This window comes from Hyperolius riggenbachi, chromosome 1 (genome assembly GCF_040937935.1).
Source record: "Hyperolius riggenbachi isolate aHypRig1 chromosome 1, aHypRig1.pri, whole genome shotgun sequence".
NCBI classification, from domain to species: domain Eukaryota; kingdom Metazoa; phylum Chordata; class Amphibia; order Anura; family Hyperoliidae; genus Hyperolius; species Hyperolius riggenbachi.
The window spans coordinates 338,657,087-339,192,086 of NC_090646.1; the positions used below are offsets into that span (position 1 = coordinate 338,657,087).

The window sequence follows — 535,000 nt, forward strand, 5'->3', positions numbered from 1 at the left end:
ACAGCAGCTCAGATTAGAGACCAGGTCAATGCCACACAGAGTTCTAGCAGCAGACACATCTCTAGAACACCTGTTAAGAAGAGACTGTGTGAATCAGGCCTTCATGGTAGAATATCTGCTAGGAAACCACTGCTAAGGACAGGCAACAAGCAGAAGAGACTTGTTTGGGCTAAAGAACACAAGGAATGGACATTAGACCAGTGGAAATCTGTGCTTTGGTCTGAGGAGTCCAAATTTGAGATTTTTGGTTCCAACCACCGTGTCTTTGTGCAACACAGAAAAGGTGAACGGATGCTCTCTACATTCCTGGTTCCCACCGTAAAGCATGGAGGAGGAGGTGTGGGGGTGCTTTGCTGGTGACAGGTGACACTGTTGGGGATTAATTCAAAATTGAAGGCATACTGAACCAGCATGGCTACCATAGCATCTTGCAGCGCATGCTATTCCATCCGGTTTCCGTTTAGTTGGACCATCATTTATTTTTCAACAGGACAATGACCCCAAACACACCTCCAGGCTTTGTAAGGGCTATTTGACCAGGAAGGAGAGTGATGGGGTGCTGCACCAGATGACCTGGCCTCCACTGTCACCAGACCTGAACCCAATCGAGATGGTTTGGGGTGAGCTGGACCGCAGAGTGAAGGCAAAAGGGCCAACAAGTGCCAAGCATCTTTGGGAACTAATTCAAGACTGTTGGAAGACCATTTCAGTTGACTGCCTCTTGAAGCTCATCAAGAGATTGCCAAGAGTGTGCAAAGCAGTAATCAAAGCAAAAGGTGGCTACTTTGAAGAACCTAGAATATGACATATTTTCAGTTGTTTCACACTTTTTGTTTATGTACTATACTTCCACATGTGTTAATTCATAGTTTGGATTCCTTCAGTGTGAATCTACAGTGTTCATAGTCATGAAAATAAAGAAAACTCTTTGAATGGGAAGGTGTGTCCAAAGTTTTGGTCTGTACTGTATATATGTGTATGTATGTGATATGTCTATTTCACTGTAAAACTGTTACTCAAGCAATAATTAAATGTTTGTATTCCTTTTTCACCAGCAGAGGATGGAGACCATATTGGAGTTACAGAGAGATAACCCTTTTATCAGCTTAGATGTATCCTTCTCTCCTGTACAGATCAGCAGAGTTTGTCTACTGTGAAAGTGCAGAATGCTTCTGTCTACAATACAGTGTAGTGAAGCATAGCAAACAGAAAGCAGCAGATGTGTTCAGAATCAATGTGGCCATGTTCTTTTACACCGTTGTCACAATGTAACAGCTTATACATCACCTAAAATCTAAGCATGACGTTTGTAAAGTGTAATCAATACGCACCCTCTAATCGGGTAACCTCCTGTCTATTCAATTCTGTAAGTGAACAAAGCACAGTAGAACGTTTTTATAAAGATCTGTAACCTCATGACCCCAGGAAGGTTGATGACACTGGAAGATCTTTTACTACAGATGCTGGGTGAATGGTGCGCAGAGGGAGAGCTAGAGCACATGGAGTCTGTGCTTAAGCAAAACCTGCTTAAGGCCACCCCCTGGGAGGCTTTTTCATCATACTTTTAAAAGAGATACAAAAACATTAGTTACTATATCTTATGTGTGACATGCTTACAAAGGTGCTGCCTTTCCTTTGTAGATTTGCTAAGCATATTTTTACAGTGAGTCCCTTGCAGCTGAAGATGCATCAACCCATATATATTTTGTTAACAGGTGTTAATACATTTGTTTTGTTCTAAATTGCATTTCATTAATTTTTTTCACCAAAAGAACAGTTTAAACTGTTTTTGGGTTTTGTCTTTGCCTTGTGAAAGCAAAAACCAGTATATACCACTGAATACATCCTACATGAATGATACAGAAATGTCACCACCCTTTTACCGATAGCTCCATTTTATCTAAACCTGTAGCGGACATTAACAGCCTTAAGCCTAAATTATCCTTGCTGCAACCAGAATGTAGGTCAGACATTTTGATCATGTTTCCTGCAACCTCATGGATCAAACCCAGTAGATACATTTACAGGTCTAGCAGGATGCGCTATCCAATACTTTGAGAAACGGCTGTTTCAGTTCAGCCTTGTAGGAATTTTACGTTAGTACACATACATCAAGCATGTATTCTGGTTTTTGCAATATCTTCACCTACATCACTTTCCCAGTTTAGTATATATTTAGAATTGTCATTAAAAGTAGATGTAATCATATATAAACCATGGAAATTAGGCCATTAGGCATCGCACTGACTGCGCAACTTCTCAGAAATGGTTCATTGTCCCAAATCAATTTGACATTGTAACACTTTGCTTAAAGGTATATAAACAAATCAATGTTTTAAACTATCTCATTCTCTTGCAAATATACCAGACAGGAGGTATATATCCAGCATATTTAACAAATACAGCATTCTCTTCTGTAGTAAACTAGGTCCCATATACAATTAACCTTTTCTACTGTTTTTTCTCCTAAGGAAATACCTAAAATAGTTCTTATAGTATTTTTGGTACTTTTTTAATTGCAGAGTGATGAAAAGTTAATTTTTCATTTTACTTTTTATTTTTAAAAATTCTTTATTTATACCAAATTTTTTGAAGAATCGAAACAGAAAAATAAAGAAGTAATAGCATACATCCATAATACAGAAAAGCATTGGTACAACAGAGAAACATTCTCCGTGGCCAACCAGCGCCCCTGAGAATCCATTACAACTCTTTGGAATAAAGTACCATATAACATAATTGTAGGCCAGAGGGGCCTACAACAGCTTTACATAGAACATTAAGAAACAAAGTCCTATATCAAAAGCAAAGTGCAAAGGGAATCCTAGGGCCCAAAGGGAACATACATCTAGGAATTCATGGAAGGTCAATCGTAACTTCGTCTTAGTAGACTCGTAGGTTACACCTCTGAGAAAACAGTCTAAGATAACCTACATCAAAAAGAAGAAAATAGTCCAAATAAAATGCATCCGGGATGCACAAAGCGGAGGAAGAGTAAAAAAGTAGGGAAGAGAGAAAAAAAGGAAAGAAAGATACAGAGGAGAGAACACAATGAGGAGGAAGAGTGTAGCTACACTCAGGTGCCCAACGACAAATAAAGTCAATGCCTAAGGGGGGGAGAGGGTTATAGGTTGGGAGTGATGTGGTTCCCGTGGATTACTTTTTTATTTAGCGCCAAGTCTTAATTGGATGTGGGAGAGGCATACCTAGGTGATTCTTTAAACTCGAACCAACCAAACCAAGTCTTCCAATATTGTTCCCGTTTATCATGCAGGCTAGCGGTTAAATCCTCCCTGTATGGACGGTGAATCTGATTGTTTCCATTTCTGAACTATTAGAATTTTTGCAGCATTAATTAAATGCCTGGTGAGTGTTTTTTTATATCTCCTTATCGACCAGTGGTTATGGTGCGAAAGGAAAAAGGCAGGAGAGTCTGGAGGAAGATAATCCGTTAACATGCATAATCTCTCTCACATTTGCCCAGAACTGCGTAAGTTTGCTGCAAGACCAAAAGATATGCAGAAGTGTGCCTGTTTCCAATCCACATCTCCAGCATAATGAGGAGGACGATGGGTACATTTTGTGAAGTCTAGAGGGGGTGAGGTACCACCTAGTGAAGATTTTGTATCCTGGCTCCTAGAGGATATAGAAGACTTATGGGAGAAGACAAGTATCCTGTGCCATTGCTTATCAGAGAAGGGTCAGGTTTAGGTCCCTTTCCCACTTAGCTTTATAAGTTAGACATGGTTCTTCATTGTCATTCAATAAAGAGTACGCCAGAGAAAGAGTGCCTCTTATCAAACCCTCGCCCATGCATGTTTTTTCAAAAGTGGACAGGGGTATAGAGAAATTCACCTTCGATCCTTGGGATAAAAGAAAATGTTTAAATTGAAGCAGGCTCCAAGTATCGAGATTAGGTGTATTGAGGGAGACCTGAAATTCCCCGCCTGAAATTAGATGCATAGCCCGTAGGGGGGAAGCAGTCATCCATGCCTGATAGCTATTCCTGCCTAGGCCCAGTGAGAAGTTGGGGTTACCCAGTATGGGTAGTAGGGGGGATGGCCAGGGGGAAATAGATAGTTTTTCCCTCATTTTGGAGAATGCCCTTAGTGTTTGAGTTATCAATGTCGTGGCCAGTGAAGGGGTAGCTGGAGAGCGTGTGGACTAAACTAAAAGAGTCAATTTACTACCCATTAACTCCTCCTCAATACCTACCCATCGTTTGTGTGATGCATGTGTATGCCAATCTATGATCCTAATAAGGGTCGCTGCCAGATGATACAATCTGGGGTTAGGAACCGCCGTACCTCCCAGATCTTTAGGGGCAGTCTGGATGGAATATTTCAGCCTGGGCTTACGACCATTCCAAATAATTCGAGAGAAAGCCTGGGTAACTTGTTTAAAGTAAGAGGAAGGGATAAAAATGGGCATTGTCTGGAAAAGATAGAGAAGTCGTGGCATGATTGTCATCTTAATAATGCAGCTTCTACCGAACCATGAGAACTGAGGTTTATCCCAGTTTTGTAAATCTTGTTTGATACGATCTAAGGCTGAGGGTAAATTGTGAGAGAACATATCTCGGGGGTTCGGAGTAATTTGAATGCCAAGGTATTTCAGGGATTTGCTAGGCCACTTAAAGGGGAAATTGCTCTGTAAAGAAGATTTAAGAGTTCCACGGAGGAGGACTCCGAGGGCCTCACTCTTGTCATAATTGATTGACATGTTGGAGAGTTCTCCATATGTTTTAAACTCCGCAAGGAGATTGGGTAATGATATATGCAGGTTGGTTAGATAAAACAAAAGATCATCCGCATATGTGGCTACTTTAGTTTTCATTTTACTTTTAAAATATGTACTATGAGAAAACTCTATAGAAAAAAGTTAAACTATCCATGGCTACAATAACTATCCATGGCTACAATTACTAGGTTATGCCTAATGATGTTGATCCAGGCATTTTATCTGATTGCCATCTGGAGTCGGGAAGGAATTTTTCCCTTTTGGGGCTAATTGGACCATGCCTTGTGGGGGTTTTTTCGCCTTCCTCTGGATCAACGGGGATATGTGAGGGAGCAGGCTGGTGTTGTACTTTATACTGGTTGAACTCGATGGACGTATGTCTTTTTTTAACCAAAATAACTATGTAACTATGTAACTATGCATATGGGCCTAGGTGGGAAGACGCTGCTGTCACTCAAGGGAACATTCTGCTGATCTGTTTTTTAATATGGATGACATCTGGGCCAGGTGCCTTGTCTATCTTAATATTATTTGATCGTGCCTGCCCATCTTCCTGTTGAATGAGGTAGATTGGGAACAACCCAGGACCAGATCATGAGCTAAAGGCATCACCTTGGTAAAGACAGAAGCAAAGCAAGCATTTAAAATGTCCGCTTTTACTCAGTCCTCCACAATCAAGTTTCATTTCTTGTAAAAGTCCTATATTCCCTACCTTCTTTCTTGTAGAATTTATATATTTGTAAAACTTTTTTAGGATTTGACTTCTCACTAGCCACTTTTTCTTTCGCTTCCAGTTTCACAAGTCTGATTACTTTTTTGCAGTTTTTGTTGCATTCCCATAATTCTTTAGTGTAGATGCAGTCCCCTCATCCTTTAAAACACTACAGGCATTCCTTTTACACTTAATCATGTCTAAAACAGTACAGTACCTTCTTTTAAGAACTGGCCTTTTAATTGCCATAAAAACAGTTGTGTGTGTGTGTTTTTTTTGGGGGGGGAGCTCTTTTTATCGATAATATATTCCTCCTCTGTCCTTTTAAGGACACACAAAAAACTGTGAGATTCAATATCACAGAAATGTATTGATCTACTCTATAGGGTAGATCAATACATTTCTGTGATATTGAATCCCACAGTTTTTTGTTTGTCCTTAAAAGGGAAGAGGTGGAATATATTATAGATAAAGACTCCCTATCCCCCTCCCCACAGCATGCAACTGTTTTGCCAGCTGATGGCAATCGCAATTAAAGGGCCAGTGCTCCTAAGGTATGTGATAACTCCAAACTATAACAGCAGAATAGTTTTGAATACAGGAGTAGCATCTTTATTACTTAATACACTTAGAGCAGTTGCTTTTGAAATGTTATTTTTATGGTGACAATCCCGCTTTAAAGTAAACAAGATTCTGTCATCGCAAAAGCCATGTCTGTCTAAAACTCAGTACACAGTGTCAATATTGGTCATCCTAAACAATTGATCTGGATCTGCTTGGAAGAACAAAGAGAAATCGAGAGCCCAATATGGTGTAGTATTGTTAAGTTGGTTGTGGTTTAAAGCAAAATATTTAGAAATACTCACAAACATGGGTTACCCATAGGCAACCACTTCAAGTGCAGGTGGGGAGTATTAGAACCTGACCCCACTCGGGTTATTAAGATGTCGCTCTCTGTAGATAGGAAACGGGGTAGCACCCCTCCACCGAGGGTGGAATCAAGATTTCAGCAAGGCTTGGTGTACAGAGGCGCCAGAGTAGAATAAAAATGTTTAAAAACCGTCTAAAAGAGGGGGATGTTCAGGTGGACTTACCTCCCTCAAAAATATAGAACTCAATTGAGTCACAATATATCAATACAAAAAACGTTTTATTTAACTCCACTTAGTGCAACGCGTTTCGCAGGTGTGGTCCTGCTTCATCAGGCAAACAGGAGTATAACTCAATGGGTCTAGATGCAGAAGTGAGCATCTCTCAAGAGAGGTGCTCACTTCTGCATCTAGACCCATTGAGTTATACTCCTGTTTGCCTGATGAAGCAGGACCACACCTGCGAAACGCGTTGCACTAAGTGGAGTTAAATAAAACATTTTTTGTATTGATATATTGTGACTCAATTGAGTTCTATATTTTTGAGGGAGGTAAGTCCACCTGAACATCCCCCTCTTTTAGATGGTTTTTAAACATTTTTATTCGACTCTGGCGCCTCTGTACACCAAGTCTTGCTGAAAAATTGATCTGGATCGTTTCAAACGGACTTTCCCCATACAAGCACTCTGGTTGTATATGTGCGAGAATTTGTATTCTGCTCTTTTAAGATGGGAGGTGGGAACAATTAGGAGTGAAATGCTGGTGCCCATGGTGAAAAATAATAGGAATTGTGGAATAGTTTTTAAGCATGCTCAGTTGCTGCCCTGCCAGCACCTGTACATACTTTGCAGATATGTTGAAAACGATCAGGAACAATTGTATTAGGTGACCTAAATTGCAGACATTTAAGGTGGCTATACATCTAGCAACTTAGCCAATCATCCATCCAATTTGATTATTAGCGAATCGGATGTAAATAAGTGCCACCAAGTGCATGTCTGATTGACAATGCGCCCAATTTCAGGCCGAGCATGTGGACTGGACATGCTGCAAGATATTGGGCCGTCATGGTTGATCGGTTGCGCAGTGGTAACAGCGAGTGATATTGGGAAGAGCGAGTAATGCGATGAAACCCCGGCGCTGTTCCCATAATGTATAAATGTGTGTGCATTGATACATTACCTGTCCTGTGTTGTGGTGGCTTTCCGTCTTCTGAATCTGCCCCTCTTCCATTAACCCTATACAAGCTGCCAGTGCATACCACATGGCCCATGTGTGACATCACACATGCGCCACGCCAGCGGAATTCAAAAGAGCAACAGATTCAAAAACCGAATGGGCACTGCGACACAGGGCAGGTAATGTATAAGTGCACACATGCACATTTGTACACTGCGGGAACAGCAGCAGACTCGGCCGATTCACAAGAGATTTGGTGCTGAAATCAATCGTGAATCAGCCTGCGGCACATGGGCAGCTGACCGATCTCACTCTGATCAGATTCAATCAGAGAGAGATTTGTCTCTTGGTTAAATCTGCTCATCATCGCCTTTAGTAATGAATAATTACGTTTTTTTTATGGACTTACATTTATCAGTGAAATCAGCATTTAAATTTACAATAATGAACCATTTTCATATATTTCTCAGAATAAAAAGTTCCAAGAAAAACTATTAGTAAATTCTAATCCTAATGACTAAATAAAAAAAGGGGAGAAAAAACTATAAATCTTTTCACCAGTAAACTGCATTTACTTCACATCTGTGTATATTTAGTGTGCATTCTATTTTTGCATAGGTGAAGAACTAAACTAAAACCGCAGTGAATAAAGTAATTGTTTTTCTTTTTGGTGCTTATTTTTTAGTCTTGGTACTTTACACTTTTTTCCCGGTGATATCAGCTATCCATATCCAGACTTTCTGCTTAAAATTATTCCTTTATTACCCCCTGTTTAAGTCTCCTTTTCCTACCTAGGGCATAATCTTTGAACTGCACAGACAGGTGTTGATCTTAACAAAGTTTAAAGAAAGAATTAGAGTTTTAAATACCCTGAAATCATTAATCCTGTTTGACCATAACTTGGAAAAAAACGATATTGATTTGCTGTGCTTTTAAAAGCTGGGATAAAGCTGAGCATTACAGAGGAGAAGGTTCAGCGAAGAGCTTCTTTTGGATAAAAAGGACACTCTACTGTTTGAAGCAAAGTAATATACTGCAGATAGGTAAGTTTATTACAAGTGTTAAATTTACCAAACCATCTTTGCAGATATAATCTATTTATGTATGCAACAAAAAATGAGCTTGACTGTACAGAATACAAATGAAAGTAATGTAAAAGAGGCTTATTCTCAGCACGTCCCTGGGTAAGGGTCAACAAGCAGATCAAAACTCGTCAAACAGAACATGACATTTTTGTATTAATGATTAAGAAAGCGAATGTGCTTGAAATATAGGAACTGCCAGATTGAGATGTAATCTGCAAAGTGTTGAGAAAAATGTCAGATTAATCATAAAAGTAGTCTTTATTACCTTTTAAGTTTACAAGCTGTCTGGTAATTTTGTTGATCATTTGGCTTCAGCAGTCATACAGTACAAGCATCAAGATCTCTGACTCCACTGGCTGCATGTTTGCTGTAACTGTATCAGTGACTCAGAGGAGCAGTACAACACGCAGGCACATAGCAATGACACTTTCAGTTAACATAGCAATATACCTCGTAACTAAAGGTTTTTATATTAATGATCACATTAATTATCTCAACATCATAATTATACATAGTAAATATTCTTGAAAAATTGGTTTGGTGGTTGAAGAATTTATTGAACAGTTTTGGGTGTAAAGCATTTTTATAGAAAATATTCATATTATTTTATGTGTATTTCGGCTGCATCAAATGGCTGAATAAATATTCGGTGATTTTATTTTGATTGCATGCATTTTTCCAAACATATTTCAGATGATATTTCCAAGTGCAATTTTAGATTTTTGCTCATTCTTCTACCTAAACATGCCTGTGAAATGAAATAGGTATTTACTGTATTTAGATTTTGCTACAGATATGAAAGCCCTACCCCTGGGGGTGGCAAGGAAGGGGTGGGGGGGGGGAGGTCTAAAAATAAGAAGGATGCATTAAATACAAAGTTATTTGTACTTAAACTAATGCAGCAATACACATCTAAACCTACTCTGAGTTTGAGTTACCGGTAAGTTGTCAGACGTGTTTGCGTCAGACATCCAATCAGTTTCACAAAAAAATCTCTACAAGTGACCAAATGTGTGACCTAAACAAAGAGCAGCTTTGCCAAACACATTGCAGATCTCATTTCTTATACACATACATCAAAGAATCACTTTCTAGCAAAAGGTGTTCCTACCTCACAGATTGACTTTCACTTAAAAATAATGTTTTCGTAGTCCTAGTTAAAATTTATATAAATATATTCTGTGTAGCAGACAGTCATAAAATAGGTCATGTAGATACTGTTGCCCACGCAGGAATAACATTGCATACACTTACACCACACGTATAAACTAGAGCTGAACTGATCAATGCTAATCTATCTTTCTAGGACAAGGAGACCAGGCTTTATGAGAGGAAGATGTGGCTTTGTGGGAAGTGTTCACTAGAGCTGTTCAGAACATCAGAACATTTTTTTTCATGCAATTGTTATTCTGCAAAATACCCAGACAGCTCATGGTGACCCAGAACCACCTGGAAGGTGTAAAGGGCTTAAAGAGACCAATTAGCATTGTTATTCTGACATGGATTAATGTGGCTCTATGGGGTAGGACTTGAATACTTTCATATATGAAACCCACAGTGGTGTAAAAAATGTACTTAACCACTTAATGACAAGCTGACTTATAAAAACATCCTGCTAGAGCCTCTTAATGGCTCCAGGACGTTTTTATAAGTCAGACAGTGCTGCTGCCGCTGTGCGTGTGCATGTGCGTGCCCTTACATGTGCACATGCGTGCTCCCGTGCATGTGTGCGCCCCCATGCGTGCACGTGCGCGCTCCAGCATGTGCATTCCCGTGCACGTGAAAATAGTGCAAAAAAAAAAACACCATAGAAAAAATACACCTTTATTTCCAAATACTATTTTATCACCATACTTTGTACTAGGGACATAATTAAAATCTTATGATAACCAGAACAAATAGGCAGATAAAATGTGTGGGTTTTATGCACAGTAGCAGTGTCTATATTAAAACTATAGGGGATGAAATTGGAGAAATCGTGTAATTTTTTTTTATTTTTCCTTGTTTTTCCCTTTAAAATGCATAGAAAATAAAGTAATTACTGAAAACGAATATCAACCCCAAAAAGCCCAATTGGTGGTGAAAAAAACAAGATTTAAATCATTTCATTGTGATTAGTAGTGATTAAGCTATTGGCAAATGAAAGGGATGGGCACTGAAAGATGAAAATCGCTTTTGTCCGTTAGGGTAAAAACCCCTTTGGGGTGAAGTGGTTAAAGGATAACCGAGATAAAGTACATTGTTAGACCGTTCACCTCTGTCCCCCTCCGTTCTCTCGTAAGAGCAATCAGAAGCTGCTAGTGGGTCGGCAGCGGTGTGCAAGCGCTGGGCCCGGCGGCGCACATCATTGATCGTGCTCCCATGGGTGGATCAATGACGTGTGCCGCTGAGCCTAGTGCTTGCATACTGCTGCTGAGCTGGAAACAACTTCTGATTGCTGTTACAAGAGAACGGAGGGGGGCGGAGGCAAACGGGGGGAGCCTGTGGGCATGAGGACTGCTCCCCATACATGCCTGCTCCCCCTGTTCTAACATTGTTCTTCACCTCGGTTATCCTTTAATTTCCCTTCCTAATTTGCACTATTATTGCATATTTTCACACTAAATAGTACCTGATCTTTAAATATATAATGGTTTTTAGTTTTTCAAGGATTTAAGTTTTTAAAAACCATATGACCCATATAAAAACAAAGTATCAGCATCATTAAACTTAATAGCTGATTGCACTACTATAAGCAACAATGTTTGCAACAAAACAGCTCATTTAATTTTATATCACTGTTTCTCACTTAAGCTAGGTACACACTTTCAATTATGATTGGCCAATCACTGACCAATTTTACCACCTCCATGTAATATGAGGGTTAACCTACACAATCTACTTATAGTATTCAATATCTGTTTACCCTCATACTACATCCAGGTGATACAATTGGTCAGTTATTGGCCAATCATAATTAAAAGTGGGTACCAGGCTTTAGTGTTTAGACATAGTAGTCTACTCTTCTGTGCTCTAATTTTAGATTTCAGACCCATTAGTATGTATTCTAGCATAACCTGCCATCTCCGTTAGGTTGCAATTAGAATTTTGAATAAGCCAGTCTGAAGGCTGGATTCACAGTGATCCTTTCTTTATCATGCATGCGCTGTGTACAAAAATATCTGCAGATCTCACACACACCTTGGTTAACAAACAATTGTCTGCAGATCTACTTCACTGGAATGGATTTGAGAGAACGAGAGACAAATGTCTTTTGTATCTATTTTTTTAGGTCTTTTGCAAACTTTTTTTATGCCTGGTACATACCATACAATTTCTCACCAGACGGATGGTCCAATAGATAATTTCCAACACGTCCTAATTTCTGATTGTTTTTGTATAGAAGTAAACAGAAAATTGATCGGAAATCAGATCCGGCCTGTCGGAAATTATCTATTGGACCAATTATCTGGTGAGAAATTGCATGTTGTGTACCGAGAATAACAAAGATTATCCGCGGTTCAGCCTTTGATCTTTTGCTCTCCAAACCACCAAACTCTCCAAACTGCTTCAGACGCCTGTAGGCATTTCTGTGTTCCTGCATCCATACACCACGAACGTCTAAAGGCGTTTTATTACAAAACTACTTATGCCTGCCGCAGACCTCTTTATGCATTTTTGTTTCCCCATATTTGTGTGACATGGATGTCTAAAGGCATTCACTAAAAATAATTTTGTGTTCATGCAGAATTATGTAAATATTACTCCAAATCTATACAGCTTGAAAATGGACCACAAGTTTTAACTACAAGATTTGGATTAGCCCATTTGCTTTTTCATAATAACATAGCTCTGTATCATAATAATTAACATAATTCTAAATCATCTCAAATTTGTTTGCACTTCATTGATTATACCTACTGACTAACATGAATGTAGGTACATGTAGATTTGTACAAAACATTTAATAAACACAATTCAAGCATTGTTTGCAGTGGCATGTAGCTTTTAAACATAAAACTGTCAGTCTAAGGGTTAAAGTTCATGCTGTCTTCAAATAATCTTTTTCTTGCATAAAGATTGCCACGTTTCTTTTAGATCATCCACTTGAATCCTGGGACAAGCAACTATGTTCTGCAGCAGCTGTGATCATTATGGAAGTTCTAGACTCCATCTGCTTTATAATTTTCATCAGGAGTTACATGAGATGCCACTCTCGGCATGTGACATCGCCAGACACTCAATTAACTCTCTTGCAGGTAAAAATCCCAAAAAACTAAAATGCAGGGATAAGAAAATAAATGTCTAAATACTAAACTGTAATTCTATAAACTTTGAAGTGACTGGTAAGGTAACCCCCCCCCCCCCCCCCCCCAAAAAAAGAAAAAAGAAAAAAATGAAGTTGTTACCTCTCCCTATTCTTTCCAGAATGGAAAATAAAAGTTTTGTCCATAGTTTATCTTAGAAGTTAGCCTGTTACACACCAAGACATTTCATATAAGTATTTCTGGAGCTACAGGCTGCTAAAATTACAATGACGATGAAAGTGAGAAGAAATCTCGATTTTTTGTATTAGTGAATGAAGCCACCTCACATTAATGAATCAGCTGGGGGCTTCAATTTGGAAGCAGTGGAGTCAAATATGACCTTTATAGAAAATGCTGAAATGAGCATAGTTCTTCAGCAATTTGATCTTTTGGACTGGCATGTAGTTCTCATTAGAGATGAGCAAGATTGCTCTTGCAAAAAGCAACATCCTGCAAATTGTGGGAGGTGACAGCGTAACTCACCTGGCTAACACCTGCATTCTGGTACATTCCATCGGCGTACACTTCGGCATTCAGAGATGGAAGTTCTGGCTCTGAATGCAAAGTGTATGCCCATGGAATGCAACAGAATGCAGAAGGTAGCCAGATTAACCCCGCATATCCCACTAAGACACTCTACAGAATGCTCTCGCTTTTTGTGAGAGCATTCTCGCTCATCCCTAGTTCTCACTAAAGATAGTCTTTAGTTATGTATTTGTGCATATTATATTGAGTTTAAATTGCCTAGGTTTGTGTGTGGTGTACTTAAAGGACAACTGAAGTGAGGGCTGCTGTATTTATTTCCTTTTAAACAATACCAGTTGCCTGGCAGCCCTGCTGATCTATTTGGCTGCAGTAGTGTTTGAATCACACACGTGAAACAAGTACTCAGCTAGTCTTGTCAGATCTAAATATAATGTCAGAAACACCTGATCTGTATATACTTATTCAGGGTTGAAGTATTAAGAGGCAAAGGATCGAGAGGAAAACCAAGCAACTGGTATTGCTTAAAAGCTGACCTTAAGGTCAGTTTTACATCTATTTTTTTCCATTGCGGTGGGGATGCGATGCCCCTGCGGCATCCCACCGCAACGCAAAAATGACAACCATATGACCAAGTGGCAGAGAGCACCAACAGGGTCATATGCATAGCTCTGCCCCTGCTCAGTGACTGCTGGGCAGGAAGTACATCACTGGGATTCCCTGAGATTCCCATCGGCCCATGTATGTGCGCCGTGCTTTGTTGTTTACACTACGCGTGTCGCCAGTAGACTACCATTACTCCAAGCACCGTGCAGTAAACGCAGTGCTTGCGTTAACGCGCTGTTGCCCTTGTGTCAGATCAGACAATTCCGGTGCACTGCAAGAGACCCACAGTAAGTGTGAAAGTCTTCAAGTGTAAAAGCCTTGCAGCAAAATAGGGTGACACAACGCAGGTTTAGCCTGCAAAAGTAAAAGGGGCCTTAACCCTCCTGGCGGTAACCCCAAGCTACGTTCGGGCTAGCCGCTGCAGAGGATCACATGGCCCCGCGAGGATTTTTTAAAATAAAATTTGCAGTATATGCTTAAGCTAGCACTTGGCTAGCTAACTATGTCCCCTAAGTTTCGCCTCTCTACACTGATCCCACCCCCAACCGCGATGGCGCAGCCTCCCAATCAGCTCCAGGCTTCGCTATGGGGAGGATCTGGACTGCACATGATGTCGATGACGTCATGTCCGATCATCGCCACAGCGACGAGTGAAGCTGAATGGTGAAGCTGCGGCTCTCGCGGGATTGCGGAGGGGTAAATATTGCCGGCGGCGATCGGGGGGTTTAGTTAGGTGCAACGGGGCTTGGGGGACATAGCAAGCAAAATGCTAACTAAAGCATAAAAAAACACATTTTGTTAAATAAAATCGTACTGCGGACGCAGCCTCTGAAGCTGAGTACCGCCAGGTAGGTTAAGCATCTAGAAAAAGTATTTTTTAATGTATTTTCCACAGTGATGCTGCTACTGATTACTCAGAAGCATACCTTTCACTTGCGATAAGAGAATGAAAAACAAAATCAAAATAGTGCTTGGAAAGTAAGAATAGAATGTCACACGCTGTGTATTTATATCAGTAATTGTTAAGTATCGAATCAGCACATGAAATAGAACAAACCATGCTGTCTAGGTTTTGAGAAATCCCTTATGCAGCAACTATTTCATCATAACTTCTTCTTTTAACTTAATAGATTTTTTGGAAACGTCAAGATTTAGATTACATTGTCATGTACGTCGTTCAAGGACTTGCTTTTCTGCCAAACAACTCAAAGCTCTTGAGAAAGCCTTTGAAAAAACACCATATCCAGATTTGGTTACTAGAGAACAACTGGCTGTCTTTGTGAATCTGCCGGAATCGAGGATTCAGGTATGGTTCACTATTTTCTGTGCACACCTCTTAATAAAAATCATGGCACTAATCCCAGTGAAGGTGGATAACGTTTGTGTAAAAGTTAGTTTTCCATTGAAAGTGGACCTCTTTGAAGAAAACAAAAAGCCCAGATGGACATTGAATGAGGTCTAATATACACGTTATAAAATGGTGATCTGGATTTGAAAAGTGCAGGACAAAAAAGTGAAAATCTTTTTATCTTTTCAGATTACTGTTTTTTCAAGGCTCATGACCTTGTATAGATACTTGATCATAGAGCTTGTTTATATTTTGATACATACTAATTGATTAAAGTACTTTTCAGGATTTTTTTCACCACCTACTTGCAACACCCAGATACTTCTTTAGCTACTAGTTGCTATTTTTAAACATAGTTCAGTCTGCTTCTCAAATCTTGCAAATATGAGTAAGCAACAGAATTTCTCCCTCAGAGCCTACTGTTAACTACAAATCATGTGTCCCTCCTGCATTCTTTGATGATCCCCCCCCCCCCATAGTCCAGTCTCCTGGCTTCCCCCTCTGTGGTGACCCCCAAGGTCATTTACCAATCATCACACTCGACTCCCCTATAACCGGATTGTCCATCGTTCTCTCCTCTCATAAGAAATGTTTACATCCTTATTTGTGTCCCCCTATATCAAATGTAGCCACCCCAGCGCAACAATGGCTACATACTCATTCCTTTCCTTTAAGGATTAATTACTGAGTCTTTCTTCTGTTTTTCTTGTTGGAATGTTTACAAAATTAATTATGTAAGTTTACCATTCTCTGTGTATAATATATCATGATATAGATTTATCATTTACTAACCTACTTAGTAAAAATTGTTTTATGTCTATTAGGTGTGGTTTAAAAATCGTCGTGCCAAGTTTCGCAAACATCTAAAGCCTAAAGGGGAAGGAGAATGCATGCCAGCAGAAGTGAATAACTCAAAGAAAGAGAAGTACCAGAGAGGGATGAAGTGCTCCATTTCAGAAGCAAGTAACTATAGAAATCAGTATGAAGCTTGCCCTCTGCCCTCATGCCAAAGACATGCTTGGCAGATGCAGAAGAACATTCAAAGATTAAAATTCAAATCAGAACCACCGATTCCTTTAACTGTTGCGTTGTGTCCGAATTCATGGCATGGGCTGTGCTTGGCAAATGTTCACAGCATTATGAATATTCCCTTGCATGAAGCAAATGTGTAAATTTTATCACACTTAATGTGTGGAACAGCTATCCAGTTCACTAAATTAGTAGGTACAATTTTTGATATACCAGTTTGAGATTTCTACAAAGTTGATTTTTAAGTATCTGGTATTCTAGCATTAAAGTGGATCAATGGGCAAAATGTAAAATACATGTGGATAGTAGACCGCATACCTGTCTGGCAGTTGTTGTTCTGGTCTGTCTGTCTGTCAAGGGGCGCCTGGTGCATCCCTGAGCATTTACTGTTACTTATACCCCTGGTTATTGCCTGATGAGGCAGGTCAAAACTGCAAAACGCGCTGCAACACTTTGGGGAGTATGTCAATAAATTTATGTCTTTTTGAAATCGACCGTTTTTGTGTCTGCTTTTAGGAGGTAAGTCCACCACTGCCTTCCAAGCATTTTTAACATTTTTGGTCTATTTTATTCTTTTGGCGCCTCTGTTTACAAAATCTGTGGAAAAGAGGCCTAGCACTGTGAGTTTGGTTACAGAGCAAAATGATGATGTCATCTGTTAGCTGCTGACCTACACTGCCCAGTCAGTGGTAAGGAAAAGGTTTCATTGCAGGTGCTACAAATGAGTGCTATTATATTCTGATATAACGCAGGTAACTAGCAAACATTTGCCACGTAATTACAGACACTAAACAAAACAGTATAGGTTTTCTAGATCACTTATTTTCTCTAACCTGTCTAACATTATTAAACATATATTCTTTCCACAGACCACATGAAAAGCTCTTAGTAACCACTAATGATAACATATTGTTGATTTATAGAAAATATTTAGTGTACATAATTACAATTAAAGTGATCCCGAGGTGGTCTCAAAAAATAATAAAAAAAAAGTAGGCTACCTGATCCGTGGGGCTGATCGGATCAGGTAGCCACAAACACCGCCGCTCCCCGGCGCTCCTGTGGGCCGCACTGGCCCACTTTCATGATGTATAGATCACGACGCTGCAAGGAGAGACTGTGTGTCTCGCAGGGAGGCAGGGGAGCGGCTGGGGGTGCAGCAAGGGAGAGAGAGCTGCCTAATGGCAGCTCTGGAAACCCTGCAGGAAAGCTCATGGCAGGCGCGTTGAACTGGGAATCCCTCTCCCTGTGTTTACCTCTGAGATATCGACAAATATTGTTGCTAATCTCGGGGAGGGGCTATAGTGCGGCGGTGTGGGGACACAGAGGCATGTCATGAGGCAGAGAACATGCCTCTCTGTCCCATCTGCCCACCTCGGGTTCGCTTTAAGGTGCAAACATACCTTTGACCAAAGTCGCCTGTCGGGCATTGGGACCTATGTGTAGCTGACAACGCACTCTGTTGCTATGCACGGAGGAGGATGGATAAAGGAGTGGAAGATGGGGGAGCAGCGTCTTCAAAGGTATTGTTAGTCAGGGGGTGAGTTGATCCATCAGGCGGATCGCTTGCGGGTCGCTGATTGGGGGCCACTGTACACACGATTGATTATAGGCTGAGGCATTACTTATCGGCCGCCTCAGCCAACTTTAATCAAGCGTGTATACAAGGCTTTAGACATCTTTGCATACTGTTAAAACCTCATAAGTTAGTACACCATAATATGCAGAAATAAAGATAGTAGTTCACAAATAACTGGAAAAGTCAAATCACTAATTATCCTTCTTAATGATATACTATATAAACCCTTTAAACATTTTTTTTTTGCATTAAAGTTTTATTAGATAGAGGCACAGAAAATTACAAACACCACCTCAAAGGAGGTGGAAATAGAGGTAATCAAAATTATCCATTATTTTCAAACAGTATTATGTTAAAGAGAACCCGAGGTGTGTTTAAAGAATATTATCTGCATACAGAGGCTGGATCTGCCTATACAGCCCAGCCTCTGTTGCTATCCCAAACCCCACTAAGGTCCCCCTGCACTCTGCAATCCCTCATAAATCACAGCCGTGCTGTTAGGCTGTGTTTACATCTGTAGTGTCAGTCTCAGCTGCTCCCCCGCCTCTTGCATAGCTCCGGTCCCTGCCCCGTCCCTTCCCTCCAATCAGCAGGGAGGGAAGGGATGCAGGCGGGGACTGGAGTTCTGCAGGAGGCGGGGAGAGCAGCAGACTGACACTATAGAGATAAACAAAGCCAGCTCTGACAAGCTGTTTGTCAGCAGCGTGGCTGTGATTTATGAGGGATTGCAGAGTGCAGGGGGACCTTAGGGGGATTTGGGATAGCAACAGAGGCTTGGCTGTATAGGCAGATCCAGCCACTGTATGCAGATAATATTCTTCAAACCCACCTCGGGTTCTCTTTAAGCAGTCAAATGAACAGACGGAAGGAAATTTTCCACAGAACATTTGTTACATATTGTCTTAGTAGTACAATGATTGTCCCCTAACGATTAAAGGTTGTTAGGTAGATGCTTCATAGATCACTCCTTTCGACATCTGCAGGATAGATGGTGTGACCTAAATCTCCAGCAATGATTTGAAATTGGTGGGAATATTCTGTGTAAAATCAAGGAGGTTTAATACCCTCGAGGTTAACATTTTGAAAATTTGATTTTGGGTGGACATTTAAGAGTGCTTTTATGCCTAAGAGCTTGTTCACGCTGGCTTACACCAGTGTGTGTCAGTCAAATGCTTCTCTGCTTTCGCTGGTTTTCACCCCTGCAGGTGTACACAGAGACGTGGCTGAAAGCGAACTTGGAAGCAGCCTGTTGCGCAGAATTCGATGTCCAATCACTTGAACGGGCAACACTTTAACGATGAGCACCGCAGCTGGTGTCGAACGACAAGCAGGTGCATGTGTGAATCGGCCCTAAGTGGGAAGATTGTGTCCCATTGATCATTTGAGAATTTGCAGTTGAGTGCCACTTCAGATTTTCATTGAAAGGGGAGTTTCGATGGGAGTTTATGCTCAAACTCTGAACAAGGTTGGTTCAGCTTAGATTTGGCTACACAATTGAAAATAGGACCAATAATGAATTTTCCCAGAGTTGATGTAAACATTCAACTCTGAGAGAGATTTAATTTTCCCTTGAGTGAGAGTGAGAAAATCATGAATTCTGGGTACTGTGTCTAGAGAACAGTCTTTAAAAAACAAAGGGTCTGAACTGGGGGAAAGGCTGGATTAAATAGCAAGGGTGTAAACAGCCGCTGATTGGTTGACAACTTTTAGTCTTTACTTAAAGGATACCCGAAGTGACATGTGACATGAGATAGACATGGGTATGTACAGTGCCTAGCGCACAAATAACTGTTGTGTTGCTTTTTTTCTTTCTCTGCCTGAATGAGTTAAATATCAGGTATGTAAGTGGCTGACTCAGTCCTGACTCAGACAGGAAGTGACTCTACAGTGTGACCCTCACTGATAAGAAATTCCAACTATAAAACACTTTCCTAGCATAAAATGTCTTCTGTGAGCAGGAAAGAGATAAAAAGGGTCAATAGTTCATAGATTTTGGCTCTGGCATACTTCAATGAATGTGTCATTGAGCAAAAACAATAAAACAATAAAACAGTTAAAACGTAAAACGTAGATTTAAACATAAAATAAAACTGGAATATCTTAAAAAGTCATTTTCAGGAGAAGGAAGATAGATATAATCGTTTATTTCATTAGTTTATTTTCGCCTCGGGTGTCCTTTAAGCGCAAGAACGTTGTACGTGAGGATTTGATCAAGGAGTGATCAATGTATGCAGTGTAATTTTGCAGTGGAGAAACCCAGGGGAGTCCACCCAAGTGAGTTGCAGTAAAGGACGGTTGCAGTAAAACTCAATGTTTCTGGGATGGATTGGTGCATCATTCAAAAACTCTACCTAATTTTGCAGCCCAGTGGTAGTGTTTTAGGTCTGGAAGGCCCAAGCCACCCATCAGTGTTGGTAGAATCAGTACTTTGTAACTGAGGCATGGGTTTTTCTGTCCCCCAAATAAATCAGTTAATATGAATTTGTATATTCTGCAGAAATCCTGGCGGTAGTAGAAAGGGGATGGTTGAAATCCGGGTAGAATGTTCATTTTTTTTTAGAGGCTAGGCACCCACATTAACTTCTTTATAAGTGAGTAACCAAGCAGCTCAGGGTGACCCAAACTACTAGGAATGTATAGGGGGATAAAAGGAACCAAAAAGCCCTCCTACTAAAAAAGCAAAGCTTGGTGTAATTGCCTTCTTAACACCAAGCTTTATAAGTGAATTATGTCAAATGAGTCGTATTAATGTTTTCGGGGTGTTGGAGGAGACTGGAGTGAGAGGAAAAATGCAATTTCGTGCTGATAGTGTCCCAGCCAAAGTTTGTATTTACCTTTTACACACACCAAATAACTCACTGCACAATTAGGATTTGTGATACTAATTACTGAAAACTGTTGGTTTAAAAAAAATTGTAATCCGTTTGTTTATGTTCTTTTCTAGGGGTACCAACAAATGTGTCTAGACCATTTTATCTTTATAAAAAAGAAAGAATTCTTTGTTTATTTTCCAACTTGTTTTGCTTTACTGGATGAGGATGGGGCAGTGGCTGGATAGTGTAATGGTTAAGGGCTCTGCCTCTGACACAGGAGACCTGGGTTCAAATCTCGGCTCTGCCTGTTCAGTAAGCCAGCACCTATTTCAGTAAGGAGTTTCTTGGGCAAGTCTCCTTAACACTGCTACTGCCTACTGAGTGCGCTCTAGTGGCTGCCTCGCAAGCGCTTTGAGTCTGACAGGAGAAAGGCGCTATAAAAATACTGCCATTATTATATTATTATTATTATATAACAGATGCATGCTGGTGTACTTGGGACAGTTGCTTCTATTATAATCGCATTTCAGAAAGCATAAAGTACTTTTTCAATGAGTTGCAAGGGAAGTAAATCATTTGTCTATGTTTGAAGATGGGCCATATTTCTCACAAATAATAAGGTGCCTTGAATTGTATAAGATAGTACATTTCATTCTGCAGCATTACTCATTTTTCATGCAACTCCTGAACTTTCTCTTGGTGGGTTTTCTTCTGTAACTTTCTTTGACTGGCAACAATTTTTCCGTATCCTTCACTATGTGAGAAGGCATAGCTGGACCGTCTTCTGAAATCATTCCTACTGATAGCATAGCATAACTCCACATTATTTGCTTTTGGTGTTGCCTGGAATAGAGAGATTGTTATACAAGATCTATAAAATACATCAACATGGATATTGTTAATAACACAAATAGAGGTCCTGATGCTATCGAGAGAAAAATAGATGCTTTAACTTTCAATACTTAATCAGGATCTAGAGAAGTCCAATAGACCGAGCTGTCGGTGGGGATGGTACTACTAGCCAACAGGGGTGTAACGATCGGTGAAGCGCAGAGAGGATCTGATTACCGGTGATCTGCAGTATCACTGGGAATACAGATATATACCAGATTATAAGTGATCTGCAGTCTCACCGATAATCCGATATATTAGCTAACCTCTGTTCACCTGAGTAGAGTGTAGTGTTTGGTGTAACAGTAACACTTTGAGGACTAGGCCTCAGTGCAGCAAGGAGTACTGCACAGATTCCTTCTGCAGACCTGAGCTCTCCAAGATGGGAGGAGTCAGACTGACAGTAGGAAGGATGTCTGGAAGTGACCCTCAGGAGGAAAGGTCGCTAACAGAGCGAGGAACCGCCTCTAACGGTAAGGTCGGTTCTCGAGGTCGGACAAGCCAGGTCGTACACACACGGACAGATAAAGTACAAGAACAGGAGGCAAAGGCGGAGTCTAAGTACAGGCAGGGTTCAGTAACGGGGTATCAGAAATATCGAGGTACAGAATCAGGAGGCTGAGGCGGAGTCTAGAAACGAGCCGGGGTTCGGCAACAGGGTATCAGAAATATCAAGGTACAAGATCAGAGTTCAGAAGGGTAGTCAAGGCAGGCAAAAGTCATAACAAATAATCACAATCAAACTAGTACTTTAAGCTATCAACAAAATCTAGCTAAGTGTAGGATTACAGCTCCAGCTGGTCCCGGCACACTTGCGGATCTGACTACGGATCTGGGTGCTTCCACATATGTGATCGCACGCCAGACAAAGAGCAAGTGAACAACCAGCAGTATATATACTCTAGGACCTTTCCAGGACCTCCCTAATTGCTGGTCCAATGAGAGCAGTGGAATTTGTCAGCTGACCCAGCTGGTCAGCCGACACCCTTCTAACTGCTATTTAAACTCTGCCTCTGTGCTCGCGCGCGTGTAAGTCTGAATCTTGGTGGACTATCAGTCCCAGCCACACCAGTACTGTCTTGCAATGTATCCAGTGAACTGAGTGCGGGAGCCGCCTCCGATGCGGATTCCGCCGCTCTGCCTAAGCGGCATGCTGCGTTTTTTCCGCGTTGTGACGCCATGCTGGACGCGGAAACAGCCGCCTCACCTTGAGAGACAGCGGCTTTTCCGCGTTTCATCACAAGGGGGCTTCTTCTCTGACACCCCCCCCCCCTCCTCCCATCTGTATGAGATTAACCATTTTCCCCAGGGAGTGCTACAGATTCAAGTTCCTGGTGCTGTTTTAGGGCTGGTTCAGACGGACGTTTGGAGGCGTTGCGTTTGCTGGCGTCGCGTTCAGCAGCGTTCGTGTGCGTTTGGATGCGGTCGCGTTTTTTCTTCCCCTAGGGGGACATTAGCCGTCGCGGTTAACCTCCCCTGGAAGCTACATGTAGCTTCCAGGGGCTCCTTGAACGCCAGGGAAAATCGGGACCCAAACGCCGCGTTTGTGTAAACGCGCTTGAAAGCTTGGTACAAACGCTCCCATTCACTTGAATGGGAGCGTTTAACACCAAGCCCTGAACGCTGGCTGTAAACGCTCTGCAAACGTCCGTCTGAACCAGCCCTTAAGCTGAAGGGGGGAGAGGATCAGCCCACTGTAGGTAAATAATGCCGATCACACACACACACACACACACACACACACACACACACACACACACACACACACACACACACACACACACACACACACGTTTCATCTGTAGGTGCTTTGGTCCTTTTATAGTTATGGTAATATTGGTAGCTTATAGAGTAAAAGATCATGCATCCCAAAACTATGGATTTTTGGGATCATGATCCCCCCCCCCCCCCCGGCTGCATGTGAGGTAGTGTAATGTGGGCAAATAGCTTCAGGATGATTCTAAAGCTATTTGCTATGCTTGTATGTCTGAAGGGGGAGAAGGATTGTGGACTGCCTACCTGCCGGGATAGGGAGGGGGGATTCGTTATACTGTGAAGGGGAAAATGCTGTTGTAATGTATTCACTAGGCTTGATGGGGGGGGGGGGTAGAATACTGTGACAGTCTATATATGCTGGGGGGCGGGGGTAGATCTCGTGGCCGCAGCTGTTTTAAAAAGTAGCTCGTGAGCCGAAAAAGTGTAGGCACCCCTGATCTACAGGCTACCTAGAGATTAGGTTATACTGTGCTGGAGATTATTTCAGAACACAGGTGATCCTGCAAATCTGCCTTGTGTTTACTAAAATGTATACATACTATTTTATTAGACTAGAGAACACAAACCTTGCCTAGGTTATATTGGACAATGATTGCTGAAACATGTACAGGATCTTCTCAAAAAATTAGCATATTGTGATAAACTTCATTATTTTTTGTAATGTACTGATAAACATTAGACTTTCATATATTTTAGATTCAAATACACACAACTGAAGTAGTTCAAGCCTTTTATTGTTTTAATATTGATGATTTTGGCATACAGCTCATGAAAACCCAAAATTCCTATCTCAAAAAATTAGCATATTTCATCCGACCAATAAAAGAAAAGTTAAAACAAAAAAAGTCAACCTTCAAATAATTATGTTCAGTTATGCACTCAATACTTGGTCGGGAATCCTTTTGCAGAAATGACTGCTTCAATGCGGCGTGGCATGGAGGCAATCAGCCTGTGGCACTGCTCAGGTATTATGGAGGCCCAGGATGCTTCGATAGCGGCCTTAAGCTCATCCAGAGTGTTGGGTCTTGCGTCTCTCAACTTTCTCTTCACAATATCCCACAGATTCTCTATGGGGTTCAGGTCAGGAGAGTTGGCAGGCTTATTGAGCACAGTAATACCATTGTCAGTAAACCATTTACCAGTGATTTTGGCACTGTGAGCAGGTGCCAGGTCGTGTTGAAAAATGAAATCTTCATCTCCATAAAGCTTTTCAGCAGATGGAAGCATGAAGTGCTGATAGCTAGCGGCATTGACCCTGCCCTTGATAAAACACAGTGGACCAACACCACAGCTGACATGGCATCTCAGACCATCACTTACTGTGGGTACTTGACACTGGACTTCAGGCATTTTGGCATTTCCCTCTCCTCAGTCTTCCTCCAGAGTTTGGCACCTTGATTTCCGAATGACATGTAAAAGTTGCTTTCATCCGAAAAAAGTACTTTGGACCACTGAGCAACAGTCCAGTGCTGCTTCTCTGTAGCCCAGGTCAGGTGCTTCTGCCGCTGTTTCTGGTTCAAAAGTGGGTTCATGCTTCCATCTGCTGAAAAGCTTTATGGAGATGAAGATTTCATTTTTCAGCACGACCTGGCACCTGCTCACAGTGCCACAACCACTGGTAAATGGTTTACTGACCATGGTATTACTGTGCTCAATCGGCCTGCCAACTTTCCTGACCTAAACCCCATAGAGAATCTGTGGGATATTGTGAAGAGAAAGTTGAGAGACGCAAGACCCAACACTCTGGATGAGCTTAAGGCCGCTATTGAAGCATCCTGGGCCTCCATAACACCTGAGCAGTGCCACAGGCTGATTGACTCCATGCCACACCGCATTGAAGCAGTCATTTCTGCAAAAGAATTCCCGACCAAGTATTGAGTGCATAACTGAACATAATTATTTAAAGGTTGACTTTTTTTTGTTTTAAAAACACTTTTCTTGTATTGGTCGGATGAAATATGCTAATTTTTTGAGATAGGAATTTTGGGTTTTCATGCGCTGTATGCCAAAATCATCAATATTAAAACAATAAAAGGCTTGAACTACTTCAGTTGTGTGTATTTGAATCTAAAATATATGAAAGTCTAATGTTTATCAGTACATTACAAAAAATAATGAAGTTTATCACAATATGCTAATTTTTGGAGAAGATCCTGTACTGTATCAATCAAAGTTCTCACTGTGTGTGCATGCAATCAGGTCTATCTCTCAGGAGATCATTTTTATTGTATCTAAAAATAACTTTTCAGTTTACATTAACACAACAAAAATATGCAAAAAGTTAATAGCAAAAAAATGTTTGGATTATTTTCTTGCTTGCTGAGGGCATGAACAATAGTATGATAAGCTGTGAAAACACCTCCGTTGCGTTTCATGTGAAAGAAGGAACACAACGGATTGGGACAGCAGCGCTGCATGTAATGCTTGCATTGCACCAGGTACAGTGATGCATACAGTCAATGAAAAGTATTCTTTACTTCTACTGTTAACACGGTTGTTCATTGGTAGTGCATTGCATGCAGTTTGCTACCATACTGCAACACTCTGTGAATGCACTGTGAATGTTGCATAGGTAGTGCATTGCAGTGCGGTATGCCGTGTTACAAAGTATCCATTGCACTGCACTGGAACGCACCACTGTGAACATGGCCTATGAGAAATCTCAGGTAAAAATGATTGAATACGGGCCTATCTGTCTAACTGAAAAATGGCTAAGGTGAATATCTTCAGCCTAAGTCTTCCTCTTATGCTCAAAACCTAAACAAAAGACATCTGAACATGATCATTTGGCCTCAGTTAGATTCAAGATTTCTCAGCTTAGACCAGTATACAGTAGTTAAAATTATTTCGTTAGGCCACTGATCAAAACAAATACAAAAATAATCACTTTTTCCTCAGATCTACACTATGTGCCTTGTCACTTATGAAAAAAAAAAAATTGGTCGAACTTACCGGTTGGTGGAGCTGTCTTGATACTAGTCTATAACATAGGCGACAGAATAGGGAAGGAATGATGCTCACAAATGCACCCAACAGCAAAATCATCCATATGTATATTTTGCTGAAGGTATTCACCAATGCACCTAAAATAAATCACAGATTAAATATACACCATATATAGTGAGAGGAAGCAGAACTGCTACAAAGAGAAAGTCCAACATCTGCAAAAGTCTATTTTTTTAGGTTGAGATTATATGAGGAAACCTTAGAACTCCTTGAGTTCATTGAGGATACCTCACCTCACTTCCTGGCTTTTGCAGGCATGATCAGTTAGGTATCCCCAACCCAGCTTATCACCAAGAGGGATTTCTTAAGATGGTCAGGAGTGATATGAAACTGGCACAGTGCTTTGTGGTAAAAATGGATGATTACATTTAGCTTAAAAGCCATGTCTGCTAATGAAAGTATGACTGTGATTGTTGCATGTATTGAAGCATATCTTGTTATATATGACAGTTTAAGTTATAAGGTTACTTTCACACTATATACAAGAGGATTGCAATTGCAACAGTGGTGAAAAGTTGCATTATGCGTTATTAGTGCAATTAGACACATACAGTGAATCCTGCAGTGCACTAAACTTATGCAGTGCCACTGTAATCGTGCACATTATTCTGACTAAACCCGCCACACCACACTGCTGATATAAAGTTTCGTTATTTTGAAGCCTCCTACACACCTTAGATGGTTCTGAGCAAAGGCAGACGTTCAGAACCCCCCTGCCAAGAATCTGTATTCAGTGCCTCAGTGTGAATTTCAGGTTCAAGATCATGAAATGTTTGCTTGCAGACTGATATAAATAAAATAGAGACCCTTTCTATGGAGGGAACCTCAATGTTGCCTGCAATCCACTTTAGAAGCTTATGTCCTCTATTTTTACAATTAAATATTATTATGTAACCTACCATACTTGTTTTATTGCTACTAGAGTTCCAGCTCGCTGCAAGTCTTTTGAGTGCAGAGGGTTGATGATCATTTGAATATAAATTGACCACCCTCCTCAGCAACTGCTTTCCCAAAGCAGGATGAACATTACTACCCTTTGTGCAAACACGTTGTATCCAGTGCAGGAGATTTGGGGGCAGCAGGCACCACCAAAGACCGTAATAGGAATAACAGCTATGGCGGCGCAAGGTGAGTAACTTCAGCGCCGTCAGAAGACGGAGCAGATGTTAGCTTTAAAACACTGTAATTCGGCCGCCAGCAATACCTGGAAGCCGAATTACATAATTCCCTACCATCCACATGGACCTGGAGGGGGAATAGTAATTAACAACGCCTGGACTTGTGCTGGAGCAGGGTAAGCCGCATATCGGCTGTATATATATATATATATATATATATATATATATATATATACCGGTATATACTGTATATATATTTGACAGGACTGTAGTGATGAAAAATTGCATGAGAGGCTTTAAAACCTTTAGCACTGATTCGTGTTTTTATATATAATTGGGGTGTGACAAATGGTAAGTATAGCTCTAACTGGGAAAACCCATGAAAATGGAGTCAGTGCCTTTGTTGTTATTGAGATGATCAGGAAAATGTTTAACTTTGACATCCCATTCCATAATTTTATATAATGGGTCCAATGAATGGAGTTGGACCAACAAAAGATTGGGGCAAGGACTTGTAATGCACTGGTCATTGTTCTTGATGATCATTATGTGACGAGCATCACTTCCTCTTATACTGTCAATTAAATGCCCAGGAGTAAATGTTATGTTTATACAGTGACATGCAGTAGGCAAGTGAAGGTAGGTAGAAGCCTACTGAGTAATCAGCAGCTACTGTGTTTCTTAGAAAACATGAGGATTAATACTTGGGTGAACTTGGAAGTTGCTCTATCCTTTAATGTATTTTCAATCCATTGCGCGCTTCCACACCTGTAGAGATAATCTAATATAGTGTAAACCTGCTTAGCTGACACTGTTAAACTTCACATCACACATCAACCGTGTTGGTGACAAACTATTGTCCACTCGTGATTCCCGTTAGGTCCGTCCACGGCGTCCCGCTACGACCGACACCCAGCCAGTACTTCTCAAGACTTCTGCGTTGTGCGTCAGGCGTACTGGCTCCGCCCTACCCGTTTCATTGTTACGACTCATCAGGAGCCCGTCGTGTCGAGGGTGTCGGTCGTAGCGGGACGCCGTGGACGGACCTAACACCAAAACAGATTGGATCCTACAGCAAGGCCGCTGTGATACGCCAATTCATTCTTCTGGAGTTTGTAAGTGCATGGAGGGCGCGAGGAGCGCAGTGTGGTTTTAGGTGTAACAGATGTGTTGCGCTATGAATTTTCACTATGTTTTATTGAGGAATAAAGGCCTGTTTTATCGTACTATGGATGTGGATTATTGATGTACCTGGAGATCCACATATTGAGCGAGAATTCCACCTGGTTATTGGTGGCTGCAATCTGGTGAGCCGCTCTTGTACTAGAGGTGGTGGGAATCACGAGTGGACACTTGTTTGTCACCAACACAGTTGATGTGTGATGTGAAGTTTAACAATGTCAGCTAAGCAGGTTTACACTATATTAGATTATCTCTACAGGTGTGGAAGCGCGCAGTGGATTGAAAATACATTTAAGCACTTTAAGAGGACTTAACACAGCACACTCCATTTTATGAGTTGGACTTAAGTAAAATTGTATAGTGACTTTGTCATAGTGACTTTTATTTCAGGTAACAGGGGGCGCAGCATTGTTTTGATTTTATTAAGCTCTATCCTTTAAGTTGAACTCCAGCCACATCTTTTTTTTGTTTTAGAGATGGGGATGTGATAAAAAGTGTCACATTTTTTTCCATCGTCTGAAGTCCAGATGGAACGAAGTCACCTGACTTCGAGTCTCCGGAAGAAGGAGAACAGATAATGAGGTAAGAACGCTACTTTAAATTAGGGACAGAGACCAACCAGTGTACTTACTGGAAATATAAAAAATGTTGCTGGATTTCACTTAAATTAGCTCTTACAAAACAAAAGAAGTTACCAAGTGACTCGTGAAATGATAAAATAATTGTGCTTATATCTTTATATTGTAACACATTTACAAAGGACATTTATAAAATACAGTTTTACCCATGAAGTTGAAGTTTTGCATGCTGGTAAAATATGCAGATGGCAGAGTGGTTAGATATGATATCACAAAAAAGGAGACTATGGATACTCCAATAGAGAGGAAAGCAAGTACGTTCCAGGAGGAAAATGCCAACACAGCCTGTGGAGAAAAGTCAAAATTTTACAGTGAGATGGAATTATGACCAATATTATTAAGTACCGTACTTTCGTAAAATGTTATCATGAGAGAATTACAGCAGAGGCTGCCGTAGCTGACTTCCTACCAAAAATGTTAGGTGCTTGACTGCAATGTTGATCCTCTGGCCTTTTTAAATCACTGATCTAGGACAATAAGGCCATGTTCACCATGGTGCATTGAGGTGTAACGGCTGCTTTGTAACATGGTTTACTGTACTGTAAAAACAAGAAAAAAGACATGCCACAGAGAGATCCGCAGCAGCTCCTGCATATAACTCACACAGGCTCAGGATTACCGCTCTGAGCTGCAGATTTCCGTCCCAAGCCTGACTCGAGATTACCGCTAAGGAGGTTAAGGGCCGGTTCACACAGACGCTTGGCAGACATTTACCCACAGCGTCCGGGACTGGTTGTTAAACTCTCCCATTCAAGTGAATCGGAGCATTTGTATCAGGCAAAGTGTGTCGTTTCCCGGCATCTGTATGAACGAGGTGTTCCGATTCCCGATTTTCCCCATCGTTCCTGGTGACTCTGGATGCTACATGCGGTGTCCAGGGTCGATTACCGATGTGTCTTTGTAGATCACGATGGGAAGCCGCCGAAAGCTTGCGAAAACCCCTGAACGGTATGCTGCTCGAAGCTGGGCAGAAGCAGCATTAGTAAACCACCCTAAATCTGGAAACACTTATTTTACCTGAGTTCAAGCAAAGCCTGAGTTCAGCATTAGAGGGAAGGTTCAGGCACGACCTAAAAAAATAAAAATACAAATCCTCTTACCTGGGGCTTCCTCCAGCCCGTGGCAGCCAGGACGTGCCCTCGCCGTGGCCCCGCAGGCTCCCGGTCTTCTTCGGTGGCCGACCCGACCTGGCCATGAATTTGTAAGTCGAATCATCCGAATCATCAAAATGAGTGATTCGGTTCACAAAGGGGGTGGAGCCAGGAGCGGCAGGCCCCCCTCTCAGCGGCCAGGGGGGTCCTGGAAGCAGAGCAGAGATGGATCGCTCAGTTGGAGGGGAGCCAGCCTTGCACAGGAACAGGTAGAAGAGAGAGGGGACATGGGTACCACTGCCAGGTATGTGTAGAGCACATGTGCTGGCTGGAATGTGCTGCTCATTTTAGGCTGTCTGTTCCTAGTTGTGCACAGTGAACAAATGGGAAACTTTTGGCTCAGAAGCACAGCTCGGTAACTTTCTAGACAGCGTGCTGGGCTAGAATGACAGGCGGGGCACTGTGATTGCAGTGCAATATGATCCTCCTGCACTCTGCTCTAAACAGCTGCACTTAACTTCTGGGAATGCTTTGGGGAATGCTTTATTTCACTGTGAGACGTTTGCATTCAAAGTATACAGATGAACATATAGGTGAAATATATGTAAAGCATATGATTGCAGCATGTGGGTATTGTGTGCAAACAAACATTTCTGCTCTCTGCTCGTCCCTCCTCCCTTCTCTGTCCACTCCCTGCCCGTCTCTGTCCACCATCTCCCCTTCTCTGTGTGTCAACCCCCCTCCCCTTCTCTGCCCACTGCAGGGAAAGTCCTGTCCTGCTAGTCATTTCACCCCCGAATGCTTCCCTAGTAAAATGATCCGAGATTCGGATCAAAGATTCGGATCTTTTCAATGATCCGATTCGAATCATCCGAATCATTGAAAAGATCCGAACTTCACATCTCTACGGCTGCCAGGTCGGGTTTCTTCTGCGCTCCAACGTGCGCCTCACGGGGGCGCGCTGACGTCATCGGACGTCCTCCGGGCTGTGCTGCGCAGGCGCAGTAGTTCTGCGCCTGTGCAGTACAGCCCGGGGACGTCCGATGACGTCCGCGGCCCCCGTGAGGTGCATTTTGGAGTGCAGAAGAAGCCCGACCTGGCAACCGGCCTAACCAGGTCGGGTCGGGCACCGAAGAAGACCGGGAGCCTACGAGGCTACGGCGAAGGCACGTCCTGGCTGCCACGGGCTGGAGGAAGACCCAGGTAAGAGGATTTTTATTTTTTTTTAGGTCGTGCCTGAACCTTCCCTTTAAATGACCCTTTTGGGTACATGTTGGCTCAGATTCTTGTTATGATAAATGTTTACTTTATAGATTGGTTAAACCCAGCAATAGATCTGAGAGCAGTCAACAACTGAACTGGTACACCTATAAAAATAAATGCTTGGTTGGTTGCCTAGCATATTCTCAAAGTAGAGGAAAAGAAAAGCCAGATATTGCTGAAGCTGCTTATCTTAGGATATTGTATCAGTGACAGAAATAAATGTTCCAAATAATGCGCTTATTACAGGTGTGTTATGGAGATGCTAATGACGATAAAACATTAGTACAAATGCCAGGAGTACTGGAGTGTTGTTTTTTCTCTAATAAATATGCCCTTTAGCATCACTTTCTAAATCAGGCTTGCATTTGTGTATGGGAAAGCACCCAATCAGGCTTTTGTCCTGAAATGTGTTTCACCAGTCCTAAAAAATGTGGGTTTGGGGAAAGCATGAAAAAAAAAGACTGCTGACAAAATAATTTGGTGAAAAAAAATTCCATTATCCTTATTTGTAAACAAACAGATCACAGTGCACACTTACACACTTGTGTTAAAGAACACTTCACAATGGCATTGGCGTTAAGATATGTTATGATTGGAAGATTGCCTTCATTTTCAGTGCGGCCTCCCTGATCTTATTTGGATATTTGCCTTGTGAAACTAATGACCTGAGCCCGCAGCATCTCTGCATCTGTAATAAACATCTCCCCATAACATTCTATGATGCAAACACACTGAAGTGAGTAGGAGGTTGATAAGACCTGGAAATTGCACAGACTATAGCTGAGTACACACATCAAATAAAAATCTTTGCAAACTATGGAATTAATGTGCCACCAAGGTTTGCCAGTGAAGTTTGAAAGACTAAAGATAGTTATAAAGATGCTGTACACATGCAAAAGATCAGTTCATGCAAAAGACAGAAAAATTCTTTTGTAGTCTATTTCCTTTATTCTTTTGCATGCATTCTTGTGCGCACAACAGTTAAGAAAGATCTGGAGATCTCATATACACCTTGTTTAACGAACAATCATCTGCATATCAGACCCACTGGGATGAATCTGAAATAAATGAGAGATAAATATCTTTCATCTGTATCTTTTGAGGTCTTTTGTAAACTTTTTTTTTTTTTTTTTTTTACAAAGATTATCTTTGATCTTTCATTTTCCAAAGATTTTCATCTCATGTGTGTAACTAGCTTATGCTACGTAAACACCAAAAAATTTTTCCAATATGTCCGATCTGAATTTCAATCGATTTTCCAATTAATTTCCGTACACTTCTGTGGAAATCTATGTTGGACATGTTGGAAAAAATCGATCTGGCAAGTCAATCTTCCAGAAAATTGTATGCTGTGAAGACAAACTGACAGATGTGAGCAAGATAGTGTTTTTGAAATTCATTCTCCTTCTGCTCTTTCCAATTTCCAGCCATACAGAATTGTCCATTAAAATGCAACTCAAGCCAAAACATTTTATGTTAGTTTGTTATCAAAGAGGATTAGATCCAGTGGGATTTATTTTATTGTTGCCTGTGCCCCTTTAGAGATATTTCTGTTGATGAATTGTGGACACCAGACAGATTGGGAGCTGTATTTCAACAGGTTTTGTGTTGACCATGAAAGAAGAGTTGGGGGAAAATCTCCAGGGTGGTATCTGTTGTGGTGTGTACTGCAGTACTGGCCACATACGCAGAAAACTGGTGGGCAATATCTGTTTGCTTTAAAGTTTGTGGACCTTTTTGACGTTTCAGCATAAATATTACCTACAAAAATTATATGTTTATCATTCAAGTGCAAAATCATGACATAAAAAGCGCAATTAACCACTTAACGACCGCCTAACGCCGATAGGCGGCGGCTGGCCGTAAGTGGAATTACATGGAAACTTTCCATGTCAGTTCACGGAGGATGTCTCCGTGAACAGTCTGCGAGCTGCCGATCGCGGCTTGCAGGCTAAATGTAAACACGCGGGGAAGAAATCCCCGCTGTTTACATCATATGGCGCTGCTGCGCTGTAAAGGAGATCGGCGATCCCTGGCCTCTGATTGGCTGGGGATCGCCGCATTCTGATAGGCTGAAGCCTGTCAGAGGGGACGCACGACGGATCGCCGTCCTGCGCCGCCCAGGGGACGGAGGGGAGGGAAACAGAGGGAGGGCGGAAAACGCTGCGGAGGGGGGCTTTGAGGAGCCCCCCGCAACATGCAGGCAGCCGGCGGCGATTAGACCCCCCCCTGCAGGACATCCCCCTAGTGGGGAAAAAAGGGGGGAAGTCTGATCACCCTGGCTCAAACACGATCTGTGCTGTGGGCTGAATAGCCCACGCAGCACAGATCAAAAGAAAAGAGCCCGGTCCTTAAGTGGTTAAACTAATTATCAGGCCCGGATTTAAATCACAGGAGCCTATAGGCACAGATGTCATGGCACCCTAGACTTCACCCTCCATGCCATGGCGTCGCTAGGGAGGGTGCGGAGGTGCGATCCGCACCCCACTTGACACTGAGAAGAGTGACAGGCTTGCTAATGCCAGCCTGTCTATAATGACAGGTATATCGCATTTTAGTAATCGGCCGGGGTTCCAACGTTTTGTCCTACATTGTCGAAATGTCCTACGCTAATGACAGAATGATGGAGAACTCCATCGAGGTGACCTACAAATCAAAATAACCTACCATGGAAATAGGGAGCTTGTTTATGAGTTTCACTGTATGTTATTGCTATTAAGGTAATAATGGAAATAAGTATGAAAATGTAGCAGAAATAGATGATTCATCTATGCTCAGGGCGGCTGCACGGCCCCTAGAAAGGGGCCTGCTCATTGGGACACACTTGCCGCTGCACTCCCTCCAGCCACAGGCTATTACTCCGCACACCCGTAGGGTAAACCGATGAGGGGAAATTAGAAAACCTAAATGCACATGTGCAGAGTGGGCGTGGAAAGTACTGAGCACGCGCAGAAGAGAAAGTAGGCAAAATCGACGCGTAGGTCAAAACGTTGGAGCGCCGACTCCTTGCCACAATTTACATTTGCGCATTGCTGTGGGTACAGGCAGAAGAAACATTTCCCCTTCTCTCCAGCCCTCCAATCAGTAAAGGCTTTTACCATGCTGGTGCCTCTTTCCAGCCAATGAAACAGAGAGGCAGCCAGCTGAGAGCCCGCCCACACAATCCCCGGGAGACCAGAAGAAGCTGTAGTAGAGAGCAGCGTGTGTGTGACAGGCGATCCTCCTCAGATTCTGCTGTGTACCTTCTCCTGCAGCCAGGTTCACATAAGCGTTCCTGTCTAGGCATAATGTCCTTTGTTCTGATCTTATCTGTATTATTGTTATCTCAAGTAGTTCCACTCTCTGCACTTTCTTGCTGCTGTTTGCCTCCTCCCCCTGCCCTTTTTATTTACAGGTGCTTAGCACAGGCACATTCTTTTTCTCTATGGGACAGCTTATTTTCATTTCAACAGCAATTAATTCTAGTTGGATATACTGTATTGTATATTAGTTCATAGTACATGAATTATTTTTTTATTTCATGTATTGTTTGTCAGATTACTGCAAGCTTCAATATATTAACTTTTAAGGTGGCCATACATCAGACGACTTGGTGGCCGATTGACCATCCGATTCGATTATTATAATCGAAATCGGATGAAAATTGTTGCTGCCAAATGCATGCCTGGCTGACAATGCAACCAATTTCGGTCCGAAATTAGTTGCATTAGTCAATCGGACATTCTTAAAGTGTATGTATGTAATGTGTAAATGTGTGTTTATACATTACCTGTCCTGTGTTGCGGTGTCCGTCCGTCTTCCGCCTCTCTTCAATCAGCCACATACATGCTGACATGATGTCACACGCAACATGTATGTGGATAATTGAAGAGAGGCGGAAGATGGATGGGCACCAGGACACAGAACAGGTAATGTATAAACGCACATTACAGCACATATAACACGCACGCACGCACGCACGCACACACACACACACACACACACACACACACACACACACACACACACACACACACACACGATTTCATGCTGATATTGATCGGGTATCGGCCTGCAGTGTATGGGCCAGCTGACAGATCTCTTTCCGATCAGATTTGAGCAGAGAGAAATTTGTCTCTTGGTGGAATCTGCCCATCATCGCTAGATTTATGGCTACCTTTAAGGTGCCCATAAATTTAGTTATGTATGGGCAGATCGATCAAGAGACAGATCTCCCTCTGATCGAATCTGATCAGAGGGAGAGAGATCTTTTGGCCGCCCGTACACCGCAGGCTGATTCCCAATCAATTTTAGCATGAGAATCAGGAATCGGCTGCCTCCATCGCTGCCCCCTTAATGTAAATGTGCCGCTCGGCCCGTGCATTTATAGAGTCCACTGTTGCCTGCCTCAGTGCCCATCCATCTTCTGCATTGCCACCATATATGGCTACTGGCATATAGCACTATGGGCGCGTGTGTGATGTCATGTGCTATACCCCGGGAACAAGTGAGACATGAAAGCAGAAGATGAACAGACACCACAATGGGTAACAGTGGACAGGTAAAGTATAACTGCATGGGGGCACATTTGCATTGGGGGGACAGCGGCAGGGGTTCTGTCTCGCTTGTCACGATATCCGATGCCATTACTGCCATGGACCAAATTTACCACGGAAGCCCAATATTTCCCAGGCATGTCCGATTGATAAATTCGACCAATTTCGGGCTGAAATTGGTTGAATCGTCAATCGGGCATGCTTGTAGTGGCACAATTTGCATCAGATTTGATAATTAGTGAATTGGATGGTTGATGGGCCACTGAGTCGTCTGATGTACAGTGGCTTGCAAAAGTATTCAGTCCCCTTGAAGTTTTCCACATTTTGTCACATTACTGCCACAAACATGAATCAATTTTATTGGAATTCCACATGAAAGACCAATACAAAGTGGTGCACACGTGAGAAGTGGAACGAAAATCATACATGATTCCAAACATTTTTTTTACAAATAAATAACTGCAAAGTGGGGTGTGCATAATTATTCAGCCCCCTGAGTCAATACTTTGTAGAACCACCTTTTGCTGCAATTACAGCTGCTAGTCTTTTAGGGTATGTCTCTACCAGCTTTGCACATCTAGAGACTGAAATCCTTGCCCATTCTTTTTTGCAAAACAGCTCCAGCTCAGTCAGATTAGATGGACAGCGTTTGTGAACAGCAGTTTTCAGATCTTGCCACAGATTCTCGATTGGATTTAGATCTGGCCTTTGGCTGGGACATTCTAACACATGGATATGTTTTGTTTTAAACCATTCCATTGTTGCCCTGGCTTTATGTATATGGTCGTTGTCCTGCTTGAAGGTGAACCTCCACCCCAGTCTCAAGTCTTTTGCAGACTCCAAGAGGTTTTCTTCCAAGATTGCCCTGTATTTGGCTCTATCCATCTTCCTATCAACTCTGACCAGCTTCCCTGTCCCTGCTGAAGAGAAGCACCCCCAGAGCATGATGCTGCCACCACCATATTTGACAGTGGGGATGGTGTGTTCAAAGTGATGTGCAGTGTTAGTTTTCCGCCACACATAGCGTTTTGCATTTTGGCCAAAAAGTTCCATTTTGGTCTCATCTGACCAGAGAGCCTTCTTCCACATGGTTGCTGTGTCCCCCACATGGCTTGTGGCAAACTGCAAACGGGACTTCTTATGCTTTACTGTTAACAATGGCTTTCTTCTTACCACTCTTCCATAAAGGCCAACTTTGTGCAGTGCACGACTAATTCCCCCACCTGAGCTGTAGATCTCTGCAGCTCGTCCAGAGTCACCATGAGCCTCTTGATTGCATTTCTGATCAGCGCTCTTCTTGTTCGGCCTGTAAGTTTAGGTGGACGGCCTTGTCTTGGTAGGTTTACGGTTGTGCCATACTCTCATTTCTGAATGATCGTTTGAACAGTGCTCCGTGGGATGTTCAAGGCTTTGGAAATCTTTTTGTAGCCTAAGCCTGCTTTAAATTTCCCAATAACTTTGTCCCTGACCCGTCTGGTGTGTTCTTTGGACTTCATGGTGTTGTTGCTCCCAATATTCTCTTAGACCATCTCTGAGGCCGTCACAGAGCAGCTGTATTTGTATTGACATTACATTACACACAGGTGCACTCTATTTAGTCATTAGCACTCATCAGACAATGTCTATGGGCAACTGACTGCACTCAGACCAAAAGGGGCTGAATAATTACGCACACCCCACTTTGTAGTTATGTATTTGTAAAAATGTTTGGAATCATGTATGATTTTCGTTTCACTTCTCAAGTGTACACCACTTTGTATTGGTCTTTCATGTGGAATTCCAATAAAATTGATGCATGTTTGTGGCAGTAATGTGCCAAAATGTGGAAAACTTCAAGGGGGCCGAATACTTTTGCAAGCCACTGTATGACCACCTTTGCTTTTCCCTAGTATTGACTTTATTTAGTATTAATATAGTGCTGACATCTTCCACAGTGCTGTACAGAGAATACTGTCTTGTCACCTTACTGTCCTTCAGAGGGCACACAATATAATCCCTACCACAGTCTATGTATCGTGTAGTGTATGTATCGTACTCTTTTAACCACCCTGGCGTTCTGATTAAATCGCCAGGGTGGCTGCGGGAGGGTTTTTTTTAAATAAAAAAAAAACTATTTCATGCAGCCAACTGAAAGTTGGCTGCATGAAAGCCCACTAGAGGGCGCTCCGGAGGCGATCTTCCGATCGCCTCCGGCGCCCAGAATAAACAAGGAAGGCCGCAATGAGCGGCCTTCCTTGTTTTGCTTATATCGTCGCCATAGCGACGAGCGGAGTGACGTCATCGACGTCAGCCGACGTCCTGACGTCAGCCGCCTCCGATCCAGCCCTTAGCGCTGGCCGGAACTTTTTGTTCCGGCTACGCTGGGCTCAGGCGGCTGGGGGGACCCTCTTTCACCGCTGCTCGCGGCGGAGCGCCGCAGAGCGGCGACGATCAGGCAGCACACGCGGCTGGCAAAGTGCCGGCTGCGTGTGCTGCTTTTTATTTGACAAAAATCGGCCCAGCAGGGCCTGAGCGGCAGCCTCTGGCGGTGTTGGACGAGCTGAGCTCGTCCAGACCGCTCAGCAGGTTAATTTAGGGAAGCCAATTAACTTATCTGTATGTTTTTGGGATGTGGGAGAAACTCTGAGTTACTTGAGGAAACCCACACAGACACAGGGAGAACATACGAACTCTGTGCAGAAAGTACACTGACTGTGATGCGAACCGAGGACCCGTCGCTGCAAGGTGAGAGCTCTAACCACTACAACACCGCTAGGAAAACTGATATATTCCACTGGCCACTTTATTAAGTATGTTTTGCTAATACTGAGTTTGACCCCTTTTTGCCTTCAGAACTGCCTTAATTCTTAATGGCATTCCTTTAGGATCATGGCAATTTCCTAAGGTCACTTTGCTTGCTGTGTTTTAGGAGGAAATGCAGGCCCACTGCCTCTGAGTTACACTGCTACCTTGGCCACAGCCTTTTTCGTTGTGGTGTACTCACTCCTTTTACCCAAACTTCCGCCACAACACAGCATTCCCCCTCAACACACACACACCACACAAAAATTGCTTGGGGGGCGGGGTCTGTGAAAAGTCTGCACCGGGTGTCAAATACCCTAGCTGCGCCACTGCCTACAAACCACCACAAACTGCACCGCAAGTGTGCTGGCTGTCACAGCTGTCACTTCTACCTTAGTTCTCTTGCCCATTATAGGTAACTACAGGTGCCCATAACTAAAGGGAGATCTTGTCTGTGGAATGCTGACACCTAGGTGAGCAACCGCTTATATACACTCACCTAAAGGATTATTAGGAACACCTGTTCAATTTCTCATTAATGCAGTTATCTAATCAACCAATCACATGGCAGTTGCTTCAATGCATTTAGGGGTGTGGTCCTGGTCAAGACAATCTTCTAAACCCCAAACTGAATGTAAGAATGGGAAAGAAAGGTGATTTAAGCAATTTTGAGCATGGCATGATTGTTGATGGATTTCCCAGGTCATTTTGAGACATTTGGTTTCAAGACTACGCCTCACGGTTTAGGGCCCCTAAAATTCCAGGGCAGTTTAGGAACCCCACAAGTGACCCCATTTTAAAAAGACAACACCACAAGGTATTCTGTTAGGAGTATGGTGAGTTCATAGAAGATTTTTTTTTTTGTCACAAGTTAGCGGAAATTGACACTTTGTGAAAAAAAAAAAACAATAAAAATTAATTTCCGCTAACTTGTGGCAAAAAAAAAAATCTTCTATGAACTCACCGTACTCCTAACAGAATACCTTGGGGTGTCTTCTTTCTAAAATGGGGTCATTTGTGGGGTTCCTATACTGCCCTGGCATTTTAGGTGCCCTAAACCGTGAGGAGTAGCCTTTTAACCTTCCTGGCGGTAAGCCCGAGCTGAGCTCGGGCTATGCCGCGCAGGAAGATATCTCAGCCCCTGGTGGAGCGATTTGCTCCATTTAAAATGCTGTACGCGCAGCTAGCACTTTGCTAGCCACGCGTACAGCTTGATCGCCGCCGCTCTGCGGCGATCGCCCGTACGCAGCGGCGCAAGAGGGCCCCCCCCCCCCGCCAGAGCCCTGCGCTGCCCGGACCAATGAGTTCCGGGCAGCGCTATGGGCTGGATCGGAGGTGTCTGACGTCAGGACGTCGGCTGACGTCCATGACGTCATTCCGATCGTCGCCATGGCGACAGGAGAAGCCAAACAGGGGAGCGCGTTATATACGCGTTCCCCTGTTTGCTATTGATGCCGGCGACGATCGCACTAGAGGGACACATGCGCCCTCTAGTGGTGTTTCATGTAGCTACCACTCTGGTAGCTTTACATGAAACACAAAAAAAAAAAATTAAAAAAAAAGGATTTTTGTCATTTTGTCAAAAAAAATTAACCGCCAGGAGGGTTAACCAAACAGGTCGAAAAAAAACAATAAAAATCAATTTCCGCTAACTTTTGACAAAAAATAAAATCTTCTATGAACTCATCATACACCTAACGGAATACCTTGGGGGGTCTTTTTTCTAAAATGGGGTCACTTGTGGGGTTCCTATACTGTCCTGGCATTTTAGGGGCCCAAAACTGTGAGGAGTAGTCTGGAAACCAAATGCCTCAAAATGACTGTTCAGGGGTATAAGCATCTGCAAATTTTGATGACAAGTGGTTTATGAGGGGGCAAATTTTGTGGAACCGGTCATAAGCAGGGTGGCCTCTTAGATGACAGGTTGTATTGGCAGGAAGCGCAGGATGTTCTCAAATCATGACCTGGACATGGCAGCAGAGAACATGGGCATGTAATGTATCGGGTGCGTAGACCAATAGGACCGCAATACATTCGTTTTGACTAGACCCATGTTAAGGAGAAGGCCCCAAAATGTTACGTTCGGAAACTTGGAGTGGTTTCCACCGAAAAGGCTGGGCATGGTAGCTGCTAGGATTGGCGGTTGCGTATTGTGTGGCATAATGGTTGGTCTCAGCCACAATTAAGTCATAGAGACCAGCAGTGATCAGAAAAAAAATTCTGTCACTGCGGTGGGGCAGGTGAGGGTTTGGCTGGGTGATCAGAAGCCCGCAGGGGGCAGATTAGGGCCTGATCTGATGGATAGCAGTGCTAGACGGGTGACAGGAGGTGATTGATGGGTGTCTCAGGGGGTGATTAGAGGGGAGAATAGATGCAATCAATGCACTAGGGAGGTGATCGGAAGGGGATCTGAGGGTTTGGCCGAGTGATCAGGAGCCCACACGGGGCAAATTAGGGCCTGATCTGATGGGTAGGTGTGCTAGGGGGTGACAGGAGGTGATTGATGGGTGTCTCAAGGTGTGATTAGAGGGGGGAATAGATGCAAGCAATGCACTGGCAAAGTGATCAGGGCTGGGGTCTGAGGGCGTTCTGGGGGTGTGGGTGGGTGATTGGGTGCCCAAGGGGCAGATTAGGGTCTGATCTGATGGGTAGCAGTGACGGGGTGATTGATGGGTGATCAGTGGGTGATTAGATGGCAGAACAGATGTAAACAATGCACTTTGGAGGTGATCTGATCACCCACACCATCAGATCACCCGCAAATTCACCGTTTGCGGGCGATCTGATGGTGTGGGTGATCAGATGCCCGTAAGAGGCAGGTTAGGGTCTGATCTGATGGGTGGCAGTGACAGGGGGTGATTGACAGGTGATTACAGGGGAGAATAGATGTATACAGTACACAGGGGGGGAGGTCTGGGGGGTCTGAGGGCGTTCTGAGGGTGTGGGCGGGTGATTGGATGCCCTAGGGGCAGATAGGGGTCTGATCTGATGGGTAGCAGTGACAGGGGGTGATTGATGGGTGATCAGATGGCAGAACAGATGTAAACAATGCACTTTGGAGGTGATCTTAGGGTGGGTCTGTGGGCGATCCGATGGTGTGGGTGGGTGATCAGATGCCCGTAAGAGGCAGGTTAGGGTCTGATCTGATGGGTGGCAGTGACAGGGGGTGATTGACAGGTGATTACAGGGGAGGATAGATGTGTACAGTACACAGGGGGGGGGGGGGGTCTGGGGAGGATCTGAGAGTGTGGAGGGGTGATCAGAAACCCCCAGGGGGCAGTTTAGGACCTAATCTAAAAAATAGTGTTGACAGATAGTGACAGGGAGTAATTGATGGGTGATTAGGGGGGTGATTGGGTGCAAACAGAGGTCTGAGGGGTGGGCAGGGGGGGGTCTAAGGGGTGCTGTGCGATCAGATGGAAGGGGGGCAGGATCAGTGTGCTTGAGTGCAGACAAGGAGGGCTGCAGCCTGTCCTGGTGGTCCCTCGATCACTGGGACCACCAGGGCAGGAGGCAGCCTGTATAATACGCTTTGTATACATTACAAAGCATGTTATACGCTTGCTGTGCGCCGATCGAGGAGTTAATAACCTGCCAGCGCTTCCGAACGGCCGGCGGGTTACTGCACCAGGTGGGCGGAGCCTGTTGCTGGCGGCAGACGCGATCGCCACATAACCATGCCCCCCACCGCCGCCGATGGGCGTATTGCGTCGTTTAGGCCCAGCCTTTGCCGCCGCCTATTGCTTAAGGCGGTCGGCAAGTGATTAAGGCAGTTCTAAAGGCAAAAGGGGGTCAAACACTGTATTAGTATGGTGTTCCTAATAATCCTTTAGGTGAGTGTACACTCTGCTCAGGACTCTGCATAGGGGAGGAGGGAGAAATGTACTGGGGAGGGGATGGAGCCACCTTTCCATCATCAGGCACTTGTAGGCACGTGCCTTATGATAAATCCGGCACTGCTAATTAGCAAAAACATTGTGTTTGTTCATTTTTTATACTGCAAATTATTTAACGTCTTTTGTGTGTGCCCAAAGTATTTCAAGAGATTATGCAAAAATAGGTATTTTTGCCTTCTATAATTGCTGCATTCCACAATAAACACATTGGACCATATGCAATAAACTTTTTTTTGTTTAGGTGATATTTGCACACCTTGCCAATAAAATACCTTTTAAATCACCCGCAAGCAAGAAATATAGTAATCTAATAATAATTTAATAAAATATATAAATCATTTTGACAGTACTTTTCACCTACTTTTTGGTACTTTTCTCTTTAACCACTACCCGCCTGCCCACCATTTTAAAACATCCTGTTGATCCCTCTTAACGGACCACAGGATGTTTTAAAACATACTCCTCACTGCCACTACCGTCCTCAAGCGAACACCCTCCAGCCACACTTACCCATCAGAACCTGCAGAGACGCGATTGGGAGGAAGACTTCACTGAACCAATCAAAGTGCCTGTAAGCAAAGATCACGGCTTCAACGAGAAGCCTATGAGTTTTGCAGCAACACTGTCTCTGTCTCACAGAGACAGTGATTATGGTAAAAAAAAAAAAATTACATTCAAAAGTAAGAAAAATACATTTTACACAATATTTTACAAATTTTATACACTTTAAATTAAATAAAAATAAATTAATACCATCTTATCCCCTCCCCAACCCCCCCCCCCCCCAATAGTTACCAAAATAAAACACTTGTAAAAAAAATGGCAGCATTTCAAAAAAAAACATCAATAGTTACTTTAGAGACTAGACTTTTTTTTTTACAGCAGCTCTCTACAGCTGGTTTGTGGACAGCTAACACAAAGGAGCTCAGTGATGATCTGCGGCTGCGTATTGTGGCTGCTCACAAGTCAGGAAAGGGCTACAAGGCCATTTCTAAATGTTTTCAAGTTCCAGTGGCTACAGTGCAAAGTATAATTAAAAAATACAAGATGCTCCGCACTGTGGAAAATCTTGGAAGTCGTGGTCGGAAGCCAAAAGTGACACCTGTGCTGGCTAGGAGGATAGTGAGAGCAGTGAAAAAGAATCCAAGCATCACCACCAAGGCCATCCTGGTGAATCTGGGCTCCGCTGGTGGCAATGTCTCAAGGCAGACAATCCAAGGGACACTGCACGCTGCTGGGTTTCACGGGTGCAGACCAAGGAGGACGCCACTTATCCAGATAAAGCACACAAAAGCTCGCTTGGCCTTTGCAAATGCTCATCTGGACAAAGAAGAAGGCCCCTGGTCTTCTGTGTTATGGTCAAATGAAACAAAAATTGAATTGTTTGGTCACAATGATGTTTCCTTCAATTGTTGTAAAAAAAAAAAAAAAGGTGAAGCCTTCAACCCAAAGAACACCATCCCCACTGTCAAACATAGTAGTGGGAATTTAATGCTTTGGGTGTGTTTTTCAGCCAATGGACCAGGGAACACAGTAAATGGCACCATAAAAAAGAGCAATACATGAGGATTCTCAACGACAACATCAGGCAGTCTGCAGAGAAACTTGGCCTTGGGCACCAGTGGAGATTTCAACATGACAATGACCCAAAACACACATCAAAAGTGGTGAACAAATAGTTAGCAGACAACAACATTAACGTTTTGGAGTGGCCCAGCCATAGTCCTGACTTGAATCCAATTGAGAATCTGTGGAGGGAGCTAAAGATCAGGGTGATAGCAAGAAGACCTTCCAACCTGAAAAATTTGGAGCTCATTGCTAAAGATGAATGGACAAAAATACCTGTGGAGACATGCAAAAAGCGGGTCTGCAATTATAGGAAGTGTTTGATTTCTGTAATAGCCAATAAAGGCTTTTCTATTGATTATTGAGAAGGGTATGATTAATTTTGGACTGGACACTTTTTGTTCAAATGTAAATAAAAACTGAGAATTTTTTTTCCCCACAATAATTCCTCTTGTGCATCGTCTTATCTTTTGGGAGACAAATATGTCATTTTCAGTCAAAAAATTACTTGCTGGTTTACTAAAAGTAACTTTTGCCAGGGCTATGAATAATTATGGACAGCCCTGTATAATGGTATATTCATCGCACAAACATACTGTATGTAACAATAATAAAACTGCCCAAAAATTGTTCTTTGAGTTTTTTCATTTGTAAGGGCAACAATTAAAGTTGGAGTAGAGGTCCTTGCTTAGGGGGCCTCAACCTCCAACTTTACGTTGTGTTACTGGCTCAGGAAACAAACAATTAAACCCAAAAAGGGACACAGACCACAATAATAAGGAAACAGCAATTCCATCTTTTCAAGTCTTTAGAGCCCACTAAAGTATTAATAGCTGCAGGCTCAGCCAATATAGGCAATAATATACATACATGAATACTTTCTCTTATGAGAAAATTTGTCATCAAAAAGCAATCTTTGTTAATACAGATATTACTTAATTTCCTTCTGGATTCCTTCTGGATGAAAATGTATTTCTTACCTCTGCCAAAACTGCGAAAAAATAGATGCCAGACATGGTGTAGACCAAAATCTGATACTCAAATATGTTATCGGGTCCAGTAGAATCATAGAAAGCAAAATATGGAATAAAGAACATAACCATAGACGTATAGATGCCATAAACAATGTTGACAAAGATCCTAAAACCAACATTGTTATCCTTCTGGCAAATACTGTATAGCTGAGGATTTTGAAGAATTGTTTTGCTATCCATATCCTATATATAAAAAAAGAAAAAAAAACCATCATGAGCTACTAGACACTATTTGCTAAACAAATCTTTAATAACAGCTTGGTAAAATCAAACAAAAACCTCCCAGCATTGTATAGGCTTTTTTCTTAAATAAGAGTTTATTTTTTGCCCATGTGTTGAAATATTTATAGCGGCACATGCATACATTGTACTAATAACAGCGAGGTTCACTGCTTTTGATGTATGCAGATTGATGAATATGCAAAGATGTGAGTTTGTTGACTCTTTTGAAAGCCCAAGTTCAGGCTGCCTTTATATTAATACATTTATTTGGAAATGCATTAAAAATAGGCATTTCTTTTTCGGGGTTTTTTTTAACCTACCCCAGTTTTTTCCCCTTAAAAACCAGAGCAATTTTCACATCACGGTCCTCACATTAATTTGCCAATAACTTTATCGCTATTTATCACACTGAAATGATCTATATATTGGACGTGGGGTTTAACCACAAATGAGGCTTTCTTCTGGTGGTACTTTTCGCTTAGAATTATTTCATTTTTTTATGATTTTTTAAGAAGAAAAACAAATTTAAAAAGTAATTATTTCTTAGATTTCAGCTATTTTACTTTAAAAATAAAAAGTTCTACTGTATATAAAACCCACACATTTTATCAGCCCATTTGTCCCAGTTATTACAACATTTTAATATTGCTCCTAGTACAATGTATGGCAATAATATTTTATTTAGAAATAAAGGTTTACTTTTTCCATTCAGTGTTTTTATACTATATTAATACTTGCAAATAAGGATTTTCGAAAATAACACTAACATACACTCATGAAATACTTATTAACTACTTCCCGACCGCGTCACGCCGATGGCCCCAGGACCGCCTAATGCTGATTCCCGTAAAGTGCTGGGGCTTCAGTTTGCAAGAGATCGCGCGCAGGCTGCGCGCGCATCTCCTGCATGGTAGGTGGAGCGGAGCCTTCAGTCTCCCAGATTGCCACTCGGAGACTGTTACACGGCGAAACCACCATCTAATTAGGGTGTACAGTGCTGCGATCTACAGCAGTGATGTGCTGGGGACGACCGTGTGACACGGCTGTCCCCTCCTGAGGCACAGAGGTGGATTGGCTGGCGGGAGGAGGGAGGGGGGCGTACAATAGTTTAAAAAAAAACACATTTTGTTTTAAAAAAAATAGATCAATAAACATAAACAAACAAACATCTGGGGGGCGATCAGACCCCACCAACAGAGAGCTCTGTTGGTGGGGAGAAAAAGGGGGGGGGGGAAATCACTTGTGTGCTGTGTTGTGTGGTCCTGCAGCTTAACCTTAAAGCTGCAGTGGCCAATTTAATGAAAAATGGCCCGGTCTTTGGGGGGGGGGGGGGGGGGTTTAACACTGCGGTCCTCAAGTGGTTAAAGAAGTCCCTAAATCAACTATTTATGTATTATTATTTTTTTATTATTTAATAAAAAAAAATTGGTAACTATGCGGTAGGGGTGAAAGGGGTTAATAACTAATACATTTTTTAGAAATATATTATAGTGTATGTGATTGTAATTTAACTTTTTTGACCACTAGATGTCCCCACACTTTTTTCCTGTGTATAGTACACTGTATGTGTTGTTTATGTGTTTTGTATTTCCACTTTATGAATGAACATCGGCATCTCGCTGATGTTGGCTTTTTTTTTACTACAGGCACGTTGATCAGCTTTGGGAACACATGTTCTTATTCACTGACTGGAACAATGGCACAAGAACACGTGTGCACGTGCGATCAAAGTTGCTGAGGAGAACAATCAGAAGCACATATATATACTCCAATGATCCACAAGTGAAGTTTACAGGGCGTAGACATGTGTAGCAGAAATCCAGAAGTGGTTAAATGTTAAATTTTGCTATCTAAAACAACAAAAATTCTGGCTAACCAATTACGGATTCCAATCTCCTCCAGGCTTTGAAGAGGTTGGACCCACATCTCCTTGGGTTAAAGGTGCGTACACACGCACTATTGTAACACGCACTTTCTGCCGATAGTAGGATGTATGTACAGTCTGTCAGCAGACTGATAACACTGTTTTTGACAGATCCGCTCAGCGTCGTTTATTTCAATAGTGCGTGTGTACGCTTAAGGGGAAAGACTGCAACCAGAGAATTGCCAATTTTAAAGATGGCTGAAATTGATTGGGAATTTTCCTGTAGTGTATGGGCAGTCAAAATATCTTTCTCTGATCAGATTCTAGTGATCAGTTTGGCTGGAGATTTGTAACTCAAGTGAACAGAAATGTAAAAGAACAGAAGGTCCGCAGCTTGTCCAAAGATATGTAGACTTTATTAAGGACGTATCCCGCAATACAAAGCCGTGCTGTAATATGTACGAACAGAGGCGCCAAGCAGAGTAAAACAATGTTCTAAAAATGATAAAAAGAGGGAAGTCGAGGTGGACTTACCTCCCTCTGGTAGTGGACATATACTCTCAATGCAGAGTAAAAAATATACAATTTATTCTCAGCTCCATAAAATTGCAACTGTTAGGTTTGCAGGATGGGAGCTGTTGACCACCCCACTGTGTTACGGACCACCCAAGCACAGAGTCTAAGTGGCCACGGGTCTTCACCCACGACCCCTTGAGGGGGAAGCAGGACCACAACCCTTTGAGAGGGAAGTGAAACTTTGCTGCCTAGTGCCCACCAGGTTGCGCTCAGGACAGTCCCGCAGTGGTTTGGAGAACAGGGGATGACTCGATGTGGAGAGCCAGGCAACTGAGTATCGAGGTTGAAGTACAAGCCAAGGTCAGGGCAGGCGGAGATCAGGAAGGTCGGAGACATGCCGGAGGTCAGGGCAGGCTGCAGACAGACGTAATCGATAATACAAGCCAGGGGTCAAAACCGTCAGCAATCAGGAGTAGTCGGGGTCACAAGCCAAAGGTCAATATCAGGAATACAACAGAAGATAATAGTAGGTTCACTGGTACAAGCTGCAAGAACTAACAGCACTGCGCATGCGCGCATCGCGTAGTGCAGAGAGCGCGTGCACGCAACTTTGCGCGCAACCTTATGCGCGCAACCTTATGCGCGCACTGCGCAACGCCGTGCGCGCCATGACAGGAAGCAGGGACTACAAATAGTAGCGTGCTCGCGCGCGCGTGCATAAGGGCACGCCCGCGGAGACGCCGGAGGGAACCAGGATGGTAAGCATGACATTGCCCCCCCCAGAGGCAACCTCCGGGTGCCTTCTGGACGAGGTCTCTCAGGAAACTTGGTATGAAACTGCTTAATTAATCTTGGTGCATGTATGTTTATAGAAGGTTCCCAGGAATTCTCCTCAACACCAAAACCCTTCTGTCAGGAACCGGCCCACGGCACGCCTGCGTATACGGTTCCCGACTGCGGGTTTGACCAGATTAAGCGGGGAACAGCCTTATTTAAGCTACAAACAAGGCTGGAACCCCTCAAACACTTCCCACTGCCACCACTAGCGTTGCTAGACACGTCCCCTCAGCTGTCGAGGGCTAAACACGCAATCTGCGTATTCGTATTTGGGTCAGCTTTGCGCTTAGGCCGAATACGAGAATGCCACGCACCCACACACACAGTACAGTTGTACAGTAACACAGCACAATCAGACAATGATTTGTAATGCAAGTTACACTGTCGTGCAGCAAAACCACTAACATTCGTTCCGAACGATACTGTTAGACTTCCCACTCGGCTGTCGAGCGCAAAAGTGCCCCATACACACAATGCAATTACAATTTCATATGGTAGTGTTGCTCAAACATACAATTAGGCACGGACTTATACACAGCTACACTGCAGTCTCTTCTAGGCTATGAGTGTTAGTTTAGTACGGCAGAAGTCAAGCTTATTAAATAACGATTTAATATTCCATAAAAACGTAGAACAATGCAGAAAATAATATATACAGAAGATGTACAAAAAACAAAGTAAAAAAGTTACAAGATAAAAGTTACAAAAATAAGAGGATACAAAGATACACACAAAGCGATTTTGCTTACCAAAATAAACGGGGATCCAGATAGAAGAATCTTGGACTTTTGTGGACGGACACAGTTCTGGCTTTGACCAGGAGCCCCTTAGCTTGGGCCGGGAGTCCAGCTGCCGCTACCGTCAGAAGAGAACTGATTTGAGGTATCTGTCCCCTGGTTTTTATAATGAAATATTCGCCTCGAGGCTGTAAGCCTGTGTGGACGGGTGGGGGGGGGGGGGGGGGACTAGATTTAATTACATTCTCAGTCATAATTGGATTTCCAGAGATCCAACATCCACTATAGTACACACACCCAACAAAAGACTTCCTTAGTCCAATTTCCCCAGGTTACAATGTCTATACATCTAAAGATTGCCTGTAAACAGACACAGACAATCACATCCGAGATTGTCTGCTATTGTTCTCCCTCAGGTGACTGCTAGTGGCCTAATGAGCCCCTTCCTTGCCTATTGAAGTTGACTGGTCTATTCAATAAGACACTGGCAGTTCCTTTGATCTCTGCCCTGAATGACTGTTTTAATCTACATACAGACATATCCAGGTGACACCTTTCAAAAGCCAGACTGGCTGGCCTACCTACACCTCTGACAAAATATATAGCTGAAGGCGATAGAAAATGAAAGAAATATGTTCCTGTTATCCTTACATCATCAGCACCCCAATATATCACCACACCTCCCCTCTTTAGAATGGCGCTGGCAGATGATTCTAACGAATCATCCTGCCAAAGCCTACATTGACGGCCTGGCTGGGTGGGGTTTCCTGACTGGAAAGCTAGGTCAGGTTGCTGCAATGTGTTGTTGCCCTTGGCAACCTGACGTAACCAACCAGGGGAATGCGGGTCAGTGGCGACCGTGAATTCGCAACCATAGAGACCGTGCTGCAGCTGGGGAAGGGTGCCAACCGTCGCTACACGCACTTTCTCTATAGTGGCAGGAGCTATCTCTCGGTCCCTTTGGGAAATGATTATCTGCCGGTCTGCCTCCTCCACTTCGGACAGCTCCGAGGGAATAACTTCCCAGAACCCTCTCAGCCCGCCCCTCCCAGCTGGTGACCTGCTGGCTAGCCCCCTGAGCTCTTCCAGGCTGCTGTCAAATCGCACAGCCCCAGAGAGCTCAGTGCTGCCTGTCACACATTCCAGGAAGGCTGCAGCCACCCTATTTCGCACCAAAGCACACTGATTTCTCCCCCCCCTGCCCCAGATCGCCCACAGCACCCCTCAGACCCCCCCTGCCCACCCCCCAGACCCCTGTTTGCACCCAATCACCCCCCTAATCACCCATCAATCACTCCCTGTCACTATCTGTCAACGCTATTTTTTTTACCCCCCCCCCCCCTGCCCCCTGCCCCCTCCTGATCACCCCCCCACCCCTCAGATTCTTCCCAGACCCCCCCCCCCCTGTGTACTGTATGCATCTATCCCCCCTGATCACCTGTCAATCACCTGTCAATCACCTGTCAATCACCCATCAATCACCCCCTGTCACTGCCACCCATCAATCAGCCCCTAACCTGCCCCTTGCGGGCAATCTGATCACCCACCCACACCAATAGATCGCCCGCAGATCTGACATCAGATCACCTCCCAAGCGCAGTGTTTACATCTATTCTCTCCTCTAAACACCCACTAATTACCCATCAATCACCCCCTATCACCACCTGTCACTGTTACCCATCAGATCAGACCCTAATCTGCCCCTAGCAGGCACCCAATCACCCGCCTACACGCTCAGATTGCCCTCAGACCCCCCCCCTTATCAATTCGCCAGGACATTATTTACATCTGTCCTTCCCTGTAATAACCCACTGATCACCTGTCAATCACCTGTCAATCACCCATCAATCACCCCCTGTCACTGCCACCCATCAATCACCCCCTGTCACTGCCACCCATCAATCAGCCCCTAACCTGCCCCTTGCGGGCAATCTGATCACCCACCCACACCAATAGATCGCCTCTAAACACCCACTAATTACCCATCAATCACCCATCAATCACCCCCTATCACCACCTGTCACTGTTACCCATCAGATCAGACCCTAATCTGCCCCTTGCGGGCACCCAATCACCCGCCTACACGCTCAGATTTCCCTCAGACACCCCCCCCCCCCCCTTATCAATTCGCCAGTGCAATATTTACATCTGTGCTTCCCTGTAATAACCCACTGATCACCTGTCAATCACCCATCAATCACCCCCTGTCACTGCCACCCATCAATCAGCCCCTATCCTGCCCCTTGCGGGCAATCTGATCACCCACCCACACCAATAGATCACCCGCAGATCCGACATCAGATCACCACCCAAGCGCAGTGTTTACATCTATTCTCTCCTCTAAACACCCACTAATTACCCATCAATCACCCATCAATCACCCCCTATCACCACCTGTCACTGTTACCCATCAGATCAGACCCTAATCTGCCCCTTGCGGGCACCCAATCACCCGCCTACACGCTCAGATTGCCCTCAGACACCCCCCCCCCCCCCTTATCAATTTGCCAGTGCAATATTTACATCTGTGCTTCCCTGTAATAACCCACTGATCACCTGTCAATCACCCATCAATCACCCCCTGTCACTGCCACCCATCAATCAGCCCCTATCCTGCCCCTTGCGGGCAATCTGATCACCCACCCACACCAATAGATCGCCCGCAGATCCGACATCAGATCACCACCCAAGCGCAGTGTTTACATCTATTCTCTCCTCTAAACACCCACTAATTACCCATCAATCACCCATCAATTAGTGGTGCTCAGCAGAGCTCGAATATTCGAGTAGCTCGAATATTCGAGCTCTTTTTCAGCTATTCGAGCTCGGTATTCGAGCTCCGAATAGCTGGAGCTATTCGAATGGGCTATCCGAGTACACTCGAATAGCCCATTCACTATTCGAGCTATTCGAGCAACCCGGCGCTATTCGAGCTCGGTACCGAGCTCGAATAGCGTCATAGCCCAGATTGATGTCCTTAGAGCCAATCAGAGGGCTCCCAGGCCCTCTGACGGCAGCCAATCACAGAGGGGGACCCTGGCCAGCCCCTACCCTATAAATAGCGGCCGCCATGTTCCGTTTCTCCGTGCTTGCCTGAGACTTGTACAGAGAGAGAGTTGCTCCTTTGTGCTTTGGCTTAGCAAGAGCTCTATTGTGGTCATTTACCTAGCGTTTTTGCTCACATACACCTCCTATACACACCTATATTGTTGTTAGTTATTTAGACATTGTATTTTAGTTAGTAGCTTGTGTGTTACATTAGAGACAGGCAGCTGCTGCAAGCTTACAGGTTTAGGCCTCAGGGGGGCCTTGCCTCTGTGGGCAGCTGTCCTCTGTTTATTTCTCTCATCTATACCAGTATTTCTGCTGTCCTTTACTAATAGTATTGTAGTTATACTGTACTAGGAGTAGGACACTCACTGACTGTCACTGTTTATAGGCTACTAGCTAGCTCCTGCGTGTGTGCACTCACTCACTGTCTGTGTGTACACACACTCTATTTCCTTCTGATTACTGATAGATTATTGTTAGTTAGTTGTACTTACTTACTACTTACTCTTACTGTACCCGTAGGGACACTCACTGTCACTGTTCATATAGGCTACTAGCTCCTGCGTGTGCGCACTGCACTCACTGTCTGAGTGTACACACACAACACACACTCTATTTCCTTCTGATCGCTGATTGATTATCGTAATTAGTTAGTTGTACTTACTGTTACTACTTACTCTTACTGTACTAGGAGTCTAGGACACTCAGTCACTGTCCATAGGCTACTAGCTCCTGCGTGCGTGCACTCACTGTCTGAGTGTACACACACCCACACTCCATTTCCTTCTGATCGCTGATTGATTATCGTAATTAGTTAGTTGTACTTACTGTTACTACTTACTCTTACTGTACTAGGAGTCTAGGACACTCAGTCACTGTCCATAGGCTACTAGCTCCTGCGTGCGTGCACTCACTGTCTGAGTGTACACACACCACCCACACTCTATTTCCTTCTGATTGCTGATTGATTATTGTAATTAGTTAGTTCTACTTACTGTTACTACTTACTCTTACTGTACTAGGAGTCTAGGACACTCAGTCACTGTGTTCATAGGCTACTAGCTCCTGCGTGCGTGCACTCACTGTCTGAGTGTACACACACCCACACTCCATTTCCTTCTGATCGCTGATTGATTATTGTAATTAGTTAGTTCTACTTACTGTTACTACTTACTCTTACTGTACTAGGAGTCTAGGACACTCAGTCACTGTGTTCATAGGCTACTAGCTCCTGCGTGCGTGCACTCACTGTCTGAGTGTACACACACCCACACTCCATTTCCTTCTGATCGCTGATTGATTATTGTAATTAGTTAGTTCTACTTACTGTTACTACTTACTCTTACTGTACTAGGAGTCTAGGACACTCAGTCACTGTGTTCATAGGCTACTAGCTCCTGCGTGCGTGCACTCACTGTCTGAGTGTACACACACCCACACTCCATTTCCTTCTGATCGCTGATTGATTATTGTAATTAGTTAGTTCTACTTACTGTTACTACTTACTCTTACTGTACTAGGAGTCTAGGACACTCAGTCACTGTGTTCATAGGCTACTAGCTCCTGCGTGCGTGCACTCACTGTCTGAGTGTACACACACCCACACTCCATTTCCTTCTGATCGCTGATTGATTATTGTAATTAGTTAGTTCTACTTACTGTTACTACTTACTCTTACTGTACTAGGAGTCTAGGACACTCAGTCACTGTGTTCATAGGCTACTAGCTCCTGCGTGCGTGCACTCACTGTCTGAGTGTACACACACCCACACTCCATTTCCTTCTGATCGCTGATTGATTATCGTAATTAGTTAGTTGTACTTACTGTTACTACTTACTCTTACTGTACTAGGAGTCTAGGACACTCAGTCACTGTCCATAGGCTACTAGCTCCTGCGTGCGTGCACTCACTGTCTGAGTGTACACACACCACCCACACTCTATTTCCTTCTGATCGCTGATTGATTATTGTAATTAGTTAGTTCTACTTACTGTTACTACTTACTCTTACTGTACTAGGAGTCTAGGACACTCAGTCACTGTGTTCATAGGCTACTAGCTCCTGCGTGCGTGCACTCACTGTCTGAGTGTACACACACCCACACTCCATTTCCTTCTGATCGCTGATTGATTATTGTAATTAGTTAGTTCTACTTACTGTTACTACTTACTCTTACTGTACTAGGAGTCTAGGACACTCAGTCACTGTGTTCATAGGCTACTAGCTCCTGCGTGCGTGCACTCACTGTCTGAGTGTACACACACCCACACTCCATTTCCTTCTGATCGCTGATTGATTATTGTAATTAGTTAGTTCTACTTACTGTTACTACTTACTCTTACTGTACTAGGAGTCTAGGACACTCAGTCACTGTGTTCATAGGCTACTAGCTCCTGCGTGCGTGCACTCACTGTCTGAGTGTACACACACAACACACACTCTATTTCCTTCTGATCGCTGATTGATTATCGTAATTAGTTAGTTGTACTTACTGTTACTACTTACTCTTACTGTACTAGGAGTCTAGGACACTCAGTCACTGTGTTCATAGGCTACTAGCTCCTGCGTGCGTGCACTCACTGTCTGAGTGTACACACACCCACACTCCATTTACTTCTGATCGCTGATTGATTATTGTAATTAGTTAGTTCTACTTACTGTTACTACTTACTCTTACTGTACTAGGAGTCTAGGACACTCAGTCACTGTGTTCATAGGCTACTAGCTCCTGCGTGCGTGCACTCACTGTCTGAGTGTACACACACCCACACTCCATTTCCTTCTGATCGCTGATTGATTATTGTAATTAGTTAGTTCTACTTACTGTTACTACTTACTCTTACTGTACTAGGAGTCTAGGACACTCAGTCACTGTGTTCATAGGCTACTAGCTCCTGCGTGCGTGCACTCACTGTCTGAGTGTACACACACAACACACACTCTATTTCCTTCTGATCGCTGATTGATTATCGTAATTAGTTAGTTGTACTTACTGTTACTACCTACTCTTACTGTACTAGGAGTCTAGGACACTCAGTCACTGTCCATAGGCTACTAGCTCCTGCGTGCGTGCACTCACTGTCTGAGTGTACACACACCACCCACACTCTATTTCCTTCTGATCGCTGATTGATTATTGTAATTAGTTAGTTCTACTTACTGTTACTACTTACTCTTACTGTACTAGGAGTCTAGGACACTCAGTCACTGTGTTCATAGGCTACTAGCTCCTGCGTGCGTGCACTCACTGTCTGAGTGTACACACACCCACACTCCATTTCCTTCTGATCGCTGATTGATTATTGTAATTAGTTAGTTCTACTTACTGTTACTACTTACTCTTACTGTACTAGGAGTCTAGGACACTCAGTCACTGTGTTCATAGGCTACTAGCTCCTGCGTGCGTGCACTCACTGTCTGAGTGTACACACACTAAATTTACTTGTGATTACTACTGATTATTGTAACTGCTAGTTGTACTTCCTGACTGTTACTACTTACTTACTGTACTAGGGGACACTCACTCAGTCACCTCACCAACCAACCCACTCCATTAAAGTACCCCACTTTTCACCCGCCCTTTTAAAAAACTTTTGTCTATACGCCCAAAACATTGAAGATGTCTGGATGTGGCAGCCAGCGCGGTTTGGGCAAGGGGAAGGGCAGCAAGGGAATCAGGAGGAGAGGGAGCAGCATTGTGGCAAGCCGCGGCCGCGGGCGCGCCACCATGCACAGTTCCGCAGCAGCAGCAGCAGCGTCAGTGGCTAACATTCCTCCCATAGCCACTGGCCGTGGACGCCTTGGGCGCCGCCCAGCAGGAGCATCTGCAACTCACGCTGCAGAGACACAGCAGCAGCAGCGTGTAGCACCTGCTCCCATTTTCCTCCAGCCGGGTCGGAAACGTCCCATTGAGGAAAAGGATGCAGACACTGTGGTGCAACTCATGACGGAGGATGAGCAGCCCGCCATCAGCTCTGCATCCGAGGCCTCCACCCTCACCACCACCACCACCACCACCACCACCACCACCCCTGTTCGCAGCAGCCGCCCAGCAGGGCCTGGGGAGGAGGCCAGTTCACCATCAGTCGCCGACCTGTCACTCAGCAGTCTTTTTACCCCAGGCACCATCAGGGTATTGTCTGCTGTTGTTGGCGATTTTGAGGAGGAGATGCTGATGGGCACTTTGGGGGAGGAGGGATTGGACAGCAAGACTGTGGCGACAGTCAAGCGTCCCATCCATGCATCAGGAGAGGAGTTTGGGGGGTCATCATCCCAGCAGGACATGTTTCAGGAGGGGCATGATGATGATGACCCGGTGACAGACAGAGACTGGGTGCCACCACCTCCAGGGGATGTCGTCCTCAGCAGCTCTGAGGAGGAGGAGGAGGATGCGCTTGTGGGCCTTGCAAGGAGGCGCATCATTGCAAGCATTGGCAGCGTCCCACAGCCTGCTGGTGTCTCAGGCTCAGCAGCAGCAGCAGCAGCATCAGCCAGTACCACCACCAGCCGCACCCAAGCCCCCCCCCCAACCACCACAGGGAGACAGGCAGCAGCGCTTCCATGCCGTAGGGGGATGTTTCTGTCACCAATCTGGCGGTTTTTCACCATGCCCACTGTGTACAGCAAGTACGCCACTTGCAACCACTGTCAGCGGAAGTTGAGCAGAGGTGCAGACCCCTTAAAGTTCAGCACCAGCTCGCTCATCAACCACCTTGCGGCTAAACATTTCCACCAGCATGAGGAGTTCCAGAGGCTGAAGGCATCTGGTGCTGGCAGTGGCACCACACCCATCACTGCACAGCCTTCAGCAGCAGCAGCAGCAACAGCAGCCACCCGCCCTCCTGCTCCTCCAGCAGCACCAGCAGGAGTGCGGAAACGCACTGCTCCTCCCCCCTCTGCAACTCCTGCCGCCGACACTGAGGCCTGTTCTGGCAGCCAGTCCTCAGTGGCCTCCTCTGCTGTGTCTGCTGATTCCCGTGTCAGCAAAAGGCCACGCCAGAGCCTTTTGAGCGAGTCCTTCCAGGGGGTGGTTAGGGCTCTGCCTCCCAGCAGCCGTCGCGTGCGGCAGCTGAACGGCTTGCTGGCACGGGCCATGTGCTCCCAACTCCTGCCGTACACGCTCGTGCAGGAGGGGAGCGACATTCGTGCGCTGCTTGCTTGCGCAGCCCCAGACTGGCAGCTCCCCAGCAGACACTTCTTTGCCCGCAAGGCCATTCCTGCACTGCACCGCTTTGTGATGGCCAATGTGGAGCGAGGGCTGGAGCACGCGGTTGGTGAAAGGGTCCACGTCACCATGGACTCCTGGAGCAGCCGCTTCGGGACAGGCCGCTACCTGTCCTTCACTGTCCACTGGGTCAGCTTGGTGGAAGGGGGTGAGGATGGGAGAGCAGCAGCGGGCACAGCAGCAGCAGCAACACAGTGGGTGGTGCCACCCCGCAGGGTCAGGGGAACTGCAGCAGGTTCCTCCGATCCTCTGCCATCCTCCGGCACACCTGGCCAAACCCCCCGCCTCAGCAGCAGCGTGAAGGCCCGCCACTGCCAAGCGCTGCTGCACTTGGTCAGCCTTGGGAAGACCAAGCTGACGGCAACCCATGTGTTGGCCAAACTCCAGGAGCAGGAGAGGATTTGGCTGACCCCCAGAGGCCTCAGAGTCGGAGAGGTGGTGGCCGACAATGGGGCCAATCTGGTTGCCGCAATAGACAGGGGAAACCTGACCCACATCCCCTGTCTTGCCCACGTGCTGAACCTGGTGGTGCAGAAGTTCCTGCGCACCTACCAGGGGATGGGCGAACTGCTGGAAACGGCAAGGAATGTTGTGCGTCACTTCCGGCGCTCGGCTGCAGCCTGTGCGAGCCTGGAAGACGTGCAAAAGGAGCTGGATCTGCCACGCCATCGGCTGATCCTTGACGTTCCGACTCGCTGGAACTCCACCCTGGCGATGTTGGAGCGTCTGGTTGAACAGAGGCACGCTGTCAAACAGTACCTTGCCCTGGCCACTGTTTCCGCAGCTCAGAGAAGGGACAAGACCAGCAACATCCCGTCCATCGTCCCCGATGATGACTGGAGGCACATGCAGCAGGTGTGCTTTGTGCTGGCTCCCTTCCTGCAGGCCACAAACATGGTGAGCAGGGACCATGCTATGGTCTGCGAGTGGGTGCCCCTGGTTTCTCTGCTGAACAGGGCCCTCGATGCTTTGCTGGAACAGGGAGCGGCAGCCTTGGACCAGCAGGAGCGGCAACCAGCTGCGCAGTCCACCTCTGAGGGGGAGGAGGAGGAGGACTTGGTGGAGGTCCCTGACCTGGCTGCTGATGAGGGGGATCAGCACAGCGCAGCTGAGTTGGTGCGGGGGTGGAGAGAGGATGAGGCGGCAGAGGAGGAGGATGAGGACAGCACTGACGTCGATGTGCCAGCAGACGTGGCCCGCCTCTTCCCAATGGCAGCGCACATGCTGACGTGCCTGCGCAGGGACCCCAGGGTGATCCAGATGAAGCAGAGGGAGGACATCTGGATCAGCATGATGTTGGACCCACGCCTCAAGGGGAAGTTGAGCCAGTTCCTGCCGCCTGCAGGAGGAGACCCAGCGCAACAAATAAGGAGCTTGCAGCAGGCCCTTGTTGAGCGCTTGGAGGAAGCCTTCCCCCAGCCTTCCACCCCCACTGTCCAGCAGCCAGCACAGAGGCAGCAGCAGGTGCCTGCATCCAGCAGCAGCAAGCGCCCCACAGACCTGCTGTCTCTCAGCCACGAGCTCTACAGGACTGTAGAGGCTCCGGCAGCAGTGACTAGAGAGGAGATGCATGCAGCAGCATCCTCCTCCGGTCACAGCCAGCGCCTGACCCGCATGGTGGCTGACTACATGGGGTCGTACAGCGGGCTTGACAGCGATGCCCCTGTTGATCCCATGGAGTATTGGGTCAAGCGCATGGAGATCTGGAGCGAGCTGGCGCAGTACGCCCTGGAAGTGCTGTCCTGCCCCCCTTCCAGCGTGCTGTCCGAGCGCTGCTTCAGTGCAGCTGGTGGCGTGGTCACCGAGAAACGCTCACGTCTGTCTCACAAGTCTGTGGACAGACTGACGTTTCTCAAGATGAACCAGGCGTGGGTGGAAGGCGAGTTCCTGGCCCCTGTTGTCGGCGAGAGGGGGACATGAACTGGCTGCCGGAACCATCGTTAATGTGCCTTACCACCCTTTACCACCTCCTGGCTCCTGCTCACTAAGCCAGCCTGGTTCACTTTGACTATTACGTCGCCTGCAGCCACACATTTTACACCTACAGTGGGCTGCTGTGTACTGCCCTTCTGCTGTCTGTCTGTGTTTCCCACTGCCAGGGTACACAGAATTACCTTCTTCTGCTGCCACTCTGCCACCAGCTATTACGTCAAACAATAGCTATATTGGTTGCAAAACCAAAACCAAACAAACCATTAAAAAAAAAAAAGGTTTAATTTTTCTGAGGTGCCCGGGTTGAAAACTGTGTTGTTCCAGTTGTGTATTGGACACAATGTGGGCTGCACGACCGCTGTCTGGGACCTCCTGTTGTGTTTATTTACAGCCCTGGTATCACCGCTAGGTACCAGGGCTATTATGTCACGCTGCCTACCTGCTGCCACACTCACACTGCTCCTCCATACCTCCTCCTGCTGCTGCTGCTGCTGTCTGTCTGTGTTTCCCACTGCCAGGGTACACAGATGATTTACCTTCTGCTGCCACTCTGCCACCAGCTATTACGTCAAACAATAGCTGCTCGCCTACTCCTCCATTCCTCCTCCTGCTGCTGCTGTCTGTCTGTGTTTCCCACTGCCAGGGTACACAGAATTACCTTCTTCTGCTGCCACTCTGCCACCAGCTATTACGTCAAACAATAGCTATATTGGTTGCAAAACCAAAACCAAACAAACCATTAAAAAAAAAAAAAAGGTTTAATTTTTCTGAGGTGCCCGGGTTGAAAACTGTGTTGTCCCAGTTGTGTATTGGACACAATGTGGGCTGCACGACCGCTGTCTGGGACCTCCTGTTGTGTTTATTTACAGCCCTGGTATCACCGCTAGGTACCAGGGCTATTATGTCACGGCGAGCTGCCTGCCTCATTGACTGCCTGCTGCCACACACTCATCCTCCTCCTCCTGCTGCTGAATTTACCTCCTGCTGTCTTTGTGTTTCCACTGCCAGGGAGCACATACAATGGCGCTTCCAACATGCGTGCGCCCACCAGCTATTTGTTACGCTCAAAAATAGCTGCATTTCTTTAAAAAAAAAAATTAAAAAGAGAAATACGTGAAGAAGAAGAAGACGATATTGAAAAAGAAGGAGAAGGAGAAGATGAAGATGAAGAAGAAGATGAAGAAGAAGATGAAGAAGATGATGAAGAAGAAGATGAAAAAGAAGAAGAAGATGAAGAAGATGAAGAAGATGAAGAAGAAGAAGATGAAGAAGAAGAAGAAGAAGAAGAAGATGAAGAAGATGAAGAAGAAGAAGAAGAAGATGAAGAAGAAGAAGAAGAAGATGAAGAAGAAGAAGAAGATGAAGAAGAAGAAGAAGAAGATGAAGAAGAAGAAGATGAAGAAGATGAAGATGAAGAAGAAGAAGAAGATGAAGATGAAGAAGAAGAAGAAGATGAAGAAGATGAAGAAGAAGATGATAAAGAAGAAGAAGATGATGATGAAGAAGAAGAAGAAGAAGAAGAAGATGATGATGAAGAAGAAGAAGATGATGAAGAAGAAGAAGAAGAAGAAGAAGACAATATAGAAGAAGAAGAAGAAGATATAGAAGAAGAAGATCTAGAAGAAGAAGAAGAAGAAAGATAAAGAAGAAGAAGAACAAGTATATACAGTAACACTACTGAACAAAATTAAGGACACAACTTCTCTTTCCACATTTTTTTTTAAAGGAACATCCCCACATAATCACTTGCTGTTGTTACTTGGAAAAAAAGATGTTTCTTGCATCATTCACCCTCAAAACAAGTGTTGCAAGCTATTTAAGGCCAATTCGAATAGTCAGCTCGAATAGTGAGCTCGAATACCGACTCGAATAGTGAGCTCGAAGTCCGAGGTCGAATCGAATAGTAAAAATTATTCGACTCGAATATTCGACTGACCTCGAATAATTTACTATTCGAATTCGACCAAACTCGAATTTTAAAAAGGGGTATTTGAGCACCACTACCATCAATCACTCCCTATCACCACCTGTCACTGTTACCCATCAGATCAGACCCTAATCTGCCCCTTGCGGGCACCCAATCACCCGCCTACATGCTCAGATTGCCCTCAGACAACCCCCCCTTATCAATTCGCCAGTGCAATATTAACATCTGTGCTTCCCTGTAATAACCCACTGATCACCTGTCAATCACCTGTCAATCACCCATCAATCACCCCCTGTCACTGCCACCCATCAATCACCCCGTCACTGCCACCCATCAATCAGCCCCTAACCTGCCCCTTGCGGGCAATCTGATCACCCACCCACACCAATAGATCGCCCGCAGATCCGACATCAGATCACCACCCAAGCGCAGTGTTTACATCTATTGTCTCCTCTAAACACCCACTAATTACCCATCAATCACCCCCTATCACCACCTGTCACTGTTACCCATCAGATCAGACCCTAATCTGCCCCTCGCGGGCACCCAATCACCCGCCTACACGCTCAGATTGCCCTCAGACCCCCCCTTATCAATTCGCCAGGGCATTATTTACATCTGTCCTTCCCTGTAATAACCCACTGATCACCCATCAATCACCCCCTGTCACTGCCACCCATCAATCACCCCCTGTCACTGCCACCCATCAATCAGCCCCTAACCTGCCCCTTGCGGGCAATCTGATCACCCACCCACACCAATAGATCGCCCGCAGATCCGACATCAGATCAACCTCCCAAGTGCAGTGTTTACATCTGTTCTCTCCTCCAAACACCCACTAATTACCCATCAATCACCCCCTGTCACTGCTACCCATCAGATTAGACCCCTATCTGCCCCTAGGGCACTCAATCACCCGCCCATACCCTCAGAACGCCCTCAGACCTCAGCCCTGATCACCTCGCCAGTGCATTGCTTGCATCTATTCCCCCCTCTAATCACACCTTGCGACACCCATCAATCACCTCCTGTCACACCCTAGCACACCTACCCATCAGATCAGGCCCTAATTTGCCCCGTGTGGGCTCCTGATCACTCAGCCAAACCCTCAGATCCCCCTCAGACCCCCTTCCGATCACCTCCCCAGTGCATTGATTGCATCTATTTTCCCCTCTAACCACCCCCTGAGACACCCATCAATCACCTCCTGTCACCCCCTAGCACTCCTATCCATCAGATCAGGCCCAATACAACCTGTCATCTAAAAGGCCACCATGCTTATGACCGGTTCCACAAAATTTGCCCCCTCATAGACCACCTGTCATCAAAATTTTCAGATGCTTATACCCCTGAACAGTCATTTTGAGACATTTGGTTTCCAGACTACTCACGGTTTTGGGCCCGTAAAATTCCAGGGCGGTATAGGAACCCCACAAACTGACCCCATTTTAGAAAAAAGATACCCCAATGTATTCTGTTAGGTGTATAACGAGTTCATAGAAGATTTTATTTTTGTCAAAAGTTAGCGGAAATTGATTTTTGTTTTTTTTCACAAAGTGTCATTTTTCACTAACTTGTGACAAAAAATAAAATCTTCTATGAACTTGCCATACACCTAACGGAATACCTTGGGGTGTCTTCTTTCTAAAATGGGGTCACTTGTGGGGTTCCTATACTGCCCTGGCATTTTAGGGGTCCTAAACCGTGAGGAGTAGTCTAGAAAACAAATGCTTCAAAATGACCTGTGATTAGGACGTTGGGCCCCTTAGCGCACCTAGGCTGCAAAAAAGTGTCACACATGTGGTATCACCGTACTCAGGAGAAGTAGTATAATGTGTTTTGGGGTGTATTTTTACACATACCCATGCTGGGTGGGAGAAATCTCTGTAAATGGACAATTGTGTGTAAAAAAAATCAAACAATTGTCATTTACAGAGATATTTCTCCCACCCAGCATGGGTATGTGTAAAAATACACCCCAAAACACATTATACTACTTCTCCTGAGTACGGTGGTACCACACATGTGGCACTTTTTTACACCCTAAGTACGCTAAGGGGCCCAAAGTCCAATGAGTACCTTTAGGATTTCACAGGTCATTTTGCGACATTTGGTTTCAAGACTACTCCTCACGGTTTAGGGCCCCTAAAATGCCAGGGCAGTATAGGAACCCCACACAAGCACAAGCCTGTAAAATGGGAGCTTAATAAATGTTAACCACTTGAGGACCTAGGGCTTTGTACCCCTTAAGAACCGGCCACTTTTTTTCCATTCAGACCACTGCAGCTTTCACTGTTTATTGCTCGCTCATACAACCTACCACCTAAATGAATTTTGGCTCCTTTTCTTGTCACTAATAAAGCTTTCTTTTGGTGCTATTTGATTGCTCCTGCGATTTTTACTTTTTATTATATTCAGCAAAAAAAAAGACATGAATTTTGGCAAAAAAATGATTTTTTTAACTTTCTGTGCTGACATTTTTCAAATAAAGTAAAATTTCTGTATACATGCAGCGCGAAAAATGTGGACAAACATGTTTTGGATAAAAAAAAAAAAACATTCAGTGTATATTTATTGGTTTGGGTAAAAGTTATAGCGTTTACAAACTATGGTGCAAAAAGTGAATTTTCCCATTTTCAAGCATCTATGACTTTTCTGACCCCCTGTCATGTTTCATGAGGGGCTAGAATTCCAGGATAGTATAAATACCCCCCAAATGACCCCATTTTGGAAAGAAGACATCCCAAAGTATTCACTGAGAGGCATAGTGAGTTCATAGAAGATATTATTTTTTGTCACAAGTAAGCGGAAAATGACACTTTGTGACAAAAAAAAAAAAAAAAGTTTCCATTTCTTCTAACTTGCGACAAAAAAAAAAATGAAATCTGCCACGGACTCATCATGCCCCTCTCTGAATACATTGAAGGGTCTATTTTCCAAAATGGGGTCATTTGTGGGGTGTGTTTACTGTCCTGACATTTTGGGGGGTGCTAAATTGTAAGCACCCTTGTAAAGCCTAAAGGTGCTCATTAGACTTTGGACCCCTTAGCGCAGTTAGGCTGCAAAAAAGTGCCACACATGTGGTATTGCCCTACTGAGGAGAAGTAGTATAATGTGTTTTGGGGTGTGTTTTTACACATACCCATGCTGGGTGGGAGAAATATTTCTGTAAATGACAATTTTTTAATTTTTTTTACACACAATTGTCCATTTACAGAGTTATTTCTCCCACCCAGCATGGGTATGTGTAAAAATACACCCCAAAACGCATTATACTACTTCTCCCGAGTACGGCAATACCACATCTGTGGCACTTTTTTGCACCCTAACTGTGCTAAGGGGCCCAAAGTCCAATGAGTACCTTTAGGATTTCACAGGTCATTTTGCGGAATTTGATTTCCAGACTACTCCTCACGGTTTAGGGCCCCTAAAATGCCAGGGCAGTATAGGAACCCCACAAATGACCCCATTTTAGAAAGAAGACACCCCAAGGTATTCCGTTAGGAGTATGGTGAGTTCATAGAAGATTTTATTTTTTGTCAAAAGTTAGCGGAAAATTGATTTTTATTGTTTTTTTCACAAAGTGTAATTTTCCACTAACTTGTGACAAAAAATAAAATCTTCTATGAACTCACCATACACCTAACGGAATACCTTGGGGTGTCTTCTTTCTAAAATGGGGTCATTTGTGGGGTTCCTATACTGCCCTGGCATTTTAGGGGCCCTAAACCGTGAGGAGTAGTCTGGAAATCAAATTCCGCAAAATGACCTGTGAAATCCTAAAGGTACTCATTGGACTTTGGGCCCTTAAGCGCAGTTAGGGTGAAAAAAAGTGCCACACATGTGGTATTGCCGTACTCGGGAGAAGTAGTACAATGTGTTTTGGGGTGTATTTTTACACATACCCATGCTGGGTGGGAGAAATAACTGTAAATGGACAATTGTGTGTAAAAAAATCAAAAGATTGTCATTTACAGAGGTATTTCTCCCACCCAGCATGGGTATGTGTAAAAATACACCCCAAAACACATTATACTACTTCTCCCGAGTACGGCGGTACCACATGTGTGGCACTTTTTTGCACCCTAACTGCGCTAAGGGGCCCAGAGTCCAATGAGTACCTTTAGGCTTTACAGGGGTGCTCACAATTTAGCACCCCGCCCACTTGCCAGGACAGTTAACAAACCCCACAAATGACCCCATTTTGGAAAGAATACACAACAAGGTATTCCATGAGGGTAATGGTGAGGTCATTGAAAATTTTATTTTTTGTCACAAGTAAACGGAAAATGACACTTTGTTAAAAAAAAAATAAAAAAAAAATTCTGCTAACTTGTGACAAAAACTAAAATCTTTTATGAACTCACCGTGCACCTCACATAATACTTTAGGGTGTCCTCTTTCCAAAATGGGGTCATTTGTGGAGCCTGTCCTGGCATTTTAGGGTCTCTGCAATCATTACATGTATGGCCAGTATTAGGAGTTTCTGCTATACTCCTTATATTGGGTATACAAGTAATGCACTCTGGGCTGAAAGGAAAAATGAACGGCAAACATACCTTGCTCCACATCAATGGCAGATCTTCCTCCACATCAATGGCAGTGATAACCTCAGGAGAGAGACACCCCGTGCCACCCTGCACTCAGGGTGAGCCACCAACTTATGTGACTGGGCCTCAGAACTTTAGTATACAGCATTATGCCTGTAGGATACAGCAATATGCCTGCCAATAGAGATGACTCTGTGTGGCATTAAAGCATCATCATAGGCCCAAATCACATATAAACCGGGGGTGTCCACACTCAAGGGAAATTCAAACATGCCGTCTTATATCGCCAACCCAGGACAGATCAGCAATATCAAGCATGGAAACCGATCCTTCTTCCGACTTTTATGCTTACCCGTTTGGTTTTCAAGCTTACCTCCCCTCTCCCTGCGACAATGTGCAAAAGACCACTGAGTGTGTGCCTACTCCTGTGTCTGGAGTTCCCTAGGTTCTAATAGTGTACCTGATCGTGGTACCTCTCAAAACACGGCCCTACGCATAGGCCAGGTTGGTCAGGACAGCGGGGACAATAAAAATTGGTGTCATTCCTTCTTCCAGTCCTACTGCAGACACGACAACGTTTTCTTCGGATGCGTTGACCTGGGGCACACGGAATCTGATAGGCGTAATGCCTACCATGCAGTCGGCTAGTTGCATCTGGGGGGGGGGGGGGGGGCCTGGCACCTCCTGGATACAGGATGTCCAGAATGATCTGTTCCTGAAATTGGAGGAAAGACCCAGTTCTCCCAGCCTTACTGTAGAGAACAAAGCTGTTGTAAACTGCCAATTGAATCAGATAAAAAGACACTTTCTTATACCAGCGTCTTGTTTTCCGGGTAATTAAATAGGGCGCTAACCTCTGGTCATTGAAGTCCACCCCTCCCATGTTGACATTATATTCGTGGACGACAAGGGGCTTTACAATGACCTTAGTTGCCCGTTGAATTTGGACTGTCGTGTCTGTGTGAATGGTGGACAGAAAGTAAACGTCCCTCTTGTCCCTCCATTTCACCGCGAGCAGGTCTTCAGTACGCAAGGCGGCCCTCTGCCCCCGTTCAAGTCTGGTGGTAATGAGCCATTGGGGGAAGCCCTGGCGACTAGGCCGCGCAGTGCCACAGCATCGGATTCCTTCTAACTTTAAGTGCTGAAAGAGGGCCACACTTGTGTAATAATTGTCCACAAAAAGATGGTACCCCTTCCGGAACAAGGGTGACACCAAGTCCCACACAACCTTTCCACTGCTCCCCGGGTAGTCAGGGCATCCGACCGGCTCCAATTTTGAGTCTTTTCCCTCATAGACCCTAAAACGACATGTATAGCCTGTGGCCCTTTCACAGAGCTTATACAGTTTCACCCCATACCGGGCGCGCTTGCTTGGGATGTACTGTTTGATGCCAAGGTGCCCGGTAAAGCGTAAGAGGGACTCGTCTACGCAGATGTTCTGTTCAGGGATATAAGCAACTGCAAATGTTGAGGACAGGTAGTCTATGAGGGGCCGAATTTTGTGGAGCCGGTCATAAGCAGGGTCTCCCCTTTCATGACAGGTTTCGTCGTCGTTGAAGTGCAGGAAGCGCAGGATGGACTCAAATCGTGTCCTGGACATGGCAGCAGGGTACAAGGGAACATGATGTACTGGGTTCGTAGACCAATACGCCCGCAATACATTCTGTTTCATTAGTCCCAAGTGAAGGATAAGGGCCAAAAAGATTTTAATGTCGGAAACTTGGACTGGTTTCCACCCGAAAGGCTGGGCATACATGCTCTCCGGGTGCTCGGTGATGAATTGTGTGGCTTTACGGTTGGTCTCAACCACAATTAAGTCCAAGAGAACCTGGGTGATGAACAGCTGCAAAAAGTCTAGGGCCGTTCCTAGATGAGCTGTCGCCACCTGGACTCCAGACTGGGCAGTGAAAGGGGGCACTACGGGTGCGGCGGAATCAGGGGATTGCCAATCTGGTTGTGCCAGCACCTCTGGGAGTCTATGGGTACTACGGGCCCGTCTTCTTCTTGGTGGCTGCGACGGGGGTACTACTGCACTTGCCACCGTACCAGTTTCAACTTCCATGCTGACGCTCACCACTTCGCCAGGGTCTACAGAAGTACTGGTACCAAGTCCAGGAGATGCTGCGCTGCTGGTGCCTGCCTCACCAAGAAAACTATCAACAGCGCTAGCACCACCCTGCTGCCCTTGAGGCGGATCCTGCGCCACCTGCGGTCTAACGACTTGGGGTCTGGTACGCCTGGCTCTAGCCGGGACCATAGCCTCGTCATCACTTTCGGTCAGGGAACCACTGCTTTCTACAGGTTGAAATTCGGACCCGGAAGATTCGACGGATGATTCTTCCCAAAAGAACTCATCCGACTGGTCCATGTACCTGTATACCTCGTCATCGGAAAGCCCCCTTCTTGCCATTGTGGATTGCTAAATTTATGGGGTTTTCCTCCGAGACTACCCAGTAAAAAAGAGCACCTACCTAGCAAAAAGGGAGTATTTGAGAGGTATTGGGGTTGGTGGGAAGTGGGGTCTCAGAGGCAATCAAACAATCACGGGACAATCAAATACAATTACAGCACAATCGACTCCAATCACAGCACAAGCAAATCTGATGCACTCGGAAGGTGGTGGTTGGGTGTGGTGGGGGGGGAGGGTAGGGTTGGTGTGGTGGGGGGGGAGGGTAGGGTTGGTGTGGTGGGGGGGGGAGGGTTGGGTGTGGTGGGGGGGAGAGTAGGGTTGGGTGTGGTGGGGGGGAGGGGAGGGTTGGGTGTGGTGGGGGGAGGGGAGGGTTGGGTGTGGTGGGGGGAGGGTGGGGTTGGGTGTGGTGGGGGGAGGGTGGGGTTGGGTGTGGTGGGGGGGGAGGGTGGGGTTGGGTGTGGCGGGAAGTGAGGTCTCAGAGGCAATCAAACAATCACGGGACAATCGAAGCCGATCACGGGACAATCAAATACAATCGCAGCACAATCGAATACAAGCGCAGCACAATCAAATCTGATGCACTCGGAAGGTGATGGGGGGTGGGGGTGGTGGTGGGGTGGGGGTTGGTGGGAAGTGGGGTCTCAGAGGCAATCAAACAATCACGGGACAATCGAAGCCGATCACGGGACAATCAAATACAATCGCAGCACAATCGAATACAAGCGCAGCACAATCAAATCTGATGCACTCGGAAGGTGATGGGGGTGGGGGTGGTGGTGGGGTGGGGGTTGTTGGGAAGTGGGGTCTCAGAGGCAATCAAACAATCACGGGACAATCGAAGCAGATCACGGGACAATCAAATACAATCGCAGCACAATCGAATACAAGCGCAGCACAATCGAATACAAGCGCAGCACAGTCAAATACAATGCACTTGGACGGTGATTAGGGGGGGGGGTCTGAGGGCGATTTGAGGGGGTGGGGGGTTGATCAGGAGCCCGCACGGGGCAGACTGAGTCCTGATCTGATGAGAGGCAGACACAGGGGGTTACTGATCGCAGATCAGTTAGTGATCGCTGGGGAGGACAGATGTAAACAAAGAGCAGGGGATGTAATCAGGAGGGGGTTATGAGGGCAATCGATGGCCTGGGCAGGTGATCGGTTACCCCCGCGGGGCAGTTAGGGTCTGCTCTGATGGGTGGGGGTGCTGAGGGGTGATGGACAGGTGATAGACAGGTGATCAGAGGGGGATCAGGGGGTAAGGTAGCTGTATACAGATGTGTACAGTATACAGGGGGGTAGTCTGGGATGGGGTCTGGGGGTGATCTAAAGGTAGGGGGGGGGATCAGGGGTGACTAGGAGGCAGTTAGGGACCTAAACTAAGGGGCAGCGTCGCTAGTTAGTGGCAGGTGGGGCGGGTGGGGGTTTTGCAGGGGTGCAAGGGTGCTAGGCAGGGGTCTGCTGGGGTGATCAGGGGGGGTATGAGGCCTGGGGTGGGTAATCAGGGAGGCTGAGGGCAAAAACAACAGTGTGCTGAGTTACTTACGAAGTGGTTCCTCCTCGCTAGTGGTCTCTGCAACAATGAGACCACGAGGCGAGGAGGAAGCACGTATAAGGCACTTTGTTTACCTAACAAAGTGCCTTATACATCCTGATTGGTTGCTTTTACGGATTCCTCCGCTCGCCGGCTCTGCTAAGTGGCCGGCGAGCAGAGGCAAAATGCCGGGCTTCCGACTCCCGGCGGAGGATCGCGTCACTGATGACGCGATCGCTCCGCCCATGCCCCTACAAGGACCGCCGCCATTTGTCAATACGGCGGTCCTTGCGGGGTCCACTTCCCGGCCGCCAATTGTATATACGGCGGTCGGGAAGTGGTTAATGTGATGTCCTCCTGGCTTATGCAGGCTGTGCTTTCAGGGATCCCAGACGCATGGCTTAGAAGAAACAATCTAGGCACCAAGTTTACAAGCCCTGTCTCTTTCCCCACCCCACCTGCCTGCACTGTGTAAAATTTTCCTACCGAAATAAGTTTGTGGATAATGACTGGAAGTTGGTATCTGCGTTTGGTGTGCGGGGGACGAGGTACCTGCGTTTGGTGTGCAAGGGACATGGCAACTGCATTTGATGTGCGGGGGACATGGTACCTGCGTTTGGTGTGCGGGGGACATGGTACCTGCGTTTGGTGTGCGGGGGACATGATACCTGCGTTTGGTGTGCGGGGGACGTGGTACCTGCGTTTGATGTGCGGGGGACGTGGTAACTGCGTTTTGTGTGCGGGGGACGTGGTAACTGCGTTTGGTGTGCGGGGGACGTGGTACCTGCGTTTGGTGTGCGAGGGACGTGGTACCTGCGTTTGGTGTGCGAGGGACGTGGTACCTGCGTTTGGTGTGCGGGGGACATGGTACTTGCGTTTGGTGTGCGGGGGACATGGTATCTGCGTTTTATCAGTTGTGTGTGTGTGTGTGTGTGTGTGTGTGAAGGGGGGGCAGGGGGCGCCACAGGTTTTCTCGCCTGGAGTGACAAAATGGCTAGGGGCGCCCCTGCCTGAGCCGTTATTGCAGCGGAGGGAACACCCTTCAAAGGCACAAAGTGGGCCATTTTGGTAAAACGATCCACCACTACCAAGATGGTAGTAAATCCTTCAGATGGAGGTAATTCGACTATGAAGTCCATGGCTATCTTGTCCCAAGGTCGTTCTGGAATGGGTAATGGGTTAAGTAGACCCCAGGGCTTGGATCTGGAACTCTTTGATCTCGCACAAGTCCCACAGGAGTATACAAACTGTTTACAGTCCTTGGACATGGTTGGCCACCAGAAACTCCTCCTGAGAAGTTCCAAAGTTCTTGTAACACCAAAGTGTCCTGCTAGTTTGTGATTGTGACAGCTGGCAAGCACAGTCTGACGGAGCTTGGAAGGAATAAAGACTCTATCTTCGTGAAGGAAAAGGCCATCTTGGAAAACCAGGTCAGAAGGAACCTCCTGTGCAGGTAAAGTAGAGGTGATCTGCTTGATCCGAGTCAACAACCCAGTCTGGAGAAGAAGGAAGTGATTGGCTGAGAGCATGGTATCGGATGCAAGATTGGCTGCAGAATCGTCGTGGAACATGCATCCGCTTTGGCATTCTTGGAATCAGGTCGGAAAGTTAAATGGAAACGAAATCTGGAGAAGAACAAAGCCCAGCGGGCTTGTTGAGGCTTCAATCTCTTGGCTGAACGTAAATACTCCAAGTTCCTGTGGTCTGTAAATATAAGGATTGGATGCAAAGCTCCTTCTAACAGATAGCGCCATTCTTCTAAAGCTGCTTTGATTGCTAAAAGTTCTCTGTCAGCAACATTGTAATTCTTCTCAGAAGGACTGAGTTTCCTAGAAAAGAAGGCTATTGGGTGAAGGACGGCTTTAGGACCAAATCGTTGGGAGAGAATGGCCCCTACTGCATCCTCTGAGGCGTCTACCTCCAAGACGAAAGCTCGGGAAGGATCTGCATGCTTGAGGATAGGAGCAGAGGTGAATAACGACTTTAATTTTTCAAAGGCAGACTGGGCTTCAGAAGTCCATCTAAACGGAAGATTGACTTTAGTCAGGAGTGTAATGGGGGCAACAGTCTTAGAGAAGTTCTTGATAAATCTCCTGTAGAAGTTGGCGAATCCTATGAAACGTTGAACTGCTCTGCGGTCCGAAGGTACTGGCCAGTCCAGGATAGCAGACACCTTCTTGGAATCCATTTCTATACCTTCAGAAGAAATTCGAAGACCCAGGAACTGGATATTGTCTAGCTCAAACTCGCACTTCTCGGGCTTAGCATAAAGTATATGTGTGCGTAGACGGGAGAGGACTCTTTTGACATGGAACCGGTGTTCTTCTGCAGCCCATAGAGCGCGTCCTAGTGGCTGCAGCTCTGGCGCTTTGAGTCCGCCAGGAGAAAAGTGCGATATAAATGTTCTGTGTTTGTTGTTTGTTCTTCTAATGAAGATGAAAAAATGAGGATATCATCAAGGTAAACAACGAGGAAATCATCAATAAAGTCTCTTAACACATCATTGATGAAACGTTGAAAGGTTGCTGGAGCGTTACAAAGGCCAAAGGGCATGACTAGGTACTCGAAATGTCGGTAACGGGATCTGAAGGCAGTCTTCCATTCATCTCCTTCCTTGATTCGTACCAGATTATAGGCTCCCCTTAAATCAAGCTTGGTGAAGACTTTGGCAGACCGTAACATTTGGAACAGTTCAGACATCAAGGGTAGTGGGTAGCAATCCTTGATGGTAATTTCATTGAGAGCTCGGTAATCAATACACGGTCTAAGAGAGCCGTCTTTCTTCTCCACGAAGAAGATACCTGCACCCGCTGGGGAGGTGGAAGGTCTGATAAAACCTTTCTTGAGATTTTCCTCGATGTATTCTTTGAGTACCTGTGACTCTGGTTCAGAAAGAGGATAGACTCTGCCGTAAGGAATGGCAGCTCCAGGCTAAAGGTTCACCGGACAGTCATAAATACGATGCGGGGGATAAGAATCAGCCCCTTTCTTGTCAAACAAGAAATAATCATGATAGACTGCGGGGATCAAGGAGGCCTTCTCGGAGTTAGTGCAGAGTAAATCACCGATGCTTGGAAAGCAGAAACGGGAGCAGTAGGAGGAGTTAAAGAAAACCTCCCCGGAGGCCCAATCAATCAGTGGATTATGACTCTTGAGCTACGGCATTCCCAGAATAGCAGGAAACAGCGGGGAAGGAATCAAATCGTGTAACGATCGGTGAAGCACAGAGAGGATCTGATTACCAGTGATCTGCAGAATCACTGGGAATACAGATGTATACCAGATTATACGTGATCTGCAGTATCACTGATAATCCGATATACTAGCTAACCTCTGTTCACCTGAGTAGAGTGTAGTGTTTGGTGTAACAGTAACACTTTGAGGACTAGGCCTCAGTGCAGCAAGGAGTACTGCACAGATTCCTTCCGCAGACCTGAGCTCTCCAAGACGGGAGGAGTCAGACTGACAGTAGGAAGGACAGACTGAAAGTAACCTTCAGGAGGAAGGATCACTAACAGAGCCAGGAACCGCCTCTAACAGTAAGGTCGGTTCTCGAGGTCAGACAAGCCAGGTCGTACACACACGGACAGATAAAGTACAAGATCAGAAGGCAAAGGCGGAGTCAAAGTACAGGCAGGGTTCAGCAACGGGGTTTGAGAAATATCGGGGTACAAAATCAGGAGGCAGAAGCAGAGTCAAGGAACGAGCCGGGGTTTGGCAACAGAGTATCAGAAATATCGAGGTGCAAGATCAGAGTTCAGGAGGATAGTCAAGGCAGGCAAAAGTCATAACAGATAATCACAATCAAACTAGTACTTTAGCTATCAACAGAATCTAGCTAAGTGTAGGATTACAGCTCCAGCTGGTCCCGGCACACTTGCGGATCTGACTACGGATCTGGGTGCTCCCACATATGTGATCGCACGCCAGACAAAGAGCAAGTGAACAACCAGCAGTATATATACTCTAGGACCTTTCCAGGACCTCCCTAATTGCTGGTCCAATGAGAGCATTGGAATTTGTCAGCTGACCCAGCTGGTCAGCAGACTCCCTTCTAACTGCTATTTAAACTCTGCCTCTGTGCTCGCGCGCGTGTAAGTCTGAATCTTGGTGGACTATCAGTCCCAGCCACACCAGTACTGTCATGCAATGTATCTAGTGCGGGGGCCGCCTCTGATGCGGATTCCGCCGTTACCAATGCGGATTCCGCCGTTACCAATGCGGATTCCGCCGCACTGCCCATGCGGCATTTTTTCCGCGTTGTGACGCCATGCTGGACGCGGAAACGGCCGCCTCACCTCGAGAGACAGCGGCCTTTCCGCATTTCCTTATAGAACCCCCCCCGAGCAGTGGACTCCGGACAACTCCCACCAGGTTTCTCGGGGTGTAAGGCATGAAACTCCCTCACCAACTCATCCGCATGCATACGATTCCCAGGTACCCATTGCCTCTCCTCGATGCCATACCCTTTCCAATGTACGAGGTACTGTACCGAGTTTTGTACCTTGCGAGCATCTAATATTTTTTCCACTTCATATTCGGGTTGGGTATCTACCAACACGGGAGGAGGAGGAGTAGGACCCACCTGGACTGCAGGTTTAAGAAGGGACACGTGGAAGGACTTCACCCCCCGCATGCTGGTGGGAAGGTCAATGGTATAAGTAACATTGTTAATCTTTTTGGTCACGGAAAATGGGCCCACAAACCTGGGACCCAGTTTGGCAGATGGCTGCTTCAGGGTCAAGTGACGTGTGGACACCCAGACTAGATCCCCTGGCTGAAACTTCCATTCCACGGACCGTCTTTTATCTGCTTGACCCTTCTGACTCTGGAACGCCTTCTGCAAATTCCCCTTAACAATTCCCCAATTGTCCCTGAGTGACCTCTGCCAATCCTCCAGTGCAGGAAATGGGGACGAGACAACTGGAAAAGGGGAGAATTTGGGTGACCTCCCTGTTACAATCTGGAATGGGGAAAACCCAGCCGAGGAATTCTTTAAATTATTTTGGGCGAATTCCGCGAAGGGCAAAAATTTCACCCAGTCACTTTGTGCCTCCGCAACGTAACATCTCAGGAATTGCTCCAGAGATTGGTTAATGCGTTCTGTCTGCCCATTCGTCTGTGGGTGGTAGCCTGACGAGAACGACAATTTCATGCCCATTTGGTGACAAAATGCCCTCCAGAATCCAGACACAAACTGGACTCCCCTATCAGACACAATGTCTTCCGGAATGCCATGCAGCCGGAAGACGTGAATGATAAACAATTCGGCCAATTCTTGAGCCGAGGGGAGTCCTTTCAGGGGCACAAAATGGGCCATCTTGCTAAACCGGTCGACTACCACCCAAATAACAGACATGCCTTCAGACCTGGGCAATTCCCACACAAAATCCATGGACAGGTGGGTCCATGGCTCACTCGGGGTGGGCAAAGGCTGCAACCTTCCTACAGGTGCCAGCCGGGAGGGTTTACTCCTGGCACATACCGCACACTCCTTAACAAAAAAGAAACCGGCCCCAGCAGGTGACCGAGAGGGCCGAATAAACCCCTTGGCCAAGTTGTCCCGAATGTATTCCTGCATAGCCAACTTCTCGGGACCGGACAAGTTATACAGGTGACCCCTAGGGGGCATACAACCAGTACGGAGATCAATGAGGCAATCGAACGGGCGATGAGGAGGTAATTGATCAGCAGACTTGGGACAAAAAACATCAGAAAAATCGGAATATACCTCGGGAACACCCTCCACGTAAACCTTGGTCTGACCCAATGTCACCTTCCCCAGACACTGCTGATGACAATGATCGGACCATCTGGTTACCTGGCCCGTAGCCCAGTCGATTTGTGGAGAGTGGGCTTGTAACCAAGGCATGCCTAGGATAATCGTGGAGGTTGACATATGTAAAACGAAAAACTGTAGTTGTTCCCCATGCAGTACCCCTATCGTGACCTTCACCTGCGGAGTCTGTGACAGGGGACGATCCCGTTGCAGAGGGGAATCGTCTACTGCCGTGACCTGAATGGGGGGACTTACTGGAGTGAGAGGAATACCCAACTCCTGAGCAAATTCAAGGTTCATAAAATTGGCCGCTGAGCCGGAATCAATAAAAGCCTCAGTGGCTACAGACTTATTATCCCATGTAATAGTACAGGGGAGAAGTAACTTCTTCTCTTTTTGGGGTGAGAATGATGTGCCTAGGGTGTCACCCCCCACTACTCCTAGGCAGACCCGTTTCCCGACTTGTTAGGGCAGTTTCGCACCATATGCCCTGCTTCTGCACAATACAGGCACAGTTGTTCTGTTATTCTCCGCCTACGTTCCACCTGGGTCAGTTTAGATCGACCAATTTGCATTGGTTCGGGTGGAGGTAAGGCCGTAGAGGGTGACACAGGCGGAGATGCCGTTACTGAGGGTGTAGCAGAAGGTGCCACATACGAAGTCACCCTGACCCGGTGACTGCCCCTAGTCTGCCTCTGATGACGTAGTCGACGATCGACTCGGATGGCCGATGATATGGCTTCATCGACTGTCTTGGGCTCGGGTAAGGTTAACATCAAGTCAGAGACCTCCTCCGACAACCCAGACAGAAAATAATCCATCAAAGCAAAATTGTCAAATCTGGTGGTAACAGACCACCTACGAAATTCTGCCGCGTAATCCTCGACTGACCCTCTGCCTTGCCGCAAAAGTGTGAGCTTCCGCTCAGAAGTTGCCGCAAGGTCAGGGTCGTCGTATATCACGGCCATAGCCTTAAAAAATTCCTCTACTGAGGTCAGAGCTGTATCTGTGGGAGACAGGTTGTATGCCCAGGATTGGGAATCCCCAGTTAACAGTGTTTTAATAAAAATGACCCGTTGGGTCTCAGTCCCTGAGGATCGGGGTCTCAACTCAAAGTATGACAACACTCTACTCCTGAAATTCCGGAAGTAAGACTTGTGGCCGGAAAATTTATCAGGTACGGGCATACGTATGTCATCACTAGGAGGGGATCGCACTGAATCAACTGACGTCTGGAGGGTTCGCACGGAGCCTGAAAGGGCGTCAATCAAGGCTTTGTGCTGGCCCAGTGCTTGATGGAGGCTATCCACCGAAGTGGCAAGCACACCCAGACGATCAGTGTTTGCGTCCATTTTGTATTTTGGTCTGGCGTTCTGTAACGATCGGTGAAGCACAGAGAGGATCTGATTACCAGTGATCTGCAGAATCACTGGGAATACAGATGTATACCAGATTATACGTGATCTGCAGTATCACTGATAATCCGATATACTAGCTAACCTCTGTTCACCTGAGTAGAGTGTAGTGTTTGGTGTAACAGTAACACTTTGAGGACTAGGCCTCAGTGCAGCAAGGAGTACTGCACAGATTCCTTCCGCAGACCTGAGCTCTCCAAGACGGGAGGAGTCAGACTGACAGTAGGAAGGACAGACTGAAAGTAACCTTCAGGAGGAAGGATCACTAACAGAGCGAGGAACCGCCTCTAACAGTAAGGTCGGTTCTCGAGGTCAGACAAGCCAGGTCGTACACACACGGACAGATAAAGTACAAGATCAGAAGGCAAAGGCGGAGTCAAAGTACAGGCAGGGTTCAGCAACGGGGTTTGAGAAATATCGGGGTACAAAATCAGGAGGCAGAAGCAGAGTCAAGGAACGAGCCGGGGTTTGGCAACAGAGTATCAGAAATATCGAGGTGCAAGATCAGAGTTCAGGAGGATAGTCAAGGCAGGCAAAAGTCATAACAGATAATCACAATCAAACTAGTACTTTAGCTATCAACAGAATCTAGCTAAGTGTAGGATTACAGCTCCAGCTGGTCCCGGCACACTTGCGGATCTGACTACGGATCTGGGTGCTCCCACATATGTGATCGCACGCCAGACAAAGAGCAAGTGAACAACCAGCAGTATATATACTCTAGGACCTTTCCAGGACCTCCCTAATTGCTGGTCCAATGAGAGCATTGGAATTTGTCAGCTGACCCAGCTGGTCAGCAGACTCCCTTCTAACTGCTATTTAAACTCTGCCTCTGTGCTCGCGCGCGTGTAAGTCTGAATCTTGGTGGACTATCAGTCCCAGCCACACCAGTACTGTCATGCAATGTATCTAGTGCGGGGGCCGCCTCTGATGCGGATTCCGCCGTTACCAATGTGGATTCCACCGCACTGCCTATGCGGCATGCGGCGTTTTTTCCGCGTTGTGACGCCATGCTGGACGCGGAAACGGCCGCCTCACCTCGAGAGACAGCGGCCTTTCCGCGTTTCCTTATAGTACCCCCCCTCCCGAGGAGTGGACTCCGGACAACTCCCACCAGGTTACTCGGGGTGTAAGGCATGAAACTCCCTCACCAACTCATCCGCATGCATACGATTCCCAGGTACCCATTGCCTCTCCTCGATGCCATACCCTTTCCAATGTACGAGGTACTGTACCGAGTTTTGTACCTTGCGAGCATCTAATATTTTTTCCACTTCATATTCGGGTTGGGTATCTACCAACACGGGAGGAGGAGGAGTAGGACCCACCTGGACTGCAGGTTTAAGAAGGGACACGTGGAAGGACTTCACCCCCCGCATGCTGGTGGGAAGGTCATTGGTATACGTAACATTGTTAATCTTTTTAGTCACGGAAAATGGGCCCACAAACCTGGGACCCAGTTTGGCAGATGGCTGCTTCAGGGTCAAGTGACGTGTGGACACCCAGACTAGATCCCCTGGCTGAAACTTCTATTCCACGGACCGTCTTTTATCTGCTTGACCCTTCTGACTCTGGAACGCCTTCTGCAAATTCCCCTTAACAATTCCCCAATTGTCCCTGAGTGACCTCTGCCAATCCTCCAGTGCAGGAAATGGGGACGAGACAACTGGAAAAGGGGAGAATTTGGGTGACCTCCCTGTTACAATCTGGAATGGGGAAAACCCAGCCGAGGAATTCTTTAAATTATTTTGGGCGAATTCCGCGAAGGGCAAAAATTTCACCCAGTCACTTTGTGCCTCCGCAACGTAACATCTCAGGAATTGCTCCAGAGATTGGTTAATGCGTTCTGTCTGCCCATTCGTCTGTGGGTGGTAGCCTGACGAGAACGACAATTTCATGCCCATTTGGTGACAAAATGCCCTCCAGAATCCAGACACAAACTGGACTCCCCTATCAGACACAATGTCTTCCGGAATGCCATGCAGCCAGAAGACGTGAATGATAAACAATTCGGCCAATTCTTGAGCCGAGGGGAGTCCTTTCAGGGGCACAAAATGGGCCATCTTGCTAAACCGGTCGACTACCACCCAAATAACAGACATGCCTTCAGACCTGGGCAATTCCCACACAAAATCCATGGACAGGTGGGTCCATGGCTCACTCGGGGTGGGCAAAGGCTGCAACCTTCCTACAGGTGCCAGCCGGGAGGGTTTACTCCTGGCACATACCGCACACTCCTTAACAAAAAAGAAACCGGCCCCAGCAGGTGACCGAGAGGGCCGAATAAACCCCTTGGCCAAGTTGTCCCGAATGTATTCCTGCATAGCCAACTTCTCGGGACCGGACAAGTTATACAGGTGACCCCTAGGGGGCATACAACCAGTACGGAGATCAATGGGGCAATCGAACGGGCGATGAGGAGGTAATTGATCAGCAGACTTGGGACAAAAAACATCAGAAAAATCGGAATATACCTCGGGAACACCCTCCACGTAAACCTTGGTCTGACCCAATGTCACCTTCCCCAGACACTGCTGATGACAATGATCGGACCATCTGGTTACCTGGCCCGTAGCCCAGTCGATTTGTGGAGAGTGGGCTTGTAACCAAGGCATGCCTAGGATAATCGTGGAGGTTGACATATGTAAAATGAAGAGATTCCGCCGTTACCAATGCGGATTCCGCCGCACTGCCTATGCGGCATGCAGCGTTTTTTTCCGCCTTGTGACGCCATGCTGGACGCGGAAACGGCCGCCTCACCTCGAGAGACAGCGGCCTTTCCGCGTTTCCTTATAAATCGAAGCAGAGGTATTCCTGGTGATCATTCTTGATAGTAATCAGCAGAAGGAATGTCTCTAAAGTAACTGGACCAGAATGAATAGATGATCCGTCGGCAAGCTGGACAAGTAAAGGTTTATTCATTTGGCGGATGTGTAGCTGGAGTTCTTGAGCAAGATGAAGGTCAAGGAAACCAGAGCAGGCTCCAGAATCTACTATGGCCTTGAGATTAACGTTCTTTCCTCTGGGACCCTGTAGAAGGAGAGAGAGAGGAATGTGAGCCGAGGAAGCTAAGGGACTGTGGAGTTCCATTGAATGAGAGGAGTCAGGCTTACTTAAAGGGCGGACTGGACAATCCTGAAGAAAGTGTCCTTTAGCTCCACAGTACAAGCAGAGGTTGGCAGCTCGGCGACGTTGTCTCTCCTCGGGAGTCAACGGAGAACAGGCAAGACCCAATTGCATGGGCTCAGGCTCATCTAAGGTCAAGGTTTTTAGAGGCTGCAGAGGAAGAGGAGGATGGTAATGGAGCTGGAGGAAACCAAGAGGTACGAGACATTCCGGCTCTCTCTTGACGTCTCTCCCTTGACGTCTCTCCCTCAGGCGTCGGTCGATCTGAATGGAGAGCTGGATAAGTTCTTTGAGGGTGGCTGGAATCCCCACACGGGCAAGTTCGTCCTTTACAGCTTCTGATAGACCCAAACGAAACTGGGACTTGAGTACTGAGTCGTTCCAGTCCAGATCACCAGACCAACGACGAAAGTCAAGGACATACTCCTCTACGGACCTTCGACCCTGACGAAGGGCACGTAAGGCGGCATCAGCTGAGGCTTCTTTACTGGGATCATCATATAATTCAGCCATCTCTTCAAAGAGTGACGTGGAAGTCTGCAAACACACATGACCTTGTTCCATTAATCGAAGGGCCCAGACCTGCGGTTCTCCTTGAAGAAGAGAGATGATAGCACCAACTCGAATGCCTTCATCAGCGCATGTTCGGGATAGCAAAGAGAAGTGTAGATAGCAAGCACTCCTAAAAAGTCTAAACTTGCTTCGGTCACCAGAGAAGCATTCCGGAAGAGGCAACTTAGGTTCAGGAGCAGGCGGCTCAGGATTTGCAGGTAGCTGAGCGGGAATGACGGCAGGAGCTGGAGCTGTAGCTGGAGCTGAGGCAGAATCAGCAGCTGTTCCCGAAGCCGGTAGATTAGCAAATTGGCCACGAATCTCAGCACAGTCTCTCTGGACCATTTGCACAGACTGGGTCAGTTGCTGCACCAAATCACAAAGGGCATCGAACGGAGTTCGCTCTCCAGAGCCGTCCATAATGGCTGTTAGTTACTGTTAGGTTTGCGGGATGGGAGCTGTTGACCGCCCCACTGTGTTAGGGACCACCCAAGCACAGAGTCTAAGTGACCACTGGTCTTCACCCACGACCCCTTGAGGGGGAAGCAGGACCACAACCCTTTGAGAGGGAAGTGGAACTTCGCTGCCTAGTGCCCACCAGGTTGCGCTCAGGATAGTCCCGCAGTGGTTTGGAGAACAGGGGATGACTCGATGTGGAGAGCCAGGCAACTGAGTATCGAGGTTGAAGTACAAGCCAAGATCAGGGCAGGTGGAGATCAGGAAGGTCGGAGACAGGCCGGAGGTCAGGGCAGGCTGCAGACAGACGTAATCGATAATACAAGCCAGGGATCGAGACGGGCAGCAATCAGGAGTAGTCAGGGTCACAAGCCAAAGGTCAATATCAGGAATACAACAGAAGATAATAGCAGGTTCACTGGTACAAGCTGCAAGAACTAACAGCACTGCTCTAAGGGGCAGAGCTGTTTAAATAGAGGCTTGGGCGCCAAAATTAACGCCTGCGCATGCGCACAGCACATAGCGCAGAGAGCGTGTGCGCGCAAGTTTGCGCAACCTTATGCGCGCACTGCGCGGACCTTAGGGTCCGAAACATGTCGGCTTTGTATTGCTTGTAAAAACAAAACAGAGGACACCAAGAGCCCAATAGTGCAATATTGTCTGGTAAGCTCAATATATGATGTAATGTCAAAGGTTCTTATACTCACAAAGGTGGGTTACCATCAGGTAACCAGTTGACAGGCAGGTGGGGAGTATTAGTACCTGACCCCACTCAGGTATAAAAGTCGCTCTCTGTAGATAGGAAAATGGGGAAAGAACCCCTCCACCAGGTTGGGACTTAATCGTGCTGTAATATGTACGAACAGAGGCGCCAAGCAGAGTAAAACACAGCTCCATAAAATTGCAACGCGTTGCGCGGTCAACATTCCCGATTCATCAGGCAGTACAGGAGCATATAAAAGCATATAAAAAGCGCCTCAGAGGCGCTCACACGCTTTATGGACGTGAACCAGTTTTATATGCTCCTGTACTGCCTGATGAAGCGGGACTGTTGACCGCGAAACGCGTTGCTGTCATGCTTACCATCCTGGTTCCCTCCGGCATCTCCGCAGGCGTGCCCTTACGCGCGCACGTGCGAGCATGCTGGGATTTGTAGTCCCTGCTTCCTGTCATGGCGCAGACGGCGGTGCACGCGCAAATCGCGCAGTGCGCGCATAAGGTTGCGCAAACTAAGTAAGGACCTTAGGGTCCGAAACATGTCGGCTTTGTATTGCGGGATACGTCCTTAATAAAGTCTACATATATTTGGACAAGCTGCGGACCTTCTGTTCTTTTACATTTCGTGTGGATTAGAGTTTCCATGGTCCAGCACTGTCCTGTGCCAGGGGTCTGAGCGGTATCACTATTCCTCATTCTATTCAAGTGAACAGAGCTGCAGAACTCCAATTTAAGGGATTTACAATACTGGCAATTGAGCAGTGAGCAAAATATGATCACACTTTTACAAACATGGTGTAATCAAATGTTTAAAACTGCAGAACAAAAGATGCAGCTGTAGTTCAAACCACCACTATTTATAAACAAACTAGTGGTTTAGGTCACCCTGAGCTGCTTGGTTACTCTGTTGTCTTTAGAGACAGTATCTGATTTGCTAATGCTTCTTTATAAGAAATATTCTTGCAGCAGGTGCATGTACTACTGTTATTACACATGTACACTTTCATCAACCCTAGCATGATCCATTTTTTTATGTGTTTTTTTATATATATAAATCCCATTTAGATTAGCAGGGTTTTTTATGTTTTCTAGTGATCAACAGGGCCCAGGAAAAATGTAGCAACTCAGGCAGGCATGATACCTATGATCTTAATTTGTGCTCCTAAGTTAGAAACGTAAACATTGTTACTACTGTAACCACGCATGCTTGGCTGCTTTCTTTCTAGGAAAAAAGTCATTACCAAATTGCCCAAGATATACATTTGGCATTGACCTAACCAGACTCCAAATGCTACAGTCATTGTACCACGTACCTTGTCCACCATTCCCAAGTAAAGTGCTGGGTAGAAAGTATACAATAAGTTGTTGAAAATCAGGAACCAGATGTCACTCACAGACTGTTGAAGAAAATGAAACATTTACTGAGTGAATAAAACATAATTTCCTAAATTTGATAAGTTATCACTATGTGAAGTTGGCCCTCCTACAATCAGCACAAATAAACGTTCTAGCATGTTTGGTTAGTGCTACGTTTGTGCCCGTTTGTGCCGCAAAAATCAACATTTGTGCTGCTTTTGTTTTAAAGATAATAGCAATTATCTTTTTCCAAACGATGACATCACCCAGCCCCCCTACAAAGGTGCACGGACACAAAAGTGGTGTCGTTGGTTAGTGCTGGGTTTGTGCTCTTTTGTGCTGCAAAAATCACTGTTCTATCTGTTATCGTTTTTGAGATATTAAAGGTCTTTTATAAAGGTCAAAAGTTCACCCAGCCCCCCTACAACAGCATACAGACACGAAAGTGGTGTCATTGGTTAGTGCTGGGTTTGTGCTCATTTGTGCTGCAAAGATCACCGTTCTATCTGTTATCGTTTTTGAGATATTAAAGTTTTTTTTTATAAAGGTCAAAAGTTCACCCAGCCCCCTACAACAGCGTACAGACACGAAAGTGGTGTCGTTGGTTAGTGCTGGGTTTGTGCTCATTTGTGGTGCAAAGATCACCGTTCTATCTGTTATCGTTTTTGAGATATTAAAGTTTTTTTTATAAAGGTCAAAAGTTCACCCAGCCCCCTACAACAGCGTACAGACACGAAAGTGGTGTCGTTGGTTAGTGCTGGGTTTGTGCTCATTTGTGCTGCAAAAATCACCGTTCTATCTGTTATCGTTTTTGAGATATTAAAGTTTTTTTTATAAAGGTCAAAAGTTCACCCAGCCCCCTACAACAGCGTACAGACACGAAAGTGGTGTCGTTGGTTAGTGCTGGGTTTGTGCTCATTTGTGCTGCAAAAATCACCGTTCTATCTGTTATTGGTTTTGAGATATTAAAGGTTTTTTATAAAGGTCAAAAGTTCATCTAGCTTCATTCACTTCACTATTGAGATGTTTCTGGTTTATTTAATGTACAGATAGTCCCCGGTTAACGAACAAGATAGGGACTGTAGGTTCATTCTTCTATGTCCCCACCTCTGTTTGACATACAGTGAAAAATTGCGCCGGCTAAATAATGGCGCCATTTTACCGTGCGATATTTAGTGTACGATATTATAAAACGTTATTTATCGTTTTAGCTCTTGACCTCCTTGCCGGTTATCCCGAGCTCAGCTCGGGGTAACCCGCCGTGGAGGATTCCTCAGGCCCTGCTGGGCCGATTTACATCATTCTTTTTTATACACGCAGCTAGCACTTTGCTAGCTGCGTGTCACTTATGATCGCCGCCACTCCGCGCCTATTCGCCGCTACCCGCCGCATCAGAGGGTGCCCCTCCCCCGACACCCGTGCGCTGCCTGGCCAATCAGTGCCAGGCAGCGCCGAGGGGTGGATCGGGACTCCCTCTGACGTCACGTCATTGCGCCCGTCGCCATGGCGACGGGGGAAGCCCTCATGGAAATCCCGTTCAGAACAGGATTTCCGGATGGGCATACGTGCCGGCGGCAATTGGCGCGTACGGGGTGACGCTGCAGGGAGGGGGGAAGCATGTAGCTAGCGCTAGGCTAGCTACATGCTAAAAAGAAAAAAAATGCAAAAAAAACATCTTCCCTGCCATGCGCAGCACATTTTTAGAACGGCAGGGAGGTTAAACGTTATTTATCGTTTTAGCTCTTAAACGTTATGTTATAAAACATTACTTTTTTTTTTTAGTTGTTAACCTTTATTTTTCCAATACTTCATACATGCATACATACATACATACAAGCATACGTACATACATACATACATACATACATACATACATGCATGTATACATACATACATACATGCATACATACATACATACATGCATACATACATGCATACATACATACATACATACATGCATACGTACATACATACATACATTATTATTATTATTATTTAGTATTTATATAGCGCCTACATATTACGCAGCGCTGTACATTGTGTGTATATATATATATATATTGCCATATGTCTATTAGAGTTGGGCCGAACAGTTCGCCTGGCGAACCTCTCTGGGCCTCTTACTACTTCCGGGTCGCAATGACCCGGAGTAGTACGCCTGCGCTGCCCGGCGGAGCGCGTCCTAGATCGCGCTCCTGTTGCCGGGCGCTCTCTGCGCATGAGCGTGACGTCACTCATGACGTCACGCACATGCGCAGAGAGTGCCCGGCAACGGGAGCGCGATCTAGGACGCGCTCCGCCGGGCAGCGCAGGCGTACTACTCCGGGTCATTGCGACCCGGAAGTAGTAAGAGGCCCATGAATTTAGAGATGTTCGCCGGCGAACGGTTCGGGAACCGTTCGCCACATCTCTAATGTCTATATTATGTAGAGTAAGTACTGTACACAGGGCCGGATTTAGAGCTCAGGAGCCTATAGGCACAAAAGTTCTGGCGCCCTAAACTCCGCCCCTCAGCACAAGCCACACCCCTTTTCTTGAAATAAACCAATGCAAGGTAATCCATGGCCCTGTACAAATCACAAGGATTTTTTATTATTATTATTATTAGTATCAATCATACCCTATTATTATTATTCTGTATTTATACAGCACTGACCGCTGGTGTTCCTTAGTTAACTTAATTTTAATCATTTTTCTATTGATTAAAAAAAAAAGCTTCCTATCAATAGAATCTACCTATTGCTTGATTCTACTTCTTATTATCTGCCTGTGACATGACTATGTACTCTGTAAAGTGCTGCAGTAGATGTCAGTGCTATATAAATTATTATTGTTATTAATAATAACAATAATAATAGTAATAATAATAGTAATAATAATAATAATGTGTGACATTAGACTATTTTTATGATAGGGATTAGATTGTGAGCTCTTATGAGGACAGTCAGTGGCATGACTATGTACTATGTAATGTGCTGCAGAAGATGTCAGTGTTATATAAATACATAATAATAATAATAATAATAATAATAATAACACGGTGGCGTAGTGGTTAGCTCTCTCGCCTTGCAGCGCTGGGTCCCTGGTTCGAATCCCAGCCAGGGCACTATCTGCAAAGAGTTTGTATGTTCTCTCCGTGTCTGCGTGGGTTTCCTCCGGGCACTCCGGTTTCCTCCCACATTCGAAAAACATACAGATAAGTTAATTGGCTCCCTCTAAAATTGGCCCTAGACTACAGAACTTACACTACATAATATGGACATATGGCAATGGTAGGGATTAGATTGTGAGCTCCTTTGAGGGACAGTTAGTGACAAGATATATATATACACTGTACAGCGCTGCGTAATATTTTGGCGCTATATAAATACTAAATAATAATAATAATAATAATGGTAGGATTAGATTGTGAGCTCCTCTGAGGACAGTCAGTGACATGACTATGTACTCTGTACAGTGCTGCAGAAGATGTCAGTGCTATATAAATACATAATAATGATAACATGGTAGGACATTAGACTATAACTATACCAGGAATTAGATTGTGAGCTCCTCTGAAGACTGTCCTGTGCAACTATGGTGACCCTTTGAGAGGTAGGGGTTAAACAGTAGGCAAGAGGGCAGTGAGAGCAGGGAAGACAGAATTGTGGGCAGAGAGAGAAGCTTGGCACAAAAAGAGAGAGCTGGGCAGAAAGAAAACAGAGAGTGAGCAGAGAGAGAATAGGCAGACAGAGTAAAGAGTGGACAGAAGGTCAAAGATGAGGGTGTTCTGAGAGAGGGGGGGGGGCAGGAGAGAGGGAGGGGGGAGAGGGAGAGAGAGAAGGGGGGAAGAGAGGGAGAAGAGAGAGGGAAGAGAGGGAGAGGCAGGACAGAGTGAGGGGGAGAGAGGGAGACAGGGGAGGGGGGGGAGGGTCAGTGGAGAGGGGGGGGGGGAGGAAGAAAGAGGGGGGGAGAGAGGAAGAAAGAGGGGAGAGGGAGAAAGAGACAGAAGAGGGAGGGAGGGAGGGGAAAGAGAGAGAAGAGATATAGATGTGCAGAGAAAGCTAGAAAAAGGGCATGGAGAGGAGCAGGAGACTGTTTAATTTTCTAATACACTATTATGCTGTTGCAGTTGAGCTACTGAGTATACTGTACTGAAAGTGCAGTGCATACCTGGCCTATTCCAAATGTCCATATGCATATTATTACTCTGCCACATTGCCCTCCCACTGACCACACAGTGCTAAGAAAGGCTGCACTCCTGCACTGTGTCTCCCTTCTCACCAGTGAATCCTGTGATGACATCTCAGCCTGCACACGGAGGGAGAGGGGGGGGGGGGAGGATCGTTCTTCAAGGCAGCCTGTCTCCACATTCCTCTACAGCAGACGCTGCCTGCTACGTCCATCTGTGAAATCAGCTGTCTGGTTTCCTCCTCGAGCAGCATCTGCCTGGCCACTTTCAGCAAATGTTTTACAGAGGGGAGAGTCAAGAGAACAGCAACACGGAAGTCTCCAGCTTGGCCCACAATCCGAATCAATGAAGGGCTGGAGCAGTCAGGTGGACACAAAGTAATGTGCCGTGCCACTCCCCCCGCCTGCCCTGCACGTAGATACAGCGGCTACTTGGGACACCAGCTGGACGGAAGTACACTGTAGCAGGAGGGAAGGGGAGAGAGCAGGAGACATGATCGGCATGATAACATGCGGGTGAGTGATACCATGTGCAGCGCTTTGGCTCTGATACCAGGCGGGGCGCTTTGGCTCTCTTGACTGCACACAGCGGGGTAACTTCGGGGAGGGGAGGAAGCCGCCTCTGTAATATAAGGCGCCTGTAGGCACGTGCCTACAGTGCCTTATGGTAAATCCGGCCGTGACTGTACATATACATACATACAAGCATACGTACATACATACATGCATACATACATACATGAATACATACATGTATGTATGCATGTATTTATCTATGTATGTATGTATTTATGTATGTATGCATGCATGTATGCAGTATATGTATTTATGTATGTATGCTTGTATGTATGTATGTATGTATGTATTCATGTATGTGTGCTTGTATTCATGTATGTATGTATGCATGTATGTATGTATGCATATATGTATGTGTGCATGTATGTAGTAATGGAAAAATAAAGTTTAACAACTAAAACGTTAATTAATGTTTTATAAAATAACGTTTAAGAGCTAAGACGATAAATAACGGAAATAAATCCATTCAAAACGATAATTAACTGTTTTATGGGCATCTTAAAACGATAATTAACGTTTTGGAATTCGGCGCCATTCTTTTACAGTTCTTATTGTTAAATCAATAAATATCGTTTTATAATGGAATTCCAGCGGTGCCGTTCTGTGCCTTTGGTTTTACACCCTGTGCCTCTGTCTGTACCCCTAATGCCTCTGCTTGTATCCCTCTTTGCCTCAGTTTGTACCGCTGTGCTTCTGTTTGTACCCCTCCCTGTGCCTCTTTTTGTACTCCCTGTGCCTCTATTTGTACCCCCTGTGCCTCCATTTGTACACCCCTGTGCCTCTTTTTGTAACCCTCACCCAAGTTTGTACCCCCTGTACCTCTGTTTGTACCCCTTGTGCCTCTGTACCTCAGTGTGTACCCGCTATGCCTCTTTTTGTACCCCCTGTGTCTCTGTTTGTACCTCCTGTGCCCCCCCTGTGCCTCTGTACTTCTGTTTGTACCTGCTATGCCTATTTTTGTACCCCCTGTGCCTTTGTTTGTACCTCCTGTGTCTCTATACCCCCTCTGTGCCTCCGTTTGTACCCGCTGTGCCTCCAGGTGCCTCTGTCCCTGCCCTCTGCCTCTATTTGTACCCCTCCCCCCACCCTGTGGTGGACTCAGTTTCTCAAGTGGACTCAAACTTCCTCCATGCAGAAATGACGTCATCGCAATGGGATTGGGTCATTCATAAGTCGTGGACTATCTGTCCATTTTTTAAAGCTCTCAAATTAAATAGAGCGCTGCAATAACTTTAAAGTTCCCCTTGCTTCAGATCAATGAAAGTTTGTTGCACGGACGCCCCGGCCACAATCTATAAAGCTCAAATTCAAACACAAGTCCATAGGCAGAAAACCAACATTAGCCCTACTACTCAATAATTACTCATCTCAAATCAGGACAGCTTGGGCTTTGGCACAGAGGGTCAACTTCTCTTTATCACTCCATCTCAGAATTGTGTTCCATGCTGTGCTCCATATTTCTCACTTTTGGCTATGAACCCAGAAGTCTCTGATGTATTGAGCACGGTGTGGAACATTTAGGTGAGAAGCAGAGACACAGCAAAGTTAAATGCCCATACACATGGGCTACAATTGTAGCTGTTGCCAGCGCACAGGGGACGTGCTGACGACAGCTAGACGACAGCTCCGCAGCAGCGACAGCTGTCTACACGTCTCTGCTACAGGGCATAGACGTGGCGGAAGCTATCGCCGAAGGGAGCATCCCCCGGCCGGATGCTCCCTTCACTTCACAGTGTTGCCTGTCACTAGTCCGCATACACAAGCTGAGACACGTGCAGGACTAGCGACAGTTGCCGAGAGACAAGTTGCAGTAAAGGTTGGAAATTTTATTTTGCTAAATTATACAGAGTGTAACAAAATAATTCAATTTAACCAGATTTAAGGCACAAACAAGCCAACTGTTGACTGTGAACAGGTAAAACAACATTAGCTACTTCTGGTCAATGTAGTGCATGACGAATAGCAAGTATGGACAAGATATAAATGTGGATACATGGTATCTTCTAGTTGTGGCTATCCACTCCCTAGTATTATTCCAACATAAATGGAAGCTAAAGCTAGAGGTATGTGGAGGCTGCCATATTTACTTCATTTTAAGCAATACCAGTTGCCTGGCTGTCCTGCTGATCCTCCGCCTCTAATACTTTAAGCCATAGCCCCTGGGGGTACAAATAGAGACACAGGGAGTACAAAAAGAGGCACAGTGGGTACAAACAGAGGCACAGGGGGGCACCGGATGTATAAACAAAGACAAGGGGTACAAAAAGAGGCATAGCGGTACACACTGAGGTACAGAGGCACAAGGAGTACAAACTGAGGTACAGGGGGTACAAATAGAGGCACATGGAGTACAAAAAGAGGCAAGTGGGTACAAACAGAAGCACAGGGGTACAAATAGAGGCACAGAGGGGTACAAGCAGAGGCACTGGGGGTACAGACAGAGGCACAGGGTGTAAAACCAAAGGCACAGAGTAGGTACAGAGGCACAGGGGTACAAACAGAGACAGAGAGGGGTTACAGAGCACAGGAGGGGAGGGGGGGGGGGGTACAAGCAGAGGCACACAGAGGGGGTACAAACAGAGGTGGGGACATAGAAGAATGAACCTACAGTCCCTATCTTGTTCGTTAACCGTGGATTAGGGTGCAGGAAAAAAGGGTGCAAGCAGCAAGTGGACAAATTGGACAAAGAGGCGCAGGGGTGTAAAAACGGAGGCATGGGGGCTACAACTAGAGACACGGGGAGTACAAAAAGAGGCATAGCGGGTACAAACAGAGGTACAGTGGCACAGGGGGACACCAGAGGTACAAACAGAGACAGGAGGTACAAAAAGAGGCATAGCGGGTACACACTGAGGTACAGAGGCACAAGGGGTACAAACTGAGGTACAGGGGGTACTAATAAAGGCACAGGGAGTACAAAAATAGGCAAGTGGGTACAAACAGAAGCACAGGGGTACAAAGAGAGGCACAGAGGGGTACAGGCAGAGGCACAGGGTGTAAAACCAAAGGCACAGAGTAGGTACAGAGGCACAGGGGTACAAACAGAGACAGAGAGGGGTTACAGAGCACAGGAGGGGGGGGGGGGGTACAAGCAGAGGCACACAGAGGGGGTACAAACAGAGGTGGGGACATAGAAGAATGAATCTACAGTCCCTATCTTATTCTTTAACCGGGGATTATATGTACATTAAATAAACCAGAAACATCTCAATAGTGAAGTGAATGAAGCTAGATGAACTTTTGACCTTTATAAAAAAACCTTTAATATCTCAAAACCGATAACAGATAGAACAGTGATTTTTGCAGCACAAATGAGCACAAACCCAGCACTAACCAACGACACCACTTTCGTGTCTGTATGCTGTTGTAGGGGGCTGGGTGAACTTTTGACCTTTATAAAAAAAACCTTTAATATCTCAAAAACGATAACAGATAGAATGGTGATTTTCGCAGCACAAATGAGCACAAACCCAGCACTAACCAATGACACCACTTTCGTATCTGTATGCTGTTGTAGGGGGGCTGGGTGAACTTTTGACCTTTATAAAAAAAACTTTAATATCTCAAAAACGATAACAGATAGAACGGTGATTTTCGCAGCACAAATGAGCACAAACCCAGCACTAACCAACGACACCACTTTTGTGTCCGTGCACCTTTGTAGGGGGGCTGGGTGATGTCATCGTTTGGAAAAAGATAATTGCTATTATCTTTAAAACAAAAGCAGCACAAATGTTTATTTTTGCGGCACAAACGGGCACAAACGTAGCACTAACCAAACATGCTAGAACGTTTATTTGTGCTGATTGTAGGGGGGCCAACTTCACATAGCCGTTTAGTAAGGCCTTGTTTCCATATGTACGCTGCTGTCCGCTTTTGAGCAACATGTATCAATCTGTAACATTGATGTGCTGATAAAAAGTGGAAACAAGCCCTTAAGAAAATATAGTATTTATACATATGCACGAGAACATAATTTTTTTTTTTAAATGTTGTGACATGCCACAGTTTTAAAGAAAAGGTGTAGTGGTTAGCGCTCTTGCCTAGCAGCGCTGGGTCCCTGGTTCGATTCTCAGCCAGGTCAACATCTGCAAGGAGTTTGTATTTTTCCCCGTGTCTGTGTGGGTTTCCTCCGGGTACTCTGGTTTCCTCCCATATCCCAAAAACATACAGATAAGTTAATTGGCTTCTCCCTAAATTGGCCCTAGACTATGATACAATCACTACACGATAGATACATACATAGACATATGACTATGGTAGGGACTAGATTGTGAGCCCCTCTGAGGGTCAGTTAGTGACAATACAATATACTCTGTACAGTGCTACGTAATAAGTCAGCACTATATAATGCTTAAATAAAAAAAATAGCCCATGGCCCATGTCGCACATGGGGAGGCACTGTAAATAAAAAGGCTGCACATAGAAGAAGGGTAGAATACAGAGAAAGGGGGTGTGAACTACATAGATGCAAGGCTTCTGTATATTCGGGTTGCACATGGAAAATGAGTAGCACATGTTGTGGGAGGGGTGGGGTTCCTGCACATAGGTGGTTGCACATGGAAAAGATAAGTTGCTGTATAGACAGGATAGGTGTGTTATGCAACACAGAATAGCTGGTTGAGGGAGGAAAAAACTTGAAATCTGTCCCCATTTGACATTTTAAATCTCTAATCTGCAGTAGTAGTAGTAGTAGTATGTGTGGGTCATGTGTGTGGGTCTACCGGATGGGTGAAGTACTATGATTTTTAATCAATGTGCAATACTGCTATATCCTTTTTACACAACTAAAGTGCAATAAACCGCATGATTTGCTGAAGCGATAGTGCCCACATTTTCTGTTGTAACACAGTGTGCTACCTAATAAAGAGGCCCTTATATTGGTGGTATATCCACTAACATTGGTAGTTAGTGTGACGCTAAAATAAAAGCTCACATTTACTTTAGTGTTCAGAGTGCCTTTTAATGGTCTCACTTACTGCCAACACAGCCTCGCTTTACATTAGTAGTATGCACACTGTTAGGCAGTAGGGATGAGCGAAATTGCTGAAATCGGTTTGCACAAAATTTTTGAGAGTTTTACAATGTGGGCTTGTATTGCTCAGGGGCGATAACCCCACTCTGAAGCAGACTTGAAATTCCCGGGGAATACCTGCTTGCATCAGGGACAAGGGAGTTAACAGCTCTTAGAGAGAAAGGATGTGTGTGTGTGTGTGTGTGTGGGGGGGGGGGGGGGGGGGATAAGGGAGATGTTATCCTATGCTGTTTAAAAACACAACTTACCACGAAAACTTTAAAATCATTTTTCTTAATAGTTACCACGTCTTTTTAAAAGATTTTAGTTAAGTTGCCACAATTACCCATGAAAGTCAATACCATAGACTTTAATGCAAATGGCGCATTTAGGCAGCAGACTCATAAAAATTTTGCTTTGAGTCCACAGATTTCACCTGCTTATCCTTATTAGGCAATATTCCCCCTTTCAACATTCTATTTGTATTACATAGTTATTTGGGTTGAAAAAAGACATATGTCCATCGAGTTGAACCAGAGAACAAAGTACAACACCAGCCTTCTCCCTCACATATCCCTGTTGATCCAGAGGAAGGCAAAAAACCCTTACAATGCATGGTCCAATTAGCCCCAAAAGGGAAAAAATTCCTTCCCGACTCCAGATGGCAATCAGATAAAATCCATGGATCAATTGCCATCTGGAGTCGGGAAGGAATTGGCAGGCAACATACCGTCACTGAATTCATTATAGCTCAGCTTATATAGCTGGTTATTGAACTACCTTATCGTAGTGAGTATGCCTCAACCAATAAAGCCCCATCTATAATAGTGTTCTATATGCTCCCTAATAAAGCCCCTATTTACATCAGTAGTGAATATATTCCACCAACCGATTAGTGTGCAGCCTAATAAAGGCTCCCCTTATATTGGCTGGATGGTGTAATGGTTAAGGGCTCTGCCTCTGACACAGGAGACCAGGGTTCGAATCTCGGCTCTGCCTGTTCAGTAAGCCCAGCACTTATTCAGTAGGAGACCTTTGGCAAGTCTCCCCAACACTGCTACTGCCTATAGAGCGCGCCCTAGTGGCTGCTGCTGCTCTGGCGCTTTGAGTCCGCCAGGAGAAAAGCGCGATATAAATGTTATTTGTCTTGTCTTGTCTATTGGTGGTCAATATGCACCCACCAGGAACCACATATACTTGTAGCCAGTACACCCTGTAGACTCCCCTCCCTTACATTAGTGATCATTGAGTCCCCACCACTAAAGTTCCACATTACACTGATGATCAGTAGGCCCCTCAATAAATTCCCCTATTTCACTGGAGGTAATCGCCCCTGAAAATAAATTTACCCCTCCCCTCTACAATGATAGCCAAATGTCCCAAGCATTTTTTTTCTCTTTCCCACATGAAAAAGTCTATGTTCTTTGGCAATTGCAAAGGTAGAAAATGTAAAAAGATTACCTGGAAGTATTAGGCTGACAGTTAATATGCTTATATAGAAGTATAAGATTTGGTAGTGCATACCAGAAGTGAGAAGCCATTAAAAAAAGCAAACCAAATGTTGTGAAAGAGATAGGCAAATGTCTTGTAGTTGTAATATTGTAGGAACTTTGAAAATCGGATGTGGGATAAACGGCCATGGAAAAATAGCAGGTTTTGGAGGTAAGCGAATTGAGCCACTGCAAAATCACTGGCAAGAACAGCTTGGAGACCTTCCTTCCCAACCACACCTACGCCAATGTGAGCAGCTGTAAAATAAATCAAAAAGGAAAACATTAGTTGTAGTGGTTAGCTTTATGAAATGATACATTTTTGGGGCTCCTTGTTTGGTTATTTTACTATAATGACTGGAGTACTGATTTTTGGCATTTTTCCAGATTTTTACTTTCAAAGAACAACAAAGCAAGAAGTGTGAGAAAATGCCTAGAACCTCTCTAACATTTTTACATTGCAGAGGTCTATTTCTTCTTCAAGGACCAGCTATGAAGTACTGAGGTAACTGTCTACCTCTAATTTAGAAACAAATCCCACTGTCTTCCCCATTTCTCCCTCTAAGTACCTGAGGTACAGATATGCAAAAATAAATGTATTTATTGTAATAGATTATTGGTGATACTGCAGATCACCAATAATCAGAAAAATCTGTTCTTGCTGACACCAATCGTTACATTTATGTTCAACAAACTGATTGTGGTAAACCTTGTATTTAACCTTTACATTATTGTGTAGTATCTTTTTACATGCTAATATAAGGGAAAAGTCATAATTTAAAAAAGGGGGGAGGTGTAGAGGGAGTGTGTCCTTAGGTAAAATAACCTTGCTATAAAAGCTGTATTTCCCTCTCATCTCAGAAAGTTTGGAGGTTTGGGTATCTGAGGCAGAGTAGCTGCATCCTGCATGCAAGAGCATATAGAGGACACCCCTTGCACAAGGACCACCTGCCACAAGCAATACTATTATTATTGTTGGATGATGACTGCAATAGGCCACTGCAGAAAATGCCAAGTACTACAGATGACAGCCCCCAATGAGAGATGAAGATACAGTTAGCCATGGGTTTCCATGACAATCTTGCAAAAAAAAAAAAAGCCTCACTCATAATTAGTAGTTTGGTTAAAGAAAGAGTTCTGTCCAGAAAGTTGAACTATGAAGTTGTGTATTGCTTAATTTTTACCTCTCCCTGATGCCTTTTCATCAGCGACCTACACAGATTAGTACTTAGATGTACCCCAGGGGTCCAGTTGGGTGTGAAGGCGGGTGGACGACGTCCACCTGCTTTTTTCCGAGGGTGGACGATGTCCACCCTAGCATGTGTGGAGGGAGAGAGCGCAGAGAAGAGATCATGGGCACAGTGGGGAAAGGGGGATGTCTCCCCCCCTCCCTCACCTTGGGGCTCCCCCTTCCTCACTCCCCCCCCCCGAACTAAAATTTGCGAGCGGCTGGCAGCGGACGGGACTTACCTCCATCTCGTTCCAAGCGCCAGGTAAGCAGTGATGTCTGGTTCATTTGAGCCGGTTCTTTCCTGTGAGTTGAGTGATCCAACTCATCACACTGAAGCAAATCAGTTCAGTGGATGAGACAAGAACTACAGCTGAACACAGTGTGCAGCTGCAGTTCCTGTCTCATCCACTGAACTGATTTGGTTCAGTTTGATGAGCTGGATCACTCAACTCACAGGAAAGAACCAGCTCAAATGAATCGGACATCACTACTTACCCGGCGCTTGAAACAAGGAAGAGGTAAGTCCCGCCCGCTGCCAGCCATCTGCAAATTTTAGTTCTGGAGGGGGAGAGGGAGGAAGGGGGAGCACCAAGGTGAGGGAAGGGGGGGGGACGTTCCTTCCCTGCCACTTTGCCCACCGTTCCCTCTTCTCTGCGCTGCCTCCCCTCCTTGTGGGGACATCTGGCTACCTATTCTGGGGGCACCTATAGACCTGGCTATACTGGGGACACCTATAGACCTGGCTACATATACTGGGGACACCAATACCCCTAGATACATATACTGGGGACACCTATACACCTAGCTACATATACTGGGGACACCTATACACCTGGCCACCTTTTCTGGGGACATCTATACACCTGGCTACCTATTCTGGGGACATTATATACCTTGCTACCTATTCTAGGGACAACTATAGTCATGGCTATTTATAGTGGGGACACCTATAGACCTGGCTACCTATGCTGGGGGTACCTATTTTGGGGGAACTGCTGTCAGATTATCTGTATTTTTGAGGAACCGCTGTTAACAGATTGTGTATTTTGGGGAACAGCTGCCAGATTATGTGTATGTTAAGGGAACGGAAGCTGCCAGATTACGCGTATTTTGGGGAACTGCTGCCAGATTGTGTATGTTTGGGGGACCACAGCTGCCAGATTAAATGTATTTGGGTGTTACGTGTATTTTGGGTGATCCGCTGCCAGGTTTCGCATATTTTAGGGAACTGCTTCCAGATTTTGTGTATGTTGGGGGAACTGCTGCTGCCTATTTTGGGGGAACCACTGCCATATTACCTGTATTTTGGAGAAACTTCTGCCAGATTACGTGTCTTTTTGGTGAAATGCTGTCAGATTACATCTATTTTGGGGGGATACACAATGGCAGAGTTCAAACTTCCCTGGCAGACCTTTTACACCACTGCTAAGGTCATGTATATTTGGCCCCACCCATGACCACGCCCATTTTTTGCCGCAGGTTTTTTTTGGGTGAGTCCATTCACCTCTTTTCCCAGGACTAGACCCCTGATGTACCCTAAGCCTTTTTCCTGTCTGCATCTCTTTCATCAAATGTATCGTTCAAGTAGGTCATTAAAGTATATCAAAGCTTTCATTCCTACTGCAATATCAAAACTCCACATCAAGCCACATAAAGGTACTATATAAGTGCTAATGAAAATTAATTTAATTCAATTTGTCAAGGGCTGTGTCTAGTGGTGTGGGTGTCAAAATGTGTCTTCACAATATGTGTTACAACATTAACTCGGTTTTACTGCTTACTCTTTAGCATGTTGACATCATTCCCACCATCTCCTATGGCAAGAGTGGTAACATTCTTGTTAGTTTTCACCAGCTGCACAATGCTAGCTTTCTGTTTGGGTGTCATCCTGCAGCAAATGACTGACTGGTACTGACAAGCCAAATCCACCAGAGCTCTTGATCTTGGGCTTGTAGTCTCATCTCTTGCCTTTCTTCTTAAAGCCAAAAATATTTTTTTCCATGTGGACATTACTTCGCCGTGATTTTCTACCCAAGACATGAATCCACTCTAGAAGTATTCAGAGGCTGATGAGTTTCAGTAATAATAAACTAATCTGCAATATATTGCAAATATTTCATTGTGATTTGTAACATATGTCACGTGTTGAGTATTATAAACATTTTTGTTTCATTGTGGTGAGACAATTCAGAAAAGGTGAGAATAAGTGCCATACATTGTCAAAGGTACTTGATCTCTGCTACGGCAAGCCTAGTCATTGGGTACAATTCACAAAGGCGTGTTCAGTATAAAATCCCTTTTCCAGAAAGTACCGCATGTGGTAACTTTCACTTTTTTTCTCAATTCACAATTGCTGCATGTGGTAATTTCCCGACAGCCTGAGTGCAGTAATGTGCTGGTCTTCCTCGCTGCCTGAATTACTCTGAGGTGTGCCTGATGGGCTGTGTCTTAAGCGCAGGCTGGTGGGGGCATGCCGTGTCTGTGTGTAAGGGGGACTGGTGAGTCTCCTCCTGTGCTGTCACCTAGTCCAGTCTCCTGAGAGCGCTGCAATTCCCTTTTGTTTATTTAGGTCAATCCCACAGTGCAGCCTTCTTTGAAGTCCACTCTCTCCTGACAGCCACAGGATTTAATGTTTGTTTATTTAGTTAAGCCCGCTGGCCAATATATCGGAGCTGAAAGACAGGGAGGCTCCTCCTGATGGCTGTCTGCTGCTGTCAGTAACACTACTACACCATATGGAGATACAGTAGATAGCTAACGACAGCTTACAGCTGGAGGTAAACACCCCGTACACTTTTGTAACATTTACCGTAGGCTTTAATCTTTTTGAATTGACATTTACTGACATTTCTTGAGGTATTTACCGCACAAGTCGGTAATTTACCTCACTGCTTGGTAATTTTCCTTTTCAGTGCGATAATAGGTTTAGTGAATTAAACTTTGACAACCTGTTTGGTAAAATCAGCTGTTTTGTCCAGTACCAAATGCGGTAATGCTTAGTGAATTGTAGCCATTGTGTCCGTGCATCTCAACTCTAAAGAAATGTGTTGTAGCTGCTTCAGTGTACAGACATTTGACAGAAAAAACTGCAGCGAGCACAATATAATATCTTTATTTTTTTATCCCTTAGACTGTAAGCCTATTTGGCAGGGCCCTCATCTCCGTATGCCAATATACAGTCTCAGTGATTTGTCTGCTATACTTATTTATTCATTGTATATATAAAGCGCCAGCATATTACGCAGCGCTGGACATTAGTTAAAGTTACAGACAATATTTAGGGGTGACATACAGCAATACGACAATACAGGAATACATGCAAAACCAGATCATGCAGTACAATATGATTACAGGGTAATGCTTAGTCAGTCACTGGATGGAGCATGGAGATTGGGCAAGTTGAGTTCACTCAGATCCATAGGATGGGTGTACAGTAATGGAGGTGCATAAACAGGTAGGAGACATAAGGAGGAGGACCATGCCCGAAGGCTTACAATCTAGAGGGAGAGGTAGGGACACGAAAGGTAGGGGACCAGACTTCAGCTGCGGGTTTAGAGCACCGGGTGGGGGGGTAGGGAGGTAGGCCAGAGTGAAAAGGTGAGTTTTGAGGGCCTTCTTGAAGCTGTTGAAGGAGGGGGAGCCCTAACGGTGGAGGTAGGGAGTTCCATAGTGTTGAAGCAGCTCTAGAGAAGTCCTGGAGACATGCATGAGATTGGGTGATGCGGGGGGCAGTCAGGCGAAGTTTATTGGAGGAGCGGAGTGAGCGGCTAGGTGTGTACCTCTGAGTAAGATTGGAAATGTAGTTTGGGCAGATTTGTAGGCCAGACACAGTATCTTGAATCTGATTCTGGACTGGATAAGAAGCCAGTAGAGGGATTCACAGAGGGGGGGCCATCATGGTGGAGCGATGGGAGGAGAGGAAAATTCTGGCTGCCACATTCATGACAGACTGCAGTGGGGCTATTCGGGTCATAGGGAGACCAGACAGAAGGCCATTGCAGTAGTCAAGGTGGGAAATTATGAGGGCATGGATGAGGAGTTTGGTGGTGACAGAGGTCAGGAAAGAGCAGATCTTGCAGATGTTACAGAGGTGGAAGTTGCAGGACTTTGTGAGGTTTTGGATGTGGGGGGTGAAGGAGAGTACAGAGTCCAGGGTGACACCCAGACAGTGGGATTTATTTATTTATTGTATTTATAAAGCGCCAACATATTATGCAGCACTGGATTGAGAACTCGGGCAAATAGTAGTGTCGTTACTAGTGACATTCACATCTGGGAGGGTCAGGGATAGTGGGGGGATCATACATTCTGTTATGTCCAGGTTTAGTTTCAGGAACCTAGCGGACATCCAGGAGGAGATGGCTGATAGGCAGGAGGAGACCTTGTCTATAGTAGTGGTGGATAGGTCAGGGGTTTGGAGGTAGATCTGGGTGTCATCTGCATACAGATGATAGTTAAAGCCCATGGAGGAGATAACCTTGCCAATGGAGGATGCGTATAGGGAGAACAGTAGGGGGCCAAGGACCGAGCCTTGGGGGACTCCCACTGAGAGTTGGTTGGGGGTGGATGAGGACTCATTGAAGGAGGTTGTGAAGGAGCGGTTGGAGTGGTAGGATTAGAGCCAGGCCAGGGTGAGGTCATGAATGCCCATGGACTGGAGGGACAGGTGAAGGGGATGGTCCACTTTGTCAAAAGCTGCTGAAAGGTCAAGGAGGAGGAGAATGGAGTATTTGCCTTCAGCTTTAGCTAAGACAAGGTCATTGACCAGTTTGGTAAGAGCTGTTTCGGTTGAGTGGGCACGCTGAAATCCACATTGCAGTAGGTCTAACGGGGAATTGGTATTGAGGTACTGGGTCAGGTGATTGTAAACCAGACACTCAAGGAGTTTTGAGGCAAAGGGGAAGAGGGAGATAGGGCGGTAGTTGGAGGGTAATGAGGGGTCGAGGGAGGGTTTCTTGACCAGGGGTAGTACAGTGGCCTGCTTGAAGTCTGAAGGGAAGGTGTCTGTGGATAGGGAGAGGTTAAACAGGGTAGTGAGGACTGGGGTCAAACCCAGGAAGTGAGGGGGGAGTAAGTCAGAAGGGACAGGGTCAAGAGAGTATGGGAAGTCTTCAGAAGGTGGTTGACTTCCTCAACGGTAGTAGGAGTGAAGGAGGTGAGGGGAGGATAGGGTGGAGGAGGAGCTAGATGGGAGGGGATGGGGGGGTGAGGATTGAAGGCTGGATATTTCCTGACGAATGGAGACAATCTTGTTGGTGAAGTGAGTGGCAGAAAGGGAGTAAACGGAGGGTAGGGGGTGGGTTTAAGCAGGGAGTTGAAAGTGGCAAAGAGACGCCGGGGTTGGAAGCTTGTGCTCCGATGAGCTTGGTGAAGTATTCCTGCTTTGCATCAGCAAAGGCAGTGTGGAAATGCGGCAGGTTAGCCTTGTACTGTAGGAAATCCTGGTTAAGTCGAGTTTTCCTCCATTTCTGTTCAGTGGAACGTGTTACCCTCTGAGCGTTGCGAGTATGGGTGGTGTGCGAGGGCTGGGGGTTAGGGGGGCAGTTGCGGCAGAATATTGGGGGAGCAGCTTCCTCTAGGGCCAATGAGAGGGCATGATGATACTGAGCTGCAGCAAGATTAGGACAGGCTTGGGTGGGGAGAGAGGAGGAGAGGGCATGGAAGGGGTCAGCTAGGACACTAGAGTTGAGCTGACGTAGTTCTCGCTGCCATCGACCAGGTAGGTGGGCATGTTGGCACATGGGCCCAGTACTGGAAATACACTGGTTCAAACCCCCCCCATGGGAATCACTGCCCCCCCCGCTCAGTAACATACAGTTAACTGTTTACAGGCTCCAGCTGCGTACAGTAAACAGGATAGTGTCTGTAAGAAACTCTACGTGTTAGCTATGTACTGTAGGTGTTAAGTAAACCAAGGTTCTTATCTATCTGCCATAATTACCCCACAATCCTTGCAAGATCCCTTGTAATTAATGTATCTGGATGAAACTTATATTTGCAAAAAAAAAAAAAATCTCTCTTCCTCCTTCTGATTGTATGTACTAACAATGTCACTCAATAGGAATAGAGTCTGAAAATCTTAGCTACAATCTTACCGTTTTCTTTTAAATTAGCCAATAAACTAAAGCTTGTATTTTTCAGACGGAATGTTTTGAATCAGGATATAAATCCTGATTCAAAAATTCCTGTCTGTAAAATACAAGCTCTAGTGTGTGTAATTCCCTTATCTTAGTAGCTAAGCATTGCTGGAGACTAGAGCTTGTATTTTACAGACAGGAATTTTTGAATCAGGATTTATATCCTGATTCAAAACATTCTGTCTGAAAAATACAAGCTTTAGTTTATTGGCTAATTTAAAAGAAAAACGGTAAGATTGTAGCTTTTATCGACAAGTTTAAAATTATCACCTAGGAGAAAACTCAGGTGAAAATATGAATTGCATATGGGCCACAGTGTTTCTTTGCCTCCTGCCTCTTTGCTCTCCTCTTGCTTGTAGAGATGTGAGACACAGGCTGGGTGCTGGAATGATTTATCTGTGATATGTCCACACAGGAGCAGCTTGCTAGCATGTAAGGATTAAAGCACGTCAGCAAATTAGCCATGTACATCTGTAGGTAACCTATCTGCAATAATAGCAGCATTATTTGGACAATCTGTTTCTGCACAAAAGCTTCTGCGTTCTGTTTGTGATGTTTACATTTGGTTCCTATCATTGCTGAAGTAGTTAGCCTTCATTTTATCAACTGCAGTAAGAAAAAAATATCTAAAGCTCATCAAACAAATATACATTTTGATCACACAAATGGGCCCCCACCAGCCAGAAATCGTGCCCCCTTTGAGCCCCCCCCCCCAGGAAAAAAAAAATGTAGCTGGAGCCACCACTGACTGGGCATTTGGACCCTGCAAAAATCTTTCTGATTTTCTATTAAAGAGGCACTGTAACAACATATCGTAGAATGCAGGCCCGGATTTCTGCAAAGGCCACAGAGGCCACGGCCTAGGGCGATAAAATCAGATAAGATCAGAAGGGCGGCATGACTTGGAGAGAGAAGAGGTCATATGTCAAAGTAAATCATCTCCTCTGTTCCCACAGCGCAGCCAGCCAGCGCCCTGCTCTGCACTAATAGAGGAATTCCAGAGTTCCCCAATCCCTGCACCTCTCACTTCCTAATGTGTTATAACAATCAGGATCAATCATAACTGTCACCTGATGATCCAATTATTTATATGGATTAACATACAGTACAAGTGGATGTGAGAAATACCAGGGATTTACATTACAAAGCAGATAAAACTAAGTTCCGCTGAGTTCTAATGCAGGCATTCACAAACATTTCTGCTAGTTTCTTCGCCTTCTCTTTTAGAGCTGTGACACTGTCTGACCCCGGCAGTTGTAAATTACACTTTCTTATCTAGCCGTAATTTATTGCTTTTTTTTCTTCCTAGCCAGTGATCGCCTCTCTGCTTAAGTTAACTCTTTCCTGACTCATTTTCTGTCCTTCATCTCGACCATCTATGAGAACTGCTGGCAGCCTGGAATAAAAATGCTGTATGCTTCCCTTTCATTGCTAAATTGTCACTGTCACCTGAGATGTTACTACCTCAATGCTAGTGTGTATGAATTGGCATCCTTCTGCTTTCCTGTAGCATTAGAGCATTGGTACCATCTTAGCCATCAGCAAAAGCTGAGGAGTTTTGAATCAGGATGATACCATTTATTGACGTTAAAAGAAAAAGAGTAATCTTTCTGCTAATAAGCCTTCTTCAGACTTTGTTCCTGTATACTGTCTATATGTTTAAAGCACACCACCATATGTACATTCAGCATTCAAAAGAGATGCATAGATTTTTCAGCAAATATAAATAAATGTCATTCAGATGCTTTAAAGTGGAGCTGAACTCTTGCACAGGACAGAAGGAAACCATGCAGAGACATGCACCATGTATGTATTTAGAGAGCCTTTCGAATTCTTCCACATCTGTGTCTAATCACAAATTTGATATCTTCCCTGTGTCACCTGACTGCCACAGCATATAAGCTTATTTTAAAGCACAAGATGTTAAAATATTTGTTTCCATGAAAGTAGGAATTAGAAACACTGTCTATTTATTGCAGGATTTGTATCAGCTGTAACTAAGAAATGTTTTTTCTTTAAAGGTTATGTTGTTGAGTATCTTTTAGAGCAGAGAGGAAGTTCTGAGTTCAGGTCCACACTAATTACAACCAAACATCCAAAGTGGGTCTTGACAGGATGTTTGCTACTTACCTGTTCTCTGTTTTGTTTGGGCTTTTCTCCATTGCACTGCCCTGCCACCTGTCTGTGGCTGTGACTGCAGCCAGTCGCACAGAGAACAAAGAAGCAGCGCATGCTCTGGCCACTCGCGCTCCCTGCCACCTGTTTGTGGCTCTGACTGCAGCCAGTCGCACAGAGGACAAAGAAGCAGCGCATGCTCTGGCCACTCGCGCTCCCTGTCACCTGTCTGTGGCTGTGACTGCAGCCAGTCGCACAGAGGACAAAGAAGCAGCGCATGCTCTGGCCACTCATGCTCCCTGTCACCTGTCTGTGGCTCTGACTGCAGCCAGTCGCACAGAGGACAAAGAAGCAGCGCATGCTCTGGCCACTCACGCTCCCTGTCACCTGTCTGTGGCTGTGACTGCAGCCAGTCTCACAGAGGACAAAGAAGCAGCGCATGCTCTGGCCACTCACGCTCCCTGTCACCTGTCTGTGGCTCTGACTGCAGCCAGTCTCACAGAGGACAAAGAAGCAGCGCATGCTCTGGCCACTCACGCTCCCTGTCACCTGTCTGTGGCTCTGACTGCAGCCAGTCGCACAGAGGACAAAGAAGCAGCGCATGCTTTGGCCACTTGCGCTCACTGTAATTTGTCGCTCCTGCCCAGATGTGCACAGCAACCGAGGCTGGTACAGTGTTATGCATTCTTGACGAGTACCAATCATACATCAGCGTAATTTCTCAAGTATGCATTCCCAGAACACTATCGGCTGCTGTGCACATTCGGGCAGGAGCGCAAATTTCCATCGTGAGAGGACAGAGCATCCACTGATTCTTTGCTCAAGGAGGGGCACAGCAGCACAACTGAAATGAGCCCATTTCAGTTGTGATCGCTACTTTCAGTTGTGATCAGTGATCGCTAGTCAGATAGTTGGACAGAATGTTTTTTGGTGGTGGTGGTGGTGGCGGGGGGGGGGGGGGGGGGGGGGCGCTTGGTGACAGCAGGCCTAGGGCACTGGTAAGTACAAATCCGGCCCTGGTAGAATGTAATACATTATCCAGGATACCCAATTTTATGTTAATTATCCTGTATTCAGCATCAGAAAAACTTCCTGTTTCTACTGTATATATTGGTATGTAACACCATCCTTCCAGTAATGTTTAGCCTAGGCTATGATGTCACCTTCTGCCTCATACTGGAACACCAGGTGTTGTTTCTGCTGACTTCAAAACTAATAGCAAACAAACAAACAAACATTCCGCAGTGATGCTCCTTGCCAGAAGTAAAAATGTTTCTATCTGTGATAAATTTAAGAATGTCAATCAGGGTAAAGAAAGATTTTTTTTTACAATGGGCAAACATTGACTAAATAATTTATAAATCAGTATATTAAAAAATAAGCAATATTAATCAAGTTGCATTCTGTAAAGTTCTTTTTAAGTTTAGTTCAAACTGTAATATGCAATTGCTAAGCACTTAGCGATTGCAATCTTGCAATGTGATTTTCAGATTTTTTAAGGAATGTGCATTTCTGCACACTCATTTAAGCTGAATCATTCAGGAAAAAGCTACATGTAGTAAGATTTTGATTTTCTAAAAATAGAACACTGCTTTGGCAACACCGTCATGGGGGGTAGAGATGGCCCGAATGGAACTTATTCGCGCGAACATCGGTGGTTTGCGTTCGCAATCGGATGCAAACTTTATGCGAGTTTGACTCGCCCCCTATACCACATCATTGGGCTAAACTTTGACCCTCTACATCACAGTCAGCAGACACATGGTAGCCAATCAGGTTACACTCCCTCCTGGAGCCCCCCCCCCCCTGTATAAAAGGCTGCTGCGTGGGCAATGATCTCACTCTGTGTGTTGCGTAGTTAGTGAGAGAAGGGAGAGAGTTGCTGCAGAGATTAGGGAAAGCTTAGTTAGGCTGTTGTTAGGCCTTGCTGATACTTATTGCTAAAAATCACCCCGAAACAGCTCTTTTGAGAGCTAATGTTCTTCTTCTGATCTGTTTTTTTTTTTTGTTTTGTGTGGCCCACTGACACTTGCATATACAGCCCTGTCATTCGCAGCTGGCCCTTGCTAATTTGCTATACTGTGCCAGGCCCAGCACATTCAGTGCCTACCTTTTCACTGCACCTGTGTGTGTGACAGCTGCACATTTGTAATACCAGTACGACCGTGCATACCTGTTCATGTTCACTGCACCTGCGTGACAGCACGCAGTGTTATATACCAGTCACTCCATAACTGTTCACTGCACCTGTGTGTGTGACAGCTGCACATTTGTAATACCAGTCCGACCGTGCATACATGTTCATGTTCACTGCACCTGCGTGACAGCACGCAGTGTTCTATACCAGTCACTGCATAACTGTTCAATGCACCTGTGTGTGTGACAGCTGCACATTGTATTGATAGCAGTCACTGCATACCTGTTCACTGCACCTGCGTGACAGCACGCAGTTTTATATACCAGTCACTGCATACCTGTTCACGGTACCTGTGTGTGTGACAGCTGCACATCTGTAATACCAATCACTGCATACCTGTTCAGTGCACCTACCTACATAACTGCACGCAGTGTTATATACCAGTCACTGCATACCTGTTCACGGTACCTGTGTGTGTGACAGCTGCACATTTGTAATACTAGTCATTGCATAATTGTTCACAGTACCTGTGTGACCGCACGCTGTTTAATATACCAGTCCGTGTTACCTGTTAACTGCACCTGTGTGACCGATGCACATTGTATTGTAATACCAGTCACTGCACCTGTGTGACTGCACATTGTATTAGTCAAGTAAGTGCATACCTTTCACTTTATCCCCCCCAATATGGACAAAACTGGCAGAGCCAGAGGCAAGCCACTCGGCAGGTCTGTTTGAGGTCGTGCTGACGTGATTTTGTGTGGCCCTGGACCAAAGTACAGTGCTCAGAAGAAGTCAACCCCCAAGATTGTCAGGACGTAGTTGACTATTTAACACAGAACACCTTATCTTCCGCAGCCACCAGCGCTACTACAAGCACCACATCCGCTACATTTGACACTTCGCATGAGTTATTTGGTGGGGAATTAACTGATTCACAGCCATTATTGTTACAACAAGATAAAGACGCTAAGCAAGTTACACCACCTCATATGTCTCAGTTAGGCGTCACTCTGGACGTAAGGTGTGAGGAGGATGATGAAGTACCTGCTGTTGGTGCATTTTATGAGGTGTCTGATACAAGCAAAGCTGTGGAGGATGATTATGATGATGACGACGATGATGATACTGGCATAGATGTCACATGGGATCCTAATAGACATGATGACCAGGGGGACAGTTCAGAGGGGGAGTCAAAGAGGAGTAGGAGGAGACGAGTTGCTGAAAGAAGCAGGGGGAGCTCATCATCAGAAACAGCTTGTGGCAGTGTCAGGCGGCATGTATCGCCACCTATGGACAGCCAGCCAACATTCCCTTCAACGTCAGCTGCTGACGCCACCCTAGTGCCATCACCCCAGGGCTCAGCGGTGTGGAAATGTTTTTGAGCCGTGGAAAGGCCAAGACCCGCGTAGGGACAACTGCGTTACGAAGGCACATGATGAAAAAGCACAAACTGCAATGATAAGACCACCTCAGGAAAAGCAGCACACAAAAGCAAAGCCACCCTTCTTCTCCTCTTCCTCCTCCTTCAGGTGCATTATCTTCAGCCACTTTCTCCCTTGCACCTTTACAGCCACCTTCCTCTACTCCGCCTCTCACCTTGAGCAGTTCCCACTCCTCTGCCCACAGCAGCAGCCTGGTGTTCTTTGAGTAGCAGCAGCAAGGAAATCTTTGAGCGGAAGAAGCCAATGTCTGCCTGTCACCCCCTTGCCCGGTGTCTGACAGCTGGCTTGGCAGAACTGTTAGCTCGCCAGCTGTTACCATACCAGCTGGTGGACTCTGAGGCCTTCCAAAAATGTGTGGCGATTGTGACACCGCAGTGGAAGATACCAGGCCACAATTATTTCTGAAAAAAGGTGATACTCAAACTGTACCATGAAGTTGAAAGGCAAGTGGTGTCATCTCTGGCACATAGCATTATGTCAAGGGTCCATCTGACCACGGATGCCTGGTCTGCAAAGCACGGTCAGGGCATGTACATTACTTACACAGCCCATTGGGTCAACCTGGTGACTGCTGGCAAGCAGGGAGTACGTGGCTGTGCAGCGGACCTAGTTGTGACACCTCCACGGCTTGCAGGCAGGTCTGCTGCCACTTCCTCTCCTTCTCCTCCTCCTGCTTCATCCTCCTCGCTGTCGTCCTCCTCCACCTCCTTGGCTGAGTGGCAGTGCTACTCTACTGGTGCTGCCATCTCCTCTACAGCTACACAGCCCCAGCTCCCCAGGGCCTATGCTGCATGCCAGGTACGACGGTGTCACACCATCTTAGCCATGTCTTGCCTCAAAGCCGATAGTTACACTGGAGCAGCTCTCCTGGCTGCTCTGAACAAATAGGTGGATCAGCGGCTGACTCCGCACCAACTGGAGATCGGCAACGTGGTGTGTGACAATGGCAGCAATGTCATTTCGGCTTTGAATTTGGGAAAGTTGACACATGTACCCTGCATGGCACGTGCTGAATATAATAATTCAGAGATTTGTGTGTAAGTACCCAGGCTTACAGGACATCCTGAAGCAGTCCAGGAAGGTGTGTGGGCATTTCAGGCGGTTCTATATGGCCAAGGCACGCTTGGCCGATATTCAGCGGAGAAACAACTTGCCGGTGAGGCATTTGATTTGCGATAGCCTGACTCGCTGGAATTCAATGCTCCTGATGTTTAACCACCTGCTACAACAGGAGAAAGCCGCCAACCAGTATCTGTACAACTACAGTAAAGGGACATGCTCTGGGGAGATGGGGTTGTTCTGGCCGAAGTACTGGACACTCATGCAAAATGCCTGCAGGCTCATGCGGCCGTTTGAGGAGGTGACAAACATGGTGAGCCGCAGTGAAGGCGTCATCAGCGACTTGATCCCATATGCTTTCTTCCTGGAGCGTGCCGTGCGTGGAGTGGTGGATCAAGCTGTGGAGGAGCAGGAACAGGAACAGGAGGAAGAGTTGTGGGATCGATTATCAGCAGAACCAGATGTTTCCTCAACACCTGCGGCAGCACAGAGGAGAGGGGAGGAGGAGGAAGAGTCGTGTGGGGAAGAGGAGTCAGATGAGGAAGGTGGTTTTTTTTTTAGGAGAAGGAGGCGGAAGAACAACTGCAGCAGGCGTCGCAGGGGGCTTGTGCTGCTCAACTTTCCCGTGGTATTCTTCGTGGCTGTAGGGAGGGAGGAGAAAAACTTACCTGACATCATTGAGGAAGAGCAAGAGGAGATAGATAGTACGTCTGCATCCAAATTTGTGCAGATGGCGGCTTTCATGCTGTCCAGCCTGTTGAGGGACCCCCGTATAAAAAAACTGAAGGGGAATGACCTGTACTGGGTGGCAACACTACTAGACCCTTGGTATAAGCACAAAGTGGCGGAGATGATACCAACTCACCAGAAGGCAGAAAGGATGCAGCACTTGCACCACAAGCTGGCAAGTATGCTTTACAGTGCGTTTAAAGGTGATGTCACAGCACAACGGAATAAAGGTGCCACTGCCAGTAATCCTTCTCCCATGTCCACGCAGGCAAGGACAGGACACTCTAGCGATCTCATGGTGATGTCGGACATGCGGACATTCTTTAGTCCAATGCCTCACCTTAGCCCTTCCAGATCCACCCTCCACCAACACCTCGACCGGCAGGTAGCCGACTACCTGGCCTTAAGTGTGGATGTAGACACTCTGAGCAGCGATGAACCCCTGGACTACTGGGCGCGCAGGCTTGACCTGTGGCCAAAGCTGTCACAATTTGCCATCCAACTTCGGTCTTGCCATGCCTCAAGCGTCCTGTCAGAAAAGACCTTTAGCGCAGCTGGAGGCATTGTCACTGAGAAGAGAAGTCGCCTAGGTCAAAAAAGTGTTCAGTAACTCACCTTTATCGAAATGAATGAGGCATGGATCCCAGAGGGCTACTGCCTGCCCAAAGACTAAGTCAGTCCCCGCACACAGCATCTCTGTCTGCATGCCGTGTGACTGCCTGCCCCAAGACTAAGTCGATCCCCAGTCCCCACACAGCATCTCTGTCTGCAGGCCGCTTGACTGCCTTTTCCACCACCACCAACAGAGTCCAGGACTCCAGGTGGATTAACAGTTTTATCTGGTGCGTGTACATACCTGTCTAAACAAAACAAAAGGCATGTACATGTGTCAATTCCCCTTCATAATTGTTACCTTGCCGTGGTGAAGGGGCTTGCATATCACAATGAAGCAATGACCGCCAGCTATATGTAAGTGTTGGGGGGCACACCCAAGATAATAAGGTTGTTGCTTCATTGTTGTCAGACCAAATTCGATCAGCTGGACAGTCACTGTTGTTCTATCATTGAGCTATCTCAGCCCGGCGACCATATGGGCTTGAAAACTGATATTGCCTGCACTCTAGCCATGGTGCGCACCAGTCCAGCATGGCCATCACTACACAAACAGCTGTCTGCGGTGCGTTACACAGTGAGTTTGCTCTGTCAGTGTGAAGCAGTACACTAATTACACTATCTGATTGATGTATACACACGCAAGATGTTTTAAAGCATTTTATGCCACCAATTTAGCATGCAATGTGATTTCTGCCCTTAAAACGCTGCTGTGCATCAAATCCTGATTTTTTTCCTGGGACTTTTGGCGTGTATACCACTCCACCATGCCCCCCTCCAGGTGTTAGACCCCTTGAAACATTTTTTCCATCACTTTTCTGGCCAGAATGAATGTTTGAAGTTTTGAAAGTTCGCCTGCCCATTGGAGTCTATTGCGGTTCGCAAAGTTTGCGCAATCGCAAACTTTTTCAGAAGTTTGCGTACGAGGTTCACAAACCTAAATTCGGAAGTTCGAGCCATCTCTAATTGGGGGACATTGCACTAGCGGTTTGCCGATCTCTGGCGTTTGGCAAGTGCAACGCAATTGCCCTCAATGTGGACCAGCCCTTACTGTGTATCCCGAAAAACTAGGAGTAAGAGAACTCTATGATATGGTAGAAGGCAGCTCTGTTCTAGTTGTTCAAAATAACTAATATTTCCATTTTAAAATGGTATGTAGCAATATAATGACAAAAATACAGTGGCTCTTTGTCAGAGTAAACCGTATTATAATACATGTAAACATGTATACAAAACAATGAGGGGCTGCACAGTACAGCAAAATGCCAATGTTTTAGGATGACAATCCTTTTATCAAAGGGATCTTTCTGATTATTTGACATTTCCAAATAAATATGGCAGAAATAACATGAAGGAGGAAAAATTGTCAGAAAATATTTTTTGTGTCTTTATGTCTTCTACAAAAATCACTGATAAAGTAGTAGAAAAGTGCTACTTATGGTGAATAAGAACAAGTAGGTGAGGGGGTAACTGAAAAGAACTGACAAGTCAATTACAGAATATACATCTGTCTTCTGATAACATTACATTAAGAAACAATCTTACCAGAAAGTCCCCAGTGATGACTAATGCTTTCTTGTCACATGATGCGCCTCTCATCTGCAAGTTTCTTGCTTTAATAGTTTCCTCATTATGTGTGTCCTTTTCAATCAAATTCCTAAGTTTAGACAAGGGGTTAGATCGAGAGAAACATACACTGCAGAGCCTACTATGGGAAAAGAGTACTTTTATCCCCTATCTTAGAAGATTAATTTTCCATCACATGCTTTCATGCCGTATTGCCAAGATACTGGACCCTGTCCAGGGTCTGTCATCCAAAACGACAAGATCAGGAAACACTACTGTCCCTACAGCTGATTAAAAAGCAGAGGCTTTAGGATTCAAAAATAAAGAAAATGCATTATTTTATGTAATCACATAAGCTAAGCTCAGGTGTCATGTAGTGATCACAGACATCCATTTTTTTTTCATTCCTCACTATATCTCACTATTCACACACTATAAAGCTTTTTAAACGATCTCATCATTTGCACAATGGAAAACTGAACATGATTGTTGCACTTTCTAGATCCAAGATAATGCATCTAAATAAATTTGAACACTCTACCCCCAAAGAGTTCATATTCACTTTGGAACATAATTTTACCAACCCACAATCTGCTGTCACCATGCCCCCCATGTGTGGCACCCAGAGGTACTCTGCGTGCTCCAGGTTCCTAACAATATTTCAGGTCACCAGCAGTTGTAGGGCAACTTCCACTCCTGAGCAGAGGTCACAGGTAGTCCCTTGTCTGTCTGTAGTCACATGTGGTTGTAGTGTGCCAGTGATGAATGAGCAATATGAGGCTGGATACAATGTACATGGGATTGTAGCCAAAGCCACAACACAGTGTGGGGGACAATGGATTGCTGTGGCATACTCTTGAGGCAGGAGGAAGCAAACTTTGGCACACTATGTATTGCAAGGCTCCTACACATTTGTGCAACTTTCCCTTCCTGGGCCACTTGCTCCAATTGAAGCTAAATAATCCCAATCTTTTTCTACTTAGAAGCACAGCTGGATCTTTTTTGAAGCTTGATTTTTAAAGGTACATTTTATTGATTTAGACAATTGGAAAAATTAAAGTGCCCCACAAGACAGGCGTAATCATATAACATACAACAAAATATCCTCCCCTAGTCAACATACAATTCAGTTAGTACATATCAAATTCTCAGCTAAACATCCATAGATCCAACAGCTGTCTTAACCTGTCTTGGCTGAATTGGCATTGACACCCCCACCCCACTCAATCTTTTTTCAACCTCCAGTTTTTGTTCATTTACATACTCAAAGATGTGTGTTAGTGAGTTGTCTTGACAAAGCCCAAGTTTTGTTGAACCAGCACTATCCCTAAATAACATGTTACTCGCCATAAATACCACTGCTGTCTGATCCTACAGAATTCATTCCTCCAACTCCCTAATTTATTATCAAGACCATGCAAAATAGCGCAGAATTATTTTATGCTAGGATGCCTACTGTCACATTGTACTGGATGGTAACAATGTATAAACAAATGTGTATCTTATCATCCAGTTACAGTTTTTTGTTGGAGTTAGTATATACAATTTGTATATTAAAGTGGTTTTCTTTACCTTAATTCATTCTCTTCCACAATCTGCATATCACTAGAAATAATGTTGCAGGAATATGCAATATTCACTGCTGTCTCTGTAAAATAAAAACATACACTTGAATTTAATTTTACTAACTGCTGCATGTCTTGTGCATCAAAACTCTCTCAGACACTCCAGGTATGTTTTCTGTAAAATACTGAAAATGTCCTAGTGCTTTGACTGGATTATGTCAAGAGTGATTATGTGAAAGCAGGTCCCAGTTAGGGTCTAGATTATCACCAATTCCATTTATCTTAGCATGCCAGTGCCAAAAATGTAACTCTAATAATCTCTTCAAATGATCATATTAAATCATACCTTGTTTATCCCCAGTCAGCATCCAGATCTTCATGTTTCCATCCTTTAATAGTTGGATTGTCTCTGGGACTCCCTTCTGTAATTTATCTTCAATGGCAGTGGCTCCAAGTAGCTAAAAGAGATATGTGGAATTTTAGATGTAAGCAGAGAAGAAACAATTCATTCCTTTTGGTAGCCATGGCAAAAAATTTTTTATTGAACAGGGTTTCTTTAGGCGCTCCAAGCTCTGCACCTTGGCTACCCAGACACAGCTTTATTTGATCAGAGGAAGTAGACTTTGCACCACGAAACGCGTTATCGTAGTGTCTAATTATTAAAATTTCTTTCCTATATTGGTGTTGCCTTTTCTTCTTAGAGGTAAGCCATTTTATAATTATTACAACCATGGTTATTTTGTGGGCGCCTTCTCCCTCCCAGTGATATTGTTTACAGCCCCCTAGCTATTAGAGGTTGCTGTCAATTGTTTATTTTGTGTACCCAAATAATCATTTTTTCTGGAGAGCGACCCATACATTTGAAGACAAAGAGCCCCAGTGGGGGCGGGATTTCCTCACTTGTTCTTATACCATGGTTGCTCGTCTTGCAACCCACATTTGTGAGTACCTCATCTCTTTATATTTATCCAGAACTTGACATTAATATACCCTACACCATAAGGGGCTCTTTGTCTCTCTCTGTGTTTACCTGTATCCCTAGGAAGTCTTGGGACTCCTCAGGACTACACACCTCCTCACATTGAACAGGGTAAGCTTCTTTCTTGAAGTCTACTCTTCCAGTCCATCTGGCCTTTTAAGGCCTATTATCACCCAGTAAGGTTGAGACTCTGATCTCTCTGATCATTTTACTGCATATGTTATTGTTTATTCAATATTGACAAGAAGCACAAAGCAACTTTTCAGCACTTTGCAATAGTAAAAGTACCAAAAAGTAGGGGATAAAATAATAAAAAAATACATTTTTAGTATTTTTTTTTTTTGCTTTCTGGTGTATTTAAAGGCATTTTGCTGAAAACTCAGGAGAAACAGTTAGTTGAATAAGGGCCATGGTCTTTTCCCTGAGATGCGCAGTTGATCCTGCAAAATTTTGTAATGGTTTTATGTTAAAACTCAAATAAAAATTTAGAAACAAAAAATCCTTTCTAAGTGTCATAGTTCCTGTGTTTGTGCATATTGCATAATGCATACTGTATGGAGTATATAATTTGCAGTGCATAAAGGTCCCATCCAACCATCACCCATATGAGGTGGTCATGCAGGAACTGGGAGGGGCACTTGACAGTTTTTCGCAGTGAACAGAGAGCTAACCCCTCCCATCTCCTTTGTGTTGCTGAGAAATTAAGTCTTTGTCACCAGCACAGTAACTACAGCCCCAAACAATGGCATTACACAGTAAGTTCCTGTCTAATTCCTCCCAGCTCAATGTGTAATAAAGCAATTATCCTGCTACAAGCTCCCAAGTGTATGTACAAAAAGTTTAATAACACTAGTAAGAAATTATTTCTTCTTGCCTGCAAGACAGAGGTAAATGTGTTTCAGAGATGGAGGATGACAACAAAGAGCAAGTGGCTGCCAGAAAGAAAAGGTAATCCAACCAGGTAAATATTACAGCATTTTATATAGAAAAAAATAGGTCCAAAAAATAGATTATAATTTACATGCAACCAAATTATTTTTAGTATTTTGATTTTAACCTCTGGGGAATGAGAGACGGCACTACCTTCTGTTTCACTTGTTTTTATTGGAAGTTTTATAGTGACAGGAAAGCAAATATACACCATAACATTGCTTACAGGTAAGTACAAACAGAACAGCATAAAAAGGGATTGCACTTATTACTAAGGAGGAGATTCTTGCTGAAAAAAAACACACACATACAATGTAGTGTAATACCACACCATCTAATATTTTCAAACAATAAGGAGGAACTGCAAGGAAACTTGTGAATTATCTGATTATCTTCCATCGGGCTATAGCTAATCCCTAATGAAAATTTAAAACACTGAAAATTTAACAGAAGAAACTCTAGTAAAGTAACAGAAAGGGAGTCTGCCATCCTACATTAACCTCGCGCGGCCGGATGGGGACTGCCTTTGTCAACAAATTTAGTACTCTTAGACAAAGGGCCTGTCCTCCAGCGAGGTCAGGCCTGCATATTAGTTATGGAGAGCCCAAGTCACTTCTAACTGAGTACCAAATGCAGTGAAGAGTCTCTTCAGTGGGGTGGAAAGCATGGTAATTATAATTTAATAATCTTCAACAATTTAAGAATAGTATTTCTGCTGTGTTTGTAAATCACCGCTACATCCGCATTGGGTGGAGATAGAGTAAAGAAAAGAAGAAGTCAGATGTGGAAAGAAGAAAAGTAGATAGATAAAGACACAGGAGAGAAGATTAGAGATGAAGAACGAAGGAATCCAGAGACGAGGGTCGTTCAAACTCGACCCCTTCATATATCACAAATGCGTTCATGAAGAGCAGCCTAAGAGAGCTCATTGGTTACATGTCAGTGTAATTCGTTCAGGACTTAACAGGTAATTGATAAGAGGAGCCCAGATTTTATGGATTTTCTTCATACTGTCGTACATACGGGCTCTCAGCTTCTCAAAAAACAGTATATTGCCAAGTCTGTTTTTGATAGCCTCAAAACACAGAGACCGGGTGTTCCATGCTGCTGCTATTTTAATTTTAGTTACAGTAAAGATATAATTGAGGAGGGCATTTTGCGCAACAGTTAGGTGTGGGTAAGGACAGCCCAGTAAGGCATGAAGCGGGTTTCGTGGGACCGGAGCATTAATCAAAGATGATGCCCAGGTACATACTCTGATCCATAGCTTACGTACTTTTTTACAGTTCCACCATATGTGAGCAAAAGATCCTGCCATTTCACATCCTCTAAAACAGTCACCCGAGCACCTCTTATTATACTTGGCCACTCTCTGAGGGACTAGATACCATCTAAGTAAAAGTTTAAAATTTACCTCAACCAAGTCCGCGTTTATTGATATCTTAGGGATGTTATCCCAGATATCGCACATATCAGTGTAATCAATCTGAAGGCCTAAGTCTTTCTCCCATTTGAGTATATATAAGGGTTTATTTTGTGAGTGAGTGAGCGGTAGTTCCCTATATATAAATGAGATAATCCCTGGGGAGCGGGGGTTAGTGTCACAAATATTTTTGAAGAAAGTTCTGCTCGTTGGGGAATCCACGTTTGTAAGGTGCTGTTTTAGAAAATGGGATATTTGCATATATCTAAATGATTCAGAGGGAGTAATTGCGAATTTCTCACGTAAATAATCAAAAGATTTGATACCAGTATCGGTGACAAGATCATGGATTCTGTGGAGTTTAGCAGAGACCCACCATTGGTATGGACCAGAGGACTTCAAAGCTGCCGGGAATGAAGGGTTACCCAGGAAGGAAAGGAGTGGCCTATGGGCTGACATTAAGCGACCAGAATATTTACAGCTATCCCATACATGAGAATGTTTTATAATAGGGTTATCAATCTTTGCACGATGCACTGGTGTGAGCCAAAGGAGATTCTTAATGCTAATAAGTGAGAGAAGCTGGATTTCTATATCCACCCAGGAAGGTCTATCATTTTCCACATGCCAGTTGGTCAAAATGGCCAATTGGGCTGCTTTGTAGTAGTGGGAAATGTTAGGAGTTCCCATCCCCCCATCTGCCCTTAGACGATATAAATAAAAAAATTTAAACCTAGGTTTCTGAGTTCCCCAAATAAAACCATTAATTTTCCGCTGAATGGATTCAATAAATGAAGAAGGCAGGGAAATAGGTAATAATCTAAATGCGTAGAGCAACTTGGGAAGAAAAGTCATTTTTATAGCCACTATTCTGCCTAACCAAGAGATCGAATACCTCTTCCAGCACTCCAGCAGGTCCTTTACAAGCGGAGGGAAATTATGGTGAAAGAGTGATTTATAGGAATTGGTGAGGTGAATGCCGAGATAAGGCAGTTTGTAGGGATCCCAATCAAATTCAAACGTATCTTGCAATGCTTGCATCAGTTGAGATGGGAGAGAAATATTTAAGGCTTTTGATTTTGCCGGATTGACACGAAGTCCTGAGATTGTACCAAACTGTTTTAATATCTTAGTTAGAGCTAGGATTGATTTGGTGGGTTGTGAAATACAGACTATTAGGTCATCAGCGAATAAGCCCACTTTACGCATTCTCTTCCCTAGTGGAATGCCATGTATCTCCGCACAATTTCAAATCTGAATAGCAAGTGGTTCGATTGATAACGTAAATAACAGAGGCGAAAGTGGCCAGCCTTGGCGAGTTCCCCTTGATATGGAGAAAGGGGAAGATTTAAAGCCGTTATAGACTACCGTGCTAGAGGATGCGAGTAAAGGGATTTGATCCACTTAATAAGATTAGCTCCGAAGCCCCATGCCTGGAGTGTAGACACAAGATAAAACCATGAGACCGAGTCAAACGCCTTAGGTATGTCCAGCGATAAGAGCATAGCTGGGAGATGGGAGGTTTGGGCTTGGTGAATTAAGTGTACAAGGTGTCGTACGCCGTCACTAGCTTGTCTGTATGGCATAAAGCCTACCTGGTCATTGTTAATAAATAAGGTCAGGGCTGTTTCTTGGGCAGTGCGGGCAGGGCGGTCGCCCTGGGCGCAGACTGGCAAGTAGAAGAAGGGGGGCGCAGGTCGAAGGAAATAACCGCTAGAGAGCTGGTGCAGTCAAATGGAAGGAGAAAGAAGATCACCAGCGCAATCATCTTCCTTGACTCCTCCTGGGCTGCCTGCGTCAGACATCGAGTCATCATCACGTCACCACCACGTGATGACACCTGGTGTCCTGTAGCGGTACTGCAGGCTGTCAGTGTGCGGCGCCCATGGAGGAGTCGGCTTTCCAGGCTCTCTCCGCCTGTGTGTTTTTCTGGTCCCTGCTTCCTCCTGGTTGAGCGGCTGGTCACTAGTAAGTAGACAGATCTACTTGTGACCTGTGACTGTGTGACTGTCCCTGAAGAGTAAGAGTTCACAGGGGTGGGGGGAAGAGGGCGCAACTTTTACAACCTCGCCCTGGGTGCGATTTAGCCTAGAAACTGCACTGAATAAGGTAATTGCAGAGTTAAGACGAGTGGCTAGGATTTTTGCCAGGAGTTTGATATCGATGTTTAACAATGAGATAGGACGAAAGTTGGACCATTTTGTGTGATCAGAGTTAGGTTTAGGGATCATAGAGATAGTAGCTGTAATTGATTCTGAATGAAATTGAGCTTCTTTGAGTATACTATTGAAAGCCTTAAGCAATCTAGGAGCCAATATATCGCTGCATTTTTTGTAATAACAGGCTTTGAAGCCATTTGGCCCGGGCTGCTTATTCGGTTTGAGCGACCCAATAGCTTGTTGTACTTCACCTAGTGTAATCTCTTTATCCATGAGGTCTTTTAATCCCGCAGGGAGTGCTGGAAGAGGTATATCTGATAGGTAGGTAGGGCACTACCTTCAAGGATGCATATACAAACAACCTAAATGAAGAGGGAACCATTGCCGTTCTAAAAATATGTAAAGTTTATTCATGCAAAAAAGTTTCCCTGGAAGTAAACCACACAAGCCCAAGAAGTCTGGTCATCCCAGTGATGGTTCTCCTGCGTCTGGTGCTAATGGGTCCTCTAGTGAGGGTCAATCATCCTCTAGAGATGCCTCCCCTCGCCCAACACAAACGAAAAAACGACGAGGGGGTAGGAGGGTCCGACGGAAATACCAACAACAACAGAGGCGCGCAGCAATTTTCCAAAAGAGTGTTGAGACAACGCAAGAATTAGTGGTTAACATCTCTTCATACTCCCTTACTGATATTGAGACACGAGCCCTTAGTCATGGACTATCCTACTGTCCTACAAGATTACCTGATTTTTTTCAACTTGAACAGGAGTGTTTTCAATTTTTTAGATCTCTTAAATTGAAAGTATTTTTTTCTAATAATCCAATGCTGAATAGATTCTCCCCAAACGATGATGACTCTTTACATCTTCGAGATTTTGGTCTTAGGAACAAGAGTTCATTCATGCCACCGAGTAATCCTGTTGTGGAACTGTTTTCCAAGAATGTTATGGATGATCTTAAGAAAGTGGAGCAAGATTTTAAGCAAAAACGTACTCAGGTCAACTTCAATATGAGTAAACAAGAAAGAGAGGCATTGATAGCCTTACAACAAAATGATGCCATCACCATCTGCGCAGCCAACAAAGGCGGTGCAGTGGTTGTACTTGATACATCATATTATCAAGAGGAAATATTGAATCAATTGGCCCAACAAGAGGTCTATCTGAAACTTGGTGGTGATCCTTTAGCTAATATTATTCGAAGAATTGATCATCTTCTTGATAAAGCTATCCAACAGGATATTATTGATAGTGACCTGAGAAGATTTCTTAGAAAAGAGTATCCAGCTACTCCTACTTTCTATATTCTTCCTAAGATTCACAAGAATCCACGCCGGCCACCGGGGCGACCCATTGTGGCCGGCGTGGATTCTGTGTTTGTCCCATTAGCAGTTTTTTTTTTGATAAACTCCTTCAGCCTTTAGTAATTGGGCTGGATTCACATTTGAGGGATACTTCTATGTTCCTTAGCAAACTGAGTTCATTAGATGTTGGGGATGAGGATGTTCTTCTTGTTACGTTGGATGTTGAGAGCCTCTACACCTCCATCGCACATGATGGGGGTGTAGAGGCTGTCGATTGGTTTTTGTTAACACATTCTGATTTACAGACTCCACATAGGAAGTTTGCGGTTGAATTATTACGCATTATTCTTGAAGAGAATTATTTCTTTTTGGTGGGAATTTTTATAGACGGCTGAGAGGAACGGCAATGGGCTCCAACGTGGCCCCATCCTACGCCAATCTTTTTATGGGCCTCTATGAAGAGGCGTTTGTGTACCAAAGCATGTATTTCCGCCGACATGTTTTATGTTGGTGGTGATACATTGACGATGTATTTTGCGTGTGGAGGGGGCCACGTTTGGAGCTCGATTAATTTATATGTGAGTTGAGTAGCAAGTGTCCATCTATTAGACTGACTGCCCACTCAGATTTGGAATGTGTTCCATTTTTAGATACTATGGTGATCCGTCAAGGAAACCATTTTATCACAGACCTTTATGTTAAATCAACTGACCGCAATTCCCTCTTAGAATTTTCTAGTTTCCACCCCGAGGACAATTTGCGAGAGTTTCAAAGATAGTTTCTGATCCGATTATGCGTGACCAACGACTCCAGGAGACGGTTTCTAAATTTAAACAACGAGGTTACCCTGACCATACTTTCAAGGAACGGGACAGTAGACCTAGACGCCAGCAGGGCCTTAGACTCCCCTTTGTTTCCACCTATAAATCCTGCAGCGCTCAGCTGGGGTTCATTATACGGAAACACTGGGGCCTCTTACGCCAGTCCTTCCCACAAGTTCATGAGTTTAGATATCCTCCACTCCTGTCCTTTAAAAGACCTCCCACGATTAGAGATAAAGTGTGACGAGACAAATATGGGACGATACCTGCAGCGACTGACTTGGCGAGCAAATTCGGCACTTATCCATGCTTAACTTGCCATGCTTGTAGCCACATTGTGAAAGGTGATAGTTTTAACCACTTGCCGACCGCACGCTTATACCGTGCGTCGGCAAAGTGGCAGCTGCAGGACCAGCGACGCAGTACTGCGTCGCCAGCTGCAGGCTGATTAATCAGGAAGCAGCCGCTCGCGCGAACGGCTGCTTCCTGTCAAATCACGGCGGGGGGCTCCGTGAATAGCCTGCGGGCCGCCGATGGCGGCTCGCAGGCTAAATGTAAACACAAGCGGAAATAATCCGCTTTGTTTACATTTGTACGGCGCTGCTGCGCAGCAGCGCCGTAAGGCAGATCGGCGATCCCCGGCCAATCAGCGGCCGGGGATCGCCGCCATGTGACAGGGGACGTCCTGTCACTGGCTGCACAGGACGGATAGCGTCCTGTGCAGCCTCGATCACCGGGGGGGGGGGGGGGAGCAGGTAGGAGAGGGAGGGGGGAATTTTGCCATGGAGGGGGGCTTTGAGGTGCCCCCCCCGCCAGCCACACGCAGGCAGAAGAGATCAGACCCCCCCTGCACATCATCCCCATAGGGGGGAAAAAAGGGGGGCAATCTGATCTCTCTGCCTGCACCCTGATCTGTGCTGGGGGCTGTAGAGCCCACCCAGCACAGATCACTAAAAACAGCGCTGGTCCTTAAGGGGGGGGTAAAGGGTGGGTCATCAAGTGGTTAATCACCCATCTTTGGGAACGGAGTTTAAAAACCGTGGACGCTATTCTTGCGATTCAACATATGTAGTATATCTCATAAAATGCCCTTGTGGCTTAGCTTATGTCGGTATGACGACACAACCTTTACGTGTGCGTCTTTCATCACACAAGTGTGCGATACGTGGCCAGAATCGGGAACAAGCAGTGTCGTCCCATTTTGTCGAGTTCCGACATTCAGTGTCACAACTTAGGATTCAAGTTATAGACAGCGTACCTAGGATGTTACGTGGTGGAGATAGATTAAAAGCATTGTTAAAATGTGAAGCAGGATGGATTAGACGTTTAGGAACTGTAGGTCGAGGAGGTTTAAATAGGGAGTACAATTTATCCTTTTGTGTTTGAGATGAGGTGGGTCTGGGTGGCAATCGGGGCCAGTGTATTTTAGGCTGAGGTTTTTTCTGGAATTTTTTTTGATAATTTATGGGATGCATCTAGTATTTATATGCTGAGATGACATTTTTCTTAAGGTTATTCCTGTACTTTTCTGTATCTTTATGTGATTCATTGCACTTGATGTGTATGTATGAGGAGTGACCAATCTGAGCTTTTCAATATTGCTATTTTTATATGCTTTTTGCGTATATTTTTACGTGTTTTTTCGCGTATTGCATTCAATGTTATGCACTGTCTATTTTAAATTCTTTTGCGTATTTTTATTCGCCACTCCCACAATTTTTACGCGTTCTGTTTGTCGGCATTTATGTAGATGTTCTTACGCGTTATTTTCATGTTTTTATGCGTCTGAATACAATTTATGCGTACATTTTTACGCGTTTACGCGTTCTTCTTGTCGGTATTCATACGGATGTTTTTACGCATTGTTTTCATGTATTTACGCATCTGAATATAATCTATGCGTACATTTTTATGCGTCACGTGACTTTTTATGCGTACACCGCAGTTCCCCATTAGGTCCGTTTTTTTCCTTTTGGGTGTGGTGTAGCAGCCGTTTTTTCTGTGGGAGTGTTGTTTGACAGTGATGTCACTTGTGGGATGTACTTCCTGTGTACTGAAGTTCCCCACCAGGTCCTCTGCTTTTTGATCTGCTCTGATTGGTCACTTCTCAAGTCCTATTTGTGGATTGGTTAACATTTGAATGTGTAGCCATATAAAAGGAGGTATGTGAACACTGTTTGTCATTATGAGCTTGCAACTTGAAGAAGAAGCATGTCGCTTCGAAACAGCGGGCTGTAGTTGCCTTCAGCTCTATCTTTGATATGTGATTTTATTGCACAAATAAAAGAGCTATCTTTTTCACTTTAGCGGTGCTGCTGATTTAGTAATTATTGCGTTATTGCGTTGCAATTATTGCATACAAAACAAAATTGCCTGTGTGGCCAAAACTGATTGCAATTTACTAAAATCGTAAAAGGAGTCATGATTAAGACTCTTTATTGGAGTAAGCATGTAGCAACCTCAATGTTGATAATAATATACACAGGGATAAACACAAGGCTATACAAGGAGGATATACACCCAAGTATTGACATTTTTACACTTACTGCGGTCCTGTGCGGTGCGGCGGAAGTTTCTGATCTGACTCAAGGGCAACAGTGCATTACCGCAAGCACAGCTGCTGCTGTCCTCTGCAAATGTTAACCTGTCTAGCCACCATGAGCATCCAGCTGCTCCTTCTTAAGCATATACACATCCAACATGACTGCCGCTTACAGCATTGGCACGCATGAGATGTCACACATGCACCATGTTCTATGCACAGCAGTAACATGGGATGGGAATGTGGACGAAGCAGCAGTTGAGATTTTAATTCATGAGCAGGGCAGGGGGGGGGGAGGCACATTAACATTTTGGGGGACAGTAGCATAGGCTGCAAGGCAGCATATGGGCCAATTCCCAAGGGATCTCATGCTGAAATCAGTAGGAAATTGGCCTGTGGCATATGGGCAGCCAACAGATCTCTCTCTGATCAGATTCAGTCAGAGAGAGATCTGTTTCTTGGTTGATCTTCCCATACATCGCTAGAGATGTATGGGCACCTTTATAAAGGAACTTCTGTTCGGTTATGTGACTACACAAAAAAATGCATTGTTTTGCAAGCTAAAACCTCTGCTTTTAATTAGATGTAGCTATAGTGTTTTTCTTGTTTAAATGAGTGTTTGTGTGTGATTGTGAGGGTTCACTTGAATTTGCTATTTGAGTGGCCACATCCCCTTCAGCACCTCCATCTTATTTAAGTGTCCTCATTATAGAAATGATTCCATATCTTTTACCACAAACACACTGTCAGCTGCCTCGGTTTAATTTTCTTCCACCTACTCCTGCCGCCACCTTTCAGTATCAGTTCTCCATTGATGCAACTTGTATGTACACTTCTGGGTTGCTTTGCCGATGCAGTCCACCCAACTCACGCAGCCAGCTAGCATTGTGGTCTCCATGGTGATAGCTGACCAGAAGCCATACACTGCTACTGCTCTCCCTGACCCACACTCTGTCTGAGGTCCTCTATCCTTGGACCTAATGTCACTGTGCTACTTCTAGATACCTTTATGGGTGGCATTTATTCAGTAGCGTAGCTAAGGAGCTGTAGGCCTCGATGCTAGTTTTACATTGGGCCCCCCCCCACTCTATACATAACAATTGATAGGGCGCACCAAAACCTGCCAATGGCAACTACAGTGTCAGAGGTGCAAGAAGAGGATGGGGGAACAGTTTTTTAATGATTACCAGTATTCAAAGTATCTGCAGAAGTGATTATTATGAGCACAGGACTAATAGAGAGCTAATACTGTGGATAAGGGAGGGACCCTTGGGGCCCCTCTGGCCCAACGACCCCGATGCGGTCGCTACCTCTGCAACCTCTATTGCTACACCCCCGCATTTATTCCAGATGTCATCCAGTTCATGATGCCAGCTAGCAATGTGGTTTCCTACTGTTTTAATGACAGACACTGCTACTAGTGGGCTGAGTTGACATGTAGCATCACCGTTTCTCAGCCTCAGGTCCAGCTTGCATGGCCTAATGTTTCCACTGCTTTCTGCTTTAACTGTGATTTTTATAGAAAACAACAAGGTGTTTTAGAACCTTTTTCCTTCTTATTGCCACTATTCTCCTACGCATACCTACCAAATTTTGTGGTTTTAACATGTATAGGGGCTTTGCTGTTAATGTTTAAATTTGTTAGAGTACATTGATTTTAATGGAATTTGCAAAATAGATTTGCCCGAAATTTCAGAGGCATTCTCGCTCACCCCTATGAGTCACCCTATAACTATGCAACTATGTAACCCTGCATCACCAGTGAGAGCATTTGATTAAAATAAGGAGTTACATTTTAAGTGTCTGTGCAGGCAGAGTAGTTAAGTCCTGGTTGAACATGCTGGTGTTTGGGAAGTGGGGGGAAGCTTCTTGACAGGAGAGCAGAGAAACCGTTAAGTGTTTGACTAGTGTGCAGACAGAGAAGAAGCTAATTGCAGGGTGATTCACTCTTACCTGTAGATTACATTCCAAGTCTTCATAGACTTGAGCAAGGTGGTGCTCACGATTTTCAAGTGTTACAGATGCTTCATGATGCTTTAATTCCCATATTATGTAATCATGCTCTTCTACTTCTTTATGTGCCACACAGAGTGTTCTCAGTGTCTCCTCTGAAAAACTCTGTGGAAACACAAAGGCTGTAAATAGCATCAAATACATCACGTATATAACATATGGCAAAAAAATAGTTTGTAATGTTTAATTAATGTTTAATTTTCGACTTGATGTGAATTCTGCATAGCTTCTATTCAAATGCATAACCTCACACTAGTATAGTATATTGATTTGTTAAGCTTTTTAAGACAAGATCTCATTGGAGAGAAAGGAAGCTTCCTTCTGTCTCTTATACAGTTCTGTTTTATCTCTGGCACTACAATTTCACTCTACTAAGTGAAAGACAAAAATGATTTAATAATAAGTGTTCAGAGTCTTTACATGCTTCCAGCACGTAAGGGTGTTCTCCACAAAACTATCCCTTAAGAATGATCTATATTATGTTATTCATAATCCAAAAGTAATGAGTGCATTTGTAATATACTGAGGCAGGAAACCTAATCACCACACCCATCACCTCATGGGCTGAAGGAGGGGTGGCTGGTTTCACATTTGTAGCCAACAGAGCCATGCCTGCAGAAACAATGCAGTGAATGCTGAAACAGAATTACAGGCCTTATTTCAGTTGGGAAATTGGGGCTCCTCTACTCACTGCTCACTTTGCAATATGTAGCAATGCTATCCCAATGCTTTGCTTAAATGGAGAAAACTGGATGATGTGACTATATGACATTTGTAGACTGTTATACTTACATCCAGGGCATCCATAAGGAACTCTGTGTCACTGTTCTGATGCAGGTGTTGTAGAATGACAATGTCTGCTCCTTTGGTATAAAGTTTTATCTTTCCATTTTCATCTCTTACTGAAGGAAAAAAAATGTTTACATGCATTTTACTAGCCAGTGGAGTCAGAAAACCTCATTTCCATACTTGTTCTTGGTCATTGACTTTATAGATACCAAAGACAGAAGATCAGCAAAACAGTCAAGCATGGCACATCTTTCATACAAGGAAACAACATGGCAGCCTGCACATACTGTGATGTCTGATACAGGTGGCCTGCCTACTCTGCTGTCAATTTCCAAGAATGTATGCACATCTGCTCTCCACCACTGGCACCAGGGCAATAACTTACATTTGCAGTAATAAATAAGGCCCTAGACACTTTTAAGACTCCAAAATGGCCTATCAAAACCCCTTAGATCAGCTCAATGTAAATGCCAATGATTTCTTTCCAAAGCCTTGTAAGCTATGTTTTACCCCACCTATTTGTGCATTCCAGAAATGGTAAGAAGATCATTCCAATTTAGGGCTAGTTTATACCAAGAGCATTTCTAAGCACTTTCAAAAGCTCTTGACTAATGTCTGACTATGGGCTATTTCACACCAGAATTATGTGATTTTTTTCCGAAATGCAAACGTGGGTCCAGCAGCATTTTTGAGGAAATTACATCTGAATGTAAAGTATAGGAAAACTGTAAAATTGCTGAGTGAATTTCAAAGCATTTTTTTTGACAAAAGCTGTTCACTTCCAGGTCAAAGTGTACTTCCTGTTTTGCCACAAGAACTACAAAATCTCTAAAAGCAAATACTCCAAAATCACTAGACATAAATAGAAAATTGCTGTCCACGTGCCATGAATCTGTTACAAAAATCGATAAGCGTTTGGGATTATGCTTATTGATTTTTGGTGTGAACTAGACCTTAAGCAGTAAATGAAAGCACATGCTGTCTAGGTAAATGTAGATTAGAGGAGGAGCAGTGGCGGCGCCTAAAACACCCTCCAGCGTGAACTGACTTTCGGCATCTAATAGACGCCGTTTCAGTTCACCGGCAGCAGCAGCCCGCAGCTCCGGCAGCGGCAAGGCTACGGTAAAATGGCATCCGAAGCCCTGCTCTGGAGACTTCGAGTCCGCACTGCAGAGCTTCGGGCGCCATTTTCCCGTAGCCCTGCTCTAATTGCGGGAGTTTCAGTTGTTGGCTAGCAGAGGATCGTGGGAACTGCGCGCCACATGGAGGCCAGGACAGGAGTTCCTCAGCAGGTGAGTAAATGTTTTTTTTTTTTTTATTAGCAGGTGTATTTTCTGATCAAGTCTGCCATATGATTGAATTTTTTTCTGGTCAAGTCTACCACATGATTGAAGTGTTTTCTGGTCAAGTCTGCCACATGATTGTGTTTTCTGGTCAAGTCTGCCACTGCCACATGATTGCATGTATTTCTGGTCAAATCTGCCATATGATTGCATGTATTTTCTGGTCAAATCTGCCACATGATTGAACTATTTTCTGGTCAAATCTGCCACATGATTTAATGTGTTTTCTGGTCAAATCTGCCACATGATTTAACATGTTTTCTGGTCAAATCGGCCACATGGTTGAACGTATTTTCTGGTAAGGTAACAGGTAACAATGGTAACACCGGGGGTTCCCGGGGTTCCCAGTTTATGGGCCTCGTATGTGAGTTATTGTTTTTATATCTACTGCCTTTTAAAGAAATTTTATCTAAATAAACGTGTTACGCTTAGATATTGCCATTTTTGTTTTCCAATGTAAATTCCTGAAACTTTACCTCCATACGGATGTCCACTGGATCTTCATGACGTCTGATGTTCCCTGGACATTATCTGTGACCTGAGCCATTTTACAACCTTATAATGTGGGTAGTTGGGAGCTGGTAAGCCTTTTCTTGTTTTGATGTTTGGCGGATACCTACCTCTGAGCATTTGATTTATTGTGGTGAAGAATTTATCATTCCCTACATACAATGACTTTCTAAACATGCGCTGACCTTTGAGGTAAATCTGCCGACATGATTGAATGTATTTTATGGGCAAATCTGCTCACATTACGTGTATTTTCTTGAGAAAACCTGCACAATTATGTGAATTTTCTGGGGAAAGGGTCACCAAACTTGGGCCCACTGTCTTTGCGTTGCACTTTTAAAGGGAACCTGAGGTGAGAATAATATTGAGGCTGCCATATTTATCTGCTTTTAAGCAATACCAGTTGCCTGGCTGCTGTGCTGGGACTCTGACTCTAATTCTTTCAACCATAGACCCTGAACAAGCATGCAGCAGGTCAGGGGTTTCTGACAATATTGTCAGAACTGACAAGATTAGCTACATGCTTATTTCTGGTGTAATTTAGTTCACTAGCCAAATAGATCAGCAGGGCTGCCAGGCAACTAGTAGTAACTAGTATTGTTTAACCACTTTTTCCACTGCTATATTCTATATATGTCATCTGTGGCACCCTCCAAGCTACCATGACGTAGATATACTGACTATGCTTGCAGCCCCGCTGTGCACGATCGGGTGCGCTTCAGAGCGCAACCCCGGCACTGTCAGCTACCTTACTAATTGGTGAAAGGGAACATTTTCTCTTGTAGCCAATTAGTCCACCCCCCTCCCATGAATGATCGCTGCAGTAGTCAACTGCAGCAATCCTTCATCTGTCACCCTCCGTGCAGAAATTATAAAAAAAATCCTCCAGCAAGCCCGAGCCTCCGTTCCCCGCTCTGCATTCAGCCACGTATTGCCGACAACCCGGGTCTTGGCTTGATGACGTCATCAAGCCAGGACCCAGGTAACCGGCATTATGCGGCTGACTGCAGAGCGGGGTTCGGAGGCTCGGACTTCAGGATAGTCGCAGGAACGAGGTAAGGTGAGTGAGGCTGCTTGCTGGAGGATTTTTTTAATGATTTGTGCAAGGAGGGGGCTGTCTGATGGGGAGGGACATCTGGCTATCAATTATGGGGGGAAGGATATGTAAAAGGGGGGTTCATATTTACTGGGGGACATCTGATTAACTAAGGGGAGGGGGATTGAATAATTTGGCACATCTGGGCACCTGGGGGGGCCATAACCAAATACTAAGGGCACATTTGGCTATAATGGGGGGGGCAGTGCTAATCCTGGGGGTACATCTGGCTATAATGGGGTAATTCTGATCCCGGGGACACATCTGGCTATAAAGAGGGGCACTATTCCTAGGGGTACATCTGTCAATCTATTCTGGGGGTGGCAAACACAGGGGACACATCTGGCTATGCTGGGGGGGCTGATATTGGGGACACATCTGGCTATACTTGGCGGGGTGATACTGGGGACACATCTGGATATCTATACTGGGGCGACTTTAACTGGTGGCACAGTTTTTATGTCAGTAGCACTTTTTATTTTTAAACAGGAATTGGTCAAAATTGAGAAATAATGCATATTTTCCCATTTTTCTACTTTTTTCCATTAAAATGCATAGAGAATAACATTTTACTTGGGAACAAGGGACCCCCTAATGAAAGCTTAGTTTGTCTTGAAAAAAACGATACATAGATCATTTAAGTGGCACGAGTACAGATGAAGTTATTGCTGATTAAAAAGGGACACAGCTAAAGCGTCAAAACTGCTCTGGTCCATTAGGAGAACACAAGGTCTGGATGCGAAGTGGTTAAAAGGAAATAAATATAACAGCCTCCATATCACTCTCACATCGGGTTCACTTTAAATTACATTTAGTTCCGCCCTCATCTGGTCCGGGTCATCAGCTACCCCAGAAGTTGGTCCAGCACCTGCTTAGCACCCCCCCCCCCCAAAAAAAAATCCTGGAGCCGCCACTGAGGAGGAGATTGGTTTCTTGCCCTCGTCTTCAGCAGCAATGTAAACTTTAGTTACCATGCATAAAATGCCTTGGGATATATCTGCATCAATTTTCAGACAACAAGTGCGGTCTCTTAATAAAGTTATAACAGAATGATAAGCAATTCGATTTTAGGTTAGTCATATTGACAGTTATAAAGTAACATTTCTGTGACTGGAGACAAATTGAAAGTGAGATTCCACTCTTGCTAAATATTTGCACTGCATAAATGCTGACAATAGAATGTTAAAAATTACCCTTCCATTTCAATCTGCAGCCAGCTATGTATATTTTAAACTACCAATAGCTGTAAACTCTGCGTTGCACTTGTTTTCAATACAGAGAGTCCAAGTGATTTCCTCTTCCGAAGGAATGTATGTGCACATGTGTGTATTAGATAGCAAATTATGGACATGGGTGGGGATTTCTGGAGGGCATAGGTACTAATCATGTAACAGATGGTAGGGCATGTTGATATGGAGGTTGTCATTTATGTGATCCTTTATTTGAGAAGAAAAACAACTTTAAAAAGAAAGGCATGTTACGTTGCTTGCAGACTACACAAAAAGGATGGTAAATGTCTGAATGTGGCGTGGAGGGTATGCAACACTGTGTTTGTATGGTGCCGATCAGCTGGAAGCTCATAGGCTTGGCGTGACTGTAATATTGCTGTGTGTTAAGTTTAGAGGATGTGAACAGTCTGCGGTATCAATTTGGTAAATGTTGGGAAGAGATAGAGTTTTGTCATTGTATGTGGGGTAAGGTGAATGTCGAGGACAGTGTATTGTATGTCAGGAAAGTAGTGGAGAGAGGCAGTGTGTAATCTGCCCTCCATGCAACTCATCTGTATTTTACTCCTTTTAGTGAGGACTACACAGCATATCCCTCAAACATAATACAGCACCATGTCCCCCAAACAATATATTTAGGCCCCTCGTTCTTACAGACAACAAAAAAAGGTTACCGGGGTACCCCACTTCACAACATATTTTTGCACTATGCCCCCATAGAGAACATAATAAGATGGGATGCCCCTCAAAAAGTGTTGAGAGGAGGGAGGTAGGTATGGAGACTGGAGACTAAGGTTTGTGCTAGGCGATAAGGAAGCAGAGGGGGAGGTTAGAGTCAGGTGTGGAGGTAGTACTGATATTATAGCTTCAGCAATATATTAACCCAGTTTTACTGGTGGCTATAGTAAACATACGCATTGACTGTGTCAAAATATCACGAACAAACTATAACTAGCTTCTCATGAATCCAAGCAAAAGTAAGAAAACTTTAATGAATATGAAGTCTTTGTTATTTTATTTTTCATAATTTTTAGAAACCTTTGTTTTCACTAGTTGCTATATTTCATCAGTGTAATACTGAATTCACTCACCTAAAATGGACATCCTTTTGCGATCACTGGTGAAGTCCATCAGTGCCAGAATTCTGTATGTTTTTTCTAAACCCAACTCACTTATTGTAATGGTTTCCTGAGTGCGCGCAATAAAAACATAACCAAAATTTCTTGCAGCAGTAACTAAGGCTTCTTCATCTGGTGATGCAGCCTTGTAGATTAAACCTTCTGCAGAGATAAAGAAACAATGAACAAATGAACATGATAATGTAATAGTTAATAATCGTATTCTACTTCCAGGTGACACGCTAAAGGAGTAAATTTTGCAATCACTTTGCAAATGCTTCTACTTGATTTCTGTTACATTTAATTTCCATGCCAAAGGACTAATAAAAAAAAGTGCAAGAGATCTGTGGGCAGTATTAAAGTGCCCATACTTTGTCAGACAATCAGCAGATCCGACTATCAGATAGATCCGTCCCTGATCAAAGATGGAGCTATTGCTGCCAGTGTAGTACACAAAGATTATCAACAGATTTCAGTGTGAAATCTGCTCTGGTGCAGACCTCCAACATTGCTCTCATTCTGCAGAACTGCTGATTGTGAATGAATACTTTAGTCCAAAAACATAGCATGTAATGTTCATTCTGCAGCCACGTATGACGTACCTTCCTCACTGTTGTCCAGCATCACTGTATGACAAAGTGCTATGGCTGTAAAGAATTCCCGCAACAAAGGGTCCTGATCCTGACGAATCTCTTCCACCAGGGATGAATCGTAAAAGTGAAAAGTTTGGTCTGCATACTTGTTCCATGAAAAGGACACTTGCTGCAAAGGAAGAATCCAGACTTGCATGTCTCAATCAATTCAAATCTTAAAAGAAAACTCAACTGTGTGCAAAAAAAAAAAAAACTACAGTGCATGTTTATAGAACAAATGAAGTCATAGTGAACTGTCATTTTTCAAAACATGTAAATATAAGATATAAGTATATCTGTATATATATATACAGTACAGTGGGATGCGAACGTTTGGGCAATCTTGTTAATCGTCATGATTTTCCTGTATAAATCGTTGGTTATTACAATAAAAAATGTCAGTTAAATATATCATAAAGGAGACACACACAGGGATATTTGAGAAGTGAAATTAAGTTTATTGGATTTACAGAAAGTTCTCAATAATTGTTTAAATAAAATTAGGCAGGTCCATAAATTTGGGCACTGTTGTCATTTTATTGATTCCAAAACCTTTAGAAATAATTATTTGAACTCAAATTGGCTTGGTAAGCTCAGTGACCCCTGACCTACATACACAGATGAATCCAATTATGAGAAAGAGTATTTAAGGGGGTAAATTGTAAGTTTCCCTCCTCTTTTAATTTTCTCTGAAGAGTAGCAACATGGGGGTCTCAACAACTCTCAAATGACCTAAAGACTAAGATTGTTCACCATCATGGTTTAGGGGAAGGATACAGAAAGCTGAGATTTCAGCTGTCGGTTTCCACAGTTAAGAACATATTGAGGAAATGGAAGACCACAGGCTCAGTTCAAGTTAAGGCTCGAAGTGGCAGACCAAGAAAAATCTTGGATAAACAGAAGCGACGAATGGTGAGAACAGTCAGAGTCAACCCACAGACCCGCACCAAAGACCTACAACATCATCTTGCTGCAGATGGAGTCACTGTGCATTGTTCAACTATGTGGCACACTTTACAGAAGAAGATGCTGTATGCGAGAGTGATGCAGAGGAAGCCTTTTCTCCGTCCACAGCACAGAGGTAGTTGAGGGACGCATGGAACCCTAAACATTGCTCATTTCCACTAAGGCACTCATGCAGAGGAACAAGTACAACATTCTGGAATGGCCATCTATCTCAGTCCCAAAACCTGAATATAATTGAAAATCTGTGGTGTGAGGTAAATAGAGCTGTCCATGCTCGGAAGCCAATCAAAGCTGAATGTACTAGAGATGTTTTGTAAAGAGTAATGGTCCAAAATATCTTCAACCAGAATCCAGACCTTAATTGGAACCTACAGGAAGCGTTTTTAGGCTGTAATTTCTGCAAAAGGAGAATCTACTAAATATTGATTTCATGTCTTTTTGTGGTGCCCAAATTTATGCACCTGCACTTTCTGTAAATACAAATAACTTAATTTCACTTCTCAAATATCACCGTGTGTGTCATGCTAAATTAAGGTTCCCAGAAAAAGGAAAAAATTGGTGCGCTCCACACTACATATAAACCTATTGTCCCCACCTGTAGGTATGCCGCATAGGTAAGAATATCTCATTAGTATTCAAATATCATAAAAGTAGTAAAAACACCTTGCGCTGCCTTACAGTCCACTATATTATCCACAAAGTTCCACCTTAAACCAGGATTCCTTTAGTTTCTTCAGCTCTTTAAAAGCAATGCACCTCAAATAAAATATAAACATAAAATGTTCATCGCATAGATTGCAATACAGCGGGAATCTTCCACCATCCAATTTCCCCGTGTGGTATATTAGAATTCACTGTCTTATTCGTGCTCCACCACCTCTAGGGACCCCTCTCACCTTTTGCTATTGCTGCCCCGACCCACAGACAGCTTACAAAGCTTTATATCATCCAATCCGATCTTATAGATTCCCTGATTCCTCCAATCTTATGGTGATCTCACATATAAAAAAGAAAACTTATCATAGCGTACACTGCTTCAAAAGCCTTAAGGGGGGACACCACTACCAGTTAATCACCGTGTCTAGAAACAACGGGGACCACCACATCCATAACTGTGTACCCAGCACCGTCAGGGGCCGTGCTCACCTTGTTGCTCTGCTGCCCAAACCACAGACAGCTAAAATTGCTTATGTGCACAGCTCTTTACTCTATGGATAGTTCCCCTCCTGGCATATGGTTCCCTCACCATCAGCCAACAAACAGTCCACTGCAACTGGATAAGCTCATATAGTGTAAAACCATTTATTAAAAAGAGTAAAAAGAAGTAGCGCTACTCACAAACATAAGTTAAAGCGAGCATGTAATAAAAATCTGAGGATGTCTGAGTCTCCTCCGAGCACTGCAAACACCTCCTGTCCGTTAGGCCACGTCCTACGCGTTTCGTCCAATGAATCATCAGGGGCTATGGACAGGATTGGTGTTCAGTACTATATATATCCCTCCCCTCATCAATATTGATGTTATTATCATTCCCCCTATGCCTAATCTTTCCCTTGTCTCTAATCCAATACATACATATATGTTTCCACAGCGCCCGAAGGCTGCGCGCCCAAGCCTTGTTCGCATAAACATTCACATAATGAAACTCACGCAAATTGGCCCGTTTGGAAGCTTATGGCCGCTTCTTCCTTGTGTTCCAGCAGTATTTGGGGCCTGTGCGCATGCACGAGTGCTTAATTCTCATCTTGCGAGAACATTACGTCATGGCCACCGCTCCTAAGCACTAGAGATGGGAAGTCCGGATCTTTTCAATGATTCGGATGATTCGTATCGGATCATTGAAAAGATCCGGATCTTTGATCCGAATCTCGAATCATTTTACTAGGGAAGCATTCGGGGGTGAAATGACTAGCAGGACAGGACTTTCCCTGCAGTGGACAGAGAAGGGGAGGGAGGTGGATAGACAGAGAAGGGGAGAAGATGGACAGAGAAGGGCAGGGAGTGGACAGAGACGGGAGGAGGTGGACGAAGAGGGGTGAGCAGAGAGCAGAATTTTTTTTTGCACACATTACCCACATGTTGCAATCATATGCTTTAAATATATTTCACCTATATGTCCATCTGTATACTCTGAATGCAAACGTCTCACAGTGAAAGAAAGCATTCCCCAATGTGTCCTTTTCTCACCTCCAACACTCATAAATTTAGGGAGAAGTTAAGTGCAGCTGTTTAGAGCCGAGTGCAGGGGGATCATATTGCACTGCAATCACAGTGCCTGCCCTGTCATTCTAGCTCAGCATGCTGTCTGCAAAGTTACTGAGCTGTGCTTCTGAGCCAAAAGTTTCCCATTTGTTCACTTTGCACAACTACGGAACAGACAGCCTAAAATGAGCAGCACATTACAGCTCTACATAGCTCTATTGCTCTACACATATCTGGCAGTGGCACCCATGTCCCCTCTCTCATCTACCTGTCCCTGTGCAAGGCTGGCTCCCCTCCAACTGAGCGATCCATCTCTGCTCTGCTTCCAGGACCCCGCTGCCCGCTGAGAGGGGGGCGTGTCGCTCCTGGCCCCGCCCCTTTTGCGATCCGAATCACTCATTTTGATGATTCGGATGATTCGACTCACAAAAGAGATTCGGATCAAAGATCCGAATCGTTCATGATCTGGACAACACTATTAAGGCCTCCCCGTTCCTTATTTCTCTTATACGCATGCGCTAAAAACAATTTGTTTTACACCTTACGGAACCTGCCCACTCCTCATCAACTTGACAACGCGAACAGCGCTGTCACGTTCACCCATCCTTGCAACATAACCTCTCGATTATACTTAGGTCCGTGCAGCTCTTCCTGAGACGTTCACATACCAGTACCCTCTACAGCCATGTTCTTCACACCCTGTGTAACCCCAAAGCCCACCCTCACCAGTAATGCACATATCTTCTAACATATATATCAATCTCATTCTATGGCCCTATAGCATATTACATAATTTATCTTTACATAAAAACCTTACTGTAAACATCCTTATACACCCCAATGAGTGCATCAATCACACCCACCCGATAACTATCTTGTGCACACTCATTAACCATAATATATTTTTATCCATATCCACAATGTTTTACTGTGCTAATCTATACCTAGTGCTCACACAGTTTTTGATCTACCTTTATCACTATGCCACTTAGTGTATAAACCCTACTAACCAATAACAATATAACAACTGTGCACATCTCTTCACGTACTCCTATATATACATTCCCATTTACCAATTAGTATCATAGGGCCTCTTATATATATTATCTTGAACCTATTATGACTCTATGCCAAACCCCTTCGTGCTTCTATATTATATCTATAATCGCATAACCCCTAAATATACAGTGATCATATACACACTAAGTAACAACTTATTTGTCCTAATTAGCTCACATCACTACACATCCCCAACAGAGGAACAGAGCACCCCCCCCCCCCCCCCCATAACACACAAAAACATTAGTGAACCAAATCTTACACAACCATGAACGTAACCCCATACCACCACCACCCCCAACACACAAAAAATGTATATATCAAATCATGAACAACCAAAAAAGAAAGAAAAAACGATACCCTTTACTATACGTCACAGAACCATTCAACATATCCACCCTACCCACAGGAGGGCCCCTCCTACTAGCAGGGGACCCTCAGACCGAATCGTTGGATATAAAACAATTTATATCTATTTCTACATTCAGCCCCATTGGCTGTAATGTTTTCATCTTATATATCCATTGTGTTTCTAATTTCAAAACCTCACGTGTCTTATGGCACCCTCGCCATTTGTTAGATAATTTCTGCAATCCAGTAAATTGTGATGTAAGCTGAAATGTTTAGACAGATTATGACCCTCTATCCCCTTTTCTAACGTGTTCTGACATTCTCTCCTTTAGTTTCCTTGTAGTCCGCCCTACGTACTGGTACCCGCACGGGCACCAGGCCAGGTACACTACATGTGTAGAGTTGCAGATTATGCATTCTCAAATCTTAAAGTTCTCCCCAGTCACATGTGAACTTACCATTGTTCTTTTCTTTGATTGCGTTTTACTCAGGGGCGTAGCAATAGGGGATGCAGAGGTAGCGACCGCATCGGGGCCCTTGGGCCAGAGGGGCCCCAAAGGGCCCTCCCACAACTGCAGTATTAGCTCTATATTGGTCCTATGCTCATAATAATCACTTCTATAGATATTTTGAATAGTGGTAATCATTAACAAACTGTTCCCCATCCCCTTCTTGCACCTCTGACACTGTAGTTGACATTGGCAGGTTTTGGTGCACCGTATCAATTGTTATGTAGAGTGCTTGGGGGGACCCATTGTAAAACTTGCATCGGGGCCCACAGCTCCTTAGCTACGCCACTGGTTTTACTGCATGCATTATGTTTTACATGGAAAAAACCCACCTGTCCCAACAAATTTCCACTCCTTTTTTGGGGGTCGTCCACATAAGTGGGGACTACCAAGTTTTACAGATTGTTCGCCTTCTTATATATGAATTTGGGCTGAGGGGGTAAGTGGTGGGCCAAAATATGATCACCAAGAAGGAGGTTCCAGTGCCGTTGATACTTCTCTCTACCAGTTTGTGTTGAACATTGAAATCCAGCAAAATGGAAAAACCATGATCATCCACACCCCGCTCCCCCCTCTGGCCATCCATCAAAACCATGGATCTCTCCATTTGCCGGACCTTATCCAGTTCTCCAAGGAGCATGTCCCTCTGATAGCCCTTTTCTTCAAACCTATCCACCAACATATTACTTTGCTCCATAAAATCTTCTTCCCTGGTACAGTTTCTTTTCATACGGATAAATTTACCCTTTGGTATGTTCTGAAGCCAGGTCTTATGGTGACAGCTATTGATGGGTATATAACCATTACGGTTGTTGTTTTTTTTTAAATGGGTCGTGGTGCTTATACCCTCATTCTCCCTCATAAGGGTCAGGTCCAGGAAATCCATCACATACCTATCCCATTTGGTTTCCAACTTTATACCCACATTATTCTCATTCAATATGCGGACATATTCAGACACTTGACCCTCTGTTCCCTCCCACACCCATAGCAGGTCGTCAATATTACGCCACCAATGTTTGATATTTATACTTTCTGGCTTCTCCAATATATTCTTTTCCCACTTCCCTATGAAAATATTAGCATAACTGGGGGCATACTTAGCCCGCATCGCACATCCCACCTTCTTCCTGAAGAAATTTCCACCATACCAAAGATAATTATGGCTTTATGAAAAATCCAGTAACTGAAAAACGAACTCGCTCTGTTGACCTCGAAGTACATTCTGATCGTATAAGGCTTCTTCCACCGCCATTAGCCCCTCTCCGTGGGGGATAATTGTATACAATGAAGCAACATAAACTGTTACTAAAATGCTCCCCTCCCCCACTTTAACCCCTTCCAATTTCTGCAGCATCTGCTTGGTGTCCCTTATCAAATGTGGTAATGTGCTAACTACTGGCTGGAGGAAATAGTCCACATACTCACCAATACTTTGATTGAGCGCCCCTATCCCACTTACTATGGGGCGGCCCAGGGGCTGCTCGAGATTTTTGTGTACTTTAGGATTTTGGTACCGCACCAGGATTCTAGGGGCATCCGGTAGCAGATATTTGAATTCTGCATCAGTAATAATGCCCATATCCAACCCATACCTAAGAATCTGACATAGCTCTTTTCTATATTCCTGTGTAGGATTGCCCCTTAGTTTCTCATACGTAATTCTATCTCCAGCCAGTCTGTCCATTTCGTCTACATATTGCTGTTTACTCATGACCACGACACTACCCCCCTTGTCGGCTGGTCTCACTATTATATCTTCCCTCTTCCTCAACCCTTCCCCCACTTTACTATCTTGGTCCCTCCCTCCTACAGTGATACCCTCCACATCCTTCATCACCAGATTGCGAAAGATATGTACCGTATTACCTCTGGATCATAGGATTGAACTTGTATTTATTTTTTTGTGCTGTGTGCTTAAATCCCCCACTCTGTGCACCATCCCTATTCCCCATCTGTGGCTTACTTAGAAAGTTTTTTTTGATATTCAAATTCCTAGTATATTTGTTCAAACTAATATATGTATCAAATTTGTTTAGGCTTTTTGGGGGTGCATACTTAACCACTTGAGGACTCAGCCTTTACCCCCCCTTAAGGACCAGCGCTGTTTTTTCCATTCAGACCACTGCAGCTTTAACGGTTTATTGCTCGGTCATACAACCTACCACCTAAATGAATTTTGGCTCCTTTTCTTCTCACTAATACAGCTTTCTTTTGATGCTATTTGATTGCTGCTGCGAGTTTTACTTTTTATTATATTCATCAAAAAAGACATGAATTTTGGCAAAAAAATGATTTTTTTAACTTTCTGTGCTGACATTTTTCAAATAAAGTAAAATTTCTGTATACATGCTTCGCGAAAAATGTGGACAAACATGTTTTTGATGAAAAAAAACCCATTCAGTGTATATTTATTGGTTTGGGTAAAAGTTATAGCGTTTACAAACTATGGTGCAAAAAGTGAATTTTCCCATTTTTAAGCATCTCTGACTTTCCTGACTACCTGTCATGTTTCATGAGGTGCTAAAATTCCAGGATAGTATAAATACCCCACAAATAACCCCATTTTGGAAAGAAGACATCCCAAAGTATTCACTGAGAGGCATAGTGAGTTCATAGAAGATTTTATTTTTTGTCACAAGTTAGCGGAAAATGACAGTTTGTCACAAAAAACAAAACAAAAAAAAAGGTTTCCATTTCTGCTAACTTGTAACAAAAAAAAATGAAATCTGCCATGGACTCAACATGCCCCTCAATGAATACCTTGAAGTGTCTATTTTTCAAAATGGGGTCATTTATGGGGTGTGTTTACTGTCCTGGCATTTTGGGGGGTGCGGAATTGTAAGCACCCCTGTAAAGCCTAAAAGTAGTCATTGCACTGTGGGCCTCTTAGCGCAGTTTGGCTGCAAAAAAGTGTCACACATATGGTATCGCCATACTCGGGAGAAGTAGTACAATGTGTTTTGGGGTGTATTTTTACACATACCCATGCTGGGTGGGAGAAATATCTCTGCAAATGACAATTTTTTGATTTTTTTTACACACAATTGTCCATTTACAGAGTTATTTCTCCCACTCAGCATGGGTATGTATAAAAATACACCCTAAAACACATTGTACTACTTCTCCTGAGTACGGCGATACCACATGTGTGGCACTTTTTTGCACCCTAACTGCGCTAAGGGGCCCAAAGTCCAATGAGTACCTTTAGGATTTCACAGGTCATTTTGAGAAATTTGGTTTCAAGACTACTCCTCACGGTTTAGGGCCCCTAAAATGCCAGGGCAGTATAGGAACCCCACAAATGACCCCATTTTACAAAGAAGACACCCCAAGGTACTCAATTAGGAGTATGGTGAGTTCATAGAAGATTTTACTTTTTGTCACAAGTTAGCGGAAAATGATTGTTATTGGGTTTTTTTAGCAAGTGTCATTTTCCGCTAACTTGTGACAAAAAATAAAATCTTCTATGAACTCACCATACTCCTAACGGAATACCTTGGGATGTCCTCTTTGTAAAATGGGGTCATTTGTGGGGTTCCTATACTGCTCTGGCATTTTAGGCGCCCTAAACCGTGAGGAGTAGTCTTGAAACCAAATGTTTCAAAATGACCTGTGAAATGCTAAAGGTACTCATTGGACTCTGGGCCCCTTAGCGCAGTTAGGGTGCAAAAAAGTGCCACACATGTGGTATCGCCGTACTCGGGAGAAGTAGTACAATGTGTTTTGGGGTGTATTTTTACACATACCCATATTGGGTGGGAGAAATATCTCTGTAAATGACAATTTTTTGATTTCTTTACACACAATTGTCAATTTACAGAGATATTTCTCCCACCCAATATGGGTATGTGTAAAAATACACCCCAAAACACATAATACTACTTCTCCTGAGTACGGCGGTACCACATGTGTGGCACTTTTTTGCATCCTAACTGCGCTAAGGGGCCCAGAGTCCAATGAGTACCGTTAGCATTTCACAGGTCATTTTGAGAAATTTGGTTTCAAGACTACTCCTCACGGTTTAGGGCCCCTAAAATGCCAGGACAGTATAGGAACCCCACAAATGACCCCATTTTACAAAGAGGACATCCTAAGGTATTCCGTTAGGAGTATGGTGAGTTCATAGAAGATTTTTTTTTTTGTCACAAGTTAGTGGAAAATGACACTTGGTAAAAAAAACCCAATAAAAATCATTTTCCGCTAACTTGTGACAAAAAGCTAAATCTTCTATGAACTCACCATACTCCTAATTGAGTACCTTGGGGTGTCTTCTTTCTAAAATGGGGTCATTTGTGGGGTTCCTATACTGCTCTGGCATTTTAGGGGCCCTAAACCGTGAGGAGTAGTCTTGAAACCAAATGTTTCAAAATGACCTGTGAAATGCTAAAGGTACTCATTGGACTCTTGGCCCCTTAGCGCAGTTAGGGTGCAAAAAAGGGCCACACATGTGGTATCGCCGTACTCGGGAGAAGTAGTACAATGTGTTTTGGGGTGTATTTTTACACATACCCATATTGGGTGGGAGAAATATCTCTGTAAATGACAATTTTTTGATTTCTTTACACACAATTGTCCATTTACAGAGATATTTCTCCCACCCAATATGGGTATGTGTAAAAATACACCCCAAAACACATTGTACTACTTCTCCCGAGTACAGCGATACCACATATGTGGCACTTTTTTGCACCCTAACTGCGCTAATGGGCCCAGAGTCCAATGAGTACCGTTACCATTTCACAGGTCATTTTGAGAAATTTGGTTTCAAGACTACTCCTCACGGTTTAGGGCCCCTAAAATGCCAGAGCAGTATAGGAACCCCACAAATGACCCCATTTTACAAAGAGGACATCCCAAGGTATTCCGTTAGGAGTATGGTGAGTTCATAGAAGATTTTATTTTTTGTCACAAGTTAGCGGAAAATGACACTTGCTAAAAAAACCCAATAACAATCATTTTCCACTAACTTGTGACAAAAAGTAAAATCTTCTATGAACTCACCATACTCCTAATTGAGTACCTTGGGGTGTCTTCTTTCTAAAATGGGGTCATTTGTGGGGTTCCTATACTGCTCTGGCATTTTAGGGGCCCTAAACCGTGAGGAGTAGTCTTGAAACCAAATTTCTCAAAATGACCTGTGAAATGCTAACGGTACTCATTGGACTCTGGGCCCCTTAGCGCAGTTAGGGTGCAAAAAAGTGCCACACATGTGGTATTGCCGTACTCGGGAGAAGTAGTACAATGTGTTTTGGGGTGTATTTTTACACATACCCATATTGGGTGGGAGAAATATCTCTGTAAATGGACAAATGTGTGTAAAAAAAATCAAAAAATTGTCATTTACAGAGTGATTTCTTCTACCCATCATGGGTATGTGTAAAAATACACCCTAAAACACATTGGTCTACTTCTCCCGGGTACGGCGATAGCACGTGTGGCACTTTTTTGCAGCCTAACTGCGCTAAGGGGCCCAACGTGCAATGACTACCTTTGGGCTTTACAGGGGTGCTCACAATTTAGCCCCCCCCCCCCCACATGACAGGACAGTTAACAAACCCCACAAATGACCCCATTTTAAAAATAAGACACCACAAAGTATTCCATGAGGGGCATGGTGAGTTTATAAAAAAAATTCTTTTTTGTCACAAGTTAGCAGAAAAGGATACTTTGTGAAAAAAAACAAAAAACAACAATTTATGCTAACTTGTGACAAAAAACAAAATCTTCTATGAACTCACCATGCACCTCACGGAATACTTTGGGGTGTCCTCTTTCCAAAATGGGGTCATTTGTGGGGTCTGTCCTGGCATTTTAGGGCCTCTGCAATCATTACATGTATGGCCAGTATTTCTGCTATACTCCTTATATTGGGCATACAGGTAGTGCATTCTGGGCTGAAAGGAAAAATGAACGGCAAACATCCCTTCATTCGCATCGATCAATGTGGATGAACAAATATCTGCCAAAAAATGTGAAACAAAAAGAAAAGAAAGAGGGACATAGGAGCTGCCACCCCAAAAATCCAAACCCACCAGCTCGTAGGCCCAGGCAATCCTGATTTATTCATCCACATTGATCGATGTGAATGGAGAAATCATTGCTTGAGTTCTTTTTTGATACAAAGTGCTTGCCAAAGCATATGAACCCCAACACCACACCTTGGCCCATATGCCTCGGCAAACGTATCTTTTTTACTGTGGAGGAGAAATCTCGTCCTACAGCGCTGCATGCACTGATTTTGTGTAACCTGACAGAAGCGCAATGCTTCTGTCAGGATGCACCATCAGTGCTGCAGCTGATTGGTCGGTCGGTCGGTCTGGATAGAAAAAAGAGAGAAGAAAAACGAAAAAAACAAAACAAAAAGGAGGGGAAGGCGTCCGCCTGGACATAGGAGCTGCCACCCCAAAAATCCAAACCCACCAGCTCGTATGCCCAGGCAATCCTGATTTATTCATCCACATTGATCGATGTGAATGGAGAAATCATTGCTTGAGTTCTTTTTTGATACAAAGTGCTTGCCAAAGCATTTGAATCCCCAACACCACACCTTGGCCCATATGCCTCGGCAAACGTATCTTTTTTACTGTGGAGGAGAAATCTCGTCCTACAGCGCTGCATGCACCGATTTTGTGTAACCTGACAGAAGCGCAATGCTTCTGTCAGGATGCACCATCAGTGCTGCAGCTGATTGGTCGGTCGGTCGGTCGGTCTGGATAGAAAAAAGAGAGAAGAAAAACGAAAAAAACAAAACAAAAAGGAGGGGAAGGCGTCCGCCTGGACATAGGAGCTGCCACCCCAAAAATCCAAACCCACCAGCTCGTATGCCCAGGCAATCCTGATTTATTCATCCACATTGATCGATGTGAATGGAGAAATCATTGCTTGAGTTCTTTTTTGATACAAAGTGCTTGCCAAAGCATATGAATCCCCAACACCACACCTTGGCCCATATGCCTCGGCAAACGTATCTTTTTTACTGTGGAGGAGAAATCTCGTCCTACAGCGCTGCATGCACCGATTTTGTGTAACCTGACAGAAGCGCAATGCTTCTGTCAGGATGCATCATCAGTGCTGCAGCTGATTGGTCGGTTGGAAAAAAAGAGAGAAGAAGAAAAAAAAAAAAAAAAAAAAAAAAAAAAAGCAAGCAAGCAGCAAAGCACTTCAATAACATTAACTTTTTAAACTTTATTAAATATGTTCAAACCAAACAATAACATTGGTAACCAAATATTAACTTTTTTGCTTACCTGTTTTTTTTTTGTTTTTGTTTTTTTTTACCTGCGAGCTGAGGATAAACTTCTCCTCCCCCATGGGTCAATGTGCAAAGTGCAAATCGCACAGATATGTGGCGAAGTACATTATGCATTCTGTCCCAAGTGAAAGGAGAGGTTTCTGGCAGGCCAGTGTATTTGGATCTCTCAAAACCTGATGTTTGGGTTCACACTGCATACTGGCCTATCCGGTCGGTCGAGCCCGCCGCACCGTCTCGCCCAAAATAGATCTTCAGGGAATACCACAAGAGTAGCATTCGGCCTAGTAATTAACTGCGTCGCCGTAGACTAACATGACTTCCGGGCCGACCCAAATTGCCGCAGAAGCCACGCAGTAACGTAGGCATGCACTAGCGTTAAGTCAAGCACTTCCGGCGTAGGGGGGGACCGCAAAGTGTGACTTTTGCTAGGCAATTTGCCCTAACGCATCGCGCCAGTGTGAAATAGCACTGAGAGACCCTTGTGTGCCTACTGCTGTGTCTGTAGTTCCCTAGGTTCTAAAAGTGTGCCTTCTCGTGGTACCTCTCATAACACTCCCCTAGGCATAGGCCAGGCTGGTCAGGACAGCGGGGACAGTAAACGGGGGTGTCACGCCTTATTCCAGCCTTGCTGCAGACACGACATCTTTTTCTGGGGTTGCGTTGAGTTGGGGTACTGGGAATCGGGTAGGCGTAATGCCTTCCATGCAGCCGGCTAGTTGCATTTGGGGGTTGGGCTCTGTCACCTTCTGGATAGAGGAGTGCCGAAACAATGTCTTCCTGGAATTGAAGGAAAGATCCAGTTCTCCCAGCCTTACTGTAGAGAACAAAGCTGTTGTACGTCGCCAATTGAATTAAATACACAGACACTTTCTTATACCAGCGTCTGGTTTTCCGGGAAATTAAATAGGGCCCTAACATCTGGTCATTGAAGTCCACCCCTCCCATGTTGGCATTATAGCTGTGGACGGCGAGGGGCTTTTCAATGACCTCTGTTGCCCGTGTAATTTGTACTGTCGTGTCTGTGTGAATGGTAGACAGAAGGTAAACGTCCCTCTTGTCCTTCCATTTCACCGAGAGCAAGTCATCGGTACACAAGGCGGCCCTCTCCCCCCGTTGAAGTCTGGTGTTAACGAGCTGTTGGGGGAAGCCCCGGCGACTAGGCCGCACGGTGCCACAGCATCGGATTCCTTCTAACTTTAAGTGCTGAAAGAGGGCCACACTTGTGTAAAAGTTGTCCACATAAAGATGGTACCCCTTCTGGAACAAGGGTGACACCAAGTCCCACACAATCTTTCCACTGCTCCCCAGGTAGTCAGGACATCCGACCGGCTCCAATTTTGAGTCTTTTCCCTCATAGACCCTAAAACGAGATGTATAGCCTGTGGCCCTATCACAGAGCTTATACAGTTTCACCCCATACCGGGCGCGCTTGCTTGGGATGTACTGTTTGATGCCAAGGCGCCCGGTAAAATGTACGAGGGACTCATCTACACAGATGTTCTGTTCAGGGGTATAAGCATCTGCAAATGTGGATGACAGGTGGTCTATGAGGGGCCGAATTTTGTGGAGCCGGTCATAAGCTGGGTGGTCTCTTTCATGACAGGTGTCGTTGTCATTGAAATGCAGGAAGCGCAGGATGATCTCAAATCGCGTCCTGGACATGGCAGCAGAGAACACGGGCATGTTATGTATTTGGCGTGTAGACCAATAAGAGCGCCATACATTTTTTTTAGTAATACCCATGTTGAGGAGAAGGCCCAAAAAAATTTTAAGTTCGGAAACTTGGAGTGGTTTCCACCGAAAAGGCTGGGCGTGGCAGCTTTTCGGATGGGCGGTTATAAATTGTGTGGCATATAGGTTGGTCTCAGCCACAATTAAGTCAAGGAGATCCTGGGTGAGGAACAGTTCAAAAAAGTCTAGGGCCGATCCTAGTTCAACTGTCTCCACCTGGACTCCAGACTGGGCGGTGAAAGGGGGCAGTATGGGTGCGGCGGGATCAGGGGAATGCCAATCAGGGTTTGCCAGCACCTCTGGAAAACCAATGGGAGTACGGGCCCGTCTACTTGGTGGCTGCGGATCGGATCTTAATTCACGTACCACCGAACCAGTTTCTACTTCCAGGATGGTGTCCGCCACTTCATCAGGGTCTTCTGCGGAAGTACTGGTGTTGATAGGCCCAGGAGATGCGCTGCTGGTGCATGCCTCACCAAGAAAAATCAGATCAGCGCCACTCTGCTGCCCTTGAGACTGATCTTCCGCCACCTGCAGTCCAGTGACATGGGGTGTGGTACGCCTGGCTCTAGCCGGGACCTCAACCTCGTCATCGGAACTATCGGTCTGAGAGCCACTGCTGTCTACAGGATCGTACTCTGAACCCGAAGATTCGTCGAATAAGTCGACCCAATCATCCTCATCCGACTGGTCCATGTACCTGTAGATGTCTTCATTGGAAAACCTCTTTTTTGCCATGGTGGCCTGCTAAATTTAGGAGGTATTCCTCTGAGACTACCCAGGAAAAGAGCACCTACCTAGCGAAAGGGAGTACTTGAGAGGTAGAAAGCTGTGGTCACTGAGTTTAGATAAAAAAAATCAAAACTGATGTTTACAGTGCCACAGCTTGTGTACAGTGTTTTTTGCAGTGATCAGAAAAAAGAAATTTCTGTCACTGCGGTGGGGCGGGCTGAACGCAGTGCAGGCGAACGATCAGGTCTGATCGGGCAAACACTGCGTTTTTTTGTGGATCCTAGAGACCCTAATATAGATCTGACTGTGATCACTAATAATCACTTACAGATACTATATAGTACCAATGCTGATTAGCGACAGTGATGACGCTAATTAGTGACTGTGGTGCAGTGGGCTGAGCACTAACTGACACTAACAACCCTTTTGCTTAGCTAACTGGCCTAACTGTTTGTTACCACTAGTGATACTAAAAAAGTTTTTAGATCACTAGGATAGTGATAGTGATGGTGATGGTGAGGGGGGGTTGGGGATCAGAGAGCAATCACAAATAATCAAAAACAATCACGAGACAATTACAACACAATTACAGCAATCGGCGCAATCAAAGCCAATCACGGACCAATTGAATCCAATAACGTGACAATCAAAAACCAATTACGTGACAATTGAAGCCAATCACACGACAATCGATGCTAATCACAGGGCAAAACAGCCAATCAGTGGGCAATTGGCACAATCAAAACCAATTACGGGCAATTGAAGCCAATCACGCGACAATCGAAGCCCAATTACGTGACAATCGAAGCCAATCACACGACAATCGATGCCAATCACAGTGCAATTGAGACAATTGTAGCCAAACAAAGCACAATCAAGCCTTACAGACAGGAGATAAGATACACAATGGCAGGGGGGAGAATATACGCAATCAATGAACTAGGACGGTGTGGGGAGGATCGGAAGGGGTGGGGGGTGATCAGATACCCCTAAGGGGTAGTTGGGGGTCTAATCTGATGGATAGGAGTGACAGGTGGTGATAGATGGGTTATTGACGGGTGATAAGTGGGTGTTTACAGGGAAAAACAGATGTAAACAATGGACTGCTGATGTGATCAGGGGGGGTGTCTCGGAGGGATCTGAAAGGGTGGGTGGGTGATCAGAAGCCCCTAATGGGCAGTTGGGGGTCTGATCTGATGGGGGGCAGTGGCAGGTGGTGACAAGGGATGATTGACAGGTGACGGATAGGTGATTGACAGCTGATCAGCGGGCAATTACAGGGAAGATAGATGCAGTATACGGGGGGGGGGAGATCTGAAGGGGTGGGGGGTGATCAGATACCCCTAAGGGGCAGTTGGGGGTCTGATCTAATGGGGGGCAGTGACAGGTGGTGACAAGCAGGGGCGTAGCAATAGGGGGTGCAGAGGTAGCGACCGCATCGGGGCCCTTGGGCCAGAGGGGCCCCGAAAGGGCCCTCCCTTAACTGCAGTATTAGCTCTCTATTGCTCCTGTACTCATAATAATCACTTCTATAGATACTTTGAATAGTGGTAATCATTAACAAACTATTCCCCATCCCCTTCTTGCACCTCTGACACTGTAGTTGCCATTGGTAGGTTTTGGTGCGCCATATTAACTGTTATGTATAAAGGGCTTTGGGGGGGCCCCATTGTAAAACTTGCATCGGGGCCCACAGCTCCTTAGCTACGCCACTGGTGACAAGGGATGATTGACAGGTGACTGATAGGTGATTGGCAGCTGATCACTGGGGAGATAGACAGATGCAGGGGAGATAGATAGGTTCAGTATACAGGGGGGGGGGGGGGGGGGGTCGGGGGGAGATCTGGAGGTGTGGGGGGTGATCAGATACCCCTAAGGGGTAGTTGGGGGTCTGCTCTGATGGATAGGAGTGACAGGTGGTGACAGGGATTGATTGATGGGTGATATGGGGGTTGGTTAGGTCTGATCTGCGTGCTGCAGGGGGGTACAGGGGGGTGTCTGATGGGTGCTGCGGGTGATCGGGGGGTCTGTGGGGCTCCTAATGTGTGCGTGTGTGTGTGCTTACTGTGCCTGCTCTCCTCGCTGGTGGTCGATCGCTAAGTGTGACCACCAGCGGGAGGCAGGCAGTATAATACAGTTTGTTGCGTAAACAAACTGTATTATACCTGTTCTATTGGCCGATTTGAATTTTTACAGCCCGCCGGCGCTGCTGATTGGCCGGCGGGCTGAAGTCACATGGGGGCCGAAGAGTGTGACGTAGCGATCGCGCGGCTGTAGCCGCGCGATCGCTCGTTAATTAGGCTGCAGCCGGTGACGCAGTACTGCGTCGCTGGTCCTGCAGCTGCCACTTTGCCGACGCACGGTATAAGCGTGCGGTCGGCAAGTGGTTAAGGCCTTTGTCCAACACTCGTAATTCCGTTTCTGACAACGGAGCTCCGCTGATATTGAACACACCTTGTCCAACTATTCTTTTCTTTTTTCCCCCACCCCTTCCCCTGCATCCTCTTCTATACCTCTTTTCCTTCCCATACCTCCTCCCTCCCGCCACCCCAAGTCTCCACCCCCCCCCTCCATCCCCTGTCTAAAAAATGCTGTGCATTGGTACTTACCTCATATTGGTTATAGTTTGGAACCTCCCGGATTGGTTCATACCTATTATAGACACTCAACTCCTCTAGCACCCCCCATTCCCCTCCACCCCCCCCCCCCCCCCCGGTGGGGGACCATTATATCCCCTGGGCTCTCTGTTTGTTGGACCCCTCTGCAGGTGTTCCTGAAAGTGCCTCTTGTGTCTCTTATATGATATATTTAACTGACATGTTTTATCAAAACAACCAATAATTTATACAGGAAAATCATGACAATTAACAAAGTTGCCCAAACTTTCTCATCCCACTGTATATAATGATACTGCAGTCACTATTGTGCCTTCCACTTGTGCCTATGCTTACTCTGCAGAGCATTGGGGTGCACTGCACAGGAAGGACATTCAGCTTTAAAGGGCACCTGACGTGAGAGGGATATGGAGGCTGCCATATTTATTTCCTTTTAAACTATACCAGTCGCCTGGCGTCCTGATATTTCAGGCATCAGTAGTGTCTGAATCACACACTTATAACAAGCATGAGGTTAATCCAGTCAAACATCTGATTTGCATGCTTGTTCAGGTGTCTATGGCTAGAAGTATTAGAGGCAGAGGTTCCGCAGGAAGGCCAGGTAATGTGCATTGTTTAAAAGGAAATAAATATGGCAGCCTCCATATCCCTCTCACTTCATGTGTCCTTTAAAAAGAATGTAGATTTATTTTATTATTTTCTTGATTCATTTATAATGTTCAGTTATAAAAATATAAGTATGAAGCATTTTTGTAAACGGGGTAAAACCAACATATGACATGTTTCAATCAGTTATTCGCAGCATCATGCTTCCAAGTGGAACTTCAGACTAAAAGAAAAGCATATGAAGACAATATATTGGCTAATATAATTAACCTCCATTGTGATGCCTCATTATCATCATCTGATGCCCCAGAAACACAGGTGACAGCTTTTAGGAACAGTTGGTGATCAAATTCCATTCAAATATTGCCTTTGCATACTTGTCCTTCCTATCACCACTAAACTATGCCATATAATAGGGCAACAGTTCTGTCAGTCATTACCATTACCCTTGCCTACTGAGAGTAGTGACTACCACAAAATCAGGGAATTGACAGACATTGAATAGGCATCTCAGTACCATCTTCAGACATGCCACTGGATTGTCCAAGCTTCAGATATCAGAAGGGGAGCACTGCTACGGAGAGAATTCAATGCTTATTTTCTAGAACAATCTAGCATGTGTACAAGGCTTTACAGTAAGAAAAAACAACAGCACAGGATAGCCCCGTGTATGAATAGGACTGTACAGACATTTCCTCCTTCCACCCAGAAGGAGGAAGTGTTTGTAGTCACGTGATGCAGTTTGGAACGCAGCGTGGGAGGCGCCGTGGGACGGATAAAAGAAGACGCATGCTGGGTACGTTTAATCCCCCCTTTACACACCCGCTCAGCTGCAGTAATTAGGAGGATAAAATCCAACCCATTCAAATTTCATCCGTTTTTATTCCATCGTTCATCCCTGGCTACCTATTCTGCAGCTATAGCTCATTACCTATACTGAGGGCACCATACCACCGGGCAATTCTATTATGCAGTACTTATAGCTTGCTACCTATACTGAGGGCACCACCTGTACCCTATCTCATGTGTTGGGCCGCACGGTGGTGTGGTGGTTAGCACTCACGCCTTGCAGTGCTGGATCCTCGGTTTGAATCCCAGCCAGATCAACATCTGCCAAAAGTTTGTATGTTCTGCGAGGGTTTCCTCCGGACACTCCGGTTTCCTCCCACATCCCAAAAAACATACTGATAAGTCAATTGGCTTACCCCTAAATTGGCCCTAGACTACGATACATACACTACACTACATGATATAGACATATGACTATGGTAGGGACTAGATTGTGAGCCCCTCTGAGGGACAGTTAATGACGAGATAATACTCTGCACAGCGCTGCATAATATGCTATATAAATACTTAAAATAAATAAACTGGGGACTACCTGTATTTTGCTAGTATTTGGCTCCACCCACATCATGTTTTGGCCACACCCATTTTTGCTGCCATGCTGCTTTCTTTTGTGGTGTGGCTACCCATTTTTCATGGAGGGGGGGTCTCAAGTTATGGACTGCTTGGGGCCACCAAAACCTTAGCTGCACCCCTGGCATGCCAGGAGTTATGAGTCAGGAGCGTCAGAAGAACCTGTCAGGCAGTAGTCAGTACCATGTAACAGGAAGCTGAGTAATAAGTGGGTTATCACTGAGTCTCGGCTGTAACAAAATAATTTTTTTGAATGGTGGCAGTAAAGTGAGATTTAAAGGTCTAGTAGAAGTGCAAGTAACATTTACATCACTGCAACTAAGATTAAGTTGCAATTACTGAAATCATTAAAGGGAACCAGAAGTGAGAGGAATATGGAGGATACTATTCTCTACTAAACAGTGCCAGTTGCCTGACTTCTGTGCTGATGTTCTGCCTCTAATACTTGAAATCACTGGCCCAGGATGAGCATGCAGATCAGATGCTTTGACTCTAATCTGGCTCCACTGGCTGCATGCTTTCTGCAGGCGAGTGATTCAAGACAACTAACGCCAAAATCCCAGCATTGTTTATAAGGGAATGAAGATGGCAGCCTCTGTATTGCTCTCACTTCAAGTTCTCTTTCATAAAAGCTCGCCAAACCAGAAAAAAAATCACATTTTCAAGTTACTTTATATTTAATACAATTATCTGTTATTTTATACAGTACCTTATGTTTTGTTTCTTTTCCTGATGTTGCACCTAAAATAAAATTCAAAGCTGGAAGGTTAGGATATGCTGCATACTATGGATGTAAAGACTCAGTTAGTAGAAAAAGTATGTGGTATGTGGTAGCTGTCAGTGTTAAAAATTTATTTTTCTAATGTGGGACAGTAAAATATAGTTTATGAAATATATTCCATGGCCAAAGATTGATGCAAAAGGGCCACATTTTTGCACATTTAAACGTGGGTACACACACATTCAATCTTGGCCAATTTTACCACCTCCGTGTAGCATAAGGGCCAACACATTTTGAATACTTAGAGCACATGTGAAGGTAAGCAATCATACTATATGAAGGTGGTAAATTTAGCTATGTTTGATTGGATGTGTGTACAAAACTTACGTTTTTCTTATTTTAAGGGATGTAGTGTAGAAGACAAAGAATTCCTATTTTCTAAAACCATAAATTACACTGTCTTTTAGCCAGTAGCCAGGTATCAACATGCAATTCACATCATCCTGTTTGGCAATAGTTGTAAACTTTGGATAAGCAATAGGTCTTTAAAGACAACCTGAAGCAAAAATAAACTTATAATTTAGTAAAGAAATAGAACATTGGTAGCAAAGAAAGGAGTGTCAAACTGTTTTCCAGTACAGGAAGAGTTAAGAAACTTTAGTTGTTCTCTATGCAAAAGAGCTGCTCTGAGCTCTTCAATCCAACTCCAACTTGGGTTGAAGACGGTCCTGTTTTCTGAAGCACTTAACCTTGAAACAGTGAGAGACAGGTTGAGACTTGTCTCTCACTGCAGGGGCATTCTAAGTGTCATTAGCCCTGCTCTGTTCTATAGTAAAAAAAAACAGAGTGTGGTTTGTAAACTGCAAATATGACGATGCAATGTTATAAAAGAAAGAAAAAAAGCTATATAACTAAAAATAAAAAAATATTTGCTGCTAATGTTCTATTCCATATCTGTACTACACATATATTTTTTTTAAATTTAGGTTTGGTTTAAGTGACTTGAAATTGACATAGGAGACTCAGGGCACATTTACTAAGCAAAACTGGCTGTGCACCTGCATCGCACACGGCTTGCAACAAATGTATGGGAATTCACTAAGCTCAATCCTGGCCAATAGTATTGGTGCTGTGCTGACATGCTCTGTAGCAGATGAAGCTGCTGCTCTGATTTTATTTACGGTGAGCGGGGATTCTTATCACAAAAATGTGTTTAAAACATTACCATAAATATAATTGTTTTTTTTTTACATAAAAAATAATTAATAAAACTGATAGTGCTCTCCTCCCCAAGACCCATTAACCACTTGCCAACGGCTACACGCCGGTAGGCGTGGCCGCTGCGGCAGCCCCAGGACCGCCTAACGTCGATTGGTGGAAAGTCCTGGGGCTTGCATTTGCAGGAGATCGCGCGCAGGATGCGCACGCATCTCCTGCTTGGTGGGCGGAGCGGAGCTCCGCCTTCAGTCTCCGAGCGGCGATCGCCGCTCTGGAGACTGTAACGGCGAAACCGCCGCTTAATTGTATTGTACAGCGCTGCGATCTGCAGCAGCGCTGTACTGGGGACAGCCGTGTGACATGGCTGTCCCCCTGGAGGACGAGAGAGCGATCGGCTCTCATAGGCTGAAGCCTATGACAGCCGATCGCCGTAATTGGCCGGCTGTGGGGAGGGAGGGAGCGAGGGAGGGAAGGGATTTAAAGGAAGAGGGTTTTTTTAAAAAAAATTGGCAACACAAATATTTATTAAAAAAAAAATAAACATGGGGGGAGCGATCAGACCCCACCAACAGAGAGCTCTGTTGGTGGGGAGAAAAGGGGGGGGGGAGGAATCACTCGTGTGCTATGTTGTGCGGCCCTGCAGCTTGGCCTTAAAGCTGCCGTGGCCTTTTAAACTAAAAATTGCCTGGTCACTAGGGGGGTTTAGCCCTGCAGTCCTCAAGAGGTTAAAACTTGCCACCTAGACAGGCTGGTATAATGTGGATGTGAATGGATTGCAGCCCCCACCAATGTGGGGCTTTGCCCGCTGAGCAATACTAATTTACAAGGTCCATAACACTGAGGAGCACCCAGCAAAAGGTGGTGGTAGAGAGACGACCTTCCCCCTCCATTTGCAGCTTTACCTTATCCAATATTAAGGGGCTTATCCCCAACTCGTACAATGGGAAGTGAGGATATCTATGACCATAAGTGACCTTTTCCACATTACATCATACTTCCTTTCATCCTGCTCATAGCATCAAGTAACCAACAGTTGTGTATAATTAATTAAAGAATAGTGGACTTGACATGATTTTGGGAGCACCTTCCACCAGGCCACACACTAGACAACTGCTTAGCTTATCTATGATTAAAAATGGTCATGTGTGCATGTATAAAAATAAAGTAAGTTGTACTACTAATCAGAAACACTGTCCTCTAAAGAGTGGTGTTGATTTGCAAAGTTTAGAGACCAGTGGAGAGAACCCAAAGAGTACGGGTGATACAGCAAATGTGAACAGGATTCTTTTTTTAAAAGTACCTGGTTTTAAGAGAGAAAAGTTTATAGTTCTTGTCTGGATCATATGAAAAAATAGTGGGGCTTGCCAAATGTTAACTGTTCCCCAACCTTAGTAAATCAATACCAGTGTAACACTAGATTTAGGGCCATATGTAATTAACTTTTTTTCCTGAGTTTTCTCCTTGGTCATATTTTCACAACTTGTCATATAATGCCTTTTAGGCCACCAGCAAGCAAGAAAATTCCCAAAATAAATTTGATAGCACTTTTTCACCAACTTTTTCAATTGTAAAATACAGAAAATGTGAATTACATATGGCCCTTAATGGCCCAGTTTTACTTAAGTATTTTTTTTGGTCTTTTTTTTCAGTACAAGTTTACTTACTGTCATTCATAAATCAGGATTGAGAATCAATGCTACAGTTAATCATTCTCCCCATGAGTGGATTAAGCCTACAATTACTGTATTTTAGATTTTTTTTATTTTATTTGAGCATATCTGAAATTGTAGGACAATATTCAGCAAGGCAGAGCTGTGAATTCAAATATTTTGTAGAGACAGGACTGCCATAATAGTCTTCTGTTTACAACTTTAAAGCTGATTTTTCCCATAGCAACTAATTTTAAAATATTGTAAATTACAGGAAAAAGGATGGCCATGCAAAAAAGCAGAACACATGGATAAACCATATATGCATCAAATGCTAAACAATGTTTTATGCATGCACCATGCCAACAAAATTCTATATATAAATGCACAAGGAAAACAATTGGCTCTTGGGTGCATGCAAAAAACTTTAAACTTTATTATTACTACTTATTATGTCAAAAAGGGATTCAAAAATACATATATATTGCAACAGAGCCGCCATGGCTTGTTAACATACAAGGAGCGTTCTTACATATGGCGCTTTACATCTGAAGAGGCTGATAGATGGATCAGCGAAACATGTCATGTACTGAGCGCCGTGTGGATTATCTGACATGACACTTACTCCTTCTCTCCAACCACCCTGGTGATGACTGGGTCTGGTAACTATAATATGATCCGTGATGTGGCTATATGAACTGGCATTACTTTGATGGTGGCATGAGACTTTGAAGCCATTTTATAGTAGAAGGCACTACTTGGGACTGCGAGTGAGTCCCCTTTGCATATTTTTCATGTCTCTGCATAAGAAACTGTGTTTTGTATGATATCTGCTCCGCTTGCAAAGAAACTGTGCTTCTTACTACGCCTGCTCTGCTTGCTGCAATCTGCGACTGGGATTGAACTGTATATGGAGCGGAGATCTCAAGTGCTATGAGAGAGAGATATATGGAGTAAAATCTATGCCTTGCTAATCAACTGTTGGAGCTTCAACAACGTCTGTGCATGTCCATGCTTGCTCTTTTCATCTTCTGCTTATTAACAATCATCAGATGATTTCTAATGCCTGTCAGGATCAATAGAAGTGCACTTTAATACCAGTACTTGGTCTCAGGGGGAGGACTGCAGCCTCCATAGGGTGTTTGGGAGTCTTCTTAGGGGGGTCTCATAGTCAGATAGTCCTTTTAATGGGTGTACATTCTACATTTGGTGTTTGTTGTATTTGTGCAATATATACGTATTTTTTAATCCCTTTTTGATATAATAAGTAGTAATAATAAAGTTTAAAGTTTTTTTGCATGCACCCAAGAACCAATTGTTTTTCTTGTGCATTTAGATATAATTTTAAAATATGTCTATAATAACAAATGTGGTATTTTACCAACTTATTATATATATATTTTTTACCAAACAGGTTTTAGTGAATTGAACCCATTGGATTGTGTCCAGGTCATTTATTGAAGTCAACATTAAACAATCAATGCTTAAACATCTGCAGAGTTTTCAACTAGCTTTCTTTTTGGATCTCCAGCCCAACAGTTGATATCACATTTTCACTATTTAAACCACACACTGCAATCAAGGATTAACCATGAAGCCTGTTTAATTGCATCCCTTACCGTGAGATGAACATATGGATTGGGTCGGCATTATGTGCCAAAAATCCGTTTGCATCACATGACATTTTTGTGACTTACCAAAAACCTTCTTTCCAATGCAGCACTTTTTGAAAGTCATAATGTTTTGAGTGAGGGTGCCAGTTTTATCTGTGAATATGTAATCTATCTGCCCCAAGAGGTCAGAAAGGCTGCGGGCTCTTGCCTGGGCCGGGGTGTCTGATTCTGAGTGATACATTTCCAGGTCTTGGCTTATGAAGTTGTTGTGGGTTGCATGAGTTATTTCCAACCTGTAAGATTATATCACTCATCAGAATTGTAATAGACAGTAAAATTAGAGAAATTCACATCTTGTTGATTAAAAGACTTCTTAGAGGTAATTAGGTCTTTGAAGTGTATACACTGTATTGGGTGCTTTAGCTAATTGTTTCTTTGTTTAGATGAGTAAATATGGTTTCATCTAAATCCATCACGCAACATTCTGAAATCGTAGTGGGAAATATCATATAAATTCAGGAGTTTCATTGTTTCATTGAGGTTTTTTTGTTTTTTTTTTACTTTGTCTTCATTTAACAAATGTTGGGTGGTTGTTGCTTCTAAGGTGTCAGATGGTTGTGTTGCACTACTCTCCAAACTCTGCTACCCGTACAGCCACAGAAAGCCAAGATTTGTACTGACAGACAAAATAGCCAGAAACAGCGATGTGCAAATTGGAATCCACTTTGGAGGTACTGTAACAGTTCTGGATAAAAAAAAAAATGAAAATAGGAATTCCAGCTGGTATTTTGGGTTGGTAATGGGAATTAGATTTATAGATTCCCTCTATTTTAAGAAAACAAATCTGCTAAAAGAAATTTGCAAACAATCTGTTTATACTTGGGTACTTGAACACATTTATATACCTCAAAGCTAGCTTCTTGGCCTGCCAACGGTGCAATTACAAAATTGTCCCTGAAAGCACAATGCATTTCTCATGGTCACCACAAGATAAAATTATATAAAGGGAAACCGAGAAATTAGAGTTTACAAGGATCTCAGTGCCCTTTTCAATGCCCTTTTCCATTACATGGAATCAAGCTATTTATTCTTTCAGGTTCATTATTTGTTTTCAAAAGTAAGGCAAGAAATGTTCACAAGTGACAAATAGAGATGGCCCGAACCTCCGATTTTCGGTTTGCAAACTTCCGCAAAAGTTTGGTTCGCGTAAACTTTCGCAACAGACTTCAATGGGGCGGCGAACTTTGAAAACTCGAAACACTCATGCTGGCCAGATCAAAGTGATGAAAAAGATGTTTCAAGGGGTCTAGCACCTGGAGGGGGGTATGGCGGAGTGAGATAAATGCCAAAAGTCCCGGGGAAATATCTGGATTTGACTCAAAGCAGCGTTTTAAGGGCAGAAATCACATTGAATGCTAAATTGCAGGCCTAAAGTGCTTTAAAACATCTTGCATGTGTATATATCAATCAGGGAGGGTAATTAGAGTACTGCTTCACACTGACACACCAAACTCACTGTGTAACGCACTGCAAACAGCTGTTTGTGTTGTGACGGCCGTGCTGGACTGGTGCGCACCATGGCAAGATTGCTCTTCCTCAGTGATATCAGGTAATGTCTGACTGCCTTATCAACTTTCGATGGTTCTTTCTCTACCATTGATAGAGCTTACATCTATTTTTTTTTTAAATTACATTTTCTGCTGGCTGTTCAGTACCTGCAACGAGAATCTGTTATGGAGGGCAAGTCTACTATTGTGAGTGACCATGGGTAACGGCCGGGGAATCAGGGTTCGATTCCGGTCCAGAGTGGGAGCCTGAGAACTTGCTATCACCACCACACATCCAAGTAAGGACCCATTTGCTGTATAAGTAATGTACCTGCCCTGACCGTGCTTTGCAGACCAGGCATCTGTGGTCAGATGGACCCTTGACCCAGCGCTGTGTGCCAGAGATGACACCACTTGCCTTTAATGAGAATCTGTTATGGAGGGCAATTCAGCCATTCATTCAACTGTGTGAAACTTTTGATGGTACTTTCTCAGTAGCATGGTGACCACGGGTAATGGCCGGGGAATCCTGGTTTGATTCCGGTCCGGAGTGGGAGCCTAAGAAATGGCTACCACCACCACACATCCAAGGAAGGCAGCAGGTACGCTGTGGGCAAAGGAGCAGGAACGGCTACCACATATCCAAGGAAGGCAGCAGGCATGGCATGCACGTCCCAAGGTAAAAAATAACAATATAGGAGGACTTTCGAGGTCCTGCTGTATATGATACTGATTGACTTTACTACCTGTAATGAGAATCTGTTATGGAGGGCAAGTCTGCCATCCATTCAAGTGAAAGGTATGACTGCCAGGTATAATACAATGTGCAGTCACAGATGCAGTGAGGAGGACTTTCGAGGTCCTGCTGTATATGATACTGATTGACTTTACTACCTGTAATGAGAATCTGTTATGGAGGGCAAGTCTGCCATCCATTCAAGTGAAAGGTATGACTGCCAGGTATAATACAATGTGCAGTCATAGATGCAGTGAAAGGTATGCAGTGACTACAAACAGCTGTTTGTGTAGTGACGGGCATGCTGGACTGGTGCGCACCATGACGAGAGTGCAGGTGATGGCGCTTTCCAGTTCATATGGTCGCCGGGCTAAGGTAGCTGAATGACAGAACAGTGACTGTCCAGCTGATCAAATTTGGTCTGTGCCCCCCCCCCCACCCCGAGACACTCATATAGCCGGCAGTCATTGCTTCATTGTGATACACAAGCCCCTTCACCGTGGCAAGGTAATGATCACGAAGGCCTAAAAAATTCAGGAATCCACCTGGAGTCCTGGACCCTGTTGGTGGTGGTGGAGAAGGCAGTGAAACGGCCTGCAGGGATGCTGTGTGAGGAGCGACTTAGTCTTGGGGCAGGCAGTCACACAGCGTGCAGGCAGAGATGCTGTGTGTGGGGACTGACTTAGTCTTCAGGCAGGCCTGAGCTTGCTTTGCAGACCAGGCATCCATGGTCAGGTGGACCTTTGACCCAACGCTGTGTGCCAGAGATGTCACACTGACAGAGCAAACTCACTGTGTAATGCACCGCACACAGCAGTTTGTGTAGTGACGGCCGTGCGGGACTGGTGCGCACCATGGCGGTTTTCAAGCCCATATGGTCGCCGGGCTGAGGTAGCTCAATGACAGAACAGTGACTGTCCAGCTGATCGAATTTGGTCTGTCCACAATGAAGCAACGACCTTATTATCTTGCGTGTTCCCCCCCCCCCCCCCCCCCCCGAGACACTCATATAGCCGTCTGCCTTTGCTTCATTGTGATACGCCAGCCCCTTCACCACGGCAAGGTAGCGATCATGAGGGGGAATTGACACATGTACATGCAGCCAAAAAATTAGGCAGGCATGTACACGCACCAGAAAAATTATTACAGCGGCCGCTACTAGCAGTGGCCTTAAAAATTCAGGAATCCACCTAGAGTCCTGGTGGACCCTGTTGGTGGTGGCGGAGAAGGCAATCAAGCGGCCTACAGGCAGAGATGCTGTGTGGGGCCCGACTTAGTCTTGGGGCAGGCAGTCACACGGCGTGCAGGCAGAGATGCTGTGTGTGGGGACTGACTTAGTCCTCAGGCAGGCCTGAGCGTACTTTGCAGACCAGGCATCCGTGGTAAGAAGGACCCTTGACACAACGCTGTGTGCCAGAGATGTCACCACTTGTCTTTCAACATCACGGTAGAGTTTAGGTATCGCCTTTTTTGAGGAAAAAATTGTGGCCTAGTATCTTCCACTGCGGTGTGTGGCTTTGCTTTTGTGTGCTGATTTTCCTTAGGTGGTCATCCCATTGCAGTTTGTGCTTTTTAATCATGTGCCTTCGTAAGGTAGTTGTCCCTACGCGGGTCTTGGTCTTTCCACGGCTCAATTTTCCACGGTGGCAGAGAGTACAGATGGCATTGCTCTCATCTGAGGCAGACACCATGATGATGATGCACTATGGGGGCGAACTGAACTTCCGGAAAAGTTTGCGGTTCTCTGTGATCGCGAACCCCGGAAGTTCGCCGGGAACCGTTCGCCGGCGAACCGTTCGAGCCATCTCTAGTGACAAATGAGTGAATATCTCAGTTTTTGCCAGTGTGATGAAAAACAAAATGTGCCTTTTCTGTGCATGACAATGGCCTCAATTCACTAAGATCATACTGGAGATAATAAGGCAAGAGAAAACTTACCTCCACATAAGAGAGAGTTATCTTATCTCTTCATTCCTTAAGTCACCTCCTCTGTAGTTAAGTTACCTCCTTTGTAGTTAAGTTACCTCCCCTGTAGTTATTTTCACATGCAGTTAATTAACAGCCTGTCTTTAACTTTAGAATTCTGGAGTTATTTTAAGGATTGAAGAGTTAACTTAAAGACAGAAGAGTTAACTTTAGGTTTGCCTGAGGTAAAATGTTTCCTGAATACTACATGCCTCGTCACCATGGTGATAACTATAGAAACGTTATTAAAGGGGAACTGAAGAGAAAGGTATATGGAGGCTGTCATGTTTATTTCCTTTTAGACAATACCAGTTGCCTGGTAGCCCTGCTGATCCTCTGCCTCTAATACTATTAGCCATAGCCCCTGAACAAGCATGCAGCAGATCAGGTGTTTCAGCGGTTCAGACTTATAAGTCTGATCTGACAAGACTAGCTGCATGCTTGTTTCTCGTTTTAATCAGATACTACTGCAGAGAAATAGACCAGTGGGGCTGCCAGGCAACTGGTATTGATTAAAAGGAAATAAACATGACAGCCTCCATATACCTCTCTCTTCAGTTCCCCTTTAAAGACAGGAGATAAGCTTAGTGAATTGAGGCCAATGTCTGCGGTTGAGGCATATTAACCCTTAAGCAGCAACATATAGTAAAACTACAGTATATGTGCGCTGCAGGTCGGAATATTTTTATGCAGCTAGGGAAGGATGTACCAGGTGTAGGACCGTGTTCATCACCACTTCTCCATTCTCCTCATGGTATTTGGGGGTTTTTAAACCTCACTATCATCACAGCAAACGGCAATTAATTTAGCTGCATGCTCTTTGCAAGTGTGTCACTGAAAGTACCAAAACCACAGATCAGCATGACAGCTTGGCAATTACCATTTTTTGGACGGAGGTAAGAAATCATAGCCTTCATAACCTCTCGGTTCTGTTTAAAGATTTAAATTTCATCCGTTTATTTTAAATTCAGTTCTTATAGACAACTTATTGCAGCGTTATTTACTTTACTACCACCCTTCATCTTTTTATAGCAAAGGGGTAATGCAAGTGCTCAGCCAGCTCAGGTGATTACTGCTTCTAGATGGTTCTATTGTGTTATTACTCTTTTTTTTTTTACTTTATCAAATAAGATTTTATGGGCACATACAAAGTATTGTAACAAATTTTAATCAGAAAGGTTACAGATCACGTATTATAATATAGGTCAGAATAAAATGTGTTATAACTCTTACTAGCTATGAAATTATATTTCCTGGCAGTCAATTTGTTATACTTTTCAACTTACTAATAGTAAGTTGAAAAGTATAACAAATTTACTAACTACAACCTGTAAACAGTTATATGATGGATAAAATATAGTACAACTGATTATAGTACTCACGAGATGTACAGAAAGAAAGGGACAAGGGTGCTCAGAACAGCAAAGTATCCCCAAAACATGACAAAGCCAATGGCTGAAGAGGACAGCTGAGGAATTGCCGGGATGTAGATGTGCTTGTTCATATAACGACTGTGCCACAATCCAGCTCCAATACCCATCACAAGTGTCACAATAAGTAGTAGCACTGCTATCTGCAAACCACATACAACTTGTTAATATAAACTTTTTTTTTTTAGTCAGCATTATTAATCATAAAATAACTTACAAATAAGATACTCTTTCCAATTGTGACATCCAGCTTTGTCCTCTTCATTTGCACGCTACCAGAGTTTTTCATTATTTTTGTGTCCACTCCTATTTAAAGGATGAAATAAAATAAAAAATGGATTATAAAGGTAGCATTGTGGCTAACATAATACTATAATAATGATTCATAGCTCTATTCAATACCAAGAGATGAATAAAACCAAGGATAATAAGAAAGGTAATGGGGTTTTATCTGAACAGTGTCTCTATTTATTTCTTTAATCAACAAATCTTCAGAGTTTGCAGACAAGATATATGGATACAATTTCAAGGTTCCTATTCACATAAAAAATGCCTGACATGTTTCACGGCCAAAAGCCGCTTCATTAGAGGCACACCGTATACAAACATCAATTGTAGGCCAACCGAATTGTATATGACCGTATTCTGTATTCTCTAAATAGTGAGTGTTCAGCGTGAGCAATGCATGCATGGATAAAAATTGGATTGGATTTACTTTCTGTAAATCCAATAAACTTCATTTCACTTCTCAAATTTCACTGTGTGCGTCTCCTATATGATATAATTAACTGACTTTTTTATCGTAACAACCAACGATTTATACAGGAAAATAATGACAATTAACAAGGTTGCCCAAACTTTCGCATCCCACTGTATGTCTTCTCCCTATTCTACATTTTTTTTTACAGTCTCTGTCACACTCTGAGAGATTAATCCACTACAATTCCGGAATCCGGAGCAGTGCAGGAAATTACCGCCTTGTGCGTTGATTATCTCAACACATGTCACTACATGTCAATTCATAAAGATTAGAGTACCGGTAGGTGGTATTGGGACAGAGAATACCGTCTGCTTTGAAGAGGTGATAAGGTTGCGGATAACAGCAAAGTTAATGGAGACAGGCCTCCCAGGCAGCAGCAGTGAGAGCTGTACAAAAAAGGCTTTCCGGAATACCCAGGCTGTGTTTTTTAACCTCTTGGGTACCTGTTTTCAGATAAATTTCACATCAGAAATCCTGCATGTGTAACATTTATTGAAGTTCTTCTAAGCTGTGGCAATTAAATAGATTGTTTAGAAAGACTATTAGACAGATTCAGAGAAGATGCAGGGCAAGGAAAGGCAGTTTAAAAAAAATGCACATCTAAAGGGAAGTTGGGGCTGCCTCCTTCATAGTAACTCTGTCTCTGCACAGACCAAATGTATCAACTCAGGCAGCACCGCCAGTTTAGTTCGGGAATTCCCCGACTTATCTCAAGTGTAAACATTTTTATGAATTAGCACACAAAAGTCTAAAATACTGATGCTGTAATTTCCCTCCAGGATTTATTTTACCGCTAAAATTTTATGAATACAGCCCATAGAGGGGAAGAGAGAGATTACAGATTGTATTGTATCACAGCCAGCTCCATTAAATTGTCATTATAAATGAACAACGCTGCTATGGACAACATATACTTTTTCAGTTTGATTTGTTCCACTTTTCACAACTTGTTTCTTCTGCTGTTGGAGATAATTTCTCTCTCAGGAGGGTTATTTAGGCTGCATAATAAAGTGCAGAGTTTTCTGGATAGACTTATATTTGGGTAATTAAAAATTTCCAGCTTAAGAGGGTCAAATATTGGCGTCGACTTGTATTTGAGGATATACGGTAGCCAAAACAATGTGTTTCTCTTCCAGCTGTATGGCGACAGCTCAGAAGAAGCCTCTGATTACTCCTCCAAGTCTCACCTCTTCTGGTTGTAGCAATAACTGGATGATATATAGTTCCAGGGCCCAGCACATAAACATGAACTGTTGGGACACTTTTAGACTGCATTCACTATAGCACTTGAGAGAAGAGAGGTCCAGATTACAGAAGAAAATATCTTGGGACCGTTGTGACTCTAACCGAAGAGGAGAGCATTATTTTTTTTCTTACAAAACATCAGAGGTGTAGCAATAGGGGGTGCAGAGGTTGCGACCGCATCGGGGCCCTTGGGCCAAAGTGGCCCCGAGAGGCCCTCCCTCCACCACAGTATTAGCTCTCTATTGGTTCTATGCTCATAATAATCACTTCTATAGATGCTTTGAATAGTGGTAATCATTAATAAACTACTCCCGACTCCCTTCTTGCACCTCTGACACTGTAGTTGCCATAGCCAGGTTTTGTGCACCGTATCAATTGTCATGTATAGAGTGCTTGGGGGGCCCTAATGTAAAATTTACATTGGGGCCCACAGATCTGTAGCTACACCACTGCAAAACATTTTAAGGTTACGAGAGTGACTTTAAAAACAAACAAACCAACAACACATTTTTGGGAGAATTTGAGAGTGGACAGAGATGATAGATTTGGTTTTACAAACCTGCATAAATGACAAGCCCATAACAGCATGCAGTGTTGCGGATCCTGCAGTCTCTTAGCAGGATGTTCTCACTATTTAGGGGGTACTTTCTGCCTTTCCAGTCCAGTACACCAACAAAGCTGTGTATGCGGGCATTTGGAGCTTCACATGTCACCAAACCTGTGGTTATTTAAATAAAGAAGGGTGAATATAAACAGACCTTTATCATTACTGAAATTTTCAAAATTTAGTTCATAATGCTGAACACTACAATTTGTGGGTAACAAGTCACGTTACAATCATTGTAACTTTACTAATATGATTATGCAAAAATGCTGAATTGTGAATAAAACATATGTAAATATTCTGTAAATAAACACGATGCCTGCAAAAACACAAAATGTTAAAAGACTCCAAGAACACCTATGTCTCTGTAACCATACACTCGCAACTAAATAGTAGAAATAGTGTTGGGACTAATTTGGAGAGATGGCCCGAATTGTTCGCCGGCGAATGGGAACCGGCGATCGCGGAGAACTTTTGCGGAAGTTCGATTCGCCCCATAGTGCATCATTAGGGTCAACTTTGACCCTCTACATCACAGTCAGCAGGCACATTGTAGCCAATCAGGCTACACTCCCTCCTGGAGCCCCCCCCCCCCCCCCCGCCTTATAAAAGGCAGGCAGCGTCAGGCATTGGACTCACTCGTGTGCCTGCAGTAATTAGAGAAGGGAGAGGTTGCTGCAGAGAGATTAGGGAAAGCTTAGTTAGGCTCTTGTAGGCTTGTTAGCTTGCTCCTTGCTGATTCTTATTGCTAAAAAAGCACCCCTCAACAGCTCTTTTGAGAGCTAATGTTGTTCTTGTGATCTATTTTTTTTTTTTTTGTGTGGCCCACTTGCATTATATACAGCCCTGTCAGTCAGTCGCAGCTGGCCTTTGGCACCTTAATTCCTACTGTGCCACTGCCAGGCCCAGCACATTCAGTGACTACCTGTGTGTGTGACAGGCAGCTGCACATTTGTAATCCCAATCACTGCACCTGTTCACTGTTCAGTGCACCTACCTACCTATACCTACGTGAGCGCACGCATTGTTAATACCACCAGTCATTGCACCTGTCATTGTAGTCTGTGTGTGTGTGTGACAGGCAGCTGCACATTTGTAATCCCAATCATTGCACCTGTTCACTGTTCAGTGCACCTACCTACCTATACCTACGTGAGCGCACACATTGTTAATACCACCAGTCATTGCACCTGTTCAGGGTACCTGCCTGTGTGTGTGTGACAGGCAGCTGCACATTTGTAATACCAGTCACTGCAACCTGTTCACTGCACCTGTGTAACTGCACATTGTTGTACCAGCAGCCACTGCATACCTGTTCACTGCACCTGTGTAATCGTACATTGTATTAGTCAAGTCAGTGCATACCTTTTACTTCATCCCCCCCCCCAATATGGACAAAACAAAAGGCAGAGCCAGAGGCAGGCCACCTGGCAGGTCTGTTCGAGGTCGCACTGTATTGATTTAATGCGGCACTCGACCAAAGTATAGTGTTCAGAAGAAGGCACGTGCCATTAACCCCCAATATTGTCAGGACTTAGTTGACTATTTTTTTTTAAATCAGCCTTTATTAAAGCTAAACAGCAAATGTGTAAAACGACATTTTTATACAGAATAACAAGGGTGTACAGCAGCAGCGGTTAATTGTAAATACAGGTAAGAGTAGTCAAGGTAACCTGGCATAAGACATACGAAATGAATCATAATCACATTAACTTCAGATCTTACATAGAGAGCTTTAAGATGCGAGGGGAAATCGTGAAGAATACCCTTAAGATCAGAGGGCTACCCATCAGCCACTCAGCTAACTACCCTAAATAATCTATCAATTATGAGTGCACGGTCAGGGAGACCAGGGGAGTCTAGCCAGGGAGCCCAGATTTTTTCAAATTTATTTGGTGCTCCTCTGTGCTGATAAACCAGCTTTTCAAGCTTAAAGTATGAGTTCAGTTGCGCTATCCATAATGATACGGATGGAGGGGCTGGGTTGATCCAGGCAGAGAGAATGAGTTTCCTGGCCTGAAACAACATTCTATGTAACATAATTTGGGCTGATTCAGGGATACTGACCCCAGCAAATAACCCTAATATACAGAACTGGAAGGTTCTTGGTACATGAATATTAAGGAGAGAGTCAATTATATCTAATATAGCCTTCCAGTATCGATGAAGCTTGGGGCAGTGCCATAACATGTGGATAAGATCCCCATGATCCCTGCTTTAGTTGACTATTTAACACAGAAAACCTCATCTTTCTCTGCTTCCACGCGAAAGCGTGACATATCTTCCTCCTGCTCTGATTCTGGCACCCCACTTAACACTCAGTCGTCCGCCACCACCAGTGCCATCATTCCAGGGCTCAGTGGTGTGGAAATTTTTTTGTGTGTCTGCCTCAGATGAGAGCAATGCCATCTGTACTCTCTGCCACCGAAAATTGAGCCATGGAAAGACCAAGTTCCGCGTAGGGACAACTAACTTACGAAGGCACATGATTACAAAGCACAAACTGCAATGGGATGACCACCTGAGGAAAAGCAGTACACAAATGCAAAGCCTTACACCACAGTGGAAGATACTAGGCCGCAATTTTTTCTCAAAAAAGGCGATGCCTAAACTGTACCGTGATGTTGAAAGGCAAGTGGTGACATCTCTGGCACACAGCGTTGGGTCAAGGGTCCATCTGACCATGGGTGCCTGGTCTGCAAAGTACGCTCAGGCCTGCCTGAAGACTAAGTCAGTCCCCACACACAGCATCTCTGCCTGCATGCCGTGTGACTGCTTGCCCCAAGACTAAGTCGGTCCCCACACAGCATCTCTGCCTGCAGGCTGCTTGACTGCCTTCTCCGCCACCACCAATAGGGTCCACCAGGACTCCAGGTGGATTCCTGAATTTTTAAGGCCGCTGCTAACAGCGCCTGCTATAATAATTTTTCTGGTGCGTGTACATGCCTGCCTAATTTTTTGGGCTGCACTGCAGCTGCAACAACAAAACAAAAGGCATGTACATGTGTCAATTCCCCTTTATGATCGTTACCTTGCCGCAGTGAAGGGGCTTGCGTATCACAATGAAGCAATGACCGACGGTTATATGAGTGTTTCGGGGGGGGGGGGAGGGCACACCCAAGATAATAAGGTCGTTGCTTCATTGTGGAAAGACCAAATTCGATCAGCTGGACAGTCACTGATCTGTCATTGAGCTACCTCAGCCCGGCGACCATATGGGCTTGAAAACCGCCATGGCCTGCAATCTGGCCATGGTGCGCACCAGTCCAGCACGGCCGTCACTACACAAACTGCTGTCTGCGGTGCGTTACACAGTGAGTTTGGTCTGTCAGTGTGAAGCAGTACACTAATTACACTAACTGATTGATGTATCCTCATGCAGGATGTTTTAACGCACTTTAGATCTCCAATTTAGCATGCAATGTGATTTCTGCCCTTAAAACGCTGCTTTGCGTCAAATCCAGATTTTTCCCCGGGACTTTTGGCGTCTATCTCACTCATCCATGCAAAAACTCAGATGTTAGACCCCTTGACACATCTTTTCCATCACTTTTGTGGCCAGCATAAATGTTTCCAGTCTTCAAAGTTTGCCTCCCCATTGACGTCTATTGCGGTTCACGGAAGTTCGCAAGTTCGCAAACGTTTGCGGAGGTTTGCAAACGCGGTTCGCGAACCTAAAATCGGAGGGTCGGGCCATCTCTACTAATTTGGTGGTGTAAACAATGTCTTACTGAATTGACTTGGCACAAAATAGCATTTTTTTGTAACATAAGATTCTCCATTTTAACTTTTTTTTTTTTAATCACTGTATTTGCGTATTATTTTTGAGTGCATAGGGTTACCTACATTCCCTTTCCTAATATTTCCTAACCACTATCCTTGAGATGGTACCTAACCATATTCCTCTTTATGATGCCTTATCTCGAAATGATAGAACTAACCTCTCTCTGTAATATACTACTAACCCTCCTTAACACCTAACCCCGATCTTCATAGTCCAACTCCTTTACTTATTATACCCCTACCTCCTTATTAACACCCACGCTAATGATCTCATGGTTCCTTTTCATCTTCTTTACATCTTCAGTGCCAGAGTGCCATCACTTAATCCACCATCAGGCTATTGATAACTTCACTGCGCCACCACACTACCGAGTGCTTGCACCCAAACCATTTGTGCTTCTTCTTTGGCTTGTTTATAAACCACATAGCAGAGCCTACAAACAGTTCTCTTGGCCAGAAATCGGGTTATAATTTTAATATTTGATTACAAAGGCAATTACCTTAGATTTGTTTGCCATTAAAGGAATCACTGCCATACTGTAATAGCCATTTTATTATATTTATAGATATTACTGTAACATATTATATTACACTCTGGCAATGTAACTAGACTGGTTTAGCAGACTCCCAGATATAGGATTTTCTAGAACCCTCTAGCCCTGTATGCCTAGAACAGTGTATTACAAAGAATCAGACAAAATGAATGTTGTGAATCTTAAGGGGAAAAAAATATGTGCAGATTTAGAAAATCTTGGGGTCCCTTACTGTCTCAATAGTACTGAAATACATTACATTTCAAAGGCAACCAGGTACTGAGCAAAGAATGTTGAGAAATAGATGTCTGTATAGTATGACAACAGTCAACAGTGCTGTACAGATATATTGCTAGACAACAGCACAGTAATGCATATGTACAGTGTTGGGTCCCGGAGCTGTCTCCCTAGTGATCATCACCGAACACTACGGACAGCAGCCATTACAGGTGTCCACTAATCTAAGGGCTAAGTATAGGTGACACAAGGGGTTCATTAATTAAGTAGAAGTCAATATTTTTCTTTGGGGTTGGGGAGAGAAACACCTTATTATTTAAGGGACACACTGTCACTTTAAGACATTTTTTTTTCTTGTTTTCAGGAATGAGTGCTGCTATCAGTGTTGCTCTCCACGGCCTCAAGATCACGGGTTGTTTTTCCTGATCATGAGGTCGGATTCCGAATTTGTGATCGCCTCTTGATCACGGATTCAGTTTCCGAATGCACTTGTGATCATGGTCCAAATCCGGCTAGTGATCACGTACTTATCTGTGATCACGGCCGTGATTATAACCTGAAAATCCGCAGACTTTACCGGTTAATAGCAAAGTCCCCTTACATGCTATAATCACCAAATTTGCAGGATATGTGGGAACAAGAGGAATATTTTTTTTTTCAAAAAGACCTTGTATACGAAACAAAAACAAAGCATTCCGCATTCCTTATAGTTTTTGAGAAAATCAATTTTAAAGTTTCAAAGGAAAATAGTATACATTTAAATGCGGTAAATGACAGTTAATGTATTTACCGCATTTACATGTATACTATTTTCCTTTGAAACGTTAAAATCGATTTTTTCAAAAACGATAAGGTCTTTTATATTTTTTTTCCTCTTGTTCCCACTGTTCTACTTAACATATCCTGCAAATTTAGTGTTTATTCATGTAAGGAGGCTTTGCTATTAACCACTAAAGTCGGCGGGTTTTGGCGGTGTTTACTCACAAATAATTTTTTAATTTGAAACTTTAAATTTGATTTTCTCAAAAACTATAAGGTCTGTTTGAAAAAAAAATTGTCAAGTAATCCATGCAATTTTGGTGATTGTAGCATGTAAGGGGGCTTTGCTATTAACATTAAAGTCAAATCTTGACCACACCTTGATTCTACATGTAATCACGGCTAAAATCCGAGTTGAATTCGGAGCTCCGATTCAAATCCAGATCACGATCACAGCGTATCCAGATTTTGATTCTGCTGTGGCCAGATTTACTCAAATTTGTGATTGGGGGGTATCCGAGCATCACTGGCTGCTATTAGCAATACTCATTCACTGTTAAATGAAGGCACGTGCACGCCATGGACCAATGGGAGCACGCACCCGCAGGACCGCTCAGCGCCATTTTAATTGCAGGATGTGAATTTCACATCCTAGAATGCACAGGAGGGCCAATTAGGACGTGAAATTCACATCCTGAAATCTAAAGAGGTTAATGTACTCCAAGTGTGCATTGTGGTGGCCAGGACAACACTTCTTCTATCACTGCTGCTATGAGCTTCACTTCCAGAAGATGGAGCTCTGCATTTAGATGGGGAAAAGCCTAAAGCAGACGAGGAGAGGGATGTGGGTGCTCTATACTGCTATTTGTGTTTGAGCAGGACTGTTACTTCCCATTTTTTATTGATTTGATCCGCTTAATCCTATCTTAACAACTATAGTATACGCATCCAACGTTTCTGCAGCAGGTGCGTGCGCACGTGCATGCACCCACCTCTCGTTACCGCTGGCCTTTACACAGCGGCCATTGGAGAAGGAGAACTGATGTTCCCCGTTCCAATCACAGTGCCTGGTATGAATGGGCATGGCCCCGATCAGGAGCCACATCCATTTATATACGGTGACCATACGTCCCGCTTTACCCGGGACGCGTCCCGCCTTCGGGGGGCGCTGTCCCAGGCTGCATGAGGTCCCGGGAAACGTCCCGCTTTTAGCAGCGGGACGTCCCGGCCTCGGGACTCTGGCCACTGTACAATGAACTAGCCGCAGCGTCTACTAGACGCTGCGCTAGTTCATTCCCCGCAGCCCCGCTCCAGCCTGCAATGTTCTCCGGCAGGCACAGGCAGAGCAGGGCTACGGGAAGATGGTGTCCGGAGGCGGAGCCCTGTATTGGAGACTATTTGTCTCCAGTACAGGGCTCCGCCTCCGGACGCCATCTTGCCGTAGCCCTGCTCTGCCTGTGAGAGGCTGAGCGGGAGATTGAAGATCGTCCAGGCCAGGGGGAGCTGCACCTGAGGCACCAGAGGCCGGCTGCGTGAGGGGACGTCTTCTGCCAGGTGAGTAAATGCCTTTTCTTGCAGGTGAAGTGTTTGGCCGCATTGCGTGTATTTTGTACTGACATGTTTGCCCGCAGTGCGTTCTTGTACTGACATGTTTGGCCGCATTGCGTGTATTTTGTACTGACATGTTTGCCCGCAGTGCGTTTATCTTGTACTGACATGTTTGCCCGCAGTGCGTTTATCTTGTACTGACATGTTTGCCCGCAGTGCGTTTATCTTGTACTGACATGTTTGCCCGCAGTGCGTTTATCTTGTACTGACATGTTTGCCCGCAGTGCGTTTATCTTGTACTGACATGTTTGCCCCCAGTGCGTTTATCTTGTACTGACATGTTTGCCCGCAGTGCGTTTATCTTGTACTGACATGTTTGCCCGCAGTGCGTTTATCTTGTACTGACATGTTTGCCCGCAGTGCGTTTATCTTGTACTGACATGTTTGCCCGCAGTGCGTTTATCTTGTACTGACATGTTTGCCCGCAGTGCGTTTATCTTGTACTGACATGTTTGCCCGCAGTGCATTTATTTTGTACTGACATGTTTGCCCGCAGTGCGTTTATTTTGTACTGACATATTTGCCCGCAGTGCGTTTATTTTGTACTGACATGTTTGCCCCCATTGCGTTTATTTTGTACTGACATGTTTGCCCGCAGTGCGTTTATCTTGTACTGACATGTTTGCCCGCAGTGCATTTATTTTGTACTGACATGTTTGCCCGCAGTGCGTTTATTTTGTACTGACATATTTGCCCGCCAGGGGCGTAGGGCCTGTGGTCGCAACGGTCGCCTCGGCGACCGGGCCCGGCTCCTGAAGGGGCGGGGGAGGGGCCCGGGGGCCCATGTCCGTTTGGACTCGTCTCGGAGATCCGTGCGTGCGTTATTGGGAGGGGGGAGCTGCAGCCGTGGGGAGGGCAGCCCGACCTCTCCCTCCCTTCCTCTCCCCGGGCCCCCCCCTCAGATGCAGAGTGAGCGGCGCACGGAAGCGCTGTAGGCAGAACTCACCTGCCTGCGTTCCAAGCGCCGCTGGTCTCCTCCCGCTCTGCATAGATGCTGTTACACACTGCTTCCGGCTAAACAGGAAGCAGTGTGTAACAACATCTAAACAGAGCGGGAGGAGATCAGCGGCGCAGGGACAGAGGTGAGTTCCGCCTACAGCGCTTCCGTGCGCCGCGCACTCTGCATCTGAGGGGGAGAGGAAGGGGAGGGAGAGGGCAGCTAGCGACCTACCTACCTAACCTTTCCTGGGGGGGCAGCTACCTACCTAACCTATCCTGGGGGGCCAGCTACCTACCTAACCTATCCTGGGGGGCCAGCTACCTACCTAACCTATCCTGGGGGGCCAGCTACCTACCTAACCTATCCTGGGGGGCCAGCTACCTACCTAACCTATCCTGGGGGGCCAGCTACCTACCTAACCTATCCTGGGGGGCAGCTACCTACCTAACCTATCCTGGGGGGCAGCTACCTAACCTATCCTGGGGGGGCAGCTACCTACTTAACCTATCCTGGGGGGCCAGCTACCTACCTAACCTTTCCTGGGGGGGGGGGGCAGCTACCTACCTAACCTATCCTGGGGGGCCAGCTACCTACCTAACCTATCCTGGGGGGCCAGCTACCTACCTAACCTATCCTGGGGGGCCAGCTACCTACCTAACCTATCCTGGGGGCCAGCTACCTACCTAACCTATGCTGGGGGGGCCAGCTACCTACCTAACCTATCCTGGGGGGCAGCTACCTACCTAACCTATCCTGGGGGGGCATCTACCTAACCTATCCTGGGGGGGCAGCTACCTACTTAACCTATCCTGGGGGGCCAGCTACCTACCTAACCTATCCTGGGGGGCCAGCTACCTACCTAACCTATCCTGGGGGGCCAGCTACCTACCTAACCTATCCTGGGGGGCCAGCTACCTACCTAACCTATCCTGGGGGGCCAGCTACCTACCTAACCTATCCTGGGGGGCCAGCTACCTACCTAACCTATCCTGGGGGGCAGCTACCTACTCTAACCTATCCTGGGGGGCCAGCTACCTACCTAACCTATCCTGGGGCCGGGGGGCCAGCTACCTACCTAACCTATCCTGGGGGGCCAGCTACCTACCTAACCTATCCTCGGGGGCAGCTACCTACTCTAACCTATCCTGGGGGGCAGCTACCTACTCTAACCTATCCTGGGGGAAAGCTACCTAATCTATCCTGGGGGGCAGCTACCTAACCTATCCTGGGGGGCACCTACCTCATCTAACCTATACTGGGGGGCAGCTACCTAATCTAACCTATACTGGGGGGCACCTACCTATCTAACCTGGGGGCACTTAATTGTCTAACCTGTATTCGGGGCACCTAGCTAGCCTATACAGGTGGCAACTATACTGGCTACCTATATTGGAGGCACCTACCTAACTAACCTATACTGGGGGCACCTACCTATCTAACCTATGCTGGGGGCAACTATTCTGGCTACCTATATTAGAGGCACCCACCTAGCTAACCTGTACTGGCGGCGCCTGCCTATCTAACCTATACTGGGGGCAACTATACTGGCTACCTATGCTGGAGGCACCTACCTGGCTAACCTATACCGGGGGCAACTATACTGGCGTACCTATGCCTGGCTACCTATCAGGGGCGTCTGTGTCATTAGGCAACTATAAATTTTTGCCTATAGCGCTGTGGGAGGAAGTGGGCGCTCTCTCGCCGCTGTGTGCATGTGTTTTTTTTTTTTTTTTTGCTTTCAGGTCGGCGCCGGCTGTGACAGGAAGCTCAGCCTGTGCCCGGCGCCGCCTACTGGCCTGCCCCCTTCCTCTCCTCCTTTCAGAGCGAGCAGCACGCACATTATTTTATATGTGCGGTGCCGCCGCCTACTGGTCCGCCCCCTCCCTCTCTGTGCAGAGCAAGCGGCCGCCGCACGCTAGTTTTACACGTCGGCGCCGCCCCTAACTCCGCCCCCCGCCTGTCACACGCATGAAGGCTTGAAGGCACCGTGTGACCAGTGCTACCACCGGCTGGCAGCTGGCTACAGTACTGTGCAGTGCGCACAAACAAATCTGCAGAGGCGACAGAGACGACATCTCACAGTGAGTGCCCTCTGCTGCTTTTGATAATTTTTTTATATGCCCCCCTGGCTGGCCCTGATTCCCCAACCCCCCCCCCCCCGCCCGCCCATATCACTTGGCAAGCAGTAGCTGGGATGGATATTAAATAATATATATATATATAGGCATATACGATTCTTTCCTGATGAACGCTGGCCAGTGCCACATACGATTCTTTCCTGGGGAATGCTGGCCACATAAGATTATTTCCTGGTGAACGCTGGCCACATACGATTATTTCCTGGTGAACGCTGGCCACATACGATTCTTTCCTGGTGAACGCTGGCCACATTACGATCATTTCTTGGTGAACGCTGGCCACATACGATTATTTCCTGGTGAATGCTGGCCACAAACGATTATTTCCTGGTGAACGCTGGCCACATTACGATTATTTCCTGGTGAACGCTGGCCACATACGATTATTTCCTGCTGAACGCTGGCCACATACGATTATTTCCTTGTGAACGCTAGCCACATTATGATTATTTCTTGGTGAACGCTGGCCACATTACGATTATTTTCTGGTGAACGCTGGCCACAAACGATTATTTCCTGGGGAACGCTGGCCACATACGATTATTTCCTGGTGAACGCTGGCCACATACGATTATTTCCTGGTGAACGCTGGCCACATTACGATTATTTCCTGGTGAACGCTGGCCACATTACGATTTCCTGGTGAACGCTGGCCACATTACGATTATTTTCTGGTGAACGCTGGCCACGTTACGATTATTTCCTGGTGAATGCTGGCCACATTACGATTATTTCCTGGTGAACGCTGGCCACATTACGATTATTTCCTGGTGAACGCTGGCCACATTACGATTTCCTGGTGAACGTTGGCCACATTACGATTATTTTCTGGTGAACGCTGGCCACGTTACGATTATTTCCTGGTGAATGCTGGCCACATTACGATTATTTCCTGGTGAACGCTGGCCACATTACGATTATTTCCTGGTGAACGCTGGCCACATTACGATTTCCTGGTGAACGCTGGCCACATTATGATTATTTCTTGGTGAACGCTGGCCACATTACGATTATTTTCTGGTGAACGCTGGCCACATACGATTATTTCCTGGGTAACGCTGGCCACATATGATTATTTCCTGGTGAAGGCTGGCCACATACGATTATTTCCTGGTGAACGCTGGCCACATTACGATTATTTCCTGGTGAACGCTGGCCACGTTATGATTTCCTGGTGAACGCTGGCCAGATTACGATTATTTCCTGGTGAATGCTGGCCACATTACGATTACTTCCTGGTGAACACTGGCCACATTACGATTATTTTCTGGTGAACGCTGCCCACATTACGATTATTTCCTGGTGAATGCTGGCCACATTACGATTATTTCCTGGTGAATTATTGCTGCGTTATGGTTATTTTCTGGTGAAAGATTGGCGCATTATGATTATTTTAAGTGAATCATTGGCGCATTACTTTTACCTTATGGTGAAACATTGCTGCGCTACGATTAGTTTCATCAGGGGGCGTGGGGGAGCCACAGGTTTTCTCGCCTGGAGTGACAAAATGGCTAGAGACGCCCCTGCTACCTATACTGGGGGGACCTATAGCTGGCTATAGGGATTCGGATATGTGTGTGCGTCGGGTGTTGCCGGGGGAGGGGGGGGCTGTTGTTGCCGTGGGGGGGGGGGCCCCACATCCAGATTCCGCATCGGGGCCCAGAGGTTTGTAGCTACGCCACTGTTGCCCGCAGTGCGTTTATTTTGTACTGACATGTTTGCCCCCATTGCGTTTATTTTATGCTGACATGTTTGCCCGCAATGCGATTATTTTGTGCTGAAATGTTGCCCATTGCGTTTATTATTTAATGGTCATAGTTGGCTGTGTTTCCTGCTTTGCGGTTATGGCATACTATTAAATAGCATCACACAGTTTCTGCACACCTATGATGTGAATCCACGTTTGACCACATCACGGCGTAAACACTGCTTTCTTATGCCTCGCTGTTGCATTATTCTGTTAGCTCCGCCCATAGAATGTCATGACCACGCCCATTTTTGCGCGCGCTGCAGACACCAAATTTTTCGGCGCGGCGCAGCCCCCCTCCCCCCCCCCAATTCACCCCGTCCCAGGTTGAGCCTACAAAAATCTGGTCACTCTAATTTATAATAGCAGAGTCATGCAGCGGAAAAAAAAAAATCACACTTCCTGGATAGTGATATTAGATAGCCTGGATGACTCTGAATAGTGATATTAGTGCCATCTAGTGGGGAAATAGTAAGAATACACTGAGGGCAATTTTTTATTAAAAATTGTTATAATGAATCCCTTCTAAACTCCTAAAATTGTAGATTGGATCCAAAGTGACATTAAGGTTTTTAAATAGGTGAAGGCTGTACTTATACACAGCAATATTATGTTCTTTCTATCTATCTATCCATCTATCTATCTATCTATCTATCTATCTATCTATCTATCTGTCTGTCTGTCTGTCTGTCTGTCTGTCTGTCTGTCTGTCTGTCTGTCTGTCTATCTATCTAGTCTTTGCATGTGCTTTCATTGACAGGCATTGAACAATACTAATATGTGTATTGCAATTTTGCCAATTAAATACGCAATTGAGCAGCATTTACTGGTTTTGGTGTGGTTTTCTACATATTGTGATTTTTTTTTTTTGCTTACCAGTGCTGGTACCTGCGTTTTACACATCTTTATAAATCAACCAAGTTTTCTTTGGTTGTTGTGTTGTTTTTTCTACAGGGTGATTATATGCTGTTTTATACTGTTTTACTGTACAGACATTACTTTTTAAACCTTTTCATTAAATGAGTAGATTTTACACATTGTACAGTGAAGAGTGAAGATTTAGTTACAGTGGTTGATTTTAAAATCTATATAGCAAGAGGGCTTGATGGTGAGCGAGAGAAATAGGGAGGGGGCTTGTACGAGTGTCAGATGGTGCTGGTCTCCCCTCTTACTTGCATACACACCTGTAGTTGTTTGGCTATAGAAAATGTCACTTGGTGATATTCTTATTTAACCACTTCAGTACCAGCAGTCTCTGCCCCCTTAAGACCAGAGACCGCTGGTACCAGAAACTGCCAGATACCTACGAATTACTGCACATACCCGCCGCTACCGGCATCCATGCTGAACATGAGCCGGTCAGGAGCCGCTTTCATGGGCTCCTAACCATGTGATCAATGTAAGCCAATGGGAGTTGCTTACATTGATGACAGGGTCAGGAGCCAATGAAATCAGCTTCTGACCGTCTCACAGAGCTCTGCCAATGTAGGGATGGCAGGGCGAGTGAGCTGCGGTGGGGAGACAGCGACGAGAGCGGTGAGAACGTGTGGCGGCAGTGATGTAAAAACAACGCCCTAGCAGGTATATCAGCATCAAAACAGGGCGTAGATTTAAATCACCGCTGTCTGGAAGAAGTTAAGTAATCTGCACTATATTTTTTAGTTTGTAGGTGTTGTTTATGGGGAAGGTATGCAACCAAAATTGGATTGAAAGACTTGACACCTGTGAACCTTGAGAGCTACTGCAAAGGAATTTGTATGCAAAAAAAAATGTAGCTAGTTTAGACAGTTTAATTAATAAGGACAAAAACAATGTGTTTTGTGGTCTGATGCCACTTCCTCAGGTAAATATGCCTTGTTCAAAACTGTATCTAAGACAAGGCTTAATTATCTGAGGAAGTGGTTTCAGGCCACAAAACATGTTGTTTTTGTCCTTATTAATAAAATGTTGTCATTGAAGGTAAGCTTATAGTTACTTTCCTTTTAAGCAGTTTCAGTTTTTTTATACTTTTATTGGCCACCGCCACTAGCTACATGTGTTTCCACCCAGGAATTTTAGATTTTATAGTTTTTTAAAATCCAGATAAATGTATTTTGCTTTTGGAGAAGTGAACACACCTGTACCTGTAAGGCCGAGCGGGGAAGGTACTTCCTCACATGGGATTATACTGGTTGCATGTTGGGCAACCAGAAGAGTGTGAGTGTACTCACACTAACTTGATACCATAATACTACACCAGGGTTCCTGTCTTCCTTGTGTTATACTTTTTTGTTTCTGCATATCACGCATGCAAAATGCTAATGCAAATGCTACTTTTCATGGGAACAATGCCAAAAGCCTAAGAGTCAAAGAAATGAGAATGAAATTAAAATTAAAAATACCACACCTTCCAACTAGCTACTGACTTTAATATTTAGATATATGCAATTTGGAGAATGATATGTTGTGACTGTGCTAGGGTTGGGTATGGTTATGCATGATCACAGGACATTATCATAATTTGTTTTTAATTATAATCCCCTGTGAGCATGCATAACCACACCCACCCCTAGCACAGTTACAGCATATAATTATGCAGATTGTATATATCCAAATATCGCAGTCAGTAGCTTGTTGGGAGGTGAGGTAACCTTAATTTTTAATTTAAAATACTTAAATTGTACAGCTCATCACTGTACAGCTTGTCAGTAATGTGTCTGACTGATGCCTTTGGAGATGAGTTAGAAAACCTTACACTTAGTAGCTGTTAAATGCTCTTAAAGTGACACTGAAGTGAACAAAAATATGATATAATGAATTGGCTGTGTAGTAGAGATAATTAATACAATATTAGTAGCAAAGAAAATAGTCTCCTATTTTTATTTTCAGTTATATCTATCATTTCCTAATATTTGCAATTTGCACACTACACTCAGCATTATAAATGATTTCACAAAGCAGGCTAATGAACTTTTGAACTTTCCTCTGCAGAACTTTCCTTTGCACAAAATACAGTGACAGATATTTGAGATAATAAGCTTCAGAAGACTTTGAAAGTCGGAGAGATCAGTGAAGCTCTTTTGCATAGATAACAACTGAAGTTTCTAAACTCTGGAAACAATATTATTAACACTATATCTCTACTGCTAATGTTTTCTTAACTCCTCCTGTACTGGAAACAATATTGTGATAAAACGCGGAAAAGCCGCCGCGTGTACTGGCGACAAGGCGGTTGATTCCGCGTCCAGCGCGGCGGTTTGCACGCAGCAGCGTGCGTCTGGTGTGGCTGGGCCTGTTAGTTCACACAGGCTGAGGAATACGCGTGCGCGCGCTAAGAGGCAGAACCTTAATGACAAACAAGGAGGGATCAGCTGACCAGGTTGGTCAGCTGACCTCAAAGCAAGTGGCTATTGGTTGATCGCTGATGGGTGGCGCCGGAGAGCGCCGCGCTATATATAGTCACTGCTGGTCAGTCTCAAGTTGTCTGCCGTTGCGAACACTACGTGGAAGCACTCAGACCTTAGTCAGATCCTACAGTGTGTTAGAACCAGGAGGACCTGGGAATTCACACTGAGCCAGATTACTTCTGTGTATTATTCTGTTATACTTCAGACTAGTTCCAGGGTGTTAAGACCACGGACCTCACACCCAAGATTAGGGACTTTGTGTTATCATTCTGTTATACTTCAGACTAGTTCCAGGGTGTCGAGACCACGGACCTCACACCCAAGATTAGGAACTTTGTGTTATCATTCTGTTATACTCCAGACTAGTTCCAGGGTGTCGAGACCACGGACCTCACACCCAAGTCTAGGAATACTCTGTACCATCATATTATACTCCAGACTAGTTCCAGGGTGTAGAGACCACGGACCTCACACCCAAGACTAGGCATTGTTGATATCTGTTATGACCTATTGCATTCCTGACTATCCCTCTGCTTTCTGATTCGGTACCTACGCATATCTGATTATCTGTTGCCAAACCATGCCTGCCTTTGGATACCGAATCAGCCTTCTGTCTATGTACCTTGTCTGTCTGTGTGTTTCCGACCTGGCTTGCCCGACCTAGAGAGCTATCTCTCTCCTTAGAGATAGTCTCCAGACCTGCTAGTGACATCCACCTTTCAGGTGTCACTCACTCACAGGTTCTTCCTACCTTCAGCCTGGGACTCCACCCCTTTGGAGGCCTCAGGCTGTTGGACGCTTTTTGTACTTCCCAAAAGGCGGTATCGCCCATACTGCCAGAGACCACCTGCTCCTCGGGTGGTCTTACTCAAAGTCATTACTGTTGCACCAAACACTCACATTATAAAGGTGTCCAGAGCTTAGTTATACTTAGATTATCGGTGATTCTGCAGATCATCAATAATCAGGTATAATCTGTATTCTTGGTGATACTGCAGATCACCAATAATCAGATTCTCTCTGTGTGCTGACACCGATCGTTACAAATATTATTAACAATATATCTCTGCTGCTAATGTTTTATTTTTTAGCTGTGCTACACATACAAATCATTATAAGATATTTTCACTTCAGATTCCCTTTAAAAACTCAAGCAATAAAGAAAAAAAAAGATCATAGAAAATCCCAGTTATAAGGTACTTGGCAAAGTGTGGTATGAAAGAGTTATTGTAAAGCAATGAAAAAGTCAAAAAAACTCTCTTTAAAAAATATTTTGTTATACTTACCACTAGCAGACCCAAGCCCGTTTAAAAACGGGTTCTAAGGTCTGTGTTTCTCGACGCCGCCCGCCGCATATTACTGCGCACCTGCCGCACACGTTGCGCGCACCAGCCGTGCACACACCCAGCCGCTCGCTCTCGCCCACCTGGCTCCCTGGCCCCGTCTTCCTGTCTCTGTGAGGCTGGGTCTGTGCTGCGCACATACGCAGTAGCAAAAAGCACGGACCCAGCTACGCAGAGACAGCACACGCAGGGACACAGGGGTTTTATTATAGAGGATTAACTTTGTCTTCCAAATATTTGTAAATATGAAGTAGTCATACACACATTAAAGAGAAGCTGTCGCAAAAATCTTAAAATTTAAAACACAAACAAATAAGAAGTACATTTTTCCCAGAGTGAAATGAGCCATAAATTACTTTTCTCCTATGTTGCTGTCACTTACAGTGAGTAGTAGAAATCTGACTTTGCCAACAGATTTTGGACTAGCCCATCTTCTCATAGGGGGGTTCTCAGGGTATTCTTTATTTTTAAAAGCACTAAGTGAATGGCAGTTGCTCCGTCCAACTGCCAAAAAGGTGTGCAGCAAGCAGGGAGGCTGGCCAGCATCTTTGTATTAATCATTTTCAGGGAATGTCTTTATAAAGAATAAAGGCCATGCTGAGAATCCCCCATGAAGAGATGGACTAGTCCAAAACCTGTCGGTAATGTCAGATTTCTACTACCTGTAAGTGACTGTAACATAGGAGAAAATTAATTTATGGCTCATTTTACTTTGGGAAAAATATACTTCTTATTTGTATGTGTTTTAAATTTTAAAGAGAACCTGTAACAAAAAAAAGTTCCCCTGGGGAGTACTCACCTCCGCTGTAGCTGCAGGCAGTCCAGTGCTAGTTACCCAGAAGTGTCCCGGAATCCTCCCTCGACAAGGCTGACAAGCACTAATTTATTTATCTGCCCAGTGCATGGGCACTGTTGCAGCTCTCCGCATGGAGATCAATAGGATCCGGAGACTTCCCCCACCCGAGGTGAGTACCCCCCAGGGGAGGTTTTTTCGTTACAGGTTTTCTTTAAGATTTTCGCGACAGTTCCTCTTTAAAGAGGAACTCCAGTGAAAATAATGTAATGAAAAAAGTGCTTCATTTTTACAATAATTATGTATAAATGATTTAGTCAGCGTTTGCCCATTGTAAAAGCTTTCCTCTCCCTGATTTACATTCTGACATTTATCACATGGTGACATTTTTACTGTTGGCAGGTGATGTAGCTGCTGCATGCTTTTTTGGCAATTGGAAACAGCTGTAAACAGCTATTTCCCACAATGCAGCAAGGTTCACAGACAGGAAACTGCCAAGAGTACGTACTTTTCTTGTTTCTTGTGGGAGGGGTTTCACCACAATATCAGCCATACAGAGCCTCCTGATGATCTGTTTGTGAAAAGGAATAGATGTCTCATGTAAATGGGGGTATCAGCTACTGATTGGGATAAAGTTCAATTCCTGGTCAGAGTTTCTCTTTAAGCTTCATTTACTAAGTTAAAGGATAGAAAATTGTGGCTCTACATCTTAGTATGGCTTGGTAAGGAAAGCATCATAGTCCTCCACCTCTACACAGTCAATAACGCTGTATCCAGACATGCAGGGTTCAGTGGCCACTAAGGAAGAGCCAGTGAGCATGTGTCTCATTTCCCATGAACTATGACTAACCCACATAGCAATCAACAATGCAGACAGGTTGTGTGTGTGTGTGTGTGTGTGTGTATATATATATAAAGGAAGGGGGGGGGGCAGAAAATCCTTATTTCCTTTACAAAGCACCCTTGGCCCAGTATTCCAATATTAAGGGACTGTAGTCTACTACAAAACGGGGGCTTATTAAATGAGCTTATGTTACTATCTGGTGAGTGAACACTTGATAACAGGGTGACCAAATAGCTTCTTCTACCCAAGTGAAGCAATGTTGGTGGGGGTGTGCACCCATTCACAAAGATGCTGGTGTGCCCAAGCCTATGTACCAGTGACCAAACAGCAAACAGTCCAATGAGACTGGTACAACCTGAATGAAAAAGCTATTTATTCAACTGTGATTAAAATGACATGAAGTCAGTTAAACGTGACCTACCCAAGAGAAGAGACAACAAACTATACCCTCCCAAAAAATATTGTGAAAATATTTTTATTTTACAAAACGTACATACATGGTTTTCATTTTTTTTTAATACAGCATTGTAATGCACACCTGTTTAGCAACTTCTTAATCTTCTTTTTATTTTGTACTTCTGTAGTATACTTGCTTGATTAATCTTTTCCTTCCTTGGTGCAAATCAACCAGGAACCAAGTAGTTAGCATATTTAAATCCTGCCAAAATGACCTATTGGATGAGACCAGTACTCCAATTGTAATCCTCCTTCCAACATTTAAATCTGGCAATGTGGATTCCAATTGGTATGGACTAATGGCAAAATGTAACGATTGCGGAAGCGTTTCCGTGGTCAGCGCACAAGATGCGCGCTGACACGGCAGAAATCCTCCACAAGCATATAAATTAAGGTAGAACCCAGGTTAGGTGCTATGCACCTATAGAGGGCAATTCCCACCAGCAGATGGAGCTGTGGAGTGTAGACGATTACAGCCTCCGCACGGCCACAGATGCCAGATGGGAATTGTACAGATACTAAGAGAGAGAGCACAGACTAAATGTGTGTCCACCAAACTAGTCGCCACCCAGAGACTGTGAACACACATTAACAGAAACAAAGCGGGAACGCAATCACAGGAGAGAGACGATAGCCAGAAGTGACACAAGACCGAATCAAGACAGAGCTCAAAAGGAGCAAAGGCACAGCAAACCACAATGAGAGATAAGGAAAACAACAAACGCTAGCTCATTCGCAACAGCGAACGCGTTTACGGCGGGGTCTCCGCACGTTAAGCACAACAGAGACAAGCAGGCCACCCTAACTAACCAATGACACACAAACGCGAAAATAGAGAACGCGAGCGCTTGCTTAACGGTTACCTCACCGAGCCTACAGCAAGCGTTCGTATCAGACAAGACAGACAGACGAACGGAAAACAGGAATAGGACAGATAAGATCCACCGCTCTTCCGCCAGAGCGAGTGCGATCCGGGTTCAGGGACAGGACAGGAAAGATCCACTGCTCTTTCCGCCAGAACGAGTGCGAACCAAGTACTGAAACAGAGCTACCAGGATCCACTGCTCTTTCCGCCAGAGCGAGTGTGAACCAAGTACAGAATAGGTTTAGCAGGATCCACTGCAAGAGAGATAGGTGAGGTAGCTAGTAGCAACCGCTGCTCCAGCTTACACTCCAGGAACACAGATCAGAAGGATCCACAGCCCCTACCGCTAGAGGCTTGTGTGATCCAAACAAGACAGACAGATGAGGTAGCTAGTAGCAACCACTGCTCCAGCTTACACTCAAAGAATACAGATCAGAAGGATCCACAGCCGCTACTGCTAGAGGCTAGTGCGATCCAAACAGATGAACGGAAGGGGCTACCAGTAGCAACCACTGCTCTGGTTAGCACCCCCAGAAAGGCAGAACGATTTCCTGTTGACCACCGCTGGCGACAGGACAATCGCAGAACAGATAAAGCAATCTAACTGCACTAGAGGAGCTGCCTAGTGCAGTCCCAAGAATTACTCTAAGATAAACTTTAGCAAACAAACAGGGCTGATACTCTAGGAGAGTTCATCAGTAACAAACCATGAAGGATGACCAGCAAAGGATTCTGGGAGAACCTGGCTTTTATACTGCCAGCCTTCAAAGGAGACAGCTAGGCGATTTGCATAACAAATGTATGCAAATCCCTCAGCAGCAGAGCAGGTCTGCAACTTGCAAAGAAAAGACAGTTCTCTCTTCCAGAGACCTGCAGCCCACAGACTAGAGGAATGGTCAAACAGCTGTCTGCCTGTGCAGCCAGCTGAACGGATCATTACAGAAAACTCATATAGAAATTTGGCCATCATTTTGGGCATAAAATTCTACATTCATGACCTGTAAATGTTAAAGAGAAACTGTAGTGACATGCAGTAGAATGCAGTAAATTATTCAGGACATGTTTACTGTAATTTTCCTAGTTTTAGCATCAGAAACACCTAATATACATACACATATATATATATATATATATATATATATATATATATATACATACATACATACATACATACACCATATATATATTATACACCATATATACTCGCATATAAGCCGACCCGCGTATAAGCCGTGGTACCCCCTTTTCCCTCAGAAATCAGGGAAAAGTGATTGACTCACATATAAGCCCCCCTCCCCAGTATAGCCCCCTCCACAGTAGCCAGATGTGCCCCCAGTACAAGTCAGCCCCCCTCTCTATAGCCAGATGTGCCCCAAGGATGATACAGCTGTGTCTCAAGACACCACTAGATGGTGTCATACATATGAGACAGCGAATGCCACACAGGAAGAATAGGAAGAATCCCCAATCATTGCCCCACTGACACGTTGCTTGCGCACTCCACTCCTCAAGCCAGGGGACACAGGTAGTCTTGAGCAGCACACTCTGCACTCCTTGTTGCAGGGAATGGGGGCACGGACCCAGCAGGGAGCCAGATGGCAAGAGCAGGATCACTAGTACACGATCCTTATGCTCCTCTGCCAGTAACAAAACCTACTCCACCATCCTTTCTGCTCAACTGACTCGCATATAAGCCGAGGGGGTAACTTTTCAGAAATATATATATTTACTGCTGTATATTGAATGCAGCCCTGCCCTCCCGGTCATGTTTAGCCTTGACTGATTAGCTTGTGTAATTCCCTCCCCCCCAGGATAATGACACGATGCTGCAGTTCCACTAAGAAGTGTAATAAACTGGCACCCCAGGATTTGATTATAACTCAGACTCCAAACTGTACCACATAAAACACAGGTGACTAGCATTAACACATGGCAGCATTTCCTGAACAGGCTTATAATCTTCCTGTGTGACTTTACTTGCTGCCCAGGTGTTTATTTGTAAAGCATTCTTGGACTGTTGCTTTATGACCATCTTTAAAGCCACTTTCTAGTTATCAACTGATGAACTGACTACTCACCATCAAATTCTGACAATTTTTGTTCATTCTGCAGAGCACAGTGTGTAACAGTCAAGGCTTGCCGGAACTTTAGGTTAGTCTCTCTGTAACAAGTCAAATATTGTAGTGAGAATGTGTGACTAACACACAAAATATTTCTTTTCATTACTTTGGTGTTGGTAGACACCTTGGACACAGTGCTTGGTTCTACAACTGTCCTAAATCTAGCACCTGCCTTAACAGAACATGCGTTTTAAACTGACTAACATTACTCATGAACAGCAGTGTACTATATACCTTTTTTAGCTATAGCTTGCCAGTAGGTGGCAAACATTGTCAATTTTAACATAGGTATGGCAAACAATAGTGAGAAATTAAAAAAAAAAGGTTAGTGAAATATTGGCTATATGGTTGCAGTTGCATAAATACAGTAACAGTGAGATTTTGTTTTTTTAATTATAATCTGGACAGCCTTAAATTTATATTTTAACCTTCTGCCGCCCGCGTCATGCCAGCAGGCGTGGCCGCGGCGGCAGCCCCAGGACCGCCTAACGCCAATTGGCGTAAAGTCCTGGGGCTCTGTTTTGCATGAGATCGCGCGCATGGTGCGCACGCATCTCATGCTCGGAGGGCGGCTGTCCCCATGGGGGACAAGAGAGCGATCGGCTCTCATAGGCAGAAGCCTATGACAGCCGATCGCCATAATTGGCTGGCTTTGGGGAGGGAGGGAGGTTTAAAAATTTAAAGAAACAGGGGTTTTTAAAGAAAAGCAGCAAACAATAATATTTATTTTAAAAAAAATAAACATGGGGGAGCGATCAGACCCCACCAACAGAGAGCTCTGTTGGTGGGGAGAAAAGGGGGGGGGAATCACTTCTGTGCTGAGTTGTGCGGCCCTGCAGCTTGGCCTTAAAGCTGCAGTGGCCAATTTTGCTAAAAATGGCCTGGTCACTAGGGGGGTTTAGCCCTGCAGTCCTCAAGTGGTTAAAAAGGTTCTTCCTGTGAATGCATGCAGTACTGATATAAATGCAAATACACTAATCTTATAAATTAGGAGAATGTACATTTTTTTGCCAGATAATAGATTACATTTAAAAAAAAACTGTGCAAATTTTCAAGATAGTGTATATTCTTCTTTACTGTAACTGTCTCAGGAGTACATTAATAAATTAGGCCCTATGACATCTTACCTTGAAAAAAAAGTTTGGAAGATAGAAAGCTAAAAGGGAGTTACAGATCAAAACTCAGATTTGGAGGAACATGAAGTTTGTCACCCCTGAACTGAGAGGGGGTTTGATTGATATACTGTACGTGTCATTTTGTCAATGGTGCTGGGACATGTGCCACAGCACCATCCTTTCAGTTCAGTGTCCCCCGTGTCCCCCACTCTAGTCAGCCAAAATATTCGACTGACTAGAAAGTTGAATATAATCGGGGAGGAAATGGCTGGTTATCCTCCCTTGTACTGCCGTACTTGTAACCCCTCTATTTTAGACCTGTCAAAAAAAAAAACCAGCGCACAACTTACCTACTCCTGGTTCCCTTTGCTGTCTTTTTTGTCCTGTCACCTCTCCCTTTCCGCCGCCAGTCCTCTCGTATTTGCTGGCATCTTCACTGCTATGGTGCTGACCCTGAAGTTCTTTTGGGTTACTTCTAGGTCATTGTCATAGCGGTGAAGATGCCGGCAGGTACTAGAGGACATGGAGGTGGAAAGGGAGAGGTGACAGGGAAAAAAAGGCAGGAAAGGGAACCCAGACTAGGTGAGTTGTGGGGTGTTTATTTTTTCAACAGGTCTAAAATTTTCAATACAGGAATACTTTAAAGACAAACCATAAATTTGTTTTGAGAAAGATTGTGATGCTTTACGGTATGTACTTATTTAAGACAGAGACACACAGCCATACAACATACCCATCAATGCCTGCAGTTTCTACATAACACAGACTGTTTGGCTCTGTACTGTACAAAAGTATCATGTCTGCCTGTTGATGAAAGAGAATCCATTATTGACTACAAATATACTGCACAGAAAACCTTAACAATGCATTGCCAGTTACATTAGAGATTGTCGTCACACTGCAGACCCAATAGTCACTGATTTTCCAACACTCCAGCAAGACTTACATAAATCATCATCTCTAATTTCAGCTTCATCCTTTGATTGCTATAGCAGTATTACGCTAGATAAGATTTCTTTAAACCCCACTAGTGTAGACCCTGAGCAATATGCAAGCTCAGAGTAGATCTCTTTCCAGATCAGAGGCCTGCTGTAGAATGGATAGAAATTTTAACTTAAAGGAATACTTAAGGCTAAAAAAATTATTTTAACCTACCTTGGGCTTCCTATCTCCCGTCATCCCCCATAGCACGCAAGCGGCCAACCAGGAGGGGCGAGCTGTGCAGACATTGCCGGGGCAACGGAATGACGTATGGGAAGCTGGCAGCAACCGGCGAGGTGAACACTTCATGACACTCACTGTTAGTGTCACAAAGCCCTGTGCTGTTGGGACGTCCGTGGCGGCGTAATGGACAGCTAAATTCACATAATGGGAAGGTGCCAGGACTCTGGAGATGCTCTGGTGTGGAGCGGAGCCTGGCTGGGAGGGAGGGGGGATTTCTTTGCTCTGTGATGCACCCCGGGAGATGAGTAACAAAGGGGCGCCTATAGCACTTGCCCTATGTGCACTCCTTCAGATATGCGTTTTATATAATTTTATAAATAGGTTTGATAAACTGGGCTTATTTCTTCTGGAGAAGACATCTTAGATGAGATCTAATTAATATGTATAAATACATCAGAGGGCAATGGCAATATGAGAGTTTGTCGGATGAGCTTTTTGTTTCTAGGCTTGTGCAAAGGGACTAGGGGACAAGATCTGCATGTGGAGGAAACTTTTTTTTGCTAATTAGGATGGTCTTCTTTACAGTAAGAGTTAAAATGTGGAATATCTTACCACAGGATAGAGGCCTACATCGGGTCAGGTACCTGCTGGTTACCTGAATTGCGGGTTGGGTTCGGGTTCACGTTTTGATTCTAATCGGGTTGCAGGTCGGGTTGTGGGTAGCAGGCTGCGGGTGTGGGTCAGGTCGCAGATAGTGAAAGCAAGCAAGCCAGCAAGCATGAGATAATTTAGTTAAAATGTTGTCAAAAGTAAAAAAATAAAATAAAAAAAGATCTTAAACACTTCTTTGGCTTATAAAAAATCTTTTGGCTTATATAAAAATAGGTTTTACTAACTTTACAGCCTTCCAGTGAGACTAACAATATATATTTTATAATAAAATAGAAACAGCGAGTCGGGGGTCTGGAGGCCTGCGGGTTGTGTGCGGGTACCAGATTCACCAGAAAGCGGATTTAGGGTCGAGTGGGCGTAGTGGGGCTGTGGGTGAAGGTCTGAAAAATAAGACTTGTGCGAGGCCTCTACTACAGGATGTAGTTATGGCAAATCCTACATCTGCATTTAACCACTTCCCGACCGCCTAACGCACAGGGGCGGCCGGGAAGTGGAGCCCGCAAGGACCAGCTCACCCACAGAGGCGGCGGTCCTTGTAAGGGCATGGGCGGAGCGATCGCGTCATCCGTGACGCGATCCTCCGCCGGCGCCTGTCACCGCTCACCCGCCGCAACATCCCGCCGGCCATACGGAAGCGCCGGCGGGATGTTAACCCTGTCATCAAAATTTGCAGATGCTTATACCCCTGAACAGTCATTTTGAGACATTTGGTTTCCAGACTACTCACGGTTTTGGGCCCGTAAAATGCCAGGGCGGTATAGGAACCCCACAAACTGACCCCATTTTAGAAAAAAGACACCCCAATGAATTCTGTTAGGTGTATGACGAGTTCATAGAAGATTTTATTTTTTGTCAAAAGTTAGCGGAAATTGATTTTTTTTTCCACAAAGTGTCATTTTTCACTAACTTGTGACAAAAAATAAAATCTTCTATGAACTTGCCATACACCTAACGGAATACCTTGGGGTGTCTTATTTCTAAAATGGGGTCACTTGTGGGGTTACTATACTGCCCTGGCATTTTAGGGGCCCTAAACCGTGAGGAGTAGTCTAGAAAACAAATGCCTCAAAATGACCTGTGATTAGGACGTTGGGCCCCTTAGCGCACCTAGGCTGTACTCAGGAGAAGTAGTATAATGTGTTTTGGGGTATATTTTTACACATACCCATGCTGAGTGGGAGAAATCTCTCTGTAAATGGACAATTGTGTGTAAAAAAAAATCAAACAATTGTCATTTACAGAGATATTTCTCCCACCCAGCATGGGTATGTGTAAAAATACAACTTAAAACACATTATACTACTTCTCCTGAGTACGGCGGTACCACATATGTGGCACTTTTTTACACCCTAAGTACGCTAAGGGGCCCAAAGTCCAATGAGTACCTTTAGGATTTCACAGGTTATTTTGCGACATTTGGTTTCAAGACTACTCCTCACGGTTTAGGGCCTCTAAAATGCCAGGGCAGTATAGGAACCCCACAAATGACCCCATTCTAGAAAGAAGACACCCTAACGTATTCCGTTAGGAGTATGGTGAGTTCATAGAAGATTTTATTTTTTGTCACAAGTTAGCGGAAAATGACACTTTGTGAAAAAAAACTATTAAAATCAATTTCCGCTAACTTGTGACAAAAAAATAAAAACTTCTATGAACTCACCATACTCCTAACGGAATACCTTGGGGTGTCTTCTTTCTAAAATGGGGTCATTAGTGGGGTTCCTATACTGCCCTGGCATTTTAGGGGCCCTAAACCGTGAGGAGTAGTCTTGAAACAAAAATCACCTGTGAAATCCTAAAGGTACTCATTGGACTTTGAGCCCCTTAGCGCAGTTAGGCTGCAAAAAAGTGCCAATCATGTGGTATCGCTGTACTCGTGAGAAGTAGTATAATGTGTTTTGGGGTGCATTTTTACACATACCCATGCTGGGTGGGAGAAATACCTCTGTAAATGACAATCTTTTGATTTTTTTACACACAATTGTCCATTTACAGAGTTATTTCTCCCACCCAGCATGGGTATGTGTAAAAATACACCCCAAAACACATTGTACTACTTCTCCTGAGTACGGCGATACCACATGTGTGGCACTTTTCTGCACCCTAAGTACGTTAAGGGGCCCAAAGTCCAATAAGTACCTTTAGGATTTCACAGGTCATTTTGAGGAATTTTGTTTGAAGACTACTCCTCACGGTTTAGGGCCCCTAAAATGCCAGGACAGTATAGGAACCCCACAAATGACTCCATTTTACAAAGAAGACACCCCAAGGTATTCTGTTAGTAGTACGGTGAGTTCATAGAAGATTTTATTTTTTGTCACAAGTTAGCGGAAATTGATTTTTATTGTTTTTTTTCACAAAGTGTCACTTTCCGCTAACTTGTGACAAAAAATAAAATCTTCTATGAACTCACCGTACTACTAACGGAATACCTTGGGGTGTCTTCTTTCTAAAATAGGGTCATTTGTGGGGTTCCTATACTGTCCTGGCATTTTAGGGGCCCTAAACCGTGAGGAGTAGTCTTGAAACGAAATTTCTCAAAATGACCTGTGAAATCCTAAAGGTACTCATTGGACTTTGGGCACCTTAGCGCAGTTAGGGTGCAAAAAAGTGCCACACGTGGTATCGCCGTACTCAGGAGAAGTAGTATAATGTGTTTTGGGGTGTATTTTTACACATACCCATGCTGAGTGGGAGAAAGATCTCTGTAAATGGACATTGTGTGTAAAAAAAATTAAAAAATTGTCATTTACAGAGATATTTCTCTCACCCAGCATCGGTATGTGTAAAAATACACCCCAAAACACATTATACTACTTCTCCTGAGTACGGCAATACCACATGTGTGGCATTTTTTTGCAGCCTAACTGCGCTAAGGGGCCCAAAGTCCAATGAGCACCTTTAGGCTTTACAGGGGTGCTTACAAATTAGCACCCCCCAAAATGCGAGGACAGTAAACACACCCCACAAATGACCCCATTTTGGAAAGTAGACACTTCAAGGTATTCAGAGAGGGGCATGGTGAGTCCGTGGCAGATTTCATTTTTTTTTGTCGCAAGTTAGAAGAAATGGAAACTTTTTTTTTTTGTCACAAAGTGTCATTTTCCGCTAACTTGTGACAAAAATTAATATCTTCTATGAACTCACTATGCCTCTCAGTGAATACTTTGGGATGTCTTCTTTCCAAAATGGGGTCATTTGGGGGGTATTTATACTATCCTGGAATTCTAGCCCCTCATGAAACATGTCAGGTGGTCAGAAAAGTCATAGATGCTGGAAAATGGGAAAATTCACTTTTTGCACCATAGTTTGTAAACGCTATAACTTTTACCCAAACCAATAAATATACACTGAATGGGTTTTTTTTTAATCAAAAACATGTTTGTCCACATTTTTCGCGCTGCATGTATACAGAAATTTTACTTTATTTGAAAAATGTCAGCACAGAAAGTTAAAAAAATCATTTTTTTGCCAAAATTCATGTCTTTTTTGATGAATATAATAAAAAGTAAAAATCGCAGGAGCAATCAAATAGCACCAAAAGAAAGCTTTATTAGTGACAAGAAAAGGAGCCAAAATTCATTTAGGTGGTAGGTTGTATGAGCGAGCAATAAACCGTGAAAGCTGCAGTGGTCAAGTGGTTAAAGGGGGCTTGGATGATTTCCTTGCGTTGATGGACATACATGGCTGTAATTACTGGCAGAGTTGATCTAGGGATTTTATCTGATTACATTTGGGAGTTTTGAAGGGTTTTTCCTTTCCCCTTTGGGGCTTGTAATGTTTTTTTTGTTGTTGTTGTTTTTTTTGCCTCCTTCTGAATAATCTAGGATATGTGAGAATGCAGACTAGAGTTGTACCATATTTTCTGGTTCAACTGAATGGATAGGTTTGTTTTTTTTTTCAAACTAACTATGCAACTATTTTTTAGTGAAAAGTCTGAATACACAATAGCTGGTAGAAACTCAAATAAGGTATCACTTAAGCATAGTGAGTGTTTATGCAATCATTCCTTTATGTCCCTGAAAGCCACTGCTTTATAACTCACATAACTATAGCTATCAATTTCAGTAATCCAACTTGCAGACGGAAGTTTCAGGCAGTTTTGACTTAATCATTGCAAAATATGTCTCAAGTGTAGCCATGAGTGGAACTGCCAAATACCACTTTACCTGAAATACAACTTTACTGGCATATTTTTACAAACATATGGAAATCTCTGTAGAATATATTGTAATTGATAGGGAAGACAAAATTGATACATTTGAAAGGTTTTTGCATGCAGCTAATCTTGTCATATCTAACAATAATGTCAGATCAGAAACACCTGGTCTGCTGCATGCTTGTTCAGGGCCTATGGCTAAAAGCATTAGAGGCAAAGGATCAACCAGATATCCAGGCAAATAGTATTGTTTAAAAATAAATAAATATGGCAGCCTCCATAACCCTCTCATTACAGTTGTTCTTCAAAGTTACTTCAGGACTCGGAGTGGTGGGCCTCACTGGTAGTATGTACTGTGGAGAATATAATTGATAATGATAAATTAATGTCGTTTGAGGATATGAGACAAAAATTCAACATAGCCGGAACAAATTTTTACCTCTATCTTCAGGTGAGGCACTCCCTCCTTTTAGCATAGACAGATTCAGTTTGGCATAGCCAGATGACCCATATCAAGATATCCTTTGCTAGAAGTTATCAGGACACAGAGTCCCTCTGGGCTTATTTTGACCCTTTACTCATACATTTTGAATTACAGAAATGGTACTAATGCCTCCTTTGGGTTTGATAAGTGGATACATTTAACCCCGGAACTGACAGAGGAAGACTGGGATGAGGTGTGGAAATTGCCTCATCAGATTTTGGTAGCTGCTAATGACCGCCTTATACATATATTTTTTTACATAAGGTGTATATTACACCAAAAAGACTAATTAAGAGGAGTAGACTCAGACAGATTCTTGTCCCATGTGTCATTTATATGTGGAGTACTAGCACAGGATTTGGCAATGTCCCTCACTTAGTAAATACTGGAAGAATGTGTATGAAAATGGATAATAGAGGCGCCAAAACAGGATAAAATAGGTTAAAAAACGTTTAAAAAAAGAGGGAGGGGGGGTGGGTGGAGCCACTTCCCTCCGTTTAAATGACCAGGCTAGATCCAGCCGTAATTCATGCAGGAAATATTTATTCACAGAAATCGTCTCCAAATACAGTGCAACGCGTTTCACAGGCAAAACTCCCGCTTCATCAGGCAATTGAAATAGGAGAACACTAGGGGAGAAAATGAAAGGAAAAAACAATGCTAGGAGGTGCTCACAAGACTTCAACAACAAATCACCACATTTCAGCATTTATCAATAGTAAACCATGTCTGAAACTATGATGGACAAATTGTCTCAATATCTATCCAGGTGGTCCCACTATTAAGTTGTTAGTCACCAGTGACCTCTTTGACTATTAGCTTGTTTCGTTGTATAGTGCCTATCAAACAATCTGGGGGGTAGTATTAGCATAGATCCATACAGCAAATGGCTAATGACAGTTATGCACGGCGGCATATGTAAAACAGTAGTGTAAAACCAAAGCACTTACCAAATGTGGGTCAGTATAGAGCCAGAGCGCCTTTGTAGGACTGGAAAAGATAGGGCCGCATGATATGCCGCAACAAACGCGACGCGGCTATCACATCATGCGGCCCTATCTTTTACACATGCTAGACCCACTCATAACGTAAGATGCTACCCAGACGCCATATCCGCTTCCGGGTCCCTTACCCCCCGGGCGGGATTTTCAGCCGCCAGCCATTGCATTTAAGTATCCTGAGGAGAGCGTTCCAGTCCTACAGAGGCGCTCTGGCTCTATACTGACCCACATTTGGTAAGTGCTTTGGTTTTACACTACTGTTTTACATATGCCGCCGTGCATAACTGTCATTAGCCATTTGCTGTATGGATCTATGCTAATACTACCCCCCAGATTGTTTGATAGGCACTATACAACGAAACAAGCTAATAGTCAAAGAGGTCACTGGTGACTAACAACTTAATAGTGGGACCACCTGGATAGATATTGAGACAATTTGTCCATCATAGTTTCAGACATGGTTTACTATTGATAAATGTTGAAATGTGGTGATTTGTTGTTGAAGTCTTGTGAGCACCTCCTAGCATTGTTTTTTCCTTTCATTTTCTCCCCTAGTGTTCTCCTATTTCAATTGCCTGATGAAGCGGGAGTTTTGCCCGTGAAACGCGTTGCACTGTATTTGGAGACGATTTCTGTGAATAAATATTTCCTGCATGAATTACGGCTGGATCTAGCCTGGTCATTTCAACGGAGGGAAGTGGCTCCACCCACCCCCCCTCCCTCTTTTTTTAAACGGTTTTTAACCTATTTTATCCTGTTTTGGCGCCTCTATTATCCATTTTCATACACATCTTGTCCACCTTTGGTGGAGGGGAGTTTCCCCATTTTTTCCTTTCTATAGAGAGCGACTTTTTAAACCTGAGTGGGGTCAGGCAATAATTCTCCCCACCGGCTATTGCAGTGGTCGCCTGCGTGGTGACCCACACTTGTGAGTATTATTTCATTTGAATATATTTTCCACATTGGTCGAACATACTACACCAGATTTGGCTCTCGGTTGTTTTTCCTTTATTTTTCAAGCACTGGAAGGATGTGTTCACTCATATCTCAGATGCTATTAATATTAATATTTAATTGGATCCATCCCCTCAAGTTGCTCTACTGGGAATTCTCTATGAGGAGTCCTGGTCCAAACAGCACAGAGCTCTTATAAGGAAGGCTTGCTTCTTCTCCAATAATGTCATAGTACATTACTAGATGTCTCCAGAGTTCTGAGGGTAGATAGAAACTAATGAATGTTAATCTGAAATGGGGAAAAAAATCACCTATAAGAATAGGGGCTGTCAAAAAAAGTTCCACAGAACTTGGGACTGTTGATTGGATAGCCCAATCACAGTTCTTAACTCTTAAAGAGAGTCTGAAGCGAGAATAAATCTCCCTTCAGACCTCATAGATAGCAGGGACATGTGTGCCCCTGCTAAAACGCCGCTATCCCGCGGCTTAACGGGGGTCCCTGATCCCCCAAATCTCCTCCGTACAGCCGGGGAGCGCTTCCTGGTTGGGGCAGGGCTAACCGCCGCAGCCCTGCCCCACGCGCGTCTGTCAGCGCGTATCTCCGCCTCTCCCCCGCCCCTCTCAGTCTTCCTTCGCTGAGAGGGGCGGGGGAGAGGCAGCGATGCGCGGCTGATAGACACGACTGGAGGCAGGGCTGCAGCCGTTAGCCCTGCCTCCAGGAGCTACCAAATCTGAGACCAAGTGTTGCAGTGGGGGGTTTGGGGGTGAAGGGACCCCCGTTTAGCGGCGCGATAGCGGCGGTTTAGCAGGGGCACACATGCCCCTGCTAACTATGAGCTCTGAAGCGAGATTTATTCTCGCTTCAGAGTCTCTTTAAAAGTTGCAATAACACTATTGGAATCTGAATTCAAGCAAAAGGTAATGTTTCCTGGATAACTATATATTTAACGATGAGACTTGCTATATGACTTAGAAACTTATAACAAGGTCGACCAACAAAAGACATTTCTCTTGAAATGGAAGGAAAAAACTAATCAAACTAATCCAAATAATTACCAGAAAAAAAAAACGAAATACACAGATGTTATATAGAAAAGCACTGCAGGAACAAAATAAATCAAAACTGCAACACAGTCCTGTCTGTTCAAGAAAAATCAGCATGTTGGCTTAGTGGATAGCACTCTCGCATTGCAGCACTGGATTCCTGGTTTGAATTGCACCCAGGGTACAAGAAATTTGTATGTTCTCCCCATGTCTGCATGGGTTTCCTGATGAGTTGCCTAGCAATGAAATGCATTGGGCAGAACCTGGCCAGTGACGTGTATTGAAGCTAACTGCATGCCGGATGTGGCATGTTCAAGCTTGCTAGTTGTGTGCCCGAAAGAAGGTGAGTTTCTGCTAGCTCTCCCCGTACAATGCACCTGCTTTCCCCACCGATGCGCCGCCCTCCCGCCGCTGATGCCCCGCCCCCTAAAACCGGTAAAATGGGATTGTGCATAGTATGAATACCATGCACAATCAAACCGCAGTATACCGTCATACCGGTATACCGCGGCAACCCTACTCTTAGATACATAAAAGAACATTTGAAAGCATTCCCAAGCATTCTGTGTGTGAAAATATTTTTTTCCATTACAAAGAGCACTGTATAGGCTTGCTTATCTCTGGCTAATTAGCAAATATACTCATTGCCGACAAGAATCTCTATCTGCCTGTGTCTTCACTCTGCCCTCACCTTTTCTGCTGAAGTGACTCAGCTGTTGAAAGGGTGATGTATCTATTCAGCAGAGGGAAGGAGGAGGGAGCAGAATCAAGACACAGCAGGTAGAGTATCCCTGTCCGGCAATGATTACATTTGCCAATTACCCAGAGATAAACAATTCTGTATTGCTCTCTAAAGTAAAAGTAAATATTTTTACACCTAGGGCAGCTTGGCAGCATAGTGGTTAGCACTCTTGCCTTTGCAGCACTGGTTCCGTATCTCAGCCAGGACACTATCTGCATGTAGTTTGTATGTTCTCCGTGTCTGTGTGGGTTTCCTCCAGGCACTCCGGTTTCCTTCCACATCCCCCAAAAACATACAGATAAGTTAATTGGCTTCCCCCTAAATTGGCCCTAGACTATGATACATGCACTAAAGGATACATACATAGACATATGACTATGGTTGGGACTAGATTGTGATCCCCTCTGGGGGACAGTTAGTGACAATATACTCTGTACAGCACTACATAATATGTCGGCACTATATAAATACTTGAATAAATAAAAAAATAAATAATGCTTTCATATGTTCTGTTTTGACTCTAAGAGTAGTTTCTGAAATTTTAGTTTTGGTAGTATAATCCCAGCAAACCCAGGGCCTCAGGAAAAAAGCTAGATAATTACCTTAGTGGCTTCCCACATCCTCTTCAAGACTACCAACAATGCCCGGGACCCTCTAAAATGCTCCCCTTTATGCACAAGCACAGTTGTACTGGTCCTGCGCATTAGTACGTAACTGCTTGTGGACGATCGGCTACAGCTTACTGCGCAGGCACAGCTGTAGTTGTACGCAGCAGGGAGCCTAGCCTCAAGAACAAATCCGACAAGCTCTCGTCAGATTTGTTTAGAGAGTCCATGCAATGCAAAGGTTGGATGAGGTGGACACAGGAAGCCTCTGAACTATCCAAAGTCTTCCTTCTAACTTGGTAAGAATCTATTTTTTTGTGTGCCATCTCAGGTTCACTTTAAAGGGTACCTGAACTGACATATGACAGCATAACCAAGTGTATGTTCACATACATGCATAGAACTAGGTTATGATACTTTTCCCTCTCTCTGTAAGGGTTAAAAATTCAGGTGTGCAAATGACTTTGGCCTCAATTCACTAAGCTTATCTCCTGTCTTTAATAACATTTCCAGAGTTATCATCATGGTAATAAGGCATGTAGTATTCAGGAAACATTTTACCTCAGGCAAACCGAAAGTTAACTCTTCTGTCTCTAAGTTAAGGTGAGATCTCAAAAGTTAACTCTTCAAGCTGTTAACAGATAAAGGTGGCCACTAACAGTCCAATTTCTATCTAAAAATTATTCGAGCGATCATAAATTCTGATCGGAAGAAATATCGTTCTACGCCATCAAAAAAACAATCTTAACTTCCTATCTATCACAACCAACAAGAAAATCCAAATTTTGGTTTGACAAAAATCCAATTGGACGACTATTTTTATAATTGTTCATAATCGATTGTGCCCATCAACGGAGATCAAAATTTTTAAACGCTCAAATGATTTTTCGCTAGAAATTGGACCGTTAGTGGCCACCTTAACTATCTCACTGTGAAAACTTATCTCTACACCTTAATAAGGCAAGATCGATGTGTGGTGGTAAGTTTTCTCTTGCCTTATTATCTTCAGCATGATCTTTGTGAATTGAGGCCAATGGCCTCAATTCACTAAGATCATGCTGGAGATAATATGGCAAAAGAAAACTTACCTCCACACAGTGAGAGTGTTATCTTATCTCTTCATTCCTTAAGTTACCTCCTCTGTAGTTAAGTTACCTCCTCTGTAGTTATTTTCGCATGCAGTTAATTAACAGCCTGTTAACAGCTTGAAGAGTTAACTTTAGAGATCTCATCTTAACTTAAAGAAAACCTGTACTGAAAATTAAAAGACAAAATTAGCATACACAAGTCATACTTACCTTCCATGTAGTCTACTCCTCAGTGTCTTTATCCTGTCCCGCATCCTATTTGTTCACTGAGATCAAGGGAATTTTCTGTCCTCCATTTTGAAAATGGCCATTACCCATAACAGCTTTCTGGTCAGCACACAGTTAAACTGTAACATCGCCCACTTGAGCCATAGGGAAACATGGACATTACCTGGTACATCAGTTTTCCTCTCAGCTATAACTGACAGCAACTGATATTTTACTGACAGCAACTGATATATTTCAGATCTGACAAAATATTGTCAGAACTGGAAGGGATTATTGTCAGAAGAAAATGGTGAGCTTCTGAGAGGAACTGATGGCAAGGTAACTATGCAATGTTCATTTGAAGTTATCTCATGTGTTTATTTTAAATATTTTTACTCAGTATAGGTTCTCTTTAAAGACAGAAGAGTTAACCGTAGATTTGCCTGAGGTAAAATGTTTCCTGAATACTACATGCCTTATCACCATGGTGATAACTCTAGAAACTTTATTAAAGACAGGAGATAAGCTTAGTGAATTAAGGCCATGGTCTCTCCATTCAGACTATAGGATAACTAATTGCAAGCCATACAACATTTGCCTTGCATAGAACAACTTTAGAGTGCAGGGAACAGATTAGAATGGGTCAGTATTTTATATATTGTGGTTCTGGAACATTAAAAGACCATGTCATTTAGCTGAGACAATAAAAACATTAAACCTATTTTTCAGGACAAAGGTTCTGATTCCTAAGATTACATTTCTTTTATAGTGTAAGGATTTAAATAATACAATCTTTTTTTTAAATCCCTTTTTTTTAAAAATGTAATTTCTTTTAACCACTTGCCGACCGCACGCTTATACCGTGCGTCGGCAAAGTGGCAGCTGCAGGACCAGCGACGCAGAACTGCGTCGCCGGCTGCAGCCTAATTAACGAGCGATCGCGCGGCTACAGCCGCGCGATCGCTACGTCACACTCTTCGGCCCCCATGTGACTTCAGCCCGCCGGCCAATCAGCAGCGCCGGCGGGCTGTAAACATTCAAATTGCCCAATAGAACACGTATAATACAGTTTGTTTACGTAACAAACTGTATTATACTGCCTGCCTCCCGCTGGTGGTCACAGTTAGCGATCGACCACCAGCGAGGAGAGCAGGCACAGTAAGGAAACACACACGCACACATTAGGAGCCCCACAGACCCCCCGATCACCCGCAGCACCCATCAGACACCCCCCAGTACCCCCCTGCAGCACGCAGATCAGACCTAACGAACCCTCATATCACCCATCAATCAATCCCTGTCACCACCTGTCACTCCTATTGATCAGATCAGACCCCTAACTACCCCTTAGGGTTATCTGATCACCCCCCACCCCTTAAGATCTCCCCCCCGACCCCCCCCCCGTATACTGAACCTATCTAGCTCCCCTGCATCTGTCTATCTCCCCAGTGATCAGCTGCCAATCACCTATCAGTCACCTGTCAATCATCCCTTGTCACCACCTGTCACTGCCCCCCATTAGATCAGACCCCCAACTGCCCCTTAGGGGCTTCTGATCACCCACCCACCCTTTCAGATCCCCCTGAGACCCCCCCTGATCACATCAGCAATCCATCATTTACATCTGTTTTTCCCTGTAAACACACACTTATTACCTGTCAATAACCCATCTATCACCCCCTGTCACTCCTATCCATTAGATCAGACCCCCAACTACCCCTTAGGGGTATCTGATCACCCCCACCCCTTCAGATCTCCCCCCCCCCAGTATACTGCATCTATCTATCTTCCCTGTAATTGCCCGCTGATCAGCTGTCAGTCACCTATCCGTCACCTGTCAATCATCCCTTGTCACCACCTGCCACTGCCCCCCATCAGATCAGACCCCCAACTGCCCATTAGGGGCTTCTGATCACCCACCCACCCTTTCAGATCCCTCCGAGACACCCCCCCTGATCACATCAGCAGTCCATTGTTTACATCTGTTTTTCCCTGTAAACACCCACTTATCACCCGTCAATAACCCATCTATCACCCCCTGTCACCACCTGTCACTCCTATCCATCAGATTAGACCCCCAACTACCCCTTAGGGGTATCTGATCACCCCCCACCCCTTCCGATCCTCCCCACACCGTCCTAGTTCATTGATTGCGTATATTCTCCCCCCTGCCATTGTATATCTTATCTCCTGTCTGTAAGGCTTGATTGTGCTTTGTTTGGCTACAATTGTCTCAATTGCACTGTGATTGGCATCGATTGTCGTGTGATTGGCTTCGATTGTCACGTAATTGGGCTTCGATTGTCGCGTGATTGGCTTCAATTGCCCGTAATTGGTTTTGATTGTGCCAATTGCCCACTGATTGGCTGTTTTGCCCTGTGATTAGCATCGATTGTCGTGTGATTGGCTTCAATTGTCACGTAATTGGTTTTTGATTGTCGCGTTATTGGATTCAATTGGTCCGTGATTGGCTTTGATTGCGCCGATTGCTGTAATTGTGTTGTAATTGTCTCGTGATTGTTTTTGATTATTTGTGATTGCTCTCTGATCCCCAACCCCCCCCCCCCCCCCCCCCCCCCATCACTATCACTATCCTAGTGATCTAAAAACTTTTTTAGTATCACTAGTGGTAACAAACAGTTAGGCCAGTTAGCTAAGCAAAAGGGTTGTTAGTGTCAGTTAGTGCTCAGCCCACTGCACCACAGTCATTAATTAGCGTCATCACTGTCGCTAATCAGCATTGGTACTATATAGTATCTGTAAGTGATTATTAGTGATCACAGTCAGATGTATATTAGGGTCACTAGGATCCACAAAAAAAACGCAGTGTTTGCCTGATCAGACCTGATCGTTCGCCTGCACTGCGTTCAGCCTGCCCCACCGCAGTGACAAAATTTTTTTTTTCTGATCACTGCAAAAAACACTGTGGCACTGTAAACATCAGTTTTGATTTTTTTTTTAATCTAAACTCAGTGACCACAGCTTTCTACCTCTCAAGTACTCCCTTTCACTAGGTAGGTGCTCTTTTCCTGGGTAGTCTCAGAGGAATACCTCCTAAATTTAGCAGGCCACCATGGCAAAAAAGAGGTTTTTCAATGAAGACATCTACAGGTACATGGACCAGTCGGATGAGGATGATTGGGTCGACTTATTCGACGAATCTTCGGGTTCAGAGTACGATCCTGTAGACAGCAGTGGCTCTCTGACCGATAGTTCCGATGACGAGGTTGAGGTCCCGGCTAGAGCCAGACGTACACACCCCATGTCACTGGACTGCAGGTGGCGGAAGATCAGTCTCAAGGGCGGCAGAGTGGCGCTGATCTGATTTTTCTTGGTGAGGCATGCACCAGCAGCGCAGCATCTCCTGGACCTATCAACACCAGTACTTCCGCAGAAGACCCTGATGAAGTGGCGGACACCATCCTGGAAGTAGAAACTGGTTCGGTGGTACGTGAATTAAGATCCGATCCGCAGCCACCAAGTAGACGGGCCCGTACTCCCATTGGTTTTCCAGAGGTGCTGGCAAACCCTGATTGGCATTCCCCTGATCCCGCCGCACCCATACTGCCCCCTTTCACCGCCCAGTCTGAAGTCCAGGTGGAGACAGTTGAACTAGGATCGGCCCTAGACTTTTTTGAACTGTTCCTCACCCAGGATCTCCTTGACTTAATTGTGGCTGAGACCAACCTATATGCCACACAATTTATAACCGCCCATCCGAAAAGCTGCCACGCCCAGCCTTTTCGGTGGAAACCACTCCAAGTTTCCGAACTTAAAATTTTTTTGGGCCTTCTCCTCAACATGGGTATTACTAAAAAAAATGTATTGCGCTCTTATTGGTCTACACGCCAAATACATAACATGCCCGTGTTCTCTGCTGCCATGTTCAGGACGCGATTTGAGATCATCATGCGCTTCCTGCATTTCAATGACAACGACACCTGTCATGAAAGAGACCACCCAGCTTATGACCGGCTCCACAAAATTCGGCCCCTCATAGACCACCTGTCATCCACATTTGCAGATGCTTATACCCCTGAACAGAACATCTGTGTAGATGAGTCCCTCGTACATTTTACCGGGCGCCTTGGCATCAAACAGTACATCCCAAGCAAGCGCGCCCGGTATGGGGTGAAACTGTATAAGCTCTGTGATAGGGCCACAGGCTATACATCTCGTTTTAGGGTCTATGAGGGAAAAGACTCAAAATTGGAGCCGGTCGGATGTCCTGACTACCTGGGGAGCAGTGGAAAGATTGTGTGGGACTTGGTGTCACCCTTGTTCCAGAAGGGGTACCATCTTTATGTGGACAACTTTTACACAAGTGTGGCCCTCTTTCAGCACTTAAAGTTAGAAGGAATCCGATGCTGTGGCACCGTGCGGCCTAGTCGCCGGGGCTTCCCCCAATGGCTCGTTAACACCAGACTTCAACGGGGGGAGAGGGCCGCCTTGTGTACCAATGACTTGCTCTCGGTGAAATGGAAGGACAAGAGGGACGTTTACCTTCTGTCTACCATTCACACAGACACGACAGTACAAATTACACGGGCAACAGAGGTCATTGAAAAGCCCCTCGCCGTCCACAGCTATAATGCCAACATGGGAGGGGTGGACTTCAATGACCAGATGTTAGGGCCCTATTTAATTTCCCGGAAAACCAGACGCTGGTATAAGAAAGTGTCTGTGTATTTAATTCAATTGGCGATGTACAACAGCTTTGTTCTCTACAGTAAGGCTGGGAGAACTGGATCTTTCCTTCTATTCCAGGAAGACATTGTTTCGGCACTCCTCTATCCAGAAGGTGCCAGAGCCCAACCCCCAAATGCAACTAGCCGGCTGCATGGAAGGCATTACGCCTACCCGATTCCCAGTACCCCAACTCAACGCAACCCCAGAAAAAGATGTCGTGTCTGCAGCAAGGCTGGAATAAGGCGTGACACCCCCATTTACTGTCCCCGCTGTCCTGACCAGCCTGGCCTATGCCTAGGGGAGTGTTATGAGAGGTACCACGAGAAGGCACACTTTTAGAACCTAGGGAACTACAGACACAGCAGTAGGCACACAAGGGTCTCTCAGTGCTATTTCACACTGGCGCGATGCGTTAGGGCAAATTGCCTAGCAAAAGTCACACTTTGCGGTCCCCCCCTACGCCGGAAGTGCTTGACTTAACGCTAGTGCATGCCGACGTTACTGCGTGGCTTCTGCGGCAATTTGGGTCGGCCCGGAAGTCATGTTAGTCTAAGGTGACGCAGTTAATTACTAGGCCGAATGCTACTCTTGTGGTATTCCCTGAAGATCTATTTTGGGCGAGACGGTGCGGCGGGCTCGACCGACCGGATAGGCCAGTATGCAGTGTGAACCCAAACATCAGGTTTTGAGAGATCCAAATACACTGGCCTGCCAGAAACCTCTCCTTTCACTTGGGACAGAATGCATAATGTACTTCGCCACATATCTGTGCGATTTGCACTTTGCACATTGACCCATGGGGGAGGAGAAGTTTATCCTCAGCTCGCAGGTAAAAAAAACAAACAAAAAAAAAACAGGTAAGCAAAAAAGTTAATATTTGGTTACCAATGTTATTGTTTAGTTTGAACATATTTAATAAAGTTTAAAAAGTTAATGTTATTGAAGTGCTTTGCTGCTTGCTTGCTTTTTTTTTTTTTTTTTTTTTTCTTCTTCTCTCTTTTTTTCCAACCGACCAATCAGCTGCAGCACTGATGATGCATCCTGACAGAAGCATTGCGCTTCTGTCAGGTTACACAAAATCGGTGCATGCAGCGCTGTAGGACGAGATTTCTCCTCCACAGTAAAAAAGATACGTTTGCCGAGGCATATGGGCCAAGGTGTGGTGTTGGGGTTCATATGCTTTGGCAAGCACTTTGTATCAAAAAAGAACTCAAGCAATGATTTCTCCATTCACATCGATCAATGTGGATGAATAAATCAGGATTGCCTGGGCATACGAGCTGGTGGGTTTGGATTTTTGGGGTGGCAGCTCCTATGTCCAGGCGGACACCTTCCCCTCCTTTTTGTTTTGTTTTTTCGTTTTTCTTCTCTCTTTTTTCTATCCAGACCGACCGACCGATCAATCAGCTGCAGCACTGATGGTGCATCCTGACAGAAGCATTGCGCTTCTGTCAGGTTACACAAAATCAGTGCATGCAGCGCTGTAGGACGAGATTTCTCCTCCACAGTAAAAAAGATACGTTTGCCGAGGCATATAGGCCAAGGTGTGGTGTTGGGGTTCATATGCTTTGGCAAGCACTTTGTGTCAAAAAAGAACTCAAGCAATGATTTCTCCATTCACATCGATCAATGTGGATGAATAAATCAGGATTGCCTGGGCATACGAGCTGGTGGGTTTGGATTTTTGGGGTGGCAGCTCCTATGTCCAGGCGGACACCTTCCCCTCCTTTTTGTTTTGTTTTTTCGTTTTTCTTCTCTCTTTTTTCTATCCAGACCGACCGACCGACCAATCAATCAATCAGCTGCAGCACTGATGGTGCATCCTGACAGAACATTGCGCGTCTGTCAGGTTACACAAAATCGGTGCATGCAGCGCTGTAGGACGAGATTTCTCCTCCACAGTAAAAAAGATACGTTTGCCGAGGCATATGGGCCGAGGAGCGGTGTTGGGGTTCATATGCTTTGGCAAGCACTTTGTATCAAAAAAGAACTCAAGCAATGATTTCTCCATTCACATCGATCGATGTGGATGAATAAATCAGGTTTGCCTGGGCATACAAGCTGGTGGGTTTGGATTTTTGGGGTGGCAGCTCCTATGTCCCTCTTTCTTTTCTTTTTGTTTCACATTTTTTGGCAGATATTTGTTCATCCACATTGATCGATGTGAATGAAGGGATATTTGCCGTTCATTTTTCCTTTCAGCCCAGAATGCACTACCTGTATGCCCAATATAAGGAGTATAGCAGAAATACTGGCCATACATGTAATGATTGCAGAGGCCCTAAAATGCCAGGACAGACCCCACAAATGACCCCATTTTGGAAAGAGGACACCCCAAAGTATTCCGTGAGGTGCATGGTGAGTTCATAGAAGATTTTGTTTTTTGTCACAAGTTAGCATAAATTGTTGTTTTTGTTTTTTTTCACAAAGTATCCTTTTCTGCTAACTTGTGACAAATTTTTTTTTTTTTTTTAAAAACTCACCATGCCCCTCATGGAATACTTTGTGGTGTCTTATTTTTAAAATGGGGTCATTTGTGGGGTTTGTTAACTGTCCTGTCATGTGGGGGGGGGGGGGCTAAATTGCGAGCACCCCTGTAAAGCCCAAAGGTAGTCTTTGCACGTTGGGCCCCTTAGCGCAGTTAGGCTGCAAAAAAAGTGCCACACGTGCTATCGCCGTACCCGGGAGAAGTAGACCAATGTGTTTTAGGGTGTATTTTTACACATACCCATGATGGGTAGAAGAAATCACTCTGTAAATGGCAATTTTTTGATTTTTTTTACACACAATTGTCCATTTACAGTGATATTTCTCCCACCCAATATGGGTATGTGTAAAAATACACCCCAAAACACATTGTACTACTTCTCCCGAGTACGGCAATACCACATGTGTGGCACTTTTTTGCACCCTAACTGCGCTAAGGGGCCCAGAGTCCAATGAGTACCGTTACCATTTCACAGGTCATTTTGAGAAATTTGGTTTCAAGACTACTCCTCACGGTTTAGGGCCCCTAAAATGCCAGAGCAGTATAGGAACCCCACAAATGACCCCATTTTAGAAAGAAGACACCCCAAGGTATTCCGTTAGGAGTATGGTGAGTTCATAGAAGATTTTACTTTTTGTCACAAGTTAGCGGAAAATGATTTTTATTGGTTTTTTTTACCAAGTGTCATTTTCCGCTAACTTGTGACAAAAAATAAAATCTTCTATGAACTCACCATACTCCTAACAGAATACCTTGGGATGTCCTCTTTGTAAAATGGGGTCATTTGTGGGGTTCCTATACTGCTCTGGCATTTTAGGGGCCCTAAACCGTGAGGAGTAGTCTTGAAACCAAATTTCTCAAAATGACCTGTGAAATGGTAACGGTACTCATTGGACTCTGGGCCCGTTAGCGCAGTTAGGGTGCAAAAAAGTACCACACATGTGGTATCGCCGTACTCAGGAGAAGTAGTACAATGTGTTTTGGGGTGTATTTTTACACATACCCATATTGGGTGGGAGAAATATCTCTGTAAATGACAATTTTTTTATTTCTTTACACACAATTGTCCATTTACAGAGATATTTCTCCCACCCAATATGGGTATGTGTAAAAATACACCCCAAAACACATTGTACTACTTCTCCTGAGTACGGCGATACCACATGTGTGGCACTTTTTTGCACCCTAACTGCGCTAAGGGGCCCAGAGTCCACTGAGTACCTTTATGATTTCACAGGTCATTTTGAGAAATTTGGTTTCAAGACTACTCCTCACGGTTTAGGGCCCCTAAAATGCCAGAGCAGTATAGGAACCCCACAAATGACCCCATTTTACAAAGAGGACACCCCAAGGTACTCAATTAGGAGTATGGTGAGTTCATAGAAGATTTTATTTTTTGTCACAAGTATTGTGAGATATTTCTCCCACCCAGCATGGGTATGTGTAAAAATACACCCCAAAACACATTGTACTACTTCTCCCGAGTATGGCGATACCATATGTGTGACACTTTTTTGCAGCCAAACTGCGCTAAGGGGCCCACAGTGCAATGACTACCTTTAGGCTTTACAGGGGTGCTTACAATTCCGCACCCCCCAAAATGCCAGGACAGTAAACACACCCCATAAATGACCCCATTTTGAAAAATAGACACTTCAAGGTATTCATTGAGGGGCATGTTGAGTCCATGGCAGATTTCATTTTTTTTTGTTACAAGTTAGCAGAAATGGAAAACTTTTTTTTTTTGTGACAAACTGTCATTTTCCGCTAACTTGTGACAAAAAATAAAATCTTCTATGAACTCACCATTCCTCTTAGTGAGTACTTTGGGATGTCTTCTTTCCAAAATGGGGTTATTTGTGGGGTATTTATACTATCCTGGAATTTTAGCACCTCATGAAACATGACAGGTAGTCAGGAATGTCAGAGATGCTTCAAAATGGGAAAATTCACTTTTGGCACCATAGTTTGTAAACGCTATAACTTTTACCCAAACCAATCAATATACACTGAATGTTTTTTTTTTAATCAAAAACATGTTTGTCCACATTTTTCGCGCTGCATGTATACAGAAATGTTACTTTATTTGAAAAATGTCTGCACAGAAAGTTAAAAAAAATCATTTTTTTGCCAAAATTCATGTCTTTTTTGATGAATATAATAAAAACTAAAACTCGCAGCAGCAATCAAATAGCATCAAAAGAAAGCTGTATTAGTGAGAAGAAAAGGAGCCAAAATTCATTTAGGTGGTAGGTTGTATGACCGAGCAATAAACCGTTAAAGCTGCAGTGGTCTGAATGGAAAAAACAGCGCTGGTCCTTAAGGGGGGGTAAAGGCTGAGTCCTCAAGTGGTTAAAATGCTATATTCCAAAATTACAACATTTGCACTTGAGCATTATATTAGTTATTTCTTGAAACCTTAATCATTAATAACAATAAAAAAGGCATATACTAGTGTCCACTGACATGGAAATCACTGACACACACCATCGCCTCCTGAGCTATACAAACCCACACATTTAAATAGCTAGAAAGTTACATAATTAGCAAAGTTGCTAAAAGACATGCTTCTATCAAGTGCAATCATCTGATTCGCACTGCATCTCAATCCAGAGGAAAGAGAAGCTACCAAGGCAGAAACTATCTCCCTGACTGAAGCCTGGTGTACACCGAGCGGTTTTTGAATCGTTCCGCCAACCGCTTCCACCTGTGAAAACGTTCGGCTAATGTATTTCAATGGGATGGTGCACCAGCGGTTTGAGCTTTTTAGCAAACCGCAAAATGGGTCCTGCAGCACTTTTGCGGTTTGCAGATGCGTTTCTGCCTCAATGTAAAGTATAGGAAAAGCTCAAACTGCTCTGAAAAACGCTAGATCAGAGCAGTTTTCCAGGGTTTTGTTACATTAGCTATTCAGTAACAGCTTCACTGTAACAATATTTGTAATCTGCTACACAAAAACGCTCCAAAAAACGCTAGGCATGTTTAGAAAACCTCTCTAAACATGCCTAAAATCGCTCTGAAATCTGCTTCAAAAAACCTCTAGCGTTTTGCAGATCTGCTAGCGGTTTTGGTGTGCACTGGGCCTGAATCAAGGAAACACTTTCCCTGACTGAGAAAATGTATCTGTGGATGCAGAACTATAAGATTGGGGAAAATCAGCAATAATATTTTACGTATTTAGATAAAAATACATTTTATGTACAAATTAAGGAAAATTAATAACAAATTAAAATGTCAAGGAAAATGTTTAAAACAGATCACCATATACTGTAAATACAGTGGCACAGCAACTTCACCTGTCACTGAAAAATAACTCAACCTACTGATTTTTTGAAGAGTTTATTTTTTTTTATCAGAAAAGTATTAAATATTACAAAGCAGTTAGATGTTTGTAGATATCCACCTGCTGGTTTGACTGATGAGCTTTGTAAATATGATTTCATTGCAGGGAACAGGCTTTGCTTTTGGGGTATGTGAGAGTTGTTTACTAGAACATTTTAGAAAATGAAATTGTTAGTGCTGAACATGATTACAGACACAAAAAAATTACGTTAAGTTAGGGCGAGAAAAAAATTATTTCTTGTGGGCATTGTCATCTGGGGCAACAGACATTGTAACCCTACCCTACTATATTTAACTAAAAATGTTTGTCTACAAAAATGTCTGCAATTAAGGTGATGCTGTTTCATTTAAAATATGTAATGTTATTTCATCAATGTCTTTAAGATATTTGCAAATTAAACTTACTGGCACAAAGTCATCTTTTCGTAAGCACACAATGTCACCAACTTGAATATCCTTCCATTTCATATTTTGTAACCTACAAGCAGCAAATAACAGTCCAGTTTTTGAAAGCTGTACTTTTTTTTATAAATATTTTATTAATTATATGTCATACCGATAACATATATGAATATTCAATGAATAAAACCATGAATACATTAGCTGTTCAAAATACCACAATAATATACATTCTAGCATAAAGGGGACTGTATAACTTTACTTTTGTCATAATTTCATGAGACTGAATTTGAACAGTTTTGGGGTTTTAACTTCCTGAAAATTTAAAGCACTAGCTTTAAACCTGAAATATCAAATATTAGCGTTAGTTATCTAACCTAGTTATAATAGATACAACAGTAAATTAACTTAACCTAGCACCATTGCTAAATGTAAGTTTGCCTTCTTAAAACAGAAGGTATTTGAGATAATTCAGCTGTAAGTAAGCAACTGTGGTTCCCATGATGCATCATTGTCGATTATAAAAATCATTCTTTATGCCTTTGAAAGCAAGGCTGCACATCCAGAACCTCTGGTTTATTGTGAGCTTGCAGCTAATACATTTTACAGAGCCACACCAATCCAACACACATACAGCCTGTTTTGGACTTACTGGTCCAATGCTTCAGAAACGTAAAGAAGAACATGACTTTAACTAATGTAATTTTTTATATGTCAAGTTTACCTTTTGGATAGTATTGCGCCATGGAGTATAAGTAAATACTGTCATAATATTTTGCATTTATGGTTTCTTAATATGAATGTAAAATATATTTTTCTTTACGCTTTTCTGAACATTGACTAAAACATTACTGAACTTATTCCCTCCTGAATGTAAGCTGTATTAAGTGGAGAGGTAGGATAGGTCCAATTCTTCAGTGTCATTCATCTAGTTGCTAAACTACTAATTGGCATATACTGTATACCCACTACCTGTTGTCCTTTACATATTCTAATGTTATACTCAAAGCATCTCTCATGTCTGTCCCTTAGGCAGTATATGAGGTCTTTGCTCGGGAACCTGCTTAATGCTGCTAAACGTTCTATCCCTGTTCTATGGAAATCTACTTCTCTTCCCTCCAACAGAGAGTGATTTACTAGGATAAACTACAATGAGGAAATAGAGGAATAGATTGCTACTAAAAATGATTTAACCTCCTTAGCAGTATGCCTGACACTGTGTTGGGCCAGAAAAAAAGCTAAAAGCGGTATACCCGACACTCAGAGGATTTCTAATGATTTTATTTCCCGCCAGGATAGGTTAGCAAGGAATAAGGGTTCCCACTAAAGGTAGCTAGCCATGGGGCGTGGCCAAGATGGCGTGCTGAGCGGGCGTCTTTCTTCTGAGCTCCGCTACCCAGCTCTCCTAATCTATAGCCATCGGCCTGCTAACCGCGCAGAAACTAGCCTAAACTACTGAGGAGGGACTGCTGACTCGCCCTGCTTCATCCTGGAAGACTGGTGGGATCCCCTAGCGACATCGGCTGAGGAAAGTAACGAGGCCTCACCGGCCCGCTCCTACCCCCCTGGCCCGGCTCGGCCTCCAAGATCCTCTCAGCGCCATAACCCTTACGGAGAAATGGGAGGTAAGGGAAAGAAAGACAAGCCGGAGAATGTCTCCCCGACTGATACCCAGCAACCAACTACCTCTGGTTCCAGAGCTCCATCCAACAACAAGCCGGAGAACATAGAAAGCATGGCGATGGACCACGTGGAGACCATCCCCCCTTCACCAAGCCCGGCTGAGCTCTTGGAGGCGATTAAAGCTTGCCAAACGATTCTGACCACCAAGATGGATCACATGGAAGCCAAGTTTGGTCTCTTGCGTCAAGACCTAGCAGATATAAGGGACCGTACAAGAGACCTAGAACGTCGCACATCGGACACGGAGGATACCGTCAGGAGACACGATGCTGAATTACCAAGCGTTACCAAAAGAGTCTCCCAGCTTGAAGCTCGTGCAAACGACGCTGAAAATAGAAACAGGCGCAATAATCTGCGCCTGCTGGGGCTACCGGAGGGAGAAGAATCGAAAGATGTCCCTGCCTATATAGAGGACCTCCTTAGGGAGCTGCTACCAGAAGCCAAGTTTTCCTCGCAGTTTGTTGTGGAGAGAGCGCATAGGATTCCGGCCAAGAAGAATCCCCCTGGGGCATACCCAAGGCCGCTAATATTCCGTATGCTCAACTATAGAGATCGAGATGAAATCCTTGCTGCAGCACGGAAAGTGACCGACCTCAAATTAGGAAATGCACGCCTGATGCTGTTTCCAGACTATACGACGGAGACGCAGAAACTCAGGAAAAATTTTCAAGATGTAAAGATAAAGCTGAGGGAACGACAAATAAAATATGCTATGCTGTTTCCTGCAAAGTTGCGCGTTCAAGACGGGGAATCCACCATCTTTTTTGAAACCCCAGCGGAGGTCACCACGTGGCTGAAGACTTTGCCCGCACAACAACCAGATAAGTAACTTTACTCATTTGTTGGCTAATCTGGCCCGCTAATGTAGCCACCTCTGTGGTATCTATGCACCGTTATAACTGTTTCCCCCCGAGCTATGCAACGATATGCTTTTTGGGAGTTTATATCTATATTGGCGCTTCTTTTATGCGGCCCTCCCCGTGGGCTCTGGCGGGCAACAGTACCCCTGAAGACCCTACGGCTTTCCTTGTATCACGCCGTACTCTGAACACTAACTATTATGCCTGGGATACGCAGGGGAAGAAAAAAAAATTTACTTCTGATAAAACACTGCACCATGGCTGCATCATTTAAATAACTGTTGTTTACGCAGCCTGAATATGCTCCTCGCTATTTTCCGAACTGTTTGGCGCCCAAAGGCGGATGGACGCATGGTGCAGTGTATGGTGTGCCCACACTGTCACTTTCTACTGTATCACTGCGGGCGCTGATATATATTTTCCATCTAAAGAATTATCACAGTAAAAACACGGAACTGACAGCCTGCGCGCGCAACTAAGCAACCTGTTCCTTTGCTCTCATCTATGGTTCCTCACTTTATTATAGTTAAATATCATTTTCACTAGATGCTTATGTACTTTCTGATGCGCAGCAAAATGCGACACCCGTATTAACGTACAACACTGGTTATGTATTAGCTAAGATAGCCCGATAAGGGATTTGTTAACTAAATGTTAAACTGAATAGTATAATTACCTGCTATCCTGCTCTTCCCCCCCCCCCAACCCCCCCCCCCCCCTAACCTTCCCCTCTCCTAACCACCTTCCTCCCCCCCCCTCCCACCCCTCCCAATAAAAATTCAGTGACTAACCCTGTAATATTCGGCCATAAACCTCGCATCCTCTGGTCGGCCAGAAGTAAGCCAGAAGCACTCTTTACTCTCCCCCTCCCCACTCCTGCTATGTGGGATTATGGTGCATTACATTGGGAAGATGTCTTTAGCGAAATGTATTTCTTCTACATATATATGCAAGGAAAAGAAGCTGCCAACCGCCAGTAATTATAATAGGCATTAGCACCGAAGGACAATTTATACTATTATCCACTAGATGGTGCTGTAATACCAGTTTTCCACCCCGGTACTGTTACGAGACACCCTTACTGTCATGGCATTTAAAATATAAGCTCTGAATTACCCTCTGGAACGTCAGGTCTAAAATAGATAACGATCCCCTGTCTAACTACTTTTGCTCAGATTATGCCTATGACATGGAGACGCTGCATTCCCTGAACTAGATATGGTGAACAGCTCCTTTTCCCCAGAGTGGTGTTGCATTTTACTGTCTACTGGTCTTTGCTTTACTGTCAAGACTCCCCTGTGTTAAAGCACTGATTTTGAACAGGGGACTAGAATGGAGACATACATATATATATATACTGTGTATATGTATTAATATTATAGGTACTGTGTACGCTTTCAAGGATGACCCCAACTGACCTGTGCAGTGGATCACCAGCCTCGTACCCAGGGTGGGAAGACATGTGCACTCAATTTGTAGTGGACCGGTGCCTCATGGCAGGGCTGATGATCTCCCCCCCCCCATCCCTTGTACTCCCCCCCCCCCCCCCCGTTTTTACTCTGAGACATCCGCAAGGGACTGCTATTGAGAGTCCTTAACTGAAGACGTGAGATTAGCTATGCTTTAATAGACTACCATGCTGCAGTAATATACACCTAGCACACTTTTCCGAATGTAGGCTGATTTGCCCTTCCCTCTCGCCTATAGTACAATAGACTACAAACATATCTACTGCCTAGTGCACTTTGCCATACCCACTGGGCCGGTCATATTGGATTGCACAGGTGAAATTATTCATACACCTTTCCTTTCGCCCGGATATTGGTGAAGAAGTATACCTAACTCCTTAACTCATCTGCAGTATGACTAACTGTACTACAGACACCACACGTCTGTGTTCACTCACCTCCGACCGGGGGCAGCTTACCCCCTGGCGGACACCTGCAATAAGATCCACTGGGAGAAGGCAATTTCATATACTATATGTGCACCTGGCTGTACCAGACACTGCACACTGTTATACAACTATTATACGATCTGGCTGGAACCTATATACGTGATGTATGACAGCACCACATACCGCTAGCAGGAACTTTCCCCTCCCCCTCCTATCCCCCCCCCCCCTTCCACCCCCCCCCCCCCTCCCAAGCACAAAATATAACTATGTAGCATGAGCTGTACCCCCAGAAAGACAACTGGGAGAAGTTGGGTAGCGGACCTCTACCTTGGCCACTACCGTCCCCCCTCTTAGGAGGTTTTCTTTTTAGGTTTAAGTTAGACAGTTCCAGTCCTATTTTGGGACTGAAGGTTCTCTGAAATACAGTTTAGTTGAGGGATTTGAGACATCTGGATGTTCGTGGTTCCTCTCCAGGATGTAGGGTGGGGGTTTGTTGGGATGTACTGTTACAAGTTACCTGTTCTGTGCTTTGTCTCTCTTTTCTTTCCTTTCCTTCTTGGCCTGCCTGCCCCCCTGCCCGGCCTCCCTCCCCTTCCCCCGCTCCCCTGGGATGGAAACATCGTAAATAACTACCTATTCCATGCTCGCTTATTAATATACGCTACTTAAATGTCTGCAGTCAAAGTACTATCTTGGAATGTTAGAGGTCTTGGCTCTAAAATAAAAAGAGCACTGGTTGCTAACTTCCTTAAGCAGCACTCACCCCATATCTGCTTCCTGCAGGAAACACATCTTACAGGAGGAAAGATTTTAGCGCTTAAAAAGCCATGGGTAGCACACGCATACCATGCCACATATTCGTCCTACTCTAGGGGAGTCTCAATCCTCATCAGTAAGACCCTACCCTTCCAGCTGCACGAAATTAAAATAGACCCTGGGGGCAGGTATATAATTTTAAACGCTACATTAGAACAGGAGCAATTTACATTGGTGAATGTCTACCTGCCGCCTCCGGCGGATATCTCCATCCTTGACAAAATAATTACTATCACTGCACAAATGCCATCTAAAAAATTAATCATTTGTGGAGACTTTAATCTTATACATGATCCACTTATAGATAGAATCAAGCCCTCTAGCAAGGACACATTAGTATTTAGATACTGGCTAGATGCATACAAACTGACAGATATCTGGAGGTGGAAACACCCTGGTGTTATGGCTTACTCCTGTCACTCAGCTTCCTACGGCACTCTATCACGAATTGACTTAGCTCTTGCCTCAGACGACATGCTCTCCCGGGTTAAAGCATCCTCTTTTCTGCCTAGAGGCATCTCTGACCATGCACCTTTGGAAGTAATATTCCAGGGGGGTACGAGACAAGGGGATAGAGTATGGAGATTATCTCCTCATTGGATAATCGACCCCACAATTAATGACATAATTAAAAGACAAATCAGGTACTATTGGGAAGAAAATAAGGGATCCACTACACCTCAACTTATATGGGACGCTAATAAGGCCGTCTTGAGAGGTCAGTACGCAGGGGCCATAAAAACAGCTAGAGAACAGATTTATGCCTCACTACAGTGGAGAGAAAAAACTGCTTCTGATTTGGAAGCAGAGTTTGTTACCACTAAGACCACTACAACGTATAATAAATGGCAAGCGGCATTACAAAACCTAGAGCTCTATAGAATAGATACCACTAAAAAGAGTATGCTAGACCTGAGACAAAAAATTTTTGAGCACGGAGACCGAGCTGGAAAAATGCTAGCCTGGCTTTCCAAGGACTTTAGAAGTATGACCATCATACCACAGATAGTCTCTGCCTCCTGTAATTATGTCACCGACCCGGAAGAAATTAATAAAACCTTTTTCCAATTCTATTCTAAATTATACTCTAGCCGCCTTCAAAAATCGACTGAGACCTTAGTTGCTTATCTGGAAACAATAGAACTACCCACACTGTCCACTGAAGACGCTGAGGCACTTGAGGCCCCAATCGCGCTTGATGAAGTGATCAATGCTATAGCAAACATGCAGACTGGGAAAACCCCTGGCCTGGACGGTTTCCCCGTAGAATACTACAAACAGTATTCCAAACTAATAGCACCCAAACTTAAAAATACACTCCAACGCTCATTCGAAACAAACTCCCTACCACCTTCAATGACGGAAGCTCTAATAATAGTAATTCCCAAACCAGGGAAAGACCCCAGTAAATGCTCCTCATACAGGCCAATCTCCCTCCTGAACACAGACGCAAAAATACTAGCCAAAATCTTAGCTACTAGACTAAATTCATATATTCTTAAGCTGATACACCATGACCAGTCAGGCTTTATGCCCGGAAAAGGCACTGATATTAACATTCGTAGGCTGCTGACCAATATTGTCGCCTCTCACTCTAATGCGGGCCAGAGAGTAATAGCGTCCCTTGACGCTGAAAAAGCTTTCGATTCAGTGGAATGGGACTATCTGTGGGCGGTGCTGCGTAGGTTTGGGTTTGGTACTAACTTCATTAAATGGATCCAACTACTATACGACTCCCCCAAAGCTAAAATCAAAACAGGGAACACAATTTCTCAGTTCTTTTGTTTGCGGAGGGGTACCAGACAGGGCTGCCCTCTGTCACCAGGCCTATTTGCAATGGCCATGGAGCCTATCGCAGCTAAAACCAGACAATGCACACTGGTGAAGGGACTTTTGATCGGCAATTTACATGAGAAAATATCTCTCTATGCGGATGACGTACTCCTCTATCTAAATGACCCCCATTCTTCTTTAGATGCAGCACTCCACCTATTTGAGCAATTCGGAGATATGTCCGGTATCAAAATTAATTGGGATAAATCACTACTGTTTCCTATAGATGTCGCACCTAACCCACCGCGTAGATCAAACTTTCCGCTGTCAATAGTAAACCAATTTAAATACCTGGGAATTCAAGTAACCAGCGACCTCACTACATATCAGAACCTTAATATAGACCCGGTTATTCACCAACTTGAGTCCAGGTGCGCAGTTTGGAGTAAACTCCCACTCACACTGATAGGAAGGATTAACCTTATTAAAATGATTTTTCTACCTAAATTTACGTACCTCTTCCGCCAATGCCCTGTCTGGCTCCCCTCTGCCTTCTTCAAGAAAATTGACAAAATTATTCTCACTTTTATTTGGGCAGGAAAGCAACCTAGAATAGCACTAGATGTACTGCAGCTCCCTAAATCTAGAGGTGGATTGGCTCTTCCACACCTCCAAAAATATTATTGGGCCTCCTTGCTTGTCACTATCAGGTGGTGGTTTTCGCAAGAAGTCACAAACCCAGCGGTGAATGCGGAGGCGGCAATATTGGGCTCCTACGAACAGCTTACTAACCTACCCTATAGGGGCCCCAAAGCCAACTCCCAAACTACGCTACTGATGACAACCACATGGAAGGCTTGGAAAGCAGCTAGAACCCCTTTCACAGCTCCAGGTACAATCTCTCCTTTTACACCTCTTTGGGGTAATCCCTCCCTCCAGCATTTTACTACCATCCCTGACCCAATTATATGGGCAAGATATGGCATAAAAAACATATCCCACATACAACATGAAAAATCTATCCATACCTTTAATACACTTAAGGCCCAATGTGATCTCCCAAATAAATACCTATTCCGATATCTACAGCTCCACCACGCGTACAGATCACAGTTTGGCTCTCAACCACCGGATTTGCAAATGGATAAAATTGAAAAACTTCTATTGACTAAAAATCTCCCAAGGACCCTTTCTGCCATATACGCAGACCTATCGGACGCTAACAATCCTAGATTGGTGAAGTGTTGCCGGAAGTGGAGGGCAGATATCCCCTCCCTTAGCGATAAGGAATGGGATACAATCTTAGAGGAATTCCCTTCAACAGTGATAGCCGCAAGTGATCAACTAATTCAAATTAAATTTTTACATAGGATATATCTTACCCCTGCACGACTACACAGGATGAACCCTGACCACTCAGATAGTTGCTGGAGATGTGTAGTCCATAGGGGGGATTTCGTCCACATATTTTGGTCTTGCCCAATAATTATTCCTTTCTGGGAAAATATACTCTCAATTATCAATGCTTTATTAGAAACAACGGTCCATATGGACATGGGTCTCTTACTCCTGGGTAAATTAGAGACAGCCAATATTTCGAGACATAAGCAAACACTGCTTAAAATATTATGCTTCCAAGCAAGAAAAGAAATACTAAAGTTTTGGAAAAAAGCTTCCATTCCAACGGTCGGCACATGGGCCAAATCAATCAACAGTGCATTACCACTATATAGAACTACTTATCTAAATAGAAAATGTCCAAAAAAATTCAACAAAATATGGGGGGTATGGGAAGATAGGATTCTGGATCCTACTAGTGAAAAATTCATTCCTATCATGGATTGAACGGCTCCTGGGTGGGCTGGGGGTGGGGTGGGGGGTGGCTGGGGGAAGGGCGGGCAAACTCTTTCTTTTTCTTTCTCTTTTTCTCTTCTTCCTCTCCTCTTCTTCACGGGCCAGGCATCCGTAGGAACTCCTTATACACGGCCCGCCTTTGACTTCTTACTTCTAGTGCGGGCTGCCTCTCCCGCTTACTGCTATTCATACCTGATATGTGATCCTGGGACTATATTGTCATTCTTACTATAAACTGAATATCATACCATGACATGGCCCAAAGTAAGATAATACTATGTATAATATGTTGTTATATGTTTTATTATGGAGAAGGTATGCCTGTACTGTGTACTATTCTTCCCTTGTTTGTGTAATATTGATAAAAATCAATAAAAATTACCTGTTAAAAAAAAAGGTAGCTAGCCATAGATGCTGTAGTATAGGTGTCCACCCAGCTACTGAGCCCCCCCCCCCCCCCCCCCCACCACCTGCAATCCCTGGCACCATTACTCACCAAGCCTCTCACCTGCACCTATCGCAGCAGCTCCGAACGCAGCATCCCCACCACATGGTCTCCCATGTCAAAGGCGGTGCACTTAGCCAGTACACTATCCAGCCATTCATATTAGTGCAGGTTGAGAAGCTGCAGCTTGGAAGTGTAAATTAGAGAATTTGGGGAGAAATTTTGAAATTTAGTTTTGATTTTGTGTTTCAAGCTTTTATTATACTCAAAATGAATACTAGACCCTTGCCTGACACATTTTGGTAACTTACAGGAAAAAAGTTTATGAAAATGAATTGCATCAATTTTTGCAAAGAAATATTATATTACCTAGGCAATGTAGGTAGTATGTAAAAATGGGGATGTGTACAAGCGGAATATGCGTTAGAGCCACAGCTTAGACGTTACTGACATACTCCTGTAGGTTGCCTTGTAAGGGCTTTTCGCCTTCCTCTGGATCAACAGGGATATGTGAGGGAGTAGGCTGGTGTTGTACTTTGTTCTCTGGTTGAACTCGATGTTCGTATGTCTTTTTTCAACCCAAATAACTTTGTAACTATGTTACTGGTGGTGCCATAGGCTGGAGAAATGCTATTTCTACCCGATACATTAATTGGGACATGTCCCTTATAGGTCGGTGGCTCAATTATGTACTTACTTACATGAGGCTTGTCTTTCTCTTTTCCTTCCTTCCTCATTTGTTTCTAACTGCACTGGGAGCAAGTGTGGGAACTTAAATAATGTGGTCCTGCCCCCCATCTTTTTATCTCTGAATATCTGAAGTGGCCTTAAGAGTTGCACTGTTTTTTTTTTTTTTATATATCGTTGCTGATATACTGTATCTATCTATCTATCTATCTATCTATCTATCTATCTATCTATCTATCTATCTATATATATATCATGGGAGATATTTTCAGTCTCAACTTAAACCAGTAATGTGATGGGGTGTAGTCTGGCAGCCGCCGTGAGTGGCCACATGTCCCGATAGCTCTGTGCTATCCTGCACCGCATTAGGCTCTAGCACTCACCCGAGCCTGATAGCCAGCCTACGATCAGCTCTGAGAGGTTCCCGCTCTTCCCAGCATGCCACCCAAAGCAAAACCAGACAAATCCGAAACGCTGATACCGGAGATATTCAGCAAGAAAGGAAAGCCTCAAAGATGGCGCTGGCCCGTGCTGTGCTGCATCTTCAGCCTGCAGGGATCTCCATGCTCTTCTAGAAAGACAGATTATGTGGCAAAAGCTTCCCTGCTTAAAGATATAGAGAAGCTGATAACTTCAGCCAACACCATGGTAGTGTCAGAAATAAAAGCTGAAATTTCTGCACTGGTGGACAAGGTGAATACTCTGGAAGAGGGCTTAGATGAGCTCAGAGCTTTCTGAAATCAGTCTGAAGATAACATTGCAGACATTAGAACACAGCTGGCTAACATGAAGGAAAGACAAGAAGAGTTTGATAACAGAAATAGGAGGAATAATCTCTGCATATGGTCTGTGCCAGAGTCGGTCACAGATCTTACTGACTTTGCACTATAGCTATTTTTTTATTTTGACTGCCTGATGATCTCCCCGCCGAGGAGTACAGATTGGACAGGATTCACAGGACATTACGCCCAAATCCATAAGAAGGAAGGTGAAAATTGCCCATATAAACAGCTTTTGTACTTCACTATTAAATCAAATCTTAAAGAAGATAAGCCTCCCAGAGACGTCATTTTTAGGTGTCACTATCACTTTACCAAGGAAGCGGTCTTAGCCAAAACACTCAATCAGCTGGCCGTGGACTTTTTGGATTTCTCCATGAAGGTATTTTAAGACATATCAGCTTTTACTTTAGCCAAGTGCTGTGAAATGAGACCCTTTACTACAGTGCTGATGGCTAGGAAGATCATATACCATTGAGGCGTCCCCTTTAAATGGTTTATAAACTATAATGGCTTCAAGATGACTGCATCATCTCCCAGTGACATTCCAAGACTCTTGAAATGTTTGGGGGCTTGTGATAACCCGAAGACAGTGCTTTCCCCAACCTCGGCTCGATCATCTGCCCCAAGGCATTCCCCTTCAGCCTTGGACTGGTCTGCCCTTCATCGTCACTTGCCCCTACAAAGTTGCTCACACAGGGGACGAATTTCCCCAACCCATAGTGAAGATTGAATCATCAATACCTGATATCTCCTTTTATCCTTGGGAGGCCAAGACTGTTACCTGCTTTACTACCTTGGGAGGCCAAGACTGTTACCTGCTTTACTACCATATGGAGGACACTGTGTTGATCTTTTTCAGCTCTTTGCGGAAATAGCCTAGGTGTGCTGAAAACTCCAATCGGACTTATATTGTCTGAAATGGGCTAAAGTTGTGTATTGGTTTCTGTGGTCTATTGTATAATCGTCGAGCTGGAATCTTTTATTGTATCAAATGATGGCCTCCTCTACGCAGTCTTCGCAGATTCCTTGGAATGATTTTCTGGTTATTTCTCACAATGTGAAAGGACTTAACTCTCCCCTTAAAGTAAACCAGAGACATTAAAGTCTAAATATTTGATACAGCTCCATAAGCTCATCTGAGTCTTACTCCGTCCTCCCGCTGTCTGCCGTTCAACCTGGTAACAGGCTCAGTTGCGTCAGTCTGGTTCTACTGTGCATGTGCGGGAGGTTCGCACATGCTCATAAGACCCAGTATGGGCCCGGCTAGGCCTGCTACTGGGGCTGATCGCGGCTGAACGGCAGACCCCAGGCAGATGGTGTGGGACTTTAAGAGGTGCCAGAAGGCTTCTGACAAGTACCACAGATTAAGGGGAGACGTTTGGATGTTGCAGGAGACACATTATAAAAAGGCAATGAACCGCGATTTTGGCATAATAATTTCCCACACCATTATTACTCATCAAACTTAGCAAAGTGGGCAGTGTGGCTATCAATGTTATCATATAGTGTATAGTGCTAGAGGATGCAGTATCTGGCTACTATAGGTTGAACGCCAGTCACAAGCAGAATACAGCAGTGGTTTGGGCCACAAGTATGGTGGTTTTAGCAAGAAAGCAGCTAGAAATAAAAGATAGTGGGAAATAAAATCACAGACCATACACAATAGATTAGGTATTGCACACCTATAATGGAAATATGCATATATATCTGTAACGATCGGTGTCAGCAACCAGAGAGAGAATCTGATCCTTGGCGATCCGCAGTATCCCCAAGAATACAGATATACCCGATTATTGAGGATCTGCGGAATCGTCAATAATCAGATACGTCTAACCTCTAGACACCAGGGAGAGTGTAAGTGTTTGGTGCAACAGTAACAACTCTGAGTAAAGACCACCAGAGGAGCTGGTGGCCTATACTCCCGAGGAATTCACCTCTGAGCGGTGGGTGAGATTCCTGTAGCCTGTGGACCCCTGAGCGAGGGACCAAGGCTGGGGCGCAGGAAGTCCTGCTGCTAATATGTAAGGCTTTGCCCTGAACTGGGCTAACGTAACACAGTAATAACACAACCTAGTCTGGGTGTGAGGTCCGTATTCACAACACCCTGGAACTAGTCTGGAGTATAACATAAATGATAATACAGTTCCCTAGTCTTGGGTGTGAGGTCCGTATTCACAACACCCTGGAACTAGTCTGGAGCATAACATAAAAGATAATACAGTTCCCTAGTCTTTGGTGTGAGGTCCGTATTCACAACACCCTGGAACTAGTCTGGAGCATAACATAAAAGATAATACAGTTCCCTAGTCTTGGGTGTGAGGTCCGTATTCACAACACCCTGGAACTAGTCTAGAGAATACACAGAGGATACACAGTATTCCTAGTCTGGGGTGTGAGGGCCTTGATCTCAACACCCTGGAACTGGTCTAACAAATAATACCATACAATTAGTACTTTAAGCTATCAAGAATCTGACTCAGTGTGGATTCCCAGCTCCAGCCGGTTCTGGCACACTGTCGGGTCTAGCTAAGGTCTGAGTGCCTTCACGCAAGTGTTAGCAATGGCAGACAACCAGCAACTGACAAGCAGCAGAATATATAGTTGCTGGACTCTGCTGCCCCGCCCGAACCATTCAGCCAATCATGAGTCCTACAGGAGTCAGCTGACCTTCCTGATCAGCTGACACTTCCCCTGCTGGTATAAAGGTCCTGCATTCAGGCCCGCGCGTGCATAGCTCTCCATCTGTCTAGGTGCACTAACAGACCCAGCCACACCAAGCACAAGCCGCCGCATGCAAGCAGCCGCTTTGCTGTCAGGACATGCAGCGGCTTTTCCGCATTCCACCATACTACCAGACGCGTGTCCATGCGTGCAAACCGCCGCTTTGGACGCGGAATCAGCCGCCTCGTTCTTGTCATATGCGGCGGCTTTTCCGCGTTTTCTCACAATATCTCAATATTAACAGGGTGCTGTGTCAATAAATAGACACCAAATAGTTAACAAATAACAACAAAGCGAAATAAGTAACCACAGCAGAGCGGGTGAGAGGCAGCTCTCACCCGCTCTGCTGTGGTTACTTATTTCGCTTTGCACCCATCGAGAAAGGAAAATAATTCCGAAACGCCGACGTCTGGGTAAACAAGTTGAGGGTGTCAACACCTCATTTCACACTGTTTGTTGAACTGTTTTATGCTCATCATCAGATTGGGACTCTGTTCCTGGACTTTACTACAGGGGACTTGGTTCTCCTTGGGACTCATTTTGGCTAGATGATACGAGTTACAGATAGCCTCCATTTCTAGGACTGTGTCCTCATGAGTTAAATGTTGTTGTTTATACATCTCTCTAGTTAATCGTGGGTTATCCTATGTACTGTATGTTTTGTATGTCAATTTTTGTATGCATTTTCTCATTGGTACTGAGATTTCAGACCAGCTTATGATATTCCTAATATATGGATTGTAAATACACTTTTTCTAAGCATTTGAATTGGCTTGGTGTGCGTGTCTTCTTGTTAAATAAAATCACAGACCCACTCCTGTATTAAGCTGCAAGAACTCACACATGCTTCCACTAAATCTGAGGCCCTTCTGTTGGAGCTTAACAGCCTGAGGGAGGAACTCAAAAGCCTTCTTTCCCATAGTACTGAGAAGGCGCTCTGCTTTGTGGGGCAACTGTTTAACAATAAGGCTAATAAACCTGACTCTCTATTGGCAAAAAAAGTAAAAAGAAACAAGAACAGACCAGGTTGCTACCAAATCGTAATTCTCAGAGCACTTGGTACACAATCCTTTTGATATTATTATAGAGTTTACTATGCCAAGCTATATGATGGGAAGGTGACAGACAAACTAACAGCCCCAGCTTCTAAGCTGGATGAATATCTCATGAACACATTCCTCCCTCAGATAACGCAAACATAGCAATGTAACCTAAATAGCCCATTTTCTATGGAAGAAGTGGCCACGGCCATAAAAATGCTTAAAAAGCCCCTGGACCAGATGGCTTCAGTGGAGCATATTATTAAAAGCATACCCATGTTCTTGCCCCTATTCTAACTGAAGTTTTTAACAATGTAATGTCCAATGGGGTAGAGTGGCCTGCCAACATGCTTAGGGCACATATTGTCATCAAACCCAAGCCTTATAAAAACACTATTCATTGATTGTGGTAGCTAATGCCCCATATCCTTAATCAACACTGATCTAAAAATGTTTGCGAAAATTCTGTCAACATGCCTTTATCCTATCCTTCAGAGGATTATCCATCCTGATCAGATGGAGTTTTTTATGGAAAAGAGCTGGGCATCAGAACGTATGCTTCCAAACTTTTAATCCAGCATTACATGCAGGTACAAAGACATAAGGGAGTAAGAGATGGGAATCCCCTACTCCCGTAGTCTGTGTACCAGCATGTAATGCTGGATAAAAAGTTTGGAAACATAGGTTCTGGTGCCCAGTTCTTTTTCTTCTACACTTGGGCCCATATGCAATTCACTTTTCCTCCTGAGTTATCTCCTAGGTGATATTTTCGCAACTTGTCATAAAATGCGTTTTAAGCCACCAGCGAACAAGAAAATACTCAAAATAAATGTGATAGCACTTTTTCACCAACTTTTGGTTACTTTTTGAATTGTAAAATGCTGAAAATTTAGTTTAAAGAGAAGATGAAAATGATCTCCTAGGAGATAACTCAGGTGAAAAAATGTATTGCATATGGGTCCTGGGATTCAAAATCTGTTTGCTGTGAGCACATTGCGGCTCCCAATTCCCTGTTACAGTGTCCTAGTCAGCCTGCATTGAGTGCCAGCCCCTGTTGTTCTCTCCATATCCTGGGTTTATTATGGGACGGCAGACCACGGATAACGATAAGCAAAAACTGGGACTACTCCATTGGGTATCCTCCTGTCGGATGCCTTCTCTGCCCCTTTTGGTGGATCCGGAGAAGGCGTTCAACAGGATAGACTGGCTCTTCCTACATATGATCCTACAGAAGTTTCAGGTGACAATTTCTTAATGTGGTTTGAAGCTTATACACTTCCCTATCGGCCTAGATATGCAATATGGGGATTCTCTCAGAAGAAATATTGATCCTGAATGATACAACACAGGGGTGTCCTCCTTCGCCCCTGCTCTTTGCCATGTGTATGAAACCTCACAGCCAGGATACAAGCGTCTCTCAATATTCATGGCATCCACGTCAAAGGGGAGGTTTTCATAGTCTCCCTCTTCTGACACAACGTTCTCTCTTTCAAACCCTGACCCTTCCCAATTTTTTGAAGACCCTTCATGAGTTTGGCACTTTCTCTAGCTTTAAAATAAATTTTTCCAAATCAGAAGCAATCCCCATATGCCTCTCTGCTACACAGCAGCAAGCCCTTAAGGGGGTCTTTGGGTTTAAGTGGAAGCTGAATGGTCTTATATATTTGGATGTGACACTCCCAGTGAATAAAGATGACCTCTGTCATCTACACTCCCCTTCTTACTAACCTAAGACACTTGGTAACCTCGTGGTATGATTACCCACTATCATAAATCCCCCCAAAACTTTTTGGGCAGGACCAAATAAATTCAGCATTGCCAAAGAAAAACATCAGCATTAGCATTGGAGGGGGTTGTGGTATTATAGTGCAGAGTATAGGGGGTTGGGTTATACAGTCCATAAGGGTGTGGAGGTTATATGAGACAGTATAAGGGGCTGTGATATATAGTCCATAGGGGTGAGGATGGTATGGGAGCGGTATAAAGGGTATACCGTATGGTGTCATTTTCCTCTCAGTTGGTGGCAGATAGCGACATATTGGGCCTCTATTTGCACAGTTATTTTCTCTTCCCCTAATAGGATGTAGAGTATCCTCTCCACATCTGTGAAGGTGAAATCCGGGATGCGGGTAGAGAGTCTCTAGAAGTGGACAGTCCTCACAGATGCATATTTGCTGCATTGTAGAAGGATGTAGGCCTCATCCACCAGGATGCCCTGGTCAAACTGCCTGCACAGTCTCTCCTCCCGGGCCTTTCATGTCTGTCTGTGCCACCCTGTCTCTATCTCCAGGCTGTGGTTGCTCAGACGGTACAAACTCAGGGTCTGTCTGTTTTTGGGGTGGTATAGCATCTCCAGATACGGGGCCATTGTGTACTCCCTCTGCAGTGATTGGTAGACTGTGAGTTTATGGTAGTTCTTAATGTCACTTCTCCTTTCCTCTAGGTATTGGTCCTTGCAACTTTCTATAGTCCCTTTTATTTGGGCTTCTGGCTGTATTCATGGTCCTGGCTGGGATGGCTGCTGACGCTTTGCTTCACATGGTATGGCCTCATCTCTGAGGCTCAGTGAGGCTTTATAATGGTAAGTACCAGGGCTGCTACTCTGCAGCATATGCAGTGTTTTGGGGATTACATAGGTCCCCTTTCTGTTAGCTGCATAGACAACCTTTACCAGAAGGTGTTTATATAACCCTTGGTAAGTAAGATAAGGAAGTTCTCTCAGGTAGACTCTACTGGGCCAAATCCAATTCACAAGTTTTCTCCTAGGAAATAATTTTTCACCTTCTGTTATGTTATTATCTGAAAATAACTTTCCAGCACTCTGGAATTGAAAAAGTACCCCCACCCCCCAAAAAAGGTAAAAAAAAAAAAAAAAAGTACTGTCAAATTTATTCTTGCTTGCTGGTGGCTTAAACTCCCTGGTGTCCTGTTTCTGTTTGATTTGTGTGCAAAAAGTGAGCCAATTAATTTTCATAACCTTTTTTCCCGTAATTTACTGAAATGTGTCAAACAAGCAAGGGTGTAGTATACATTTTGAGTTTAATAAAAGCTTGAAACAAAATCTAAACAAAATTACTCTCCAAAATCTCTGATCATTTATACTTCCAAACTGCAGCTGCTCAACTTGCACTAATACGAATGTAAAGGTGGCCCCAATCCCCCCCAATCCAGGCACGGTTACTTACCATGCCTCTGTCCAGCGATCGCTGCATCCTCCCCGCACAGCACCGGTATTCTCTATGGGGAGGACAAAGCATGGTCATGACGCTCAGTCCCGATCCTCCGCATAGAGGATACCAAAGCTGTGTGTGGAGCATGCAGTGATCGCTGGACAGAGGCACGGTAAGTAATAGCAAGTATACTAGCTCTCCTATTGCTGGTTAACTTTTACTGGAGCCCCTACACCTAGCTAACTTATACTGGGGAACACGGGTACCTTTTAATACCTCCTGAGCGGCATGCCTGACACTGTGTTTGCATACCGCTTTCAGCAAAAATGTCCTGCCTGATACAGTGTCGAGCATACCACTCAGGAGGTTAAAAGACATTCTATTGATAACATGGGAAAATATCACCTAGGAGAAAATATGAATGGGATTGGGACCACTGTGTCTCTAGATTATTTTGTTATTGTTTGAAAAGTTTTACAATTGTTCCTCAATATAACCAAAAAAATGGGATTGGATGATAATATGATGGCAACACACTTGCATATTGACCTGCCAATTTTTTTGTAAATCTACTGAATGTGCCAACAGTGCAGATTATTTAATTGTAAATCTTTGTTATCACCTTTGACCTTGAAGGATTTCACTTGGTTTATTGTTGATAAGTCTATCACTTCTTTGACGAGCCTGCAAAAAGGAAATCAGTATTAGACTGATATTTTTGTGGATAATATAATAACAAAAGAACATTTTTCCTTTTTCTCTTTGTATCTGTAATACGTCTTAATGGTTGAAGGACCATCCTAGTCTTAAAGGGTCAACAGACAAAATCTTTTATAGAAGACGTTTTGGTCAGACCTCTCATGCACATAACAGGGGTAAAAGGGAGAGAGATGAGAGAGAGATTAGAGAGAGAGAGATGAGAGAGAGAGATCCTCCATATGCAATTCACTTTTTTTCCTGGCTTTTCTTCTTGGTGATATTTTCACACCTTATCAATAAAATACCTTTTAAACCGCCAGCAAGCAAGAAAACACTCAAACTTATTTAGTTATTTCAAGGAGAATATGAAAATTATCACATAGGAGATAACTCAGGTGAACATTTTAATTGCAGGTTATTTCCCCTTAAATACCACAGCAATTTTCACATATCACGCTCCTCCCATTCATTCCCCAATAACTTTATTGCTACATTAAAATCATCTATATATATTTTTTTGTGGAACAAACCAGGCTTTCTTTGGGCGGTACGTTTTCCTACGAATTATTTCATTTTCTATGTATATTAAGGAGAGTGCCAGTGGTCATTCATAACAGGCACTTTGATCAGCCTTGGGAACACATATTCCCATTCACCGATCATGGGCCGTCAAAGCATTGATGGAGACGAGCGGGTGCACTATTGTACGTAGCGAGGGAAACAAACAGAGATGCCTATCTATGCCCCTGATCCGCGAGTGAAGTTTTCAGAGACGTAGATATGTGTAGCAGGATCTGCAACTGCTTAAAGTTCATCTTATCTTATGAATAATAGAATATAAAAGAATGGCAAAACACTACAGTATTGGCATCATATGCCCAGTTTACAAAGAAAGCAATTCTCTCATCAGTGAAACCACAAAAATAATATTACAAAATGCGGTATGTATGGTATTGACTGGAGTAATACCCCTACAAACATAAAAAAAAACAAAAACCTAGGAGAATATCAGTGTAAGTGTGGGTTTAGAATGAACAAAAGCACAACTGGTCAATGAGATGCAAATAATTCAGACTTGCATGTAAATTTAAAGCAAATTGCATGCAGTTTGGGTTTAGGCCAATGAAATTGGCAAATTTGCATGCAAAGCAAAATCATTTGCATCTCATTATCTCTCTTCAATCAGACATTTATAATTTCGCAGATAGTGTAGAAACTCCATGAGCTTGACCAAGAACTGTTGATATTATATGTCGATTGCAGAAAGGCATTAGATAGATTAAATGGTAAAAAAAACTCAATATTGTGTTTAAAAGATTACTGAAAGGTTAGGAATTTATCAAAAAACAGTAACTTTTTTTAAATAAACCTTTCTTGGCTCAAAGATCAAAGTAAAACATGGAGCAAAAAGGGAAAAGAGATTGAATGCAAAAGTAGAACTAAACTGGGAGATTACATTTCTGTATTATAATTTAACCTTTCTTGATTTCTCAATTAGAAAGGACTGACATTTTTGATATCTTATAAATAAACAAGAAAATTAAAAAAACAAGAACTGAAAAAACAAACACATTAATATCCAATTAAAACCAAAAATAAATAAGGAAAATTCTGAAAGCAATCATGCTCATTGGTTCAAATTTTAAGTTAGCTTTGTAACTTGGCCAAGCTTGCAGAGAAACAAAAAACACAGGGAGACCGGGAACCCGATCTGGTAGCGTCTATAAGTGAAAAGTATTATACTCTCAAAAATGGGTTGCTGAAAGTTAACCACTGGTCAAGCAGGTGGGGAAGGACAGTCCCCACTCGGCCTTGCTTCTAATGGAAGGATTGGTCACAGCTCCAAGGATAAAAAAATGTGTACCCCTGGACCTCATCCAAAGGTGCACACCCCAAGCTGGGGGTAGTGATACAGCAGAAAGGGGTTTGGAGGCGCCCATATTTATGCAGTCTGGTTAGCATACAGCGATTATAGATTGATTTATAATAATAATAATATTAATAATAATAATAAATCCTCTCCTACCTTAAAAGTAGAAATTCTCAGAGTCAATAGTAATGATAAAAACTTCTCAGGCTTTTATTTGTGATAAACACTTGACAATATGTTTCACGGCCTGTGCCCCTTCCTCAGGTCAGTAAAAGTGCCTAGACAGCTGCAAAATCAGTCCTGGGCTCCAGTATCAAACCAACTACACCGAGTGGGTACAGGTAAACAAGCTCACAAACTATTGTCCAAATGGACTTAACCTATGATGTACTAGAAACGTGACTGAAGGTCCAATCACTCTCAGCTACCTGTCGTTAGTCGAACGACTGAAGGCAGCTGAGTAAATAGAGATTAAAAAATGTATATAGACACTGACGACATCAAAGGCCAGATATCAATGGTGTGGGTATTGTCGTAGAGGACCACACTTAGAAAATCTGCCCATAAATTAGTCAGCATATATGTGCTCCGTTCTAGGGAGGTCTTTGCTGATCCCCCCTGTAGCCGGGTACCCACTAATTATAGTGTGAGACCAGGCGCAAGGTGTAGCTATTCCCAGCGAAAGGGCACATACAAGAGGAACGAAAGTCTAAGTTGGTGACTAAGAGCACTGTGTAGTGCTGAGACACCACTACTATGTGAGTGGTCCGCAACTACATAAGCCTATATAGTCATGTTGCCAACACCCTTCACAGAAGGTAAAAAATATGCTGGGGAGAACAATAAGGAGTGCTGGAATATATACAGTGCAGTGCAATTCAACTAGTGCTAGTTTCACTCCATAAAAGGAGCTTCGTCAGGAAATAGTGCACATAAACAATGAAAAATAATAAACAGCCCCCACCACCACATCCACCCACAGCAGTAACAGCCCAAATCAGAGCTGAAGCGCTCGCCTTGATGGGCTCATTAAATACTCATATAGAGATGGGCAAGTCATCTCACCTGTGTAAAGCACGCCCCCTCAAGGTGTCCCTCATGCTTGTTCCCTGGCCAAATATAGATGAGTCAAATCCCCATTCATATATCCAGGGCTGACTGCGTGCTGTATACACGCTGTATTGCAAATGGCATCTAGAGTGGATGCAAGATCGTAGAGGGGGAAGTGACGTCACCATTAGTTCCACCCCCTCCACGTAAGGAGAAGACAGCCACTTCGCCGCAAGTTCCTGCTGCAGTCATGGCATCCATGTATACAAGCCAGCGCGCAGGCTCGTGTGCTGCAGTCATGGCAACCATGTATACAAGCCAGCGCGCAGGCTCGTGTGAGAGGGGATACGTGGACCAGGGAAGAAACGTCACCTGTAGTCCCTCCCCCTGCCCTCTTCCGCATCAGGCCATGTAGATCGCCGTAAAACCCCGCTGGTTGCCGTGGTGACATGTATACAAACCACGGCACCAGCAAATCAGAGGGGAGGCGGCGGAAGAGATGGAACCGCCTATATTAAACGTCATGAGTACGGGCACGCTGGAGTTGTCATGGTAATGAATCAATAATAATAATAGACAGCCAGGTTCAAAAGTGTTCGTATTGAATCCTCAATAGGGGAAAAAGAGGGCTTCTGACAACAATCCCCATTCATATGTCCATTCAAACAGCTAACAATATGAAAATAAAGCTGTTAGTGTACCAGCTGTGCATATGACAAATAGAGCTCAAAGAGCACCCGTAATACATTCAATTAAGCCATGGAGATGGCATCAGGGAGCATCAGGGAAGTAGTGAGGAGGGGGGGAACGAATACAGAACCAAACGTAAGAGTAACAATCTCAGAACGAGATTTAAAGAGACTCATAGCCGTGTATAAATTGTCTCCCACATGGGGGAGAAATCGCATCCAGAACATGAGAGACCCATACAGGGAGGTTACCACATAAATCAATATAGCTAACTTGCATAGAGAACAGAGGAACAGAATGGTGGGGACAGGCCCACCCCACTAAATATGGCAGAGGGAAGGAGGAGGGGGGGGGGGGCGGAGACGCCCTGCCTAATGACACTGAGATGGATGGGTAGGTATGACGCACGAATGGGTGTAGATTGGCTGAAATTCTAAAGGAAACTGGCAACCGCAAAATCCTCATTTAGGCCATGCGGTGCCAGAGTATCCAATCTAAAGATCCAGCCAGCCTCCAATTGATGCAATTTTTTATCAAGGTTGCCACCTCTCACACCCACTTTCCACTGCTGGATACCCCAGAATGTAATTTCAAAGGGGTTATGCGAGTGGGCCATGTTCATGTGTCTCGCCACTGATGTGTCATTTTTGTGTTTTATGTCCCCGATGTGGTAGAGGACTCGTTGTTTAAGTGGTCTAGTTGTTAATCCCACATATGTCATATCGCATTTACATTTGCAGGCATAGACTACCCCCGGGGTGTTACAATTAATGAAAGATCTGATCGAAAAAATTCTGTCAGAGTTCCTAGACGAGAAAGTTGCTGTTCTTGCCATGTAAGGACAGGCCTTACAATGGCCACATTTATACGAACCGTTTGGCTTAGGTGGTAGCCAAGTGAGTGCAGACGGTTGTTCCTCCTTAAACATACTGTGAACCAAAATATCCCGCAGATTTTTTGTCCGTCGATATGTAATGGCTGGCTTGGTGGACAGATGTTTGGACAAATCCTTGTCCTGATGGAGAATTGGCCAGTATCTTTCAAATATTTCAAAAATCTGGTGGGACTGTTTGGAAAAGGAACCAATTAATCTAGGCATAGGTCGTGTAGGTGTTTTCCGCACTTTATTAACTAGTGTGTTCACACGTGGTGTTTCTTTGGCTCGTTTATACCCTTTTTCAATGGCATGCTCAGGGAAACCTCTCTGTGCAAATCTCTCTCTCAATAGCACACATTCATTTTCGAATTTGTCTTCCGTGGAGCAATTTCTACGAGCTCGCAGAAATTGACCAGTGGGGATACCTGTTTTTAGGGATTTGGGGTGTGCGCTCTCCCAATGCAACAGTGAGTTGGTCGCAGTTGGCTTTTGGTATATTTCAGTTTGCAAACACCCATTCTCATCCTTGTGGATCAACAAGTCGAGAAAGGTGATAGTCTCTTCTTGGATGTCATACGTGAAATGCATCCCCACTTTATTGTGATTCAGAATATCGACAAAATCGACAAAAAGGTCTCTGGGGCCGTCCCACAGGACCACCACGTCGTCAATGAAACGACCCCAGAAGGCCATATGTGCGCTGAAGAAAGACAGGTCCTCACCAAACACCTCTGTATCCTCCCACCAGCCCAGGAAGAGATTTGCATAGGATGGCGCACAAGCTGTGCCCGTGGCACTCCCCCTGAGCTGGTGGTAGCAACGATCCCCAAACAGAAAGACATTGTGACATAAAATAAACTCAAGGGCCTTCAGCAAGAAGGTGGTGTGGGCGGACAAATGGGTGCCCCTGGCATTTAGAAAATATTTTACAGCCTGGATGCCCAAATCGTGCCTGATGTTGCTGTACAGCGATTCGACATCCAGGCTGGCCAGGAGCACTTCCCCCGACACCGTTAGGTCCTGGAGTCTGCACAGAACATCCTTCGTGTCTTTTAGATAAGACGGCAGGGATTCAACAAACGGTCTTAAAAAATATCAATGTACTGACTTAGTTGATCTGTGAGGTTGTCACTGCCTGAAACAATCGGCCTGCCTGGCGGGTTGGTTGCGTGTTTATGGATTTTTGGTAGGGAGTAAAACACAGACATTATTGGATGTTCAATCGATTTGATGAGGATATCATAATCTGATTTCACTAGGGCCCCACTCGCAAACCCCTCCTTGAGAAGAGCTTCCAGCTCAATTTTGTGTTGTTTTAGAGGGTTTGATCGCAGTAGTCTGTATTGTGTGGTGTCATTCAGAATATCTGTACACATCTTTACATAATTCGATGTATTCATTACTACCACGTTCCCCCCCTTGTCAGCAGGTTTTATTGTTATGTTTTTATTTTTGCCCAGTGTTTCAATTGCCCTCCTTTCATCCAAAGTCAAGTTATCGTTCTCATGATTATTCCATCTGTAGACACGTTTTTCCAAATTCTTTAAGTCTCTAACCACCATATTCACAAAGGTTTGCACGTGAGTGTACTGTGTGATTGATGGACAGAAAGTACTTTGACCCTTCATCTGGCTCTTGGGGGCCAGAGGGGGGGTTCCAAAGTCACTCTCCTGTAAGAGATCTGTAAGGGACTCCAGGGCCTCCCTCTCCTGTATCTCCAATCTCTTTTCCTTGCCCTCTTTAGATTCATACATTTTGATAAGGGCCAGTTTTCTGGCAAAAAGGTGGACGTCCTTCGTCCACTCAAAGGCAGAAAAGTTTGTGGTCGGGACAAAAGATAAACCCTTTTGTAAAACCCCAGTTTGTATCTCAGTAAGCGGTGTATCTGAGATGTTCACAACCCGCAGTATGAGGTTATGTGTTCGCTGGACGGGTGACGCCTCACCTATTACCACTGGTGATTGTATTTCCCCCGTCTCTTGCCCGTGTAGGCCCAGTCCCCCTGGTTTCTCAAATAGTGAGTTTGTTTCGGGGTAACCTCTTGCTGTGAGTCCTTGACCTGTGTGTCTGGGGTCTGTGCTAAAAAAAACCCTCTCGCACGAGGTTGTGACGGTGCTCGCGGATGTTTAGGGGTTTTGGTTGTTTTTGGGGGGTTTCTCGAACCCCGTGGTAAATTGGCGTTACGTATGGAGGAATCGGATTCAGACTCAGATTGAAATTCACTGTCAGACTGGGGTACTTGTTCTGTGGGTACAGTTTTCTTTTTATGTTGTTGTTTTGCCCACGTGTACACCCTATCTTCTCTGAAGTCCTCACTGTCTCTTTGATATTTATGAGCTTTTCTTTGTTTGATATCTTCCCTATATGCACTGACTTTAGTTTGTAATTTGGCTTCTAACCGGTCAAAATCAGTGTGGTCGGAGGATTCAAGTAATGTTTTCTGTTGTGAAAGTAGTTTTTCTTTTGTTTTATCCGCTACTTTACATTCAAAATCACGAAGGTATGTCATAAGCTCTAGAGTTTGTCTCGTTTTCAATCTTTCCCACCCCTCCATAAAGTCAACCTCATCAGTATGTGAATTAGGGTTAATAAGGTTACGGAGTCCCCTTACAGTAATTTTCTCATTCAGGTAAATATTAAACGTCGCTACTTCCCAGGATGATCTAAGGTAGTCTCTATAGGTTTTGAAAATATCCCTAAACGCTGGTTCAATATCAGTTTTAGTGTCAGAGCCAGACAACTTCTCGCTTTGTGCAAGTTCTGTCTGAATATGAAAGATTTCACTCACTTCTTTAGTGAGAGCGTCAACCGAGGGGAGGTCTGTGGACAAATATGCCATACCTTCTCGGTAACTTAAGGGTGGTGCTCGGTACACCAATTAGAGATTAAATAACAAACCAACTACACCGAGTGGGTACAGGTAAACAAGCTCACAAACTATTGTCCAAATGGACTTAACCTATGATGTACTAGAAACGTGACTGAAGGTCCAATCACTCTTAGCTACCTGTCGTTAGTCAAACGACTGAAGGCAGCTGAGTAAATAGAGATTAAAAAATGTATATAGACACTGACGACATCAAAGGCCAGATATCAATGGTGTGGGTATTGTCGTAGAGGACCACACTTAGAAAATCTGCCCATAAATTAGTCAGCATATATGTGCTCCGTTCTAGGGAGGTCTTTGCTGATCCCCCCTGTAGCCGGGTACCCACTAATTATAGTGTGAGACCAGGCGCAAGGTGTAGCTATTCCCAGCGAAAGGGCACATACAAGAGGACGAAAGTCTAAGTTGGTGACTAAGGGCACTGTGTAGTGCTGAGACACCACTACTATGTAAGTGGTCCGCAACTACATAGGCCTATATAGTCATGTTGCCAACACCCTTCACAGAAGGTAAAAAATATGCTGGGGAGAACAATAAGGAGTGCTGGAATATATACAGTGCAGTGCAATTCAACTAGTGCTAGTTTCACTCCATAAAAGGAGCTTCGTCAGGAAATAGTGCACATAAACAATGAAAAATAATAAACAGCCCCCACCACCACATCCACCCACAGCAGTAACAGCCCAAATCAGAGCTGAAGCGCTCGCCTTGATGCAAGGGCGTAGCTAGCGGGGGTCGGGGTAGGACAAGTGCCCCCGGGCGCCGGGTCCCCAAGGGCGCCCAGCTGAGCTGCGTTTTTATTTTCTTTTTTGTTTCTTTTGGGGAGGGGAGCAGCGCAGAGAAGAGGGAGAGCTGTGCGGACGGTGGAGAAGGGGGCCATCTCCCCCCCTTCCCTCACCTTAGGGTGCTCTCCCTTCCTCGCTGTCCCCTCCATTATTGTCTGGGTGGCTGACAGCGGCGGGCGGAACTCACCTCCGTCTTGCTCCGGCGCCGGAAGTTCGGGTGCCGCAGCCGCTGCTCTGGTCTGGACCAGACCGAGTAGCGGCAAATCCATCCGGCGCTGCGACGAGACGGAGGTAAGTTCCGCCCGCCACTGCCAGCCACCCGGACATTAATGGAGGGGACAGCGAGGGAGGGAGAGCACCCTAAAGTGAGGAAAGGGGGGGGGGGAGATGGCCCCCTTCTCCACCGTCCGTACAGCTCTCCCTCTTCTCTGCACTGCTTCCCTCCTGCTGGGGGGGGGGGGACCTGGCTATCTACTCTGGGGACATATAACCCTGACTACATATACTGGGCACATATACCCCTGGCTAAATATACTGGGCACATATACCCCTGACTATATATACTTGGCACATATTATACCCCTGGCTACATATACTGGGCACATATACCCCTGGCTACATATACTGGGCACATATACCCCTGGCTACATATACTGGACGCATATTATACCCCTGGCTACATATACTGGGCGCATATTATACCCCTGGCTACATATACTGGGCATATATACCCCTGGCTACATATACTGGGCACATATACCCCTGGCTACATATACTGGACGCATATTATACCCCTGGCTACATATACTGGGCGCATATTATACCCCTGGCTACATATACTGGGCATATATACCCCTGGCTACATATACCCCTGGCTACATATACTGGGCACATATAACCCTGACTACATATACTGGGCACATATACACCTGGCTACATATACTGGGCACATATAACCCTGACTACATTTACTGGGCACATATACCGGTGGCTACATATACTGGGCAAATATACTCCTGACTACATATACTGGGGACATATACTCCCCACTACATATACTGGGCACATATACACCTGGCTACATATACTGGGGACATATACCCCTGACTACATATACTGAGAGAACATATACACCTGCCTACATATACTGGGCATATATACCCCTGCCTACATATACTGGGCACATATACCCCTGACTACATATACTAGGCACATATACCCCTGGCTACATATACTGGGCACATATACCTCTGGCTACATATACTGGGGACATATACCCCTGCCTACATATACTGGGCACATATACCCTTGGCTACCTGTTCTGTGGACATCTCTACCACTGGCTACCTATTCTGGGGACATCTCTACCGCTGGCCACCTATTCTGGGGACATCTACACTGCTGGCCACCTATTCTGGGGACACCTATAGACTTGGGGCTACCTATTTTTGGGGAACCACTGCTGTCAGATTGAGTGTATTTTGGGGAACTGCTGCCAGGTGAGAGATGTCTACCATATTAAGGGGGCATTCTGCCTATTTATGTGAAATGCTGTCTATTTATGTGCCTCATGACTACTGAATTTGTCTTGTTGGGGGCCTCATGGTTACTGAATTTGTCTTGTTGGGAGCCTCATGATTTGTTGGGGGCCTCAAGATCGCTGAATTTGCCTTGTTGGGGGCCTCATGATTGCTGAATTTGTCTTGTTGGGGGCCTCATGATTGCTAAATTTGTCTTGTTGGGGGCCTCATGATTGCTGAGTTGGTCATGTTGGGGGCCTCATATTTGCTCATGATTGCTGAATTTGTCTTGATGGGGGGGGCTCATGATTGCTGAATTTGTCTTGGAACATGCTGGAAGGTACATACTGAGGAAGGGTGGGTGAGCGTGAGCCTGCTAACCTCCATGTACATTTGGCTCCACCCATAACCACGCCCACGTTTATTGTGTGGTCACGCCCCTTTTTGGCACGGCACAGCCTTCACCTTAGGGGGCGCATTGATAATCTTTGTCCCCGGGCGCTGAAAGCCCTAGCTACGCCTCTGCCTTGATGGGCTCATTAAATACTCATATAGAGATGGGCAAGTCATCTCACCTGTGTAAAGCACGCCCCCTCAAGGTGTCCCTCATGCTTGTTCCCTGGCCAAATATAGATGAGTCAAATCCCCATTCATATATCCAGGGCTGACTGCGTGCTGTATACACGCTGTATTGCAAATGGCATCTAGAGTGGATGCAAGATCGTAGAGGGGGAAGTGACGTCACCACTAGTTCCACCCCCTCCACGTAAGGAGAAGACAGCCACTTCGCCGCAAGTTCCTGCTGCAGTCATGGCATCCGTGTATACAAGCCAGCGCGCAGGCTCGTGTGCTGCAGTCATGGCAACCATGTATACAAGCCAGCGCCAAGGCTCGTGTGAGAGGGGATACGTGGACCAGGGAAGAAACGCCACCTGTAGTCCCTCCCCCTGCCCTCTTCCGCATCAGGCCATGTAGATCGCCGTAAAACCCCGCTGGTTGCCGTGGTGACATGTATACAAACCACGGCACCAGCAAATCAGAGGGGAGGCGGCGGAAGAGATGGAACCGCCTATATTAAACGTCATGAGTACGGGCACGCTGGAGTTGTCATGGTAATGAATCAATAATAATAATAGACAGCCAGGTTCAAAAGTGTTCGTATTGAATCCTCAATAGGGGAAAAAGAGGGCTTCTGACAACAGTCCCCATTCATATGTCCATTCAAAAATGGCCTGATGCGGAAGAGGGCAGGGGGAGGGACTACAGGTGACGTTTCTTCCCTGGTCCACGTATCCCCTCTCACACGAGCCTGCGCGCTGCCTTGTATACATGGTTGCCATGACTGCAGCACACGAGCCTGCGCGCTGGCTTGTATACATGGATGCCATGACTGCAGCAGGAACTTGCGGCGAAGTGGCTGTCTTCTCCTTACGTGGAGGGGGTGGAACTAGTGGTGACGTCACTTCCCCCTCTACGATCTTGCATCCACTCTAGATGCCATTTGCAATACAGCGTGTATACAGCACGCAGTCAGCCCTGGATATATGAATGGGGATTTGACTCATCTATATTTGGCCAGGGAACAAGCATGAGGGACACCTTGAGGGGGCGTGCTTTACACAGGTGAGATGACTTGCCCATCTCTATATGAGTATTTAATGAGCCCATCAAGGCGAGCGCTTCAGCTCTGATTTGGGCTGTTACTGCTGTGGGTGGATGTGGTGGTGGGGGCTGTTTATTATTTTTCATTGTTTATGTGCACTATTTCCTGACGAAGCTCCTTTTATGGAGTGAAACTAGCACTAGTTGAATTGCACTGCACTGTATATATTCCAGCACTCCTTATTGTTCTCCCCAGCATATTTTTTACCTTCTGTGAAGGGTGTTGGCAACATGACTATATAGGCTTATGTAGTTGCGGACCACTCACATAGTAGTGGTGTCTCAGCACTACACAGTGCCCTTAGTCACCAACTTAGACTTTCGTTCCTCTTGTATGTGCCCTTTCGCTGGGAATAGCTACACCTTGCGCCTGGTCTCACACTATAATTAGTGGGTACCCGGCTACAGGGGGGATCAGCAAAGACCTCCCTAGAACGGAGCACATATATGCTGACTAATTTATGGGCAGATTTTCTAAGTGTGGTCCTCTACGACAATACCCACACCATTGATATCTGGCCTTTGATGTCGTCAGTGTCTATATACATTTTTTAATCTCTATTTACTCAGCTGCCTTCAGCCGTTCGACTAACGACAGGTAGCTGAGAGTGATTGGACCTTCAGTCATGTTTCTAGTACATCATAGGTTAAGTCCATTTGTACAATAGTTCCTGGGCGCCAGTATCCCAGATCCCACATATCAGATACTGGCGCCCAGAACTGATTTTGCAGCCATCTAGGCACTTTTACTGACCTGAGGAAGCAGCACAGGCCGTGAAACGCGTTGTCGAGTGTTTATTACAAATAAAAGCCTGAGAAGTTTTTATCATTACTATTGACTCTGAGAATTTCTACTTTTAAGGTAGGAGAGGATTTATTTGTATTATTATTATTATTATAAATCAATCTATAATCGCTGTATCCTAACCAGACTGCATAAATACGGGCGCCTCCAAACCACTTTCAGCTTTGTAACTTAACTTTTTAAACTATGAAAAGTCTTTGTGCAGCTGTGTCCTATTCATACAGGATTAAGACCTATCCTTATTACATCATGTTATTTCATGGCACTAGAACTGAGTTCTTAAAACCGCTTACCACCTACTTCCTGCAAACTACATAGTCCCATTTCATTATGTAAACCCATGGTTTCCACTGTAAGGGCTTGCTCACACTACAAGCGCCTTTCTAAGTACTTTGTGATTTTAAAAGCTCTTGTTAATGTTATCCTATGTGAGTGTTCACACTGGAGCGATGTGATTTTGTAAAAATCCCCCATAGCATTGCATTAGCAAGAGCTTTTAAAATATCTAGCGCTTAAAAAGCTCTTGTAGTGTAAGTCAGCCTTAATTGAGAATTTCTGGGAAATATGGATGGAAATGTATTGTTCTTCCTATTTTGTGTGCCACATGGTCACACTTGACTGACCTATAAATCACTTTAGAAAGGATTCAAAGCGGATTCCAAGGATATATATTGTTAGGTTAAGGGTTACGTAATTTTACTGTACACCATTTTCCTTTGTGTTATTATCTAAAATATTGATAAATCAAAACGCAAAAGCGAATTTGGATTTTTTTAAGTACACAATGATGGCTGCCAATTAGTTTTATGAGCTTCAAATTATTTCAGAGACAATTGCAGGTTTTTTTCTTTTTTTTTTTAAATGGAAAGATACTAACAAATTTACCCAAGTCTGTAATTGAAATCCTACAGTGCACCAAGATGAAAAGCTGCAATAACAGGTGTTACAGGGCCACTATCGCAAAATATATAAAAAATAGAACTAAAAATTATTGATATTGAAGAAAAAAGCTAGTCGTAGGAAGAGTAAGGTTAACCACTTAGTGAATTTCTGACAGTTTATCTATGCCCTGCAGGAAGACTGTTCCCGTTCCACATTTTCTGCCGCGATTCCTGCTGTGTACGCTCTGGCTTGGTCCTGTGAGCATTCTTAACGCCGCCCGTTAGTAGTGGGGTGACGCCTAGTGGCCAAATAGTAAAAATACACCCTACATACATTACATTAAATAAAAATACATAAAATACCCCAGGTATTAACACCTTACCTCCTCTCCCATAGTTACCAAAAACAAAAACATTTGTATAAAAAAATTTTTTTAAAGTGATCTTTAAAAAACTGCAACATAAATAGTTACCTTAGAGATTTATTTTTTTTAATATGTATGTCGAGACAGTATATTACTGTTATTTTTGCAAATAGGGGCTTGTAATTAGTGACGGACGCAAAACGTAAAAAAATACCCCCTTATTTCCAAATAAAATATTGTCGGCATACGTTGTACTTGGGACACATTTTAAATGTTGTAATAACCGGGACAAATGGACAAATAAAATGTGTGGGTTTTTAGCCACTGTTGCACTTTTTATTTTAAAACTATAATGGCCGAAAACAGAAATAATTGTTGTTGTTTTTTTTTCATTTTTTTCTTATTATTCCCATTAGAATGCATTTAGAATAAAATAATTCTTAACAAAAAGTACCACCCAAAGAAAGCCTAATTGGTGACGAGAAAACAATATATAGATCATTTTCTTGTGATAAGTAGTGATCAAGTTTGGCGAATGAAAGGGAGGAGCGCTGAAATGTAAAAATTGCTCTAGTCCATAAGGCAGAAAACCCCTCAGTTGGGAAGTTGTTAATAGTTAAAAAAATAAATCACTGCTGTTGTTTAGAGTAACATGACAGTCTGCATCTGATGCTCTTACCAACAGCTTATGAGATGCATTACAGCAGGGTGTGGGGGAGCGATTAATCATCCTTTTGTAAAGATTACCCTCTCCTTGAGCTGATAGTCATTGGACCATGCCAACTGCATTTTCAGCTCCTTGGAGCACTGTAGTAAAGCTGTCACCTGAATTCCTGAAGAGATATAGAGATATAGCAGCTATAGGACCCCTCTCCACAATCACAGCAGATGTACTTTGTTACAATGAGGAGACTTTCATCAGAGCCTGTCCGCTGCTGCTGTGTGAAACTGGGGAGGGGACCTTCAGCTGCTACGTCTCAGATAAGAGCATTATCATGTTGAGAAAGGCTTCTGATAAGGTTTTAGTGCTGATAAGTTGAAAGAGTCATTACTTCTGTTTACTTTGCAGCTCAGCAAGTCCGATTTGTTAAGGCTGCTGTTTAGAATTCAGTCTTAAAATAGAGCTCTTAAATTGAACATACAAATATGAGACTCAGTTCTATGTTATATTTACCATTAGTGAAACACACACAATTCATAATTTCATAAGTTTATTTTCAGTTCAGGTTTGTATTAAGTTCACTTCAGGAATGCTTTACCCTTGGACACCATTTATATATTTTTCACCATTAGGTTTATGCTATATTTAATGCTTTAGACCATAGATAAGATTTGACTTTCATACCACTTTAAGTACTGGGTTGTTTCAAGAATTCTTACTTACAATATCATCGGCTATGTCTCGTAGACCTCGTGCTACCAAGATACATATGAGTGGTATCACAATAATGTATGCTGGCTGGGTTGAAATCTGTGGGATGCACTGCAAGAAAAATAAGCCATATGAAGTGGGGTGAAAAGTTGTCTTATTGTAATAAATGTTGATTTTTAATGTAAAGCTGTGTAATATGCAGCTGGACGCAATAAATGCAGCAAATAACCAATACTATACTTAATTGCTAAGAAAGACTTTCTCAATTATTAGTGAAACTTGTCACAAGAAAAAATATAGAGACCACTATTGCTGACCTTCGTCTGTAAGTTCTAGTTGCTGGGCTGTCATCATAGTCATTGTCTTTCTTCAGCACTTTGTGAGTCACTACAGTTCTGTCACAAGTGTTTGCTGTGCAACCATGCCACCTGCAACTTTCCCAACCCTTGGTGTCTACTTATACTAGTTTCTCTATGTCCCACCACTTTCACATAACACTTTCAACACAGCAACAGAAATAAAAAGTGCACAGTGAATAAAAGTGACAGTACGAATCTACAGGAAGTGAGTGCTGATGTCAGTTCCTGAACAGATGTGCGTCTATTGCAGCCAAATCTCCTCTATTCCTTTCTCTTGTCACTGCACTGATGTACTAGTATGTCTATTGGAAGAGTGAGACATGGAAAGGGGCTGTAACAACTGTGGTGCAGAAAGGCTGTGGATTGTGGTGGTGGTGGTGGACATGCCTTAACTGAAAGGGGGAATGTGTATGCTCTAATTGCAGGCATGTGGATGTAAAAGGCATGGAGTGGATGGGGTGATAAAAATGTGTATGGCCTAGTTGCATAGAAGTCAGAGCCCTTATTTAATTCACTTTTTCTTCTGTTTTTTCTTAGGAGATCAGTTTTCATCTTGTGCTTAACATAACTTTTCAGCACTTTGCAGTGTGAAAAATGTACTGTCAAAACTTTCTTTGTATTTTCTTGCTTGCTGCTGGCTTAACGTGCATTTTATTGACAATTTTGAAAATATCACCTAGGAGAAAACTCAGGAGAAAAAGTGGATTGCATATGGGCCAGGATGTCCTCATGGCAGGTGGAAGTAATTATTATGCCATAACTGCAGGAATTCTGATGGAGGTGCCCTAATTACAGGAGGTGGAGGGAAGTATTTGTCCTAATTGCATGAGGGAATGGATTTTTTTATCTGTAGGAAGGATATTATATAAATGTACCTTAACTGCAGTTGAAGAGGGGGAAGTGTCTTACACTTGAACAGAGGTGATGTTTGGTAGGTAAGAAGCGGATGTGGCACAATTGCAGCACTGCTGAAACCATGCAGCCAGCAATGTTCATCTTTGGAATCGAATGTGTACTGCGCATGTTAGACACTGGCACATGTGTAATATGCATTGGATTTCACTGATGATTTTTGCTGGAAAACGGAGCTGGTCCTGGACTGGTTACTTTATGTACTGTATATGGAGGAGAAGAGGTGATAATATGATGATAAACTGTTGTTGATTTATGGTTCAGTGAATAGGATATTGTACTGGTGATGTTAGATTCAAGCACAAGATTATGTTCTGAGGACATTAGGTATCGGAAGCTAAGGTTAGCGGGCAGATGACTTTACAGATAGTGGATACAGTAGTGAAGAAGTAACCTTAGGTGGTTGTGGGAGTGTAGTAGACTTGTCATTTTAGGGGGTGGGATAAAGTACATGTCATGTAAAGTTCCAAGGATCAGGTTCAGTGTTCTGGTGACATGGATAATAAAATAGTAACAAGTGGTAATGTTATGTGAGGGGAAGGGAGGGAGGGGGGGGGGGGGGGGTTGTGGAAAATTGGTAATGGTTGGATAATGATAAAGTAACAATTGGCAATGGTGTGTGTGTGTGTGTGTGTGTGTGTGTGTGTGTGTGTGTGTGCGCGTGTGTAGAGGGGGGGGGGGTGTAGTACCATTGGTACTGGTAGTACCAGTACCAATTGTACTGGTGACAGTAGGGGTGGAGCCTGAGGAGGACTTGACATGAGATATTAGTTATGAAAGAATGGAATAGAATACTAGTGATTTTACCTTTCAGGATGATTGAATCTATGAGCTTACCTGCAAGAGAACTATAACTGTGAAATAAATCACATGGACCTGATGATACTGTTCATAAAGGTTCAGAGGTAAGAAGTTCAGCAGATTGTACTTAGAGGTTCTAATTGCATTGCCCTGTGGAGGGGATAAAAAAGGAAAATATATCAGGCCAGGCAAAGGTTTCTTATTTGCATAGTATGTCACTGACAACCTTTAAATATAGAGTGTGTGTGTGTGTGTGCGTGCGTGCGTGCGTGCGTGTGTGCGTATGTGCTTGCTTGCGTGCGTGCGTGCGTACTTGACTATAAGTCTAGAAATGTAGGTCTGACTCACTAAATAAAAGTATAGGGGGGTGGAGTGCACCTAACCTTTGCCGAGCGAGACACAGTGGCAGCATGTGTTATAACCCTCCTCCCATACACATATACATATACACACACAACTAAATTTGAAGGGCTGATGTTAGTGATTAGAGGCAATGATTTGAAGACGATCCACAGAAGTCAACTTCTGTACAGGCAATCTGCATCATCACATCTATATAATAGACAACAGTAACAAAGCAACCGTTGCCATCTATTTTACAAAAGCTCACAATTCTCAGCTTGGTAGTATTGTATTTTTTGGTAATAGGAAGGGGTCTGCAACTGGAGGGTTAAGAGCGTGGCTGGGACAAGGTGTCCCCCCCCCCCCCCCCCCCCCCCACACACACACACACACACACACACACACAGCCGAATCATTTGCCTTTTCATGCATGAGACTGTGTTAAAATTGTGCTAGAATCTTGAAGCTGATTTTGAAGCGGATTGAGAGCCAGTGAAGGGATTTGCTCAGGGGAGTCATGAAGACAGAACGGTGGGAGGAGTAGATTAGTCAGGCCATTGCATTCATAATGGATTGTAGGGGGGCTATGTAGTTCAGAGAGAGGCCTGACAGGAGCGTGTTGGAGCAATCCAGGCGGGAAATGACGAGGGCAGGGACAAGGAGTTTGGCAGTGTCCGGGGTCAGGAAGGGGTGGATCTTGGAGAAGTTGTATTAATGGAAATTGCAGGCCCTATTCTAACACAATTTTCTCAGTACGTTCACAGTGAGCAGTACACAGTTAGCAGCTGCAGTAGTCGGATCAATATGCAACATGAAATAAGATATTCACTGGAAGCTTGCAAGAAGTTTTGAATCAAGATGATATCATTTATTGGCTAATTTAAAAACCTTCGGCTGTGCAGCCTTCGTCAGACTTCAATCCTGGTTGTTTATAAGCTGATGGAACAGACAGCTATATACATTCAACATCAAAAGGGATACATGGTTTTTTTTTGCGAGCATAAATACATGTCATAGTTACATAGTTATTTGGGTTGAAAAAAGACATACGTCCATCGAGTTCAACCAGAAAAAGTACACCAGCCTGCTCCCTCACATATCCCTGTTGATCCAGAGGAAGGCGAAAAACCCTTAGAAGGCATGGTCCAATTAGCCCCAAAAGGGAAAAAAATCCTTCCCCACTCCAGATGGCAATCAGATAAAATCCCTGGATCAAAACCACTGGGCATTACCTAGTAATTATATCCATGGATGTCATTAATATGCCTTAACTACTAGCCGCCCGCATGACGCCAATGGGCGTGGCCGCGATGGCAGCCCCAGAACCGCCTAACGCCGATCGACGTAAAGTCCTGGGGCTCGCATTTGCAGGAGATCGCGCGCACGCTGCACGCGCATCTCCTGCTTGGTAGGCTCCGCTCCGCCTTCAGTCTCCCAGCAGTGTTCGCCACTCGGAGACGGCGAAACCATCATCTATAAACATTGTACAGCGCTGCGATCTGCAGCAGCGCTGTACTGGGGACAGCCGTGTGACAGGGCTATCCCCTCCATTGGCTAAGAGGTGATCCGCTGTCATAGGCTGAAGCTGAAGCCTATGACTGCCGATCACAATGATAGGCTGGCGGGGGAGGGAGGGAGTGGCCACTGCACATACAATACAAAAGACACAATTTTAATAAAAATAAAACAAATATTTATAAAAATAAAAAAAAACACCTGGGGTGCAATCAGACCCCACCAACAGAGAGCTCTGTTGGTGGGGAGAAAAGAGGGGGGGGGGGAACACTTGTGTGCTGTGTTGTGTGGCCCTGCAGCTTGGCCTTAAAGCTGCAGTGACCTATTTTACAAAAAAAGGCCTGGCCTTTAGGGGGTTTAACACTGTGGTCCTCAAGTGGTTAAATGAAACAGAACATCTAAATGGTGTGAGAGGTTGTTAGCTGATCTATGACTAATAGTTAAGCCGCGTACCCACCGGGCGATTTTCCTGATGATTGGCGATTTTCAAACAACGTCGCAAGGTGGGTACAGGCGCATGATCGCGAACGTCACCTAGCGTCGCTCCGATGACGATGGACCGTCACATCGAATCGGATCTTTGAGATCCCTGACAACACCGCGCAAAGTACCGCCGTGTACGCCGCGTGACTTCGCGCTTTAACCTGCCGACAGGAAGAGGAGTTGCTGACGACCGTCATTAAGGTGATGTTGCAGGAGCCTTTCGCCGGTGAGGACGAAGCTTTAGACCCCTTGTGTACTCAATAACAATATAAAAAGGTTTTGTCCTTATTCAAGCCTTTGTCCACCGCTTTGAACCAATGTATACATTTTCTTTCTTTTGACGATTTGAAGCCACCCTTCAGGGCAATGACAGGGAGATCATTTAAGTTGTGTCCGTTGGAACAAAAGTGTGTTGCGTTTAGTAGATCAGATTTGGGTTTGTTAATACGTTGCCTGTGTCTGTTCATACCTTTGCACAGAGTTTGTCAAGTTTTTCCCATGTAAAAACCTTTGGGGCACTTAGCACACAGAGTTACATAGTTATTTGGGTTAAAAAAAGACATACGTCCATCGAGTTCAACCAGAAAACAAAGTACAACACCAGCCTGCTCCCTCACATATCCCTGTGATATGTGAGGGATCAGATATACCAGATTAGTGTAATCATAGGAAAATGAGCCTTATACTCGATATTCCTGTTGTGAACCTGATATTGTTAACCTGTCAGTGGAGTAGATATGCCTGCAGGTCTCACGCCTTTTTTGTCAGCAGGGCAATGTTCTGTTCTGTTGTGGCATATTCAAAGAATTCCTGACAATCATCTGTGTTAGATTGGGTAGCTGTTGATATGCCAGGAGGGGAGGTACAGGGAATATCCAAATCCAAAAAAGCTTTATTGGCAGGACCAAATACATTTAGCATTGCCAAATCTTTCTCAGTCTGTAATCCTTGTGTAAAATGGGATGCAGTTCCTTTGCAAACTCACACACACATACACACACAAATAATCATATATTTCTCAGAAAATAAACCAATGTGTTATCCTGGAGTGTCTAGTTCAGCGCTGGGCAAACTACAGCCCATGTGCGCTGTTACTCCAGCCCACCTATAGGCGGCCGGATTACCCTCCTTCCCCCCTCCCTCCCTGCAGAGTTGCGACCGGATTAGAAGCTCACCTTCAATCATCGATTCCCTGGTGTATTACATGCTGGCAGCCAGGGTGTAATACACTGGCACATCCTAACGTCACATCACATGACATCCTGTTGCCATGGAGATGCGACATGGGAAGTGGGGATTTTCAAATCCCCCGCTGCCCGCTCACAACTCTGCAGGGAGAGAGGGGGGTTGAAATGTAAAGAATGCGGTCAGTGGTCCGCTGCATGCGGCCCGGGCCACAGAAAGATTGCCCAGCCCTGGTCTAGTTCATTAAAGTGAACCTCCGGACTAAAAATCGACTCAGCAGCACTGAAAAGGCCTGGTGTTTCTTTCACAGTTTCACAGCATCAGAACTTTGTTTCTCTTATACAAGCCTCATTTTTAGCAACACAGAAGAAAACTGCCCGGGCTTTTTTCCCCTGATGCTGTGCAAAGCATGATGGGATTTCTGATTTGTTGTTCTCGTTCTGCTGTTTTGGTGCAATTTGTTTTTTTTTTACATTTTGTATTTGACATTTGAAGCCTAGTGTGTGCAGCTGGGAGGGGTAATCAGGACACAGGACAGTTGGAACTGTGTCTCCTGCTCCTTGTCACCTCCTTTCAACCAAAAAGATGGCTGCCCCCATGACAAACATGGCAGCCCCCATGAATCACAAACATTTGCCTGTTCTTTTAAAACAGGGTGGGTAAGAGATTCTATTACCAATCTATTTTAATTAACATAGCTAATGCAACTTAATGACAGTATGTTTGTTTAGGCTGAAGTTCCCCTTTAACACATGGCCTTAGCTCCAAATTCCTGTTCAACCCCCATACAATCAGGATTTCAGCCAGCCCACTCCACCGAAACTGCCATAACCAAAGTTGTCAATGAGCTCATGCTTGCCAAGGCTGAAGGCAAATACTCCATCCTCTTCCTCCTCGACCTCACATCAGCATTGGATACATTAGATCATCCCCTGTTCCCCCAATACCTACAATCTGCGTGTAGCCAAGACCTTGCCCCTAGCGTGGTTCTCCTCCTACCTCTCAAATTGTTCCTTTAAGACCTCCTCCAATTGTTCCTCCTCAAACTCCACCCCCTCTCAGTTGAGGTCCCCCAAGGCTCTGTTCTTGGCACCAGACTGTTCTTAATCTTAACCACCTCCATCGGTAAACTGATCTTCTCCATGGGATTCAACTACCTCATATATGCAGATGACAGCAAGATCTATCTCAATACCATGTACAGCCCGCTGCCTGGGTGTCATCCTGCACTTGGCCCTTTCCTCCACCCCCCCCCCCCCTCCCCCGATCCAAACCATTGCTAAGGCCTGAAATTTCCATTTATGCAACAGCTCCGAGACCCGCCCCTTCCTGACCCCGGACACTGCCAAACTCCTTGTCCATGCCCTTGTCATTTCCCACTGGATTGCTCCAACACCCTCCTGTCAGGCCTCCCTCTGAACTGCATAGCCCCCGTACATTCCATCATGAATGCAACGGCCTGACTAATCTACTCCTCCCACCATTCTGTCTTCATGACTCCCCTGTGCAAATCCCTTCACTGGCTCTTGATCTGCTTCAAAATCAGCTTCAAGATTATACAGTGGGTTGCAAAAGTATTCAGCCCCCTTGAAGTTTTCCACATTTTGTCTTATTACTGCCACAAACATGAATCAATTTTATTGGAATTCCACATGAAAGACCAACACAAAGTGGTGTACACGTGAGAGGTGGAACGAAAATCATACATGATTCCAAACATTTTTTACAAATAAATAACTGCAAAGTGGTGTGTGCATAATTATTCAGCCCCCTTTGATCTGAGTGCAGTCAGTTGCCTATAGACATTGAGTGATGAGTGCTAATGACTAAATAGAGTACACCTGTGTGTAATCTAATGTCAGTACAAATACAGCTGCTCTGTGAGGGCCTCAGAGGTTGGCTAATAGAATATTGGGAGCAACAACACCGTGAAATCCAAAGAACACACCAGACAGGTCAGGGATCAAGTTATTGAGAAATTTAAAGCAGGCTTAGGCTACAAAAAGATTTCCAAAGCCTTGAACATCCCACAGAACACTGTTCAAGCGATCATTAGGAAATAGAAGGAGTATGGCACAACTGTAAACCTACCAAGACAAGGCCATCCACCTAAACTCACAGGCTGAACAAGGAGAGCGCTGATCAGAAATGCAGTCAAGAGGCCCATGGTGACTCTGGACGAGCTGCAGAGATCTACAGCTCAGGTGGGAGACTCTGTCCCTAGGACAACTATTAGTCATGCACTGTACAAAGTTGGCCTTTATGAAAGAGTGGCAAGAAGAAAGGCTTTGTTAACAGAAAGCATAAGAAGTCCCGTTTGCAGTTTGCCACAAGCCATGTGGGGGACACAGCAACCATGTGGAAGAAGGTGCTCTGGTCAGATGAGACCAAAATGGAACTTTTTGGCCAAAATGCAAAATGCTATGTGTGGCGGAAAACTAACACTGCACATCACTCTGAACACACCATCCCCACTGTCAAATATGGTGGTGGTAGCATCATGCTCAGGGGGTGCATCTCTTCAGCAGGGACAGGGAAGCTGGTCAGAGTTGATGGGAAGATGAATGGAGCCAAATACAGGGCAAACCTGGAAGAAAACCTCTTGGAGACTGCCAAATGCTTGACACTGGGGCGGAGGTTCACCTTCCAGCAGGACAATGACCCTAAACATAAAGCCAGGGCAACAATGGAATGGTTTAAAACAAAACATATCTATGTGTTAGAATGGCCCAGTCAAAGTCCAGATCTATATTCAATCGAGCATCTGTGGCAAGATCTGAAAACTGCTGTTCACAAACGCTGTCCATCTAATCTGACTGAGTTGGAGCTGTTTTGCAAAGAAGAATGGGCAAGGATTTCAGTCTCTAGATGTGTAAAGCTGGTAGAGACATACCCTAAAAGACTGGCAGATGTAATTGCAGCAAAAGGTAGTTCTACAAAGTATTGACTCAGGGGGCCGAATAATTACGCACACCCCACTTTGCAGTTATTTATTTGTAAAAAATGTTTGGAATGATGTATGATTTTCGATCCACTACTCACATGCACACCACTGTGTATTGGTCTTTCACCTGGAATTCCAATAAAATTGCTGCATGTTTGTGGCAGTAATGTGACAAAATGTGGAAAACTTCAAGGGGGCCGAATACTTTTGCAACCCACTGTATGTCTAGCATACAAAGCTATACACAAGTCCAGCCCAACCTACATCTTTGACCTGGTCAGCAGATACTCACCTGGCTGCCCACTTTGCTCCTCCAACGACCTCCTCCTAACCTCCACACGCATCTCACACTCACATGTGTGACTACAGGACTTCACTAGAGCTGCCCCCGTCCTGTAGAACTATCTCCCACTGCCCATCATGCTTGCCCACTCCTTCAACACCTTCAAACACACTCCTTCAACACCTTCAAACAAGCCTTCAAAACTCACATCTTTAAGAAGGCCTACCTCAAACCATGATGCCCTAACTCTCTCTGCCGAGAACCTCTCCTGTCATGTCACCACCCCCTCTCGTTAGATTGTAAGCCTTTGACAGGGCCCTCTATCTTTGTGTATCATACTTGATTGTGCACTCTACCCACAGAATATGATGAACTTTATTATTGGGACTACTTCTCCAGTGTTTGATCTGGTATTGTGTATCTTATTGCTCATTACCTGTATTGTGTTGTCTGTCACTCCCCCCATTATCTTTGTATGTAACCTTATTTATTGTACAGCGCTGCGTAATATGTTGGCACTATATAAATCCATTAAATAATAATAATAAAGATTGGAATGGCATTCATGCTTTGGTTAAAAGAAGTGGAACCCCTGGAGTGGAACAAATCTCATGTGTGGACCCTTTATTGATGCCTGGGGACAATCTATTGAGACTACAACAAATCCAAGCCATAAAAAACCAAATGAACACCTGCAGATAGCAGGCTTTCTTGTGTTCACTTGCTGATGCTTGGGGAAATCTATTCAATGAAGGAAGCCCTATTCAAACTGCAATGCTTCCAGTGTGGAGCCCTCAAATAAGTTCCAATAATGCAAGTATTCGATGTAAAGGTCAAAAGGTTACCTTTTGTAACCCCAACTTTTATGTGATCAGGGTGTCCCCTGTTGCAAAGAAAGTGTTTTTCAGCCAACGTCACAGGACTTCATAGGTGAGATCATAGTAACACCTCGGGTTCCAGAGAGGACAGGGGACAGAACGACACCTGTGCTGGAGGTGTATGTATGGGAAGTGTTTATGCAAATATGTGATTTTCATGTCTACTTAAGAGGAACCCCTGTAACAGAGCAGTAGTAATTATCTTAATAGGAGCAGGAGTAGACATCTTGATAAGAATAAAGAGACATCTTGATACAGAGGCAGAGCTAGATATTGATTCATCTACAGTAGCTAAGATATATTAAGGTAGCCGTGCACCTGAAGATTATGGACAGATTTGACAAAAAGACAAAATTATTTCTAACTGAAGCCGAGCCCGCCGCTGCCCCCAATGTATTAATGTGCCCCCCCAAATGCAACCCCCCGCATGCACGCATACACACTGGTGGCGCATAGCGACTGACGTGAGTACCGCTGCACACCCGACCAACCAACTTCGGCTGCATCTTGCAGCATGCACGATCGACTATGTGACCAATTTTCGGCCTAAAATTGGTCGCTTTGTCAGTCAGGCATGCACCTGGTGGCACCGATTTTATCCAATTTGGTTATAATAATAGAATCGGATGGTCGTTCGTCTGCCAAGTCGCTCACTTGCATTTAATATGCAATTAGCCACAGTATAGGACAATAAAGGAGGACCTTTAACTTGTAACTTTTGTTGCTACTTTGTTATATTTTCTTTATTATTGCTAACAATAAATAGTTTTATGTCAAAGGATAAGGACTGATAATTGTAACAAGTAGAATAGGAAACTAAAGAGCAGATACATCATTTGGCACCCCAGCTAGCATGTGGAGAAAGTAAAATCCACATAGAACTCCATGGTATTGTAGCTGCTTCAGAAGTTGGAACATAGATGGAACATCCAATCGCAGCAATCCAGCCGCAGGGGCATAGCAATAGGGGGTGCAGAGGTTGCGACCGCATCGGGGCCCTTGGGCCAGAAGGGCCTTGAAGGACCCTACCTCAACCACAGTATTAACTCTCTGTTGGTCCTGTGCTTATAATAATCACTTCTATAGATACTTTGAATAGTAGTAATCATTAACACACTGCTTCCCATCCCCTTCTTGCACCTCTGACACTGTAGTTGCCATTGGCAGGGTTTGATGCGCCGTATCAATTACTATGTATAGAGTGCTTGGGGGCCCCATTGTATTTCTTGCATCGAGGCCCACAGCTCCTTAGCTACGCCACTGAATCCAGGTTTCCTAGACGGTTGATGAAATCCACCTGACTGTTACTACAGACAACCAGGACTCTTCAAAGAATCCAGATCAAAGGGCATCAACCGAGTTTCATGCTGGCCATAAAGACAAAGAGCCGCCTGAATCTGTACCTGAAGTGCTGTGAAGTGTGAACTACTCCATCTCCATCAGTAAAATGATGTGCAAAGCTGGTGAAGTATGAACATTTTATCTTCTATGACTAATAAGCATTTATAGTGCTGTGTTGTTTTTGTTTTGTTAGTTTTTAGTTGTGTTATTGAGCTTGTATTAGCAATTCAGTGGTTGCTGGCAGAAACAAGACTGATTACCCTGTGTTAACTGAAGTACCCATAAGATCTATAGGAAAAAAAACAGATGTCTCTGAGTGGAAAGTGAATTAAAAAAGTTTTCTAGTGTTCACGTGCAGGGGAAGTAGCCTTCTGCCTCAATAGGGGATCTCTCTAGCCTGGATCATAGGTCTGTAAAAGATTGGTCTGTGTATGTGAGATATGTTAAGTTAGGAATAGGTAGAGCATTGAACCGATTTTTGTAATTGGATGCGTGACACCTTTGGAATAAACTTGTGTGTCTGAATTGGAATAGCTATATTATAGTCGTATACGTGAAATTTGTCATTGAAACTTGTTGTCATTTGTGTTGATAAGTTGTTTCAAATTGAGTTAGTGAAATGATAGTGAAGTGCTTATTTTTTCTAAGTTTATCTCAGTGAGGCTACCAGTGGGGTCACTGTTTCTTTGCCTGGCTTGCCTGACATCCTTTCTCCACTGAACCCCGGGCGCTGCCTAAACACCTCAGCAGTACTGCACCAATGGACTACTGATCCCAGACCAACAACGGATCAGCGTCTGACTGGAACGCTTTACACAGGGCTTGTCATAAGGTCTGGGTGAGACAGACTGCTTTACAAAGAGACATTGGCTGAAGGAATGAATGTATGCCTGTACTATCTGGAGGTACTCAGCTGCTTGCTCTGCACTGCATTAAGAATCTAAGGTTACTACCTGCTGCTGGGGACACTGTTGATGGTCTGGTGTTATCCATGACCTCACTGTATTGCTGCTTTGTCTGTAGAAGGAACTGTCTGGCTTATGATCTGCATGCTATTCTATGCAACTAACACTCAAGTTTATGTACTGAACTTTTGCTGGGCTGCAATTTGCTACTATTCCAGTTCGGTCTGCAACCACTAACATATTAATAATCACTGATCAGTTTTGCATTTTTTGCTTGCCAATTTTTTGCTTTTTAGGCAGCCTCTTAGGCATCTCTATGCAATTGAACTTTCTACTATTTGCTGTGGTGTGATTGGACTGTGTGCATTGGGAGGAACACTACAAGTGAATGCAGGGGTGGTATCAGGGGATATGGTTGGGCAGTTTTTAAAGATTTTTTTGATAAAATGTATACAGTTTTTCATTAACCACTTCACCACTGAGAGGTTTTACCCCTTGAGCACCAGAGCAATTTTCACCTTTCAGCGCTCCTTCCATTCATTCGTCTATAACTTTATTATTACTTATCACAATGAAATGAACTATATCTTGTTCTTTTTGCCACCAATTAGGCTTTCTTTAGGTGGGACATTATGCCAAGAATTATTTTATTCTAAATATGTTTTAATGGGAAAACAGGAAAAAATGTGGGAAAAAATTTATTATTTTTCAGTTTTCGGCCTTTATAGTTTTTAAATAATGCATGCTACTGTAATTAAAACCCATGAAATTTATTTGCCCATTTGTCCCGGTTATAAAACCGTTTAAATTATGTCCCTATCACAATGTTTGGCGCCAATATTTTATTTGGAAATAAAGGTGCATTTTTTTCAGTTTTGCGTCCATTCCTAATTACAAGCCCATAGTTTATAAAGTAACAGTGTTATACCCTCTTGACATAAATATTTAAAAAGTTCAGTCCCTAAGGTAACTATTTATGTATTTTTTTAATTGTATTTTTTTTTTAATTACAAAAAAAAATAAAAATTGGGGAGTGTGGGAGGTAATGAGTTAATTTTTAATGTATAGCTAATGTATTTGTATATGAAAAATGCTTCAGGGTGTAGTTTTACTATTTGGCCACAAGATGGCCACAGTGAGTTTTTGTTTATGCAACCAGCAAATGTACAGGAAGTACGCTTGCAGGAAGTTCAGGGAGGCTGGGCAACTATTTTTTTCACAATGATCGCGCTGCTTCTCGTAGAAGCAGCTGATCATTGTGGGGGGCTTAGATCAATGAACGGGAAAGGTTTTTCCCGTTCATTGATCTCTGGGCGAGCAGGCGGCGGCGTGCACGAGCGCGGGGGCGCGCGGACGAGCGAGCGGGAGCGCGGACAGCGGCGGGAGCAGCGTCAGGTACGGATTTCTCCGTCCCTTGGTGGTAACAGGGTGGAAAAAGGGACGGAGAAATCCGTATGGCTGGGGGTAAAGTGGTTAAGATTGACTTTGTGCGTTATTGGTGTGCACCATCCAATGTTTGATTTTTTTCCCTTCCTAACTGGTATTGCTGCTTATTTTTTCGAAGTTTATCTCCGTTACAGTGGTGAAACATGGAAGTAGTAACACATTTTCTTAAAGGACCACTATCGTGAAAAATTGTAAAATGTAAAATACATGTAAACACATACAAATAAGAAATAAGTTTCTTGCAGAGCAAAATGAGCCATAAATGACTTTTCTCCTATGTTGCTGTCACTTACAGTAAGTAGTAGAAATCTGACAGAACCGGCAGGATTTGAACTAGTCCATCTCTTCATGGGGGATTCTCAGCATGGCCTTTATTCTTTATACAGACACTCCCTGACAAGGATTTATACAATGATTTTGAACAGCCTCCCTGCTTGCTGCACACTTTTTTTTGGCAGTTGGACAGAGCAACTGCCATTCACTAAGTGCTTTTGAAACTAAACAAAACTGTGAGAATCCTTCATGAGGAGATGGGCTAGTCCAAAACCTGTGGGTAATGTCAGATTTCTATTACCTACTTTAAGTTGCAGTAACATAGGAGAAAAGCAATTTATGGCTCATTTTACTCTAGAAGAAACATACTTCTTATTTGTAAGTGTTTACATGTATTTTACATTTTGCCATTTTCGCGGTAGTGGTTGTTTAAGAAGTTTGACTCTACTACCTACTGTACTTGTACAAATGATGCTATGACTCATCAGTTTAATGATTTACAAAAGCAATGTGAAAGCCATAATGAGAAGTTACAAAGAAAAATGTCTACAAAGTAAGGTAAATTAAAAAAAAAAAGAAAAAACAGAGAATAGCCAATCTAAATGACATGTTACGGATCCGAGATGAATAACTAACTATAACAAGTAACTTGTCTATATATCTTATCTAAAGTTTAGACAGTTTACACAGCAAATTTAGCTGCAAACAGCTTCAAACGTTTATGATTATTTTTTCCTGTGATACAATGACAGCAGCCATGTTGTTTGTAAACATTACACAGAGGCAGGCTTATCTGCATCTTGAGCAAAAAAACCTAATCCCCCTTCCTCCTCCCTCCTCCCCTCTGTCTCTGCCTCTGAAATCTCTGGCTAGTAATACCTCCCCCTCCTCCTGCCCAGACTGAGCACCCATAAGCGCTTGCTACTGTCTGAAAGTGCCTTGGCTCTCTGAAAACCTCTGGGCGTGGCTTGTTTAGTTTATAGGGAATTAAAGTATTAAAACAAACAAACAAAAAAGTACTTGGCTTGAGGAATGCCCTATAAACAATAGGAAAGGAACACAATTATGCAACGAGTAAAAGTTCATCTCGGACAATATGAGGGAGATAGCTGAGCAGAAAGAGTTGCAGTGGTATAAAGAGACGGTTCAGATGAAAGAGGGAAATTATAACATTACTAAAGGTTGTTTGGCAATGGCTGTTATTAAAAATGATGCTTGTGAATGTGATGAATTAAGAGAGGAAGTTGAAAGACTTGGCAAATTGATTTGTGATTTGCAAGAGCATTTAGAAGATTGTGAATCCAGATGTAAACAGGACTTGCTTATAGCATATTTGGAAGGAAAAGAAGCTCAAAAGCAGGGGTGTCAAACTCAAATACAAAGTGGGCCGAAATTTTACACTGGGACCAAGTCGCGGGCTAATCACAATGTCTGCTGGCCACCTTCCTCCCTTATAAAGTTCACAGGTGTCTAATGGTCCCATTTTAGCCACTATACAGTTCCTTGGTGTCTAGAGGCCCCCACCCTCCCCTATACACTTACCTGGTATCTAGAAACCCCCACCTATACAGTTCCCCAATGTCTAGAGGCCCCCACCCTCCCCTATACACTTACCTGGTATCTAGAAACCCCCACCTATACAGTTCCCCAATGTCTAGAGGCCCCCAGCCTGCTCTATACAGTTCCCTAGTGTTTAGTGCTTTCCCCCTACCTCCCCATTTGGCTTTCCTGGTGTTCTAGGGCTTCATCTCCAATATATCTGCTCTGGTGGTCTAGAGAGGGCCAAACATAATGCAAAGTGGGGAAATCACTTCAGGGCCAAAGTTAATGGCTCTGAGGGCCAGATTTGGCCTGCGGACTGGAGTTTGACATGTATGCTCTAAAGGAAAGTGTGATTGAAATACTTAAAGAACATCTGTCTCAAAATAAACTCAATATTTGCTGTTGTTTCATCATATCATAGGTTAGCAAGAATGCATGCAACCATGGTTACAACTCGGGTTACACATCTCTGGAAAAGGTGGAAAGAGACAGAAAATGAAAGGAGGAGCAGCCAATTTGTACTGCACACGAATTGTAATCTGCTCCTGAGCTGACATTGAATCAAAATTCTACCCTCTTGAGGGCCCTATTCCACTGCAAAACGCAACGTTTTTGAACTATTTTGATATATGTTTTTGTGTTTTCTTTATGTGTTTTTATATTTTTCTGATTGGCAAGTGTGGTCTTGATTTTTGAAAATAGATACTAGTGGTTAATCAAAACAAAACGCAAATGCATTTCTATGCGTTTTTCATGGGTTCCTATGCTTTACATTGAAACGCAAAAGCATCATAATCACACAGACATGCGTTTGCGTTTTTTTTTTCTAATCAGAACGCAGCAGTGAAAAAGGCCACCCAAGATTCTTATTTTAAACACGCTGCACTTAAGAATCAGCAAACGCATATGTTTTGCATTTTGGGCAAAAGCAGCTAGTGGAAAAGGGCCCTTACTCCCATGGGCGTAACAAGAGGGGCTGCTGGCCATGTGCCCGCGGGGGGGCCGGGCCCTCCTGGGGCCCGCTCAGGGCCGTTTTGGCGGGCTGGAGGGGTCGCAGCATGAGGGGAAAGCTATGGCCACACTCGGCGGGGCGCCCCCCCCCCAACTCCCTCACCTATGGATCTCCCCTCTGCGCTCCACTTCAGCTTCAATAACCACATGTGTGCAGCGGCGGGCAGCGGCAGCTACATATGTGCTGGGTGAGGCTGTGAAGGCGACCATCGCAGGCAGACCACAGCTTCAACTCTAATGTAATGACTCATAAACATTTAGTTAAAATGGAAATCTACAAGAGATTAGCATTTGTAATGTGAATTTTAGCCCATCCCTAGTAGAGAAAATACTGTTGTTGTTTTGCTAAGCACTTACAGTGCGGTAAATAGTAAAATGTTATTTATTCACCTAAACTCTTAATCCCTATTGGAATGAATACTAAACCATTGTGATTAGTTGCAATGCTTAGATTGTCTTGGGTACAGGGACAAACACCTTGTTTACTGCCAAATTAAATTAGTGTACAGCTAATATCAATGCTATTATTCAAAGTTTACTGTAATGAGCCAAGGACAATATTTGTCTTAAAGGAGCACTATGACAAAAACTGTGAAGTTTAACCACTTGAGAACCGCAGTGTTAAACCCCCCTAAAGACCAGGCCTTTTTTCTGAAATTGGGCCACTGCAGCTTCAACTCAGCACACAAGTGATTACCCCCCCCCCCTTTTCTCCCCACCAACAGAGCTTTCTGTTGGTGGGGTCTGATTGCCCCCCAGATGTTTGTTTATTTTTTGCCAAATATTTATGTCATTTTTTTTTCTATTAAATTTCCTCATTTATTTATATATTTTTTCTCCCTCCCATAGCCAGCCAATCACTGCGATGGGCTGTCATAGGCTTCAGCGGATTGCTCTTGTCTCCCCCAGGGGAGGGCTGTCCCCAGGACAGCGCTGTCATGGATCGCAGCGATGTACAAAATAATTAGACGGCTGTTTCGCCGCTAGGAGGCTGATGGCAGAGCGGAGCTCTGTCATTCATGCAGGGATGCGCACACAGAAGCACGCGCGCAATCTCCTGCAAAACAGGCCCGCAGGACCTTACGCCGGCGTGACGCGGTCGGCTAGTGGTTAAAATACATATTTATACATTCATATTAGATGGGCATTTGTTCTAGAGTAAAATACACTATTATAAATAACTATGGAGCTGTCACTCACATCAAGGCCTTGTTCACATTACAAATCGCCAGCGCTATCGCAAGCGCTGGTGATTTGGTGAGCGCTTTTTTTCAAAGCGCTTTTTCCTGCGCTTTTCACTTAGAAAAGCGTTTTTCTAAGCATTTTTGCGCAGCGATTAATTTTCTCACTGCCTGACGGTAGTCAGGAAGTGAACTCTTTGACCCAGAAATGAATAAATACAATGGGCCTGATTCACAAAGCAGTGCAAACTGTTAGCACGCCAGTGAAAAGCCCTTTATCACGCCTAAACTGAGTTTAGGCATGATAAAAATAAACTCGCGCGCAAAGTTTTGCCATTAAACCCTATGCGCACCTGCGCGATTGCAAAGTTTTGCGCGCGGGACTTTGCGTGCGATCAGCAGCACAAAGTGGTGCTAACTCGGTGGTGCAAAGGTTAGCACGCCTAAAAGTTTACACTGGGTTAGCACCACTTTGTGAATCAGGCCCAATGTATTTATTTATTAAAACGTTCGGGAAATTGCAATTCAATGGGCTCGATTCACAAAGCGGTGCTAACCCAGTTAGCATGCCTAAAAGACTTTAGGCATGATAACCATTGCACCATGCTGGTGAAAAGCCAGTTTAGGCATGATAACGTTTAGGTGTGATAAGTTTAGGTGTGATAAGTTTAGGCATGCTAAGTTTAGATAAGTGTAGATCGCATGCAAAGTCCCGCACGCAAAGCAGCGCCATTAAACTGTATGCGAAGTGCACCAGACTTTGCCAGCGCAAAACTTTTGATCAGCTGTGCACTGCGGTGCTAACGCAGTTGGTGCTTAAACTTATCATGCCTAAACTTATCACACCTAAACTTATCATGCCTAAACTGAGTTTAGGCATGATAAAGGGCTTTTCACCAGGGTGCTAACTGTTAGCACCGCTTTGTGAATCAGGCCCAATGTGATCAAAATTGCCAGCGCTACTGCTTTTTAAAGAGGCCGGTTTGGGGAGGGGTTCCGTGAGGAAGTGCAGGCTGATTAGCTGCCATGTGCCTGCTCTCTGTGATGTAAGGGGTCAAAGTTTAGCCCAATGATGATGTATGGGGGCGGGTTGAACATCACCATGCTCATGGTGAGCATGAATACCTGATCTTCGCCAAGTAGTGCTCGTCGACGAACTATTCGGGCCATCTCTACAGTTGAGTACTTTGGGGGTCAGGACTGGTTTAAGCACCATGGGGCCCCAGGGCAAAGGTAACCTGGGGGCCCCCTACCCTAAGGCAATGGCAACCTCTCCCCCCTCCCTCGTAACTCCCTGGTAGACAACCAAGTGGTGCGGTCCTCCCAAAGTAAATATAAAAATTCCAGTTGCCTCTCTTCCTAGGTACTAAGGTGTCGCCTGTATAGATAGTGTGGTGTCCCTAGTATACGTAGTAAGGTGTCCCCCAGTATAGGTATAAAGGTGCCCTCTGAATAGGTATTAAGGTAAGTGCCTCCAGTATAGGTATTAAGGTGCCCCCAGTATAAGTAGTAACAGGGCCGGATTTACCATTAGGCACTGTAGGCACGTGCCTAGGGGCGGAGCCATTCGTGAGGGGCGGGCGGATCACTGACCACGCAAAGTACCTCTTTGTATTCCTCCCTCCCTCTCTGCATCTGTTTAAAAAATGTGGCAGCGCAGCAGGCAGCGGCTCCATCCTTCCGTCAGCGGCGCATGTATAATATTTCCTGCGTTCCAGACCCAGCGGCCAGCGCTGATCTCACTCCTAAGCAGCGCCCCCTGCATCCTCTCCATGTCACGCTGTGTGTAACCATGGAGAGGACGCAGGGGGCGTTGCTCAGGAGTGGCGTTAGCTGCCTGGAACGCATGGAGGAGATAGCACCATCCCTGTTACCGCCGAGGGGGACACTTGGGCGGCCGGGTTGCCGCTCCTCCGTATCCCATTCTGGTCTCCTCTGCCATCGCCTTCTGCCCTCAAGTTCCCCGCAGCCGCTGCCTGGAGCCACGCGGCATATTTGGGTGAAGAGGGACTTGAAGTTTCTGTGGCTCCGCCCCCTCCAACTCCTGGAATAGCTGCCTGCCTGAACTGTGCACAGGACAGAAGGAAGGTAAACATGAATGTGCACGCTATGTATTAGCCTGTCTAATTTCTGCTAGTCTGTCTCCAATCACAATTCTTCCCTGTGTCACCTGACATCTGGTGAGTCATTATAAAACAGATAATGCTACCTCCAATACTACTACTCAGAGTATCCTCCAGCCCCTGGCAGCCGATATGTCCCTCGCCGCAGCTCCGCTCTCCGCCGCTGCCCCCCGGTCCCAGACCTCCAGCTCATCCTCTACTGCATCTGTGCCTTTCACCTCCACATGGCCCGGGGTGTACCGCACAGGCTCAGTAGTTTTGCGCCTGTGCAGTACGCTCCGGACCATGTAGAGGTGATTGACAGTGGCGCAGTAGAGGACACTGGCGAGGCACTGTCAGGGACCGGGAGCCAGCGGCGAAGCGTGGAGCTGCAGCGAGGGACATAGCGGCTGTGAGGGGCTGGAGGAAGCCCTGGGTAAGTAGTACTGGGGGTAGCATTATCTGTTTGATGACTCCTTTAAGCTCATTTGAAAGCACATGATGTTAAAGCCAAAGTCTGCTTCCATGAAAGAAGAAAGTAGACACAATGCAGATTTATTGCAGGATTTGTATCAGCTGTAACAAATCTTTAAAGGTTATTATGCTGTTCAGGGCTGTGGATTTAGTACAAAAATATTCCGACTCTGACTCCCAACTCTTCAGTTTAGGAAACCTCCGACTCCAAATCTGACTCCGGGAACCCAAAATTGCTCCGACTCCTTGACTCCGACTCCAACATCACTGCCCTGATGCTGTTGTGTATCTTTTAGAGCAGAGCGGAAGTTCTGTGTTCAGGTCTGCTTTAACTCTTCCACTGACTGCTCTTTGCATGACTGACTGCTCTTTACCAGCAGCAGAAGCGTCTTGTGCAGGGGGAGCGCTGCCACCCGTTTGTGGGACCCCTAAAGTGTTTAACTGGCCGCGGCGTCTAATAGACGCCGCACCAGTTCTTTCCCAGCTACCCGCAGCTCACCTCAGCCTGGGTCCTCCGGGAAGCAGAACAGGGCTGCGGGAAGATGGCGTCCAAAGCCCTGAACTGGAGACTAATATATTTGTGTCTCCAGTACAGGGCTTCGGGCGCCATCTTCCTGTAGCCCTGCTATTCCTTTCAGCGCGGGAGATTTGAGCAGGAGGATCGTCAGGGGAGCGGCGCGCCAGAGGCCGGCCAGGAGAGGAGACTTCTGCCAGATGAGTACATTTTTTTTTTTTTGCAGGTGAAATGTTGCCTACTGTACAATTATTTTCTGCTGAAATGCTGCACACATTGCAATTATTTTCTGGTGAAATGCTGCACACATTACGATTATTTTATGGTGAAACATTGTGGCATTATGATTATTTTATGGTGAAACGCAGCCCATTACAATTATTTTATAGTGAAACGCTGCCCCATTATGATTATTTGGCACCTATTGGGGGGGCCCTTCCAAATTTTCGCAGGGAGGCCCAGTGATTTCTAGTTACGCCCCTGCACCTAACTATCCCCACTGACTTCTCTCTGTGCTGTCTATACCTACCTACTGTACTTTCCCACCTACCTACCCCCACTGACTTCTTTCTGTGCCCTCTATACCTACGTGCAGGGCTCTCCCACCTACCTATCTGGATATCTACATTACATTGTATGGTTTTAGTAAATAAGAAAAATGGGCGTGGCATTAGAGGGTGTGGTCTGTGTTAAGGGGCGGAGTTTAGGGCGCCACAGCTTATGTGCCTATAGGCTCCTGAGCTGTAAATCCGGCCCTGAGTAGTAAGGTGCATCCAGTATGTTTAGAGTAGTGCTCCCAGTATAAGTATTAAAGTGCCCTCCAATATAGGCATTTAACCCCCTTGCCGTTCCAATTATTGCAGCAAGGGGGCAGCGCAGCACTTTTTTTTTTTTTTTTTTAAATCATGTAGCTAGCCTAGCGCTAGCTACATGATAGCCGCTTACAAGCGGCATCCCCCTATCTTCTTCGATCGCCTCCGCCGATCTGCGCAAGCAGGAAATCCCGTTGAGAACGGGATTTCCTGCAGGGCTTCCCCCGTCACCATGGTGACGGGGCGGGATGACATCACCGACGTCATGGACGTCGGGACGTCAGAGGGAATCCCGATCGACCCCTCAGCGCTGCCTGGCACTAATTGGCCAGGCTGCGCATGGGTTTGGGGGTGGCGGCTCGGCGCGGCAGATAGCGGCGAATCGGCGGGTAGCGGCGGCGATCGCATACCACACGCAGTTAGCAAAGTAGGAAAAAAATAATTGTGAAAATCGGCCCGGCAGGGCCAGAGCAATCCTCCTGCGCGCGTTACCCCGAGCTCAGCTCGGGATAACTGGCAAGGAGGTTAAGTGCCCCAGTATAGTTATTAAGGTTCCCCCAGTATAGGTATTAAACTGCCCCTGGTATAGGTATTAACTGCTCTGCCACTGCCTCACGCCAATTGGCGACCGCAGAGTGGCTCCCCCATGACCACCTAACGCCGATTGGTGTCAAGTACTGGAATGCGCGCATGTGCAAACCTTGCCTGCCGAGACACAGAGCTCTGTGATCAGCCTGCCAGCCCGCGATCGCAGTTGGCAGGCTGTTAAGAAAAAAAAGCCTTTATTTACTTTGTACAGCGCTGCGATATATTGCAGCGCTGTACTGGGGACAGCCTTGTCACTTGGCTGTCCCCTGGAGTGGCACGGAAACAGAGAGGTGAAAGAGGCGATCATACTGGTTGACTCTTGGGGGGAGGGAGGTAGGAAGAAAAAAACCCAAAACAAAACACATTTTTATTTAAAAAAAAAAGAGTAATTAAATTAATAAAAAAAAATATATAAACCTCAGCAGCAATCAGATCCCACCAACAGAAAGCTCTGTTGGTGGGCACAAAAGGAGGCAAAATTCATTAGGCTGCTAAGTTGTATGGCTGTGCAATAAACTGTTAAAGCTGCAAAGTGCTGAATTGTAAAAAATGGCCTGGTCACTAGGGGGGTGAAAGCCTGTGGTCCTCAAGTGGTCCTCAAGCCTGTGGTCCATCAGTTCGCCGGTGGACAGTTTCCAGCGAATTTCCGCTATTCGCTTTCTCGGTGAACTGCGAACATATAGCTACTCTGCCCGCCCCTATACATCATCATGGAGCAAAACTTTGACCCCTTACCTCACAGTCAGCAGACACATGGCAGTCAATCACTAGCACCCCCTCCTGGACTGCCCTATTAAAAAGCAGTTGCAGTGGCCATATTGGATTAATTCTCTGCTGGCTGCTGACTGTTAGTGAGAGCAGAGTCAGACTTGCTGCACATAGGTAGGGAAAGCATTAGCTAGGCCAGTGTTCTTGTTCCTCACTTGCTGTGAAAGCACCCCAAATAGCACTGTTGAGGGCTAGTACATTGGTCTCCTGTGTTTTTTTGTGTGTGACTCTCCACAGCCCACTGACACCCAGAGCTGTGTGCACACTACTGCTGTTGCTACATTAAGTTGCAGGCACAGTACCACTCCAGTGCATTATTATTTCACTGTATTCTGATAACTCTATTGAATTTCTCTGTGTGTGACATTCCACAGCCAACACCCAGAGCACACTACTGCTATTATTGTTGCCTCATTAAGTTGCAGGCACAGAACCACTCCAGTGCATTATTTGTAGGCATGTAATGTGATTTCTGCCCTTTAGGGATCAAAACCTGACTTTGCGTCAACTCCGTAATCTTTGGTGAGACTTTTGGTATCCATCACTTTTCCATCACTTTTGTAGCTAGAAACTAGTCTTTGTAGGTTTTAAAATTTGCCTGCCCATTGAAGTCTATGGCAAGTCCGCAAACATTTGCAGAATTTTTCATTTGCTCTTCGTGAATGGAAAATTCTATATTCGCGACATCTCTATCGTCCAGATCAGCGTGACAACAGACAGATCTGCATTTCAGCATGGGACCTGAGAGCAGAGTGGCCACAGCAACCATGCACATCACTTTAAATACAGGAAGTGACGAGTGACATCACTTCCGCATTGTGAATTCTGTGGTACTGTGTGCTGATCTGCTGGTCTATCACTGCACTGATCTGAGGTCTGAATGGGGCAAAATGACTAATGACATTTTTAAAGAGACGATGGGAGATGCCTGGGCGGCCCCTACAGACCCTGGGGCCCCAGGCCATTGTCGATATTGGCTACAATATAGACAATGGCCTGGGGCCTTTGTCTATATTGTCAACGATATAGGCAATGGCCCCAGGCCATTGTCTATATTGTAGCGCAGGCCCTGTTGGGGGTTACTTTTTAACTTTTGGGGCAGGAGGAGATTAGGGTTAGTTGCTGAGGTGATGATAGGAAATAGAGTGGGGAATGTTTCTCCACCTACCTATAAGTGACTGATGTTCATTAAAGACATTTAGTCTACAGGAGATGTGGATTCAGTGGGTACAACAGTCTGAACAGTCTGAGGGCTGGAACCCACTAGAGCAATTTTTTGAGCATTTAGGGAGTGCTAGCGATTTCCCTAAACGCTCAGCTAATGTTAATGGATGGGCCAAACTCCACTGGAGCGATTGCGAGTAGCAAAATCGCTATCGCAGTACATGCAACAATTTGGTGGCGTTAGTGTTTGTTTTTCTGCAATGTATATAAATGCTGGGGTAATCGCTCATGAATCGCTACACATAACAATTTGAGTGCGATTTTAAATTAATGCAAATTGTAAATAAAATTATGAAACATTGACCAATCAGAATTAAAATTGCTAATCGCAAATCGCTACACCATCGCTGGCAAAAAGCTTACACTTTTTAAAAATACTATGAAAATCTCCAGAAATAGCTCAAGAAATTGCTTACAAAACGCTCATTGAAAACGCTAGCGATTTCAATAGCGATTTGTAGTGGATTCCAGGCCTTAAGTTGTCCACCACTTTGCTCCTCATCTCACTGTGATCTCCATGGAACTTGAAGGACCATTACAGCAACTTTTTCATCCTCTGCAGTCATCCATGAATACTCTGCAGTATCAAAATAATTTCCAGAGAACAAAAGATGCTGAGAAATAACAATTGTAGCTAGCTCTCTAGCTGTCAGCCGTGTTCTTGATGAGGACAGATTTCCCGCTCTCCCCTTTCTTTTAAACAAGGAGGTGGGTTTATGACAGCCAGTATTGAGGGGTAAAAAAAATATTGACAACGCTTTTTCTCAACTGTGGTTTAAATCTAATTTCATCTTATTCCTCTCCCCCTTCTTTTGGTTATTCTTTGCAAATCCCAGATATAAGAGTTTACAATGTTTTATAAAAATATTTTGTACCCTTAACTTTTTACACATTTACATTTTGTTGTGTCTACCTCAGGCTCTCCCCTCCAGCATCAAACATTGGCAGCAGCGGCGGTCAGGAACACAGACATACCTCCATTCGTTTCACGTGCTGGAGGTTTCGCTCTCTATGTGTCTAATGCTACTTCCTGTTTCTCAAGAAGTTGCGTGAAACACTTTGAAATTGGACCTCCGCAGTGGATCACATGGAGGTATGACTGTGTTCCTGCCCGCCGCTGCTGCCAATGATTGATGCTGAAGGGGGAGCACTGAGGGGAGAGCCTGAGGTGAGAGGGGAGGGGGGGACTGGCCCCCTCCCAGCTGATGTGGGGACCAATGCTCTCCCCTCATGCTGTGACCCCTCCTGCCCCCAAAACGGACCTGAGCAGGCCACAGGAAGGGGGGCCATCCACATTTTTTCAGGGGGCCCCCGTGATTTCTAGTTATGCCCCTGCTTTTTGCATAACCCTGCAATTGAACAATTGCAGGATTTGAAAATCTTTGTAAAGTACCTACAGAGATTGCCCAATATTTTTGAACATTTGCATGACTTCGCAATTGTACATTTGCATATTCAGCGGTGTGCTGTGCTTCATCACAGCAGCACCATAACCCCCTGCGGGTTCCCGGCGAACCCATACAGGGTTAAATGTGGGAGTAGGCGTGGTTGGTGGAGGAGCAGGGTTTGAGCTGATTGGGCAGCGGGGGGAGGGCGCCAGGAAGCTTAGGGGGAGGGCAGAGGCTAACGGCAGTTAGCCTCCAGCGTAGCAGCGAGAGGAACGTCTGTTCAACTCTGCTGCTCTTAGATAGGCCCCAGGAGACAGGATGGCAGACCGGGAGACTCAGCACCTGGCCAGAGTCCTCAGCGAGGAAGCTGCCAGGAGAGGAGAGGGATGGCTGGAGCAGCTGCTTACAGCTGTCCCGGCGGCCGGAGGTTCAGGGGACCCAGTGCAGGCACAGGAGGAGCGCCCTAGGTGGACGAGGAGGCCCACGGACAGGCTCTCTCCCTCTCCCCCAACAGCCAGAGCACGGATGGCCGGTGCGGAGGAGACATCCGGCCGGGCCGGCCCAAGCAACGGTGGGGTAAGTGTTGCCCCGGGGGGAAGGGGAGGTGCCGGGTCTCTCCCAGGGCCTGCGGCAGGAGGCAAGGGAAAGGGGGGGACACAGAAAGTGGCAGCTAAGAAGAAAAAGGGGAGGGGGTAAGAAGGGGGGAGGCAAGGGAGCAGCAGCAAAGGGGGCCCCGATGCAGGTCACGGCAGCGACCAGGCCGCGGGAGGATGTGGCTGGGAGCGTGCAGGCCTTGCTGGATCAGGCCAGAGCCAGCACAGCAGCAGGTGGGGGGCAGGAGGAGATGGGGGAGCCCCCAGCACGCAGTGGCAGAGCAGCATTGTAGGGGACCAGGGCCTAGGTACCCCTATAGGACTGATTCCCACACCCCCCTCTGGGGGCTGGCAAATGGCATCCGCGCTGCTGGCTGGCAGTGGCGGAGCTGGGAGGGTGGGAGGGAGGAGGGTTGCAGCACCCACAGGGAGACATGGTGGGGATGAGACAGGGCGCGGGAACAGTGGCGGGGGGCCCGATGTTTTTGGGTTCCGCACAGCAGTGGCCAGCAGTGGGGGGTGGTGGGTTCGGGGCGGAAGGGCAGGTAGGCCCGGCAGCTGGAGCATGGGGTCCATCACATGATACGCGGGCCCATGTCTTTCCTTTGCAGGCGAACGCGGCCGGAGTGGGAACAGAAGGAGCTTCTACCTCTTCTATACCCCCGTCTGGGCCATGGCATCGAGGAGATCCTGAGGCAGCCAGCGCGCTGGGAAGTCGACCTCCGGATGGCGGACGTGATACCCCCGCGCATCCTTCAGGTGAGACACTTACAAATGTACCACAAGCTGTTAATTTGTCCGGGCTGGGGATGAGTGGGGCTTCTTTAAGGGGTTTCATAGAGGGGGTGCGGGCACTATTGGATAGTTTAGAGCCCACACTAGCGGCAGCGGGTGGGGGTGATCAGGCAGTAGATGTGAGCAGGGTTTGGGGCAATGCCACCACGGCGGATTTAATTTCAAGGGGTTCGAGCTCTGAGCCTGATGCGGGACCCTCCGCCGACTTAGTACTATCAGTACAGCCGGTGGCTGAGGGGAGCGCGGACAAGGAAAAGGGAGTTCCTATTTCAGATTTCGCGAAGGGTCATTCATACACTTGTTATGAGGGGCCTTTGGGGGCTCACCTCAAAGGAGAAGTCAAGGAAAAGATTTGGAAGAGGGAGTACATGGACATTTTCACGTTGCTCCCTTTGGAAAGATTTCACATAGATCGGTGGGTCAAGGGAAAGGAGCACAGGAAGGAGGAGGAAGAGGATAGGCGGCGTTTTCGGCTGATTCCCCGCACGTTCGGGAATTGGGTGCAAGCGTTTGCAATCTTGGGCAGTGTAGTAGGGGAGAAGGCTCCGGAAAAATGTACCCCCTTGTTTTGCTATTTGGACGCGATTTGGGAGGCGCATCGCACGTATGGGGGCATGGCATGGCTAAGATATGACGAACAGTTTCGTCAGAGGATGTCGGTCCAGCTGGAGCTGGACTGGCATCATAAAGACATAGCCATTTGGCTAAGAGTTATGAATTCCAAAGGGGGAGTGTATAGCAACACGGGTCCTCAGTCGTCGTTTCCGAGCAGCGCAGCCCCTTCAAGTGGGGGGGCAGCTGGAGGGGGAGGCAAAAAGGGTACCTGCTGGGCTTTCAATGACTCTTTCTGCAAGTTTGGAGCATCCTGCAAGTTTAAGCACGAGTGCACCGCTTGTGGAGGGGGTCATTCAGCATCAAGGTGCTACAAGAAGGGAAAAGGGGGTAGTTTCAGAAAGCAGGGAGATGGCTTTGGAAAAAGGGACGACTCCAGTGAAATTAGAGGCGATGCTCCCGTGGCTCGAACGTTATGAGAACGTAAGAGCTGCTCAATTGTTGAGGGAGGGGTTCAGGGAAGGTTTTCGGATACCGTCCACGGCAAAATTCAGGTCGGCATCCAAAAAGAATTTTAAGTCAGCAAGGGAACATCCTAAGGGTGGTGCGGGAAAAAACTTGCGAAGGAAGAGCAGTTGGGGAGAATGTCAGGCCCCTTTTCCTCAGAGCCCTGGCCAGACCTGATACTTTCGCCTTGGGCGTAGTCCCAAAGAAGGAAGTTGGCAAATTTCGGCTCATTCATCACTTGTCATTCCCGAAAGGGGGGTCAGTGAATGACGGAATAGCTAAGGAACTGTCATCCGTACATTATGCGTCTTTCGACAAGGCGCTAGGGATGGTCAGGGAGGCAGGAACGGGGGCCCTGATGGCAAAAACTGACATAGAGTCCGCCTTTCGACTGCTTCCGGTACATCCGGAGAGTATGAGGTTACTGGGCTGCTATTTTGAAGGGGGTTTTACGTAGATAGGGCATTACTCATGGGTTGTTCGATCTCATGTGCCTTTTTCGAGACTTTTAGTTCCTTTCTAGAATGGGAGGTGCGGGAGAGCACGGGCTACCAGGCAGTCACGCACTACCTGGATAATTTTTTCTGGGTCTCGCCAGCTCAATCGCGGTGGTGTGAATTGCTGTTAGTGGAAGTTGGCAGGATCTTTCGTGAATTCGGAGTGCTCATCGCGGCTGAAAAAACGGAGGGGCCGGACACAGTGCTGAAGTTTTTGGGCATCGAAATTGACTCAGTGCAGCGAGTATGTCGGCTGCCTAAGGACAAGCTCTGGGACTTGCAGCAGTGTGTCAGGATGGTGGGGAAGTCTAAAAAAGTTACGCTGGTGCAGATGCAGTCACTACTGGGTAAATTGAATTTTGCTTGCAGGGTGATACCCATGGGCCGAGTTTTTTCGCGGCGATTATCATTGGCCACCGCGGGGGTGCTGATACTGCACCACCACATTCGAATCACAGCAGAACTTAGGGCTGATCTGGCAGTTTGGGAAAAAAATTTGCTGGAATTTAATGGTCTCGCTTACTGGATGGACATGCCGGCTGAAGGTGAGTTCTTGCAATTGTTCACGGATGCGTCAGGGTCCCTGGGATTCGGGGCTTATTTTGAGGGCAGATGGTGTGCTGAGGTCTGGCCCGAGGATTGGGTGGGTAGAGAGTTTATGGGTAATCTGGCCTTCCTGGAATTATTCCCGGTGGTTGTGGCGATGGAACTCTGGGGTACGCGGCTAAAGGACCGATTGGTTCTGTTTAGATCGGATAATATGTCGGTGGTGGCTGCGATCAATTCGTTGTCCTCCTCATCGTTGCCCGTGCTGAAGTTACTGCGGCATTTTGTTTTGTTGTGCCTACGTTTGAATATTAATTTCTGTTCAGTGCACATTCTGGGAAGGTATAATGAGATAGCGGATGCTTTATCTTGTTTCCAGTGGATCCGCTTCAGGGAACTTGCGCCGGGAGCCAGGGCGGAGGGAGAGACGTGCCCAGGACATCTATGGAAGATACAATAAGGTATGGCGGGCATGGTTCCAGTGGAGGGCAGATCTGGGTTTTCAGGATTCAGTCGAGGGCAGACACGACCTCCTAGTGTGGATAGTGGGACAGTGCTTTGAGAACCAGGAATCCCCTTCGATGATTGACAAGAAAATGGCGGCGTTATCCTTTTTGGCTAAATTAATGGGATGGGAGGACTTGACAAAAAATTTTGCAGTGAGACAGGCCCTGAAGGGGTGGAGGAGGGGACTTAAGAAGCAGGATGTAAGGCGTCCGATAACGTGGGAGCTGCTAAAGGTTTGTTCGGGGCCTTGGGTCAGGTTAGGTGTGCAATTCGGATTTTGAGGTTTTGCTGTTTCGGTTAGCTTTTTCATTAGCATTCCACGCAGCCCTGCGTGTTGGAGAGCTGGTAAGTAAAAGCAAGGAAGGGGTTGGGGGCCTCGATGTCGGGGATGTTTTCCTACAGGATGGGGCCTTGGCGGTGATAGTACGGTCGTCAAAAACGGATCAGCAGGGTAAGGGGGCAGCGTTGGAATTGTTCCCGCTTTCAGGTTGTATGACTTGTCCAGTGCAGGCTTGGCAGGTGTTTGCCAAGGTTCGCCCGACCGGGGGGAGTAAATTGCTGGTGCATAAGGATGGTTCGCCGCTAACTCGATTCCAATTCCAAGCAGTATTGAGGAAGTGTTTGATGCAGATGGGGTTTCAGCAGAACGAGTACGGATCGCACTCATTCAGGATCAGAGCGGCGACCGAGGCGGTGCGCCTTGGTCTTTCAAAAACAATGGTGCAGAGGATTGGGCGATGGAGGTCTAATCGGTTCATGCTATATGTGAGGCCGCATAGGGTACAGAGGCTGGTGGTGTAGAGGGTTTGAGTTCAGGGGTGTTAAAAGATGTTTGTGATTTTGTTGATGCAGATGTGGTTATGTATTAAAAAAAAAAAAAAATTATATATACTCTTGTTACATAGAGGGTGTATTGCTGTGTTTAATATGGTGTCAATTGTTTCATTTCAGCCACTTCCCAGCAATGTGTCGTATGGTTATTGGGCCATTCCTTTCTATACTGGGCGGAAAGGAGGGCCGAGGTCAGGCGCAGCGGTGGCCAATTAGGCTTCAACATGAGTCAGGTGAAGCTATTTTGGGCAGGTGTGCGTGGATTGCAATGGGAGGAGATGCTGACAGCAGCCTTGGACAGGCCCACCGAACCACCGATGGTCCTGGGGGGGCCCCAGTGCTAAAAAGGAGGGGGGCTAAGCGCAGGAAGGGGGGACATTGTGCACAGATCGGCGGGGAGGGGCGGAAGCCTCCCCCCCCCTCTCTCACCTAGGGGCCCCCCTTCCGCGCTCCCCCCCCCCTCCAGAATTGCAGCCAGCGGCAGCACTGGGGAAGAATCACTTAACGGCATGACGGAGAGATCCGTAGCTCTGCGTGCCGCTGGCTGGTCTCTCTGTCTCCTGAACTGACTGTCCAATCACGCTCTCGCAGGAAGTACTGCGAGAGCGTGATTGGACAGTCAGTTCAGGAGACAGAGAGACCAGCCAGCGGCACGCAGAGCTACAGATCTCCATCATGCCGGTAAGTGATTCTTCCCCGGTGCTGCCGCTGGCTGCAATTCTGGAGGGGGGGGCCCCTAGGTGAGGGAGGGGGGTGGCTTCCGCCCCACCCCGCCAATCTTTGCCCGCTGCCAACCTGATTGCATTTTGAGGGGGGGGGGTATATCTGCCACCAACCTGCCCACATTACGATTTTCTGGTCACTGCTGCCCACATTACGATTTTCAGGTGTCTGCTGCCCACATTACGATTTTCAGGTGTCTGCTGCCCACATTACGATTTTCAGGTGTCTGCTGCCCACATTGCAATTTTCAGGTGTCTGCTGCCCACATTGCGATTTTCAGGTGTCTTCTGCCCACATTGCGATTTTCTGGTGTCTGCTGCACACATTGCAATTTTTTGGTGTCTGCTGCACACATTGTGATTTTCAGGTGTCTGCTGCACACATTGTGATTTTCAGGTGTCTGCTGCACACATTACGATTTTCAGGTGTCTGCTGCCCACATTACGATTTTCAGGTGTTTGCTGCCCACATTACGATTTTCTGGTGACTGCTGCCCACATTGTGATTTTCAGGTGTCTGCTGCCCACATTACGATTTTCTGGTGTCTGCTGCCCACATTACGATTTTCAGGTGTCTGCTGCCTACATTACAATTTTCAGGTGTCTGCTGCCCACATTACGATTTTCTGGTGTCTGCTGCCCACATTACGATTTTCAGGTGTCTGCTGCCCACATTACGATTTTCTGGTCACTGCTGCCCACATTGCGATTTTCAGGTGTCTGCTGCCCACATTACGATTTTCTGGTCACTGTTGCCCACTTTTGGGGGGGGGGGGGTATCTGCCACCAACCTGATTGCATTTTGGGGGGTATCTGCCGCCAATCTGATTGCATTTTGTGGGGGTATCTGCCGCCAACCTGATTGCATTTTGTGGGGGTATCTGCCGCCAACCTGATTGCATGTTGTGGGGGTATCTGCCGCCAACCTGATTGCATTTTGTCGGAAAATCTGCTGCGATTTGACTACTTGATGAATTATCATGAGGCATGTAACTACTTGAATATTTTATCTAAAATGTATCTGGTCGGACCTAATCTCTGTGAATAACACCGCTACTTATGTTGTGTTTTTTTTTTTTTTAAGTCTGCCCATGACTCATCGTGACCACGCCGATGTTCCAGTGCGTGGTGACACCCATTTACTTTCGCTGCGGCGCGCTGCGCGTGCCGCATGTGGACATATCCCTATTGGAGGCTGTCCTCAGAAGTGCTCACGATCTTTTCCCTACCATAAACTCATGCAAAATTTCTAGAGTACATGTGTATGTGAGCCCAAAATGGGGGGGGGGGGGGAGGGAGCAGGAGGAGAGGGGGGGGGGGGCCCAGGCTGAAACTTCCTTGGTGGGCCCTTAGTGTCCCAGTCCGACCCTGGCTGACAGTATTCTATCGCAAGTTGCAAAGCGACCCGGCACCGGGGGTGATCGTAATTCATGCGGGTGGAAATGATCTGGGGGACACGCCGATGAGATTGCTCATCAATTCGATGACTTTGGTCATTGCTGCGATGAGAGCCGCGGTTCCGGACGTACGCATCGTATGGTCGGAAATAGTCCCAAGATTTCATAGGAGAAATGCGCGGGATCAGCGTGCAATTGATAAGGTGCGGATAAAGGTCAATAGAGCGGTTTCAAAATTTGTGTGATCGCAAGGGGGCCTGGTGGCGTGGCACACGATTCTGGAATGGAAGCGCATGTATTTCAGGAGCGACGGGGTCCATCTGAATGGTTTCGGGATCGACCTATTCAACCTGCTGCTGCAGAACAAGATCGAATGGAGCTGTGGCGGACAGGCCTGCAGTAAGGCGTCACGGCAGGCCTGTTGGTGGCGGTTGTCCCCTTGCTAGCAGAAGTGGTTAGTGAAGGATTGAGGGGTAAACAGAGGTTTTTGGAGGCCATAAGCTGGCGGAAGGCTTGGAAAAAGTGAGGCATGTAAGCCCGGAGGACCCCCGAGCCCATGGCGCGGCTGGGGGTTATTGGTTTCATGCAGGGAGTTGTTGGTTGGGGACCTCTCGATCCAGGTGCTAGCAAGGGGATGAAGATTACTGAGGTTATGAAGATGTTGTTTACTTTATAAGTTGTGTTATTTATATATGGTTATGGAAATGTGTTATGGAAATGTTATAAATGATTATGTATGCTTTATTACAATTTCTGTTGTCCTTGGGGAGTAAAAAGCTGTGGCCGGTACAATAAAGTATCATTCCAACAAGAAGTAGTTAGCGTCGTGATTATGTAGAGTTATGTTAAGGTTGTTGGAATGTGTGGGTTGGCCATAGCTATGATGAGAGTGGGGGAGGGAGGAGCTGGTAGATAGGGGTGATAGGAGTAGGTGAACGCTGCAGGGTCATGAAAATTCTTTAATGCAACCTCCAGAGATTTGCATACTTAGCACATTTTCTGCAGTTTTTGCATTTTTTTGCACATTTATTTGTATATTTGTATATACTATTTGCACATTTTTGCTTTTTACTGCACAATATTTTTGAATAATTTGACATGATTCTGCAATTGTACATTTGCATAATTTGATAATCATTTTTAGCGCTATGCTAAATCAGTTGCAGGAATTTGTCAGAAAAGAATAATTAAGTACTGGTGTCCGTGGTAGCGAGTGTCTGTGGAACGTCTCTGCCCTCCTCCTTTGTGCTCCTTATTGGCCAGACTGGGGAACCATCTAGCAGAGGCTGCCTCGGATTCCTCTCTGTTGCCATGGATTTGGACGCTAGCAAGAAGGATTCCCAGAAACGTGAGAATGTAGCTGTAGTGAAGCCCCTCTGCTTTTTCTAATGGCGCCCCGATCCGCCGATAAATGTATCTTAAAACGCTATTTACCGTTTTAATGTATTAACATTAAAACTGTAAATAGCATTTTATGATACATTTATCGGTGGAACGGTGCGCCATTTTTTCCCTGCGCCATATTTTACTGCATGCATGCTGGTGTACCCCCCTACATCAGCACCATAATACGTTCTGCTGGGCACCATCTCAACAGACGCACCTTTTGTCTCTACCGCTACCCTTTTGATTGTAAGACTGTGGCAGGGCCCTCCCCGTAGTGTTTCCAGCTTGATTGCGCAATCTAAGGGCCCATTCACACTACAAGAGCTTTTTAAATGCTAGTGATTTGAAAAGCTCTTGCTAATGCAATGCTTTGGGGGATTTGTACAAAATCACATTGCTCCAGTGTGAGCACCCACATAGGATAACATTAGCAAGAGCTTTTAAAATCACAAAGCGCTTAGAAAAGCTCTTGTAGTGTGAACCAGCCCTTACTGTCCGTCACCTCTCTTGTGGACTAGAACAGTCTCTATTTTGACCATAGACACTGAACTACTGTTATCACATAATTTGTTGTGAGCTCCTTGTATGTCCTATCTTGTATGTTAACCCATTTATCTATTGTGCAGCACTGCATAATATGTTGGTGCTCCATAAATACAATAAATAATAATAATAGTACTACAGTAGCGTATTAAGTAAAAAAAAGTACAAGTGGATATTTACCGCGCATCTGTTCTTCCCAAAACACAGGAATCCTTTCTTTAGCTTCTCATTGTAATGCCTGTCATTAGCTTTAACTTCCCAACTGTAATCTAAAAGATAATTAAACACACAAAATATAAATATTTACATCAACAGAAAATTGACAGTTGATGTACAAGTAGTAGTCAAACCTAAGTGATGATAAATAAATGAATATTAAATGAATCAATACATGAATGAAACTAAGTAGCAACATATTACTAGTGGAGTTTCACCAGAAAGCTTTTAAAACAGCATGAGAGTCATTAGTTAAACAAAGTCCTGATTACCATAGGGAAATTCTAAACTGAAATGAGCAGCTTAGCCTACATAAATGCATTTTATTTTTATTTCAACAGTATCTATCTTTGTGACGGACAAAGACTATCGTTCTTGTGAGATGGAGAACATGAAACATCCTGGGCAATTTTTTTTCCTCATTTTAAAGTGAACCTGAAGAGAGGAAACTTTTAGATAATCACCTATGGAGAGGGAAGGCTCTGGATCCCATGCAGTGTTCCCCAACCCTGTCCTCAAGGCCCACCAACACTGCATGTTTTGTGGAAATCCACAGAGGTAGTTAATCAGCGCTGCTGAGACACTGATTACCCCACCTGTGCATGTTTGTGGTTTTCTGCAAAACATGTACTGTTGGTGGGCCTTGAGGTTGGGGAACTGTGCCATAGATACTTCCCGGTCCTCACTCCATCCCGTCGTTCCACCGCTCCCAGCTGTGTCTTCAGTACTCCTCAGCAGTCTTCTGCATCCGCACTGCACATGTTTCCTCGCTTCAGGTTCACTGTAATTTATCGCTATTTGCTATCAGGTAATGTAGCTATGTTATGATGGGTCCTGCTCTTGTCTAGCTCTGGTGACACCCACAACCTCCAGCGATACACATAAACCAGCAGTATAATGCTAAGCAATTTTATTAGATCCGGAGGCCCATTAATAAAGATAAAATGAACACTTTAACTTCTAGCAATATGTTCTAACAGGTCATAACATCTGAACTCACAGTTATGGCAACAATGGAATACCAACAGATGCTTGCAAAGGAATGCAATAGTGAATAACACCTCCAAAGTCTCTGGAAAGGGTTTGGCCCAAAGAAATCCAGAGATGTCAAATCCCCAAAATCACAATAAATCATTAAATGCACTTTAAATGACAAATGTATAAACGGTCTGTTATAATCAAACTCAGATAAACATTTAAAGAGTAACTGTCAGGCTGCAGAAGCTAATTTAAACCTCTATTCTCCTGTGTTAAACAGTTTAGAAGGAAGCCCAAAAGCCATTAGTGAAGATAAAAATCTCAGTTACCTTTGATGTGTGCTTATCAGTAAGGCTGTTATAGACCCATAAGGACGCAAGCCGCATACTAAACTGCAAAGCATTCTGGGGCCCTCCCCTCGGCTGCTAATGAGACGTTACAGCAGCTTGTAATCAGTCCAGCGCGTAGCACTGATAAATCTCCGGGCAGAGTACACTGCAGGAGTCAGCTATTGTTCCTAGCCACATGGCTCATTAATATTCACTGCACACTGTGTTATTCAAGTACGAGCTTATCTGTGATCAGGAAGCAGGCAGGACATGACGACACATTTGACAGAAAAACATGGAGCCTGCCATGAGCTGTCAGGAGCATCTATCTCTGCATATACTATATACAAATTCTGTGAAATCCAAACGTGGACAGTGAAATGCATATGTAATGTAAGTACAGCCAATCTTTAGCTACTGATATATGTGTTTATTTTCTCTGAGACCTTATACCTAACAGCTCCTCTTTAAAGAGAGTCTGAAGCGAGGTAAAAACTCGCTTTTTTTTAGCTTATAATCAACATGGGCATGCTTGCCCCAGCTAAAACGGCGCTACCCCCCAAATCCCCTCCGTGCTCGCCGGGGATCGCTTCCTGTTGAGGCAGGGCTAATGGCCGCAGCCCTGCCTCCATGCACGTCTATCAGCGCGTATCTCCTCCTCCGCCCGCCCCTCTCAGTCTTCCTTCAGTATTTGTAATCCACTAGGCGCATCACTCAGGAAACTTCTTGCTTTTCCTTCACTGAGAGGGGGGGCGGGGGAGAGGCGGAGATCCGCCGCTGATAGACGCGCATGGAGGCAGGGCTGCAGCTGTTAGCCCTGCCTCCATGAGCAGCAAAATCTATGACCAAGTTTGTCGTGGATTTTGCAGGGGGGGATTTGGGGGTAAAGACCCCTCGTTCAGCCGTGGGATAGCGGCGTTTTAGCTGGGGCAAGCATGCCCATGTTGATTATAAGCTAAAAAGCGAGTTTTTAACTCGCTTCAGAGTCTCTTCAAGCAAATTTCCCCAAACACTGGCCAGTGTTAATCTAAGTAGTAGGCCGGCAGTTGGAGCTCATATATAAAACAGTATTTGTAATCCACTAGGAGCATCACTCAGGAGACCAGCAGCAGGAAGATTATTAGATACTGGATTATTAGATACATAGGAATGATCCTCTTCTGATAGGCCTAGACACCCCAGAGCAGATTGTTAGGCCAATAGTCCTAAATAGAAACTGCGTTGTATAAGACTCTGCGAGGCCTGACCATGTGAATGTCACAATCCAACAGGTATCACTCACTAAAAACTGGCTCTGTGAAACAGTCTTCTTGCCCATGAACCCCAGATGTTGTATACATGTAATGCTTTATATCTGACCATGTTTACTTGGTATATTCTGTAAAAACCTGTACTAAATTGTGTTGATTGTACCCTTCTCTCTCATTTTCTGTAAAGATACTCCATTGCTCTGATTATATACATTGTACTTAACAACTTTTTTGCTCTGACTTTTGTACTCTTGTCCTGCCTTGCACCGGCAGTGTTGGACGATTACTTTGATATCAATAAATTGTCACATTCACCTTCAGAAATGATGCAGTCACTGGTGCCAGTGAAGAAATAATTTTCACCTCAGATAGCTCAGCAGCTCTGTGTAAAGCTCTCCACTTCAGATTTCCATAAATTCTATCCTGCTCTCTCCAGATTGTTCTTCTCTGCTGCCAACTCACTATAAACTCAGTTTCCAGCCCCTTCCTCTCAAAGCAAAGACTTTCTCTCATTGGCTACAAATCTCCACAGTATGAAAGCTGCTCTCCTATTGGTGAGATGAATTATCCACCTAGATGTAGGAGGGAAAGCTGCAAACACAGCAAACTATGAACTGCTTCAGAGCTGATTTCATAGAACCACAAATAAGGCAATATGATTACACAGAAAATATACTTTGTACAGGTACTGAATAGCCATGTTGGGAGTAGCAAAAGTTTGTAACCGTCACCTTGGTCATTTTAGAACACTGTGGTGCTACTGAACAGTTAATGGACTAACAGTTGTGCAATTGTAGTCCTAAGAAAGCACCCCAAGTGAGAACTTTTCCCAAATGGAGCCCAACTTTGTTGCTCATGAGTTCTATGGTAAAGGCCAGGTTATCTGCCTCCTTACATCTTCCAAGTCAAACATCTACCATTGCTCCACAACATGTGATAGGCTTCTAAACCTCATTTGCCACCTAGTCTCATAGAATGTACAATAAGCAGACACAGGTGCTAGAATTACCTCTTTCTGCACATCAGGTCTCATTCATTCCTCATATGTGTGTGCCTACTACCTTATTATATCTCATCCTACTCTGTACCACAGAGTCTGTACACTTTACATGTGCTGCATTATAATATTACTACGGTCACACGCCTTATAACATGTAGCACATTCCACATGCAATAATGCAGTCTTCAGCTGTGACCTTTTTTTGAACACACTTCAAAATAAATACTAATGATAACTTGGATTAGACAGGTGGCAGACAAAAAGCATAACATTGTAAACCACTTCTAAACAACTGCTTCCAAATGCAAAATAAATATTTTAAAAAGTCCAGGAAATGTATACAAGTGATTTTCCAGGGGTTAAAAAAAAATACAGTGTAAAAATGCTCTAAGTTGAGCGATTACCAAGGGTACTGATGTGCAGATAACAAAGCACAGATATAAAAGTAATATCACACATACTGATGTCCAGTGGCAATATTATCAATGCTTATGGCAACAAACTACCACATGTTGCGCAATAAGCGTCACCCACGGTGCATGGGTAAAAAATGATAATAATTTTTATATATTTCCCCACCATTGGTTTTAATGTTGATGCTAGTTCATATGCTGTAGCACTGCCAAGAACGCCAAACTTGACAATCTAATACTTTAGCTCTACTGTCTTACATAATCACTTGGCTATATATCATGGTTTTTAGCAGACTTTTTTTACACTGAGTTGCTGGCACACACACACTAACAATTGCATGTGAACAGAGACAATAAAAATAAACAGTAATAACAGATTTATGTTCATATCAGATAGGTAGTTCTTTTTATTGAAATTGTCAACATAACAAAGGGTTTAATTCAAGTACATTCTTCCTCACCTTAACCCCTTCAAGACCAGTGTTGTAAACCAGAGAATTTTTCCAAAATTTGCCCTATTTGGTTTTACCATTTTTACTTCTTATTACAGCAAACTGAATTTTAGACTGTTTTTGTTTTTCCCCCCAGACAGAGCTCTCTTTTTTGTACAATATATAAATAAATATATATATTTTTTGTAGATTTATAGAAGGAAAAAAGTAGTAAAAATGGTGAAAATCCAAATATAGAATATTCTTCATTAAGCAAGTTAACAACAAATGTGCTGTACACATGATAGCTTCTCGGCAGAGGTGACCCTGACTGACCACCACAGCCAAGTACCATCTAGCATGTGTATGAAGATTTGGTTTAATCCTGTATGTATGTTTTTCTTGTTCCTGTGTGATCTTGTATGTATCCTTGTGGCCAGCACCACGATTTCATGCAAGACAATGTTTTTACACACACTGGATGCAACTCTATTCATCATATTAAATGTCCAAGTGGCAAAACCATATGGAAACATAAATGTATATTTGTCTTGATTCACTAAATTTCAGTAAAGCTGCTGTGGGTTGGGTTTGCACTGGAATTTTACCAATATTTCTGCAAGGTACTACATTATGCATGGTAAGCAAATAGCACAACTCATGCGACCTACAGTATGTAAGGCACATGTTTCTAGCAAGAACTAGAAGAGCAATTGGTTAAAAAAAAATCTATCTTAAATTTGCATCCAGTGTGCGTAAAAGTGCATCTCTTATAAAATTGTGGTACAGGCCACAAGGATACATGCAGGATGACACAGGAACAAGTAAAGACATTGTTGTTTTTACAGCGAAAAACGAAATATTGATATACACACTAGGGGCTTGATTCACAAAGCGGTGCAAACCTACTTAGCACGTCTAAAGACTTTAGACGTGCTAACCAGGGTGCTAAGTAGGTTAGCACTGGATTTCTCAATCAGATCGCGTGCTAACTTTGCGCGCGCAAAGTTTTACGCGCGCAAAGTTTTATGCGCACTAAGTCCAATAGGCTTTAATGGGCACTTTGCACAGAGCGCATAAAGTTTTACGCGCATAAAGTTTTATGCACGAAAAGCTTGTTTAGACGTGCTAAGGGGGTTTTCCCAGGCGTGCTAACAGTTAGCACCGCTTTGTGAATCAAGCCCTAGATGGTTTCCAGCTGTGGCGATCGGTCGGGGCTGCATCTGCACATGAGAAACATGTGAACAATAGCCCTTGATCCTTCCCATTTCACTAGCAACATGCATTATGCTAGTAGTGTGACGCATGTATTGCTGGCAACGTGTGGGTAACCAGGTAACGTGCATACACAGAGTTCAGTTAATTTGTTTCTTTGCAGAATTGTTGAGTGGTTTTACATAAATAAACTCTGAGAAGCACCCATTGAAAGGCTAGCAACAGAGTTCAACTCACCTTATTGTCTAAAATAATAAAGATCTGTAGTAACTTCTGAATCCAGTTTTTTTTTCTACCTGCTGTAGTGGTAAACTGAGCCATTCTATAACTTGTGAACCTGTTTACTTTCATGCTGCAGCAATATCACAGTGCTGCAAAAATTATGAATTTACTTTTCTGAACTGTGTACAGGTACAAAGAAATCTGGACCTAATGGAGAGAGCAGTTACTCAAATGCTCCAATCCAAAAAACTTTTCTCATGAGTTTTTCTCCCAAGATTTTTTTTCTTACATTAGCTACAACATATTGTTTTAGCACCAAGCGGTTGACCAAGTACTAAACAATAGTTAAAAAAAGTTATGCCAAAAAAGTTACTTAATGGACAATTTATTTTACGGATTGTTTCAGCTTGTTTGTGGATGAAAAAGTATGTTATTGGTAAAGTGTGAAAACATTTCCTGTGAGAAATGTCAGAATATTTAACTGAATCAGGACAAAAGTATGCAGGTTTCAAGTATTAAACAAAGTAAGGATTCTAAATGGGTAGCTAAATGGGTAGCTCTGGCTCATTTGCAGCAGTTTTGTTAAATAATTTCCAAAAATTTGGGAAGTTTGTAGCAGAAACATAACAGCTACAAATTGTGAGTTAATTTTCATTGCTTTAAGAACAAGGTGTACAATGAGGACAAACATGCAAATGCTGCCAAGAACCATAATGCACACACCCTTTCTCCACCCTTAATTCAGCGAAATGCTGCTTAGCCAATTTCTCCAGCAAATCAAAGGAGATTAACACAGGATGATAAAAATAACACATAAGGCACCCTTTCATGACCAGGACAATTCTGTATTTTCATTAGCAGTGGTGAACGCAGATTAGAGTTTTAACTGTAAAGCTCACCACCCGATGGAGGAAGATGGATCAAGCAATGTCCCTCTGACGATGAGCATTCCAACGATCCATTTTCCCGGCCAGCAGGTACACACAACGTCACATGACGGAAGCGAATGTGAAGTCAAGCGAGCGCGGTACTTAGTGCGGAATTGTCAGGGATCTTAAAGATCTGATTCGCCATGACGGTCATATTTCTGTGCACCACTAAATGCTGTTTGTAGGATTGCGCACCTGTATCCACGTTGCAAGATCTCGAAAAACAATTGCTAGTCGCTCAAAAAATTGTCAGTCATCGGAAAAATCAGTGAACATTTAAAGGATCCCCGAGGTGACATGATGAGATAGACATGTGTATGTACAGTGCCCAGAACACAAATAACTATGTGTTCCTTTTTTTCCTTTCTCTGCCTGAAAGACTTAAATAACAGGTATGTAAGTGGCTGACAGTGTGACCCTCACTAATAAGAAATTTCCCTTTTTATCTCTTTCTTGCTCTAAGAAGCCATTTTCTGCCAGGAAAGTGTTTTATAGTTGGAATTTCTTATCAGTGAGGGTCACACTGTAGTCACTTCCTGTCTGAGTCAGGACTGAGTAAGCCACTTATATACATGATATGTAACTCTTTCAGGCAGAGAAAGAAAAAAAAGGAACACAGCATAGTTATTTGTGTGCTAGGCACTGTACATACACATGTCTATCTCATCATGTCACATGTCACTTCGGGTATCCTTTAAATTTATGTCCACTATTCATTTTTAAAACATGTCACACAGTACATGTTGGTCAGAAATAATTCTACAAGTAGTTTCCTACTTTTACTGATTTCTTAGCAAATATCCATGTGTGGTTGAAAAGTATCCATAAAACAATAAAAATATCAAATTTTAGAGTGATTGTACAGAAAAAATGGGCAAAATTGAACATGTGTGTGATACATTGGTCGGATTTTTCAATGTTCAATCATTCAGAATTTTTTTTTCTCATATTGCCACTAATCGCACCTTTGTGGCAGGGGAGGTTAAGGTTTAGGCAACATCAGGGGGGTTTAAGAGTAAGGCATAGGAAGGGTTAAAGGTTAGGTATAGGTAGAGGGAGGGTTCTGTCAGAAATCATTATTAGAATATCGGTAATTTGAGCGATATTCTACTAGTGGCAATCCACTGCGCCCTTTTTTTCAGGCGTCTTCATTACATGCATGCAAAAAAATTGTAATCAGTAGTTTGGCTAGAAATAATGCAGCATATTATAGTGCAGTGTAGTGTAATGCAATGTAGTGCAGTAGAGTATTTAGCATCACATAGTTCAGTTTAACATTTATAAAGCACCTTTCTTCCATAGAACGCAAAGCACATGGCAAGTCTTAGACTAGTAATTAGTTTAGCATATGTGGTATATGTACTGTCTTGTTGGTGTATATATAGGGAGTATACGGATGTAAAGTTTAATATAGTATAATGTAGTTTAGTATAGTAAAGTTTGTGTAGACACAGTAATATTTATATAGTTCACTATTAGTCACATGAGTGACTTGACAAAGTGTAAGTAGGCACTAAGTATCGCTTCTTCTTTCTCAGGTGTATGGTCCCAGAGTCTGTATGGTGACCTTCATGACTAGCACAGAAGGAATATTTATAATTTACACATTTTGTACCACCTGTTGTGCAGTGTTGACATTTTTGTGGATGCAGCTCCTTAAAGCGGTGTAAAACTCTGACATAATATTTAATAAAAATGTGTTTTCCTACTTTTTATATCCCATACAGTTATCATATTTGGTAGGGGGGTGGTTAGGGTTAGGCACCACCAGGGAAGTGGTTAGTTTTAGGCACCACCAGGGGAGGGTACTATGTGAGAGTAGGGTTGGGTTAAGCTGTATTGTTCAATTACATTACGATTTTTAACGTTAATATATTTTTATTATCAACTCCTGTTTGTTTTAAAACCATATTTATCGTTAACCATTTTGTTACCCAGCCAGGCCCTTTTCTCCTGCCGCCCTTTTTTCTGTACGAATCAATACATATGCTGTGTTGTTTTTCTTTTTTATCTGCCTGAATGAGTTAATATTCAGCTTTGTCTTTGATAATTTTTCTCCAGTTGGGACCGAATCGGACTATAGTGTCCCTCACTGATAAGGAATTACAGCCATAAAACACTTTACACTTTCCTGGCAGAGAACTGGGTTTGTGGGAGCATTGGATAGATAAAAAAAGATCAATAGTTCATATATTTTAGCTCTCTGAGACATGGGAAAGACTGTTTCATTGAGCTGAGACAAAACAATAAATCTACTTTTTTAAGATTTCAAACATAGCATAACATTATCATTTTATGAGTAGGAGGATAGATACATTTGTGTATCTCGTAAGTTTATTTTCATTTAAGGTTCACTTTAAAACGGGCAACTGAAAGCAATAAGATCTTCCTACAAGAGTCCTCTTCAATATATTTTAACATGATATGAAATTATGTGAAATCGTTAACACTCAGCAGGATAGTAGCATTCTTGACAAGATGCCTAAGTGAGCAGGTAAATTAAATTTAACAATGATAAATACAAGGTGTATTTTGGCTGCCCCAATGGCATTGCACCCTATAAATAATATAGGTTCTAATGAGATAGAGCTGAAGACACTGTGCTTGGAGAAGGAATTTGGAGTATTCATTGATAATAAACTGAGTAACTAAAATTTAGTTGTGCATTTAAAGAGAAATTAAAACACAACAATATACTGCTGTCGTTGTATAAATTGTTTACAAGGCCACATACAGATTGTGTAACAGTTTCAGGCACTATATTACCGTAATAATATTGAAGTTTCAGAAGAGGTACAAACTATAGGTTGGGTGACGAATCCACGTATGCCTTTAAATCTTGTGAAAGATTTGAGATTCATGGATTTGAATCCCAACGTCATTTCCACGATTCAAATCCGACAAATCCAGATGTTGCCTCCCCACGCCTCCTCAGTTCTGCCCCACGGTCCATCTCTGCCCCTTCCTCCCCCCTTGTCCTCCTCCACTTGCCCACTGCATAGATCATCACTAGTACAAAAATTGTCGACGGATCGTTCAGGAACAGCCTTATCAGTCCGCCGACAGTGCGTACACACGCACTACAATCTGCTGAAAACCCGCCCCGCGGGAGGTACACGAACCCGTCGTTGGCTGCTGTCGTGCGTGTGTACGCACCTTAATGCTTCATTTACAGCAGTAGTTTGGATTGTGTTTTGGTAGTGTTTACAACATGAACAGGGAACTGCAGGTTCCAATAAATTAAGGTCCTTATGACACAAGATTACACAAAAGGCCTTTATTTACCACAATGCCTTTGAAAGTGAGTTAAGTAGAACCAGATTCTAGCAGGATAAAGGCACAGGTTCACAGTCCCTAAAGAATACTTTTACAAAAAATAGCACAATCAAATACATTTCTCACGCTTATAAAGCATACCTTCATTATTCACAGGATCTGCTGCATCCATTGTGTCCATTGTGGGTTTTTTCCTAGAAAATGTAAATGTACATAGTTAACATTCAACTTGGGGGGAATTATGAATGGATGATAAATAGGGTAGAAATATAAAGCATTTTTCACCGTCCAGACCATCTTACAGTGTTTTAGATGTGGGGGGCATTTCTTGTTTTCCAAAATGAGGGTAGGTGATATAAATGACTATCTGAGGGAGCCTTACAAAAACTAAGCAAAAAAGAATCGTCCGCGAGTAGGCCTAAATGCAGTATTTTTAGGGTGGATACCGAGGCCAGTTGATGCCCCAGGGTTGGGGGTCTGGATCTGGGAGAGGGATTATTGGTATGGAAGAGGTGGTTACACATAGGAAAAGGAGGGACAAGAAAGTTGGCCCATCCAGAGGAAAAAAATAAATAAATGCAGCCTTGATAACAGTGTAAGAAAATGTACTATTATCATATGCAACATTCATGGAATTAAAAAATGTGTGCCTGTCGGCTGAAGTAACAGCTTAACTGTTCTGAAGCGTACCTTAAGCTCTAAAGCATATACACACAGATTTTTTGTTTTATCAGCAAACAGGATTTTATTGCAGTAATCCTAAGACATTGAATATTCATTATTGACGGCACAATGTGGGGTTTTATGACATGCATAGATTTTAGTTTCACCGAAACAAATGCTTTATTTTTTGCACCTGCTCCTTGATCATGATGACGTGCTTGCACAGGTGTATGACTCTAACCACAGTAATGTGCAGGTTGTCATCCCATCCCGTCACCGGCAAAATATGAATTATTTCTATTTTCTTGTCATTTCTCTGTTATTCTTGGGTTGTTTTTATCCTATTAAATCCTAACCAAATCCTAAAAAACTACTGATTTATATCCGTTTATTTTAGGCTGTTTCCACTGTGCCTGCATGTGTCTTGTGAGAGGTGATGCAATGCAAGAATTCTTCAGAACCCTTCTAGCTATGCCATGCACGGCTATGGGATCACAATGAGTGACGTAATCTTATGCTGCTGAGTCTCATTATTTTTCCATGTGAATTTGTATGCAGCTTATTGATATCAACTGGCTAAAAAAAAACACATCCGAATTTGCATGCAAAAAATAGGATGGAATTCAACTGTGCAGTGGAAACAGCCTAATAGATGCAGTGAATTATTCCTTCTGAAAGATGTAAAGTACCTATTTAGCCTTCTTAAAACACAAGGAAATTACATATTATCACCTCCTGCTTTAAGTAATCAAACACCCATAATCCATTACTAGAACAGTGGGCAGATACAGCCAGAGCTCTTAGTAACACAACAGTGATCTTTAAATCACACAGAATCATGTGGGTCAAGTGACATGCCAGATTGCATGCACGGGAAAGCTGGAAAGCCACTAGGAGCATGCTAAGGGCTGCAGGAAGCTGCTAGATGTCGCTGGAGGCTCAGTAAGTATTTGGGGGGGGGGGGGAGAATTGTGCTTTTTAGACCAGTTGATTAACCTTTTGGGGACCGCCGCAAGTAAATCCCATGCCGCACTTGTGGCTGCCTTACTCTGATGCAGCGTAGGATTTATACCACCTGCCATTTCCACTCCTGACACAATCGTGCGCACCCGAGAGGGGAGATAAAGCTGTCATATGAGAGCTGACATCTCCCCTCAGTGATCAGGAGCTATCGCGATCACTACGATCGCTGGCCGATCGCAGTGGTCACTATTAGCAGCGGCGGTCAGAGGGGAAGAAGAGAACCGGGACTCACTTTCCTGATGTTCCCCTGGCGATCGTCGCTCTCCTCCGCTCTGGCCAGCATCCCCACTCACTCTGCCTTAAGTGTCGGATCCCGGCTTGATGACGTCATCAAGCCGTGACCCGGAACTTAAGGGCAGTGTTAGCGGGGATGCCGTCCAGAGCGGAGGGGGCTAGAGCTGCTCATCGCTGGAGCCTGGGAGGTGAGTAAAGGCTGCTGGCTGCTGGGGGACACCTGGCTACACTGGGAACACCATGGCTAGCTATCTGCAATAGGGATCCGGCTGCCTGACCCTCCCACCCACATGCAAAATGGCCTGGTTCTTAAGCAATTAAGCCTTTTGGACGTAGCTGCTACATCCAAAAGGCTGCTGCCGCGTGCTCCTGTGCTCCCGCCAGTTAACCCGGAGATCAATGAATGGGAACGCAATTCCCATTCATTGATCTAAGTCCCCGTTAGAAAGAACAACAGCTTCTATGAGAAGCCGCGATCTTTCTGAAGAAAAAAAAAGTTTCATGTCCTCCCTTCACTTCCTGTAAGCAAGAACGCATGCTTACAAGACTGAAAAAAAGCCATCTTGTGGCCAAATAGTAAAACTACATCTACATACAATTTTTTAATAACCAGATACACAATTACATTTAACTACTTGCCGACCGCGTCACGCTGATGGGCATAGCCATGGCGGCAGCCCCAGGACAACCTAACACCAATCGGCATCCTGCTTTGCAGGAGATCGCGCGCGCTGATGCATGCGCATCCCTGCTTGGATGGCAGAGCTCCGCTAGGAGACTGTTAGACAGCAAAAGTGCCGTCTATTAACATAGTACAGTGCTGCGATCTAAGGCAGCGCTGTACTGGGGACAGCCGTGGGACACAGGAGAGCAGTCGGCTCTCATAGGCTGAAGCCCATGACAGCCGATCACCGTGATTGACTGGCTGGGGGAGGGAGGTTTTTAAAAAAAATAAAAATAAAAAAAATAAATAGTCAAATTTGCTAACAAAATAATAACATAAATATTTATTTAAAAAAATAAACACTGGGGGAGTGATCAGACCCCACCAACAGAAAGCTCTGTTGGTTGGGAGAAAAGGAGGGGAGGGAATCACTTGTGTGCTGAGTTGTGCAGCCCTGAAGTGAGGCCTTAAGTCTGCAGTGGCCAATTTAGCAAAAAATGGCATGGTCTTTAGGGGGGTTTAACACTGCGGTCCTCAAGTGGTTAAAATTAACTGTTTACTTCCCACACTCTCCCAAAAATACCCAAATAAAATTTTTAATTAAAAAAAGTCAATAAAAAAACAAAAACATAAATAGTTACCTAAGGGTCTGAACTTTTTTTTAATATGCATGTCAAGAGGGTATATTATTATTATTTAATAAAATTATATGCTTGTAAATAGTGATGGATGTAAAACTGAAAAAATGCACCTTTATTTCCAAATAAAATATTGGCACCATATATTGTCATTGGGACATAATTTAAATGGTGTAATAACCGAGACAAATGATCAAATAAAATATGTGTGTTTTAACTATGGTAGCATGTATTATTTTAAAGCTATAATGGCCAAAAACTGAGAAATAATGAATTTTTTCTATTTTTTCTTAATATTCCCGTTAAAATTCATTTAGAAAAAATTATTCTTAGCAAAATGTAGCACCCAAAGGAAGTCTAATTGATGGTGGAAAAAAACAAGATATAGATCATTTTATTGTGATAAGCAGTGATAAAGTTATTGACAAATGAATGGGAGGTGAAAATTGCTTGGATACACAAGGTGAAAAAACACTGAAGGCTGAAGTTGTTAAGGGGGGTTAGGTGCAGGGCCAGATTTGTACTTTTCACCGCCCAAGGCCAACTATACCGTCTGTTTGGTTGTTATCTCTGTGTGCCCCAATGAGAATTTTACTTACTTTCCATCATTGGATGTCAGTTGTCACAGACAATGACTATTTTAGTAATATGCGTATAGATTATAAGTTATGTTTTCCTTAAGAACGTTTATGTTATGTTGGTTATCTCATTAATGATGGAACCATTGTGTCACCATGAGAGCTAGTCTGAAGTGTACCTGCAGGATAGAGCTTACAGGTCTTGCAGGGATGACACAAGTACAGGACAGGGAGTTCAAAGGTTAAATCTGTCCTTGTAGATAGATAGAATAGCTTTACTGCCCCTCACTGAGCCGCCCCTAAATTTCTGGTGCCCTAGGCCATGGCCTATGTGGCCTTGCCAGAAATCCGGCCCTGGTTAGGTGGCAGGTCCCCAGAGGGTTAAGCAACAAGCAAGCACATGTATCTGGCATTGGGTGATCCCTGCTGGTGCCGGATACCGGGGACTCTGCTGTGCTGAAGTGAAGCATTATGGTGTTGCATATTTCACAGGCGGGAGTGATCAAATGCAGTTACTTTCTTCTTTAAAGCCCAGTTCCAGGGATATAGCTTGCACAATATATGAGGCAGAGATGTACTGCTGAGCTTTGTCCTTTACTGATGCTGCTTAGTCATTCTGTGCCAGCACAACAGCGGCAAACTGCAGTGACCTGGTTCTGCGAGACTTTCTAGTATTAGCACATGGCTGGAGGGTCACCCCCACCACGATGAAAGGGACATCCAGAAGCCTAATGGCAGTGGTGTACCAATAGGGGATTCAGAGGTAGAGACAGCACATGGGCCCCTGGACCAGAGGACCTTCCACCGCATCATTAGCCTTTTATTGGTTCTATGCTGGTAAAGATCAGCTCTACATGTGCTTTAAATTAGTTGTAACCATTAATACACTAGTTCCCCCTCTTACATCCAGTTGAAACTGCAGCTATCCTTGGCAGGTTTTGGTGCTCCATATCAATTGTTATGTATATAATATGCTTAAGGGGGCCCAATGTAAAACTTGTACAAGGGCCCAGAGCTCCTAAGCTACGTCACTGCCTAATGGACAAGTATTGCCACAAAAATAAAGATAAAGGCATGGCCTTACCTTAAGGCCCATACACACATCGAATTTTTCCCGCCCGATTTGGCGTGCGGACGACTGAACGACGGGACGTTCAAACGACCCGTCGTTTGGAAAAATCCGACGTGTGTATGGGCCTCTATGTACCAGAGCTGAAGAAAGCCTCGGGAGATAGTGGAGCTGACACTGCCTGCACACTGGAAGCAGTCCCAATGCCACACTCACTAGAAAAATAATTATGGTCTTTTACTTCTTAATTACTCTACCAAGGTTTAAGTAACTTGTGTGAGACCAAACAGAAAAGTATTTTGTTCATGTGGAGAACTAAAAGTGACACTGAAGTGAAAAAAACCCCCATGATAAAATTAATTGGTTGTGTAATACGGATAATTAATAGAACATTAGCAGCAAAGAAAATAGTGTCATTGTCTTTTGTAAAATTGCATCATTGGGCATGATTCACAAAGCTTTTTCAACTGTTTTCCTCTGTTTTCAACTTATCTATTTTACTTTTTTAAGCTGCCAAAAAGCTAAAATATAATAATATAATATATATAATATTTGAGTGATTATTTTGCTTGTAAATGTGCTGAAAGGTTATTTTTTTTATAAATTAGGTGATAAATAAGTCATGTTTGAGAAGTTTTGTGAAGAGAGCCCATTCTCTAATAATTGCAGTTTCCACAATACACTCAGCATTTTAAATGATTTCACACAGCAGGCTAGTGGCCCTTTGAACTTTTCTCTACAGAAAACCCATAAATAAAGACGAAACAATGAGATACCGTTGCGATAAGTGCTTCAAAAGACAGTGCTGTCCATGACCTTATAAAGTTGCAGAGCTCAAATAAGCTCTTTTGCATATATAACAACTGAAGTTTCTTAACTCTTCCTGTACTGGAAACAATATGAGACTCATATCTGTGCTACTAATGTTTTATTTCTTAGCAGTACTACCCATACAAATCATTATATCATAATTTTTACGCTTCAGTGTCACTTTAATGCTCTCCATCCCCATGACCTGTTAACTTAGAAATAAAGCTTTTGCAATACTTGTTTTATGTTGAAAAGAAATGTTCCACTCATAGAGACATACTAATGTGGGAGACAAAACCTATACATTGGTTCAAAACTGCAGCTAGAAGTTTTAACAGGGATTACATTTTTATGCTGCATATTTATTTACAATTTAAATTCAAATTTTGAGACAGGAAGAGGCAGGCTTGTGGCAATGTTCCCTTTTATTACCCTCCCATTCCCTCCTCCACTCCTCAAAAGAGATCAAGAGAGCCTCCAAGCAAGGCAGACACAGCGCCCCTGTAAGAGCTGGTTCACACTACAAGAGCCTTTTTTTAAGTGCTTGTGATTTTAAAAGCTCTTGCTAATATAATGCTATGTGTGGGCTCTCACCTGAGCGATGTGATTTTCCAAAAATCACTTATAGCATTGCTTTTGCAAAAGCTTTTCAAATCACTAGTGCTAAAAAAAAGCTCTTGCAGTGTGAAGCAGGCCTAACATTGCAAAGGTGTTTCCAAAGTTTGGGTAACAATTGTGACAAGTTAGAGGGGGGCATGAGACAGCATGCACATGGCACCCCTGCCAACCCGTAATTGCATTCTTATGTGGAACCGATTGTCTCTGTGGGCTAGAAGAGATGTTGTAGTTGTTTTCGTCTCCTGCTGTTTCTGGCACTGCACACACAATTGCACAGCATGTGCCTGTAAATCTGCTAGAGAGGACATTTTCTGCAGAATTAATTAGTCAGTTGCTGCTTGGTTTCAGCAACTACCACTTAATTCTTCTGTGATTAAGTCAGCGATTTTGTGGGCAGTCAGTAGTTTACCTGGAATTAGATTACTTGGTACATTTGATCATGCAAACCATCTGATTACGGTTTAGGAATGTTGACAGTTGGCCAGTAAAAGTAATTTCATGACTCAGACCTGAGTTTCACAAAATACACAAGTAGAAGGCACAGAAGTAAAGAATAAAATACACAAGTAATGGAAGTAAAGGCAATTTAAAGAGGAACGGTAGTGTGGAAATGAACACCTTACAGGGGATCTAATTAACATGTATAAATACATCAGAGGGCAATATAAAAGCTTGGTGGATGAGCTTTTTGTCCCTAGGCCTTCTCTAAGGACTAGAGGACATGATCTGCACATGGAGGAAAAACGTTTTAGCCATTTATGTAGGAAAGGGTTCTTTACAGTTAGAGTGATGAAGATGTGGAATGCATTGCCACAGGAAGTAGTTATGGCAAATTCTATACCTGCATTTAAAGGGGGCTTAGATGCTTTCCTTGCGTTGAAAGACATCCACGGCTACAATTACTAGGTAATGCCCAGTGATGTTGATCCAGGGATTTTATCTGATTGCCATCTGGAGTCGGGAATAATTTTTTTCCCTTTAGGGGCTAATTGGACCATGCCTTGTAAGAGTTTTTGCCTTCCTCTGGATCAACAGGGATATGTGAGGGAGCAGGCTGGTGTTTTACTTTGTTATCTGATTGAACTCGATGGACATAAGTCTTTTTTCAACCCAAATAACTTTGTAACTATGTAACTATGGGTTTCACCACCAGTGTGAAGCTGATGGCAGGTTTGTCAGATTTTTTATTATATGATCGATTTTTGATTCCGATTAAAAAACATAGTAGCATGCAGTACTTTTTTAATCGGAATCAAAGGTCGGATCGTATAAAAAATCGGAATCACATGTAGTGTGCAAGAGGCCTTAGAGGGGGAAAAGTCCTGCAGCCAATGGAAATCCAGCTAAAAAGGTGAAATCCCCGCCATTTAGTGACGTTAGTCCTAGGCCTAATTAGAGTTCAGCCTTGGATGCAGAGCCGTGTGGGTGATGACATCACATGCAGTTCCTTCCTAATTTGCATAATGCTGATATTTAAAGAGGAACTCCAGTGAAAATAATGTAATAAAAAAGTGCTTCATTTTTACAATAATTATGTATAAATAATTTAGTCAGTGTTTGCCCATTGTAAAATCTTTTAAATCCCTGATTTATATTCTGACATTCATCACATGGTGACATTTTTTACTGCTGGCAGGTGATGTAGCTGCTGCATGCTTTTTTGGCAGTTGGAAACAGCTGTAAACAGCTATTTCCCACAATGCAGCAAGGTTCACAGACAGGAAACTGCCAAGAGTACGTACTCAGATTTTTTTTTGTGGGAGGGGTTTCACCACACTATGGTCTGTTTGTGAAAAGGAATAGATTTCTCATGTAAAAGGGGGTATCAGCTTCTGATTGGGACAAAGTTCAATTCTTGGTTGGAGTTTCTCTTTAACCACTTGATGACCCACCTTTTACCCCCCCTTAAGGACCAGCGCTGTTTTTACTGATCTGTGCTGGGTGGGCTCTGCAGCCCCCAGCACAGATCAGGTAGCAGGCAGAGAGATCAGATTGCCCCCCTTTTTCCCCCCTATGGGGATGATGTGCTGGGGGGGTCTGATCTCTTCTGCCTGCTGGGTGTTGCGGGGGGGGCACCTCAAAGCCCCCCTCCGCGGCGAAATTCCCCCCTCCCTCTCCTACCTGCTGCCCCCCCCCGGCGATCGAGGCTGCACAGGACGCTATCCGTCCTGTGCAGCCAGTGACAGGACGTCCCCTGTCACATGGAGGCGATCCCCGGCCGCTGATTGGCCGGGGATCGCCGATCGCCGATTTCCGCTTGTGTTTACATTTAGCCTGCGAGCCGCCATCGGCGGCCCGCAGGCTATTCACGGAGCCCCCCGCCGTGAATTGACAGGAAGCAGCCGCTCGCGCGAGCGGCTGCTTCCTGATTAATTAGCCTGCAGCTGGCGACGCAGTACTGCGTCGCTGGTCCTGCAGCTGCCACTTTGCCGACGCACGGTATAAGCGTGCGGTCGGCAAGTGGTTAAGCCCTGATATCTCAGCACTCATACCTCTTACGCACTCAAAACTTTGAGGGTAGTGAAACAGAATGTGCCGTCCAGCAGTGCAAATCTGGACGGCATGCTGCAGATTTCTGAAGCCCTCAGCAGAATCCCTATTGTTGTACATGGCACAGCTTGGCGATTCGGGCTGTGGCTTCGCAGCAGAATGGAAGCCAAGGCCGAAATGGAAAGGGCCGCAGCAACTAGTGGAAATGAGCCCAAATATTTTAGCAATAGACCCCTGAGCAAGCATGCAGATCAGATGTTTTTTGACTAAAGTCTGACTGCATTAGCTGCATGCTTCTTTCAGGTGTGTAATTCAGACACTACAGCAGCCAGAGAGCTTAGCAGGGCTGCCAGGCAACTGGTATTGTTTTTAAGGAAACTACTATGTCACCCCCCATAATTCTCTCACTTCAGGTTTTCTTTAAAGTGGTATACTTGACTGTAAGCTAAGTCACTCAGAGTAGATTGGCCCTTACCTAGTTAGTGTTGACAATGCAGAAACATCAGTTTGGACATACTGTATAAGATATACCAAGGAATAGCACTGTATACCTAATTATACATGGTAATTTACCTTCAAAGCATAAACCATGTTTTGCCTCTAAAATGCTCCTAAAAATGAAATATTATTTTATACTCTGGTCACTAGCAGAATCTATAGTCTGCCTTTCTCCAAATTATGTGACTTCTCTACCCTTTCAGCCCCTTAGCATTTTGCTACCTGATCTCTAACAGTACTATGGCTGCTCTTCCCATTCTATCTCTATGCTGCTCTGGGTGCTCTCTAGTCTCTGCCTCTTTCCTTCTCTTATTTCATGAGGAGGGGTTGTAGCTTTTGGCAAGCCTGCTCCCTTTACTGATCATAGTGCTGTGACCATTCTGCCACTTCTGACATTTTGCCAGTCTGCCAGTTTTTCCCACTAAGGCCTCAATTCATAAAAATGAGTGCGGTAGTTCAGAGACGGCGGGAAATTACCACTAGCGGTAAATGAGGGTTTTTGCAGTGAATTCATAAAAAAAATTCCGAGTGCGACAGCAGTCGGTAAGTGTGCGGTAAGTGTGCGGTAAGAAGTGTGCAGTGTGGTGCGGAAAACTGTCGGTAAAATTTGCTGAGTGAGTCTGTTTTGCTCCCAATCGACAACGGGATCGATCAGGAGCAGTTTGGATGCAGATAATATTGAGGACAGCTGGCATTGGTAATGAAGGGGAAAGTGAAGTATTCACCCAGCAGGGGCACAGGGCTGGGCTCATACCTGACTCTGTTCATTTCCCCAGAGCTGCTCCATGCTCTGTTCACACACTGCTGCTACATTCAAAGTCAACTGTAGCGGGGAAAGAAAGGGGGCAGTGCTGTGAGCTGCAGGATACCTGCACAAATTCTGGTGTCTCAACTTTCCCAAGACACTGCACCTCCCCTGGTCTGAGGGGGGATTCTGGGCAGCTGTAATCCCCCACTGCGTTTGCCTATGAGATCATCATATGTCCCATTATGCCAGTTAAAAATCTGCAGTAGTAAACATGTGTTTCTGCCCTATGTTTATACTGAAGTCAAGTTCTTGTTTCTGAGGTAAAACTAAATATCTTGGTTTATTTCTGGATTCTTGTATTCTTGAGTAAATACAGCATATGGTCAGAGTTTGCTGTTCATTAACAAGTAATCTTACAAGTCAGGGGAGGACTGAGACATTTTGGCCTGGGGGGAAACACCACCTAGAAGCCCTTTCATGGCAGCCCCAGCCCAAATCCATATCTTTCTTGTGAGCAACTGTATACAGTGTGAAGCATCAAAACATTTTGCAGTTAAATTAAGAAAGCATGGTTGCATCCTGGCTGCTGCTGGTGGTGTACTGCTGAGGGGGGTCATATTCTTGGCACATTTTCAGCCCCTTAGTACAAATTGAGCATCATTTAAACGACACTGCTAATCGTCCCCATCCCTTCATGACGACTGTGTGCCGATCTTCTGATGGCTTCTTCTATCATCAGCATGGGCACAAAGCTCACACAATCTCAAACTGGTTTCTTGAACAGAACACGATGTACTGTACTCCACTCTACTGTACTCCAATGTAATCTTATGACCTTCACATTCACCAGATCTTGATCCAATAATGCACCTTTGAATGTGTTGGAATGAGAGATTTGCATCATGGATGTTAAGTCAACAAATCTGCAGCAACTGCAAAATGGTATAATGACAATATGGTCCAAACTCTCTGGGAAATTCCTTTAAGGCAGTTCAGATAACAAAAGAGGGTCCAACTCAGTATTAGCAAAATGTACACAATAAAGTGGCCAATGAGATATATACATTTTCCAGTCATAGTGTTTCTTTTGGTTACTGTATAAGTCTACCAGTCAGTAATTATGAGCCCCCAAATGGCAAATGCACAAACAGTAGCTCCAAATTATCAAATGCAGCAGTCATTTCCCCACATAAATCCAGGAAACATTACCCCACATAAGAAATGCAGCAAAAGTTTGCTCACATATTAAAAAAAGCAGTGGTCATTACCTCACATATGAAAAGCAGTAGTCACTACCAAAGCAGTAGTCATTCCCTTGCATATGAAAGAACATTGCACTCACTGTAGCACACAACAACAATAACATACCTCCCAACTTTTGAAGACAGAAAAAAGGGATAGTAAAAACACCATTGCCACACCTCCAGCCACATCCCAAATTCATGTGTGGAGCACATCATGAAAGGTTGCGAGTTGTGCTCATGAGTAGAACCAAATGTACATAAACATAGCAGTAGAGGCCCCCTCTCCATGAAGAGAAAATTAGGCCCTAAATGCATATGAAAAAAAATGTGATGTAAGAAAATGATATTTTCCACAGTAAACTGTTCTTACATTATATTTAAGCAAAAATATTCCCCACACAATAATTATGCAGCATGCCCCCCACACAAAAAATACATTTTTTTCAGCAGTGTTCTCTCAGGTAAAACGTTAAACTAAATCAACAGCTAGGCAGAGTTTCCCCAGGAAAAAAAAAATAATAATTAGGCAGCATGTTCTCCGAATATAATTAGGCAGCACAATCTCATATTTAGGTAGCATTTCACGTCGATAGGCAAGGATTCTCTCAAACATAATTAGGCCTCTATGCTGTGCCCCTTACAGTTTTCCTTGGTGCTCTACCTGTCCCTTCTCCAACTTTTAATATTCTCTGCACCTCTAGTGGCACCCCTACCATTTACCGTATGCCCTGGCAGTCCCCACTCCACTTTACAGTATGCCTTGGTGGTCTACTCCCCCCAATATAGCTTTCACTGGTGGTCTTTTGGTCCCCCTACCTATTCGTTTGCCCTAGTGGTCTTGTTCTTCTTCTTGTGGTTTTCCCACCTCACCTCTTAGGTAGGCCCTGGCGGTCTAGTTGACCCCTAATGCCATTTACAATATCCCCTGGTAGCCCACCCAATCCCCAAAACCCACACAGCCTTTCCTGGTGACCCCTCCTCCCCTTCACAGCAGCCCTTGGTGGTTGCAGTTTCCTGTATACATAATAATTACAAAAGCCGCTTGGAGCGCATTGGTTTTATTAACTAGGAGAAAACACAAACTTGTAAACTTAAAACACACTGTCCTGGAATGTCCAAGGCTCAGATTCAAGGATTAAAAGAGCACCAATATTCAAAGCCCTGAAAAAAAAACAGCTGTCAATGTCCAGGACACAATTTTTTCTAACGCTATAGATAGCTTATGTATACAGTGCAGCCCATTCTTTATATTTCAAAGGCTCTTTCAATAGATAGCTGGAACCAGGAGTGTGGACATTGCATGGTTTTATTGATGGTGTAAGGATCTATATGTAACAAAATTATGAGGGGTAAGTCCTCCTAGAGGCATTTAGTACAGACCCGGACTGCTACTGCTTTATGCTCCTAACTGAACTGCCTGAGGAAGTGGGGTTACGCCCGTGATACACGGTGCAATATTTTGGAGTATAATAATAAATCTGTTTGTGTTATACCTTTAAAGGTGTCTGTTGCAGCATCCTTTGGAGTGGCTAGGAGTCCACCTCTACCATGTCCATATTTTTAATGTTTTATTACATTGTTTTCTCCTATTGGCGCGTCTGTTAACCTACAATTATTACCAGTCCACCCTTGGTCGAAGGGCAGAATACGTTCTACTGTTCTTCCTGTCTGCAGAGAGTGACTTCTTATTCCTGAGTGGGGTAAGGCTTGTTCTCCCCACCTGCCGTTACAGTGGTTACCTGAGAGGTAACCCTGGTTTGTGAGTATTCCTTACTTACTTTTCATCCTCCCTTTACTGGTCCAAACTTACTACAGTATATTGGGCTCTCGGTGTCCCTATGTTTTTATCTTCCGTTATGGGGATTGTTTGTAAGTTGAATTTGATTGTAAGTTGAGTCCTGTGTTATACATAGTGCAACATGGATATATGATTTACTTGTGGACAACTCTGGATTTAGACATTCTGCATAAAAGACTACTTAAAACAGTTTACACAAGGATGGCGGGCTCTTTCACACTTGGACGTTGCATTTGATGCGACGTTAAGGTCGCATAACGTGCCCCTAACGCAACGCGTTAGCTTTGAAGTTGGACATTACATTGCACTGCGTTATGCGTCTCTTGATGCGTACGCGATGCGTACTTTTTGATGCATACGGATCGAACGAAAACGGCGCACGCAGCACATTTTAAAAAAAAAATAACAACATTACTGCGCATGTGCAAACAGTCTAACGCAGCCAAATAAGAGTATAACGCACAGCATGCTGGACTTTCATTTAACGTGCTGCGTTATACTCCAACGCAACGTGGGCACTGTGAACAGCCCATTGATTTAATATAGCTGTAAGTTGGGCTGCGTTACAGGCTGCTGTAACGCGGGACTTTAACGTCCCACTGTGAAAGCAGCCATAATTGTATATTTTGTACATGAAGACAACATTTTTTGTATGTATGAAACACTGTAACTTAAATCGTTTGTCATAAGCGGACTATATGTATAGGCAGAACTAAGGTAAAACCCAAAACTTTGGTCAAAATGGTCAGAAATGCAGCAACTACGCAACACAAAATCAGGCATACATTTGCTTTAGGCACTGGGCTTTTGGGTGCAGGTTGAGTCGAATGACAGCTCACCCTACTGCTGCACAAGATTGGGGTGGTGTTAAATACTATTCCCACTCCAAGTCATAGCAACTCAAAGTCAGAAGTAATTTGGGGTCTTACACAAGTAAGTCAAAATAGCCCTACTACCTGGAAACCATTCAGATAATCAGGATACTCAAGCTAATATCATGGTAGCAAAAGCAATTACAATAAAGTGCTATATGACCTCAACAAAATTATCAGGAACAGATAAATCAAGCAGAATCTGAATATAAAAACAATCTAACCGAAACAAATGATTGTATCTGGCAGTAAAAAGGAACATAGCACAAACTGTTAATTCTAAAATACATGAAAAAAAAGCTGCTAGCCCAGGTACAAAGGATATCTGAATTTGGAATTAAATCAGGGAGGTTATGAACATACTTAAAGGGAACCTGAAGTAAGAAGTATATGGAGGCTGCCATATTTATTTCCTTTTAAACAATACGAGTTGCCTGGCAGCCCTGCTAATCTATTTGGCTGGAGTAGAGTCTTAATCATGCCAGAAACAAGCATACAGCTACCGTATATACTCGAATACAAGTCGATGTAGTGTATAAGTCGACTCCAATATTCAACCCTCTTAAGCTGGAATTTTTTATTGACTCAAGTATAAGTCTACCCAGCAAAGTTAATGGCTCCACTTGGGGCTCAGGAGGGGTTAATGACTGCACTGCAAACAGTATTGCAGCCATTAACTCCTGTCCCTTAAGTGCAGCCAATACCTCCTCCAGGCCCCCAAGTGGTGCAATTATTCACTCCCTTTTTTGCAGCCTAATATTCCCCTTGTCTCCTTAAAGTTAACCCGAGGTGAAAATAAAATGATGAGACAAACAACTGTATTTATTTTCCTTTTAGATAACTCACTGTTTTATTTTATATTTAAATATTTACAAAGTAGACTCAGTGTTTTATTGTTGCTGATCAATGGCAGTCTATTAAGTGTCCCAGAGTTAAAATACATGAACAACTGATCTTTTTCTATTCCTCTCTTGCCCTCAGAAGTTGTATTCTGCCAAGAAAACTTTTATCGCTGTAATTTGCTTATCACTGAGGATTACTAAATTTCTAACAAGACAGAAGCTGTCACTTACATGCCTGAAAATTAACTCTTTCAAGCAGAAAAAAAAACTGCCTGATTATTGATATGCTTTGCACTGTACAGACACATGATTGTCTCATTATGTAACATGTCACCTCAGGTACACTTTAACTGTAGGCTCAATTGCTCAATTGAAAAGACTCCACTTATCCACTTGTGTCATAGTTTATACTTGGTTTCTAGGGAGTGTCTGCAACACCTCAACCAAATAACTGTGTGTGCTAGGGCTCAAAACAAGAGCAATTATACGGTAGAGGAAGAAAGCCCTTAAAAGATAGCACCTCCCACAGCAAAATTTGAAAAAGTATAACAAAAATCTTTATTCAACATTGGGTATATTAACAATCACAGTACTGATGATTCAATTAAGAATAAAACCATTTAAAAACCAAGCAAATATTCCAATATTTGGAATATTTGTATATTAATATGTTGGAATATTTGCTTGGTTTTTAAATGGTTTTATTCTTAATTGAATCATCAGTACTGTGATTGTTAATATACCCAATGTTGAATAAAGATTTTTGTTATACTTTTTCAAATTTTGCTGTGGGAGGTGCTATCTTTTAAGCGCTTTCTTCCTCTACCATATAATTGCTCATAGTTTATACTTGTCATGTACGCAGGTTTGCTATTTGCATCTGCTATTTATTATGCAGTGTAGCTTAATATGTTGATGCTTCAGAACTAAAAGATAATGATAAGCTCTTTGTCAGTAAAGAAAACACATTGAAACTTAATGGAGCTTGGGGGTGTATATGTTACGGCCAGAACCCGAAGTGTGGCCACTTCTAGTTCTGGCCGGCCACTTCGGGTTCTGGCCGGCCAATGTGCGAAGTGGCCGCAGCGCCCAATGTTAGAAATGGAATGTTTCCTTTTATTATTAATGTAGTTTTCCGGCCGTCTCTGGCCAAATGTAGCAAAACAGTTAGTTAATTTAATTAAATGAAGCTGGCGGCAATGTAGAAGGATGAAGCTGCCCGGCTTCCGCTCCGCCTCCTCTCCTCCGCCCCTGCCTCTCTCTCCTCCCCGATACTGGCAGCGGGGGACATGCGTGTCCCCCCAGAGTCGTTCGTCGCGGCAGGCAATCCTGTCGTTCATCCCTGCAGAGCGGGTGCTGGCAGAAGCAATGTCTGCAGCCTCCCCGCTCTGCTTTCCTGGCACCACGAACGACTCTCGGGGACACGCGTGTCCCCGCCGGCTGCCCGAAGAAGAGAGAGAGAGAGAGAGAGGCAGGGGCGGAGGAGAGGAGGCGGAGCCGCCAGCTTCATTTCATTAAATTAACTAACTGTTTTGCTACATTTGGCCGGAAAACGACATTAATAATAAAAGGAAACATTCCATTTCTAACATTGGCCGCTGCGCTGCAGCCACTTCGCACATTGGCCGGCCAGAACCCGAAGTGGCCGGCCAGAACTAGAAGTGGCCACACTTCGGGTTCTGGCTGTAACATATACAAGTCTTTATATTTGTAACCCAAAATCATATTTTATGGGTTGAGCAGACCAATAGAATATAAACAGGCAAATCAAAACCCTAATCAAATATTTACTTCTGTTAAGCTGGAAAATGAATTGCCATTAAACTTTTTCAAAATAAGAGGGCTCATAGTCCTCAAATTATACTGAAGCACTTTTCAATTAATCTATGCTATGCACTGATGAGGACCAACCAGTCCACACGCATGTTGGATCAGCATGGCTCTGCACAATTAACAACCTAACACATCACTGCATTCAAGCAGTTCTGGAGGTGTGTTTAGCTTACAGGGACAGCAAATGGATGATTTGAATATTCAGCAGTGATGCATTGTGGGAGACCTCATATGCTCACTCTGTTAGAAATTGAAAATGCCAATTGCTGTTACTATACTAGTATCTGAACGTTGTGTTATTTAAAGGATACCCGAACTGAAATGTGACATAATGAGATAGACATGTGTATGTACAGTGCCCAGCACACAAATAACTATGTTGTGTTCCTTTTTTTCCTTCTCTGCCTGAAAGAGTTAAATATCAGGTATGTAAGTGGCTGACTCAGTCCTGATTCAGACAGGAAGTGACTACAGTGTGACCCTCACTGATAAGAAATTCCCCTCTTTTACCTCTTTCTTGTTCTCAGAAGCCATTTTCTGCTAGGAAAGTGTTTTATAATTGGAATTTCTTATCAGTGAGGGTCACACTGTAGTCACTTCCTGTTTGAGTCAGGACTGAGTCAGCCACTTGCATACATTATATTTAACTAATTCAGGCAGAGAAATAAAAAAAGGAACACAGCATAGTTATTTGTGTGCTAGGCACTATACATACACAAGTCTATCTCCTTATGTCACATTTCAGTTCGGGTATCCATTAAGAACTGTTATGTTAAAAATGAAGAATTACAATACCAAGATTGAAAAATGAGAAACTGACAGCTTGTCATCACTGTAGAGAGTCATGGAGAAGAGGGGGGAGTTTTCACATCCTTCTCCCAATCATTTGGATCACATGGGTAGCAAGGATAGACCACCAGAAAAGATAAACTGCCTTAGTAAATGCAAAGGCTTTAACAGAAAAGAATTATATATGTCTTCCTAGTACATCCTATTATGATGAGATCATGACTGCACAAATTTAAACAAGCTTTGGTAACTATAATGTAGGGTGAAGTCGTGACCAGAAAATGCAGTGTGATAGGCACACAGGAGAGCATGGCAGACAACAGCATAGTCCTAAATGAACACCAGGTTCTCTGGAAGCCACCCTTCAATTTCAGGGGTAGCTCATTAGTCACAGAGCTAGCCACTGAGGTTTGGTACCAATGAGTCTGAATTTTATATCCCGGGACTTGTATGTTAACACTGAAAGAATTCTTGTGAACAAGAGTTTTCTCACAGTCCTCAGTCCCAGTCCTCATATGTCTATGTTGGTGCTGCTCTCCAGCTTTCTGGTCAGGTCAGTTGAGGACAAGGAGAAATCACCCAGTCTGAGCATGTCAGTAACAAAGCTTCATAATTGGAGAAAGGATCAGAATGGGAGGATGCCAATAGAGATGGCCGGAACGGTTCGCCGGCGAACTTGTTGTTCGTGGCGAACCGCGAACACTTAGCAAATTCGACCCACCCCCTATACTACATCATTGGGCTAAACTTTAACCCTCTACATCACAGTCAGCAGACACATGGCAGCCAATCAGGCTGTACTCCCTCCTGGGCCCCGCCCCCCCTATACAAAACGTTGCTGCGTCTGCCATTTTCGCACTCTGTCTGATGCCTGCTTTAGTGAGAAAAGGGAGAGGTTGCTGCAGAGATAGGGAAGGCATTAGTTAGGTCTTGTTAGCTTGCTCCTTGCTGATATTTGTTGCTGAAAAGCACCACAAAAAAAGCTCTTTTGAGAGCTAATTTTTTTGTGATGTGTTTTTTTTTGTGTGTGTGTGCCACTGACACTGTATATACAGCCCTGTCTGTCGCAGCTGGCCCTTGCTAATTGCTATACTGTTCCAGGCCCAGCACAGTCAGTGCATACCTTTCACTGCATCTGTGTGACTGCACATTGTATTATACCAGCAGTCAGTACCTTTCACTGCATCTGTGTGAGTGCACATTGTATTATACCAGCAGTCAGTACCTTTCACTGCATCTGTGTGACTGCACATTGTATTATACCAGCAGTCAGTGCATACATTTCACTGCATCTCTGCGAATGCACATTGTATTATAATACCAGTCAGTGCATACCTTTCACTGCATCTCTGTGACTGCACATTGTATTATACCAGCAGTCAGTGCATACCTTTCATTGCATCTCTGTGACTGCACATTGTATTATAATACCAGTCAGTGCATACCTTTCAATACATCTGTGTGACTGCACATTATATTATAATACCAGTCAGTGCATACCTTTCACTGCATCTCTGTGACTGCACATTGTATTATAATACCAGTCAGTGCACACCTTTCACTGCATCTGCGTGACTGCACATTGTATTATACCAGTCAGTGCATAAAATTTCACTTAAATGGATGGCAGACTTGCCCTCTATAACAGATTCTCATTATAGGATATCAAGTGTATTCGTCTCATCATTATACAGCAGTCAGTCAGCAGTAAGTCAGTCCCCACACAGCATCTGTGCCTGCAGGCCGCTTGACTGCCTTCTTCGCCACCACCAACAGGGTCCAGGACGCCAGGTGGATTCCTGAACTTTTAAGGCCACTGCTAGCAGCGGCCGCTAACAAATAATATTTTTTCTGGTGCCTAATTTTTCTGGCTGAACTGCGGCTGCAACAACCAAACAAAAGGCATGTACATGTGTTAATTCCCCTTCGTGATCGTTACCTTGCCGTGGTGAAGGAGCTTGTATATCACAATGAAGCAATGACCTATATGAGTGTGTTGGGGGGCACACCCAAGATAATAAGGTCTGTAACGTAATATCAAAGCGCTATAGCTGATACAAATTTAAAACTGTATAAAAGTCCCAGCGGAGTGCGCTACCACAAGGTCCGGCAAGACCTAAATAATTATACACAATCGCTTAAGCGCACATCCTTTTTCATATAAAAGTCCACATAAACATCATTTAGGAGTTCTCAATGCTGTTCTCATATGCAATTTCTTGATCTCTTATGCCACCATCACCATGGACACCCAACAGTAAACAGACTCACCAGATGTATTGGCCACTGCTAGGCTGGCCAACCATGCACAAATCCAGGAGCCTCAGTACTTCAGGATCCTGGTATCGCTGTGATGCTGTCCGTTTAGACCACCATCATCCTCCCCATAATCCATGCAATGTACCTCAAAGAAATAGCCTCCATAGCATAACTCCGTAAAAAACATAAAACTTTAATTGTAAAATTGCACTCACATGCTCCAGAACATACCAGGAAGCGAACGGCCGGTGGAGGCGGTGGTGTCTGCAAGCTGAGTGGAGGGAGAACAGGAGGACCCAACACAAGCTGTGCCCTGCCAGGCAACGGGGGAGAGCCCGTAAAACTCTATATGTGCAATACATTCTGGAGCATGTGAGTGCAATTTTACAATTAAAGTTTTACGTTTTTTACGGAGTTATGCTATGGAGGCTATTTCTTTGAGGTACATTGCATGGATTATGGGGAGGATGATGGTGGTCTAAACGGACAGCATCACAGCGATGCCAGGATCCTGAAGTACTGAGGCTCCTGGATTTGTGCATGGTTGGCCAGTCTAGCAGTGGCCAATACATCTGGTGAGTCTGTTTACTGTTGGGTGTCCATGGTGATGGTGGCATAAGAGATCAAGAAATTGCATATGAGAACAGCATTGAGAACTCCTGAATGATGTTTATGTGGACTTTTATATGAAAAAGGATGTGCGCTTAAGCGATTGTGTATAAGATAATAAGGTCGTTGTTTCACTGTGGACAGACCAAATATGATCAGCTGGACAGTCACTGTTGTTCTGTCATTGAGCTACCTCATCTCGACCATATGGGCTTGAAAACCGCCATCGTCTGCACTCTTGGTGCGCACCAGCCCAGCACGGCCATCACTACACAAACAGCTGTTTGCGGTGCGTTACACAGTGAGTTTGGTCTGTCAGTGTGAAGCAGTACACTACTTATACTACCTGCTGATCCATGTCTACACACACAAGATGTTTTCAAGCACTTTATGCCTCCAATTTAGGAATGCAATGTGATTTCTGCCCTTTAGGGATTATAACCCTGCTGTGTTAAATCCGTAATTTTTCCTGGGACTTTTGGCATGTATCCCACTCGGCCATGCCCCCCTCCAGGTGTTAGACCCTTTAAAACATGTTGTCCATCACTTTTGTGTCCAGAAACAGTGTTTTTAGTTTTTCAAGTTCGCCTGCCCATTGAAGTCTATTGCGGTTCGCCGAGTTCGCCGGTTCGCGAACCCGAAATCTGAGGACTGAGCCATCTCTGGATGCCAACACTTGTCAGGGCTTGCAGCTGATTACATTGCTTACAAGTCTTGCAGAAGGTGGCTATGATCTTTAAATTTAATTAGGGAAAAAGAGTTCATACTTGGAGGAAATGCTGGATTTTCCGATACAGGGGTTTTATGCCCTGGAACATGCAAGAGTTTTCTCTTTTTGGATAGTTCAAATAAGGTCTTAATTGAAGAGGCAACAATGGGGAACTCTGTGGCGGTGATTTTATCATCATTACTTACAACCCATGGGAGTCCTGAGAAAGGCATAGAGGGGATTGGTTGCTTAACCTCCTTGCCGTTCTAAAAAATCCGGCAAGGAGGCAGCGCTGCACTTTTTTTTAATTTTTTTTTTTTTTAAATCATGTAGCGAGCCCAGGGCTCGCTACATGATAGCCGCTGAGCGGCGGCATCCCCCCACCCACTCCGATCGCCTTCGGCGATCAGAGTATGCAGGGAATCCCGTTGAGAACGGGATTTCCTGCAGGGCTTCCCCGGTCGCCATGGCGACCGGGCGGGATGACGTCACCGACGTCATGGACGGCGTGACGTCAGAGGGAATCCCGATCCGCCCCTTAGCGCTGCCTGGCACTGATTGGCCAGGCTGCGCAGGGGTCTGGGGCGGGGGGGGCGGCGCGGCGCGGCGGGTAGCGGCGAATCGGCGGCGAGCGGCGGCGATCGCGTACTACACACAGCTAGCAAAGTGCTAGCTGCGTGTAGGAAAAAAAATTATGCAAATCGGCCCAGCGGGGCCTGAGAAATCCTCCTGCGCAGGTTACCCCGAACTGTGTTCGGGATAACCGGCAAGGAGGTTAATCCCTACCCAGCATCTGGTAGATTTTGGAAATCCAGTTATACAAAGGTTCCCATATAGGACTCAACCCTCGAAGTATATTTATCCAACTATTTATTTAATTCATCAGTTGCGGTTATACAACATACAAGACCAGCACAACATTTTGGGCCTGTCGCCCTTGATCAAGCGCTCAGGCTTCTTGTAAAACAATACACCATATATAGACATTATTTGACACACCACACCCAAATAATTGGTGGGCGGGCACATTCTTGAACCATTATTAACCCTTTCGAGGGTAAAAAGCACCTTTACCTATTATAGGAAGCATCTAAGACTTTTTGGATTTTGGAAAACGCCATCTAAAGAGGAACCATAAAATAAACTGTCCTTCTGTAAACCCCACATACCTATAGAGCTTTTAGCAAGCAACAATAGAAAGCTTTTCAGAGGTCTCTTATCACAGCCTGTCTAAAAACAATGCTTTGTTTAGCTGCTTGTGTATAAACTCGTCTCAGCATCGGGCTAGAGCTGTACCATGTAGATAGGTTTCATGTCTCTGTCACTATTCACAGAGGAATGATTTACAGTCTGCCCACACACACTGCTTTTCACAGATCATATGAGAACAGCTGAGAGATTTTTTAGCTACAGAGAAACGATCTGAAGAGAGGGACTTGTACTTTTACCTGTACTTGCATGCTCACCCCCCCCCCCCCCCTTCCTCCATTCAGAATAAGCTCTTCCTGGCTGTAATCTGTTTAGACTGCATAAGCAGAGAGAGAGAGAATTGTATTTAACTTTGAAAAGTTGTCTTTAAAGAGACTCTGTAACAAAAATGTCATCCTTTTTTCTACTATCCTACAAGTTCCTAAACCTATTCTAATGTGCTCTGGCTTACTGCAGCACTTTCTACTATCACCGTCTCTGTAATAAATTAACTTATTTTTCCCCTGTCGGATTTGTCGCCCTGTGTCTGGAAGGTTCCAACTCTTCAGTGTTGTTGATCTGTTATGCACACCCCCCCTCCACGCCCCCTCTATGCACACTCCTGTGTGTGTTATTTACAATAGTCTCTGCTCTCTTGTCAGTGAGAGAAGAGAGCTGCCTTTTACAAGCTGGTTAAATCGTCCTCTGTTAGGCTGTGAAAGGAGCTGGCTGGGCTTTCACATACTGAGGAATTACAGACACTTGCAGAGCTGTCTGCAGGAAGAAACAATCAGCCTGTCACTCTTCAGTGCATTAGAGCTGTAGGGGGAAAAGGGTAAACACACAAATGATCTCTTGAGATTCAAAAGGAAGGCTGTATACAGCCTGATTGTGTATGGATGTATTTTCTATGTGTGGACATACTGTACATCAACCTACTTCCGGTTTTGGTGGCCATTTTGGTTGTTTACAAACAAACTTTTTAAAACTGTTTTTGACCACTTTTAATGCAGCGGGGAGCGGCGAAATTGTGACAGAGGGGAATAGGAGATGTCCCCTAAGGCACTGGTATGTTTACTTTTGTGCGATTTTAACAATTCAGATTCTCTGTAAGCACCCTGCTTAAAGAGACTCCGTAACAAAAATTGCATCCTGTTTTCTTCCATCCTACAAGTTCCAAAAGCTATTCTAATGTGTTCTGGCTTACTGCAGCACTTTCTACTATCGCCATCTCTGTAATAAATCAACTTATCTCTCTCTTGTCAGACTTGTCAGGCCTGTGTCTGGAAGGCTGCCAAGTTCTTCAGTGTTGTGGTTCTGCTATGAACTCCCCCTTCCAGGCCCCTGCATGCACACTGCCTGTGTGTTATTTAGATTAGTGCAGCTTCTCTCTTCTCTCTTATCTTTTACAAGATAAATAAATCCTCCTCTGAGCTGGCTGGGCTTTCACATACTGAGGAATTACATACAGGCAGAGCTGTCTGCACTCTGCAGGAAGAAACAGCCTGACACTTCAGTGGAAGATAGCTGCAGAGGGAAAGAAACACACAAATGATCTCTTGAGATTCAAAAGGAAGGCTGTATACAGCCTGCTTGTGTATGGATGTATTTTCTATGTGTGGACATACTGTACATCAACCTACTTCCTGTTTTGGTGGCCATTTTGTTTGTTTATAAACAAACTTTTTAAAACTGTTTTTAACCACTTTTAATGCAGCGAGGAGCGGCGAAATTGTGACAGAGGGTAATAGGAGATGTCCCCTAACGCACTGGCATGTTTACTTTTGAGCGATTTTAACAATACAGATTCTCTTTAAGGTAGAGGCTTGGTGTTACAGGTTTAGCATCGGGTACCCCATCCCACTCGATTCCTTTGACAAAGCCAGAATGCTACATTTAATATGTGCAGGCTTTTTCCCTATATAAACTGGCTTATCTCAGATTGCATCTTCTAGGGAGGACAAAATAATCTCTAGGGAGGACAAAAGGCTCACATAAAGAACACCGCTATCAACGCACTCCTGATCCACCAGCGATTGAGCGAAATCTTCCGTGCGGACAGATCGACAGGAACAATCGATTTCGGACGGAAATTGATCGTTCGGTCGGCGTTTGCGCAACGATTTCACAGCAGATTCGATCACAGTGATCAAAGCTGCTGTATATCGGTGGGAAATAGTATAAGTGTATGGGCCCCTTAAATAAATCTAGAAACATTAAACGCTCACGTACGTTAAGCCCATTTGTGTTTATTTAGAAAAGCTTCCAGTTTGCCTGCATAGGCCTAGACTCAGGGAGGACTCACACAGATAACCTAAACTGAAAATAAAGCAGTGGAACACCAATATCAGAGTGTTTAATATCTATAAGGCACAGGTAGAAAATTAGGAACAGAAGGGAGAAACGTTTTACAAAGATAAGACAGCAAAAAAAGAAAAAAAAACAACTATACTACCAGGGAGGCCCCACGACTTCACCAGGCTATTTCTGTTATTCAATCTCACGTGGTGTGTCCTAGGTATGGGACTGCCCGAACTTAATGTGAGTCAGGGCCCGTTCTCACTTGAGCGGGAACCGTGCGATTCCCGCTCAAGGCAAACCGCTAGCGCTACAGCATGTAACACATGGCAGTGTTCTCACTGCCGCGTTTGCGGTTAGCGTTAACCACAAACGTGTTACATGCAGTGGTTTGCCGGCGATTCGCGATTAGCGTTCAGCGATCGCGATTAACATGCATAGCACACTAATTGCGATCGCTCCAAAAACCACCGCAGTGTCCAGTGATTTTTCCGCGTTAATCGCCAGCGTTTTGCAATTTTAGATGTGAATGGGCCCTTAAGGTCAATGACCCATAGCCCACTGTGTGTGTGTGAGTGTGTGTGTGTGTATGGGGGGGGGGGGCAGATGGAAGAGGTCAGGGAGAAATGGCGGTCAATCCAAACTGTAACTAAGATATAAGACTAAAGGTAGCCACACACAGTACAATTTTTTTTAAATATCTGTTCAATTCAAGAATAGTAATCAATTTTTCTGACTGTAACATTTCAAAAATCTGACTAGTGTACCACACACCTATGTTACATTTTCCCCTAATCATGAATAAAATGGGCCCTTTTCCATATGCGACTGAACTGCATGCTCAGTGAGCAGTTACCAAGCAGTTGCCAGGCAGCACCAAGCAGTTGTGAAAGTTTGATAGTCTTTTCCCTGTCCTACAACTGCTTGTGGAAAAGGGCCCTTGCATAAAGATCTCACCTGCCTTCACCCTCGGTTGCAGAACCAAAGTTGACATGCTCACAGAGATCAATGGTAGACAGGTACAAAAAAAAAGAGAAAAGCTGGGCACTTGTCAAAAGTTGCTGCTTTATTCCTTCCAGATCGTATAATCTCATTGTAGGGGTACAATGCAGGTAAGGCTGGTGTAGTAAGTGGGGTGTAAGGTGGAGTAGGAGATACAACAGTTGTTTTGCGTTGAAAAAAGGCTTGCTTGCGTGTTAGGTCCTTCCCACTCCCCCGGGCCTTAGACTATAGTAGGAACATTAGACTGTAAGCTTCTCTAAAGGACAGTTCTTGACATTATCACGCACTCTATAGAGTGCTGTGAAGGATATTGGTGCTATATATTTAAAAATGACTCATAAACTCGAAGAAAAGAAGCCTTTTACTATATTTCTACCTTTCTCCTCAGTGGAAGAGTACATGCTGTTCAGCAGAGATTCACACAAGTGTGTCTGTACAAGAATCACTATGCGGATTGAGGATAATAGATAATGTTTTACCATTGTCTCAAGACTGTACATAGCTTAAAGGGGCACTACAGCGAAAAATTATAAAATGTTAAATATGTGCAAACATACAAATAAGAAGTACACTTTTTCCAGAGTAAAATGAGCCATAAATTACTTTTCTCCTATGTTGCTGTCACTTACAGTAGGTTGTAGAAATATGAGAGAAGTGACAGGTTTTGGACTAGTCCATCTTTTATAGGGGATTCTCAGGGATATATTTATTTTCAAAAGCACTTAGTGAATGGCAGTTGCTCTGTCCAACTACCAAAAAAAACTGTGTAGGGAGCAGGGAGGCTGGCCAGCATCATTGTTTAAATCCTTTTTAGGGAATATGTTTATAAAGAATAAAAGCCTTGCTGAGAATCCCCTATGAAGAGATGGACTAGTCCAAAATCTGTCACTTCTGTCTTTCTACTGCCTACTGTGACAGCAACATAGGAGAAAAGTAATTTATGGCTCATTTTACTCTGGAAAAAGTGTACTTCTTATTTGTATATGTTTGCACATATTTTAAATTTTATTTTTTTTCGCTGTAGTGCCCCTTTAATAGACCGTCCACCTGGCCACCCTATAGTAGCAGCTAGGGATTATATTCTTACCCCAATAGCTCAATAGTATCTTACAGCCATTTGTGGTCAGTTTACTGTCCTATTTGAGGGACACCAAAATGTTCTTTTATTTTGATGGCAATTTTTATCAACAGCTGAGGGGGACAGCCATGGGGTCGAATGTGGCCCCGTCCTACGCTAATCTCTTTATGGGTTATATGATCAGGCCTTCATTTACTCCAATTCTAGTTTCCAACTATATACAAAATGTTGGAAATGCTATAGTTTTCTTTTTTTTTTTAGAGGGATGAGGTGCATAGGTGGTCATTATGGGTACACCTCTTACACCCTTAAGTGAAAAGTCTGGGAACTCGCCGCCCACCTGAGAAGGAATTGGGATCCAGTGGGTCTCCAATAGGCTTGGTTTAACCCTCGGATCGTAAAACACAAATCGCTATATTGATGACATTTTGTGCGTGTCGGCGGGACCCCATTCGACCGTTGAGGCCTTTGTTTTGACTCTCCAGGGAAGCTGTACTGCCATCAAATTAACCATCAATAGGGATAGGAATTGCATTCATTTTTTGGACACTTTGGTATACAAGGAGAGGGGCAGACTGGCTACTGATATTTTTGTGAAGGAGACGGACCGCAACACGATTCTGCACTACAATAGTTTCCATCCATAACATGTAGTTAATAATATCCCGGGGGGGGGGGGGGCAGTTCAAAAGAATCAACAGCATTATCAGTGACCCAGGTAAACAGGATTTGGGGTTAGAAAAGATGTCGAAAAAAAATTTATGAAGGGGTCACCCACAGCGGGATAAAAGTCATCATAAAGGTAAAGATAAAAGACCACAGAATAGACTTCCTTTTTGTTTGAAGCGACACTGGAGTCTCCTTAGTGATTCTTTTCCAAATATTGTGGAATTTCAACATCTTCCTCTTTTTCCGTATAAACGGGCGTCATCTTTGCGTTCGCGGTTGGTCCGATCTAATGTTACTCCTCAACCTGTGAGTCGGTTGCCTCAGGGCACTTTTCCTTGCCTAAATTTTCATTTATGTCACAATATTATAAAAGGAGACTCCTTTGTCCATCCTACAAGATGTAAACACTTGTGATTCCAGTCAGGTAGTTTATTTGTTAAAATGCCCCTGCGGTAAGGGATATGTAGGACAGACGATCCAAAGATTAAAGGATTGTCTGTCCTCACATAAATCAATGATCAGCACTAAGAACATGGAACTGGCGTATTCGGAGCATTTTTTGAACTATGGGCACACAGTCAGTCAGTTACGTGTGCAGGTTATTGATTCTGTACCGGTTAATGTTAAAGTGGGTGATAGATTGAAACAACTGCTTATGAATGAAGCAAAATGGATTAGAGAGCTTGATACGATCAGATTTGGGATTATTAGGGATTATGATCTTAATTTTAATTGGTAGTTTGAAAATGCTCTATGTATTGTGCAAACAGATTTTGTTTTCTCATCAACTTTTTGATGTTCCTTTTTATTTTCTTGTTTTTATAGGTGAGAGAGGAATAGGCTCTTCTATGCACCCTTTTTTTTAAAGGATGGTACCCAGTAGGCCACCCTGTTCTCTTGCATAATTTTGCAAGCTTTTATGTCACTTGTTTTTATGCGTCTTGATAGCGACAATGATCTTTTGTATACAATGTTTTTATGCTTCGGTATTCACAAAAATTTTCTAGGCGGGCAGGGTCAGGACTCAAACTCTGGAACTCTGGTTTTCTGTGTCACAGGTGGAGGGAGCCCTTGGCCATTCTACTATCCAGCTGCTTACATATTGGCATTGTTTTTGGTGTGCTAGAGCCTGTTCCTCTCTCTGTTTACTTCCACTGGTGAATCGGCCAATAGGCTTAGGGGGGTGTGCTAATGTTCAGGTGAATTTGCCGTGCCTTGCTTTTGGATTGGCCAATAAAGCGAGGCGTGTGGCTCTGGGGAGTGCTTCGTATATTAATGAGAAGTTCCCCATCAGGTCCTCCATTTCGTATGCCTCGATGCGTTTGGCTGGTGGGCGGGGACTTTTACTATATAAATGTGTGTTGTGTGATTTGATTTTATTGTGCTGAGCGACTTGTAAAAGGGCATGTAACCCGAAACAGCGGGCTGTAGCTGCTCCACAGCATTTTATGGATCTTCAATAAAACTGATTTATACTTGGATGTGGTGCACACCATTATCTTCAAACATAGCTTAATAGAAAAACGGTAAACATTTAACACACCGTCGCACATTCCAAGTACTATTATAGCTGTTCCCTAACGTGAACACTATTCAACAACTAACACTCCGCGGAGCCTAAGGAGCGAGGGACGCTGAACGAGCTCTAGGAGTTTTTATATGCGCATTGATGCTGGAAATTTGTGAGTGCACTTCTTTTTAATACTTTTTAATAAAAAACGGTTTTACACTATGCCGGTCCCTGTTTGAGTCTTAGGGACACTGCGGCTGAAGGAGGATCATTGAAAGTATCTATGAAGCGTTATTGCTGGTCTGTGCTGGGTCAGCCATGAAGTCTGGTGAGAGGCTTTATTGAGTGTTTGGTGAGGGGGCACGTGGTGTCTCGTAATCTCTGGGAGCACTGGTGCTTACTTTAGCCATATCACTAACCAACAGTATCACACTATTGCGGTTTTCTCTGTCTTATGCCCCCATGATTTGAGGATACAGGAGGATCTAGAACACATCTGGGAGATCCATTGAACTACTGGCTGGGCCAGGAGCGCTATGAGCTGTTCCTGAAATGGCAGCTTAAAATCTGGTGAGCATTTACTGATCATTGTGTCACAGGAAGACTGATTGCATCCTATGAGAATCTGGAGTTAGCTGGCATATGGACTTTATTCTGGGACTTTTTATTGAGTGAATTGTAAAAGTCATAAGGGACCCATCTCTGGCTATATTTTTTTGTAGAGCGCCCTGGTTTATTTACACATTTATTCACTCTTTATAACATATTATTCATGTTTTAATATAAAACAAAGGCTTTGATTGGCCACATAATTACCAGCTAAACCAGTGACTGCAAGCTCACTACAGTACAACACTATGCATGGCCTTTTTGTTTCTGGCCTTTTTGTCAATTGAGGCACAAAAACTTGTGTGCCCCGTCCACACACACACACACCAACACCATACATACAAAGCTAAAGTGAACCTAGTTAAAAGCTGCTGCTGCCACCTTCTCAGCATTCTTGCTGGTGTTGGGCCAACCATTTGGCAAAGAATATACATTTCCAATAAATATAAAATTGATTACGGTTACATAGTTACAACAGATTTTCTTTGAGTTCAGCTGGTTCTTCTTATCATTAGCACCCTCCCCCCCCTCCCCCCATTTTCTCTACGCTGGTCCTCCTACAGTTTTAGGGGTACAAGCGCCAAACTTCCCACACTTTTTTGTCTTATAGCAAAGTACGTTGCTTGTGCTTTAATAAGCGATTCCACCCACCGCGGCCTTGCGCCAATGAAGACCCCTTTTTTAGCCATTGACTTTGACAGGGAAAATATTCAAATGCTGCCACTCGTACAATTTTGAAGCTACACACTCCAAACTCGGGCCATGTATTGTTGGTGTCACCACAAATAAAAATATTAATTTTGGTGGGACACCAGGAAGTGGGCGGGGCTGGCAATGACCAATGAATACTTTGCAATTTTCTATATGCTAATCAACCCGCATTTTTAGGAGTAGAATTTTGAAACTTTGCACACTTGTTTGGCTCATACCCAAATAGGTTGCTTGTGCTCTGTTCAGCAATCACACCCTCTGTTCCACTGTGGCAACTCCCTGAAGACCCCATTTTTTCCCATAGATCAGGGGTGCCCACACTTTTTCATCTCGCAAGCTACTTTGAAAATTAACGAGCCCGAGAGATCTACCAACATATCTCTCCCCCCCCCCCCCATCCCAGCATAATTGGGGAGCTGCAGAATCCCCCCCCCCCCCATCCTGATTTCTATAAAGCTAATTGTAGCATATTAAATAAAAGTGCTCAATTTCGATGTATAATCAAGTGTAGATAGTATTGAAACTGTCCTTGTATGTCCAATAATACAAATAATAAAGTATAGACAGGGGTTCAATGTACATGCTAGCTGCTATATTGGAATCCTTTGAACTATTTACAATACCTTATCAGAGATCCTTATCAAAGAGGATCCATTATTAACTCCTCATTTACCTACTCAACAATGCAAACTCTCCCTTTTAGGACTCTGAACAATTAAGGGCTGGTTCACATGGGCTTCTGCTGAGCTTCTGCTTAGCGTTTCGTTCAAACGCTGGGTTTTTTTTTTTCAAGAATGCTAGCATTTAACAGCTTAGCTTTTAATGGCTTTCAGGAGAGCGTTGCATTTTATGGGCTTTTGGTGGCTTTTACAGGAAGTATATTGAAAGGCTGTGCTTTTATGGGCTTTCTTTGGCTTTTATGGGCTTTCAAACGCCTTCTAGAAGCTGCATGTTGCTTTTGAGATGAGACGAGACGCTGGGATCAACTGCCAGGCTTTCATCAAAGCCTGCAAAAGCTTGTACTAAACGCTCCCATTCACTTGCACGGGAGGGCGGTAGATCCCTAAAAACATTACTTTTAAAACGCTGTGTTTAATGCCAGCAAATCGTCCTTGTGAACCAGCCCTTACTTGTGAGTGAGAGGATCAGAGCAGTTTTACAAACAGCTCCCTGCTGACATCTCAGTGCTGCTGGCTGGTGTTAATAAAGCCTGATTACAGTGTGATCAGCCAGCAGCTGCAGACCTGAGTCAGCAGGGGATGAGACCTCAGTGTGTGGACTCTCTTACCCGTCTCTGCAGGCAGCTCCCAGCTTCTTCTAACAGCCTGCCTAGTAGTCTCCCTTCATCCCCTCCTGGAGATCCATGCAGCAAGTTGTCTCGGCATTCACTCTGACCACTGATCCCTCTGTGCAGCCTGGAAGGGAGGAGCCACAGACACTGGCTCTCATTTACCGGGCCTCTCCTTTCCCTCCTTTGACTGGTCATGTGCTGCTTTGCATAGCGTAGCAGAGCAGCACAATTAGATACACTGGCGCTGCACTGGCAGCATCTGGCGCACAATTTCAAAACATCTGAACGCGATCTACCCAGCAGTCCTTCGCGATCTACTGGTAGATCATGATCGACGCATTGGGCAGCCCTGCCATAGATTTTCACTGGAAAATTTGAAACTTTTGCCACTTATACAGCTTTGAAGTCACACTCACCAAACTTGGGTCACTTAGTCATGGGGTGAAGCTGAAAAATTCTGTCACATTTTGAGCACCCAAACAAGTGGGAGGAGCCACAAACAACCAGATTTTCCCTACTGACTTCAATGAAAAAATGTAAACAGCTGTAATTCTTACATTATTAAAGCCAGCGTCCCCAAAATTGGCACCATGGGTCACTGGGGGACTGCGGTTAAAATGTATTTTAAAAGTGGGCGGAGTCTACAACAGCTAATCCAATTTCAGCCATTTGTTTAAATGGGAAAATGTAAAACTACCGCCGCTCATAGAAGGTTAAAGGGGAACTTCAGCTTAAACAAACATACTGTCATTAAGTTACATTAGTTATATTAATTAAAATAGATAGGAAATATAATCTCTTACCCACCCTGTTTTAAATGTTTGTGATTTCATGGGGGCAGCCATCTTTTTCATGGGGCAGCCATCTTTTGGTTGAAAGGAGCTGACAGGGAGCATGAGACACAGTTCCAACTGTCCTGTGTCCTGATCACCCCACCCAGCTGCACGCGCTAGGCTTCAAATCTCAAATTTAAAATAAAAAAAATTAAAAAAAATTGCACCAACACAGTAGAATGAGAACAACAACATCAGAAATCCCATCATGCATTGCACAGAATCAGGGGAAAAATGTCTTTGCAGTTTTCTTCTGTGCAGCTAAAAATGATGCTTCGGTAAGAAAAACAAAGTTCTGAGGCTGTGAAACTGTCAAAGAAACACCAAGCCTTTTCACTGCTGCTGAGTAGATTTTTAGTCTGGAGGTTCACTTTAATGGCATGGTCCTCAAACTTGGTCACTGGGAGGCTGGGATTAAAATTTAGAAAGGTGGGTGGAGCCAAAACCAACCAATCAGATTTCTTTGATTGATTTAAATGGGAAAAAAATCAAAAGGCTGCCATTCTTGCATTATTGATGTCATGGACCTTGAATATCACAAATGTGATCACTGGGTGTTTCCATTTCAAGATTTTAAAAAGTGGGTGGGGCCACCAACAACCAATCAAATTTTACTAATTGATTTTCAATGGAAGAAAACAAAACGGTCTGCCATTTTTACATATTAAATGCCATGATTCCTAAACCTTGAAGTGTTATTCACTGAGTGACTGTGGATCACAATTAAGAACAAAAAGGGGCAAGACAACAACAGCCAATCACATTTCAGCCAATGACCTTAATGAAAAAAAGATAAACTGCTGCTATTACCAGTTTATATGTCAGGTGTCCCAAACTTAACACAATTACTCACTGGGTGACTGTGGTCAAAATTTAGTAAAATGTGGGTGGAGTCACAAACAGCCAATCAGATTTTTGCTATTGACTTCAGTGTAAAGCTTTAAAATAGTGCTATTCTCACAGTTTGAAAGCCAGAGACCTCAAACTTGGCACAGACCGTGACAGGGGAGGACTAGGACCTTTCAGCCTGGGGGAAAAACACAAACTAGAGGCCCGTGTTCATGGCAGCCTCAACCCAAATGGCGTCACTCAGGCCCCCATGTGCTACATGCTGGTGTAACGATTGTGGAACTTTCTCCGTGATCAGGGCACAACGCGTGCGCTGACACGGCGGAAATCCTCCACAAGCGTATATTTGCAGGCACCCAGCAAAAGGTGCTACGCACCTGTAGAGGGAAATTCCTGTCGGCAGATGGCGCTGGGGAGTGCAGAGGAACCAATCCTCTGTACCTCCACAAGTTGCCAGACAGGAATTGTACGAAGCGCAGAACGCAATCGCAAGTGAGGCGATTGCGACTGAGATTGAGCAAAGGGACAGGTTGTATGTGTGTGCGCCAATCCAGTCGCCACCCCGCGACCGCGCACACACACAACAGCAGATATGAAATAGGAACGCGATCGCGAGAGGTGCGATCGCCAGACGTGACACAAGGCAGATCAGAATAGAATACGAGGGTAGCAAAGGCACAGCAAATAATACAATAAGGAGATACGGAAAATAACAAACGCTAGCTAACCGCAAACACCGCACTCATTCGCAACAGTGCACGCGGTTATGCGTGGTCTCAACGTGATAAGCACAATAGAGACAAGCACGCCTAACTAACCATCGACAGACAGACATGAAACAGAGGACGCGAGCGCTTGCTTAACGGTTACCTCACCGAGCCTCCAGCAAGCGTAGCAGACAAGACAGACACACGAAAACAGGGACAAGCGAGAAATAGGATCCACAGCACTAGCGAAAAGTGGCTAGCGCGATCCAGGTACAGAGTAGCAGAACAGAAGGATCCCCAGCGCTAGCAAAAAGTAGCTAGCGCGATCCCAGGAGACAGAACAGAAGAGATAGCTGGTAGCAACCGCTGCACCAGCTATACTCCAAGAACAGAGATCAGAACCATTTCCTGTTGACCACCTTTGGGGCAGGACAATGGCAACAGGCAAGACAAGACAGAACAGGCAATACAGATAATACAACCTGACTGGGCTAGAAGGGGAGCCTAAAGCAACCCCCAGGAATTAACTATACTAGATAGCAATGGCTGACACTCCAGCAGTGTCCATCAGGAACAAACCATGGAAAGGAAATGACCAGCAAAGCCTTCTGGGAAACATAAAGCTCTTATAGTGCCAGCCATCAAAGAAGGCAGGTAGGGGATTTGCATAACGAATGTATGCAAATTCCCCAGCAAGAGAACAGACCAGAAACTTGCAATGGAAAGACAGGTCTCTGTTCCAGAGACCTGCAGCCCACAGACTAGAGGAATGGACAAACAGCTGTCTGCCTGTGCAGCCAGCTGAGCGGATCATCACAGCTGGTAGTCACGTGGGGCGCCCATGTGGAAATACAGCAAGTACACTTCCAGGGCAGTGTGACAGGTAAAGTATAACTGCACAGGCACCAGGGGTCACATAATACATTTGGAGAGATGACAGCCAGGGGTTTCCGTTGTGTCTGTCGTTCATGATTATTGCACGTCATTACCACTGCACACAAAATCAACCACATCGGCCTGAGATTTCCCAGCATCTCAGATGCAACCAATTTCCGCCCAAAATCAGTCAAATCGTCAATTGGGCATGCTTGTGGTGGCACCGATTTTCACCCAATCTGATAGTAATTATCAAAACAGTTGGTTGGTCGCCGAGACAACAGATGTATGGCCACCTTAATTCCCCAAGACTCTCCCCTCCCCCCACACACACTTATGTCCATAGAGGTACTGTCCCTTCAGAAGAGGGACAGTTGGGAGCTATAATAGTGTGAAAGCACACAGAGGCTGTTTTTTTTCTATGGACCTTGCAGGCAAGCCTCTGCTCTGCATCTTGCTGTGTACATTTACCAGCTTACCCGTCCTCTATTTGCTCTGTAATTGCACCTTTATTTCTCTCAGCCTAATGTTTCACATTGACTTATACAAGACCCAAATTAAAAATACAAGATTTCAGAAATAAAATCTATTTTCTAAATTATAATAATAAATAGCAGCCTTTTTTCAGTTGCATGATGACAAATATAAAATATTTTACATTTATTGGAGAAAGCCCTCCCTTCCTTTCATATTGCCGGGACAGAATCCGGCAGACTGGTGGAGTAGGTGGTGTCCAGCAATGGAGGAATTGCTAATGACTGCCACCTATATAACCCTAGTTATGAAAAGAGAAGGATGAAAAGCATGCACTGGAATGCTCATAGGCTTGAAGGAGTGTTTATTTATCTTTGTATGTGTCAGAGTGGTGCAACTAAATATTTTGAATTAAAAAAAACGTTTGGTTTGGGTCCGCTTTAAATGAGAGGCAGCCTGGGGGGAAATCTCCCCCTTTCCCCCCTGGCCAGTCCTCCCCTGGACCGTGACAGGGTGACAGGGGTTAAAATTCTAAAAACTGGGCAGAGCTTAGAACAGCCATTCAAATGATACCTAATGCTATTTAATGACAAAATATAAGTTGTTGCTGTTCTTTCACTGTTAATGGCAGGGACTTCAAACTTGGTACAGTTGGTCATTGGGTGCCTGGAATGCAAATTTTAAAGGTGGGTGGAGCCAAAAAAGCCATCACATTTTTGGGATTAATTTCAATGGTAAAATTTGATCTGCTTTCATTCCCACAGGTTTAAACCAGTTCCCTCTAGACTATGTATATTCTCTATGCGCACAGGGTGACTGGGCATGATATCTGAAGAGTTTTCAAGCCAACATCATGTGGTTTCTTCAGAATCAACACCATCTAGTTAGATTTATATTGAGGAGAAGGTCAGTGCACAGGGCCATGACATAAAACACTTTGGAGTGGCCCTCCAGTGGTCTCTACACCTTTCGCCCGCAAAATACAAAAAAGTGTCACCTCTAACAGCCCACTCCTTATCTATCTGGCAGAGATTAAGATTTAATAAAAAACTACAATCTGAAGTACCACGCCAGCTATTATTATTCGGAAATCCAGACTTCCCACCAGGTTGGGACTCTCGTCCCTTTCAGTGGTGGATATCCCACAACTTTCTCACACTGGCTAACTTTTTAGTAAACGACCAGCTTCCAAACTGGTCTGCATTTTGCTCTCACACCTCTTTTCCCCCTAAGGAATACTTCAGAGTGCTACAAATTTATCATTTTTTAAAGAGCATTACGCATACGGCACATACCTCTCCAACTCGTACTACGTATGAACACTGGTGTGCTCAGAGACCTCTGGAGGGCGGACTTATTTCCTACTTATACTCAATAATATCTCAACCCCTGGAAGTAGATAAAATTTAAGCAATGAAAGCTTGGGAGGAAGATCTGGGTCAGAATCTCACCATAGCACAATGGTCCAAATGTTGTCTTACACTAGCAAAAGGAAGTAATTACTTTTCTCATATCGAAACTAATTATAAGATATTACATCGCACTTATATCACCCCCCAGAAGCTGCACACCATATCCCACGATAAATCCCCCATGTGCTTTAGAGGCTGCGGTCAGATAGGGGACCTTCCTCACATATGGTGGTTTTGCCCTATAGTTAAAAAATATTGGGCCCAAGTAGCCTCTGCTATAGGTACAGCTCTTGAGATAGATATATCTCCTGACCCTTTTCAACTCCTCCTAGGACATAAGCCCCAGAGGTGGAAATACCCACAACATAGACTTGCCCAACATGTTGCCAAGGTGGCCCGCTTACATATCGCACGTCAATGGCTTAAACCTACTCTGTCTATGGATCAGGCAGATGCCATAATAATGAATATTCTTATCTCAGAAAGACTGTTAGCAATAGTTAATGATACAACTCTGTCTTTCACCCGAACTTGGCAACCCTGGCTCTCAGCCTCGACTTCCTTGGGCCTGAGGTCTTGCGCCCTCTCATTCTAGGGGCTATGCCCACCCGAAAGGTTGATCATAAACTCGATCATACGAATAACTTGCATAATTGGTTTATGTTTACTTTTGTGTTTATATGTTACACTGATTGACTGAAATAATGCCCTTTGCTAAGGGACTATATAAAAGCTGTAAGTTTCTATTGAATTTTTTCTCAATAAAATATTTTGAAACTAAAACACTTTGGAGTGCTGTAGCCCAATAACACATACATTTAATAAAAAGAAGAGAGGTGGGCACACACATCCAATGCAAATGATCTTCGTTTTATTTCCACAAATATTAAAAATTGTAGGCTACAGTACCATGCATAGGAGACAGAGCAGTACAATTGGATGGGGGGTCTACAGCTGTTTCACGCCATATATCTGTGGCGCTTTATCAGGACATCTGAGCAAATGTACAACATTCCCTTCTTTTATACATGCTTACATCATCAATTAAGGTCAATCATCACATCATTACCTGTAAATTATATGTAGCCATACAAATGATCATCCCCCAGCTGAGGACATAACATCCAGACTCTGTACAATACACCATGGTCCAGCAGGAAGCTACAGATGGAACGCACGCCGCACTTACAGAGGCCCCAGTGTGTCAAAAGCATTAGGTAGGCTTGTTTCCGCTCCACTGGAGTGCACACAGAGATGCCAGTACCAGACGCGTCTCATTGTCCGCGTACTTGGTATAATGTGCGTCACTTCCTGTGTTAAGTGGAAGTGACGTTTCCGTGAATTCAGTGGAATGCATCCCGCACCGCTAAATGAACTATGACCAAGTCTCGTCGTGCGCATGATAGTGTGCGTCACTGCCTGTAAATAGGAAGTGACAATATTTGAGTGTAGAACAGAGGCGCCAGCAGGATAAAAATTCATAAAACCTTTAAAAATGCTTGGAAGAAGTGGTGGACTAGCCTCCCAAAAGCAAACAAGAAATCCTGTTTATGCAAAAGAAGATCAGTAGTAGTAATAGCGCCTTAGTGGGCGCTATTCCTGTTACTACTGATCTTCTGTTGTTCCCAATTTTGCCTGATGAAGCGGGCTTGACCTGCGAAACGCGTTGCATTTCTGCTTTGGGGTACCGTATACTAAACGTGTTAAACTTGCATAAAAAGGATTTCTTGTTTACTTTTGGAAGGCTAGTCCACCACTTCCTCCAAGCATTTTTAAAGGTTTTATGAATTTTTATCCTGCTGGCGCCTCTGTTCTACACTCAAATCATTTGTGTCCACTCCTGGTGGAGGGTAGTGCTACCCCCTTTTCTCATTACTACAGAGAGTGACTTCTTATTCCTGAGCGAGGACAGGCCTAATCTCCTCACCTCCTGCCTATATAGTGGTTGCCTGATTGGTAACCCATGTTTGTGAGTATAATTTCTCGCACTTAATCATTTGATCAAATCACCTTAACATACTACACCATATTGGGCTCTCGGTTCTCTCTTTTACTTTTCTCCTACAAGGAAGTGACAACAAACTAGCTGTCAATACCAAAATGATTGTGCCTGGTTGTCTAGGTAACAGAGTCTGTTTTGTTAGGTTAGACATACAAAGATCCAAAAATAGTGTCCATGTAACAGCAGCCATCTATAATTCACCTAACCTCCATCACCTCACTTATGGGTCAAAAGGGAAATGTTTCCAAGGAACAACTGCACATATTGCATCCCTTTATGCAACACTACAAAAGGAGGTAATTCAATAATTTAGCATATTGGCCGCTAGACCGTGTAAACTCACCACCCAGGATGTGATAATTTTTTTTTCTACTTAGATTTGATGTTTATTTCAAATTGAATGTTATTTCATTGGAACAGTCACATGCTGTATGGGTACCTTTACACACTGGACAGAGAATTTAAGATTAGGCACTAGGCAGGAAGCAAATACGCCAGGCTCACACTATGTGCATTCTTTTTCCCTGCATAGCTATATGTAAACTCACTATACTATTGTATGGGCATGTTAACCTCTCTACATAGTAACAGGCCATATTATCCTAACACACTCTCTGCAGTGTGTTTCTGCATAACGTGTATGAGGATGCACATGTTAAATTGCAATTGGTCATGCTGTAAAAATAATGTGCATGTTTTTAATGTGCTGAGTGTGTGTCGTGTAATGCACGTGTTCAAAAGCAATGCACATAGAGCGAACTTAGCCTTATGGTTAGGTACTAAACAGGGTGGTTAAAGGGTACCTGAACAAAAAATGTATTTTAAAATTAAATAACGTTTTTTCCTCCTAGCATAGTTTTCATAAGTGCTCTCTGTGGCCTGCAAATTCCCCTCATATCACAATCTTATTATTCAACTGCCAGGCTTCAGATCTGTCCACTTTGTGCTGCATGTATGTCAGTGTTCCGTCCTGGCTCTACACAGCAACAACAGCTCGGAGCATTGTAGGCATACGTACTTTAGATGCGACACTTCTGAAATATAGATAAGCATCAGTACCGTAGCAGGCAGCAGTATAGGTATTCACACAATGAAGGTAGCAGATGTGCCCCCAATATTAGGTAATCACGTGTCCCTAATATAGTTAGCCCTCTTCAGTATAGGTAGCCAGTTATCCCCAGTATTATGTAGCCCCCTTAGTATAGGTAGCCAGGTATTCCCAGTACTAGGTAGCCTCCTCAGTATTGATGTAGCCAGGTGTGTCCCTAGTATTAGATAGCAGCTCCAGAGTATATGAGTGAGTGTCTGCTCAGACACTCTTCCTCCAGGGCGTACTGCTGCAGGCTACCCACTTTCTCTCCGATTGGTGCCTTCATCCAGCCCTCTCCAATGCAGGGGGCCTCCTTTGGTGCATGCTATCTGATGGCTTTGCCTCCCCCTGCATGTTCCAGCCTGTGCATGGGTACAGTTTACACAGGTGCAAAACTGGGGAGACAGGTCCTCTCAAGCTCGCTGAACCCAAATGGCAATGTTGCCAACTCAACCCTTTAATTACTGACACATCTAAGTTACACAGGTTCTGGGGCTATTTGCACCTAATCAGTGCCTTAACTGCATCTACCTCGCCACAAAACCTGTATAATTCATATGTGTCTGCAATTAAAGGGATGAGTTGGCAACACTGCCAGGGTGAAGCAGGGAACTGGTGCTGCAGATAGTGATCCCACTGATCATTATCCACAAGCACTGCAGGGCGCCCTTTTGAACTATTGCACTCCAGACGCAGGCTCGCAATGTCTTTGGTTAAAGAGGAGCTATTAGCCATACTCTGCCAGAAAAAAAAATGTAAGTAGATAACTACTTGCTCTACTTACATAACACATGTATTGCACTGTCCATGTTTTAATTTTAGTGAATTTTATATAGTAAATAAAGAGAATCCTGTTCCTGGCTGGGGACATCTTAAGACCCTCAGGCTGAAGCCAATCCTGATGTTATTTCCCCCCTTACTCCCCGCAGCATTACAGATTGATGCAGGGAAAAATAAAGGCAGCGCAAACTAACTCATCTACACATGGTTCCAAATACTGGAGTTCCCGTCTATACTCTCTACAATACCGCAGCCCTGTACAGCAGTAGTGCAGAGAATATAGATGGAAACTTCAGCTCCTGGAACCATGAGAAGGTGAGTTAGTGTGCGCTGCCTTTATTCCTCCCCGCAACGATCTGCAATGCTGCGGGGAGGAGGGGGATGCGGTGGGGGATGTGGCAGCAGTGTGGGTGGGTTGCCCACAGATGCGGCTGCAATGTGGGGAGGGGGCAGACAGTGCACACTAAGAGGCGGCCAATCAGAGAGGAGCAGGCGTGGGAGTAAAAGAGGCTTCAGCCAATCAGGCTGAATAAGCTGTGACTGAGGAGAAGGGGAGGAAGGGGAGGAAAGTAAAGGGAAAAAAAGCCTCCACCATGCACTGCAACTTCTCTTTTGTGGCTTATGTATGAAATAAGAGCAGGGGACCTGGTGACTAATTATTCTCCTGCAAAAGAAAAGTAAGATTGATTCTGAAATTTTGTATTGCTGTGAAGAAACGCGGAAAAGCCGCCGTCTCTCAAGGTGAGGCGGCTGTCTCCGCGTCCAGCATGGCGTCACAACGCGGAAAAACCGCCGCATGCCGCATAGGCAGAGCGGCGGAATCCGCATTGGGAACGGCGGAATCCGCATTGGGAGCGGCGGAATCCGCATTGGAACTGGATACATTGCAAGACAGTTCTAGTGTGGCTGGGACTGATAGTCCACCAGGATTCAGAGTGACACGCGCGCGCGCGCACAGAGACAGAGCTTATATAACAGCCAGAAGTGAGTCAGCTGACCAGGCTGGTCAGCTGACATTTTCTACAACTCTCATTGGTCCAGCAATTAGGGAGGTCCTGGAAAGGTCCTTGGGTATATATACTGCTGGCTGTTCACTTGTTCCTTGTATGGCATTGCGATCACATACGTGGGAGCACCCAGATCCGTAGTCAGATCCGCAAGTGTGCCGGGACCAGCTGGAGCTGTAATCCTACACTTAGCTAGATTCTGTTGATAGCTGAAGTACTAGTTTGATTGTGATTATCTGTTATGACCCTTTGCCTGCCTGACTATCCTCCTGAACTCTGATCTTGCACCTCGATATTTCTGATACTCCGTTGCCGAACCCCGGCTCGTTCCTAGACTCTGCTTCTGCCTCCTGATTTTGTACCTCGATATTTCTGATACCCCGTTGCCGAACCCTGCCTGTACTTAGACTCCGCCTTTGCCTCCTGATCTTATACTTGATCTGTCTGTGTGTGTACGACCTGGCTTGTCCGACCTCGAGAACCGACCTTACTGTTAGAGGCGGTTCCTCGGTCTGTTAGTGACCCTTCCTCCTGAGGGTTACTTTCAGACAATCCTTCCTGCTGTCAGCCCGACTCCTCCCGTCTTGGAGAGTCTGGGTCTGCGGAAGGAATCCGTGCAGTACCCCTGACTGCACTGAGGCCTTGTCCTCATAGTGTTACTGTTACACCAAAACACTACACTCTACTCAGGTGAACAGAGGTTAGCTGGTATATCGGATTATCAGGTGATACTGCAGATCACTTATATAATCTGGTATACATCTGCATTCCCAGTGATACTGCAGATCACCGGTAATCAGATCCTCTCTGTGCTTCACCGATCGTTACAGAACGCCAGACCAATAAACAGATGGACGCACGCGCTGACCCTCTGACTGTGCTTGCCACTTCGGTGGATACTATCCATCAAGCACTGGGCCAGCACAAAGCTTTAATTGATGCCCTAACAGGCTCTGTGCAAACCCTTCAGACGTCAGTTGATTCGGTGCGATCCCCTCCTAGTGATGACATACGTATGCCCGTACCAGACAAATTTTCCGGCCACAAGTCTGACTTCCGGAATTTTAAGAGTAGAGTGTTATCATATTTCGAGTTGAGACCCCGATCCTCGGGGACTGAGACCCAATGGGTCATATTTATTAAAACCTTGTTAACTGGTGATTCCCAGTCCTGGGCATACAACCTGCCTCCCACAGATACAGCTTAGGCCATGGCAGTGATATATGACGACCCTGACCTTGCGGCAACCTCTGAGCGGAAGCTCAAACTTTTGCGGCAAGGCAGAGGCTCGGTCGAGGATTACGCGGCAGAATTTCGTAGGTGGTCAGTTACCGCCAGATTTGACACCTATGCCCTGTTAGATTACTTCCTGTCTGGGTTGTCGGATGAGGTCTCGGACCTAATGTTAAGCCAACCCGAACCCAAGACAGTCGACGAGGCCATCTCATCGGCCATTCGAATTGACCGTAGGCTACGCCATCTAAGACAGACTAGGGGCAGTCATCAGGTTAGGTCGACCTCTTACGCAGTGCCTCCCGCTGCACCCCTAGTGACTCCGTCTCCTTCTGTCTCATCGCCTCCGGTCTTGCCTCCACCTGAGCCGATGCAGATCGGTCGGTCTAAGTTGACCCAAGTGGAGAGAAGACGGAGATTGTCGGAACAACTATGTTTATACTGTGGTGAAGGGGGGCATAGGGTACGAGACTGTCTCATTAAGCCTAATAGGGATAAGCCGGGAAACGCTACCGCCTAGGAGTGATAAGGGGTGACACCCTAGGCGCCCAGCTCACACCCCTGAAAGAAAGACGATTGCTCCTCCCCTGTACGATTACATGGGGGGACAAATCTGAAGCCACGGAGGCCTTTATTGATTCAGGCTCCGCGGCTAATTTCATGAGTTCCGAATTTGCAGAGAAGTTGGACATTCCTCTCACCCCAGTAAAACCACCTATCCAGGTTACTGCCGTGGACGACTCCCCGTTACAAAGGGACCGTCCGCTGTCTCAGACACCAGAGGTGGAAGTCATTACTGGGGTACTGCATAGGGAGAGTTTACGATTTTTTGTGTTACATATGACCACCTCCACCATTGTCCTAGGTATGCCCTGGCTGCAGCTTCATTCGCCACAGATTAATTGGGTGACAGGACAATTAGGTCAGACCAAGGTTCATGTGGAGGGTGTTCCCGAGCAATACTCCGAATTCTCGGATGTATTCTGTCCCAAGGCTGCTGATAGGTTACCTCCTCATCGCCCTTGCCGTGCCGGTTGTATGCCCCCTAGGGGTCACCTGTATAATTTGTCTGGACCAGAGAAAGTGGCTATGCAGGAGTACATCCGTGACAATCTGGCCAAGGGGCTCATTCGCCCCTCCCGCTCGCCTGCGGGAGCCGGTTTCTTTTTTGTTAAGAAAAAAGACGGAGGTCTTCGACCTTGCATCGATTATCGGGGCCTAAATAAAATCACGGTGAAGAATCGGTATCCGTTGCCATTAATAGACGATTTATTCACGCAGGTCACAGACGCTAAGATCTTTTCAAAGTTGGATCTGAGGGGTGCATACAACCTAATCCGCATTAGAAAGGGCGATGAATGGAAGACGGCCTTCAACACACCCGACGAGCATTACGAGTACTTAGTGATGCCCTTCGAGTTGTGCAATGCACCAGCCGTCTTCCAGGAATTAATTAACGAGGAATTCAGGGAGGTGTTGGGTAGATTTGTGCTTGTATACCTTGACGATATACTAATTTACTCCAACAACCTCTCCGAGCACAGGGTCCATGTCAGATTTGTGCTAAACAAGCTGAGACAAAATCTGCTGTACGCCAAGTTGGAAAAATGTATTTTTGAAGTTACATCTGTCGCTTTTCTGGGGTACTTAGTCTCCACCGCGGGCCTGTCTATGGACCCTGCCAAGGTGTCCGCTGTTCTGGAGTGGCCTCGGCCGGTGGGGTTAAAGTCGTTGCAACGTTTTCTGGGCTTTGCAAACTATTATAGAAGGTTCATAAAGGGGTACTCCACAGTTATTGCACCTCTCACCAGTCTCACTAGGAAAGGGGCAGATACTACTCACTGGTCGCTTGAGGCCCTACAGGCATTTTCGACCTTGAAGGAACTGTTCTGCACGGCACCCATACTAAGACACGTAGACACTTCCTTCCCTTTTATTGTTGAGGTAGACGCCTCAGAAGTCGGGGTGGGGGCTGTGCTGTCTCAACGTTCAGGCTTACAGGGTAGATTGCACCCGTGTGCCTATTTTTCTCGGAGATTCGCTCCAGCAGAGAGAAACTACGATATAGGCAACAGGGAGCTCTTAGCCATTAAACTAACCTTTGAAGAATGGCGTCATTGGTTAGAAGGAGCGGAGCATACTATCACGGTTTTTACCGACCACAAGAATCTGGAATACATCGAGGGGGCTAAGAGGTTAAGCCCTCGTCAGGCTCGATGGTCCCTGTTTTTTTCAAGGTTCACATTCGTGATTACGTACACCCCGGGCAGTAAGAATACTAAGGCAGATGCGCTATCCAGGTGCTTTGAGCCAGAGACAGCACAGTCCTCCATCCCTGAGACAATTGTTCCGTGAAAATTGGTGCTGGCTGCAATGGATACTTGGGAAGACTGGAAGGAGAAGTTGAGCCCCTTCCAGCAGGACATCCCGGAAGGGAAGCCTGAAGGGGTCATGTTCATTCCCTTGCCCTTTCGTCTTCAGATCCTTGAAATGTTCCACGCACATAAAAATGCTGGACATCCCGGAGTCGCCAGAACACAGGATCTTGTAGCCAGGTGTGCCTGGTGGCCCTCCCTGTCTGTTGATTGCAGGGAATTTGTTAGGGAATGTGCAATATGTGCTAAGAGTAAACCCTCCCGACTGGCACCTGTCGGTACCTTACAGCCTTTGCCCGCCCCGAGTGAGCCATGGACCCACTTGTCCATGGATTTCGTGGGTGAGCTCCTCAGGTCTGAGGGCATGTCGGTCATTTGGGTGGTAGTCGACCGCTTCAGCAAGATGGCCCATTTCGTGCCCTTGAAAGGACTCCCCTCGGCCCAGGAATTGGCCGACCTATTCATCATCCACATTTTCCGGCTGCATGGCATTCCGGAAAACATAGTGTCGGATAGGGGAGTCCAATTCATTTCTAGATTCTGGAGGGCATTTTGCCACCAAATGGGCATGAAGCTGTCTTTCTTGTCCGGCTACCACCCACAGACCAATGGGCAGACTGAACGGATTAATCAGTCTTTGGAGCAATTCTTAAGATGTTATGTTGCGGAGGCGCAGAATGACTGGGTAAAATTTCTGGCCTTCGCAGAGTTCGCTCAGAACAATTTGAAAAATTTGTCGTCTGGTTTTTCTCCGTTCCAGATTGTAACTGGGAGATCGCCCAAATTTTCCCCCTTGCCAGTTGCCTATTCTCCGTTTCCAAGCCTGGGAGTCTGGCAGAGGGCATTTAAAGGCATCTGGGGGACGGTGAAGAGTAATCTGGAAAAAGCATTCCAGAGTCAAAAGGGTCAGGCTGACAAGAGACGCTCGTTGGAGTGGAAGTTCCAGCCAGGAGACTTGGTCTGGGTGTCCACACGTCACTTGACCCTGAGACAGCCCTCAGATAAATTGGGCCCCAGGTTTGTGGGTCCATTTGCGGTGGCTAAGAAGATCAATAACGTTACTTATTCCATTGATCTTCCTGCCAGCATGCGTGGGGTAAGGTCCTTCCACGTGTCCCTCCTTAAGCCAGCGGTCCATGTGGGTCCCACTCCTCCTCCTCCTGTGTTGGTAGATGATCAGCCTGAGTACGAGGTAGAAAGGATTTTAGATTCACGCATTGTACAAAACTCGATACAATATCTTGTACATTGGAAAGGGTACGGCATTGAGGAGAGACAATGGGTACCGGGGAATCGCATGCATGCGGACAAATTAAGGAGGGAGTTTCACGCCTTACATCCCGAGAAACCTGGTAGGAGTTGTCCGGAGTCCACTCCTCGGGAGGGGAGTACTGTGAAGAAACGCGGAAAAGCCGCCGTCTCTCAAGGTGAGGCGGCTGTCTCCGCGTCCAGCATGGCGTCACAACGCGGAAAAACCGCCGCATGCCGCATAGGCAGAGCGGCGGAATCCGCATTGGGAACGGCGGAATCCGCATTGGGAGCGGCGGAATCCGCATTGGAACTGGATACATTGCAAGACAGTTCTAGTGTGGCTGGGACTGATAGTCCACCAGGATTCAGAGTGACACGCGCGCGCACAGAGACAGAGCTTATATAACAGCCAGAAGTGAGTCAGCTGACCAGGCCGGTCAGCTGACATTTTCTACAACTCTCATTGGTCCAGCAATTAGGGAGGTCCTGGAAAGGTCCTTGGGTATATATACTGCTGGCTGTTCACTTGTTCCTTGTATGGCATTGCGATCACATACGTGGGAGCACCCAGATCCGTAGTCAGATCCGCAAGTGTGCCGGGACCAGCTGGAGCTGTAATCCTACACTTAGCTAGATTCTGTTGATAGCTGAAGTACTAGTTTGATTGTGATTATCTGTTATGACCCTTTGCCTGCCTGACTATCCTCCTGAACTCTGATCTTGCACCTCGATATTTCTGATACTCCGTTGCCGAACCCCGGCTCGTTCCTAGACTCTGCTTCTGCCTCCTGATTTTGTACCTCGATATTTCTGATACCCCGTTGCCGAACCCTGCCTGTACTTAGACTCCGCCTTTGCCTCCTGATCTTATACTTGATCTGTCTGTGTGTGTACGACCTGGCTTGTCCGACCTCGAGAACCGACCTTACTGTTAGAGGCGGTTCCTCGGTCTGTTAGTGACCCTTCCTCCTGAGGGTTACTTTCAGACAATCCTTCCTGCTGTCAGCCCGACTCCTCCCGTCTTGGAGAGTCTGGGTCTGCGGAAGGAATCCGTGCAGTACCCCTGACTGCACTGAGGCCTTGTCCTCATAGTGTTACTGTTACACCAAAACACTACACTCTACTCAGGTGAACAGAGGTTAGCTGGTATATCGGATTATCAGGTGATACTGCAGATCACTTATATAATCTGGTATACATCTGCATTCCCAGTGATACTGCAGATCACCGGTAATCAGATCCTCTCTGTGCTTCACCGATCGTTACAATTGCCTGTTTAGCATAATTTTTACTTACTTATACCATAGAAATAGAGAAATGTTTTTGGATTTTATGCCTAACAGTTACACTTTAAAAACAGCCCTGACACTATGGAGTGTCGCTCTTTTGCCACTACACGAAATGACACTGTCCGCTAGATTGTTTAATGGCCTCTCCCAATTAATGTTTGATGGATTTTTGATGGATTTTTGATTACATTCAATGTTTTTTAATCAAAACTACCAAATTGTATCTTTTAAATACATATCCAGCTGCTATACCTCTTCTTCTGCAATATGGTAATAAGCATGGAATGGGCATAACTGTTGGTGTGCATAAAATGAGCACACCCAGTCCACCATTGGGCCCACATGTCTGTCCCTGGCACACGTAATGTGATGTAACTTATTACAAGTATCAGGTGTGAGAGCCGGGACACCAGACTGTGTGGGCCTCAAGGCAAAGAGAGAAAAATCAGAGAGGCAGCACAGAGACTAAAAGGTAACCCTTGCAATTATAATCTATGTATGATATTTCAGAAATCCAAAGTTATGATGTCATAATATTAATCGAAAGATAAAATGCCCAACTATATAATATACCACTACATGGATGTATATGTAGATGAATGTATAAAATGGAATACAGCTGTCTCTTGCTATACAATTGTTGTACATACTGTACGTTATCATAGCTAAAGGAGGAAACGTGTGTTGTTTTTTGTGTTAATTGTTTGAAAAAAAAAACAATAAAAATTCTCTTTAAAAAAAAAAAAAAAAAAGGTAACCCTTTAGGAGTTGCAGAGTTCCACACCAGAGACTGGAGTATATGTCCATAGGACCACAATAAGCCGTAAACTCCATAGAGCTGTGCTTTATAAGAGTGGCCAGTAAAAAAAGGCCATTACTGAGTGTTAAAAATAAGAAAATAAGAATGCACTTTTTGGGTTTGCCAAAAGGCTGGTGGGCAACTCCCCAAATGTATGGTGGAACCTCAAGTGTAAAATTAAACTTTTCAGCCACAAAGGACAATGTTATGTCTGCCACAAACCCAACACATCCCATCACCCCAAGAACACCATTATAATAACTGGATGAAAATCGGTGCCGCCAAGTGCATGCCTGACTTACAATGCGACCAATTTCGGTCCGAAATTGGTCACATTAATCAGTTGGACATGCTGCAAGATGTAGGGCTGACTTGCTTGATCGGGTGTGCGGCAGTAACGGCGAGTGATAAAACCCCTGCCGCTGTACCCCTAGCGTTTTATGTGACTCCTATTGCCCAGTACAGGCTATACATTACCTGTCTGCAGCCGTCGCTTGCTCGGGCTTCCTCCATGTCCATACATGTGTGCCACGTGATTGTCTAGTAACGTGGACACATGTGTGTTGTGTGATTTCACACACGCGCCCTCACTAGGCAATCACGTGGAGCGTGCATGTATAGACAGTGGAGGGAGCCCAGAGTAAGCAATGGCTGTAGACTGGTAATGTATAGAGTGCATTGAGCACCAGGTGGCACATTACACATTAGGTGGGACAGCATTGGATCGGTGAGGTGGGGAATGTTACATCCCAAGGCCGAATCCTGATCGATTTCAGCATGAAATTGATTGTGAATTGGCCTGTAGTGTATGGGCAGCCGACAGATCCCTCTCTAATCAGATTCGATCAGAGAGAGATTTGTCTCTTGGTCGATTTTGCCCATCATCGGTAGATGTGTGGCTACCTTAAGTCACAGGAATAAATGACCTCATACCTGAATGATTTAACTGCGCTTATCATTGAGCGCTTATCATTTGTCTGTTTTGCTTGTCTTATGAAATGTGTATACCATTTATGAATAGCAGCACGAGGAATTATGTTTTTATTGCTAGGTTAGAGGTAGGTCTTCCCCAAGGGGGTACGTCACCGCCGTGGGGAAGTCTATTAGGTCATAATTTGTGCACTAATTATCACTGAAGCTAACACCCCCCCTTGGTCTATAGTGATGCAGGGTGTGTAATATAGTCCAGTTTCTGGAGCTCTGCCCACTGATGCAGCTTAATCACTAATTCCCCCTCCCTCTCTTTGCCTGCAGTGTATGCTGGGTGTGTAATTTAGTCCAGTTTCTGGAGCTCTGCTCACCATTGCAGTTAAATCATTCAGGTATGAGGTTGTTTGAAAGCGCTGCCATGTCTCCCACTGTGCAAACTTAAATGTAAGTATACTAGTGGCTAGCTGCCTTCACTGTTTTATATTCACTCTCAAATTTTTAGATTAGAGTTAGCACATAATTTTGCATCTGTTTTGCATTAGAGGCATGTATTCAGCCCTAGGGGGCTCTGCATTGCCGCTGATGGCTTACAATTCAGGTGCATCCTTGAGCGCTTATCATTTGTCTGTTTTACAGGAATAAATGAGTTGTCCTAGGAAGTGAAGACATATATGTTGAGTAATAACAGAGTGCATACCTCCAAACTTTTTGAGGTAAGAAAGTGGAACACTTAAAGGGGAGCTGAAGAGAGAGGTATATGGAGGCTGCCATGTTTATTTCCTTTTAAGCAATACCAGTTGCCTGGCAGCCCTGCTGATCCTCTTCCTCTAATACTATTAGCCATAGCCCCTGAACAAGCATGCAGCAGATCAGGTGTTTCAGACTTTAAACTCAGATCTGACAAGACTAGCTGCATGCTTGTTTCTGGTGTTATTTAGATACTACTGCAGAGAAATAGACCAGCAGGGCTGCCAGGCAACTGGTATTGATTAAAAGGAAATAAATATGGCAGCCTCCGTATACCTCTTACTTCAGTTCCCCTTTAATCCACACCCCTAATCACTCCCCCCAACACATCCCTAGCCCTGCATACCATAGAGAGCTTTCATAAGAAAAAGATGTCGTTTTATAAACCACACTGGTTCTTTCTATCCTGGTTCATTTTTCTTCATATTAACTTTTGAAAATAAGAAATAAATCAATTTAAAGGATGGGAATAAAGTTTATAGTCAATAAAACATATTTTTCAGTAGAAAAATGTGTATACTTACATAGATCTCTATATCAGTCCTGAAAGAGGGACAACTGAGGCAGAAAGAGGGATAGAGGGACAGGGTTCCCAAAGAGGGACAGTTGGGAATAATGAGAATGCACAATAATAGTAGTTAAAATATAACTTAAATGTATTTAAAGAAACAATGGCAAAGTGAAAACCACAGAATTCACCAATCTCTCATGAACTTTGCAGGCAAATACTGATAGCTAAAGCGAGATTCTGCACATTCCACTGTTAATCCCACAGCCCCCCTCTGTAGGTTGCTGAGATAAGAATACTACATTGTGAAATGTAAGCAGGGGTTGTTCAGGAACGTATTGTGTGGTAAAATAGAATAAATATAATCCTCTGTTACTAGGCACACATGGGAGTATTACTGTAATCCTAGTAGCAAATGCAGCGATTTTAACATAACCCCAGCATCACATGCTCAGCCTTATCCTGCAGGGCACATATGTTATTCTTTTTGGTCCATGGGCTGATGATAGGTAGAAAAACACATATGCATGCTGGCAATCACAGTTTTTCTGCATAACATATTTGTTATGGTCTCTTCTTTTCCTTTCCCAAGTTTTTAAGTTTTTCTCATGTTGTATTTTTCTGTCCACATGTCAACAGCTGAAACAGTAAGGCCCCCTGCCCCCCGGCCCCCGATTTTCCCTGGATGCTATCAAAACAAAAAGAAAATCGCACAAAAAAAGCAGCATGCAGTACCAATTAAAAATCCCAAATCGGAATCGCATGTAAAATCGTGTCACAATCGCAAACCAGAATCAGGATCACATGTAGTGTGCCTAACTGGCATAATGCATACCTTAAAAATATTAGTCTTTAGGAATGGGTAGTTTTTCAAATTTGTACTACTTTGAATTTCTGAGCTTTGTACATTATTTTGAGTTTAGGCTTTACACCGATCATTTGATTAAATCTGATAGAAATCAATGCCCCAACATGCTGGCTCGATTAACCAACAGATTTTTGGCTAAAATCGATCAAATCGATGGATTGCACCAGGCAGAAGATATCGATCAATTTGCAGAGGCTCGGGAGTGGTGGCAGATCAATGGCCCATAGTGATGTACTGCATCGAACAGTGCAATGCTGCAGTTAGATAGATTTTCATGCAGAAATGTATTACAAATCTAAATGTATTAGAAATGTATTACAAATCTATTTATTTCCAGTGATTATCATCAAAGCAGCTGAAAAGATCATCAGGACCAATCTCCCATCTCTAGACCTCCTGTACTCCTTCAGACTGCAATCCAGGACAGCCAGGATTGCAAAGGCCCCCTCCCACCCCAGCAATGGCTACCTCAACCTACTCCCATCGGACCACCAGGCACACAAGTTCTTTCTTTCTCCAAGCCATCCTGGCCCTTAACCCTGCCAACCCAGCGGTCCTCAATGTGAAATGCAAAATGTAATTTGCAATCCGCACTGTGCTATGTAAATTGTATTATTATTATTATGTGCACATCCCACTTTCCAGTGTTACGCCTACTGCTGTATGTGTGTTTCCGCTTATTTGTTTATTTTCTCTCCCTGCCCGTGTATTCCCACCGTGCTGTATGAGCCAAAAACAATTCCTTTATTCTGTACTTGGCAAATAAAATCTGTTCTGATTCTGATCTGAGATGGATCTCTGTTTTGGCCAGATCGACCAGTGTATGGCCAGCCTAGATATCAATTAGTTATACCTTTTAGCACATTACCTGCTGGCATGTACATAAACATGTCGTGTGTGCCAATGGATTCAGCTGGCCTTACAACTCACTTACCTTCTCCCAGAGCAGGCCAGCATCAGCCTGTGACTCCCAGAGATTCTCTGTGCTGTGCTGCTGTGTCAGAAATGCATCTGTGTGTGTCTGCCAGCACTCAGAGCAACTGAGAGGAGCTAAGACTGAAGCAGTTAGATGTGAGTTGGAGCAGCCTGCAGGAAGTTAGAAGTAGGAGGTGGGTGTCACATTCAGCAGTTGAGATGGAGGCAGAGGAGAAGTGAGAAGCTATATAGGTTGGAGTTTTAATTCAGTGTTCCCAGGTGGAACAAAGTGGTATGAATGCAATCTTTGTGCTCAATTCTCTCTCTCCACTTTTCCCTTCCCTCACAAGTACCAAGAAGCTTATCAATCTTTACCCCAAGAACAAAAAGAAACAGCAAAAAAACAGGTACTGAAATTAACTTGTGCTTTGCTGATGTTAAAATATGTATTACCAGTTTGTAATGAAAATATTCATATTCTAATTAAATATTGCTATACAGTGGTTCAGTGACAGTTATATTTCTTAAAAAAAAAAAACGGGCACAAAGGATCCATTCAGGTTACTCAGCCACACCTGGGAATTATATTACATACAGGGATCCATTTCCTTCTGTCGGGTTCCGGATATATTTTTACGCTGAGAAATATTAGAGAGTATGAATATAAATAATGTACACGACATTATTATTTTTGCATGACAAGTTAAACTACCAATGTTTGCTGGTTAACTGCATACAACTTTACTGCATGAGAGAGTGCCATGGGTCGCAAGGTTGGCCTACAGAAGATACAGAGCCAGATACACTATTTATTAGGATATAGGAGATAGGCAGCCAATGACATAGATTGCTGTGCAAGAGGTGAACGGGACCGGTAGTGTTCTAATATAATGGATCACTGGGAGGAGAAATCCATGAAGTGTCATTGAATTATTTGTGAATGGGAATATTATTTGTAATATATCCAGGTTCACGTGAGAAGTTTCTCCTATGTTGCATCTCTGTAAGCAAACCTGAAGTGTATATAAAGTTATGTTTATTGTGTGTGTTTTACTAAAGTTAAATAGAACATTAAGCAGAATCTCATATTTTTATATTCAGTTAATTTAAACACTTAATTTGTAACAGCAGCTATGAAAAATCCGCCTTGCTGAGCCAAAAAACAAACAGAAGATATTACCCTCTGCCATTCACATCATTACAACATCAAAAATAAGATAAGGAGACATATGAGATAAATTTTGCAAAAATTGAAATTGTCCTGGAGCATGCGCGGGGGGTGGGGGTGGTAGCAGGGAGGGAAGGACACGCAGAGAGGGTTATCTCAACTAAGTTTGTACTGGGCTATAAGCGGTGGCATGGGTAAGTTAACCCCCTCTTCCATGGTCAGTAAGTCCTACACTTACGCCTTCACAGCTGAAGCTTCGGTTTAGAAGGCAGAATTGTGGGTAAGATGGAGAGCGGTGTGGAGTGCATGAGTGCACCAGTACTTTTTTAATTTTGCTTTTTGTGAAACTGATCTCACTCATCCTAATCAGAAGCCTTTCCTAACTCAGAAACAGGAAAATGGAGAGGAACTTAATTTACACACAACTATTTCTTAGTTGGGCTAGTACTACATGTACCTATATTTATCTCTTAATGTCACGTCATGTCAGGGGTGCTTTAAGGTTATTAAATACAAGTGTAAGTTAAATCAGGCACACATCCAGAACTGCTGGATTACAGAACACTTAGAAGCAGATTCACTCAGCTCATTAAAATTTTAGTGGCATTTACCAAAACGATGTAACCAGCCTTGTACAAATGGTGTAAATTTAGTTATGTATAGTAGAGATGGCCCGAACGGTTCACATGCGAACGCGAACACGCGAACTTCGGTGGTTCGCGATCGCGATTGAACGCGAACTATATGCGAGTTCGACCCGCCCCCTATACTACATCATTAGGTCAATTTTGACCCTCTACATCACAGTCAGCAGACACATGGTAGCCAATCAGGCTACACTCCCTCCTGGAGCGCCCCTCCCTTATAAAAGGCAGGCAGCGTCTGCCATTTCCATCGCTCGTGTGGCTGCAGTAATTAGCGAAGGGAGAACTTGCTGCAGAGAGATATAGGGAAAGCTTAGTTAGGCTCTTGTTAGACTTGTTAGCTTGCTCCTTGTTGATACTTATTGCTAAAAAGCACCCCTCAACAGCTCTTTTGAGAGCTAATGTTGTTCTTGTGATCTATTTTTTTTTGTGTGTGTTTGTGTCCCACAGACACTTGTATATACAGCCCTGTCAGTCAGTCGCATCTGGCCCTTGGCCCCATGGTAATTCCTACTGTGCCACTGCCAGGCCCAGCACATTCAGTGACTACCTGTGTGTCTGACAGCTGCACATTTGTAATACCAATCACTGCATACCTGTTCAGTGCACCTACCTACGTGACTGCACGCAGTGTTATATACCAGTCACTGCACCTGTTCACGGTTCCTGTGTGTGTGACAGCTGCACATTTGTAATACCAATACCTGCATATGAAAGAAAGGCAGAACACATCTGCACCCAAATCCTAACTCAATGAGCCAAAAAGGTACCAGAGATAGTATAAAAAAAATACTCATTTATTAGTATGCATTAAAACATGTATATAGAACATACAATTTGAAGGTCTGAATATCTGGGCAGCTAAGGGAAAAAGATGTTATAACATATCAACAATATTGCTTCTTTACACATATTATCAGCATATAAATCACCAATGATTCAAAAACACAGTCCATGGGGGCTGTAAGGAAACCAGAGTCCTTGATGAAAAAATGCAGGGATGCAAAGTAATGCAAGGCTGTATTAAAGTTCCTATCCACAAGCAGGCAACTGTTGGTACATAAAGTTCCAGAAATGATCACACACCAAACACAAGATGCACAGGTATAGCAAGATGGTATAATATCAGCAAGAGGCTGATCCTCCAAGTTCCTGTCCAAAAGTAGGCAACTGTTGTGCAGTGAACTATTCAGGTAATGTAGCAATAAATGAAGCAGTAGAAAAATATATGTATGCAGTCCTGAAAAGATTAACACGGTGTCAGCGAAAGGCTGACCTCAAGTTCCTGCCCAGAAGCAGGCAACGGTGTGTAGATATAATAGTTGGATACTGCAGCAGGATAATTGCATAACAATGTCCACTCAGTGTGAAACGGCACATATCATAAAGCTTTCCATGCGTCATTGCAAAGTTGTAGCATATACAGGATCAATGAGATCAGTAGGGCTCAATATGAGTAAAAATAGTATAGTCCCAATATGAGGCAAAGAATAGGCCTCAACATCATGATGAGGGATATGTGTATATTTGCAGGCTTACGTTTCCTCTTGTATATATATCAGCCATGGATGTCCTCCATTAGGTAGTTTTAGGTGATAATGTGATGGTTAGTGTTCTTGAAAGAGGCGAAGAAGCGTCCCCCAGCTGCCCAGACCTTGTCTACCGGTTTCGCCAAATTATTTGGCTCATCGGGACACAGACCGTCAGGTAGGTATTCCAGAGACAGTCTCCGTGTGCCTTAAATGGCGCCTACGCCAATCCCTGCATACCTGTTAGGTGCACCTACGTGACCGCACGCAGTGTTATATACCAGTCACTGCACCTGTTCACGGTACCTGTGTGTGTGACAGCTGCACATTTGTAATACCAATCACTGCATACCTGTTCATTGCACCTGTGTGACTGCACATTGTATTAGTCAAGTCAGTGCATACCCTTCACTTCATCCCCTCCAATATGGGCAAAACAGGCAGAGGCAGGCCACCCGGCAGGTCTGTTTGAAGTCGTGCTGTCGTAATTTCGTGCGGCCCTGGACCAAACTACAGTGTTCAGAAGGCACGTGCTATAAACCCCCAAGATTGTCAGGACGTAGTTGACTATTTAACACAAAACACCTCATCTTTCACAGCTTCCGCACAGAACCGTGACATATCTTCCTCCTCCTGCTCTGATCCTGGCACCCCACTTAACAGTTAACTCAGTCGGCCGCCACTACTAAAGTGCCATCAGTCCACGGCTCAGCGGTGTGGACATTTTTTGTGTGTCTGCCTCAGTTGAGAGCAATGCTATCTGTACTCTCTGCCACCAAAAATTAATCCGTGTGGGGGCGTGGCCAGGACGGACATGTGAGCAGACGTACGACTGGTGAGCTCCCGCTTCAGCAAGCATAATCCTCCTTCATCCTCACTTCACGGAGCATATACAACCTTACAAACTCCACTGCTTACCTACTCAACCTCCCCGCAGCTGAATATGGGTCCGAAATCAAAGAGACAAGGAGAAAGACAAGACCACCGGCCTGATAGACAAATTCCGCACACAGGCCCAAGATGGCGCCCAAGATGGCGACCAGCAGGAGGATGGAGATTCAGCAAACCCTGAAACTGCTCGCATTCTGGAAGCTCTATCGGCCATGCAAGCCTCACTTACCGCTACCTTCACCACCAAGCTAGAAGAGGTCAAGGCTGACATCCATCTGGTCAGAGCTGACCTAAGCAACCTTCGTGAGCAGGTCACATCCGCGGAACAAAGAATCTCCCAATTCGAGGACGACACGAGGCATCTACCACGTGACATGCAATCCATGCAAACGCAAGTACGATCAGTAATTAACCGACAGGAGGACATGGAGAACCGGCTGCAACGCAACAACATTAGGCTGGTCGGCCTCCCTGAAAGGACCGAGGGAGATAACCCTGAACGCTTCCTGCAACAACTACTCATAGATCACTTTGGCAGAGAGGCCTTCACTGCAACCTTCTCAGTGGAACGAGCACATCGGATGCCAGCAAAAGTAGGGCCACCGGGGGCTCCACCACGCACCTTCATTGCAAAGATTCTACACTTCCAAGACCGCGATGCTGCATTACGCCTTTCAAGAGAGAAAGGTAACATTCAAATTGATAATACCCCATCTCAATCTTTCCAGACTTTGGTGTTAAAACACAAAAGCAGCGCGCGGGCTTCCAAGCTGTGAAGCGCAAGCTGAAGGCCCTTGATTTGCAATACACTATGCTCTTCCCGGCTCGCTTGAGGGTCATCGATGATGGTAAGACTCTCTTTTTTTGCCTCACCACTGGAAGTTGATTCCTGGATAAACAAGAGGAAAACTCCCTCTACCTCAGATACATAACTGTACACCCGCCATGTGCCTTTTGTTGCTGCCACAGTTAAATACTGGTTTATTATGCATATCCGCATTACCGCTGGCAACCTTACCCGTTTTTTGCACTGTCTGAGGGCTAAACTTACAAATACTGCTGTGTTTTATGTCATGTGAACGCTCAGGTCCTTCTGTACTATGATCCCTTATGTTACAGTCACCGCGTTGTAATATGCCCGATCTCCCAACTACATGCACGGACGCGAACTTTGGTCCACTGCTGGCCCCCTTCTAGTTTACAAGGTCTTACAATATGCCTGACCCTGCATCTTCTCAGCAAAATACAAACCCGGAACTGTACACCTCAACATCTATGTGAATGTACTACGTATATCATAATAACTCGGGTTGATGGTCGGTCGGAAGCTATTGGGAAAATTCTCTAAACCCCATTCAACTTTATAAAACCGTATAGTAGGCTCAGCGCCAAATGAGTCAATATAATTCCTACTGTTTAACTGCTGGAGCGGGGGGCTTCCCCCCTTTCTCCTCATTCTAGTGTTCGTTCTGATTCTTTACTTCCTCCCCCAGCTGCGGGCCATGCTACCGCTGCCGCTTTATTGCGGGGCTGCACCCTGGTGGAGCTTTTTCAACAGGGCTCAGCCCGCAGCGGTGCTGGCCAGCAGGTGTAAAACCGGGACAATGCTCCAGCCTAGTTCTAAAGGCCAGGAGCTGGGTTATGATTGTTATCATAGTTTATTACGTTTTATTTTCGTTATCCTTCATGTGGGAACAACTGTGGATATGTGCTTAGGGTCTATTGCTGACACCAGATATATTATATTCTTAACAATAATGTTGCTTTGTAGGGAGAATGGCTAGTCAAGCAATCTCCTTCTTAACTTGGAATGTCAGAGGATTAGGGGATAAGATAAAACGAGCGGTTGTTTTAACCACTTGAGGACCTAGGGCTTTACCCCCCTTAAGGACCGGCCACTTTTTTTCCATTCAGACCACTGCAGCTTTCACGGTTTATTGCTCGCTCATACAACCTACCACCTAAATGAATTTTGGCTCCTTTTCTTGTCACTAATAAAGCTTTCTTTTGGTGCTATTTGATTGCTCCTGCAATTTTTACTTTTTATTATATTCATCAAAAAAGACATGAATTTTGGCAAAAAAATGATTTTTTTAACTTTCTGTGCTGACATTTTTCAAATAAAGTAAAATTTCTATATACATGCAGCGCGAAAAATGTGGACAAACATGTTTTTGATTAAAAAAAACCCATTCAGCCTATATTTATTGGTTTGGGTAAAAGTTATAGCGTTTACAAACTATGGTGCAAAAAGTGAATTTTCCCATTTTCAAGCATCTATGACTTTTCTGACCGCCTGTCATGTTTCATGAGGGGCTAGAATTCCAGGATAGTATAAATACCCCCCAAATGACCCCATTTTGGAAAGAAGACATCCCAAAGTATTCACTGAGAGGCATAGTGAGTTCATAGAAGATATTATTTTTTTTCACAAGTAAGCGGAAAATGACACTTTGTGACAAAAAAAAAAAAAAAAGTTTCCATTTCTTCTAACTTGCACCAAAAAAAAATGAAATCTGCCATGGACTCACCATGCCCCTCTCTGAATACCTTGAAGTGTTTACTTTCCAAAATGGGGTCATTTGTGGGGTGTGTATACTGTCCTCACATTTTGGGGGGTGCTAATTTGTAAGCACCCCTGTAAAGCCTAAAGGTGCTCATTGGACTTTGGGCCACTTAGCGCAGTTAGGGTGCAAAAAAGTGCCACACATGTGGTATTGCCGTACTCAGTAGAAGTAGTATAATGTGTTTTGGGGTGTATTTTTACACATACCAATGCTGGGTGGGAGAAATATCTCTGTAAATGACAATTTTTTAATTTTTTTTACACACAATTGTCCATTTACAGAGATCTTTCTCCCACTCAGCATGGGTATGTGTAAAAATACACCCCAAAACACATTATACTACTTCTCCTGAGTACGGCGATACCACATGTGTGGTACTTTTTTGCACCCTAACTGCGCTCAGGGGCCCAAAGTCCAATGAGTACCTTTAGGATTTCACAGGTCATTTTGCGACATTTGGTTTCAAGACTACTCCTCACGGTTTAGGGCCCCTAAAATGCCAGGACAGTATAGGAACCCCACAAATGACCCCATTTTAGAAAGAAGACACCCCAAGGTATTCCGTTAGTAGTACGGTGAGTTCATAGAAGATTTTATTTTTTGTCACAAGTTAGCGGAAAATGACCCTTTCTGAAAAAAACCAATAAAAATCAATTTCCGCTAACTTGTGACAAAAAATAAAATCTTCTATGAACTCACCGTACTACTAACAGAATACCTTGGGGTGTCTTCTTTCTAAAATGGATTCATTTGTGGGGTTCCTATACTGTCCTGGCATTTTAGGGGCCCTAAACCGTGAGGCGTAGTCTTGAAACAAAATTTCTCAAAATGACCTGTGAAATCCTAAAGGTACTCATTGGACTTTGGGCCCCTTAGCGCAGTTAGGGTGCAAAAAAGTGCCACACATGTGGTATCGCCGTACTCGGGAGAAGTAGTACAATAAGTTTTGGGGTGTATTTTTACACATACCCATGCTGGGTGGGAGAAATAACTCTGTAAATGGACAATTGTGTGTAAAAAAATCAAAAGATTGTCATTTACAGAGGTATTTCTCCCACCCAGCATGGGTATGTGTAAAAATACACCCCAAAACACATTGTACTACTTCTCCCGAGTACGGCGATACCACATGTGTGGCACTTTTTTGCACCCTAACTGCGCTAAGGGGCCCAAAGTCCAATGAGTACCTTTAGGATTTCACAGGTCATTTTTGTTTCAAGACTACTCCTCACGGTTTAGGGCCCCTAAAATGCCAGGGCAGTATAGGAACCCCACAAATGACCCCATTTTAGAAAGAAGACACCCCAAGGTATTCCGTTAGGAGTATGGTGAGTTCATAGAAGTTTTTATTTTTTTGTCACAAGTTAGCAGAAATTGATTTTAATTGTTTTTTTTCACAAAGTGTCATTTTCCGCTAACTTGTGACAAAAAATAAAATCTTCTGAGAACTCGCCATACTCCTAACGGAATACCTTTGGGTGTCTTCTCTCTAGAATGGGGTCATTTGTGGGGTTCCTATACTGCCCTGGAATTTTAGGGGCCCTAAACCGTGAGGAGTAGTCTTGAAACCAAATGTCGCAAAATGACCTGTGAAATCCTAAAGGTACTCATTGGACTTTGGGCCCCTTAGCATACTTAGGGTGTAAAAAAGTGCCACACATGTGGTACCGCCGTACTCAGGAGAAGTAGTATAATGTGTTTTAGGGTGTATTTTTACACATACCCATGCTGGGTGGGAGAAATATCTCTGTAAATGACAATTGTTTGATTTTTTTTACACACAATTGTCCATTTACAGAGAGAAATCTCCCACCCAGCATGGGTATGTGTAAAAATACACCCCAAAACACATTATACTACTTCTCCTGAGTACGGCGGTACCACATGTGTGACACTTTTTTGCAGCCTAGGTGCGCTAAGGGGCCCAACGTCCTATTAACAGGTCATTTTGAGGCATTTGTTTTCTAGACTACTCCTCGCGGTTTAGGGCCCCTAAAATGCCAGGGCAGTATAGGAACCCCACAAGTGACCCCATTTTAGAAAGAAGACACCCCAAGGTATTCCGTTAGGTGTATGGTGAGTTCATAGAAGATTTTATTTTTTGTCACAAGTTAGTGAAAAATGACACTTTGTGAAAAAAAAACAATAAAAATCAATTTCCGCTAACTTTTGACAAAAAATAAAATCTTCTATGAACTCGTCATACACCTAACAGAATACCTTGGGGTGTCTTTTTTTCTAAAATGGGGTCACTTGTGGGGTTCCTATACCGCCCTGGCATTTTACGGGCCCAAAACCGTGAGTAGTCTGGAAACCAAATGTCTCAAAATGACTGTTCAGGGGTATAAGCATCTGCAAATTTTGATGACAGGTGGTCTATGAGGGGGCGAATTTTGTGGAACCGGTCATAAGCAGGGTGGCCTTTTAGATGACAGGTTGTATTGGGCCTGATCTGATGGAAAGGAGTGCTAGGGGGGTGACAGGAGGTGATTGATGGGTGTCTCAGGGGGTGGTTAGAGGGGAAAATAGATGCAATCAATGCACTGGGGAGGTGATCAGAAGGGGGTCTGAGGGGGATCTGAGGGTTTGGCCGAGTGATCAGGAGCCCACACGGGGCAAATTAGGGCCTGATCTGATGGGTAGTAGAGTTGGGCCGAACGGTTCGCCTGCGAACGGTTCCATGCGAACTTCAGTGGTTCGCGTTCGCGTCCCGCAGGCGAACCTTTGCGGAAGTTCGGTTCACCCCATAATGCACATGGAGGGTCAACTTTGACCCTCTACATCACAGTCAGCAGGCCCAGTGTAGCCAATTAGGCTACACTAGCCCCTGGAGCCCCACCCCCCATTACGGTCACTCGTGTGCTGCCTGCGTTAGTGAGAGTAGGGCGAGCTGCTGCAGACTGTCTCTCAGGGAAAGATTAGTTAGGCTTAACTTGTTCCTGTCTGGCTGCATACCTGTTCTGTGAACCCACCACTGCATACCTGTGCTGTGAACCCACCACTGCATACCTGTGCTGTGAACCCACCACTGCATACCTGTGCTGTGAACCCACCACTGCATACCTGTGCTGTGAACCCACCACTGCATACCTGTTCAGTGAACTCACCACTGCATACCTGTGCTGTGAACCCACCCCTGCATACCTGTTCAGTGAACCTGCCACTGCATACCTGTTCTGTTCAGTGGACCCGCCACTGTATACCTGTTCATTGAACCCACCACTGCATACTTGTGCTGTGAACCCACCACTGCATACCTGTTCTGTGAACCCACCACTGCATACCTGTGCTGTGAACCCACCACTGCATACCTGTTCAGTGAACCTGCCACTGCATACCTGTTCTGTTCAGTGGACCCGCCACTGTATACCTGTTCATTGAACCCACCACTGCATACCTGTGCTGTGAACCCACCACTGCATACCTGTTCTGTGAACCCACCACTGCATACCTGTGCTGTGAACCCACCACTGCATACCTGTTCAGTGAACCTGCCACTGCATACCTGTTCTGTTCAGTGGACCCGCCACTGTATACCTGTTCATTGAACCCACCACTGCATACCTGTGCTCTGAACCCACCACTGCATACCTGTTCTGTGAACCCACCACTGCATACCTGTGCTGTGAACCCACCACTGCATACCTGTTCAGTGAACCTCCCACTGCATACCTGTTCTGTTCAGTGGACCCGCCACTGTATACCTGTTCATTGAACCCACCACTGCATACCTGTGCTGTGAACCCACCACTGCATACCTGTTCTGTGAACCCACCACTGCATACCTGTTCAGTGAACCCGCCACTGCATACCTGTTCTGTTCAGTGGACCCGCCACTGTATACCTGTTCAGTGAACCCGCCACTGCATACCTGTTCTGTTCAGTGGACCCGCCACTGTATACCTGTTCAGTGAACCCGCCACTGCATACCTGTTGTGTTCAGTGAACCTGCCACTGCATACCTGTTCTGTGAACCCGCCACTGTATACCTGTTCTGTTTAGTGAACCCGCCACTGTATACCTGTTCTGTTTAGTGAACCCGCCACTGTATACCTGTTCTGTTTAGTGAACCCGCCACTGCATACCTGTTCTGTTCAGTGGACCCGCCACTGTATACCTGTTCAGTGAACCCGCCACTGCATACCTGTTCTGTTCAGTGGACCCGCCACTGTATACCTGTTCAGTGAACCCTAAAGCACTTTAGGCCTGTCATTTAGCATTCAATGTGATTTCTGCCCTTAAAACGCTGCTTTGCGTCAAATCCAGATTTTTCCCCGGGACTTTTGGCATGTATCCCACTCCGCCATGCCCCCCTCCAGGTGTTAGACCCCTTGAAACATCTTTTCCATCACTTTTGTGGCCAGCATAATTATTTTTTTTTTTCAAAGTTCACATCCCCATTGAAGTCTATTGCGGTTCGCAAACTTTAACGCGAACCGAACCTTCCGCGGAAGTTCGCGAACCAGGTTTGCGAACCTAAAATCGGAGGTTCGGCCCAACTCTAATGGGTAGGTGTGCTAGGGGGTGACAGGAGGTGATTGATGGGTGTCTCAAGGTGTGATTAGAGGGGGGAATAGATGCAAGCAATGCACTGGCGAGGTGATCAGGACTGGGGTCTGAGGGCATTCTGAGGGTGTGGGTGGGTGATTGAGTGCCCTAGGGGCAGATAGGGGTCTAATCTGATAGGTAGCAGTGACAGGGGGTGATTGATAGGTAATTAGTGGGTGTTTAGGGTGGAGAACAGATGTAAACACTGCACTTGGGAGGTGATCGGACGTCGGATCTGCGGGCGATCTATTGGTGTGGGTGGGTGATCAGATTGCCCGCAAGGGGCAGGTTAGGGGCGTTGACAGATAGTGACAGGGAGTGATTGATGGGTGATTAGGGGGGGTGATTGGGTGCAAACAGGGGTCTGGGGGGTGGGCAGGGGGGGTCCTGATGGGTGCTGTGGGCGATCTGGGGCGGGGGGGGGGGGAAATCAGTGTGCTTGGGTGCAGACTAGGGTGGCTGCAGCCTGCCCTGGTGGTCCCTCGGACACTGGGACCACCAGGGCAGGAGGCAGCCTGTATAATACACTTTGTAAACATTACAAAGTGTATTATACACTTTGTATGCGGCGATCGCGGACTTAACATCCCGCCGGCGCTTCCGTATGGCCGGCGGGATGTTGCGGCGGGTGAGCGGCGCCAGGCGGAGGCGGAGGATCGCGTCACGGATGACGCGATCGCTCCGCCCATGCCCCTACAAGGACCGCCGCCTTTGGGCATGAGCTGGTCCTTGTGGGGTCCACTTCCCGGCCGCCTCTGTGCATTAGGTGGTCGGGAAGTGGTTAAACTACATCAAAAAGTTAAATGTGGATGTATTTGCTCTCCAAGAAACTCACCTTGAAAATACGTCATTGCGATCTTTAAACAGACCGTGGATCGGATGGTATTTTCATGCTACTCATAATTCTCAATCTCGTGGTGTATCCTTACTTATTACCAGACGTGTCCACTTTGTACCTCTCAATAACGAATTGGACCCAGAAGGTCGCTATGTCTTTCTGCATTGTCTGATAAGCAACCAACCAATATTACTAATTGTGATTTATATCCCTCCACCCTTTGCTTATCCGTAGATACAGAAAGCATTAAATTATATCGCTAAATACCTGCAACTTCCTGTAATATGGCTTGGTGACTTTAATTATGTGTTATACCCTTACAGTGATAGATTACCTGTGTCTTCGCAGTCCCCTGCCCCTACTAAATTGAACAGAATGCTCCAAGTGCTCTCTCTGTATGACGCCTGGCATTATAAATTCCCATCTCTACCTATGTTTTCTTGCTTCTCTGCCTCTCATCACTCCAGATCTCGCCTGGATTATATTATTGCAAGTGAGATGCTGCTCCCCAACTGTGATTGCATTGAATATTTACCATTCATACTTTCTGACCACTCTCCATGCAGAGCCTCATTTCAATGGCTTTTCTCCCCCAAATCTGACCTCTGGAAGCTCAACATTTTTTGGCTTTCCAGGATTGCAGAGAATATGCCTATTATGCAGCGTCTGCATTCATTTATTGAAACACAGGGAGGGGAAACTCAATTTACCTCTGTATGGAGCACGGCCAAAATGTATCTTAAAACTTTTTTTCGCACAGAGATAAAACGTATCAAAAATGCTTCCGCACTTACAGAGCAGCAACTCCATATACGCTTTAAAGCCGCAGAAGAGTTATATAATAGATCACCTAACTCTGAATCTGAATTGACATATAGAACTAAACTGCGGGAATATGAGCAATACCTTATGGATAAAGCTCACCAAAAATCTTTCTCCTTTAGGCAACTGTGGTATGAGACTGGAGACCAATGCGGCGCTTTATTAGCTAAAATTGCCAGACAAAGAGAAGCTCCACAGGTAATCTCATCTATATTAGATGTTAACGGAATACTCCGCACAGACCCCATGGGTATTTTGGGTCAGTTTTATGACTTTTACCTAGCTTTGTACACTAAGCAGACCTCTAAGACCTCTCCAGAGTTAGATGCCTATCTGGAAAACGTAGACTTGCCCACTTTAACTGAACTACAATCTCTTAAACTAGATGAAACTATCTCTATTGAGGAAATATGTGATGCCATTACTGCATTTCCAGCCTCGAAAACTCCAGGTTCTGACAGGCTCCCCACAGAATTATACAAAACATTTGCCAATGACATGGCCCCCCTTTTTCTGAAACTCTTCCAAAGCGTCTCAAACATAGGTGAACTACCTCACTCTATGAGAGAAGCAATCATCTCTTTAATTCTTAAACCCGGCAAGGATGCCACGGAGTGCAGCTCTTACAGACCTATTTCTTTAATGCAGACAGATACTAAAATCTTAGCTAAAATACTTGCTTGCAGGCTTAATAAAGTAATTTCCCTATTAGTACTCCGGGACCAAACCGGCTTTATACCGGGCCGTTCTGCTGCTATTAATCTACGACGCCTATATATTAACCTACAGGCCTCCCATGATAATATCGGTACACGAATGTTGTTATCCCTTGATGCCGCTAAGCCGTTTGACACAATTGAATGGGATTTTTTATTCGCCACTTTACGCAGAATGGGATTTGGCCCACAATTCCTTAATTGGGTCCGTATACTTTATACTAATCCTGTAGCAAGGGTCACAGTGAATGGCTGGCTATCACCCCCTTTTACACTGCAGCGTGGAACCAGGCAGGGATGCCCTCTATCCCCCCTGCTTTTTGATTTAGCTATAGAACTGTTAGCTTCAAAAATACGCGCCCATCCTAGAATTCGAGGCTGGATTAAAGGGGATCTGCGTGAAAAAGTAAGCTTATATGCAGATGACATGTTGCTGTATCTCACCGACCCTGGAGAGTCAATGGAGGCTGCTTTGCTCACAATTAATGAGTTTGGTACATTTGCAGGTCTAAAAATCAACTGGGCGAAGTCTGTTTTGCTACCTGTTGATATTTTTCCTCCATTGGAGAGCCACCTACAACCCCCCCTTATATGGGTTAGTTCATTTACATACCTAGGTATAATTATTGCACGTTCACCTCAAGAATTTGTGACACTCAACTTAGGACCCCTTCTCAGTACAGTTGCAGGCAAGCTTAGAGCATGGGAAAAAGTACCTCTTAGTGTTGTGGGTAGAGCAAACCTTTTTAAAATGATAGTTTTGCCCAAGATTCTATATGTAACCTGGCACTCTCCCACTTACCTTCCCCCTGATGCCTTCACTAAATTAAATGCCCAGATCACCCAATTCATATGGTCCGGACAACGCCAAAGGTTGGCCCTCTCGACCCTTCAAAGTCCAAAAGATGTTGGTGGTATTGCCCTCCCTAACTGCCATACCTACTACATTTCTGCCCAACTCTCCCATCTCTATGATAGACTACATGAGGGCAAATCAATGTTGCAGACGCTACTATTCTCCTCCCTCCCATGCACCTACACAGACCCTCTATACAATTTACTGAAAGGGCTGAAAGGCATAACCCACCTCAGATCGCTACCCATTACACTACAACAACTAATTAAGGTATGGTCACACGCTCATAAACTCCTAACCACTACCGGACCTACTACACCAAATCCCATTGTGGGAGAATGCCAGGTTGCCGGAAATGGGAGGACCACAATTTCTGGATCAAAAGGGGAATTCTGTATGTGCATAATATTATACAAAACAACTCAATTAAATCATTTTCCCAAATGGTTACGGATTATAACTTACCCACCACTACATTTTACAAATACTTACAACTTAAGCATGCCTTATTTACCCAATATGATAGCTTGCCTGCCTCCCCTGAAAGCTCAGACATTCTCAAAATATTGCTAGGCCCTTCCCCAAAACAGCTAATCTCTGCATTCTATCACTCCCTTATACTACCCTCTGCCCAGCTCAAGGCTCACAAGTGTAAACTGACTTGGGAAGCTGATATAGGTAATATATCCTCCGACGACTGGGATGAAATTCTGGAGAAGGTTACCCAAATCTCACCTCACAAACCCGACCGACTACAATATCTCTATGTTTTACACAGAGCTTATCTCAACCCAGTTCGCCTTGTCAAGTTCAGAACGGGCTACTCACCCCACTGCCCCAAATGTGTAGTAACCCTGGGTACCTTCTTCCACATGATGTGGTCCTGTCCTAATGTTAACACTTACTGGCAACAAATCGTTAAATTTATGCATGATCATATGGGCTGCCCAGTAGAATGTACCCCCCAATTATGCCTATTAAGCATATTTCCAGATACCTTTTCTGACAAATATGCAAAACTTCTACTGCTAGCTGTCTTACATATGGGTCGTAAACTACTAACCAAATACTGGATCACCGCCAAGGTTCCCTCCTGTGGCGAATGGATTAGGGCAGTCAACCTGGTCCTACCCCTCAGGAAAGCGGTTGCGCAGCGTAGGGGCAAAATTACTAAATATAATGCTACATGGTCCATCTGGATTACCTCCAGGAGAACACAGATCACATGACGTGGCTTTGGTGCTAGGGCAGTCTTAAGTGATGTTGAGTGCTAATGATGAGCTTAGATAAGTCGCTCACAACTTGCTGTAATAAAATGCTGGTTGTCTTGGTTGCTGTTTGTTCGCTTATACTCATGTTACTGTTTACTTTTTTAGACATTGTATAAAAAATTGAGCTTTGTACCAAAACTTTGAAATGATAATGTATCACCCTGTTTTTTATCCTAATAAAGCTCAATGTTGGAAAAAAAAAATTAATCCGTGGAAAGACCAAGACCCGCGTAGGGACAACTTCCTTACGAAGGCACATGATGACAAAGCACAATCTGCAATGGTATGACCACCTGAGGAAAAGCAGCACACAAAAGCAAAACCACACGCCACAGTGGAAGATACCAGGTCACAATTATTTCTCAAAAAAGGTGATACCCAAACTGTACCGTGATGTTGAAAGGCAAGTGGTCATCTCTGGCACACAGCGTTGGGTCGAGGGTCCATCTGACCATGTGGTCTGCAAAGCACGGTCAGGCCTGCCCAAAGACTAACTCAGTCCCCACACACAGCATCTCTGCCTGCACACCGTGTGACTGCCTGCCCCAAGACTAAGTCGGTCCCCACACAGCATCTCTGCCTGCAGGCCGCTTGACTGCTAGCAGCGGCCGCTAACAAAACCAATAAAAAAATTTTCTGGTGTGTGTACATGCCTGCCTAATTTTTCTGGATGCACTGGGGCTGCAACAACAAAACAAAAGGCATGTACATGTGTCAATTCCCCTTCGTGACCTTGCCGCAGTGAAGGGGCTTGCGTATCACAATGAAGTAATGACCGGCGGCTATATAAGTGTGTCGGGGGGGAGGGGGGCACACCCAAGATAATAAGGTTGTTGCTTCATTGTGGACAGACCAAATTCGATCAGCTGGACACTCAGTCACTGATGTTCTGTCATTCAGCTACCTCAGCCCGACCATATGGGCTTGCCTGCACTCTGGCCATGCTGCGCACCAGTCCAGCACAGCCGTCACTACACGAACAGCTGTTTGCGGTGCGTTACACAGTGAGTTTGGTCTGTCATTGTGAAGCAGTACACTAATTACACTCCCTGATTGATGTATACACATGCAAGATATTTTAAAGCACTTTAGGCCTCCAATTTAGCATGCATTGTGATTTCTGCCCTTAAAACGCTGCTGTGCGTCAAATCCTGATTTTTCCCAGGGACTTTTGGCACGTATCCCACGCCGCCATGCCCCCCTCCAGGTGTTAGACCCCTTGAAACATCTTTTCCATCACTTTTCTGGCCAGCATAAATGTTTCTAGTTTTCAAAGTTTGCATCCCCATTGAAGTCTATTGCGGTTCGCGAAGGTTTGCACGAACCAAACTTTTTGCGGAAGTTCGCGTTCGCAAACCGAAAATCAGAGGTTCGAGCCATCTCTAATGTATTGAATGCACGCATTGCTTGAATAACGTTTGTTACAAATAACGTGCATTGTGTACATAACAGAAGTTGTACCATTTGTAACGATGTAACACATAGTTTGCATAAATGCCATTGTGCGCGCATGTAAATTTTACTGTTGTCTCCTGAATCTGTCTTAGTCTGTTACTTTTATGAATCTATCTAAATCCTAGTACACACCTTCAACTTTGATTGGCCAATTACTGACCAGTTTTACCATCTCCATGTAGTATAAGGTTTTACCTGCACAATCTGCTCAAAGTATTCAATATCTGTTGACCCTCATACTTTATGTAGGTGGTAAAAGTGGTCAGTCATTGGCTAATCATAATTGAAATTGTGTATCAGGCTTTATTAGTCTTGGGAATCTGTCTTCGGGCTCAAACCCACTAGCAGCCTTTTCTAAGCGCAAGTGATTTGAAAAGCTCTTGCTAATGTAATTCTATGGGTGATCTTTATCAAGTCACATTGCTCAAGTGGGATCACACCCATAGCATTTACATTAGCAAGAGCTTTTCAAATCAGAAGCAGATCTTATCATAGACTATGAATGCATTTTGCAGGAACGGATCTTTTGCAGATGCTGATCTTTTGAATGTGTACAGCATCTTTGTGTGCAGCATCTTGCAAAGATTTTTATCTGATTGGGCGTTCAGCTCAATAGAATAGACTGTGCAGGTATGGCTCTCATACTACATGGAAGAGGGTACGATTGGTCTGTGATCTTGTCTTTTCCAAAGACTTTTATCTAAAGTGTGTATGTAGCATAAGTCTGTTACTTTTACAGGGACACACCATTCAGTTATATCAATCCATCCCTAGCACTGCAGATTGCAGAAGGCCAAATGGTCTGAAATTCCCATCTGCAAATTGGATTATATAACAATGTAACATTAATGTGGCATAGGTATGCTATAAACCAGCAGTTCTGGATGTGTGTTTGGCTTTTTAGGGACATAAAGAAATGATTTGCATACTCACTCACTGACCTTTAGTGATGCAGTATGGGTACTTCTACTTTAGGAAAACAGAATACTACTTGAGATAAGAAGAGAAACACATTTATATTACAGCTGCAAGGATAATTAGGTTATCTTTAAGCTCCGTACACAAACTCAACTGGCGTCACCCAAAACAAACTAAAGGGGCCCATACACTGGTCAATTTCAGCCATTTATCGATCAATTCTATAGAATCGATCAATCAGAAATCGATTCTTTCAAATCTATCGATGGATCAATTTGTGGCCGATTTCAATCGATTTAGATGGATTTGATCTATCTGACAGGATGGAAGATCTTGGTCGATCTGCTGCTGATAGCAGATCCATGGTCCATAGAGTTGCATTGGATCTAATGGTCCAACAATGCATTTAGATAGATTTCCTATAGATTTCATTCTGAAATCTATTGGAAATACAGGGGTTGGACAAAATAATGGAAACATCTTGAAAATCAACAAAATATATTTTAATATGGTGTAGGTCCACCTTTTGCAGCAATTACAGCCTCAATTCTCCGAGGTATTGATTCATACAAATTGTGAATTGTTTCCAAAGGAATTTTAGCCCATTCTTCAGTTAAAACACCATCCAGTTCTTTTAGAGATGATGGCGGCGGAAATCGTCTTCTTACATGAATCTCTAATAACGACCATAAATGCTCAATAATGTTGAGGTCTAAGGATTGTGGTGGCCAGATGAGATGCTCAACTTCATTAGAATGTTCCTCGTGCCATTCTTGAACAATTCTAGCTGTATAGATTGGGGCATTATCATCTTGAAAGATGGCATTCCCCTCCGGAAACAGTTCTTGAACCATAGGATCAACTTGGTCGCCCAAAATTCCTAAATAGTCTTGGCTGTTAATTCTTCCATGAAGGGAAATCATTGGCCCGGCGGATTTCCAAGAAACAGCACCCCAGATTATCACAGAACCCCCGCCATGTTTTACGGTTGGGAGAATGCAGTCTGGATGAAATGCTTCTTTCGGATGTCTCCAAACGTACACTCGGCCGGAGGTCGGAAATAAGGTAAACGATGATTCGTCAGAGAAAATCAAATTTTTCCACTGCTCGAGGGACCAATTCTGGTGGTTACTACACCACTCTAAACGCTTTGAAACATTTGTCTTTGAGAGCAGAGGATTTCTATTTGCAGTTCTTCCGTGGAATCCAGATTTGTGAAGCTCCCGATGAACAGTTTTTGTGGAAACTGGGTTCTGTAAACTGGGTTCTGTAAGTGTTCATTCAGCTTTGCAGTGATTGTAGGAGGCATGGTCTTGCGAGCTTTTCTAACAATTCGATTTAGAGTCTCTCTCAGACAACTTCGACTTTTGGACAACAACTGTGCTTTGCTGAGGATGTTTTTCCTTCTCTTTCAAAGGCAGTCATTACTTTTGAGACTTTACCTCTTGAAATGCCAAGCAATCGGGCAGTTTCTGTTACAGTTGCGCCTGCAATACGAGCACCATCAATTTGGACTCTTTGAAAGTCTGAGAGATCTGCCATTTTTATAAATTATAACCAACTTTGGTTTAGTTATCTGTAAAAAACAATTATTTTCATTATGCATATCAAATAACAAAAATAATAAACAAAACAAAAATGTAACATGTCAAGTTTTGATCGCTTAAAAAATGTTCTAAGATTATGATGCCAAAATGTTAGGTGTTTCCATTATTTTGTCCAACCCCTGTATGTTCCTAGTGTGTGGCACACATCAGATACACGTCAGATTCGACTTGACAGGCATCTGACAGAAATCTATCTGATGGTCGAATCTGCTGCAAATCTATAAATGTATGGCCACCTTGGCTATACACTTGGCGAATCAATCAAAAAAGTGTTCCAACACCAGTAAAAGACAGTGATTATTGTCCATGTAGACCAACCCGTCCTTGCAGATCAGTTGGACAATAATCAGTGTTTTTTGTTATGGACGATAAACGGTCGCTCCATTCAAACTACTCACATGTCGTTAGTTACATACTTTAAGGTCCTTACTCTAGTGCTTCCGCTAATCTGATTGTTGTGACGTTGTTGAAATTAAATGTACTCTGACATCCTTCGTCGCAAATTGTCAAGGGTCACTCATTTTACAAGTGATCAAGTGTATGTATGGTGCTTTACAGACAATTGATGCTGCCCCCTTTTGTGGCTGGATAGTGTACTGGTTATGTACACTGCCTCTGACATAGGAGGGCACTTATATTTGATAAGTGCTCTGTGAACTACACATTTAAATTTACAAACAGTTTTCACTATGTAAACAGAAAGAGAGAGAGAGACAGAGTTGAGTGGACTAGGCTAGATTCCTACAAGCGAGAAAAAAAGTATCGTATACACATTGGAAAACCAGACAGGTTTACAGTTCCTGTGTTATTTATAGGATCCATGCACTCTGCCCAGTCTGCAACAGATCCATTCTATCTGTTACAGTAAGCAAATTTGGAACCTACACGGAAAGAGACCATAGAGCACAGGTTTCCTATGGTTGTCTACTATCCAGCTCATCAGAGGAGGACTACCTCTACCTCTGACCAATTACTGGTGACATCTACTGAGGAGGCCCCCACACTCTTTTGGTTGTCCAAGACCCACAACAATTACCCTTGGTCTTCCATTACAATCAAGGACCAAGGGAAAAGAGGGAAGAATGAGGTTGTTCTAAGGATTCCCTTGCGAGTCAGGCAAAAACTGCAGTGAAAATTTGGGCACAGACGGCGCCGCCATAGGCCGTAATGTGAATTACAGCTGTAGAGGGGCTCAGTCAGTAATGTGGGTGCCGCCAAAAGACAGCACCCAAATTACGATAAAAACAGCGTCATTAGACCACCAGCAATAGCTGGCTGCCAAATGAGTTCTTACCCCAGTGTCAATAGCGATCTGGAGCAGCAATAGTAATTAACACTGCCAGGATTTTTGCAGGAGCAGGGTGAGCCATTTTTCAGCTCTACCCTGTACCCAAATTTCCCAGGACCTTAATTACATGTACCCTTTCCTTGATGCCCAATATGGACTGCAAAGCCATGGTCAAAAGTCACCAAATGCAGCAGTTGCTGGTCATGTTGTTTTTGACTGCACTTTTAACAGATGATAACAGTGAGAGACCTTGGCTGCCATCATCAAGTCATAATAATAGCAGAAGTGATGGTGAATTGCATTGGCCAGAGCAGCCAAATAAGGTAAAATGAAAATAAGCCTACTAGGTAGCTGAGCTCATCACAAAGTAAAAGCAGTAGACCAAGCCAGTAAATCAGCAGAGGGTTGAATCACAGTCATTTAGGAATGAGTAGCTGACTGTGATTCAGCTTTCTGATGATTTACTGTCTAACAGGCAGCAAACATCTGGCATGTCATCACCAACAGGAGAGCTAAAAAAAAAAATCACACACTGTGGAGATGTGTATCACAGGGCTAGTTTGACCCTTGCTGCACTCTTGAGCCTGTTTGCATGTTGACTACTGCCTTGGTCAACTGCTTATGCGTACCTTTGAGCTACCCCCCCCCCCCCCCCCGTCAGTTGGGTGCCGGGTAAGCCGAATGACAGCTCACCCTGCTGCTGAAATACCGGACAGCGTTACTATGGCCCCTGTGACTCATGGCAACTCGGAGGGACAAGTAATTCATGGTCCAGCTATCGCCGACCCCCAAATTACACAGTTTATAACATTGCGTGGCCATAGACATAATAACATTAAGTCTGAAGTGGCGTCCGGGTTAGGTGCAGCTCGGGGAAGAGCGCGTGCCGAAGTGACCTGCTTCAACTGCCTAAACTTTGGGATGGGCTCAGCTGCCTAGTAGGCTCACTTTCATTTGACCTTATCTGGCTGCTCTGGTCATTGCAAATTACTATCACTGCTGCTAGTGTCATGGTTTGATGGTGGCCGAGATGAAACACTATCATATCTTGCAGTGGGAACAAAGATAAAGTTGCAACTGAACAGGGCAAAAAGGCTTTCTTCTCTCAATCTCCTGATCCTAAGGTACAATTACCACTCACAACAAGGCTCAGAAAAGAATACCTGTGAATCAACTACTTTTCAGGATGTCATTATTATTATTTCTCTTAACAGCCAAAAGCAAGGAATGTCTGACAGTCAGAGAAGCTCAGTGTCATGTTCTCTAGGCTCTATGCTCTACTTTATCCTAGACAAGTCTTCTGGTTCACTGTCAAACTAGCCATCCATCTGGAAGGTGATATGAAAGAGGATTCCACCACACTGACACTCAAAAATTAAAAACCACATTGTCTAAGCAGCTGGCAGATCAGCTACTGTCATTTTAAATTTTAGACACAGATGCCTTCCATGACCTTATGTCTTTGAGAATTACTAATTGGCGGATCACAAATCATCACAATTTTATGTAAAAGCAGGTCACCACATAGGACCTGAGCCCACTAACGCAGTTGTGTCCGCTTCTGTCCGCTTTTCAGCATCTGTAACATTGATGTGTTCCTGAAAAGCAGGCACAACTGCGTTAGTGGGCTCAGGCCCTTAACACCAGCAATGTTGCTACAGCATTTTTTTTTCATTACACTTTTAGCAGGCCACTACACCTGTAATGGGGACTAGGTCATGCTCCAGTCCAAAGGACCTTGAGTGGTCTGCTTGACAGGAAAGAGGGGGGAATAGAAGGTTGAGTGCTGTGATCAGCTGTGGAGTAGTGAATCTGGCAGTGTTTTTTGCAAGGAGTTTTTAATCAGGATGAGACCATTTATTGGCTAACTTAGAGATGAATAAACAGTAAGCTTTTAGCTTATAATAAGCCCTTGTCGGACTTGATTCCTGACAAAATGTGAAAAACACAGCTTATATATGCTGACATACAGAGGAGAAACATTCTTTAGCAAACATAAATAAATGTAATTAGATGCCTTAACTGTTTATTCACTAGGCTTTCAAAGACCTCCTGGCAAAATTGATAAGATCAACAGTTTCCTCAACATAACATAAAGCAGACTATGGTGATGGGGAGACATTGTAAATTCTGAGTTCAAATTGTGACTGGGCTGACTACAAGCACCATTAGTTCTAAGCTTAAAGAGACTCCGTAACAAAAATTGCATCCCGTTTTTTATCATCTTACAAGTTCCAAAAGCTATTCTAATGTGTTTTGGCTTACTGCAGCACTTTGTACTATCACAGTCTCTGTAATAAATCAACTTATCTCTCTCTTGTCAGACTTGTCAACCTGTGTCTGGAAGGCTGCCAAGTTCTTCAGTGTTGTGGTTCTGCTATGAACTCCCCCTTCCAGGCCTCTCTATGCACACTGCCTGTGTGTTATTTAGATTAGAGCAGCTTCTCTCTTCTCTCTTATCTTTTACAAGCTGGATAAATCGTCCTCTGAGCTGGCTGGGCTTTCACATAGTGAGGAATTACAGACAAGGGCAAAGCTGTTTGCAGGAAGAAAAGAGCAGCCTGAAACTTCAGTGCATGAGAGATGCAGGGGGAAATAAACACACAAATGATCTGTTGAGATGCAAAAGGAAGGCTGTATACAGCCTGCTTGTGTATGGATGTATTTTCTATGTGTGGACATACTGTACATCAACCTACTTCCTGTTTTGGTGGCCATTTTGTTTGTTTATAAACAAACTTTTTAAAACAGTTTTTAACCACTTTTAATGCGGCGGGGAGCGGCAAAATTGTGACAGAGGGTAATAGGAGATGTCCCCTAACGCACTGGTATGTTTACTTTTGTGTGATTTTAACAATACAGATTCTCTTTAAGAGAATTGTGGCATTTAAAATGCTTTTTTTGCAAACTGAAGATGGAGAGAAGACTGATAGCAAACCGCTGTGCATTCTAACTAGCCATATTATGTTGTTGGTAGGATTCTGGGGAGGTTATGCAAGAGGAGGAGGAAATGAAAAGCATGGGTTGTGGAGAGAATAGGAATAGAGGTATGTCTGTTGCCTGTTGAGCAATTGGCCCTTCTCACTGAGTTGGGACATATCAGTGCCTGCATGGCACCACGTAGTGCTTGACTTGGGCACCACCATAGACTGTAATGTAATGTTAATTGTGGATACAGTGACGCGGGGGGGGGGGGGGGTCACTGCAATTCAGGAGCCAGCAATAGCCGGACCCCGAATTACATGCATTGAGGGGCAAATTAAGTTATCAGTAGGGGAATATATTTGTTGTATTCCCCTACTTAGCTGTGTGCAGAGAAAGCAGTCTCTCACCTTCTCCATACCTCCAGCTGAACACAACCATAATGATATGTACACCTCCTTACCCCTCCATAGTAAAAGAACTCAGCCCTGATCTGTTGTCGAGACCCGGTCCCTGTAGTCGACAGTCCTCATATGTGTGTATGAGGCTTTTAGACATTGTAAATTTAAACAATAGACACAAGAAGGTAAAGAAAATGGGAGGTAAAAAGGTAGTTGTATAGAGCAAGTAGCTAAGCTATTCATATTAAATTGGTTACATCTGCTCCAGTATTCTTTTAACCCTCCTGGCGGTCTATTAAAAACCGCCAGGGGGCAGCACAGCAGTTTTTTTTTATTTTTTATTTTTTAAATCATGTAGCGAGCCTAGGGCTCGCCACATGACAGCCGCTGTGCAGTGGCATCCCCCCACCCTCTTCGATCGACTCCGGCGATCAAGCCCGTCCGAAAATCCCGTTCTGAACGGGTTTTCCATTAGGGCTTCCCCCGTCGCCATGGCGACGGTCGGGATGATGTCATCGACGTCGTGACGTCAAAGGGATTCCCGATCCACCCCTCAGCGCTGCCTGGCACTGATTGGCCAGGCAGCGCATGGGGTCCTGGGGGGGAGGCGGCGCGGTGGGTAGCGGCGAATTGGCGGGTAGCGGCGGCGATCGGAGTGCACACGCAGCTAGCAAAGTGTAGCAAAAAAAGAATTATGCAAATCGGCCCAGCAGGGCCTGAGAAATCCTCCTGCGCGGCTTACCCCGAACTACTTTCGAGGTTACCACCAGGAGGGTTAAGTGGTGTTTGGCAAGAACTGCAAGAGTCGATCCTTGATTGGGTCAATCGCTCAGAGTCAGAAACTCGGTCTCGCTGTCACTTTGCGCATAGATGTCCATATGTGGATTCGCAATCTATGAACCGACTAGCCGAGAGAAGCGTTCTGAATCCAAAAGATTCACCACAGACATACAATTCAAATGCTTGTCACCACGTGTGAGTCAGCGCACGACTGTAATTATTTTAACACACTGAGAACACTGTAACTTAACCCTTAGCAGTATGCAGGGATCGGCACCAGATCTGTCTATCTGTGCCCGATTCAAGCATACGGGTTGTAAATACAATATATTATAGAATACAAGGTAACGTTTTCAGAGGAGTAAGTACGATTGTGTATGTTCAGGAACAGGTCATAACCGTAAACCGATTTTTAAACATTTTAATAACAAAAATGCATTACACACATTTACATACACTAATTAACATATAAACACAAAGCTTAAAATAAAAGGGAAAAATTGTGAAAAGTTTACTTAACTCAGCACTCCTTGTGAGATATTGAATGAAATAAAGTCCAGTTCAAATGCAGGCATTGATATCAAAAAGTCCTTGAAACAAAGCATGTTATGGTAGTCCATGTGCTCTGGTCTCCTGGAGCACGTGTGTGAAGATCTTTAGTTGATGGCATTTTGGAGACTAAAATGGTTGCCGAAGGACCAGACTTTTATAAAATCTGACTTAGTGGGCTGTCCTTTAGTAAAACATGGGTGGTTTTACCTCCTGCGGAGACGGATAGGCAGGAGTTTGTACAAGCCCAGAATGACACAATTTACCAATAACCTGCACCATTTCTGTCTGGATTGGTGCACAGCGAATCCGAGGGCAGATTTGTAACCTGCGGCCGATGTTTGATCAAATGACACCAAATAGCAGTAAGGTAACATGTGTGCTCAGCGAACGCCGAACAACTCTGTCCCCGTAGCCACTAAACTTCTATAATTTGGATGAGCTATTAGGCTGATTTTTAGGAACCAGAAAATATATTTGTCTTTTGTCTGCGATAACCACATCTTGAATTATTAATACATGAAGTTTGTCTATTGTCTGATCCAGCATTGGCTGGGGAACATTTTGGAGGGAATCAAAAGGACTGATCTTTATCTGCTACTCCAAGGCCAACATTTGGTCGTAGCACCTATGTGTGAATAGCTAGGAGGAAGTGGACAGGTGAGGGGCCTACTCTAATTCAGAGTATGTGATGGGGAAGCCAAAGAAGAAGAGAGGAAGTAAAATTAACTTCTTGTACATTTAAAACAGAAAGTGACATTCTGCTCTGCTTCGCGGAACGATACAGAATCACTAATCGTCTCGACTTCCGTATCGTTCATGACGGTGTTAATAAGTTATTCTCAAAGCCTATTGTGTCCATAATCTGAGGTAGACAACTTTGCCTGTGTAGAGTGCCAAAGAAAAAAGAAAAAAAAAAGAAAAAAAAAAAAAAAGAAAAATGTGTGTGTGTGTGTGTGTGTGTGTGTGTGTGTGTGTGTGTGTGTGTGTGTGTGTGTGTGTGTGTGTGTGTGTGTGTGTGTGTGTGTGTGTGTGTGTGTGTGTGTGTGTGTGTGTGTGTGTGTGTGTGTGTGTGTGTGTGTGTGTGTGTGTGTGTGTGTGTGTGTGTGTGTGTGTGTGTGTGTGTGTGTGTGTGTGTGTGTGTGTGTGTGTGTGTGTGTGTATATATATATACAGGATCTTCTCAAAAAATTAGCATTTTGTGATAAAGTTCATTATTTTTTGTAATGTACTGATAAACATTAGACTTTCATATATTTTAGATTCATTACACACAAGTGAAGTAGGTCAAAGCCTTTTATTGTTTTAATACTGATGATTTTGGCATACAGCTCATGAAAACCTAAAATTCCTATCTCAAAAAATTAGCATATCACGAAAAGGTTCTCTAAACGAGCTATTAACCTAATCATCTGAATCAACTAATTAACTCTAAACACCTGCAAAAGATTCCTGAGGCTTTTAAAACTCCGAGCCTGGTTCATTACTCAAAACCGCAATCATGGGTAAGACTGCCGACCTGACTGCTGTCCAGAAGGCCATCATTGACACTCTCAAGCAAGAGGGTAAGACACAGAAAGAAATTTCTGAACGAATAGGCTGTTCCCAGAGCGCTGTATCAAGGCACCTCAGTGGGAAGTCTGTGGGAAGGAAAAAGTGTGGCAGAAAATGCTGCACAACGAGAAGAGGTGACCGGATCCTGAGGAAGATTGTGGAGAAGGACCGATTCCAGACCTCGGGGGACCTGCAGAAGCAGTGGACTGAGTCTGGAGTAGAAACATCCAGAGCCACCGTATACAGGTGTGTGCAGGAAATGGGCTACAGGTGCCACATTCCCCAGGTCAAGCCACTTTTGAACCAGAAACAGTGGCAAAAGCGCCTGACCTGGGCTACAGAGAAGCAGCACTGGACTGTTGCTCAGTGGTCCAAAGTACTTTTTTCAGATGAAAGCAACATTTGCACGTCAATTCGGAAATCAAGGTGCCAGAGTCTGGAGAAAGACTGGGGAGAGGGAAATGCCAAAATGCCTGAAGTCCAGTGTCAAGTACAGGTCAGGCGTTTCTGCCGCTGTTTCTGGTTCAAAAGTGGCTTTATCTGGGGAATGCGGCACCTGTAGCCCATTTCCTGTACATGCCTGTACACGGTGGCTCTGGATGTTTCTACTCCAGACTCAGTCCACTGCTTCCACAGGTCCACAAGGTCTGGAATCGGTCCATCTCTACAATCTTCCTTAGAGTCCGGTCACCTCTTCTCGTTGTGCAGCGTTTTCTGCCACACTTTTTCCTTCCCACAGACTTCCCACTGAGGTGCCTTGATACAGCACTCTGGGAACAGCCTATTCGTTCAGAAATTTCTTTCTGTGTCTTACCCTCTTGCTTAAAGGTTGTCAATGATGGCCTTCTGGACAGCAGTCAGGTCGGCAGTCTTACCCATGATTGCGGTTTTGAGTAATGAACTAGGCTGGGAGTTTTTAAAAGCCTCAGGAATCTTTTGCAGGTGTTTAGAGTTAATTAGTTGATTCAGATGATTAGGTTAATAGCTCGTTTAGAGAACCTTTTCATGATATGCTAATTTTTTGAGATAGGAATTTGGGGTTTTCATGAGCTGTATGCCAAAATCATCAATATTAAAACAATAAAATGCTTTGAACTACTTCAGTTGTGTGTAATGAATCTAAAATATATGAAAGTCTAAAGTTTATCAGTACATTACAGAAAATAATGAACTTTATCATAATATGCTAATTTTTTGAGAAGATCCTGTATATATATATATATATATATATATATATATATACATATATATACATATACACACCGTGTATCCCCTGACCTTTTACCTGACCAGACTTTTGACCAACGGAGCTAATTAGTTGTTACTTAAAGGGAACCTAAACTGAGAAGGATATGGATTTATCCTTTTTAAATTATACTAGTTGCCTGGCTCTCCTGCTGATCCTGTGTCTCTAATACTTTTAGCCACAGCCACTCAACAAGCATGCAGATCAGGTGCTCTGACTGAAGTCAGACTGGGTTAGCTGCATGCTTGTTTCAGGTATGTGATTCAGCCACTACTACAATCAAAGAGATCAACAGGAGTACCAAGCAACTGGTATTGTTTAAAAGGAAACATCCATATCCCTCTCAGTTTAGGTTCCCTTTAAAACCTGGCATGACAATTATTAACAGATTAATTCCACTATGGATTTAAAACACAGTAGTGAAGTAGACGGGATCAGTGAATAATGGCGCACAGCGCCTATGCATAAAAATGGCGCCGCATTAAAAAGATACGCTTATCGCTATTTATCGTTAGTACTGCATAATAATGGCGCACAGGGAAAAAAGAAGAAAAACGGCACACACTAACGTTATTTATCAATAGTGGTGCACAGTAACGTTATTTATCAATAGTGGCACACACTAATGTTATTTATCAATAGCGCCCTACATAAGCCAAACTGCAGACATTATTTAACTGCAAAACGGGGAATGGCTTTAATGTAACACTGTCAAGGTTCGGGTTAGGCACCACTGGGGGGGGGGGGGTCTTAGGGTTAGGCACCATCAGGGGGGTCTTAGGGTTAGGCACCACCAGGGGGGTCTTAGGGTTAGGCACCACCAGGGGGGTCTTAAGGTTAGGCACCACCAGGGGGGGTCTTAGGGTTAGGCACCACCAGGGGGGTCTTAGGGTTAGGCACCACCAGGGGTGTCTTAGGGTTAGGCACCACCAGGGGGGTCTTAGTGTTAGGCACCAACAGGAGGGTCTTAGGGTTAGGCACCACCAGGGGGGTCTTAGGGTTAGGCACCACCAGGGGGGTGGTTAGTGTTAGGCACCACCAGGGGGGTGGTTAGGATTAGGCACCACCAGGGGGGTCTTAGGGTTAGGCACTACCAGGTGGGTCTTAGGGTTAGGCACCACCAGGGGTTAGGCACCACCAGGGGGGTGGTTAGGATTAGGCACCACCAGGAGGGTCTTAGGGTTAGGCACCACCAGGTGGGTCTTAGGGTTAGGCACCATCAGGGGTTAGGCACCACCAGGGGGGTCTTAGGGTTAGGCACCAACAGGGGGGTCTTACCAGGGCACCACCAGGGGGGTGGTTAGTGTTAGGCACCACCAGGGGGGTGGTTAGGATTAGGCACCACCAGGGGGGTCTTAGGGTTAGGCACCACCAGGTGGGTCTTAGGGTTAGGCACCACCAGGGGGGTGGTTAGTGTTAGGCACCACCAGGGGGGTGGTTAGGATTAGGCACCACCAGGGGGGTCTTAGGGTTAGGCACCACCAGGTGGGTCTTAGGGTTAGTCACCACCAGGGGTGTCTTAGGGTTAGGCACCACCAGGGGGGTCTTAGGGTTAGGCACCAACAGGGGGGTCTTAGGGTTAGGCACCACCAGGGGGGTCTTAGGGTTGGGCACCACCAGGGGGGTGGTTAGGGTTAGGCACCACCAGGGGGGTCTTAGGGTTAGGCGCCACCAGGGGGGTCTTAGGGTTAGGCAACACCAGGGGGGTCTTAGGGTTAGGCAACACCAGGCACCACCAGGGGGGTTTAGGGGTTAGGAATAGGTACAGAGAGGGTTATGTGTGTTAACGGTAAATAACAATAAGGCTTTAATGTTAAATAACAATAAGGCTTTAACGTTAAATAGCGATAAGCGGCAAACAGATTAGCAGCAACACCGTGCGCCATTATTCACAGGCGCCATTTTCAGATGGATGCAAGTAGACAGTTATTGCTAATGCAGTAATGTAGATGACACAGACAACAACCTGAAGTGAGTGAGTCATTCCCTTGTGACAACCATAACGTTGCCTCCTTTATATACTTCAGTTGTGTCTAGATAAACCACTTAAGGACCACAGTCTTTTCGCCCCTTAAAGGGATACTGTAGGGCAGGGGTCCCCAACCTTTTTCGGCCCGGCGGGGGGGGGGGGGGGGGGGCGAGAGGTTGGAGCGGCGACATAGCAAGCACAGTTGCCCCAGTATAGGGAGTCTAGTTACCCCGGTACAGCTAGTATAGTGCCCCAGTATGATTAGTATCAAAGTGACCAAGTATAGTTGCCCCAGTATAGCTAGTATAGTGCCCCATGTGCCCCAGTATAGCTAGCATAGTGCCCAGTGTGCCCCAGCATAGCTAGTATAGTGCCCAGTGTGCCCCAGTATAGCTAGTATAGTGCCCAGTGTGCCCCAGCATAGCTAGTATAGTGCCCAGTGTGCCCCAGCATAGCTAGTATAGTGCCCAGTGTGCCCCAGGATAGCTAGTATAGTGCCCAGTGTGCCCCAGTATAGCTAGTATAGTGCCCAGTGTGCCCCAGGATAGCTAGTATAGTGCCCAGTGTGCCCCAGTATAGCTAGTATAGTGCCCAGTGTGCCCCAGGATAGCTAGTATAGTGCCCAGTGTGCCCCAGGATAGCTAGTATAGTGCCCAGTGTGCCCCAGTATAGCCAGTATAGTGCCCAGTGTGCCCCAGGATAGCTAGTATAGTGCCCTGTGTGCCCCAGGATAGCTAGTATAGTGCCCCATGTGCCCCAGTATAGCTAGTATAGTGCCCAGTGTGCCCCAGGATAGCTAGTATAGTGCCCAGTGTGCCCCAGTATAGCTAGCATAGTGCCCCAGTATAGCGCCCCATGTGCCCCAGTATAGCTAGAATAGTGCCCCATGATAGCTAGTATAGTGCCCCAGTGCAGCCGACTCCCCCCCCCCCCCCCCCCGCGGCCGCCGCTCCTGTTACCTTATGAGCTGGCGGCCGCTTCCTGTCACAGATTCCCGTAGTCGCTCTCCTCCGTGCAGCATCTTCTATTTACAGCAGCGCGTCGCACGGCTGCAGTAAGGAGGGAAGGAGGAGGGGCAGCGGTTCCCATGGTAACGGCGAACGCCGCTGCCCCGCCTCCTTCCCTCCTTACAGCAGCCGCACAGGAAGCGCTGCTGTAATAGGAGACGCAGACGCTACACAGAGGAGAGCAGCTACGGGGAATCTGACAGGAAGCGGCCGCCAGCTCATAAGATGACAGGAGCAGCGGCCGCGGGGGGAGGAGGGGCGAGAGGCCAGACCCGCCGCGACCCAGCTGGCAACTGCCCACGGACCGGCAGTGGGTCGCGGCCCGGTGGTTGGGGACCCCTGCTGTAGGGGGTCAGGGGAAAATGAGTTGAACTTACCCGGAGCTTCTAACGGTCCCCCGCAGACATCCTGTGTTGGCGCAGCCACTCACCGATACTCCGGCCCCGCCTCCGGTTCACTTCTGGAATTTCAGACTTTAAAGTCTGAAAACCACTGCGCCTGCGTTGCCGTGTCCTTGATCCTGCTGATGTCACCAGGAGCGTACTGCTGAGGCCCAGTATGGTCTGTGTCTGCGCAGTACACTCCTGGTGACATCAGCGGGAGTGAGGACATGGCAACGCAGGCGCAGTGGTTTTCTGACTTTAAAGTCAGAAATTCCAGAAGTGAACTGGAGGCGGGGCCGGAGCATCGGTGAGTGGCTGCGCCAACACAGGTTGTCTGCGGGGGACCATTAGAAGCCCCGGGTAAGTTCAACTCATTTTCCCCTGACCCCCCTACAGTATCCCTTTAAGGACCAGAGCTTTTTTTCCATTCAGACCACTGCAGCTTTCACGGTTTATTGCTCGGTCATGCAATCTACTATCTAAATGAATTTTACCTCCTTTTCTTGTCACTAATACAGCTTTCTTTTGGTGCTATTTGATTGCTGCTGCAAGTTTTAGTTTTTATTATATTCATTAAAAAAGACATGGATTTTGTCAAAAAAATTATTTTTTTTACTTTCTGTGCTGACATTTTTCAAATAAAGTAAAATTTCTGTATACATTTTTGTCCAAATTTATTGTGCTACATGTCTTTGATAAAAAAAAACCCCATTCAGTGTATATTTATTGGTTTGGGTAAATGTTATAGCGTTTACAAACTATGGTGCCAAAAGTGAATTTTCTCATTTTGAAGCATCTCTGACTTTTCTGAGCACCTGTCAGGTTTCATGAGGTGCTAGAATTCCAGGATAGTATAAATACCCCCCAAGTGACCCCATTTTGGAAAGAAGAAATCCCAAAGTATTCACTGAGAGGCATGAAGAGTTCATAGAAGATTTTATTTTTTGTCACAAGTTAGCGGAAAATGACACTTTGTGACAAAAAAAGAAAAAAAGATTCAATTTCTGCTAACTTGCGACAAAAAAAAAATGAAATCTGCCACGGACTTACTATGCTCCTCTCTGAATACCTTGAAGTGTCAACTTTTCAAAATGGGGTCATTTGTGGGGTGTGTTTGCTTTCCTGGCATTTTGGGGGGTGCCTAATTGTAAGCACCCCTGTAAAGCCTAAAGGTGCTTATTGGACTTTGGGCCCCTTAGCGCAGTTAGGCTGCAAAAAAGTGCCACACATGTGGTACTGCCATACTCAGAAGAAGTAGTATAATGTGTTTTGTGGTGTATTTTTACATATACCCATGCTGGGTGGGAGAAATATCTCTGTAAATGACAAATTTTGGATTTTTTTACACACAATTGTCCATTTACAGAGAGATTTCTCTCACCCAGCATGGGTATGTGTAAAAATACACCCCAAAACACATTATACTACTTCTCCTGAGTACGGCGATACCACATGTGTGACACGTTTTTTCAGCCTAGGTGCGCTAAGGGGCCCAACGTCCTATTCACAGGTCATTTTGAGGCATTTGGTTTCTAGACTACTCCTCAAGGTTTAGGGCCGCTAAAATGCCAGGGCAGTATAGAAACCACACAAGTGACCCCATTTTAGAAAGAAGACACCCCAAGGTATTCCGTTAGTAGTATGGTGAGTTCATAGAAGATTTTATTTTTTGTCACAAGTTAGTGGAAAATGACACTTTGTGAAAAAAACAATAAAAATCAATTTCCGCTAACTTTTGACAAAAAATAAAATCTTCTATGAACTCGTCATACACCTAACAGTATACCTTGTGGTGTCTTTTTTCTAAAATAGGGTCACTTGTGGGGTTCCTATACTGCCCTGGCATTTTAGGGGCCCAAAACCGTGAGTAGTCTGGAAACCAAATGTCTCAAAATGACTGTTCAGGGGTATAAGCATCTGCAAATTTTGATGACAGGTGGTCTATGAGGACGCGAATTTTGTGGAACCGGTCATAAGCAAGGTGGCCTCTTAGATGACAGGTTGTATTGGGCCTGATCTGATGGATAGGAGTGCTAGGGGGGTGACAGGTGGTGATTAATGGGTGTCTCAGGGGGTGGTTAGAGGGGAAAATAGATGCAATCAATGCACTGGGGAGGTGATCGGAAGGGGGTCTGAGGGGGATCTGAAGGTTTGGCTGAGTGATCAGGAGCACACACGGGGCAAATTATGGCCTGATCTGATGGGTAGGTGTGCTAGGGGGTGACAGGTGGTGACAGGAGGTGATTGATGGGTGTCTCAAGGTGTGATTAGAGGGGTGAATAGATGCAAGCAATGCACTGGCGAGGTGATCAGGGCTGGGGTCTGAGGGCGTTCTGAGGTTGTGGGCGGGTGATTGAGTGTCCTAGGGGCAGATAGGGGTCTAATCTGATGGGTAGCAGTGACAGGTGGTGACAGGGGGTGATTGATTGGTGATCAGTGGGTGATTAGATGGCAGAACAGATGTACAATGCACTTTGGAGGTGATCTGAGGGTAGGTCTGCGGGCAATCTGATGGTGTGGGAGGGTGATCAGATACCCGTAAGAGGCAGGTTAGGGTCTGATCTGATGGGAGGCAGTGACAGGTGGTGACGGGGTGATTGACGGGTGATTGATGGGTGATTGACAGGTGATTGACAGGTGATTACAGGGGAGAATAGATGTATACAGTACACAGGGGGAGGTCTGGGGGGTTCTGAGGTCGTTCTGAGGGTGTGGGCGGGTGATTGGGTGCCCTAGGGGCAGATAGGGGTCTGATCTGATTGGTAGCAGTGAAAGGTGGTGACAGGGGGTGATTGATGGGTGATTGATGTGTGATCAGTGGGTGATTAGATGGCAGAAAAGATATAAAGAATGCACTTTGGAGGTGATCTGAGGGTAGGTCTGCGGGCGATCTGATGGTGTGAGAGGGTGATCAGATGCCCGCAAGAGGCAGGTTAGAGTCTGATCTGATGGGAGGCAGTGACAGGTGGTGATGGGGTGATTGCCAGGTGATTGCCGGGTGATTGACAGGTGATTGGCAGGTGATTACAGGGGAGAATAGATGTATACAGTACACAGGGGGGGAGGTCTGGGGGAGTCTGATGTTGTTCTGAGGGTGTGGGCGGGTGATTGGGTGCCCTAGGGGCAGATAGGGGTCTGATCTGATTGGTAGCAGTGACAGGTGGTGACAGGGGGTGATTGATGGGTGATTGATGGGTGATCAGTGGGTGATTAGATGGCAGAACAGATGTAAACAATGCACTTTGGAGGTGATCTGAGGGTAGGTCTGCGGGCGATCTGATGGTGTGGGAGGGTGATCAGATGCCCGTAAGAGGCAGGTTAGGGTCTGATCTGATAGGTGGCAGTGACAGGTGGTGATTGACGGGTGATTGACGGGTGAATGACGGGTGAATGACAGGTGATTGACAGTTGATTACAGGGGAGGATAGATGTATACAGTACACGGGGGGGGGGGGGCCTGGGGGGGGTCTGAGGAGGATCTGAGAGTGTGTGTGTGGGGGGGTGATCAGGAGCCCCCAGGGGGCAGTTTAGGGACTAACTAAAAAAACAGCGCTGACAGAGAGTGACAGGGAGTAATTGATGGGTGATTAGGGGGGTGATTGGGTGCAAACAGGGGTGTGAGGGGTGGGCAGGGGGGGAGAGTCTGAGGGGTGCTGTGGGCGATCAGAGGGAAGGGGGGGCAGATCAGTGTGCTTGGGTGCTTACCTGCGTGGCTGCAGCCTGCCCTGGTGGTCCCTCGATCACTGGGACCACCAGGGCAGGAGGCAGCCTATATAATACGCTTTGTTTACATTACGTGTATAATAACGCTTTGCATGCGTCGATCTGAAGAGTAGTAACCCGCCGGCGCTCCTGAACGGCCGGCGGGTTACTGTGCAAGGGTAGCGGAGCCTGTCGCCGGCGCCTGATCGCGTCCAGCGTGACACGATCGGCGCATAACCACGCCCGCCGCCACCGCACGTATTGCGGTCGTTTGGGCCCAGCCCTTGCCGCCGCCCATCGGCTTAAGGCGGTCGGCAAGTGGTTAAAGGAGTCTTGCAGCTGACTGTCCCACGCAGACAGCTCCGTTCGCAGCCACCAGCCCGGGTCCCCCGCGCGGTGCAGAGGACGACCTCGAGGTCGTCCATACTTCGCCTGTGCAAAGCGCCGCTGTCAATCAGGCCCACGTTGTCCACAGTGTACTGCGCAGTAGTTCTGCGTTTTTGAAGTACGCCGCGGACAACATGGGCTTGATTGACAGTGGCGCTTCACGCAGACGCAGTGAGGAGGTCGTCCTCAGCATGGGACAGTCAGCTGCAGGGGACTGGAGGAAGCCCCAGATAAGTAAATGGGCTGTATTTCAGTTTGCCTGATGACTCCTTTATAGGGAATGTGAAGTAAAAATAAACTTATGATATAATGATTTGTATGTACAGCTAGGAAATATAACAGTAGCACAAATATGAGTCTCATATTGTTTATCTAGGCAAGAGAGCTTATCTGAGCTCTCCAACTAATTTAGTGCAGTGCTCTTTTCTGAAGTACTTATCTCAATCTGTGTCTCACTTTTTCTTGTTTGTTTAAGGTTTTACTGCAAAGCTAATGACCCTTTGCACTTCCATGCTCTGTTTCATAGTTTAAAATACAGAGTATAGTTTGTAAACTTCAAATATTAGAGACTGATGCAACGTTTTAAAAAAATCCATTATGTAACTGAAAATAAAAATATCTGACTATTTTCTTTGCTGCTAATGTTCTATGAATTACACGTACTACACATACAATTCAATATATCATAAGGTTTTTTTTCTCTTCAGTGTCCCTTTAAGCACTTAATGTCCTGCTAGAGCCTCTTAACGGCTCCAGGACGTTTTTATAAATCAAACAGTGCTGCTGCCGCTGTGCGCGTGTAAATAGTGGAAAAAAAAGACCATAGAATATATATATATATATATATATATTGTCATAATGTATAATGATTTCCAAGACACAAAAGGGGGAGAGAACCCTGGATTAGATTGTGAGCTCCTCTGAAGGACAGTTAAGGGACAATATACTCTGTACAGAGCTGCAGAGGATGTAGGTGCTATATAAATACTAAATAATAATAATAATTTATTTTTTTTTCCAAATAGGTTTTTATTGAGAGTTTTTAAGTTTAACAACATTGAGTTATAACAAGCGACTAAGAAGTACAGATCATACAGTTATTGCAAACAGTTTTAATTACAGACTAGTCACGGAGTCCAGAGGAGATATTGTTTATGGGAGTCCATCCAGAAGCTGCCAGAATGTCCATTACTTAAATGTCTTATGGAAAGCGTTAGCCTGAGATATAGAGGTTACTTATAGTATGCAGCGGTTTGGGATTATCTGTTGTATAGGGGCTCCTTAAATTAGTGTTACAAGGTCTCTTGAGGTGGACCCCTTTCTTCTTGTACTAACTGTAAAAAGAGAGTGAATATAGGGGGGGTATAAAGACAATGGAGGACAATAGGTAGGGGAGGGATAGGCTAGGGAAAAGGGGGGGGAGGGATAGGCTAGGGAAAAGGGGGGGGGGGAGGGGAGGGCCCGGGTCCAGGTCGCATTTGAGGTCAGTTGCACTTTAAGATAATGAGGAGTTGTCTGTCCCAATATTGTTACTCCAGCAGAGCCATCGCCTCCGCCGAGTCTCTGAAGTCAACCCAGACAGCCCATTTTGCTACAAACGCCTCAGAGTTGTCTTGGGCAGGAGTGTATAAATCCTCCATGCGCATAATAAGGTTGATTTCCTTGAAAAGTTCAGTCATATTTGTGATAACAGTTGATTTCCAGTGGCGGGCTATGAGAAGCCTGGCTGTAATTAGTAGTGGAGGCGTGATAGATTTTTTGATAGTGGATGTTCTACCTCGTAGCAACGTGAGGAGAGCTGTCGAGGCCTTCAGAGGCAGAGGCCTGCAGTATAGATGCTGATGGATCCCGAATACTCGGCTCCAGAAGGGCTGTATCATTGGGCAGTCCCACCAGATGTGTATGTAGGTGCCCCTTGCTTGGGAACATCTCCAGCATAGGTCTGAGGTGTCTTTATTAAATTTGGCTACCTGGATTGGTGTGCGATACCATCTGGCATAGATTTTGAAGTTTCTTTCTTGGAAGTTTAGGGATGGGGAGGATTTATGTGTCAGTTCGAATATTTTTTCCCACTCCTCAGAAGAGAGGGGTTGACCTAGATCTCCATCCCAGGTATCAGTTAACTTAAGTAAATCCTTCTCGCTGTTGGCACAGGCCAAGTGTGAGTAGATTAGGGAGACTTTGTGTTCGATGGAGGAGGATGTGGCGCAGAGGCGTTCAAATGGTGTCAAATTTCTAAGGATATTGGCTTTACCTGTAATAGATTTATAGAACCATAGAAATTGAGACCATGAGAGCCAGTCTAGATTGGGGGGGTTTTCTGAGTTGCCTAACATTTCTCTTGCTAGGAGGCCTCTGCTCGAGGTGATATGTCTGATCTGGGGCCAAAAATCTCTGTTCCACCCTAGGATAGAGTTCTGTCTCAGTCCTGTCGCAAAGAGGGGATTGTCCATTAAAGGGGTTAGAGGGCTGTATAAAGTGGAGAGTTTAAATTTGTCTCTGATCCCCCTCCATTTCTTAAGAACTACCTGAGCCCAGTACGCAACTGGGCCCAATGCTAATCGTGCATTGTGGGGTACCCAGAGCAGGGCTCTGGGGTCTAGATGGGACAGAGCCAACTCAAGAGTGACCCACTGTTTGTTTTTCCTATCTTGGAACCAATTTAAAATGTGTGTTAGGATTGCCGCGTTATGGTAGGCCTTTACATCTGGGAGTCCCATACCTCCCTCTGATTTGGGCCTAGTAAGGAGCTTGAATTTAGTTCTATGAGTTTTATGTTTCCAGATGAACTGCAGGATCATGGCTTGGGTTTTTTTGAGAAATGCGGCAGGTAGGTCTATAGGTAACGCCTGCATTGTGTACAGTATTTTTGGAAGGGTATCCATCTTGATGATATTGATGTGGCTCGACCAAGAGAGCTGAACGTTAGTCCAGCTGTCGAGCTCTTTTTGAATTTTGAGTAGGAGAGGGGGGTAGTTAATTTGGAAGAGTTTGGTGAGGTCATTGGGAATCAGTACTCCCAGGTATTTGATATGATTAGGTTGCCAGCAGAATGGAAAGGATCTTTGGAGGGTGGCTACTGTGGTGTCAGGGAGATTAATGTTAAGGATTTCTGTTTTATTAATGTTGATTTTGAAATTGCTGACCTCTCCAAACCTTCCTAGTTCAGCAAGGATGTTAGGAAAGGCTATATGTGGGTTGGAGATGTATAGCAGAAGGTCATCAGCAAAGATGGATAGTTTAAAATGATGGTCTTTTGTATGGATTCCTTGTATTGAAGAGTTTTGTCTTAGGGCTACCGCTAGATGTTCCATACATATTACATATAGCAAGGGGGAGAGGGGGCATCCCTGTCTGGTCCCGTTTGCTATTTTGAAGGCGTCCGACAGGGTTCCATTTATCCTAATCCTCGCGCCTGGGTGTTTATACAAGGCCATTATCTTATGGGTGAGGGTTGGTCCTAAGCCTATCTGTTCCAGCGAAAGTTCCAGGAAGAGCCAGTGGACCCTGTCGAACGCCTTCTCGGCGTCTACTGACATAATGCAAAGTGGGGACCTGTTTCTATTTACGTGGTGTATTAGGGAGACCGTTTTAAGGGTATTGTCCCTTGCCTCTCTACCAGAGACGAACCCCGACTGGTCAGTGTGGATGATATTAGGCAGTATAGGCTTAAGTCTTTCTGCTATCAGCTTAGCATAGAGTTTTAAATCAATGTTAATCAAGGAAATGGGCCTATAGCTGGTGCAGCAGTTGGGGTCTTTCCCTGGTTTGGGGATCACAGTGATATGGGCGTGGAAGTTTGAGGGGCAAAGGGATGGGTGTCGTCTATGGAGTTAAAGGTTTGTACTAAAAGTGGAGCCAGAAGGGACGAGTATTGTTTGTAAAATGTTCCTGTGAAGCCGTCTGGGCCTGGGCTTTTCCCTTTTTTAAGTGCTCCTATACATGTAGTCACCTCAATTTCGGAGAAGTTTGTCTCTAGTTCCTTTTGGATTTCGGGGTCAATGGTGGGCAGGGGGGTGGAGTTAATATAAGCTTTTATTTTGTCTTTCAGTTTGTTAGGGTCCATGTCATGAAACTTGCCTTTGAGGTTATAAAGGGATGTGTAGTAGTTATTAAATTCTTTAGCTATTTCAGAGGTTTTGTATTTAAGTTGGCCTTTAGAATTTTTGATGGAGAGAATGTTGGTCTGGGGTGTAATGGGATGTAGAGTTCTTGCTAAGAGTGTTCCGCATTTTCCTCCCTGATGGTGTATAGTACTGCAATATCTCTCCCTAGCTGAGAGAGTCTTTTGATCTAGGATAGATAAGAGTGATTGTCTAGTGTTAGATAATTTAAGGTCATTTTCTGCTGAGTAGGAATTCGTCAGGGTGCGCTCTAACTCCTCTATCTCAAGGAGGAGTTTAGAAACTTGCGCGCTTCTTTCTTTTTTAAGGCGAGAGCCATGGGAGATGAAAACCCCTCTCAACACGCATTTCAGTGCTTCCCATTTTATTGCTGCTGTAGTGTCGTCATTTGCATGATCCTGAGTGAAGTTTTCTAGTGCTTTTTTAATTTCCGCGTTGCATAGGGGGTCTTTGAGAAGATTATCATTTAATCTCCAGTGGCTCTGAAAACCTTTTGGTCCCCCAAGGGAGAAAGAGCAGTACACAGGGGCATGGTCAGACCATACTCTGATGCCAATGCTGGCCTGTATGTCCTGGTCTAAAAGTCTCTGGGAAAGGAAAACATAGTCGATTCTGCTGTGTGTCTGGTGGACTGTGGAGAAAAATGTATAGTCACGGTCTGTGGGGTAGAGTGTTCTCCAGACATCCACAAGGCCAAGCGTGTTTAGTTTGGACTTTAATTGGGCGAGGATGGATTTTGGGAGAGGTGATCTTTGCGAGGAAGAGTCCAGCTGAGGATTGAAACATAGGTTGAAGTCTCCCCCCAAGATTATTGAGCCCTCGGCAAATTTGGCAAGCTTGGAAAGATATGAGAGGAGTGTGTGACCCTGGTTCTGATTAGGGAGGTAGAAATTTGCTAGGGTGTATTTCATGTTGTGTATCCGGACTATGAGAAATATATATCTACCTTGCGTGTCAGTGACCTTTATGACATTAACATTCAGACTTTTGTGGAGCCCGATTGTGACCCCTTTGGACTTGGCTAGGGGGTTGGTGCTATGAAACCATTTGTTGTAGTATCTAGATTTGAGTACTGGAATTTCATTAGTTTTAAAGTGTGTTTCCTGGAGAAAAAGAATGGAGGCTCTCTGTTTGTGGAGGTGGTATAGTGTCTGGGATCTTTTGTTAGGGGTGTTAAACCCTTTTACATTGTATGAGACAATATTGCATCTATCCATGGTATTGGAAGTTTATATTGGTAAAGCATAGGCCTGAACTGATGCTGTGGACCCTGGCCTGTCCCCTGGGGAGAGTGAGGGAAGGGGCACGACAAGAGGGTAAAGAGGGTGGGAAAAGTGAGAAAAGGAAAAGTATATACAAATTAAGTATCAGGTAGTGAGGATACCTGAGTGTAAAGTGCGTAGCACTTGAGGGACACCACTTAGGCTCTATAGAAGACACCATCATGGTGAGCGATTTAGTGGGGAGTAGAGGCCTACAGCCGTGCTCTATGGCTCCCGACAGCCAGAACTGTAATGGTCTTAGCACATGTGCGTTACAGCATAAGTCACCTAGAATTCCACCTGAACCTTAGGTGCATGAAACTAAAGGGTAGAACCAGGTGTTCCTGTGGAGGTATAGATAGTCCCTTTTTGTCTTTCCTTCAGATTAAACTGGACTAGCAAGTAGCTCAAATTAACCCCATCTATCCTACGAGCAATGTAACGGCTAAGTGTAAGGATTTACTTCAACGTTTGGTTATACAATGCATATCTGTTCAAAACTGGTACATATATATAATTCTAAATTCTTAACAGCCGAGTGAGGGGCGACCCGGTCATCCAGAGAGAAGGAAAGCACATCATTAGTGTGTAGTTTTAAGGGTACGATGCTACCTCCAACTCTGAGAGCGGATGGATAAGTACCTGCCCAAGAATTAATCATTGTGGGGAGCCCAGCTAAGGACTCCCAGGTCGCCCCTCTCCCGGCCCCCACATAAAAGCAACCAAGTGAACAGACTTATTGCTACGACGACAGGGATGTTTATACCCCGTTTCAAACTATTTAACTATAAAACTGAGGAACATAAAACAGCAGAAAAAACAGGGACTTTTATCACGACTCATTCACAGCAGTGCACCTGGAAATGTAATATTTGTTATTTTAGCGTAGATATCAGGAAAGTGGAGTAGTAAATAGTAAGTAATAGAGGACAGCAGAGATATGGATCGTTGCATTAGACATTACATTAGACTCTGCGCAATCAGAGGTTTCTAATTTTGCATATTGAGTGCCCATGTCATGGGCCTGAGCGATTTTGCTTCTGGGGTCTGCCACGGAAAGGAACGTTCTTCCATCTTTCTCTCTGTGGCATGGCTAGGGTGGATGTATGTATTGGCCAATCGCCTAGAGTAATAGCAGGGAGGTCGAAAATGTCTCTAACTTTTTGCAGGTCTTTGTCGGAGCTAAAGACCGCTGATTTGCCATCTTTTGAAATGTTAACTGCAAAAGGGTAGCCCCATCTGTATATGATGTCGCGGTCACGTAGAACATCGAGTAGGGGTCGCGTGGCTCTTCGCAGTTGCAGGGTTAAACTGGAGAGATCCGGCAGTAGATGCACTTTTGCCCCATCGAAATCAATTTCTCCTTTTTTACGAGCAGCTGTCATGATAGCGTCTTTCTGTTTATAGAAGTGAACCCTGCAGATAATGTCCCGTGGTTTGTTTGGGTCATTTGTGGGTGGGCGAGCTGAGCGGTGGGCCCTGTCAATTTCAATTCTATTATCTCTCGGGGCATCTAGGAACATATTAAAGATCGCCTCAGTGGTGGCCATTATGTCAGGGGCTTTAGTGGTTTCAGGGACCCCTCTCACCCTGATGTTGTTGCGCCTGTGACGATTCTCCAGATCATCAATTTTCATATAGAGGGCTGCAATGTGGCCAGAGTGAGCATTGACCGTGCTTTGTTGAGATTTAAGTGCAATATCAGTCTCATCCTGACATTTTTCTATCTCCTCAAGCCTGTGGGTTACATGGCTGAAATCTTGTCTGAATTCCGCCATTTCTTGTTTGTAGTTGTCCATTATTCTAGTGACACAGTTCTCGAGGTCTTGTTTCGTTGGAAGGGATCTGATATACTCGTGGAGATCCACCTCTATATATGACTCTGCGCCATCGGAAAGATTAGGAGAAGTAGGGCCTGTATATTGTCTGGGTGGAGAGGGAGAGCCCTGCAGAGGTGATGAGGGGGTGCTTCCGCCATTATTTTTACATTGTGGGGGGCGCGGGGTATATGCTGGCTGACTCTGCTGCTCCTTGTAAGTGGTCTCGGGTGATTGTAGCAGCTTCAACCCGTCTGCTTGGGGATACTCTTGCTGTGTGTCTCCGTCACGGAAGTCCGGAGAAGGTGAGGCAAAGGAGGTGGCTGGAGAGCCGTTGGATTGTTTGCCTCCAAGGTTGCCGCCCGTGGGTATCTGCGAGTCTATGGCCAGGGAAGGGGCCTTAACTGCCCGCTGGGCGGAGGAGGGCACGGAGTGTGATGTTGGGATGGGGCTGTCTCCGCAGCTGTTCGCGCGGGGAGACTGGGCCTCAGAGCCGGGCATACCTGGTGATGTTTCTGTGCCGGATTTAGGTGACCGCTTCCTAGGTTTCTTATCCGGTGGACTCTCGGTCTGGTCTGGTGTTGCGGAATTGCGTGGTGTTGGAGCCTTCAGGTCTGTGGGTGAGTCTGCGCTCTGTCCTCCCTGATTGTGATCCGCTCCGCCACGTGTTGCGTCCGCCATGTCTCCGTCCTCCTGGTCTTTCAGTCTTCTCTCTAGAGGGCGAAGGAATCGCTTGATTTGCGATTGAGAGGTCTTGTTTTTCTTTGTGCTATCTCTTTTCTTTCTGCTGCTGCCCATGGATTCTTTTAGTGTCTGGGGTAGCTGTAACGAGCCGTTTTTCTGTTAAGGCCGCGGGAGCTCAGAGAAGGAACGTCCTCACACGGCCATTGGCAAGCCACGCCCCCAATAATTTATTTTTTAATACTATTTCACTATAGAAATGGAAATTGAAATATAGACAGAAACTGACACTAAATGCAGGGTCGGTTTTAGGTGAAATGTGGCTCTGGTCAAAAATGAACATGGACCCCCAAATTATTTCTACCCCTATCTATAATAGTATTGGGCAGCCTTTGTCTGTGACCCTCCACCTCAGCAACCCTTTTAAGGAGAGGGGAGGCCTGGGGGCCCTACAGGCTCCAGGGCCCTGTGCATTTGCTCATTTTGCCCTAAAGGAAAAATCATTCCTGTCTCACGTCCCCTAGTGGCCGGACCGCTCAATGCCTCCCAATGTATTTCAACGCACACACAATCCAATATCGTGGGTGCAATTGATGTGCTGAAACCGCTGGAACTGGTCAGCAGACAGGCTAGGAGGGAGTGTGCAAGCAACACAAACACTTTACTACACAATATTTCAGGTATTTGCCACCACCTCTGTAAAAAGATAGAGGACCTGGGCTGACTATTCTAAACCTGTGAATGAAAATTGTTGAAATATGCTAGTCTGGCTGAAACAATACAATACTTCAGGTAGCGAATCTTCAGAAAGGCTAGCATTCTTTCTGCAGTGCGTAAAGCAGGTCGGTAGCCGAAAATGACCGTAGGTCTTTTATTGTAAATGCAATATAAATAATTCATATATACAGAAAATTATTAAAAGAAACAATTCTAGCGAGAGTATCCCAGATAAAATAAAAGGTAAAACAAAGAAAATTAATACTTATAATAATAAGTATAAAGGGAACCTGAACTGAATAAAATCATTTAAAATAAACACGACATAACTGCAAATGAATTACATACTTACCTCACTGTCAGTTCCTCTCTCAGATCACCATTTTCTTCTTACAGTGATCCATTCCAGTTCTGACAAGATTTTGTTAAACTGAAATATATCAGCTGCTGTCAGTTTAACTGAATGTGCAATGTAATGTCTATGTTTCCCTATGGCTCAAATTATATTACAGTTCAACAGTGTGCTGACCAGGAAGCTGTTATGGGGTAATGGCCATTTTAAGAAAGGGAGAACAGAGAATTCCATTGATCACAGTGGACAAACAGGACACAGGATAGGAGAAAGAGATCGATAAGTAGACTACAGGGGAGGTAAGTATGACGTATTTATGTTTATTTTGACTTTTAATTTTCAGTTCAGGTTCTCTTTAAAGTTTTGAAAGTAATATATCCTTTGTGTGGAAAATCCAAGTAAAATGGAGGGTTCATTTGTTTCAAAAGTTCAGTCAAAATGGAGGTCAGCCTCATGGTCCTCTGCTGAATCTGGCTTAAAGAGAGACTGAAGCGAATAAAATTTGCTATTGTTACCTTGTAATACGCTTCAGTGCTTTCACTATATGTAAAGCGCCGCATCCCCCCCGCAAAACGAGCGCTTTAGACCCCCCCAAATCCCTGGGGGGCAATCCGGCCGGCGCTTCCTGAAAGAGGCAATGCTTAGAGCTGCAGCTCTGCCTCTTCTGATGTAAACTGTGGCGGATTTTTTTTCCCTCCCCACTACCCTCTAGATTGTAAGCTCGCAAAGGCAGGGACCTCCTAGTGTTTCTCATACTGCTGTAATTTTAACATACAGTATGTACATGTACCAACTACATATCAACTATGTATGTATCTGTATTTATTCTGTTCAATGTCATGACTGTACAGTGTCTTGTATTTCTTATGTATATTTGTTCCCCATTATTTGTTTGTACTATGTACAGCGCTACGGAAGATGTTGGCGCTATATAAATAAATAATAATAATAATAATTGCCGCCTCTTCTCACCCCTCTCACTCTTCCTTCACAGAGAGGGTCGGGGAGAGGCAGAGATCCGCGTGGCATTTGACGGCAGGAGAGGCAGAGCTACAGCAGAAAGCTCTGCCTCTTAGGGCAGCAGAATCCACGACCAAGTTGGTCGTGGATGTTTGCCCCAGGATTTGGGGGTCTAAAGCGCTCGTTTTGTGGCAGGGATGCAGTATCTAGTGAGACTACTGAAGAGAACTAACGGGTAAAAATAGCAATTTTTGTTCACTTCAGAGTCTCTTTAAGTGAAGGTTCAAGAAAAGGGAGGAATGAGGTTAAATGACCAATAATGTGAAAATTGTAAAATGTAAATTACATGAATACACATACAAATAAGAAGTACATTTCTTCCAGAGTAAAATGAGCCATAAATTACTTTTCTCCTATGTTGTGGTCACTTACAGTAGGTAGTAGAAATCTGACAGAACCGACAGGTTTTGGACCAGCTCATCTCCTCATGGGGAATTCTCAGTGTCTTCATTATTTTCAAAAGCCTCTGGGCTTCCTGTGGGTTATTTCTTTTCCTCTCTTCCATTTTTCCTATCACTGTTGGATTTCTGAGGATTTGGGGGTCTCTACTCCTGTCTTACCTCCACTCATCTCCAACTCTCTTCTATGTAAAATCATGAAGATCTACCCAGGCAGGATGGGAATGTATTCCATCCATTTTGTACTGAATTGAGTGTCTGACACAAGGTAAATTGTCAGTATAGGTCCCAACAATGTAGATTGAGCTTATCTCTACAAGTTCCTTTCCCTTAAGTATAGATATACCCCCCAGTTTTTAAGTGATTTTATGGGTCTGGAGGGATACTCCATACATTTTAATGTTTAATAAATAAATAAATGGATGTTTTTTATGGTGAGGAAATATAGGTTGAACATGCTCAGGAGACATTGCAACAAGTGTCGTTAATTACGGTAGTATCCTTTCACTCAGAAATTTGTTTTTGCTTTTGCTTGCGAGCATATCACATATATAAATCATTTTTTGCTGATCACAAGATTGTTTGGCACGTTACACTTTAAATTCTATTTTTTTCTTTTTCACTTGCTTTATGCATGATCCTTGCACTCCTGCAGACGACGTCTGCATTGATTTCCACTGTGGTTTTTTTCTCCTTCGTTCTTGCCGTCTAACAATCTGCCCCTTCGCCTCTGACCCTCAAGTCACTTACTTTCCGCACCAATGGCAGATTCCGTGGGCGCGGCTTGCGAGCATAATGCCGGAAGCCGTGCAGCGCTGCCATTGTTTACAGGACACACGCACTTGAACAAGCGCCGGTCCGGCGTGAAACGGTTGTAGTGCCGTCCTTTACCACTCCCCCCTGGTCACCTGAACATCCGAACACCTCTACACTATCCTGGAGTCAGGTTTGAAGCAATTGATTGCATGATGACTGTATTGTATGCATTTGTCTATGGCATGAATTGAGGAATAAAGCAGCAAAGTGACGGTGCCTGGTCTGCCTACATGTACTTTGATCTAATGTCTTCTGCGTAATTCAGCCAGCAGCACGTCCCAGATTATATTCCGGGTGCCGCATACCAGTGTTTGAGGTGGCCAATTTCTCTATATTATATGTCTGGAATGCAGGTCTGAACCCCCACCCTCATCAATTTATGAATTGAGTGCCGAGTTTTTTTCCCTCTATAGTGTACCATTATTTTCAAAAGCACTTAGTGAATGGCACGTGCTCCATCCAACTGCCAAACAAAGTGTGCAGCGAGCAGGGAGGCTGGCCAGCATATTTGTATAAATCCTATGCAGGGAGTGTCTTCATAAAGAATTATTATTTTATTTATTTAATTAATTTATTGTATTTATAAAGTGGCAACATATTACGCAGCACTGGACATTAGTTTAGGTTACAGACAATATTTAGGGGTGACATACAGCAATACGACAACACAATACAAGAAAAACCAGATCACGCAGCACAGTATGAGTACAAGGTAATGCTTAGTCAGTCAATGGATGGGAGCATGGAGATTAGGCAAGTTGAGTTAACGCAAATGCTTAGCATAAGTGCACAGTAATGGAGGTGCGTGATCAGGTAGGACACAAAAGGAGGAGGACCCTGCCTGAAGGATTGCAATCTAGAGGGAGAGGTAGGGACATGAAAGGTAGGGGACCAGAGTTCAGCTGCAGGTTTAGAGCACTTGTGAGGGGTGGTAGGCCAGAGTGAAAAGGTGAGTTTTGAGGGCCTTCTTGAAGATGTTGAAGGAGGGGGCTGCCCTAATGGGTGGAGGTAGGAAGTTCCATAGTGTTGGAGCAGCTCTTGAGAAGTCCTGGAGGCGTGCATAGGACTGGGTGATGCGGGGGGCGTTCAGGCAAAGTTCATTGAAGGAGCGGAGTGAGCGGCTAGGTGTGTACCTCTGAGTAAGATCAGAAATGTAGGTTGGGCAAGTTTTGTGGACAGATTTGTAGGTCAGACACAGTATCTTGAATCTGATTCTGGACTGAGTAGGAAGCCAGTGGAGGGACTCACAGAGGGAAGCCGCCGTGGTGGAGCGATGGGAGGAGTGGATAATTCTGGCTGCCACATTCATGATGGACTGCAGCTGGGCTATTCGGGTCATAGGGAGACCAGACAGAAGGGCATTGCAGTAGTCAAGGCGGGAAATTATGAGGGCATGGATGAGGAGTTTGGTGGTGGCAGAGGCCAGGAAAGACAAAATTCTCCAATACACTACAGTCTACTTGACATATACTTTATTTCAATAATGTTGTAACAAAATACCCCATACCCATTAAAATGAGCAGTACTGCGATGTCTTGCCTACGCTATTCACAGCCGGCTGTGTCACACACCACAGACACCAATGCATACCCACACACTTGCATATTGGACAGTCATAATACTCCCGGGAGTTTCAAAAAAGCTGTCTGCAGCCAGCCTACAACGCTCCAAGTACTCCAGGAACAAGACTTGTCTCACATGCAGAGGCAGTTCATGAGATACTCTTGTGCTGTTATCAATGTCTCATCAAAGCAGATCAGGTTAGTAGCTTTTAAACGCCAGCACACAGCGCAAATGGTTAGTGGCAAAGCATCAGACACACATCAAAGGCAAGGGGTGCCGCTGCGGGCTCTCACCACCTCCTGCGCTTTATTCCACCTTGCATGGACCAGCGTCACAGTCCTATTGTGCGCGTCTCCTGCGTCCCAAACACTCCACTTAGCGGGGATGGGCGTCCGCATATCAACACTTCTGCAATGACTGGATGTTTCCGTGCTGTTCATGCATCTCACTGCCCAGGGCCCGGATGTGACGTTATCGCTCTGCTCACCGCATCACTAGTATCGGCCGCCCACCGGCCTTCGTCAGATGATAGTGGGCGGTTGTTCAGCCTCCCATTTTACACTCCCAGCAGCCATACGTGTTTTGCATACTCCTCCCACAGTTAACCAGCTCATTGCTGTTTTCCTCTCCTATGGCAGCATATCATCTCAGTGTTAATCAGCAATATCTTAGTTCTTCCATTAACAACGGGGGATTTTTCCAAACAGTGCGGGAAGTCCTCCATACTTAATCACTATTATCACATTCTTTTGTATCAAGCTTATTGAAATAAACGCCTCCTTTGGCTTGAACTATATTTGGCACACTAGTTAATTCTCATTTTGACATTAGATATATTGTTACCTTACGGATGCTGGTTGGATTATGTATCATATTCATTCACAAATTCACATATCCACCAAACATCACTCATACACACACTATCTAATGACCTAGTGTCAGAATTAAAGTTACAAGAGTATCTTACTGAGGCAAGAAGGGGGCTAGGGGGAGGTCAGAGTTCAGTCCGTGTGGAATGACTGTCCCCAGTCTAAAAATCCAACTTGATTCTATTTAACACAATTTTCTATCGAGATCACCCCCCCTAGAAGGAATCTGCATCCTAACTATGCCTTTGAATCTCAGACTCTCAGGGTTTTTTTCATGGTTGAGCATAAAATGCAGACCCAAGGGGCTGGTTTCATCCCCCTCTTTTATATTGTGTACATGTTGTTGGATTCGCTTTTTGAGGATCTGTGTCGTTTTGCCTACATATTTCAGCCCGCAGGGGCATGTAATCATATAGACTACGTATTTGCTTTCACAATTCATGAACGTTTGAATTTCATACTTTTTCCGTCCTCGCGAGTCATGAAACTCATTTGTTCGTTCACTAAGATGGCACACACTACACCGTCCGCATCGGTACATTCCCAGTGGTCGTGTGGAGGGTCCTAGCCACATTCGCGTAGATTGTGGTGTCACTGACTTAAAGTCAGATCTCACCAACATGTCGCGGAGGTTCGGCGCCCTCCTCACCGCTAATTTGGGAAAATCTCCCACGGCTTCAATTATCCGTGGGTCTAAGCGCAACAGATGCCAATGTTTGGCCAACGCTCTCCGCAATTGGTTCGAGTGTGTGCCATACTTAGTTACTAGTCTCACATGATCGTCTTTTGGTTTTTTAATGTTTCTATTGCCTGTCAATAAATCCTCTCTGGGTGTCATTGCCACTTTCTGTCTAGCTGTATCCAGGGTTTCCTCACTATACCCTCTATTCTTAAAGGCAGGTAACACACTCCTTCATGCGACAAGTTTTCACCCCCCACCCCTATTGAAAGGTATACCTGTAGGACAATTACTTAGAGTGCGCAGGAATTGCACTGACAGTGATGACTATGAGAGGGAAGCAATGGAAATGACTGAACGCTTTAAGAATAGAGGGTATAGTGAGGAAACCCTGGATACAGCTAGACAGAAAGTGGCAATGACACCCAGAGAGGATTTATTGACAGGCAATAGAAACATTAAAAAACCAAAAGACGATCATGTGAGACTAGTAACTAAGTATGGCACACACTGGAACCAATTGCGGAGAGCGTTGGCCAAACATTGGCATCTGTTGCGCTTAGACCCACGGATAATTGAAGCCGTGGGAGATTTTCCCAAATTAGCGGCGAGGAGGGCGCCGAACCTCCGCGACATGTTGGTTAGATCTGACTTTAAGTCAGTGACACCACAATCTACGCGAATGTGGCTAGGACCCTCCACACGACCACTGGGAATGTACCGATGCGGACGGTGTAGTGTGTGCCATCTTAGTGAACGAACAAATGAGTTTCATGACTCGCGAGGACGGAAAAAGTATGAAATTCAAACGTTCATGAATTGTGAAAGCAAATACGTAGTCTATATGATTACATGCCCCTGCGGGCTGAAATATGTAGGCAAAACGACACAGATCCTCAAAAAGCGAATCCAACAACATGTACACAATATAAAAGAGGGGGATGAAACCAGCCCCTTGGGTCTGCATTTTATGCTCAACCATGAAAAAAACCCTGAGGGTCTGAGATTCAAAGGCATAGTTAGGATGCAGATTCCTTCTAGGGGGGGTGATCTCGATAGAAAATTGTGTCAAATAGAATCAAGTTGGATTTTTAGACTGGGGACAGTCATTCCACACGGACTGAACTCTGACCTCCCCCTAGCCCCCTTCTTGCCTCAGTAAGATACTCTTGTAACTTTAATTCTGACACTAGGTCATTAGATAGTGTGTGTATGAGTGATGTTTGGTGGATATGTGAATTTGTGAATGAATATGATACATAATCCAACCAGCATCCGTAAGGTAACAATATATCTAATGTCAAAATGAGAATTAACTAGTGTGCCAAATATAGTTCAAGCCAAAGGAGGCGTTTATTTCAATAAGCTTGATACAAAAGAATGTGATAATAGTGATTAAGTATGGAGGACTTCCCGCACTGTTTGGAAAAATCCCCCATTGTTAATGGAAGAACTAAGATATTGCTGATTAACACTGAGATGATATGCTGCCATAGGAGAGGAAAACAGCAATGAGCTGGTTAACTGTGGGAGGAGTATGCAAAACACGTATGGCTGCTGGGAGTGTAAAATGGGAGGCTGAACAACCGCCCACTATCATCTGACGAAGGCCGGTGGGCGGCCGATACTAGTGATGCGGTGAGCAGAGCGATAACGTCACATCCGGGCCCTGGGCAGTGAGATGCATGAACAGCACGGAAACATCCAGTCATTGCAGAAGTGTTGATATGCGGACGCCCATCCCCGCTAAGTGGAGTGTTTGGGACGCAGGAGACGCGCACAATAGGACTGTGACGCTGGTCCATGCAAGGTGGAATAAAGCGCAGGAGGTGGTGAGAGCCCGCAGCGGCACCCCTTGCCTTTGATGTGTGTCTGATGCTTTGCCACTAACCATTTGCGCTGTGTGCTGGCGTTTAAAAGCTACTAACCTGATCTGCTTTGATGAGACATTGATAACAGCACAAGAGTATCTCATGAACTGCCTCTGCATGTGAGACAAGTCTTGTTCCTGGAGTACTTGGAGCGTTGTAGGCTGGCTGCAGACAGCTTTTTTGAAACTCCCGGGAGTATTATGACTGTCCAATATGCAAGTGTGTGGGTATGCATTGGTGTCTGTGGTGTGTGACACAGCCGGCTGTGAATAGCGTAGGCAAGACATCGCAGTACTGCTCATTTTAATGGGTATGGGGTATTTTGTTACAACATTATTGAAATAAAGTATATGTCAAGTAGACTGTAGTGTATTGGAGAATTTTGTGTGGATTATAGTGTCACTACAGGCTCCCCTAACAGGGTAGACATCATCAATTATTAATAGTTCAGGCGCAGGACATTGTTGTGTTGTAGAGGCCAGGAAAGGGCAGATCTTGCAGATGTTATGGAGGTGGAAGTTGCAGGACTTTGTGAGGTTTTGGATGTGGAGAGTGAAGGAGAGTGCGGAGTCCAGGGTGACACCCAGACATCGGGCTTGAGAGGTAGGGCGAATGGTAGTGTGGTTAACAGTGACATGCACATCTGGTAGGTTCAGTGATGGCCGGGTTGGGAAGATCATAAATTTCGTTTTGTCTAGATTTAGTTTCAGGAACCTAGCGGACATCCAGGAGGAGATGGCTGATAGGCAGGAGGAGACCTTGTCCATGGTAGTGGTGGATATGTCAGGGGTGTGGAGGTAGATCTGGGTGTCATCTGCATACAGATGATAGTTAAAACCCATGGCGGAGATAACCTTGCCAATGGAGGACGTATATAGGTAGAACAGTAGGGGGCCAAGGACCGAGCCTTGGGGGACTCCCACCGAGAGGTGGTTGTGGGTGGATGAGGACTCATTGAAGGAGGTCGTGAAGGAGTGGTTGGAGAGGTAGGATGAAAGCCAGGTCATGGAGAGGTCGTGAATGCCCATGGACTGGAGGGACTGGAGGAGTAGGGGATGATATACAGTGTCAAATGCTGCTGAAAGGTCAAGGAGGAGGAGAATGGAGTATTTACCTTCAGCTTTAGCTAAGGCAAGGTCATGGACCACTTTGGTGAGAGCTGTTTCGGTTGAGTGGGCAGGTCGAAATCCAGATTGTAGTGGGTCTAACAGTGAGTTGGCATTGAGGTACTGGGTCAGGCGTTTTGAGAACCAGATGCTAAAGGAGTTTTTAGGCAAAAAGAAGGGGGGAGATAGGGTGGTAGTTAGAGGGTAGTGAGTGGTCTAGGGAGGGTTTACTGAGCAGGGGTAGTACAGTAGTACAGTGGCCATGCTGAAAATCCCCAATGAGGAGATTAGCTGGCTCAAAACCTGTCGGTTCTGTCAGATTATTACTACCTACTGTAAGTGACAAATTCACCAGTAACAGAGCCGACAACTGGACCGGGAGAGGAGCCAGGAGGACGCCGGTGGACTTAGTGGCCTACGGTGGGCTGGAGGAAGCCCCAGGTAAGTACCAGTTTCATTTTTGTGGACTGTTCAGGGTCCCTTTAAAAATTATATCAAACTTACTTTGAGTATTTTCTTGCATGGTGGAAGTTCTAAAGGGTTTTTCATCACAGCAGAGTCTGGGTTATCCAGGGCCGACGAGGATCGACGGATACCGGATAAGTTTGCTTGATGGTGAGACTCAATGTTAAAGATAGGCCTAGCTAATACAGTACTATGCTGCACTTTATATACATACTATGAACTCTGTATTAAATGTTAAAATACAGTAATTAAAAGTATATTACCCTTGGGGGAGCCATGCAACCCAGTCTTTAACACAGCAGAGCCTACAAACAGCCTAAGAGATTGGTCTTCACCACTGTGAGTACTGCCAGAGATTTGTGCTGGTTGGTTGACATTGCTGGTTAGTTGAGTTTTGGAAAACCGGGACTCTACTGTAGTAAGAATATAAGGGAAGACGCCGAGAACCCAGTATAGTGTAGTATGTACTGTAAATTAGGTATGGAAGGTAAGTATAGGTAGGTTACACAAACAAGGGTTACCGTCCAGGTAACCACTATGAAGGCAGGTGAGGAGATTAGACCTGTCCCCACTCAGGATTAAGAAGTCGCTCTCTGTAGACGGGAAAAAGGAAGAATTCCCCTCCACCAGGGGTGGAAACAACTGCAATAGTAGTACAGAGGCGCCAACAGGGTAAAAACAATATTTCTTTAAAATGGATAAAATGAAGTAGGTAGCGGTGGACTTACCCCTCCAAAACAGACACAAAAATTGCTGTTTTAAAGGGAACCTTAAACACCGCGGCGGGGGACCAGAGGACACTGGAGGAGCTGCGCGGGCACAGGTCAGCTACAGGAGGCTTGGGAAAGCCCTAAGTAAGTGAAACTTTTTTTTGCTCCACGGTTAAGGTTCCCTTTAAGCAAATTTATTTACATACTCCCAACAAGGTGAAACACGTTTCGCGGGTATATCCCACTTCCTCAGGCAATAAATTGGAGTATATAACCAATGCGGTCCGGTACGTAGCCTGGCGCCTCTGTCTGTCTGTTGCTAGGAGACTGAAGGCGGAGCGGAGCTCCACCTTCTAAGCGGAGATGCGCGTGCTCTCCTGCTAGCCCCATAAAAGGCCGTTTACGCCACTTGGCATGGAGCGGTCGGCAAGAAGTTAAAGTTATGCTTTTTACACTTGCACAGTTTTTTTTAAATAATCTGATTGCTAAGCACTGAATTTAATCACAGCAGCTCATTTATTCGATAGGATGGTGATATGATGCAAGCGATATCCCCACAAAGCAGTGTGATGTATAGTGTTAAACAGAAAAATATTAATTTCATTAGAAACAAGGATGGTTCCTGAGAGATGTGGAAATCTGCAGTTTCTGCACATCTCTAGTGGGCAGTATGAAGTCATGTACAGCCGGCAAGTTTTGGCTGCAACAAGTCAAGTGATCACAAATCACAATCCATCAGCTTAATAAATAAGGCACCTAATATTTAAGATTTTCACAAAACAAAAAAAAGAATTGAACTTACTGCAATTGTAGGTCCTGTCCAGTTCTTTGGTGGAGAAATGAAAACAGACTTGTCACCTACTCAAGTTAGCTGGCAACATCTCCAAAACACACGAAGTTCACACCACACAAAAGAAGACTGAGTGTAGGCATCCCTTTAAAAAAAAACCTGTACTGTCTGCAACATGAGAAACCTGATCTGTGAGCAACCCGTGTCTTTTCTACTAACACAGGCACTGCTATAAGATATTAACAAATGACATCTGAGAAACCGGATCCACCCTAGAAACTATTTAACCTCTCTATACTACTCAGAGGTTTTCAATTTGGTTTTGGCATCGGCATTATACATGTTTGCAAGTATTATATGTAATAAAAACTTTTAAAAACGAATTTGTAACCTCACACTAATAAATGAGATGATGCTAAAACAAAGAAAAGGCTGTGGTTATCTGCTGAGACAATGAGTTTTGAAGCTGCTGAAACATTTGTATTGTCCGTGGTCTTGAGAATAACTATGGGACAGGGATCCCATTCTATTATGGTTGAATACCACTGTAAAGCCTGTGCAATCCAGCACACCTGGGCTGGATTTATTAAACAATGTCTGCTGTCAGAGACATATCTATGGTAGGAGCAGTAGTTCCCCAGCCAGCAGGGACTGCCAGCCTACTATGATTTCTACTGTCATTAACTATGGTATTTATTGAGGACTGATAGTGTACTGTATACTGTGGATGCCAAGGAGATATATATATTTAGTAATTTACATTCACTCTCAATTATAAATACTGTATAGGGAGGCCAACTTATACACAAGCCATTTTCTTAACAGAAATCATGTACAAGACATAGGACTTATTTTTCAATGCAGCATATTAAAGTGCTATGTTTACTTGCTACTATACATGCTTTATTCGCACTCTAACCCACCCCCCACCCGCTTCACTCTTATGCCAGCTCTCCATGCATCTGGGTCTATCTCCCTGTTGTTGCCTTGATGTACTTGTGGGACTAGGCAATATGGTGGGTACAGGGCTATACTGGCGGGTCATTAATACTGAAAGGACACAACTATGTTTGAGAGACCTAGTTATATTTTGCAGAGATAGCTATACTAAGCACACTTGACAGTATTAGGAAGACCTGGCTATACTGAGAGGGTATGTGGCAATTCATATTGTTGGTTCATGGAAATATTTATTGAGAAAGAGGGAAGGGATATATGGCTATATTTGAATTTTGGGTTGATCTATACCAGTCTACACGTTTCATTCTAAAAGGGACAATGCTTTTGGAGGAATCTGTTAAAAGTGAAAGATTTGTTGCAAATGAGCCTTATACCTTTAGTCTGGTCCTATCACAGTTTTGTAGGCTTGCTGCACCCCAACTCTAGTGTTACATGTATATCACATTATTGCAATCCATACTTTAAAAAGTGTACCTGAGACGAGAAGCATCTCAGGTTCGATACTTACCTAGGGCTTTCTTAAGCCCGCTTGAGGCCGCTCTTCCCTTGCTGTCTCCCCGGGTGGCTCCTGTCCTCCACTGGATGACCCGAAAGCTTGGCCAAGTCACACTTCATCGCACATGCGGCTCGGCCACGAACGCACAAACGTCGTACATGGCCGAGCAATGCATGCGCAATGAAACGTGACTCAGTCTAGGTTTTGGGCCATACAGCGGGGTACAGGAGCCACCCGGAGAGACGGCAAGGGAAGAGCGGCCTCAAGGGGGCTTAAGGAAGCCCAAGGTAAGTATGGAACCTGAGAAGCTTCTCATCCCAGGTTCTCCTTAACAGCGAACACTTCCTAATACTGTCCACTCCTTTGCAATGCAAATTTCTTACATTCTTCAACTGTTAACAGATTTTCAAAGATATGTCCTCAAAAAAAGGGAAACAGAAGAAACATGGTGCAGTCTGTTTTTCACTTGATTTTTTGGGATGGTCCGCAACCCGATATATTAGACCTCCCGTTATGATACTGGGGATCACCAGCCTCAACCGTGTTTGTATTCAGCAAACTATATTACCAGAATGGCAAGCGTACTAGATCATGCAGCGGCCCAGACCCACAGACAGCAATAATCGCTTTATACCACCACTGTGGTAACTCCCACCCATCAGGCATCAATTGGCATTATGTAATAACCTCAGAAAGAAGTGCAACTATCTGAAAACAGCATAAATCACACCTTCCGCAGCCAATGTAATCACAAGAAATTTGCATTGCAGAAAAGTTGACATTATCAAGAAGCGCTCTCCGCTAAGTATGGATTTCAATCTATTAAAAGTATTAAAGGACACCCAAGGTGAAAATGAACTTATGAGATAAACAATTGTATGTATCATCTTTTTCCAAAAAATGCCTTTTTTTTAGATATCCCACAGATTTATTTTATATTTAAATCTACTTTTTAAGATTGTACTGTTCCATTGTCTCTGACACTGTCATTGAAGTATGCCAGAGCTAAAATTTATGAGCTATTGACCCTTTTTATTTATTTCCTGCTCTCAGAAGCCATTTTCTGCCAGAAAAGTGTCTCGACCCGGACAGAAACTTTCACTTGCATACCTGATGTTTAACCTCTTCAGGAACACAGGCTTTACCCCCTCTAAATACCAGGCCATTTTTTGTAAAATGGGCCACTGCAGCTTTTAGGCCAAGCTGCAGGGCCGCACAACACAGCACACAAGCACAGAGCTCTCTGTTGGTGGGGTCAGATCGCCCCCCCCCCCCCCCCCTCAAATGTTTGTTTGTTTGTTTATAAATATTTATGTAACGATTGGTGTCAGCAACACAGATTTTTCTGATTATTGGTGATCTGCAGTATCACCAATAATACAGATGCTATACCTGATTATGTGGTGATCTGCAGAATCACCAGTAATACTAGTATAGCTAGACATAGGACACCCAATGTGTTTTGTGCAACAGTAATTGGAGAGGTTATCTCCCGAGAAGCTGGAGATACAGACACTACTGCAGCCTAGGATTTCCTGAGGGCAGGGAATCAGGCTGTACTGCAGCCAGTGGACACCTGAGGAGCAGGTATCACTGACTGGAGAAATATTGATAATGATAGGTCTGCAGCTAGGGATTCCCTGAGGAGCAGGGAATCAGACTGTACTGCAGCCAAGGATTCCCTGAGAGACAGGGAATCAGACTGTACTGCAGCCAGTGGACCTTTGAGAGGTAGAGACCCACTGACTGTGCTGCACGATGGTCTCCAGTGGAGCTGGTGACCATAGGCCTGATATAGCAGCTAATAACCACCTGAAGAGCAGGCGTCACAGGTGTACAGTAAGGCTGATCACCCTAGGTGACAGCCAGAAAGGTCAGACAAGCCAGGTCGGCAACACACGGACAGACAAAGTACAGAAGCGGAAGACTGATTCGGTATCCAGGTACAGGCAATGTTGGCAACACGTAATCAGATGGCCGGAAGTACCGAATCAGAGAACAGGAGAGTAGTCAGGAAAGCCAAAGGTCATAACAGGTAACAAGAATATCTCTCAATCCTAGTCTTAGGTGTGAGGTCCTTGGTCTCAACACCTGGGATCAAGTCTAACAGATGATAGTAACAATATAGCAATCTCCTAGTCTTAGGTGTGAGGTCCTTGGTCTCAACACCTGGGAACTAGTCTAACAGATGATAGTAACAATACAGCAATCTCCTAGTCTTAGGTGTGAGGTCCTTGGTCTCAACACCTGGGAACTAGTCTAACACATAAACAGTAGCAAGCAATAGTACTTTAAAGCTATCAATGGAATCTGACTCAGTGTGAATTCCCAGCTCCGGCTGGTTCTAACACACTGTGGGATCTGACTCAGGTCTGAGCGCTCACACGTAGATGTTCGCAACAGCAGACAACTTGCAAGTGACAAGCAAGTCCTATATATACTAAAAGCGCTCCACAGCGCCGCCCCAGTCACTCAGCCAATCCGGAGCATAGCCGGAGTCAGCTGATCGGCATGATCAGCTGACTCCCCTTCTAGCAGCATAAAGGACCTGTCGCCTGGCGCACGCGCGCGTAGTTCTCCATCTGTGTGCAATATAAGGACCAGGCAAAGCAGCATCATGCTGCTGCGCGGCAACAGCCACCGGGTGGGACGCGGAGATAGCCGCCATGCCGCTCTCTCATGCGGCGGCATTTCCGCTATTCATTACAGTACCCCCCCCCTGAGGAGTGGACTCCGGACACTTCCTACCCGGTTTCTCAGGGTGTAAGTTGTGAAACTCTTTTTTCAATTCCTCAGCGTGCATGTGACGATCCGACACCCAAGCTCTCTCCCCCAGACCATACCCCTTCCAGTGGACCAGATACTGCACAGAATTTTGCACCAATCGAGAATCCAAAATCTTCTCGATCTCATACTTGGGTTGGTCGTTAACCATCACAGGGGGGGGGGGAGAGGAATCCACGTGCACTGCAGGCTTCAACAGAGACACATGGAATGATCTCACACCTTTCATGCTAGCCGGGAGATCAATCGCATACGTGACATCATTGATCCTTCTGGACACCGGGTATGGTCCTACAAATCTGGGTTCTAACTTTGGTGACAGTTGTTTTAACGCCCAATGCCCACACCATGTCCCCTGGAGAATACTTCCACTCTACAGACCGTCTCCTATCCGCCTGTTTCTCCTGAGTCTGGAAAGTTTTCCCCAAATTCCTTTTAACCAAGAGCGTTTTGCCCTCAAACTTGGGGAGTTTTCCGATAAAGTCCTTTGACAACTGAGTCCAGGGTTCATTCGGCACTGGTAAGGGTTGTAATGTACCCCCTGATGTCTGACGAGAGGGCTTACTCCTAGCACAAACCGAGCACTCTCTCACACACTCTTTGCAATCAATTGCCATAGTAGGCCATCATACACATCTGGCCATTAAATCCTGAGTCCGGCCTGCCCCGGGGTGCCCAGGATTATTATGAGAGTGGAAAAATTGAAAAAGTTGTAAGCGAAAAGGAAGTGGTACACACATAACACCCTCAGGTTTCCCCTCTGGAATGTCCTGTTGATAAGACTCCAGAGTAGCCGTCCAGCCCTTCCAGGTTTCGGTAGCTGCCAACACCACCTTTGGGGGTAGGATGGTCTCAAGGGTTGAAGGCTGAACTGTCCCTGACTCAAAAACACCCGGATAGGGCATCCGCTTTGACATTCTTACTACCTGGTATATACGCTACAGGTAACCGGGAACGACAGATGAAGCCTTTGCCTAAGTTTTCTTTAATGTATTCCTGCACTACCAGTCCCTCAGATCCCGACAGATTATGAAGATGGCCACTAGGAGGCATACAACCGGGTCCCAACTTCATGGAATAATCGAAACCATGGAGAGGCGAGAGTTTATCTGCAGAATCTGGACAGAACTCGTCAACTAATTCTGTACACTGCCTTGACACCCCTTTGAGCTGTATCTTGGTAGCGCAAACGGCAACTCTCTCCAAACAATGACTATGACAATGGGTTGACCAACTCTGTAGCTGACCTGAAGCCCAATCAATCTGAGGTGAGTGGAGTTGCAACCAGGGCATACCAAGAATAATGGTAGAGGTTGCCATTGGCAGAACAAGGAACTATAATCTCTCCTTATGTAACACCCCTATACTACACAACAACAAGGGGGTCTGGAAAAGAGGCTGTCCACACTGCAATGGCGAATCATCCCCCGCCGTGACCAGAATCTGCCGGTCTAGAGGGAGTAAGGGAATCCCCAATTTTTTTTACAAAATCATAATCTATAAAATTGGCTGCAGAGCCAGAGTCACACAAAAGAAAGAGCTCACCCCCAGCTCTACCGCCTGAAGATTAATGCACCAGGGAGTCGACCAGTCTGCACCTAGATCCCCAATAGGTGTAAACGTCCACAGCGAAAAGGAAAAGTAACTGGGTCTCCACCTGGATTTTATGCAAATGCTTAATTTATTGTCCCATAGCCAAAGATAAAACACACGACGTTTCGGCCAGCGGCCTTTATCAAGTGTAACACACGATGAGCAAATGCTCTCAAATAAATATCACCTCATGTTATAAAACACACCCCTAAGGGTGGGCACATACTTAAATAGAGGGTGTTAAAGTGACAGTACAACAATATACTCAGATTACAAGAAACATCTTAAATTACATTCCTCATTTAATCCATAGGGAACAAGAGTCTCTAATCTATTGATTCATCTGCTCTCCCTTCTTAGGAGTGTTGTCTCATTGTCCATCCCTTCTCCTGCTGTGACTTTTTCCAACACACACCACCGTCACTCGTTCACCATATGGTCGCATTCAAAATAATGTCTACCTATAGGAGAATCAAAATTCTTTTCAGGGTCATCAAAATATTTTCTATATAATCTTATGTCACTGCGGTGTTCATTAATCCTTACTCTGACAGGTCTACTCGTTTGTCCCACATAGCCGAACCCAAAAGGGCACTTCAAAAAATAAACAACATTTGAAGTTACGCAAGAAAAATTGCCATTAAGTTTGATTGCTGAGCCCCTCCTGGGATGTGCTATAAAATCTCCCTTTATAATACTTGAACAATTTTGACAACTGAGGCAAGGGAATGTACCTTTCTTTTTTGGCAGAAATGTCACCATCTGCTTTGGATTTCTTCTTAATCTGATCTCACCAGCATATCCCGAATGCTTTTACCTTTTCTATACACAAACATAGGGGGCGACTGAAAAACCCTGGACAACAGTGGATCAGTTTTAATTAATGACCAATTGTCTAGTATACTTTTCCGCACTAATTGGGCGTGGTTATCAAACGTGGAGATAAATTGTATCTCCCCCTTTCTCTCTCCTCTCTGTTTTCTCTGTCTTAGGGTTTTTCTCTCCATTTCCTCCACCTCACGGGCTATGCTCATCACTTCTCTTCTCTGATACCCTCTTGATGAAAAATCTTCCACCAATTTAGCAGCCTGTGCGTGATAGGCCTCATCAGTAGATGTTATACGTCTGGCTCTTATAAATTGACTTTTAGGAAGACCCTTTATAAGAGGGCAGGGGTGACAACTGCTGGCTAATAGGGCATTATTCCTATCAGTGCTTTTTCTAAACAAATTTGTATGGAAATGCCTTCCATCAAGCATGATGTCTACATCCAAAAAATGCAAATTCTGCGAATGGAAATCTAATGTGAACTTAATGGTTTCATGGCAGAGATTCAATGTCCGAAAAAATTCCCTTAAACTGAGAGGGTAGCCATCCTAGCCCTAGGAGGGTCGGTTCGGTACACGTTTACTTCAGAAGAGTCTGATCCTATTGATAGTTTGAAAAAACAGATTGAAAATCTGTCTAATAAAGAAGTAAGTCTCTCCCTGCATGTGTCCACCCTGACGGAGTACCTGAGAGTGGAAAGGATCCCTAGAGGACTAAGAGTTACGATTACACCGATTTTTTGCAAAGATGATCCCAGTTTTGTAAAGAAATGGTATGGAATCCTGAACAAGTGCTCTATGGACTTGATGTATTTGACAATTCAACATTTGCATCCTCAAATTGATAAGATTAGATCAGAGATAGATTGCCTGAAAAATGAACTGTTAGCAAAAGACACTATAGATGCATATGCCCGATTTAAATGTGAATTGGATGAAGTTATCAAAGCAACAAAGGAATCTACTTTGAAAACGAAGGTGCAAAAGTTCCAAAGGGACGCTCAGGATTATGCTAACAACCATGTATATACGTGGAATCTAATCCGCAAAACACAGAGACAAGTAAGAAGGGGATTTGGCAACAAAGGTTTACCTCAACGGAGAAACGCTGTAGAGTCCGATTCTGAGCAGGATCAGCAGGAGGGAGTCCAGCGTTTTTTTCCCGGAGTAGGGGCTGGAGACAGAGGAGGAGGAGACGCCGACGGCGCAGGCGCAGCAGTAGAGCGCTCCAAGCCTCGTTCTGGGAGGGGAGGTCCCCGTTTCAGGAAGCAGAATTACGCACAGGCAGCAGCTCCATCGTGTGTGACCCGCAGTCAGAGCCGCACACCGAGATTGCATCCCCTGCACAACTGACAGTGAGTAACATGGGGAACACTGTGGATATATTGGGGACGCTTTGTCCCAAGACAATGTTTTGTGGTTCTTGGCCCAGGAGTAATCTCCAAACGGAGACAAGGAGTGCTAGAGGGGATACATCGGAGAGTAAAGCTGAGGGATTAGTGATAAATATAGCTGAGAGACAGTTTGACTCAGCAGAATTATCGGTATTGAATCGAGGTTTGAGTTTTGTCCCTAGCTTTCACCAGGATATTTTTGATTTAAAGGTGGACATGTATAAATTTATGAGAAAGTTGAAATGGAGATTATGGCACTTCTTGAGGAAACCTGTCAATAGTCTGGACAGAACTGAGCAGGAGGAAGGGAATGATATTCCACAGAGGTTAAGAGCTAAGAGTAAAGCTGACCCGCCAATTGACAATTCTGTATTGGATGTATTTGAAAATATGGTGTGGCATTCAATTACAAAAAACTGGGATCAGGCAAAATATCGGAATATGCATAATATTTCAATCAGGGAAAGAGAAGCATTGAAAGTGTTACAGCAGGATGAGACAGTGATTTTTAAAAAAAACAGACAAGGGGGGTTCCCTGGTAGTGCAGGATAGGAATGCTTATGTCTCGGAATTATTGAGACAGGTCAATGATGTCAACACTTATACTGCACTGCCTGGTGACCCTTCATTAAAGATCAGAGAAGAAATTGTGAAGTTTGTCAATGGTGCTTGTGACAATGGTGAGATCTCCAGGTCCTTAAGGGAAGTCTTATTAAAGGATGAATTTAGGGTACCCGTGATGTACACGTTACCTAAAATCCATAAGGATCCTGCACACCCGCCAGGGAGACCTGTCGTGTCTGCAGTGAATTCTTTGGTTGAACCATTGGGGATCTATATTGACAGTGTCTTACAGCCGATTGTGAGGATGAACAAATACTGTTTGCAGGATACCACCCATTTTCTGAATCATTTGGAAGACATTGAGGCCAGGGATGTCAGGTATCTGGTGAGTTTAGATGTCACCAGTTTATACACAAACATTCCGCATGAGGAGGCGCTGGGATCCATTTGGACAGCTATGGAGTCTTTACAGATTTCTAAGGTTAACAAAATGTTTGTGTATGAACTGTTGGTACTCTGTTTGAAGTCCAATTACTTCAGGGTGCAGAAGGACTTTTTTCTACAGATTAGGGGAGTTCCAATGGGGGCAGCGTATGCCCCGACGCTGGCTAATGTTTTCATGGCAGATTTTGAACTGAGATTTATTTTTGATAATGAGATTTTTAAGCGGTTTGGTAAAGGGTACTGCCGTTTTATTGATGATTTATTTTTTTGTTGGACAGGCCCTGAGGAAAGTTTAAGGGAATTTTTTCGGACATTGAATCTCTGCCATGAAACCATTAAGTTCACATTAGATTTCCATTCGCAGAATTTGCATTTTTTGGATGTAGACATCATGCTTGATGGAAGGCATTTCCATACAAATTTGTTTAGAAAAAGCACTGATAGGAATAATGCCCTATTAGCCAGCAGTTGTCACCCCCGCCCCTTTATAAAGGGTCTTCCTAAAAGTCAATTTATAAGAGCCAGACGTATAACATCTACTGATGAGGCCTATCACGCACAGGCTGCTAAATTGGTGGAAGATTTTACATCAAGTGGGTATCAGAGAAGAGAAGTGATGAGCATAGCCCGTGAGGTGGAGGAAATGGAGAGAAAAACCCTAAGACAGAGAAAACAGAGAGGAGAGAGAAAGGGGGAGATACAATTTATCTCCACGTTTGATAACCACGCCCAATTAGTGCGGAAAAGTATACTAGACAATTGGTCATTAATTGAAACTGATCCACTGTTGTCCAGGGTTTTTCAGTCGCCCCCTATGTTTGTGTATAGAAAAGGTAAAAGCATTCGGGATATGCTGGTGAGATCAGATTTAAGAAGAAATCCAAAGCAGATGGTGACATTTCTGCCAAAAAAGAAAGGTACATTCCCTTGCCTCAGTTGTCAAAATTGTTCAAGTATTATAAAGGGAGATTTTATAGCACATCCCAGGAGGGGCTCAGCAATCAAACTTAATGGCAATTTTTCTTGCGTAACTTCAAATGTTGTTTATTTTTTGAAGTGCCCTTGTGGGTTCGGCTATGTGGGACAAACGAGTAGACCTGTCAGAGTAAGGATTAATGAACACCGCAGTGACATAAGATTATATAGAAAATATTTTGATGACCCTGAAAAGAATTTTGATTCTCCTATAGGTAGACATTGTTTTGAATGCGACCATATGGTGAACGAGTGACGGTGGTGTGTGTTGGAAAAAGTCACAGCAGGAGAAGGGATGGACAATGAGACAACACTCCTAAGAAGGGAGAGCAGATGGATCAATAGATTAGAGACTCTTGTTCCCTATGGATTAAATGAGGAATGTAATTTAAGATGTTTCTTGTAATCTGAGTATATTGTTGTACTGTCACTTTAACACCCTCTATTTAAGTATGTGCCCGCCCTTAGGGGTGTGTTTTATAACATGAGGTGATATTTATTTGAGAGCATTTGCTCATCGTGTGTTACACTTGATAAAGGCCGCTGGCCGAAACGTCGTGTGTTTTATCTTTGGCTATGGGACAATAAATTAAGCATTTGCATAAAATCCAGGTGGAGACCCAGTTACTTTTCCTTTTCGCTGCAGAGCCAGAGTCCACAAAGGCTTCTGTGGATCTGTTCTGACCCTCCCATGTAATGGAACAAGGAAGGAACAGACGATTATTGTTTAGAGATAAAGACTGCTCGCCTATGGTATGACCTCTGACTACCCCTAGGCGGGAGCATTCTCCCGACTTTTTAGGACAATTGTGGACAACGTGACCCTCCTCAGCACAATTTAGACCGAGTCTTTCTGACCTGCGATTCTTTTCCACTTGCATCAATCTAGAGTACCCGATTTGCATCGGCTCGTCTGGAGGCGAGGAGGGTGGAGAGGAGTCGTATGAGATAGATATATATATTATAGCATTCCTACCACAAATATGTTTCTGGTAGCGCAAGCGGCGATCTATCCGCACGGCCAATGAAATCGCTTTATCTACCGGTTTGGGCTCAGGATGTCCTAACATCAGATCATAAACTGCATCAGACAATCCTGCCAGAAAACAGTCTAATAATGCATATGCTCCCCATCTAGCTGACACAGCCCACTTCCTGAACTCAGCGGCGTAAACCTCAACCGATTTACAACCCTGCCTGAGCATCTTGAGTTTCCTTTCAGCAGTGGAAGCAATATCCGGATCATCATATATAATGGCCATGGCCTTAAAAAATTCCTGAACTGAGGACAAAGCCTCATGTTCTGCATGAAGGCTATATGCCCATGTTTGAGAATCACCTGACAAAAGGGTCTTTATAAATGTTACAATCTGAGACTCAGTTCCTGACAAGGTTGGCCTTAATTCAAAATAAGACAACACCCGATTCCTGAAATTCTGAAAGTCAGATCTATGGCCAGAAAACTTTTCAGGTCCGGACATACGAAGGTCCGTGACTGGAGGGGATCGCACTGTATTTATAGTCAATTGAAGTTCCTGAACAGCGACAGACAGTTGGGTAATCTGGGTTTGTTGGTTAATAATCACCCCGGAAAGACTGTTGATCGCGGTGGTCAGGACTTCAACATGACTACGCAGTGCGTCCATAATGTTTGGTCTGCTGTTCTGTAACGATTGGTGTCAGCAACACAGATTTTTCTGATTATTGGTGATCTGCAGTATCACCAATAATACAGATGCTATACCTGATTATGTGGTGATCTGCAGAATCACCAATAATACTAGTATAGCTAGACACAGGACACCCAATGTGATATAGTGTTTTGTGCAACAGTAATTGGAGAGGTTATCTCCCGAGAAGCGAGAGATACAGACACTACTGCAGCCTAGGATTCCCTGAGGGCAGGGAATCAGGCTGTACTGCAGCCAGTGGACACCTGAGGAGCAGGTATCACTGACTGGAGAAATATTGATAATGATAGGTTTGCAGCTAGGGATTGCCTGAGGAGCAGGGAATCAGACTGTACTGCAGCCATGGATTCCCTGAGAGACAGGGAATCAGACTGTACTGCAGCCAGTGGACCTTTGAGAGCTAGAGACCCACTGACTGTGCTGCACGATGGTCTCCAGTGGAGCTGGTGACCATAGGCCTGATTAAGCAGCTAATAACCACCTGAAGAGCAGGCGTCACAGGTGTACAGTAAGGCTGATCACCCAGGGGCTAGGTGACAGCCAGAAAGGTCAGACAAGCCAGGTCGGCAACACACGGACAGACAAAGTACAGAAGCGGAAGACTGATTCGGTATCCAGGTACAGGCAATGTTAGCAACACGTAATCAGATGGCCAGAAGTACCGAATCAGAGAACAGGAGAGTAGTCAGGAAAGCCAAAGGTCATAACAGGTAACAAGAATATCTCTCAATCCTAGTCTTAGGTGTGAGGTCCTTGGTCTCAACACCTGGGATCTAGTCTAACAGATGATAGTAACAATATAGCAATCTCCTAGTCTTAGGTGTGAGGTCCTTGGTCTCAACACCTGGGAACTAGTCTAACAGATGATAGTAACAATTCAGCAATCTCCTAGTCTTAGGTGTGAGGTCCTTGGTCTCAACACCTGGGAACTAGTCTAACACATAAACAGTAGCAAGCAATAGTACTTTAAAGCTATCAATGGAATCTGACTCAGTGTGAATTCCCAGCTCCGGCTGGTTCTAACACACTGTGGGATCTGACTCAGGTCTGAGCGCTCACACGTAGATGTTCGCAACAGCAGACAACTTGCAAGTGACCATCAAGTCCTATATACAGAGCCGGGACAAGGTCCTCCAGCACCCAAGACTGAGACACCAAAGTGCGCCCCTTCATCCCTGCTACCCCAGACTTCACACACTGATTGCTATTAGACTAAGAGGCGCCACAAGGCCCACAACCTCCCCAACACCTTAATATCTAGTTATCTGGCTTGCAGTCACTGCCATGTATCCCCTTTTCTTATTTATTTCTGCTTCAAATACAATTAGGAATGACAGCTGAATGAATTCTGCGCCCCCTCCCACACTGCGCCCTGAGGCTGGAGCCTCTCCAGCCTATGCCTCAGCCTGGCCCTGCCTATATATACTAAAAGCGCTCCACAGTGCCGCCCCAGTCACTCAGCCAATCCGGAGCATAGCCGGAGTCAGCTGATCTTGTAGATTCATTTAGAAACGCATGGCCGGGCTAAATAGTGCATCCCTAGCATCGTCCTCATACCCCATTAGTAGTCAGTTACAGTATATCTTTAGGACCTATCTGTATAGATGCTTTTGTGCTATATATAGGTAGCGTATTCCATGGTCACTATTCCTGGTCTTTTCGTTCAATAGGTCCTCTGCTGACCCGGAGAATCATTTATGGGGACAATTGAAGAGGGGAGGGAGGGGAAGACAAAAGGGGGGGTTATAGGGGGGGGGGGGATGGGATATACATATGCCGCAATATAATATGGAGGCATTCGGGTCTATTCAAAGACAGAAACTAGGGTATCTGAACCCTTCATACGCACAAAATTGATTTTGTTTTTACACATTATTTTTAAAATCTGAAACTAAAAAAGAGGGTTTTTTCATGAGGGACTACCATACGGTTCATATGAAGCCTTTTACAGAGAACTCCTCATTTAGGCCCCTAGGGGCCACACAGTCAAAACGGTAGATCCATGCCAATTCCAGCTGTAATAATTTTTTATCAAGATTTCCTCCTCTTTTGCCTTGTTTCCATTGCTGAACCCCCCAAAACGATATTCCTAGTGGGTTCAAAACATGGTGCTCATTCATGTGTTTGGCAATTGAGGTGTCTCTTTTATGTTTTATGTCGCCCAAGTGTTCCAACACCCTATCTTTCAAGGCTCTTGTCGTCTTTCCTACATATAAAAGATCGCATTCACATGTTGCTGCATAGACTAAACCCCGTGTGTTGCAATTTATAAAGGACTTGATTGTAAAAGTCCTATTTACGGTTCTCACCCAGAACTCTTTCTTTTTTGCTACATTTGGGCAGGCTTTGCAGTGGCCACATTTAAAGCACCCATTAGGTTTTGGTGGAAGCCAATTTAAATGTGTCTTTTCATCTTTTTTCCTAGAAAAAGTACTGTGGACCAATAAATCTTTTAAATTCTCAGTGCGTTTATATGTGATAGACGGTTTTGCTGATAGATGCTTGGTTAGCTCCTTGTCCTGATGCAGGACTGGCCAGTACTTGTCCATTATTTCATAGATTTGGTGCGACTGTTTAGAAAAAGAGCCTATGAGTCTGATTTTGGATGTTTGTTTTGACCCTGGATGTCGTTTCTTGTCATTGAGGGTGTCCTCTCTCTTACTCCCCTTTGCTCTCATGTAGGCCCTGTCAATTACCTTTTCTGGGAAACCCCTCTGCTCAAATCTATTTTTCAGAAGGATGCTCTCCTCTTCAAAGCCCTCCTCTGTGGAACAGTTTCTCCTTGCCCTTAAGAATTGGCCAGCTGGGATGCCTGTTTTTAAAGATCTAGGATGGGCGCTCTCCCAGTGGAGTAAAGAATTAGTTGCTGTTTCCTTCCTAAAGATTTTAGTAGTAAGAGCCCCTTCTGTATTTTTTGTAATTTCCAGATCTAAAAATGCAATTCTCTTGGCATCAATCTCATATGTGAAGTGCATTCCTATGGCATTGGTGTTTAGGAGTTCCACAAAACTGACAAAGAGATCTTTGGGCCCCTCCCACAGAATTAACACGTCGTCAATAAATCTCCCCCAAAAGAAGATATGAGATGTGAAAAAAAGGAGGTCCTCATTGAAGACACATGTGTCCTCCCACCAGCCCAGGAATAGATTTGCATATGAGGGAGCACATGCCGTCCCCATCGCACTGCCCCTGAGCTGGTGGTACCACCTGTCGTCAAACATGAACGTGTTGTGGGTGAGGATGAAGTTGAGGGCCTTGAGGAGGAATTCAGAGTGGGCATTAAGGTGTACACCTCTAGATCTGAGAAAATACTGTACCGCCTGGATGCCAAGGTCATGTCTGATGTTGCTATATAGTGCCTCTACATCCAGGCTTGCCAATAGAGTGGTCTCAGATACCTGTAAATCCTGTAGTCTCACCAGTACATCCTTTGTGTCACGTAAATATGATGGCAAGGATTCCACGAAGGGTCTCAAAAAGGAATCAACATATTGGCTGAGAGTGTCAGTCAAATTTCCTCTGCCTGACACAATCGGTCTACCAGGGGGATCAGTCCTGTGCTTATGGATCTTTGGTAGTGTATAGAAAACTGACGCTAATGGATGTTTGATCGACAGTTTCAGGTGTTCGTAGTCTTTTTTATCCAAAGCCCCAGAGCTTAGACCTTCTGTTAGGAGGTTGTTTAAAGCTGCTCTGTGTTCATTTATAGGATTACTCCTAAGCACCCCATACTGGTCCCTCTGGTTTAATATTTTTTCACACATTCGGATGTACATGTCTTCATCCATGACGACAATGTTCCCCCCTTTATCCGCCGGTTTTATTACAATTTCTTTGTTCCCTGAGAGGTTTTTCAATGCTATAACCTCTCTGTCAGTGAGGTTAGTCTGCCTATCTTTTCTCTGTGAAGTTTGTTTTTCCAGTTTGCGCAGATCCCTCACAACCATACTCACAAAGGTCTGAATATGGGTGTACTGGGAAAAGGGGGGACAATAAGTACTCTTCAGGTGTAGACTGCTGGATGGAGTCATTTCCCTATACCCCTCATTTTCGGCCTGTAAATCATTCAAAGCTTCAAGAGCTAACACTTCCAACCTATCGGAATTCTTTTCTCTCCCTCTCTGTGATTCGTGTAATTTGATAAGAGCCAGTTTTCTCGCAAAGAGATGGATGTCTTTTGTCCATTCGAAAGCTGAGAAATTGTTCGAGGGGACAAACGCCAGACCTCTCTGTAGAACAGACAATTGATCCTCTGTCAATGTCACACTGGACAGATTTACTACCTTAAGTGGTGTGTTTACCACTGGTGCAATGTCTTGCCCTTCCGTTGGCCAGTGTACCCCCATTTCTCCCTGTTTCTGAGAGTTGGTGTTTTTTTGGGTGAAGGTTTGGTTTGGATACCTTGTGGGGTCTCTATGGTCTGCCCTAAAAAACCACTTCCCCCTCTTTTATCCCTATTGTCTTGAGGGTTCTTTTTTGGTTTATTCCCCCTATAGGTGGGTGTAGGTTTCCCTTTAGGGTTTTTTGGTCGTCTAGTGTGTGATCTGTCTGTTCCTGCTGATGAGTCTGATTCAATTTCTGATTGGGAGTCACTCTCTACTTGGGTCTCTTCACTGTTTTGTATAGGTGTCTTTTTCTCTGCCCACGAATAGACTTTGTTGTTTTTGAAATCCTCACTGTCTCTTGTAAATTTACGTTGTTTCCTTCTCTTAATATCTTCTTTATACAAGTTTATGCGAGATTCTAGTTTTGCCTCAAATCTCTCAAAATCTGGGTGTCCTGAAGCCTCCAGGATCAGTTTTTGTTGTTGTTGTAATTTGTTCCTTGTCTTATCTAAAAATTTACTCTCATGATCCCTTAAAAATTTCATTTGTTCCAAGGTCTGTCTGGTCTTAAGTTCCTCCCACCCTCTCATAAATTCGTTATCATCAGTGTGTGAGTGGGGCTTTGTAAGATTTCTCAAACCTCTAACTGTAATTTTTTCTTTTAAATAAACATCGAAACTGGCCACCTCCCAGACTGATCTTGTATATTCTTTATATGTTTTGAAGATTTCTCGGAAACCTGGTTCAATATCAACTCTCTTTGTTATAGATTCATCTTCTGTTCCTGTCTCAGACATACACAAAGTGTCTCTCACTTCTTTTGTGAGTGCATCAACGGTTGGGAGATCGGCTGAAAGATATGCCATTCCCTACCCGTTTCAAAGGATTAGTGGTGTTCGGCACACCCTAAACACAACAATTAATATTTCACTGCCGAAATAGTTGTACAGGTAATAACAAATCTGTCACACGTTTCCCAATGGGCTTGACCACTATGTACATAAATAAAGTTGATTAAACTTTTCCCTATTAAGCAGTTCGTGTGAAGCGAACAAGACTGCATACGGGATTTGCTTGAGCTTGTTAGAGGCCAGGGACACCATTCAGATGTGTTTGTACACAACGAAGTACTGATAGCTTGTCAGCTAAGTGAATGATCCTGCAGGGGTCTTTGCTGATCCCCCCCAGATATGTCTATCATGGGGTGTAGCTATCCCACCCGATCCTCACCATCAGTATATATACAAACATATAGGGTTCCACAGATATCTGTTGGTGTATAACCAGCAAACTAACAGTGTAAAAAGAAGGTTTGTGGAATACAACCTATCTCATGTATTGGTTACACCATGATTATAATCCCCATGGGGGACAGAAATGCCTTCATGGAAGGAAGCTGGGTGAATTGTTAATCACCATAGGGTGCATAAGGCGTGCAAATAGTTTATTGCCCAGAAGTGTAACTCAACAATTGTTTCACCTCCTCAAAACAGAGGCGTCGTCAGGAGTGTATAATACACAGCACAGATAGTATTTACATTATATACATTCAAAGCCCTCCACCCAACCAGCAGAGATTCCCCCAGCAACACGCTCAAGTCAGAGCTGTTTGTTTCAGAATGCGGAAGGCTTAAATAGCACTAGTACACTCCCCCCTCTTAGATAGGCGCCTCCCCTCCTGTATTCGTCCATCCTCATTCCTCCCTCACCTTTGTTTCAATGAGTGTCGGCGCCCTGGCTCGGCCAGTACTCTGCACTATGTCCGCATCACCGCTATGCCCATCTCTCGTCAGTGACGTCTGTTCCTGTGACGTCACATCCGCCGGCTATAGTTCGCGCTGATAGGCTGGCTGGGAGCGACTGGGCTGCGTGGTTTGCCTGTGTTGCCATAGCAACCTATGTGTACAAACACATCTGAATGGTGTCCCTGGCCTCTAACAAGCTCAAGCAAATCCCGTATGCAGTCTTGTTCGCTTCACACGAACTGCTTAATAGGGAAAAGTTTAATCAACTTTATTTATGTACATAGTGGTCAAGCCCATTGGGCAACATGTGACAGATTTGTTATTACCTGTACAACTATTTCGGCAGTGAGATATTATTGTTGTGTTTAGGGTGTGCCGAACACCACTAATCCTTTGAAACGGGTAGGGAATGGCATATCTTTCAGCCGATCTCCCAACCGTTGATGCACTCACAAAAGAAGTGAGAGACACTTTGTGTATGTCTGAGACAGGAACAGAAGATGAATCTATAACAAAGAGAGTTGATATTGAACCAGGTTTCCGAGAAATCTTCAAAACATATAAAGAATATACAAGATCAGTCTGGGAGGTGGCCAGTTTCGATGTTTATTTAAAAGAAAAAATTACAGTTAGAGGTTTGAGAAATCTTACAAAGCCCCACTCACACACTGATGATAACGAATTTATGAGAGGGTGGGAGGAACTTAAGACCAGACAGACCTTGGAACAAATGAAATTTTTAAGGGATCATGAGAGTAAATTTTTAGATAAGACAAGGAACAAATTACAACAACAACAAAAACTGATCCTGGAGGCTTCAGGACACCCAGATTTTGAGAGATTTGAGGCAAAACTAGAATCTCGCATAAACTTGTATAAAGAAGATATTAAGAGAAGGAAACAACGTAAATTTACAAGAGACAGTGAGGATTTCAAAAACAACAAAGTCTATTCGTGGGCAGAGAAAAAGACACCTATACAAAACAGTGAAGAAACCCAAGTAGAGAGTGACTCCCAATCAGAAATTGAATCAGACTCATCAGCAGGAACAGACAGATCACACACTAGACGACCAAAAAACCCTAAAGGGAAACCTACACCCACCTATAGGGGGAATAAACCAAAAAAGAACCCTCAAGACAATAGGGATAAAAGAGGGGGAAGTGGTTTTTTAGGGCAGACCATAGAGACCCCACAAGGTATCCAAACCAAACCTTCACCCAAAAAAACACCAACTCTCAGAAACAGGGAGAAATGGGGGTACACTGGCCAACGGAAGGGCAAGACATTGCACCAGTGGTAAACACACCACTTAAGGTAGTAAATCTGTCCAGTGTGACATTGACAGAGGATCAATTGTCTGTTCTACAGAGAGGTCTGGCGTTTGTCCCCTCGAACAATTTCTCAGCTTTCGAATGGACAAAAGACATCCATCTCTTTGCGAGAAAACTGGCTCTTATCAAATTACACGAATCACAGAGAGGGAGAGAAAAGAATTCCGATAGGTTGGAAGTGTTAGCTCTTGAAGCTTTGAATGATTTACAGTCCGAAAATGAGGGGTATAGGGAAATGACTCCATCCAGCAGTCTACACCTGAAGAGTACTTATTGTCCCCCCTTTTCCCAGTACACCCATATTCAGACCTTTGTGAGTATGGTTGTGAGGGATCTGCGCAAACTGGAAAAACAAACTTCACAGAGAAAAGATAGGCAGACTAACCTCACTGACAGAGAGGTTATAGCATTGAAAAACCTCTCAGGGAACAAAGAAATTGTAATAAAACCGGCGGATAAAGGGGGGAACATTGTCGTCATGGATGAAGACATGTACATCCGAATGTGTGAAAAAATATTAAACCAGAGGGACCAGTATGGGGTGCTTAGGAGTAATCCTATAAATGAACACAGAGCAGCTTTAAACAACCTCCTAACAGAAGGTCTAAGCTCTGGGGCTTTGGATAAAAAAGACTACGAACACCTGAAACTGTCGATCAAACATCCATTAGCGTCAGTTTTCTATACACTACCAAAGATCCATAAGCACAGGACTGATCCCCCTGGTAGACCGATTGTGTCAGGCAGAGGAAATTTGACTGACACTCTCAGCCAATATGTTGATTCCTTTTTGAGACCCTTCGTGGAATCCTTGCCATCATATTTACGTGACACAAAGGATGTACTGGTGAGACTACAGGATTTACAGGTATCTGAGACCACTCTATTGGCAAGCCTGGATGTAGAGGCACTATATAGCAACATCAGACATGACCTTGGCATCCAGGCGGTACAGTATTTTCTCAGATCTAGAGGTGTACACCTTAATGCCCACTCTGAATTCCTCCTCAAGGCCCTCAACTTCATCCTCACCCACAACACGTTCATGTTTGACGACAGGTGGTACCACCAGCTCAGGGGCAGTGCGATGGGGACGGCATGTGCTCCCTCATATGCAAATCTATTCCTGGGCTGGTGGGAGGACACATGTGTCTTCAATGAGGACCTCCTTTTTTTCACATCTCATATCTCCTTTTGGGGGAGATTTATTGACGACGTGTTAATTCTGTGGGAGGGGCCCAAAGATCTCTTTGTCAGTTTTGTGGAACTCCTAAACACCAATGCCATAGGAATGCACTTCACATATGAGATTGATGCCAAGAGAATTGCATTTTTAGATCTGGAAATTACAAAAAATACAGAAGGGGCTCTTACTACTAAAATCTTTAGGAAGGAAACAGCAACTAATTCTTTACTCCACTGGGAGAGCGCCCATCCTAGATCTTTAAAAACAGGCATCCCAGTTGGCCAATTCTTAAGGGCAAGGAGAAACTGTTCCACAGAGGAGGGCTTTGAAGAGGAGAGCATCCTTCTGAAAAATAGATTTGAGCAGAGGGGTTTCCCAGAAAAGGTCATTGACAGGGCCTACATGAGAGCAAAGGGGAGTAAGAGAGAGGACACCCTCAATGACAAGAAACGACATCCAGGGTCAAAACAAACATCCAAAGTCAGACTCATAGGCTCTTTTTTCTAAACAGTCGCACCAAATCTATGAAATAATGGACAAGTACTGGCCGGTCCTGCATCAGGACAAGGAGCTAACCAAGCATCTATCAGCAAAACCGTCTATCACATATAAACGCACTGAGAATTTAAAAGATTTATTGGTCCACAGTACTTTTTCTAGGAAAAAAGATGAAAAGACACATTTAAATTGGCTTCCACCAAAACCTAATGGGTGCTTTAAATGTGGCCACTGCAAAGCCTGCCCAAATGTAGCAAAAAAGAAAGAGTTCTGGGTGAGAACCGTAAATAGGACTTTTACAATCAAGTCCTTTATAAATTGCAACACACGGGGTTTAGTCTATGCAGCAACATGTGAATGCGATCTTTTATATGTAGGAAAGACGACAAGAGCCTTGAAAGATAGGGTGTTGGAACACTTGGGCGACATAAAACATAAAAGAGACACCTCAATTGCCAAACACATGAATGAGCACCATGTTTTGAACCCACTAGGAATATCGTTTTGGGGGGTTCAGCAATGGAAACAAGGCAAAAGAGGAGGAAATCTTGATAAAAAATTATTACAGCTGGAATTGGCATGGATCTACCGTTTTGACTGTGTGGCCCCTAGGGGCCTAAATGAGGAGTTCTCTGTAAAAGGCTTCATATGAACCGTATGGTAGTCCCTCATGAAAAAACCCTCTTTTTTAGTTTCAGATTTTAAAAATAATGTGTAAAAACAAAATCAATTTTGTGCGTATGAAGGGTTCAGATACCCTAGTTTCTGTCTTTGAATAGACCCGAATGCCTCCATATTATATTGCGGCATATGTATATCCCATCCCCCCCCCCCCCTATAACCCCCCCTTTTGTCTTCCCCTCCCTCCCCTCTTCAATTGTCCCCATAAATGATTCTCCGGGTCAGCAGAGGACCTATTGAACGAAAAGACCAGGAATAGTGACCATGGAATACGCTACCTATATATAGCACAAAAGCATCTATACAGATAGGTCCTAAAGATATACTGTAACTGACTACTAATGGGGTATGAGGACGATGCTAGGGATGCACTATTTAGCCCGGCCATGCGTTTCTAAATGAATCTACAAGATGATGTAAACAGCGGTTTCCGTATAAGGAGGAATAGTAAACAAACGCTGTGCACAATGTTTATAGGTTGCTATGGCAACACAGGCAAACCACGCAGCCCAGTCGCTCCCAGCCAGCCTATCAGCGCGAACTATAGCCGGCGGATGTGACGTCACAGGAACAGACGTCACTGACGAGAGATGGGCATAGCGGTGATGCGGACATAGTGCAGAGTACTGGCCGAGCCAGGGCGCCGACACTCATTGAAACAAAGGTGAGGGAGGAATGAGGATGGACGAATACAGGAGGGGAGGCGCCTATCTAAGAGGGGGGAGTGTACTAGTGCTATTTAAGCCTTCCGCATTCTGAAACAAACAGCTCTGACTTGAGCGTGTTGCTGGGGGAATCTCTGCTGGTTGGGTGGAGGGCTTTGAATGTATATAATGTAAATACTATCTGTGCTGTGTATTATACACTCCTGACGACGCCTCTGTTTTGAGGAGGTGAAACAATTGTTGAGTTACACTTCTGGGCAATAAACTATTTGCACGCCTTATGCACCCTATGGTGATTAACAATTCACCCAGCTTCCTTCCATGAAGGCATTTCTGTCCCCCATGGGGATTATAATCATGGTGTAACCAATACATGAGATAGGTTGTATTCCACAAACCTTCTTTTTACACTGTTAGTTTGCTGGTTATACACCAACAGATATCTGTGGAACCCTATATGTTTGTATATATACTGATGGTGAGGATCGGGTGGGATAGCTACACCCCATGATAGACATATCTGGGGGGGATCAGCAAAGACCCCTGCAGGATTATTCACTTAGCTGACAAGCTATCAGTACTTCGTTGTGTACAAACACATCTGAATGGTGTCCCTGGCCTCTAACAAGCTCAAGCAAATCCCGTATGCAGTCTTGTTCGCTTCACACGAACTGCTTAATAGGGAAAAGTTTAATCAACTTTATTTATGTACATAGTGGTCAAGCCCATTGGGCAACGTGTGACAGACATACAGAGGCCACTGGATATTCATGACAAATGACCAATTACGTTACAAGATTAGTGTATATTCACTAAAACAACCCCAATAAATGTGAAAATATGATATAATAATAATCCTAGAACTGAATTCTAGTTGTGATCCTCAGTAAGACAACTGACTAGGTGCTCAAGCTACCTCACCTTTCCTTCTTTCTTTTTCCTTTGCTCTTTCCAACCATATCAGGCATGTTTTCTTCACAACCAGAATTGTAAGGCTGTTTCATATTATTCTGTTATTTAGTACTATAAGTACAAACTTGCCTCCAAACTTTCTGAGAGGAGATGGAGGATCATCTTCTAGAGAGTAAAAGACACAACTCAACAACACCTCCATTCAGGCCTACTATAAAAAAATCATAAGGAAAATACTTATTGTAACTTCATTTTTTGAAAGATTGCTGTACCCTTATATCAGCATTTGAAAATGAACTACAAATGTTAAAATCAACTAATAACTAACAATGCAGAGGTTAAACAGAAAGTTTTGCACAATTTAATCACTGTGTTTAGTAGAAAGAAAAAACAAAATTATTCTTACATTATACCTAAAAGTGGTGGCTTAACCAATTCACCACTGATGGGGTTTTTCCCCTTGGAGACCAGAGCAATTTTCACCCTTCAGCACTCCTTTCATTCATTCACCAATAACTTTATCACTACTTATCACAACAAAACGATCTATATATTGTTTTGTTTTGCAGCACCAATTAGGCTGCATTTCCACTTGTGCGGTGCGAATCGCCGCAGTAAAAATTCGAATTCGCATGAAAATTCGCATGGATGACGATGTATGCGAATTTAACCATGGCAGTGTTGGTGTGCTTTTCCATTGTTTCTATGCGAATTCGCATGAAAATTCGCATACCGAAACCTCATGCAAATTTCCTATTAAATACAATGTATGCGATTCGCATAGCGGTATGCAATATGCGAATTCTGATGGCTTTGCCATGCAAATTTTTTCTGCACAGAAAAACGCAAAGGAATCTTGACAAGGGGAAACAGTCCCATTCACTTGTCTTGCTATGCGAATTTGCATGCGAAAAACGCATGCGAATTCGCGATAGTGGAAATGGGCCCTTAGGCTTTCCTTTGGTGGTACTTTTTAAGGGGAATAATAAGAAAAGCATAGGAAAAAAATCATTATTTCTCCGTTTTGGCCATTATAGTTTTAAAATAAAACGTGCTACTGTGGATACAATTTATTTGCCCATTTGTCCCGGTTGTTACAACGTTTAAAATTTGTCCCAAGTACAATGGATGGCAACAACATTTTATTTGTAAATAAAAGGTGTATTTTTTCAGTTTTACGTCCGTCACCAATTACAAGCCGTTACTTGCAAAAATAACAGTAATGTAGCCTCATGACATACATATTAAAAAAGTTGAGCCTCTAAGTAACTATTGTAATAGGATTGAAAAGAAGCTCTGTGTTTTTTTCTCTCTCTGCTGTAATTCATGATGTCAGCAGCAGAGGGTTAAGTTTTTTTGTGCAAAATAAAAACTAGATTGTGCCAGACCAGGAAGTAGGCTGGCTCTAAGACGCACATGGGGAGAGCAGTGTGGCTGCACTAAGGAAAGGCTGGAGAGAGGAGTCCTGGGACTGCAGAAGCTGTGCTGGGCTTGTGAAGCCAGAAATCGTGAGTACAGAAGCTGAGCTGGGTCTGAGGAGAGAGAAGACACCAGTGTGACATTGTGGTACGCTGACCATACGTCCCGCTTTACCCGGGACAGGTCCCGGATTCGGGGTCCCCAGGCTGCATGAGGTCCCGGGAAACGTCCTGCTTTTAGCCGCAGGACGTCCTGGCCTCGGGACTCTGGCCAGCGTACTATTCCATGAACTGGCCACGGTGTCTAATAGACACCGCACCAGTTCATAACCCGCAGCCCTGCTTCAGCCTGCATATTCTTCCGGGCCTGGCAGGCATAGCAGGGCTATGGGAAGATGGCGTCCGGAGCCCTGTACTGGAGACTATTTGTGTCTCCAGTACAGGGGTTCGGGCGCCATCTTCCCATAGCCCTGCTCTGCCTGTCAGCGTGGGAGGCTGCAGGAGGATCGTCCGAAGAGCTGCCGGACGGAGAAGACTTGCCCAAATTGCGTTTGTTTTCTGCTGAAATGTGGCCCAAATTGCGTTGTTTTCCTGCTGAAATGTGGCCCAAATTGCGTTTGTTTTCTGCTGAAATGTAGCCCAAATTGCGTTTGTTTTCTGCTAAAATGTGGCCCAAATTATGTTAGTTTTCTGCTAAAATGTGGCCCAAATTGCGTTTGTTTTCTGCTGAAAAGTTGCACATATTGCGTTTGTTTTCTGCTAAAATGTGAGCCATATTGCATTTGTTTTCTGCTGAAATGTTGCCCAAATTCCGTTTATTTTCTACTAAAATGTGGCCCAAATTGCGTTTGTTTTCTGCTGAAATGTTGCCAAAATTGCGTTTATTTTCTGGTGTCTGGGATAACTGCTGCTGCATTTATTATTTAATGGTCATAGTTGGCTATATTTGCTGCTTTGGGGTTACGGTTACGCTCCGCCCATACAATGTCATGGCCACTCCCATTTTTTGCCCTTTTTAAGCCCCCCCCCCCCCAGGTTGGACCCAGAAAAATCTGGTCACTGTGCATTGTGGCCTAGTGAGAGCCTGAGAGTTCTGACATTCAGATATACCGTGTGGAGCACAGTGGCCACTGATGAGTGTATTCTGTAACCCAGGTCTAGAGGAGATTGACAGAGAAAATGAGGCAAGCTACCTGGAAGCAGACCAGTTCCATGCCCATGATTGAGCTTACCCATACACCAGAGCAAGACACCAGCGTTAACCCTATGGGTGAGATCTTTACAGTTTCTTTGCATTTAATCAGGCCTCCCTGTGACTGTCTGTTGCACCACTTAACCCTCCTGGCGGTTTGCAAAAAAATCGCCAGGGGGCAGCAAATCTTTTTTTTTAAATTTTTTTTTTTTTTTTTCATGTAGCGAGACAAAGTCTCGCTACATGATAGCCGCTGCTCAGCGGCATCCCCCCAGCCCCTCCGATCGCCGGCGGCGATCGGAGATCCGGAGATCCCGTTCAAAGAACGGGATCTCCCGGAGGGCTTCCCCCGTCGCCATGGCGACGGGGCGGGATGACGTCACCGACGTCATCGACGTCGTGACGTCAAAGGGGATTCCGATCCACCCCATAGAGCTGCCTGGCACTGATTGGCCAGGCAGCGCACGGGGTCTGGGGGGGGGGGGGCGGCTGCGGCGCGACGGATAGCGGCGGATCGGCGGGTAGCGGCGGCGATCGGGCACTGCACGCAGCTAGCAAAGTGCTAGCTGCGTGCAGCAAAAAAAAAATTATGCAAATCGGCCCAGCGGGGCCTGAGCGGTGCCTTCCGGCGGCTTACCCCGAGCTCAGCTCGGGCTTACCGCCAGGAAGGTTAAAGAGAGTGATACATAGGCTGAAATCTGCTTATGTCTGTTTATTGCATCGCTAATTAAGAGCCATACACAGGCGAATACAGCTTGTGTCTGTTCCAAGACGGCCTATCCAACATTGTCCACAGGCGAATACGGCTTGTTTCTGTTCCTACCAATGGAGGCCCTCATGTTAGGGCAAATGTATGGTTATAACAAGTGTACAGTATTGTTCTGTTTCAAGTGATCGGTGTCCGAGTTTTGAAAGCAAGAAGCCTGAGAGTGCTAAGTCGTTGACACTCAGAACCGGCTGGTCCTAGTTGCTCAAACCAGAGATCCTCAGTGCATAGCTTGTCAGTATTAGGACAGAAACTGTTAGCGGACTATTCTGCACTGTGAGATCGCTGCAATCACAGGGCTTAAAAATAGCTCTATCATCTCTGACTGAGACTGTTTAGAGGGAGATTAGCTCCCTGGTTACTCATCACTGGTTCTGACTGTACTCTCAGGTTCTCGCACATAAAGTTATATTTTGCTTGCCAGGTTTTATAACTTGAGATTTATCCAATGCTTGTGTTACCCAGGATGTGTTGTATTGCCTATGTACTAAATGATTATTGCTGTGCTAAGTTAGAAGCTGTATCAGGTGCATACAGTGATACTTGTTAAAGTTGGGTCATATCCAGTTCAATTCGGGCCAGAACTACCGAGTATTGAACTGAAAGTGTAATTAGGTGTTTCATGCACATGCTATTTGCAAAGTTGATGATGTGTTGTACCAAAATCTGATGCTGAATGTATTTTATTTGATGTTATGCAACCTGTCTGATACCCATTTCATTGCTAAGACTGAAAGTATTGTATTAGGCTGAACTTTAATACTGAACCTATTGCTTTGTGGTATATTGTTTGTTCTAAAAATGAAATTTAGTTATCTGTGTTGGACATAACCTTACCACTGTGTACTGATTCTTTTGGGCCTTAGTAAGCACAAGTGATTTTAGGGAGTGCTTCACTATTAATGTATATTTACAGGGCCCCCAACCATCCCTATTTTGTCGGGACGGTCCCGATTTTGGGGGGCCCTCCCGCTGTCCCGCGCTGTCCCCCCCCCCCTTGGTCCCGGCCGCTGGGGAGAGAGGGGGAAAAAAACGATCGAGGCACCAGCCCGGGGATGCGGTATGCGGCATGGATGGCCGACCGCCATTAAACTTCTCCCTCCCTCCCTCCTAATGTGCCCCCAGTGTCTCCCCCTGCCTGCAGAGTAAAAAAATGCGCAGCGGAGCGGGCTGTAAATCTTACCATTGCCTCTCCGCACCGGGATCTCATCTGGCTTTTCTTTGCTTCCTGCGACGTCACAGGAAGCAGGAAGCGAGAAGACCAGATGAGATCCCGGAGGCAATGGTAAGATTTACAGCCCGCTCCGCTGCACATTTTTTTTATTCTGCAGGCAGGGATGGACACTGGGGGCACATTAGGAGGGAGGGAGAAGTTTAATGGCAGCGGCCATCCATGCCGCATACCGCATCCCCGGGCTGGTGCCTCGATAGTTTTTTCCTCTCTCTGCCCACCCACGGCCACCCTCACCCTCCTCCCCACCCACTGGCACCCTCACGCGCCTCCCCTTCCGGGAATAATTAATATTATTAATTAAAAATATTTATTTAAAAAACTGTTTTGGTGGGCGTGACTAGGGGGTTGGGGGTGTGACCAGGGGTGTGGCCTAAGTGTCCCACTTTCTATCATTCAAATGTTGGGAGGTATGTATTTAATGTTTTTTTTTTGTTTGTTTCAAACGTTTTATTGAAAGATTTTATAGTGAAACATAAACAGGCACTTGCTTTACCCTTAGTCAGATAGCGAGGATATTCAAAATAGAACAATTGTAATAGTATAAAAAAGAAAAAGGAGGGTAAAGTGGTTGTCACAGTAGCAATTAAGCGTAGACTTGGCACAGTGTTACCCTTTGGTATAATTATTAAGCCCAAGTTGTAGGTAGATCAAGATTTAGTTAAATTGAAAATGCACAAGAACGTAAACCCAGAGAAGTTGAGCAAGACAGCCACGGTTGCCAAGTTTTAGTGAACGCCTCAAAAGTATCAATGACCATGGCTAGAAGGCGCCCAGATATTAGGATATCAAGTATGATATGGTCTGTTAGGTCTAAGGATAAAGATGTCTGGAGCCATTGGCGTGCTATATGGAGCCTTTGCTATATGTTGTGAGAGTCTATGTACCGGAAACTTCCAGCTGTAAGCCTTATCCCCCATGAGGAGGAGAAAGGGGTCTGGGGAGAGGGGAATTTATAAACCTGTGCTTATGCGGGACGTGATCTGGGCCCAGTATCTCTTCACCAGGTATGCTCATCCAGATTGCGGATATCCAGGTAACCCGGATATTCGAACTTTTTTCAGCTATCCGATTCTGTTTCAAGATTTCCACAGAATTCCTGATAGCTATCTGTGGATATTTGGTCGCATACCCGGATATCCGGATCTGAATACTGTAACTAAGGAGATGACATAATTGAGCCAATCAGAGGGCTCCCAGCAGAAGCCCTAGCAACCAATCACAGAAGGGAACCTTGGCCAGCCCCACCTGAACTCATTGAGCCAATTAGAGGGCTCCCAGCCTAAGCCCTGGCACCTAATCACAGAAAGGAACCCTGGCCAGCCCCCCTGTATAATAAGGAGGGCTGCCATGATGAGACATATCGTCCTAGCTTGCTGAATGCTCACTGAGAGACATGCTCCAGTGCTGCTGGCCTAGCAAGGGCTGTACACAGCGATAAATCTAAAGCAGTTCAGTGATTAACCCCTTCACTATCACTACTCTACACTATTATTGTAATGTTAATTAGCTTGATTTCATTGTGTGACGGTCAGAGTGTGTGCTGATTTGCGCCACAGTCTCAAGTTTTCAGCCTTGTCTTTTCAGCTCTTTTATAGAGTTATCAAACCACTGTGCATGATGGTGTGGAGTAAGATATTTGGTGCACAGAGGAGCAATGGTCTCAAAGGTGGAGGACACACATTTGTTGTATTTAAACACCAGAGTATCAGGGTCCAAGCTGGAGTAAGTCAATTCATCAAAGCTGAGGTTATCTTGGATATGTTATGGTGTTAGCCCTTTTAAGCGGCAATATTTTATTTGGTTCTTGGACAGCTGGTATTGGGAGGGAGAAGTGGATAGCGTGATGGTCTGACCAGGCAACTGGATTAATGTCCACACTGGCTATTGACACACCAGTATGGAATATAAGGTCCAGAGTGTGACATTTCTTGTGAGTAGCAGAGCTGATTGCTTGGGAGAAGTCCAGTTCATTTATGGCATAACGTAGCTCTATTCCTAATTGGGAAGAGGGGTCACACACCCAAGAATTGAAATCTCCAGAACAATCCTTCTGGGGTGTTCCAGTGTTGCATAGGAGATCTACAAGTCCCTTAAGGAAGGCTGAGTCCTTTCCCGGTGGGCGGTAGATCAGCAATTTATGTTTTTCTCAGCTGAAAGTTGCGCCCCCAAGCATTCAAACGAGTTGGTAGGTCCTACAGTAAGTGGTCTGATTTTCAAAGCTGATCTAAAGCAAAGTGCAACCCCTCCGCCCCTGTGTTCTTTCCTGTTGCAGTGTATCACGGAATCGTTTATTGGAATGGCAGCCTCCAGGGTGGGGCCAACTGGTTCAGAAAGCGAGGTCTCAGTCAGGCAGGCCAGATCAGAAGACCCTATTAGATTGTGTATCATTGCTGTTTTCTTGTTTATGGATCTGACATTACAGAGAACAGCCTTAATGGGGCTACCCTGGGAGCTGAGGTCTGTGATTGAGGACACAGTCTCCAGATGTGTGGCTGTCATCTCTGCTGGATTTTACTGGAACTTTTAAGGTTGTTGCCTGGGTGTACTCTGTAGATTTTATCACAGAGTAATTTTGGTTCTGCAGTGGTAGTCTTTATGATAATATTCAAGAGTAGCAATTTTTGTGAAATGTCTTTCCTGTAGACAGATGATGTAGGGTGAACATTTTTTATATAGTTAATAAAGCTCCGTTTCTGGGGGGGGGGGGCGCCTTCAGTCTACAAGCGGCAATCGCAGCAGCGCTGTACCTGGGACACAGGGAAGCGATCGGCTCTCATAGCCTGAAGCCTGTGAGAGCCGATCGCGTGATTGGCTGGCTGGGGGGAGGTAGGGAGGGAAAAAAGTTAAATTTATTTAAAAATAGTTTACATAAATATTGATAAAAAAAAAAACAATGTGGGGGCGATCAGACCCCACCAACAGAGAGCTCTGTTGATGGGGGGAAAAGGAGGGGGGAATTACTTGTGTGCTGTGTTGTGCGGCCCTGCAGGTATGCCTTAAAGCTGCAGTGGGCCAATTAAGTAAAAATGGCCTGGTCACTAGGGGGGGGGGGAGGTTAACACCGCAGTCCTCAAGTGGTTAATAAGTGTCATTTTTTTTTAATGAGAATTAAGAAAGGTTATGGAGACCCATAAACCTAACCAATAGGGGTAAGACACTGTGCCTCCTTCTCTGTAGAGGGAATAAAACTGTGACCAACAAAACAGAAAATAGAACAGGATCATGAACAAATGAGATAGCAGTAAAATAAAGGAGCCAGGAAGGCTCAATATTAGAACATGGGTGTTGAGAAACACCTAAAGAGGTTAAAAACCTCAGGGCAATGGAGTGGTTTATCAAGTGAAATATTAGCCTAGTAAGATAGTACATTGATAGTGGGACAGAACTTGGTTTCTCAGGCCACTTCTCTCAATATGGTGAAATAGCAATATTTTTAGTTTCGGGTAAAGGAAAAGTTAACACAACAGCACCACCTAGTGGTTTCTGTAAATAATTGACAGGCTCTATTGTCCACAATGCAAACTGCCAACATAGCATAAACGTATCCATGCAAAAAGGGTGCCAAGAAAAAAAGGGCGCGTGGTGTAAACTATAAGCGGTAATAACGTTTATAAAAAATATTGTGTTCTATTTCGTTTACAATAATGTTTTACAAATTAAAAAACATTTAATAATGTGCCCATTAGGGCAGCCCCCTCCAACATCTTCAAGAAGGCCCTCAAAATTCACCTTTTCACTCTGGCCTACCACCCTCACAAGTGCTCTAAACCTGCAGCTGAACTCTGGTCCCCTACCTTTCATGTCCCTACCTCTCCCTCTAGATTGCAATCCTTCAGGCAGAGTCCTCCTCCTTTTGTGTCCTACCTGATCACACACCTCCATTACTGTGCACTTATGCTAAGCATTTGAGTAAACTCAACTTCCCTAATCTCCATGCTCCCATCCATTGACTGACTAAGCATTACCTTGTACTCATAGGGCCTGATTCAGTAAACCGTGATAACTCATATCACGGCCGTTTTTGCGCGAAAATTCAATTCTCGATTGCGTGCAAAAATTCGTGATCGTGCGCAAACGCAAAAATGCGTGCGAAATGTGAATCAAGCCCATACTCTGCTGTGTGATCTGGTTTTCTTGTATTCCTGTATTGTCATATTGCTGTATGTCACCCCTAAATATTGTCTGTAGCCTAAATTAATGTTCAGCGCTGCTCAATATGTTGGCGCTTTATAAATACAATAAATAAATAAAGAAATCGCAAATAGTGAAAACGATAATCTTCCCTGATTTAAAAGTGAAACTTATAATTAACCACTTTGTCCTCCTTGACGTATAAAAACGTCAAGGAGGACAGGCGCGCTCCCGCGGCCGATCGCGCGCGTGCACGCGCACTCCCTGCCGCGGATTCGGTAGCCCAGGAATCAATGTATCGGGCTATGGTGCCCGATCACTGATTCCTCTCCCCCGCTGAAAAAGCGTCAGCTTCTCTCGGAAGCTACGCTTTTTCTGAGACTATGTCCCTCTAAGCGTACATTGTACGCTTAAAATGACGTCATGTAAACAAACTTAAGGTTGCCATCTTGTGGCCAAAGAGTAAAACTACATCTAAAAGTAAAAAAAAATGACACTACACAAATTTTTCCCTAAATAAAACACTATTTACTTCCCACCCTCCCAAAAATACCCACATAAAATGTTTAATAAAAAAAACAAAAAACATTACAATTAAAAAAAACAAAACACATAAATATTTACCTAAGGGTCTAAACGATTTAAATATCTATGTAAAGATGAAATATTTCTATATTTTTTTTTTTTATAAGCTTGTAAATAGTGATGGATGCAAAACGGTAAAAATGCTCTTTTATTTCCAAATAAAATATTGTCGCCATACATTGTGATAGGGACATAATTTAAACGGTGAAATAACCATGACAAATGGGCAATTACAATACGTGGGTTTTAATTATGGAGGCATGTATTATTTTAAAACTATAATGGCCGAAAACTGAGAAATAATGAATTTTTTCCGTTTTTTTCTTATTCTTACTGTCAAAATGCATTTACAGTAAGGTAGCTCTTAGCAAAATGTACCCCCCAAAGAAAGCCTAATTGATGGCGGAAAAAACAAGATATAGATCAGTTCATTGTGATAAGTAGTGATAAAGTTATAGGCGAATGAATGGGAGGTGAACATTGCTCGGATGCATAAAGTGAAAACGACTGAGAGCTTAAAGGGACTCCGAGCTCTGATTAAAAATAAAATTTGAACTTACCCGGGGCTTTCTCCATCCCAGCCCTGGTCGGGACGTCCCACGCCGGCCTCCTGGCTCTTCTCCCGGCGGCTGTCTGCATAGCGTGGGACAGGCCGGGCCCCCGGGCGACACTGGCGAGTGTCGGGGCTTCTTCTTCCCCATACGTCACGAATGACGTCACACGTCGGCCGCCGCGCGTCATGACGGCGGCCGGCGTGACAGCATGGCGCATGCGCGATTAAACCGCGCATGCGCCGTGCTGTCACGCCGGCCGCCGTCATGACGCGCGGCGGCCGGCGTGTGACGTCATTCGTGACGTATGGGGAAGAAGAAGCCCCGACACTCGCCAGTGTCGCCCGGGGGCCCGGCCTGTCCGCGCTATGCGGACAGCCGCCGGGAGAAGAGCCAGGAGGCCGGCGTGGGACGTCCCGACCAGGGCTGGGATGGAGAAAGCCCCGGGTAAGTTCAAATTTTTTTTTTAATCAGAGCTCGGAGTCCCTTTAAGTGGTTAAGTTTGTTAAAAACCAATAGTATATGCAGGGCCGGATTTACAGCTCAGGAGCCTATAGGCACAGAAGCTCTGTCGCCCTAAGCCCCGCCCATCAGCACAAGCCACACTCCCAAGGTACGCCCCCTTTTTTTACTCAAGATACTACCCAAGACAAGTAGAGAATACCAACAATATGCAGATTTTGCCAATGGCGTGTAGAATTTTACCAAAGATAGTCTACTACCAGCAATAAGCAGATACCTGTAATACAAATCACAAGGAAGTAATACTAATAACACACAGTTTCTAATTACAGGCAGGTACTAAGTAGATTTTAGTGATAGGTAGATTCTATCGATAGGAAGGTGGTGGTAGGCTATATGGATGCTCGGTGTGTTGATGCAAATTTGGTTGCAAATAGTCTGCAGGTTGAAAGTTAGACTAATCAAAATCAGCTGCAGTGGCATTTGATTAGTTAAATTTAAATCGGTGAGGTCTCTTTCAGACGGGAGGCTGAATAGTGCGTTTGCCAGGGTGGTAGTGATCGATCAGTCCTAGTGACAGGCAGGCAGTACATTGGTACATTGATCCCCTCCTCCAAGCCAGTGGGAAACTGCTCCGTCGTGCCTCCTCCCCACTTTATAGAAACAGTACACTGGGTGTACTCACATGATGTTACAGTAAGGATTTAGCTTGATCCTTACAGGTGACACTTAGTATAATATGCACGGATTTTGAAGTGGCACACCTTACCTTACCCGTATGTTGGGTGCTTGACCTGGGTGCCAAGCCACGTTACCCCAAAGTCTATAGTCACAAGTAAGATCAGGTCAGCACACCATTGTCACACTGCAGTGTTCTGTTTATTGCAGAAGTCTTTGTCGACTTCTACAATAAACGGAACACTGCATTGTGATAACAGTGTGCTGACCTGATCTTACTTGTGACTTATTATAATAAGAGTCTCATCAGTCCTTAAAGCGGACCTGAACTCAGAACTTCCTCTCTGCTCTAAAAGATAAAAAACGCATAATAACCTTTAAAGAAAAACATTTTTGTTACAGCCGATACAAATCCTGCAATAAATCTGCAGTGTGTCTATTTCCATGAAAGCAGGCATTTTGTTAACATGATGTGCTTTCAAATTAGCTTATCTGCTATGGCAGAGGAAACAGCTGAGAGATCAAATTACAACTTGTGATTAGACACAGATGAGTGGGAATTAGACAGGCTAAACTATCTAAATACATACAGGGTGCACTTCTCTCTGTTTTATCTTCTGTCCTGTTTAAGAGTTCAGGTCAGCCTTAAAGGATACTTTAATCTGAAACATAGCCTCAGATTGATGCCCTGTGTGTGGGGGGAGTTATGCACAGGCTTACCGCACCTCTGTGGCCCAGCCTCTGCCTCTGTTTGCCTGTTATCCTCCCCATTCTATGTGTCCTTGTCGGCACCCTCTGACCCTCACATAATACTCTGCGCATGCATAATATGTCCGTTGAGTATGTCTTGGTGCGGCAGCGTGCACATAAAGCAATTAGACTTCCGAGCTTGCGCAGTCAAAAGGCGCCCAAGCAGAGATACTGTGCATTTGCAGCGTAGTATATCCGGGTCAGAGGGCGCTGACCAGGACCCTTAGAATTGGGAAGATAAAAAGCAAATGGAAACAGCCGCCCTTCCAGGGAGGTGCAGTAAACGTATACACAATTACCCCCATGCACACAGGAATTTGAAGATATATTTAAGGTATTATTTAACCCTTACTGATCTCCCCACTGAGAGACTACATTACTCCCCTCCCCCATCCCCTGTGTGCCTGCTGACGAAATCCTTCCCTTTACACCATCAAGTAGTCCCCCTCCCAATCTGACACCTACAACCTGGAATCCAGCAGTGTTTCCATAGGGCAATTTCAGCAGCACTGACCATCTGTCACCTGACCTGATCAGAGCAGCAATGACATCTTATCAGGTCAGGTGACAGCTGGACAGAGCTGCGATATCGCCCTATGTAAACACTGGGAAGCATCACAGGATTGTCTCAGCAGGGGACACTACTGTCTGTTGTAGTCTCTACTAGGAAAAGGAGAGGGGGATCGGGTCTGCATTAGCAATCAGTCACTTACTCTGTCTGCTTAAAAACTAAGTGTCTGTGTCACTAACTTTGTGGGTTTCTCCCTCTCTCTGGTCTGTGTCCTGTCGCAGCAAGTCAGTCTCACTCACTCTCCAGTCTCCAGGGACCACGGGGCACTGTGTCACACACTGCTGTTTGTGACTGTCACACACGTGTGCAGACATCTTCAATCCCCCAATAGTATACACAGGGGGCGGGGTGGGCTGTAACTATACAGTGCAGGCCAGGGCTATCTCCTACAGTCCTACCTACAGGGCCTCCCCCCCTCCCCGTCTGTCACCTGAAAACAGATTCTGGTTGGCTGTTGGCAGCTTTAATGGACAGGAGAGGTGTCGGTGAGCAGAGCTTTTTGCCTACCTGTGCTGCTGCTGCTGTATTCGTCCTCTTTATCCCCTTCCATCATGGCTCTGGGCACAACAGGCAGGCTAATTTCGCCGGTGAGTGCCTCCACATCCTCTTGGCCGCCCACGTGGTTAGCCACGCTCCCAGCCCCAGGACTTCAGCCGGCAATACAGAAGAACAATCGCTCCGCCCCCCGCCGCCTATGCACGCAGCCTGCTGTTCACTTGCAGCGCTGCGTGCAGGCATGAATAGGGCGGCCGGTGGGTGGGGAGAGCTGCACATAACGACAGACTGTGTGTCTATCACTAGCCGCCTGCCCCTCACTGTAGTTGTGGCCGCGGCCGCCGGATCACGGTGCAAGGAGGAGGCGGCGGGCGGCGCTTGCATTAGTGTTGCATTTTTCATGGTTTCAATTTTAAAGGGACATGAATTAACCCCGCCTTTGGCCAACCAGGCGCCCCTAGGCACGTGCCTAGGGTGCCTTATGGTAAATCCGGCCCTGAGTATATGTATAATCATATGTATAATCATTATAATTGTATAATATTGTGAATAACCTTCATTTATCGTTTCTTCAGGTAATAAATTCTGAAACATTGTTTATAATGGTGAAAAAATATAAGTACATTCATAATAACTGTTGTAAAACATTAGTGAATATTACTAACATTTTACTACAACTAAACCTAACCCTACTCTCACACAGAACCCTCCCACTACCTATCCGGAATCCTTAGACCCCCCTGGTGGTGCCTAACCCTAAGACTCCTCTGGTGGTGCCTAACCCTAACCTCCCCCCCTGGTGGTGCCTAACCCAAAGACCCCCCTGGTGGTGCCTAACAATAATACCCCCCCTGGTGGTGCCTAACCCTAATATCCCCCCTGGTGGTGCCTAACCCTAAATCTCCCCTGGTGGTGCCTAACCCTAAATCCTCCATGGTGGTGCCAAACCCTAAAACCCCCCTTAGTGATCTCTTTATTGTGTGGATAATAATATTTTACACATAGTGACTGTAAAAATATATTACAATTTACTTACTAATTGCTTTATTATGTGAATAATAATGTTTTACAAACAGTAACGGATACAATTTTAAATAGCATTAATACGATAAATATGCTTAGTATTTTTGTAAACGTTATTCGTCACGGGTGCAGTTTGTAAACTTAAATCATCACAAGCGCAGTTTGAAAACTTTAATAGTCTCCTGGCGCCCTTTTTTCCTGTTCGGCACCCATGAAATTATATTTATTATGGGAGTGAATGGCGGCGCCCTTTTTGTCCACTTGCCTCATGCGCCCAAATTTCCTGCTTCCAGCATAAACATGAGAGGTGTAGTCTACTAAAACATAGATACCGTATATACTCGCATATAAGCCGACCCCCCAACTTTTCCCTGAAAAACCAGGGGAAAATGATTGACCCCCATATAAGCCGGGGGTAGGAAATGCTGGCCGCCTATTTCCCAGAGTGTGTCCCAGTATAGCTAGTAAAGTGTCCAGTATGGGTAGGTAGTGCCCCAGTATAGCTAGTATAGTGCCCAGTATAGCTAGTATAGTGCTCAGTATAGCTAGTATAGTGCTCAGTATAGCTAGTAAAGTGCCCCAGTTTAGCTAGTATAGTGCCCAGTACAGCTAGTATAGTGCTCAGTATAGCTAGTAAAGTGCCCCAGTTTAGCTAGTATAGTGCTCAGTATAGCTAGTATAGTGCCCCAGTTTAGCTAGTATAGTGCTCAGTATAGCGCTCAGTATAGCGCCCCAGTTTAGCTAGTATAGCGCTCAGTAAAGCTAGTTAAGTGCCCCAGTTTAGCCAGTACAGTCCCCGCTCCCCATGGCCGCCGCCGCTGCTATTACCTGTTCGCATCTTCTATTTCAGTCTCCGTTCTTGTAAACATTCAGAGCAGCGCGCCCGGCGCTGCTACTGTGACCAGCGGCGAGCCAGGAAAGAGCGGTTCCCATAGTAACAGGATGCTCTTTCCTGCCTCGTCACAGTAGCAGTGCCGGGCGCGCTGCTCTGAATGTTTACAAGCACGGAGACTGAAATAGAAGATGCGGACAGGTAATAGCAGCGGCGGCGGCCATGGGGGGAGCGGGGGACCCGCGGACCAGCGGAGGGGGGGACCCGCGGACCACCATGACTCGCATACAAGCCGAACCCCCAACTTTTGGCCCCCTTTTTGGGGGTCAAAAATTCGGCTTGTATGCGAGTATATACGGTAGTCAAATTTATAAAAATATCTTTAACATGTCTAATAGAGTTTTCCAGTAAATAAACATTCCTGAAATTCAAATGAATAAATCAGTAGGTTATAACATAACAAATTAAGGTTAAACAGTTTCTTTATAGTTAGGGAATAGATTGGTCAGACCGGTGGTCTATAACCCAGTTCAATGGTGGGATCATAAGCGCCTTGTAGCTGAGAGTTGGTCTCCTTAATCAATCAGTCTCTGCACTGGCAAGCCTAATCCGGCCACAATGATGCAAGGTATGCGTCACGTGGTCACCTCCCCCACAATCATGCGCCAAAATGGCCTTAAAGTTGCGTTGAGGGCATAAAACTTAGTCGATTCCTTACGTATGGTGGTTAATCCTCAGTCTGCTGCCATCTACTGGAGGGTTTGTAATAACGTGAGTGCGCATTCAGCGCAGGGCTTTTCTGAATTTTAAAAGGTTTTATGCCATGTCTTGTATTATATATTTTTATTGAGGAATCTGGATTAAAAGTTGTTGGAGTTTGAATACATCAGATCGTTGTGGCTTTATCCATGCGCTAGATCCACCTGGCTTTGAGGTGGTATACATCTGGTGAGCCTGCATTTTTTAGGGATCGGTGGCAGTCTGCACTAGAAGTGGAACAAGAGTGAAAGCACTTTTTCTGCACTATGGGTGTTTGATGCAATTTTGAAAATCCAGCAGTATTGCACTATGTGTCGTTGTTTTTAATCTTGCAGGTCATAAGAATTCAGAAGAGGAGCGCTGTCATATTGATATTTACAGTATGATTATATATTATATGGGGAGTCTGTTTCTTTGTTTAAGGTATCTATCGTATCAGAGTCATGTGACTCACTTTCCCAATAAGTAGTTCTTGACAAATTTATTGCAGTGGGACTCCTAACAATGCTTGTGCTTTCTTTTTGATAATTAGATTGATTAAAGTACATACTGACTTTATCCTGTATAAGCTTTTTAATGAATTGGAGTTGATTCCTCAGCACAGAGCAGGTCACTTGGTCCACCTCTGTTAATGAAGTTCAGCCTTTTGTGGCCAACACTGCAGACTAGCAATCTTAGCCTGTTCCAGTCCCTTTGCTCTATGTTGAAGTGTACAGTACTAATGCTTGTAACATTTCCAAACCCCTCCCCAATCTGTTTATTTTGCTATGTGTACCTCTCATCACCCTGCCCTGAAGTAAATTTCATGGCATGATGTTTTTCCCAGTAGCGCTTGCAAGAGGGTAAATTTGGTATAGAAGGCACAGGGTAATTTCATGACAGAAAAATGGAGGATAAATCCTTATTAAAGGGACTCCGAGCAGTGCAGAAACTATGAAAAGATGCATACCATTTTGAAGCTCTTTTTCTCCTCTTTCCAACGATATATAAACCGCCGCCCTACGCCTTTTAGTATTCGCTATTTCCGCGATCGAAATCGTACCCGCCGCAATTTCGATCACAAAAATAGCGAAAACGAAAAGGCGTAGGGTGGCGCTTTATGTGTCGTTGGAAAGACAGGACGACTTTTCCCCAAAGTCGGCAGCTGATTAGAGCTGCCGACTTTGGGGAAAAGTCGTCCTGTGAAATACAAGTAACTATGGAAAGATGCATACCATTTTGAAGCTCTCTTTCTTCTCTTTCTAACGACACATAAAGCGCCACCCTACGCCTTTTAGTTTTCGTTATTTTCGCGATCAAAATCGCATTTGCCGCGATTTCGATCGCAAAAATAGCTAAAACTAAAAGGCGTAGGGCGGCGTTTATATATTGTTGGAAAGAGGAAAAAGAAAGCTTCAAAATGGTATGCATCTTTCCATAGTTTCTGCACTGCTCGGAGTCCCTTTAAGAAAGCAGTTACGCTTAAAAGACAGAGGGAGGAATGGTTTCTGAATTTATCCCATGAGCTAGATTTGCTACATAAGAGGCATTTCAGAGCCTGGAGCCCAGTGTCCCAGCTCATTTCTACTAAACTATTTCTACTCTCCTGTTTCAAAGTCATCTTAAGGCGATCAAATTCTCCAAGGCTAGGTTTCATTTATGTGGGAATAATCCCTCTACATTATTTGTGAGGAAATTGACTATTTCTACGCCTCCCCCCATTCATTTGGGATATATAATAAGATGGGTAAGCTGGAATGTCTTCCTTCTCAGGTGATATAATTACAGTATTTGAGGCCTATTATTCTGACCTTCTTGGCCGTGCTCATGATGTTGATGGGACAGCATTGGAGGCCTGGCTTGCTGGTTTAAATTTAACCACTCTGAACCCGGAGCAGATAGAATCATTGAATGCCCCTATTACTGAGTTGGAAGCAGGGCTGTGGAGTCAGAGTCATGGAGCCGGAGCAATTTTTGGGTACCTGGAATCGGAGTCGAGAAAAAATGCACCGACTCCGAATTAATTTAAACTGTAATTAAAATACAAAATATGATAAAATGTTCTATTTCTCAGATAATAATCATCATCATAAATAATTTATATACACAGTAATAGCTGTGCTTAGTCCACAAAAATGAAATAAACCAATCAAAAAATAGTTACTGGTACTGCTTCAATAAAGCAGTCCCCGTATTTTTAAAGTCAGATGTGTACACCGGAATCATATATATATTATATATAATAAATATATATATATATATATATATATACACACACACACACTAAATAACATCTATGCTGTAAGAATAAAGCCTGATGTGTAGCTGTGTCACTAATAGAGATGGTCAATGAGATGCAAATAATTCTGTGTTGATGCTGGTTTATGCAAATCCATACACTCCCTTTGCTCATAAAATAAAATAATTTGATATGTTGTTAGAATTTGGTTTTGTGACTGAATTAAAGGGTACCTGAGACGGATGAAAATAATTTTTTTACATACCTGGGGGCTTTCTCCAGCCTCCTTCAGGCTAATCAGTCCCTCGCTGCCATCCTCCACCACCTGGATCTTCTGCTATGAGTCCCAGTAGTTCAGCCAGTCAGCGCGGTCTGGCCGCATGCCGCTCCTACAGCCAGGAGCATTCTGTACCTGCGCAATAGTGCTGTGCAGGTGTAGTACGCTCCCGGCGGCGGAGTGTGTGCATGTGCACTACGCCCGACTGGCTCAAGTACCAGGACCCATACCAGAAGATCCAGGAGGACAGTGCGGGACTGATTACCCTGAAGGGGGCTGGAAGAAGCCCCGTGTATGTATAAAACTTTAATTTTATCTGTCTCAGTGTTTACTTTGTTACACAGTAGTACTATACTCTACATATGCACTCCCCACAGAGCTGCAGGGAATCCACTGAGTATGTTGTGCACATTGAATGAACACAGATGTGTTGTCTATCACCTATAAACCTGGTTCAGATTGTACATGAAGAATGTGAAATAGAGGAAGAATAGCCTCATTCTCCTGCAGAGTACCTGCACATCACTCTTACATGTGTCTACAGTTATATTGCCTAGGACCTGATCCATGTTCAGATTGTGCATGAAGAATGTGTAATAGAGGAAGAACCCCCTCATTCCCCTGCAGAGTACCTGCACATCACTCTTAAGCCCCATCTACATGATACGATTCTTTGTGCGATTCGATTACGATTCTATTTATGATCCGATTAAATCCGACATGTGCGATCAGGATTCGATTCAACTCGATTTGCCATTGTTTTGCAATGGCAAATCGAATTGAATCAAATCGAATTCCGATCGGACATGTTGGATTTAATCGGATCGTAAATAGTAATTGTAATCGAATTGCACAAAGAATCGTATTGTGTAGATTGGGCTTAACATGCACCCACAGTTACATTGCCTAGGGCCTGATAGATGTTCTTTGTTTCTGTCTGTACCTTCTACAAGTACTCTTACCAAGGACTAGTTTTAGTCTATGACAAAGTATTAGAGGCAGAAGATCAGCCGGCTAGCCAGGTAACTGGTTTTATTTAAAACGGAATAAATATGGCAGCCTCCATATCCCTCTCACTTCAGTTGTCTTTTAAAATTCCTAAGCGTTGGCAGTTAAGAGATGCATTTCATGTTACATACTTTCAATCAACTAAATTGTAATATGCAAATTAGAAGAGTCAGAGGAATCCTAACCTGAGGAGTCGGAGTGGGTGGATTTTTGTACCCACTCCACAGCCCTGGTTGGAAGTGTGATCAGCTATTATAACCTTGAAGCCTTCTACCACCTCGAGCCCTGACAGCTTCTCTTCTCAGTACTTTAAGAAAATTGTTGATTTTATGGATCCCCCTCTTACTTTCCTGTACAACTCTGTTTTACAGGGCGCCAACTTTCCTTCTGAAGTGTTGTCAGCAAATCTCACTTTAAGTGTGCTTAAAGCAGACCCAAACCAAACATTTTTTTAATTCAAAATATTTAGTTGCACCACTCTGACACATACAAAGATAAACATTCCTTCAAGCCTATGAGCATTTCAGTGCATGCTTTGCACCCTTCTCTTTTCATAACTAGGGTTATACAGGTGGGAGACATTACTTCTGAGCTTAGTAGGAGGTTTTAGATCATGGGTGTGTTTGTCATAAGCTACCCTCCCTCACAGGGCCGTTGTCTATCTGAAATCTCACACAAGATGAGATCACCTCCCCGTGACATCATCAGTAGCAGCCTGTGTTTTTTTTTTTATTTCCTTCACCAGTCTGCCGGATTCTGTCCCGGTGTTGTGTCTGATTACGCTGCCTGTTGATTTGTGCTGCCCCGCATGCGCAGTAGGAGACTGTGCGGCCACAGTTCCTATTGAATGATGCTGCTGGTGGTAAAATAATAAATATCTCCGCTTCCTCACATCATACACTCCCCAAATGTTCAGGGTAGGGAGGGGACCCCCGAACAACCTCTATGCCAAATTGCAGCCCCCGAGCCCCACTGGTTCCAGAGATAGGTTTCTCTAATCTATCTCCTGAACCAGCGGGGGTCGGGGGCTGCAATGCGGCATAGAGGTCGTTCAGGGGATCCACTCCCTACCTTGAAAATTTGAGAAGTGTATGATGTGTGGAAGCGGAGATATTTATTATTTTACTATTAGCAGTATCATTAACTCCACACTGAGCATGCGTGCTACTCAGTGTGGAAGGGAGCTTCCGGGCAGCGCAATCAGACATTACACCGGCAATATGAAAGGAAGGGAGGGGTTCCTCCAATAAATGTAAAATATTATTTTTAGAAAATAGATTTTATTTCTGAAATCTTGTATTTTTAATTTGGGTCCACTTTAAAGAGGAGCTGTTAGGTATAAGGTCTCACAGAAAAAGAAACACATATCAGTAGCTAAAGATTGGCTGTACTTACCTTACATATGCATTTCACTGTCCACGTTTGGATTTCACAGAATTTTTATATAGTATTTGCAGAGACTGATGCTCCTGACAGCTCATGGCAGGTTCCATGTTTGTCTGTCTCCTGTGAAGCCAAATTTGTCGTCATGTCCTCCCTGCTTCCTGATGATTCGACTCAGAAAAAAGACAACACTACTGTGCAGTGAACATTAATTAGCCATGTGGCTAGGAACAATAGCGGACTCATGCAGTATACTCTGCCCCGAGATTTTTCAGTGCTGTGAGCTGGACTGCGTTGTAACATGAGCCTGTAACTTCTCACTAGCAGCAGAGGAGAGGACCCAAGGTGGGAAGAAGCAGCCCCAGAATGCTTTGCAGTATGGTATGTGGCCTCTCGGGGTCTTAAGAGCTTGGGAATGACGGCCTTGCTGTTCAGCACACATCAAAAGTAAGAGAGATTTTTAACATTTCAATATTGCCTTTTTGGCTTCCTTCTAAACTGTGTAACATAGGAGAATAGAGGTTTAAATTAGCTTTTGCAGCCTGACAGTTACTCTTTAAGGATAGAGAGGGAAGCAGAGAATGTTCTCTCCATCATTTGCTCTGTAATTAGGATTCTAATCTCAGTTAACTTCAATGAGGTGTAAATATGCATTGACATGACATCAGATGGTCTTATAGTGTTCCTTATTCATGTTTTAGTTTCCCTTTCCTGTCCTCTATCTTTCACTTCTTTCATATGGTTTCCCATCTGTTCTGTTCCACCCGATATAAATATTCCACCTTGTGGCGGACAGAGAAGCTGCAGCCCTCATAACACTGCCTACTAAATAGTATATTATACATAGAGAAGCTGGGAAGGGAAGAGGGAACTGTGAACTTATGAGGAAATGGACCAGGAGGCTGAATCTGTGATGGTCCTGCACAGATCAGTACTGATGGGGCCCATACCTATTTGACATAAATATATGGAGGCTGACTTAGGGTTTGAACACAATAGTGCGCTTCTGTCTCCTTATAAGCATTTTTTTTATCAATGGGTATAAGTCTAACATTGATGTGTTTCTAGAATCGGCACAGAAGCACGCTAGTGCATTCAGTCCCATAACTGATCTGATACAAAAGGATAGTTGCCTGATCTGCATACTTGTCTCAAGTCCTCACAAGGCAATACTCACAGATACGATGGAACATGAATGAGCTCCTCACAAGCTGGAATCTACTGTCTCCATAGTAAGTACTGTTTGTTATGACAACTGCTCAATATCAGAGAGGCCAGGAGTGATAAAGGAGCCAGGGGTCATAGAGGCCCCAAGTGGGAGAGGCAAGTAGGACCTCTGGGGCCATTAGGAGAGAGTAATGTCTGGGGACAGCAGTGTACTGGCACTTAGCCATAAAGATAAAGAAACAACCATGAAGGTCAGCTCATCAGTGCAAGGCATACCTAATATACAGCCGCTGGGAGATTTGGGCGCAGGATAAAGCCTATTTACGGCTTACCCTGCTCCTGCACAAGTCAAAGTGGCCCTTATTACTATTCCCCCTCCAGGTCACCATGGATGGTGGGGAATGATGTAAATCGGCTTCCAGCTATTGCTGGTGGGCCAAATTACAGAGTTTTAAAAGTAATTTGAGTGCTGTCTTTTGACGGCGCCCAAATTACTCACTGAGAGCGGCAATACCTATTATGGCCTATGGTGGCGCCGGCTGCACCCAAATCTCCTGCACTGTTTTAACAGCGATCATAGCGCAAGTGGCTGATGGGACATCATTTGAGGATCTGGATATACCAGGTAGGGTTTTCATTTCTTCTTCTCCCCAGCACAGTGCAGCCCCCTCTCATCCCACCCCAGCCCTGCTTTACCCCTCCCATCCAGCGCAAGAGAAATTTTGCCTTTCCATTACTTCAGATATGCACATTAGAAATACACAGGTGAATTGTGGCCTGATATAACTAGCTAGTGGTTCACTCTCTGATCATAAATGATAGGGTAGGGAACAATTCCTACACCACACTACTAACACAACCTAAGTCTTAAGTCTCAACAGATGAGTGAGTGTGCAGTTCTAACCCTAGAACAAAAATATTCCCTCTCTATATGCTAATGAGCAAACCTAAATTTTACCCCCCCCCCCAGTATTGGAAAAGAGACAACCCCCAAGTGTGGGTAGCCAGATGTCCCTTCGAGAATACACTGCAGAACTTTCCTTCCAAATGTTAGATTCTGACTTGAAATCAGCATGGTACTGCCTAATAAAAGGTTACTAGGTTATAGGCCTGAACGATTTTAGGAAAAAAATTGAATTGAGCGATTTCTGTTTGAAATTGCGATTTCAATTCGATTCACGATTTCCTTCAAATCAAGTTTTGTCCTCCCTCTGTGCCTGTTTGTTCCCCCTCTGTCCCCGTCTCTCTTTGAGCCCCCTTTGCCTCTTTATGCCTCCTCTGGGTCCCTCTTTTACCCCCTTTGTGTCTCTGTGCCGGCTTGGTTTCTCTCTGTGTCCCCTCTGTCTCTCTTTGTGCTCCCTCTGTGTCTCCTGTGTCTTTCTCTGTGCCCGCTGTGTCTCTCTGTGCCTTCTCTGTCCCCCAAGATGCATCAGTTCTGGACATAGCTTCAAGCACGAGTCCAGTGATGCCCGTCTTTCCACTTCACCTCCTGCAGACTCTAATGCACAAAATACTTCCTGTATGTCATGTGACGTAGAGGAACCCAGAGTTTTGCCAAGCACAAGAGCCAGCAGACGACAATAGAGGACGGACATCGTTGGACTCGTGCGGAAGGTATGTCCAACACTGCGGGCCGCACGCGCCGGGACTTTAGGGAGGTTTGAAGCCACTTCTTCAATCTTCTCCATGTGGAAATGACGTGATCGCGATGATTGCCACTTTGACTATTCCGAAATTGTGATCTTGGTGATTGCGATTTCGGTTTAAATTCGATTCATCTTTCAGGCCTACTAGGTTAGACCACGTGGTGGCCTTGCAGATATGGTAAATGGAAGCCCAAGTTTGTTCAGCCCAGGAAGATGATAGTGATCTGGTCGAATGTGAATGCACTTTGCCCCGTAACAAACTCATACCTGTCACCCACCTCCCAATAGTACCCTTTGTAGCCTTGGAGACTTCTTTTCTGACCTGAAAAGGTCAAAGGACAAGTGATTGGATCTCCTCCTAAATTTAATTCTGGCTAGATAAGTAAAAATAAAACATTCCTTACATCTAGGGAATAAAATTCCTTCTTTTCATTTTTGGGTTCTGGCAGAATAAAAAAAAATGACTTGACTACGGTGGAAATCATTAGAAATCTTCAGTAGATAAAATGGCTCTAAATAAATAACAACCTCCTCTGAAAATGAGTGAATGCCGATGTAATGGCGGCTAAGAAAGCAACCTTCAGAGTCATACATTTCTCCTCCTGCAAGCGCTCAAAAGTGGCATAGTCAAGGCTTCCAAAACTAACTTAAAATCGCAGGGGGCACCATCTTGTGAACCACTGCTTAGCTATTGACATGGCTCTCATAAATCTGATCACCTGGCCAAAGGTCTGTCCAGAAAGACTGAGATGACAGAGATCTGTACCTTAATTGAGCTGGGTGAAGACCTAGCTTTTGCCCACACTGCAAACCCCCCCCCCCAAAACCCTAAATAAATCTGAAATAGAGACTGCTTTTTAAAAACTTGGTTGCTGATACACCAGGAAGGAAAAAACCTTCCAGACCTTAAAGGGAACCCGAGGTGAGAGTGAAATGGAGGCTGCCATATGCATTTCCTTTTAAGCAATACAGTTGCCTGGCTGTCCTGCTGATCCTCTGCCTCTAATACTTTTAGCCCTAGACTCTCAACAAGCATATGCAGATCAGGTACTCTGACTCAGGTTTTCCTAGATTAGCCATATGCTTGCTCCAGGGTTTTGACTCAGACACTACTCCTGTCAGAAGATAAACAGGACTGCATGGCAACTGGCATGGTTTTCAACGAAATAAATATGGCAGCCTCCATATCACTCTAACCTCAGGCGTCCTTTAATGCAAATCTTCAGGATAACTGGCATTTTACTTCTTAGAAGTATATCAATTACATTTTGTGCTCATCCCTTTCTCTTCAGCAGGACCTTTTAAGGATTCATGCTGGTAAGGTCCAGATACTGTGCATTCAAGTAACACAATCTCTCCTAGACCAGACGATCCTGCATGAAAGGCAGATGCCACAGATCCTGCAATGCTATACTCTGTACTAAAGGAAGTCACAGTCACTTGGGCCACCAAGGGGTGATTTCGATGACTGTGGTCAACTGCTGTTTGATTTTACTCAATACTCTGGAAAAAAGACTGAAGGCAGGGAATGCATAAACCAACTTCTGACCACAGGGAACTAGGGAAGCGACCAGACAGTCCACTGGAACAGGCTGATGCAGAGAGCAGAAATCTGACATTTGCATTCTGCAGGGATGCAACAAGATCCAGAACAGGAAGACTATATCTTTCTATGATAGTTTGGAAGACTGGGTTTTAGTTCTCACTTGCCTTTCACCACCCTGCGCTTGCTGACAAGGTCTGCCCAAGAATTGTGTGTACCATTTACGTGTAATGCTCTCAGCGACTTGACATTTTCCAATTCCCGGGAGAAAATCTGCAGAGAAAGGCTCAGTAATAGCAAAACTCTAGTCCCCGTATTTGTTTTAATAGAAAAATGTCATTTTGTCAGAAAGAATGAGAACTTCTCTGCCCCAAATTAGTGGAACAAAATGATCTAGTGCTAACTTCACTGCCACGAAACTGAAGTTCGAAGATTGGCCTGACATTAGGTTGGTCAACTCACCCTGTATATGGGAAGACAGACAATGTGCCCCCATATCCTGGAATTAGTCATAATGCAAAGAGATGCACCTGAGACCAATCCAGACCCCTGGACAAGTTGGCCTGATTTGTTCACCAGACCAAATATTCCTCTATAGAATGAGAAATACAAATAAAGTTTTGAAGTGAATTCTGATGAAGATCTCAGGTCTTTAACAGAAATTGCTGAAGAAACCAGGAATGGTACTTTGCCCATTTCACCGCTGCCATGAAGGTGGTCATAAGACGGAGGTACAAGGACACTTTCCTAATAAGCTCCATCCTAGAGCACAACTGTTGTAGAGTGCGCTCACCATTTTGGTTATGAAAGTTGGAGGTGTGAACATCTATGAACATGGGTGTTTCAAGTAAATACAAGCCGAGTTTGTTGCATGGTACTGCAATCTCCTTTACTAAACACATCACAATGAAACAGTTCTGTGCTCCAGCACCTTATTGGTAGTAGAGAAAGTTTCCTCGAGATGGTCTGATGTGTATAGATGGAGCTCAGTGTTGGACCTGAAACCAAAACCTGGAAGGAGTAAAAGTGGAGAGCTACACATGCAGTTTGTGTTTAAAAAAAAAAAAAAAAACAGACTACAAAACATGCTTTTACAATGAAAACTTTACTGAGGTACTGGACAGCCAGGCCTTCAGTTACAAATAGAAAATGTAAGAATTAGTTGAAGGCACATCATCTAAATAAAACTGTATACATATATATATTTTACAGAGTCATAAATAAGTATAGAAGACCCGTGCGTGGCAGGATGCAGAATCAGTAGCACGCACGTGTCATAATAACTTAATAGCAAACCTGTCCAACAGATCACAGACCATGAAAGGTGATCTCACTGGGTACATTTATGATTAACCTTAAAGAAGAGAGGAGTCAGCAACTCCTCTTGACCCCTTTGTTGCCAGATCACATGCACTTGTATCCAGTGAAATGTGTTGCAGAATTCCCTGACAATTAAGGGGTGGGGGGGGGGGGGGGGGGGATTAAAATACCTGAGATACAGTATGGCATTGAAAGAGCACTGAACACAATGCAGGAGAAGCGGCATCCAGCAGTGGAGCACACTAATTATTAGTGTATATATGAAGAGCAAGGCACTGAACGACATTGCATAAAAAATGATTTACCATAGTGATGTACATCATGTAAAATGGCTCTGCAGTGTAGGCCACAATGACAGTCACTAAAAAGAGGAGAGCTTCTCTTGCCCTCAGACATACACATGGATAGTTAGCTACCCTGTCACACTTTCATCTTTGGTTGACTGTATCACTGAAAAGCACTACAGGAACAATGGCTGGAGACAGACACTACATGCCAGAGGGCGAGCTTATACTATGGGCTGCATGTACGAGAAGATGCAATTAAAGTTTACCAGAGCTGAACTATAAAAAAAGATTTATACATACCTGGGGCTTTCTCCAGCCCCATCCCCTCGGAACTCTCCCACGCAGCTGTCCTCTGCTGCCCGCAGCTTCTGGAACCGGGTCCCGTCACTGCCGTCAGTTGGCTCCAGTCTACGCACGGGAAGCGCAGCTACTGGAGAGATACGTAGGGGCCGCACTCCTCGTGCGTAGACTGGAGCCGACTGATGGCAGTGACGGAACCCGGTTCCCAAAGCTGCAGACAGCAGAGGACGGTGGCGTGAGAGCGATCCAAGCGGATGAGGCTGGAGGAAGCCCCAGGTATGTATACATTTTTTTTTATAGTTCAGCTCTGAGTCCCTTTAAAGGACAACACAACTAAAGTGAGAGGGATGCTGAGGCTGCCACACTTATTTCCTTCTAAACAATAACAGTTGCCTGCCTTGTCCTGCTGATCATTCTGACATAGTATCTAATTCACACACCTGAAACAAGCATGCATCTAATCTTGTTGGATTTTTTTTGTAAGAAACATCTGATCTGCATGCTTGCTGAGGGTCAATGGCTAAAAGTATTACAGGCAGAGGGATCAGCAGGGCAGCCAAGCAATTGTTCAAAAGGAAATTCATATCCCTCTCACTTCACTAGTCCTTTAAGCTTTACCAGTCAAGTAAAAATTTGGAAAATGACTGACTACTATGTTTACTAGACATCACTGATGTTCGTACGTTAATTTAAAAGGGCGCTGTCACAAAGCTAAACACTGGAGTAAATAAGAACCAGCCATTCTCCAACTTGTGCTCAATACTCGATTCTACAGAATTACACAGTAAGCAGGTTAGCTCCGCTATCCCACATAATACGCGCTAGGAAATGGCTGCTTCCATCACAGTCTTGTCCATTTGTTTTTCTTTGTATTGGAATCCTTATAGTGTAACTGCAAAAACACGCACATGTAAAGAAAATAGAAATTTGGCCAGCGTAATGTACATTATTAATCTTGGCCCAAAAGGTCACCACACACTATCATATGTGTTTAATAGGCTAGACAACAACTCAAAAAAAAAAGTCTGACTCCTTTTCACTTCTTTTTAGAAGTGTGATTACAGTTACACTTTACATAGGTGTGTATGATAGTTCAGGCACAGCAGCACAAGAGTAAAATATAGGTAGAATACTGATGAGAGCAGTGAGGGCTCATTCACACTTGTGCAGTTTCCTGCAAGATGCACTTGGGATCACCACAGAACAGTTGGAAATCAACTGTTTTCATGAATGCACTGCTGTGCAAGATAGTAAAAATATCCAACTAAGGGTCATTTTATGAAGCTGCAAAGAATTTCTCAGAAAGGGCACTAATATTGAATGCATCTGTTTGGTTCACACTCTAATTTGTTTGACGGCTATGTTTTAATACTGTAAATAAAAGTAAGAGTGGTGCATTTCATGGATTTCCTGAAATCTTGCAATTTTAAACCGCAAAATTAGAGATAACAACTCAAGACTCTTCACTAAATATAACTATGTTGCACTGGGGAAGCATAAAAAGTTGTCATTGCTGATTCTCGGACATCCAGGTTTCACAGCAAAAATTGTGAAGGTCCCTGACACAGGAAGTGAATGGAAAGGGCACAGGCAGCAGGAACAACACAATACAAGCAGTTTCAAACCTGCAATACGTGACGCTATATCAGGACCTGATCCTGATGAAGCATCACAAATAGCAGGCACGAAACGGCTGTCAATCTCTGCTGCCTTGTGTGACCTCTCTCCTCCTTGGATGGATGTGTTTGCCAATGCAATGCCTTTTAAAGATTTGTAATAAAGCACTTTCCTATTTGATGAAGCTGTTCCTATTTGATGAAGTAGACACGTTTGTATTGGTGAGCTGCACTCACTGGTTTTGTGTCACTAATCCTGTGCACCAGCAATAAAAGAGTTACAACTGCTCTCTGTAGTATTAAGGAAAAAATGTTTGGCTGGAGTTGGTTTAAAAAAGAAAATATGCAAACTGTATTCTGCTCTCTAACTTTTCCTAAGTTTATGCACAGGACAAACTAGGAGGTATTAATGTGTTTTATTTTCCAGCACAAACACTAAAATTACAGGAGCAATAGGCCTGAACAATTTTAGGAAAAAAATGAATTCAGTGATTTTTGTCTGAAATCACGATTTCAAATCGATTTACGATTTCCTTCAAATCAAGCTTTGTTCCCCTTCTATGCCTCTCTGTTCCCCTCTCTCTCTTTGTGCACCCTCTGGGTCTCTCTTTGTGCCCTCTGTCCCCCAAGCTGCAGCAGTGCTGGACATACCTTCCAGCAGGAGTCCAGCGATGCCCGTCTATCCACTTAGCCTCCTGCAGGCTCTAATGCACGGCATACTTCCTGTATGTCATGTGACATACAGGAACAAGGAAGTATGCCGTGCACAAGAGCTGGCAGACGGCGAGAGAAGATAGAAAGCATTCGACTCCTGTCAGAAATTATGTCCAACACTGCCGATGCTGTGGGCCGCACGCGCTGGGACTTGGGGGACGCTTGAAGCCGCTTCTTCAAACTTCCTCCATGTGGAAACAACGTCATTGCAGAAATTACTACTTTCAGGATTACTAAATTGTGAGCTTGGTGATCACGATTTCGATTTAAATTTGATTTATCTTTCAGGCCTATGAAGCACTATTGCGAAAAACTGTAAAATATATAATAAATGTAAGCACATACAAGTAAGCAGGATGTTTTCTTCTAGAGTAAGATGAACTATACATTTATTTTCTCCTATGTTGCCGCCACTTATGGTAGTTTGTAGAAATCTTATGGAACTGACAGTTTTTTTTAGTCAATCTCTTTATGGGGGATTCTCAGTATTTAATTTATTCTTTTACAAAAGCCCTCCCTGGAAAGGATCTATACAAAGATGCAGACCACACCCCCACCTGTTTGCACAGTATTCTGGCAGTTGGACTGAGCAACTGCTGTTCACCAAGTGCTTTTGAAAATAAAGAAAACCCTGATAATTCCCCATGAGGAGATAGGCTAATCCAAAATCTATGAGTTCTGTCAGTTTTTTACTATCTACTATAAGTGACTGCAACATAGGAGAAAATTAATTTATAGCACATTTTACTGTGAGAGAAATGTACTTTTTATTTATATGCTTTCATGTATTTTACATTTATTTGTGACAGTGGCCCTTTAAAAATGTAGTGGAGTTTTTTTTCTAAAGCTTTATATAAATGAGCCTAAAACTAGAAATTAACAGCAACTGTTAAAAAGTCAAAATCTAAAGGAGAATGGTGTTAACATGGGCACGGGTGACAGTCACATCCGAAGGCCATTGCTGGATCTAGAAGCCACTGTATGTGCATCCGCAGTAATTTGAGTTTGACTAGTCCATCAAATTCTATAAGTTTCTCAACCACAGACTGTCGTAGGGATCTGTAGCCACTTCACTAAACTGAATACCTCAATACAAAAAACAGGAAGGGTTTTCTTAAATCCTCTATATCGCACACTGCAAAGTATCTTAATGAAAAACCTTATCTCTCAGAGTAAGGGGCGGTTCACACTTGTTTAACCTCCCTGGCCCCAGGTGGGGCGATTTTCATCATGTAAAGTGCTGTGCGCGCAGCTAGCACTTTGCTAGCCGCGCGCACAGCTCGATCGCCGCCGCTCTGCGGTGATCGCCCGCACGCAGAGGCAGAAGAGGGCCGCCCCCCCCCCCCGCCAGAGCCCTGCGCTGCCCGGACCAATGAGTTCCGGGCAGCGCTATGGGCTGGATCGGATGCGCCTGACGTCAGGACGTCGGCTGACGTCCATGACGTCATGCCGATCGTCGCCATGGCGACAGGAGAAGCCAAACAGGGGAACGCGTTGTATACGCGCTCCCCTGTTTGCTATTGATGCCGGCGACGATCGCACTAGAGGGACACATGCGCCCTCTAGTGGTGTTTAATGTAGCTACCACTCTGGTAGCTTTACATTAAACAAAAAAACAAAAAAAATGTAAAAAAAAAATGATTTTTTTGTCCATTTGAAAAAAAAGTTAACCGCCAAGGAGGTTAAAAAAAAGTATCCGTGGCTCCGTTTTTTGGCCCGGACCAAAACCACTGATACCAATGTTAAAATAGTGGCCATCTTCACATACTTCAAAAACCGGATCCGGTTTGAAAAACTGAACGGAGAGTCCAGATTTGCAACATTTTCAGGGGGCCCGGATACCCACGCAACCAATAAAAGGCAATATAAAAATGTATCTCCCTCTACACAGGCTACTTTGCACACAAATATGGAGGGAGAACAGGACTGCCTACTGCCTGCTCCTCCCCTCAACGTCACCTTTACAGACCTTCCCCCCCCCCCCCCCATAGGTTGCACCCAGGTAGCCTGGAGGGGATAGCAGCCAGGAAGGGGGGGAGCGGGGACGGGGCTAAGCAGCGAGCGGGGAAGCAATTACCTACTTCCTTCCTCTGCTCGCCACATGACTTCCTGCCCACTGAAGTATAGAGGGCGGCATTGCAGGAAGTCACGCGGCAAGTGGTGGAACGCAAGGAAGGTAATTGCTTCCCCGCTTGCTGCATTTGCAAATAGCTGGAGGGGGAGCGTGGATGGGAACACAGGTGAGGGGGATCGACTTCCTCCCCGTCGCTGTGCCTGTTGCCCCCCTTCCTGGCTACTACCCCCTCCAGCTCGGCGCCCCCTCCCCACCGGCAGCCAGGGCTGGGGGCATGTTTTTTAAAAACGCAAACGGCCTGGAAACGTACAGTATGCTGCAAAAGGGCAGCACGGATCAGTATGCATTCCGGTTTTTGAAAACTGCAGTCCGGACCACGGATTGCATTCTGCTACCTGACCTAGTGTGGACCAAGCCTAAAACTACTGAACACTTTAAACAGGACCATTCTCAGCTGTATATTAAAGGTTCCAAACATATGCTTCAAAAAGCAACATCAATTCTTTGCATTTCCACAAACGACCCTTAGGATGTCAGTAATGATACCAATGTGGTATCATTCATAACAGCAAAAATGAATAGCACAAATAAAATCAGAGAATGCAAAAAGGAACCCCAATAAAGCAGTTAAACTAGAAAATCTTTCCAACTCTGCCCTTCTATACAGCCCGTGTAAAAGCATAACCATTCACAAAATGGACTGGCACTATGAAACGGTCCCACGGCCAAACATTTTCAGTTACACAGCATTAAATATTTGAATTACTGCCACCTGTACAATACTTTGTCTTATATAACAACTTAAAGGTAATATTGGTGTGTAAGGCTTCAATAAATGTAAACACAAATTGCATTCGTGTAGACATTAACATTCCCCAACTATTTAACTGGGTTTTAGTGACAGTCTTTATGGAATCAAAAAGAGCACAGCATTCAGGTTCTGAAAACAGACCAAATCAAAATGGATGTGATGTCTAGTAGACACCTTAGAGGTAATGTGACTGCTGTATTGTTTATAAGCAGCTGCTTCCTATTATTTCCATCTGCACAATGTCAGTTTACAGAAGTAGGAGCTGTGGTACTGCAGCTACTGACTAGTAGCCCTGCCGCTGTGTCTTTGTACGACAAGCTTATAAAAGACAAATAGCTACTGATTCAGTACTCATTGTTCAGCTAACAAAAAAGCGCAAAATGCATTGACATGAATGGGGAGCTACATTTTTCACGCAGACAAAATTAAATATATGTTTATAAAAGGGGGGATTTCTTTGGCATAAAACTTAAACAGCGTTTACCTGTCTGGCAAACAGTACCTAGCCTGAGATACAAAGTTATGGATATAAACACATATACACACAAATAAACCCTGAGCAGACACTCAGGCCCCTTCTGCCCAAAGGGACGATGTTATCGGGCAGCAAATAGTGCAAAGATTAGCAAAGGTTAAAAGAACAAAAAGACAAATCTGTTTTTGTCTCATCCCTTCCCCACATACATATAGATAATATATATATATATTTATATACTTTATACTGTTCACACATGCTATTGCTCTGCTTATGGCCTTTTCAGCCAGCAATGTGTAAAGCTCTGCAGAGAAGACAATAAAGTGCTGAGAGCGCTGTAAGGAATCAGCTCACGGACACAGAAGAACCTACTTACACTGAATGGAAAACCAAACCAACCCTATGCTGATATGGGACTGAGAACAACATTGAACAGTGCAGGGCTCCCAGTGTTCACTGTACATTTGGGTCCCAAAGAAATACAAGTACAAGCTACGGGGTATAACCATTGATATGTCAGCCAGTCAGTGCAGCTGGGCGATGAACACGGTAGTAGACGGGGCAGTCTTAACATCCCTATGACACTTGGTCCTCTGGTATGATGGATAGTGCACTGTAGGAGAATTCAAATATTGCCTTCCTCTTGTTATGGTATGTTGCACAGTGTTTTGGTGGTCACAGTTGGTAAGATCCAAGTTATCACGGCTTTTCCCACAAAAGTTGCTGGAGTGTTGGAGCAGTGTTGTGGGGTATTGTTTGCTGGTCTGATATTGGGATAATAGGCTCACATTTCAGCCTGTACCCCAGAAGCCGTGCTCTCCTCCAAACTGGATGACACTCTGACGTTCTCCTGAAGGAGAGGGATCTGGTGCTTTCAGTTGTGCTTTCATAAGCATTTCTTCTATAATTTCTCGAACATTAAATGGCTGGCTGGGAAGGCTATCACTGGGTGAGAGGATGCTGTCAAAATTGTCATTATATAATGCACTCTGTTCCTGCATATTTGAAGTTGGAGGGCTGTAAGTTAGGTCTAAAACATCTGGGTCTGAAAGTTGGGTTGGACGGTAAAAAGGTAGGGATAGGTCCAAAGATGAGGGTCCTAAAAGCACAGGGGGCAAAGAGGCATGCTCCGCAGCTCTTCGAGCAGCTTCATGTTTTCTTTTCACATTCATATCCATCTGTTTCAGCTCTTCTCGAACTTTATACACACAGGATTCTGGAATTTTAATGCCTAAATAAGAGAGAAAAAAATGCCATTGAAGTACTGTATCACTGGTAAAAATAACATAGTTTAAGTGTACAAAACAAACTATACAGCAGTACTTGAAAAAGCCAGCAAACCTTTTTAACCAATAACCTCCCTAGTTGTATGGACAAGCCTGACTTGTGGAAAAATCGCTGAAAACGGTATGGACGAGTCAGGCTAGTTCAGCAGTTCTAAGGCAGGGTTCCGCTTTTCACATTAATTTTTCACATTAAAATTTGTGTTTGCATGTTATGGAAACCTGCATGAAAACATGAATTTTAATGCAAAAAAAAAAAAAAAAAAAAGGCAGTGTTCTCCCCAGGCTTTTTTAGCTGGATGCTACACCCGGCTAGTTTTGTTAAGCATTCGGCTGTCGTCAGCTCATCTCCTCCTATGCTGTAAGCAGAGTTGTGCAGAGAAGCACCGGCCCTGCATTCTCTCATCTCACCCCACCCAGCTACCTTTTCATGCCACCCAGCTGCAAAACATTCCTGGGCAGAGCACTGAAAGGAATGTGAAAAACTGCACATTTTCTGCCAAAAAGCTTAATAGTGGGGACACTGTGGCCTGGCAAAAAGGGAAAATTAATTTAAATTGATTTTTTGACATGATTTTATGTTGAAAACTTTTATTAAACTCAAAAAGTATAATAGACAAATTTTGGTAAGTTAAATGCAAAAATGTAATCAATATTAATTGAATCAGTTTTTGCATGGAAATTCAGAAGAAATTGAACGCCAAGAAGGGTAATACATTTGCTATAGCATATCAACGCCAGCTGAGATTTCATGTAAACCTCATTAACATAGATACATACACTATACGTACGCGCACACACCATTCCTAAACCATAGGCTTTACAGTGTACTTGAAGTGTAAATTTGAAATAAACAAAAAAACAGTAGTAGGAAGCCTTTGGATATTTCAGAAACTTTCTGGGTTCTTTTACACCCCTCCATTACCGCCCTTGGTTCCTCATACTCAACAAGACCTTACTGAATAGGGTTCTTGTGGTCACATTCTCGCTATGTATGAGTGCATCTTTAGTAGGCATTCGTAAAGTCCACCCAAACCAAGTATGATGAAGCCGATTGAGCATGGCTTTTTATCTCTGTGCACATGCACTTAGTTCTACTTGGCATGCTTGAGCCTTACCTGTGCATGACCAGTACAGATAAAATTGTACGCAAACGGAAGAGCAGCCACAAGAAGAACAGGGTCCTGGGCAGAAACTGAGAGCTGGAAGAGGATCCGGGAAGCCTCTGGACCATCCAGAAGCTTCTTATTACTGAAACAAGTATCCAGATTTTAACCCTTTCCTCCCCCCAACTTTGCTTTAACATGGAGCTGGCCCACTCTTTCCACAAGGTTTAGGAGTGTGTTTATAGGAACATTCTTCCAAAACAGCATTTGTGAGGTCAGGTACAGATATTGGACTAGAAGGTAACACATGAAACTGGCTCATCCATGTCTCTATGGACCTTACTTTGTGCACTGGTGTGCAGTCAGGTTTGAACAGGAAGGGACCATACCCAAAATGTTCCAATAAAGTTGGAAGCATAAAATTGTCCAAAATGTCTTAGTATCCTGAAGCATCAGGAGTTCCTTTCACTGTGACTAAGTGTGCAAGCCTAACTTCTGGAAAAAATCTTAAACTTGGCCTAATGAAGTCAGGCAAGTACCATTCTCTTGGCATCCACAAGACAGCTAGACAGAGAAGCATGACTGGGCACTCCAGAGATCACATCTCTACTGCTCTAGGGTCCAGTGGCAGGGTGCTTTACACCACTGCATCCTGCTTTGCATTGCACTGGATGATGTAAGCTATGGATGCTGAAGCTTAGTCAAATATTGTCTTCAATCAAGTAGAAATACTAAGTAATGAGAACTCCATTAAAGCAGACCTGAACTCAGAACTTCCTCTTTGCTCTGAGATAAGCAACAGCATAAAAACCTTTAAAAAACATTTGCTATATCTTACAGAAAGCCTACAATAAATCTGCATTTTGTACTTCCTGCTTTAATGGAAGCAGACAAAGGGTCAGGTGTCCTTTAAGTGTTTAATCAAGTTAATTACATTTGAAGAAGGATTATGAACGATGTGATTGCACTCAGTGAAGCTCATTGTATGTGTAGGGTGCAGCTGCATCCACTGCTCACATAGGGACCACTTATTGACATCAGCTTTAACACTGGCTCAGGGGCATGTCAATATGTCTGCAGTATGCGCAAGCAACAATATCTGTTTTCTGTATATGGTGTGTGCATCTGCTTGCTTCGTGTGTGCACGTGAGCGGCTTGGTACTGGTGTTTATTGCCAAGGGTGGCACGCTGCAGCCCTACACCAGACCCTGAATCCCAGGGAAAGCACTCAGAAGAGCCTACGAGTGGCCCACATACAAGGTAAGCCCATGTAACTAAATTAATCTATGCTGTGAAAATTACATCGGGACGTGAATTCAATTGCTTTTTATCAATATTAAAGATAAATTGTTTTACACTTTCAGAGGCTTTTTATTTGAGGGATACTGTGGATGTCAGGGATTGTACTTTTACATTGGAGGAAGAATCTGTTCGTTAACTGAGTGGAGGTCTAACCGGATGGTGAGTCTCATACTAAGGGTGTGGTGGCGGCTGTCCTATCTACGCACCAGTAACAAGATCACAACAGATTAGGAAATGTGGCCATAAAATAGAGTTCCAGTGATTGACATGGGCACTTTATATATGCAAATTGCATCCAGGACAGTGTCCCATATGCAATTCACTTTTTCTCCTAAGTTATCTCCTAGGAGATAATTATCATTTTCTCTTTAAAATAACTTTTAAGTATTTTACAATTGAAAAATACCAAAAAGTCAACATTATTTTAAGTATTTGCTTGCTTGCCAGTGGTTTAACCAGCTGAGCGGTCTGGACGAGCTCAGCTCGTCCAACACCGCCAGAGGCTGCCGCTCAGGCCCTGCTGGGCCGATTTTAATGAAATAAAAAGCAGCACACGCAGCCGGCACTTTGCCAGCCGCGTGTGCTGCCTGATCGCCGCTGCAGCGCGGCGATCCGCCGCGTGCAGCGGCGAAAGAGGGTCCCCCCAGCCGCCCGAGCCCAGCGTAGCCGGAACAAACAGTTCCGGCCAGCGCTAAGGGCTGGATCGGAGGCGGCTGACGTCAGGACGTCGGCTGACGTCCATGACGTCACTCCGCTCGTCGCCATGGCGACGAGGTAAGCGAAACACGGAAGGCCGCTTATTGCGGCCTTCCGTGTTACTTCTGGCCGCCGGAGGCGATTGGAAGAACGCCTCCGGAGCGCCATCTAGTGGGCTTTCATGCAGCCAACTTTCAGTTGGCTGCATGAAATAGTTTTTTTTTTATTTAAAAAAACCCCTCCCGCAGCCACCCTGGCGATTTAATCAGAACGCCAGGGTGGTTAAAAGGCATATTACTGACAAGAGCCCATATGCAATTATTTTTTTCTCCTGAGTTTTCTCCTAGTTGATATTTACACATCTTGTCATACAACACCTTTAAATCCACCAGCAAGCAAAAGTTTGAAAATATCACCTAGGCGAAAACGCAGGAGAAAAGGTCAATTGCATATGGGCCAGTGTGCGCAGCGCTACCTCTGTGTTTTGGAATCTTTGTACATTTTGGAGCTGACGAACCACCAGCACCTGTTGAAAAAGGTTGTCACCCATTGATCTATCTTCTGTTTAACCTGCTGAGCGGTCTGGACGAGCTCAGCTCGTCCAACACCGCCAGAGGCTGCCGCTCAGGCCCTGCTGGGCCGATTTGCACCAAATAAAAAGCAGCACACGCAGCCGGCACTTTGCCAGCCGCGTGTGCTGCCTGATCGCCGCTGCAGCGCGGCGATCCGCCGCGTGCAGCGGCGATCCGCCGCGTGCAGCGGCGAAAGAGGGTCCCCCCAGCCGCTCGAGCCCAGCGTAGCCGGAACAAACAGTTCCGGCCAGCGCTAAGGGCTGGATCGGAGGCGGCTGACGTCAAGACGTCGGCTGACGTCAATGACGTCACTCCGCTCGTCGCCATGGCGACGAGGGAAGCGAAACACGGAGGGCCGCTCATTGCGGCCTTCCGTGTTATCTCTTGCCGCCGGAGGCGATCGGAAGATCGCCTCCGGAGCGCCCTCTAGTGGGCTTTCATGCAGCCAACTTTCAGTTGGCTGCATGAAATAGTTTTTTTTTTATTTAAAAAAAACCCTCCCGCAGCCACCCTGGCGATTTAATCAGAACGCCAGGGTGGTTAAAGTCTAATTCATTCTATAGTATTAATCCCCCCTACTGTTTTTCGGTAAATATAGGATACTGGTGGACTTATGTATCTTTGGTGGATGGGTATTTCTGCCCATTTGGGGACAGGATAATCTCCCCATCTGTGCATATAGTGGTTGCCTGTGGCGGCGTCCCATGTTTCTGAGTAAAATTTCCACTATTCATTGCTACTTATACCAATCAATAGTATTACACTATCCAGGGCTCTCAAATTTTTCTTTTTGTCTTACATATATTTCAGTAAAGTTCATCTTTAATTGAGGTGTGTTAGGATTCCCAGGTCTGTCTGTCTGTCACTGCAGTGATGACCTGGCAGTGGATAGGATTCATCCTGCACATTACTGCATTGTGTGCTTGAGTGTCTGATCACCTGCAGGGTGATTGTCTCTTTAGTGGGAGCATTTAGGGTTTTGACTTCCCAGCAACCTTTGCTGTTGCATTCAGCAGTCTAGCTTAGTTCTAGTGCAGCTGCTGTACAGCTCCCTGATCCCTGTACGCCTGTTCCTGTCCTGAGCTCAGAGTTCCTGGATTCCATGCCTGTATGTCTGTTCCTGTCCTGAGTTCCTGGATTCCATGCCTGTATGTCTGTTCCTGTCCTGATTTCCAAGCCTGTATGTCTATAAAAACAAGGAACACCAAGAGCCCCAATAGTGTAATATGTACTGGTAAATGGTTACTAGATAGAGTAAATATTAATACTCACAAACCAGGGTTACCATTAGGCAACCACTGTAAAGGCAGGTGGGGAGATTTTCCTGACCCCACTCAGGAATAAGAAGTCGCTCTCTGTAGATGTGAAAAAAGGGGGTTCAACCCTCCACCCAGGGTGGACTCAATATTATGCAGGAGAACAGAGGCGCCAAAAAGATAAAAGGAAGCTAAATGAGCTTAAAAACCAAATTCTTGGTAAATAGAGGAGGTAGTGGTGGACTTACCTCCTCCAAGTAGACACACAACAACTGTAGTAAAGACCGTCAATATATTTTATTTATGAACTGCAAATATGCAACGTGTTTCGCAGGTTTGATCCCGCTTCATCAGGCAATAACAACGGAGCAATAGCATATGTGGTCAGTAGAAGAGCCAGGCACCTCTGGGAGCTGGGAGGTGCCTGGCTCTTCTACTGACCACATATGCTATTGCTCCGTTGTTATTGCCTGATGAAGCGGGATCAAACCTGCGAAACGCGTTGCATATTTGCAGTTCATAAATAAAATATATTGACGGTCTTTACTACAGTCGTTGTGTGTCTACTTGGAGAAGGTAAGTCCACCACTACCTCCTCTATTTACCAAGAATTTGGTTTTTAAGCTCATTTAGCTTCCTTTTATCCTTTTGGCGCCACTGTTCTCCTGCATAAGCCTGTATGCCTGTTCCTGTCCTGAGTTCCTGGATTCCATGCATGTATGTCTGTTCCTGTCCTGACTTCCGAGTTTCTGGATTCCATGCCTGTATGCCTCTTTTGTCCTGAGTTCCTGGATTCCATGCCTGTATGCCTGTTCTGTCCTGAGTTCCTGGATTCAATGCCTGTATGCCTGTTCTGTCCTGAGTTCCTGGATTTCATGCCAGTATGTCTATTCCTGTCCTGAGTTCCTGGATTCCATGCCGGTATGTCTGTTCCTGTCCTGAGTTCCTGGATTCCATGCCTGTACTGTCCTGAGTTCCTGGATTCCATGCCTGTATGCCTGTTCTGTCCTGAGTTCCTGGATTCCATGCCTGTATGTCTATTCCTGTCCTGAGTTCCTGGATTCCATGCCTGTATGCCTGTTCTGTCCTGACTTCCTGGATTCCAAGCCTGTATGACTATTCCTGTCCTGAGTTCCTGGATTCCATGCCTGTATGCCTCTTTTGTCCTGAGTTCCTGGATTCCATGCCTGTATGCCTGTTCTGTCCTGAGTTCCTGGATTCAATGCCTGTATGCCTGTTCTGTCCTGAGTTCCTGGATTTCATGCCAGTATGTCTATTCCTGTCCTGAGTTCCTGGATTCCATGCCGGTATGTCTGTTCCTGTCCTGAGTTCCTGGATTCCATGCCTGTACTGTCCTGAGTTCGTGGATTCCATGCCTGTATGCCTGTTCTGTCCTGAGTTCCTGGATTCCATGCCTGTATGTCTATTCCTGTCCTGAGTTCCTGGATTCCATGCCTGTATGCCTGTTCTGTGCTGACTTCCTGGATTCCAAGCCTGTATGACTATTCCTGTCCTGAGTTCCTGGATTCCATGCCTGTATGCCTCTTTTGTCCTGAGTTCCTGGATTCCATGCCTGTATGCCTGCTCTGTCCTGAGTTCCTGGATTCCATGCCAGTATGTCTATTTCTGTCCTGACTTCCTGGATTCCATGCCGGTATGTCTGTTCCTGTCCTGAGTTCCTGGATTCCATGCCTGTACTGTCCTGAGTTCGTGGATTCCATGCCTGTATGCCTGTTCTGTCCTGAGTTCCTGGATTCCATGCCTGTATGCCTGTTCTGTCCTGAGTTCCTGGATTCCATGCCTGTACTGTCCTGAGTTCGTGGATTCCATGCCTGTATGCCTGTTCTGTCCTGAGTTCCTGGATTCCATGCCTGTATGCCTGTTCTGTCCTGAGTTCCTGGATTCCATGCCTGTATGTCTATTCCTGTCCTGAGTTCCTGGATTCCATGCCTGTATGCCTGTTCTGTGCTGACTTCCTGGATTCCAAGCCTGTATGACTATTCCTGTCCTGAGTTCCTGGATTCCATGCCTGTATGCCTCTTTTGTCCTGAGTTCCTGGATTCCATGCCTGTATGCCTTGCTCTGTCCTGAGTTCCTGGATTCCATGCCTGTATGTCTGTTCCTGTCCTGACTTCCGAGTTCATGGATTCCAAGCCTGTATGTCTGTTCTCGTCCGGAGTTCCTGGATTTTCTACCTGTATACCTACATATCTGTTCTGGAGTATACATTGCCTGCATACCTGTTCCTGGATTTTGCTATTGCCTCGAACATTTGATGTACCTACTTTCACTTGTAAATAAATACCATAAATCAATCCTGAGTGTAGGCATATTTGGGAGTCTCCATTGCACAGAGCTCTCAGGTAATGTGGTGGTTAGGCAAGGTTTTCCTGTATGCCCAATCATCTAAACCTAGTCTGTGGAAGTTTGGGGTCAAACGTGCACACCCTGGATACTCAAACAAATCAATCATGATAGACTGTTTGGACTATGAAAGTACCGGTAGAAGATATGTTGGAGCCCTAACATATAAGTCGCTCTCGCACTGGTGAATGTCAGAGTTCATGAGTCCACCATCAGCAGATGCCCACACAAAAGTTGCAAGGAGAATGCCACAAACATAAAAAGAAGAAAAAAAAGTTACATGTTTCGGACAAAGTCAACTTGGTCCTCATTATCTAGCTGTAGGACGTACAAGAAATCATATCATATGTCCTATTAATGAGGAAATGCTGACATTTTAAAAAGGGTTTACAAACTTTCAAACACACACTGTACTTTTTAGTAAGACCAAAAAAAAAAAAATGCAAGCCACTACTTACCAACTTGTTTATGCTTGTCCTTGGTTTTTAAACGCACAATCTGCAGGTAGCTACTGCTGGTGATATCGGAAATCACAGATGCCATCTGACTCCAGACACGTAGCAGAGAACCACATAACATGTAGTAATGTCGCAGCCGTAATCCTTGTATACATTCTTTACCCTGCTGCACCAGCTTGCAGTTGCCATTCCTACATGGTACACAGAAGTAGTAGATAAAAAAATGCAAGATAAAAGGAGGACAACTAGTCCCAAAAAAAGACATTGTGATTTACAAAGATTATTCTGAGTTGGAGTACGCAAGAATTCCTGAAAATTTAGATTTGATTGATCAAAACCTGTTATTAAGTGGCCAAATGGAAAGTGTGGGTTGCTGAAAGGTTATCAGTAGATGTATAATTGTAACGTTTATCCCCAAAGGGCCTGGGCACACTTTCATGCTGCTGAGCAGATTTCTGCAATGCAGATCAGTGTGCGATATGCAAAGACATTAGGCACTGCACTGTCTGATGGGCACATAGAATAGAACATTAGTAGCAAAGAAAAAAGTAACATACTGCTTTCCAGTACAGGAATAGTTAAAGAGACTCTGAAGCCTCTTAAAAATCTTTTTTTTATTACACAATCCTGTTTAAAACATTAGCCCTACCTAAACCGCCGCATCCCCGCCGCTGTAATCTATCCAAATCCCCCCTAACTCCCTGGGGGGCAATCCAGGCAGCGCTTCTGTGAGAGGCAGAGCTATGAGCTGCAGCTCTGCCTTTCAGCCCAGATTGCCGTCTTTCCCCGCCCCTCTGCCTTTCTTCGCTGAGAGGGGCGGGGGAGAGGCGGAGATTCGCTGCTGATAGACGGCGCATGGAGGCAGAGCTGCGGCTCATAGCTTTGCCTCCAACAGCAGCAAAATCCATGAATAAGAAAGTCGTGGATTTTGCAGGGGAGAGTTAGAGGGGATTTAGATAGATTACAGCTGTGGGGATGCGGCGGTTTAGGTAGGGCTAATGTGTTAAACAGGATTGTGTAATGAAAAAAAGGATTTTTAAGAGGCTTCAGAGTCTCTTTAAGAAACGTCAGTTATTTACTATGCAAAAGAGCTTCTCTGAGTTCTTCCACCCAACTTTGGTCGAAGACGGACCTGTTTTTTCAAGCACTTAAAGAGACCCTGAGCAGTGGTAAAAAAGCAAATCTGGATTTATCTGGGGCTTCCTCCAGCCACCTGTAGCCCGCACGGTTCCTCTGCGTCCTCTGAGTCCCCTGCAAGGTCTCACTGGTGGCTTTGTTAACCCAGCGACTTCAGCTGAAGTCACACATGTGTAGCCTGTCAGGGCACCCGGCAGTCGCCGCAACCGCCCTACACATGCACGGTTCAGTCTTTCAAGAACCACGCATGCGCAGGACACTTACGGCAACTGGCATGATGATGCGACTTCAGCCAAGTTAATGGAGCCACCAGCAGGACCATGGAGGGGACCCAGAGGATGAAGAGGGACCTCATTGGCTATGGGGGTTGGAGGAAGTCCCATGTAAGGCTCTCTGCACACTGCAAATCAATTTTGCGATTCCGATTTGCAATTCTGAATTTCCCTGAATGCAGTCAACAGAAAAAGGAAAAACGGAAAAGAAAAAACGCAGCATGCAGTAACGATTAAAAATCGGAATCGGATGTAAAAAACGATTAAAAATCGGAATCGCATGCAGTGTGCAGGGAGCCTAAGTCCAGATTTGCTTTTTTTTTTTACTGCCGTTCAGGGTCCCTTTAAGCAACCAAGAAACCGTGAAAGACAGGTTGATATAAGGTTTAACTGCAAGAAAGTTCAAAGGGTCGTTAGCTCTGCTCTGTTTTATAGTTGAAAATACAGTGTGTGTGGTTTGTAAACTGCAAATATGATGCAATGTTATAAAAAAAAAAAAAAAAAAAAAGGCTATGACTGAAAATAAAAATAAGAGACTTTTCTTTGCTACTAATGTTCTAATCATTATCCGTACTACACATACAATTCATTATATCATATCAAGTTTTGTTTCGCTTCATATTTGCTTTAAATAATGCTAATGCTAGGTACACACCATACAATTTTCAGGCAGATTGACCAGCCAGATCGATTATTTCCAACATCTCCAATCTGAATTTCAACCGATTTAAAAAAAAGAATTTTTTAATCAATTTTCATAGAACTTCGATCAAAAAAACGATTGGAAAATTGATCGAAATTCAGATTTGACATGTTGAAAATAATGCCAGGTAAATCTGCCAGAAAATTGTATGGTGTGTACCTAGCACAATACTTATAAATAACAGGCTTCTGTCCAAAGCAATAATTTGCCTAAATTATCACATATGCAACTCCATAAAGACTGTCCAACAGCTCGCTCACACTTTTTTGTCTTGGAATTTGCTATACATTTTGATCATCACGTTACATTTGTCATTACTAGGTCTACGGATTCTGTATTATGTAGCATCTATATTTTGTGAGAACCATTGTCTGTATTATGTACCACATGTGTTTCTTACTCTGTGTAGTGCCACAGAATATATTGGCTCTAAATAAATCAGTAATAATATTAATCCTAATCATGACCATATCAAATTGTTACACATAGTTCCATATCATCCACATCAGAGTAAAGTGCATTCTGAAAATGACTTAGCTGTGATGTGAAAAACTATTTGCCCCCTTCCTGATTTCTTATTCTTTTGCATGTTTGTCACACTTAAATGTTTCTGCTCATCAAAAACCGTTAACTATTAGTCAAAGATAACATAATTGCAGTTTTAAATGATGGTTTTTATTAGTGAGAGAAAAAACTCAAAACCTACATGGCCCTGTGTGAAAAAGAAATTGCCCCCTGAACCTAATAACTGGTTGGGCCACCCTTAGCAGCAATAACTGCAATCAAGCGTTTGGGATAACTTGCAACGAGTCTTTTACAGCGCTCAAGGAATTTTGGCCAACTCATCTTTGCAGAATTGTTGTAATTCAGCTTTATTTGAGGGTTTTCTAGCATGAACAGCCTTTTTAAGGTCATGCCACAACATCTCAATAGGATTCAGGTCAGGACTTTGACTAGGCCACTCCAAAGTCTTCATTTTGTTTTTCTTTAGCCATTCAGAGGTGGATTTGCTGGTGTCTTTTGGGTCATTGTCCTGCTGCAGCACCTAAGATCGCTTCAGCTTGAGTTGACGAACAGATGGCCGGACATTCTCCTTCAGGATTTTTTGGTAGAATTCATGGTTCCATCTATCACAGCAAGCCTTCCAGGTCCTGAAGCAGCAAAACAACCCCAGACCATCACACTACCACCACCATATTTTACTGTTGGTATGATGTTCTTTTTCTGAAATGCTGTGTTACTTCTACGCCAGATGTAACGGAACACGCACTTTCCAAAAAGTTCAACTTTTGTCTCATCGGTCCACAAGGTATTTTCCCAAATGTCTTGGCAATCATTGAGATGTTTTTTAGCAAAATTGAGACGAGCCTTAATGTTCTTTTTGCTTAAAAGTGGTTTGCGCCTTGGATATCTGCCATGCAGGCCGTTTTTGCCCAGTCTCTTTCTTATGGTGGAGTCGTGAACACTGACCTTAATTGAGGCAAGTGAGGCCTGCAGTTCTTTAGATGTTGTCCTGGGGACTTTTGTGGCTTCTCGGATGAGTTTTCTCTGCGCTCTTGGGGTAATTTTGGTCGGCCGGCCACTCCTGGGAAGGTTCATCACTGTTCCATGTTTTTGCCATTTGTGGATAATGGCTCTCACTGTGGTTCGCTGGAGTCCCAAAGCTTTAGAAATGGCTTTATAACCTTTACCAGACTGATAGATCTCAATTACTTTGTTCTCATTTGTTCCTGAATTTCTTTGGATCTTGGCATGATGTCTAGCCTTTGAGGTGCTTTTGGTCTACTTCTCTGTGTCAGATAGCTCCTATTTAAGTGATTTCTTGATTGAAACAGGTGTGGCAGTAATCAGGCCTGGGGGTGACTACAGAAATTGAACTCAGGTGTGATAAACCACAGTTAAGTTATTTTTTAACAAGGGGGGGGCAATCACTTTTTCACACAAGGCTATGCGGATTTGGAGTTTTTTTCTCACTAAATAATAAAAACTATCATTTAATTTTAAAACTGCATTTTGTGTTCAATTGTGTTATCTTTGACTAATAGTTAACGTTTTTTGATGAGCAGAAACATTTAAGTGTGAAAAACATGCAAAAGAATAAGAAATAAGGAAGGGGGCAAATAGTTTTTCACATCACTGTAGCTGTGAAGAACTGGAACAATCAGACAACTTACAAATGAATATTCCAGACTGAATCAGTTCTTCATACTATAGCAATCCTTTTTCATCTCTTATGGGCACCAACACCACCATACTTTCATGTGACTGCAACGTCACAGCTGTCAGAATATTAGCTGGCACAGAACAAGTGGTAGCAAAGGTGTCCAAACACATTTAGATTGTAACCCAATGTGGCAAACAAATCAATCCCTTTCTGATCTGAATCTGGTACACGGTAAAAACAGACTTTCAATAGATTTTACAATGCAATCTATTGAAAATCTATCGAACTGCAACGTTGCACTACTGGATACAGTGCAACACTATGGGCCATTGATCTAACACTGCTCCCCAGCCGTGTCCGATATTTTCTGGTAAAAATCGATGCATGTATGGCCAGCTTTAGGCTAGGATAGCACAAAGTTCAGCAGTACAATCTGACCAGGCCACCTGCAATTTAGCACAAAATGTTCTGGTTCATTGTGAACTGACTGCGTATTAACTTTATTAACTAGACTAGAAACAGAGGGAAGGGATTAAAAGATGTGTGTAATCAAATTAATTATTTGTGAGATATTTTAGCATTTTATAGACAAGTCTAAGGTTAATCAATGTTATTCGTAAATTCCCGGGGAAGTATAACATTTTAAAACCAGTTATGTTAAGGACTTCAGAGGTTATAGTGTGATACCAGAAATTCAAGTCTGAAGAAACTGGTTCTATACCTACATATAATCTCTAGATCACAGGCGTCAAACTCCAGTGCTCAAGGGCCATATCCATGTCCGTGTTTAGGATGGACTGAGAAATGTGTTGTGCTTGATGAAGCATACCTTTCCTGATTCAGCCCCATCAATTAATTTGAGCGGAGCCAAAAATGTGTTAGAACTTTGACTGGATTTCAACCTCCCTGTTCTATATATTTGCCTACATCAAAGTCACATTCTGTACATACACTCTCACTGCACTGAATTTATCCTGCTGCTTTTGTTGGCAGTCACATCTTCAATAAATACAAGAGAACCAGTTCCATTAGCAGCCATACATGCCCACGCCATGACACTACCACCACCATGCTTCAGTGATGAGGTGGTATGCTTACGATCATGAGCAGTTCCTTTCCTTCTCCATACTCTTCCCATTACCCTGGTACAAATTGATCTTGGTCTCACATCTAGCTGCCCGTTTCGGCTGCATCCCCCCGCAACATCATTCTCATGCGTCCCACCGTCAATCACCGCCGATCAGTCCATTTGAAGAGCCCGGAGGCTGACAGAAGCATGGGGATTCTCCATTGGGGTGCAATAGACCAATGGGAATCCTTAGCAACATGTTAAACCAATGAAAATTCTCCCTGTAGCTAGGCAGAATTGGCCTGTTGCAGCCTTTGGAAAGCAATGCTTCTGGTAGGCTCCAGGCTCAGGAAGGGACCAAGTGGCGGGACCGAGTGGCCAGAAAAGCGATGGAACGAGCGGTGGAGGCGAGACAGATGAGCAGTCAACGCATACATACCGAAGGATCAGATCCCTATGAAACGAATCAGTTTTTTAGAAAAAAACGTCAGACTATATTTCAAGTCGTCTTTATTCCATACACTACCGATAATCCGACAATTGTTTCAAGGTATGGTAAATCATAAGTGTCATGATGTGCTGGCCAATATTTGAATCTTGAGGATGAAACCTGGCTCCACATCTATGAGCCTGAAACCAAGGACTGGTTAAAGGAAACCCCCACCCAGGCTCTGCCTCTGACATAGGAGGACCTTGTTAATCAGTAAGCAGTTTTAGGGGGCGAGACTCCCTAACACTGCTACTGCCTACTGAGTGTGCTCTGGTGGCTGCCTCACAAGCGCTATGAGTCTGACATGAGAAAAGCGCTATACAAATAATGGAATGAATTATCTGTTCTCGAACTTGATGCAGGGGCAATGTTTTAAGGACATTCCAGTATTTTATATATATTTTTAGTAATCCATTCCAGATGCTTGGTGAAAATATACTGTCAGTGATACCAAAAATCCAAAGAAGTATGTTGTGTCTCACCACATTGCATGGCTGCAGCTCCTCAAGGAGAATTCATACTGACGTTCCCAATGTTCCTGAGCTTCCTCTGGAAACACCTGCAACAAGCATGTAACTAATTATGTAATCTTAGCAGTCTAGTACATCTTCTATAACATTGTGTCTACTGAGATTGTTGAAGCATGCCTCTGCCATTTTCTTTGGCTCCCTCCTAATGGCCACATGATGACATAGACAACGGTTAGACAATTGCCAAATTTAAGAAAACATAATGCATACATATTGCTGCCATAATTAAATTTTGTTTTGTTTTTTTAACCACTTGAGGACCACAGTGTTAAACCCCCCTAAAGACCAGGCCATTTTTGAACAAATAGGCCACTGCAGCTTTAAGGCCTCACTGCAGGGCCGCACAACTCAGCACACAAGTGATTACTCCCCACCAACAGAGCTCTCTGTTGGTGGGGTCTAATCGCCCCCCCCCCTCCCCCCCAGATGTTTATTTTTTTTTATAAATATTTACGTCCTTTATTTTTAAATAAATTCTGCCAATTATTTGTTTTGTTTCTTCTTCAAACCCTCCCTCCCCCTTCTGCCTATGAGAGCCGATCGCTCGCTTGTGTCCATGGAGACAGCAGTGTCACATGGCTGTCCCCAGTACAGCGCTGCTGTAGATCACAGCACCGTACAAGGTTTATAGACGGCGGTTTCGCCCTCTAACAGTCTCCGAGCAGCTGGAAGACTGAAGCGGAACGCAGCAGCGCCCGCGATCTCCTGCTAGCCCCATAGAAAGCCGTTCACGCCATTCGTCGTGGAGCGGTCCTGGGGCTGCCACCACGTTCACGCCAATTGGCGTGGAGCGGTCGGCTAGTCGTTAAAAAGGCATAGATAGCAACTGTTAAAAACGGTTTGTTTTTTGGTCCCGCTGTGCATACCAAATAATCATATCACCCTGATATATCAGACATTTGTACAGTTTATCCTGAGCCATTTAGGTATGCACTGAATTACCGTATTTCGCGCCGTAAGACGCTCCGGAATATAAGACGCACCCAGGTTTTGAGGGCAAAAACCAGGGGAAAAAAAAGAATTCATAGTAAACCTGGTGCGTCTATATTCCAGGAGCGTCTTGTAGGTGTTCTACCCCAATTAATGTCCTCAGGAGTCCCCCATGTGCCCTCAGGTGTCCTCAGTGTCCCCATGTGCCCTCAGTGTCCCCCATGTGCCCTCAGTGTCCCACCCTTAGTAGTCACGTATGTGTTCTCAGTGTCTCCCGTGTGCCCTTGGGTGTTCCCAGTGTGGCCTATATGAGCCCTTAGGTATTCCCAGTGTGGCCCCCAGGTGTCTCATATCTTCCCTCAGTGTCCTCCATATGCCCTTAGGTGTCCTCAGTGTAGTCCTCAGGTGTCCCCATGGGCCCTTAGGTGGTCCCAGTGTCCCCCATGAGCCCTTAGGTGTTCCCAGTATGGCCCCCAGTATCCCCCATGTGCCTTTAGGTGATCCCAGTTATCCCCCATGAGCTCTTAGGTGTTCTCAGTGTGGCCCCCAGTGTCCCCCATGAGCCCTTAGGTGTTCCCAGTGTGGCCCCCAGGAGCCCTTAAGTTTTCCCAGTGTGGCCCCCAGTGTCCCCCATGAGCCCTTAGGTGTTCCCAGTGTTGCAATAGGTGTCCACATGTGCTCTCAGTTGCCCCCATGTGCATTTAAGTAACCCCAGCTCCCTGTGTTGTCCACTCCCCCTTCCCCGTGTAAATAGTCTGGCGGGCGGCATGTATGTATAGAGTGGCCCCCGAGATTACTGCCTGGCTCCCCGCGCGTCGGCTTGCCCAATCTCCCCTCCCTGCATCTGTGCGCTCACCCCCCGCCTGATGTGTCCGCTCCCCGCCCCGCTGATGTCCGCTCACCCCCCGCTGATATGTCTGCTCTCCGCCGGGTGTCAGGCTCAGCATAGCGGCAGTCTTACTCACTTTAGCCGCTCTCCGGGAATGCAGACCTGGTCTCCTCTCTCGTTGCCCCCCTAGTGATGGCTTCATCAATGACGCGTATTATAGAAGCCACGCGTATTTTAGAAGCTACAAGAGAGGAGACAAGGTCTGCATTCCCGGAGAGCGGCTAAAGTGAGTAAGACTGCCGCTATGCTGAGCCTGACACCCGGCGGGGAGCAGACACATCAGCGAGGGGTGAAAGCGGACATCAGCAGGGGGTGAGAGCGGACATCAGCGGGGGGTGAGAGCGGACATCAGCGGGGGGTGAGAGCGGACATCAGCGGGGGGTGAGAGCGGACATCAGCGGGGGGTGAGAGCGGACATCAGCGGGGGGTGAGAGCGGACATCAGCGGGGGGTGAGAGCGGACATCAGCGGGGGTGAGAGCGGACATCAGCGGGGGGTGAGAGCGGACATCAGCGGGGGGTGAGAGCGGACACATCAGCGGGGGTGAGAGCGGACACATCAGCGGGGCGGGGAGCAGATACATCAGGCAGGGGGTGAGCGCACAGATGCGGGGAGGGAAGATTGGGCAAGCCGACGCGTGGGGAGCCAGGCAGTAATCTCGGGGGCCACTCTATACATACATGCCGCCCGCCAGACTATTTACATGGGGAAGGGGGAGCAGACCACACAAGGAGCCAGTGCAGGGAATCCCCGACGTGGCGGCGGTTCGTATCTGCGGGCGTTCGTAAGTCGGGGATTCCCTGCATTTGCCGTATAAGATGCAGGGACTTTTTCTCCCCATTCTGGGGGGAGAAAAAGTGCGTCTTATAGGGCGGAAAATACGGTAGGTGCTACTGTTTGTACTTGAAACACCATAAAATAGGACTGTAACTAAGTTTTGCCATCTTCAATAAAGCACCTCACCCTGAAAAAGAATTGAAGTTGCATCTTTGAATGTTATCTGGTTGAGGTTAAAGCAGGATGAAACTTGAAATAAAATTTTTATTATATCACACTAAAATGAAAATATTCCTGTATATAATCTGTTTTTAAGTCTAAATAAAGCAATTCCAGCCTGCCTTCTACATTTTTGATTCTCGGAGTGGTCTGAGGTAATAAAAAAAAAAGTCTACTTACCTGGGGCTTCCTCCAGCCCCTGGCAGCAGTCCTGTTCCCTTACCGTAGCGCCGTTCCTAGCCAGTGGCCCGGTGTCCCCTCCTATGTAGAAGCCTGCGCAAGCGACGCTGTCAATCTGACTGATATAGTCTGGAGTGTACTGCGCAGGTCCACTAGTTCTGTACCTGCTCAGTACACTCCAGACGACGTCAGTGCAAGCGAGAGAATCTCACGCAGGCACAGAAGATGCACGTTTGAATTTACACCGGAAGGGACCCCGAGCCAGCGGATGGAAGCAGAGCTGCGGCGCGGGACATATCGGCTGCCAGGGGCTGGAGGAAGCCCCGGGTAATTCGATTTTTGTTTTTAATTCACCTTGCATCTGTTTTTTTTTTTTATTATTATTCTTTTTATTGAATTTTAAAACACACACAAAAAAACAGAAAAGGTCAGTTGACAGTGGAGCCCAACATCATATAAAAGTGTTGCTATACTACATCATGAGGAGCAGATTCCGCATACATACAACTAAAGTCAGTATAAAACAACAGTATAGGTTAAATACAACCAGGGCTGATCATGAAACAGTTGACGAAAATGAGTCACATCAGGTAGAAAATGAATAGATATAAGAGCTTTATGAGGACAGAAAAAAAACAAAAACAAAATGTATATTCCATTCAGAGGGGCAGAAGAGACCCTATATACAGCTTACAATGAGTCCACTATGTTAAGATTCACATCCAAATTAACAATGGCTGATTTTTCATTGTTTACCCAAACATCCCACACAAAATTTAGAAGCAGATCCATTGCATCTGTTATTTAAACCAAGAACGAACCTCAGTGGATTCAGGGGCAGGTTTTATTTTTTCAATCATTGTAGCTCGAGAGAAAGTCAGTTTAAATCATGAGCTGCCTCCATCTCTGCTAGCATTCAGAAACTTTGATTTATTGTATAATTGACTGAGACAGAGGCAGCTGTAGATAATAAATTAAAAAACTCACGGAGGAAGCCTCAGAGTCTTTGGCTTCTCTCAGGCAGCAGGGATTGAAGAAAAAAAAAAACTGCCCCAGAATTCTCAGCAGCTCATTCTCTTAGGGTTCTCTTCATGAGTCTGAGAATCAAAGCGTTAGGGCCCTTTCACATTTGCGCGGTGCTGCATTTTACAAAAGCCTACTGCCAATATGCAGTGGGAAACCGGCCTTAGAAGTATGGCTAGAATCATGCTTGTTTAGAAAGTAATGTATTTATTTTAAGGAAAAATGTATTTTGATATGATTTTTGTTCTGAGTTTAATCATGCTATAATCAAGAAAAACACTTTGATGAGTATGATTATCTCTATACATTCACAACTCCTGCAGGTATCTTTTTAATACTTACAATTATTTCCTGTAACCTGAAAGTTTCACAAAGTTGTGACCAAAACTGAACAGTTTCACTTCTGTGAAGAGTTCAGTATACAAATGAGGATAAAGCCTGAAATGCATAATTGGCAAAACAGCAATAGGTTGGGTATAATGAGATTTAGCACCATACCTTGCGGTATTTATTGCGTAGACTATCCAAACCTTCGGGCTGGATCTGTTTCCCTATATTTGGTTTGTAAAGGTTATAGGACTTTCCATGCCTGTTCTCAGCCAGAACTGCTGTGTACATTTCACCACGAACCTGGAGAGAAAAAGAAGAGAATACATAAGTAAAAACATATAAACACTAAATTAATTTCAAGACACAAAGAAGCTAGTATAGATATACTACACACATTATAGGACAAATAAAAGCCTTCGTCTTCACCATGCAGCTGAGAACATTTTTCCACTGCTTTTTCCCAACTCAAACCACGGTCCACACTGACCTGAAAAAAACAGAAGTGAGAAGAGGTTTGTGATTTACTAACAAGAATAAATAAACACATACATGTACAGTAGGGGGTGCTCAAATAAATAATAAAGTAAATGCACAGACAATCAGGCTTTGAGTCATTAATAAAAGTAGCATACTTTGTAAAGCACAACTTGTCCATCCTGTGGATGACCAGGAGTCAAAAAATGTTCTTTACTTTCATGGTATATTTCATCAATCCCAGGTGCCAAATCTAAGAAATTAGAAATAAAAAGTGTGTTATTTAAACAAATGTGCACAACACACCTTTATTCCATTGTTTGCCCCAGTTTGCAGCAATATTACTGGCCTCACCTAAGATGCCCATGTCATATTTGCCATCCTTCTTGTCCTTTTCAATGAGATAGTCAAACGTATCAGTGAAAAACTGAAATAGGCTGTTCTGTTTGTGGACTTCCAGTCCCAACATCCGGTTCAGAAACTTTGTCACTGAGCACTCTGCAGAAGACAAAGAAACTACGGTAAATGAATGGCATAGAATAAGCAGGTCAGAACAAAATGTAGTCATTCAGTTAAAAAAATATTGTGTGAACACTCAGCACAAATGTACATTATGACTCACTAGGTTTATAATATACTGTACCATCCCTAATGCCCAAAGTAAGATCAGACAGGCTAATAATTCCACCTTCCAGCTAAGTGAAAGCTGTCACTTATAACTTGTTTCTTGGGCGAGAGGAATAATATCAGTGCAGGACACTAAAGGCACATACACACGCTAGATGAATGTTGCCCAACGGCACACCTCACAACTTTTTGAGATAAGAAAGAGGGACACTTAAGCCACGCTCCTGCCACACACCCAATCACGCCCCCAACACATCCCTTAGTCACACATAGAAGATTTAATAGAAAAAAATATTTTGTTTTATAATTCAAACCATACAAATCCTCCAGAAATATATAAATTTAAAGGATAGAAGTAAAGTTTAGCATCAATTAAACAGATTGTTCAGTAGTAAGAATGCATATATTTACTAAGATCTGTACATCAGTCCTAAAGGAAGGACAAATTAGGAAGAAAAATGGACAGATGGACCGGGTTCCCAAAGAGGGACTGTCCCTCCAAAAGAGGGACAGTTGGGAGCGATGCCGACGAGTATTAGGAGATCCCTCGGGTGACATCGCTGGGCCGAACATGTACAGCTGTGTAGTTAGCCTGTAGATGTGTTCTGGGAAAATAAAGCTATTGGCCAGGCAGCCATCAGGAAATGCTGTACACACACCGGATTATTGGCAGAGGGGGTTGTTATTGGCTGTCTCAGCTGACTTTAACCTGTTAGCGGCAAGCCACTGCATAAAAACTTCGGGCCCCAGGATGTTGCTCTCCCCCGCTGTGCGTACTAAATAAAGGTAGTAGTAAAAGTAAAAAGAAAAAAAATGAACACTACTTGGTAAAGCAAGATAGTGTTTGTGGAAAACCATCTAGTGGAAGAAAAGTAAAATTACAAACACCTCATACACTTATAATTACAAATTAATAAAATTAATCCCTTCCACCCACACTTGAAAAAACAAACGTTTTTCCTTTAAAATGCATAAAAAATAAAGTAATTAGTAGTTGCAAGTGTCACACTCAAAAAGCCAAATTTTTGGCAAAAAAAACAAACCAGGTCAAAAGATTTTTTGTTGTTGTGATAAGTAGTAATAACATTATTGGCGAATGAAAGGGAGGAACGCTGACAGGTGAAAATTGCTCTGGTCCATCAGGGTAAAAACCTCTTAGGAGTGAAGTGGTTAAACAAGTGTGTGTATGGACTTTTACACATAAGAGCAGAGTCTGTCTATGCAAGGGCCACAAAGTAAAGGGGAAAGAATTCCTTTCATTTTGGGGACATCTGAACAAGTACAGGGCCTAACAGTCACCTTTCCAGAAATAAATGTCTGCTGTAACCCTGAGAAATTAATACAATGCAATCTTACTGCACTACATCCAAGATGCCAATTTCATCTATTTAGCTACTGTAGCTGTAATTTATCCTTTAATTCACTTATCTCAGTGGTTCACAATCTTTTAAAGTCGTGACACATTACGCCAAACACTCAGATCTCCTTGACACATCACATATGTATAGTAGAAAAATACTAATAATAACCACAAAATGGATGGAAATACACTTAAAACTGAAGCCTAGAATCTTTCAGGAATATTAATGAAAACAAACAGTGGGACAGTTAGCCAGTCCCACTGATCTGGAAAGATCGCATAGCATCGACAATTTGCTCTGCGTGTTTTAGTTGCGGTGCGACTCAACCCCCCCCCCAACAAAAGGAAATGATAATAGAAAAAAAAAACAATGCCCTCAGGCTTTGTTTAAGTAGTTGGTAAGCCAGATATAGGTGCCCCCAGTAAAGGAGGTCAGGTGCAGGTGCCCTCAGTATAGGTAGCCAGGCGTAGGTGCCCTCAGTAATGGTAGCTCGGCGTAGGTGGCCCCATTGTAGGCAGCTGTAGGTGCCCCCAGTATATAAAATCAGGTGTAGGTGCCCTTAGTATAGGAAGCCAAGCATAGGTGCCCCCAGTATAGGTAGCCAGACGTAGGTGGCCCCAGTATACGTAGCCAGGTGTTGGAGCCCTCAGTATCGGTAGCAAGGTGTTGGAGCCCTCAGTATAGGTAGCCAGGTGTAGGAGCTCTCAGTATAGGTAGCCAGGTGTAGAAGCTCTCAGTATAGGTAGCAAGGTGTAGATGCCCTGAGTATAGGTAGTCAGCTATAGGTGCCCCCAGTATAGGAAGTCAGGTGTAGGTGCCCTCAGTATAGGTAGCCAAGCACAGGTGCCCTCAGTATGGGTAGCCAAGCATAGGTGCCCCCAGTATAGGTAGCCAGACACAGGTGGCCCCAGTATAGGTAGCCAAGTGTTGGTGCCCTCAGTATAGGTAGCCAGGTGTAGGTGCCTTCAGTATAGGTAGCTAGTTATAGGTCCCCCCCAGTATAGGAAGTCAGGTGTAGGTGCCCTAAGTATAGGTATGCAGGTGCCCTCAGTATAGGCATGCAGGTGCCATCAGCATAGGTATGCAGGCGCCCTCAGTATAGGTATGTAGGTGCCATCAGTATAGGTAGCCAAGCATAGGTGCCCTTAGTATAGAAAGTCAGGTGTAGGAAACCCCATCATAGTAAGTCAGGTGTAGGTGCACCCAGTAGAATGTGCAGGCAGCCGCGGATCACTCACCAGCTCAGTGGGTTTCATCGCCCGCTCTGTCTCCCTCTCCACTTCTGCGCTCTGCCTCTGCTCCGTGTTTACTGTATAGTTCGAGCAGGGCTACAACAAAATATCCTCCAATGTCCACATATGTGGATGTCGGCAGCTATTTTCATATAGAGAAACTAGCCAAGTAGAGTCTGAGCAGAGAAGCTTAGAAGGGAGACAGAGCGGGGGGACCACACATACCCGAGGCTGCCACAGCTCGGGAAACCCTGGCTTGTCTGATAAAATCACCGGAGGTTCTCAGTTCAAATGATTGCAACTGCTGTGTGTGTGTTTTTTTTTATTACAAACCTGTCATCTACAGTGAAATAACAGACATTCAGATCAGTCTGCCAATATTCGACAAAAAAGGTTTGTTTTGATATATTATTTACCCAGTTTTGAAATGGTTTAGTCCTGCTGACGTGCTGCATATGGATAAAGCATTTCAGCAAAGAATAAACCAGATAACAGTTCAAGAACTTGACAAGGATTTGAGTTTAAGTTTTGAGTGGTCCACAGTGAGCTTGTAACAACCTAGATATGTATGATTCATAACATATACACCCTTTCGCAGATCCTTATTTTCTAACAAATATCCCTCATGACAAACATTGACATACTACCAACTGGCATATCACAGACAACGATAACCTACTAAGATCAATGCACAGACCTTAAAGAGAATCTGTACTGTCCGATTTGTACAATAAAAAAAATACCAATTAAGTCACTGTGATCTCCTGGACCCCTCTTTGCCGTTTCTGTCGCTCCCCGTTGCAATCCTGGCTTTTAATCGCCAGCTTTAGGCAGGGTTTACAAACAAAAAACATGGCTGCTAACCAGGAAGTGATGTATGTATGTATGTATTATATATATATATATATATATATATATATATATATATATATATATATATATATATATATATATATATATATATATTGTTACAGTATACTACAAGTTTTTATTACACAGTGAATTATCTGCACTCCTGTCAGGGTTTCACTCAGTTTCTCAGCATGACAAGCTGAAACTGAGAGCAGAGACCTGCCTGTGAGAGATAAAGCACACACACAGAGCCTGCAGGGGGCGTGCAGAGAGCATGCATAACTTCTCCCTATCACAGCAGAGCAGTGCATTTCTCTCTATGTCGACAAAGCCTGACAAAGGAAAGAAGATAAGATACATTACAGAGACAGTGCAACTAGAAAAGGCTGCAGTAATCCAGACCACATTAGAACAGGTATAGGAACTTATAGGATAGAAGAAATAAGGCTGAAAATGTTGTTTCTTAAACATATCCTCTTACTACTTCTAAGTAAGATGCTTTTAGCCATGCAAACAGGTCATCAGCATGAAGAAACTGTTGCAGCGAGATGAGCCATACCTTTATCGACCACAACATTATACTTCGTCTCTCTACAGCAAATTCCAACAGAGAGCAGTCCTTGTTTCATATCTAAAAGGTACAAATTAAATAAGTTATGTAAAGCAGTAGAATGCTAAATGTTATTAAACCTAGTTTAAATTACTGGAAATGACTGAATGTGTAGCTATAACGCCTATACTTTTTATTGGTATTTTGAAAGAAATACGTGCACTATGAGTGAAACTGAACATTTGTACAATACATTAACATGTTCAATATTTGTAGAAGATAATTACAAGTAGTGATGATAAACTGTGTCTCATCTTAGGAAAAAAAGTTAACCGACAATGTTAGCCAGCATGTAACATATAGCCAAGATAACAAATGTAACAAACATGATAAACGTAATGTCAAAGCATGATAGCTTAGTATAAAAGTGTCAAGATATCAAAGCATCAAAGCATTCAAAACATCACACATTAATATCATATGGTGATATAATGTAATATTTTTGTATTCAGTTTTACTTTTCCTATATTTCTGAAGGGGGTGGGGGTAATTAGAAAGGATTTGCTGTATGAATGCCTAGCTGTATTAGAAAGTTTTATTTGGGTGTATTTATATACTTTTCCCTATTTCTTGCGTACCATTCCAGTGTTAGTGTGTGATTACACATTGGTAGTAATGAATGTTGTAAAGGTGCCTCTGGTTTTCCCCAATCTGCAAAGATTAAGTGTTTTGCAGTACATAGCAGATGTATCACTTTGGTTCTTCCATCATTGGAGATAAAGTTAGCGTGTATTAGAAATATGGCCAAAGCTGGGGTTAAGAGTAGATGATAGCCTATGTGTGAAATAATGATTTCCACATAGTTCCAAAAGGATTTAAGTTGCGAACAGTTCCATAAGATATGTATCAAGTAACCTTTTTTTTTGGTTACACCTCCAGCATTTATGGTCATTTTATGGAGAAAATGTTGCTAATTTGTAAGGCATGTACTACCTGTTTAGGAACATTTTTGGTGTGTTTTCCAATGAAGAACACATTTTGTTTTGTTAGTAATTGGGACGCTCTTTGGAATTATATATTGATAGTTGTAGTTGTGTATTCCAATAATCTATATGTTTACTTAACTCTATTGTTCCATACACATTGCTCCCTCTCTGCGCCATACACATTGCTCCCTCTCTGCTATCGTCTCCCCTTCTCTCTAGCCATGAACTATTCCTATTTCTCTGCTCAAACTACCCCTCCCTCTGCTCTCACTAAACCTAACTTTCATACACACAAGTCTCACCCCCACATCTCTCTGCTCTGCCTACTACTACTACTCCTGGCTTCTGGGGACATATCACCAAACCCAGGGCCCACTCCTAGACCTCACACTACTCAGACTACAACTCATTCCACCAATAACAAACCCCACCACCTCCCCTCCCAGAACACCTACAACCTTATTGATATCCCCCTTCTTCCTAGCTCTCCCCTCCCCATATCTGGGGCTCTATGGAACTCCCGCTCAGTCTGTAATAAACTGGCCTTCATTCATGACATGTTTATCTCCAACACTTTCACCTTTCTGGGGCTCACTGAAACATGGCTAACTCCATCAGACACGGTGTCTCCAGCTGCTCTAACACATGGTGGACTAAAATTTAGTCATGCCCCTAGACCTGGCCATAAACAGGGAGGCGGGGTTGGGATCCTCCTCTCTGAACACTGCTCCTTTAAGCCACTCACCCCACTGCCCGCACTCTCACTCTCATCCTTTGAAGTTCATGCTGTCCATCTCTACTCTCCATACCACATTCAGATTGCTGTTATCTACCGCCCGTCCGGTCCAGCCTCTACTTTCATTGATCACTTTTCAGCATGGCTTCTCCAGTTCTTCTCCACTGATATACCCTCTATCATCATTGGAGATTTTAATATACCCATTGACACTAACTGCCCTACTGCCACCAAACTGCACTCTCTCACCTCCTCGTTTGACCTCGCCCAATGGTCCTCCACTTCCACCCACAAAGACGGCCACACTCTCGACCTTGTCTTTACCCGCCTCTGCTCTATTTCAAGCTTCCATAACACTCCACTTCCCCTCTCAGACCACAACCTTCTTACCTTCTCAATCAATTCTTCTCTACCATCAACTCCTCCAACACTACACCATCCGGTCACGCGCAGGAACTACCGCAACCTGGATCTGAATACCCTGACTGAAACCTTGCAACCTCTAAGTACTCTGTCATCTTACACTGACCCAGAGGCAGCATCCAGTTACTTATTTAGTGTAGTCTCCTCTGCCATGAATTCTGCTGCCCCACTCACCACCACCCGCCCCCGCCAAACTAGCAAGCATCCCTGGCTCACTGAACAAATCAAACAGCTGAAAAGGCGCTCCAGGGTGTCAGAAAGGTGCTGGAGAAAGAGCCCTGCTATAGAGGACTTCCACCACTACAAACAAACTATGCAGGAGCTCAGGGATGCCCTCACCTCTGCTAAGCAGTCTTATTTCTCCTCGCTGATTTCCTCACAGTCCCACAACCCAAAACAATTGTTCAACACCTTTAACTCCCTACTTCGTCCCCCACCTCCTCCCCCCACCACATGTCTGTCAGCTGACTTTGCATCATACTTTACAAGCAAGATTGATGCAATACGTAATAGCTTCAACACGCAACCACTTTTACCAGCTCAACCATCACCTATAGATTCCTTCTGTCCGCCTGCATCCTCGCCCACTAACTGCCTTCCCCCCGATCCACAAGACCACTCTCCCACTCTAATATCTTTTTACCACACTCACTGAACAGTGTCTTTCCTCACTACACTCCAAAGCTCATCTCACTACCTGTGCCCTGGACCCCATTCCCTCCCATCTAATCCCCCAGCTTTCCTCCTCCCTTAATCCCGCTCTAACAACCCTATTCAATCTTTCTATCTCCACTGGCACTTCTCCTTCCTTATTCAAACAAGCTATTATCACACCACTTATCAAAAAACCCTCTCTTGATCCAGCTTCTCTATCCAATTACCGGCCTGTCTCACTCCTCCCCTTTGCTTCTAAACTGCTGGAACGTCACATCCATTCAGAATTGTCTGCCTTTCTCTCTACCAATTCCTTACTTGACCGCTTTCAATCTGGATTCCACACACACCATTTCACTGAAACTGTCCTCACAAAAGTTGCTAATGACCTACTGGTAGCTAAATCCAAAGGCCAGTTCTCCATTCTAATACTCCTTGACCTTTCCTCTGCCTTTGACACGGTTGATCATGCTCTGCTTCTGCAGACACTGTCTTCTTTAGGAATCAAGGGACAAGCACATCCCTGGATCTCCTCTTATCTCTCTGGACGCTCTTACACTGTGTCCTTCTCTAACACCAATTCCTCCCCACGCCCACTGTCTGTTGGTGTTCGTCAAGGCTCTGTTCTTGGGCCACTTCTTTTCTCAGTCTACACCCATGGCCTAGGACAACTAATTAACTCTTTTGGCTTTCAGTATCACCTCTATGCGGATGACACCCAAATCTATCTCTCAGCTCCTGATCTGGCATCACTACTATCTAGAGTCCCCGACTGTCTACGTGCCGTTTCTGCATTTATGTCCTCCCGCTTCCTCAAACTTAACATGAGTAAAACGGAAATTGTGATTTTTCCACCATCGCTATCTACACCTCCACCAATTGCAACCATAACGGTAGACAACACCCCAATAACCTCAACCACTAAGGCCCGCTGCTTGGAGGTTATACTCGACTCAGAGCTCTCCTTTAAACCTCACATTGCCTCATTAACCACCACCTGCTATTTCCAGCTCAAAAATATATTCCGTATCCGTCCCTTCCTCACACAAGAGGCCACCAAGATGCTTGTACATGCCTTAATCATCTCCCGCCTAGACTACTGCAACACCCTGCTCTGTGGGCTACCACAAAAAAGGCTAGCACCTCTCCAATCCCTTCTAAATTCAGCGGCCCGCCTCATTCACCTCTCCACACGCTCTTCCGATGCAGCCCCACTATGCCGTTCTCTCCGCTGGTTACCTATTGCCCAGAGGATCCAGGTCAAACTCCTGACTCTAACATACAAAGCCCACCTTGAGTTGTGCCCTCCATACATCACTAATCTCAAGATATTGTCCCTCCCGCAACCTCCGCTCCTCCCAAGAAATTCTCCTGGCCTCTAAGCTGATCACATCCTCTCATGCTCGCATCCAAGACTTTACACGAGCATCATCTCTTATCTGGAACTCTCTTCCACAGCCTGTACGTCATGCTCCAAACCTGGACATCTTCAAACGCACTCTTAAAACACACCTTTTCAGACAAGCTTATAACATTCTATAGCCCTTATTTACTTATTTGACACAATGTAATCAGAGGCAAAGGGTCACTGCCTCATCCATCTTTCACCCCCTTACCTAATGTGTCCCCCACTACCCACTAGATTGTAAGCTCGCAAGGGCAGGGTACTCCTCCTAATGTTTACTGTTTTTGTCACAATATTTGCGCTGCTTGGAACTCTGTTTTACAATTTGTTAGTATATCTATGTTCCCCTTGTCCTCTTATTGTGCTTTGTAAAGCGCTTCGGAATATGTTGGCGCTATATAAATAAAAAATAATAATAAATAATAATATTAATCAGTAGGGTGAGTATATCACATAGAAATGCCTTTTTAGCAGTATGGTAGAGGTTAAGTAGTTGAATATATCTCTAGCTAGCCATAGATGTTTTAGCATTCCTTTTTTCCCACAGGGTGCAGATTTGGAAGTATAAGAGGAATGATGTCTGAGGAATTTTTAGGTTTTTTGGTTAAAGCTTCGAAAGTGGGCAGTAGTTCTCCTGTAAAGATTTTGTTTACTAGTTTGACTCCAGCTTTGAGCCATGGGGACAATGATATTAAATCTAACTAGCTATAACTCAACCACAAGCAGAGATTGGCAAAGTGCACATGTGGAAATTAACAGAGCATCCTTGCAACAGACTGTGTATTGTAGAATAACACTGTACAGCGAGGAAAATTGAATTTAACCAAGAGCTATAAACCCAAGCAGAGATACACCTATCTGTGGGGAATGGTCTGTACATTAGGTTGCATAGCATAACATATACAGTTACCTAAAAAAAACCTCTGGAATAAAAATGATTGACTCGAGTATAAGCTGAGGTAGGAAATGCAGCTGATTTGAAAAGACAGATGCAAGGAAAACCAGAGCAAATCTGGTGTGTTTACCCAGAGCAACCAATCAACTTTCAGCAGTGGACAATGCAATGTTCTACCCAAGCACTTCTAGCTGGGCGTTGCACCCGGCTGTCATCAGCTCCTCTCCCCCCTCCTATCAGGGCTGGTCCCACAAAGACAAAAACCTGAATCATGCAATTCAGACTTCCAACTCTACGGGGCAGCAGCGCTGTACACTGATACAGCAGATGTTCTTCCTCACACTTAAAGGGAAGGTCCAGGCAAGCAAAAAAAAAAAAAAAAGTTTCACTTACCTGCGGCTTCTACCAGCCCCATGCAGCCATCCTGTGTCCTCGTAGTCACTCACTGCTGCTCCAGTCCCACGCTGGCAGCTAGTTTAGTTTTTGCCGACCTCGGAGGTCGGGGGCCGCATTGCGTACATTTTTACGCATTCCCGTTAGTGCAGGAACATTAACACATACATTTTTACGCATTAGCAGTGCGTAAAAATTTACGCGTTGCACCACTAACGCATAAAAATGTATGTGTTGATGTTCCTGCACTAGCAGGAATGCGTAAAAATGTACGCAATGCGACCCCCGACGTCGGCAAAAACTAAACTAGCTGCCAGTGGGGGACTGGAGCAGCAGTGAGTGACTACAAGGGCACAGGATGGCTGCATGGGGCTGGTAGAAGCCCCAGGTAAGTGAAACTTTTTTTTTTTTTTTCCTGGACCTTCCCTTTAAGCGTCTGGTTCTCCTCCCACATACATTTTTGTTGTGGCTATTTCATCAGGGGCTGGGGTGGGGGGTCGGGTGTTCTTAGGCACTAAGGGGTGTGGGTGTGTGTGGGTTGGGTGGACAAACTTCAGCCATTCCACGGCCTAAAGTGTCTCTGAGATGGTGAGGTCTGAAGAGGCTTCTGTGGTGTTCCAACAAGTTTCAGCAGCAGGGGCTACGCAAGCAGAAAGGATGGGAAAGGGGTGGGCGAGAGGAGGCAGTCCCCGACTGGCTGCCTTGAAGAAGATGCCACAGTGTGAGAGCGCCGTAGGCTTGCTGTAGTCCCCAATTGCTCAGAAGGGTGGAAATGGACCCTGGAAGCCATAGCAACACCTTATAACCTGTGCAACTAGTTCAGGGCAACTTAACTGCTGCTGCCATGACAGAACCAGGTAGAGAACACAGACACCAAGTTGCAGTGCCTATATTTACTTTTGTTCCTGTCAAAAGTAGACCTGAAACAATTCTGAACTTTGAATAGTCTCAGAGAGATCTCTACTAAAATGCTGAAGATTATTGCAAACATACAAGTACAAGGCCTTTGAACACCATATATACTTGTACTTTTTATCTGGGTGTTATTCTGTGTTTACTACAAAAGACATTGCAGGGAGATTCTACTAAAATTAATGCTAGGTACACACAATGCAATTTTCTGACAAATTTACTGTCAAATGGATTATTTCCGACAGGTCAGATCCGATTTCCGATCACTTCTATGGAAAATCAGAAATCAGATCAAACCTGTTGGAAATTATCGATCTGTCAGAAAATTGCATTGAGTGTACCTAGCATAAGATTGTGGCCATACTAACTCACCCTGGAAAAAGACAACCGGACCTCCTGGGTAACCCTGTGGAGGAGGCACATCCCTTTGTGTCTGGTTTAGAATAGCGGACAATATCTGTTCCAGTGATCTTGACCCATACTATACAAACAGAAAAAGAAAAAAGAGCTTAGACAAGCAAATTGCAAATAAATAAACAGAAACAGAAGTAACAGTAAAAACTATATGAACATTTTGCATTCAGCCTGATCACTGTGAAGAGTGAAATGAAAAATGGCCTATGTAAACAGTTGTGAGCATTAGAAATTACACTGGTTTATTTCCAAACCATTGTAGGACTAGCATGAATCGGAAAGCTTGAGTTTCTAATTTCTGGATTCCGCAGTCAGAACGCTATATCTACTATTTCAATAAAGGAATTCATTCACAATGAAACACCACAACTTCAGCAGCCAATCTCATTTCTTTATGATGGAGTATGGCTTATTGGTCAGCATAGAAACAAATTGGGGTACTCGCTACATGTAATACCATTTACCTTGTTAACATAACAAATATTCTACTCTCAGAAGTGCAAGCTACACTTACCTTGTTCTCAAAGTTGTACTTGCTGAGATCTCGTGATTCTGTGGCTCTCCGATCCCCATGAGTAAGGGCACCCTGATTAAGTTAACATATAGGGTTAAAGTGATATATTCATAAGAATGGAACAATTTGTTTTTATAAAGTACGATGATTATATTTACAAGGCTCTCCAGTCTCTTAGCGACAATAGAAGCAAACCTCCTCTCCCCGGCAAGTTCTGAGATGAGGAAGACGTACTCTGGAGCAGAAACCTGATTAGAGCGGTGGGTGCGACCTGTAGGAAAAGGATTATCATAATTGTGTAAGTATATAGTGTTCTTTTACATAGTGCTTTTAAATAGTGTATATAGTCATGTCACTGTCCCTCAGATGAGCTCGCAATCTAATCCCTACCGCAGTACGGCATTATGTTATGTTTCTTACAGCAGAGTAAGGCCAATGGGTGGAAGGATTAACCACTTCACCACTGAGGGGTTTTACCCCCTGACCACCAGAGCAATTTTCACCTTTCAGCGCTCCTTCCACTCATTCGTCTATAACTTTATTATTATTTATCGCAATGAAATGAACTATATCTTGTTTTTTCCGCCACCAATTAGGCTTTCTTTAAGTGGGACATTATGCCAAGAATTATTTTTTTCTAAATGTGTTTTAATGGGAAAATAGGAAAAATGTGGGAAAAAAATTAATTATTTTTCAGTTTTCGGCCATTAGTTTTTAAATAATGCATGCTACTGTAATTAAAACCTATGAAATGTATTTGCCCTTTTGTCCCGGTTATAAAACCGTTGAAATTATGCCCCTATCACAATGTTTGGCGCCAATATTTTATTTGGAAATAAAGGTGCATTTTTTTCAGTTTTGCGTCCATCCCTAATTACAAGCCCATAGTTTATAAAGTAACAGTGTTGTACCCTCCTGATATAAATATTTAAAAAGTTCAGTCCCTAAGGTAACTATTTATGTATTTTTTTTATTGTACATTTTTTAATTTTTTTTTAATTACAAAGAAAAAAAAATTGGGAGTGTGGGAGATAATGAGTTAATTTTTTGTGTAAAAGTAATTTATTTGTATGGGAAAAATGCTTAGGGTGTAGTTTTACTATTTGGCCACAAGATGGCCACAGTAACTTTTTGTTTTAATGCGACCTCCAAGCGTCCTTCCAGAAGCTTGGAGGAAGTACTTGGAGGCTGGGTAAGATCACAATGAACGCGCTGCCCATCGGAGAGCAGCGGATCATTGCAGGGCTTAGATCAACGAACGGGAATGGATTTTCCCGTTCATTGATCTCCGGGCGAGCGGGCGGCGGCGTGTTCACTAGCGGCGGGCGGCGTGTTTACAAGCGGGAGCGCGGGCAGCGGCGGGATTGCGCAAAGTACGGATTTCTCCGTCCCTGGGGGTTAAAGGATGGAAAAAGGGACGGAGAAATTCGTATGCGTGGGGGTAAAGTGGTTAAATGATGTTAAAAAAAAACAAAAAAAACAACAACATGAAAAACACTATTCTTCTGCAACTAACCAAAGTTTACAGAACTCACCAAACTGCTGAATGGCTCGGTCTGCACTCCATGGCAATTCCAGTGTCATGTGTACACGGCGACGTTGATTTGGTACCCGCCGGTCAGCTTGTAGTGAAATACCTGAACTTGATGCTTCAGAAATAATGGCCACCAGCTTCATGTGTAAACAAACAAATACAAATTAATGAATAAATACATAAACTAACATTTGAGGTTTAAAGAAGATATTCAAAGCCCAGTACCAGGCACAAATCTTTCCCTAATCTCATGTAGACATTCAGTGGCAGAGCTTGTTTTCAATTCTACATAAGGTCCTTGGCTGGCTGGTATAATTAGTTCACCTTTAAAGGGATACTGAGCAGCTTTAAAAAAAAAAAAAAACACAGTTTTTACTTACCTGGGGCTTCCTCCATGACGGTCGACGTGAGAGTGCATGAGCATGCACGATTCAGAGAACCACGCATGCACAGAACTCTCACGCCATTGTCATGATGGCGCGATGACGCGTAACGTGCGCAGCAGGGACTAGTACTGGTGACTTCAGGTGGAAGTTGCCAATTAACGGAACCGCTAGCGGGACCAGGAGAGGAGCCAGGAGGACGCCGGGGACCTCGCGGCCTATGATGGGCTGAAGTAAACCCCAGGTAAGTACAAATTGTGTTTTTTAAAGCTGCTCAGTATCCCTTTAAGCGTCAGTAATGAGCCCCTCTCCAACCATTTCTGCATTACAAAAACTTACATTACAGTAGGCTACAATAAACTCGAAGTACAGTCTATGGTAACTCCCTTGAAGACCAAAAGCATGATGATGCGGATCCAATTGGTAATAGCAGTCACCAGCAAAGTCTGCCTTTACAGTACACCTGAAATAAGAGGGACATGGAAGTAACACATTTATATTTTAAACAATGCAAATCGCCTGGCTGTCCGATTCAGACACTACAGCAGCCCAACAGATTAGCAGGACTGATAGGCAACTGGTATTGTTTAAACAGAAATAAATATGGTAGCCACCACATTCTTCTCAGTTCAGGTGCCCTTTAAAGTAAAACTCCACTCTCACCGAAATAAAACGATCAGTGCCAGACAAAATGTATTTTTAAATTTAATGTTAATACAAAGCATTTTACATTTTACTTTGAAGTTAGCTGAACTGACTGAAGCTGAAATTGCAATACTCTGTGGAGTAGACTGCCAGGACGCTGCCCATTTTGCTGCATAAGTAAATAGCTGCACAGAGTAGGAACAGGAGATTGTTGCCCTTCAGCAGTTAACAAAATAACAAAAGTATACATGCCCACATTACTGTCTTTATTAGGAAACACGTGAAATAACTTTGCTTACACACATTTTACATGCTTACATTCTCTGGCATTCCCAAGTTTGAGGCAGGGAACACACTTGTCTTTCAGTTTTCTGCGTGCTTTTTCCTGCATACTTTTTCTGCACACAATGGGGTGGTGCACACCGAGCGGCTTTTTGGGCGTTTTCAGATCCGCTTGCGGCTGCGGATCTGCTTGGTCAATGTATCTCAATGGGGTGGTGCACACCAGAGCGGCAGGCGTTTTGCAGAAACGAAAAATGCCTGGGTGAGGCATTTTTTGGATTTCGGATGCGTTTCTGCCTCAATGTTAAGTATAGGAAAAACGCAAACCGCTCTGAAAAACGGCACTTCAGAGCGGTTTTGCAGGCGTTTTTGTTACAGAAGCTGTTCAGTAACAGCTTTACTGTAACAATATATGAAATCTACTATACTGAAATCCGCTGCAGCAATCCGCAAAACGCTAGCAAAACGCCTCATAAAAATAAAAAAAAGCGTTTAAAAATCTGCTAGCATTTTGCAGATCTGCTAGCGGGTTTTGGTGTGCACCAGCCCAAAGTGTGTTTCTATGCAGGAAAACGCACGTTTTTTCACAGCAGCTGATGTAATTGATAGAGAAAACTGACAAAATGTGCAGAATCAGGATGCAGAATGTCAGTTTTTTTTCTGCGCACGAACAAAATATTAAGTGTGGACTAGCCCATTGATTAACATGAGTTCTCAGTTTTTCTGTGCAGAAAACACGCACGAAAACATTCAAGTGTGTTCTCTGCCTCAATAATCTTCAGCCAGGCTGCTTTAGGTCATGTGACTAAATGTCACACACACACACAATCTGTGTTTGGATTGGCCTTAAAGAGACACTGAAGCGGAAAAAAAATATGATATAGTGAATTGGTTGTGTACTATGAATAATTACTAGAAGATTAGCAGCAAAGAAAATATTCTCATACTTTTATTTTCAGGTATATAGTGTTTTTTCTAACATTGCATCATTCTATAATATGTGCAGATTACACAACACTCAGCATTCAAAATGAGTCTTTCAGAGCAGTCTGTGAAGTAATGACCTCTCCTCTAGCAGAGAAAAAGTAAACAGTTCACTTACAGTTGAGATAATAAAAGTCAGATAACAGCCCTCTCCATGACTTAAGGCCCATACACACGTCGGATTTTTCTGAACGACAGGTCGTTTGAACGTCCCGTCGTTCGCACGCGGAATCAGACGTGTGTACGGACTATCGTTCGCGTGATAAGACTGAGTTTGAGCGATCCGCCGGGCAGATCGCTCAAACTCAGTCTTATCACGCGAACGATAGTCCGTACACACGTCTGATTCCGCGTGCGAACGACTGAACGACGGGACGTTCAAACGACCCGTCGTTCAGAAAAATCCGACGTGTGTATGGGCCTTAAGACTTAGTCGGAGAGTTAATGGCTTGTTTGCATAGAGATAACTGGAGTTTCTTAACTCTTCCTGTACTGGAAACAATTAGACTGATGTATCTGATCTTAATGTTTTATTTCTTAGCTGTACTACACATACAAATCATAATATCATAATTTTTTTTTCGCTTCAGTGTCTCTTTAAGACACCTGATTAGGTATGATAAAGATGAGCTCACCTTGCTTCCATTCATAAATCTTTCCTTTTCTCTTAAATTAACATTATCGATTGATAAATTTTGCTCAGCTCGAGATTCAAATCCTAAAGACCCATCACTGCGACGCACAACGCGGCCTTTACGGCCAGTCATCTAAAAAATAGAAGTTCTCATGACTACTCGGAAGACTGAAGTGTGCAGAAGACTTTTACACAACATAATCAACATACCTCAGCCACCTTATCTGGACCCCCAAACTGATCTATAAGCATATCCAACGTGTTAAGTGGCAGCTCCTTGCCCAATTCTTCTACTTTGGCTAAAAGATCCATCTTCATTTGCTCCACCTGCTCTGGACCTATGTAAAAAATAAACAAGGACATATTGTGAGTTATATAATCCACATTTGCCCACAATTGGAAAGCAAGGGTTTAACATTTAACAAGTCAGTCTCTCTTTCTGATTCACTCCTTTAAACAGGTGAAAAATATCTAACACTCTGGGCGCCAACTGCGGTCAATCAAATGATCAAAAGCCATACGCTAACTGCATTATCTTGACTGCAAGAAAGGTTTGTAGAACTTTCAATGAGAGCGAGTCAATTATCAACTCTAGCTTCAAGCAACAATACCAAGTAACAGAACAATATGGAAGGCACTCCCTTATGAGGGATTTTCCATGTAATCTTTCAGCTCAGGACAAAGGAGGTTACTAATTATGTCCATCTCTCTACAGAGCACATCCCATACAACAGGAGGAATAGCAGGCACCTTCAGTCTGAGCATTTCAGAGAGGAGGCAGTTTCAGAGAAAAGCAGGGGTCATGTTAAAATCAGAAATGATAGAAAATTCAAGACTTTACACAGCTGCCGGATGTGTTGTGGGTCGACTACCTATAAAGTTGAATTCTAGAAATGTTGGAATTCAGTTTTAATTTGGACAACAAAAAACAAGGACTCACAAGAGTATATCAGGACAGCATGACAGTACATACCACTATAGCAATTTCAGTATTTAAAGGAAGACCCATTTCAGAAGTGTTCCTTATAATGCCATGACATATTTGGCAGTGCACTGTCATCATCTGGATGGTCGCTGTGTATTGTTAGCAAATAATGCTCATTTATTTACGCTTTGGTTTCAAGTGGAAGTATCGTCCCAATGATTTATGTTACCCCCTGGTTTAAAGTGGTAGTAGTAACCCATTGGTTTGTTTTTTGACTTTAAAGCAAATCTGAAGTGAAAATAAACTTCTGAGATAATGAAAAAAAAATTTCATACTGTTTTCCAGTACATGAAAAGTTAGAAAACATGAGTTTTTATCTATGCAAAAGAGCTTCTCCGAGCTATTCGAACTCCGCCCTGTTTTTGTAAAAGCTTAAACAGCCAAGAAACAGTGGGGTTCATTCTCTAAACAGTGGTATTATTACCGTGCTTACATAGCACACGACAATATTACCCTAACTTCCACCGACAACTACTGCGATTTAATTGATTAGTGTGACCCGCTGCACTTGAGTAGCATGACTGTTGCTACAGTGTTACTAACCTTAGTAAAGCGCATTACCGTAGCAATGCTCGCACTACTTAAGTACTGCGGGTCACGCTATTCATGTAATGGCACGGAAGTTAGGGTAATATTCCTGTGAGCACAGTAATATTACCGCTGTTGAGAGACAGCTTGAGAAAGTAAAGTTCAAAGGGTCATTAGCTCTGTGCTATGATACAACTCGTTAACGTCTTACCACGGTCAGGTATTGTTAGCCCATTTAAAGTATGTTCTACAAAGATTACATCATCACTATCCTGTACAGATTCAGGAGAAGAGTTGAAGTCACTATCCAGCACTCCTTCAGAGTCTGAGCTGCTTTCTTCACTTATACGGAATAATCCAGCAAGTTCGCCACGACATAACTTCCCACCGCGTGGTTTTCCTCGTCCTTCAAAATAGAAGACAATACCATAAAAATAAGACAAGCACCTCTATTTAGAAAAGAAAAAAAATTAAATAATTAGACCATTCTAGAAATCAGAAGACATTACAGCATTACAGAGCATTGTATCTGGAAAAGGGGAAGATCATATTAATAAAAAGAGTATAGAACGTAACTGCTACTGGAGATGAAAAAGTGAATAAATCATACGTACTTTTCCTTTTCAGAATGCTTTTATCCCGTTTCCTCTTACATGAAGGAAAGTGCTTCAAGATTAGCGACCTAAACACACCCCTGAAAAAAATACAATGTTTTGTAAATGATCCTGTTCAGCTTCCCAGCATACAGGTAACTACAGACAAGGGAAAAGTCAGCCAGCTAAATGGGAAGAGATTCCATATTTGTAGGCAGTATGGGCAATGGTCATCTGGGAAAAAGTGCAAAAGCTTCCTCAGAGTATCAGCATCACTAGTGCTTCCAGGTGGCTGTAGCAGTGAAGGGAACATTCAGCCAACAAATTTCCCAGGCAACAGTCAAATTATATTTGTGCATGTAACTTCTTCCCGCTCTCTGGGGTCACCTTACTACATTATTCTTCACAGATCTCACTGTGAAGGTCAGCGATAGACATTTTAGTACTAACAGTCACTTTGTATCAGACTATACAAACATTACTTAATAGTACAGTACATACTGGGCCTAATGTCTCCAGTGGGGATTTCAAGGAGGATGTGCTGGATTAATTAAAAATTGTCTGATGTTAAATGTTTAGGATTTGACACCTGCATCAAAACAGATTACAATCGGGGTTGGTGGAAAGTTAAGTGAACCATTGGGTGCACCCACAGCAAAAGAATGTTTGAGGGCCCATTCACACAAAGTAGCAAAACAGTAGAGTTTAGCGCTACCATTTTGCGCGGGTGATTTTACCGCGATTAGTGCTGTAAAATCACTGTACACTCTCGCGATTCAGAGCGATCAGCGCTTTTATAAGCACTGCATCGCTGCAAAAATGCTGCAGGGAATACGCTTTGCGATTGCCGCTAATCGTGAAACCCCCGCGGCAGTGAGATCACGGTCATAGGTTAACATTCCTCTTCGGCCATTAGTGGGAATCACCCGCTAATCACCTAAGTGAGGACGTGCCCATACAATAAATACAGGATGGCAATTTTTTTTTAAAGGAACACTATCAAGAAAAATCGTAAAATATAAAATACATACATATAAAATGTAGGTTTCTCCCAGAGTAAGATACATAATAAATTACTTCTTTCCTAGGTCCCTGTCATTTAAAGTAAGCAGTAAAAATCTGACTGATTTAGGGCTAGGCCATCTCCTTTATTTATTTACAAAAGTACTAACTGAATGGCAGCCACAAGAACTGCCCAAATAGTGTACAAATGAGTAGAGAGGCTGCCTTGCATAGATCCTTTCTAGGGATTGTTTTTTTGTTGTTGAAAAAACATAAAAGAAAATGCTGAGAATCCCCCATGTGGAGGAGGACTGGTCCAAAAACGGTCAGATCTCACAGCTCTTCACTACCCACTTTAAGTGACAACAGCATTATAAAATGTAATTTATGGTGCATTTTACTTTGTGAGAAATCTATACTTTATATGTATGTATTTTAAATTTTAGAATTCTTTGTAATAGTGGTCCTCTAATAAAGTTCTCACAGTGGCAGCCTGCATGAGGCTTTAATCACATAACAGCTATTTTGCTAACCTTTCTGCAACCCCTGCTCTGTTACAGTATGGAGGCATCTGTAACGCCTCCAGTCCAGGTTTGCTGGATCACTTGATATCCCTACTGGAGATGCCTAGAGATCCAGAATCAAAACTTCTTGCGTTTACTGATGGCTAACCAGGTACAATACTCTACTGATGCTTTAGTAAATCAGACACATACTCTCTACAATGAAGGCATTGTATCAGCACAATCAAAATCTCACACAACACTGGACACATATCATTACACTCACTCTGCAGCTGACACAAAGTGGTCAAGGTGACCATCATTTTCATCCATCACTTCTCGGGTGCGAGCTTCTCCAGTAGACTGTAAACCAATGACAACACACTGTTGAGAAAGAAACAGTGATTAGTGGCATGGATAGGAATAGTCACAACCTACATGACTTAACATAGCAGCTTTTCGATTGATGCAAATTAGGCCAGAAAGCACTGATGGTCAACGAGATGCAAATAATTCTGTCCCACATCTGAATGTAAATTGGGGAAAACAAAATCAGTAGTAAGGGCTCTTTCACACTAGGGGCGTTTTCAGCCTCTTTTCAAGTGCAGGCGATTTTTAAAATCTCCTACAAAATGCTTGTAAAATGAATCTCTATAAAAAGGTTCATATCAGCGCGGTTCGTGCGCTGTGCGTTCAGCAAAGTGGTGCCTGGACCATTTTTGGGGCAATTTTGCCTCAATGGAAGGTATAGGAAAAACGCAAACGCTCACAAAATCACTTTTCTCTTTCTCTTTTCCAGGTCAAGGAGTTCACTTCCTGACTTGCATCAGGGAGTGAATTAAGAAAAACACCCGGGAAAAGCGCTTTTATTTCACAAAAACGGAACGCTCACCCAAGCACCGGAAATAAAAAAAAAATTGCGACAAAAAGAAAAGCCGAACGCTAACACGAGCGGAATACAATGTGAACAAGCCCTAAGAGCATTTGCTTGGATCAGTTTTAAGTTGCAAACAATTTGCATGGAAGTCAGAATTCTGGGCATGTCACTGACTTTCTAATTATCACTATTGCTTACATTTAATGACTTCTGCCATATTAGTCCTTTGGATTCTTACCCCCAACTCCTCGACATCTTCGTTGGTTTCCTAAAAAGCTAGTGGCAAAAATAAGCTTCTTCCACGAAGGTCATTTGTGGAAAGGTGTGCACAACAGATTGTCGTGAGGAATTCTCGCTTTTCTGGTTATATACAGGTGGGATGTGGAACGGTCATTATAAAGTTTGGCAATGTCAGCAGCCTAAAGCTCCGTACACATTGGGGGATCTCTGTTGCCTGGCAGAGATTGGTTCTCGATCCCTTGCCAACAGTGTAGTGCCGATGCTGTACAGAATCATCAACAGCCTCCGGACTAGTGACTTGTCTGTTGCTATGGAGGGGGACGAACGAGCACGCATGATGGAGCAGATTCCAGTGTGGAGAAGATCGGCCAGTGCTGAGGTATCACTAAAGATCAGGCATGCCAGATCTTTAGCAGATGTCGGACGGCCGACGTACACACACAACACAAAAGTCATTGTCTACCATGGCAGAGTTCTAATCAGCATGTGTATGTAGCTTAAGCAGCACGGTGGTGTAGTGGTTAGCACTCTCGCGTTGTAAAGCTAGGTACCCGATTCGAATCCCAGCCAAGACACTATCTGCAAGGCGTTTGTATGATCTCCCCGTGTCTGCTTGGGTTTCCCTGGACACTACGGTTTCCTCCGACACCCCAAAAAACATACGGATAAGTTAATTGCTCCCCCCCCCCAAAAAAAATGTCCCAAAACCACGATTCATACACTACACGATACATATATATGACTATGGTAGGGATTAGATTGTGAGCCCCTCTGAGGGACAGTTAAGTGACAAGACTCCGTACAGCGCTGCAGATGTCAGTGCTATATAAATACTAACTAATAATAATCTATCATAGCACAAAGGAGGCATAATTAACTTTACCCTATTTATATGCTGCTGCAGTCTCATGCAAGCTTCTTTAAAGCCATTTACTAGTTTACGAATCCCAATGCTTTATAGTTATATCTTCTGGGGCAGCTTTAATGGCCCATACTCACGAGGGACTTTTGTCGCCTCAACACGCGACGCGCGCGTGTTGCGGCGACAGGTCGCCCGTGAGTATGGGCCGTCGCACACGCGCGCACCCCGAACTGTCGCCCGCCGCTCATGTCGCCATGCGATTGAAACTTTCAATCGCATGGCGACAGTCGCCGCTGCCCCCCCGCCGCAACTGTCGCTAGTCCGCGTGAGTACGCGGACTAGCGACAGCAACCTCCATGTAGGTACATGGAGCTTCCGGCGGGGGGAGGAGGAACGTCAGCGACAGCTTCCGCCTTGCCGCTGGTCCCTCTTCCGCGTGTGTACGCGGAGGGACCTGGCGAGAAGCTGTCGCCGGCCTGTCGCCCACACGCTCACGTGTACTGGCGACAGGCCACATTTCTCGCCCGTGAGTATGGGCCATAAAGCAGGCTGGTAACCATAAAAGTCAAATTTCAACAGCAATTGGTCTTAGTGTATTAAAGAGGAGCTGCCAGCTATACTATTTCAAAAAATCCCAACACATATATAAGTAGATAAATACTTGCTCTACGAACATAACGTATGTATTGCACTGTCCACGTTTTGATTTCTATGAATTTTATGTAGTAAATAAAGAGAATTCTGTTTCAGGCATTTGCCATCTTAATTTCCTCTGAATGAAGCCAATATTGATGTCATTTCCTCCCTTACTCTGGGAGGAGGGCGTCCAATGCAAACACAGACAGACAGTCTTCAGACACTCCCACCCAGCTCTACAATAGAAAGTGCATTGTCATTGTATGACTCTGTAGCTTGAGAAGCAAGATAAATATTGGCCAATCAGAGAGAAACAGAAGTGTGGAAGGGGAAAACAGAAGGGAAAGAGGCTTCAGCCGATTAGGCTGCATTGGTTAAGTTTGAGGGGATACTAAAGAAGCAAAAAAAAAACAAAAGAGAACCCAGCATGCCCTGCAACTTCCTTTGTGTTGCAGATGTACAAAATAAGAGCCAGGGAAACTCTGGAAAGATGTTTTACGGAGAAGAAAAATAAGAGTGTTTTTTATCTTTTGGATTGCCTGATTAGCATCCTTATTACTTGTTTACCAGATAAAAATAAAGATTTAATTTTATGCACGACAGTTACGCTTTAAATGATAAAGATGCTAATCCTGCATTCAAAACTTTCACATTTTTTCTGCTATTCTGGTTTGGCATTTTCACATACCTTAGGAGCACTGGCCCTTCAATTGCCTTTGCATGCATCTGCAAGCTGGGGGATCTTTTTATGTATTAAAATATTACTAATATTACTTTATTTCCCCCTCCTTCTAATGACATAAGACAGTGCACGTCCTAGTATAGACCTTAGTATCAGTGTCTGAAGACTCTGGGGGAGGGCAGGTAACGAATACACAATTAGCAAGAGAAGGAAAAAAAAATTAGAGAGTGAGAGAGGAAATGATGTCAGGATTAGCTTCATTCAAAGCTAAGCAAGATGGAAGCTATCTAGAATAGGATTCTCTGCTTTTCCTTTATAAAATTCACAGGAATCATAATCTGACCAGTGCAATATATCTGTTATGAACTAGTATTTATCTACTTATATATGTGTTTTTTATTTTTAGGTTAGCATGGGTGTCACTTTTTCTTTAAAGTGTAGATGGTCATGAGATAATTATTTCACCAGAATGAGATTTAAAAAAACCCAGCGCAAGACCAGAGCAAGTTGCACACAATCCCCTCTTTATTGCATCCTCAGCAAGACAGACAAGACAATACAGTGTAGATGACCGAAGATGCAATAAAGAGGTGATTACGAGCATCTTGCAGTGCTCTGGTGCCCAGATCATTCTCTCGTTCTGATGGAATACTGGTGGTATACAGCCACATACCTGGGCCCCTCGGCGGTCTTCATCTAGTGCAGTCCCCTTTACACTAATTCTACTTTGCTAATAATGTCAAATGGCTGCAAATTGTATGTTAATTTTACACAGCTTAGCATTATTAGCCACTGCATTACGCTTGGTCCAAATTCAAGCTGCAAATATTTGCATAGCATTACCATAACATTTCTGACAACTAGATATTATTAGCATTAATGTGTGCAAATGTTCTGTGATATGTCTGGTGCATTCCCCTATGCATATACTAAGAACTGACATGTGCAGTAATGTCTGCTCTCCCGGAAAGCTCTATAAAGGAGGAAAGCCACATACAAGATATCACAGATAATTTGCAGTAAAACTTGATTTGAGGATGACATGTATTTTCAAAATCTACTTCCTCCATAAGCTCCCGCTTGAAAAAAAAAAAGCAAGTACTTCCTTAAATTACACAATAGGTGTTATGAAATACTAAGAAAAAGAAGGTGGGGGGAGGGGGTATTTTCTATACTAGTATTCAAAAAGACAAACATATATTTAACTTTGTTAAATATATTTTCTACATCTTCTTTGCTTCCAGAATTCCATAAAAAAAGTTTAAAAGCTAAAGACCAATAATAAGCTCTTAAAGAGACTCTGTAACAAATTTTTCAGCCTTAGTTCTTCCTATGCCTGTTCTAATCTGCTCTGGCTTACTGCAGTCTTTCCTAACTGCACTGTCTCTGTAATAAATCAATGTATCTTTCCTCTGTCCTGTTTGTCGGGCTAAGGATTGATTGTGTGGAATGTGCAGGGCTGCTTGTGATTGGTAGAAGCGATACACACCCTCTGCAGGCCCCCTGCACAGTGTGAATGACTCACACACTATGCTTAGCTGAGCCTATTAGAAGCTGGTTAGTTTGTTTGTAAGCACTGCCTAAAACTGTTAACCACCCTGGCGTTCTGATTAAATCGCCAGGGTGGCTGCGGGAGGGTTTTTTTTAAATAAAAAAAAAACTATTTCATGCAGCCAACTGAAAGTTGGCTGCATGAAAGCCCACTAGAGGGCGCTCCGGAGGCGATCTTCCGATCGCCTCCGGCGCCCAGAATAAACAAGGAAGGCCGCAATGAGCGGCCTTCCTTGTTTTGCTTATATCGTCGCCATAGCGACGAGCAGAGTGACGTCATCGACGTCCTGACGTCAGCCGCCTCCGATCCAGCCCTTAGCGCTGGCCGGAACTTTTTGTTCCGGCTGCGCAGGGCTCAGGCGGCTAGGGGGGCCCTCTTTCGCCGCTGCTCGCGGCGAATCGCCGCAGAGCGGCGGCGATCAGGCAGCACACGCGGCTGGCAAAGTGCCGGCTGCGTGTGCTGCTTTTTATTTGACAAAAATCGGCCCAGCAGGGCCTGAGCGGCAGCCTCTGGCGGTGTTGGACGAGCTGAGCTCGTCCAGACCGCTCAGCAGGTTAATTACAAGCCAGGATTGCAGCAGAGAGTGGCAGAAACAGCACAGAGGGGCACAGGAGAAAATAATGAATAGAATGGTATGCTTTTTATTGTAAGAATATTAGAGTACAGATTCTCTTTAAAGCACATAATCAACATACTAATAATGTATGGCATTCACATGAATAATTGTTTTGTTGTTGTTAGTTTTTGCTACCTATCCAGTTTCCCTCTGCATACCAAAGCTCTGGCATCACTTGGAAAGTTCTGTGGTGTACAGCAAGGCTATGGTATTAAACAACACATGATCCTCTAAAAGCAAAACCCCAAAAGGACTAATCACATGCTGCAGTTAGCTATAACCTCACCTGATCAGTGTGAAAGTCTAAAACTATGCCAGAAGGTAAACAGCATATTAAAAAATCTCAACTCTCCAATATTATTTTGCTTGAATATTATTAGTCAAGCAAAGGTTTAACATGAGAAGTACAAATGTGTTTCTAAATAATGTACTAATCCAGTGCAGTGGTGTTACACAAATTATCATTTACTTGATGGACAAATGTCTTTTTTTCAGCTGAACTATGTAACTAGTACAGGGAGAGCTTAAAGGACAACCGAGTAGACATGCGTATGTACAGTGTCAAGCACACAAATGACTATGCTGTGTTCCTTTTTTTCCTTCTATGCCTGAAAAAACATAAAAATCAGGTATGGAAGGAAGTTTCTGTCCGGGTCAGACTATAGTATAACCCTCTCTGATATTGAACAACAGCCATAAAACACTTTCCTGTCAGTAAATGGCTTTGGAGAGCAGGAAAAAGATAAGAAAGGTCAGTAGTTCATAGATTTGAGCTCTAGCATGCTTCAATGAAGGTGTCACTGAGCAGAGACAATGAAACAGTAAAAACTAGATTTTAATATAAACTAAAACTGTGGGATATCTAAAAAAAAAAAGTCATTTTTAGGAGAAGGATGATAGATACTATTGTTCATCTCATCAGTTTATTTTCACCTTGGATGTCCTTTAAAGTTCAAGAGGTCCTTTGGCAATTCAATAGAGTTCTTGCAAAATTCTTGAGCTGAAAGGATTACTTAAACTGGATCCGAGGTGAACTTTTACTCATTGCACAATTGTGTTCCTTTCCTGTTGTTTATAGGGCATTCCTCAAGCCAAATACTTTTTTGTTTTTGTTTTAATGTTCTAATTCCCTATAAACTAAACAAGTCACGCCCACAGGTTTTCAGAGAGCCTTGGCAGTAGCAAGGGCTCATGGGAGCTCAGTCTGGGCAAGAGGAGGGGGAGGTGTTACTAGCCATTGATTTTAGAGGCAGAGGGGAGGAGGGAGGAGGAAGGGGGTTAGGTTTTTTTCACAGAAGATGCAGATAAGCTTGCCTGTTTGTAATGTTTACAAACAATATGGCTGTTGTCACTGTATCACAGGAAGAAATAATTATATTCTATTGAAGCTGTTTGCAGATAGATGTGCTGTGTAAACTATCTAAACTTTAAATAAGATATATAGACAAGTTACTTGTTATAGTTAGTTTTTCATCTCGGATCCGCTTTAATGAACTCCAGGATTTTAAAATATAGGTACATATGGACAGTACTCATGTCCTTTTTGTTCAGGACTGCACAAAATACAGCTCAAGCAGGAGCTAAAGTAGGTACCAACCAAATGAGGTCATCAGAATTCTGTGAAAGTAATGCAGCAGTGCTCCTGAACCATAAACAGTCAATTTGAAAGGTCTTCCCAGTGCAGACAGAGCAACCGAATAGGGCCTGGTTGATTCTAGCGGCTGCCTCCTGTGCTAGCAAGGCAAATTAAAAAAAACATCTTAGATTGCAGGAGCACTGCTGCATAAAATTAACTCTTCTAGAACCGTGTCTTTCCTAGCTCTTGGTCTCCTTGGATCGCCTCACTATCTGCAGCAGGACTCAATTTTACAATCACTAGGCTGTAATTTAATTTATGAGTGCTAATAGTTAGATGTACAACAACAATAGCTGTAATGAGCATAGACATGATTGGAATGCATTTCATAATATAAGAAAAATCCCATATTGTCTTTTCTGGGATGTTCGCTTTATTTAGTTCATATACTTTTGTGTTTCTGCTTTAATTTTTCTTTTCCCTATTTTACACTGATATAGGGAATTCAGCTCCCGGTATTCATTGAGGCTGGGAGCGTGCTACACTGCGGACACGCTGCTGGCGGAATTAAAAGCGACAGAGCTGCAGCAGCTTTGTTAGGGAGTCTTGTCCAAGGCCGTACTGAATTGGTGCTGGTACTGGACAGGAAGAGCTGAGATCCCGAGCCCAGGTCTCCTGTGTCAGAGGCTTTCAGATAGTTTTCACCTCGAGGATGTGCAGTGCATCTGGAAAGTATTCACAGTGCATCACTTTTTCCAAAAAATTTTTATGTTATAGGCTCATTCCAAAATGGATTAAATTCATTTTTTCCTCAGAATTCTACACACAACACCATGAAAAAATTAAAGTGAGGTTTTTGCAAATGTATATATAAAAAAAAATAAAAAATTGAGAAAGCACCTGTACATAAGTATTTACAGCCTTTGCTATGAAGCTCAACATTGAGCACTACACCCAGTTTCCCCTCATCACCCTTGAGGCCGGTTTCACACTGCGGATTGGCATCAGTGGTGCACGGGGTGGCGCACCGCACAAAACAGCCTTTAGTGATTACCGTGTTAGTATGCTGTAATCCCCGTCTGGCAGCCGGCCAAGCAGGAAGTGACTCACACTTCCTGTTGGTGAAGCGAACACATGCACGGAAGCGTATTGCTAGAGTATGCTTATGCGCAATGTGTAAAACTTGCGGTAGTTGTTTTACAACACATGCATCAGCATAGACTTACATGACTCCCGGTCTGCCGTATGGTAGCGTAGGTTTTCCATCGCATCGGGATGTGGCAAAAATGTCAGTATGAAAGACTGACTTTTATTGCCCTGTGGAGGGTTGCGGTAAAAATACTGCACCAATGTGAAGCGCCCCAGTGATATTTCTGCAGCTTAACTGGAGTCCACCTGTGGTAAATTCAGTTGATTGGACAGGATTTGGAAAGGCACACACCTGTGTCATGTTGTTATTATGACGTAGGTGGAACTCCGCTCACGGCTCCATCCACCGACCGTGCAGGAAAGACGGGCTGCTCGAACCCCAAATCCAGTACAGTAGAGAGTGAATTCCGCACCAGGTCAGTGGAAAAAGAACTTCGCTTTATTAAATCACGTACATGACAAGCTAAAATCCATCACCACATGCTGACATGTTTCGGACGTTACACGTCCTTAATCATAGCATGGGTGCAAGTGAACAGGGATGACCCTTAAGTAGGAAGATACCACACCCAAAGTCACATGTTCACAAACCCCACCCACAAACAAAGAGGTGCATACATTAAAAAAAGGAGAAAATTGAGAAACAGCCTCAATTATATAATCAAATAAATAAAAACATGATATACAATAAAAATGTAAATACATATGATTATACATGGCACAATAATACGCAGCAACTAGCAAATAGTCATCACAAAAAAGAGTAGTGTATACAGACAGATGTTATTATTGTTGTAATATTGCACTGGTCATAGTCAGGGACGGTAAATCCACATTAGGTAACCAAATTCAGGTCCCATCTGGCATTAAGGCCTCTCGGTGAGCGGGTCCCTAATTTGAAGATCCAATATGCTTCCCGAGTGAGGAGTCGTTTGTACACGTCCCCTCCTCTCGCTGGCATATGGACACGCTCAATACCTTGGAATGAAAAAGAGGACATGTCGCCCAGATGGACAGATCTAAAATGCTTGGCTACATTTGATACCTCCATGGTCACCCACCCGGCACCCCTATAGTGTTCACCTATTCTCTGTCTGAGGTGTCGGGTAGTACACCCAACATACTGTAATTGGCATGAGGAACAAGAGATAAGGTAAACCACAGATTTTGTGTCACAGTTAATGTATTGCTTCATAGAAAAGGTATTTCCGTTGGAAAAGGATACAACAGAACGTGTAGGTCTATGAACAACACAGTACCTACAGGTGGAAAAGTTACACCTATAGGAACCCAAGGTGGTTAACCAACATGGACGCCGAGAACCGGTTGAAAATAAACTTGGCGACAAAATACTTCCCAATGTAGGGGCCCTCCTGCTAGCAAATCTAACTCCTGATTTAAGGATAACGTTAAGAGCTGCATCAGCCTCCAGTACAGGCAGGTACTTTTTCACAATCTGCGTGACCTGTCTAAATTCCTGGCTGTAGGTAGTCACAAAGACTGTTCCACCAGTCGATTGTAACGGTATCTGACGAGAGCCAGGGGCGAGCAACTCTTCCCTGGTCCTCATCAGGGCTCGTTTTTTCCCCCTCTCAATCATCCATCCCGGATACCCCCGCTCCACAAGTCGGGAGCCCACGACACCTAACTCCGCCTGAAGTGCTGAGGCATCAGAGCAATTCCTACGTGCCCGTATTGACTCACCCACGGGAATAGCACGGATGGTATGAGATGGATGGCAGCTATTAGCCCTCAAGGTGGAATTGCCACTGCAAGGTTTACGGTACGTGGCAGAGACTACCGAGGCCAGAAAGGGGTCTCCCCTGAGGGTGAGGTCAAGGTAATTGACCTCCACAGGTGACCACTGAAAGGTAAAAACAAGGTTCATGGCGTTGACGTTGAGGAACTCAACAAATCGTGTGGCCTCGTCGCGCGTGCCGTCCCAGATGACCAGCAGGTCATCTATATATCTGCCATACCACACAATATGACTCGAGTAAATATTACTCTCACTAAACAAGTGGAGCTCCTCCCACCAACCCATATAAAGGTTTGCGAGTGAGGGAGAAAATTTCGACCCCATCGAGGCTCCACAACGTTGTAAATAAAACTCAGAGTCAAATAAGAAATAATTGTGGGCAAGCAGATATTGTACGGCACGCGCGACGAAGAACTGAAGGTCCGTGGAAAAGGCAGAATACCTGGCCATATGGTACTCCAGAGCGTCCAAGGCAAGAGCATGTGGGATGCATGAATACAATGATTTGACATCGATGGCAATCCAGCTAAAGTTGTCATGCCATTGAAAACATTGTAGACTGCTCAAGACATGCTTAGTGTCACGAACATAGCCTGGAAGTCGTCGTACAAGAGGCTGCAGGTGTTCATCCACCCAATTGCCCAGGCGCTCCCCCAGGGATCCAATCCCGGCCACAATAGGCCTGCCCTCTGGGGGGAAGCCCTGTTTATGAATTTTAGGTAGATGATGAAATACCGGTATAACAGGAGATGGAACGGCCAGGTATTCCGCCACGAGTTTAGAGATCACTCCCAGACTCTCACCTAACGATAAAAGTGAGAGTAATTGGTTGCTGAACTCTATAGTGGGGTCGCCCCTCAACCGAGAATAAGTAACTGGATCTCGAAGTTGTCTCAGTGCTTCAGCACTGTAGACCTCAGTGTCCAGTATGACCACTGCACCCCCCTTATCCGCATTTCTAATGACAATGCGTGTATTCTCTTTAAGGGAGGAGAGTGCCTGCTTCTCAACGGAAGAGAGGTTACAACGAGAACTGGCGGCGCCAGCAGAAGCAAGCTCAAGCAGTTCTCGTTCTATAACCTCCTGGAAAGCATCAACAGAGGGACTCCGGGCCTTGAAAGGATAAAAGGCCGGATTGCGGATTTGTATAGGCCTAACATCTTCTTCAGAAACAAGCGGGACCGTCTCAGTGAGCAATTGCTCTAAAGACAAAAGAGACTTGGTATCGCTAAAGTTTCTTATATCAGAAAAGGCCACATCGTTATTAGCCGCAATGTTATCGGCCGCTTCATCCCCTGTCCGTCTGTCCATGAAGTGCTTCCTCAGGAGGATAGACCTGATAAATCTGTTCACATCCAAAAGTGTGGAAAACACATCGAAATGTGCTGTAGGGGCAAAGGACAGCCCCCGCGAGAGCAAGGTGATCTCAGGAGAGGTCAATATGGTGGCAGAAAGGTTAATGACAGTATGATTGGAGGATGTGGAGGAAACTGTAGTTGGTTTTCTATGTTTTATACCTCCTCTTCTCGTGCGCCTCGACTTTTTTTTCTTTCTGTATCTGTTGGATTTTTTGGGGCGGGCAGATGGAGGAGGAGGGGGTTGCAAGTTTTTTGACAGCAGATTATTCACTGTAGTGATTGGGGCAGAGTGGGGGGCTGTATTAATACCCCCTACAGCTCCATGTATATGGGCAATGGAACCGTCCGACAACTCTGACTGAGAGTCAGATGTTTCGGGTGAACTAAAGGTAACCTTTTTAGTGGGTTTAGAGGGTTTGGTTCTAGGTCGCCATGTAGTAGATCTAGGCGACCGAAAGGTGGCCTCCCACCGACCCCACTCATAAACAACACCCTTATTATAGTCACCGACATCACGAAGATACTTAACTCTCTTAGTATCAGTGATCAAAGATTCTAGCCTCGACACGCTGTCCAAAAGCTTTTTATTTAATTCATCATATTGTTGCAACGCGTCGAGTCTAGAAAGGGTCTGCTTGATCTCAGAAACCTGCAACCTCAAATCAATCAAACGCTGTTCTTCATATACAATGATCAATTTCATCAGTTTAATTGAACAATCACTTAAAATAGCATTCCACTCTATCACAAAATTGTCTGAGTAGATGGTGGTGGGAACCTTCCTAATTCTCAAACCGCGAGGAATAATCTCGTCTGCAACGTATTGCTTGAGACTAGTAAGGTCCCACCAAACCTTGGTTTCTTTTAACATGAGATCCTCCAATTGTGTAAATGCAGCTTTAAGTGCTATCTCAGAATTGGTATTAAGGGGAACCCCGAGATGCCTAGAAAACACCGCTGCAAACTTAGAAGACCGCTCTGATGCCTCAGCACTTCAGGCGGAGTTAGGTGTCGTGGGCTCCCGACTTGTGGAGCGGGGGTATCCGGGATGGATGATTGAGAGGGGGAAAAAACGAGCCCTGATGAGGACCAGGGAAGAGTTGCTCGCCCCTGGCTCTCGTCAGATACCGTTACAATCGACTGGTGGAACAGTCTTTGTGACTACCTACAGCCAGGAATTTAGACAGGTCACGCAGATTGTGAAAAAGTACCTGCCTGTACTGGAGGCTGATGCAGCTCTTAACGTTATCCTTAAATCAGGAGTTAGATTTGCTAGCAGGAGGGCCCCTACATTGGGAAGTATTTTGTCCCCTAGTTTATTTTCAACCGGTTCTCGGCGTCCATGTTGGTTAACCACCTTGGGTTCCTATAGGTGTAACTTTTCCACCTGTAGGTACTGTGTTGTTCATAGACCTACACGTTCTGTTGTATCCTTTTCCAACGGAAATACCTTTTCTATGAAGCAATACATTAACTGTGACACAAAATCTGTGGTTTACCTTATCTCTTGTTCCTCATGCCAATTACAGTATGTTGGGTGTACTACCCGACACCTCAGACAGAGAATAGGTGAACACTATAGGGGTGCCGGGTGGGTGACCATGGAGGTATCAAATGTAGCCAAGCATTTTAGATCTGTCCATCTGGGCGACATGTCCTCTTTTTCATTCCAAGGTATTGAGCGTGTCCATATGCCAGCGAGAGGAGGGGACGTGTACAAACGACTCCTCACTCGGGAAGCATATTGGATCTTCAAATTAGGGACCCGCTCACCGAGAGGCCTTAATGCCAGATGGGACCTGAATTTGGTTACCTAATGTGGATTTACCGTCCCTGACTATGACCAGTGCAATATTACAACAATAATAACATCTGTCTGTATACACTACTCTTTTTTGTGATGACTATTTGCTAGTTGCTGCGTATTATTGTGCCATGTATAATCATATGTATTTACATTTTTATTGTATATCATGTTTTTATTTATTTGATTATATAATTGAGGCTGTTTCTCAATTTTCTCCTTTTTTTAATGTATGCACCTCTTTGTTTGTGGGTGGGGTTTGTGAACATGTGACTTTGGGTGTGGTATCTTCCTACTTAAGGGTCATCCCTGTTCACTTGCACCCATGCTATGATTAAGGACGTGTAACGTCCGAAACATGTCAGCATGTGGTGATGGATTTTAGCTTGTCATGTACGTGATTTAATAAAGCGAAGTTCTTTTTCCACTGACCTGGTGCGGAATTCACTCTCTACTATGTTGTTATTATGGGGTGTTGTGTGTAGAATTCTGAGGGCCTGAGCCCACTAACGCAGTTGTGTCCGCTTTTCAGCAACACATCAATGTTACAACTACGTACAACTGCGTTAGTGGGCTCAGGCCCCGAGTAAAAAATCGAATTAAATCAATTTTGAAATAAGGCTTTAAAAGGAATGTCCAAGCATGACAAAAAAAATTCAGTTTACCTGGGGCTTCCTCCGGCCCCTGGCAGCCGCTACGTTCCAAGCCGCAGCTCCGTTCTTAGCCGCTGGCGCCCGGTCCCCACCGGTGCAGAGGCCAACCTCCTTAACTGTGTCTGCGCAAGCACCGCTGTCAATCAAGTCCACGTTATCTGGAGTGTACTGCGCAGGCGCAGAACTACTGTGCCTGCGCAGTACACGCTGAACGTGGTCTTGAATGACAGCAGCGCTCGCGCAGTAGATTTTTTTTTTTTATCATGCCTGGACAGTTCCGTTAACTTAAAAAAACTTCTTCTGAACATCTGCAACTTGGGTTAACAAAAAGACCAAACTAAATGTATGTGATGCCTTTATTGTTGTGCAATAAACTGTTTTGTACAAGCATCAATGATTTAATGCCTTTTTAGGGTTGGTGGGTTACCAACCTCTTCTTTGGATTTTGTGGCATTGTAAAAGGGGAGTAAAATATATGCGCGTGTGTGTGTGTGTGTGTTCATTTTATTGTGGAGAAGCTTAGCAAAGGGCAGTATCTCATAACATCCAATACAGTTTCTTTTTTTGTTAAACATTCAACAGTGCAGTCGCGTAATTAAAAATAGCTACCCTATGAATACTGCACCACAAATGCAACCACAAGTTAATAAAATGCAAGTTGATGCAAATTTGTGCTGCCTGACAACAGCCCAATCTAATCTTTTTATCCATATTTAAGCTACATAAATTTGCATACCAAATGTGCATAATCCTGCAACAACTCTGAATTATTAGGATCTTAATGACTATCCCTAGTAAACACTTATTAAGATGCTTCAGATATTTAGTTTCATTTCAAAATCTGCACTTCTTGCATTTTCCGGGAAGATCATTTGTATCAATGTTAATATGATTAAGATCTGATATGAAAAAAAACAGGAGAAAATTCTTAAGGGCTGGTTCACACTCTGTTCAGTGCTTTGCTGATCACCGGCGATCAGCAAAGCGATGTGACTAATGTATCTCTACGGGATCATTCTGGCTGCAGCATTTGCAATTTGCATGAATTGCAAACGATTCTGTGCCTCAAAATCACAATCAGTATATGCTATTTGCGCTCCCAGTGTGAACTAGCCCTTACTGGCATTAAAAAATAAAATGGCTTTAAAACAATGAGGACTTTTAATACAGCTTACAGAAAGGTCATAGTAATATTTTCGGCTTTGAAACATACTGGTGAGTAGACAGAAAAAGTAAAATCATAGCTAACCTTTCCCTTGGAAAGCTCCTGCTTGGCCAAAGTTACCAGCCGCTGAACTTTTGCTGCAATACACAAGTACTTGAAGAATCTTTGATGAGATGACCAGAACTGAGCCCAAAGAGATTTGCGAGAGTCCATACCTAGCCAATCTGCTGCTGTCTGAAATACACTCAGGGCTTCTGCCCACTGGAAAGACATGACAATGAGACAAGATCACTGAATGTTGTAGTTACAAGTCCTGAATCCCACAAATCCCAACAAACTCAACATAAAGCAAAAGTATTCCTAATGCCATGTATGGTAAGTCCACAAGCTGCTATGAGGACAGAAGCTTAATTTACTACAGTGGTGATAATTCTGTTACACATATTGTAAAATAATAGTGTAATGCAGCCCACTCTGATAAGAAAAATATTTGACATCATACCCAAAGGCTAGAGGTGCCCATACGCTGGCTGATGGCCACCAGTTTAGACCATCAGACAGATCCCTCTGTGGTCAAAGTGTAGTGTGCACTGATTATCAAAAAGAATCTTTGGAAATCTGTGAAGCTGCCTCCGCCTGGTGAATTCCCCCATGTAATAAGAGATCCATCTACATAGTATGTAAACAACCAGGGGTTAGGTAAATAGAGCTACATTTGAAGAACTTTCTTACTGACACAGTAAGCTGCATTCCCAGCTAGGATATTTATTGAGGAGTTCCCACCAAATTATGCCTTGATTCTCCTCCTGTCACTATTGGCTTCCGCTAATCTAATCAAAACTGTGGTGCCATGCTACATTTAAAACGCAGTGAAAAACCTAAAATGATTGTTTACTAAAGTATACAATAAATAGTAATCCAATCCCAAACATTACTAAATTAGATTGCAAACACAACTTTTTTATTGCATTTTTTAGACTGTTGCTATTTTTCATCTTCAATAATATCATACAATATTGATTCTCACCAGCTGTGCTGCCCGGTTGTACACCTGCTTATAAGACTCATCCAAGGGAATTTCCTCAACGCGGAAGTTGACTCCTGTGAAACTCAGCTGCCTTGCGATGTACATCCCACTAACTTTCATATCCATGGCAACAATCTCCATGGCGCCCACACCCCTGTACAAGAAGGTTGTGATGCACATAAAAAGAATGAGAAAAAAGGATGATATACATTAAATATCAAATAAATTTCATGAGAGAGGCAAATATCTCATCTTCCACAAGTTACAAGTTTCCCTACACTGCATAGTGAACAAGCAACTGCGCACTGCACTGTGATTAGAATACCTTTTCTCAATAGCGTGCAAGAACTCCTCAAAAGTGCTGAAAGATGTGCCCTCTCCCCAGATACCTAATCGGCTCATATAGATCATGTTCTTGGGCTCGGATGCACCTGTGAGTGACAAGGAAAGTGAAGCCACACAGTGAAAAATAAAAACTTTATAAGCTGCACCAGTGAAAGACTATGAGCTAAGCCTTTTACTATCATACAAGAAAAGAATGTTGATATAGCTGAAAACTTACCTGTGGCACTAGCATACACTACTCGTGCCAAAGGCAAATTGTTCTGTAGCTCCAGTACTGCACGACCCATTTTGGTGCATGAGGCATTCTTGGCTTTGTGACATTCATCAAACACAATCTATGGAGGCAACAAGTCAAGGAAGAGACATAGTCATATGGTATAACCATTATCCCATCACTCTGTTGTGTTTTAAAGGAAAATCACCCTTTAATCACCAACCTGTAAAAAGCATGCAGAAAATGCAGTCAAACTTTACTGCAAAATAATCAGAGATTGCTGCAGCAATTTTCATATTAAATACTGTCTCTGTAATACCATCCTGTGTCTGCAATTGCCTGCATGAATCTTCTAGTGGATGTCGATAAAGTCAAAGTTTTTCTGCTGCGCTAGCAGTCAAACATCAAATTAGTCAAACATCTGAGCCGCATGCTTTTTCAGGGTCTATGACCAAAAGTATTAGAGGTGAGGATCAGCAGGACAGGCAGGCAATTTGCATTGTTTAAAGTGAACCTGAGACGAGTGAAAACGCAGATCGCTCCCACACCACAGTCTAAAGCCACCTAGATGCTTCAGTAGCAGCCCCATTCTTGGTGGCCAGTCGGGTGTACTGCGCATGCACGGCCCGGTCCCAGCGGCCATCACCGGGAACGTTCTGCGTAGTACTACTGCACAGGCACAGAACACGTCCAGCCATGGAAGCGAGATGGGGGCGGGCTTAGCCGCACTGTGCCGACTGGCAGCAGAGAACGGGGCTGCTACGGGAGGATCTAGGAGGCTTTAGACCTCGGCAAGGGAGCGATCTGCATGGAGCGGGCCAGGTATTTATAAAACTTTTGTTTCCCCTCATCTCAGGTGCACGTTAAAAAGAAAATTAACATGGCAACCTCCACCCCTCTCATTTCAGGTGTCAAGCCCATGAGTACTTCTGCATAAAGGATACCACTCCATCAAAGTTCTCTCCACACCAGTCTCGGATCTGTTTAATTCGAGTGCGATGCTGTCCTCCGGCCTGACTCTCGCCAATGAGAGCTGAGTAAGTGGCAAACAAGACACCTTCTGAAGCAGATGTATCTCCATATTTGATCTGTGGAAAGATACAAGGGAAAAAAAGGATTTGAAAAAAAAATGATGAAATTACTATATCCAAAAGTGGAAACTTGCATGATAACACAGTAGCATCATGCATTATTTGTTGGCAATCTCTCTGGATGCTACATACGCCATCGAATCAACCCTCGTGGCCCATCACAGTGGGGCAGGGCAGGAGGGGGCATTTGCAGGGCAGATGGACACAGCCAATCAGAGCGGGGTGGGGTAGGAGGGGCGTTAGCGGGATGGAAGGACATACTGTACATACATACAATGGACATCTTGGAAATTATTATAGATGAATGATCCCAGTTACTGTTACATTCTATTCACATTTCAACAGAAACAAAAATAACACCCACAAATATTCATGATTTAGTTCAACAATGAGAATAAACCACTCTTGATTTTTCTATAAAACTCATTTGAGCATTAAGGATTGATTTTATAGGAGGCAGGCGATGCAATAGTCCTCCATCCCAGATTTTTCAATAATAGTAAACCTGAATAGTGGACTATGCCATTACTTACACAATTTTTATATTTGATGCAGTCGTTCCAGTGAAATTACATTTGGAAATCATGTGACCCTAAGGTCCCTCCATTAAGCATGATGTTCCCATCTAAAGGGCAGCTCTCACTGTCCAGCTCCTCCAAATACTGCAGAAAAATTAACAGCTTGTGGCCAGCTATGCAGCTCAGCAAATGTTTATCATTATGAGCCAAAGCTGTAGCTGCCGTGCTTGCCATAAAAGTTAGTTTCTTAGCAGAAAAAAAGTGGGAGAATTATGGCCCTTTTCCACTACACGCGAATCGCTGCCATTTTCCGCCCACAATTTCGGATGAAGAAATGCATCCTATTGAAATCAATAGGCTGCATATGAGGAACTATGCATACAGCAAGAGAGTGGTGACTGCCTCCTGTTCCTCTCGGATTACTTTACGTTACTAGTGATTTTAGCCGGTTAGATAATGGGTGTTGAACAGTGGCGTTTACACACCTCCGCACACCCGCATCCATCCGTGATTCGTGCTTACAACCACCACAATGGACAACACCCCTCCCGAGCAAGCAACACACACACGATATATTTATCCCCAGTAAGATTGCATAGTTATCTCAAAAGGGTATGAAGCTTCAGTACTAATTAAGAAAGGCATTTTAATCATTTATTTATTTTTTTTTCAAAAAAGAAAATAGACAAATAATGAACTAAACTGCAGATTTACTATGATTTACAATGGAAGGCAAAACTATTAAATGTCTCCTGAGTGGTCGTAACGGTTACTCAGCAAAACTTGTGATTCCTCTCAAGCTACATATACACATTGGACTATAGTCACTTGTCAATATCGAGCTTCATCCTGTGGGTGACACTGCGGAGCTGCAAGCAGATGATGCCTCGATTTTTATGGAGAAAGAGTAACAGTTGATGGCGGAGCGGCTGCAAGCAGGCAGGGTTAGAAGAGGAACAATGCACCTGTTCTGTGAACAGAGTCTAGGCCGAGACGGCCTTGAATGACTGAGGTTGAACTACAGTGTGTAGGTAACTTTAGAGCAGTTGCAGACATCAACAAGTTGTCTTTGAAGCATGTTTACGTCAAGGGACTATTACTCCACTTTCCAGTAAAAACCATATAACATACCACCACTGGGGATAGTCAATGAGATGAAACCGAAATGCAAATTTAATATAAAAAAAAAAAGACAGTATATGCAGCTTGGAATAGGGCTTATTCAAAATGGGAGAATGAGCATTTGATTGGTCTAATTCCAGGTTGCATACAAGCTAGAAAAATTGACATCTCACTGGCCATCATCACAAAAAACATCATTTTGTGACTGAATGTCATTAAAAATTATCTTTCAACTTCTCTGCATACCTGTTGCCAGAGGTCATCGGCTTCTGCTCTGTGGGCAAAACCTTGTACGTCTGAATGCGGAGTTATCTCCATCTGCAGGCAAGTGTGCGCACAGATGGTGATGGCTGGACAGTGTACTGGTTAAGGGTTCTGACATAAGAGACTAGAGTTCAAATCTCAGTTCTTCCTGCTCAGTAAGGCAGCACCTTTGCTTCGGCAAGACTCCCCAACACTGCTACTGCCTGCAGAGCTGCTCTGGCGCTTTGAATCCACCAGGAGAAAAGCGCAATATAATTGTTCGGTGTCTTGACTTAAAGCTCTAAATGCAGAAAAATGCAGCAATCGCCTACCAAGCAGTGTGCATCTTTGCCAGTACAGTTCCCAATTACCAACCCTATAACTTCATATTGCCTGGGTCCTATATGTACATCAGTTTGTAACCACAGCAACTGCTCTGTCTGCCACCTGGCTTGCATAAAAGCCTGCTAAGCAACAATTAAAAACCTCTTGCTAATGTATCATCAAAACGTACAGTACATATCACATGGAACTATGATTACCAGTACATGGATAAATGGTTAATGCATTAAGTGGCCACGTCACAAAATACAAGAAACAGGGAAATCCTATGAGCAAACTTCCTTGCAAGCCAATTGAATTAAATAACATTTGCTGGCTAACTAACCTTGCTGAGGGCATACACTGGTATACGACTGGCCTCAATGTCACGCAGATCCCGCTCTGCATCACAACGAAGGTCATTGGATACACTAAACCTATGTGACAAAATAGAAAAAATACATTAACATATTATGATTAAAAGCAAACCTGTTTCACAAGAGTGCTTAGCAAGTCGAACGCATGTGAACATATATGGAGTGATAATCATTGCTTGCCCTTGGTTTCCATTTGCTCTTGGATTTAAGTAAAACTGAGCACTGCGCTTCTGTCTTTCTCAGTGTCCGCTAGAATGACTCATACCACTATCAACCCTTTGCACCTGAACATATACAGAAACCTGTAGCAGACACAGGGTAAAATAAAACTAACATTGTTAAACATGAGGGTGGGGGTATTAGTTTCCCAATAAACTGCAGTTTATGCGCTGATCCAGTTCCCCTCAATATGGTTTCCTTCTTAGAACTGGTCTTTACTCTAACCTATACCCACTAGCATTCAAGAAGTAACTTCATGCATCTAAACCTCAGTTGCGTGCTATATGGGGTATTTTACCTTTACTTAAAGGGATCCCTCATTTTATGCTTCTACCAATTTCACTGGGAGAAACAAATTCTACTGTTCACACCATTTATAAAATAATGGGCTTTAACGGCATACAGACAAGAGACTTACAGGGTGTAGTCAGGCCACAATGGGTTTCAGACAAATACAAACAAATGAGGCTGTATTCTTAAGAAAGGAAGCAGTCAATTTACCACAAAATGTTTTTACAGAAGGTTTTGGCATGTGTCAGAGGCAATGCACTGAGGGGTTCTTTGCTAATCCCCTGTAGTTTGGAAAACAACACAGGGAAGGGTGATGCTCATCCTCAATGGAATTAGTATTTAGATGTGCTGTATCATGTATCATGTTGCAGTGTTTCTGCCCCCTCCTTGCATCATCTGTGTCTGTGAGAAGGCAGATGCAGGCGTGTTAAACTGGCATCCTGGATTACATGGGAGAATGTGGAATAGTATACACATCCCGATTGCCAGCACCATGGCAACAGGTAAACAAAAGGCCGAACCTGGAAGTGATGTCACGCCAGGGTTACACCATCAGGAAGTGTCTGGAGCCAGTCACTGTCCACAATGCAAGAGCTATACATACAGTATGTGGGGCTTTGCATGGACAGGGAGCATGGCCATATGTGGGTGAGTGTTGTAGAGGGAATGTGTATGGGGCAATTTAGAGGGAAGAATGTGGACACACAGGCTGGGTGGATCACTTTATGATAATATTTAAAGTTGAGCCTAACAGGGCCATACAGCTCTGACTTGAGCATTATGCTGTTGTAGATAGGATGCGTTTGTGATGGGGTGGGGTTTTTATATTTTTCATTTGATGCACTGTCTGTTCATACTCCTGATGAAGCCCATATTGGATGAAACATGCAGAGGCTAGACATTAATTGTAAATAGTGCACCCCTGTGTTCACTTAATATGTTCACATGCTATCTTCTCAGCAGCTTATTTAACAGCTGACTGCATGCAGTTACACTTTATTTATTATTTATTTATTTGTTGTATTTATAAAGCGCCAACATATTACGCAGCGCTGTTAGGGGAGGCGGTGCAGAGAACACTATCTGCATCTGCTCGGAGGGGCGGCTGAATAAACAGCAGCTCCCTACCAGCACGGTGTGTTACGTAGCACATAGTTTTCAGCCTCTCCCAGATTTCATTACATGTGTGTACTGCAGTTCAGCATAAATAGTATCTAGAGTGTGGGGCCACTGCTATTATTATAAAGCTTGTCCTTGCAACCATTTGCATTGAGGGTGACCGACACCTCTCACTGTGTTTCCCAAACTACAGGGTTTGGGTGGGGGAGGGGGAAGAAGAGCGAGGTATAGACAGGTCTTAGTCCTTTCGGATTTCATCCCTTGTACTGGCTTTCAGCATTTTTGCAAAAAGTGTTTTTGCACATTGGCCTCAATTCACAAAGCTTAACTCCTGTCCTTAATAACTCTTCTGAGCTGTTTTACATTTATCACAATGATATCACCATGGTGATAACTGTAAAACAGCTCAGAATAGTTATTAAAGACAGGAGTTAAGCTTAGTGAATTGAGGCCATAATGTCAGTTGACTGCACCGGTTTTTATTTGCTTCTATGTGCGATCCACTGCTGGTATCTCTGAAATTTTTATCCTGCTTATGTTGTTTTTACAGTGCTGCTTTGAACTGGTTGCTATGAGAAACACGCCTACATGCTCTCCACTCTACAGAAGTAAATTAACCTTAAAAGCAACTTCTTTTCAAAAAGGTTTTTTTGGCTTGAAAACTGCCAAAAGGCTGTTTTATAGATCATGTAAAAAAAAAAAATGGGTAGGGAGAGATGGTTTATGATGTAGGTTTTGTGAATCAACCCCTGGAAGAGCTACACTCTGCTAAATGAAGTAAGGAACGCAGTAAGGATTAAATAAGGTAGCAAATTCAGTTTTCGCCAAAACAGAGCATTGGTGTAAGCTGGCCGCAAGAAAGGGGGTTAACTTACCCTCCGTATCCGTCTACGTCCTCCAGATACTCCCTCCGTTCCGCCTGTGAAGGAGGAATTATCGGGAGGAGGATGGAGTGCAGAGTGTACTGCAATAGCTAGAGGTGGTGACCAGGGCAAGTTAAACACCTTTCTTGTGGCCTGCTTACTACTGAGGTAAAACTGAATTTCGTGCTCATCCCTGGTGCCCAGCAATCCTGTCAACAGTATCACATGACTCGAGATGGTAACAGTTGGCCAATGGGAGCTGCTTAAAGTAAACCTCCGGACTAAAAATCTACTCAACAGAACTGAAAAGGCTTGGTGTTTCTTTAACAGTTTCAAAGCATCAGAACTTTGTTTTTCTTACCAAAGAATCATTTTTTGCTGTATTTTTATCTAAGCTCCACCCATCAAAGAAAAAAAGCCCGGGCTTTTTTCCCTGATGCTGTGCAGAGCATGATGGGATTTGCTATGTTGTTATTCACGTTGCTTAGCAACTGGGAGGGCTGATTATGACACAGGACAGTTGGAACTGTGTATCATACTCCGTCACCTCATTACAACCAAAAAGATGGCTACCATCATGAAATCAAACATTTGCCTGTTCTTTTGAAACAGGGTGGGTAAGAGATTATATTACCTATCTATTTTAAATAACATAAGTAATGTAACTTAATGAAAGTATGTTTGTTTAGGCTGAAGTTCCTCTTTAATGAGGGAGGAAGGAACAAGCATAATTTGTGACTAAGGCCTGAGCCTCACTCAATATGCATTTATACACAGGTCTACTTTAACATGCTAAGCATTATCATGCATACTTGAAATACCACTTTGCAATCCTTTCCATGCAGATACATCTGTAATGGCAAAAGGACTTATTCTGAAGAATTATAGGAGGCAACTTATATAGAGGATTAAAATTAGAGCTCAGCTAGGAAAACCATCAGCAACCAGGTAATACAGTAGTTTCATTATAATGCTCAACTCTATGCAAGAGAACAAGAAGCAAGCCAAGTAAGAATAATTCAAACTTTACCAGAGAGCTTTTTTTCTTCCCCTTAGGTAGTTTTCCAGTATGATTCCAGCAACCGTCCTTCCCTTTCCAACACCAGCACCATCTCCAATTAGAAATCCAGCTCGTTGTCCACTAGGTAGTACTACTTCATGTTGCTGTGGAAGAGAACAAAACATATAAAAGATGCTAAGAAACATGTAGTCTATGGAAGAGATGGGCCTTTTCTGTACTTCTCTAAATTACCTGGCAAGCATATGTAATGGCTTCAAGTTGCAGGGCAGAGAGCATGCCACTGTCAATGACAGACTTGGGTAGGGACAGAGTGTAGGTGATGTCTGGTGGGGGTACACTGGACAGAGTGCTAGTCTCCACTACACGATCGGGGTGTTGAATACCAATTTTAGCTTTAGAAAAAACAAACACAAATTAGACATGTCAGAAAAGATATTACTCAGTTTAATCTTGGAAGGCACTGACAATTCAACATTTAGGGCTCAGACGCACTAGAAGTGCTTTTCTGAGCGCTTTTTTTTAGCCATCAGCGTTTTTTGAGAGCATTTCAACCTCCTAGCATTAAATTTCCCCAGGATTTCTGTGCAAAAAGATTAAATTAATTTCAAATAATTTTCAAGCTTTTTTTTTTTTATTTTGTACTTCCTTTTTGTTAATATTGAATTCAATACAGGTTATTGTATTGTATTTGAAAAAAACTGAGCTAGAATAAAGGAAGTGTATGACTTGACTGAATACAAATATGTTGGTTATAAAAATACAAAATTGTATTGCATTCCGTACAAAAAAATTAGTTTGTCGGCAGATGTTGATGATGCTGCGGGACTCTGGCGTCATGAACAATAATGATGACGTCATCAAGCCGCGTCCCTGTAAACAGTAGCCCGTAGCTGTACGGCGGAGGAGAGTGCATGGTCATCGCTGGAGAGAGAGCCCCGGTGAGTAGTACCTCCACTCCTCTAACAGCACCAAGGAAGGGGTTCGCAATGGAGGGGGGGGGGGGGGGGTCGGACTGAAGGGAGGGAGGATCAGAGGGGGGAAGAATAGGAACGGAGGGGGGATCAGGGAGGAGGAAAGAAGGAAGGGGGGGACATGCCACCGCACTGCTCAGCCAGGCCGGCTTCATGTGGGCTTCCCTGGGACTGATAGGTGCAGGTTGGCACACTGTGGGTAGCACAGATCACTACCCACAGTGTGTTGACAGGCATCCATCAGTCCCAGGGAAGCTCACAGAAGCAAAAAAAAAAAAAAAGCAGAGGCGGCAGCGCAGAGCAGCTAGAAAGCTCCCTGGCAGCATGGACGAGCCTGACTCAATACTGATTTCAGCAAGTTTTAGCTGGACATTAACGCTAGGGAGGTTAAAAAAAAGCTCCTACTGACTTACATTAAAATCGGTGTAAAATTGTGATTTTAATGTAAGTCAATGGGAGCATGTACATGTCCAAAGTGCACCCTATCCATAAAGTGATCGATTTTCCAATTATAAGTCTGCAAAATTGATCACTTTATCGAGCGGGAGCCGATCGGACATGTCGGAAATAATCGCCCGTTTCCCGTGAATCGGGCAGGAAATTGCATCGAGTGTATTAAGCACAAGATATACCGTAGGCATGTAAGCCACAGTATGTATAGTGTAAGATGTTACACCGTGTTCATATTAATAGTAGAGAAGATATAGTCTGTGCTGGTCTCTGCTATAGTAATCTGTCTCAAACCTTCCCCCACTACCTCTAATAATGCCTGGTACACACCATGCAATTTCCAGTCAGATCAACAGGTTTTCAATCGATTTTCTACAGATGTGATTGGAAAATCAATCAGAAAAAAACAATCAGAAACCTGATCAGACCGGTTAGAAATGATTGATTCGACCAGCCGATCTGAGGGGAAATTGCGTGGTGTGTACCAGGCATAAAGCGTTAAACTGATCAAAAGAAAAATTAGATAACATTGGGGTATATTCACTAAACTGCAGCCAGTAGAGTAATGTGCTTAAAATCTTATGCCTAGTACACACCATGCAATTTCCCCTGAGATAGACTGGTTGAATTGATTATTTCCAACAGGTCCAATCTGATTTTGTGTAGAAGTAATCAGAAAAACAATTAGATCAGACCTGTTGGAAATAATAAATTAGACCTGCCTATCTGACGGGAAATTGCATGGTGTGTACCAGGCATTAGGCACAACGAGAAGAGCATAATGCATTGTGTGTGAATACACCCCATTGTATTATAGAATGAAAGCAAATTTAATTTTATCTTCTGACTTGGAACTATGCCAAACTCCCCACCAGACAGAGCCACTGAACCACACCAACAAGGCGCCCATACGCTTTTTGGTTTTTCCCGGCAGATCCAATCAGTGTGATAAAATCTGGCAGAGATCGATGCCCCAACATGAGTGCCTGATAGAAAAATGGATTGCTCGAGATATAAAGATCTTGCTTGAAAGAGGGCGGGTGTGGAGTCATAGATTTGCGTCCCAGGCCCCCCCCCCCCCCCCCCCCCATTTAAAATGGTTCTCCCCAGGACCCTTGCAGAGTGTTGGCAGTAGAACACACACTCACCTGTCTGTTCTCCTGTGTCCTTTCTCCACTCCTGCTGGTAAGCCTGTTGTTGTGATCTGGAGGCGTGCATGTCACGTGACTACATACATGCTGTGGGGTCACGGGGGAACAGGTCGCCAGCAGGGATAGAGACAAGTCACAGGAGGAGTGTGTCAGCGGGTAGGTGTGTGTGCTCTGCTGCCAACAATCTGCAAGGGCCCTAAAGGGAGCTCTAGATGGGGGGCTGTAAGCCCAGTTGCATTGATTCTGTGCAGCACTGCTACAGTTGTGCATGAAGTGGAACATGGTCAGATGTGCAGGAGGGTCCTGGGCAGCAGCGGAGGACCATAGGATGGTGTGGGGAGCCTCTGGAGGATCCTTAGGTATGTATTTGATTTTGGTTTAGAGGTTCACCTCGGGTTCTCTTTAAGCATGGCAGGAAGAGTTGGGGCAGAACTCTATGATAAATAACAACACCTCTACATCATGTAGTCCTGAGATTTGTAAAAAAAAACAAAAAAAAAACAACTCATTGAGCTTGGAGAAAAGGGTTTGGAAGATTACAAAAGTATTTGCAAACTCAATCTTTGTATGCATTACCAAACGTACGTCCCTTCTGTCCCCTAAAAATACACACAGTAGCTAAGCTGACTAGAAAACCGAAGTGCAGTAATCAGATTACACATTCCAGAAGCCTGAAATGGTCTATAAAAAGACACTTAAGGCTGCTTACACACCAAGACGTTACAGGCGCACGTTAGTGCGCCTGTAACGCTCCCCCAACGCACAGCAATGTAACACAAGTGGGCTGTTCACACAGCCCACATTGCGTTACATGTAACGCTGCACGTTCTCCGCAAAGTGCAGCATGCTACGGCGTTGGAGCGGCTATAGCCGCATTCGACTGTTTGCACATGCGCAGTGGGGGGCGGAGAGGAGGCGGGGAGAGCCAGCTACAGTAGCCGCGCACATGGCTACTTAATATTCACTGCACTGGCGGGCGCTGATTGGCCGGCGGGACCACGTGATGCGGAGTGTCTCGCTCCGCATCACGTGGACCCGCTGGCCAATCAGCGCCACTCTGGGAGACATTATAGGAATCGAGCCGCCTAACGCGGCTCACTCTACCGTCGCCTCTTGCAGCACCATACGTTGTGTTAGGTGCACGTTATGCGACCTTAATGTAGCACCTAACGCAACGTCTTGGTGTGCAAGTAGCCTAAAGGAAACCTAAGGTGAGAGTGATATGAAAGCTGCCATATTTATTTTCTTTTGAACAATGCAAGTTGCCTGGCTGTCCCTCCTGATCCTGTGTTAGTTTTTTTTTTTCCCCTCATAAAATGTGAACATTGATGAAAATGGGCTGTCAAATTTAATGCAAATTCCCATGCAGGGAAATTTCACACAAAGTGCTCAAGTGTGAACCCTGCAGCAGTGTCAATTTGGATACATTAATAAAATCACAAATTATTTGTACTACCATCAGTGTTCCAGTTAAAAAGATTCTATCACTTCCTGTTCCCAAAGACATAACAGGATAAGGGAAATCTCAACAGTAACAATAACAAGGAAAAAAATACCTCTAAGGGCCCATTCACACTTGCTGATCGCAAAACACTAGCGATTTTGCTAGCGTTTTGCTGTGGCGTTTTTTGGCGATTAACATAACAAAAAAAATCACCATTCACACCTGGCGATTTTTTAGCCATCGCATTTTGCGCTTCTCTAGCACTAAAACGTGAATGCCGGGAAATCGCCTGAAAATGGTGCAGGCTACGCGTTTGTGTTTAGCATTTTTTGGGGCGATTTGCGGCAATTAGCGCAAATCGCCCAAATGAGAACGGGCCCATAGACTTTTATTACCCTAGCGCTTTAAAAAGCGCTAGCGTTTTGCCGAAATCGACTGCAAAATGCTCAAGTGTGAATGGGCCCTAAGCGTTTTTAACCTTTCAAAGTCCCATCCACAGACACCACAAGACAAGAATGTTTTAACCAGACTATCTCCTAAACCATGTGGCAAATGATTTGCTCCAATTTACTGGGATGTTAATGGACAAAATGATTACACGTAAATGTAAAAAAATAAAAATTTCCAGGTAACATAACAGATTTACCGGCTGTAGACATGCACCCATTCGCAAAGTTCAGTAAACTTTCTTTTCCACTCAGTTAAAGTACCCCGAAAGGAAAATATTATACCCCCAAAAATAATTTAACAATAGGGTATACATGAAATTTATCGGTAAACGCAAGAGGATTTGTCAGAAACCATGAAATCCTATTTATGGTAACCATGGTATCAGAAAATTTTGCAGCTCTGAAAACTCAAAAATGCTACAAAAACAATAGGACTAATCCACAGAAAGGTCTCATAATGGAGTCTGCAAATGCAAGCTACACAAACTTGCTAATCAAAATTAATTTTAAACAATTTTCTGACAAAGTGTAATATTCTTCTGTAAAATGCTTTGCATGAATCCAATAATAGATAAATAAATAAATAATAAAAAGAACTAAAAGCCACTCAGTAAAACCATGCAGTCTCAGAAAAAGAAGGCAATGCTCACATTTATAAGGCTGGTAATCTGCGTATGTCTCTGTGTGCCCCAGCTCCTCTATGTCTTCATCTTCTGCCTCAGGCTCCTCCACATTCTGAGTCTGATTCACAAGAAAATGCAACAAAGCACGAACACCATGAAAACAGTGGCAAATGAAAAAGATTTTACATATACATGACATGGTTTTTGGTTTTCTTACCCGCTGCGGTACAGCTGGTGTAGTACTTATTAGAGACTCAAAATCCTCAAATCGGTCCAATACAGGAAACAGCCGACTGGAGGGAAAGAGCTAAAGGTAGAGGGAAAAAAATAGTGAAATTAAATATTCATCATTTAGGTAAGACATAGGAAAAAAAACAAAAAACAAACAAACCAAAAAAATAATCAAATCACACTTTCATTATACAGTAGTAGAAAGATATGCACAGCTGAAATGTAAATACTTTTTGTGCAGTGCACACTATATGATGCACAGGTGTGGACATCAAAGCAGTAAAATGTAATAGCTATAGGCTCACTATAAACCAGGGGCTCTAGATGTGCAGCCTTGCCCCCTGGGGCAAAAAGAGATGATTTGCATATTCAGAGTGATGCATCATGGAAGTAGCAGTGAAGCACACCTGCTGTTGCCGTTTGGTGATGTGCCAGGCTAGGATCCAGCAGTACTCCGGACCAGTCAGCATGCAGTAGAGATGAAGCCGGCACCATCCAAGTAAATTTATGCTCTTTTATTGTAGACATAGCATTACAGAAAGTCTAAGCAACGTTTCAAGGCTTAACGCCTCTTTATCAAGCTATTGCTGAATGTCAATCACATTATACACAGTTACACATGGGTTTATATAGGATACATGGTTATGCAGCAGCCAATAGAATTCAAACTTTCCTCCACACCAATCATAACAGTCCACCAACTGCCGGACCTGATGGGGAACTTACAGGCTACTGCTGTATAGGTCCATTCATATGTGATCCCTCCCATCTCCAACACCCACCTCCGTGCCCGTCCATCACCGCCCACGGCAGACCTGACAGGAGACTGAGCAGGAAGACGTGCATATGGACCTATAAAGCAGTAGCCTGTAAGTTCCCCATCAGGTCCGGCACCAGGGTGTTAACAACCCAAGTCTAAAGCCACACTTTCAATTATAATTGGCCAAATCACTGACCAATTTTACCACCTCCATGTAGTATGAGAGTTTACCTACACAATCTGCTCATGGCATTCAATATCTGTTGACTCTTATACTACATGGAGGTGGTAAAATTGGTAATTGATTGGCCAATCATAGTTCAAGGTGTGTACCAAGCTGTACACACATCCAATTTTGTTTGGCCAATTACCTCCTCCATGTAGCACGAGGGCCAACAGATTTTGAATACTATGAACAGATTGTTCAGGTAAGCTCTCTACTACATGAAAGTAGTAAAATGGGGCAGTCTTTGGCCAATCAAATTTGGATGTGTGTATTCACCCTAAAACTACTACATACTTTCAATTATGATTGGCCAATCACTGACCAATTTTACCACCTCCATGTACCAGGAGGGTCAACAGATATTGAATACTACAGTTGTTTGCAAAAGTATTCAGCCCCCTTGAAGTTTTCCACATTTTGTCACATTACTGCCACAAACATGAATCAATTTTATTGGAATTCCACGTGAAAGACCAATACAAAGTGATGTACACGTGAGAAGTGGAACGAAAATCATACATGATTCCAAACATTAACAAAAAAAATAACTGCAAAGTAGGGTGTGCGTAATTATTCAGCCCCCTGAGTGAATACTTTGTAGAACCACCTTTTGCTGCAATTACAGCTGCCAGTCTTTTAGGGTATGTCTCTACCAGCTTTGCACATCTAGAGACTGAAATCCTTGCCCATTCTTCTTTGCAAAACAGCTCCAGCTCAGTCAGATTAGATGGACAGCGTTTGTGAACAGCAGTTTTCAGATCTTGCCACAGATTCTCGATTGGATTTAGATCTGGACTTTGGGCCATTCTAACATGGATATGTTTTGTTTTAAACCTTTCAATTGTTGCCCTGGCTTTATGTTTAGGGTCGTTGTCCTGCTGGAAGGTGAACCTCCGCCCCAGTCTCAAGTCTTTTGCAGACTCCAAGAGGTTTTCTTCCAAGATTGCCCTGTATTTGGCTCCATCCATACTCCCACAAATTATATGCTCACAAGTTCTCAATCTTGCATATCAAATTTTATTAGTATCAAAATTACACACAGTTCCTATAAACATACCCCCCCTGCCCCCCCTCCCCCCTAAAAAAAACCTGCCTAGAACTTGGAGCGCTCCTCCCATTCACACACCACGCACACAGAAACAGTCCTTGGCCAGATATATTGCTGTCAGCTAATATTGCACGACTCCGAATTCCACATTTCCAAAGTAGGCACATAGTCTTCAGTTTGCTATAGCATCCCTTGGATTGCATTATCTTCCAACAATCTCAATTAAACAGTCGACTTTGATTATTTTGCCTCATGCAGTCCATCCTGGGGCATTGCCCCATCAGTGGTTAACCTATAGCAATTACCGCTTGGACCAATCGGTCAGGCTTTGTTCGTGAATATCAATTACATTGCTACATTTGTGTAGTGTTCCTTTAAAGTTTAGCCACACTGCTAAGCAGCACTCACCACCTCTTTAATCCCCTCACACTGTTTCCGACTCCACGGGCTTGTGGCTGCGGCGTCCCGCTGCTCACGCTGCCCTGATGTGCAACTTCTGGGGCTTTGATGAGATGTTTACTCTGGCCGGCCAGGTTCTGTGTTCTGTATTCCACTTGCATGGAGGGTAACGCCAAGCTCCACGCTCTCACTCTGCCAGGCTCGGTGACCACGCCTGCATACGCATTACACCTACTTGGTCACGTGGGCTTCATTAGTGCATCATGCTGTTAGTCTCAAAGAGGGGGCGTTCTGTCAGCCCATTTATTCTCGTCATCTACGCCTTCCTAATGGGGCGGCTCCTATTTTTTCTTCAGGCATGCGCTGCTTACTTGTCTTAGGGCTTGTTTCCACTGTTGCGACGCGATTTCGGCCGCATTCCGACGCTTGTAAAAACGCATGCGGATGTGTTTCCACATGCGTTTTTACCCGCGATTTCGCCTGCGATTTCGCATGGCAGGGTGCCATGCGAAATTAACCATGACACTGCCAGGGCTAAATAAAATTGAAAAAGGTGCGAAATCGCACGCGAAATCGCGGGTAAAAACGCATGCGTTTTTACTATTAAATACATTAGCGGCGATTCGCACGGATTCCCGACGCAGGCGAAATCGTTGGCTCTTTTGTGCGTTTTTTTCACGCTGAAAAAAACGCACCTCAACAACGCTACAGTGGAAACAGGCCCATCCACTTGTATTACATGTGCGGATCTGCATGCGTTGGACGCATGCAGATTCGCGATAGTGGAAACGAGCCCTGAGTATTAAGATCTGTTACATTTTGTCCATCCCAATAGCTCTCATAAATATTTCCATTTCATTACATAATCTATGGCTACAGCAGAACATCTTGATGTACGCTAGACTATGAAAAATTGATTTATACATATATATATATATATATATATATATATATATATATATATATATATATTTATTAATTCCATGTCACTCACATCTTGCTCCCCACACACATACAATCTATATTATCACTACGACGTTACATCCCACACCATAAAAGGCATACAAAGACGAACCCACTCTATATATTGCTATTCCTAGCATTATTCTATCACCTTTTTGGGTGAGTATGTGTGTGTATATGGCATCAAATACGGTGGCAATGACCCAATCTTACACATTGCTTTCAATCAATCTGGCAAAAACACTGCCAGATTGAAATCTGCGTTTAGACCTCCTGGATATAGTGTTCCCAGGCTATATATCCACCGACTCTCAACCTGATATAATGTTTTTTCATAATCTCCTCCCCTTAAACTTTGCCTTGGCTTACTAATAGCTTTAAACCTCATCAAATTTGAATTGCTGTTATGAAACACTGCAAAATGGGTGCCTAAAGGGCTATCTTCATTTGCATCTTTTATGTTTTCCACATGCTAACCTATCCGCTTTTTAAGTAATCTGCCCGTCATGCCAACATATTTTAAGCCACATGGGCATGTAATCATATATATCACTCCTACTGTGTTGCAATACATAAATGTCCTTATATCATAATGTTTGTCTCCTTTTGCGTTCTCAAAAGTTTTAGTTGGTGGCTGGAGAGTGTAATGGTTAAGGGCTCTGCCTCTGACACAGGAGACCAGGGTTCGAATCTCGGCTCTGCCTGCTCAGTAAACCTGCACCTATTCAGTAGGAGACCTTGGGCAAGTATCCCTAACACTGCTACTGCCTATAGAGCGCGTCCTAGTGGCTGCAGCTCTAACGCTTTGAGTCCACCAGGAGAAAAGCGCGATATAAATGTTCTGTGTTTGTTTGTTGTTTGTTTACTTTTTTCCACTAATTTACAGTAGGTACACTTACCACACGGGTACATTCCAGCTGGGATTGGTCCCAGGAAACCCCTACTCTACACCCCTGTTCTTTTTGGTCTAGAATATACCTCAGTTCTTTCCAAGGCATCCTTTAAGTTTGGGGCCCTCCTGGCTGTCATTGCCGGGTAGGATTCCACAATTTTTGCAAGGACAGGGTCCCTTCCCAAGACATGCCAGTGCTTATAGAGTATTGATCCAAGTTGGGGACAATGTGATCCATATCTCTTTATTAGTCGTACTTTGTCATCTTTCTTTTTCTTTTTTAAGGAAGTCTCCCAATCTAAAACCATGGCTCTATTTTTAGCCTAGTCTAGCACCTGATCGGGGTACCCTCTTTTTTGAAACCTGTTACACATTTTTTCAACTTCTACCTGAAAATCCTCTTCCAGTGAACAACTTCGCCTAATTCTGACCAATTGCCCGTATGGGTTCCCCCATTTTTGGGCTGTTGGGTGGAAACTGTCCCCGTGTAGGTAAGTGTTCCCCACTGTCTCTTTTCGACACACACTTGTCTCCCTTTTCCCCATCCCTTTCTTGATCTTCATATCCAAGAAGGTTATGCTCTGTAATAGTGTAAGTTATTTTTAGATTTCGAGCATTATTATTCAAATCTGCCAGAAAGGTGGACTCTGCACCTCTCCAGACCAGGACGACGTCAACCACATATCTGAGCCAGAGGGCCGCGTGCGCGCCAAAGTCGGCCCTGACAAACATCCTGTCGCTCCCAGGCGCCTAGGTGTAAACATGCATACGCCGGCGCCCACGTGGCCCCCATCGACGTCCCCCTGGCCTGTCTGTACAGAACTCCATCCGCCAAAAAACAATTATGTGTTAAAAGTAGTTCTAATAAATCCATAATCACTTGATTTTTTCCATTAGAAGTCCCAATTTTTTGTTTTAGATAATACCTTACTGCCTCCATCCCTACTTCATGTGGGATGGAGCTATATAGGGACTCGATATCTATGCCCACGAGATAATCATTCTCCTGAACCTCAAAATCCTCCAACATGATTAACAAGTCACGTGTATCTTGTTCTACAATGCCTTTTATATTTTCATCAATGAATGTCCCAACTTTTTCAAGGGGGCCTTCAATTGCAGATACAATAGGGCATCCAGGCGGACACACTTTGCGTTTATGTATCTTTGGTATTAAATATAAACATGGCATTTTATACGTTTTAGTTTTCATAAAACCGTATTCACCTGCCGTTATTAATTCGTTTGTCAATGCTTCATCCAAGATCATATCCCTCTTTTTAATTATATCAGGAAAAGGATTATCCAGTAGTTTTACATAGGCGTCTTCATACACCAACTGTCTCTTCATTTCAAAATACGCCTCCTTGGACCACAAAATTATGTTTTCACCTTTGTCACTCCCTCTAATTACTATCTCATCGTTTTCTTTCAGCTCATCCAAGGCTCTGCTTTCTTTCTCTGTAAGATTATCCCTATTTTTTCCCCATCAGATTTTTTCTAAATCTTGCGACACCAGTTCAGAAAACAGTTAAATGTTTTTATCAGATGAAATTCAGTGCATGAATTTGGATTTTCTTTTTAAAGCTGTAGGTGCAATTGATTCCTCCCTGTCTGGTCCTGAAAGTTCTATCTCACCTTCATCCATTAAACCCTCCAAATTTTTTAGCACCTCTCTTTCTTTTAATGACATAACTACAATTTCTTCCAAGTCATCCTGAGTTGACTCCCGTTCGGCCAGATTTTGCTTTGAATACATCTTTTTCAAAAGAACCCTTCTTAAAAACAATACACAAATGTAGCAATGTAATTGATATTCACGAACCAAGCCTGACCGATTGGTCCAAGCGGTAATTGCTATATGTTACCCACTGACGGGGCAATGCCCCAGGATGGACTGCAAGGCCCCAGGATGGAGGCAAAATAATCAAAGTGGACTGTTTAATTGAGATTGGTGGAAGATAATAAGATCATACTAGTATGTTAGAATATGCAATCCAAGGGATGCTATAACAAACTGAAGACTATGGCCTCAATTCACTAAGATCATGCTAGAGATAATAAGGCAAGAGAAAACTTACCTCCACACGTGAGAGTTATCTTACCTCTTCATTCCTTAAAGGGACACTTAAGTCAAACAACTCACCTGGGGCTTCCAATAGCCCCCTGCAGCTGTCCGGTGCCCTCGCCGTCTCCCTCCAATCGTCCTGGCCCCGCCGGCAGCCACTTCCTGTTTTGGTGACAGGAGCTGACACGCTGGGGACGCGAGTGATTCTTCGCGTTCCTGACCACAATAGCACCATCTATGCTGCTATAGCATATGTCATATACCATATAGCAGCATAGATGGTGCTATTGTGGCCAGGAACGCGAAGAATCACTCGCGTCCCAAGCCTGTCAGCTCCTGTCACCGAAACAGGAAGTGGCTGCCGGCAGGGCCAGGAGGATTGGAGGGAGACGGCGAGGGCACCGGACAGCTGCAGGGGGCTATTGGAAGCCCCAGGTGAGTAAAACTCATTTTTTTTTTTACTTAAGTGTCCTTTTAAGTTACCTCTCCTGTAGTTAATTTACCTCCTCTGTAGTTAATTTACCTCGTCTGTAGTTAATTTACCACCTCTGTAGTTATTTTCACAAGCAGCTAATTAACAGCTTGTCTTTAACTCTGGAGTTATTTTAAGGATTGGAGAGTTAATTTAAAGACAGAAGAGTTAACTTTAGGCTTGCCTGAGGTAAAATGTTTCCTGAATACTACATGCCTTATCACCATGGTAACAACTCTAGAAGAGTTATTAAAGACAGGAGATAAGTTTAGTGAATTGAGGCCTATGTGCCTACTTTAGAACGGTTTGTAAGTGGAATTCAGAGTCGTGCAATATTAGCCGACAGCAATATATCTGGCCAAGGACTGTGTTTCTGTGTGCGTGGTGTGTGAATGCGAGGAGCGCTCCAAGTTCTAGGCAGGGTTTTTTTTAGGGGGGGAGCGGGGGGTATGTTTATGGGACCTGTGTGTAATTTTGATACTAATAAAATTTGATATGCAAGATTGAGAACGTGTGAGCATATAATTTGTGTACAGTCTTTAGCAATCAAAGTTCTCCTCCTTTTTGGAGTTCATGCAAAGTAATTGAAGACTGGTTCTCCAGGATTATTATACAGTTCTATCCATATTCTCATCAACTCTGACCAGCTTCCCTGCCCCTGCTGAAGAGAAGCACCCCCAGAGCATGATGCTGCCACCACCATATTTGACAGTAGAGATGGTGTGTTCTGAGTGATGTGCAGTGTTCGTTTTCTAAAACACACAGCGTTTTGCATTTTGGCCAAAAAGTTCCATTTTGGTCTCATCTGACCAGAGCACCTTCTTCCACATGGTTGCTGTGTCCCCCACATGGCTTGTGGCAAACTGCAAACAGGACTTCTTATGCTTCTCTGTTAACAATGGCTTTCTTCTTGCCACTCTTCCATAAAGGCCAACTTTGTACAGTGCACGACTAATAGTTGTCCTATGGACAGATTCCCCCACCTGAGCTGTAGATCTCTGCAGCTCGTCCAGAGTCACCATGGGCCTCTTGACTGCATTTCTGATAAGCGCTCTTCTTGTTCGGCCTGTGAGTTTAGGTGGACGGTCTTGTCTTGGTAGGTGTACAGTTGTGCCATACTCCTTCCATTTCTGAATGATCGCTTGAACAGTGCTCTGTGGGATGGTTCAAGGCTTTGGAAATCTTTTTGTAGCCTAAGCCTGCTTTAAATTTCTCAATAACTTTATCCCTGACCTGTCTGGTGTGTTCTTTGGACTTCATGGTGTTGTTGCTCCCAATATTCTCTTAGAGAACCTCTGAGGCCGTCACAGAGCAGATGTATTTGTACTGACATCAGATTACACAAAGGTGCACTCTATTTAGTCATTAGCACTCATCAGGCAATGTCTATGGGCAACTGACTGCACTCAGACCAAAGGGGGCTGAATAATTACGCACACCCCACTTTGTAGTTATTTAGCTGTAAAAAAAATGTTTGGAATCATGTATGATTTTCGTTCCACTTCTCACGTGTACACCACTTTGTGTTGGTCTTTCACAGGGAATTCCAATAAAATTGATTCCTGTTTGTGGCAGTAATGTAAAAAAATGTGGAAAACTTCAAGGGGGCCAAATACTTTTGCAAACCACTGTATAAACAAATTATGCAGGTAAGCTTTCATACTGCATGGAAGAAGTAAAATTGGACAATCATTGGCCAACCAAATTGGATGTGTGTTTGCACACCAAGGCCTAGTACACACTTTCAATTATGACTGGCAAACCCCTGATCAAATTTACCACCTCCGTGTAATGTGAGGTTCAACAGATATTGAATACTATGAATAGTTGCGTAACTAAGCTCTCATACTACATGGAGGTGGCAAAATTGGTCAGTGATTGGCCAATAAAAAAATAAGGTGTGTACCAGACTTTAGAGCTTCCTCCAAAATCCAATCAGAGCAGCTCTTGGCAAATGGGTGATCAAGTGACAAGCATGAATAAATGTCCATAACAAGTAATTTGGCAACATTATGAATAAACAGATAGAATACATAAAACTGCAATAAAATGTATTTGGGCCAATGCTCAATTGACAGATAAATGTATTTGGGTGTTTAATATTTGCAATTTGCAAGATTTGGGGGGGGGGGGGGTATAAAGCCCTCGTTCTGTCGCGGGAATGCGGCATTTCACCTCTGCTCATATTGCTTAGGCTAAATAGCAGGTAAAAAGAAGTATTTTCGCTTCAGATTCTCTTTAAGCATGTGAGGGGGGGGGGGGGGCTTGGGTGGTCCATCAGCTAGAAATCTACCCCCCACCCCCTTTTGCCACTGATCGAATCTGCCAGAGAAAGAGTATGGGCACCTTAAGACGGATTCCCACTTGGGATGTCCAGATACAGACATCTCGGGCAGGAATACACTCCGTGAGAGAGGGATCAGCACCCCTATCAGTCTGTTTCTGTTTTTCAACTCTCCCCCATCCATACATCTACTGCTATAGGCCATTTGGTAACTGCTGTTCTGTGCCAAAAAGCAGCACTAGTTTTATTGTGGCCGCATATCTTTTGGGTTGCCATACAACCTCTTTGTATTTAAGTGGATGCTTTTCTGGTGGGTTCGGGTATTTCAGCCATGGCTTCCTTGGGAAGGGGATGGGTGGTTTAGCTGCACCAGCTATGTAAATGGCTGCGGACCTCAACCTTACTTCGGTTGCTTAGTGATCTGCTGGGTACATGCGACTTCCTGCTAGGGCGGGTTCATTTGCCGTGGCGGCTCTTGGATTGGTCCCTGCACTCGCTTGTCTATAAGGGCAAATTCGTTTCTTTCGGCGACTTGGCTCACATCACTGGACTAGTTGGTGAGTCTCTGAGTGTATTTGGCTTCCCCTATTATAGAGCTTCATGTTTAATTTCACATGCAACAGTCTGATCATACATGTGTCTTTTTAAAGGTACTATATTTTCATTGATATATTTTTCTATTTTCTGTTGCTTTGATTGGTGGGTCCTTCTGACACTGCAGTTCCCTACCCGGTTCCACTGCTGTAGGGTGTGTTTTACTGCTGGCATGGTGTGTCTTGTTTGCTGGTTCACACTGCAACAGCTTTTTCTAAGCACTTGTGCTTTGAAAAGCTCTTGCCATTTGTAATGCTATAGGTGATTTTTAGAAAACCCCATAGCTCACGTGAGAACACACACATAGCATTACATTAGCAAGAGCTTTTAAAATCACAAGCTCTTAGAAAAAGCTCTTGCAGTGTGAACCAGAACTAATGGCTATTAAAGGTAACCTCCTTCACGTGTAATCTGTTTGCTTGCAATAAGTAGGTGTGTATAAAAAGGTCCATGAGTTTCTAGACTCCTTGACAGACCCTTCCATCTTTCATCCAGTGCTGCACTGATGTTTTTTGAATTCAAAGTCATGAGGAGAGCAAACGAAATGTCAAAGGATCTGCAGGAAAAGGCAGTTGAACTCTATGAAACAGGAAAGGGATATAATAAAATATCAAAGGAATTGAGAATGCCAATCAGCAATGTTTAAACTCTAATAAAGAAGTGGAAAATTATGGGTTCTGTTGAAACCAAACTACGGTCAGGTAGACTAAATTAATTTTCAGCCACAACTGCCAGAATGCGAGGGTTGCGAGGAAAAACCCACAAATAACTTCAGGGGAAATGCAGGACTCTGAAAAATGTGGTGTGACAGTTTCAAGATGCACAATAAAAAAAAAGACACTTGAAGAAAGATGGACTGCATGGCCCAGTTACCTGAAGAAAGCCATTACTTTACAAATGCCTCAGACCTTTTGGCACAAAGTCATTTGGAGTGATGAAACTAAAATTAAACTGTTTGGCCTCAACTATAAATGCTACATTTGGAGGAGAGTCAACAAGGCATATGATGAAAGGTACACCTTTCCTATTGTGAAACATGGTGGTGGATCGCTGATGTTTTGGGGATGTGTTAGCTACAAAGGCACAGGAAATTTGGAAAATTTGGTCAGAATTGATGGCAACATAAATGCAGTACCGTAAGTTATCACAAAACACTGGAGGAAAATTTGCATTCATCAGCCAGGAGCTGAACATGGAACGTACTTGGACATTCCAACATAACAATGATCCAAAACACAATGCCAACTTGACCTGTCATTGGTTACAGCAAAATAAAGTGAAGGTTCTGGAGTGGCCACCTCAGTCTCCTGACCTCAAAACAATTGAGCCACTCTGGGGAGACCTCAAAACATGCAGTTCATGCAAGATTGCCCAAGAATTTCACGGGACTGGAGGCTTTTATAGCTAAGAAGATTGCGCAGCTTTACCGTGAAGATAAAGAGCCTGATGTACAACTACCACAAAAGACCTCAAACTATCAGATGGGGTCAATGCACGGCATTAAGAACTGGGATATGTAAACTTTTGATCAAGATCATTTAGGTTGTTCGCATAATGATTAGGATTTAAAAAGAGTAAACCGTTAATTGACAACAAATGGCTTCAGCCAGCCACTAACCCCAAGTAAAAGAAAAGTTTTTGTTTCATCGTTTATATTCTATGGAAAAAATGGTTAAGAAATAAATTCTGCCAGGGTATGTAAACTTATGAGCACAGCTGTACCTGGACAGGCTGAAACATTTAATATCAGCTGTTTCGGCCCACCATCTGGAGTATGAATGGTATTTGTTCAGCTCTGTGAGTGACTATTCTCTGCAAAAAATAAATATCTGCCAGGGTGGCTATTAGAGGTAGAGAAGCTAAAGATGCTTGAAGGCCTACCATCCATTTAGACATCTATGTAATCCAGCTAGCTGACAGCTGAGTCAGACTACCTTTATCACAGGTACAGGTGTGCTATAAACTAGCAGTTCAGGACATACATTTTTTTTTTTCCCCATGTACATGAAACGAAGTGGTGTATTATGGGCACTACTTCTCACTCATGTGATGATGACATTTGTAAGCGTGCTCTTTTTTTTAAGGTGATAAAAATTGTACTTAGTAAAGCTTTTTTTATAGGAAGGGCTCACTACATAAAACTAAGGTGAGAGGGATATGGAGGCTGCCATATTTACTTGTAAACAATGCCAGTTACCTGTCAGCCCTGTTGATCTTCTGGCAAAAGTGGTGTCTGAGTCAAAACCCTGGAACATGGAACAGGCGTATGGCTAATCCAGTAAAACCTGATTTGCTGGGACCTAAGGACTGAGTTTACTATATCCAGAGGTTTACTATATCAGTTTACTATACCAGGCATTACTCCCACTACTATACCCGGTTACTCCTTTATAATGTTGCTTAGCCGGGACCTGAACAGTAGTTTATTATACCCGAATGTTTACTATATCAGAGTTCACTATAATGAGATTATATTGTATATATATATATATATTACACACACACACACACACACACACACACACACACACACACACACACACACACACACACACACACAGAAAATATTGATCAAAATAAATACTGGCTATCGGAATGTAAAAAAATTTGCATGTGTGTATAAGGGCTTTCTTCTATATCTGATCAATGTCAGATCTGAAGATGGATCTGACAACTTGCTTACATAGCATCTCAGATGAAAATAGCATGTGTACCAGGCTTAAAAGTGTTCAATGTGAAAAAGAACCTCACAACACTGACACAGGTAGTCAAGTCTACACATACCACAATGTGTTTCTTTTAGCAAATAGAATGCAGCAGAATGATCACGTATAACTGCAGAAGAAACAATGTAAAGAAATTCACCGATGTGCTGGTATCCTGAGTGGGTGTGTTGACATCCCATATTGTCTGTAAACTGTTAAGACTGTCAGCTGGCAAAAAATCATCAGTGTCCGTGATGCCGGAGAGCGAGTCCGGGGAAGACAGGGCAGATCGGCTGGAGAAATCATTTAAAAAAACGGTGGGGTCCTAAGCAAAAGACAAATCAGAAGAAGCAAAATAAAATATGAAATGCAGTGAGAACAAGTAGCTACATAATCATACAGCAGTATAAAGAAAATACAATAGTAATATACCCAGAGTATATGGTAATATCCACATAAGGTTAATTGCCTTTGAAATTCCATACAACAGTATTGTGTACTAAACAGCATCTGAAAAAAAGGGAATTGATCATTCAGCATGGTGGAGTAGTGGTTAGCATTCTCCCCTTGCAGTGCTGAGTGCCCTGGTTCAAATCCCGGCCAGGGCACTATCTAACTATCAATGTATCTTATGGAGTTTGTATGTTCTCCCCGTGTTAGCCTTGGTTTTCGGTTTTCTCCGGTTTCCCCCCACATCCCAAAGACATACAAATAGGTTAATTGGCTTCCACTGAAATTGGCCCTAGACTACCATACATACACTACATGATACATACATAGACATATGGCTATGGTGCGAATTAGATTGTGAGCCCCTCTGAGGGACAGTTAGTGATAAGACAATATACTCTGTAAAGCGATGCAGAGGATGTCAGCACTATATTAATACTAAATTTATAATAATTCTATTACACACACAGAGTCTGAAGATTTGGTAAAGTCACCATATGTTTCACTATTCACTATTTCTACCAAACCTATGAGGACATCTCCTGTAAGACGGGAAAAAAGGAAATGAATTCAAGCAGATATTGCCTAGGTTGGATTACAGGAACATCTCCATGCAGCTGTTTTACTGGAATGCCACAATATAAAGTAAATCTGAATAAATTGCAGATCTGTTTTAAAGAGGCAAACACCCAGGAAAACCAAAGCACATTTGGCAATGGTACAAGAGTGGATAAAAGGGCAGACAAAGAAGTATGCACAGCTTCTATTCACCTATATGTAATTAGATTGACCTAGTGTAAAGAGGTGGGCACAATAATGCAATCCTCTCACTTAGCAGTAGTTTATCATCCTTCTGTGCAGCATATTCTAAGATCGCTGGCAGTAATCTGAGGGGATAGCGCTGCTAATTACAATTTCAGGTTCAAAAGCATTTATTAAATTATGAACAGTCTCAAATAATCACCAACATACAATATCAATACAATCAACAGTTTCTGATTCAACAAAAATCTCTATAAATTGTATAAATATAAATATAACAAGGTGTTCTAAGGTACAAGTTTACTGTTTACTATTCACTTTTGCTATTAATCAAGGTACAGTAACAAAGTGTCATCTGGTTTTGGTTTCATAATGTGCTGTACATATTACACTGCTATGAAAGTATGTGCTCAGGGCAAAACTGCTTTCCTTTTCTATGCAGGACTAGGGAAAAAAATATTATGGAAACCTATGAGCAGATCATTTTGCATTGTTCATACCTAAGCAAACACAAGTTTGGCTCA

The 535,000-nt window shown here is 44.2% G+C and overlaps 3 protein-coding genes across 15 annotated transcripts in view; 1 reads left to right on the plus strand and 2 right to left on the minus strand.

The window, feature by feature from the left end:
* Positions 1–16,827, plus strand: part of LOC137549590 (paired box protein Pax-6-like) — a 28,659-nt gene extending 11,832 nt beyond the window's left edge. Inside the window, exons 1-4 of one of the 2 annotated variants that reach the window (XM_068271214.1) lie at positions 8,423–8,543; positions 12,663–12,823; positions 15,091–15,266; positions 16,133–16,827. In XM_068271214.1, coding sequence (XP_068127315.1) covers positions 12,694–12,823; positions 15,091–15,266; positions 16,133–16,480 — 654 coding nt within the window. In that variant the 5' untranslated portion in view covers positions 8,423–8,543; positions 12,663–12,693 and the 3' untranslated portion in view covers positions 16,481–16,827. Of the gene's footprint in view, positions 1–8,422; positions 8,544–12,662; positions 12,824–15,090; positions 15,267–16,132 lie in introns of those variants that run through there. The other variant, XM_068271215.1, reaches the window with a different exon arrangement.
* Positions 16,828–18,740: 1,913 nt separating this feature from the next.
* LOC137511336 (phospholipid-transporting ATPase IK-like) lies at positions 18,741–396,348 on the minus strand. Of its 7 annotated transcripts, none has more exons than XM_068233975.1 (28): positions 396,237–396,348; positions 288,819–288,871; positions 278,599–278,687; positions 246,380–246,493; positions 244,284–244,382; positions 229,431–229,492; positions 211,087–211,159; positions 188,776–188,846; positions 186,886–186,968; positions 165,331–165,489; positions 162,984–163,072; positions 162,719–162,909; positions 157,173–157,381; positions 152,597–152,628; positions 132,413–132,572; positions 131,784–131,972; positions 126,521–126,630; positions 125,669–125,833; positions 113,905–114,016; positions 113,566–113,641; positions 111,973–112,084; positions 97,975–98,242; positions 94,997–95,220; positions 83,670–83,753; positions 45,453–45,689; positions 29,487–29,625; positions 26,349–26,479; positions 18,741–21,572 (listed from the first exon to the last, which is right to left on the minus strand). In XM_068233975.1, the coding sequence occupies exons 2-28, from the start codon at positions 288,856–288,858 to the stop codon at positions 21,396–21,398; spliced, it is 3,495 nt and encodes a 1,164-aa protein (XP_068090076.1). In that variant the 5' UTR covers positions 288,859–288,871; positions 396,237–396,348; the 3' UTR covers positions 18,741–21,395. The 7 variants fall into 7 exon arrangements, with proteins under 7 accessions (XP_068090076.1, XP_068090073.1, XP_068090074.1 ...); XM_068233972.1 differs by lacking the exon at positions 396,237–396,348 and adding an exon at positions 340,986–341,049; XM_068233973.1 differs by lacking the exon at positions 396,237–396,348 and adding an exon at positions 327,183–327,225.
* Positions 396,349–445,073: 48,725 nt separating this feature from the next.
* SBNO2 (strawberry notch homolog 2) overlaps positions 445,074–535,000 on the minus strand; it is a 199,278-nt gene continuing 109,351 nt past the window's right edge. For all 6 annotated transcript variants that reach the window (XM_068233982.1, XM_068233981.1, XM_068233980.1 and 3 more), the window contains 28 exons: positions 533,425–533,589; positions 520,840–520,929; positions 520,650–520,740; positions 515,766–515,926; positions 515,544–515,677; positions 511,991–512,081; positions 509,294–509,437; positions 508,353–508,470; positions 508,116–508,221; positions 507,791–507,944; positions 506,848–507,024; positions 492,121–492,218; positions 490,351–490,430; positions 489,948–490,142; positions 488,434–488,561; positions 488,225–488,356; positions 485,297–485,432; positions 483,920–484,032; positions 483,762–483,833; positions 483,206–483,314; positions 476,439–476,510; positions 472,162–472,305; positions 471,966–472,060; positions 471,728–471,820; positions 471,502–471,633; positions 466,939–467,015; positions 460,622–460,812; positions 445,074–452,815 (listed from right to left, as the gene is read on the minus strand). In XM_068233982.1, coding sequence (XP_068090083.1) covers positions 452,376–452,815; positions 460,622–460,812; positions 466,939–467,015; positions 471,502–471,633; positions 471,728–471,820; positions 471,966–472,060; positions 472,162–472,305; positions 476,439–476,510; positions 483,206–483,314; positions 483,762–483,833; positions 483,920–484,032; positions 485,297–485,432; positions 488,225–488,356; positions 488,434–488,561; positions 489,948–490,142; positions 490,351–490,430; positions 492,121–492,218; positions 506,848–507,024; positions 507,791–507,944; positions 508,116–508,221; positions 508,353–508,470; positions 509,294–509,437; positions 511,991–512,081; positions 515,544–515,677; positions 515,766–515,926; positions 520,650–520,740; positions 520,840–520,929; positions 533,425–533,589 — 3,738 coding nt within the window. In that variant the 3' untranslated portion in view covers positions 445,074–452,375. The remainder of the gene's footprint in view (positions 452,816–460,621; positions 460,813–466,938; positions 467,016–471,501; positions 471,634–471,727; positions 471,821–471,965; positions 472,061–472,161; positions 472,306–476,438; positions 476,511–483,205; positions 483,315–483,761; positions 483,834–483,919; positions 484,033–485,296; positions 485,433–488,224; positions 488,357–488,433; positions 488,562–489,947; positions 490,143–490,350; positions 490,431–492,120; positions 492,219–506,847; positions 507,025–507,790; positions 507,945–508,115; positions 508,222–508,352; positions 508,471–509,293; positions 509,438–511,990; positions 512,082–515,543; positions 515,678–515,765; positions 515,927–520,649; positions 520,741–520,839; positions 520,930–533,424; positions 533,590–535,000) is intronic.

Coding starts and splice junctions, on each gene's coding strand:
- LOC137511336 (XM_068233972.1), bottom strand. CDS start 341,008: ATGCTGGCCTGCTCTGGGAGAAG. Junction 188,847..211,086: donor GAAAAGATGACTTTGTGCCA/GTAAGTTTAATT, acceptor TTTCATCAACAG/GCAGACATGATACTTTTGTA. Junction 112,085..113,565: donor GTGGAAGAGAATGAATTAAG/GTAAAGAAAACC, acceptor GTCTAAACTTAG/GAATTTGATTGAAAAGGACA.